The sequence below is a fragment of the Eretmochelys imbricata genome, chromosome 1 (genome assembly GCF_965152235.1).
Source record: "Eretmochelys imbricata isolate rEreImb1 chromosome 1, rEreImb1.hap1, whole genome shotgun sequence".
Classification (NCBI taxonomy): Eukaryota; Metazoa; Chordata; order Testudines; family Cheloniidae; genus Eretmochelys; species Eretmochelys imbricata.
Window position 1 is genome coordinate 262697057 of NC_135572.1, and position 576716 is coordinate 263273772.

Below are 576716 nucleotides of genomic sequence, written 5' to 3' on the forward strand. Positions count from 1 at the left end.
AGAATAGCAAATATGGCAGGCGACCAGCTTGGCTTAACAGAGAAATCTTCGGTGAACTTAAACACAAAAAGGAAGCTTACAAGAAGTGGAAACGTGGACAGGAAGGGAAGTATGAGTAGGGAAGAGTATAAAAATATTGCTCGAGCATATAGGGGTGTAATCAGGAAGGCCAAAGCACAATTGGAGTTGCAGCTAGCAAGGGATGTGAAGGGTAACAAGAAGGGTTTCTACAGGTACGTTAGCAACAAAAAGATCAGGGAAAGGGTAGGACCCTTACTGAATGGGGGACACAACCTGGTGACAGATGATGTGGAAAATCTGAAGCACTCAATGCTTTTTTTGCCTCTGTCTTCACAGACAAGGTCAGCTCCCAGATTGCTGCACTGGGCAGCACAGTATGGGGAGGAAGTGAGCAGCCTTCAGTGGTGAAAGAACGGGTTAAGAACTATTTAGAAAAGCTGGACATACACAAGTCCATGGGGACAGATCTAATGCATCCGAAGGTGCTGAGGGAGTTGGCTGATGTGATTGCAGAGCCATTGGCCATTATCTTTGAAAACTCATGGCGATTGGGGGAGGTCCCAGATGATTCGAAAAAGGCAAATATAGTGCCCATTTTTGAAAAAGGGAAGAAGGAGAATCTGGGGAACTACAGACTGGTCAGCCTTACCTCACTCCCTGAAAAAATCATGGAGCAGGTCCTCAAAGAGTCCATTTTGAAGTGCCTGGAAGAGAGGAAGGTGATCAGGAACAGTCAACATGGATTCACCAAGGGCAAGTCATGCCTGACCAACCTGATTGTCTTATATGATGAGATAACTGTCTCTGTGGATATGGGGAAAGCAGTGGACGTGATAGATCTTGACTTTAGCAGAGCTTTTGATACGGCCCCCCCAGTATTCTTGCCAGCAAGTTAAAGAAGTATGGATTGGATGAATGGAGTATAAGGTGGAAAGAAAGCTGGCTAGATCATTGGGCTCAATGGGTAGAGATCAATGGCTCAATGTGTAGTTGGCAGCCGGTATCAAGTGGAGTGCCCCGGGGTCTGTCTTGGGGCTGGTTTCATTAATGATCTGGATAATGAGACGGATTGCACCCTCAGCAAGTTCACAGATGACACTAAGCTTTGGGGAGAGGTAGATACGCTGAGGGTAGAGATAGGGTCCAGAGTGACCTAAACAAATTGGAGGATTGGGCTAAAAGAAATCTGATGAGGTTCAACAAGGACAAGTGCAGGACAGAAGAATCCCATGCACTGCTACAGTCTAGGGACCGACTAGCTAAGCGGCAGTTCTGCAGAAAAGGACCTGGGGAATTACAGTAGACGAGAAGCTGGATATGAGTCAACAGTGTGCCCTTGTTGCCAAGAAGGCTAATAGCATATTGGGCTGCATTAATAGGAGCATTGCCTGCAGATTGAGCGAAGTGATTATTCCCCTCTATTCAATACTGGTGAGGCCACATCTGGAGTATTGAGTCCAGTTTTGCCCCCCCTCCCCCCCACTAGAGAAAGGATGTGGACAAATTGGAGAGAGTCCAGCAGAGGGCAACGAAAATGATTAGAGGGCTGGGGCACATGACTTATGAGGAGAGGCTGAGGGAACTGGGCTTATTTAGTCTTCAGAAGAGAGAGGGGGGGATTTGATAGCAGCCTTCAACTACCCGAAGGGGCATTCCAAAGAGGATGGAGCTCGGCTGTTCTCAGTGGTGGCAGATGACAGAACAAGGAGCAATGGTCTCAAGTTGCAGTGTGGGAGGTCTAGGTTGGATATTAGGAAACGCTATTTCACTAGGAGGGTGGTGAACCACTGGAATTGGTTACCTAGGGATGTGGTGGAATCTCCATCCTTAGAGGTTTTTAAGGCCCTGCTTGTCAAAGCGCTGGCTGGGATGACTTAGCTGGGGTTGCTCCTGCTTTGAGCAGGGGGTTGGACTAGATGACCTCCTGAGGTCACTTCCAACCCTAATCTTCTCTGATTCTATGAAAGAGAGCTGAAACCACTTATTCTCATAGAGACAGAAACTGGAATGAACCCGGTTCCATTATTAGGTCACTTAACCCCGAGTCCACAACATACTGCATCATATTAAGCTGTCTGACATCAGACAAAGAGTTTACTTTAAATCAGAAATGACAGATGACTTGACAGTTGCCACAGCTATCAGTTCTGCTGTGCCATGTGCTCTTTTGACTCAGAACCTGCTTGACATCACAGCGGCTCTAGTTTATTGCTGCTAAAATTGACAGGATGTATTTTTCATGTCACTAGAGCAGAACAGTTGGTAATCTTCCCAGAGATTATAGCAGCCTGCCAGGCAGCCTTCAGTCCTGACATGGCATTCATGGACCCTTTTTTACTAGAGACCAAATGCCTTCTTCACTGTAGAAAGACTGGAATTACCAGCTGGCATGTGCTTAATATGCTGGTATTTTTCCACTTGCCTTTTCTAACAAGGCTTAAGATGAAGCATCCACCAAACAATATTTGCTCATTTAAATAGTTTTTTTTTTAAAAAAAAAACTGTGTGTGTACATTATATACATAAAGCCCCACCCACCCACACCCCATAATGGAAGTTTGAATTCATCCTTGAAGATTAAATTCTACACATTTTCTAAATCACTTTAACATTTTAAAATAAACATGGAGGTGAGGAAATGTGCCAGATTGACTATAAAAATGAAGAACACTCCCCTGAACAGATGGAGCAGCAGTGAAAATGGCTTGTCTTATGACCACCGTTATTGGCTCAACCTCACTTGGAGATGTCACAACTGCGAGGAGAAAGAGGAGTTTAGTCTCCATGTGTAGGACTGCTCAATGAAATTGTTTTTAAATTGTTCACTTTATTAATATAACTTCATAAGTCACTTCGGTCCTCTGTCTGCCATTCCTTACACTTGTCCACATTGTAACCCAAACTCCATTTTAACTTGTAACCCAAACTCCATTTTGAAATGCTCACTCCATTTTGTAAAAGCTTGCTGCAACCTTCATTTTTGCAAAACCCTGCTGTAATCTTATTAGTTTAGTTTAAATGTGTGAATGAGGTATGTATGGATAATGGAATCAACCTCCAGCCTCAGCCTGCCCTGGTGAAATAAAATTCAAACACCAGCAGCTGGAGATGCAGACAACAGCCCTAGCCAAGTAAGAAGGGTCCACCCTAAAAAGAAAAGAACAACAAAAGTACAATGGAAGGAAGATAAAAGTCAGGTTCCAGGCTGAAAGTCAAGTCTGCAATTGACGGGTGATCAATCACACTGAACCCAGAAGCAGCATGACACAGCAAAACCTATAGACTTTGGATTCAAACTAAAAACCTATAAAAAAAGATGGGTGAGAGTGAAGGCTTTGGGTAACGTTCTGCTTCCAATATCCAGGGGCATCAGTGCGCGCCCAACAGAGACCCAGCCCTCCCTTGTGCCTGGATTTTCTGGCCCGTTAGCCACCACGAGCTATGATCCCAAGCTGCGAAACCAAGCCACGAACTCAAGCTACATTCAGGACTGGTAACTATCTAGCAGCTGCAGAACATTTGATGTGATGTGTGTGTATATACATAGGTACTAGATATTAGTTATTGGTCTTAAATCAAATTGTGTTGTTATAATAAACGCGACATCTTGTCTTGTCCCCTGAACCGATCCTGTGTAATTTTATCTGTGTAACACAAGCCCATTTAGCCCTAGGCCTCGCTCTTCAGGACTACTGGTGAGTCTTTTAGTGCCAATAGTGATGGCGCTTTGTGAGATACGGACAATTATCTCCCAGAAACTGGACAGAGTCTCATTGTATACAGGTCAATGAACAGCTCTGGTGTGATACTGATGATGGCTTTTGTTACTATCTACCTGGGCTGGAACTGAACCCAGTTTGTCTCAAAGCGACACGCTTTAAATCCTATTGCCCAAGCCTTCCAGTCTCTCATGCTTGAATTATTAAACTGAACAGAAGTGAGGGAAGAGTGGAAGGGGGTAGAGTTACCCACTGCCCCGGACCCATGCCTTCAATGGCTACTGAAATCAGAGAGAAACGTATAGGATTCATTGGTAGTTAATGCCCCTCTCCCTTCAGGGAGGAAATATCCCACAGAAAAACTATTTCTTGACACTCATGCTCTGGTTCGCTATTGGCATGTGGACTCACGTGTTCATATACTTAACCCTCCCAATCTGCTCTACTCAAAGCCTCCATGCAGCTGCCTCTCACAGTTCAGCGCCATGAGAATACACCACACTTTTTAAAGGGATGGCAACACACACACACAAAGAGAAAAGGAGTACTTGTGGCACCTTAGAGACTAACCAATTTATTTGAGCATGAGCTTTCGTGAGCTACAGCTCACTTCATCGGATGCAGATGTGGCATCTGATGAAGTGAGCTGTAGCTCACGAAAGCTTATGCTCAAATAAATTGGTTAGTCTCCAAGGTGCCACAAGTACTCCTGTTCTTTTTGCAAATACAGACTAACACGGCTGTTACTCTGAAACACACACACACAAACACACACAATGGTCTCCTAGAAGGTGCTGTGGTGCCAGCTGGTGGCCAGACATAGCTAATAAGCGGAATCCTGTGTGGGGTGTTTGAATTTTATGTGTCATATGAGAAAGTTTGGAATATATGCCAAGACTGGCACTTGAAACAAGATCTTACTGGTCAGATGGTAGCAACTCCTATTTCCACTTAACATGTGTTTGATTAATCTGTGAAACTTACTGCTGCAAGACAATATTGAGACAAAAAGCTTAGTAAATTACAAAAAAAAAAAAAAAAAAAAAAAAGGATGAACATTTAAGTCCTATTCCAAAGCCCATTGAAGTAGACAAGGGACTTTCCATGGACTCTAATGAGCTTTGTATCAGACCCTCCATAATGAATAGGAACAGCAACTTCAGTTATTTTAGTGAGGAGAAAAATAAAGGGCCTACCATTCCTCCTTCTTTAAGTTAGAAAGTGATCATCAGCAGGGGTTAGGTAGATGACCCCTCAGTAGAATACTGCACAATTAGATATTTTATGGATGTTTTAGACCTTCCTCTGAAGCATCAAGCTCTAGCAACTGCATAAGATGGACCATATATCTATTCCAGTGGAGGAGTTCTTATGTTACTATGGGCTGGATGACACACACTGCCTCTCTTACAGAGGGGAGCAGCAAACATATCCAGCAGTCAATACGCTGCATGGGAGAACTCCAGCCAACAACAGAGAATTATTTGGCTCCTGCTGCAAATGTGCCATTAGAAAAATAGATCTTGTGCTGCCTCAATATTGTGCTCCACACAGCATCTCTGTCACCTTGACGCTCCCTTACTACATCTCCGACAAGGGAAGGGTATTCCTGCTGGGTGACCACCTCCCACTCCATTACGTTTCTTATTGCTCAAGGCAACGCAACTAAATGGCTTTTAATTTCATTTCGAATGAAACTGTGCTTCTGAGCTCCAGATGCAGGAATGAAAAAGGAGCTGGTGTTCTTCTAGATTGTGTCATCCTTCCCTAATGTTACAGGGATGGTAAATTACATTAGTGCGGCATAAAGTTGGCATGAGAGATGTGATGCAGCCCTAATTATACAGTCCAAGCTGGTTTGGCTGGGAAAAGAAAGAATCAAAACCCTTCTTCCACGCTGCAGTATGCAGGGGAGAGGAAAAGAATGAGTATACTGCACATTTTGGCTGTTGTCCCTCATGTGTCATTAAAATGACATACCTATTCCTTTTTGATCAGTGTTATACAGGTACAGAGTTCTGCAGCCTGAGATTATACAAGACAAGGTTTGCACTGTTAGCTTTAACATTAGACATCTCACACTTTATCGTGGATCAGAGTCAGCCTCAAGCAGGTGAGTTGATGGAGAGACTCTACCTCCTTCCTCATTTCCTAACAAAAATAATCCTGACCAGTTTAAGATAGATTTGTTTGGCGGGATTCCAATCTAAGGCGGCATTTGCTTGTAGGCCCATAATATTCCCTCCCAGGGAGTGTTACTGTGATGGCCACCACCTTGGCTGACACAAGGGATTAAACTAGGGGCCTCCAGAGTTAAAAACACAAGCTGAAGAGCGAAGCTCTGTATCTGGGGGCTATAACAACTCATATCTTCTGTGAATCGTCACAGACAGGTTCCCTGTAACACCCCGTCATCAGTGGGCAGTACTATCTCACAGCACAGTATGTACTGCAGTAAAACAGTGGTTGAAAATTTTCCATCAAAATTGTTTTCCAATGGAAAATTGAATTTAACAAAAATCTTTTGCAAAGAATGTCACTTCCTGCAAAAAAATTTAATTTTTCATTGAAGACTCAATAAGCTTTGTGGTTTTGGCTAAAACCAGAAACAATTTCCCTTTGCAAGTGCTGAAATATTTCGTTTTGAAATTTTCGATCAAAACAAAATATTTTACAATCTTTCCTGACTCAAAGTGTTTTGTTTCAGTTTGGTTTGATTTGACATGAAACTGTGTCCACCTGAGCTACCATGGTAGTTTATGGAAGTCATAGTTTGGATGCCTCATGTCCTGTTCTCTGTGGGCCAAGGTCCCAGTCACACTACATCTCCCATGATGCACCACAACGGGTCAGCAAGAGGTGAGACAGTGGTGCATCATGGGAGATATAGTTTGGCCAGGGAGACCAGCCCATATGAGAGAATGGGGACATGGGGCACCAAACCTACAACTCCCACAAGGCACTGCAACAGCTCAGGTGGACATATTTAACACTGAACTGTCCTAAAACAAAAAATCAGTTCAACAAGCCAAAATGTTTTCATTTGGGTCCACCGGACATGATCTATGTCATTTTAATTTTCCCAGTGGGAGCTTTCAGTTTTCAGCTGAAATTTTTCTTCCATTTTCATCAAAATTTTCTGCCAAAATCCCTAACTCATTTTTGATCAGCTCTATAAGAAAAGTTTTGTGCATTTCACGCATCAGACACAACCTGTTTTGAAGCCTAGAAGACATGGTTCTTCTAAAGGAAAATCCCATTTTATTTTGCTCATCCTAACACTCAGAAAGCTCAAAAGGTAAGTAGTACTCATCAACAGGAATATATTAGGAAATAGATTTGAAGAGACTTTTAACTACAGTTGGCAGCTCTGAGCCTAGGAGCTGGGCTGGCCATCCTGTTAAATGATTATTTGCAACATTAGTATTGGGAGGGAAGCCCATACTTCAAAGATTATTTAAAAAACAACAACTTCCATACTAAATTAATGCTGCTTTGACTATTACAAGGATTAACGGGGGCATTGACTGGATAAAATTCTGTTCTGCGTGAATAACAATGATCTTGAATTTGAATGTAAGGTCTCCAGATAGCAGGATGGAAACACAATAGCACCTTTCACATTCTGTTCTTATGCCTGAATAGGAGACAGTTTGCTAAAAGCCTGTATGAAACAGGTGTTTGTCTTTGTCCCCCTTTTTGCTATATGCGTACGCCGTTTCAATTGGCAAGAGTATAAGTGAGAGGAGGAACTCCGACACACCTTGTACACAAATGCTTTTAGTTAAAAGATACTAGAAAATGAGCAGCATTAGTTCTGATTAGGCCCCTGAGCAGCAGCAGTTAGTAAAATTAACGGTAGATCTCAATGGTTTTGTTTAGTGGGCTGCATGCTGAAGCAACATCAACTTATTCTGCTACTTGGAGTCTTGCTCTTCAATCCAATGTGCAATGTTGCCAAGCACACCAGAGCTATTCATGTATACCTGAGCATAGGTTCTTTGTGGGTTCTTCTGGTAATGTTCCCTCTGATGTGTTATATCCCAGTTTACACATGTGGCATCAATGCCAGTGTACTTCAGGAAAATTCCAGGCTATCATAAAAGGGAGATGGAGCCAGGCTCTGGACCCTAAATCCTCGAGGGTATGTCTACACTGCAATTAGACACTTACAGCTGGCCCATGTTGGCTGACTTGGGCTCTCAGGCTAAGGGGCTGTTTAGTCTCTAAGGTGCCCCAAGTCCTCCTTTTCTTTTTGCGGATACAGACTAACATGGCTGCTACTCTGAAACCTTTAACTGCAGTGTAGACATTTGGGCTCAGGCTGCTCTGGGACCTCCCACCTTGCAGGGTCCTAGAGCCTGTCCTCCAGCACAAGCCTGAGCATCTACACCACAGTTAAACAACCCTTTAGCCTGAGCCCTGTGAGCTCAACTCAGCTGATACAGACCAGCTGCAAGATTTTAATTGCAGTATAGGCATACACCTAGTTAATTTCCACACTGCAGCTTCCAACTTACTGGAGTTTCACTGTCCAAGGTGCTCCGTTTCATCAACTATGTGCTTGGAGAATGGTGACCTTCCTACATATAAGATGCATCAAGTATTACATTTGTGGGAAGGAGAGTATGAAGAAGGTTGTGTTTAGTTTACCAAAAAGAAGTTGGAGAGGTGACCTGAGTAAAAACGTAGGAGAACCTTCATCCGCAAGAAAATACTGGGTACTAACCGGCTCTTTTAATGTAGCAGAGAGAGCTACGCCAAGCACCAATAGCTCAAAGCCGACAAATTCAGCGTAGAAATTAGGCACAAATTTTTACCTGAGAGCTTGATTAACAATTGGAACAAACTATTAAAGGAAGTGGTGGATTTGCCATCTCTCAATGTCTTCAGATCAAGACCGGATGCCTTTCTGGAACTTAGGTTTTAGTCACACTGAGTGAAATGTATTTACTTATGATGATGTGCAGAAAGTCAAACTACATGATCTAAGGGTCCTTCCTGGCCTTAAAAACCTCAATGAATCCATGAAATAAATCCAGCAGTATCTGCACTCCTCAGGTCTCTTTGACCCCTGCCAACCTGGTTTTTAGCTTGTGCATATTATGGAAACAGCACTTGTTGTGCTGGTGGATTATCTGCCACAACATGTCCACAGGAATTTAGGAATTGCCATACTAAATCAAGCCCTGTGTCCTGCCAGTACCAGATGTCATCGCCAATTATAGAATATACTGCCCACAGAGGACATTTCTTCCTAAGCTCCCTCAGTTAATGGTTAGTTTATGCCCCAAAGTATGAAGTTATATATCTTACTGAAAATTGTTTTGTCCTGTCTAGTGTACCTGTGGAAGATTTCATTATCCATGTAAATGGAATGCAGCTAGGTTCCTGGCCTCAGTGATTAATGGTGGAACTCATTGCCACAATGTATCTTGTCTTGTTTGACATGACAGACTGAGAATGTGGGGAAGAGCTGAGCTGGGTGATGTGTTTACTTGGGAAGATCATAGAATCATAGAATATCAGGGTTGGAAGGGACCCCAGAAGGTCATCTAGTCCAACCCCCAGCTCAAAGCAGGACCAATTCCCAGTTAAATCATCCCAGCCAGGGCTTTGTCAAGCCTGACCTTAAAAACCTCTAAGGAAGGAGATTCTACCACCTCCCTAGGTAACGCATTCCAGTGTTTCACCACCCTCATAATGAAAAAGTTTTTCCTAATATCCAATCTAAACCTCCCCCCCTGCAACTTGAGACCATTACTCCTCGTTCTGTCATCTGCTACCATTGAGAACAGTCTAGAGCCATCCTCTTTGGAACCCCCTTTCAGGTAGTTGAAAGCAGCTATCAAATCCCCCCTCATTCTTCTCTTCTGCAGGCTAAACAATCCCAGCTCCCTCAGCCTCTCCTCATAAGTCATGTGTTCTAGACCCCTAATCATTTTTGTTGCCCTTCGCTGGACTCTCTCCAATTTATCCACATCCTTCTTGTAGTGTGGGGCCCAAAACTGGACACAGTACTCCAGATGAGGCCTCACCAATGTCGAATAGAGGGGAACGATCACGTCCCTCGATCTGCTCGCTATACCCCTACTTATACATCCCAAAATGCCATTGGCCTTCTTGGCAACAAGGGCACACTGCTGACTCATATCCAGCTTCTCATCCACTGTCACCCCTAGGTCCTTTTCCGCAGAACTGCTGCCTAGCCATTCGGCCCCTAGTCTGTAGCGGTGCATTGGATTCTTCCATCCTAAGTGCAGGACCCTGCACTTATCCTTATTGAACCTCATCAGATTTCTTTTGGCCCAATCCTCCAATTTGTCTAGGTCCTTCTGTATCCTATCCCTCCCCTCCAGCGTATCTACCACTCCTCCTAGTTTAGTATCATCCGCAAATTTGCTGAGAGTGCAATCTACACCATCCTCCAGATCATTTATGAAGATGGGGTAAGCAACCTAGGGAGAAATCCTAACCCCACTGCAACCTACAGGAGTTTTTCCATTAGTAATGAGGATGGCAGGGAGTGAGGATGGAGCGAAATGGGATGAATCATGCATTCCTATTAAATTATCTGTGACACTGACTGTGGTGGTAAGTGGCAGAAAATGGAGACTGGAAAATGCCATAAGTGTGCTGTATATGGAAGGGGACGAGTGTTTAGCCACCATAGCACAAAAGGGACTGCATTGTTCCCAAAATCCCAGACTCTGCGCTAACGTAGTTAATCAAGAAACTCAGATGTGTAACCCTAGATTGCATCTAGGACCAAGTACACAGATGACTAAGTCATTACTGCAGTGAATGACAACAGCATGACACAAAAGGAAGGCCAGTGAGTTCAATCAATGCATTTAACAGAGATGAAGTATTTTACATATGAGATTAGGAGTTTAGCAGTTTAGCAATACACAGCAGTTCCCAACCCCTTCCTGGCCACACAATTAGAACCAAAACAATTAAATGAGACAAGCCATAGGGCACCCCTCAAAGGCCTCATTTGTACATGCAGCCATATTTACTTTGTGAGACTATGAAAGCAGAATTGAATATAAAGTTTGCTAAACTACTAATACATTGGAATTCCTTTTCCTCTCAGCTAAAAATCAAGAAGAACCCAGGTATTTAAAGAGGTAAGGAACATGTTAAAATATCCCAGAATACCCTAGGCCTGCTTGTCTCCTGCTGTCCCTTTTCCTCTGAAGTGCTCCCCTCCCGCTCCCTAAGAGAATCGAAAGCCTCAAAGAGTTAATCAGTCCCCGCTGGTTACAAAAGATAGGTCACGCAGTCATAGGACAAAAACAAAAAACAATTTAGGCAATTAACGTCACAGCACAAATACTGAATCATATACTAAGAGGAATATCCACAGCAAGTTGTTCATGAGCTATCCATAGGCCAAAATTTAGTCACACAATAGTTTGCAAAACTTACGAACACCACAGTCTCCAGTATGCTGCAACATGCCACCATGTGCAACATCAATACATCTTTTACTGTAACTGCAACATGAAGTACTGCAGTAACAAGTACTTCCCACAGGCCCAACTGACTTTCTGGAAAGCAGCTCGCAAACTACAAAGCCTTTTGGTTAATGAGCAAGATAATACAACACAGCAATACTCATTAAGCAAATGGGAAGATAGGGTCAGAAAACAGCAGGGTCATGAATTTATTTTGTCACTTGACAAGAAATATTGGTAACTGAATACTTGGCTAAACTCTAAAGTGAAGATTTGGTTCCCACTGGCACAACTAGCACAGGCATTCTCCAAAAAGGGTCTTCACGACGCCGGGAGAGCAGATAAATCCACTGCAGGGAACGCACTTAATAAAGATGCTCACTTTGGTCAGAACATGATGAATAAAAGTCTTGATCAGTGCTTGTGAATGTGCATGCCCCTCAAAAGACTCACACTGATTTATTAGATGATCCCAGTGCAGCCCTTGCCCCTACTTACATGATTGGATAATTATGGACAGTTTTTTATAAAGTCACTGAGCTGGTTATTTCTAGAAGCCTGTACATTAAAAGACTGTTTGATGTTGCAGCTAAAGGCTATAGACGTTTTACATCAAATGCTGGTCTAACGAGAGAGAATCAAAGTTTCAAAACATCCAACTTTACTTTCCACTTTCAAAAAAATGGAACTTGAGCACTTTTGAAAATCTTACCCCTGAAGAAGCTTTCTGATCCAACTCCACTGAAATCACCCAGTTACTCTCCTTGTGGATAGAAAAGTCCTCCAAATCCTCTTCAGATGAAGCAACCACCTTCTACTATTGAAGCTGCTTAAATGACAAATTCCCTCTGCAGTGGTGATATACAGCACAGCAACTAATTTAAGAAGCTTTAGCCTTAATCGACGCTTAGGAATAATAGCCTTAATTCAGCAACTGGTCACCAGCAGTCCATGTAGCTGCACCGCTCCTGACCCTTAAGTGTAGAGACAAAGGCAAACTAGGGTTGACATCAGCTGAGCTAAATCAATGCAGACCCTTAGCTTGCCCTTGTCTGTGCTTCAGAATCAGAACTGGTATTTTCCCATTTTGAAGTGCATTAAATTAGGACGCCATTTTCTGAGTTAGGAATATTCCCAAATATAGAAAATGCCGTTGAGTTGCAGTAAAAGTATGGAACAAATTCTTTTGTAGTAACAGCTTCAGGACTTCAATCAGTTCTCTCCTTTTTCTTTCTATCCCAATGAGGAATACGCACGGTCCATTAGATGGGAAACCCTTGAAGCAGCTAACAGGGCAGAATGCATTTCATTCACATCCCATCTAAAGAGAATTACACATGGAGATCAACATGATCTTATGCAGCAATTTGTAAATAGTATATAGCCCATAAAACATGCACGAGAGGGGCAGAACATAAATTGCAGACAGCCTGAGGGAAGCTGGCTGTACTTCAAACTTCCAGAGTAGAAAAATCAATTCAGCAGACCAGACAGAATTATGCCCATAGTGTTTAGGCTGAGAATATTTTAGCAATATGCACTATAAAACAACCCCGAAGACAAATATAATCTTCTGTCACCAGCCTGAAAGATAATACAGGACATAAGCATACAGAGATATATGACCGATACTGTTATTCGTGAGGAGAAAAGTAGAGGAAACCCCTAAACTTTTGCGCTCTGGGAAGTCACTAGGCATAGTTGGGTATCCAGCAGAGTTTTACAAAAATGTAGTCCCTGCTTGACCCCAGTACTGGGAATAATTAAAAAAATTCCTTTCTCCACATAGGGTGGGATTTTCAAAGTGCCTGATGAAATAGGATCTGGGGACCTAGGCCCAGATCATCAAAAAGTATTTAGATACTTAACTCCCACTAGATAAGATATTAGATAAGCTATTACCAGCAGGACAGTGGGGTGGGAGGAGGTATTGTTTCATATTCTCTGTGTATATATAAAGTCTGCTGCAGTTTCCACGGTATGTATCTGATGAAGTGAGCTGTAGCTCACGAAAGCTCATGCTCAAATAAACTGGTTAGTCTCTAAGGTGCCACAAGTCCTCCTTTTCTTTTTGCGAATACAGACTAACACGGCTGTTACTCTGAAACTTAACTCCCACTGTGAGTTAAGCACCTTCTGAGGATCTCGGCTCAAACTCCCTTTGACATTTTTGAAAATCCTACCCTATGGATCATCTCTCCCAAATGAGCTATGAACTTACTCTTAAAATACACAAAGATGCAGCAGAGCGAGGGCCCTTTAACAATATCTTGACATTAAGCCTATGTACCCATTGAATTAAAAAAGAGCTTCAGATGAGACTGGAAGCGGTGGTTCCCATTATAGTGTGTATTCAGATCAGTCTGATTTGGTTGAAGGGAGAAGCTGTGGACAATACATACAGAAGCTGTGGACAATACATTAATATGGTATATTGTATGCATACAAAGTCCCTGCCTGTCTTTTCACTCAAAGTGGAAAAAAGCTTTTGACTCCAATGGAAGTTTCTATTTGAGATTCTGGTTGGTTTTCTCCTGGGTCTTAACTTTATAAATCAGATGAATATGCTATATTCTGCTCCTCAAGCTGAAGCTCTCTCCAATGGTAAATGTTATCTGGTGATTTCTCTTTCAAGAGGGGCTACTGAATTTCAGTAATAGCTAGTGTCTCCTCTGTTTTTTGTGTTGGTTGTGGAGTCTTTTGGTAACATACAGGAGCAGTTATATACTAAGGGACTAAGGAAGAGATATTTCTCTTTCTTCAATTTACAAAAAGTACTGACCAACTTTGGTCTCTCTCAGGATACGAAATAAACTCAAAGAAATGCCAGGGGATAAGATGTCCTACGTGAGTTAGGAACAAAAGTGCCATTGAAAGTCAAAGTCACTTAGGCATTTCTGAAAAATCTCACTATGTATTGGGAATGACTTATTTACTCCCCATCAATTTCTCTTGTGCACTATAGAAAGAGTTCAAATACTAATGGTTTACTCCAAAATGTACATCATCTTCAAACAAACATAGCTCCTCTTGTAATATAGTACAAGACAGATTCAGAAAAAATGGTTACACCTTACGGTGCAACAGGTGGGAATGATTAATGGAATTAAGCAGGAGTGCTAGGTTTTTCTCTTTTTAAAAATATGTATTTCAACATTAGCTATTGGTAGATGGTTTTCTCTCCAAATTCACAAGCAATCTTGAATAAATCTGTATGACTGTAGGAGAAGCAGCCTAGGATTCCCTTGGCTGCAGAGAGATAAAAGGAGAACTAAAGTAGTTTGCAGCAGTATATTATGGAGCATCTCAATTTCTCCTTGTCAAGATGTGGCTACAGCAGAACCTCAGTTCACTATGCAGAAACTGATTCTTGGAAGGACACTTCATCCTCAGAAGCCTATCTCCTGGATCCAACCATTGATATACATTCAGGAGAGAGGGAGGCAGTAAATAAGTATTTTCAGATGTAACTGAGTAAGTCACCCTTGCTTAAATTGTCATATACCACAGATTTTATGCGCTCAGCTATGGGCAATAGTTTTAATTTATGAGGCTAAGGGGCTCAATTGTTCATGACATATTCCAAGCCGGGACTATTGTAGCATGCTACCCAGCAGCACCTTGTTAGAAATCATTTGCAAAAAAATTAAAATGAATGCAATCTGCAAGAAGGCCCTGATCCTGCAAACACACATGTGCACACTTCATTTTACACATGTGCTTAGCTCTAAGCACACGTGTAAGTGTTTGCAGGACTGGGGCCTGAACACACACCTATTTTAAAGCATTGGCAAAAAGGGAAGAGTCAAGGCCCATTTTGGCATAGGGATACTTCAGGTCAGGACTGAATTGCCTGGAAAGAGCTTCCGAAGTAGGGGAGATTAATATAACAGAGGATATTGCAGGTCATGTCTGATGGTTAATTGGTGGGGAGAGCTATGTGATGCAAGTGTGTACATTGCCCACCAACAGCTAATCAATACAGCTTCTTCTTATACACAATATCCACCAAAAATTTAAAGATTTTCTATTCCCATCCTACTTTCATCTCCTGGGAGTCTTCTTCATCACCTCTGAAACCAATCAGAGCAGAAGAAAATAGCTCTATTTTCTACTCAGTACCAGACTTTGTGGTTGTGCTTCACCAGAAGAGGGGGTAGGGAGGACTGTGTGGGTTCCAACTTCTCACTCTCCGTGTTTGCAATTGGAAATACAGTTACTGACAGAAGTGTCAGAGAGCTGACAGGTACATTCATTGTTTTGGTGCATGTGTCTCTATGGAACCCATTAGGGACAATTATCTCCTGGCTCGAAGTGAGCCCTTGGCGGCGCTGAAATCTTTCAGTTTGCCTATGGGGAATTCTTTTCCCCTCCCTGTGATCATAGAATCATAGAATCATAGAATATCAGGATTGGAAGGGACCTCAGGAGGTCATCTAGTCCAACCCCCTGCTCAAAGCAGGACCAATCCCCAATTTTTGCCCCAAATCCCTAAATGCCCCCCTCAAGGATTAAACTCACAACCCTGGGTTTTGCAGGCCAATGCTTCTGGACTTAGATTGACGGTCTGTACCATGATGATGGGCTGCAGTGCATTAACTGAACACTGAGCGGATTTCACAGAGCTGCTCCCTTCCTCCCAGCTCAATAATCAGTGCTTGTCACTGTTGAGGCGAGGCCACTATTATGAAAACATTGGCATTTGCTCCAACAAGTCATTTGCTCATTAGTGAAAAGCTGTCACCTTAAATAATTTTTTAAACAAAATTTCTTTACCTCTATTAATATAAATGCTGTCCATTTATATTCCAGTTTCAGCCTAGTTTACTGGTTGCCATTGATGCAGTTTATATCCTTTTTGCATTTCTCTCAACTTGCTGAAACCTGATGGGAGGGGCAAGCAAGGGTATTGTAATAAGGTCAGCCCCAAAACCCTCAACCAGCAAAGCTCTTATGCACATGTTTAACTTTAAGCAGCTGATTAGTCCTACTGAAGGCAATAAACTACTCACCTGCTTTAAGTTAAGCACATGCTGAAATGCTTTGCTGGATCAGGGCCGAAGTTCCTTGTTAAGTTGCAGGGAGAGGGAACAATGGTTGAGGAAAAAACAGCTGTCTCCCCAGCCCTAAAGAACACAAGCCTCCTGGTGCAGAAGCTGAGATGCTGCCCTGGGGTCATGGGAAGGAAGGAAATTCTTCTCCAAGGAGGTAGCATTTCTCCAAACCTGAATTCCTGCTCATGGCAGGTAAAGGGCAACTGTGACCCGAGAACCCATTAATGCCAGCTGGCAAAATGGTTAAAGGACTATCCAGATTCTGGTCTGTACATTCTGGTTAACCAAAGAATACCATGTGAGGTCTTAAATGAAAGCCAGGCTCACAATGGCCATTAATATAGTTTTAAAAAAATATGTTCAGATACTATGTGAGGAACTATGTATGTATACTGAAAGTGTTTTTTAGTCTGTATCAAGGTATTGCTCACCAGCAGAAGTGAAAAACAGGTTTTCCTTTAGACAGGGTAAGCAATGTCTCTCTCTCTCTCTCTGTTGGGATGTATATGAAACATTGTAAGCTAACACAGTGGATGCCCATTTACATACAAAGTCAAATGCTAATGAAGAGATATGAAGTCAACAGAGAAGCAGCACAGTGGTAAAAACAAGCCATAAGTGGTTATCCTGTCTTTGAGTATAGACAATGACTTTGGGGGTATATATAGAAGGCATAGAAGAGACACCCCCCCCACACACACATCCATCCTGCACCTAGCAAGTAAGTGGACAGAGCATTTCCATTTATGAAAACAGGATCTCAGTCAACCTCGTTTGAAAACACTGAAGCAAACCATCGGGTTAACCTCCCATCTACAGAAGTTTTATCTCAACCAAAGTTAAGTTTAGTCTCTAGAAAGGGTGTTATGATTTTGTTTCTATGTAACCATTTGTTTCCAATACACTCTCTCACAGTCCTGAATCTATTCTTTGATAATACACTTATTTCTTGTTTTCACTATGAACTTATCTCAGTGCTGTGATGTTACATAAAGTGCTAGTCCTGAGCAGAATCTGACCAACTGGTGTGGCCACTGTTCGTTTGGGGACAGCAGACTTGGTATTTCTGTGAGCGTTCAGAAGAAAAGGGGCTGGACCCTACAAGTGACTGCTTCCAAGGGACTCAGGGACTGTGGTGCACCTTGTGAGAACCTGCAAAGCAAAGTAAGGACCGACAGCCCAGAAGAGAGTGCTTGCGTGAGTAATAGGGTGGTGGTGTCAGGGAGCAGTCACCCAATTAAGTACAAGCAAGACTCCCTCACGCTGGTGGCAGGAGCGAACAAGGTGACTCAGTCCTGAGGATTCCCAGAATTATCACAGTGATGTGGCCTTTTGTGATTTTTGCACTGCTGCTGCTTTGCTATTGGCACCTGATGATCCCACCCCAGCGTACAACTTTAGGTTTCTCTCTCGCCCTGTATTATAGATGGAAAACACACACCACCTTATCTTAAGATATTGAGAAGATTGATAGCAAATCTATAACTTGATGCAGAATAGCTCTTGAAAACATGCTTGGAACATTTTTCCCTTTAGGGATATGGCTGGAGAACTCTTTTTGCTCTTGTAACAATATATTGTTACATTACCTTGTAACTTCTAAAGTAACATCTGTAAACCCCAGATTTAATACCAGTCTCTCACTGGACTGATATAATACCCCAACTTTCTATTTTGAAGTCAGAAGCTTCATCATTAAGGAAATATAGCCAGTCATGCATCATATCTTCTTTTTCCTGCAAGCCAAGAAACCTAAGCAAACTGAAAACAAATGCATGAAAAAGGACTCAGAGGATGTGGGCTTGAAGAAAAATGGTTGGCAGACTGTCAGAGTCAATCAGTTGATGCTGTTGTTGAATGAGGTGGCAGTGAGACCTTGAATACTGCTTGTTCCCAGTAGCACCCACGCAATCTCCTGCAGGCTAAGCACATATGCGCTGTCAGCTGCTGGTACAACTTCTGTCATTAAAAGCACAGCAGAGACAGGCTAGGCCTGGATAGCCCAGGGATGGGATACAGCTCTTTTACTTTTAGGTAACTACTTGAGCCATTTGAATCTGTTATAGGACAGCTGCTTGGTGGTTCATATGAAATCAGTTAAAGTCTCAGTTTAGCTATATGAAATTCTCGGGCCTGCAAGATGCAAAAGGTCACACAAGATCTAATGGTTCCTTTAGGTCTTGAATTCTTTGAATCCGAGTTCCAACTGGACAAGCGTACGTACCATAGACTGCGAGTACTATCACCAGCAGTCTCCTTGCTGGCAGTGTCAGCAGAGGCTTACAGATTGAACTACCCTGGAGGTGATCTTCATGTCAGGGTGCAGATCTATTGATAGGGCAACGTGGTGAAGATTACATTGCTGTTCCTGTGCTGTAAATAGAGTAGTTCAGTGTACAGGAAACTCGGTGTGGAACCTCTCAATAATACTCACTTTACTTCCCCTTCAAAAAACACCCACACCTAGAACCCCAAAAGAAGTTCTGTGAACAAGAAGAGGCCTTCCAGTCTGCACTCTTTTTGGTTTCTCTCAGTCCCACCATACTGCTTTTTGGCTACCTCTCAGAGCTTCTTGCTCTAAAGATAAATAAGGATCTTATGAATTCATTTATTCTGTTTCATTCATGATTTCAAGTAGGGCATTCTTTTGCATAAAGTAGTTTTGCATCAAATAAATGTGAATTTTGCCTTCACCTACTAGTATTGTACTAGCTTGTACCCGTGCCCTCTACTGGAGCATAGGCCAGACCTAGTCACATGCATAGCACGTGAGCAGGGCTGCAGAAGCAAATGAGTTTTGTGGCAGGGGAATTTTGTGAGGTTTTCAGTTTTGCTGTTATACGACTACTAGTAGCTGAAAGTCATGCAACCCCACGGGTATGGCAATTGGACCATGTAATGCACCATCTGTGCAATCTCCCTCATATAGTCAATGAAACATTCATGCAAATTAGCAGTAGAGTAAGGGAGTAATTGATTGAGTTACCTCTGGTGTCACCATGGTCTAGGATACAGATACATGCTTCACAGTAGGTGCTGGAACTAGGGATGTAGAGGGTGCTGCAGCACCCCCTGGCTTGAAGTGCTTTTCATCATATCCAGGGTTTACAGTGTAGTTCCATGGCTCTTGGCACCCCCACTCTTCAAATTGTTCCAGCGTTCCTGTGCTCCACTGTAGCTGTACACTGCATGGTTGTACTTTGTAAAGTCAAAATGATTGAGAACTTAAAAATTTTAACAACTCATGAATCCCAGTGATGAGTGAGCCTGGTGATATTCTTAAACAGCTTTCAGCAGTGCTTGGAGCAGTTTCTATTGCTTCCTTCTGACTCAGACATTCTAGATGTCACAGTAACAATCCTGGAATCTTATTTTATATATTCACTCCTTCCCAGTTTGCTAAAAAGACCAGGACATATCTGAATTTATTCAAGGTCGTGAAGAAATATAGATCCTTATAATTGGTTATACCTCCCTCCCACACTTTGTTTTCTGGTGATTTTGGCTACTCTACATTAATTTCATCTTTTGTAAGTGTATCCTGTGGCATAAAAGAAATGTGACAGTCACATTGCAAAATCTCCAGTTGTCATGATGTATGTCGGGTTTCTATTTCTCCCCAACACAAACTGGGATTTTCTTGTCTTGAAAGCAGCTCCTGCTGAACATGCCACAAACAGTGATTATGCTAAACTGTAGCAGGTCTGCAAATGGACATGTATCATAGGTAACAGTCTAGCATCATTCACACTCTGCTGCCTGTAGTCCAATGAAGTATCTATCTGGAGAGTAAAGCATCACCTTTCAGAGGAGGTGTTTTGTCACAGCTGAGTTTTCTCTGTTAATACCTCTGCAAGATGAAGTCTTTAGTTAGCTATACTGCATGGAAACAGCAAAGATTCAGGTAAAGCAAACAAAGTGCTCTCTTTGTATTCTGCCCTGTGGCACTTCGAACATCCCCTGAGCGCCAGGGGACCCAATCTTGTTTGTATTCATATTGTGGTGATACAGCAGTTCTGCCCACATGCTACCTACTCGGTACTGAGAAAGCAGAACCAACCTGTTTCTTCACAAAGGCTGGTAGTGAAATGTTTTTGCCTAATTTTTACTTCCAGTGATGGGTGAAGGAGGCAGTTCAATTCCTGAAGCTGTAATTCACTTTTAGGCTTCTGTTGAACTCTTAAACCACTCAGAGCCATTTTCTGACATCTATTACATTTCCTCAATTGAATTCCTGCTGTGTCTGGCTCCATCTGCTCGGTTAATCAGGGAGGCAGTGACAGCTAGAACAGTGAACACAGGTCCGGAACCCCCATGTTCTGATTTTATTTCTGTCCACTAATTTGCAGCATATCCTCAGGCGACAGCCTTCACCTCTCTCTCCACATCTATAAAATGGGTTAATTGTTCAGGCTAGCTGTTTGGTGGGGGTTTTTTGGGGGTGGGGGGGGGTCCACAATATTTTTCCAACAAAGAAGGCTCTTGGACCAAAATTACAATATTTGTAGAAAATCCTCATTTGGATCAATATTTTCTTGCTTTTCAATGAAAAAAAAAACCAGAAATATCTTCAGTTATGAAAAATCACCAAAATGTTTTATACTCGGGTATTTTTCATAGGCTTCTCCGCCCCCCACTTTTTGTTGTTGAAAAAGGAAACTGTTCTTGTGGGAAATTTAGAAAAGCTATTTTTTCCTCCACATTTCCTGTAAAGAGATAATTGGCATTTCCCCCCCACCAGTTCTGCTAATAGCTCTATCTTATCTTGCAGAAGCGCTGTGAGAATTAAAATAGCATTTCTACAGCACTTCCAGGAGTTAAGATGGTAAATATTGTCTTAAATTGTAAACAAGTCACTTGCATTATCATTTGCCAGTGTTTCATTTAAGCAACCCAACTGCTGTGAGATGTATCATCAGATGCATCAGCCAGGCACTGCTCAACCTGTCTCCATTCAGACAATAATTAGCAATCAAAGAGAGTGTTCAGAGCAACTCTTCCATCTCCATTCGTTACTAGAGATTTGAACCCTTGCTTTGTGCTCTCACGCTGGCTGCTGGAGCCCTGACCTACCTCTGCTGATCAAGTTTAAAAGTGTGTCTGGATCAAGCCGTTTTTCATCTGGTGCCTCCAAGCCTGGGGGTAAAAGACTGGGACCTAGATTTGAATCTGGATCTTAAACCAACCAGAATAATGACCAGCTCTGTATTTTGAAGTTGTTCTAGTGAGCATACATCATGTTAGGGGATGGATTGTTTGAGAGAGAGAGCGAGCACACGAGCTATTTTAAGTCTCCTCCCACTCACCTGAAGCTACTGTAAGCTCTTAGAGGCAAAGACTATGGGCAATACCCTCAAAGTGACGTAGTTCTGTTGCGTTCATGGTGGGGGTGCTGAGGGCACTCAGAACCTAGCAGAAGAGGGATCAGCCCCTCAGATCTCAGTTCTCCATGGCTGACAATCTTTTTGAACATGCTTTGTTGGGCTGTCTTTATTTAATATGAATTTTTGCTGAGAGTCTCTTGACTGAGGTACACTGTAAGCCGGGCCCCATGACAACTCAGTGGCCTCACTGACAGTAGCCAGGCCACCAGCTGAGGGGATAGGTGATGGGTAGCTTGGGCAAGAGGGATCCCCATGCCCCCAAATCTACCTACCTACTTCCCAACTTCCTCCCTTTGGGCACAGGGCAAGTGAAGCTCCGAATCCAGTGGTGCCATAGCCAGGAAGGGGGCACAGCAGGGGCAGCCTTACCTTAGCAGTGAAACGCAATGGGCCACCGTGGAAAGCTGGCTGCAGCCCCATGGTTCAGGAGCCTCTGCTGCCTGGGGGGAAGGTGGGGCGGCCTTACTCTCCTTCCTTCCAGGGCCTTCCCTCCACATTAGGCCAGGATGGAGACTGCACAATGATCGTCCCTTCCTCTTCCCCCCTTGCCCCCCACCACACCAGAGACTGGTGGTTAACCACCCCTCCACACACACACACACACACACACACACACGAGAGCGAGCTCTCCCACGTGTGCACTGGGGTGAAGAGTGGGACCTGCACCTAGAGAGCTCTTCCCCACAGACCTGGGAGCTTGATTGCTCAATCCCCCCCACCCCAAGAATATTTGCACCTTCTGCCTATGGCAGAGGATGGGTATTTAAACCCAGTGGGTTTAAAGTGGTGGCAGTTCTGAAAAGGAGTGATAACGGTGGGCTTCATTTCACCCTTACAAATGAGCAGTGGTACTGTAATCAGCACTTCCTCCTCCAATCCACGGGATCGTATGTGTTGTGTGATTACAAGGTTTGCAGCTCCTTAAAACTAAGCTTTTTTTTCGGAGCAGGAGCAGTGTTTTACATTTATGTAGCATCTTACACACAGAATATCCTCAAGCATTTTACAAGCCACAGCACCACTGAAACACAACCACCTCAGGGATGGAAGGCAGTAGCCAACTGAACAAGAGAGGGAAAAGGATGTTTTAGCATAGGATACTATGGCAAAGTTGGACAGTTAGAGGACCATGAGACACAGAAATCAGGTGGAGTGCACAGGATGTGAATCATTAACGTTTGCAGCTGAAGGATGCCCCCACAGTAAGCTGCCTCAATTTGATCTGTCTCAGAAAGATGGAGAGCTGAATCTACCTTATCTGGATTTGAACCAGCAGTTCCACAACATCCTTGTGTTACAAACCTGATGACTAGAACACTGACTAAACCCAACTTTTCTGCGTAAGCTGTTGCCGATGCACACAGAATTTATGTTAGACTGTAATTTATGTTATGTTGTATCACTGAACAAACAAGTTGTTTTCCAGAATGGTGCACAGGTTACAAAAATAGCACTGGTCATGTAGTACTGAACTGGAGAGGGAAGTTGCCCTGACTGGAATGAAATTCTCAAACTCCATGGGAAGGTCACATATACAGCCTACCAGTTAAATCTACAAACTATTAACTCTAATCTACAAAGCCCCACTTACATATATGGCCCATCTACCTCTTCTCAATACTATTCATCCCTGCTGAAGATTAGCTTTGTTAAGTCACTTAATGGCTGCCTAACATTCCAGTGCTTTGAGTCACAGCAGGTCACCCAGAGGCACAGAAACAAAAGGGTTAAAATCTGAGATTAAATGACCTGTATGTTCCGTAAACAGCACTCAGTTGGGCCAATTTAATAAATGTAACAGACTATCAGTGACACCCTGACCAAAAAATGCACACTCCCAAATTGAATGTGATTTATTAATACAGGGCAAGGCCACATGGAGAAACTTCAGAAGGTGCAGGGAGAAGCAAACAAACGGTGTTAAGCGGCTCAGATGACAGCTGTTCTTGTCCCTGAAAAGAAAATTTGCTCAATTATTCATGTTCAACTTAAAGTGACAATGAAGCCGGCTTCAACAGAGCACTTCTCCTGGATTATTCATACCCTAGAGCCAGCAGAGTCTCTGCAAAGAGACATTTCTGTGGATGGATGAAACCTGAAAATGGCACTGTAGCCAAGCTTGTTCACAAGCTGAATGAAGAGAGGGGAAGAAATAAGAAAAATAATTAATTGTGAAGCATTTCTTATACCACCATGCAATAGCTTTGTAGACTCTGCATCTTGTTTCCCCACCATATTTTCAGGTCTAAGTGAACAGGGGAGCAGTCAAAGTTGCATCTCCGTGCCTGTTCACCAGGCTTTATTATTATAGCCAATATTTGTTTGTTCATTCAGAGAGAATCCACACAGTGCAGCATTTGCCCACATCCCTTCAAACTGGGATACCTAGAGGTCTTCCTTTCCCCTAGTCTTCACTGAGGGAAGGACTCCAGCTAATCCTCAGTTCCTCTTCAGAGGGCTGCATCTCTCAAGCTACTTCTCTGGAACTCTTAGAACCAAATTTTCTAGAAGTGGTCCCTAATTTTGGCCACCAACCCTCTCCGCCATCAGTGGGAGCCAGTGGCTGCTCAGCACTCCAGAAGAGGTTCAAGGTGCCTCAAGTCATGCACCCAAATATTGAAGTGCCCAAAATTAGAGGCCATTTTGGAAATGGGGACCATATAATAAACAGATACTACTGGGCTTTCCGGTTATGTTTCTTGTTTATAACCAGGGAATCTAGTTTTCCATGATAAAACCCTCCAAAATTATCTGATTTAAAAAATCCACATTTTCTGTGATTAAAATGAAACGCTGAACTGTGTGTTCAACTGATACCTATATATAGTGTGGCTAGTGAAACTATGTTTTATTGATATACAGTAGAGCCCTGCTAATCTGAGCCTCCATTACCAGCCCTCCATATTAACCAAACCACCAGCTGCCTGAGCCCCCACTGCATGAGGCTGATCACCCAAGCTCCCACCACCATCTTAAAATAGGGGAGGGAAAACTCTTTGCCAGTTCTCCTCATTATCCCAATTTTTGATGATCTAATCTGGTCCCAGTCCTTATTAGATTGAATAAATGGGGTTCTACTGTAAATTTAAAGCACATTAAAAAAAAAAAAAACCAACCACAAAAGAGGGAGAAGTTGTGCGCATTGAATAAGTAACACTAGTACTTTCAGTAAAATTTAGTTAATGGGTGTTTATTTTTTCACAAAACATGAAAACTAAAGATTCTCTGGTTAAAAAACCAAAACAAACAAAAAAAAACCACTACAAATTCTGCATTTTTCCCCATGGGAAACGGATTTCTAGGATCCATTTTTATAATGCCAATAAGGAGCAGTGGAATTCTGGTGAGACTTCACATGGGAACATAACTGACATGAGCATGTAGTGGCCACAGACAGTCGGGTCATTTTCTGTGAAAGGGTATGAATTGCTCCTTTGAAGCCAGTCTTTCCACTGTCCTCTCTTCCCCCATGTTCCTGCAGTGGTACGGGTTTCCTGCATTTAGCATCTTAAGTGCATGCAAACGCAGAGCCATTGATATGCATTTTGCTATTGCAGTTAGCTGTTTTAGCAACTGCCGATGCATTGGAGGGAATGCTCATGCTCTAGAGCAAGTCCACTGGAATAAATGGAATAGGGACTCTATACCAGCGGTCACAGGAGCACTGTCCTGAAAAAAAAGAAGGCTGCCAACCCAGCTAACTATGAGGATTTTTCTCCTGCCCCCACCATGTTCTGAGATTTTTTTTTTAAATCTTTCTCTGAAGGATCATGGATGGCCTTAACTGGACATGGGACATTGGATGGGGAGGACCAGCGCTCTGAGGTGGCACCAAATATTTTCTCTCTTTCAGATTCTTGGCTGGCTGGTTCTTGCTCACATGCTCAGGGTCTAACTGATTGCCAATGTGGGGTCAGAAAAAATTTCCCGCCAGGTCAGATAGGCCAAAAAAAATCCCCAATGTCACAGCTATTCTCTTCAGCATGGAGGTGCAGGTCATTTGCCAGGATTATCTGGCTCTCTCACAAAAGTTTCCCTGGCACTGTGGGGGCCTCAGGCACTGGGGCACCTCGGTCCCTCCTATCCTCTGCCTGTGGCACATAATAGTCTAATCTCCTGTGGGCTGTAATATTTTGAACTCATTGCGGTTGTTGGGTTTGGTGTGTGGGTTAGTGTTGGTGGCCTGTGACATACAGGAGGTCAGACTACATGATTTGGGGGCCCCTTCTGGGCTTATACTCTGACAGTTCTCAGAAGGCCCTCAGAGGCAGGAGCCTCCCCCTGGAGTGGCACAGAAGTAATACATGCCCTTTCACTCCAGCTAAGTTATCAGATGGAAGTGACAGCTCCGTAGGAGCCTCACAATGTGCTGCACACATTTGCGCTCTCTGGGGAACACCACAGCTTTGGAACAAAGCTTTACCACTAAAATATATATGGGGTTTGTAAAACATAGCATCCTCACCAGGCCATGTCATTCTATGGCAATCCTTTAACCACAGGGGTATGAATTGGACTATGAATATGCTATGAATGCCCACAGGTACAGCAATTCAGCCCTGTGGATGGGTGGTGTTACACTCATGGGAGAGGTAGACAATTCTTTGTACCCTTAGAAAGCATAACAGCTAGTACTAATTCCAGCAGGACTCTTCCTTTCAGGGAGGTAACCAAGGGGCTTTGAACTCACTCCTACTACTGAATTATGATGCAAACACACTGCTGATTATATTGATGCAATTAGCTGCCACAGAGCATTCTTTAAATTATGGGGAATTTATATTGAAAAGCAGATACAATAGAGTGTGTACAAATATTTTCAAGACTGCACAGAACAACAAAATAAAATCCTCTTACCTCTCTCCCTTCCACGGACAAGCTGAGTACTGTAGAGCACCAGTTTTCAGACTTTTTGAGCTGAGTGCCCCCACCCTTTTGAGTTACAATTTTTGTTTGTGCCCCCCCCACGCCCAACCCAGACAAAAATAGACAGTACCAGCCCCTTCCCCCTCAGGCTTTCGGGGTAGGGGAAGGCATATGCAACAGTCTCTGGGGGTGGAGCCAGTGCCGAGACTGCTGGAAACTGAAATTGGTGTGGCCATGGCAGATGTTGACACTGACCCACAGGCTGGGTGGCCCACCGAGGTGAGTCAGGGAGGGAGCGCCACATCCACCCCCTGAGCCCCAGCATGTGGAGCTGGCCCCCCAAATGTTCCTCTGTGCCCTCCCTTCGGGTCCAAGCCCCGAAGTTTGAAAACATCTACTCTAGAGGAGCCAAAGAGCCAGCAACGTCACAGCACTGAGCTTATTAATGTATTACAGTCAAAGCGGAAGATAGAAGGAAAAAACTGTACATTCAAAACTATGTTTTGTGCTGAATCCCCCTAGTACTTTATTCCTTGGGTCATTCATCACTTAAAATATATTTAACTCTTAAAGGGGCTTGCAAAATCAAATGTAAGACCTGTAGCATATCCTAGGTGGACATCTAGTGGCAAAAGCATGGTTAACAAGAGAATACAATATCTTACTGTATGTTCCATTCTATGCATCCGATGAAGTGGGCTGTAGCCCATGAAAGCTTATGCTCTAATAAATGTGTTAGTATCCAAGGTGCCACAAGTACTCCTGTTCTTTTTGCGAATACAGACTAACACGGCTGCTACTCTGAAATCTTAAGAATGTAAACCGAACAGACATTTTACCTAGCCTCTCACACACTCTCCACCTGTGACAAATAGCCATGTGCACGAGCTACATTACAGTCAATATCTATGTGCAAGGCTCAGTTGTTTGGTCAAACTTTTTAAGTTCATGTAATAGTAGGGACAGGCGGAGCCAAGAAATTAAGTGGAGTTACAGTACTGAGCCTGTTACTAAATTGAAAGTCTTGTCTTTTGCCATTTTCTAGCTTTTTTTGAAATTCATAGACATTAACACCACAAGGGACCATTGTAATAATCTAATCTGACTTTTTGCATAACAGAGGCCATAGACCATCCCACAGTAATTTCTAAATCAAGCCCATAATTTCTGATTAAACTGTAGTTTCTCTTTTAGAAAGATATCTAGTCTTCAAATCAAGACTTCAGGTGACAGAGAAGCCATCACAATCCTAAGTAAATTATTCCAGTGGTTGATTACTCCCAGTTATTTCTAGTCTAGTCTCTTATTTCTAGTCTGAATTTGTCTAGCTTCAGCATCTAACTCTTGAATTGCATTATGATTTTTTTCTGCTAGACTAGAGAGCCATCTTACTTTCAAAAACTTCTTCCCCATGTAGGTTCTTCTAGGTGATGATCAAGCCACTTCCTAACCTTCTTTTAGGCATATTGAGAGATTTAAGAAGTTCAATTTGTTTAGTTTAAAACATGGTTTCCAGATCTCAGATCATTCTAGTAGCTCTTTTCTGAACCCTTTCCAGCTTTTCCAACATCCTTTTTGAAGTATTGCCAGGTACTTGAGCATCTTACATCAATTCATCAACCACTTTGGGTGTCAAAAGGCATGGATATAGATTAGGGCTGTCAAGTGATTAAAAAAAAATTATCGTGATTAAAACGTGTGGATTAATCGTGCTTTAAACAATAGAATACCATTTCTTTAAATATTTTTCTACATTTTCAAATATACTGATTTCAATAACACAGAATACAAAGCGTATAGTGCTCATTACAAATATTTGCACTGTAAAAATAGTATTCAATTCACCTAATACAAATACTGTTTTGCAATCTCTTTATCATGAAAGTTGATCTTATAAATGTAGAATAACGTACAAAAATACTGCAATCAAAAATAAAACAATGTAAAACTTTAGAGCCTACAAGTCCACTCAGTCCTACTTCAGTCAATCGCTCAGACAAACAAGTTTGGTTACAATTTGCAGGAGATAATGCTGCCATTTCTTGTTTACAACTTCACCTGAAAGTGAGAACAGACGTTTGCATGGCACTGTTGTAGCCAGCATTGCAAGATATTTACATGCCAGATGTGCTAAAGATTCATAGGTCTCTTCGTGCTTCAACCACCATTCCAGAGGACAGGGCATGCATCCATTTGCACCATCTGAGTCAGATGACAAAAAGCAGAAGGCTGATTTTCTTTTTTAGTGGTTCGAGTTCTGTAGTTTCTGCATCTGAGTGTTGCTCTTTTAAGACTTCTGAAAGCATGCTCCACACCTCGTCCCTCTCAGATTTTGGCTGGCACTTCAGATTCTTAAACCTTGGGTTGAGTGCTGTAGCTATTTTCAGAAATCTCACATTGACAGCAGATTTGACAAAATGCAAAGAAGGTACCAAAGTGTTCTTAAAACGAACATGTGCTGGGTCATTATCCAAAACTGCGATAACATGAAATATACGCAGAATGCAGGTAAAACAGAACAGGAGACATACAATTCTCCCCCAAGGAGTTCAGTCACAAATTTAATTAATGCTTTTTTTTTTTTTTTTTTTTTTTAAACTAGCATCATCAGCATGGAAGCATGTCCTCTAGAATGGTGGCCAAAGCATGAAGGGGCCCACAAATGTTTAGTATACCTGGCACGTAAATACCTTGCAACACTGGCTACAAAACTGCCATGCGAACGCCTGTTCTCACTTTCAGGTGACATTGTAAATAAGAAGCAGGTAGCGTTATGTCCCGTAAATGCAAACAAACTTGTTTGTCTTAGCGATCAGCTGAACAAGAAGTAGGACTGACTGAGTGGACTTGTAGGCTCAAAAGTTTTACATTGCTTTGGTTTTGAGTGCAGTTATGTAACAAAAAAAAAAATCTACATTTGTAAGTTACACTTTCATGATAAAGAGATTGCACTACAGTACTTGTATGAGGTGAATTGAAAAATACTATTTTACAGTGCAAATATCTGTAATCAAAATAATAATATAAAATGGGCACTGTACACTTTGTATTCTGTGTTGTAACAGAAATCAATATATTTGAAAAATGTAGAAAAACATTCAAAAATATTTAATCAATTTCAATTGGTATTCTATTGTTTAACAGTGGGATTAATTGCGATTAATTTTTTTAATTGCAATTAATTTTTGAGTTTATCACATGAGTTAACGGTGATTAAATCGACAGCACTAATATAGATATTTACAAACCACTTTACATCTACTGGTAATTTCAGCCTCCTCATAGTACAGAGAAGCCATAGTTTTGGGGATGTAACTATTTCTAATTTCTCATTAACAGTTTGATGCTTTTTGGGATATTCCCAGTATGTTGCATTCTACCTTGATTTTTCTCTGTGCTTTTGGGGGGCGCAGGGGGAGAAGCAGGGGGGAAAAACCATAGTATTATGAGTATCTGGTCAGTCAACTTCAAAACTCCACCCATAACTTAAAACATTGGTCTCAGGAGTCTATCTGCAGAAGGGAGCCAGGTTGGGTCTCAAGTACAAATGAAGCTTACAGAAACTGAGAATACTGTGAAAGTAACACACTAAATGTTTAGTAGGGAAGAAGTCCCTTACCTTGTAGGTCCAGTGATATTCCAGTGCTCAAGAAGATGACACCAATGGATTGTGAAAGAATTTTCAAGCAACTCTTTGTGGTCAGGAGTCACTTTGATGCAGAGCCTTTGGGGAAGCAGAAGTAAAGTGAAATAAATGGCAGAACCCCCGTGGAGAGAAAATCTAAAGTCAAAGCTTGTAAATCTCACATCCCATACAAGAGGTTTTTTGGTTTGTTTTTAGTAGATCTTTTGTTTGCCTTAAGGACATTCTTTCTCCCTAGTTTATTCCAAATGTTGCTAAATCTTCTACACCCCAGAAGGACCTTTAAGAAGTAAGAGAGCTGGACTAGGAGTATTTCAAGGCATTTGTCTCAAGAGAGTCAGGACTAGTGATAAGCTTCTGTTTGTACAGCATACAGCAGCTCCTCTCTTGAGCAGGCCTAGCCACCAGGAGTGCAGCACACCACCATTCTCAGCTCACCACTAAAATCAAACCTTCAAGGCCCTTAACAGTCTGGGACCAAAACTGATCCACTATCAACTTTTTCATCTGCAACCCACCTAGAAATGCTTATCAGGGACAAACTATCAGATTCCCAGTCCTACTCCAGCTAAATGCTGCATTCACTTTGTGTAAGATCAAAAGCTACCCATTTCCTGGGGTCTGGCTTTTAATACTAAAAGTAACTCACACAAACAAACATATCATTAAGTTCTTACCACCAACTCCACCCTGAGTACAGGAGGTGGGAGTAGCCCCCTTCTAAGGGGGGAGTTAAACAAGCCACATCTGCCCCAGTGAGTCAGCAGTAATTAACTGGCAGCTCTGTGCAGGGCTCCAAAGTTCTAACACCTGCTAACAGTGTGGGGCCAACAGGAGATTTCTGCCATCCCGTTACACTGCTGAGAGTGGAAGTATACACCACCAAATGCAAAGCGTATTTATTCTGAGCAGCCTACTTACAATAGCAGGGACTGAAGAATGAAAATGAGGGTAAGAATGGGAGGCAATCCAAGTTAAGAGATGTTTCAGAGTAGCAGCCGTGTAAGTCTGTATTTGCAAAAAGAAAAGGAGGACTTGTGGCACCTTAGAGACTAACAAATTTATTTGAGCATAAGCTTTTGTGAGCTACAGCTCACTTCATCTGATGCATTCAGTGGAAAATACAGTGGGGAGATTTATATACACAGAGAACATGAAACAATGGGTGTTACCATACACACTGTAAGGAGAGAGATCAGGTAAGGTGAGCTGCTACCAGCAGGAGAGCGGGGGGGGGGGGGGAGGAGCTTTTTGTAGTGATAATCAAGGTGGGCCATTTCCAGCAGTTGACAAGAACGTATGAGGAACAGTTAAGAGAGAGGCTGTACCTTAGTAGAGCGAAAGCAGTGTCTATTCCAAATAATTATCTGCTTTTCATACTTTGTGTTTAATGTATGTATATTCTAAATACAAAAGAGGCAAGAGTATGACTTCATTTGCACCAGTGCAAATCCAGAATAAACTCATTGATTTCAGTTACTCCAGATTTAAAGTTATGAGGATTTGCTCAGAAGCTGTCCCTAAATGTTTGAGAAAACATGGGATTTTCCACAATGGCTCAGCCTATTAGTCTATCTACTTTGGGATCGTGCCTTTGGCAGTATGCACTGTACATGATGCAGTATTGCCAAATCATGAGTCTCATGCTATGTGATGTAAACCCCAGCTCCTGGATTCATGAGAATACTTGAAAAACTCTTAGCTTTCACTTTTAACAGAAAAGTAAATGTCTAGTTGTCATGGCTGTGGAGAAAAGCTTGAAAATGCCACCTGAGTGAAACCTAAAGGCCCAGGAACCAAAAAGGCAAAGGATCCAAAATGTATTTCAAAAACCTAAACCCACCATGATTTATAGCCAATTGCATGATTTGGGGGCCTGGACTCCTGATTTTTGAATGCTTGGGATTAGAAATATTGCAGTTCCAGAATTAGGTGAACCCCATTTCCTTCCTTCCCTCACCCACTGCACTTAGCATGTAAATGGTTTTAGATCAACGTAATATAAGGGGATAAAGAAGTCAGGATCCTTCCTGATCCCCACTGGGTTCTCATTTTCAAGTCCCTCGGTAGTCAAGGAGCACATCTCCACTTGCAACCTGCCTAGATAACTATGTTTATCAGAGATATAAGATAATGGATTTCCTATGTGACCAACAAGGAGCTATCCACATTTTTGCGGAAGGTCAAAAGTTACCCCTTGCTTCCCAGGGCTTGGCTTTTATTAGCACAAGTAACTCGAACTAAATATAAAATTGTAGTTCATGCCATAGGGTTCCTACTTTAAACACAAAAAGAAAAGGAGTACTTGTGGCACCTTAGAGACTAACAAATTTATTTGAGCATAAGCTTACAGCTCACAAAAGCTTATGTTCAAATAAATTTGTTAATCTCTAAGGTGCCACAAGTACTCCTTTTCTTTTTGTGACTGCAGACTAACATGGCTGCTACTCTGAAACTTTAAACACACACACTCTCCCAGCTTTCTGAAGCATCAGATTTGATTAACTTCATGATTATCCTAACAAAGCAAAGCTCTGAATATTTTAAATGGCCATAACATTTTTCAGTATATTTTTAAATCCTGCCACAGCAGAGCATTCAAAATGTGATTATTAAGTTTGTCAAAATAAAACAAATTAGAAATCTGAAACCCTTACTTGGTAGGAAAATAATGTCCTACATAACCATTTTAGTACACTTTTCATGAGATTTCACCGTCAACAGAATAGCATTGTGAGGTTAAAAGTGTTGGTGAGTTCAGTGCTATGAATGCACTAAACTCATTTATGTATGTCCTTGGAACAAGCATGACTGTCTCAAGGGCACAGTACATTTCTTTTCTGGAACTAAAGTTCTTTTACCCTTTCTCTTTGGTTTTAATCTCCCTAGAACAGAGGTTCTCAAACTGTGGTCCATGAGCTCCATTCAGGTGGTCCGTGGATAGTTCCCTCTAACGTGCATGCCTGGGCAGCTGCACATGAGAGACTGAAGAGCCACCCACCTAATTAGTGGAGCCATAGTGGCATGGCTCCACTAATTAGGTGCCTGGACCCTGGAGAAGATGCACATGTAAGGTGAGGTGGTGGCCTTGGGGGGAAATAGGGGGTCGGTGGGAGGGGGCAGTGGAGTGAGAAGAGAGGGTGGGGGTAATTTGGGATGTGCAGGGCCACGGCGGCCAGAGAGAGAGGCAAATTTCTCCAGCTCCAGGGCTGCAGCTGCCAGGGAGAGACCCCCCTCCTTCCCAGCCCAGCTCGGGGGCTACCGTGGCAGGGGAGAGAGAGGGCCATCACATTAGAAAGGTAAGACTACTGATATTAAAATATGAGTTGAGTGCTTTTACTTGTAGAACAAAAAAAAACCTTTAACAATTATTAAGGTTTTTTTTGTATATTGCTTTTATCCAAACTGCTTTACAATAGTTAGCTAACAGTACAAACAATATTTGGAAAGATCATTATGTGGTCTGCCGTGACCTGTAGCAATTTTCAAGTGGTCCATGAAAAGATAAATTTGAGAAACACTCCCGGCCTAGAATAATGATCTGCACACACCATCTAGTGGTGCCAGGAAGGATTACACTTTACAATAGTGATAATTTTCATGGTTTATGGAAAGGCAGCTATTCAGGAAAAAACATGAAGGTCAATTCCATCTCTGGAAAAAGAGATGTTTTAGAAAGCGCTAAATAGGTGGCCATGAGCCAGATTTTCAGATGGCCATAAATTGGCATTCTTCCATTGATTGCAATGGAGCTACAGTAATTCATGCTGGCTAAAAATCCAGGCCAGTAACTGTTGATCTTTGCAAGGGGGTAGATGAACACTGCTTAGGGCCCAGATGGTAAAACCCAGCCAAAGGAATCAGATACCCCTGTAGAAATTGCTTTGAGATGCAAAGGAAAAGTCATGTGAAGCTCAGACAATCTCCAAAAAACAGCAGCAAAGTTAATTGGACAAAAGGATTTAATTGTATTTAGTAGATATTAGTCAATAAACAGTTTCAGAATCAGAGTTCCAAATACCATAATATAGGTCTGGAAATCTGGGTTCCCATCATCAAAAACTGAGTTTCCAGGTCCAATATCTAGGTTGCCACAACCAGGTTATGAATGCAGAATTCTGAATGCCGAGTTTTCAAAGCAGAGTTCCAAGATACAAAAATTGAGATGTCAAATCTGCAGTGAAAGTGTCCTTAAAACAAACATGTGCTGGATCATCATCCGAGACGGCTATAATATGAAATGTGTGGCAGAATGTGGGTAAAACAGAGCAGGGGGACATACAATCCTCCCCCAAGGAGTTCAGTCACAAAGTTAATTAACGCATTATTTTTTCAGCAAGCATCATGAGTGTGGAAGCATGTCCTCTGGAATGGTGGCCAAAACATGAAGGAGCATACGAATGTTTAGCATATCTGGCACATAAATACCTTGCAAGGCCAGCTACAAATGTGCCATGTGAACGCTTGTTCTCACTTTCAGATGACATTGTAAATAAGAAGCAGGCAGCATTATCTCCCATACATGTAAACTAACTTGTTTTCTTAGCAATTGGCTGAATAAGAAGTAGGACTGAGTGGTCTTGTAGGCTCTAAAGTTTTACATTGCTTTGAGTGCAGTTATGTAACCAAAAAAATTAAAAATCTACATTTTTATTATAAAACTTATAAAAATTTGTAAGTTCAATTTTCATTATAAAGAGATTGCACTACAATACTTGTATGAGGTGAATTGAAAAATATTTCTTTTGTTTATCATTTTACAGTACAAATATCTGTAATAAAAATAATATAAAGTGAGCACTGTACACTTTGTATTCTGTATTGTAATTGAAATCAATATATTTGAAAATGTAAAAAACATCCAAAAATGTTTAAGTAAATGGTATTGTTTAACAGCATGATTTATTTTTTTAATTGCTTGACAGCCCTAGTAAATACACATTCCTTTATCTAGGACAGGCTGAACACATTTTAAAAACATATTTCAAGCACACATCTATAACTGTTTGTACACCATACGTACATACATCATACAATGATTTTTGGGATCAGTGTGTCACCAGTTTATCTATGATACTTTACATGATGCCTTTGAGACACATATTATGATAACAGTGTATTGTGGCAATGAGTGTGTCAGGCCTGATGGGAGTTACAGTATGGGGAGCCCTCTGCCAGTTGGCACTGGGGTCTCCGAAGGTCAAAGTGGCGCAGTAGGAGGAAGGGGGTTTTCCGCAGGGGGAAGACAGACCATTTGGGACTTGCTGCTCTCTTCAGTCCAATACTGTCCCTTAATGGCCTCCCCAAGCACAAAGAAATTGACCAGTCCCTGTATGTTAAGAATAACACCACCACAGCATTTATAGTAGATGTGTGACACTCTGGTGTGTTGGTAAGACACTGGGACTTCGTTTTCTGGCCTCAGTCACTTGTTCTGGGTCTGGCATTACAAAGGTTAATGCCCCTGTCATAAGTTGGGTCAGTACCTGCTGTCTCCAGTGATTTAAAATTGAACTCGTTGAGCTGCAGGCTTCAGCTCACTGACGACATGGAATATGTGGGTGTATATGCATTTCCGAGTGGAAGATGCCTTTTTGATCGCCGAGCTACCTCCCACATACTTGTATCTGCTGCTCAATCCTCTATATAAGAGCTAAGTAGCAGTAATATTAAACGATGCTGCCTGTAGGCTTGGCCAATATTTACATGTGGCGTTTCCTAAGCATTATTAAAAGTTAAGCGCCATTAAGGAAATTCATAGGAGTGCTTTGTGACAGGGCAAAGGGTCCAATCAGAGGTGCAACTGCAGTATGCGTGGCTCTACCATAGAGAGTTTGAATCGAACTAGCTCAAGGAGCAATAGTAGCGAAGCCAAGCCACCCAAGTACATACTTGCACTTACTGGTAGGCTCGTACTTGAGCAGCTAACCCATGCTGCAGCCCAAGCTGCCACAGCTTCGCTGCTCTGGGTCCCTGTGCTAACCAGATCAAAGCTAGCTTGGGTATCTCTACACAATCCTCGGTCACAGCTCCGATTGCAATGTAGATTTGCCCAAAGTCTCAACACCACTTTTTCTTGTACATAACTATTCTTCCCCTCTCCGCCCAGGAAATTTAATAAAGACAGCTGGTCAAACAGGCCTGTATACGGATAGATCATGTTTATGTAAACCTAGGCCTCTGCATTCCTGAACAACTAGCTTCTCTAGTTGGCTATACCAGCCTGTCTTTTCCCTTGTAGTCCCTCTGTTCCACATTCAGCCTGCCAGAGTATGACCCACAGCGATAGTTGGCAGAACAAATAAGGAAATGAGCCAAATTCACCCTAGTGTAATTGTCTTATCGTCAATGGGATTATACCAGGGCTGAATTTGGCTCCGTACACAAATACAGCAATTAGATTAGTCAGTAATATTTGTGTTAGACATAGCCTGTTATTTTTCATTACTGTTATTTAAAAAGATACAGCAACTAGCAGAGTGGAGCAGAGCAGCCTTACAACAGCAGCCCCGAGAGCACAATGAGCAAACAGGAAGCAAGCAGGGAATGTATCCTGTTGGTTGGAGGAAGGTCAGTACTAGAACAGGCAGGGTCACAGTAGGTCATCTGTGCACAAAGCAGTGATGAAGGAAGCTGTTTAGTCATAGCTGTGTCTTTGAGGGTCCTAAGCAGAAGGGTGAGGAACAGGATACAGTGACTCAGGAAAACGGTCTCTCGAAGGAGCTGGTTTTCCAGCTGTCGGGATGTCACGGGAAAGACGAGAAACTCACAGCGTGTTTTTATCAGGTGAGTTTCGTTCTTGTGGAGATACATGGCTTGATTCTCCTCTCATGCTGGGGGAAAATCAGGAGTAACTCTGGGCATCAGTGGAGCTCTGCCAGTGTCTAACTGGGACAGAGAGGGCAATCAGGCCCTCCATCCCTCATTAATACAGTGGGCTTAATTGTGGCTGTTAACACCCCAGCACTGGGAAGGGTGGCTTTTTGTGGGGAAGGCTGCGCACTGCACCAAGGCAGGCTCCAAAGGCATTCTGCCGGCTTCAGTCCGGAGGCAGGAACAGTGCCTCTAAGATCAGGAACAGCTCAGTAGCAACGGCGATAGTCTTTGAAAAGGTGCAACATTTGTTCCTCTCTGTGCCGCTGTGTTAGGTCTCCAAGTAGCAGCCGTGTTAGTCTGTATTCGCAAAAAGAAAAGGAAGACTTGTGGCATCTTAGAGACTAACCAATTTATTTGAGCATAAGCTTTCGTAGCTCACAAAAGCTTATGCTCAAATAAATTGGTTAGTCTGTAAGGTGCCACAAGTCCTCCTTTTCTTTTTGTGTTAGGTCAGACATCTGGGGTGAAATCCCAGCCCCAACACAGTCAATAGGATTTCTGCCACTGACTTCAGTGGGGCCAGAAGTACACACCTCTAGTGTGGGAAAGGGGTGGGCACCCAAACCTTTTAGGGAGCCTAGAGTTGCTAGTGCTACCATTATATAAAACTTTCTCCTACTCTGCCCCTTCCACTCCAGGGCCAAATTCCACCCGGGGATCATTTGTACTGAGATACAAGAGCACCCTTATTTTAAGGCTTTGGTCCACATTTGTAAGATCTCTGGGGCCTACTGCCCTGTGTTTGTAGAATGCCTAGCACAATAGGGCCCTGATCTTGGTGGCCCTTAGGCACTAACATAATAAATGTGATTAATGATGATTTGAGTAGTGGTAGGCTGAGAAATATTGTGCAGTTCACATCCTGGAACCCCAATCTATATGGCTGTTTTTGTATTTTGCTTGTAGAAAATCACTGCTAGCAAGCTCTAATGAATGGCTTTCCCCTTTCTCCCCCTCCAGGGGTCTGGATTTTGGCTGTTTCAGTCACTATGGCAGTACAGGAAAAAAACCCTCTTGTTCCATGTCTCCCAGGACCCCAAGGTCCTCCTGGGAACAATGGAATTCCTGGTCATAATGGGCACAATGGGCTCAATGGGGAGAAAGGGGAGAAGGGACTCAGAGGGGAACCAGGTAAGTCACATTTGAGTGAGTCATTTAATCCAATACCAACTTCTGATAGCACTTTTCTCATTCAGAATTCAATACATTGCATATTTGGAACAACCAGAATCATTTCATAGCAACAGTTATTTAGTGATAGAATTATGATCCTAACATCAGAGATTTGCCCTTTCTGAAGGTAAGAATATGGTATGTATTTATATTAGACACCAGATGTTCTGCTGAGAAATGAGGTAAGAGACATTTGGATAACAACAGTTAGGAATGGTTTCATCATGGAGAGACTTTGCAGTGAAATACAAAATCCTGAACTGGGTTTTTGGCAAGTAAAAAATAAAACAAAACTTACCTCTCAATCCACCTTAATGGCCTTCCCAGGGAGTGAAAATGTTTGACTGACACACTCTCCTGGTGCTTTATTCCTAATGCTCTGGGTTAGACTTAGTGTTTAGGCTCATGAAGCATTCTCAGGTGGTGGTGGTGGGGGCGTTGAGTGCCCACACATACATGTTTCAGGCAGTTCTGAGGAGGTAAGGGGGCATATCAAGGATGGAGCCAGGGTATTGCTGTCCCCCAGTGATTCCCCCCTTTTGCAATGCCGTAGGAGCTTTATGGGGGCACAAGACAGGGAATAGAACTCACTGAGGGTGAAATTTCCCCTGTGAAACTTTTCTTCAAGTTTACAATTTTGTTTCCTCCCCTCCCCCCAAAAAATAAATAATTTGTTTTGTTGTTGAAATTTTGTTTTGTCAAAAAAAAATTCTATTGGGGGAGAAAAAAAATGGATTATTTTTTGACCAGCTCTATTAGGGAAGCTCGAGCTAAATTAAACTGCTCGGGGGATTGAGGGCGGGGGGTCAGCAATCCAGCCCCCAGCAGTTCCAGCATAGGGGATCTGCAAATCACTTCCCCTCTGACCCTGCCTTACATCCAGCACTGAATGAATTCCATTGTTTTAGGATAAATGATCACCTCCTTGCTCTGAGACCCCAGAGAGGGGACAACATCCACCCACAGAAGTGTTAAAGACAGAGCTCTACTCACTCTTCATCCACATACACAGTTGTAGACATACATCCCACCTGAGAATGCTTCATGAGCCTAAACACGTAGGCACACTCCAGGGCATTAGGAATAAACCACAAAGAGTGTGTGTCAGTCAAACATTTTCACTCCCAAGGACAATAATTAGGAGTAGCGTGTTTTTTCTGGAGTTAAAGCTGAGGCTGTTTTACTTTGAACAGAGTTTTTGAGTATGGTATGAGTATTTCTCTTACTTTAGGGAGTTTGCAATGCTTTAAATTGTAGTTTAATCCCACCCTGTTGGGCAGTGTCTCTAACTAACCCTCTGCAGGCATTGTCAACAAAGAAGTTTTTGGGGATTTTAAATGAGTCACATTAGAGCAGGATGAGAACAAATGGAAAAGTATCTGCTTCTAGCTCATTCTTTTTTAATCTTTTTCAGGTTCCACAGGAATGCGTGGGCCACAGGGCCCTCCAGGAAAACTAGGTCCAATGGGACCAAAGGGCGAAAGTGGACAACCAGGTCCCACCGGCCCACAAGGAAGCCCAGGAGAATGCTCACCACGTCAGAAATCTGCTTTTGCAATGCAACTTGCCAAAAACTATCCAGCTCCTAAACAACCAATTATATTTCATGAAATCTTATACAATGATCAGCAACATTTTGATAAGGCCACTGGAATTTTCACTTGTCAAATACCTGGAGTTTATTACTTTGGCTACAATGTAGAGTTGTACCGGAACACCACGACCATTCAGCTAATGAAAAACAGCCAAGCGGTGATAGGATCATATCAGACCACCCTAAACTCTTATGAAAATATGTCAGGAAGTACAGTCCTTAAGCTGGAGAAGGGTGACAAGGTCTGGTTAGAAGTGAAACAGGAAAGTAATGGAGCGACACACACAAGCTACTTTTTAGGTTACCTGATATTTGAAATTTAGACTTCTGAAAAACTTCTGAATTAGCCTCACCATTGTGTCAGAATTTAAGAGATGAGGAAAGTATACCTGAGGGTGAGGGAGGCAGGAGGTTTTGTCAGAGTCTGATCCCATATTATAGCAGCATCTGTTATTATGGTAGCACCGTCTACTATTATGGTGGCCCTACACTTCCCATTATAAGACACAGTTTTTGTTGTTTATAACTTTTCCAAACTTTAATGGTTTGGGCTGAAAATTTCCATGCCAGGTGTCTGACTGTCCCTGAATGTTTTTGGAAAATGTCAGCCAAAACACTTTAGCTGATTCTGAGAATGAGTATAAGGGGAAATACATTTTGCCTGTGTTAAAAAACTCTGGTGACTTTTTCTCTGAGAAGCTCTAATGCCCCTCTACTTTGGAGCAAGGTCTTGATATTTGGCAAGAGAATGGCTTTTGTGTCTGGGATGTTCCTGTTGGCATTACTTTGAAAATCTGCCCAAATTTAGCCGCATTATAAGACTTTGAAAATGTGCAGTTCACACATGCTCAGTAGACACTTCCTAGAACTCCACAGCTAAATTCCCAAAAGATTCCATCTGTGACGTGGCACTCCATATGCTTTATAAAAATATGTTTGTAAGTGTGAATATAATGTAACTGAAATATGCTTTATGCAAAAGGTCTCTTGTAAGGTATAATTTCAGAGCTTATAATCTACTGAGTGTGTCCATCCTATTTGTATGAATGTATCATTCTTGTATCTGAAACTAGGAATATGAAGTATAACTCTGAGGTTCTATTGTAATTATGCAAAGTGTGGGCCATTAATGGTGGTTTAGAATCTTGATGGCTCCCATTGACTAGGATGATTGGTTGTAAATAGTTTATTTTCCTGCAAGCCTTCCGCTATATGTGCGGACCAGCCCTGGAAGAATGGAGGGGGTCTCACAGGACATGCGAACATGGCACCTGATACTGGAATCCATCTTAAACCCGGTGCTTTTCCATTTAGAAGGAGAGGTGGGAACCCAGAGAGACAAAATATTCCCGCCTTATGCCAAGGATATAAAAGGTGGTGGAACAGAACAAGAGGCTCCCAGTCATGAGAAAGCCCTTGCCTTTCACTCAAGATGCCTGCTGAAACTAACAAGGACTGTACCGGGGAAAGGATTGGGCCCAGACTAGGAAGGAGTCTAGTCTGTGAAAGAAGCTTATTGGAACATCTCTAAGGGTGAGATTTACCTGTAATCAGTTTCTTAATGTATTAGGCTTAGACTTGTGTGTTTTTGCTTTATTTTGCTTGGTGACTTACTTTGTTCTGTCTGTTATTACTTTGAACCACTTAAATCCTACTTTTTATACTTAATAAAATCACTTTTGTTTATTAGTAAACCCAGAATAAGTGATTAATACCTGGGGGAGCAAACAGCTGTGCAACAACTCTCTATCAGTGTTATAGAGGGTGGACAATTTACTCTGTATAAGCTTTATACAGAGTAAAACAGATTTATTTGGGGTTTGGATCCCATTGGGAGCTGGATGTCTGGGTGCTGGAGATAGGTAACCTGCTGAGTGGTTTTTAGTTAAAACCTGCAGCTTTGGAGGCCCTGGGTCTATGTTGCAGCAGGCTTGCATGTCTGGCTCAACAAGACAGGGTTCTGGAGTCCCAAGCTGGCAGGGAAAACTGGCTCAGAGGTAATCTCAGCACGTCAGGTGAAAGTCCCAAGGGGGTCTCTGTGACCGAACCCATCACACCATCCACACTGAACAAGACTTTTCTGACAATTGCAGTTCCCAGCTGCTGTGGACTGGATCCTGGAAATTGACAGCAGGCACCCTGTTCCTCTCCTGATCTCTCAATGCCACCTCATTGACATCCACGCAATGTGGAGGAGGAAGCTGACTGACATGAAGGCAGAGGGGACAAGAGCTGGAACTCAGGGTTGGGACAGAGGAAAGTAGATTTGGGCAAGGAACATAAGGGAAAGGCTGGGACTGGAGGCTAGCGGGGCAGGAGGGAGGGCAAGAGGGAAACTGGGACTGGGTGTTGTGAGGGAGACTGGGAACCGGGAAAGAAATGAGGTGGAAACCAAGAGCCGATGAGGACCACAAAAGGCGACATTGGGAGTGGGAACCAGTAAGGCAGGGAAAGGAACTGGGAGGGAGACATATCTGATGAGAAGCAAAGGTAGGGGAGGAGAACTGGGACTGGCCGAGCAAAGATACTGGGAAGAGGAGCTGTTGGGGGGGGGTGCGGGGCTGGTCCCATTGAGATTGAATGAACAGCTCTGGGAGGGAGACTGGGAGCCAGTGGGGATGGGGAACATGGGCATGGGCGGCATGTAAACTGTAAACTGTAGGGGAGTGGAGAGAGAGAGAGAGAGAAATATTGGTTGAGATGTTAGGAGGATGAGATTGGGTCTGGCTGAGCAAGGAAACTGGGGACAAAGAGCCAGATAATGTGAGAAATGGGACTGGATGGGCAAAGAGAATAGGATTTAGAATTGTGGGCAGAAACTAGGATGGGGACTCAGGAGGGGAAAACTGGGACTGGCTGGGCAAGGAAACTGGGACTGGGACAAGTTGGAGGAGAAGGGGCAGAAAAGGTCAAGTGGGCAGAAGAGTCTATGCGCACTACAGCACACTCCCACCAAAGGATGGAATGGAACCAAAGACTTCTGCCTCTCACCATTCCTCTGCTTTCAGCAAATGTATGTGAATCCCTCTGGCAAAGTGTCTCATCTTCCTTTAGTGTTGGTCCACATAAAGGGTAATCACCTGCTATTACTATCAGTTACTCCGTTAGCTCAAGTGGCAGAGCTCTGTGTGGTGGAGCTAAAGGGTCCAACCTGAGGGTATCAATATGTTGCCACATGGTAGAACTTCTGTTTTTCCAGTGTTCCTTTTTAAAAACATAGGAAATTACATACAACAAATTACACGATAGGTTTGCAAAGTCAAGCACTCAAAAGTCAGGGAATGCCAGGATGATGGTTGCCTCTGCAACATTAATTTGGACCCGTTGTGTGCATACATGCATTATAACACAGTCCTGAATTACATGAGCACATATTATTTTTTCCACAGGACCCTTGCCTCATTCAGTGCACAGGATGGGCAGTGTTGTGGGGATGAAACAGGGTTGTGAACTGAACAAAGCTGTAGGACCTTTGCCTCATTTGTTGCAGAAGTAGGAAGGTGTGTAGTGCATGAGGCAGAGGCTTGCAGGAAGAGAAAGGTTGTTCTCATATTTAAGGTAATTGAATGCTGCCCTGAAGAATTGGATTCTATTCCTGTCTCTGCCACAGAGTTCCTGCATGATGCTGGGCAAGTCTCTTAAACCAAACTTTTACAGGTGTTCACTATGTTTTTCCTCATTATCTGGGTGCCTGACATAACATCCCAGGGCCTGGTTTGCAGAACTGCTGATCACTTACAGCTGCAACTGAAGTCAGTGGGAGCTTTGCATTGAACACATACGCACTGAAAATATATTGTATATGAAGTGCTATGTATTGCTAAGTATTTTGAAAAATCAGCTTCTAGATGTCTCAAATTGGGCATCTACAATTAGTGGACACATGTGAACTTAAACTCTCTGTGCCTCAGTTCCCCCATCTATAAAATGGGGATAAGAATTTCTCACCTCACAGGGGTGGTGTGAAAATAAATTCATTAATGTTTGTGAAGCACGTAGATACCATTGTGGTGGGCATCATAGAAAAGCCTATGAGGAAATTAATAATTCTGTTTTCAGAGCTGGGTTTGAACAGAATGCAGTAAATAACGCTTAGGGCCATACCCTGGACAACACAGAGAAAACAAAATATTGAATAGCTGTTCATTAAGGTCAAATCTACACTACAAATTTCCATAGGTGCAGCTGCACCGATGCAGCTGTAGCACGGCTGGTGAAGTTGCTCTAGCCAATGGGAGAGAGCTCTCCCATCGTCTTCATAACTTCACCTCCACGAGAGGCAGCAGTTATAATGGCAACAGAAGCTCTCCTGCCAACATAGGGGGTTAAAGTCGATATAACAACATTTCTCAGAGAGGTGGATTTTTCACACCCCTGAGACGGATAAGCAACATTCCCCAGCTGCAGAAAAAAGAACTGGGAAGACCTGAGGTGGGGGAATAAGAGCTGGTTGCTGGAAAGAGTCAGGGCTCTCACCTGGCGTCTGACCAAAGAATCAGATGGGGAGAAAGACAGAGCTTGACCCAAGGGGCTCCCCTGGCAAGGGTTAAGGTTACTAAGGGCAGCAAGGGTTAGGTTTACAAAGTATAGAATCCCTTGGCCATGGTTCTCATGGGGGTCTGAAAGGCTCCTCAATTCATAGATTCATAGATATTAAGGTCAGATGGGACTGTTATGATCTTCTAGTCTGACCTCCTGCACAATGCAGGCCACCGAATCTCACCCACCCACTCCTCAAGCTAGGGTTAGGTTTATAAATAATCAGGCTTCCCAGGCTAGGGTGAGAGTTACTAATGGTAGGGCTTCCTGGGTAACCTAGGGGAGGGCTCCGCTGGATAAGGCTAGGCTTACCAAAGGTTAGGGCTCCCTGGGCTAGGGTAATGTCTGGGGTCAATAGATCTCCCTGGGCTAGGGTTACCAAGTGTACAGCTCCCCATGCTAGGGTTATGCTTGGGGGCCAATATGGCTCCCTTGGCTCGGGTTAGGGTAACATTTTGGGAAAGTAGAGCTCCGCAGCCTAGGGCTAGTGTGACCAGGTGCTAGAGCTCCCCAGGGTAGGGCTCCTCTGGCTAGAGTTACCGGGGTAGGGCTTGGGCTCCCCAGACTGTGGCTAGGGTTACCAGGAGTAGGGCTCGGGCTCCCTAGACTGGGACTAGGGTTGGGGTCAGTAGGGCTCCGCAGGCTAGGGCTAAGGTGACCCAGTGCTAGAGCTCCCCAAGGTAGGGGTCCCTAGGCTTGGGTTCCCCAGACTGGGGCTAGGGCTACCAGGGGTAGGGCTCCCTGGGCTAGGGTTAGTGTTAGTGTTACCAAGGGTCGTTCTCCCTTGCCTAGGGTTAGGCTTTCCAATGGTATGGCTCCCAGGTCTATGGTTAGGCTTTCCCAAGCCAGGGTTTCCAGGCCTAGGATTACACTTGGGGTCTCTAGGGCTCCCTTGCCTAGGGATGAGTTACCAAAGGTCAGGCTCCCCAGGTTAGGCTTAAGGTTACCAGTGGTCTGGCTTCTTGGGCTAGGGATAGGATTCCCAAGGGTAGGGCTCCCCAGTCTTGAGTTAGGGCACCAAAGTGTAGAGCTCTATGGGCTTGGGTTATGCATGGGGTCAATAGGGCTCCCCAGCCTTGGGCTAGGGAGACCCAGTGTTAGGGTTCCCCAGGATAGAGCTGTCTAGGCTCAGGCTACACTTAGCAAGGGCAGGACTCCCCAGTCTAGGGTTACACTTGGGGTCAGTAGGGCTTCCCAGCCTAGGGCTGGGTGACCCAGCCTAGGGCTAGGGCAACCCAGTTCTAGGACTCTCCAGGGTAGGGGTCTCTGGGCTTGGGGTAGAGTTACCAGGGATAGAATCTCCAGGCTAGGATTACCAGGGATAGGGTTACCAAGGGTTGGGTTCCCAGGGATAGGGTCAGGGTTACCAAGGGTTGTTCTCCCTTACCTGGGGTTAGGCTTTCCAAGGGTAGTGCTCCCCAGCTTTGGGGTAGGCTTTTCAAGGGTGGGGTTCCCAGAGCTAGGATTACACTTTGGGTCTGCAGGGCTCCCTTGGCTATGGATGAGTTACCAAGGATTGGGCTCCCCAGGCTATGGTTAAGGTTACCAAGAGTCAGGCTCTCTGTGCTAGAATTAGGGTTCCAAAGTGTAGGGCTCCCCGGGTAACTGTTAGGGTTACAAAGGCTGGGTTCTCCAGCTAGCATAACACTTGGGATCAGAAGATCTCCCTGGCTGGGCAAGGATTAGGGTTACCAAAGGTAGGGCTCCTTGGCTTAGAGTTAGGGTTACCAAGAGCAAGGTTCCCCTGGGTCAGAGTTAGGGGTATCAAGCAAAGGGTTCTCCAGGCTAGGGTTAGCGTTACTAAAGGTAGATTTCCCTACTCTAGGATTAAGCTTGGGGTCAGTTTGGTTCCCTAGGGTTACTAAGGATAGGGCTCCTTGTTTTATGGCTATGCTTGGAGTCAGTAGGAATTCCCTGGGTAGAGTTAGGGTTACTAAAGATAGGGCTTCCTGGGTTCCAATGAGTAGGGTATTTGGAGCTAGGGTTAGAGTTCCTATGGGTATGGATCCCCAACCAAGGTTTATGATTCCTATTGGTAGGTACTTGGAGCTAGGGTTAGAGTTCCTATGGATAGGGCTCTACGGCCTAAGGTTAGGGTTCCTATGTGTAGGGTGCTTGGAGCTAAGGTTATGGTTCTTATGGGTATGGCACCCCAACCTAGGTTTTGGGTTGCTGTGGGTAGAGTACTCAGAGAAAGTGTTATGGTTCCTATCAATAGGGCTCCCCGACCTAGGGTTACAGTTTCTATGGGTTGGTTACTTGAAGCGAGCGTTAGGGTTCCTATGAGTAGGGCTCTTAGAGCTTGGGTTAGAGTTTCTATGGCTAGGGCACTTGGAGCTAGGATCAGGGATCCTGTTGGTAGGGCTCCCTGACCACAGGTTAAAGCTCCTAGCGGGAGCCAGGTAATGGTTCCTGTGGGTACGGATCTACGACCAAGGTTTAGGCTTCCTATGTGTAGGACTCCACAACCTAGGGTTAGGGTTCCTATGGGTAGTGTATTTGGAGCTAGGGTTCCTATGGTATAGCAGTTGGAGCTAGGGTTACGATTACTGTGGGTAGCGTACATGGAGTTAGGGTTCCTATGGGTAGTATATTTGGATCTAGGCTTAGGCCTCCTATGGTATGGCCTAGGATTAGGATTCCTATGGGTAGGGTACTTGGAGCTACTGTAAAGGTTCCTATGCTTAGGGTTCTTGGAGCTAGGCATAGAGATTCTAAGGGTAGGACTCCCCATGGTAAGGTTTGGGTAATTATGCATAGGGTACTTTGAGCCAGGGTTAGGGTTCATAAGGGTAGGGCTCCCCATCCTATGGTTAGGGTACCTATGCATAGGGCTCCCTAACCTAGGGTTAGGGTACCAAGGGTAAGGTACTTGGAGCAATGGCTAGCATACCTATGCAAAAGGCTCCTCATCCTAAGTTTAGGGAATGAAACAGCCGTCTGAAGAAGAGTCAAAGATGAGACCACATGCTGGGCTATGACATTTAATCTAACCTAAGGAAAAGCAAATGGCTGGCATTATCACAGGGCAATGCTGCTCATTTCCATTTTCTCAGAAAATAAAATCAAATAAAGAAAAAGGAACGATTAGATGGCAATGGTCCAGTTGTTAGGGCACTAGCCTAGGATTTTTGGGAGATAGGTACATTCCCTGCTCTCCCACAGACCTTCCTGTGAGACCACGGGCAAGTCACTTAGTCTCTCTGTGCCTCACTTCCCCATCTGTAATAGGGACAATTGTACTACCCTACCTCTGCGGGCTGTTGTGATGATAAATACATTAAAAAAAAGAGCTCGGCTGCAATGGTAAAGTGTGGGGGAGGGCATATAAACACCTAAAGTAGGTTATAAAGTTGAAATGCAGATATCCTGGCAAGGAACTGATGAGATCAGGAAAAGTTTTGATCCTGCTCCTGGCATCTGTTGATGTGTATCCCATGGTGGTTGTTGACTTGCCATTTTCCAGCACTTGGCATGATTATTTTGATGAAATGCATTCATAAATCACAACCCGACTGGAGTCTAATTGACAGAAAGGAACAGAAGCGAACATGGAAAAAAGGAGCTCTGCAGAGTGGGCTGAAGATATATGGGACCTACTTACAAGCTCACGTGAAAAATGGGAAAATAACGACACTTATTTTGTGAGGTATTTGAATTATGAGTCCATCTGTTTTAAAATTTTGGCAAATGTGCTCCAAAATGACTTGGAAATATGAGACATTTACTGCACACTAAACTCTATTTTCCCCTTATGGAAAGGGCAGTGCCTTCTCTCTCTTTTCCCTCTCTCTTGCTATTTATCACCCAGTGGAGGAAATTCACGAAATATGCTCTCTACTCCAAGTTTTACCCCTCACTCTACCCCCTATTTCAGCAAAAGCTGCTCGGTTGTCAGTCAGTCTGATTCACATGACAGGACAAATATGAGAGCAAACAGATGGAAAGCAAAGAAATGCACAATTCCAAAGAGGTACCAAGGAGGAGTGTTTTCATACAGTGGTTTCTATAAGTGCAGCAGGTTGAGGGGATATGTTCATATTATTCAAGCTTGTCAGACTCATGGGGCGAAAGGAAAACATCCACACGCTCCCTACCACAACCTTGTTTATCCAGAGGGAATGAGAGACCTCATTGGGATTCATTCAGAAGAGGGAAGTTTGGGTCACAGGAACATTTCCTTGCTAAATCTTGGCTTTAGGGGTGTCACAGGTGAGCTGAGCTTCTAAGAGGAGATCAGGCTCAGTCCTCCCTACCCTACTGTCCCTGGATTTCCTCCCAGATTGTGTGACAGAAGGATCATGTGATGACCAAGTTAAAAAAATAAAAAGCAGCTGATAGCCCAGGTGGGTGAGAGACCAGATTGTTGTGGCTCTGTATAGAGCAGCAGTTCCCAAACTTGTTCCACCACTGAAAGCGGCGTGGGCCGAGGGACATGCTGGCCACCGCTTCCAGCAGCTCCCATTGGCCTGGAGCAGTGAACCGCGGCTACTGGGAGCCGTGATCGGCCGAACCTGTGGACGCAGCAGGTAAACAAACCGGCCCAGCCCACCAGAGGCTTTCCCTGCACAAGCGGTGGAACAAGTTTGGGAACCACTGCTCTAGAGAGAGGTGGGAAACCAGGGTTGAGACAAGTCCTGAAGGTATCACTCCATGAAGACAGCTGAAGAAGTAGCTGGGAAGGGCTGAAGGAAAGGGACTGCGAGGAGTCCTACAAGAACCTGGAGAAGGAGGGTAAATTCTGCAACTGCCTGAGACTTGCAGTTTGGGGAGGGGGGGATGCCCCTCTTCCTCCCAAACTATGCCTATGCCCTTAACCCCCACCCACCCACTTTCCAAGACCTGCCTCAATGAGGGTAGGATGAGGCTGGACCCTGGGGAAGGACTATTGAGCCCAAGGAGGATAAAGAAACCATTAGATTAGACTGGCACAGTAAGAGACCGTTTAGCCTGTGCAGGGCTGAAGGACTATTTTGTTTTGATCCAGACTCTCTCTTTCAGTTGCTATGGAAGGAGAGAACTTTATGGTTTGGCTAAAGGGCCAGCCTACTCTACCAGAGGGACACTGAAGCATGAATTATCCCCCTGACATGTGGGCACCCACTCACCAGACAAGAAACTGAAGCATAAATAATTACAGTACTGACAGATCAGGATGACTCTAACACAAGGGAAACTGAGGCACAGTGAGGGGACAAGCATGGATGATATTTGATGCTGGACATGTAAGAACCCATTGTAGGGGGATATAAACTAAGTCAGGGTTTCTGAGGTAAAAGGAGTTTTATTGTATATTCTTAGATGCCCCACTTACAAGTCCCTGATAAAGCTTCTTTTGACCTTATCTCCTCACTGGTATTTCCCCAAATGCACCATTCAAGCTTTATTATTCTTAACACTTTTATTGGCCTCTCTCTTAATGTCGTGCCGATGTCACTTGTAAAACATCATCCAATCCCTGAAATTGACTAATTTTATTTGTAAAATTAATTCCATGTAAATGCCGTAAAATACTTTGCCATTTACAGTCATGAACTTTCTAAAACAAACAAACAAACAGTGATTTACATAGGGCCCTAATTATGAGATAGTCTTTACACAACATACTATTTTTTCGATAGGACCCCTGCCTCATTCAGTGCACAGGATGGATGGGGCTCTTGGAATGAAACAGGCTTATGCAGTAATGAGACTGTTGCCTGTAGGATCCCTGCTTTATCTGTTGCAGAAGCTGAAAGGTGTGTAGTGAATGAAGCAGGGAACTGCAGGAAGAAAAAAAATTGTCTCAGGGTTATCCCAGCTGAATGCTGCCTTGGAGAATTGGATTCTATCCCTGCCGCTACCACTGAGTGATGCTGGGCAAGTCACTTATACCAAAATGTTCACAGTTGGCCATTAGTTGTGGGTTCCTCATTTTCTGGGTGCCCAATGTGAGACACCTGGGGCCAGATTTGCAGAAGTGCTGAACACTCACAGCTGTAAACAAAGTGAATGGGAGTTCTGCTATGAACACATAAAATGGACTAAAACACTAGAATACTCTGGAAAAGCAGGGACTGTGTGTTTCCACGTTTGGCATCCAAAATTAATAGACTTTTTTTGCAATTTTTGGCTTAATCTTTCTGTACCTCAGTTCTCCCATCTCTACAATGGGGATATCTCCTTACAGGGGTGTTGTGAACGCGAATTCATTGTTTATGAAGCACTCAGATACTATGGTGAGAGCACCATAGAAACACCCATCAGGAAAGTAATATAGTTTTGTATTCAATGCAGGGCTTGAATAGTGTATGGGAAAGAAGTCTGGGACCATACACTGAATGAGGAGGATAAAAAGAAATATTGAAAAGTTACCCGTTCGCTGAATGAGGCCAGGGACATCTGGGAAAAATAGTAGGTGATCATATCATTAAAGATTGCATCATAATGCAGGCACCTAAGGGGATGGAATTAAAGTTTCTGGCATCTCCCAACTTTTTAGTGTTTGACTTTGTAACCTTAGCAGAGTTTTACTGTAGGGTTTTGGGGATGCAAGAATATAAAGAAACTGACTTGGCCAGGACCAGTATTTTATTGTGCTTTTTGGGCTGGATGCACTCAAATTCCTGGACTATAGGGGTCCCATAAGCACCTCCTCACCTTATGGGTGCCCCCTCTTCTCTGGTTGCAGCCTTATACAGGGGTCCTCATCTCTAGCACGCACTATCGGGCTCTCACTTGGGCGTGCCAAGGCCTTTTTAAGCTCCCAGCTTCCCCATCAGGGGATTCTGTGGCTCACAAAGTCTAAACCCATTCCAGAGTAGAATGAACAAATCCAAACAAATCTTCAAACTAAATGCCCCTTCCACCCCTCTCAGGCTTCACTGTAGCTCCCCTGTTGTCTCTACCTTAGGACTTCCCCTGCAGAATTCTAATCTACCCCTACAGTGCTCTTCTGCCATCATTTTCTGTCTTTGACCCTATCCCAAGGCCCAACCCCTCCAGACTGAGTTCTCTCTGCCTACTTATAAGGCCTAGCTCCATCTCCTCTGTCCAGGAGGTAACTAGTTATTCATCCCCCAGGTGCAGAGTCTGACTAACTGGGGTTCTTTCCCTTGCCTTGCAGGTTATGGGGGTTAAGCCCCATCACAGGTTCCTTAAAAATATTGAGGGGGGAAGTTGCAAAACTTTCCTGTTAAACAAACATTAAATTTAATCAAAATAGGATCCCCTTCTATCTTTGCTGATGCTGATGTAAAGGCTCAGTTTCTGGCAGGGCTTGATTTCAGGGGCACTCTTTTAATTAGATATCAAGAATAAGCTTTTCAGATAACACATAAATCCTTTGTAAGGGGTTCAGGTAGCAAAAAAATTAAAAAACCCCACCCCTAACTGGTGCATTTCAAAAGTTGTTAAAAAATATTAAATTACTCTTTAGAGATGCCACGGATAAGAGTAAACTCTAGCACGGGGTGGGCAAACTTTTTGGCCCAAGGGCCACATCTGGGTATGGAAATTGTATGGTATGCCATGAATGCTCACGAAATTCAGGGTTGGGGTGTGGGGGGCATGAGGGCTCTGGCTGGGGGTGATGGCTCTGGGATGGGGATGAGGGGTTGGGGGTGCAGGAGTGTGCTCCGGGCTGGGTTCAGAGGGCGGGAGGGGGATCAGGGTTGGTGCAGGATGGGGTCAGGGGTGCAGGCTCTGGGCAGCACTTACCTCAAACAGCTCCCAAAAGCAGTGGCATGTTCCCCCTCTGGCTCCTACGCGGAGGCAAAGACACACAGCTCTGTATGCTGCCCTGTCCGCAGGCACCACCCTTGAAGCTCCCATTGGTTGTGGTTCCCGGCCAATGGGAGCTTGGGGTGGGGGCAGCATGCAGATGCCCTTGGCTGCCCCTATACATAGGAGCCGGAGGGGGGATCTGCCACTGCTTCGTGCAAAGCAGTGCAAGCCCTGGACTTCTCTCCCCAGTGGGAGCTCAAGGGCTGGATTAAAACATCTGGAGGGCCAGATGTGGCCCCTGGGCCGTAGTTTGCCCACCCCTGTTCTAGCAGTACCCATCCTGCTCAATCCTGATTCACAAGTGGAAAACACCATCTGTGCACCTGCACTGATAGGATGTACAATTACTGGTAACATCTTGTCTTTCAATTACATAATTTTTTTTTTAAATGAAAGTATACTGCTGCTGCTTCTCTGCATTCTTTCACCCTCCTCTCTTTTCTTCCGCTGTGTCTTGCATCTCTTACTGACTTCCAACATCTGTGCTCTTTATTCTCTCTCCCTCTGTCCCCTCTCATTCTTCTTCCCACTTGGCTTTGTGTTCTTTCCTTCCACATTCCCCCTACATCCCAGTCTCCCTCCTTCTTGCGTCCCCCATTCACTTTAATCTCCACCCCTCATCTCCCACCTCTTACCCTACTGTCCCAACAGCCCTCTTCACTCCTGCCCATCCCCCAACCCCCCAGATTCTTCCCTTTCTCCTTCCCGAGCCCTGTACCCTTAGGTCAAGTTCTGGCCTCCCCCTTGAGAGAAAGCAAGCTTCTCTGGCAATAAATCATTCCCATGGCAACAGACTGACATCGCTTGCATTAGGACTTCACTGTAGGATGGAGATGAACAGAGACGGGAAGTAAGAGAGAAAACCCAACATGCAGCTCTTCAGTGACAAGACAGGACAGGACGGGGTTTCTCAAATTTCTCGGACTCCAGCAAGATGAGCGGCAACTGACTCATGAGCCTGTGGAGCTCCCTCTGTGAGATCTTTAGGGGTCCCTTCCTCAATCAGCGCAGTTAGGAAGTCTGTATGGCTCTTAGCTTTTTGTGCTTTGAAGAACTAAGCTGACCTGCAATTCTACCACTTTCTGCTTCTCATTGGAGGAAAAAGACAGAACTGGGACTTCAATGGCTGTTGCTGAAGAGACATGTTTTGGGGTCTCTCACTTGCTTCCAGACGTTTTCTGCTCCACCTTTCAGTGAAATCACAATCAAACTGACATCACAATGTGGGGCCATGAAGTGATTCTACTGTTGCAATGCAGCCATTATGATTTCTGTGCAGGCTCTAACAGCAACAGCTGGCCTCCCAGGGAAGAAAATACCATTTGAAACACAAACAGTATTAGTAGCTAGTAAACACAGTGAGAAACACTGAGGGGAAAATAACATTATGAGCAGGGGAAGTGGGTGAATGATAGTGTCTCATAAATGTGTGTGTATTATGGATTTCAGTTAAGCTGGTGTAAATCCAGAATAACTCCTTTAGTTTCAACGGTGTAACATCACTGTAAAAGAAATAAGAATTGCCCCATTGTATTTTAAAGTCGTTTGCTTGCTCGCTCGCCCCCCCCAGCAAGACAGTCTTTCATTAAAGGACAGGAGTTACATTTGCAGGACTCAAATAACAGAATTCAAAGTATACTAACAATCCAAACTGATGCAGCTAGCATTTTGAAAGGGAAATGCTAGGATCTGAGGCTAAGGGTATAAAGCTAGATTTTAGCAGAGCAACGTCTCTGAAATGGCCCCGTACAACCCACTAACTTGAGTTACAATGTTTCCAGAAGTGACATTTGGCCAACTATAGCATTTAGAGTGAAGAACATGGTGTCCTAAGAAAATTTCCTCTTATTCCCTGAAGTGATGGAAGTTCATGGGACTGAAGGATAGAGTCCAGTTTGACAAGTGAACCTGGTGACTTCAATAAAAAAAAGTATTAAAGTTCCTTATCTGGGGCTAGATATTGTTCTCTCTCATTGAAGTTATTGGGTCTTGTGACAACCTCCTCCCTCTGTGGTGAACAGCTGCCATGACTACCATCTAATATTCACTCCTTGTCTCATTTAAACTTAATTTTAAAAGGTTTCAGCCTTTTCTTCCCGGGAGCCGGAAACCCAGAGATACACTCTAGTATGTCAGGTTTCAGAGTAGCAGCCATGTTAGTCTGTATCCTCAAAAAGAACAGGAATACCTGTGGCACCTTAGAGACTAACAAATTTATTAGAGCATAAGCTTTCGTGGGCTACAGCCCACTTCATCGGATGCATAGAATGGAAAATATAGTAAAAAGATATATATATATATATATACACACACACACAGAGAAGGTGCAAGTTGCCATACAAACTGTAAGAGGCTAATTCATTAAGATGAGCTATTATCAGCAGGAGAAAAAAAAACTTTTGTAGTGATAATCAAGGTGGCCCATTTAGACAGTTGACAAGAAGGTGTGAGGATACTTAACAGGAGAAATAGATTCAATATGTATAATGACCCAGCCACTCCCAGTCTCTGTTCAAACCCAAGTTAATAGTATCTAGTTTGCATATTAATTCAAGCTCAGCAGTTTCTCTTGGAGTCTGTTTTTGAAGCTTTGCTGTTGCAAAATTGCCACCCTTAAATCTTTTACTGAGTGGCCAGAGATGCTGAAGTGTTCTCCTACTGGTTTTTGAATGTTATGATTCCTGATGTCAGATTTTTGTCCATTTATTCTTTTGCGTAGAGACTGTCCGGTTTGGCCAATGTACATGGCAGAGGGGCATTGCTGGCATATGGCATATCTCACATTGGTAGACGTGCAGGTGAACGAGCCCCTGATGGCATGGCTAATGTGATTAGGTCCTATGATGGTGTCACTTGTCACTCTAGTATGTGGTAATTATGATGTAGTGTCACTGTTGGAAGTGGCAGTCAGGTGTCTAAATAATTTAGTAGACCATATGAGACTTCATCTTAGAGTTAGTGAAAATAAAATATCTTATTTATTATGCTAAGAACAAATATAATCTAATATGGAATGTGAAGCATTAATTAAATAGTTTTATATACAGAAAACACAGCTTTCCCTGGCTATACAAATCTATCTTGAGCTTCTTAATTCTTTACAAATATACACATTGTGCTGTGACTTGTGTGTGTCTGGTGTCACCTCTCAGCATTAACCATTGCTGAGTGGTTACCGGGATGGCTTTTGGAATCTCTCCCCCCTAGAGCCCACCAAGATCTACCAATGTGGGAAGCTGCTGGGACTCAGGACACAAGCTGAGCTCTCTTCAGATTCCATTCTCACAGCTCTACTAACCCTTGTTAAGTTAGCCCGCCTTTCCAGGCAAGTCTAGTCAGATCTTCTGACCCTCTGTGACCAAGTGGGGATTTTTGCAAATCCTACGTGTGCCTCAATTTCCGCTATGTGCTGCAGTGTTACCTAGGGAGTAGAAAGTGTTGTTTGCTCTTTGCAGAGGCCCAGAAACTCAGGTGTGAATGGCTCTTAGCTGTCTGGGGTTTCGGCCCTGTATCAATGGAGTTTTTGAGAAGTCAATGGCAAATCCAATCACTGGGACTTGGTACGAAGCAACCAACAACCATGGCTGGCCAAGCTTTCTGCAGGAAGCCAAGCAGTGTTTGCCTAGCTGGAGAACAAAGGACTGGGGGTGCATGAGGTAGAAGTTAAGCGTCGGCTGCTGGAAGCAGTCAGGGGCATGCCTGAACTGGGACAAAGAGAGGTCAGAGGGACAGGGCTTTGGGCTCTTTGTTGACCAGGATGGACTATGCTGCAACTTTCTTTTCCCTCTGCTAACCTAGGACTTCCTATGCTGTGTTTCAGTTGACTAATAAATTCTGTTTGTCAATGCTGTGTTAATGTCACAACAGATGCTGACTGAGATACATTGCTCCTTAAGATTGTACAAGTCTCCCTTGGGGGTCTGCCTCAGTGGGACTCGCTGAATAGAGCTCACAGTGTGAAGCAGGGGTGCTGAAGGACCAGACGTTCAGCCTAAGGAGGTGTTGAAGCTTACCTGGAGGAAGAGTGAGACCTATAGGGGGTCCTCCCAGAGGCTGTTCCAAAGCTGGGGTCATAGCACCGGTTCTGTGGATCCATGATACCCTCCAAATCCTTGTTCCCCAAAAGATCGGTGCTATGACCCAGCTTTGAAACAGCCTCCAGAACAGTGGTGTCAAGGTTCCTCCCCCACTCTGAACGCTAGGGTACAGATGTGGGGACCTGCATGAAAACCTCCTAAGCTTATCTTTACCAGCTTAGGTCAAAAACTTCCCCAAAGTACAAAATATTCCACCCTTTGTCCTTGGATTGGCCGCTACCATCACCAAACAAATACTGGTTACTGGGGAAGAGCTGTTTGGAAACGTCTTTCCCCCCAAAATACTTCCCAAAACCTTGCACCCAACTTCCTGGACAAGGTTTGGTAAAAAGTCTCACCAATTTGCATAGGTGACCACAGACCCAAACCCTTGGATCTGAGAACAATGAAAAAGCATTCAGTTTTCTTACAAGAAGACTTTTAATAGAAATTGGAGTAAATAGAAGTAAAGAAATCCCCTCTGTAAAATCAGAATGGTAGATACCTTACAGGGTAATTAGATTCAAAACATAGAGAATCCCTCTAGGCAAAACCTTAAGTTGCAAAAAAGATACACAGACAGAAATAGTTATTCTATTCAGCACAATTCTTTTCTCAGCCATTTAAAGAAATCATAATCTAACACTTACCTAGCTAGATTACTTACTAAAAGTTCTAAGACTCCATTCCTGGTCTATCCCCGACAAAAGCAGCATATAGACAGACAGAGACCCTTTGTTTCTCTCCCTCCTCCCAGCTTTTGAAAGGATCTTGTCTCCTCATTGGTCATTTTGGTCAGGTGCCAGTGAGGTTACCTTTAGCTTCTTAACCCTTTACAGACGAGAGGGGTTTTCCTCTGGCCAGGAGGGATTTTAAAGGGGTTTACCCTTCCCTTTATATTTATGACATGCCCCCCAAATCTCAGCTAGGGTGAAACACTGGCTGGGATTTCTTCCTGGAGCTTTAGGAAAAACAGAGTTAATAAGACACATGCATCTCTAAATATACTACCAAGTACATAAAAACTAACAATATTTTCCACATCTCAAGGACGATTTTAACCAGTTGATTCTGGGAAACTTTCACGGGAGAGTGTATCAGCCACTTTGTTAGAAGCTCCTGAGACGTGTTGGATGTCGAAATAAAAATCTTGGAGAGCTAAACTCCACCGAAGAAATTTTTTGTTATTTTCTTTGATGGTGTGAAGCCACTTCAGTGCAGCATGGTCAGTTTGCAGGTGGAAACGCCGTCCCCAAACATAGGGGCATAGCTTTTCCAGAGCTTAGACAATGGCGTAACATTCTTTTTCAGTGACTGACCAGTTGCTTTCCCTCTCAGACAGTTTTTTGCTGAGAAACACTACAGGGTGGAATTCTTGATCAGGTCCTTTCTGCATTAAAACTGCTCCCACACCACGCTCGGACGCATCTGTGGTTACTAGGAACGGTTTGTCAAAGTCTGGGGCCCTTAGTACAGGGTCAGACATGAGTGTCGCTTTAAGCTTGTTAAAGGCCTTCTGACACTTTTCGGTCCACTGAACAGCATTTGGCTGTTTCTTTTTGGTTAGGTCTGTCAGTGGGGCGGCGATTTGGCTGTATTGCAGTACAAATCATCTGTAATGACCGGCCAAGCCTAAGAAGGATTGAACCTGTTTCTTTGACTTTGGGACAGGCCACTTTTGGATAGCATCCACTTTGGCCTGTAGGGGGCTGATAGTTCCTTGACCCACCTGGTGTCCAAGGTAAGTCACTCTGTTTAGGCCTATTTGACACTTCTTAGCCTTAACAGTTAGTCCTGCCTCCCTTATGCGCTCAAGGACTTTTTGTATATGTTCCAGGTGGTCTGCCCAGGAATCCGAAAATATGGCCACATCATCAAGGTAGGCGACTGCATATTCTCCTAATCCTGCTAGGAGACCATCTACAAGTCTTTGGAAGGTGGCGGGTGCATTTCACAGCCCGAAAGGGAGTACATTAAATTCATACAGCCCGAGATGTGTGGTGAAGGCTGACCTTTCCTTGGCAGATTCTTCTAGCGGTACCTGCCAGTACCCCTTGGTTAAGTCCAAGGTAGAGATGAACTGGGCCCGTCCCAGTTTCTCTAATAGTTCATCTGTGCGTGGCATTGGATAGTTGTCTGGGCGAGTTACAGCATTTAGCTTACGGTAGTCCACGCAAAAACATATTCCCCCATCTGGTTTGGGAACTAAAACCACTGGAGATGCCCATGCACTGCAGGAGGGGCGGATTATACCCATCTGTAACATATCCTGGATCTCCCGTTCTATAGCAGTTTTAGCTTGAGGAGACACCCGGTAAGGTTGGACTCTAATTGGGTGAGCATTACCTGTGTCAATGGAGTGGTATGCCCGTTCAGTCAGTCCTGGGGTGGCTGAGAACGTTGGCGCGTACCTAGTGCACAGCTCCTTGATCTGCTGTCGCTGCATACGCCCAAGACTCATGGAGAGGTTCACCTCTTCCACACCACCAGCACTTTTCCCTTAGTAGTAGACACCTTCAGGCCACTCAGCGTCGTCTCCTCCCTGGGCTGTAAACTGACAAACCCTTAATTCTCTGGAATAAAAGGGCTTTAGAGAATTAATATGGTACACCTTAGGCTTTCGGTTGGAGGTGGGGAATGCTACGAGATAATTAACAGCTCCCAGGCGCTCCTGGACCGTGAATGGCCCTTCCCACGATGCTTCCATTTTATGGGCCTGGAGTGCCTTTAAGACCATGACCTGGTCTCCTACTTTGAAGGAACGCTCTCTGACATGTTTATCATATCAGGCTTTTTGCTTTTTTTGAGCATCCTGTAAGTTTTCTCTAGCAAGGGCTAAAGAGGTTCGGAGGGTGTTTTGTAGGTTGGTTACAAAGTCCAGAATGTTAGTTTCTGGAGAAGGTGTAAATCCCTCCTATTGCTGCTTCACCAACTGCAATGGCACCTTAACCTCACGGCCATATACAAGTTCAAATGGGGAAAACCCTAAACTGGGGTGTGGTACAGCTCTGTAGGCAAAGAGCAACTGCTGCAACACTAGGTCCCAATCATTGGAGTGCTCATTTACGAATTTACGTATCATGGCCCCCAAAGTTCCATTAAACTTCTCCACCATGCCATTTGTTTGATGGTGGTAAGGAGTGGCAACCAAGTGATTTACCCCATGAGCTTCCCAAAGGTTTTCCATAGTTCCTGCCAGGAAATTAGTCCCTGCATCTGTGAGGATGTCGGAGGGTCAACCTACCCTGGCAAAAATGTCTGCTAGTGCCTGGCACACACTTTTAGCCCTGGTGTTGCTTAGAGCTACTGCTTCCGGCCATCGGGTGGCAAAATTCATGAAAGTCAGTATGTACTGCTTTCCTCTCTGTCTTTTTTGGAAAAGGACCCAGAATATCCACAGCTACTCGCTGAAATGGAACTTCAATGATGGGGAGTGGCTGGAGAGGGGCTTTGACCTGGTCTTGGGGTTTTCCCACTCTTTGGCATACTTCACAAGACCGGACATAGGTAGAAACATCCTTGCCTATTCCCTCCCAGTGGAATGACCCCCCCAAACGGTCTTTGGTCCTGTTCACCCCAGCATGGCCACTAGGGTGATCATGGGCTAAGCTCAAGAGCTTGGCCCAGTATTTAGTTGGAACTACCAACTGTCTCTGAGGAGGCCAGTCTTCCTGGTGTCCACCAGAAAGAGTTTCCTTGTATAAAAGTCCTCTTTCTACAACAAACCTGGATCGATTTGAAGAGCTGAGAGGCGGTGGATTGCTCTGTGCCACCGTCCAAGCTCTCTGGAGGCTTTCGTCTGCTTTCTGTTTGGTCTGGAACTGTTCCACTGATGCTGGAGACATCAGTTCCTCATTGGATTGTGGACCTATGCTTGGTCCCTCTGGGAGCGATGTAGGGGATGGGGCTGTTTCCGTTGACTGTGAACTGCTTTCCGCTGGTGCACTATATTGGGATTCAGGCTCCGGCTGAGCCTCTTGTGTAGGGTTATCGGCTGCTGCTGGTTCAGGTTTGGTGGGGCCCTCTGGTGTTGAGGTTGCAAGTACTGGATTCAGTGCTGGCAATGGGTCTGGTGTTGGTTGTTCGGCTGGTTCCGGTTCTGGGATTGGTTCCGTCTGGGTCTCTGGGACTGGATCCACTACTGCTGTTGCAGACATTGGCCTGAGGTCCGGGCCCATCACCTCTGACTGGGTCCTGATAGAAGTTTCCAGAATAGAGCTAGGCCTCACGGCTTGTTTAGCCTGGCTACGGGTGACCATTCCCTCCCTCTTGGCCCACTTCACGATTGGCCAAGTCTTCCCCCAACAGCATGGGGATGGGATAATCATCATAGACTGCAAAAGTCCACGTTCCTGACCAGCCCTGGTACTGGACAGGCAACTTGGCTATAGGCAAATTGAATGAGTTGGACTTGAAGGGTTGAATCATCACTTGGATCTCTGGGTTGATTAAATTGGGGTCCACTAAGGAAGCATGGATAGCTGACACTTGTGCTCCGGTGTCCCTCCATGCGGTGACCTTCTTCCTGCCCACACTCACAGTTTCCCTCCGCTCCAAGGGTATCTGGGAGGTATCTGGGCCTGCTGACCTCTGGTGTGATCCCAGTGCAATGAACTGTAATCTGTTGGGGTTCTTGGGGCAGTTGGCCTTTACATGCCCCAGCTCGTTACCTTTAAAACATCGTCCAGCTGACGGGTCACTGGGGCGAGGTGGGTTGCTGGAGAACAGGGTGGTGGGACAATAAGGGGTCTGGAGGGTTCTTTGGGAGGTATGTGGGGCTTTCGGCGGCCTTCGGTGATAGGGTGTGGTCTGGGGTTGTCCCTTCTGGTCTCCGCTCCCACTGCGACCAGTTTTCTTCTTCTCGGCCACCTCCACCCATCTGGCTCCAATCTCTCCTGCCTCGATTACAGTTTTGGGCTTCCCATCTAGGATGTATCTTTCTATTTCCTCAGGACACCCTCTAAGAATTGTTCCATTTGCATTAGGAAGGGCAAATTTACTGGAGATTCAACACTTGCTCCTGATATCCAGGCATCCCAATGTTTCACAATGTGGTAGGCATGTCGGGTAAATGACACGTCTGGTTTCCACCTTAGGGCTCTGAACCTCTGACGAGACTGCTCGGGTGTTATCCCCATTCTGACTCTCGCCTTGGATTTAAACAGTTCATACTTGTTCATGTGTTCTTTAGGCATTTCAGCTGCCACCTCAGCTAAGGGTCCACTGAGCTGCAGCCTCAGCTCTACCATGTATTGGTCAGTAGAGATGTTGTACCCAAGGCAGGCCCTTTCGAAGTTTTCTAGGAAGGCCTCAGTATCATCGCCTGCCTTGTAGGTGGGGAACTTTCTGGGATGGGGAGTGGTACCTGGAGAAGGATTGCTAGGGTTTGTTGGTATATTCTGCTGAGCCTTTATCTTCTCCATCTCCTCCACATGCTTCCTCTCTTTTTCCTTCTCCTCCAGTTCTTTGGCCCTTGCCTCCAGTTCTTTGGCCCTTCCCTCCAGTTCTTTGGCCCTTCCCTCCATAGCTCTCCTGTGAGCAGCCGCTTGGTGTTGTTCTGCCTCTTTCGCTGCCTCCCTTTCTTTTTCCTTCTCCTCCTTCTTCAGCCGCATGAGTTCTATCTGTCTTTCATGTTCCCTTTGTTTTTCCTCAGCCTGAAATCTGGCAAATTCCAGCTTTTGTCGAGCTGTGGATTTTGTCATTCTAACTTCTCTGTTTTTAACTAACTTTACACCCGAGGTTTAGAAATAAACAAACAAAACTTGGCTGTAAAATTTTGCTGTGCTGGAATAGAATACCTATTCTCTGATAGTGATTGTCAGCCTACAGAAAAAGACAATTCCCTTGTCTCTGCTCTGGGCCCAAATCAAAGCAAAAAACCTCCAACTACTTGGAAACCTGCTTACCAGCAGCCTAAAGGGAAAAAAAATTCCTTTTCAAACTTGTGCTCCTTGTAAAAAATCAAAATCCTAAAAAAAAAAAAAAACAAAAAAAAAACCCCTGCCACTTTTGTCTCCAGGCAAGTGGGTAGAACACCCGCCCTCCCCCTTTACTTTTAGGGGAAAAAAAACCTCTGGGTTGGAAGACTGTGAATTTCCCTGCAGGAGTTAAGTACCCTGCCTCCAGGCAAAGAAAACCTGCAATTCACAAAGATAATCCCCTTTTGTCTCTGCTTGGCCACAAAGCAAAGAAAAAACAAGCTGCTTTCAGTTTCAGCTGCTTTCTGGACTTCCTTTCCAAAGGAAAAAAAAATTCCTTTTTAAAATCTGTATTTCTAGTTCAAAAAATCTAAACTGGATCTCAAAATGATTTCAGGTTAATCCCACCACTCTGCCACCATGTCAAGGTTCCTTCTCCACTCTGAACGCTAGGGTACAGATGTGGGGACCTGCATGAAAACCTCCTAAGCTTATCTTTACCAGCTTAGGTTAAAAACTTCCCCAAGGTACAAAATATTCCACCCTTTGTCCTTGGATTGGCCGCTACCACCACCAAACAAATACTGGTTACTGGGGAAGAGCTGTTTGGAAACGTCTTTCCCCCCAAATACTTCCCAAAACCTTGCACCCCACTTCCTGGACAAGGTTTGGTAAAAAGCCTCACCAATTTGCATAGGTGACCACAGACCCAAACCCTTGGATCTGAGAACAATGAAAAAGCATTCAGTTTTCTTACAAGAAGACTTTTAATAGAAATTGGAGTAAATAGAAGTAAAGAAATTCCCTCTGTAAAATCAGAATGGTATATACCTTACAGGGTAATTAGATTCAAAACATAGAGAATCCCTCTAGGCAAAACCTTAAGTTGCAAAAAAGATACACAGACAGAAATAGTTATTCTATTCAGCACAATTCTTTTCTCAGCCATTTAAAGAAATCATAATCTAACACATACCTAGCTAGATTACTTACTAAAAGTTCTAAGACTCCATTCCTGGTCTATCCCCGACAAAAGCAGCATATAGACAGACCGACCCTTTGTTTCTCTCTCCCTCCTCCCAGCTTTTGAAAGGATCTTGTCTCCTCATTGGTCATTTTGGTCAGGTGCCAGCGAGGTTACCTTTAGCTTCTTAACCCTTTACAGGTGAGAGGAGTTTTCCTCTGGCCAGGAGGGATTTTAAAGGGGTTTACCCTTCCCTTTATATTTATGACAAGTGGTCTCCAACCTTTTTACACCGAAGATCACTTTTGAATTTAAAGGCAACCCAGAATCTACCTCACCCCTTCTCCGAGGCCCCATCACTTCCCCAAAGCCCCACTTACTCCATCCCCGCCCTCTCGCCATCACTTGCTCTCCCCCACCCTCACTCACTTTCACCAGGCTGGAATAAGGGTTTGGGATGTGTGAGGGATTGCGGGCTCTGGGCTGGGGCTGAGGGGTGCGCAGCGTGGGAGGGGGCTCTGGGCTGAGCCTGGGGCAGGGGGTTGGGGTGCAAGAGGGGGTAAGGGTGCTGGCTCTGGGAGGGGGGGTCAGGGCTGGGGTTCAGGGTGCAGGAGAGGGTTCAGGGTGATGGCTCTGAGAGGGGGCTCACGGCTGTGGGTTGGGGTGTGACCTCTTGCTGGGCAGCACTTACCTCCGGCAGCTCCCCCCTTGGCTCCTGCTCTGTCCCTCTGTGATGTCTTTGTTCAAGTTCCTAGGCCAGCCCCATCTGGACCCTCCTCAGTCCTTTGTTGTCCAGCTGGTCAAACACAGCTGGCTTCCGGCAGAGAGCCGGACCATCCATGGTTGTTAGTTGCTAGGTACCAAACATCCCAGCGATTGCATTTGCCATTGTCTTCCCAAACTCTCCATTGATCTGGACCCCAAACCTGAGACAGCTAGGCATCAGTCACACCTGTATCTCTGGGCCTCTGCAGAGAGTAAACAGCCCTTTCCTACCACCTAGTTAACAATGCAGCATATAGGGGAAACTGAGACACCCAGTATTCATGCAACATACTACAGAAAATTCCCACTCTGTCATGCCCTGTGTGTGCCCTGCCACAATTCCCAGCTCTGCCTCCCTGGAGATCCACACTCCAGTCACCCACAAGGCTACACCCCATCTGGTGATGTCACTGCTAGTGATGTCAGCAGTTCTTTCACAGGGGTTTTCCTACAGCCTCTGAAGCAGGATGGGGTCTGGGGTAAAATGTCCATTAGGAATCAGCACCGAAAAAGGCCAGTCAGGATTTGCAGACTTTATCCACCCTTTAAAACTGCCACCTACAGAAATCTCCTTTTCTTCTATTCCAAACGTAAGTATCGTTGCTGTCAAATGCACACAGTACCATAGCTTTGCTGCAAACCATTGCAATTTTCCTTGGGCTCAACTTTATGCAGACAAGATTAGCTCCTTCAGCTCTAGATTTAGAAGAGAAGACTCCGTCTCTCAGCTTATACTGTGAGAAAGCCTTGATATAAAATAATATACAACGTTCAGTGGTATAATTATACCATTTACAATGTGCATTCTCCATTATTTCTAACATGCTGATTTCTTTTTTAAAAAGGGTCTCTTTTCCATTTGTTATTTCTTGTAGGGGAGATGGCTCCCCAGTGTTAAATTTCAAGAACTTCTTTCTCCACAAGCTGAAATTGTTTCCTTTCCCGTCAGATAGCTTTTGAAAGAGTGATAGAATTGTATTTCCAGAAAAACAGGTGTTGCGAAGTCTGCCTAAGTCACTTTCACCCATGCTATTTGGCTATATAGGTTTTAGTTAGCTACAGAGGGCTAAAGACAATTCAGCTCAGAAGGTGCATTTAGCTTAACAATTACTAATACTTCTCCAGCCATCACTTTGTGCATGTCCTGTCTCTATGTCACTCTGTGTAGAGAGATCTCTAGCAGTATCTATCCCAAAGCTCGTTAGCAACCTGTAATCAGGAAGAACTGTTCCACAGCGGCCGAGATCCTCAAAAGGTATTTAGACACCAAACTCTGATTGAAATCAATACCTAATACCTTTGAGGATCTAGGCCATCATCCTTCATAACCTTACTCTCAGCAACACACTGGTACACATTTATTCTAATAATCCGTGTCTAAAGAAACAACTCTCAGTTAGGCAGCCCTTCGTAATCCGTTAGTACCTCCCACGTTTACCGCTCACCAAGGGAAGGAATGCACATCAGCAACATTTTGGAATTTGCAGTAGCACCATTTCTGAAATGGATAAATCACAACCAGTGGAAGAATTTGATCCCAGAGCTGGCATTGGACCTTCCAAGGAATACATTTAAAATAAATAAACTCTGGTCCTGAAGGGTCTCCATTGACCTAGCCTCCTCTACAGTATTAACATGCTGTCCTGGCTACATCATGCTCATCTGATAGTACCTACAGATTTAGGGTGATTAAAAATACCGAAGGCCCCCTACATTTAAGTGATCTAAATAGCTTGGGACCTCCCTACTTGAGGGAATGTTTCTCTCTGCATGCCACACGGCTACAGCTGTGATCACCAGAGGCCTCTGAGCAGGATCCCCCTCAGTTTAAAGGGAGAAGAGGGCTGGCAGTGCTGTCGGTGAGGGGCCCTGGTTGATGACTTTTAGCAGTGGCTGCAGAGTTCAGGCTGCTGTGGAGGGCAAGATTTGGTGGAGGGAGGGATACATTTGCATGGGGGGGGGAGCTGGGTGTTTGGTTTCATGTTAAATGTTGGGTGTGTACCTGTATACAGCCACCCTTTTATACTATATGCACCCATTTAGAAACCTGTTTCCACCCCCAAATTGCCCCTGCGTATCAAGTAGTTAAGCATCTAAATGGGTGCACATTTTCCACTCACATTTAATGGTAGATGCCAAATTGTGCTCACAATACTGAAGGTCAGACTGAGACCTCACTAAGAGTCAAAACCATTTCCTTGGCTATTGTGGATAAAACCTTTCCCCCCCACTCCCACCCCTAAGTGAGTCAAGCCATCTTAAACTAACTCTCTCTCCTTAAGCCCTTCTGAGTTCAAGAGAAGAGGATTTCAATCCTTTTTACCACCTCTAAATCCCTTTTTAAAAAGTACTGGATTGACAAACCTGGAGCTTTGCCCTGTACCTCCAGGGAGGGGAGTGGGGGGGAAGAGGGAGAGGGGTACTGCACAAACAGCAGCATGGCAAGTTCGCCTGAAAATCTTCTTCCCATAAGTGTTCCTTTTCCCTCATGTGAGAAGATAAGGGCATACATTTTCAAGGGTGACTAGTGATTTTGAGTGCCCAACTTGAGACATCTTTAAAGGAACCTGATTTTCAGAAAGTGCTGAGCTCTGACTCTCTAACAATCAGGCTCCTTTGGGCTCAATGTAGGGCTAACTGGGTGAAATGTTATGGCCTCTGTTATCAACTTTGACCTCCTGTATAATCGGAGGGTCCCTTCTGGCCGTAAAAAAAAAAATAAATTTCATGCTTCAATCTGAGCACCAAAAAATCACTCGTCCTTTTGAGAATGTAGGCCCACAACTTTATGGGCACCACGTGCCATCAGTCCTTGGCCTCTTCATTAAGACCCAAGCCCTTCTCATGACTAAAGTCTCCAGGTCAATCATATCACAATGACAGCGAGCTTGATCTTTTACTTTCCCAGTGTTTCCAAGGCATCCTCAGAGATTTTCTCCATCTAATCTAGACTTTCACTGTGTTTTGGGTTTTTAAAGCACTGGCAACTGCTATGAGGGATCCAGGAGAGAGATTGACATTTTCTGATGGCAGAGCACAAAACCCCCCCTATAATTAATCATAAGTGTTTTTTCCTCCCCCCCCTCCCCGCATTCATTCAATACAGGAGATAATAAAACTTTTAAGCGGGTGGCACTTTCCATTGCCCAGAACTCAGTAACCCAGCAGCAAGGAGGAGGCAGACAAGGTTTCAGATTTAAAAAAATAAATATCACTTTAGCAATTATTTCCATAGCAGAAGTACTTTCTTCTCCTGAGGGAACATCTGTTTTCAAAGTATATTACCATCACGGTGTCAGTGACCATTCAGGGTATGGTATTTGGACATCAGCCTCTCAAGATCGACATGATTTACAATCTGGTGGGGGGTTTGGTACACTGGATCTGTGCAGCTAATGGGCCTTTATGGCTGTTAAATCACAACGAGCAGGCTGCTGGCTCCCATGCAACATATTAATAAGAGAGACCTCAGGAACCATAACAAAAGGGGTAGATAATAAGACAGAAAATATCATACTGTCACTGTATAAATCCATGATACCCTCAGATCTGGAATACTGTGTGCAATGCCAGTTGGCCCATCTCAAAAAAAAAAAAAATCTATTGGAATTGGAAGACGGTAGAGAGAAGAAAAAGGATTATGGGGACGGAACAGCTTCCATATGAGGGGACATTAAAAAGACTGGGACTGTTCAGTTTAGAAAAGAGACAACTGAGGGAGGATATGAGACAGGTCTATACAATCATGACAGGTGTGGAGAGAGTGAACAGGGAAGTGTTATTTAGCCCTTCACAGGACAAGAATGAGGGGTCACCTGATGTATTTAACAGTCAGCATGTTTAAAACAAATAAAAGGAATTACTTTGTAGCCAATTATTTTATCATTCATATATTGTGTGCTGTTACACTTCTATAATCCTACATTTGATTACTAGTTAGAAGGGACAAGTATGTATTAGGTGTCTAAGTAACTAGGCCTGAAACGCAGCCTTACAGGCTGAGGCCTACAGGTTGGTAGCTTAGCCACATTAAGCCTTAGAGTTAAGAAATACTTGACATAAGTAAGTAACCAAAGAATAACCTGATGCCATAAGATTATGGGAAAAGAAGTGCCAAGGGACAGTATTGCAAATGATTAGCCATAAGATCACAAAATGCCCTAGAGATACATTTTTTCTAACACGTGCCTTAACCACAGGATGCAGGTGGTGCTTCAATGCTAATGAGAATAAAAGAAACCGTACACAATCTATGGAAAATGGGGTACACCAATATTCTTGGGGGACACCATACACCTAAGGAAAAAGAGGGTTGACACTTTCATGCACATGCGCATGGTATGAGGTACAGTCAGAATCGCATTATAAAAGAGGGAGCCCAAATTGGAAAATGTGAATTCCCTACAGGAAAAATTCCAGCAGGAATCACCCCCTAATGATCAATTGGCAAGGCATCCATCAGCCCCTAAGAATATCATTAAGGATGTGAGTATAATTGTTTTTGTAACTTGTGCATAGGTGCTTACAGGATTTCTATGCGCTTGGGTAATCATAACGGAACTTTAATAAAACTTGTAAAACAGACTAGACCTTGTGATTGTGAAATGTACATGTGGTCACTATCCTTGAGCTTTGGGTGTTCCTAGAGACTCTAAATCTGAAGTAGCAGAAGCAATTTTCACTCGGCCGAGCTTGAAACTGTAGCCACCAGAGCCGACCCCAGGGTGGTGTAATACCACATTATTTTATTTAAAGTGAATTTAGTAAAGGCTACAACTTCTTCACACAACACACAGTCAACCTGTGGAACTCATTGCCAGGGGACGTTGTGAAGGCCAAAAGTATAACCGGATTCAAAACAGAATTAGCTAGGTTTATGGAGGATAGGTCCATCAATGGCTATTAGCCAAGAGGGGATCACAGACACAACCCCATGCTCTGGGTGTCCCTGAACCTCTGACTGCCAGACGCTGGGACTGGGTGACTGGGGATGGATCACTTGATAAATTGCCCTATTCTGTTCATTCCCGCTGAAGCATCTGTCACTGGCCCTTGTCAGAGACAGGATATTGGGCTACATGAACCATTGGTCTGACCCAGTATGGCCATTCATAAATTCTTATGCTCAAGCCAGATGGAACACACTGATTGGTGAAGAGAGTCAATACAGCCAATCTAGTTGTCTTAGAGGGACTCTGAGAGAAATGTGATTGCTGAAGTACCTCAGGCCTAGAGTAATACAGTGAAGCATCCTGTATGGAATACAAATAGATTTTCTTAAACTGAGAACAGACGTTCCCCATATCTTACTGTCATTAGGGAGAACCTCTTATGGTATGTTAACAGGCAGTGTGGCCTAGGGGACAGAGCACTGGACTGGGATTTTGCGTGCTTTTAGATGTACTGATGAAAAGCACTATATAAAAGCTAGGTGGTATGGTATTATTGTGAGTGATAGTAGGGAGACAAACCACAAAGCCAGCCTAGATGGAGGCAAATCTATGTACCAATTATGACACTATTTCATTTAATAAGGGATTGTTGGTAGATGGTTTTCTTTCCGCTTCTGTCAACCTGAAACAAAACCTGAGGGGTAGGATCAAATGAGCCTTCCCCTAAACATCTGAGGCCATATTCTCTGTTGGCATCACTGAAGGCGATGAAGTTGAGTTACATCAACAAAGAATATGTCCCACTCTCCCTACCCCCAAAAAGAAACTTTACCGCTCTCATTCCATTACCTCTCTTTTAATACAATGGGATTGGCTAAATTTATCATGCAGAACATAAGAACGGCCATACTCAGTCACGCCAATGGTCCATTTAGCCCAGTATCCGGTCTCTGACAGCGGCCAGTGCCAGATGCTTTGGAAAGAATGAACAGAACAGGGCAATTTATCAAGTGATCCAGCACTAGTCTTCCAGTCCCAGCTTGTGGCGGTCAGAGGTTTAGGGACACCCAGAGCATGGAGTTGTGTCCCTGATCATCTTGGCTCATTGTCATTGATGGACCTAACCTCCCTGAACTTATCTAATTCTGTTTTGAACCTAGTTATATTTTTTGGCGTTCACAACATCTCCTGGCAAGGAGTTTCACAGGTTGACTGAGTTCTGTGAAGTAATATTTCTTCTTGTTTGTTTTAAACCTGCTGACTGTTAATTACATCAGGTGATCCCTTGTTCTTGTGTTCTGTGAAGGGGTAAAGTTACTCTTCCCTAGTCATTTTCTCCACACTATTCATGATTGTATAGACCTCTACCACAACCCTCATTACTTGTCTTCTTTCTAAGATGACCAGTCCCAGTCTTTTTAGCCTCCCCTCATATGGAAGCTGTTCCATACCCCTTGTGTGCGCCTTTACCAATTCTAATAGAACATTTTTTGAGATGGGAGGATCAGAACTGCGTGCAGTATTCCAAGTCAGGGCTTACTGTGGCTTTATATAGTGGCGTTATATTTTCTGGTTTATTATCTATCCCTTTCCTAATGTTGTTAGCTTTTTTGACTGCTGCTGCACACTGAGGGGTTGTTTTCAGAGAACTATCCAGAGTGACTCCAAGATCTCTTTCTTGAGTGGTAAGAGCTAATCTAGACCCCATCATTTTATATGTATAGTTGGATTATGTTATCCAATGTGCATTACTTTGCATTTACCAACATTGAATTTCATCTGCCACTTTGCCACTCAGACACCCAGTTTTGTGAGATCCCTTTGTAATTCTTCGCAGTCTGCCTGGAACTTAACTATATTGAGCAATTTTGTATCATCTGCAAATTTTGCCACCTCACTGTTTACCCCTTTTTCCAGATCAGTTATGAATATGCTGAATAGGACGTAACTATCCTGAGTTGTTTTGTATTGTGTGCATGTCTGTCTCAGCTCAGGGACCCTGTTTATTGTAACTCCCTCCCCTAGGCGTTTCTCAGATTCCCTTGCTGGCTGTGTGTTCAGAGCTTGGAGGAAGATATTTGACTAGAAGTCTTGGATAATTTTTACCTTCCTTTCATCCCTAGTTCTTCCTCCTGGATTTTCTCTTCTTTATCTAGTTTTATTGCCTAATCGTAAATAAGCGGGGATGGAGGATATGCCATGTTAGGATATAGATATTCAGGCCTGTCTGTAAAGGCCTATACTCTAAGAATTTAGGTGTATTCTTATCACTTGGCTAGTGATAGAGGTATAAAAGAAAGAATCAAAATCACTGTCTGCTGGTGTAAGGGCCTTCTCTTACTGTGACAGTCTGAGGCCCTGTTCTTAGGCTAAGGCCTTTGGCTAAGCAGCAGAGGCAGCCATAAGCTAGGAAGCGACCGGTCACCTCCTCACATTCCAAACTAGTCACATTGAAATAAGGTGCTATTGGGCTGTCAGGCTGTATTCCTGTCACCTCCAGAGAAAGGGAAGTGCCTAGAAAATGTAAAAGGAAACTTAGTTTGATAGCATCCTGTCCGGCAAGAACTCACTTATCAATAGCTGTGATGTGAAATCCTCACTTCTGTATTGTCTTGTTATTATAGTTCCCACTTTGCTGTTGTTTGTCTGTATAATCTCTGTCTGGTTCTGTGATTGTTCCTGTCTGCTGTATAATTAATTTTGCTGGGTGTAAACTAATTAAGGTGGTGGGATATAATTGGTTACATAATCATGTTACAATATGTTAGGATTGGTTGGTTAAATTTCAGGAAAATGATTGGTTAAGGTATAGCTAAGCAGAACTCAAGTTTTACTATATAATCTGTAGTCACTGAGGAAGTGACTGGGTGTGGGTGGGGGTGGGCATGTGAGATGGGAACAGGGAATGGGGGTAAGAAAATTGGAATCATGTTTTGCTAAAGGGGGAAATGGGAATAGGGAATGGGGGTGGGGAAATTGGAATCATGTTTGGCTAAAGGGGGAAATGGGAATAGGGAATGGGGGTGGGGAAATTGGAATCATGTTTGGCTAAGGGTAGGAATGGGAACAGGGACACAGGTGTAAGGCTCTGTGGTGTCAGAGCTGGGAAGGGGGATACTAAGGAAGGAAACTGGAGTCATGCTTGCTGGAAGTTCACCCCAATAAACATCGAATTGTTTGCACCTTTGGACTTCGGGTATTGTTGCTCTCTGTTCATGTGAGAAAGACCAGGGAAGTAAGTGGGTGAAGGAATAAGCCCTCTAACATGCCAGCTTGAGTTTAAATTTTGCTTTAAGTTCTTTTGTACAGTGTCCCACATACTGTGTTCGGAGATGAGCACTGTGAATAAAGTATAAAAAATAAATAATGGTTGGATCTAATATGAGAATGAGAGCTATGTTTATGGCTACTATCATCTCCCTCTGGTGGCTGGTTAGTTCTCCAGCCACAGATGTCTGAAATGTTTCAATGGTAACAGCTTGGAAATAAATGAAGACAACGGAAGCAGTGGGAGTTGAGTTCCACCTATAGTGTAGCTACAGGGCTGCAGGCTGTATGCTTCCCTTTTCTCTTCTTGCTCAGGCTTCAGCTCAGTGCAACCTTGCGCCAAAACATCACACCACCTTCTGAGGTGGGGAAAATCGCAAAAGAAAAATTCAAACCACATGCAGGACAAACAATGTGGTCCTGCATTAAGGAACCTAGATCTCCTGATGCCCAGGTTAGTGCATTTCCTGATTCTGCCACAGATTTCCTGTGTGACCATGGGCAAGTCAGTTAGCTTCCCTGCCTCAGTTCCCCAACTGTATAGATGGGTTAATTCTTCCTTCCATTCATCTGCTTTGTGTATTCAAATGACAAAATCTTTACATCGGGGCTGTCTCTTACAAGGCAAGTTGCATGTTAACACATTAGTTAGTCATACTGCATCCTCACAGGGAAGCCTGCAGCTCATCTTAGCTAGTAAATGTTAGTTCTAAAACAGCTTCCTCCGTCTACATTCAGGTTCTAAAATGCACTGGTTAAAACGTGTTCGTTCACATATGTCTTACCCTATTGTGGACAGGCTCAGAGACAACCCATGCCTGCCAATACTTGGGGAGGGGCAGAGTGAGCGCCGTCAGCTTCAGCAGTGTTATGGAGACTGCTCAGCCATGTGACCATGCTCAGTACCAGCAAAGCAGCAAATCTGGGGGGGGGGGGCACGTGAACCCACATGCGTCGCCTCTGGACAGACTGTGTCTGTACAATGTCTAGCACCATGTGGTCCTGGAGTTGCGAATAAAATACAAATATATATTACATACACCCCCCACACACAAAAAGACAAATGTAAAAATACACAAATGAGGGGAAAATAAGTTTAAAACAAAATTTCAAAATCCAGAAGAGAGACAGGTGACAGAGAGAAAGGAGAGCTCTCTTCATCCCCTGGCCCAGCTGCCATCAAGGGACACAGGAGAAGAGGCTGCCGTGCCTTCCCCGCATCCCCCCAGTTCAGCTAAATCTATTACAAGGGGTGGTTCCAGCAAAAAAAGCATTGAAAGCACTGCCCTAGCTTCTATAGCCGACATGCTCACACACCCACACACTTGAGCAAGTGTGAACGATAAGCCAGCAGAGGGCAGCGAAAGCACACATACACGCTAGCTAGTTTACAGATGCAGCGGGGGATGAACCCATGTGCTCTCTTCTGGGAAATAGAGACTGTTACGCAATCTAGAGATGCTCTCTCCCTTCCTGGGATCTTGAGGAGTCAGCCCCTTGCGCCTAATTCTTGACTCACTTTTGCTGATGTAATTCAGGAGTAACACCACTGAATTCCTGGAGGTGTGCTGGTGTGAGAGGAGAATCAGGCACTTGCTGTTGCCTTGCAAGCCTCTCCGATGAGAGGAATGTAAGGGCGGAGGGGTTGGTTTGGTTCTATAGGAAATTCCATTCAGTTCTCTCCAGATGAAGGACAATCTCTGCAATGCCGGGCTTATCTGGAGCAGAGGAGCGGGCTCTGGCAAACGAGTCAAAGCAGTGCCAGAAAACCCAGTAACACAGACCTGATTTTGTTATTATTTTGGCACTCCTAAAATTTATAATCTGCGCAGTGGATTTTTCTGAAACAGCATATGGTACGGTCTGAGTTACTGTCAAAATAATTTTTTCTCCTTAAGGGCTCAAAAATTAAACATAGCCAAGACTAAGTAGGAAATCCAGAGAGAGGCAATCCCTAAGCAGACAATTCAACACAAAGGACCCTAATCCACAATTGTGTGTGTCCAGGCCACAAAGAAGCCAGGTGTCTCCCTCAGAATATCTTCCAGGGGCGGGGGACGGGGGGGAAGGAGAGACACAGAGCTGGGTCTATACTACATGCAGGAGCCTCAACAAGAGAGCGGTTTCTGGTATGGCTTTGGGGTAGGAGGGGTGTGGCCGGTCTGGTCACATACCATGATTATTCTGCAGCTACCACAAGGCCCATAGGGGTGGAGGATCCATACAGCCAGGGTGCGGGGTATGTGCAAACCAGCCCTTAGCAGCCTCAGAATGAGTGCGTGTACGTGTGCAAGCTCCCTCCCGTCTGTCCTTGTACTGGCCCAGGGACGAATTACCTCTAAAGAGAGTCTGATAAAACAGAAACTGTGTTTCAAATACCCCTGGGCAGCCCTTGCCTGAAAGTTCTCTCTCCACACTGGAGAGTGGGCAGCTGGTGACAACATGCAGGTAGACGCTCAAAGAGTTAACAGGTTGGGGGGGGGGGGAAAGGGGTCTCATTGCACCCAAGTAATGCTGCTGACTCTGCTGGAACCCTGCCTAGTTATTTAAAGTGCATAATGAGGTTTGTAGTTTGCAGCTTCTTCTGGCTTCAAGTGCTATATGTAAAGCTACCTCATAATGGAAAAATACAAAGACAACTGCTCAAAGAGACATTAAAATAAGATTCAATCTCCAAGGAGGAATGGAAGCTTTAATTTTTGGCATGAGAATGGACAGAGATTTTTAAAAAGGGCTGCTGTTTATCCTGCAATGGCATTTCTAGCCCTTGAGTGCAATCTGTGTTAGATGCAGCTGGGCGCTGGCCTGCTGTGTGGAAAGACTTACTCCTTGATTAAAGTCATATGGGAACCAAGCTGAGTGATAAATGTTAGCAGAGAGTACCTAGCATTTTGCTGTCTTTTAGTTAAGAGCTCTTCCCTGGAGGAGTCAGTTTACTAGTGGAAGCTTCTGAAGATGTCTGTGTAAAACTGAATGCTTCCAGCTTTATGGGAACTAAAGAATGAAACTTCTTGAGTTGTGTGTGATATCTTTGGGAGCTATATTCCCCAACACTGAAGTTTATAGAGATCTCCTTAATGCTGGAACAAGGGAAAACTAATAAAGACATGCACTATTTGGCTTTGAGTTTTGAAATTGCTTCTGGGGCCTGTGCTCTGTAATGAGAAACCCTAGATTTGACACATGAAATAAAATTGGTCTGGATGTAAAATTGGTCTGGATGTAGTTCCTAAAGTGAAACTTCTTTTGACTAACCTATGCTGACTTTTGTTTCACTATTACAGTCAAACACTCTGCATACAGGGTCAAATACTCTACCCATTGACCAGCCCAAGCAGCTAGGTGCATGCACAGGGGAAAGGGTGGGAAGGAGTCCTTCACTCAAGACGACAGAAGCTATGTCAGCACAATTGCTGAAGTGAATTGCAAGTTCTCTCTTTAAGAGTTAGTGTGCAGGTTCCTGTTCCTGGGCTAGGGGGCTCTGTGGGAAGTGTGCATTCATTACTGCTGGGGGAATTTTGCGCTACTGTGCGTGCACAGAATTCATGTCCCCTGCAGATTTCTTTGCTTCCCTGCAGAAAAATGACTTTCTGACAGGGAAGCTGCAAGAGCAGTTATGCACCACTCCCTAGCTGCACAGGTACATCATTTCAGGCACCCAGAGCAGCCGATGGAGAGGTAAATCACCACAGGGCTGGGGACACCCCAGCCAGTGGCTCCTACCCTGAGCCAGGATCAGCTGCTAGTCCTGGCTGGGCTGGAGGCAGGGGAGGACAGGATTTCCTCTTCCTCTGTGTCAGACCCACCCCCAGAAACCGTCCCCAGCTGCAGGAAGCTCAGCATCCTTCCCTGCTTCCTGTCCCCATTGCGTCACAGCTGTGGAGGGAGGGGTCACTGTATGGGGAGCTGCTCCCCCATCCATCCAACCCCTGTGCACCTGGACCTCCTATACCCAGACACCCCCTACAAACCTCAACCTGTACCCCCAGTACCCCCCTAGCCCTCCATACCCAAACCCTACCCCATTGAACCTCAATCCCTGCACCCAGACTCCCTGCCTCCGGGCTCCCACCCCTGCACCCAGACCACCCCTCACTGAGCTCCCTGCCCTCAACCCTCCACCTTGACAAGCCCCACCCCCCGCACCACCCTGAGCCCCCACAGCCAGACCTTCCTGCCACTGATCCCTAACTAGCTTCACCCAGACCCCCACCCCACCAAGCCCCACTTCCCCAGCACCCAGACCCCACTGCTGAGCCCCAACCACTTTCACCTGGAAGCCCCTGCAGAGTCCCATTGCCCCTACACCTGGAACCCCGACAATGAGCCTCTGTGCATCCAGATCCCCCCACACCTAGACCCCCCCACTGAGCTGCCTGCACCCAGATTGTCCCAGACAGAATCCTCTCACCCCACACCTGGATCCCCCCCACACTGAGCCCCTTCAGACTTGTATTCTGCCTGGTTGAGCCTGCCTGCCGCACACCTGGCACAGAGGAGCAGAGCCCTCAGGGTGTTTCTGGGGTAGGCCCATGCCTTGTGCTGTGTCAGGGTTGGGTCCATGTCCCAGGGGTGGGGAGTCTGCAGGATGATCTCCCACCTTCATATAACCAGTGGCCTGTGCTCCCCACTGTCATGCTGGAGCCTCTGCATTTATTTATTGACAAATAAAACTTGCAGAATTTTTTAAAATATTGTGTGCAGAATTTTTAATTTGTTGGTGCAGAATGCCTTCAGGAGTAATTCATGTGGTCAGTTTTGCAGACAGACAGCTAAAGTAAGGCAGGGGTTTGTTGTGCAGCTCAGTTTTTAGAGAGCAGCTTTTTTCCTCTCTGTTTTTTTTTGCGGGGGGGGGTTCTCGTGAACTGAATTTTATTTGCAATTCTAAGAACTAAAGTAGTGTTTTGTTGCAACCTCCCAGCAACAGTGTTTATATTTTTATCTAATTTCTCTGTGTGTATTCTGTGAACATAACACATCATAATGCAGCCCTCCCTCTGCAGGTAGGCACTATAAAATCCTCTAGTCTTGAACCCATCCCATCTCCACCCTTCCCCTATTATTGCGTAGCGCCTCAAGATTCTTTTGTGCTCCACACCTTTTCCACTGCGTGGGTAGCGTCCACACCCATGGAGAAAGAGGCAGGATTTATGTCTCAAACTAGCTGAGCTCATGCCGAGGAAAATGGAAAATAATTGACCACTCCCCACACCTCACCCTGCCGCACACACAATCCTGCCATGGGTTGTTAAAAGCCTAACCATCTTAACTGATGTGTTTGCTCTGGCCCCCACAGCTTGTCCAGTCACCCCAGGGGGTGCCCTCCTTACTTTGGGAAATGCTATCTTAAGCAGAGAAGTAGTTAGCAGAGCTTAAACCTATTGCATTATCATTGTCATATGTATATATATATATAAAACGCTAAGTGTTCTGCGTACCTTACAGATGTGAGAAGCACTTGCTGTCTAAAATGCATACAGTCTGATTTTCTGGACTGTTCTAAGTTTCTTATGCCTTCCCAATGGTTTATATAGGCTACCATTATAGACTTGTCTAAATTTTACATGTACAGTATTCTTTGAATTATTTTACAATCAGGGAGATGTGGCATGAAAACAGCTCTTGTCTTGAGTACTGTATCATGATGTTGGCTCAAGAGATTTCTCTCCTGCCATCCAAATCCTTGGAGCTGAATCGAGGAACAAAAGTTGCTTGTTTTCTCCACCTCCACACTATCTTAAGACTCTTGTTTACAATATTATCTCATCCATTGGGAAGGGAATAAGGGCTTGTGTTACTCTAGCTAGTGTGCATTTTGAGACCACCACCAAGGACAACAGAGGGTACAGCTGGTGGGCTACTTGTGGAAGGTACCATTACGAGGCAGTTCTCAAGAAGAAATATTTGTGAGCACATCTATGAAAGAAGAAACCAAGGACTTGCTGTAAGAAGGATGACAACTGTGCAGTCACTTCATGATGACTTTCCGTGAGGCCCAGGAAGGAGGAAAAAGTCAGATCTAAAATGAGTTAGTATGTGTTAAAACAGATGTTGAATTGAAGCAGTTTGCATTGATCAGAAGACTGGTACTTTTCCTTGGCGGCTGCCATCTTGTGATCCAGAATTTAGACTTTTTTAAAAAAACCCTCTGGCCCTTATGTTTGCAAAAGTAATCTTAAAAGTGAAAACCCAATGTAATCAAAGCAGTGATGTCTGCAGAGAGCCTGAAACAGTAGTTCTGAGAGGTGTGAACTGCTTCCATTCATCTCAGTGGGGTGTTAACCCCCAAGCCTAATTATGACAATTTAAATGTCAATAATTAATTATTTCATTCAAACCATGCAAAGTTACCATCCTAATCTGATGTTAATGGTATCTTATATTGGTGTCATGGGTGGGCAGAGCTTTGGAGAGTAATGCTTTTCCCTCCAGTTCAACCCCTGCTCTGAAGAAAGCTATACTCTGCCCGTGTCTATGTAAAATGTTTGACCAAGATTTTCAAAAATAGGGTCCTAAAGCTAGGCTCCTACATGCATATTTAGGCAGAAGTGTTGAGGAGCAGCAGCCATTTTTATAAGCTTCTTCCAGGCTTCCTCTGGCATTGGTGTGTTAGTTCAGTAAAATGCACAGCGGTCAGCAGTAGCTGACCTGTCCTCCCTCTCTCACCGTTACTCCTTTTGGGGGTTTGTAGTTCCCATGGTTCTGGAGCATGAAGGCTCTTGACCTCATGGATGGCAGGGCAGAACTGGTTGTCCCATGGGCATAGTCACTACTCATTTTCTGCTGCAAGGATCCCAAGCCGGAAGTGAGATTGTAACAGTAACAGCTGGGAAATCTAACAACGAGGGAGGCGGGATGTCAATTAAAGGAAACATTCGACCTGCTGATGCTTACACAGCCTCTTCTGTTGCCAGGAGAGACTTCAGATTAACATGGGAATTGCTCTTACATCTGGCAGATAACAAAATCTGCAACAGCAGTGTTCTGCTGTTCAGTGTTATTCACATAGCTGAAGTTGCGTAACTTAGATCGATCCCCCCCGCCTGTGCTAGACCAGACCTTAGTGTGGGTGTTGTCTTTGTACGCAAGGGAACAGCCATAAAAGAGAGAACAGGGAAGAGGGTCCACATTCTGCAAAGCACTTAAGCACGTGTTTTAACTTTAAGCAGGTGAGTAGTCTCACTGACCAGTGGCATTCCTCATGTGCTTAAGTGCTTTATTGAACTGGGGCCAGGATGAACAAAAAATAATATGAATGGAAAAGAAAACACAAATGCAAAGAACAAAAAGGTAATCAAACCTCTTTCTCATGCCATCTAGAGAAACACTGCTGCTCTGTGACTCAAACCAACATGCAGCAAGTCAGACATCGGTGGAAAGGAATTGAGAGGATTATTTCACAATTTTATTGCACAACTGAAAATTAAACTTTTTTTGTTTTTGTTTTTTAATATTTACAAGCCATTTATTTTGCACGCACAATCTAAACAGCATTTTCCCCAATAAAATTATCACCTAGAAAACTTACACACAGACTGAAGCATACATGTAAACTAAGTGTTTTGTGTTAAATGCCAGTTGCCTCAATCTAACAGCCCTGGAGGGATGAGGCGCTTGGGAATGGGGATATAGAGGTCATCCCTCTCTAGGGAGCACTTCTGTTCAAGAGTTGCTTGTAAAACAAAATGGATGGATTTTCTTTTTCTGTCCTGAAATGTAGTATAAGGACCACCCCCACTCCCAGTGGGAGAGAAACTGAAGAGTTCACTATTCATTCACACAGGAGGCCTTCCATTAGGGTAATGCACAGACAGGGACAGGATTTTAAAATTCAAATCCTTCCATCTGACAGGTCTTGCAAAGCAATGACGAGCCTCCCTTCCTGCATCGCTCACTGTAAGGATTATGAAATCCCAGTCTTCCCCCTGAAGAATGTAAAAATACCTGTGTCATGGCAAAAAGGAGTCAGATTCAAATCAAGCCCTGCTTGGTGAGGGGAAATGTGGTTTCTCCTTTCATATGGATTCATTTTTTATGTCATTAGAAGAGTGCCAACAGATATATTGCATATGCTGTTCCTGACCTCTGCAAAACCCTACAACAGTAGCATGATGCAATGACATTTGCATATCCTTACCCACATTGCCTTGTGTAATATTTTGCTTCAACTATCAACTATTAAGATCTTCATCCCTCTATTCTCGAAAGCAATGTGTTCTCGTCTGTTAGCACGCTGTGTCCATCACAGTGCCCTTGAATTCCAAAGCACACAAGCTGCTGCTCCCATGGCTGGTCAACTCACTCATTCTTAGTCACTTAGGCTGACATTTTCAAAACTGTCCACACACTTTTGATGCCCAACTTGCAACACTTAGGACCTGATTTCTAGAGGAGCTGGACACCCTCGTCTCCAAATGGAGTCAAAAACTGCGGTGGTTGCTCAGCACCTCTGAGAAGGAAGCTATAGGTAGCTCAAGTTGGAACACTGAAAAATGGAGGCACCCAAAACTTAGTAGACATATTAGAAAAATAGGGACAACGGTCCATTGCCTTTTTAATGCACTCAGCACCTGTTAGTCTCCTTCATGTTGTGAACTCTTCTGAGAACGTCAGCTAAATGGAAAAACTGAAGCTGCAGCAACCTGCAGCAAGCTTGGAAGGAGAGTGACTATTTATGTACTCTGTTACCTGGTTTGCTGTCCATTTGGTTCATTTCTACATATGCTACCAGGGGATGGCTTTATGGAGGACAAATCAGCTGGTTGTGTGAAGGGAAAAAAATAAAATGGGCCTTTTCAAATCTTCCAATGCCATTGCTTTTCCCAAAGCTATGCATGGTCATCATTAGGGCCCTACCAAATTTACGGCCATGAAAAATGCATCACAGACCGTGAAATCTGGTCTTTTGTGTGCTTTTACCCTATAGAACTATACCGATTTCATGGGGAGACCAGAGTTTCTCAAACTGGGGGTCCTGACACAAAAGGGAGTTGCAGGGGGGTTGTAAGGTTATTTTTGGGGGGGGCGGATCATGGTATTGCCACCATTACTACTCCCCTACAATAACCTTGTGACACCCCCCCCAACTCCTTTTTGGGTCAGGACCCTTACAATTACCACACCGTGAAATTTCAGATTTAAATAGCTGAAACCATGAAATTTACTATTTTAAAAATCCTGTGACCGTGAAATTGACCAAAATGAACCACAAATTTGGTGGGGCCCTAGTCATCATTAGCATCTCACACCCAATGGTTGGTAAGGTTGGATGCAGGATTGGTACAGGATTCTGAGCATCTTCAGGCATCTCCCCTTCCTCTGAGGCTATTAACATTGTGCTATATTCAAGGCTTGATCCCTCTATTCCTGATATTCAGAGGTTTTGTTTACTTTAAAGTAGCTCTTTCCTTCCCCCCCCAACCCCCCCAAGAAGTTAGCAAGGAAAAGGTGGATTCTCTGCACAATAAGCATAAACAGCCCACAGGCTGTGAGAAGATACTGTACTATCTTAAAAATATCTGACAAAGTAATGGGAGAGAGGGACACTATCGCCAGCGATAAATGTGGGGAAGGTGAAGCACAGGTAAAATGTGTGATGGACTGGATGCAAGAAGATCATGGGATCAAGCCTTTTAGAAATTTCACTTGGCCTTAAAGAAATTTCATGCTAACATAGGAACTGCACGAAGTGGGGGAAATGTTGAGTGCCCAATGTGCTTGTACGTATGTGTGCAATTGCTCATGGTGTTACTGCCTTTTGACTAAAAAACAGTAATTCCGGGGAATGATGTCTAGAGGCACAGGGGGTCAGGAGCCAGAAAAGTTGCAACAATCGGAATATGTTAAAAAAATAAAGATAAAACATCGGGATCCCATCCTTGTGGCTTCCAACCACTCAACTTCCTCTCAAGTTTGGACTTAACTAAAAACTGCCAAAATCACAGAATAAAGAGAAGGGTGTGCAGAAATGCCGAAGCCTAAACGTGGAAGAGCACCCATTTGCTTTTCATAAAAGAAAGGGACCGTGACGGTGTATCTTTAGTAAAGAACTTGCCACATGGAATATCATGAACCTATGTTCTTTCACACGTACAGTCAGAGAAACTACTGAGACAAGAACAGCCCCTGTGAAGTCTCAAAGGTCAAGACCAATACTCCAGGCAACAGGGAAGTCTAGCCCTTTTATTGAACTGTTTCTTGGAGGATCCCAGTGACCCACAATTCTAGTCTTCTGCTTCACACAATGTCCTGAAAACTTCCAAGTGTGATGGGAACTGAAGAGAGCTGTACAAACCTCTTGCAACAAAACTTCAAAAAGACTCTGAAGTCTGCTTGTTTCTTATACAAATGTGGAAATGAAATCAGCAAAGTTTTTTGTCTGAAATATTTTTGGGTCCAGATAACTGAGACTAAAACTGAACTGTTTTTGCTCGCTTTCGCTATAAGCACAAGTTTTTAAAAAAAGGCTGAGTTCTATGGGTCCACAACAAATTTTCTGACAGTTGGTTGGTTATGTGTTAGGTCTACTGGCCTGGATGAATCCCCATGAATATGAACTTTTGCAAAATCCACATGCTGCTCACGAATCTTAACAAAACCCATTGATTTTTTAGTTTGTCTTTGCTTTACTTTACTTTGAACAAACCCCAAACTTAAAAGCAAAGGATACAAACTCTGCCCAAACAGTTCAGTGTGAACCAATACCAGCAGGATGTGCAACTTTTTAAGGCCAGAAGGGACCATTTTGGTCATCTACTCTAATCTCCTGCATATCACAGACCCTAGAACCACACTGTCATGCCTTACCATTGAATAGCTGTACCATTTGGATTTTTATGCCTTCCTGTAAGTGGTAAGCACTGGGCAGGGTCTATGTGTGTGTGGGGAAATTACATAAGTTATATGCCCTCAGTCTGAATCTGCACGGTGGTGAGTCCCAAAAACGAGTGATAGACACCTATTATCATTGGAGAACTCTTTATGAGCTGTAGTGAAGCACAGCAAAGTCTACCCAAAAAGTAGATTATACATAGAGATCACTTGGATCTTCTAGAAAAACCAAAACACCCTGATATGCTGCTGCCTACTCATGGCTTGTGTTTTGTTTAGTATGGATGAGTAGCCAGAGGAACAATCAGGATACACTGGTTTTCAATTTTTCTTCTTTAGATGTCAGTAGTTTTAGAGCACTGCAAGCGAGAACGGATGCAGCAATAAATCTGTCTCAAAATCAGCAAAAGAAGCTTGCAAGGACACTAGCTTTGCTTCAGCCATTAACTAACCAACCAACTGTTGACTTCAGGTGGGCAGAGTTTGGAAAGGATGAATGTCCTGATTGCTGCCATTACCATAGTTGTTGTATTCCTCCGGTGTTTCTCCTTTGCTCACACACAGCAGTGCAATGCCTATGGGATCAGCAGAACTAACAAAGATCATGAATCTTTGAGCCGAGGCTGGTTTAATCTCAAAGCTCGGCTTCGCAAACTCTGCAATAACCTAGATCATTTAGAATAGGGAGGCCATGTGGTCTAGTGGTTAATAAGTAAAGGGCACAGATCCCGGACAAACCTCAAAACTAATGTTCAGTTGTGACTTAGCGGTCTTCAGAGGTAAGTCAACAGGTGTTTTCACTCACTTATTCTTCCTGTATTTTGGCTCTTTTTAAAAAATGAGACAGGCCATTATTTACTGCATTTTAGAATTCACATGTTTAGGGTCCAATAGTGTAAGCCCTCCATGTGTGTAACTCCCACTGACTACAAAGGGCCCTACACATGAGAAGGACTTATAGAATGAAACCCCAAGCATTCTACATGCAAAGCTTAATGCATAGGGTTTAACTGATTTTCCCAAAGGGTTTCCAAGACCAAGTTTAAACCTACCCTTTGCAAAAGGGGGCCTGGCTCTGCTCAGAATCAAGGAGACTAAAATATTATTCAAAGATCAATACCAGTGAGGATAAAAAGAAATACCCAACAGCGGCCACATTCCCTGAGCACCGTCCATCTCGTGCATTGAATGAAGCAGGGGTCCTCTGAAAAAAATAGCATGTGATCTTAAAGATTGTATTATAAGGCATGCACACAAAGGGTCAGATTAAGGTTGCATGAGCAACTTTAATTTGGGCATCTCCTAACTTTTCAGTGCTTCACTTTACAGCATTCTTTTAATGTAGCTCTTTGTATGGAAAAATATATACATGCACTGTTTATAAGAGAATTATGTTGCTGTAATACCTAGGGAAATAGCCAGGGTTTGGTTTGAACTCTTTGGTCTCACCTGTTTAGAGATCTCTGCAACTCTGAAGCATAACTAGCAGAGGGTAAAGACTGTGTGTCCAAGCAGAGTTTCAGCCATTCAAAAGTCAAAACCATTTCCCTTCTTTGGATTTAAACCATGCCCTTAATGCTAGCAGATTACTAGACGCAAACATTGCCTTTTTGCACTGCACAATCGTTTCTTGTCAGTATAGGAGGAGTCAAAAGGAGTAGGACATTATTCCCTTATTGAAACGGTAATTAACTGGGGAAAATAAATCAATCTAATCCTTACAGTGGATACTACAATGCGGCATGACAGAAAAGACATAACCTTGTAATTTGGGGTTTATAAAACTCTGCATACTTACATGACGAACAGGGTAAGAGTTCCACTACAGGAACTAGAAGTACTTTTGGATAAACGACCAACATACGTAGTCCATCACTTGAATAAATGTTTTGTCTTTTTTTCTAATTCGCAAATTATTTCTTAAACAGCCCACAGCAACTACACTCTGTAGGGCAAGTACACTCTGTGTCCAGGGAATTTTTAAGATGAAAATGTTGTGCCCAGTTAACTGGCACATACAGTAAGTTCCTTTTGACATTAATGAGCATTCTGTGTCTGCATTCTGATGTTGGGGGTCCCCTAAAAATAGGGTATCATAGATCCATGACTATAAGCACTTTCCCAAGCAGTAATGGCTGAACAAGGCCAGTAGTTTCTTTCTACTCTGACTGCTTATAATGTTAATTTGAAAAAATCGTCAATTGGGTCCTGATTCAGTAAAGCATTTAAATATTTCTATCCACACTCTAACTACGCATTACAGGCTCCTAACATAAAGAAGCAGAATACTGACATGTCAAAGATGTTTCAGCATCTTCGATACCAGAGTGGAAATGTTGGTTAATTTGCTTTCATTGTGCATGGGTGACTGACTCAGTTGTTCCAGTCTGGTTGATTAGAGATGCAGAAACTTGATTTAAAAAAAATACTTTGGGGGTTTTTAGCTTGAGGAGCAGACACATACCAAAGACCACAGAATTTTTCCTCCTTTCCTGCACTCCAACAATCAAACAAAATGGAACCCATTTCACTTCATAGCTATTGATCCTCATCTCACTCCACCTGCTGAGTTCTGTGTCCTGTTGATGGTCCATAGAAATCTGATGAATATCCCTTATGATATCTGGCAGAGTAGGAGGGAGGGTCTCTAAGACTAGTATCGATGCTGATTAAAAGGCAACAACTCAAGGAGTCCTGCACAGTCTTCCTCAGCTAAAAAACAGATGGTGGCCATTAGGCAGGCCATGGTGATAGGGGAATTGGCACAATCTGGAGATCACATGATCTTCCAGGTAGAAGTTTATCGTTATATTTGAATAAACAGTCATGTAAAAATAAGAACGTTAAAAACATATTTTTATATTTAATTATAAAATTGACTGTTGTACCTAACAGAAGACCACTTGTAATGTGTTTGTACAGGGCATTTAGAAAACTGATGGCTCAGTCGTGTTAAGGCCTTATTTTCACCTGTGCAGAGAAATAGCAGCTGCATCCATGATGAAATTATTATGCTTCTCCCTCTAATACAGAACTCACTACACTGCAATAAACTACACTACAATTAATATTAAATGGTGGTGCCGCTGTCACTGAAGGGATGTCTGTGATTTAAATAGAAAACACACGGGAAGCTGTGAGAACCTATTGCATAAATAATCTGTGCTTTAAAAATGATGTGAACGCATCCAGAGTCTTCACTTCTAACATGGTGGTGGAAATGCAGGTGCAGCTGCAAATTCCTTCACCCCAGTGAGTCCCAGATGATGATTTTAAGTCCCACTTGAAAAAAAAAATGCACATATACTACGTGGAGCCAGACGGCTGGCACACAAAACTGGCAAGGTTTGGGGGGATTAGTTAAAGCAGGAGCTGAAGGAAATCTCACAGGTACCAAGGATGACTCAGGTCAGACAAAGACAGCTGCTAGGGTTGTTTGTAATAGAAAGATATATCTTTATCTAGTAAAAAATAGGATGGCAATTAGAGCCAAACTGGAGAAGGGACAGGCTGAGATTACAGAGGTACATTTCAGAAAAGTATCAGAGTGTGAGATGAAGGAATGTAAGAAAAATAAGTGCATGGGCAAAACCAGAAATGTCTATATAACAATGTGAGACGCTTACAGAAAAAATAAGGGAGTTAGAATGCACGGCAGTGGGTGAGGACCTTGAGATAATAGGAATTGCTGAAACAGGGTGGAATGTCAGGAGCCAGTGGGATACAGCCATACCTGTGTATAAACTATCCAGGTTGTAGAGATGGGAGAGGCTCACTATGCTTAAAGGATTCCACAGAATGTAATGAGTTAAAATTTCTGAGGGGAGAGGTCCACAGAGTAGAATGTGCAGGGACATAAACCCCAAATTAGAAGAATACAAATACACTAGTAGGGTTATATTTCTGTCCTCCTGACCAGGAAAAGGATATTAGGTAAATAATGTATAGGGAGATTAGAGAGGCAACTAAGCCTAATAAAACAGTAATAAATGGACAGCTTCAACTACCCACACATGAGCTGAGCAAATGTCATAAAACAAAAAGTTTCAAGAACCTATTTCTCAACACCTTGAATGACTGCTTCTTGGAACTGCTATTTCTAGAACACACAAGAGGAGAAGCTTGCACCCTAAATAACCCTTGCACTCTGCTGCACCCTAAATAACATACAGGAGCTGGTTCAAGAAGTAACTATAGTTGACCTAGTCAGTAGTAGTGACTATGGTATAATTCAGTTCAGCATCCTTTGGGGAGGAATCACATCAAAAACTAGTATGGTGACACTTGACTGTGAAAAGCAGGATTTAAAAAGAAGCAGGTCAAAAATGTCCGAAATCAAAATTAAAATCCTTAGACTCAGCATGGAGGATACTTATGCTCAGAGACTCACAGAAGGCATGGATACCCCTAAACAAATAAAAAAAGGAAGAGGACATGAAAATAAAAGTATGATTAAATGGTAAGTTTCAAGACAAATGGGAAATCAAAACTTGGTTGAAAGAACTATAAAACTTAAGATGGAAACCAGGAGGGCTCAAAGGGAATTTGAAGAGCAAATAGCCATAGGTATAAAAACAAATTTGCTCCATCTGCCAGAAGCAGAAAACCTGCAGTAACTGTTGGGTCCTCTGGATGGTCAGGGAGCAATTAACGGCTATAATGACACTGTCATGAATTCAATACCTTCTTTGCATCAATCTTCTCCACAAAGGACATTGCAGAGATATCTATCCCAGAGACTCACTCTTTCCAGGAAATAAAGATAAGGAAATGTCGTAGACTAAGGTGTCAAAAGAGAAGGGGCTGGAAAAAAAAATCTATACGTTAAAGAGCATTACGTTTCCAGGCTGAGAAGGTATTCATCAGAGAGTTCAGAAGGACTCAACAAATGAAGCAACCAAGCTGCTAATATAAACATGCAATCTCTCATTAGAATCCGCTACTGTAGCAGGGGACTGGAGGGCAGCACGTACATTTTTTTAAAATGATGCCAGAGGGTAATCCTGGGAATTAAACAGCAGTCAGCCTTACTTCAGTACCAGGGAACTTGATTGAGAGTCTCATACAAAACAGAATTAGAACACACCTTGATGACTATGACAATACAAATAAACCAGCACAGCTCCTATAAAGAAAACCTGTGACACTCTAATCTATTAGAAGAGTCTGAGCCGCTCATCTTACACCAGCCAATGTATCTGAGCCTAAAACGGGGGTGTCAGAATTTGCTGCCAGTACGCGCCAGCAACAAATTACTACTTGCCCCACTCCCACCCCCCCACCAGAAGGGGGAGCAGGGACAGAATTGTGGCTAATGATGCTAATGGCATGGCACAACAAGGCACCTCCCCTTGCTATGGGTTGTGTCCTTGTGGTACAATCTAACCCATAACTAGCACTGCAGGAGAATGGTGTTCCCCCTGTCCCCAGGCATCATTGTGAAACAAAGAAGAAATTAACATCCAGCACTTAACTAGTGCCATAGAACAGCTTTAGTTATACAGCGGGACCGACTAGGAATTTCAAGAAGGTAAATCAGCACTTCACACCACTGGACTACTTAGGCCTTGTCTACACTAGAAAATTAGGTTAGTTTAACTACGTTGGTTAGGTGTGTGAAATATTCACACTCCTGAGCAGCACTGTTAAGCTGACCTAAGTCCCCGTATACACAGCCCTAGGCTGACAGAAGAATTCTTCCATTGACCTAGCTGCCGCCTCTCAGGGAGGTGGATTACCTAGGCCAATGGAAGAACACCTCCCGTCAGCATAGGTAGTGTTTACACTGCAGCGTTTTAAGTGTAGACATACCCTTAGGAACAGATTCTGCCACCCTTACTCCTGGTGAAGAATCACTGGGACTATTTGTGAAGTATTGCACTACTCAGTTTGAGAAAGGATGGCACATTAACAATGAGGGAGGGAGGGGTTGTTTTATAAATATGCCTTTGCTAGGGCTTAACTCCTCACAAGTTTTTAGGTGACCCATTAAGTACAGGAGAAAAGCAATTTGGAAAAGTAGGAAGCGATAGATTCTTACACAGTCCACATCCACAGGGGAAAATGTAACAACTACATCCAGACTCCCTCCTGGTCTTATTTTTTGTCTCAAAGAAGTTGCTTTTTTCTTTTGCTGTTCTTTTCTTAAATGTTTGTATGATTAACCAAAATTTGTATTGTAATCACCTGGCTTACTTGTGTTTTGAAGTTGCTGTAAATAAACCCCTCAAAAAGTAGCTGTTTAGAAAGAAAATCAAGATCTAGCATGGTGAGGTGGGGAGGAAGATTCAATGACTGGAAAATAGAATAAAATAATGAGCACAATGAAGTGTGGATCCATTATATAGTCTAGGCAGCAATGTCTGTAAGTACTGTTCTACATGGTCTGGAATAGGAAGAGGGACACACTTCTCACTTTAGTCAATTCTGCTTTCTCTAGTAACATTGCAAGCGAATACAAATAGCCCAGCTAAGGGCAGTGCATTAAACCTCATCTCCTCATCCCATGTAAACACAACATTAATACTGAAGAATAAAGGAAATGGTAAAAAGTCCAGTGTCTTGGTTTTAGTATGTGTTTTGCTTGTTAGGTTTCTTGTCCATCCTCCAAAATATCTCTACGCACACTGAGGTTGTGAACTGGACCACCCCACATTCAAGCAAACACTCACACTTAGATTCCCAACACATTCTCTTCTCCCCCTCAAATGGGGAGTTCATGCCTCAGAGTTTTGCTCCTTTTATTATAAACTCCTTTAACGAAGTAGTTCTGAGAGCTTGTAGCAGGCAGCTTGATAGCACTGAGGCTACTGGGCTCTGTTGCCATGCTCATATTTCCCTGTTCAGCGACAAAGTCCACTTAAAGCCCAAGGCCCAATGCCTTCACAAGTGGGCGTGCACTGAAAGAGCCCATGGGTCAATATCCCCCAGTAGAAAATACATCCCAGGGAAAAATTCAATTCTTGCCTTTAAAATGGTAACCATGCTAAAACATGGCCATTTATTTCACTAGACACATGTGAATGAATTGCTCAGGGGAACACATGCCTTACACTGACAGGTTCCTTCACATTCTGGTAGAGGCACCAATCTTTTTTACTGGACCGCTAGAACTGGGGATGGACAAGCTGAATGAAGGCCAAAATTTCCTTTTAAAAGGGAAGGAGTGGATTTTGTGGCTGGGGCGGGGAGGTTTCCAGATCATACAGAATTAACTTGAGGATCAATCACCAACTGATCCCATGGATATGCCTCAGCCTATAGCACACCTTCTCTATAGTGGGATATGATATATGCTTCCCCTTCATTTTCAAGGCTATTTCAAATCTTGCCCTTCATTAGAATAGTCATCCGTATCAAGAGGGGAAATGCAAAATTTCACAAGTGAAAGTTCCCCTTTTAGAGCAGTGTGGGTTTAAAATTCACAGGACAGTGACCCGAAGATCTTCCTTTACAGATAAAAAGCATGTAGAATTATTAAATAGCAACATTAAATCCTATTTTCTGGATATCTGTCTTTGCTCAACTGTTTTGAGAACAGAAAACATATTCCTGTCCCACCCCCGCTCCGCACCGTTTGTGATATGATGGGTGCATGGCTGGCCCCTCTTATTCACACCTTGCGAATGCTAACGCTGAAAGCCTGGCGGGCAGGGGTGGAAGGGAGGTGGCTAATGAGCACAGTCTGAAGACATATCGCTTCAAATCTCTACTGTTAGAACTGTTGGGTATGATATAAAAACAAAAAGTGTCTCAGTTCCAAGTTAAAAGACTGGGCCCCAAACGTTAAGTGGCTCCTCCCTTGAGTGTCTGTTTCCCGTAAACAGGCTCCGTCGTGCTAGCTGTTGTTCTCTGCCGTGAGATATTTGAGGGCTGCAAAACCATAGCGGCGTGACATATCCTGCTGGAACTCCTCCTTCAGGGTCTTCAGACAGATGCGGTATTGCTTGTTGGAGCGGAACTTGGTGATGTCGAAGCTGGGAGCATGCGGCATATGGATCATATAGGCATTGGGCAGCACTATGAATTCATACTCCTGGAAAAGGAAGACACCAGCAGTGAGAGGCAGTTCCAAGATCTCTCTCTTTCTCTCTCTCATGTCTTTGCTAAGGCAAAGAAGTTGGTGCAGTGTAAATCTCAGGGGAAGAGCAAATCCATACAGATTTGTTTAACCAACCTCCTTTTTCTTTTAAAAGTTTTATTATGCATATGAAAGACATTAGACCGACCTTCCATTTCAAAAAATGTTTACACCCAGGTAAGCCAAAATATTAGGGGAGCAGTACTAGAGCGATGTCTACCTCACTAGCCTTTGCCAGCAGAGGTATGTTGGTCAGAAGTCTGCAGAGGTGTGATTTGTGACTGACAGAGCTGCGCTGGCAAAAGCCCCTGGCACAGATGCACTTGTACTGGCAAGACTTCGCTTTTGCCCGTCTAGCTTCTTTTGCGTGGAGGTGGGTGGGGTGGGGTGGGGGGCAGCACTGGAATAAGCTAGACCAGCAAAAATGCAGTTTTGCTGATATAAGCTACGTCCACACTAACAGCACTTTACAGATACAGTAGATTGGTATAGTTATACCAGCAATGCCTTCCACGTGTACCCCTGTCTTGAAAAATCTGCCTTTACGGGAGAATCTGATACATATCATAGGTCAAATGCAAAACATGGTTTAATAATTCATATGCTTAAGAGGGTTTTATTAAATGTTTTCAGACCTTATGAAGATTAACTTTGCGCTCAAAGAATTTCCTTTGCATGCAAAGTGTGAACTTTAACTACTCCTCTGCAGGTCTTTCAACCATTTCTGTGGTTGTTATGCCTCATTAACAGAACCTCTCCAGGAGTGGGTTCTCTCTACATAGACAATATGAGAAATGGGAGAAAGACACGGCCAGTGCAACTTTCCCAGGTACTTTTACACTTGAGCTGGGAGGTGTGATTCCCAGCTCCCACAGATGCACCTGCACTAGCTTGCTAAAATTAGCACTGTAGCCGGGGTAATGGCTCAGGCTGGCCACTGGTGTATGTTCTCAGCGGGCCCAGGTGGGTACGTACACAGGTGGCTAGCCCGAGTTACTGCCTGTATTACCCTGGCTATGCTGCTATTTTTAGCATGCTAGCTTAAGCTAGAGTGGGTACATCTATGCCCATATTTAGCACAAATGTAAATATACTCCTGGAGCACCTGTACTCTGCCTTCTCTGAGAAGTCATTTCTGGGAGGCTTCCACAGCTTCCCATGGGTTGTGATGAAAACTCAAGTCACTTGCAAATCTAGGAGCCTATGAAGAGGCAATGAATGTTCCTAGCAGGTTTACTACAACAAATGTATTCTCCCCGTAAATATGTCTCATAACAAAAGCCCGTAAATTGGAGGAGACTTGAAACTCCTGGGTTATATCTCTTCACTGCAGTCCCCAAATTTCATCATAGGAAGCTCTGAGCAGCGTTTCTAAGAAGTGCCTAAGTATTTTAGGAGAATAAGTCTTTGCTTGTATTTTGTAACCGGACCCCTATCACTTCACAGATTATGAGGTTAGAAGAGGCCACTGTGATCATCAAGTCTGACCTCCTGTATAACACAGATCACAGAAATTCCCTGAATTAATTCCTGTTTAAACTAGAGCATGTTTTTCTGGAAAACATCAATCTTGATTTAAAAGTTTCCAGTGATGGAGATTTCACCACAACCTTTTGTAAATTGTTCCAGTGGTTAATTACCCTCACTTTTAAAAATGTATGCCTTATTCCTAATCTGAATTTGTCTAACTTCAACTTCCTGCCACTGGATCTTGTTATACCTTTGCTAGATTATCAAGAGCACATTATTAAAGTTTTATTGCCCAAGCAGGTGCTTATAAACTGTGATCAAGTCACCCCTTAACCTTCTCTTTAATAAATGAAATGGGTAAAGCTCCTTGAGTCTAACACTGTAAGTTTTCCAATCCTTTAATTGTTCTCATGACTATTCTCTGAACCCTCTCCAATCCAGCAACAACCTTCTTGAATTGTGAACACCAGAACTGGACACAGTATTCCAGTAGCAGTCACATCAGTGACAAATACAGAAGTAATAGAACCCCTTACTTCTACTTGAGATTCCCCTGTTTATAAATCCAAGATCACATTAGCCCTTTTGGCCAGAGTCACACTGGGAGCTCATGTTCAGCTGATTATCTATCCCCATGCCACCAAGTTCTTTTCAGAATGACTGTTTCTCAGGACAGATTCTCCCACCCTGTAAAAAGTGTGCAATTCTTTGTTCCTACATGTATAGCTTTACATGTAGCGGTATTAAAATGCATATAGTGTCTTTGAGTGCAGTTGACCAAGTGATCCAGATTTCTCTCTATCAGCAACTGGTTCTCTTCATTATTTACCACTTCCCCATTCTTCGTGTCAGCTGCAAACTTTATCAATGATTTTATGTTCTCTTTCATGTCATTGATAGAACTGTTAAATAGCTCAGGACCAAGAACTGATCCCTTTGGCAACCCCTCTAAAAATTTGATGATGATTCTCCGATTACAGTTACATTTTGAGACCTGTCAGTCAGTTTTTAATCCACTTAATGTGTGCCATGTTAATTTTGTATCAATATAGTTTCGTAATCAAAATGTCAAGTGGTACCAAGTCAAATAATTTACATAATGGTAATAGTGTTGATGTAATATACTTAGACTTATCATACCACTTATAATCTCATCAAAAAAGGTATCTAGTTAGACAGAATCTATTTTCCATAAAACCATGTAGATTGGCATTAATTACATTAGCCTTCTTTAATTCTTTATTAATCAAGTCCAGTTTCAGCCATTCTATCATTTTTCCTGGACTGATGTCAAGCTGACAGGCCTATAATTTCCTGGGTCATCCCATTTACCTATTTATAATATTGGCACAAGATTAGCTTTCTTCCAGTTGTCTGCTTGTGTCTTTAAACTGTAAGTCCTTCAGGGCAGGAACTGTCTCTCTTCTGTGTTTGTAGAGACCAGCACAATGGGGTGGCCATCCCCTTCCCAATTGGGGCCTTTGGGGGCTACCAATATATATATATATAAAATATTATTATACTTTTGAAAGCGGCTGAGAGAGGGGCTGCTAACTGGCTAGGTCCAGGAGTCATTGGAAGGCCAGGGAAAGTACCTTAGAGCTTGTCCCTAGAGCAAGGAGAATCCCCTTCAGAAAAAAATCCCACCTGCAGGAACCTCACACTCTAACTACAAGTTTGTAAGCCCTTAGGAGCAGAGTCTGTCACTAGCTATATATCTGTACAGACCCCAGCACCATGGGCATGTGGTGCTTCCAGAATAATTATAATTATTTCCATCCTGTCTGCCATTTTGACGGGCTATAGCAGCATAGGCCCTCTGTGATGGAGTCTCACATGCAGGCCTCCTGATAGGTGCTGGACTTGCTAAAAGGCACTGAAATCTTTCCCTGAGCTGGGAGGTGACTCTGCCAGCTGAGGCTAGAATACTGAAGCAGCTGCTTAGGCAAAGACCTAATCAATGGGAGTGGCACCTCAAATGCAGTAGAAAGCTTCATGGGTGTCCAGCACTATTCCCCCACCCCCCTTGGGGAGAGGATATTGCTGAGAGGCCTGGTCAGTCTTATCCCACTCCCTAAATCCCCTGCTGATGAGCTGAGGGCTGATAAGCAGTCGGCAATGGCAGGTGGGGGTGGGAAGAAGGATCAAAGTACAAAAAAAGAGGGGATAGGGATCCCCTAACTGAGGCCTAGCCAAGAGAGCAAAGCTCTTTGAGGAAAACCCTCTATAGGCTCTCTTTAGAGGGGAGTGTGTCAAGGAGCTGTCTCCATTGCAAGGAAGAGAGACTAATGGGAAGTACTGCAGTCTCAGCCCCGATATAGGGAAAGCCCTGGTTCCAGAAGTTCCTGGCAGAGCTGCCTCAGTGAACTACTGGGTAGCCCAGTAATTCCAAGTTTCCTCCAGGATGACAGATTCTCGATAGGAGAATAGTCCAGTCTCTCAGCCATTATAAACAAAACATCTTTTAAATATTAGTGTGTTTGGAGGCTGGAGGAGCAAGGAAACACATCCCCAGAGACAGTTCCATCTCAATGACCATTTAAAAGAACGATGCTACAATCTCCTTTGAAAGAGCTTCCACTTTCCTTTGTATGACGCTGTACGTTGGCTGAATGCCGCTGCACAAATAAGCGTGAAGCTGTGAGTGCTTTAGGAGAGCTACAACTGGAACTGTAAACCCGCTTACACAGATTAGCAGATAATACATCATTACATTGATATTCTCCACAACTGAAGTTTCACTGGTCAGTGTTTGAAAAGTGCATTGTAAAATTAAAGTGTTATGCAACGCTAAGTATTATTATTAGGATAATATAGTAGACACTATATTTATTTGGTTAATAAACATGTTTTTCCCTCTATAGCTGAGAATACCCCCATTGGGAATATCCTTATGGAACATAAAGGGCCTGATTGCGGCCCAGCCAATGTGACTGTGCAGAGGTGTAAGCAGGGGTATAAACGTCCCCCTCAATGCACACACAGAGACGTGCATACATGGACACACCCATCCCTGCACAGTCTCCCTGCCCCTCAGCTGCAGGCACGATGGGGAAAGCAGGGGTTGCATGCCTTGTACTCTACCCCTCATAGAGTGGCCAACACAAATGAGCCAGTGTATGTTAGTAAGTACCTGCTAATGATCAGGGTCAGTAGTCCAGGAGGAAGTGGGGAACAGGGGAAGGAAATGTGCCTCTCTGAGATGACAGACTCCTCTTAGATTTGATAAATCAATTAAATGAGGCACAACTTTTAATGCTCAGCCAATACTAAACAAGGGTTTTCTCTCTTAGATGAAAGTAACCAGTTACAGAATCCAGTATGGCTAGCTGAATAATTTGGTGACATGGAATCTGAATCCACTTCCACAGTATAAGGGTTTCATACAAAAACCATATCCCTGCCTCTGGAAATTTCCGCTACATGCATTTGACGAAGTGGGTATTCACCCACGAAAGCTTATGCTCCAATACGTCTGTTCGTCTATAAGGTGCCACAGGATTCTTTGCTGCTTTTACAGATCCAGACTAACACGGCTACCCCTCTGTTATAAAAACCATGCATCTCACTAAGAATCTCATTAAGAAGAGGTCTCCTCACCTGTGCATCCAGTTCCATTATGTGAGCTACTTTGTTCCAGCCGAATCCTACAAACCTTCTGTCATACTCCGGGCAGTCCCGCCTCACAACAACATATGGCTCAAAGTCTGCTTCCCACTCAACTTGGTAAGGTGTGGTGGCTGTCCGCCATTTGGCAAAGTTCGTTGGTGCATGCCCTTTCGTCCAGACGTGATACCTTGAATATACATAACTTGCATGGGCGTGGGGGAACAGTGAAATAAGACACATCTTGGTAAAACTGCACAACATTAGCTTTGAGATGGAACCCTTGAAAATGAGGACATTAGCTGTACAGTCCGCTATTATTTTTAGGACATATTATAGGCAACTCAATACACTATAACCATTTCTGAAGCATTCTCCAATATAGGAACTCTTCATTTAAAGCTGTCCTGGTTAACGCTGTTTTGTTGCGACCTTGCTGATCAAGTAGGGAGCATGCTCGTTTAAAGTTGTGCAATGCTCCCTTATAATGTTGTTTGGCAGCCGCCTGCTTTGTCCACTGCTTGCAGGAAGAGCACCCGGTTGGAGCTAGCTGGTGGGGGCTTGGAACCAGGGTGGACCGGCAGCCCCCCATCAGCTCCCCGCTCCCCTAAGTTCCCTGTGCGGCAGCCGCCCATCAGGCTACCAATTGCTGGCAGTTCAGCTGTCCCTCCCCCCACTGCCATGTGCGGCTCCTGCCCTCTGCCTTGGAGCTGCTCCCCGAACCTCCTGCTTGCTGGGGGGGGGGGGAGGAGAGCGGGGCTAATGTCAGGGTGTCCCCCTCCCCCTTTCTCCTGCACCCCCGCTTACCCCATCTCCATAGGACGGGGGGGGGGGGGACACACAGGACAGGACTCAGGACAGAGGGAGCTTCTTGGCAGCAGCTGTGGTCTCAGCTTGCTGATTAACTTAAGAGTGGGTCAGCTTACTTAAAGGGGAAATGCGCATTCCCCCCCCCCCCCACACACATACACACACAGTGTGTGTCTCTATCTACCATGCTGTCTCCCCTCCCTCCATTCCTGCTACCTGGTAGAGTGTGATGCTTCATTAACAACAAGTTAACCCCTTGAGGCTCAGCCAATTGCTAGTTCATCATTTAGCAGTAAGGCATTCCCTGGGAAATATCCCACCCTCTGACGTCACCACCTCAACCAAGCTTCACAATCATCATTGCTGTGTACAGTATTGTTTGTTTAAAACTTATACTGTGTGTGTGTATGTATATATATACACACACACACACACACACACACAATATAGTCTTTTGTCTGGCAAAAAAATTTTCCCCCTGGAACCTAACCCCCCCGCTATTTACATTAATTCTTTTGGGGAAATTGGATTCACTTAACATCGTTTTGCTTAAAGTCACATTTTTCAGGAACATAACTACAATGTTAAGTGAGGAGTTACTGTACTTCCATGTGCTTGGTGCTTATACATACCAGGCTGATGAAGTTAACTGACAAAAAGACAATTATCAAAAGGGCTATCCATGACTGATACTGAGAAACAATAATTATGGAAAACACAAGGGATGCATCTACACTACAAAATTTGATATCCATTTCCCAGCAATGGTGCGGTGCCATCAATGCTGGAAAATAGGTATGTAATTGTGTAGTTCATTTAAAGCTCTTGAAAGTTGGCTATTACAGTTCCACGATGATGAGAATTATATATTTTATATTTACATTTTATGTTGTGCAAGAGACACCTGGAGCTCTGGACAAGTGCCTCTTTTTTATTATTACTGTAAGAACCCAAATAAATAATTCCACTAATACGTAAAAGCCTAGATAAATGCTCTCCATGATACTACAGATATCATTTTATCCAACATGATTCTATGTAAGACCATCAATTCAATTTATAAGAAAGGATCCTTTAATATTTTGTTAATCTTATTTATGTCACGGCAGGTCTCTTCCAAGCACAGCTTGAATTCACCCCACTAACACAAGGAGCAATGATTCTCTTGCCCTTTTACTCTTCTTACACTTTTCCAGAAATCGCTGAGACAGGCTCTTGCTGCAGAATCATGGATTAAATCAAGAAAAAAACATAAGGCAGGTGATCTGTATTGTAGTATTTTGAGATTTATAACAGAGGAGCAAAACAAACATGCAGTTGGGCAATATAAGGCACCTTGACTTCAAGGGGACAGACAACTTGTGCGTAAAGTGAAACATGTGCGTAACTATTTGCAGGTTTAGGGCCTAGATCCTAATATTTTGATCTCAGAGGTCTGGATAACATTACAAACTATGAAGAACCAGGAACACAGAGGTAAAAATTACAGCCTCAGAGTTTACATTTTGGGTGTATCTTATTGTTTATAGTACCTAGAGAAACCGAAAGAAGCTAAAGTTCACTTTCTCTCTTCATCCTGGAATAGATCAGTGCAGGAGGGAAATGGCTATCAGGAAATTATTTACTATACAGTAACTGATGTTCTTTTAAGATGTGAAGGTTTCACTTTTATATGTTGTTGTTGTTATTATTATCATCATCATAGTTAAACAGGTTGCATCACTTCAATGAGACTGGCTAACTAGTAGCACAGAGCCATTCAACTCTAAGTCACTGGTTTGACTTTCCAGGCTGCGAGAGATCAAAACCTTTACCATCTATTGAGAGAGACGAGGTAAGTAAGGGAAAATCTTCTTTTGGACCAATTTCTGTTGATGGAAGATACAAGATTTCAAGCTTCACAGAGCTCTTCTTCAGGTCTGGGCAAAAGCTTGCACATTCCCATCAACAGAAGTTGGTCCAATAAAAGATATTTCCTCACCTACCTTATCTCGCTCATATTCTGGCACCGACACAATTTTACCATCTGTTGGCCATTTGATGTCTTCAGGAAATGAGTTGGTAGTCTCAATCCAGGCCCTAGTGAAATAAACCACAATCATAACAGGTGTTTTAAATCTGATGTAGGATTGTGGGGAATGCAGCATTTTCCCTCATCCTTCCTCTAGCATTTTGAAAGTAGTAAGTAAGTAAGTAAATAAATAAATACATGCTTACTATTTAACAGTTGTAGTGATCTGAATTTTCAAAGCACCCTACAAATGACAGCTAATTAATTAATTCCTGCAGAGAATCTGGCTAGTGGTGCAGCTCCTGTCCATAATGCTTCCCCAGTGGCAACAGCAAGAGCAGAACATGAACCTGACCAGAGTTGTATCACTTTCCCTCTACAGCTATCCAGGGCCCCACTCACATAGTAATAGAGGCAGGAGCAGCAGCACAGGTATCCCCTGGGAGGCAGAGGGAGAGAGAGAGAGAAGAGAAAACCAAAAGGGAAGAGCAAAACAGGATAAAGAAGAGCACTAGAGAAAAAAATCAGGGAGGGAGCGGAGGAGACAAAAGCAAACTAGAAGGGAAGGTAGTGGGGGAAAAGGAGGGGAGAAGGTGAGTGAAAGGAAAGTGGAAACGCTGATTAAAGGAGGGAGGAGCTACATGCTCCCTGTCCAATCAATGTATTTCCTTGGGAGGGTCCAAACTGATGGATCAGAGGGTAGTTCATTCTCTAAGTCTATTCAGTTCTTGGTATCTCTGACTCAACAGCTGACTATAAGATGCCAATCAATGCAGCAGTGAGGGTGGTTCTGTGATGCGGCCACCTGTGCACAAGAAAATAAACTGAGACCAACAAATCGTGCACAGAAAATTCAGCTTCTTTAAAAGCACCTGAAATTCCATTGTTAGTGTCAGTGTTTTTCTCAATGTAACAGGGTCTCTAAATAGATCAAGGATTTTGCATTTGCTTCTTCAGCATGACTTAGCTCAATATGATGGGATCACATGGAGAAACCACACACATTGGCAGCTAAGAGAGTATAACAAGATAATAATCATATTATTGTGCTTCTGAATGAGGGGGGAAAATCTAGTTATTAAGTGGATGAACTCTGGGATCAGATATCATATTGGCTGGGAACACAATGCAATAACTGTGCAGTTGCTATATCAAGTGGATATTGTATCTTGTAGCAGATATGTCTGGTAAGGGAAGAGGGAGGTGGATGTGGGATGCTGAAATAAGGTCACTATAGACTGATTATGAAAGAACAATTGGGTTTGTAGCCATCTTTCTGATAGTTCAGGAATATATACATGCCAAAACTGGGTATTGGCTACAGGCTGACTATCTTGTGAAATTTTAGCTCTGCTGAAGTTATTTAGATACTGTTAAAAAGATCTCCACCCAAAAGACTCTACCGTAAAATGGTAATTTTTACCAGACATTTGTCACAGAGACATAGTAGTGAAATTCATCAGTCTTATTGTCTATTGTATCAGTAATATTGTCTCTTCGGCATGCAAACCAACATCCCCAGTTTTCTCATTCAGATCTTCATCCTCCAAGTACTTCAACATGTGCCTAACTTTAAGCACATGAGCAGTCCCATTGGCTTCAACGGGAATACTGATGTGGTTATGGGCTGAGGCCTCAACCAGTTTATCAGTTATTGCTGGTTACACTGTCTCAGTATGGTGCTTTCTTTTACCTTCTGTACCTTCATTATCCTTGTCAGAGTCCACCAGAAGAACAGTCCCTTGTCCTTGGGACATTACCCAGTACTAAGTAGATACATCTTGCCAAGGCACAGTAAAAACTAATTCCATGAAACAAAGCCAGAATGATTTCACAAGGTATTCCCCTGGTGCAAAGGTTTTTCACACAGCACCTCTTGGCAACCGTGAAAGCTTAAATGACTTTTTGTGTTTATGTGGATGTGTGTGTTTGTGTGTGTGTGTGTGTGGGCGGGGGGGGGGGTAGTTGTGGGAAGGATGTAATTGAGAGCCGCTTTGTATTTTTCAGCAGCCCAGAGGCAGAAAAGGTCACCATTTGGAAAAGAGGTGACAAAAGCAATTTCACTGAGGAAAAGATTGTAATCTAGCATGTGGTGTGAGGATCTGGGATGCTGCAGGCATGACCAGCAATCACTGTCACAGCAGTCCTCCTCCCAGCTCACTCCCGCTAGCTTGGCTTCAACTTGCAGCGTTATTAAAAGCACCTTGAAAATGTAGGTGGAAATGCTCAGCCCCGGTCCCAGCGGTTGTTGCCTGCTGATAGATTTGACCAATATGATGAGACAGAGATGATTAGGAGAGTGTTTATAAAATATGTCCCAAGTAAGTACATAAATGTACTGCAGGCCTGACATCTTTTCCCTGTTCTTATTCAGTCCTTACTCGGGTCAAATCCCCAATGAAGTTACAGGGAGTTTAGAAAGGACTTCAGGATTTGGCTGTGTGCATGCATGTAACATACGTATATACTATATAGCCTGAAGATGAGGTCCATAGTGGAGAATCACTACGGTGCAGGCTGAAAATGTGATTGTCAATGGAATATAAGATCTGAAGTAAAATCTTGAGGGTATTATTTCTCACTAGAGGTTATTTTTTCACCTAAGAGGGAAAGTTATTTTCTATAAACAAACCTCAAGTTAATCTATAAATTGCTATACAGTTAAGGAGCAATGGAAGGAGAGAGGAGAGCAAACTTTCCTCACCCCCTTGAGATTTTTTTCCTAGGGGCTGATATAACACCTCTATTCTTTCTCCTACCTTTCAGTTGCCTTGAGTTTCCTGTTTCCAAATGAATCACAGACAGTGGTACCATCAAAACAGTGTACTTCAGGGTCATATGAACCACCTGCTGTGGTGTCTGTAGAAGCAGCTGGCAAAGAAGTTGCTAGTGCACCTCAGAAGATGCTGCAGCTTAGCAACATGAAAGAAACCCACTGCAAGTGGAGAGGTATGGAATACAGGTAATGGGGGAAAAGCGGCATCTGCCACAAGAACAATTTGTGAGACGAGGAAAGACAAGGGGAAAGGAGAGGAAGATTTCCACTGAATAATAATAATAATAATACCACCTAGCTCTTATATAATGGTTTTCATCTATAGCTCTCACAGCGTTTTAACACAGGAGAGGTAAGCATTATTATCCCCATTTTACAGATGTGAAACTGAGGCACCGGGAGGTGAAGTGGTTTGCCAAAGGTCATCCAGCAGGTCAGAGCTGGAAATAGAACCAACTCCTGAGGCCCAGTCTGGTGCTGCACCCAGCAGGCTACACTGCACACTTTCTAGCTTTGTGGCACTTTCAAATTATCCACTCATCAAGCCTAGGTAAGTATTATTATTCTCAATTTACAGATGAGGGGACTGAAGCAGAGAAGGGAAGTCCAAGGCAGGGGTGAAAGTAACACAGAAGACTTACTGGTAAGGGGGCCCTGAAAGGGGCGGGACCTCAGGTGGAAGGGGTGGGGCGTCAGCCTCCCCCAGCCAGCCCATCCACACTGCCTGGCCCACGCTGCCCAGGGCTCTGGCGGCAATCTAAAAGGGCCTGGGGCTCCGGCTGCTGCTGTGGTAGCAGCAGCCGGGAGCCCCGGCCCTTTTAAATTGCTGGGCCCCAGGGCAGCTGCCCCTCCGTCGGTGGCCCTGCCGGTAGGACCTACTGGCCGGGCTGCCAATGGGAGGTGAGGCAAAAGGGGAAGCGATGTTAAAGTGCTGCCATGGCAGTGGTATGACATCAGCTGCGTACGGGCCGGTACCTGCGGCCACTTCTTACCGGTACGCCATGCTGGCCTATTTTCACCCCTGATCCAAGGCCACCGAAGGAGTCTGTTTCACAGATGAGTTTAAACCTCAGGTGTTCCTGCCTCCCAGTCTTGTATTCAGACCGACAAAACCACAATGTTTTTCCTTTGCATTGAGAAACATCATTTACTTGTCTAGCTGCTCACTAGCTTATAAAAGACCCATGACCATTCAGCCTTTTAAAAAACTGATCAATCAGTCAATATTGGGGCCAGCTGGTGAACAGTAGAAAACTATTTCTTGGTCACATGAATGGTAGTTACCTGGACTGTGCTTAGCCAACAAAGGGTATATTACACACTCGCTGGTTTAATGCTCTTGCGTGATTTTGTAATGCAATAAAAATGTCAAAAATAAAATGAGGCCAATTTAACAATAGGAGGTTAGACTAGAGGGAAGGGCAAAACCCTCAGGGAAATATTAGTAGATAACATGCAGGGTTTAAAGATGAAATACATGCACCAATCAAGCTGTTGGGGCACTAGATCACTGCCTTTTAATAAAGTGGGGGGAAACCTCAATACATTTCTTAATTGAACTACTGACTGGCCAGGGGAGAGGCAAGCCACATGTCCACAGATGAGCAAGAAGCCAAGGTTGATCACTGCTGGAGGTTCAGTGAAAGCGCCTTCTGTTACCTGAATGTGAAGAGGGTTCCCATGTCCAACATAGATAACAGCTCTGCTTTTGACTTGGGGAAGGAGAGGCGGTACCGAAGGGTCTCAAAAGCTGGTACGATCAGAGCTTTCTTGGTATTGGCCAAGTCTAGCTGGATGACAGACTTCCTGGCAGAGAAGAGCAATGAATACAAAGGGGAGAATTTTAACCTGGGCAAATCACAGGGCTTTTCATAATAAAGAACAAAGAGATCAAGTGGTGCATTCTACCATGGCACAGCTTTTTCTTGGTGTGGAGTAGTTTTCCTCATCTCATTTAACCCGTTGGTCTAGGAAAAAACTAAGCAATACATTGCTATGAAAGTTTGTAAACTCAAGGTGCATTTGGCTGACTGCCCAGTGATATAGGTCTATCTGAATAATAAATTTGAGTAGGTTCAGTTGCTTTTCCCTATAAGAGACATTCAGCTGAGTAAAGGCCAAATTCCTTGAACGGTCCTGTTTGTTATTACAGATTATGGAAATAACCAGCCAAGGAATGGCAGTTCTAAGCTGACACAATTTGGCCAGGACAGTTTGGGACTCTGTATGAGGAGACTGGTTACACTTCAACGTAATTAGTCTCTATGTTCCAAACTCTCTTTCACATTTACACTGGTAAAACCCAGGAATTTAGGAAGAAGTGGCAATTAATTCAGTCAGCATTTAGATTTTCTGACAATGAAAGCTAGGGAGAGCCCATCAGTAAAAGACATCCATTTCTTTAAGGCAGGGGTTTTCAACCTTTTTCTTTCTAAGCCTCCCTCCCCCCGACCCGCAACATGGTATAAAAACTCCATGGCCCAGCTGTGCCACAACTGTGTTTTTCTACGTATAAAAACCAGGGCCGGCGTTAGGAGGTTGCAAGCAGGGCAATTGCCTAGGGCCCCATGCCACCGTGGACCCTGTGAAGCTAAGTTGCTCAGGCTTCAACTTCAGCCCTGGTGGCAGGGCTTAGGGCCTCAGGCTTCACCGGTGGGGCTTCGGCTTTCTGCCCTGGGCCCCAGCAAGTCTAATGCCAGCCCTGCTTGGTGGACCCTCTGAAACCTGCTTGTGGCCCCCCAAGGAGCCCTGGACTCCTGGTTGAGAACCACTGCTTACATGAAAGATCAACTGTTCCAGTCAGACACTGTCTATGCCTTAGAGAAACACACTATAGTAGAGTCTCGATGGGAGTTTAGCTTCTGGTTTTAAAAGATTTAAGTTTTGAAAGTGCTTTGTTATGGTAATTTTCCAGTCTCCTGGTCTAAATTTTGTTCCCAACTTTAAAGGGAGAGTCACTGCTCAAACCCTGGGTACTTTTGTACCATTGCCCTCTACTGGCCCATTGAGCTGTTACTTTGTCATTGTTTTTAACACTTGTTTAGAGCTCGCACACCACGCAGACTGGGAGCTGGTGCCAATCTAAACGTATTTCACAACACACACACGCGTCCTCAAATATACCATGTGCCAAAACTGTTAGTCTCTGCTCAAGGGGAGGCCCATGTGTGGAGTAACAAGCTCAGAACTGAGGTGTGCTGTCAGATGCCGCAAATTAAGACTGAGGTCAATTAGCAGAACTGTGTGTATTATGATGATTATTTGTACTGTGGTAGCATTTAGTTCCCCCGCCCCATTGTGCTAGGCACACTGTACAAGTGCAGTACAAAGAGGCAATTCCTGAGCAGAAGAGCTGTGTGTATGTTGCATCCCTTTATCCCACCCTTTGTCTGTTTGCCTATTTTGACTGGGAGCTATTCAGGGAAGAACTGTACAGCACTTAGCACAATGGGGCCTTCATCCTGGGGACTTCAGACTCTGCTGATATACAAATAATTTTAACTGCACTATTAATTAATAATAGCAATAACAGAGCAATCTGGCATAACACCTGCCTGCACTGCACGCAGCTCTAACCAGAGCTATTGGGCCTTCACTTTCCTAAGTAACTAAAAAAAAAGAAAAGAAGTCACTGCTACCACAAATTGAATCTTACTATACTTGTCAGTAGAAATAACTCTGCCTCAATTTCCCTTTCATTATCTTTGCATTTCATATGAAACATCTGCCTCTCTCCCCATGTCAAACTCAGTTCCCCTTAATAGGATTTACTGTACTAACTTTTATGGTACTGCAATGAGCAACCAAGGACCATGTTGATAAGCGACAAACTATCTGCAGCCTTACGAGATGAAGGATTTGGGAACGCTGTCATAACATCAAAAGGGAACCAACAAGCCACTTTTCTTAGGTCCAGAATAGCAAGAATTCATTCCCACTGCATCGAAGGAGGAGGAGGAAAGGGTTGTTTAATAAAATTTGCATTTTAGGGAATTCATATTAACTTTGCGTCCTAGGATTCCCTATAGATCTATTCTATAAAATGAGGCTGTTCTCAATCAGCTTTCTGAAAATTTGCATTGTTTAAAGAGCCACTGCCACATTCCAACAAACTTTACAGAACTGAAGGATTTTATCAGCCTCCCATTAAAACTTTCCTGTACTTTTTCCTCTGTTTCGTTTCCCACCACTGCTAATGATCTGCATGTAGATGACTCCTTTAAACAGAGCTTCCTCAGCCTGTCAGAATCAGTGAGTGATGCCAAAATCCAGTGTTTATGACACGCCTAATGATTCTTCCCCCTGCTTTAACTTGCAGTTTCTTCTAGCCCCTCTCAGTATGGAAATCACACTAATTTAGTCTCACTGACACCATTTTAGGACTCCATGGGCTTGGTTCATCCCCTTGGTTCAGAGATGTGCTAACCTGAGCCAGCAGCCCAGGCTGCTACATCGCAGAGAGTTTCACCCCTGGGGAAGGGCAGGCAGTGTTTGCACTGATGTCCTTCCTTTGGTGTTTTGCCAGGAAATGGCAGCTTTAAATTATGGCTGTTGATATTATTTTTTATTTATAGGGCAGTAGCATCCAGAAGCCCCAGTCAGGGATTGAGGCCTCATTGTACTAGGCACTGTGCAAACACCAAAGAGCTTATGATCCAATTTCAGATATAATAAGTGGGTGTAACAAACAAAGAAGTATGAGGGAAAGAAGAGGGAGGACAAGGGTGACAGCAGCAGCACCATGTGGTGATGTAGAGGACATTGTCTGCATAACTAGATAGTTGCAGTGCACTCATTTCTTAAGTTATTAGATAGAAACAAAATAATATTTATATTGGTAATCCTTACAGCCATTGGCAGTGGGTCATTAACTGTAGGTATCGTTGCAGAGGAGGGACTTGAGAATGGGCTGGAAGGAGGCGAGGACAGTAGTTTTATGGACTGGTAGGGGAAAACATTCCATGCATAGGGGTGGCATGGAGGAAAGCAAAAAGGAACACACAAATGGGTGAAGGAGGCTGGAATCACTGACATGATGGACACGGTGGAGTCAATGCAAAAAGATGGAAGAGTGGTTAAATGGAGAGGGGAAAAGTTCTGAAGGGCATTAAAGATAAGGATCAGAAACTTGAATTGAATGCAGCAGCAGAAGAACCACCAGCGGAGATGCTCCAAGAGGGAGGCAACATGGTCAGCATGATCCCAGCAACAGAGCAGTGATACCATGGAATGAATGTTAGGGGGAGCTGAGGTGGGAATTAGGAAACCCAGACAGGAGGGGACTGCATTTTAGTCAGGACGGGAGTTGATGCTGGCCCGAGCAAGAGTTTTAGCATTGTGGATTTTAGAAATGTCCTGGTGGAGGCAATGCCATGATCTGGATATGGCCCTGATTTGTGAGGCTAGAGAGAGGGGGAGTAAGAGTCACAGATGACATCCAGGTTATAGGCCTGATTAATGGGGAGGATGATGGCACTGTCAGCTGTGACAAGGAGAGGGGGAAAAGTGAGTTCCATTTTGGACATGTTGAATGTAAGCGGATGGTAACACAGCCACAAGCAAAAGCCAGGGAGATAGGCCAAGGTATGGGACTGGATAGAGGGAGACAGGTCAACAGTAGAGAAGTAAATTTGTGAGTTATTTGCATAGAATAGGAATTGAAGTAATGTGAGTGGATGAGGTCCCTGGAGAGAGTTGGGCAGATGTTCCACCCTGGGATGCAGAAGGGGCACTACAGAGGGATACTTGCTGCTCCCTAATCCTGAGCTGCCTGGTCCCATTTCACGTTAGAGCTGTAGGGGAGGAGCTCAAATGTGCATAAAGTCTATAGAGGGCTTTATGCCATGGAGGATCGGGGGGAATAGACTTCCACTCTACCCTGCCTTCTCCCCAACTCACCAGAATGCCCCTTCCCCATATGAGGGGCCCGAGAGGACAGCTGGTGCAGAAAGCTGTGGAGCAGCCTCTGCTGTCTAACTTTGGCTGCCTTAAGTCCAATGAGAACTGGAGACCCTAGCCTGGCATATAGCAGGAGAAGACTAGGGAACCAAGGATGGAGCCCTGTGGAACGTCCACCAGAAGTGGGAGAGGAGAGGAAGAGGGCCTGTTAGGATATAGATATTCAGGCCAGTCTGTAAAGGCCTATACTCTAAGAATTTAGGTGTATTCTTATCACTTGGCTAGTTATAGAGGTATAAAAGAAAGAATCAAAATCACTGTCTGCCAGTGTAAGAGCCTTCTCTTACTGTGACAGTCTGAGGCCCTGTTCTTAGGCTAGGGCCTTTGGCTAAGCAGCAGAGGCAGCCATAAGCTGGGAAGCGACCGGTCACATCCTCACATTCCAAACTAGTCAATATGGGGCTGTTAGGAAGGTGATCCGATCTATCACCTCCAGAGAAAGGGAAGAGCCTAGAAGATGTAAAAGGAAATTTAGGTTGATAGTTTTCTGTCTGGCAAGAACTCACTTATCAATAGCTGGGATGTGAAATTCACATTTCTGTGTTTGTTCTATCACTGTAGTCCCCATTTCCCTATTGTTTGTCTGCATAATCTCTGTCTGGTTCTGTGATTGTTCCTGTCTGCTGTATAATTAATTTTGCTGGGCGTAAACTAATTAAGGTGGTGGGATATAACTGGTTAAATAATCATGTTACAATATGTTAGGATTGGTTAGTTAAATTTCAGTAAAATGATTGGTTAAGGTATAGCTAAGCAGAACTCAAGTTTTACTATGTAGTCTGCAGTCAATCAGGAAGTGTGGGTGGGGTGGGGGAAATGGGAACAGGGAATGGGGGTAGGAAATTGGAATCATGTTTAGCTAAGAGCAGGAACGGGAACAGGGCCACAGCTAAGGCTCTGTGGTGTCAGAGCTGGGAAGGGGGATACTAAGGAAGGAAACTGGAATCATGCTTGCTGGAAGTTCACCCCAATAAACATCGAATTGTTTGCACCTTTGGACTTCAGGTATTGTTGCTCTCTGTTCATGCGAGAAGGACCAGGGAAGTAAGTGGGTGAAGGAATAAGCCCCTTAACAGGGTCCACGGATTGAAACAATGAAGGAACAACCAAAGAGGATGGAGGGAAATCAGGAGTGATGTTCATGAACAGCCAGGGAGGACGTCGTTTCAAGGAGGAAGGTGTGGTCAGCTGTGCCAAAAGCAGTCAAGAAGTCAAGGAGGATGAGGATGGAGTAGAAGCCCTGTGATTTATTCATGAAGAAATTCTTAGTAACTTTGGTAACAGCAGTTTCAGTGGAGTGGAGGGTGGAAGCCAGACTGAAGGGATCTAGGATGGAGGTGGAGGACAGGAAACGGAGACTGCAGTTCTGGACAGCATTTTCAATTATTTCAGCAGTGATGAGGTGGTATTTAAAATGGCAGGGAGCATCAAGGTTGGGTGGAGGCCATAGCATGTTTGTATTATGAGGTGGAGGTTCCTGAGGAAAGGGGGCTGCTGACCAAAAATCTGAGGTAGAGTCGGGGCTAGGGAAATAAGGAGGTGGGAAAGGATGTAGTTGCTGGGGACGCAGGGGATTTGGGATACATGCAGAGCTCACAAAGTGCTTCTGTTCATCTCAAATCAACCAGACAGCGACAGTTGGTGCAGCACCAGAATTCTTCCCTGGATATCATAACCATTCCCTCTTTCATTTCCCCAGCCTTGCTGGTTTGTGAGCAAAGGACCTATCTTAACTCCCAAACATGGACAATATATCCCAACTCAGGGCAGCATGCTGAGCTACCACTAGTTCTTTAGCTGGCTTTTCCTTGCACTTGATATGCTCAGTTTAACTGATCAAAATATTTTTTCAATGTTAATTTTTCTAGCAGCACCATTCCATTACAATCTACCTATTTCATAGTCTGAAGTATATTCGATTTTCTTCCACCTTTTCGGTGGGCGTTGTGGTATTTGAATTAGAAAGATTTCAACCATAATTGTCACTGGATGTGTGTAATGGAATGCCAATAATAAATCTGGATATTTTGCAACTAACACTGGGGAAACTATTTAATTTGTGTACCGTTCTTGAGAAGGTATTTTCAGTTTTAATACCTCAGCATCTATTTTCTAATACCTATAATTTTCCCAAACACCTAAAACAAGGATATGTGAATTTGTGAAGACTTTCTCTTTGTTAGCATTGTCTAGAAAACCATTTCCCAGGCATCCTTGTGTGCAACCCCTATTGCACACATCTTTGTGTGCAATAGAAGGAAAGCTGTAGATGTGATATATCTTCATTTTAGTAAGGCTTTTGACACAGTCCCACATGACATTCACATAAGCACACTTGGGAAATATGGTATGGATGCGTGCATAACTGGTTGAAAGACCGTACTCAAAGAGTAATTATCAATGATTCACTATCGAACTAAGTGGATTTATCTAGTGGAGTCCCAATGGGGTCTGTCCTCGGTCTGGTACTATTCAATATTTTCATTAATGACTTGGATAATGAGTTCCACAGAAAAACCCAGAAGGAAATTAATAATTCTGTTTTCAGAGCATAGTTTGAATAGTGTGCAGTTATAGATGACACCAAGCTGGAAGGGGTTCCAAGTGCTTTGGAGGAGAGGATTAGAATCCAAAATGACCACGTCAAATTGGAGAATTGGTCTGAAATCAACAAGGTGCAATTCAATAAAGACAAGTTCAAAGTACTGCACTTTGGAAGGAAAAATCAAATGCACAAATACAAAATTGGGATTAATTGGCAGGGCAGTAGTACTGCAGAAAATGATCTGGGTCTCACAGTGGATCACAAATTGAATATGAGTCAACAATGTGATGCAGTTGTGGAAAAGGCTAATATAATTCTAGGGTGTATTAACAGGTTGTTGCATGTAAGACACAGAGGGTGATTGTCCATTTGACACTGGTGAGGCCTCAGCTGGAGTAGTATGTCCAGTTCTGGGCACCACACTTTAAGAGATATGTGGACAAACTGGAGAGAGTCCAGAGGAAAAACAAAAATATAAACAGTTTAGAAAACATGATCTATGAGGAAATGTTTAAAAAAAAAAAAAGGGCATGTTTAGTCCTGAGAAAAGCAGACTGAGTTGGAATCAGATAACAGTCTTCAATACGTGAAGGGCTGTTACAAACAGGATGGTGATCAATTGTTCTCCATGTCCTCTGACTGCTGAATCTGCAGCAAGGAAGATTTAGGTTAGATAATAGGGAAAACTTTCTATCTATAAGGATAGTTAAGCTCTGGAACAGGCTTCCAAGGGAGGTTGTGAAATCCCCATAGAATCATAGAATATCAGGGTTGGAAGGGACCTCAGGAGGTCATCAAGTCCAATCCCCTGCTCAAAGCAGGACCAATCCCCAACTAAATCATCCCAGCCAGGGCTTTGTCAAGCCTGACCTTAAAAATATCTAAGGAAGGAGATTCCACCACCTCCCTAGGTACACATTCCAGTGTTTCACCACCCTCCTAGTGAAAACGGTTTTCCTAATATCCAACCTCAACTTCCCCCACTGCAACTTGAGACCATTACTCCTTGTCCTGTCATCAGTTACCACTGAGAACAGTCTAGATCCATCCTCTTTGGAACCCCCTTTCAGGTAGTTGAAAGCAGCTACCAAATCCCCCCTCATTCTTCTCTTCCGCAGACTAAACAATCCCAGTTCCCCCAGCCTCTCCTCATAAGTCATGTGTTCCAGTCCCCTAATCATTTTTGTTGCCCTCCGCTGGACTCTTTCCAATTTTTCCACATCCTTCTTGTAGTGTGGGGCCCAAAACTGGACACAGTACTCCAGATGAGGCCTCACCAATGTCGAATAGAGGGGAACGATCATGTCCCTCGATCTGCTGGCAATGCCCCTACGTATACATCCCAAAATGCCATTGGCCTTCTTGGCAACAAGGGCACACTGTTGATTCACATCCAGCTTCTCGTCCACTGTAACCCCTAGGTCCTTTTCTGCAGAACTGCTGCCTAGCCATTCGGTCCCGAGTCTGTAGCGGTGCATGGGATTCTTCCGTCCTAAGTGCAGGACTCTGCATTTGTCCCTGTTGAACCTCATCAGATTTCTTTTGGCCCAATCCTCTAATTTGTCTAGGTCCCTCTGTATCCTATCCCTACCCTCCAGCGTATCTACCTCTCCTCCCAGTTTAGTGTCATATGCAAACTTGCTGAGGGTGCAATCCACACCATCCTCCAGATCATTTATGAAGATATTGAACAAAACTGGCCCAAGGACAGACCCTTGGGACACTCCACTTGATACCGGCTGCCAACTAGACATGGAGCCATTGATCACTACCTGTTGAGCCCGACAATCTAGCCAACTTTCTATCCACCTTATAGTCCATTCATCCAGCCCATACTTCTTTAACTTGCTGGCAAGAATACTGTGGGAGACCGTGTCAAAAGCTTTGCTAAAGTCAAGGAGCAACACGTCCACTGCTTTCCCCTCATCCACAGAGCCAGTTATCTCGTCATAGAAGGCAATTAGATTAGTCAGGCATGACTTGCCCTTGGTAAATCCATGCTGACTGTTCCTGATCACCTTCCTCTTCTCTAAGTGCTTCAGAATTGATTCCTTGAGGACCTGCTCCATGATTTTTCCAGGGACTAAGGTGAGGCTGACTGGCCTATAGTTCCAAGGATCCTCCTTCTTCCCTTTTTAAAAGATGGACACTACATTAGCCTTTTTCCAGTTGTCCAGGACTTCCCCCGATCGCCATGAGTTTTCAAAGATAATGGCCAATGGCTCTGCAATCACATCCGCCAACTCCTTTAGCACTCTCAGATGCAGCGCATCCGGCCCCATGGACTAGTGCTCGTCCAGCTTTTCTAAATAGTCCTGAACCACTTCTTTCTCCACAGAGGGCTGGTCACCTCCTCCCCATGCTGTGCTGCCCAGTGCAGTAGTCTGGGAACTGACCTTGTTCGTGAAGACAGAGGCAAAAAAAGCATTGAGTACATTAGCTTTTTCCACATCCTCTGTCACTAGGTTGCCTCCCTCATTCAGTAAGGGGCCCACACTTTTCTTGACTTTCTTCTTGTTGCTAACATACCTGAAGAAACCCTTCTTGTTACTCTTAACATCTCTTGCTAGCTGCAACTCCAGGTGGGATTTGGCCTTCCTGATTTCACTCCTGCATCCCCAAGCAATATTTGTATACTCTTCCCTGGTCATTTGTCCAATCTTCCACTTCTTGTAAGCTTCTTTTTTGTGTTCAAGATCAGCAAGGATTTCACTGTTAAGCCAAGCTGGTCGCCTGCCATATTTACTATTCTTTTTACACATCGGGATGGTTTGTCCCTGTAACCTCAATAAGGATTCTTTAAAATACAGCCAGCTCTCCTGGACTCCTTTCCCCCTCATGTTATTCTCCCAGGGGATCCTGCCCATCAGTTCCCTGAGGGAGTCAAAGTCTGCTTTTCTGAAGTCGAGAGTGCGTATTCTGCTGCTCTCCTTTCTTCCCTGTGTCAGGATCCTGAACTCGACCATCTCATGCTCACTGCCTCCCAGGTTCCCATCCACTTTTGCTTCCCCTAATAATTCTTTCCGGTTTGTGAGCAGCAGGTCAAGAAGAGCTCTGCCCCTAGTTGGTTCCTCCAGCACTTGCACCAGGAAATTGTCCCCTACCCTTTCCAAAAACTTCCTGGATTGTCTGTGCACCGCTGTATTGCTCTCCCAGCAGATATCAGGGTGATTGAAGACTCCTATGAGAACCAGGGCCTGCGATCTAGTAACTTCCGTGAGTTGCCAGAAGAAAGCCTTGTCCACCTCATGCCCCTGGTCCGGTGGTCTATAGCAGACTCCGACCACGACATCACCCTTGTTGCTCACACTTCTAAACTTAATCCAGAGACACTCAGGTTTTTCTGCAGTTTCATACTTGAGCTCTGAGCAGTCATACTGCTCCCTTACATACAGTGCAACTCTCCCACCTTTTCTGCCCTGCCTGTCCTTCCTGAACAATTTATATCCATCCATGACATGACAGTACTCCAGTCATGTGACTTATCCCACCAAGTCTCTGTTATTCCAATCACATCATAATTCCTTGACTGTGCCAGGACTTCCAGTTCTCCCTGCTTGTTTCCCAGGCTTCTTGCATTTGTGTATAGGCACTTAATAACTCGCTGATCGTCCCTCTTTCTCAGTATGAGGCAGGAGCCCTGCCCTCTCGCGCGCTCCTGCTCCCTCCCGGTATCCCACTTCCCCACTTACCTCAGGGCTTTGGTCTCCTTCTCCCGGTAAACCTAGTTTAAAGCCCTCCTCACTGGGTTAGCCAGCCTGCTTGTGAAAATGCTCTTCCCTCTCTTCGTTAGGTGGAGCCCGTCTCTGCCTAGCACTCCTCCTTCTTGGAACACCATCCCATGGTCAAAGAATCCAAAGCCTTCTCTCCGACACCACCTGCGTAGCCATTCATTGACTTCCACGATTCGACGGTCTCTACCTAGGCCTTTCCTTCCACGGGGAGGATGGACGAGAAGACCACTTGCGCCTCAAACTCCTTTATCCTTCTTCCCAGAGCCATGTAGTCCACAGTGATCCACTCAAGATCATTCTTGGCAGTATCATTGGTGCCCACGTGGAGAAGCAGGAAGGGGTAGCGATCTGAGGGCTTGATGAGTCTCGGCAGTCTCTTTGTCACATCGTGAATCCTAGCTCCTGGCAAGCAGCAGACTTCTCGGTTTTCCCGGTCGGGGCGACAGATAGATGACTCAGTCCCCCTGAGGAGAGAGTCCCCGACCACTACCACCCGCCTGGTCCCCATCCCCATCACTGGAGGTTTTTAAGAACAGGATAGACAAACACCTGTCAGGGATGATTTAGGTGTACTTGGTCCTGCCTCAGTGCAGGGGACAGGACTACATGACCTGTTGTGGTCCCTTCCAGACTTACGTTTTGATTACAGTGTAAATTGTTCAAACCCACCCAGAACCCTGGGTACATACCCACATCGCTAGCCCATGCCGGGGTCTGTGCTGCTGCATCTTCACTTCTATTTTGGGCCATACTAACTGTATTAAAGCTAGCATGGGTATGTCTACCTGTGTTACAATCACACCTTCAATTGCAGTGTAGACATTCTCACAGAAAGGTGAATAGCCTAATCCTAAACCCCCTCAATTGAATGGGAGTCTTTCCACTGACTCAAATGGGGCTCAGACCAGGCCTAAAGTGACTTGTCCAAGACTAATTTACAAGTCAGTGGCAGAGCTGAAGTTGGAACCCGAGAGTTCCCTGTCCTGTGCTCAGTCCATCAGATCATTCTTCCTCTCTGCAAAACCAACAAATACACCTGACAAATAAAACTAACAGCTACTTTGTGACGTTTGTCTCCCATTGAGCACAGTGTATGAACAGTGCAAGGTGGCCAAAAATATTTCACATTTCATGCTAGAGAGGGGCAGGTATAAATCCAGAGGAACACAGTGAGGATATACACTCCCAGTGTGTCAGTGGATGTGAGGAGTATATTTGAGACAGGTAAGCCAGGAGGGAACCTTCGCACTAGCCACTGCAGCTGTAGATGCTCTAGAGAGAGAACCTGTCTAGTTATTTCATGCTAAAAAACCTCTATGATGATTCAAATATAGTACTCACAGCTACTAAAAAGGAGCCTTTGGCTTTGGGGCAATGCTGAGGTGATCTGAGTGACAGATGACTGAATGCTGCGGGTGACAAAAGAATTCTACTCAGGACACACTATAAAGGTGACCTTAGTATTGTAAACTGGAAGTCTCTGAACTCTACATGTCTTTCTCCTCGTACTCTATAGTAGATGAAGGGAGGCGGGAAAGAGTTTTGATGGAGATCAAATGCACTGACGTGATCTTCTATAAACAGCTGTGAAAAATCTCAAATCTAGCTGCTGGCAACATACATCTAGAATAATGGCCAGACCTTCTCCATCTTGGGCCAAGCCATTGACACAGGGAGTTTCTGAAAGCGTACATTCATTATATCATTACATCTCCCCCATCCCATACTTCTTACCAGGTAGACTGTAGATATACAGTATGGATAAATCAATGTATTATCAGAGGGACTTTCCCTTTACAAGAGCCAGGCCTTAAGCATCATACATTATTTCTGTCAGCCTATTATTACTGTACGTGGTGGGACAGAAATGAATGCATGCATGGGCAGCCCTAAAGAACAATTTCTGCCATTCAGATATATATTACTAATCAACTACCCACAGAAGGTACTACTATGAACTCCAGTGAAGAAGTACACGGGGGTCACCATTGTTTAAAACAGGCTGGCAGCTTGCTATGCTATTTTGCTTAAAACTGCTCATTATTTAACAAAAAGCCCTTCACAAAATGCCCTTTTGTAAAGGGCCAGATTAGCAATTAGCAAGGAAGGTCAGATTAGCAATTCTGACTTTCCTGAGCAACAGGGAATCACAGTTAGAGTCTGACTGGTGTGAGAGCTGCATGAACATTTGTGGAGCATCACACACCAGCTGCAACTTTCAGTGGAAATCTTCTCACTTCCTAATGGCACCACTAGGTGGGGCTCTCCATTTAGTCATCTGAAGCAAATTCAAACTCTGAAAATGATTTCTATCCTTCAGCGTCTCAAGTATATTTCTCCACATTATCCTCCTGTTCCTCCTTTCTTCTTGCCTTTTAGTGCTGCCTTCCGTTACTGTACCTCTGAGCAGTGGGAAGGAATGAGGTGCTTTCTCTGGAACACATGCCAATGTCATAGCCATGGGGGCCTCTTTCAGAGCTCTAACTGGAGGTCAATCTACAGAAAGCATGGGACATGTATCGTATGAGACATAGGCACCAAAGAAAAGAAGAGCTAATAATAATAATCCTTTTGCGTGTCCTGAGAGGGTCATCCTGGGGGAAGGGACAGAATTGTTTTGTAATTCTTGCACCATAAAAGAGCAGAAGGAGACATTCTTAAAATAGGTGAGAAATACGGGGATAAACTGAGAGCTGACACCAGAGGGTGTAACTCCCTTGGTTTTAATGCAGTTAGGTGCATGTACACCCATATACAGATTTACAAGGTGACTGGGATAAAAGTAGGAATCAGATTGCATCCAAATGGTGCAGGGATCTTCTACAGCCAAACAGCTCACCTCATTGTGTGTCTGTGTGAGACGGAAAAAACTGAATGAGCTGTGAATTTGAGACGAACGCTTTCCTGCATCAATCCCATTCACTGAAATGTGTATTTCTCTTTATATTCAAAGAGCCCGGGCCTGTGCAATTAAACTGAATGTCTGCATAGTTAGAACCCTCGTTGGATGACTTTGATCAAATGTTACCAATTTTTGAGAGAGATGAAGAGCAAAGGAAAAATGAGATTTAATAGGGATTGAGAGTAGCAGCTGTGTTAGTCTGTATTTGCAAAAAAAAAAAAAAAAGGAGTACTAGTGGCACCTTGGAGACTAACCAATTTATTTGAGCATAAGCTTTTGTGAGCTACAGCTCACTTCATCGGATGCATCGTGAAGTGAGCTGTAGCTCACGAAAGCTTATGCTCAAATAAATTGGTTAGTCTCTAAGGTGCCACTAGTACTCCTTTTCTAGTAGGGATTAAGGAATTTAAATCCTTCTGTCTGACCAGAGGGTGTCCTCCTTGCCCCACACACTTGGCTCTGGTGTCAGCCTCTCTTTGCAGAGGGAAAAAGTCTCCATTAAAGGAGGCTGTGTTAAATGATCAGAGGTCCAGAGTTCACTCAGTCAAGTGTGTTCACATTCATTACTATACAATACACATTCAAGTCACCCCTTCCAATTTCAGTACACTAATTATTCTGCCTTGACAGGCTCTTGTCTTGCAATCACATATCAAACCTGCTTGGATCATAACCCCATTTCCAGGGTACAGTGCTGGGTTAACAGTACCTCATGCGGAGAACAATTTCAGTAACATTTTGCATGTTTTCTCTGTCACAGACATCCTAGAACCCTACACACTAGAGATGGAAAAGACCTAATAGGTCACCCAGCCCATCTCCCTGCTAACACAGGAAGCTACTACACATTTACTAGTGCTTGGTCCAATATAATTTTCAAATTGACAAGTAATGAGGGCCTTCCACCACTTCCCTTGGAACTATTCCCCAGTTTCATAGAGCTCACTGTGTGTCTCAGTTTCTCCTTTCTTCACTTCATCCAATTATGTCTAGTTATAGCCTCTTCTGCCACCCTAAATAATTCCTCTCCCCTGCTTGGTGTTCACACATTTCTAATATCCGAAGCTATTATGCTCCACTTAGGGCCTGACCCAACTGTTTCACTGTGGGGGGCGGGGGGAAGGGTGCGTGAACAGCCTCACCCTATATTTACCTGAGGTATTCGTAGAGTCCATACATGGGCAAGAAGTCAATGTCAGACAAGAACATGTATGGTGTGCTGATGTGCTTCATGGCCACATTCCGCAGGAGATTCACAGGATAGAACTGGCCCTCCTTGTACACTATATGGTACCCAACATTGCGTCGGCTCATGAGGACTTCCGAGCCCTGGGCGTAGCGCAGAAATTGTTGGGCCTCTGCATCAGAAAGATAGAGTGCCAGGCTGATTGGACCCTCCCAATGTTTGCAGATAGCTTCAAGCATCTGGAGCCTGAAAGAAGAAGAGGAAGAATCAAAAAAGGAAAACGGATATCTCTGGGACTCTTCCTGCCATAGGCCATGATGCTGCATGAAGGCCTGCACAGGTGGACTCCTGTACCTATGTGAAGTCCCACTGAAGTCAGTGGGGCTCTGTGCAGGTGCAGGGATCTGCCTGAGTAGTTTCACTTACAGGTGGGGGCCTTATGATCCAAGGTGGTGCTGAGTGCTCTCATCTTTCACTGAAGTCAAGGTAACCTCAGCTAGTAAGGTTTTGTAGGTCCTTTCAAGCAGCTGGTGGAAGGGAACAGATGTAGTAGCCCATAATGCACTTGGCTGCTATAATACTACAAGGGCCCTGGAAGGGCAGGGTCCTAAAAGGTTTTGCTAGGGAATTATATTTGAAGGTTATACAATGTGATGGATTGGGTGATTACTGCATTTTATGAAAGTTCCTACGGACCAAAAGAAAACATACTGTCAGGACAATGTCACAAAGATGGCACATCTACAGAAATGGGATGGGGTGGATGGGGCATGTGGGGTGTGTGGAGGAGGTGGAGTGGCGGGAGGGGGGGTTGGACCATGGAGTGTAAACAGAAAACATTTCAAACAGAAATAGCCTTTGAAATATCAATTTGTAGAATTGTTAATGATTTCTCTCCAAGCTCTTATGCCATTGACTTTTAAAAACAGATTTTATGTATAATATTTTTTAAAAACTCATACACCAGTAATGACATTATTGACAACAACACCAAACAGAGATTCCATACACAGAACTAAATTAAATCCTATCTGGTCAAAATGCTCTAAACACTCCGGGCAGTTTCTAGAGGGACCTATAGAGATTAAGATGTGACGCCTAATAATATAGCAAGCTCTGGTTAAAAAGCATCTTTAGTTAATGTTAAGTGAAACAAGGCTATATAGCACAGCTAGGTATTCCATTCAAAATCAGCAAGAATAGACTATGGAGTACAATTGTTTTCTCTACCTTCCAAATCTCCACATCAGTAGATTTTTTCCCCATTAATATTCAGACAAGACACAAGAAAAGTTTTCTGCATCATAGTAATCAAAGGAAATAATTTCCCACTCCTACGATCTCCCTAAGCTTTGTAGCAGAAAGGAATGATGTGTTCATACCAGCAAAATATAAATTCTGATTTTTATTTAATAGCTTTTTCTTCCAGCTTTGAGTGATCCTGATGACATCCAGGAAATATAAAGCTTTTTCCCTAGATATGAAAGATTACCTTGACTAGTCTATACCTGGTGCATTATTTTCTTTTTATCTATTATTGAAACAAAGGCTATTATCAGGGTGCAACATGCAGCTGTACTAGAAACAGAGATCGATAAAAAAGATCTAAAAGGTATGTGAAAGGCTTTAGGCTACTGATTTTAGGAATCATAAATAAAACCTGTAATGCAGCTAAGCAATAAAGAAAAGCATACTTTTTTTTTTGCTACACAGTAGAAACCAATCAATCAGCAAAATCCTATTAATCAGATCTCAGATAAAGGGCACCCTTGCTTAAATGGGAAAATTGCCAGGGAACAGATGCAGAGCAATGCCTTTCAAGGACTCTAAGCAATGGATACATGGTACACATAACTCATTTAAACGGCACGCCTGATGATGTCTGCAAACTCTGCACAGTAGTTAGGAGGGAACTGTTTTTTGTTAATATACATTTCCCATTGTACACTTTTGCTCACTTCAGGATATTTCTACTCCTGGGGGAATTCTACATCACTGAGCAAGCACCAAATTAATGTCCCCCACAGATTCCTCCCGGCACTGCAGAATAATCGATTCTGATGGGGAGGCAAAGAAAAGCTGTGAGGGGGTCACTCTGCAATTACACCTTTCACCCACCAGGGGCTGATGTGGTGCCAGAGAAGAGGGCAGCTGGCTCACGGGCCGGAGCAGCCAGCTGTGGAGAGGGAGGGAGCAGAGGCTGCCTTCTCACAGCACCCTGCCTCTGGGGCCATGTGAGAAGGCATGGGATATGAGGGGGGATGGACAGAGGGGGACACATGGGGCTCCGGGGGGAGGGGGGGTCACCCAGACTGGGATTCAGAGGGCTAGTGGGGAGACAGACTAGGGCTGGGGCCATGAACTAGTTGGGTGATAACATTGAGCTAGGGACTGAATGGAAATGGGGGTGCAGGGCCACATGGGGATGGGGGAGATGATGCAGGGACATATGGGGACAAGGGCAGCTATGTTTGGCAGAGTGAGGGTGCAGGGACACATGGGGAGAGGAGAGAGTGAAAGTGCAGGGACACATGGGGACATGTGCAGATATGCCTGGCTGAATGCGAAAGGCTAGGGGTCCACCAGGGACTGCACTGGGGAGGCTCCACAACTTCCTAACAATCCTTCCCCAGAAAAAAAACCTGTTCCGTACTTATCCCACCCACACCTAACAAGCCTCCAGGTTCACTCCCAGCCTCCTTCTCAGCAATTACTTCCCTCTCCCTCAGCTTCTCCATTATCTCTGGCTCCCCCAAGCCTTTGCACTGCTTTTGAGGGGTGCAGGAAATAATTTTCTGTATTTCAGCTTTAATGAATTATTACTCAAAGTTCTGTATTAATATGCCTAATAAGGAATCTATTTGTCAAAAACATTTTCTGAATATGTTGTGTTGTCTGTATTGTTACAGCCATACTTGCTGACAGGTACAGCCATACTTGCTGACAGGTATTTTGAAATAAATTACCAAAATAAATTGAAACTCATGTGATTATATTGTGTTATTTTGACAAATAAAGTGTGCAGAATTTTGCAGAATTTTAAAATATTGTGTCCAGAATTTTTTACTTTTTGGCACAGAATTTTTATTTTTTTGGTGCAGGATTCCCCCAGGAGTAATACTTCCAGCTCTGTAGTGTCTTTTTAAATGATATGCTCAGATCCACCACAAGTTATTGGGTTTGATGTAGGAATCACAGGGTGAAATTCTATGACCTGTGTTATGCAGGAGGTCAGACTAGATGATCATAATTGTTCCTTCTGCCCTTAAAATCTACAAATTATGGCTTCTAAACCAAGAAATATAGCTTCTTTGGTTTTTCAAAAAATTGCTCTGTGCAATGCTCACTTTTAAAGAAGTTCATGAAGTAAATATGTCCCAGCACAATATAGTCTCTGACAAATCAAGATGATCAGTTGGTACATGTTTGTTTCCAACAAGGTCTATGCCCAGTCAAGAGGATTTTACTGTAAATCTTTTTTGTTTGTTTGATTGTTTCTTTGTGATCAGCTTCCCCCTTAGGAATTCTTTTGCCACTTGACTCCCTCTTATTCCAGTTTCAATACACTCAACTGGTGTCAACTGTGGCTTTCTTTGTCCACACTTCAAGATTGCACTGTAACAACTACTTCTGACAGCTGAATGCTAAGGACAGACATTGCTTTAGAAAGGCAGTCTAGCCAAGGTATACTCCTGAATAACGCCTTCATAGCTAGTGGTGCAGTCAAGCAATCTGCATCAGTCTGAACACATCAGTCTGAAAGACAACATATAACAAGTAACAAACACCAATGAATGTGCCTCCTTCTGTGGGCATCTATTTTGGACTTCTAAAATGTACCTCTGCTCCCCTTCTCCTTCCCCCCGGCCTGCAAGACAAACATCCATAAACCTATCACTGCAATCATGTCAGTCTTAGCCCCAGCGGGACTAGATCTGGAGACACTGATAGCGGCTGACTTGGGTTTCCTTTTCTTCTTACAATAGTTTGAAGGAATAATGGAGGTATATACTATGCGGCATATCATTTATGTACATGTCTATCTCTTTCTGAGACACTGTTCACAAATCTCTATAACTGCTACAGAGGAGCTTAATAAAAGCAGCTAAAGAAGATAAAAAAGGTAGCAACTGAAAGACATGAGGGAAAAATAAAACAGCTAAAAGCTTCTTTGGTGGTAAGATATTATTTATTGATTTTAGCTGAAAGAGAGTATTTTCAACCCAAATCAATAAATAATAACAACACACCAATGAAGCATGGAAGGAGTTTTCCTGCACTGCATTGGAAGGGGTGTTCTTTCTGAATAAAGCTGCAGCTCTGTCTATCAGTAAAATGTGTGTCCCTGTGAGGATCCAGAACAGATGATCAGACTTTGCATCATTGCCAGTGAAATGGCACAGAGCTGCAGCTCGTTCTTTTGAATTAAATTCTGGAGGGAAACCACACACATACCAGCTTTACTAACTTATTATGGCATTCATTCAGAGACTGTTTTTTTTACTCAAAGGTTTGCAAATACTTAAGAAATGTTTCTTAAATTAAAAATCAATATACGAAGCTCTGGTGAAGCTGGCAAATCATCGCTGAATGTGCAGAATATAGTGCTGAGGAGGTGGCTAAATGGTGCCACTTTCATTAGATGGTATTTATTTTTATAGTATTCTGAAAATGTTTTGTCAATCTGAATTCCTTTGGTCCTCCCTGGAATAGTGCTGACCTTCTGCTAGAGCTAAAGAGGTGTCGTGCACGTGTCATGTTGTGTTCTATATGTGCTCCACTTCATAGATTCATAGATATTAAGGTCCGAAGGGACCGTTATGATCATCTAGTCTGACCTCCTGCACAACGCAGGCCACAAAATCTCACCCACCCATTCCTGCGATAAACCTCTCACCTATGTCTGAGCTATTGAAGTCCTCAAATCATGGTTTAAAGACTTCAAGGTGCAGAGAATCCTCCAGCAAGTGACTCATGCCCCATGCTACAGAGGGGGGCGAAATCCCCCAGGGCCTCTTCCAATCTGCCCTGGAGGAAAATTCCTTCCCGACCCCAAATATGGCGATCAGCTGAACCCTGAGCATATGGGCAAGATTCACCAGCCAGATACCTAGGAAAGAATTCTCTGTAGTAACTCAGATCCCACCCCATCTAACATCCCATCACAGGCCATTGGGCCTATTTACCATGAATATTTAAATATCAATTAATTGCCAAAATCATGTTATCCCATCATACCATGAGTTTAACCTTGAAGCCACTTACTGCAGCATCAGTTGCCTGTTCATATTAAAGTGGTGCTTTCCCCCTCTTGTAACACATTCTGAGAGCAGCCAGAGTGAGGCATGGCTGCAGATTCAGACTAAAAACTGCAGGAAAATGCAGACTGACTTAGGTGGTTGATTTTGGGGTGGGCTTTGTTGTTGTTTTTAATACTAATTTTTAAGTTTCTGAAAGTGGACCACTAATTGCAATTGCTGGAATTAGACAAGACAAGTACTGTGTACTGTCTGGTCAGCAGATGGAATTTTCATCCCTCAGAAAATTAGTTTTCACTTCAGAATAGAAAACTGAACTTTTGTAAAATTGAGCAGAATGATAAATTCCGAAAAGTTTCAAATCATCAATGTTAAAATGAAAACTTTAATATTTTTTAAGAAATGAAATAATCTGAGATGTTGAAATAACTTTTTTTTTGTTTCAAACTGACATTTCAAATTGAAAAAATGTTCCACCTCTAAATGTCAACTGGAAACAATATTTTGTATCAATTCTCCTGATGAGAAAATTAAAAAAAAAAAGATTGAAGTTGACATTTTCCACAGGAAAATGTTAGTGTCGAGAAAAATGCACGTGCAAATGAGACATTTTTTTATGCTGAACATTTTGACCAGCTCTTGTACTGTGTCAACATCCAGGACACAGTTCTCCTAATTTTTATAGGTTGTTATAAATCACAACAAATGAACCATGCCCCACAGTCCTGAGTGGTAGTAACCTCTGCTATTCCAAACCTCAGCTTCTCATGCAGCTCTGCCAATGCACCTCAGTTCCTGGCATAGATAAACAGTGGATACTTGTACAACACCTACTTCTTCATTCAAGAGTGCAAGTCCCCTATTTTCACAATTAAAATGTCATACTTCTCTCTCTAATGCATGGAACTGCTGAAATTCTGGGAAGCTTCTTGGAGTTTGTAGGAGATATTCACTGTTTCTGATTTCCTTATAGAACAAAAGAGCTTTCCTTACCTGTCCATTGAGAGCTGAGCCACCAGAGTTACATCAGTGTTGTCTGAGGCAGGCTCATACTCATAATGTAGAAAATACAAATGAGTGCGATGGACGGTGAAGCGCTCCCGACGAAATTCGTAGCACAGGTCATCCTCATCCAGCTCGGACAACTGCTTCTGAAGCTGTAAACAAACATCAGGCATAAAGGTGGTGTACTCCATATTTCCTATTGCAAAGCATGGAGAATAATGAGTTCTGGGTGGCCCAGTCTTGGCACAACTGAATCACAGCTTGAATATGGTGGGGGGCGGGGAAGTAGTGGTATTCTCCCAAGCCTCACCCATTTGAGTCATAGAACAAGGTGCCAAAAAAAGGGACTTACAATAGATTGGTCAGAACTTTACAGTATGATTGTCCCTTGCCCTTTTGGATTCTTTAACCAGCAGTGAAACAGCCAACAACACTGGCATTTAAATTATCATTAGGTTTCAGAGTCATCACTCTGATGAGATGAATAAGGCAGTTCACTTCTCTCTCAGAGCTAATGTTTCATACTGTCTGTAGACTCAGGCAGACATTACTGCCCTGAACTACATTAGATTCACAATGTGAAGATTTTCTTTGCAACTACAATGGTGAGACATGTAGGCCTACATTTTGAAATGGGACGAGTGATTTGGGGCACCCGACCTGAAATACTTTAAAGGAGCCTGATTTTCAGAAGTTGGATGCTCAGCACTTTATAAAAATCAGGCCCTTTTAAGGTTAAGATGGCACCCAAAAACAAAAACACCCAAATCAGTAGTCATTTTTTAAAATGGAGACTTAAAATGGGAAAAAAAAAAAAAGAGAGAGAGAGAGAAGCTTAGATTCTGGAACAGAAAAGTATGCCAAGCCACCGTGATCCAGCCCAATTCTACTCCTGTATCAAATTCTTTAAAAAACAAACAAGTGGACTGAATATTTAAATAGCATTCATTTAAAAAGACAAATCCAAGCAGTTAGCCTTTCTGGAAGAGTCCTATGGAATTTAATAAGGATGAAACCTTTAGGGTCCCATAGAAATTAAGTAGGGTTCTATGGGAATTACTCTTAAGAACTCGAGAACTTAATAAAGAATGACTGTCTTTTTATAAAAGTGATATGATTCTCTAATAAATTACATAGAATGATCTAAAAAACCTAAGCAAGGCTATCATTCTTTATTACATCTTATAGGATTTTTCTATACAAATTAGCCCAAAGTGTAAGTCACCTTAAAATGGATATGCTCTAGTGATGAATGGCTTACCAGCATTTATTTAAAAAAAGAAAATTGTTCTTTCTGGCCAGTTAAGAATATTTTTAAAAGCTTCATTATTTTCACGAAGCAGATTTTTAAATGTGAGAGGTCGCCTGTGCTGACTCTGCGGCAGCAGCAAATGCGCTGTTTTCAGAGATGTAAATATAAATTGTTGACATCAGTGATGAATCACAGAGCTGCATGTTTCCCTCTGCTGCCTGATGGAATAATTAGTGGTACCTTTTCACATATCACTCTTCAGTCTTCTCCTGAATAAACTGCCTTTGCAGCCTGATCGAAGACCCACTGAAATCAGTGAAAAGATTCCCTTTCATTCCACTGGGCTTTGGATCAGGGCCTACCTAAGTCCTTCACTATAGTCCCAATTGTGCAGTCTTTACTCAGGCAAAACTGCCTTGGAAGTCTAGGTCACTTCTGCCTCAAAATAAATGAGAAATTCCTTAATGTTTTGTTGTCGTTTTATTGTTCCTGCTTTACAAAACACCGTGCAGCATAGGCTCTCCCCTAAAAATCAAAATTGGCAGAGTGACTAGATGGAATATCTTCATTTGTTTTTCTTTTCCTCCCTAGCAAAAAGACATTAATATTCCCTTATTAGATCAGCCTGAAGTTTACATGGTTAAAAGAAATAGTTACAGGGCATTTCCTGTAGATACCTTAGGATTTTGCTTTATTTTACAAATGACCAGGCTATAAGTTTGTAATTGCACAGCAGCTATTAACTAGGCACTCATCCGATTTCTTCAGGGTTCCAAACTAAAAGGACATAAAGACTTAATTATGAGTTACAGAATCACATTTTGAGCTAAATTACAGCTGGGGGTCTGTTGAGCACTGGGGGAGAGACAGCAGTTTATGTGTCCCAGTGCTCTGACTGTGAAAGTCATAAAACCACCACGGGTGCTGGTGGGGAGTGCAGTGAGTAGCAGAACCTGCTACACCTATAGGCAAGGTAGCTTGCTCTTCCTCCTGCACTTCCCAGAGCACAGGGTGTAGACATGTCCTCGTTTCTGCTCTGCCCAGATATGGCTCCTCTGAGCCAGTTAGCAATGCCGACAGTCTCAGATGCTCTCTTTTGTACTCCACAATGCTAATCGCCAAAATTGGCTGCCTCCAGCTTTGGGACCCTAGAGGAGGGAATCAAAGGGACTGCTTGCATCCTTTCCTCCCCTCTAGGTCATTCACACAGTGGCAGCCATAATTTGACCCCTCATGTTATTAGTACTTAGAATCTGTAAGAAGTCTGCATATATGCTGTAATTACAGGGTAACATATGACCAGGAAAGCAATAATATATGACCTGATGTATAGAAATGCCCCACATATTGGGCTCAAACCTGTAACTTGCCGAGACCTCTGGCCTTGATTCAGCAAAACACTTGCACACAAACTTAATTTTAAGAATGTGACTCATCCCATTGAAGTCAGTGGGACTCTCACATGCTTACAGTTAAGCACATGAATAATTTCTTCACTGGAGTGCAGCCAGAATGCTCAGCACCGTACAGGATCAGGCCCATTATGAGGCAAAAAGGCCAAGCACCTACCTCCACCTACTGAGTGCAAAGTCAGTAAAAGTTACCTGTGGGACATGTTCAGAAAGCTTGTTAGCCAATCAGATTCCTGTCCTGTCTTATCCAACCTATTTCAAGTGACGTTTCGTTTTTAAAATGAAATTGCTACAACTGGCACTAGCCACACCGCAACTCCGCAGACATCTTCCAAAGCCAAGTAACTAAGCAAAGAAAACCAGCCCCTTGAAGGTGGCTTGGTGATATTCCATCAGAAACACACATCTTCTTTGGCAACTGCCAGTGACAAAAGCTGAAAAAAGGAAGTTTGGGAAGTGAAATCTCCACGTATTTATCTACTGGGTGTTCTCTTTTCTGGAAGTCCAGACTATTGGCACTTTACAACAAATAGCTAATAACTACAGTGTGTTAAAAGTTAATGAATTAAAACAAGTATTAAGGAGACACTGTTGTCAAGTTGAAAATCACATTTTGTACCTACTAGTGTTACAAGCAGAACCAAGGACTATGCAGCAGAAAAATATTAGACGGGGGAAAAAATTCTGTTGTTCAGTCTTTTTATTTTCTGCATTTGCCAGAATTCTGGCCCAGATCCTCCAAGGTATTTTAGACACCTAGGGTTGCCAACCCTCCCGGTTTGACTGGGAGTCTCCTGGAATCGAGCTTAATCTCCTGGGGCTATTGAAGCCAATCCAGGAGATTTTAGGATGCCAGAAGTCTGGCGGTGCAGCAGGGTAAGGCAGGCTCCCTACTTGCCCTGGCTCCACGCCGCTCCTGGAAGTGGCCGGCATGTTTGGCAGCGGCTCCTAGGAGTAGGCACAGCCAGGGGGTGTCTGTGCGCTACTCCTGCGCTGAGATCCCATTGGTTGGGAATGGGGAACCTCAGCCAATGAGAGCTGTGGGGGCGGTGCTTGCAGGCAGGGGCAGTGTGCAGAGCCGCCTGGTGGCCTGTGATCCTAGGAGCTGCTGCCGGACATGCTGCCACTTTTGGGAGCCATCTGAGGTAAGTGCTGCCTGGCCCGAGCCTGCACCCTGAACCTCCTCCTGCATCCCAACCTTCTGCCCCAGCAGTCCCCTGCACCCAAACTCCCTCTCAGAGCCCACACCCCAAACCCCCTACCCCAGTAGGAACCCCCTCCCGCCCCCAAACTCCCTCCCAGAGCCCGTACCTGTGTCCCCTCCTGAACCCCAACCCTCTGTCCCAGTCCTGAGCCCCTCCCACACCCCAAATTCCCTCCCAGAACCTGACGCCCTCTCACACCCCAACCCCCTGCCCCAGGCTCAGCCCAGAGCCCACACCACACTCCAAACCCCTCAGCCCCACCTCCCAGCCCACACATTGTCCCACACCCCAACCCTCTGCCCCAGCCCGGTGAAAGTGAGAGTGGGAGAGAGCGAGCGATGGAAGGGAGCTGAAGTGAGCGGGGGCTCAGAAAAGGGGGGGAGCAGGGGTTAGGGAAAGGGTGTTTGGGTTTGTGCGTTTAGACAGTTGGCAACTCTACTTTCGAGGCTCTGAGCTTTTGTGTATAATTAATCTCATTGTTTCATTGCTATCTCTCTCATGCACTTCTTGGGGAGGGGAGGGGAGGTTACACAAATGCTCTTTCCAAGTCTCTGCAAGATCAGGTTTACTAGTGACAAGCAGCAGGAAAATCTAGGCTGAAACTGAACAGCAGGCGTATGTGTAACACTGACAGACCCCTGTCACTGGGATCGAACCGGGGGCCTCTGGAGCTTAGTGCATGAGTACTGCATGAGCTAAAAACCAACTGGCTCTTAGCTAAGGCTATAGAGCACACTCATTTTAGCTCTCTCTTTAAGTGGTCTCAGTGCCACTAGATGGGCCAGAACACCACACCCAGAAGGTGAAGTGAAGTGAAGGTGGAGGGAAGGGAGAGGCTGGAGGAAGGGTGGGCCCAAAAAAGTTTTTATCTCTCTGTCGAAGATACTCATATGGGCCCCCATTACTATAGTATCTGAGTATTGTCTTGAGCCTACAGAAAATACTTTTATAAAACCCAGTAGGGGAGTAGAAAGAAGTCTTAACTTCTTTATTTTTAAGATGCAAACAAAATGCAGGTGATGATACTTAATGGATGCCCCATCAGTCAATTTAAAACAAATTCAAATGTAGAGTGTCCTTTGAAGAGACAAGCCCAAACTCTTAGAAGCCATGGGAATCCCAATCCGAGGCAAAGCAGGCAGGCAGAGTCTCCTGGGTTGAATCCAGCCATTTATGAATGTCTTGTGGTGAAGGTGCTGGACTAGGACTCAGGAGATCTGGGTTAAAATTCTCAGCTCTACCACAGACTGTGTGTGTGACCTTGGACAAGTCACTGCATCTCTTTGTGCTTCAATTCCCCAAATATAAATTGGGGATATTAGTAATTCCTTTTTCCAGATGGGCCTTTACATGCTACTATGTTACAGATGACAATGGTTGATTGGTTGATGTTTAAGGGTATTTATCTTTCTGTGTGTTCTTTTGTTACACACACGCACACAAAGATAATACATGCATGCACACACACACATGTATACACATGCATCCCATTCAAATAAAGTATGTTAAGAGAAAATTAAAGGGTGCACAGTCAAGCACTCAAAAGCCAGGAAATTGTCTAAGGCAGGGGTGGGCAAACCTTCTGGCCCAAGGGCCATATCTGGGTATGGAAATTGTATGGCAGGCTACAAATGCTCACGAAATTGGGGTTTGGGGTGCGGGAGGGGATGAGGGCTCCGGCTGGGGGTGCAGGCTCTGGGGTGGGGCCAGAAATGAGGAGTTCAGGGTGTGGGAGGGGGCTCTGGACTGGAACAGGGGGTTGGCATGTGTGGGGGAGGTGTAGGGGTGAGGGCTCTGGCTGGGGGTTCAGGCTCTGGGGTGGGGCTGGGGATAATGCAGGAGGGTGCTCCGGGCTGGGACTGAGGGTTTGGGAGATTGGGAGGGGGGATCAGGGATGGGGCAAGGGGTTGGGGCACGGGAGGGAATCAGGGGTGCAGGCTCCAGGCAGCGCTTACCTCAAGCAGCTCCCAGAAGCAGCAGCATGTCCCCACTCTGGCTTCTACTTGGAGGCGCAATCAGGTGGCTCTGTGCGCTGCCCTGTCCGCAGGTGCCACCCCGCATTTCCCACTGGCCGTGGTTCCTGGCCAATGAGAGCTGTGGGGGCAGCCGCAGTGTGCGGAGCCCCCTGGCTGCCCCTACACATAGGAGCCCCGACCCTGCTCCCTGGCTGGAGTGCCAGAGCGGGGCAAACCCCGGATGACGCTCCCCAGAGGGAACTCGAGGGCAGGCTTAAAATGTCTGGAGGGTTGGATGCAGCCCCCGGGCCGTAGTTTGTCCACCCCGGTCTAAGGTAAGGTTCCATGAACAACCTTAATTTTGCCCCATTGGCAGTTGTCTTAAATAATTTTTGGCATACTATTTCTCAAATGACACAATCTTATCCATATCTGCACTGTGTATATTCAGTATTTACAGGCTGAGAATGTATAGCCTGGTTGAAAGTTTGCAACCATGTTATACATCCATGAAAAGAATGGGTTATAATGGGAATACTGACAGATCTGGGATGATTTAATTGGCGATCGGCCCTGCTTTGAGCAGGGGGTTGGACTAGATGACCTCCTGAGGTCCCTTCCAACCCTGATATTCTATGATTCTATGATCTATGCAAACAGCCCCTCATTTGAACATATGCATCACCAAAAGGAAGATCTTAATACCTGCTACTGTTGAAAAAAGCTGGCATCTCCATTATACATGTAACAATAAACTTATTACCGCACAGCTTCCTTCCCTTAGAATGACAGCATGTATTTCCCAGTTGGGAATATCTGATTAACATGATATTCTCCCTCCTCACAAAATCTTTTGCTCTAAGGCTACTGGCCACTGACCATGTAGGGAATACTACCTCTCGGGAAGAATCCTACAGTTTAAAAGCCATGTCCTTTTCACCCTGTGTATAGTAACTATTCTCTGGAGAGAATCTGAGGTTGGAGGCAGCAAGTGCTTTCATTAGCATCTGCATGTTACATGTCTCAGAAATGAAAATGGCAGCGAGCGGAGGGAGTGTGAGATGCAAGACACAAAACAAAGAGACAGACGGATCCAAAAATAAAATGCATTTGTTAAATTACTTCTCTGGGCATCCAGCTGTGGCATGGGAGCTGACTTCAGCCCCGGGAAAGCGGCCTTTGAGGCAGGGCTGGACTGACAGGCACAAGCAGCCCAGGCAGTATCTTTTAAGCAGCTCACTGAATTCTACCATAAATCCCCATAATTTACCAGAACTACTTGTCTATATACTTATACCACATGGGTGGCGCTTACTATCTGTGTGATAAAGGGTGGAATTGGGATGAACTTCACATACCATGGACCTCTGACTGCCAGACCCATGCTCTGACCACTAATTCATCTTCCTAGGACTGTTTCAAATCTCTGAGCAGCTTCAAAGAGATGTTTTTCTTAAACTGACATGCCACAGAAATATTTACTTCCTTTAAAAATATGTGGGATTTCCCCCAAAATGATACCGGTCCAACATCTAGGACTGCCCATATTCCATCTGGGATTAGTGACATTTTAAACTCCAATATTTCACGATCATTCTGACTAGAAACATCTGCTGTATCACAGCGGAGAGGAGGAAAACCAGGTTTCCTAATGGTATATAACCTGGCTCACAAGGTTTAAAATAATTATGTAACAAAATTTTAAATCATTTTTAGAAATGTATTAATAATGCATTTTCTCTCCCTCTGTTTTCTGTGCTTATATGACCTCCTCCTTACCATAGTATCTGAGCACCTCACAATCTTTAGTGCATTCATCTTTACAACACACCTGTGAGGTAGGGCAGTGCAATTATCCCCATTTTACAGATGGGGAACTGAGACAGAGAGAGACTAAGAGACTTGCCCGAAGTCACAGAGAGTTTGTGGCAGAGAAGGGAACAGGCCTTGGATCTAGCCCCCTAACTGCATATTCGCTCCAAAGCATGTACACTTAAGAGTCATAGTGCGAACACTTTGCAGTTGGCGAGATAGGACAAATAATATCAGCCGGGGGCCAAACTGTCTGCCAGCCTTAAGTGGCGCAGTTTCATTAACTTCAATGCAGCTGCACCAATTTACACCCATAGACAACTTGACCCCTGGTGTTTAGCACTTAAAAAATGTCTACATTAACTGCTCTCTGTAATGCAGCATAAACAAAACAGAAGATAGCGTGGGATGGTGAAAGCATTTACTTGCCCTTGTTTGCGATGATCTACATAATGCACTTCTGGCTTCTCCACTGATAAGTGATAAAGTCAGTCTAATCCCACATCAATTAAACCTTTATTCCTCCTACACCATCAAAAATTTTGTATCTACACAATGGGCCAAATTATGCCTCCAACAAAACTGAGCTGTGATAAAGACAAGGAGGAGGGTCCAGTGTCTGAGCAGCAATGTCAGGAGTCATTATACTGTATAAGAAGTAGCCAGTGTTCCCGCAGTGCAGTCATTCTGGCATGCAGGAGGAGACGAGGTCGTAGCCTTACCCACAGCCAACCCAGAACCACCTTCTCTGCAGCCATGATGTGGCCCTGCACTCTTACCAGAAAGGCCCCCTTTTCTGCAGCTGGGTAGTGCTGTTGGCAGTGCTAGCTAGCGCAGCTCCACTGCTGGTAGTGATGGTGGGAGCACTCGAGTAGGTAGGGCACTACCATTTTTACCACCATACAGTGCTTTTACTAGCATTACCTCACTTACAACAGAACTAAGATTCTGTCATCATCTCTCTCCCTGTGGAAAGATGAACAGGATGGCTGGGAGTAACAAGTAAAGGTAAGAACAGTGGCTACGCAGATGGTGAGCTGTGACTGCAGCTTATTATGCTGATCATAATGGTCTCATTGCTACCATGTACTCTCCTTCTTCTTTATTAATGCTCTAATAAATTGGTTAGTCTCTAAGGTGCCACAAGTCCTCCTTTTCTTTTTACGGATACAGGCTAACACGGCTGCTACTCTGAAACCTCTCCTCTTCTGTTTCTTGTAGCCACCTGTGGTCCCTCTGCTCATACTTAGATTGAGGTCCTGTGGAAAAAAACAGAGTGTGATTGTGTCATTAAAGACTGTATCACAATGCATATGCTCAAGGGGGCTAAATTTAAGGTTGCACAGGCAACCTTAATCATGGCATTCCACATTAAGTGCTTGACTTTGCAGCCTTAATAATGTTCTTTTTTTTTGTATAATTCCTAAAAGCAAACTGAAAAAAACAGAAATTCCATCATCTGGCATCATACTGACACCCACAGGGCTCATCTGCAGAGTTGGAACCTTTAGAACCACTGCACAGACCTCTGCCACTTGAGCTAATAGAGTAACATATGAATAGGAAGTTGTCCTTCATGTGGACCAGCACTAGAGGGGGGATGAGATGGATACTTTGCCAGAGGGTTCCACAGATATTTGCTGACAGCAGGGGAATGGTGAGACTCAGGAATCTTGGGTTCCATTCCAGGCTCTGGAGGGGAGCGTGCTCTAGGCTGGGGACACAGTTCCTTTAGCCCATTCCACACAAACTTGACTGCATTGCTACTTCTCTCCAACCTTTTTCTGTCTCAGTCCTGTTTCTTCCTCACCTCTGGTTTCTTTTCCCAGTCCCGTTATCCTTACCTCCCAATCCCAATCTACATTCCTCAGGCGTCTCATATCGGTCCCAATCTCCTTGCCCAGCCACTCCTACTCTCCCTCTCTGGGCTTGCTGTCCAAATCCTAATCTACCCCTCCCACTCCTGGTCCCAGTATTCTTGCCCAGCCAGTCCCAGTCCCCACTCTCCTGCTCCAATTTGTCCCCAGTCTCCTTGGCCAGCAAGTCCCAGGTTTCATCTCCTGGCTCTTCTTTCAGTTTGTCTCCCCCCTCCTCCACACACACACTGGCTTCCAGCCTTAATCTCCCTCCCTTGCTTCTCATCCAGTCTCATTCGTTTCCCCACTCACTTCCCAACCCCTTGTCCCAGTCTCTTTGCTCAAATAGTCCCAATTCTCCCCCTACACCCTCTATCATATGTGTCTTCTCTCCCCAACCGTATTTCCCCCCACTGGTCCCTAGTCCCAGGCACCTTGTCCAACCAGCTCCAGACTCCCCTGCTCACTTCTCTGACTTCCTTCTCCCCAGCACCCAGTCCCAGTCTCTCTCTGCCCTCCCAGCTCCCTGCTGTCATTTCCCAGTGCCCGGCCCCACTCCGGTCTGGAGAAGCTAGGAGCAGCAATTACAGTTGTGACTGTAGCCCTGGGCTGGAACATGCTCAGTCGCTCTGTGGGGATGGCATATGCACAGTTTGGTCAGGGCTAGGAGCTGTGAGAAGCTCCAGCACACTGAGGAGAATCTTCAGGGATTTTACTTGTTAAACTCTGGCAAGTCTCTACTGAGTGTGTGCAAACTGTGATTTTTCAAAGGTTTATAACTTGGCCAAATTTGAACTGATTTTCATGGAGACAACAAAAGGCACATCCCTGAGGCAAAGGCTATAATTTCAAGTCCCTGCTCCCATGCACGGTGCCTCAAAGAAAAAGTCACCAGACTTTTTACCATGGACAAAACAACGTATTTTTCCATAGTCTGTTTTCAGAAATGGCTGAATTGTATGGGCTGAAATTTTCCAAAAATATCAGTCTGAGGCAGACACCTGGCATGGAAAATTTCAGCCCAAACAGTTACAGTTTGCCAAAGTTATAAGCAACTGAAAACAGGGTCTTACAACGGGAAATGTCGGGCAACCTTAATCAGAGGTGGTAGTACCAGCCCCATGTATAATAATAATAATAATTGTGATGAATGAACGGACAAGAATTCCGCTGGGGAAGACCAAAGTTTCCCACCTCAAAGAACTTATGATTTATAGGGAAAAAAACTCCACCATGACATATTCTACACCCCAGTCTTTCCATTAGTGCAGACATTTATTCCCATGGTGGAGGGCTGCACAGGGTTTTTTTCTGCATCTATCTAATGATAAGATCAAGGCCCTATTGTCTGGCTTGAAAGCGGTCTTGCCAGTTTATTTTTAGACATATTTAATTTTTTAAGAAGAAAGCTAATATTAGATGGGGCACGGCTTGCAACCGTCACCAGTTCCTCTGATGGAAATTATAACAACGCACGCAGAGGTCTTTGCTACTAGTTAAAATCTTTACATCTCCAACTCGGTAAAAACAGTTTCTTCTCAGAAAGGGCTAGTGAGAGTGGTTTACATCCAGTGTGTTTCTGGTGTGAAGAGCCAAAAAGAAAATAGTTTGAAAAAGTGCTGCTGTTTTTTTCTTTTACTTTTCAGGAAATTCTTTTAGAAGGGCCTCATCCAAAGCCCACTGAAATCAATGGGAGTCTTCCCATGAATCTCGATGGGCTTTGGATCAGGCCCAGAGTCTCATAAAAACGGGCTGTCTCATTGCACCTCAAGCTTAAGAATTAAAAAAAAATCCCCCTTTGGCAGGGACTCCTCGTGAGAAATTGTGTGCAGAAAGGAGCTTTTATGGGATTGTGTAAAGATTGAGCCTCTGTGCCCGTGTGCCAAAACCAGGCTCATAGTGGATATTATAGCCTTAGCTATGGAGTCATATTAGGACATTAAACATACTGCTCAAGTATTTGAGGCTTTACAAGTAGGTCCTCTAGTATGAAATGCTGGACATCAACATTATAAGCAAGAGAAAACTCATAACTAAGAGATTATTGTGAGCTTTGCCTTTATGGGTTTCCCTGAAAACTTGCTTTTTGCATTTAAAAAAAAAAGGGGAGGGGGGGTCAGGCAGACATGGAAAAGAGCATGAAACAAGTGGTACTGAGTGACTAAGGGCCCAACCCAAAGCCCAGTGAAGTCAATGGAAGCCTTTCCAGTATGCTTAGGCTCTGATCTTAACTTCCCATCCACATATTGCATGAAGGGAAGGGTAGCGATACATCACAAATCAGTGCAGGAGAGCATGTTCACTCTGTTTTTTCTTTTAGTGCCCATGAAAACAAAAGGGACTGATGGCACTGGCTCCACCGCAAGCATAGTATGGTCAGCTCCTCCAAATGACCTCCAGCTGTTCCTCTATAGACTTGGCAAGGAGCTCTGATAATTTGCATAATTTCTGACCAGCAGCCATCCCTTCTATTCCAGCATTGTGCCCCCTTCATCCCCATTGTGGGAACTGGGCCAGACCCTCAAACATCATTTGCTGTGCAGACAGTTGTACTAAGGGAAATGAAAGATCCTTTGATTCAAGGAACTCTCTTCATTTCTGTGTGTGGAAAGAATAAGAGGAAGAACAGTGGAGCAAGACAATGACTGAATATTCTAATTCAAGCATTTTCATCCTGGAACTTGTAATCATGGCAATGCAGCAGCAGCAGCCGCCACCAATGAACATTTCCACCATCTCAGCTCCCAAGTCCAGCAAGCCAGCTTTTTCCTTTTCTCTCTTTGAAAATCACCACCATCTGTGCACTTGTCACAGCTAAAACAGCCTCTTCCTGCTAGCTGGGAAGATCCGAATCTGACTTAATTCAAAAATGTTAAACCTTTCTCTCTTGTTGCGTACCAAGATGACAACAGACACTTGCCAATGAACCAGGTGATGGTAACTTCACAGGGTTTCCTTTGCTACGGTCGCCATGTTAGGCAGGCTGGTTTTAGAGACAGAAGACCATAACCAACACACAGGAATTTCTTCCGAATTTAGGATGTGGGCTCACCTGTACATGATGCCCCAAAGCTATGAGAACTGTAGTCACATTCTATGCTGCTCTGAGAGGAAGTTAAAGCTGTCACCACATGTGTTGTGTGATTCCAATCAAAAATGTATCAGCTCTCTTTGCAGCTGGCAGCAGATTGACAGCACAGCAGCTATAAATGGAAAGAAAGCTCATACATAGTAGCATGAACAGATGCCTATCACTTTTTCTCAGTGCAATACACTGATCACTGTGGCCTAGGCCAGTGGTTCCCAGCCTCTGGTATCCTTACCAGTAGTTATACTTCTGGCTTTTGGGCCTGGTATTCTATGTTCCAGCTCCCAGCCATAATGATGAACCTGCATGGTACGTCCCATTGCCTGTCCCCCCTTCACATTCACAGTTTCTAACCCACAGTGGATCTTGTACTGCTTGAAACTCCAGACTCATAACATCCCTGCTGTTTGGTGCAGCTGAAGTGCCATTACTTATTAGAAAAGACTACTAAATACAGGGTCCAGGGGGCACATCACTTCAGTGTGTGGCCTCCTGGGTCTTTTAATAAACTATTGGAAAAAGAGGAAAAAATATGAGTTAATTTACCTGCACATAGAAAGAGATATAGGAGCAGATTATCATTTAAACTAAGGCAGTGTAAAGGGGCCTTACAGTGGGAATACATGTAATTACACCCTTTTAAAGGCCATCTTTATAATCATCTTCACGCTGCCAGAGGGCTGTAAATGGGCCTTCGTGTAACTGGGAATAGTATATGAACTATTGAACTTAATTCCAAACAAGATACTAAATACATCACCGTTACAAGTATTAAATTACAGTACTGTGATAACCAGCATATTAGATTGAGGCCTTAAGGGTGGCACCTGATAAAGCCAGATTGTGAACGAAAGACACAACAAGCCATTGCTCTTGTAAATGATCACAAGTAGAGTTCAGGGGATTAGTGATCATCTAGCTCTCTCTAGTCTTAAAACAGTCTAGTGTCATGGCAGATGTACCTGCTTACTCAGTTACCTACCAGTATCTACATACCAGCTACAAGCTCAGTAAAATGTGCGATTTTAAGCTTTCTGAACTGCCAGTTTCAGCACCCAAAATGTACATTTTTCACTGCACTCTACCAACACAATCTCTGGAATAAATCAGTTTACCAAGGTATTACAGAGGAGAGGGAGATGCAGTGACAAGCACCTGGCTACACATAAAGCCTTCTAATCCACTAGGAGTATCATCATCTCAGCATAATTCCATCCCCCAGCCTTATTTAAGCAACAAAACATGACAAGGGGTGTGAATCATGCTGGGATAATGCCATATCGAACCACATGTCCTGTGTGAATCCTAGGACCTGCATCAAAATGCACGTGACATACATGCTTGCTTTGCCATGCCATACAACCTTTATAAAATCAGATACCATTAAATCAGAGAGATTCAAGATGTTGCATCTGACAAACTGCCTATATAAATATATATATCTTACTATGTGCCCCTTGTTTTGTTTTTTAACCTTCTCTCCCTTTTTATATCCTCCATTTTCCCTTCAATATTTTGATGCCTCTGTTCTTCAGCCTTTCAGAGACCTTTTAACATTTTCAGTTCATTTTATTCTCTAAAAGTCTCTCTCTCAAAGATGTTTTTCCTCTTCTGATTTGACCTTTCCCCTCCACATCTATTTTTGCCTTCGCTGTTTCTTCTCTTCTCTGTTCCAGTCTCTCTCCACCACTATTTATCCATTTCTCACCACTTTCTTTGATTCCCTATCCTCCCAAAATGTAAGTGAGATGATAACCCTATGTATCAGCCATGCCTTTGGCTGTACAGCATATATACATCCGGAAGTGCTGTAATTGAGAAACTATTGGTGGCATGTCCTATGGCTGACTTACCCACAGAGGCAATGGGAACACTGTCAGGTGTTAAAAATACTAAAGCCTACTTCTCATCTCTTGGGTAGTATTGTGTAAGTGGTACTGTTTTTGCTTTACTGACTTTCATATTGAGTATCTCAGACATTTTACAAGATCCATTGTCCTTTTCTTTAGAAGGCACCATAAAGTGCTGCTACTTTTTGTTTCTATCTCTTCACATTGTGTAGCGGAAATTGCTATTTGGCTAGAACGCTCTTGTGGCTGAACTACACAGAAAGTTCATGTATCTATCTATATGTAAAGGCTTCCTTCAACTTTAAAAAAAATTTGTTATCACACCCACATCCACATCCCCTGTACATAAATGTCCTTGCAGTATTCAGAGGAGTCACTTAATCTGGCAGATTTCTCTTGTGAGCATTTTGCTGCTGTTCAGAACACTGCTACTGTAGTGTGCAGGGAAGGGGAAGGGGGAGGGCACGTAGTTATTAAAGAAAGATACTGACAGATATGGTATTTTTCTGCAATATCCTGGACAAGCCTTTTTGAATTAAGTTTAAGTATTTTAGGAGTTCATTGTATTAAAAATGCAAAATGGTTATGTATTATTGTTGGATTGTGTGTAATATCTCTAGGGGTGAGACATGACTAATGAAGACCCTGGGAAATATTATGAGCCTCAGAATCTATTTGAAACAATGTGCCAGAAAAGAATGAACTGTTATAGTTAAGTGGCTTTGTCATAAATATAAAGGGAAGGGTAAACACCTTTAAAATCCCTCCTGGCCAGAGGAAAAACCCTTTCACCTGTAAAGGGTTAAGAAGCTAGGATAACCTCGCTGGCACCTGACTAAAATGACCAATGAGGAGACAAGATACTTTCAAAGCTGGAGGGGGGGAGAAACAAAGGCTCGTTCTGTCTGTGTGATGCTTTTGCCGGGAACAGAAAAAGGAATGGAGTCTTAGAACTTAGTAAGTAATCTAGCTAGATGTGTGCCAGATTCTGTTTTGTTTAAATGGCTGATAAAATAGCTGTGCTGAATGGAGTGTAGATTCCTGTTTTTGCGTCTTTTTGTAACTTAAGGTTTTGCCTAGAGGGATTCTCTATGTTTTGAATCTGATTACCCTGTAAAGTATTTACTATCCTGATTTTACAGAGGTGATTCTTTTATTTTTTTCTTCAATTAAAATTCTTCTTTTAAAAACCTGATTGCTTTTTCATTGTTCTTAAGATCCAAGGGTTTGGGTCTGTGTTCACCTATGCAAATTGGTGAGGATTTTTATCAAGCCTTCCCCAGGAAAGGGGGTGTAGGGTTTGGGGAGGATTTTGGGGGGAAAGACGTTTCCAAGCTGGCTCTTTCCCAGTTATATATTTGTTAGACGCTTGGTGGTGGCAGCAAAAAAGTCCAAGGGCAAAAGGTAAAATAGTTTGTACCTTGGGGAAGCTTTAACCTAAGCTGGTAAAAATAAGCTTAGGGGGTTTTCATGCAGGTCTACACATCTGTACCCTAGAGTTCAGAGTCAGGAAGGAACCTTGACAGGCTTTCTTAGGAAATCTCTACGGGGAGGTGTATGCAAATGTAAGCCCTCTGGTTATGCAAGAACTCAGACTTTTGAAGCTTTGCCCTGAGGAGGGGAACTTTGTCTGTGCTGATCACCTGTTACATGAGGACAAGATCAGAGGCCAGGTGGTATAAAGGAGTGACTCACAGATTCATGAGAGTGCTGAGCCAAGGTGGTTACGAACTTGTAAGCACAGAAAAATACCCTGGTGGAGTTTGAGGGACTGACTCCTTCCAGATTCTTGGTTGGAGTTGGGGTGATCTCTGGTAAGCTTATTAGCATGCACGTAGGTTCTTGTATTGTTTTCAATATGTTTTCTCTCTTATGCTCTTATCTTAAGAATAAATGTGCTTGCTTAGGAAGGGCTGTGTGATAACTTACATCTCTGGGCAACTATGCTGTTTATAACCACTGAGGGGAAAGCAAAGCAGGCCTGTTTAGGCAGTCGGACTTGCTGGGGAACTCACAGTATAGGCAGGGAGCTCTGCAGCCTGAAAAAACCCTGGTCAGGAGGGAGAGACACATGGGTTTCCACCCAAGAGAGGTAACGGTTTGAAAGCCTAGAGTATTGCCATTGCTGGACCACAGAAGAGGAATACAAGAGCAGTTGCCCTGAACTGTGACAGAACCCTCCTGTAGTCTCACAGCATAATTGTACATTCATGGGTTAACTCATCGTATACCGTGCAGTAGACATGTAAAAGGTAGATTTTTGACTTTCAAACTCAGCATTCTTGATGTTTTCATTTCTTCTTCATTATTTGTATTACAGAAACACCTAATGGCTCCACCTGACACCAGGGCCCCACTGTGCTGGGCACTGTACAAACACATTGTAAGAGACAGTTCTTTGGCCCAGAGATCTTAGTCCGAAGGGTGGGATTGTCAAAAGTGCCGAATGGAGTTTTGAGCACCAGTCCCGTTGATTTTTAACTTGTGCTTCTAAATCTCTTAGAAACTTTTGACAATCCCACCCTAAATAGAAAAGGCAGCCAAAGAGTGGGAGAAAGGCAGGATTATCACCCCCATTTTACTGACAGGAACTAGAGCAGAGCGAGAATGAATGATGTACCCCAAGTCAGATATGATGTTACGGGAACTGCACCCACATTTCCTGAGTCCCAGCCCAGTCTCTTAACCACAAACCAGCCTTCCAATCATCTGCATTGTCTCTGTGTTAAAAGACACCCTCACGCTTCCCACTTACATTTTCACTATTGATATCTGCCTCACTGGGGCAGCCAAAGAGCTCCCGCCTCAGCAGGTTCCCATCGTACTCTAGGAATGTCAGGTAGAGGTTGCGGAAAAACTCCACGTGCTTGTTTTTCACTCGCAGCTTCTTTGGCGAGTTCCAGTGAATCACCTGGTCGGGAAAACAAAAAGGGAACAATCCTGTTGTCAGCATGCAGCCTTTATACATCTTTAATATCCTTCCCTCTTTGCAAAAATATCCTCCCCTCTTTCTGCCTTTTCACTGGGAAGGTTTTGTGGTGTAGTCCATAAGTAATGCATGTACTGTACAGATTCTATGCTTTTTATATCTTCCATACAATGTATTGCATGTATATTTGTATGTGTCCCCTTATACTTTGTGATGCAACACTGCATGCATATTGGCAGGGCTGGAGTCACGGACGAGTTATGTTATAGATGTTGGTGAGAGGAGAAGTCTGATGGAGAAAAAGCTGCGGCTATAAAATTTGGTCTGGGATTTTCCAGTGACTGTCTCAGCTGATGAAAATTATTCACTGTCTAGTGTCAGACAGCCTCTTCACTCATTGGGAATTAAAGAGAAAGATTCTCAAATTAATTTTTGTTTCTCTTTACCCACCCCTCTGCCCCTCCAAACAGACTGAATCTGATCCAAAAAGATGCATTAGCTGACAATGCTTCATGTAGGGTAACCATATTTCCCAAAGGGAAAACGGGACACCCCCAGCTGCTCACCTGAGCGTGCCTCCCTCCCCCAAGTGAGGCTGTTGCCAGTCACTGGAACCCTGCCAGCCCCCTGCATGCTGGAATGCTGCCTCCTTGCCCCCACCCAGCCCTACGTTCCCCTGTGCGGGCTGGCATCTCTGCTCACCCCCACACACATGTTCCTCCACATCATACCCCACCTTTTTTTTTTTTTTTTTTTTTTGATAAAAATGGGCATTTGTCCCATTGTTCTTGCCAACTGATCAAGTCGGCAAAAGAAAAAGAGACAAAAGCCCAATTTTGAAAAAAAAAAAAAAAGTTGGGATGGCTGGGACAGGGCTTAGAAAAGGGACTGTCCTGTCCAAAACGGGACCTATGGTCACCTTAGCTTCATGTGAACTTGGCTGAACTTTGTTGTGTTGCATGGCAACACTATTTAATTCCAAGTGCCAGCAGGTATTTAGCCATTACTAGAGGGTGATGACTCCCTTGCTGGCCTAGGTTTAACTGTGCCACAGACATAAAGGGTCTGATTCTCATTTACGTTAAGGCCACTTCACACTGCTCTGTCAGCGTAACTGAGAATAAAGCCCAAAGAAAACAGCAAGAGTGGAGCCAGAAATGGATTGCAGGAATTATTTCATTTGATGGAGGTTGTATTTTAGTCATAAACATGACAGCTTTGTATTCAATTTTTTTCTGTGACTTCCAAAGGGATTAACCCTCCTCCCCCTTTTTGGGAGTACTTCCAAATGGGGATTTCTGGAGGTCCTGTGTACCCATTAAAGTAATGACATGAAGGCGTGGTGTCCCTCAGAGTCGGCTGCAACAGACTTCAGTGGGTGCCAACTGCTAAGCTAGTAGTGGCTGCTGCATCTGTGCACTGTAAACATTGTTCTAACAACCCTCTTTTCTGATATGGAAACCTGTACTCCTTCCCTGGCCATTGATATGAAACCAATCAAAGTTTCAGAGTACCAAATACGCTGTGATGTAAATTTAAGTTGTGAAAAAGACGATCACCTTTAGAAATAAGCAAATCACTTTTTCCAATTAAAGAAACACTTCAAATAAAAATAATGAAGTATCTACATACTGTATGATCCAGGGAGACCACTTGGAGCAAAGATATTGCTCTAAGAATTATTCTTAGGCAGTTTTGCTTTTTGTTGGTGTTGTTTTGCCTTTTTCTATATTCTCAGTGTCTAGTTTAACTCTGAAATAACATCCTCTATGGTATGCAATGAGAAGTGCACATTGTATAGAAACAAATGGGAGCTTGAACCAGCATTGCTGGGATCTAAAACAGATTGAAAGCCATACAAGATTTACTCCAACAAAAGAGGATCTTGAAGACTCCCTGCTTTAAAAAGGGCTTTATTGGTTTCATGCCATTGTGTTTAACTGCAGCAGAGGGCACTGCAAAAAACAAGTCTGAATCCTACCTCAGGGGAAGCAGACAAATATAATACCACAAACAAGGGACTGAAGGAAATCTAAGGGGCTGCTAAACAGTTTTAAGGGGTTCTAGCAGTTTTGTCAAACAGGCATGGAATGCGAATTGTTCATCTGCTGATAATTTGGACTGCTTTAGGATGAGATCCAAGAACAGAGAGACTGGAAAAGTGCAAGAAAAATGCCTACCAATTAAATCTTTTCTGTGCTACTCCCACAGTCAGGATGATTTCCTTCCTGCATTCCCCCTGCGTATTGTGTCTCCTGCCTGAGCACCTCAAATCCTCATCTTGGGGATCTGAACCATTCAAATCGTTAATGAGAATAAACTAAATTTCTGTGTATAGGACTGGCTCCCTTCCCCACAGGGCTTTCCCATCATCACACACTATGTCACACTGCAGCAGAATACTAGTGTTCTGATGCCTCTATTCTACTACGTGGGTGATGATGTCAAATCAAGACAACTGTAGATGGCAACTCTGAGTCTCCTTGCTGCAATTGAAAAGTTATTGAGTCTCCAAAAGCTGGTAAGTGTCAAGGATCTGGTGGTCATGATCTAATCAGATTTGAAATGCGTGTCAAGATTCTGTATGTGTACAGATGTCAAGGCTGTCTGGAGTGAGCTGCAGAAAGATGAATGGAATTGATTACCGTCCAGAAAACTTGAATTTTTATCAAGAAGGAAAAGCAGATTTCAACTGGTCAGAGGACAGAAAGAAACAATGTAACCAAGTCAAGGACACTAGAAAAAGCACAAAACAGATCTATTAAAGGTGAGGGGCTATTTTAAAAAGGAGCGTAATTAATGAAACTCCCTGAAATACCTGAAAATACAAAAGGATAGCAAGCTTCACAAGACACTAAGCATCTTAACCACCAGCATCAATTCCTAATATACACAGAAGACAATATTGTATGTTCTTTTCTAAGTGCCAAGCCCACAAATTCACCATGGGCTCAGACTGAAGCTGGATTGTTTCCGTCTTGTGTACCATCACCAACAGCAGAGATTCTACAGCCCAAAGATACCAGTGTAACCTTACATGGGTTGGAACAGGCATCACTGAGGGAATAATATGAAGACGATAGGGTTGAATAGATATAGCTGAAGCCATAATGGGGCTATGAGAACCTTTGTTACTGGGGATGATGCATGATATGGTAACAACTCAGTTTGACTGTTAAGAGTTTAGGGATGATTTGGTGGATAGGGCACTTAGAAATGAAAAATAAATCTTTACGTGCAAGCTGAGTAATTCTGAACTGGAGATTAGAAAGAGACAATGAATGTAGAACCCAAAAATGTCATTTTTGCTGTGCCCCTTTTCCAGGACTGAACCATACTTTAATATTGTATTCGCTTTCTTTTTTCCCCTTTCTTTTAATTTCCTAGCATTTTAAAAGAAATTGTGAAAAGAGAGAGCTTCAATTTCCAGGACTTTGAAGCTCTGCTGGTGTGGGAAAAAAACCCTGCAGCTAGAGCATGTAAATTCCACTACCTGGAACTGCTTGGTTGGACACCACATAAACACGGGCATCCTTGACTAAGGCCTCCTAAGAATTAAGGAAAATATACCTCTTAATCTTTATTTAGCAATTTATGTCCTAAAAGATCTGAACTTAGAATTCCACACCTATTTAACTCCTGATTAATCACCATTAAGCAACTTGGCACTATCTAAATTTCTACTAATACCATCCCACTTAATCAGCAGCCTTTACCACTCACTGAAATTAGGCTCAATCAGTTCCCTGGAATACAACCAAATATATTGTGCTCAAGTGAAGCAGAGTACATTGTAATGATAGTTTACCTTTATACCACATCTTTCGTCCCAAAGCACTTGGCCTGTTATACACTTGGCACACCATGAAAATGCATTTAACTTTGAGACGGAAGATAGCAGAAAATGCTCTACAGCAGTGGAGGAAGGATATGTAGCATAATGATGCAAGCACAAACTCCTACTCTTACAACCCTGGCTCTAACATCCGCACAGACATCAGAGCTGCAGTTTTTAAGGTATGGCCTGAAAATTCACACAGTTAACTGCATGGAACTTAGTTAAAGACAAAGTTCTATGCAACTTTTCCTAGGTTTCAAGTTGTTGCAAGTTGCATCATTTGCTCCAGGGAGACTCAATATTTCAAACCTGATGTTTAGAGCACATAGCCATACCCTCCAGCAGAACACTGTATCTCTGGGTACCTTCTTAAGGCTTCAGAATGGTGATCAGTGAGTTTCTTCAGTACAGTCATTTGTAGCATTCTAATGTTGAATTTAGTTGTAGTGTCTAGGAAGTTGATGCTGGGGTTGGAGTGTTCTACAGAGAGTTTGATGGATGGGCAGTGATTGTTGAAATTGTGGTGGAAATCTCTGAGAGAGTTTAGGTCTTCTGTCCAAAGGATGAAAATATCATTGATGTATCTCAGGTATATTGTTGATTTTGTGGTGCATTTTTCAGAAATTCTTCCTTGAGATGGCTCATGAAGAGGCTGGTGTATTGGGAGCTACCTTAGTACCCATGGCTGTTCCCACATTTTGGTGAAAGTGTTTGCTGTTAAATGTGAAGTTGTTGTGGTTGAGGATGAAATGGATGAGTTTGGTGCTGTGTTTTGTGTGGATAGCCAAGTGTTGTCCGTTCTCTTGTAGGCATTTGAGGCAGGAACCAGCGCCGTCATGGTGAGGAATATCGGTGTATAGGGAGGTGACATCCATGGTGGCAAGGATGGGATTCTGGGGGAGGTTGTTAATGTTGTGGAGTTTGCAAAGGAAATTGCTAGTGTCTTGGAGGAAGCTGGCACTTTGTATGGTGAATCATGTAAGGATGTGCGATAGGACCCTCAGTGGCCGGGCAAGCTAGTGGCTAGATCGTTGGTTCGGGGAGCTGTAGGCAGCCACGTAGCCAGGAGGGAACGGGGGAGCGACCCCAGAAAAAAAGGCGCCACCCGCTGCGGCACTGTTACTCACCCGGCGGCGCTCCGGCGGCAGGCCCTCACTCGCTCCGGCTGTCTTCGGCGGCACTGAAGGTCCGGCCACCGAGGTGCCGCCGAAGACCTGGCGCGCCGCCGGGTGAGTAACAGTGCCGCAGCGGGTGGCACCATTTTTCTGGATTGCTCCCCCCGTTCCCTCAACAGGGGAAATTTAAAAGGCGCCAAGACATTGACAAGGCGCCACTTGTGCTCAGTGGGGGAGCGGCCGCTGCCCCGCTCCCCCCCCTTGCTGTGCCACTGGCTGTAGGAAGACCTGACCGCCCCTTTCTCCTGCAGGTCCTGGCCCAGGGTCCTGTGTTGCTCAACCCCTAAACAGGGGAGATGGATCCCTGTTTTCCTGGCCTGCTCCCTATGCAAGTCCTTTTAGTTTGGGACATGGCCCTGCTAGTCAGCCCCTGACTGAACCAGGCTCTCTTCTTTTCTCCCCCCTCCAGGCCTGGCACTGGTTGCAGGTATAACAGGGCGGGACTAGCTGAACCCACAGGTGTTCTTAAACCCCTGCTGTGCTGGGCTGCAGTCCCTCTGCTCCTTCACAGGATGGTTTCTATGAGTTCTGATATTCCTTCAGTAAGAATGACAAGGCCAGATATGATGGATCTGCCTGGGTTCCCTTGTTTGTGTACCTTGGAGTGCATGTAGAAGGTCCCTGGGGTGGGTTGATGGGGAATGAGGTTGTAGAGTTTCTCTTGAAGTTGTCTGGGTAAGGATTTGATTGTATCCATGGACTTAACAGGGAAACTGCTTTCATGGATCATTACAACAATCTGTAATATACACCTGCCTGCTCACAGTTAATGGTCCACTTCAAACGCCTTTTGCATAACAATCTAACCCTTACTACCCACTCCATCTCAACTGACCTGCTACATGTTACTCCTTATGCTGAACTATCTGTCACAACTTGTATTTAGCTCAGACACTCTGATTTCTTTCCCCAGACCTGAAGAACTCTGTGCAGTTTGAAAGCTATGTATCTTCCACAAGTTGGTCCAATAAAAGATTTTATTATATCTACTTTGCCTCTCTCATACCTTAGGATCAACATGACTGCAACAACACTGCAAATAATAATTTAGCAAATTCCCTGGGTCTTTTTACCATGACTGAATTACCAGAATCCTTGTGTGTAAACAGAAGTTGAATCATTGACAATCAGCCTTCTTCTCATGCTTGACTCATTCATTAAGGTCACAGTTCATTGTCAGAGACATTACAATTGTTTACTTTCTTTCATAGGATCTCTGTTGCCATTTGGTCTTTGCCTATGGTTGCCAGGTACCCGATTTTGGACCGGACTTTCCGGCTGAAAAGGGGACCTAGCAGTGTCCGGTCAGATGTGCTGACTGGACACCAAAAGTCTGGTTACCGCGGGGTCGGGGAAGGTGCTGGGTCATTAAACCGCACCAGCTCCTGCTCAGAGGAGGCTGCCTCCTACCTACAGGCAGGTTCCTTGTCAGACTGCAGCAGCTTCCATCCCAGCCCTGGAGCAGAGGGAGCCCAGCTGGGGTGGGAGGGAAGTGGAGTCGATCCAGCAAGTGACACTGGGAGGGGGGAAGAGGAGTGAGCGACAGGGGCAGGGCCTTGAGGGGAAGAGGCAGAGAAGGGGGTGGGTCCTCAGAGGAAGAGGTGGAGCCTTGAAGAAAGAGGCTGGGAGGGGCAGGGCTCAGGGGTCCAGTTACCAGCAATTAGAAACGTGGCAACCCTACCTTTGCCAGACCACAGTAACTGAAATTTCTTCACAGACAAGAACACACCTTTTGCCAAAAGGGAAAAGAAAACATAGGTTCCCATCCAGCAAGAAACTCTGCGTGCAGGCTGAGCCCCACTGATTTCAGGGATCAGGACCATTGAGTATATATGTACCTCCAGCATAATAAGCTATTATCTATACAGTGTGAGTAGCAGTGCTTCAGCACTTTTTGCCTGATGTACTGTGTTCCTCTTAGCCACTCTTACAGAAGTCGTCACATTGAACATTTTGAGCCAGATCCTCAGCTGGTATAAATTGGGATAGCTAATTTCAACAGCCACCAAAAATCTGGGCCTCTCCAATTTAAAAGAATAAAAATTGCTAAAGAAGATATTAAGGCAACTTAGGAGGAAAATGCACAGAGAAAAATAATGATTAGAATTCTATGCAGTTGATAGGATATATGCAAGAGCTTCCACATTCATAAAGCATGCTGACCACATTGTGCTTCCATTATTCAGGGCTGTGAACAGAGCGGCAGAGAAGTATATACATACTTGAATAGCAGCTAACTATGAAGCGTCCCTAAGTTTATTTGACATAATGTTGTATGTAATGATGACAAATCCTATGGACTTTTTTAGAGTAGCAGCCCTGTTAGTCTGCATTCGCAAAAAGAAAAGGAGTACTTGTGGTACCTTAGAGACTAACCAATTTATTTGAGCATAAATAAATAAATAAAATAAATAACAAATACACTGGTTAGTCTCTAAGGTGCCACAATCCTTTCCTATGGACTTTGAGACCAGATGGAATTAAACTGGTGTATTTTCTGCTTGACGGGAAAAAATGCAGTTTCACGTGACTTGAATAATACTAAAGCCTGGACCAGCTTTAGTCTGGAATTTAAATCTCTTCCAGTATTTCCTTTTTCCCCAAGACATCCTTCTTAATCCTCCAGCACCAACTTTATAATTCATCTTTCTCTCTCCCCTGGAGGCCTCTACTACCTTATTCTTTACTCCAGTCTTATTCACCATGAAATACAGGATGTGCCAAATATATGGTGTTGTACCATTTATATCAAATGTCATGGAAACTGACTAATTTACAGATTTAAAAAATATGCCTTCAAACTCGTGTTAAATATGTCTGCTGCACAGTTCATGTAAAGACCACATATTGACACAGCTCGCATTTTGTTAGAAACTAGAATCTCACTAAATGCCATAATGCTAATCAACAAATTGAAAAATGCTCACAAAAATAAAATAAAATAACCCCAATGCTGTGGTCTCACATTATGGATCAGTTCCTCAGCTTGTGCACATTGGCACAGCTTCACAGAAGTCAATGGAGCTATGCCTATTTACATAAGCTGAGGCACTGACCCAATAACTCAATAAAGATTTATGCCCCTGATTTAGTAAAGTACTTAAGGTCATACCTGATTTTAGGCTTCTAAGCATGGGCATAGTTTGGGGGCAGGTGCAGGGAGGGTATTGCCTCCTCCTCAAACAGAGGCAAGGTGTGTGTGGGGGGTGTCACATGGGGTCACGTGCCACTCCCCCCCTCCGCATTTCTGCAAATGCTAAGCTGCCCTGCAGGGCTTGCTTTGCTTGGCCTGCCCGGGAGGGGGCTCTGACCTTCCCACGCTGCGCCTCCTTCCCCACACCCTCCCTGGCATGTTTCAGTTCAAGGGGAGCGGAGAAGGCGGTGGGATGGAGCAGCTGTTCTCCTGCGCTTGGGTCCCTGCCTTGGCAGCTGGACACTGCCTCCTTGGTCCCAGTGCCTGCCTGTTTCCTGTACAATGGTGAGTGTCGGGGGGGGGGGGGTAAGAGGGGGCGAGGTGCTAGGGGAAGGAGGGTGTGTGGAAGAGAAAGGGATGGGATGGGGGGACGCAAGAGCCTGGCACGTGGTGTCCATTCGGTGGTGGCAGCAGCCCCTGCGGGGAGGCGGCCCCAGCAGCACCAGAGCAGTGACATCGCTGCAGCAGCTGGTGCTGGAGTGTCAGCCAGCAGCAGCTGGGGCTCCCCAGTTAAGCAAGCATATCCGCCCCCCAGCACCGGCAGCCCGAGTACCCTCAAGGCCGGGGGAGAGAGCCAGTGAGCCAAGAAGACTGGCTTCAGCGTTCACATGCGGACGCGTGCATGTGCACACGTGCGTGCTTTGCCCCTCTCCCCAAATATAGCAGTCACACAATGCCTACGCTTGTAAGTACAACTGACGCTGGAGGGACTACTCCTGGGGATAAAATTAGGCAAGTACTAAAGTGCGGTGCTGGGTCGGGGCTAACCCAAAGGTGCTTGAATTAGGTTCTTCTGTATCTAAGGCTTCATTACTTTTTATAAAATATTACAGTAATTTTAGTAGCATGCTGTGAAATACAATAATAAATAACTGAGACTAAATGACATTAGTCAACACAAATTTGGTAATCCACAATGGGTGTCTCAGATACTGACGTGAATTAATGTTACATTATTCTATTGTATATGGAAGATATAAGAAGATTTTTCCACAAGAGGGGCATTTTGACAGAATTCTTCCTTTAAAACCATTTTTGCTTCTACTCCAAGATCTCCTTTTTTGTTCTGATCCTGGCAATCACTCTTATACATTGTTCTTACCAGAAGTGTAAAGGAACCAGAATGTTCACCAGCACTTTATAACAGGACAGATTGCAATGACACTATGAATCCCTGCTGCTTGGGTCCTGCCTATACATGAACAGTAAAATGCTCACTGAGTGCATTAATTTTTCAGCAACCCTCTAGATCACTCCACCTACATTTGTGAAGTAACTCCATCAAAAAATCACATTTCTGGTCCCTTTTTGGATGCATGTAACTTTTGGAATCAGGGTTTCCAAAGTGATTACTTACATTTATGAATCCAAAATTTGCTGTTTCTATGAGCACTCCTACCAGAAAATTCATTTGATAGAACATTCAGAGAGAGCAAACACAAAGATGGGCTCAGCCAAAATGAACTTGTTTTAACATTTGAAAAAAACAATCAGAAAAATTGTTTGCAATATTCGAACAGTTCTAACTGTGATTAGTCTGTAATGACAATGATTGCCTACTGCTGCCTAGGTAGGCTGTATACTAACCCTTGTAGAATAATTTCCACTATCTGGACCAAGATGTCCTGCATGCAACATTTGAGTCTAGAATTTCAGAATTACAACTGCAGAACTAATCTTCGTTCATCTGGATTTGTTTAAATCCATCCAACCCGTCTTGTAGTATAGAAACCACTACAGAACTAACTGAAATTTTTTTATAATCCAGTTTAGAAACTTATTCTGATCCACAGAGGCAGACTAACAGTCTCCATTTACGATGAAGCTATTATTGTTCTTTTCCTGCCTTTCTTCTATAAGGTAATAAGGAGTCGACATAGCTTAGGTCGACTTACCCCAGTGTGTTCACTGTGCTGCGTCAACAGGAGACACTCTCCGGTCGACTTCCCTTACTCTTCTCGAAGAGCTGGAGTACCAGGGTCGACTGCAGAACGCCCTGTCATCAATTTAGCAGATCTTCACTAGACAGGATGACCGTATTTCCCTATGCTGAATACGGGACTTGTGGTAAAATTACTCCTATTCAAGCGAGTTCAATAGCGATCGATCAGAACTATGCAGTGCAAACGTTCAAATTAACATCAAGGTGACTGAGCTCCTGTGAAAAAGAAATGCTGCACAGCTGGATTCTTTTTATTTGCTTTCTTATCTTTAAGGCTTTAGGGTTCACATGGGGAGAGGTGACACACACACACTCCCGTACACCACTTTCACACAGGGAGGGTGACTGACTGACCTGACCCCTCTGCCTGGCGCTCTCCATCCTCCATGCCTGGCTGGGCCCCCGGGATGGACCTGCCTCTCCTGGTACCTGGTGCTGCGTCTTCCTGAGGCAACACATGTGGGGGCACGTGGGGTCACGTGCCACCCCCCCCCCCCAGATTTCTACCAAGGTTCATGCCAGAATGTAGCCAGCAGCAGCCTTTTGGCACTGTCTATGGGGGAGGGAAAGGACGTGAGGTGCTTCCAGCTGCAGGAGAGGAGGATGGAGGGAAGGGATGACCTGGCCTGTGTCTTTGCAGCACCCCTCTTCTCCCTGTGGCTGGAATCAGCTTGTCCCTTCCTGCCTGCACAGTGTCGAAAGGCAGCTAACATCTCCAGGCTGCTGCTGGCCACCGACATAACCCAGCTGCCTCCTATCCTCTGGCTACAGCGCGGGCAGGAAGGGATTAAGCCAGTGGTGGGAAACCTGCGGCCCATCAGGGTAATCTGATTGTGGGCCATGAGACATTTTGCTGATGTTGACCGTCCGCAGGCACGGCCCCCTGCAGCTCCCAGTGGCCACGGTTCACTGTTTCTGGCCAGTGGGAGCTGTGGGAAGCAGTGGCCAGCATGCTACTGCGGCACATTGCTTCCCACAGCTCCCATTGGCCAGGAACAGCGAACCCTGGCCACTGGGAGCTGCGGGGGGCTGTGCCTGTGGACGGTCAGTGTAAACAAAATGTCTCGCGGCCCACAGTCCGATTACCCTGATGGGCCCCGCATGCGGCCTGTGGGCTGCCCACCACTGGACTAAGCCCTAAGGATGCATTATGCACCAGGCCCCAGGGAACCTGACTGCAGGGGCTTCAGCAAACCCGACCAGAGAGGTAGCTCAGCAGGGGAAGGTGCCTAGGGTACAGAGCAGCCCCACGCTCCCTGGGGGCAGGACCCAGAGCGGGGTGGGCGGGTGAAGAGGGTGCTAAGCCCCTGCCCAGAGAGCTGATGTGGAGCCTGCAGGGCCAGGGCGTGAACAGGCTGGATATTGCTCCCCACCCCTGCCACTCCAGAGCTTAGCTGAGGGGTGGAGAGGCTTCCCCGTGCCGGTGCTTTGTGGGGCTTTGGCACAGGCAGGGCTCGGCTCCTCCTGGCCAGCGCCCTGGGCCAGAGGGTCTTGGGCTTTCCCTGGGCGCTGGCCCAGCAAGAGGCAGTGGGGGAAGGAAGGCGCCTGCCGGCCAGGCTGTTGATGGGCTGAGCGCTCCGACCGGTCCGGGATATAGAGGAGAAGCGGGGCTGGGGGTGTGAAGGTGCAAAGCAGGGAGAGAACAGTGAGAGGGGGAGCACATAAAGGGCTGATGGGTGGGCAGTAAAGGTGACACATAATCAGTCACTGCCTGGCACCTGCCTGCACTCACCAGCCATCACAGATAGAAGCGCGCAGCCAGTGCTGGTTGGAAACGGGACAGGGACAGGGCCCTGCTGGCTGAGAGCTGGCATGCAGTGGGGGCTGCGCTGACGGACCAGCAGGGGGAGTGGCTGGCCTCGCGCACTGCATCTTTGCCCCCCACCAGCCTTCCACACCCACCCCCATCATTGACCACTGGACTCCCCGCCCCACTCACTGCCGCTGGGCGGGTGGCTGGCGACCAGGGATCTGGCCAGCACCAGGACCCGCCAGTACTGATGGCGGGGGAGACAGAAAATATGGGACAATTTACTCATTTTTAAGAAAAAGTCAGGACACCTGCAGGCGGGCGTAAATTCGGGACTGTCCCTTTAAAAACAGGATATCTGGTCACCCTATCACTAGACCCACTAAATCGATCCCTGCTGCATCGATTGCAGCAGCATCAGTCTCCCCACAGTGAAGTCACCTATCGATTTCCTCTTCCACACTCTATTCATCACAATGAAAAATCTGTTACTGAATATTCTATTGATATTGTAGTGTTACTTTTTTTGTGCTATATCCTGTTATCCTTACTTGGTTTCTACTCAGTCCTTACTCAGGAGAAGTCTTAGCGAAGTCAGTAGGAGTTTGCCAGAGTAAAGAGCTGGTAAATGCTGAGTAAGAACTGCCTAATGTCCTTTGGATTTGGTTCCCCATACACCACAGAAACAAAGAAATGTGGACCCAAAGAGGAGGTCAAGAGTTCATCTAGTTCACCCTCCCTCCCCCGCCACCTCCCGCGCTGAGGAGACAGTTCAGTTCAGGGTTACACCATCCTTCTGCTCCTCTTTGTGAAACTCTCCATATCAAACAATTCTGTTTAAAAACTCTTGCAGCATGCTCAGAATACAAGGGTGATATCATTCCCTGTTCAGGAGTAGTAAAGTACTGAAACAGCAGTGAGTGCTGCAGGTCAAGCTTAAGTACACTGGCAGAGACATAATGTGTGTGGGTAAGGAGGCGGTGCAGCATCTGTCTGCACCCAGCCTAGCTCTAGGCAGTGTTATCCATCTTCCATTTTCACGATTACAAACATGCAGATCAAAACAAAAGCACATTTGTTCCCTCAGCTTTTACTGCACAAAGAATGCACACAGGCCATCCCTTATGCTTCATCTCTCTGCCACTGTGGGAACTTCCATTTTATCTCCCAAAACACAAGCAAGACCCAAGTCATTGGGTTGCAGCTGTAGCTAAACATACCTTTAGGTCAGACACATCCCTGTAGCACTGTTCAGAACGGGTGTGGTCAGACAGCTGCACATTCCAGAAACATGGAAGCTGATAGACAAGGAACGGGTTCTGCTTGATGACGGCATTGAAGATATCCTGGCAGACAAAAACAGAAAAACAATCAGGTACACCATTTCAGCAGACAGATGATCAATCACATCTCTCTGAACTGACTCTCTTCAGTCTTTTGCTCAGAGAGCAAGTGAGAGGGAGAATAGGGAGTTATTACATTAAGCTGTCAGCTCTGCAAACCTAGCTTCACAATTCTGCTTTGGTTAAAGGTGCTGGAACCCCAAGGGCCGACTTGTAAGTCTGAACTAGAGGAAAACAGACTCTTTTTCAAGCAGAATGCAAGCAGACTGCACCTGGGTTTTCAAAACAAGTATTTTGTATCACTGGCCAAAACTGTTTTTTCTCCATCATGGGGAGTACTATGTGGCAGATGGTGAACTGCCTGCTGTTCCTAAGTACAGCATCAATTTTCAATAAAAGAAAGAAGAGCGATCCTGGCAGTTACTGTCCCTTATGATGAACTACCAGTAGGAGTATTAGTTATTATTTTATATTGCTCGCAAGTGCTCTACGTGTTTCACAGAAAACACACGTGAGACAGGGCTACAAAACAGTTTACAGTGTAAGTGCCACTATGATCTACTCTTATGAAGTCATGCAGTGGGAGGGGAAAAATGGTCTTTGTGCTTAAGATACTAGAGCAGGGGTCGGCAGCCTTTCAGAAGTGGTGTGCCGAGTCTTCATTTATTCACTTTAATTTAAGTTTCGCGTGTCAGTAATACATTTTAACGTTTTTAGAAGCTCTCTCTCTATAAGTCTATATATTGTATAACTAAACTATTGTCGTATGTAAAGTAAACAAGGTTTTCAAAATGTTTAAGAAGCTTCATTTAAAATTAAATTAAAATGCTGATCTTATGTTGCTGGCCCGCTTAGCCCTCTGCCAGCCTGGGGTTCCATTCACCTAGGCCGGCAATGGGCTGAGCGGGGCCTGCGGCCAGGACCCTGGCTGGCAGCCAGAACCCCAGACCAGCAGCGGGCTGAATGGGGCCGGCGACTGGGACCCCAGACCAGCAGTGGGCTGAGCGGCTCAGCCCGCTGCCGGCCTGGGGTTCCGTCCGCCGGCTCCTGCCAGCCAGGGTCCCGGCTGCCAGCCCCGCTCAGCCCACTGCCGGTCTGAGATCCTGGCCCTGCCCATATAGAGTGGGTACCTACCCTCTCCCTGGTTCTAGCCCATTCTCTTCCTCTCTCTCTGCACTGAGCTGAGGATGGGAGTGCACTGAGCTCAGGGCTGGGGGTTGGGGTGTAGGGTCTGGCCAGGAGCTAGAATGAGGGAGGGGGCTCATGGTTGGAGCAGGAGGTTTGGGTGTGGAGCGCTTACCTGGGAAGCTCCCATTTGGTGCGAGGGTACAGGTGGGAATGTAGGGGGTGGGGCAGGGGGTGCAGGAGCTCCCATTTGGTGCTCAGGGTGGGGGTGGGATTGTGGGGGGTGCAAGAGTCAGGACATGGGGTGTGGGGGGGCTGGGTATGTGTGGGGGGTGCAGGAGTCAGGGCAGGGGGCTGGGGGTGTGTGAGGGGGTGCAGGGGTCAGGGCAGAGGGCTGGGGTGTTTGGGGAGGTGCAGGGGTCAGGGCAGAGGGCTGGGGTCATGGGAGTGCTCCCAGCCCCTTGCCCTGAGCAGCTCAGGGCAGGGGGCTGGAGGCGATATGCCCTGATTCCACCCCCCTTCCCCACGGCCCTGTCCCCACCTCTTCTCCACCTCCTTCCCAGAGCAGCAAGCGCGCTGCGGCTCCGCTTCTCCCCCTCCCCCGCAAGGGCCATCAGCTGATCCGTGGCAGGAAGGGAGCGGAGGAGGGGCAGGAACCCAGCACGCTGGGGGAAGAGGCAGGGGAGGGGGAGCTTGCCTGCCCTGCAAGGAGAGAATGGTGGGCGGGTGGGGTGAAGAAGAGCGAGCCGGGCCGGGCAGGATTTTTAATGGCACGCTGCTGCCTGCCGGGGTCCCAGCCTGGGTTTGGCAGCGGGCTGAGCGGGGCCGGTGGCTGGGACCTGGCAGGCAGCAGCGTGCCATTAAAAATCGGCTCGTGTGCCGTCTTTGGCACGCCTGCCTTAGGTTGCCGACCCCTGTGCTAGAGTAAGAGTCCAGGGTTCTCGGTTCAATTCCCACCTCTGCTACGTGTTCTCCATGTGATTTTGGGCAAGTCACTTATGATCTGACTCAAAAGCCACTGAAATCCGTGGGAGTCTCTTCATAGACTTCAGTGGGCTTTGGATCAGCTCCTTAGTTTCTCTGGGCCTGAGTTCCCCATCAGTAAAATGGGGACAGTAATCCCTCCTCACTTAATAGGGGTATTGTGAGGATAAATACATTAATGTTTGTGAGATGCTCATATTCTGCAGCAATGCAGGCATCAGAAGTATCCAGAGACTGACAGAATCAAAATCACCATTTGTCAAAATGAAAATAACAAAAGCAGTACAGAAAGAAACAGTTTGTTCAAGCTTCAAAAGTCTGGAGTCTTTCAAAGAAAGAATGAAAGACTGAAGTAAAGGCTATAAAAAAGAAAAAGTCTCCAACTGTGTCCCTTTAAAAAGCATCTGTGCATCAGAAGTAAAAATTTCAGTCTGTAAATAGGAGTCTTATGGATAAATCTCTATCTCCCACATTCAAAAATTTCTCCAGAAAGATATGGCAATGAGTTCTGCCTGTTTAAGAGAACATGGCAGGACACCTACCTATCTACCTTCCTTCCTCTCTCCCTCCCCACCCCCAATCCAAGGAGCAATGTTTGTAGTAGGACTTCAAAACTGCCTGCCCAACCCACCTGGTCAGCCAGCGAGGTTGACAGCATGCTCATTAACTCTCTTTCAGCAGTGAGTCTCCACATCTGCTCCCATTTCATCTTTCGCAACTTATCCAGAAGTAGCAGGATAACCCCTAAAGAGACAATGCAATGCAGGGAAAGAGAAGCCATAATGTAATGGGCAAAGCAAGGACCTTCATGCCTAAGTGTTGTATCACTGCAGTCAAAAGAAGAACATTTTGCAAATACCAGAGTTGGAAGCTATTCCATCTGCCAACCCGTGCTTTTGATTGAAATCAGGATAAATATTTTCATGACACATTATTTACGGACATAAACTAGCTCTAATAAATAACAATTTTGAAGGAGAATGTATTATAATTATTATTATTAAAGTACTTCTCTGTTACAGTGGTGCCCAAAGGTTCCACTCAGGATTGTTACCTCATTGCGCTGGGTGCCATACAAACACAATAAAGTAAGACAGTGTCTGCCCCAGAAAGCTTACCACCTCGGTAAGGATAAGATACAACAGGGAGTTATAGAACATCATGTGGATGGGGAAAACTGTGTTTGAAATGCAGAGGAAAAACAGAGGGGCAACCGACAAAAGGAAGTTGGTTCATCTAGACTCAGCAAAGGGGCAGCTGGGCCAGAGGGTGGTGTTACAGGCAGAGAGGGGAGCAGGTGAAGAGCTGAGGGTGGGGAAAGGAGCTGAACATCCAGCAGGCCCATTACATTGACCCTAGAATTAAGCCTGATTTCAGTATGACTGGCCTGGACACTAGGGTATTGCTGACAAACTGAACTGGTAACACCTGGTCACATTAAAGAGAGTATTTTCCAAGTCAGCTTTTTCATTCCAAAGGGGCTTAGATGGTAGTTTCCAAGTGAGAAAAAATGTGTCTCATGTCATTCAATAACGACCCCACTGCAGCTGCTTTAAGAGGGAAGTTATGGGCTCCAAAGGGAACCCTGTCAGATTACTCTCTGCCAGAGAAATGGTGGTGATAATGCTGGTTCTTGAGAATGGGTGTGTCTGTAATCAGCCAGATTCTGCCATCCTTACTCACACTGAGCAGAAGATTAGACCATGAAAAGTCCTGCTGATTTAAATGAGTAGACATTTAATTCTGACCCCATTAAGTTTTGCCATTGACTTCAGTGGGACTGGGACGTCACCCCTAAAGTGAAAAGTATTACTCAGTGTAAGCCTGGTAGAATCTGCTTCCATGTATTTATTTTAACCACTTATGGCCAGATTGCGAATCCCTTACTTCCAATGGTGAGCAGTTACTTACAGGAGCAGTCCCACTGACTCCTATGAGATCACCATTGTAAGTAAGGGAGGGGTCATAAACTAACCCTCATAGAGAGCCTATCACTGTGGCAATGAGCATTAAGCAAGGAAAAACAGGAGAGAGAACAGGATCCTCAGATCAGAAAGTAACGTTTAGCGGGAAAAGAGCTCTACATTCATTCTTCTTCTTTGGTGGTTTTGTTTCTGGATAGAATTATACTACTTGTGGATGCAGAAAATGCAGTAGAAGCAATGTAGCTGGATTTAAGTAAAACCTTTAACAGAACACCTCACAAAACCTTACTTGAAAAAATTAATTCACATGGACTTAGATAAGAACGCTGTCATGGGGAACGAAAACTGTCTGAAGGACCATAAACAAAGAGTACTGATAAATGGCAATGTATCATGTTGGTGGGAGGTGTCTAGTGGGATCAGTGATAGGTTTTCATTGGTGTTCTGGAAGAAGGAGTAAACAGAATATTAATGACATTTGCAAGTGATACTAAACTGAAGGCCTTGTAAAAATTAGCACATTTTAATGATAACTTACGGGGATTATAGCAATTACCCTCAAATATTTGAAGAAGCAAATACCAAACAGCGAGAAAAATTATTTGGGGGAGCCCAAGGGGATATAAGTAGAAGTAAAAGAAAGAAATTATGAAAAAGGAAATAAATGTAGGCTGAATATTACGAAAAACATCTTAATCTACCAAGGGAAGTGACAGAAGCCCCATTGCTTCATAGGAATGCACCAGCTGTAGAATCACATAGTCTCCAAACAGCTCTCTATGAGAAGACTCAGCTAGGAAATTGCCCAGCACTCAAGTGCAGCTCCCCTCTGGAAAGTACGCCCAAAATAATACAGCCTTGCGCTGTAGAGAAATCTATACAATGTAAACTCATAAATTCGCCTCCTCCCTCAATGTGGAGGAAGATATGCACAACTTCTTGCCCCCCCAGTTATAAATTGCACAAACTGGGTTTAATAATAAACAAAAGCAAGTTTATTAACTATAAAAGGCAGATTTTAAGTGGTTATAAGGGATAGCAAACAGAACAAAGCAGATTACCAAACAAATAAAACAGAACATGCATACTGAGCTTAAGATCTTAAAGAGGCTGGTTTCAAGAAGTAATTTCTCATCCTAAATGTTGTTTTAGACAAGTTGAAGAGTTCCTGTAGCTTAGAGTTTCAGTTATTTCTCTTTAGAGACTAGACTTCTGTCTTTGTCTGGACTCAGCCCTTGCCTTTCCCACCGCTCAGTTCCTTTGTCTCTTCAGGTACTCTCAGCAGTCTTTCTTGTTGGACAGGAAGGCAATGGAGAAGAGCCCTGTTTGCCTTGCTCCCCAGCTTTAAATAGAATTTACATAAGGCGGGAGGCCTTTGTTTCCAGTGGAAAAGTACCAGTAGTGTCCCAGGTGGTGTTTAGTACCAGGTGACATGACCACATGACCTAGCAGAGTCACCACAATTTTCCAGGATGCCTCTCAGGAAGTAGAGAGAGATTAGTATCTTTAAAGTCTTACAGTTTCTTCCTAATGGCCCATCAAGGCTGATGGCCTGTTGTCTGGTGGGTGTTTCCCAAGTACACACCCATTTGTAATTGTTACATAGTCAATATTCCTAACGTTAGATACAGAAATGATAACATGCATACACATTGGATAATCACATTCAGTAAATCATAATCTTTCCAATGATACCTTACAAGACCCATCTTGCATAAAATATATCTCAGTTATGCCATATCCACAACGTAAGCATATTTCCATAAAGAATATGGGGTGTAACGTCACAAGTAGAACTACTCATCCCAAATTAGGAGAAAGCCACCACATGTTTGAATCTGATTGAAATTTGAGAATTGAAATCTTTTGCTGCCTAGTGAATTGTGCAAAAGAAAAAATATATTCTGGCAGTGTAGTCTGTGGCCTAGTTTACTGCTGTTCTCCACTTCAGTCCATCTGGTTCCTAAGCACACTGGAGCCTTTACTGGAGGAATCCCCTTTTATCTTCAATCTGCCTTTCTGCTGTAAGTGGTTATCCTGGAAATGGACAAACTGCCACAACATGCCACAATACATTTTTGCCAAACTGTTCGTTTTCTATCCAACATAATTGAATTTTTTGTTCCAAGCAGATCTGTGAGCATTGGACTGGAAACAGAGCTTGAATCCTATCTGGAGTTTGCATGTGTGTGTGTGTGTGTATGTTTTTGAGCGCATTACTGTGGATTGGCCGAGATTGAAGGTTAGTAGGCAGCAAATTCTTCCCACTGCAGCAGCAGATTAGGTGAGATAACCTACAGCAGGATGGGAGGTTATTTCCAAACGGCAAGAACTGCAAACTTTGTTGTAAAAATATAATATACCCGAGGCAATGAACTATCCATTTATTTAAAAAAAAATCTCATTGCAGGATTCAATTCATTCTGCTACATTTGTAAAATGTGTTTTATTATACATCTATATATATGTACTGCTAACTTTTGCTTTCTAATAAATCTTCTTTAAAAGCCCAATCTGTGGAAGGATGGGGAAAGTACTTTACATCTGCAGTATTCTCCATTTATTCACCCTCTCCCAGTCTTCTGTCAGGCAGTACTTTACAGTGTCACAACTAAAGAGATTACGAGTTCCTGAGGGGTTATCACAGTTGCACCTGAGTGGCAAAAGCTTCAGGGAAGGGAGGGGAGAAACCAGAGCAGATGCATATGTATATGAATTATGATCCAATGCAGCACAGGAAACATGTTCATGGCTTTTAAATACAATGCTATTGATAAATTAGACTGATAACTTCTAGTCTAATTTACCTAAAGGTTTGGTTTAACACATTGATACAATCACCATTCAGGGCTTCTGAATTGCAGAATTGTACTTTACTGCCACTGTAAAAATAAAGGGGAATATTTATAGCAGTTTAAACATTCATTAAAATTATACAATTCTCATTAGTATTAGTGAGAATAAGAGATTTGCATTGAGGGGAGAGTTAATTCAATTCATTGACTTCATCTTATTTAGCATAAAAGCAAAAATAAATGTGAATAGGAAACTTTTAAAATGATAATGCAAAAGATCAGTGCTTTCTCTTTAGAATCCAGTGCACTTTCATAAAGTTCTTCCATTGCTAAAAGGACACAAAATCAATGTCCCAGCATCCTGTAAGTCTCAACTAGCTCCCTTAGACACTTAGAATGTAGACGAAGTGCTTGGGACCATAGGAGAAAAAGATTTGCCTCAGGTGCCCGCTCCCAGAGCCAAATTGACTGAAATTTCAGGCTGGATTCAAGATGACAAACCAGCAGAATGCAGAGGGCTCAGGGATTTACCCTCAGCTGCTGTGCTGGGCGAGGAAGAGGTTAGGACCCTCTTCCCCCAAAAGGAATCTTTCAGGAACATCTGGCCCCAGTTATGGAGCTTTTCATCTTTAGATGAGAGTGTATCATTTTCTTTTCCCCACATTCCCAAACAGAAGCAGAAGAAAAAGTCTAGCAGAAAGAAAACACAAAGAGAAAAGGGGGAATCCACTGGCTTAGGAGTATTAGCCAGGCTATGATTAACCGCAGAATGCCTCACTATAAAAAACAAGCCCAGGCAAATATTACAAAGCTGTGAATGCCTTGAAGAGCTCTTTGAAAAGCACTCCGGTTCATTGACCATTCTGTTTCTGTGGGGCTTTAATGTTTTTTGGGTTTCTCTTTCCTTGTGCCTTATTACTAAGGACCATTGACATGTTAACGGATTCTTTGCTTCTTAGAAGTTCATTTACTCCTACTGCTCCATGGATCTCAACCTGGGCCATCTGAAGTGTTACAGCCCCTGAGTAGATGCAGTAGGGCCAGGGGGCTAGGAGGAAGGCTCCCTTTGGTTTATAAAAATAAGACTCAAAATGCTGAATGCTTCACTACTTTGCAGAAGAGAGGGTTTTTATTATTGTTTTTTATTTGGCTTGATGAAAGGTGCGGGGTTTTCCCCCGATTGTTTAATCTAAAATCTACTGTTGACTCTATACTAGGTTCATATTTGATCAGCAAAGTAAAACAATCCTATATTTTGTCATTTTCAGAAACTACTGGCTCTGAGACAGAATGAAATGATCCCCACATCTTTGATTTTGCTGGGGTTTGGAAAGTTCATGAGGGCCAAACTTCAGACTGATGATCCCTGGGGAGCCATGTGCTTATTTCCAACCTTAAAGCCATGGCCCTCTGTTTGCAGAGCTGTCAGTGTACTCACCACCCTCTTCTCCAGCCATCAGTTCCATTCCTCAGTGTAACATTTGCATGAAGGGATGGAACTTGGGAGGTGAGGCAAGGATGGAGGAAGGGAAAACAGAAATGACTCCCCGTCTTCTGACCCTCATTGTATGGATACTAGGTATTTTCCTCATTTTCCTTCTGAAAAGTTGACAGGTAACACATTTGTGACATCATAAGTGGTTGCTGTCGAGATGCTTCTAGCTCTAGGTGAGTGATAATTGGAACTTCTATCCCACAGGAAATTTGGCTGTGTCAACCTTTGTTTTTGTCCCAAATCAGGATAAAAAGTTGAAATTTTTCGCAGAACAGAAATTCTGAAAAAATTCAATTTGGAAGCGTTGAAACATTACTGCATTTTCCCACTGTAATGCACTGCCTCATGGGAGCTGTAGTCAAGAGCCTGCTTCCCCTACTCTTCTCTATGGGCCAGGCTCCCTAACTGAATTACGTCTGCCAAGACATGCCCAGAGGTATGTGACTCCTATCATGCACCAAGCAGAGCGTGGTTAGACATTAAAATGTAGTTCCTTATCAATGCATTGCATTATAGGAAATGCAATCCTCCAGGGAGCTCAGCCCATAGGAGAGAATTGGGGCTTGTAAGGCAGTGCACTGACAGGGGAATACAGTTTGTTTTAATGAACTGGTGTGAAACAAAATTTTTGGGTCAGTTTAGCAAAATGAAATATTTTGATTTAGGTTGAACTGACCTGAAACAAAATATTTCATTTTGATTTTTGGCAAAAATTGAGATTTTCCGCTGGAAAATTTTGGTATTATAGAAACTGCTTTTCCCATCAGAAAGTCATTCAGATGGGAAATTCTTGACCAGCTCTCCTTCTAGCAGAGGGAACATCGGGGCTTCTATTGAAGTTCACAAAGGCATGTGAATGTAGGCAGTTATAAAAGAGCAATTTAGCAAAGGAAACACAGGTCATATAGTGAAACTTTCAAATTAAATCCATTCATTAAAGCTGTCATTTTAAGTCAGGTGCAAAAATATTCAATACTGAGTAAAGAAAGTTTAGCTGCTTTTGAAGTTTTTTATTTAGCTGTAAGTGTGACCCTGCCTCTTTCTTTCAGCCAGTACAAAGTGCTTTTGTGAGTTGTTTAGGTGATAGCAAAATATGTGAACAGCACCTCAGAATCCATCTATTTTAGCTATTTATATAGTGCCTATTACCATAGTGTCCAAGTGCTGGATTACCTAAAGCAGTATAGTACCTGACAGAGATAGGCAGGGACTCATTTTAAAATTTATTATAAAGCATCAGCAAGATTTAAAAAAACTCATTTGGATTTTACAATGTATGACAAGCATCCCAAAGACCACACTTCAGACCACCCAATCCAGAGTGTGGTAAGGGGTAATGTGCCAATCGTAGGCTGGCACTGTGAAGGTTTAGACTAAGCTTGTAGCCTCAGCATAATGTGTGGCTTGTAGCTGAGCTGTCCCAGGGGGAATGACAGGAAGGAAATGTGACACAGAGATTCACTGTGTCACTGTGGTCAAAAGGGCTAATGCAGTCCTTGGATGCATAAACATAGGAATCTCATGGAGATTATTATAGAGAGGTTATTTTACGTCTGTATTTGGCACTAGTGCAACTGCTGCTGGAATACAGTGTCCAGTTCTGGTATCCATAATTCAAGAAGGATGTTGATAATTGAAGAGGGCTCAGAGAAGAGTCATGAGAATGATTAAAGAATTAGAAAACATGCCTTACAATGATAGACTCAAAGAGCTCAATCTATTTAGCTTAAGAAAGAGAAGGATAATATGTAGCTTGATTACAGTCTCTAAGTACTCACATAGGAAACAAATATTTAATAATGGGCTCTTCAATCTAGCAGAGAAAGGTATAGGGCAATCCAACGGTTGCTAGACAAATTCAGATTGGAGATATGGCATAAATTTTTAACAGTGGCAGTAATTAACCACTGGAATAATATATCAAGGACTTGTGCTGGAGTCTCCATCATGGACAACTTTCAAATCAAGGGCTAATGGGATCCTTGGATATATTCTAAAAGACATGCTCAAGGAATTATTTGCGGAAGTTTGCTGGACTGTGTTATACAGGACATCTGACTAGATGATCATAATGGTGCTTTCTGGCCTTGGAATCTATTCATCTATGAAGATCTAAATAACCAATTGTACCATTGCTGATATGGAATCCACTGGGCCAGACCAAAAGGTGTGATTCTTATTCACACCAGGAGATTATGAAGTTAAGCAACACACACTGAAAGTGGAGTACACTGTAGTAAATTCTGCACACAGTAATATGTTTGTATATTCATGCACATAAACATGAATGCACACTTATTTATTGTGATGGGGGGCCTCTAGGCAGTACCGTGATACAAATAATAAATCGTAACAATAACAAATATGTTGATATATTAAATTAGAAGCCCATGAAATTCAGAGTTTAAGATGCACAGACATTCAAACAGCCACCACAACCATAACTCTGCCCCAGCTGGGATGAGACAGTGTATGTAAGTCTGAGATTTATAAATCTCTGCATAGTTTTTAAAGTAGTTCATCTTAAGGAAGCCCTGTGGGCAGTTGGATATCATTAAGTGAAAGATACCAGTTCAGAGAATGATGGTGAAATTGTTGACTTGATTTATGGACCTGTCTAACTCTTGGTCATAACACTGTGGCCTGGAAATAATTTGGATTGTTTTCTGCTGTTACTGGTATAATAAAGACCATATCTTATGAATGTGTTTTTTAATACTTAGTGAGTGGACAATTGGCACAATAATACATTTCTATTGCATCTTGATCTATCACTTAGCCATTCATTTATGTACACAACCCTTGTGTTTTTAAAAAGGCTTTAATAATGTATGACACCTAAAGAAGATTTGCAATTGTCTGTAATTTGTTAAATGAGAACACAGAATGCGTCCACATTTGAACGTGCCCCTCTTAAAAAAGGAGCAGAGTAAAAAATCTGTTTTGAATTTAAAAGTGGGTATCCCTCTGGGCATAATGACAGAATGCATAACTCTGGTATTCTGGATGTGCGTATGGAAAATGAGGCGATGATGGAGTGCATTTTGAAGTAAGTTTATCACAGCTACTCTGCAGGGAGCCTATTTCCTCTTGCAGCATTATGAGCACTTTATTTACACTTCCCGATGACCACTTAGCGTAATGGAACACTCTTAGTTTATGTTTTCTTCCCCCAAAGTATGAGTTATGGCTTGTTGTTTCTTCTCGGGCAAAGTTACAATTGTGGAAGCTATCTGAGTCTGACCCTGGCTTATTGTACAGGTGCAATCTTCACTCTGAATTTCCTGGGTTTCTAACATTTGATATATTTATTTTAACTCCAACCTTCTTGAAAGATTTAAAATGCAATATATGTGCCTATAAGCTTAGCTTCTCATTAACTATATTTTTGGTGGAGGAATTTTCCTATTTTTTTTAAATTCTCTAAAAATACTACTGGAAAAGAGCCTTCTTACTGCAGACTCTAGAAGGAGGAAGCCCCAAACCAGGCATGCAGCAGAGCTTAGGAGGTCCATGGGGTGAACACCCCTGCTGGTCACTGAGCCTCCTGCTAAGCAAAGTCGCCACCCATCCTCTTGTGAAGAGGAGTTCTGATGTGGCAAGTCTCTGAAAGGTCAGCAAAAAGAGAGTAACACGCCTGAGAACTTCAGACCCGAGGAACAGGACTCTTCTTTGACAGAACCCAGGACGTGCACAGAAGTGCAGCTCACCTTCTCTCAACTATTGCAGGGCTGGGGGGGGCTCTCCAATGAAAATCTGCAGGAAGGAGATGGGTGTGGCTGATGGGAGACTTAAAAATTAGCAGAATCAGAAGAAGCAGGGGGGAAACCTTCCCACCCATCCTACTGCACACAGGCCTCCATGGAGAGGGTGGTGGGGAGCGATGAACCCGTACTGGCTCTTTCTGTGGCTGTTTCCTGGGGCCAATGCAGGGAGTTGCAGGGATGGAACATCCCCTGGAGAGACTCTTCCCATGAACTTTAGAAGGCTCCTCAGCCTCCTGGTAGCTTCCATCCCTTGTGGCCCTTATGAGGCTATTTGGAGCCTTTCAAATCTAAGCACCTCATAAATCCCCTACCAACATCCAGAGCTAAAATATGTTCACAGATGGTGTGGGGGATGAGCAGTGTGTTCCATAAAGCTCACCAGTGGGGTCCACAGGCAGGAGACCAATGGCCCTGGATCTCCTTATCCATCCCAATCCCCCTGCCATCTCCAGTCCAGACAACCTCACAAAGTCAATGGGATTTAGAGTCCTAAGTGCCTAAGTCACTTTTGAAAATGGGGCTTAGTCATTTAGGCATTTCTAAAAAATTTACACATTGTGCTGTTCTTCGCTGGTACAGAATTGTGATGCAGAGTGGAAAGAGATTTGAAAGAGCCTATGAACTACAAAAGCAGAGATTATACCATAGAGGCAGTGGAAAGTAACAACTCCAGAGTTTCCAATTGGTGAGCCAGAGAGGATCTCTGAGGTGGAAAGCAGCAGCAGCAGTAGCTCACAAAGTCCTGCAGACATTCTAAAGTCCCTGAAGCTGTAAACCCCAATTAATACATTCCAATGTGAAGTCTTGGTGAGGCTGAGAAGTGGGAGCTGTGGAATCAGTACCCTGTAGCAAAAGGACTATGATCAATCAGCGTGGAGGAGTGAGAGATGTCACAAGGCTGTGAGTGCCTAACACAGCTGGCGCTGTAGAACATTCATTCCCAAGGGCAACTCAGAATGCATTTCTGTATATGTCCAGGAGTCAGGATGAAGTTACCAAAATGGATACTAACTGGAAGGGAGACATTGCCAGGTACTTGTCTTAATACATTGCAAAGCACTTTGTAGTGCTGAAGCATTAAAAATGTTGTAAAAAATGCCAAAGTTTTCAGAAATATTAAAGAACTCTTCCTTCTCTGTGACAGTGAAAAATGGGATGGTCAGTGGTTGTTACTGTGACGTTGCACCCCATAGTGCATTATGGGAATATGTTTATGAATGTATATATGACATCCCTGGAATATGTTTTATGCTACGTATGCCATTTAACATATCTCTGTAAAGGTTATGATCTACTGAATATATTCATCCTATTTGTATACATGTGTCATTTTTGTATTCAAAGTTATGAATATTGGCTGTGTACTTGCTTGGTTTTAAGTAGCCTTAGTAAAGCATTTGGTCAGCTTCTTGAGAAAGGAATATGCAAATTAAGTGCCCAATCAAGAAACACTTAACGAATAATGGATCTTGGAAGACTCCAATCCACAAAAGAAGTCTTCCTGAAGACATTCAAGATAGCATGTGAGCAATGGCTGCTGCCTGTAAAAACTGAGTCATGCACGGACATGTGACTTGCCCATGTGACTCCAAAACTCCACCTTGGAGCTGGACTTTGCACAGGAGAGAGGAGGGGGCCTCCACCCTCAAGAGAAAGTCTATTTAAGTGACTGGGAGACCCCTCAATTTTGTCTTCAGCTGGCTCAAGAGCTAGCCTCTCCACCCCCAAAGGATACCTGAAAGAAACTGGAACAAAGGACAGTAACCACGGGGATGTGAGTGATTGCTGGACCCAGACTAGAAGGAGGCTAGTCTGTAAAAGAATCTTACTGGAACATCTCTGAGGGTGAGGTTTCATCTGTAATCACTTTCTTACTGTATTAAGCATAGATTTATGTGTTTTATTTTATTTTGTTTGGTAATTTACTTTGTTCTGTCTGTTACTATTTAGAACCACTTAAATTCTACTTTTTGTATTTAATAAAATCACTTTTTACTTATTAATTATCCCAGAGTCTGTTTTAATACCTGGGCAGAGGGGGCGGGCGCAAACAGCTGTTGATCTCTCTCTATCAGTGCTATAGAGGGTGAACAATTTATGAGTTTACCCTACATAAACTTTATACAGGGTAAAACAGATTTAGTTGGGGTTTGGACCTCATTGGGAGTTGGGCATCTGAGTGTTGGAGACAGGAACACTTCTTAAGCCATTTTCAGTTAAGCCTGCAGCTTTTAGGGGACGTGGTTCATTCCTGAGTCTGTGTTTGCAGCAGGCAAGTGTGTCTGGCTCAAACAAAGCAAGTTTCTGGAGTCCCAAGCTGGCAGGGAAAATAGGTTAGAAGTAGTCTCAGCACATCAGTTGGCAGTTCCCAAGGAGGTTTCTGTGATCCAACCCGTTACAGTTACATTGCAGGAGGTTACACTTCTTCCCCAAAATAAAGAATTAAGAGATTCAGCTCATCAAGCAACTTGATTGGCTGGGCATTCATAAAGGCTTTACGATGAGAGAGAAATCCTGCTTAAAAGTAGCTACATAGTTTCATAAATTATAAAGTCAGAAGAGACCATTGTGATTATCTAGTCTGACCTCCAGTACTGTATATCATAGGCCATAGAACTTCCCTGAATTAATTCTTATTTGAAGTACAGAAGATCTTTTAGGGAAAAATACTCCAATCTTGATTTAAAAATTGCAGGTGATGGAGAATCCACCACAACAGTTGGTAAATTATTCCAATGGTTAATTACTTTCACTGTTAAAAGAATTTCTTCTTGCTTCTAGACTGAATTTGTTTAGCTTCAACTTCCAGCCACTGGATTGTGCTATACCCTTCTCTGATAGCTTGAAGACCCCCCTGTTATCAAATTTCTGCTCCCCATACAGGTATTTATAAGAGGTGACTTGTTCACAGTCTAATTTTCTCTTTGTTAAGCTAAACAGGTTGAGCTTCTTGGGTCTATCACTATAAGGCATGTTTTTCAATTCTTTAACCACTCTCATAGTTCTTTTCTGAATCCTTTCCAATTTATCAAAATCCTTCTTGAATCGTGGATACCAGAACTGGACACAGTATTCTAACAGCTATCACACTAGTGCTATATACAGAGGTAATATAACCTCCCTACTCCTATTCAGTATTCCCCTGTTTATACATCCAAGGATCACATTAGCCCTTTTGGCCATAGTGTCACACTGGAACCTCATGTTCAGCTGATTATCCACCATGAACCCCAAGTACTTTTTAGAGTCACTGCCTCTCAGGATAGAGTCCCCCTATCCTGTAAGTACGGCCTGCATTCTTTGTTCCTAGATGCATAACTTTACATTTGGGCATACTGAAATGCATAAATGTTGAATGAATTACTGGAATCCTCCAGAAAGCCAGAGAAACTGGGCATTATGTGGCTGGCTTTCACAGGGTTTTATGGGGAACAACAAACAACCTCCTAATCCAGGAGCAGTGCAGACTCTCCAAGGTCCTATGCGTGGGCTCCCAGCCTCTGAACTTGCTCCCTTATGCACAGACTTATTTGAAGCTAGGGATCTGATGCAGAGTCCACTTCCCCAATGCATATGTAGTGAAGAGGATCCCTGATTCACCAGTTCCACTCATGTGCCCTTCGCTTACAAGTTCAATGGGGCTGCCACAGTGACTTGAACTCAAAACCAATGAGTTGATTTCATAAGTGGAGAAAAATTTGGGGCAGATTTGAAGCTGGTACAAATCAGCTTAGCTCTACTGAAGTCAATGGACATCCACGTACCTCAGTTGAGGACCTGACCCACTGTGGTGGGTTCTTTTTAAAATTTCCCCAGTATGTGACAAAAGATGAAAATTAACTGGGAAGGTTGTTCTTGACTGCACTGTCCTTCCAAAAATGTCATATTTAATGTGGGGTGAAATGTCACTGATTTAATAAATTTTACACTCTAGGTTAAGTGAGGGGGAAATAACCACACATAGCAGAGGTAGGTCATTATCCCAGTTGGCTTCTAATAATAACAACAGACCACAGTATTAATTGGAGGGATGGGCACAGTGTCTGAGAGCTGGTCACAGCCTTCCTTGGCTGGGTGCTCAGTTAGTATTTTACGAAAACGAAGGTGTGGGGGGAAAAATGAGCCAAGTTGGCTAAACAGACTTTTCAGTATTTCTTTTCTTATTTGGAGAGGTTTGTGTGTGTGTGTGTGTGTATATGTGTGTGTGTGCGTGCACGCTTAATGAAACATTGTACAGTATCTGTAGTTTTTCTGTTAATCAGAATGGATAATTCATGCAATGCATCAGGTTCAGGAGAAAAAGAAATGCAGTAGGGGAGGGATACAACATGAAAACATTATCTTTAGAGGTTTTTTTTTTAAAAAACAGAGTATTTCCCCCAACTTCTACTACCCACCTGTTTTGAACTCTGGTGGTTCAGATAAAATGGGACCCAGATATGAACCAAACCTTTTGCAAAACCAAAACCACCTCCGATTCTGCCCATCTCTAGTTAAATTTAACCTTTTAAACAGCATTTTAGTTGCTTATTATCGGTTTGTTATTTGGTTGCTTTATAAAATGTTTGTAAGGCAGTGATCCCCAAACTTTTCAGGGTCATGTCCCCCTAACCCTCGTCCGCCCCGCCTCCCAGGGCCTGGATGCGGACAGGAGTAAGGGGGCCAAGGAGGCACAGCTAGGGGCAGGGGCGGGGCTGGCAGCCAGGACTCTGGGTGCGGAGCCAGCAGCCAGGACCCCAGGAGCAGAGCCCTCGACAGGGGCTGACAGCTGGGGCTGGGGCCAGGAGCAGAGCTGGGTGGCGCTACCTCCCCACTCCCCCCCCATGGGGGTTGGCCTGGGCCCCAGCTGTGCTCCCCCCGAATGTTCCTCCGTGCCCCCCAAGGGGGGTGCCCCCCACAGTTTGTGGACCTCTGTTCCAAGGGCTTGTTTACATAGCACTTTATGGCAAGCTAGGGTGTGGATCTACAGCACACCACACCAGCTTGCTACACAGTAACGTCCCCTGTGGACACTGCTATAGCACATTGAAAATCCTGGAGTGTGGCTTGACGTATGTGCACCAAATTGGTGCATTGTCGATTCACTCCCTGGCTTGCCATACAGTTATTTGCCTCGCAGACAAGGATTGTACATTACCACCAAGCAAATGGTATTTTCTAATGCAGCGGTTTTCAGTCTGGGTCCTCAAGGCCACTCATGACTGCAATCCACCCATTCACACAATCCTTTCCATTATAATAAAAGTTGGGTTCACAGCAGAAATACATAGCTGGTTTTGTGTGAGGAGTCGGTTTGTGGGCTTCTGCCTGGAGCCTTTTCTGGCTGCTAGGTGGATGGCTGCAAGTGGGGATGCTTCTTTCTTCACCATCCCCTGTTGGCACAGCATTGAGACTGGGGATAATACATGTTGACAGGATGTTGAGACCAACTATATAGACTCTTGAACCTATTGTGGTTGCTGGGAGATGGTGGGCCTCAGCCTGCCCATAGTTAAAGGCACTCCCTCTCATCTGAGCGGGAGGGGGACAGTGTATCAAGGCCACAAATAAATACTGGGAACAATAAATGAAAAAAACAGGGATGGGTGTGACAGTCATAAGGTGAAAATCAGGTAACCAGAAGGGGCCACCGAGCAGAGAACCCCTGACAGTGCCCACTGCTCCTCAAAGGCATTGAAGGAATCAGTGGACATTGCCCAGAGGAATGCTGCTCAGGGGTGTGACTTCACATGATCAGAAACAGACCCCACGGTCACAGAACGCCCTCTTGTCTAGCTTCCTCCTCCTGATGTGATGGATGGCCATCAGTCTACCAAGAGTTCTCATAAGTCTGTGGGGCCACAGATGGGGTAAGAGTAGAGCAGGAACTGTGTGGAGAATTGCAGCCAGAACCTCAGTAAGAGGTTCTGGAGGACCAGGAAGAGGGGTTGTAGTCTGACACATAGACGTGTGCCAGGGTCTCTCTATCGCTGCAGAAATGACAGGTGCCAGGGGAGTTAGTGAACTGTGTCATATACATGCCCGTGACCTCAACTCCATGGAGGAGCTAACAACTGATATCCCTAGTGAGCCATGGAACCAAAGTGGAATACAGGCTGGCCCAGAGGTACAGCCTCTTGAAGTGCTTGGAACTGTGTTCTGTGCAGGAAGAGGAGGAGGGGAGGGCTGAGGAACTGAATCTGGAATGGTTTTGGGTAGGAAAGGGTCAGAGCAGAGAAAGCAGGGGAGGGGAAAGGACTGAAGTGCTCCTTCTGAGACTCAGCACTGCCTATTTTGCAGATTTTTTTCTCCCTCACCACCTCAACTAGAAAGAAACTCAGTGGGTTCCCCATCATGACATACTTCTGGGTAGCACCCCACATGCTGAGAAGTCCTGCACTAATTGTTGGAGAGGCAAAATGGAGTCTAACCTGGACTCTTGCCACTTCCTGCTAGGTGAACTTGGGCAAGTTACACAATCTCTCTGTTTCCCCAGCTATAAAAAGAAGATATAATTATTTAATTGCCTTTGTAAAGCACTCTGAGAACCTGGGATAAAAGATGCTCTGTAAGAGAGAAGTTTTGTTGTTGTTAAGATATATTTGTAAGGGATTCTTCTTCTGTATTCCAGAGGTTTTTTTTGTGTGATTAGGCACTAGGATAGCTCTACTCATTTTTCTGCATAATTCTTTCTTCATCTAAGCTTAATGTACTACAGAGGGACCCCCTATAATAGAGAGAGGGCAGCTCAGAATGCTGGACAACTGACTCATAAGTCTCTCTTGTTCATACTAATTACTCAAGAGCTGGCTCTAAAAAGCCAAAAATACTATACTTCAAAATGACCTAAGCGGGTTGGAAAGAAGTTTAGGGTTTTTTTTTTTTTGCATAACTTAAATTTATGGTGCATATGTATGTCTATGTATTTTACATTACACACATCTAAAATATTATGGCTAGATTCTGATCTCAGTAAAACCACTTTAAAGTAGGGCCAACTTCATCAACTTTAATTGAGTTACTCCATATTTACACCAGTATTATTAAAATTATCTATGTCACAGATTTTTCATCACAGGTTCCTTGGGAGATGAAGCTAATGAGTGCTCCAATAAAGCCAGGTGTTGTTCTAAAGAAGGCAATTATAACAAGGCTTGATGGAGTTAATTGCCAAGGAGCAGTGGCTGTATCTCAGAGAATGCGATGAACAGTGGACCAATTCATTCACAATCATGCCATTATTTCCTGGATAGGCCTCAAACTGGATATACCATTTTTAGAAATGAAATACACATTGATCTGCATTTCTGAAATGTCAAGCGTGTTGTAAACTAGTTCACAGGACATCAAATGCTTTAGAAACTGAGAAGGGGAGACTGGAAAGGGAGCCGCTCTTAATCTGCAGCCAGTTTTTAGATATTTTATTTTTAAGTGCAAGCTGTAGATTACAGAGAGAACGAGACACAGGGAACTGGTCATTAAAAAGCAAAATTACTATTTCAGTGTTCCACTGATGACACAAATAGATTGAGCTTTCTGCTCAAGGCTGAGTGCATTAATGCCTTGACAGAATTACTTACAAAATCACTTACAAAATCACTACTTAAACTGCACACACATTACCCAGATTTTTCATAAACCAGAGTTAATGCAGTTGTGTAAAACAGAATGTATGGGTGTAAAAATGTTACACACAGACTACAAGACTCCCCAAATAAGAAGACAGCCAGGGAAAAATCTAGCACAAAAGTCTGAGGAGCTACTACGATATGAAATTGATTAAATAGACATGATGTTATCTTTTTTCTTGGCACTAGTGTTTGACCTCATTCTTCCTCTATATTTTTCACCATATAAAGCACATTTTCAGCTGTTTTCAAAGGATCCTCTGCTCATGGTCAAGCCTAATGAAAATTCCTGTGGGGCCAGTACCCGTAGTAGCTAATGGTTTGTGTAACAGGAGGTGTGCACGTTGCACTGGCTTTCAGAGAGGGTGTGGATAAACTTAGTGAAATTGTCTAGAATGAGTCCCTTTACATGTTGTATAGCTTAGGGTTCTGTGACCAACTAGTTCTCAAACCTTTTTACTCTGTAGAACATCCCTTGAGAGATTCACTCCTGAATTACCTCCTCTCCTAAACATCCACTGCTTGGTTTTCAAAATACTCCTCCCTACAGACCACTAGGAAAGGCTCTAATTGTGGTCAACATCCACAGGCTACAGTCTGAGAATCAGTGCTGTAACTAGATTGCTCAGGTTGATTTCTGGGTCTTATGGGAAAACAAATGATGGTAGGTTAGCTATTTTTCTTTATGCCAGGTCTGTGCTGGATTAAGTAGTGGTATCCACAAGAGTTGATCCTGAGGATTGATGACCACCAGAAACTTCCACCAAAGTCATTGGGAGTTACAAATGCTCAGAATCTCTCAGGAATCACACCAAATACTTGTTTTTTTTCCAATATGATCAAGGCCCTATCCTGCAAACATGCATATGCAATATTGTAGACAATAATAGTTGCACTGAGCAGATTGGAACACTCATGTAATCAAAGTTAAGCACATGTACATTTGCAGGATCAGGACCTTAGACAGCTCCATTTCTGAATGGTTTATATACATTATAATTCTTTGCTGTCCTTGGTAATTTATTTGTTGCATTGAAGACACACAGTACGACTCCTGGCAGGCCCAAAATGTGATATAACATTATTTTATATACACAATCTGCTCTGCAAGAGGTCTTATTTGTTATTAAGAATTATACAATCTCCATGCAAGTCTATATAATTCTTCATGTATGTTTCCCACTTCAAATACATCTTTCAGTGGTCTTTTCTCAGTCAAAGAGTGAAAAAATAGACCAATGTCAGCAGTCCAACACTCATGAAATACACAAATAATAAACCAGTGTGCACATGTAGTCCATTAATCACTGTGTGCTGTGCTTGCCTTTCTATGCCCAATCCACAGATATGGTCTATTACAGCTCTGAGTTTGAGAGTCTGGCTCTTTAGTTCAAGCTGTAGCAACTCCTGCTTTTTTAGCTCAGAAGGTCCTTGTTTCAGTCCACAGTGAGTCAGCCAAGAAGGTGGCCATCACATAATGGGGGCAAGTCTGCGATTCAAAATGCCGTGGGTCTCAGATGCTGAGAATGGAATTTCTCTGTTGAGAGGTAGAATGTAATCTCACTGGTCAGTATATGTTACATGTTCCTTTCTGTGCCCAACCCATGGAGGCTATCAGTTTTTTATACAGCCTAGCTCTGTAGGTCAAGCTGTAGAGTCTCCTGCTTCTAGCTCAGATGGCCCCCCTGGTAAATCTGTAGTAAAGATTCAGATGGCAGTTGTCACATAGACATGATGCAGGAAAGGAAATTTTTTGGGGTGCAAACATTTCAGTATCAAGTTTCCAGGGGATAGGATATAACATACCACAATTAACTGCAGGGAATTATTATTTTTCCAATGAAAAATGATTTTTCAAATTAAGAAAACTCTCAGGCTCTCCTTCAAATTTTTCTGTGTAAATAAATGGCCTCTGTTCTTTAAATGCCAATCCTTTCTTCATTTTAACCCGTTCCTCCTTGTTCTGTTTGGCATTAGTTCACATAGTCTCTCTGCTCCCGTTAGCATTTCATATGCCGTACTGGGATGGGTGTCCCCAAAGAAAGGACTCCTGTGCTGTGGCATGATAGGGGAGGGATTACAAGCTGTGCTGCCAACAGTGGGCATTGTTGTAAATAGGCAAAACTCTCTCAGGCTCTGAAAGCACAATACGAAAAATATCACGTGGCATAATTTTGTTTGAACCATTCTACAACTCCATTTGAAGACTTGGGGTCCGATCCTCAGCTGCTGTACATTGGTCTACTGCCACTAGAATTAAAGAGCTAGGGGTGATTTACACAAGCTGAGTATCTGGCCTGAAGTCACTACAATGAAATCACCAGAAACTGCTTTTAAAAAGTGTTTTCCACCATTCGGGAAAGTATAACATAGACAGACCTATAAGTCAAATAAATTACCAGGCCCTGAGAGTTTACACCCCAGAGTCTTAAAAGAAAAGAAGAGAGATTAGAGAAGCCTTCACTTTTATGTTCAGAATTTCTTGTGACACCATCATAGGACCTAATCACATTAGCCACGCCATCAGGGGCTCGTTCACCTGAACATCTACCAATCTGAGATATGCCATCATGTGCCAGCAATGCCCCTCTGCCATGTACATTGGCCAGACTGGACAGTCTCTATGCAAAAGAATAAATGGACACAAATCTGACATCAGGAATCATAACATTCAAAAACCGGTAGGAAAACACTTCAACCTCTCTGGCCACTCAGTAAAAGATTTAAAGATGGCAATTTTGCAACAGAAAAGCTTCAAAAACAGACTCCAATGAGAAACTGCTGAGCTTGAATTAATATGCAAACGAGATACCACTAACTTGGGTTTGAACAGAGACTGGGAGTGGCTGGGTCATTACACATATTGCATCTATTTCCCCATGTTAAGTATCCTCCTCACATCTTCTTGTCAACTGTCTAAATGGGCCATCTTGATTATCACTACAAAAGTTTTTTTTTCTCCTGCTGATAATAGCTCATCTTACTGAATTAGCCTCTTACTCCACCTTTTCATGTTCTCTGTATGTATATTGTGATACAGCATGGCCAGAGGGCAGCAGAAGAGTGTTAGAATGGAGTCTTATTCCCTGTAGAGGAAAGAAAGTTTGCTATAAATTAAATTAAAGCACCTGAAGCCAATTCAAGCACCTGAAGCCAGTCACATGGTAAAAACCCCCAGCTTCGATCAGACAGGAGGAGGAGTTGAAGCGGAGTGGATTGGTGTTGGAGCAGAGAGTAGTTTGGAGGAGTTGAAGCAGAGTGGATTGGTGTTGGAGCAGAGAGCAGTTTGGAGGGAAGCAGAGGAGAGTTTGGAGAAGTGCTGCGGTGGGCTAAGAAGACCAAGACCCTAGGTAAAGGGAAACCTGGTTTCTGAAGAGGGAGGGCAGGAAGCCCCACAAGCTGAAGGGCAGGAGAGGGAAGTAGCCTAGGGGAAGGATCCTATAGTTCTAGTGGTTTACTGCTATCTGTAGGGCCCCTGGGCTAGGACCTGAAGTAGAGGGCGGGCCTGGGTCCCTCCCTCTCCACTCCCCTCCTCTAGGACACTAGTGGGGCAGTTGATACCCCAGTTCAGGGGCAAGAAACGGTGCCCTGAACCCCCACCCAAGAAGAGAAAGCGCGAGACCCATCATAGTAGTGCCAGCAATTTGCCACTATATATCTATCTATCTTACTATATGTTCCATTCTATGCATCCGATGAAGTGGGCTGTAGCCACGAAAGCTTATGCTCAAATAAACTTGTTAGTCTCTAAGGTGCCACAAGTACTCCTGTTCTTTTTGAAAAGATAGTTTCCTGAGGACTCGGAAGACCATTATTCCAGAAAAGAATGACAAGGCTGTAGAGAACAATTCTAGAGCGATCAGCGCAACATTGGTAGAGGGAAAAAGCCCAGAAAAGATTTATGCAGAGCCTATAGTAGTTGGGGAAACACTTTCAAAAGCGCAGTTTAATTAGAGACAGCCAGCATGGATTTAAAAGAGGGAAAGTTTGTTTTAACTAACAACATACTGGGGTCCTTCAAGTATTACTGACAAACCTACATGGACTATCTGGACATTTTGCCTGGGCACATAGGAGTGGGGTTGTTCATTTGCAGATGTGATTCAAAGAGCAAGTGAGCAAGGAGTGAAAAGTGAAGTCAATATCCTGTGTTGGTAGTGATGGAGCATATCTAAAACACAAAGACACGTGGAAAGCAGCTATGGTGTAAAAAACCTAGAGGTGAGTGACAGATGAGAGCAAAGTAAATACAAACTTGCCAGTGTAACGTGGTGGCAAAAATCTCTTGCCACAAATCTGAAATGAGGCTGTATATTCTGCAGGGCTATAACAAAAAAATGAATGGGTAGAAAAGAATACAAATCTCAGGAAGTGATACTGGTGCTGTACAAGATGCTGGTGAGATGCTAACTAGAACACTGCACTCAATCAGTCTGAATATTGGCGATTTGGTCCTTTGCTTTTAACTTCATTAGTTTGGGCTGGATTATTCCCTCACACTAAATGACTGTGCAAGGTAGTAGGGCTCCCACCGTGTAACTCTCTGCAAGGCTACATTAACCTTGCCTGGCTTATGGGTCTGGGCTTGACAGGACAGAGCAGGAGCCATGCATGCAACACTCCCACTGCAAGAAATTGGGCGGGCAGGGGGGAAATGGCTGGGCACGTTGGGGGAAGTATACTGAACCCTTAATAGGGCTGTAGCAAAGCACTCCCACCAGAACAAGAAGGGAGCAGGGGAAAAATTATGCCTCTGAAGCCTTATTTACACAAACATTTAGTCCATGGCAAGCTGCGGCGTGACTTTACCCCACACTAGCCTGCTGCATGCTAACTTCCCATATGGATCCTGCTGATGTGCTCTTTGTTCCACTTGGCTTTGACGCAGAGGTGCACTAAGGAACTCTTAGCATGCATCAGCAGGGTTCACAAAGACTCTTACTATGGGGTACATTTACACCCCAGCTTGCCGCAAACTGAATGTTTGTGTCGACAAGCTCTGAGACACAATTCCCCCTACCGGAGTGGCTTAGCTAAACATAGCTCCTCACACAGGCTCTGGCTTAAAGGTTCACGCTGGCTCTTAGTTTAAAGGCAGGATATTAATGTGAGACTGTTGCGCTAGTTTAAATATGGCTTCGCTAGCCACTTACAAAACGGGTTAGAATAGTTCTCTCTAGCTTATATTCAATACCTCTATTTATCTAGTCAACACTTTAGGATTTGCTCTTTTCCTACTCTCCTTCAGCACTCTGCTAATTATTCAAAGAGCTGGGCCCTCCACTTCCCCTTCCCTGCTCACTGTTTTTCAGTGCAGCATTTTGCTAATACTTCTCATCTCTCTTTGGCCACTTCCTTCAGAATTCTGGATCCCTCTTGGCCCTAGAACTGTGTTATGGGTCAGCTGTTTTAATTTACTTATCACATAACAGATAAGGCTCTGATTTCCTTCAGTATTTCTTCTTCCTCTGCGGAGATTTATGCCTCTGGTCTCTTCTAGGAATATTGAGGCAAACAATGGATTTAATTTTTACATTTTTTACAGCTATTTATGCTAATTCTGTCAATAATCCATCTTCGCTATCTCCGAGATTGCAATGTCTCACTTAATGACCTCTTGTTGCATGTGCTTGAAAAAGGTCTTTCCATTTATTGTAATCTCCTATGTAATCTTCCTTTCACTCTCCACCTTTTGGTTTTCTCTCTTCTTTTTTTTTAAACTCTCATGAGCTGTAAAGGGCTGAGTTTTAATGGATCTGTCAGGAATGACTGAAAAATGGGTCTCTGAGCAGACTAAAATCTATGGGAAAGATTATGCACGGACGTGTAACAATGTATGTATATAGTTCTGTCAAGAATTACCCTATGTAACGCATGCAAAGTACTATACACATTCAATTATTTTAGCTTCAACCAAGACAGAATTTAGTAATGTACTAAAGTTTCTTTGTAAAAGTACCAATCTGTTTGGATTGGCGCCTTGTGCCGAGATAGAATAAAGTTACACAGCTCTCCAAGTAACAGGAGCTGATCAAATCAATTTTAAGATCCTGGGTGTGGGTCATTGTTGTGCTACTCTAGTTTTATCCTGGTGAAATGGAGTCCAGACAATGTCAAACTGAAGTAACTCAGTGACGATCAAGGCCTTCTATGTCCACTTGTGCCTCAAAGCTCAAATGGAAAATACATACAAAAATGAGGAGAGAGAGGATGGTTATATGAATGATAGCCACCTTTCAGAGGAACAAAAAGTGTTGCATGGCGATGTGGCATTGAAAAGGAAATTTTTTTTTTTTTTTTTTTTTTTTTTACATTCTGCAAGGTAATGGTAGGCCGTGGGACACACCTGTGAAAATCGGCATTCTGTCAGGTAGTTTAGGATGGGTGTTAGTCCTACTGTTTGCTCCTCAACTCTGGGGAATTCAGAACCACGAACTCCCTTCCAACAATTTAGTAAATGATATCCAAGAAAAATCTTACATCCTTAGGCTATGCCTACACTGTGAGGTAAGAGTGTGAATCTCAGCTCACGTACACAGACTCACGCGAGCTCATCTGAACTAACGAATATAAATAGGAGTGTAGGCAGGGCAGTCTGGGCGGCGGCCCAGTTAAGCCGTGCCAACTACATACCTACAGGGTTCAGGCAGGTTTGCGCTTGGCATGGCTAATCTGTGCTACTGCTGCTGGCCGTACTATCAGGGCTAAGCTGCTACTTACACTTGCAGTAGCTCGATATTTATGTGTAAGGAACTGGAAATCACATCCCTAGCTCATCGTGTAGATGAAGCCTTACCCAGAAGTCTGTTCAATCTTGTATAGGTTAGGTGCACATTCTCATTAGAATAAATACAGACCTAAACGAGATGCTTTGTGGAGGCTGAAGTTCCCCAATACCATCATGATTTCCGGTTGATCGTACACAGCAGCGTAGGATATGAATGACTGAACTGCTTCAGCGCAGTGCAAACCTATGGAACCCTTTTTTAAAAAGGGGACTCAATTTAATACAGCCCAATGTATTTTTGTGAAGCAAAGCCCAGTTACAATGAAGAATTGTTTGATGTAGAGTTATTTAAATGGACACATCTTTTTTTAAATGGAGCCTTCACCAGCTGTTCCGGCCTTTTATTACAAATGCAGAAGGAACATAATTCACCACCCTAGCACATAAAATCTGAAATAGAAGTGATTTAGATGCATGTGTGCGTTCTTTATACACCTGGTATGTTTTCCTCACATTTCAAACACAAATCAGTGGGAAAACTTGTCTCTCCTGTTATAATAAACTCTGTGATATAGTGCATTTTCTCCCCTCAGAGCAAGCAGAAATTGACGATCAGAGGTTTGCATTTTACTAGGACAATTATGGGCCTATTGCTGTTCTGGAGGAATTACATTTTTCTCACTCTGAAATTTTGTGGTGCCATTTACCTCCAGTGACTGGAAATGAGCCTTTGCTCCAATTCCTTTCCTCATGCTGGGCCCAGACATGCATCTGGGGCACATTGTCAAGAGTGCTGTGTGTAGTGGCGATGGAATGATGGGGTGTCATCCCATTCAAGAGCTCTGCCCCTCCCAAAATAGGTCACGTAGCCTCCCCAGGAACTGCACAGGCACCTGCAGTTGTAACATTAACATATTCCTCAGTAAAAAGAACAGGAGGACTTGTGGCACCTTAGACTAACAAATTCATTTGAGCATTAGCTTTCGTGAGCTACAGCTCACTTTTCTTTTTGCGGATACAGACTAACACAGCTGCTACTCTGAAACATGTTCCTCAGTGTAACATATAGGGCAACACCATAATTGCAGCTACGAAATGAACCATAAAGCATCAGTTTCTGATGCAAATTCTTGCAGCATAATGGGAAGGAAAGGGTGAATGGCTGTATCTGACACCCCCTACGTTCAACACAAAGTCTATGCTAACCCCAACCCCTCATTGATTTGTCTTTATCCATCTGTTGTCTCTTGTCTTATACTTAGATTGGAAGCTCTGTGATACAGGGACCATCTTTTTGACCTCTGTTTGTACAGCACCTAGCACAATGGAATAATGGTTCATGACTAGGGCTCCTAAGAGCTGCAGTAATACAAAATAAATAATAGCAATAACTCACAGAAACATCTTAGGGCCTACCTGTGTTGTAACCCCTCCCAAGAGCTGGCCAGGGACGATGATTCTTCCAAAGGTTGCCCAGATACCAGTCACTCTGGTTCTCCACTAAGCCAAGAACCTGCTGGCCTGAAAACAAGCAACATGCAAACAGATCATTAAACAAAAGACAATTAGTTTATGGGAATCAAGTACAAAACCTGGAGTAGGGCAGGCAGTGGAAACAGAGCCCAGCAGTTCTGATGCTCCCTTCTTTCACATGTTATGAAGATGGGTAATCACCTAACTAAAAACAGGAACATCCTAGTAGTGCAAGCTCATCATGGCTCATTTCTCTCCTTTCTCTCCTGGCTAGTCTGAGTAGCTAAACACTATGGAAATCTTTGTCACACTGACAAAATTATATATCAACCAGGCAAATCTGAATGCTGCCTGATTTTGGCATACCGTGCTGGAGAATCCTTCCTATGAGAAAGACAGGATTAGTACCAGGATACTCTAATATGATGGTCTGTTTATACTTTGATGATAATTTAATTGGAAAATGGGTCTGATATAGAAAATTATTTCCTCTTGCCATTTTTTCCCCTTTAATTTCAGCATTTTCTCTGGCAGAGCAACAGAGGAAATTCCTTTTGCTCTAGCAAATGATGGTTTTGAAGGTTTTAGCTAAAAGAGAAAGTTGCACAGATTTAACTGAGGGCTTGTCTCCACGATGGGGTAATGCACACTCCGGGGGTGTGATTTCTAAAGCACACTAATGTGCCGAGAATTCACTGGTCTGCACAGACCCTGCTGGTGCGCACTTAAAGTACTCTAGTGCACTTTAACATAGTACCATTTGAAACAGTACTGTGTGAAAGTGGACTTCACTAGGGAACTTTTAGTGCACACCAACAGGGTGTACATGGATCATTAATGTGCCCTGAGAAATGCTGTATAAAATGGGAGTAAGAAAAGTGACTGTAACAGTTCTTTTGGAAGGAGGGGGAAATTTAATTTGTAACCAGGAAAAGAAAAGGGTGACAATGTTTCAGGGTATGTCTGCACTATAGCTGGGAGATGCAACTCACAGCACTAGCTCAGCTAATAAAGAGCAGTGTGGATACTGGGGCACAGGTGGTGGCTTGGGCTAGCCACCTGACTCCTAGCCTGCCTGACCCCTTGGGTCTGGGCTCAGGTGGCTAGCTTGAGCTGCCACCTGTGCCACAATGTCCAGACTGCTATTTTCAATGGAATAGCTCAAGCTAGCACGAGTCTGCTGCCCACACTGGGAATCACACCTCCCAGCTGCAATGCAGACATACCCTCAGTGGATAGGCCCCCTCAGGGAGATTGTGGTGGACAACAGCTGAATGACTGAGACTGGAAACTATATTACCACCTTTTCTAGATACTATATAAACACCATGCTCTGAAAGGTGAGAACATGGTTTCAAACCTCAAGTCCCAACTACCCTAGCAAAACTGTCATGTTGCCAGTTACAATACACTAGTACCCAGAGATTGGTCAAACATGATATAGCTAGTATGGGACCAAATCAGCATCACCAAAAGGTGTTAGAGCCAGATGAAGACACTGTTTTGAGGGAAGAAATGGTGAGCAGCATGATTCATTAAAATTCATAAACACATGGGATGAAGCCTGTTCAGATTAGGTGATCACAATGGTCCCTTCTGGCCTCATAATCTATAAAACACTGATATCTAGAGTAGTGCATGTGAGTTTTTTTCCAGACCATCTTATAAGGGGTGGCTTGAAATAATAAAATTAATAATAATAATATTATATTATATAACAAAACAAAAATGTATATTATGGGAACATTGTATTAATCATGACATGGTTTGTCATCACCTTGACCAATCTACTTGTGTCGGGTTCCCTCCCCACTCTGAAACTCTAGGGTACAGATGAGGGGTCCCGCAGGAAAGACCCCCTAAGCTTATTTTTACCAGCTTAGGTTAAACTTTCCCAAGGCACAAATTTCACCTTTTTCCTTGAACAATATGCTGCCACCACCAAGTGATTTAGACAAAGAACAGGGAAAGGACCACTTGGAGTTCCTATTTCCCCAAAATATCCCCCCAAGCCCTTACACCCCCTTTCTTGGGGAGGCTTGAGAATAAGCAAGATGAGCAGAAACCAGCCTTGGATTTTTAAGACCCAAAAAGCCCAATTAGATTCTTAAACACAACTTTATTAGAAGAACAAAAAAAGATAAGAGAACAACTCTGTAAGATCAGAATGGAAGATAATCTTACAGGCAGCCAGATTCAAAACATAGAGAATCCCTCTAGGCAAAACCTTAAGTTGCAAAAAGACACATTTCCTCCAGCACAGCAAATTTCACAAGCCAAAAGAGAGAAAACCTAACACATTTTCTAGCTAGGATTTCTTACTAACTTTACAGGAGTTGGAGGGCTTGCATCCTTGATCTGTTCCCGGCAAAGGTATCCCGCAGACAGACACAAGCCTTTTCCCCCCCCCCCTCCAGATTTGAAAGTATCTTGTCCCCTCATTGGTCATTTTGGGTCAGGTGCCAGCCAGGTTAACTGAGCTTCTTAACCCTTTACAGGTAAAAAGACTTTGCCTCTGGCCAGGAGGGATTTTGTAACACTGTATACAGAAAGGTGGTTACCCTTCCCTTTATATTTATGACAACTTGTGTGGTCTTTCTTTTTCCATTCCTGTTTGTTCATCTTTTTAGAATGTGAGCAATTTCTGGCAAGGACCATTTCTTCAAAGGCAGTACATCAAGGATGCTACTGAAAGTTAATAATAATAGTTCTGTGAGGAGGGCATGGCAAGTCAGAGGAGGAGGTCAAAAAGCAGATGTGTATGGTTTAGAGGTTGAGTGAAAAGACAAGCACTGTCTCCTTTCAAAAGAAAAAAATATCCATCTGGAGGACTACATGGCTAACACCTGTTGATTCAGGGCTGGAAGGCTAACTGTTCCTTATAAACACCACTCCATTAGAGACAGAGTAGAGTAAATCAAAAGAGAAAACTATTAGTAAAGGATGAGAAAACCAGAGAAGAAAATTCAGGGACAGCCCAACTGGAACTGAATGTCACAGGTGATAAGAACTGAGTGACCCTGCCCATATTCTAATAGTGCATTTCACAACTCAGCAGTTAGCAGATGCTGCTCAGGATTGTACTTCTCACATAAAAAGAAATGCTAGAATCCCATCTGAAATAAACAGATATTTAAATTCCTCTCCATGGAACATCAGTCTGCTTTCATTATTTTATCCCTATGCATTACCAAACACAAGTCACAGGGTTCAGTGTTCAAACTGATTTATAATAAGTAATGCACAAACCTTGTTGCTGGTTAATGGATTTGCTCTCCCACCTACTGATCCCAACTCTCTATTTTGAAAGATATTCTTATCCCTCAGCTAGTTTGTCCCCAGACAAAGAGAGAGGGGAAGGCTTAGAAAATAATCTTTGGTTGTATCCATTTATTTTATTTATTTATTTAATTTTCCACTCAAAATAAGGGGAGAACATGAAAAAAAGACTAAATGAACAGGAAGGGATCCAGAGAGGGAAAAGAAGAGCAACAGGTTGGTTTCCAGCTGCTAGGAATTAAAATTTTCTAAAAAGTTAAATCAAATCTTTTCCTGTGTCTGAAGTTCCTCTTCCCCTAAACATTATCTGCTCTTTAGCTGCCAGATAAGCCAAGTTGCTGTGCCAAACATCTATCCCTGGAGGCAATTCTGCTATTCCACCTAAGCAATATGAGTCATTTAGCTATAAGCATTGCTTTAGAGAACTAAGTTCTCAGTGGGTTGGAGTGTTTTCAAGATGACAGGATATATCCCAAAACACAGTTCTGGGAAGTAATTTTTAAGGTGGTATCCATTATCATATTAATCCTCCTGCCTACTTCTAGCCAAAAGGACTGTATGATCCTGGGACAGCCCCAACACATGTGAGCCAGTGTGGCTCCAGGAGACCAACATCTCCAGGAGCAGTCTGTTTTGGAAAGGCTCATGCAGTGTTATCTTATGTGGGGACCAGTGTGAACAAAATATAATTTTCTGCTGGATCAGCCTTACTTGTAGATCAATAGTAGAAAGTTAAATGTTTTGCAAGGCATTTCCCCATTGGCTAGGGGTCAGAGATATACATACAACTTTGTTCCAGGCTTGGCACAGGCAATCTACATTAGGGAGGGTCTTTGGGGACAGAAAGTCATAACAGGCTACAGCTAGCTGTAGAGCCCTCTCCTACCAAACAGCAAATCTGGAGTCTTTGGTGCTCCCAGCCCACCCGGACCAACTATGCCCTCCAAGAGGTGATTAAGCTGCAGGTCATGCCATGCCGCTGGACCAGGTAGGTTGTATAGTTATTGGAATGTTTGGAATAGCAGAAACTGATTCTCTGAGATCAACTAGGAGACCTAAATTACTCCCTTATTCACCTGCTCTTTCCACATTAATGATTTCTCATCAATTTTCAAAAATGGGCCACACCAAAGTACAGCATCAATGTGTGACCAGGGATAAAATTAAAAATTTCTAGCAAACCTGGCCCTTGTTTGTCTGGTAGCCTACACTGGAGGGGACATTTTACGATCAAAACAGTAATAGGCTGAAACCAGTCTTCCTGCCAGCGGAGGGAATGGATCAACTCTCATTCCACCAGCAGCCAGGGAGGGATCTGCTCCATTATGTTGTGGAGAGACAGAGCTGTCTGGCTAAAGATAAGAACTGTATGATAATGCTGCCAGTTGGGGAAATGGAAGCCCAGATGTGGCTGGGAGTTGCAATCTACACAAAGCCAGTCTTGGCCTCCCACTCCCCAGATAAATATTTTAAAAATTCCTTTAATTTTCCTAAGATAAAACTGAGGAATAATAACTGGGAGACAACTTCAGATATACGGTATTCAGAGAAACACATTTAATTTGATATTAATTTTTGCCCCAAAGGCTAACGGTAAGGATTCTCAGTCTGCCTAAATCTCTCACTACCCGGGTTAAAATAAACTCTAGATTAATTTTGACCCAATTTTCCATCTAATTGGGGATGAGTATCCCTAAATATTTAATATGTTTGACTTGCTACTTAAAATAATAAAAATCTTTGGTTGTATTCTTTTATTTCAGAGTAACAGCCGTGTTAGTCTGTATTCGCAAAAAGAAAAGGAGTTAGTCTCTAAGGTGCCACAAGTACTCCTATTCTTTTATTTGTATCCTTACTCCCACTCCTCCCCCAGTCACTTCCTTTTCTTGACAACACTGGTCCAAATTCCATCCTCAGGAGTACCCATGGGAGTTTGACAGGACATAAAGCAGAAATTAGCACATACTGTCTTTATTAAACTGATGCAATGACTTCTCTTCCAAGTTTGCAGTAAGTTGTGAGTGCTCACTTATATTCTTTACTAGTGCATTTCCATTTGCTCTAGACATGGATACTGCCACTGTCTGTTCCAAATTATTCCTTTCTGTAGGATATGATCTAATGTTAGAGCTAATTAGAAAACAGAACTTCCATCCCTCAGGACATTCTGACATTTAAAAATTTGTTTTCATCCAAAATCGGGACAAAAAAAGTCAATTTTAAAATATTTTGCAAGCCAGAAATTCTTAAATATTTTGATCTGGAAACATCAAAATAATCTATGGAAATGTTTCATTTTGTTTATGTTAAGCCATTTTGTTTCAATAATATTGAAACTTTAGAATATTAAATATACAATATTCAAATTTAAAATAAAGTTAAAGTAAAAAAAATGATAAAAGTTGGAACCAAATGAGAGTCCAAATGAAATACTTCCTTTCAATTTTGAATCATTTTGAAAATTTTCCACCAAAAATTTCGTACAAAATCAACATGTTCCCACAAAATATGTATTTCAACAAAACTGCATTTTCTGACAGAAAACTGTTGCACCAAAAAAAAAACAAACGACCAGCTCTATCTAATCTGTCTTCTCACTAGCCTTTAACACAGTTTTATTTAGTTACTTTAAACACGGAATTTAGCACTTACAAATGTGACGGCTAGAGCAATGCATAGCATGGGCAGATGCTGTGAAAAACTCACTCCTCCCACAGCTCTGTGACTACATCTCAGTCCTGATCTGCATCACTCCTACCAGTGATCCCCACCATATACACATAGGTTTCAGAGTAACAGTTGTGTTAGTAACTTTTTGTGGGGGGGTGGGGAGAAAACCTGGATTTGTGCTGGAAATGGCCCAACTTGATCATCATACACATTGTAAGGAGAGTGATCACTTTAGATAAGCTATTACCAGCAGGAGAGTGGGGTGGGGGGGAGAGAAAACCTTTTGTAGTGGTAAACACCCATTTTTTCATGGTTTGTATGTATAAGAACATCTTCTGTATTTTCCACAGTACGCATCTGATGAAGTGAGCTGTAGCTCACAAAAGTTTATGTTCAAATAAATTGGTTAGTCTCTAAGGTGCCACAAGTACTCCTTTTCTTTTTGCATATACACATAGTTCTGTCAATGTTTCTTAATCAAGATCGCTGGTAGCCCCTATTAACAAAGCCTTGGTCTTCTCCAGAGCAGAGACTGCAGTGCCAAATGCCGGTGTGCATTTGTGAAGTGGACACACCTCTACCAGGTACTTCTCCAGACTCATTTCACCTCTGACCATGTTGGCATTTGATCCCAGATCTTGTGAGGTGAAAGACTAATGCACTGATCTGCTGTGCCACCAAGCACGGAGTCCTTTTTAAAAGGCAAACAAATAGAGCTATTGTTTCGGATGAGAATACAGTGGCTACCATGACGCATTTGAATTGCTCAGTATGCTGCGCTGTCGGTCTCTCCTTCTTAAGGAGTTGTTATAATAAAACACCATGACTAACAGCAAAAGCTTTGTCATTACTTTCTGCTCTGGCCCTGCAGTTATGATTAAGTGCACTCCTCTCACTCTTTGTTACTCCAGGCACAAGTTAGCTTATGAAAATTAAGCTGTCTTCTTTACTTATTCATACATCATCACTAACAGCCAGACAACAGAAAACAAGGCTGTGATTCTGGTATGTCCAGAGTGAAAATTTATCAAGCAGGCAGAACTAGAGCTCGATCGTCCTGAACCAGGTTGCATTCTACCTGGCTGAGGGAAGAGTCTTCCTTCAGAAGACAGCTGCCCATCTACTGTATTTTTCACAATGCAGCATTCTGACAGCTCACACAATGAAAGATTCTTCTCACCATGCATAATCTCAGTTGTAGCTAGAAAGAGAACTAACCACGGGAAATGGACATTTCTGAGCCTGACAACTCAGCGTCTTAAATTCTGTTTTCACTTCATGGATTTTTAATGGCTAAGATGCTAGACTAGAACTCAGGAAAGCTGGGCTAAATTCCTAGCTCTACTACAGCCTTCTTGTGTGACCATGGGCATGTAACTTATTCTCCCCATGTCTCAGATCCCCAACAGTGAAACTGGGGCTAATAATACTTCCTATCTTCCAGTCTGTCTGTCGCATCTATTTAGATTATAAACTCTTTGGAACAGGGACTGTATCTTACTGCATGTTTATACTGCCTCAGTACGACGGGCCCCATAGCTCACGTGAGGCCTCTAGGTGGACTGGAATAATATAAGTTTTATTAATATTTTCTAAATTTTTCCTAGTGGACGTTTGAATCTTTTTTTGTCCTAGCAGCTTTAATTGCTTCCACCTCCTTTACTGCAGTCGCAAGAGCAAGGTACCCTCCTAGGGTCGGAGCGCTTTAGCAAGGCTGCCACTCCTGCCTCCTCTATGATTCCCATGGCACCAGGCCAGTCACCAAAAGTGAGAGTAAACATGGTCATCAGACACTTGTAGCATGTCACCACCTGATCCCTACTGCCCTACGGGAAGTGGGATGTCACCTAAAATGTCCTCACCTGCATTTGGTACAGATTTCCATAATGAATGGTAATCAAAATGTACTTCCCCAGCTCTAAAACTACAACATCAGGATTTCTGTACTAGGGAGATTATTACCGCTTGCTAGAATAGAACTCTATGCTGCTGCTTCTGCCAGCTACCTCTACTGTTGTGGTTTAGACACCCCCGCCACCCCCCGCCCCCGGCCACAAAACTCTGTACAGAATGAGTCTTTGCACCACAGGTGACTCCCCTGCCATAGCAATATGAATGTCTGTGTTTGTGCTGAGAGAGGGGGTGAGGGAGGAAATTGGACTTCGAGTTCAAGCTGGGTAGGAGCTGGAAATATTGCAGAGATGTTATCCCCCCTACATTTGGGAGAAAGGAATGGAGAATAAAAGGATAAAGGTAGTGAAAAGGGAAAGAAGTAGATATTTTCCAATGCCTGGGCCTCTCTGAATTGGCCACCACTAAGTTATGCAATCATAGTCAGCACTGAATGAATCTACTATGTTACAGTCAGGTGGGGTTATTTTTTGCACCAATATGAGCTTCAATAGTTCCATTACCGCCCCTCCCAAACTTTCATAATCCTCCCCCCCTTCCCCATCACTGCTCACAGCTTTACCATCTCCCTGTCATTCAGACTTGTAACCCTTGTGAGATGTTTGACTGCCCTGGCTTCTCCAACTCTGCTCCACTCCATCGAGCCTGAGAGAGAGAGACAGAGAGATGGCAAGCATAAGAATGCCTCTATAGCCTGGTGGTTAGAGCACTCACCTGCAAGGTGGAAGACCAAGATCCAATCCCCACTACTCCAATGACTAAATTTTTTATTCACTGTGGAACAGCTTCAACAGGAGAGAAGGCGCTCACATCATACTATCCAATAGCCCAGTGGTTAGGGCACTCACCTGGGAAGTGGTAGATCCCAGTTCCAAATCCCATCTCCCCCACAACCGGGGGTGGAGGTGGGGGGTCTTGAACCTGGTGTCTCCCAGGTGAGTACCCTAACCACTGGACTAAAAGTTATGAGGGAGGTGGCCCTTCCTCCCCACTACCCTCCCCGTGCTTCATACAAGTTCACATATGGGACCCAATCCAGTAGGCAAACTCTGAGCATGCTTACCGGATTGAGCCCCACAAGTGAGGTGGAAAGCCTATCTTCCTCTGGTTTGTACATTTCTCTGGGGCTTAGGTATCTGGATACTTGGCATGGGGCTGCAGTGCACATGCACAGAGGCAGAAACACAAGTGCCTACGGAACTTTTACTATAAAAAATTAGTCCCTGAGCCAGTTTAGGCAACTACAGGATTTGGTGGCAGCTGAGTGGGGGGTTTGTGAATCCCATTGGTTCCTGATTCTGGGATATAGGCAGCTGAAGTATTATTAGCCTCATTTGTGCCATGCAGGAATTCATGATTATTGAATAAAGATTTCCTCCACCCCCAAAGATGATGAAATTGTCGTGGAGGAATTAAAGTAATTTTTCATGTACTGTCACTATGTCTTTCACAGTTTTATCAATTTTATTATTCAGAGCCTAAAGTTCTGAGTTACACCAAGTGGGTAGCACAGATCCTGTCTGCAACATACATTTTGGTAATGGAGAACTGAGCAGTGGGTTTCCATGTATAACCAATACTTATACTGCACTTTTTATAAATAGATTTCAAAGCTCTTTATAGAGCAGGGCAGTATCTTTATTCCCATTTTACATATCATAGACTCATAGAAGATTAGGGCTGGAAGAAACCTCAGGAGGTCATCTAGTCCAACTCCCTGCTCAAAGCAGGACTAACCCCAACTAAATCATCCCAGCCAGGGCTTTGTCAAGCCGGGCCTTAAAAACCCTAAGGATGGACATTCCACCACCTCCCTAGGTAACGCATTCCAGTGCTTCACCACCCTCCTAGTGAAATAGTTTTTCCTAATATCTAACCTAGACCTCCCACACTGCAACTTGAGACCATTACTCCTTGTTCTGTCATCTGCCACCACTGAGAACAGCCGAGCTCCATCCTCTTTGGAACTTCCCTTCAGGTAGTTGCAGGTTGCTATCAAATCCCCCCTCGCTCTTCTCTTCTGCAGACTAAATAAGCCCAGTTCCCTCAGCCTCTTCTCATAAGTCATGTGCCCCAGCCCCCTTATCATTTTCGTTGCCCTCCACTGGACTCTCTCCAATTTGTCCACATGCTTTCTGTAGTCGAGGAGCCCAAAACTGGAGCAGGGGGCCCAAAACTGGGGAAAATATGGGGGAACTGAGGCACAGAGTTGACATGATTTGCCTAAGGTCAGTGAGCAGGCCAGTGGCAGAGCCAGGAATAGGATGCAGATCTGAGTACCAATCCAGTGCTCTATTCTTTAGGTCACGCTGCCTCTCTCTATATTACAATCCATGTGTGATGATCTCAGCAGCCAAGAAGCATTCAGAGAGCCCCAGTAGCACTCTTTTGCTAACTGTCGCATTGACCAACTCTCCCTTTGCTGGATGAATTGGTGGCTGAGGAGGTTTTTTTCCCCTCTCTCCACTTTCCTATAACACAGAGGAGCGGGAATCAGGACATCAGAGTTCTGTTTTCTGTCCTGCCACAGATTTACTATGTGACTTTAGGCACAGCACCTGACCTTCCTCAACTGGCCAGATGCTGATTTCAGCAACACCGGTGTAAACCTGGAGTTAATGCCATTGAATTCAACTGGTGAAACAGAGATCAGTGTCTGGTCCCGAGTCTGAGTTTCCCCTTTTGTAAAATGGGGATAGCAATCCTTACTTCATAAAGGGCATTTGTTGGGTTTAATTCAACAATGTTTGTAAAATGACTCCAGATGCTTAGAACAGTAAACTAGTATTTATATTTAACAAAACACTGAAATGAACTAAGCTGGACAGAGAGAGAGAGAGAACATATTAGATACCCAGTAACTGATAGTGGAGGTTTTTCACATCCTTTCATTTTATATGCCACAGAAAGGGGAAGAAAAGGGAAGCTGCTATCAAAATAAGGGCAAGATATTAAAGGCATGTTTTTCTTCTGAAGTAAAAACTGTCAAGCTTCCTACAAATCGCCCAAACAAGACTAGATACAACAGAAATGTTTAGAAGTGTGGTTTAACGCAGGTACATCCACAAGAGATTCTTTTTGCTCCATCAGGAGTTGTCCCAGAAGACAGTAGAAGGACAGACGCAGAAAGAGAATGTGACAAGCAAAATGAAAAGGACTGTTGTCCTCAGCTCTCCGAACAGAGAAAAACAGGCCCATGCTTGGTACAGAAGAGCTGCAGTCACACACTTGATAACAAAAAAGGTTGTCAAATTAGTGCAAGTGGCATTAGAAGTCTAACTGGACCAACATTTCTTTCCCTGTTGGGACTTAGTTATGTTAAAAAAAATAAACAAGATCTGTGTAGTGTAAGGAAAGTCCCATTGGCTAGGTGTGTTAATCAGCCTGAGAGATAGTCACAAGACAAGAATGTAGAATTATTCCTCTCTTCGACGGACATAAATTGCTGCATGAAAATAATATATGTCTAATGCTTATTATACTGATGATTGGTCTGTTTATATGAAGAATCTACTCATACTGTTAACTTCAGGCTTCAAGACAAGTTAGGGGGCTCTATCATTATTGCTAAGAATGATTTACGCACTAGGGGTATCAGCTAGCAACTGTTTTAAACTAGGTTTCAGAGTAACAGCCGTGTTAGTCTGTATTCGCAAAAAGAAAAGGAGTACTTGTGGCACCTTAGAGACTAACCAATTTATCTGAGCATAAGCTTTCGTGAGCTACAGCTCACTTCATCGGATGCATACTGTGGAAACTGCAGAAGACATTATATACACAGAGACCATGAAACAATACCTCCTCAGGAGAGTGGGGTGGGAGGAGGTATTGTTTCATGGTCTCTGTGTATATAATGTCTTCTGCAGTTTCCACAGTATGCATCCGATGAAGTGAGCTGTAGCTCACGAAAGCTTATGCTCAGATAAATTGGTTAGTCTCTAAGGTGCCACAAGTACTCCTTTTCTTTTTGTTTTAAACTATTTATTTAGGAAGTTTTAACAAATTTACATATCCTTGCCATGTAAATATCAGAAACAAAACAATCACTACATCAGTTAGCTTTTGTTTAAAGAGACATAATACAGGAATATAGTAATCAGATCTGTCTTTTTTAATAGGGTACTACCACATTACAGAGTGAGCATCATTATACCTATGTCATTTCCAATTATTTTATTAAACTGAGTGAAATCTCTATATACATATATTGAACAGACCTGGTACATCTATCAAATGTTCATATCCAAACAATTGGATCGGTGTGCTGGGTTTGTTTTTGGTTTTTTTGCAGGTTAATGTACTTTGTCCGAATACTGAATAAAAGGTAACCACATGTCTAGAATGTTTATCTGTCCTCTATCTATCTTCCGGGGTATGTAATTGGTGTGTGAATGTTTCCATAACCAAAACCCTCCCATTTTTTCTGAATCATTACTCAATGGTTGGGCTATTTGTTTTCCCAATGAGAGGCTATCAATAGCTGAGCAGCTAGCTACTAGGAGACAAGAGATTAATTCTTTCCTTTTGTGTGACCATTTCAACCCCTGAAGGGTTACCAAAGGATCATTTGATAATAAATATCCAACAATTTGTGGACTGCATCCCAATACAGTCTAATGTCTGGACACACCCACCTGACATGCATAACATCTTCTCTTTCACTGCAATTTCTCCAACATTTATCCCCATTCAGTCTCTCTGTTTTTTAACCTGACTGGTGTGAGATACCATTGAAACTATATCTGAAAGAAATGTTCTTTTATTGTGCTGATCCTCTTTTCCAGCTCAAACCCCATTCCTCTGGGGTAATTTGTCTAGCCACATCCTATTCCCAGCATGTCATATATGGACACTTTTTTGTTAGGTAGGCTGTCTGTAAAGATTGATATCAATTAGTTATAATTTTTTCTGTTTCCTAATTGACCAGACGCAATCGCTTCTATTAAAGTTATATTTCTTATAAAATAGGTTTTCTAGAAAGTTCAGAAAGATAATGCCTGACTTGAAAGTACTGGTACCAAGGGAGAGTATGCCAGTTAAAGTTAGTTCTGATCTCTAGATAAGTTAGAAAAGTTTCTTTATTGAATAGCTGGCCAACTGTGCGTATTCCATGGCTCATTTTGAAACTCTCTGGTTTGCAATTTGGGTTAAGATCTGGATTATTTGCAATGGGTGTCATTAGAGAGGGAAAAGCACTGATTTTTCCTTTAGTCTATCCCAAACCCACAGAGTAGCCTCTGCTAAAGGATGTGTGTAAATTTCTGGCAGGTGTGATTTTTTATTAATGCATGGTAGCCCACTGATATTTTGAAATCCTGCAATTTTCTTGTTCAATAAAGACCTAGTATTTGGTAAGGTCAGAGCACCCCCAATCCACTACTGCTTTGAGCGCACCATAGAATATTTGGAACAGCTAGTACAAACTATTTAATGCCTCTGTTCAAAGTGTCAGCTCTCATTCCTGGTCTTTTCTTATTTTATATAAATTCAAACAACACCCTCTGTATTCCTGCGAGGGTTTTATCTGGGATAATCACAGAAAGATTTTGAAACAAGGAAGATGTGCTTGGCAGAATATTCATTTTGACCATGGCTATTCTTCTCAACCAGGAAATTGCATACTTCCCCCAGCACTTCAGATATTTTTTTCATTTGCCAAAGTAACGGATTGACATTTAAACCATAGAGCTCTTTTAGGTTGTTTGAGATTTGAATTCCCAGGTATCTTGTAGAATTTTTTCACCCATTTGTACCCAAATGTTTTCTGGGGAAGTGACTTTTCAGAGTCTGGCAAATTTATAGCTAACATTTCAGATTTGGCATAATTTACTTTAAATCCAAATACTTTTCCAAGGTCCTGGATTTCTTTAGAAAATAATTTTAAGGAAACATTTGGTTTAGATAAAAATAATATTACATCAACTGCATCTAATGTTATTTTCTGATGTGTTCCTGCAAGTTTTATGCCTGTGATGGATCCATTGTTCCTTATCCTCTGTGCAAAAGGCTACATAGCCGGTGCAAAATTGTAAAGGGGACAATGGAAATCCTTGTCTAGTCCTCTGTGTAATTCAAAAAGGGGAGATTTAACTCCATTAACTTGCAAAGCTACTTTTGCGCTGGTGTAAAGAGCAGTTAACCATTTAAGGAACTGGGGGCCTGTTGCAAGGTAGGTATACCCCTTAGGGCAGTATGGCCCCATGGACCAAGTCTCTAAGGTAGGCCTGGGCTTCAGGACAGTAAGGCCTAGTGGCCGAAGTCTATGTAATCGCCTGTCTTCCCGGGGCAGTATGGCCCAATGGCCAGAGTCATTAGGGCTGTCCCAGATCTCAGGACAGTAAAGCCTAGAAGCCACAGCCTATGTTGTGGCCTTCGACAGCCCAATTCACTTCCCCGACCATCGGCGGTGCTTGCCCTGGGTCAGAGAGGGTAAGAAAACCCGGGCCCACCCTTCACCAGGTTCCTAGGAAACTGATATTTTGTTGCTCAATCTTGGTCACCCGTCACTACTGTCCCATTCCCCACATTGCTTCCTACTCCTTCTTCCAACGTGGGAGTTTCCTTGGCACCTGCTGCTTCATGTCCATTGGCCTCGGCTGGGGTCCTGTCGGCATTCCAACCTGGCTGGCATCAGCATCTGGGAGATCAGGCTCTCTCCAAACAGGAGCCTGTTCTCGTCGGCTACCAGCCCAGACTGAGCTGAGCTGCTCCCTCTTATACCGTGGTCCCAGATAGAGCATGCCCAGCAGGGGGTAGGGAGCATGGCTTCCTCATCCCACAGCATGGGGTTAGCCCCCTCTGGCCCAGTGCGGGGTAGATATATCCCATCACAGGGCCACAGTCCATATGGGACAGAACTTGAAATAGAAAGTTTCACCCTAGCCTATCAATGGCTTTCCTCTGCATTTAGTGATAACAAGAGAAATTGATCTTTTTATGATCTGGCATTAAGGACGACTCCAAAAACTCGCCGAATATTGTCTAAATTAGCTAGTCATTTTAAAGCGGTAAACGTTTGTCCATTGCTAACAGTTGAACACAGTTGCTCCCATTTGCACATCATGAAGTGGGTTTGCTGCACTACAGGCTCAACCAGACAACATTCTTCTGTCTTGTATCTCTATTCCATGGTATAGGGCATACTTCTGCTTGATGGAACAAAGCAGAGGTTACACAAAGGAAAAAAAAAAAAGGAAGCAGAATGGCATAGAGATTAGAGTAAGGAAATGTGGGTTCTATTCCTCATTCTGCTACTGACTTGTTGTGTAATCTAAGTCACATCCTTATGGTGCTTCAGTATCTCCATCTGTAAAAGGGCTTGATCCTGCAGAGGCTAGCTACAGAAGTGTTGAGCTTATTAGCACAAGAGAATAGGTGATGAGCAGGATGGGGAACCGGATCCTGCACTAATGAGAAGTGCTGCAAGTTAACTCGTCTGCTGCAGAAGGATGCATGCCTAACTTGCAGGCTGAGGATCATACTTGAGTCCTGACATGACCATTTTTCATCCAAACTCAGATAGTCTTTTTATCCTGCACTCTTGAGAAAGAGAAAGTAATAGGGCAAGGGGGTTGAGACATATTTCTCTCAATAAGAGGACCGTGTCTAGCACTTAACTCTAAATGCCACCACCTACCATCTCAGCTCACACTTGCACTGACAAGCAATGACCTTACACAATGTAAGCACTTGTCGAGTCAAGGCAGGCAAGGTGATACCAATACTTACCTTGAACTGTAAAGCACCTGGAGATCCTGGGATGAAAGGCACTATACATACTATTTGTTGCTATTAAATATTTATTACTATTTATTGTGATCTCTCAGCTGGTCACTCCAGGTAAGGCGCACATCTATAAAATGACGATGAAGTGGTTAATATTTCCTGACAAAGAATCAAATTATTCTTTAGAAGAAGGGAAAAAAATCTTCAGACTTTTGCAAATAAATGTTTGCTGATGGCTCTAGAGATTTTTAGGCTGGTTACCTAACCTCCATCTTATCACTGGCATTTCTCATTCTTTCCTGTTTATTTGCTTAGTGCTTAACGGTTCCTTTCATCTTGAGGAACACCACAGCAAAGAGGAGGGAGCTAATGTTGACTGAGTAAGAAAAGAACCAAGTGCTATGAAAATCAGCTCCTTCAAGCTCTCTCTCTCTCTCTCTCTCTAATTATTCCACTAGCACAGGTCTTGCTTTAATTGAGACAAACAGATGAAAAATATGATCCAAACAACTCACAGGAGAGCAGAATTCTATTCCACCACTCTGAGCCAGTGAGACTTTAAAGTGTTATAAAAGGGTTAAAGTTTAAAAGCAAATAGGTGAGAGAGTTAGAGAAGGTGCAAATGTCAGTAGGTGGATATGTTGTTGATAAGGGGAAGAAGAGTGGACGGGGAAAGACTTGCTGTCCAGTGGAAGGCAACAACTCTCCTAATGAATTCTGCACACCATCTCATTCAACTCTGTAATATTTCACTCATTGATTTTACTGTCAAATTAAAAGGCACTTGCTCCAAGTGGCATTTAGTGAGACAGAGGAGGAGAGACCTAGACTTCATTACTTGGAGTTTGCTCTCTGGATAATGTTGATGTTACATGGGTAGAAAGCAACAGAGGGCAAAAGTCCACCGGTTCTGATGTCCGGAACATCTCTTTGGTTCACTTCCTGGCAGCTGAAGGGCTTTTATAGAATCATAGAATCATAGAATATCAGGGTTGGAAGGGACCCCTGAAGGTCATCTAGTCCAACCCCCTGCTCGAAGCAGGACCAATTCCCAGTTAAATCATCCCAGCCAGGGCTTTGTCAAGCCTGACCTTAAAAACCTCTAAGGAAGGAGATTCTACCACCTCCCTAGGTAACGCATTCCAGTGTTTCACCACCCTCTTAGTGAAAAAGTTTTTCCTAATATCCAATCTAAACCTCCCCCACTGCAACTTGAGACCATTACTCCTCGTTCTGTCATCTGCTACCATTGAGAACAGTCTAGAGCCATCCTCTTTGGAACCCCCTTTCAGGTAGTTGAAAGCAGCTATCAAATCCCCCCTCTTTCTTCTCTTCTGCAGGCTAAACAATCCCAGCTCCCTCAGCCTCTCCTCATAAGTCATGTGTTCTAGACCCCTAATCATTTTTGTTGCCCTTCGCTGGACTCTCTCCAATTTATCCACATCCTTCTTGTAGTGTGGGGCCCAAAACTGGACACAGTACTCCAGATGAGGCCTCACCAATGTCGAATAGAGGGGAATGATCACGTCCCTCGATCTGCTCGCTATGCCCCTACTTATACATCCCAAAATGCCATTGGCCTTCTTGGCAACAAGGGCACACTGCTGACTCATATCCAGCTTCTCGTCCACTGTCACCCCTAGGTCCTTTTCCGCAGAACTGCTGCCTAGCCATTCGGTCCCTAGTCTGTAGCGGTGCATTGGATTCTTCCATCCTAAGTGCAGGACCCTGCACTTATCCTTATTGAACCTCATCAGATTTCTTTTGGCCCAATCCTCCAATTTGTCTAGGTCCTTCTATATCCTATCCCTCCCCTCCAGCGTATCTACCACTCCTCCCAGTTTAGTATCATCCGCAAATTTGCTGAGAGTGCAATCCACACCATCCTCCAGATCATTTATGAAGATATTGAACAAAACCGGCCCCAGGACCAACCCTTGGGGCACTCCACTTGATACCGGCTGCCAACTAGACATGGAGCCATTGATCACTACCCGTTGAGCCCGACAATCTAGCCAGCTTTCTACCCACCTTATAGTGCATTCATCCAGCCCATACTTCCTTAACTTGTTGACAAGAATACTGTGGGAGACCGTGTCAAAAGCTTTGCTAAAGTCAAGAAACAATACATCCACTGCTTTCCCTTCATCCACAGAACCAGTAATCTCATCATAAAAGGCGATTAGATTAGTCAGGCATGACCTTCCCTTGGTGAATCCATGCTGGCTGTTCCTGATCACTTTCCTCTCATGCAAGTGCATCAGGATTGATTCTTTGAGGACCTGCTCCAAGATTTTTCCAGGGACTGAGGTGAGGCTGACTGGCCTGTAGTTCCCAGGATCCTCCTTCTTCCCTTTTTTAAAGATTGGCACTACATTAGCCTTTTTCCAGTCATCCAGGACTTCCCCCGTTCGCCACGAGTTTTCAAAGATAATGGCCAATGGCTCTGCAATCACAGCCGCCAATTCCTTCAGCACTCTCGGATGCAACTCGTCCGGCCCCATGGACTTGTGCACGTCCAACTTTTCTAAATAGTCCCTAACCTCCTCTATCTCCACAGAGGGCTGGCCATCTCTTCCCCATTTTGTGATGCCCAGCGCAGCAGTCTGGGAGCTGACCTTGTTAGTGAAAACAGAGGCAAAAAAAGCATTGAGTACATTAGCTTTTTCCACATCCTCTGTCACTAGGTTGCCTCCCTCATTCAGTAAGGGGCCCACACTTTCCTTGGCTTTCTTCTTGTTGCCAACATACCTGAAGAAACCCTTCTTGCTACTCTTGACATCTCTTGCTAGCTGCAGCTCCAGGTGCGATTTGGCCCTCCTGATATCATTCCTACATGCCCGAGCAATATTTTTATACTCTTCCCTGGTCATATGTCCAACCTTCCACTTCTTGTAAGCTTCTTTTTTATGTTTAAGATCCGCTAGGATTTCACCATTAAGCCAAGCTGGTCGCCTGCCATATTTACTATTCTTTCGACTCATCTTTTAGTTTCATCAGACTGTAGTCTGCCTCACCTGTTATCTGCAAAAGCTTATGAAACTGTTTGGCTCATACTGTCCTCACCCACAAGCTTTATGCAACCAGATCTCATGAGAGACACTCCAGAAGCAGAATTCGCTGCTGGTGTTGATGGCCATTTCTAGACTTCCCTTCCATTTTGGAGGCGGTGGGCAGGCAAAGGCTATGAATTGTTGCACTTTGAGACTTGGCTAAATGGATGTTATTGAGATGCAGAGTTACGGTAAATCTACCCAAAGTATTTACCACTGTGCTTCCAAGAGAAGACATATAGGTTCTTACTCAGCCGAGCCTGTCCACTCTAGCCCCAGCATTACAAATGTCATCAGAAAAAGCCCGAAGTGTGCTGTCTGACATTCACTGCCAATGGCTGTAGGAAACAGAAGGTGGCTAAGAACTCTGAGCTGGTTTTAGTCACAGCAGTAAATGAAGAGATAAACCAAAGAGCACCAGCAGGTGGGAGTGCTGCCTATATACAGAGTGAGCTTGCAGTAGGAACTTACAGAAAACTGAAACTCTGCTGTTTAAAAAGGCACACTGCAAACCCTTTTAGACGAGAAATTAGTAAAATTAAACCCCCCCCCCCCTTTGGGTAGTTATTTGCAGCAGCACATGGCCGGAGGGGTAGGACCACATGATCCATTCCTGCATGTAAATGAGATCCAATAAGATGGAGGAGTAGGCTCATCTGCTGTTCACCTATGACAGCCCAACAGCTGCTATTCTAGCTATGGAGAGTTGGGGACCCATAGTTTATACCCGCTCTTTCCCCTTGAAGTCTGACGTAGACAGGGGGAAGAAGTATGGTGAAGCCTCAACCTAGGAGAGTAATAAGCTTGGAGGGTAATTATCAGTCTTACTTTTGAGAGAGATGCTGAGGTGGAGACTGGTCACCACAGGACTGTCTGTCTACTGGGAAGAGGGGCAGGGTAAATGTATAATGCCATGGGAGGAATTGGATGCATCTTGCAGGTAGTACCGTTGGGATAAGGATAAGGAATGAGATCAAGCAGAGTGCGGTCAGAGCCCAGACCAGAACCGAGGAAGTTTTGAAGCTATTTTTGTATTTTGTTTTGAGGAAGGGGTGGGGAAAAGGTCTACAGCAAATTTTTGGGGGAAAGGACAAGAGGGAAGCCGTTGCTGGCCATGGAGGGTCTGTTGTGAGAAGAACAGAGAGCATAGAGGGTGTGTATTTGAAGAAATATATTGATCTGTAATAATATTAACATGAATATTAACATAATACATTAAAATATTTGTATAATAATACAGGGCCTGATTCTCCCCTCACACTGGTAAAAATCAAGGGTAATGCAATTTAAATCTTTGGGCCAGATGCTCTATTGGGTTAAACGGTCATAGGCTCCACTGAAGTTAATGAGGTTATGCCATTTTACACCAGCTGAGGATCTGGTCCAGTGCACATATGAGTAAGATGCTGTTCTTCTGCTGATGCACGTGAACCAGGATGTCAAAAACTCTACATCTTCACATATCTTTAGCCACCCCACCCCCCGCAAAGGCTGCAAACTCTGTGACAACTAATTCAATCTGAAAACACATTTTGGTATTGAAGTGACTATAATGTTATTAGTAACGGCGCTAAACAAAAGAGTGATTTTTTGAAAAAGAGGATTTTAGTCTCTCTTTAAACAATGCTGTCACAGAGTCCAAGATGGTGCATCAAAAGCACCAGAGGAAAGAAACCTCTGCACCTCCGCAATAAACAAACAAACAAAGTAAAAGCACCAGAAATTCTTATGACATCATAGATCCTGGACCCCAGCCGTGCAACCCTTGCAAGAAAGCATTCAAAAGGCAAAAAGCCACTGTACCAATTAATCCTCTTATCCTCTAATGCATGAAATGTAAGCAGCATTCCCTTTATGATGCAGTAAAACAATTTTTATGGGTTATCTATCCAACTCATGTCAGGATGTATTTTTCAAATCAAAAAGGGTAAGAACAAGGAGTCAAGTGAGCATAAATCCCTATTGCTCATTTCCCTGGTTATTGACATAGGGCCAACAGGGAAAGCAATATAAAAAGAGAAAGTTGTAGAATTTGCAACTAGCCTTGGCTAACACTCATAGCACAATTGCAAGCGGGCACTATAAACTCTTCCTTAAAAAGTGAACCTATTAGTTAGATTACATAACAGTTACTGGCAGAAGGTCCACATGATGACCCCTCTTTGCGTTCAAAGTGCTATCACAAGTTAAAGTTAATTGGCTCTGCCTCAGCTGAACAAAAAAATCTCAAAAAATGTACACAGGATATGTCACTCCTTATTGGCATGTGGTGTAAGGCTGAGGTGGCGTCTCTTTCAAAGGAGAGCAGCGGATCTAGTAGACCCCCATACCTTCAATAATCAGTATGAATTACCGTTTGAAACCCATTAAATACTTTTGCAGCAAAGAAAGGGGATGGCACAAAGTCCTGAAAGGCAGCAACAATTCAATATGAATTCACAGATCATAAAAAGTACATGCCAAAGGAAGCACCACAGGTGTCACCAGGGGTTCAACAAAGAGCAGTGGCGTGAAAAAAGTGCAGCATTAAGTTCTCACTTCAAGTCTGATCAATACTATACTGTGCTTGGCCAAGTTTCCAGGGTAAAACTGGAATCTTTGGAGTTATGGCTGTTAAGTAGCATAGCCCTAAACTTGAAAACTAAGAATGCCTCGAATATTTAATACCTAACGGGTAAAAAGCTCACCTGTTCTAGACTGTTGATTTCCATTTTCCAGCTGTGATTATTTTATTGCTCTTTTTCTTTAAGAATTGTACTTTATTGGTGCATGTGTTTAATAGTTAATGGGAAGGAGAAACAAGGAAAGTAGCAAGGGGGCTGGAACAATTTTTATAGTGGAGGTGCTGAAAGCCATTGAACAAAACCGCAAACCCTGTGCATGATAGAAGCAGTACACTCAGTTGCTGTTATTGCTTCAAGCCAAGATGCTGCTGCACCCCTCCCCCGCAGTTCCACTGCCCTGGGCTGAAGGGACACCTGGGATGATAGAGAAGTTTAGGCATACGTTTGTAATGCAAGCAGGCAGCAAAGGAGGTTGATGCAAATTTGGGTGAAATATGCAACGTTATCACCTGAGAAATCAGGCAGGGAACAGTTCCTCTGTATAAGGTGCTGGTGCAGCTATACCTGAAAGACTGCATTCAGTACTGGGCACCTCATTAGCAGAAAGGTACTGATGGTTTGGAGGGAGTACAGAGAACAGAAACAATATGACATTATGAGGAAAGTTTAAAGAGCTAAACATATGTATGACTTGACTAAGTAGATAAACCAATGATAATTTATGGGTGGGGGGAACACAAGAATCTAAATATAACAAAGACTTTGTTTTTACAAAACACTTAGTTTGCAGCAAGTGGAGGTGTAAATCTAACTTGCTGTATACTAAGTGTCCGGTTGGGCCTTGCTGCCATGCACCAAAAGTTCTCTAGTGTGTTTTAATCTCACTGTGGGACTTCTAGTGAGCGTCAGCAGGGTCCACACAGACACAGTGCACAACAGTCTAGTGGGGTAGATTTACACCCCTGCTTGCTGCGAACTAAGTGTTTGTACAGAGAAGACCTTAAAGTTGTAAACACCAAGAAGGGAAAGGGCAGAACCAGGGGATAAGCAGGAATACTAGAATGAAATATCACAGTGAAGATTTAGGCTGGATTTCAGTGAGATCTAGTACACGCTAGAGGTGAAATCCTGACTCCTGTTGTCTTCAGTAGAGCCAAGAGTTCACCTTAGAAGCATCCATCACTTGGGGTGGGACATTTAAAACTAGACTGGTCTAACCTCTAGAAAATGCAACGTACTGCCAGTCAGGATGGACTAGAATACCTACTGGGTAGGACTGTAACTTCTCCATTGGAGACCTCCATCAACCACCTCTGTCCCTTTAAGAAACCACACTGACCATTTTAATTTTGGTTCATTGGCAAAGGTTTATTTTCTTTCTTTGCGGTTTATGAGTGGGTGAACAATTTATGAAGTCCCCTTCAGTCTCAACAATCTCAGAGTGGCTTAATCCATCCATCCCCAGTGAAACCAACTGTCCATGGATATTTTTATCCACACTAATTGGCTCTAATTTCCAGTCTGGTCACTAGCAGGCTTCTTCAATCTGTGTGAATGGAATCCTTCCCAGGGTTCTCTGGAAGAACTCCCATTCCCTTGATGTTATGGATGGATCTGTAACTGAGCCCAGGTAGCCTACTTCCTTCCTCTCCCTGAGCCTGAATTAGCACCTTCCCTGCCCTCAGAGTTCAGGGGATCTATACATCTTTTTATAAAGTTGATTCCAGCTCTAATTTATATGATTCTGCTCACTGCGTTCAGTGTGTAAAATCAGACTGTTAATGGGGCTTTATAAAAATCAATCTGAGACCTAGGGTCATTTTGACTGATACACGTGCCCCCTCAGAATATAAAAGCATAAACAATCATCATTAAAAAAAGAACACAAGAAGTTGATTTCTTCACATCTAGAATGAGGTGCGATGGTGATTGAAAATAAGGCTGTTATTCTGCCACCTGGATTCAGCCCATAAATTGCAAACAAGGAGCTCGTAGCAACAAACTCCCGTGGCCTAGATTAAATGCTGGGACCACCTTCCATTAATTATCACCACACAAAGAGGAACTCACCTCCTGCCTTCTGTGAAAGGAAAATAAACACTTTCCTGTTTAACATTATAAAATCAATGAGGAGAAAGGAGAAGCCCGCTTGCACGCATGCATTGTAGGAAGAGAAGATTTATGTAACCTGTGACATAAGTCACTAAGGCATTAAAAAAAGATCATTTATCTGGTTTGGTGAAGGAGCATAGGTCTTCCATATATCATTATCAGATTTAGATCAGCTCTCAGAAAAGAAAAGTACCAAATGCCATTTTATTTTGTGACAGATGGGAAGGCTCCCCCTTCAGAAAGACTGGATGAGGGCCGACTCTGCAGCTGATCATAAATTATTAACTAATTTGAACGATTTTCTCCCCTCCTCTCTTTCTCCAAGTCCTCTAAGCTAATTTGGTGGCTAATTCAAGGACAGATCTAAGAAAGTAATTATCAGGCAGGTAAAATAGGATTAAATAAATGCTCCAAGGCAAGGCAAGGCTGGGATTCTATCACTGAATCTTCACGTAAATTTAATTAAATCATCTTTGTGTTGATAACACAGAAAATTATTTTTTTAAATTATTGCAAGAAGGAAAAAATTATCTTTCTGTTTGGTTTTTAAATTTTATCAGGATTCTGTAATTTCAAAAACAAAATGTTCAAAACCGCATTGACTCACCATTAAGAATATCAGGATAAATCAAGATACCTTGCAAGTTCCCTCACTTTGTGCTTGTTCTCCTCCCCTCAAGGATTCTTGTAAAGCATTAAAAATGCATGGCTGGGGGTGTTTATGGAAAAGCAGCAGCCTCCTGACCACAGAAGCAATATTTTAAAAAGCTCTGGGCCAGCCTTACCAAGGCTATATGTAAGGAGGTCAGCTGCTAACTAAGCCCATGCGTCAATATTAGATTGCTTGGGGGAGAGGGGAGTGTTACTGAAGGAAAGGGGATCAATTTTGAGGGAATTTTTTGTTGTTTTTACACCTGTGATACAGGGTGAAAGGGAAGGAGTGGTTATTTTAAAGGAAAGGGAGAAGTGAAGGGCCGGGGGGAGCTTTTGGTCCCTGAGAGAGAGAAAGGGAAGCATTAGGATGTTGTGGCTTCTATTGTTAGGTTGAGGGGAGGTTTCCGATTTTATTTTCATGGACCAGAGAGTGGTTTAGTTAGGATATTTTTGGTTGTGTCTTGTCCCACTCCTCTGCCGTCATAGGGTTATGATGGCCATCCCATTAGTAAGGAGTAGAGTGGGAATCAGTATGTAGGGAAGGGGAGAAAGGTAGGACAAACTCCCCCAGTTTCATGGAAGTAAGAGACCTGAGGGAGGTTGAGTGGCAGAGCACGTGGGTGAGGATGGGAGTTCTTGGGGATTGAAGGGAAGTAGGGTCTTATGTATATGATTGTGAAGGACTGGGCTAGATATCAACACATGCACCTGCGGCGACAGTGGCTCCATCCCTGTAACAGACCTCTAAGAAGCTAGACCTATGCTATCAGGAGCTGAGGATACTAAGACCCGGCGCAGCATGAGGCATGTGGTAGATTCTTCCATCCTTGTTCAGGTGGGCAAGGAAGACTCAGCAGTATGAGACCTCCTTCCTTATGATACCATCACAGGACACTGTGGTATACAGATGGCCTGAGACAGATGAAGCAGGAAGGAAGATAACTAGAGCTCTGGTGGCAGAGGTTGTAGCCCAAGCCTGACTGAGTCCAACCAAGAACGTTTGAAGTCTTCGCTATGATGCAGACAGAGAGGCGTTTCTTTGAAGTCCCAAGCAGCTAAGCTGTTCGGAGACGTCGTCAACATCTGAATCTCGTTTGCTCCCACTTGTCTGCAGAGTTGAATGAAAACATCTCACATTGTGATACAATCTAGTTGGTGGATAAAATCACATGGAATTGGACTAGACTGTCCAGCCAGTGTCAACTAATATGGTTTCGGAAGCTATTACTTGCTATTTGGACCTAATGTTCTTCTTGGCTGGAACAAAAATTCCAATGGGGTAAGATTGGGTCTGGTCTTATTGGAGACACTCAACATCTTCCTTCACAAGATAAAGGTGTTATCACCTTTTACAGACCATGTCTACTTGTTTTCACTGGTTCAGTCAGTGTTCTTGCCTTTTTTAATTTCAAGCCACTGGAAAAAGTAGAAAAATAATACCTTGGACAGAATCAAGACAGTGACAACAAATACAAAGTATCGTGAATTGATTTTTGGCCTGACAAATCTTGATAGACTTCCTTTAAATGACAGCTAAGAGCTAAAATCTACATCTGGTAGAACTCTGTTTTCCCCTCTGCTTTATTAAAGAAAATGAAGTATATCTTTTTTCTGTGGGGGAAAAAATAAGGTAACTAAAATATTATAAGATCTTTTCATTGTTCACTCCTGCTGACCCTTACAATTTAGGAAACATTCTTGTGGTATCTGTGGCCAAACAGAGTGGAGGGAGATTATTCATTAAGAATATTTCCTTTCATGATAATTAACATATATTATTTCAGTGGTAGGGGAACACCCAAATAGCTTCCAGGTATGGATGATACCAATTATTTGCATGTACATGAATGCATGCACAATAAGGATCACAATCTAAAGCACACTGAAGTAAATATAAAGACTCCCACTGATTTAAGTGGGCTTTGAATCATGGCCCTTTGAACACACACACATATACAGAGATCATAGCACTAGTCTTATGGGCTCTTGGGGGAAAAAAGGAACAGAAATAAAGGTCCCATACTCTTTTCATACTGGTAATTTCCAGATAGACCCTATGCATTATTCACTGGGAATAACGCCAAACTTGACGAGTGAGTGTATGTGTATATGCATGCACCCAAAATAAACTAATAAAATTAATTAAACTCTGCAAAAGGATGGGAGAGAGGGAGGTTCAGCGAGGAAGCTACAAGATGTGTGCTGTACTACATACTAAAATGTTCCCTCTGTATTACTCAGAGGTGATTCAAAGAGCCACTGAGGCAAACTTTGATATATTTTATCTGGACCATTTAACTATCATGTAGTTGTTCTTCATTTCCTTTTCCATCTTTACTGATTGTCAATATATGTGCATATTTTATTTAATCTCTCAGCTTCATAATTAGTCCGAATCCTCCTGCCAGACTCATTTGCTTGATGTCACAATCCCATATTTGTGACATCAAAATCATTTGCACGATGATGGATTGTGATATGCTTGAATGAAACTGGCAAGAGGGTCAGGTTTGATTAGAAAGGAAAGAGCTTCTATTTTATACACACACACACACACACACACCTTGGTGATACTAATCAGTAATTAAGGGAAGGGTTAATCCAAGGAAACACACCTGGTTACTCTGAATTTGGGTGGGAGTTGATAGCGATGGGGGTTTGGTAAAATAGTTCCAAGACTATCATGTAGGTGGCAGAGGCTCTTTAAACCTTTGAGGATTGACTGAAATTAATTCATAAGAAAATTAATAGATTTCTAGCACATTTATATTGGATTGCTCTGATAGGGAATGTCACTTTATAATTATGTTGCAGCTGTGATCAAGAGGCTGGATCTGGATTTGATGCTACAAAATCCTTGGTTCGTCTCCCTTGGCATGAGGAATATGCTCCATGTCCATATTTTTTCCTCTTTATCAGCTCTACTCTGTAGAGCAAAGTAGACTATGTTGGAGCAACAAGGGTCCTAGGTGCATGATTAGTGTAGATATCTGGATGCTGGATTAAAATTAGGTGCATACTGGAGCAAAGGCATCTGTCTATTCAGATGTTCTCTCTCTTTCAAGAGTGCCCCCAGTGGAGTTCCAATACCATCAAGCCCCCTGAAGTCCAGGTTTGCTGGCTTTGAAAAGCTGTTGAATAAAACACACTCAGTGTAGTACTCTTAGATGTTAGCAAATGCCAACAGCTATAGACCCTGCATAAAATGAAACCTGTAGTGTGAGAGAGAAACAGAGAATGAAGTCCCTGCATTCAGAACCACTGTATCACAGAGGATGCATATGGGGCCAAGTTCAGACCTGGTGTAAGCAAGGTACAGCGGACCCTCGCTAGAGTGCGCATCGCTATAGCGCAGATTCACATATAGCACAGTTGAGGCAGTGGATCCCAAATTTAAATATTTATATTGGGATCCATGGTAACGCGGCCCTCGCTATATCGTGGTACCACGCATGGATCCCAAACCCCGCATTCTAGCGAGGGTCCGGTGTATAACTCTTTACTTCAATGATGCTATACCAATTTGTACCAAGTCTGAATTTGGCTCATTAATCCTACCCCACAAGGGAATGTACCATTTTTCATATTTTTCCTCATAAAAAACCCTGTTGTTTCATCACTTAATGTTGGCTTTGCCCTGAACAATAAATAACCACCTACTCTCCCAATGAGAAGCAGGGTGGTGATGACCCCTGTCAGAAAAGTAGCAGAAGAGTTTGGCCAGCAATCCTGTGGCTGAAGCATGCTTTGAAGAGTGAATGGCTGTGTGGGAGGGGCTTTGCCACTGAGCAAACTGTGCTTTATGAACTCTGAACTCTGAACTTCCATGCCGCCATACGACAAAGGAACTAGTTGCTTTGGGGAAAAAAAAGAGAAATATTAAACCATATAAAGAATATTCCCAAATGCAAAAGGGTTCAAGGGCTAATTCTGCAATTATAACAGGATGGCAGTGCAGGATGTGGGAAATCCCACTTGATATCTGTGAGAGTGGTCCAGTGGTTAGAACACTGATCTAAGACTTGGGAGAGAGTGGTTCAATTGTCTGCTCTGCCACAGAGTCCCTGTGCCTCGATTCCCCATCTGTAAAATAAGAATAACAGCACTTTCCTACCTCATACGAATGGCCATACTGGGTCAGACCAATGGTCTATCTAGCCCAGTATCCTGTCGACAGCAGCCAATGCCAAGTGCTTTGGAGGGAATGAACAGAACAGGTAATCCTTAAGTGCTCCATTGTCTGTGATCCACTCCCAGCTTCTGGCAAACATGCAGAGCATGGTGTTGCATCCCTGCCCATCCTGGCTATTAGCCATTGATGGACCTATCCTCCATGAATTTATCTAGTTCTTTTTTGAACCCTGTTATAGTTCTGGCCTTCACAACATCCCCTGGCAAAGAGTTACACAGGTTGACTGTGCATTGTGTGAAGAGGTATTTCCTTTTGTCTGTTGTAAACCTACTGTCTATTAATTTCATTGGGTAACCCCCGGTTCTTGTATTATGTGAAGGAGTAAATAACATTTCCTTATTCACTTTCTCCAAATCTGTCAAGATTTTATAGATCTCTATCATATCCCCCCTTAGTCGTCTCTTTTCCAAGTCCTAGTCTTTTCAATCTCTCCTCACATGGAAGCTCTTCCATATCCCTAATTATTTTAGTTGCCCTTCTCTGTACCTTTTCCAATTCCAATATATCTTTTTTGAGATGCAGCATCCAGATCTTCACACAGTATTCAAGATGTGGATGTACCATACATTTATATAAAGGCATTATGATATTTTCTGTCTTATCTATCCCTTTCATAATGGTTCCTAACTGTTAGCATTTTTGACTGCTGCTGCACATTGAGCAGATGTTTTCAGACAGCTAGCCACAATGACTCCAAGATCTCTTTCTTGAGTGATAACAGCTAATTTAGACTCCATCATTTTGTATGTATAGCTGGGATTGTGTTCTCCAATGTGCATTACTATACATATATCAACACTGAATTTCATCTGATATTTTGTTGCCCAGTCACCTGTGAGAAGAAATACATCAAGGACTGTGAGATGTTCAGTTGCTATATTAATGGGGCCCATATAATTACCTTAGATAGAGTCATTTTATTAGCATGAATCTCTGCAAGAAGCAAATTTAAAGGTTATGTTTGTTAACAAAATTTCAAAATTCACTCAGGATAGCATGTGCACCAAAAGTATCTGCACACTTATCCACTTAGAGAAAAGAAACAATGCCATAGGACTTATCCGACCAAGCACAATTAAACAGTACAGCTAATTTCCAATACAGTGCCTAATCAGTCCACTGAGAACAACTGTTTGAATACATTCACATAACCAATAATTTTGAGGAAACTGTGACCTGTAAGAGGAAAAAGAGGCTCAATTTGAAAATGTATTTGTTATAAATGATTATTTATTTGTATAGTGAGAGAGCACATACAGGTGCCAACCAAGATCATGGCTCAATTGTGTTATATATTGTACAAACGCATAGGAAGAGACAACTCCTGCCTCAAAGATTTTGCAAACTAAATAGGCAAGGAAGACAAAGGGAGGGAAATATGTAGTAGTAATATCCCCATTTCACAGACAGGGAACTGAAACACAATGGTATAATAAAGGGACTTACCCATAGTCACATAGTGAGTCTGTGGCAGAACTAGTAGTTGAACCCAGCTCTTCAGGGTCCCAGACCAGTTGCCTTAACTACAAGACTATCTTTCCTGTCCAATTATTCACTTAGCTCTAGCTATTAGCTCAGCCTCTCTCTTTTAGTTCAGATAACTCACCCATCCTTATTCTACCCCTGGACCTCCAGGTGGCCTTTGTAACTACTTATTTTAGGAACAGATACAATAACGTTTGCTAATACTTGGACTACACTGACATGCATACCTTTCTAAAGTTTTTGGTTTTAATAAGAAAGTTTTAATAGCTCCTAAGGTTGCAAAGGAGTTCAGCTCCACTTGAAGTGTTAATTTTTTTAGATCTACAAATCAGAGAGGTTGGGAAAAAATAAAAAGGAAGCCGTACAAAATTTTCTCAGAAGATCTGCAATGACTCCCACAGCAACTCTGTTTTCAACTGCAATTTCTGCTAACAGAGTGGCAAAGGAACAGCTCTCTACACTGACTCAATGTGTTAGACTTGACCTTGGAAAACGCCAGGACACAAAGAATACATAATTCTGTGGCCCAACAATTAGGAAGCATGCACCCATATTATATTCATGTTTTATATATACTGGTGAGCAAACAAAAGGGTGGGGGAGAAGATGAGTATGGAATCCATGGCAGGCTGGACAGTCTGTTTGATGAGGGTAGTTAAGAAGATTAATGTATACTCCAAACTCAACTCCCCCAGTCAGCCAGTGCTCAATAATTTAAAAGACAACGCCAGAGCCTTCATTTCAAGGTGATACAAAATTCTGATGATAAAAGAAGCAGCTGAAAACTTACTTTTAATTAAAGAACAAGCAGGCTGAAACTCCCATGTGCCTAGTAGGAAGCAATATCATTTAGGCAATGGTGTGGGACACTATTATTTATTTAGTTCCTTTTATTGACTAATGGGTTTGAAAGAGAACCTATAACTACTGCTCCTCCCTAATATCCTTAATAATACAAGAGTATTACTCACCTACATAATGATAAGAAGATGGGGAGTAAGGGAGAGCAATTAGGCAGACAGATGTACAGCTATATGGCACAGATATAACAATCCCCAGAATGAGGGGTAGGGATGGATAAATGACCAGCATTGTATATGAAATATTACATAGTGGTAAGAGTAAATTGGTGACAAAAATTAATAGGTGGCAGACAGACGGGCAGATAGGTGATGAGCAAATTGATAGGTGAATGCACAGATGGATAGAGAAGTGACAAATACATTAATGAATTATAGATAAAGAAATTCATCAAGATGAGTAGAGATTAAACAAACAGAGCCCACAAAAAACCAGTTTAAGAGATGTGGAATCGGATTAAATTTCCATGAGGTCCCCAGCAGCCTGCTTCACACCTTTGCTGCAAACATCACTTTGAAGCTATTAAAGTTTATCAAAGGTCGCCAAACTACATTGTGTTAAGAGTTTATGAGTCATGGGCGGGAGCTTTTTCAGAGGGCTCTTTGAGGATTTGTAGCCTCAGGCAGCAGCATCTGCCCATGGAGAGTGGCAATTCATCATGGTCATCAGTGACATTTTGATGACTCTCTCTCTCCCTGGTGCCAAAATCAACTTTTTAGATTTCTGTACAAATGTCAACAACTTGGTCCTAATGGGAAATTAGCACACCCAGTCCTTACATCAGCAGTGAGGAGGACCAGCACGTAGCAGGTGTTACTGAGTTCAGAACAAAGAGGGTGCATACTGGACATCGAAAGGCCATGACTCCCCTGTCTCTGTCAATCATTGCAGGGATAGGTGGTATGGGCCCCGGTTCTGCAAGGCACTTAAGCGCAGGCCTAACATTCAGCATGTGCGCAATCCCAATGAAATCAATGGGACTATTTATGTGCTTGAAGTCAGGAATGTGATTAAAGCACTTTGCTAAACAGGGCCCATTTAAAATAGGTTCCAATGTTAATCAGTCCTTCATCCTGGAACATCTTCTCCCTGTGTAGGAAAACGGACAGTAAATCACAGCACCCCATTCTGCTCTCTAGCATCCTTCCATCACACTCAAAAATTGCAGGTGGATTGAGTCTGGAGGGAGCCACTTCTAGCCCTCTACTGCCTTATGGAAGATCACTAGGATGCTATGGCTTTTCGTAAGGGATGAGATGTGGAAGAAGTGGAAAATAAGGGACTTGCACAGCAATATTCAGAACTAGGCAAAATGCTGCTATGAGATATATAAACCTTCCTTCTTCCTCCCACAGCTCAGCATATACACCTCAAACCCTCCCCTTCTATTTTCTAGTCCTGAGCAGGCTACCAGTCACGCTGAAGTGTATGCGGATAACAGTCCATTAAAGATTCGGATGAGACTAACAAACACATTTCATTAACCACAGCACAATCTAGACCTGAACCCAGATCGGCAGGTTTGAAAGGCTTGTAATAGGATCCGTCTTCACGTCTCCAATGGTTATCACTCGGAGAGAGAATCTTAGCTGGATATTGCTATTATCCTGCTTCTTTCTCAAGGAAAAGTGGCCCGTGATGATTACCTTACATTTGGAGGGAGGAAGAGTCACCAAAGCTGGAGTACAAGAGAGTAACAGAACCTAGGCTGTTATCCCCATGTTCAGAGAAAGTCTGGACACTTTGTTCAAGGATGAGGAGCCTGATTTACAGAGGAGCTGGGTACCCAAAACTCCCATTGACTTTAACAGGAACTCTTCTGAAATTCAGGCCAAAGTTTCCAGCTCTTTCTCAGATGTCGTTTTTATTTAGGGCTTTAACAGAAAAACATAAGACACACAAATGACCTTTCTGCCTAGGGTTCCATGCCCAGTACTGATTCAGTCACTATTAAACTGCAGCAAGTAAAAGCTAATGGAAACAACCATCTGAAACAGAGAAATCCCCTTTGTAGCAGCTCTTATTATTAGCTCTCTGGCTTCTTTCAGTGGCTTCCCAGCCCCTTCCCTGGAAAAATCAGCAGGTGATTTACATCCTGCTGGGTAATTGGCAGGTTAACGAGGATTACTTGCCAAGCATATCTAACTGTTTAACCCCTGCTGACCCTGCATGCCTCTTTGCAGTAGATTGAGGGGTAGCATTTTTTTTCCCAGGGAGCAGGTTGGGGAGGGGTTCTTTCAGCCCAGATAGGTTCTCTATTTGAACAGCGAAGGGCCAGTATAGCCTGTCAAAAAATGCCTTTTATTTAGTAACTCATCTAAAGGATGAACTGACAAACTTCAGGCCAGGGGGCCAAATCTGAGCAACACTTTTTTGCTCTAGCTTTAGCTCACTAATGCTGTGCTAAATTATCTAACTGTGCTTTATTATAAAAGCCTCTCCCAAGTGAGCAGAGGGAACTGTCCTTGCTCTCTTTAGTTGGATTTTATTATGCAATGTTAAAAATCAACAGGAAAGACAGGCTGAATGGGAAATAAATACTTTAAGGAACACTGTAGCAGTAACAAAGAACAGCTAATGTATTTTTAACATAACTCTGTTCTCAGCTGTAATGAATCTGCTTTGGATTCACATCATTCCCATCTACTAAATTGCCTGCCTCCTGCTTTGTTGAAATTAGTACCATGCAGGATTCTGCAGTACACATCTTTACTGAAGTGCCAGATCAGAGGTGGGAAAAATCATTTCCAATTTTAGTAGTCCCCCGATTCTTGTTTGTGGGGACATAGCAATATTATACCTATTGTATGGCCTTTGCTGTTTAATGCGCATCTGGGGAGATTTTAAACCATGCACCACCTACAGCTCTTATTTGTGCCCTGGTAAATAAAGCTGGGTTCACAGGATCAAAGCATTTCTCCTGTATCTGCCAAAGAACTTGCACGTGTGCAGTGTAATTGTAGCCATGTCGGTCCCAGGATATTTAGAGAGACAAGGTGGGTAAGAGAATAGCTTTTATTGGACCAACTTCTTCTGGCGAGAGAGACAAGCTTTCAAGCCACACAGAGCTCTTCTTCAGGCCTGGCATCACAGCAAAATGCAAAATGGAACAGACAGTTTAGCATAAGAAGTTAGCACACATTATAAGGGACCATTCAAGGTAGACTGGCCTGTTAACACCTCTGCAGGCATAAGACAAAAAGGGGGGTTTAGCGGGTTACAGGTTGTTGTAATAAACCATAACTCCAGTCTCTCTGTTCAGTCCATGATTTTTAGTGCCTCACAGAGTTATGAATTTAAGCTCCCAGGCTTGTCTTTTGAAAGTGTTGTGTAGGTTTCCTTTGAGGATGGGGACTGATAGGTCAGATATATAGAGAGACCGCTTTGTGAAAAGTGTTTGCCTACACGTGATAGGGTGTTTTTCTCTTTTATCATTTTCCTGTGACTTTATTTGAGAGCATAGTGACTGTCTGGATTCACCCATACAGTTCTTATATTGGGGCATTTCTTGCACATTGATAATGTCCCCCACAAAGCCGCAGTCTGATACACTGTCTATTCCCTAATACTCTCCATGGGGATGAAATCCTCCCTCCCTCCATTGAGCTGGCATGACACAGCAATTTGGGACAGGTGAGGCAGGAGAAAACTCACATAAAGAACCTTGAGCCTTCTCACTATGGGGTCCAGTCAGATGACTTTAGAGGAGGCCTCAGCTGCTCTAGCACTAGTCTGGGATCAGGTGACAGTCAAATGAGGTTTCAAGTTCTCTGGGTGAGTTTATCATGACTATGGACTGATACTACAGCAGAAAGCAGCATTTTAACACACACGCACGCACACACCTGTCTATTTCCTGATGATGTATGTGGATGAAAGCACAGAAGCTATCAGCATTTGTGCCTAACTGGCCTCTAAATAAAGATCTTTTGGAACCAGCAAGGAAACACGACTGCCTATAACAAAGTAAAGAGTAAGGCAAGACTGTTAGAGAGTACAGGAATAGGCTGAGATGGCCTATTCTAAATTAGAGGTGGGAAGACTGCTGTGAAAATGGATTTGTATTGAATGTAGCTGGTTAGTAAGATTAATGAGGGCAGGAATCACATTGCATGGTGGTCAATCTTCAATAATTTAAGGATAATAGAAACTAATTTCAATGTGATAAAAACTCCCTCTTATTTGAAATTTGGCTGAGGCTTCTGAATGGAACAGAGAGGCCAAACTTTGCGAAGTCAGGATGCCATCAGGTGCAGAGAGAACTAAGAAGTGCTGTAGAAACAATTAGTAATAATAATCCTCACCTATTTTTGACTCTTTCATCTGCAGCATCCCACATTTTGCCTCAGTTTTTAATAAAGGTAATGAGGAACTTGGGGGCAGTGGCAGAGTGGCTAATGTGAATGAAGATATGGAAATAGAAATTATCACCTCCAAGGTGGTAAGCCACACTCAAACAGTTTAATGACACCAAATTGAGGTGAGCAGATAATCTAATTTCAAGAATATTAAAGGAACTGGCACATTACATTACACATCCAACAGCCAAGATATATAATGAATCTGTAAACTCAGAGGTCATACCCTGTGACTGGAGAATTGGAAACATAACACCTACATTTTAGAAAGGACAAAAAAGTGATCCAGGAAACTACAGGCCCATTAATTTGACCTCAATTGTATGCAAGATCTTAGAACAAATTTTGAAAGAGAGAGTACTTGAAGACAGAGGTAAACGGTAATTGGGATAAAATACAACATGGAGGAATGGAGAACCTACTTTATGACAGGAGACTTAAGGAGCTTGGCTTGTTTAGCCTAAGAAAAGGAGAGCTGCGATTGTTCTCTGTAAATACATCAGAGGGATAAACATCAGGGAGGGAGAGGAGTTATTTAAGTTAAGGGCCAATGTTGGCACAAGAACAAATGGATATAAACTGGCCATCAACAGCCTTAGGCTTGAAATGAGATGAAGGTTTCTAACCATTAGAGGCATGAAGTTCTGGAACAGCCTTCCATGGAGAGTAGTGGGGTCATAAAACCTAAGTGGTTTCAAAGACAGAGTTTGATAAGTTTATGGAGGGGATGGTATGATGTGACTTCTTACAATGACATGTAGCCAATCTGTGACAGCTAGTAGCAAATATCTCCAATGGCTGGTGATGGGACACTAGTTGGGGAGGGCTCTGAGTTACTACAGATAATTGTTTCCCAGGTGTCTGACTGCTCGGTCTTGCCCACATGCTCAGAGTCTATCTGATCACTATATTTGGGGTCAGGAAGGAATTTTCTCCCAGGTCAGATTGGCAGAGACCCAGGCGAGGGGGGGGCAGGGGTTGCCTTCTTCTGCAGCATGGGACATGAGTCACCTGCTGGTTTGAACGACAGTAAATGGTGGATATTCTGTAACTTGAAGTCTTTACATCAAGATTAGAGGATTTCAGTAACTCAGCTAGAGGTTATGGGCCTACCACAGGAGTGGGTGGTTGAGGTTCTGAGGCCTGCAATATGGAGAAGGTCAGACTAGGTGATTATGATTGTCCCTTCTGGCCTTAAAGTCTATGAGATTTGTCAAAGTTGTCTGGCAAGCCAAGAACAATGGAGAGTTCTTAAGCTTTGCAAGCTCCTTGTTCCCTTCCTCCCCTTGATGGCCTTCCCACAAGTTAACACCTAGGCACTTCTACAATCATTAAAATATGCAGTACCAGAAATGTCCATACAAAAGTAGCAATCATACTTGCCCATACTAATAATGGCTAGTAATAATCTCCACATCTGACCAGCTATATACCTTATTTTACCATCTTCCCAGATGCCACACCTCCAAGATGACCTTTGCTGTACACCCTAAAAGCAAGGGTCTAGGGGTCCAAACAGGAAAGCAAGAATCAGAATCAAACCCCATCAAAGAAAACGCTCTGGCACCAGGGTATATTAGCCCGAGCACAGCTGCTGAAGGTATCACACAGAGAGAGGGAGAGTCTTGGTGGTAGCCAGATCACAAAACATTTAGGGCTTCATAGGTCAAAACCAACATCCTAAAGCTACTAGGCAGCCAGCGCAAACTGCAGAATACAGTTCTAATGTGGTTCTCTGCATGCTGTAGCTCACAAAAGCTTATGCTCAGATAAATTTGTTAGTCTCTAAGGTGCCACAAGTACTCCTTTTCTTCTTATCATGACAAGATTTCTTATGTTAAAGTCACTAATACGTACTCTAAGTCTTGGCTTTTTTTTTTTTTTTTTAAACTAATGTTTGTTGTCTGAGGGTTTACTCAAGCAATCTGACTGGATAATACTGCACTGGGACTCACTATTATTGACCTCTGAGGTAAGTACAGTAATAGACACTGACATCACATGACTTTTCAGCCAACCACAAAACAATATTTTCTTCTTGGATTTAACATCCTCTTTATTTTTATCATTCATTATATAACTAACTATATTATGAAACTTCTATAGTGGTATGTGACAGATTTGTAAAAAAGACTTTAGATAAAATAAAAGTGGTTTAGTACTATTATCACTGTCTGAAAATTCTATATTGAGAGAGAGAGAGAGAGAGGACAAAATTTTCACCCAAAACAGTATGCTTCTATGGTAATAAAGGACAGCTCTGTGTCATTATGGCAATTAAACCTTTAAAACAATAAAATAAAACCAAAGCAGAGAGTCACAGAAATCAATCACCATCTCACTGTTGTTCTGAGCTATTTCCCATTGCACAAACCACTCTGAGCCCACTTCCTCCACACTCTAAGAACACAACTGGTGTTTTATGAGCAAAACTCTTTAGGAAGAAGAGGAAAGCAACAAGGCTTTTCCTGCACAGCAACAGAATTGCAGAGATTTCTTACAGTCCCCTCTTTGAAGCTAGGAATAGGGGCCCATAACTGGGGCTTCTAGGCACTACTGAAATACAAATAACAAAAAAGGATAATAATACAAAAATAATTACTCATGCCAGAAGGGGGTGACATTTGCGCTATTAATTTGTAGAGCAAACTAGCGGATTGCAAAACTCAAAGTTAACTTAAATAAATGCTGAATTACTAACTGATAATGTTATTCCACTAGTCACATGAAAAAAGTTTTTCCTTTTGTTCAATAATTCTAGCAGAGGGATGCAATAAATCTGGAGAAAGATGTATTGATTTCAATAGAACTATGCCATTTACACCTATTTAGGCCCAAGATAGTGTGACAGGGTCGGGCTAGATGGCTATAGGAGAGAAACAGAAGGCAGATATATAAGCCCCAGGATAAGTAGGTCCCTTTTCCCTGGGTAAGGTAACAGGGAAGGTTTTTTTTTTTTTTTTTTTTTTTTTTTGAAACAGAAAGAAAGTTTATTGGTAACGCTTACAGAATTACCAAAGAAAACAAAACAACTATGCAACAAAACAACGCAATCAGAAGGTATAACACAGCAGCTTTCAGGAGGGAGAAGTGTTCAGGCTAGCCTGGGCCCAGAGCGGGGGGGCTTCCTCGACACTCGTGGTCTTCCACCCTCCTGAGTTACCTGGTGGCCTAGAGCGGGGGGGCTTCCTCGACACTCGTGGTCTTCCACCCCCTCGAGTTACCCAGTGCCGCGCCCAGTGTCACCGATCCTCCCTCTCCTGAGAGTGCCCGGTAAGATGGGCACGGCTGCGGGGTGGGCGGTTTAGGGGTGGGGGGGGTAGACACCCACGTATTATAGGACCCCTCCTAGATGACAGAAAGGATGGTATCCACAGCAGCAACGGCTGGGGCTGGCGTCTCTCGCTCTTCCCCTCAATCAAAGGGTCAGACGGAGGGAACCGGACGGGGTCACCGAGCAGAGAACCCCAGACAGCGCCCACCGCTCCTCGAAGGCGTCAAGGGAGTCGGTGGACGCTGCCCAGAGGAACTCCGCCCGGATACGTGAATGTACTGAGGATCGGAAAACGGCCCCACAATCGCAGGACGTTTCATGGGCCAACCTCCTCTCTCTGGTTTTATAAATGGCTGTTTTAGCCAAAGCTAGGAGGAGGTTGACCAGAAGATCCCGCGACTTTGTGGGGCCACGGATGGGAAGTGTATAGATAAAAAGGTGAGGGGAGAAATGAAGCCAAAAGCGTAACAGAAGATTTGTGAGGAGCCGGAAAAGGGGCTGCAATCTGGCACACTCTAAATACACGTGCGCCAGGGTTTCCCTCACATTACAAAAAGGACAAGTATCCGGAATTGGGGTAAACCGTGTCAGAAACACGCCCGTGCTCACAGCTCCGTGAAGGAGCCGCCAACTGATGTCCCCGACGGGCCTTGGGACCAAGGTGGAATACAGGCTGGCCCACCGAGGTTGCTCACCCTCCAAAGGTGGCAGGAGATCCCGCCACTTTGTATCGGGGCGGGACACCAGGGTGTGGGCGTGAAGGGTGTGAAGTGTAAGTGTACATAAGTATTTCCGTGGTGCAATGTGAAAGCTAACCGGCTGCAGTTCGTGCAGCCGGCTTGCAGTGAAAGGGTGAGGGGTTTGCTGGGATCTACGGGGTAGGGGCCCGATGGAAAGGTCCGGCGGGCCTGGGGTAAGGGATGGGCGGGGTGCGCCCTCGCACAAGGCTCGGCTAACGTAAGCCCGAGCAGCGGGGGTCAAGGCGGCCTTCACCTCCTGAAGTACGCGCCGGGGGGTACGGAGGCTGGAGAGCCCCATGCGCCGAGCGAGCGTCAGGGGATCCAACCAGTCTCTCCGGTCATAGTCCAGGAGGTCTCCGACCCTCGTGACTTCCGCCAGGACCAACCTCTGGCGCACCGAGCGGGACTCCGCCACCTGCACACAGAGCTGGGGGTTGTGTAGCAGGGGCTCCGTGAGGAGATCTGCTCCCACGGTGGCCGCCATGGACCTGGTCGTTAGAAACAGTTTCCAGGTCCGGAGGAGGTCCTGGTAGAAGACCGGCAGCCCGGAGAGGTCTCGCGGAAAACCCCTCGGAGAAAGGTAAAAGAGCTGCCGGTCGTAGCGAAGCCCTTGAAAACGGCGCAGGAAGGCATGCGCCAGTATGCTCCACGCCGAACTACTTGCACTATAAAAGAGCCTCTGCAGGGCCTGGAGGCGGAAAACGCGGACCTGAGTGTACAGACACTTCAGGCCCTGCCCTCCTTCCTTCAGGGGTAGATGAAGAACTCCAACAGGGGCCCAGTGCATTCCTGACCAGAAGAACTCTAGAATTAATCTCCGGAGGTGGGTCAGGAAACCCGGGGCCGGGGCCAGGGTGTTGAGCCGGTACCAGAGCGTGGACAGGACTAGTTGGTTAAGCACCAGTGCTCTCCCTCGGAGGGAGAGACATCGGAGGAGCCTCGTCCATCTCCGGATCCGCTCTATCACCCCGCCCTCTAAATTTTGCCAGTTCTCCGGCGGGGAAGGATGCGTGGCGGAAAGGTAAACGCCGAGATAGAGCAGTGGACCCGCACTCCACCGGATGGTCTGAAGTGCGGATGGGAGGGAGCTTACCTGCCGCCAGTTCCCCACCGCCAAGCCAGAGCTCTTGACCCAGTTGACTCGGGCGGAGGAGGCTGCCGAATAGATGGCTTGGCATGCCTCCACTCGCGCCAAGTCGCCCGGGTCCTGGACCACGAGGAGTACGTCATCGGCGTACGCCGACAGGACCAGCCGCAGCTCCGGCTCCCGCAGCACCAACCCTGTCATCCTCCTGCGGAGGAGACAGAGGAAAGGCTCGATCGCCAGAGCGTACAACTGGCCCGAGAGGGGGCACCCCTGCCGCACTCCTCGCCCGAAGCTGACCGGTTCAGTCAGGGTCCAGTTGAGCCTAACCAAACACTCCGCGGAGGCATACAGCACCTGGAGAAAACTCACAAACTGAGGTCCAAATCCAAACGCCTGCAGAGTGCCCAGGAGGCACCCATGGTCTACTCTATCGAACGCCTTCTCCTGATCAAGAGACAGGAGGGCGAACGATAGACCATCTCTCCGCCCGAGTTCCAAAAGGTCTCGGACTAGAAAGAGGTTGTCGAAAATGCTGCGACCCGGGACAGTATAGGTCTGGTCTGGGTGGACCACGTCCGCCATCACGGACCCTAGCCGCAGCGAGATTGCTTTCGCTACGATTTTGTAATCCGTGCTAAGGAGTGAGACGGGACGCCAGTTTCGTAGATCGCGGAGGTCCCCCTTCTTCGGCAGCAAAGCGAGCACCGCTCGCCTGCATGACAGAGGGAGGACCCCGCTCTGCAAGGACTCAGCCCAGACGGTGACTAGGTCTGGGCCGAGAATGTCCCAGAACGCGCGGTAAAACTCCACGGTCAGCCCGTCCATGCCCGGAGATTTATTGGTGGGCATGCGGCGGAGGGCTTCCGAGAACTCGGCCAGGGTGAGAGGCAACTCTAGTCGGTCTCGGTCGCCCATGCTGACCGTGGGGAGTTCCTCCCAGAGCACCTCGCAAGCGTCAGGATCGGTCGGGTCCGGGGAGAAAAGGCTTGTGTAGAAGTCACGGGCCCTCCCACACATCTCCTCCGGATCCGTGAGGGGGGTGCCGTCTTCCGCAAGAAGGCAGGTGACGTGTTTCTTGGCCCCCCTCGTTTTCTCCAGGGCATAGAAGAAGCGGGAGCCACGGTCCATCTCCCGAAGGAGGCGGATGCGGGACCGAACGAAGGCACCTCGGGCCCGGTGGTCCTCAAGGGCCCGGAGCTCCTCCCGCTTCTCCCGGCACGCTCCGCAGAGGGACGGGTCCTCGGGATCGGCGGCCAGGCGCCTCTCCATCTCTAAGACCTCCCGTTCCAACTGCTCGATCGCCGCATTTCGCCGTCGGCTGGTGCCCCGAGTGTAGTCACGGCAGAAGAGCTTGGCGCGCACCTTCCCGAGATCCCACCATCGCCGCACCGAGGGAAAGGCACGCCACTGCTCTCGCCAGGCCAGCCAAAACTCCCGGAAGGACATCACAAAGCTCTCGTCCTCCAACAGGCTGTTATTAAAGTGCCAATAGGCCGGCCCCGGTCTCTCTGCGCGAAGGGAGACCATTACGGTGACTAAATGATGATCGGAGAATGGGGCCAGCCGAATGGTGGAGGAGTGGGCCTGTGAAAGATGGAAACGGGATAAATAAATACGGTCCAAACGAGAGTGGTGTGACCGATGGGCCTCCACCCGGACAAAGGTGAACGTGGAGGTGTCATCTGGGTGATGGTCACGCCAGACGTCCACTAGGGAGTGATGGTCAACTATCCCTTGGAGAATATTCGCAGCGGCCGGACTCGGTTCGGCCCCTGAGCGGTCCCGTTCCTCGAGGGTGGTGTTAAAGTCCCCTCCCAGGACCAGGCACTCGTGCGAATCCAGGGTGCCGAGAAAGTCGGACACCTGCTGATAAAATTGTGGCCTCCTGGAGCTCATTTGCGGGGCATAAATATTAACAAAATTAACAACAAGCCCTTCCATACGGACTCGAAGGTGCAACAGGTGGCCCGGCACGGCCTCGTTGACCCCTAGCACCTCAGGCCGTAGGTCGGGGGAGAAAAGGGTCGCCACTCCAGCTTGCCAGGTCGCGAAGTGGCTAAAGTATACCCCGTCCCCCCACTCCAGCCGCCACCTGTCCTCGGTGGCCGGGTCCGTATGGGTCTCCTGCAGGAAAACTACAGAGTACCTCCCCTCCCGAAGGTAAGAGAGCACCTGGGACCTGCGGAGAGCCATCCTACAGCCCCTGGTATTCAGGGTCGCAATAATAAGAGGCGTCATGCGGAGGGCTGGGGGGGTGGGGGCCTCGTATCGGCGGGGGTGTTCAGGGCCCCCGGCGGGTTGCCCAGCAACCCGTGACCCATCCCGTGGGTGAGTAGATCGCGTCGGAAGCTGCGGGCTCGCTCGTAGGCCGCAGCACCGCGCCTTCCTTGCCCCCTGCCCTCCTTTATAAGGGCCCTTGTGGCCTGGAGGAGTTGATCAAAGTCCCCCCACAGCTGAAGAGCCAGCTGTGCCCTATCGCGGGCGCCACGGGTGTGCTCTAGGAACTTCCGTAGCGCATGCCGCAGCTCATGGGGGGGTGGGGTTACAATTCCCGAGGTGTTCCCTGATGGGCTTCTTAATACAGCCTCGTGGTCCGCTAAGGCGGGTAGACAGGGTGCGGACCACCGACGGGGCGTCTGACAGGCTGGAGTTATTAAATTCATTTCATGCCTTGGGGTGGAGGGGGATGGCAGGGGAAAAATTGCCACTCCTAATGGGTCGCGGCTAGAAAGTGCAAAGACTGCTCCCTGGGGGGAATCTGCAAAAGGCGGAAAAGAAATAACCCCAGGGGCGGCATTAACATTGCAGGAGGAGGGAACTTGGGCAGGGGTGGGGGCAGGGGCAGGGGTAAGGCTCTGGGGTGCAGGAGGCAGGCAGCTAAAGGAAAGTGCTTCCTGAGCAGAGTCAAGGGTTAAGGGGTAAGGGAGGGGGCTCCCAATAATGCTAGGTGCTGGCTCCATGGTGGTCTTAGCGGCCATGGCATTCGGTGGTGGACCGCCCTCTGCAGGGTGCTCACCCGGGAAGGCAATTAGGGGGAGGGAGCATGGGGAAAGGGAGGCTGGGGTAAGGCTGCCCAGCTCAAGGCCAGCCGGCAGCAAATCATCCCCTCCCTGGGTGACCGGGGTCAAATCTAGGGCCTCAATCTCCGCGTACACGGGGGAGAGGCCAACTCCTGCCACCCCGGGGGCCTCTCCTCTAGGGCCCGCCTCAACGGTCGCCCCGGGGTCCGCAAGGGGTTCGGGTAATGTCCAGGCAGCAGGGGGGTCCTCAGAAGTCTCGGAGGGGAGGGTCTCCCGTAGAGGGGGGATTCTACCCTCCGATGCCAATCCGTCTTCCTCTCCCGACACCAGCGGATGGATCTTGCTCGTGGCCGTGGCGGGAGGCTCGATAGCAGTGCCTCCTTTCCTGGTCTTCCGGGGGGCTTCCGCGTCGGGTGGATGCAGCGGAGCTCGAGCCTTCCGCTTGCCTCGCTTCCCCTGGACTAAGGTCCAGCCCTCCATAGCGTCATCTGGGGGCTGGTTAGCAGGGGTCGTGTCGGGGGGCGGAGGCGATGGTTTAGGGGTTCGGGGAGGCAGCGGTGAGGCAACATGAGGGGCGGGGGTTTCTCCTTGGGGAGGGCCCTCTCCTATACCCGATGATATCCTTGCTACACCCTCCTCCATGGGCTCTGTTGGAGTGGTACTAGCAAGGGTGGAACTCCCTTGCTCGCCCGGGCGTTGTAGGGAAGGTATCTCTTGGGCCCGGACGGGAGCAGCGATGGGTCGAGTAGGAGGAGGGTTGGTTTCAGGTGCTGGGCAGCCAGGGGCGTCGGCAGCGACGGGGCCGATGTCCTGCCGGGTCCCGGGGGTTTCGGGTGCCCCTCCCCCCCGGGCCAAAGGGCAGTCTCTGCGGACATGCCCCACTGAACGGCAGAGGTAACACCGGGCCTCTCCGGTAGAATAAAAGACCCGATAGCGGGCTCCCTGGTAGGGGACTAGAAAGGACCCCTCAAGCGCCTCTTCGTCACGCGCCCCTGCCGGTGGTAGAAGCTGCACTTGCCGGCGGAACGAAAAAATGTGACGGAGGGTGGGGTCCTTGCAGCCCAACGGGAGAGGGCTGATGACAGAAACAAGTTTCCCCAGGGTGGAAAGAGCGGGTAACAGGGCAGCATTGGGTAGGAAGGGAGGAACGGAGGTAAGGACGAGGCGAACGCCCAAATCTTCTAACGGTTCTAGGGGGACAAACACCCCTCCCACCGTCAGGCCTCTCTCTACCGCCTCCTGGGCGGCATCCTCCGAGGCTAAGAAGAAAACGACCTTCCCATACATCTTGGAGGCCGCCACAATAGCCGTGGGTCCTACCACCTTCGCCAACGCCTGCACGTAGGTCTCCACGTGGGGCGAGGCGGGCACCAGGAGGCAACGGACGCCGTGCTTCCTGGTCAAGGCGGGGAAAGGGCCTCGGCCGCTGGTGATGGTGGTGGAGGCGGGGGGGGGGGCGAGATGACGAGGCGGCAGGCAGGGGGGAGTCTGCTGCCGCCCGGGCATACGTCCTGGGGGCCGGGGGAGGGACAATCGCAGAACTGGTGGAGGGAAATGCAGGGAGGGGCGCCACGGTTGATGACGAGGCCACAGCGGTGGGGGCAGCCCCTGCCATGGAGGGCTCAATGGTTTTAGCGGGGCCCTTTCCTTTCCACCCGCCCTGGCCCTTCCGGCGAACCGGGGGGGGTTTCCTAGAATCTGGGGGGGCAGTGGGTGCAGCAGCAGCAGCGATAACCCTGGTGCTTCCTGCTACCGGTGCCCCAGCAGGGGGGGTGGCAAATATCTTAACAATAGTGGTAGGGGGGGGACCTTGGGGATCGGGCAGGTGTGGTGGTGGGGGAGGAACAACTAGTTTTGTTGAAGCAGTCTCGCCCCTCTCGTTCCCCGCCATTGTAAGCAGGGAGAGACAGGAAGACACCGGAAGGAGGAGGGGGGAGGGGAGAAGGCGGAGTAGCCCCTCCTTCCGCTAGGCTGCGGGCAGGGAGGGGGGAAATACTGAGGGGGTTAAACTGGGGGAGGGGAGGGAAACAAAATCGGGGTCCAGTAATAGGGGCAAGCTGTGGGATAAGCAATCCGGGGGGGGGGGCGGGTGCAGACCCACACACGTTTGTCCAAAGAGTCTCGGTTGGTCGGCTGTTCTGTCCGGTCCGGAAGGCAAAGTCCAAAGCGAACAGCTGGATCCGAAGGGAGATGGCAGGTTGCCAGCAGGGACAGACGGCGGGGGGCCGTGACAGTTGTAATAACGATGGGGGGGGTGGGGGCACCGATGGATCGGGGGTGGGGGTCTCCACGCCACACCCCCTGTGCCGCCACAAACGCGAGTAATCACAATCAAACTCCCCCCCACGAGAGTGTAATTCAGAAAATTACTCAGTCTTACGGCCCTCTCACGATGATTTATATTATTTCTTCTGTCTGCTGAATCTTCTTCTCCGGCTGTGTTGGCTGTGTTCCAAGGCTTCCGGCATGTTAAGAATGTTGTAAGGTCCGAGCTGCTGGCAAAACGGCTGGGTCTGGGGGTTTTCACTCCCCCCTCCGGACAGCAAAATCAGCAATCTTCCCCCCCCTCCTCCGGGGGCTCAGCTGAGACAAGTAGCTGCGCCCGAAAGCAGGCGTGGGGGGCGGCGGGTGCTGGCGAAGGACGTAGACGGGGGAAAAAAAACCCAAAGAATCAAGAAAAAACAAAAAAAGCGTCCGGCTCGGTCGGGGGGGACTAAGGCAGGTGCAAAAAGTAAGAAAAATCCGGGCCAGGGGGCTTTAGAAAAGAACAGAAAGCAGATAGCTGAGGAGCAAGCAAAAGACGTTCCGTTTCCTAACAGGGAAGGTTCCAGAACAATCAGGAACCTTCTGGAGACAATTAAGACAGGATGATTAGAACACCTACAGCCAATCAAGAAGCTGCTAGAATCAATTAAGGCAGGCTAATCAGGGCACCTGCATTTTAAAAAGGAGCTCACTTCAGTTTGTGGTGTGCGTGTGAAGAGCTGGGAGCAAGAGGCACTAGGAGCTGAGAGTGAGAATGTGGACTGTTGGAGGACTGAGGTGTACAAGCATTATCAGACACCAGGAGGAAGGTCCTATGGTGAGAATAAAGAAGGTGTTGGGAGGAGGCCATGAGGAAGTAGCCCAGGGAGTTGTAGCTGTCGCACAGCTGTTCCAGGAGGCACTCTAGTCAGCTGCATTCCACAGGGTCCTGGGCTGGAACCCGGAGTAGAGGGCGGGCCCAGGTTCCCCCCAAATCCTCCCAACCCCTGTTCAGACACAGGAGTAGTCGACCTGGACTGTGAATTCAGAAAAACGGCCAGGCTGAGGGCTGCCGTGAATCTCCAAGGCAAGCAAATCCGCCAATAAGCGCAAGACCCACCAAGGTAGAGCAGGAACTTTGTCACAATAGATAAAATCCACTAACATTACAGCCATGAGTCTTTTCTTGATTCCTTATTCCCTTTCTCCATTTCTTGATTCCTTTCTCTCCTGCTCTCTGTACCCCATTTTTATTCCCCCTTCTTATCCTGATACTGTTTTCTCTCTTTTTCCTCCTATTATTTTCACTTTTTTATTGTTTATCATGTTTGAATGAATTAGATGACCATGAGAATCACACTGATGTCAGTGTGCAAATGTCCTCTTACAGCTCTGCCAAAGTACTTCAGATCCCGACCCCTGCAGTTCCAGTCCTAGGTCTCTACACAGCTCTGCTAATCCAATTCATCCCTGACCTGCATTTCTCTTGAGCAGAGACAGACAACCGTACCAAAATGTCTGACAGCTCTGTAACCCAGCTGAGATCAACAAACTTTTTATTTGTGATCTACACCAGATACCTCGCTGTTGCCCCTAGTCACCTCTCCTCACCTTTTGATAATTGTCCTATAAAGGAAAATTCAAGTGCACAGTAAGAATAGTTATGTAAATCCTATAATCAAGGAGCCAGAATCTTCTACTGGTGTAAATTGGCATTATTCTATTGACTTCAGTGGTGCAATGCTGATTTACTTCAGCTGAGGATCAGGCCCACCAATTTAATCAGCACTCATCTTTATTACATAGCTGCAGTGAAGATCACTTGACTCTCCATGCTACTGGTAGAGCTGATGTTGATATGGCTTAACAATGAGGAATTCTGGCAATAAGCCTGTAGGCAGCCCTTCAGGGGTGCCCCATGGCACCCACAACAATCACATCCTGAAGTATTCAGGAAGGAAGTATTCCACCATCACTGGCTACAGAATCGACATTTGTAGGGGGCTCAGTGATGCAGTGGATTAGTGGAATTCTGGAGACCATGGGCCACATTCAGAGGGGATGTAAATGTGGCTTATGCTTCAATAAAATGGTCTAAATATAAATTAGAGTAAATTATGCACTGAAGGGGCAGAAGGGCAGAGTTGTAGTGGGAAAGGCTGTCAGCAACAACAAGATGTAAGATAAAGCAGGGTGTTTTATCTTATACCTTCTTACATCCAACTGCTGGTTGTTTTTCTTGCTACACATTAATTTCTGTCCCCAATGGTCAAGATTCCCGGGTGTGTCAGAGCAGCGTCCCCTTTCCAGTGTCTCAAATTCTGGAGGATGCCAGGAACCAAATCGAACCCAGACACAAGTGAGAGCAGTCTCAGGGTTGTTCTAACTTATCCTGCAGATAACATCTCCCAAGGAGCTACTCTGCTGACATACCATTCCCAGTCTCAGAATGACCATCTATGCCAGTAGGACCAGATGTAGCTGATGTCAGGCTGGCCCGATCTAACTGAGGATTTTCTTAAACTAGGGGAATCCTTAGCTGCTGCCATCCGTCATTGGGTCCCCTTTGCAGCTTTCAAGCCATGCAAAGGGGACATAGTAGGGCTGAGGAACTTACACTCATTCCAACTTAACAAAGTGTAATTATATACACCACCTGTGAATTTGGTCCAAATCTTATACAGAAAACAAGTGAAAATTAATCTGTTATCTCAACCTAGCCTCCATTTGCCATATCACAAAACTACTACACATTTTGGTATGCCTGGCAGTCCCAACTCAGAATAAGCCCAGAACAGAAAGAACAAGGAGCACTGCATCTCACCCCTAACTTGCACCAATGAAGCTGTAATGGAAACAATCCTAGAAGATTGCTGTGTGCTGGTGGGTCAGAACTGGGATTCATTGGTACAATTATGCAGAGGAAGCTTGCACTATGTCTGGCTTAAATCAGTGCTGTTATTTCTTCACATCTACAAGCATTTAATATACTAAAATAAAAGTCTATGACACGCTGGGTTTTAGCCCATCATGGAGTTTCTGTTGAAAGTTTTTCAACCATCTTTGGTGTATATTTGGAGTGACCAGGGCTAAAACCCATAGCAATGCCTCAGGGCATAGAAAAGAGTTACTTCCAGAAAAGAGTTAGAGGAAGAAAAGCCTCTCCATAACTGAACTGCTTGGCATGTGCTGAAAGCAAGCTGAAGATTACTATAAAGGGCATGGAGAAGAACAAGCTCGAGCCCTAAGTAAAGTACAGACACTTGGGAGGAGAAGTAGGTCATTACACACAAATCTATTTCTTTCTTCTGTCATTGGTCTGGGGTTCAAAGGTCCTTGGTTTTTTAGGATACTAGCCTAGGTTAGAAGTAAACATGAGTGTTCTCTATGATTTCTACAGAAGTGGACTGATTATAGATTTTCTTTAAACATATGATTTGTTGTTGGGGTTTTTTTTCCACTGACTCACACATCCAGTGACTTTGTACACAGCATTACTTCAACAGTGTAATACATCAGCTTAATTTGATAAGCCTTTTTCCCCCTTTCCGGGTATTGCAAACAGCAGTATCACAATCTCATAAGGCTGATGGGGCAATCATAGCACTGACCTCTGGGCAATGCATTTCACCTTCCAACTCCAGCCTGCAAGACAGATGTCCTCTAAGCCATTCTGTACCCTATGCACATTCTTGTGCCGTTAAGGATAGTATTAGACATGATTTGCAGCATGAAACCCAAAAAGGTGAAATCTCAGATGAGAACTTTGTAATTGGAAATGGGGCCTTAGGTCCTTAAAAGTATGGATTGTTACTGTTGTGCTAGGTTGGTTAAGAAAATATGTCTGGCCCAGAGCTGGAGAAAATAGAATATCAAGTTATTACAATGCACGTCACAGAAAACAACGGAAAGCAAATGTTTTTGATAGATTATGTGTGATTAGAACAAGGGCCCTAGGCATGGAAATCTATCTATTAGATATAATTATTTCTTTAGTCCCAGTAATATAACTATCAAACCTTAGAGTAAACTTCATTTGTTAAGGGAATGACCATGTGCCTGATCCTCTGGGCTTTTTCACTTATGTCAAGCGAAATCATCATTACAGACTTGTAGCTAAATGTTGGAATGATGGACAGGTAGCTCTTTACTTCACATTCATGGTCTGTTTATTCATCTGCTCTGTTTACTGAGAATCACTGAATATAGAAGCTACCAGCACCAGTATTAGTAAATGGACTAAGAACATGCGTTTCCTTCAGGGGAATATTTGACAGTGTATTTTTTAAGCCATATAGGAGAAATAAAGTGTAAACAAGTTGTGAATTGATGAGAAATGAAATGCATCAGTAAGAAGTCTGATTATTGCATGAAGGGTATATTGCATCATGGTGGGAGGGTGGATCAACCCACCAAGATGTCTGTCAGCACTCAGCAGCTCCTGATTTGTTCCTTTTATTATTGCACGCAGGTTTCTCATTTCTGTAGAGCTCTCCACAAATCCTCAGATCCCCAACATTTTTATCCCCACCCCTGAATTGTCCCTCTCCTGCACTGATGAGACAAGGCCATTGAAGAGTTGTTCTTCACCCTATGCCCATCCTCTGGAGGCTGAATGTTCTGCCTCCTGAAAATTCTCAGCTTGTGCTGGATTTAGGGAGCTTGGGACCTGAACTCAAATTATGTCCACCACCAGGCTGACACTTATCAGGTTTCTTTCAACAAAGGCTTGCAATAAAAGTCCTTCACAAAGTAACTGACAGAAATGTAATTAAACCAATTTGAATCTTCCACAAAGTGTTCACAGGAGACCAAGAATATTTTCCCCTTTAATACTGAATGAGTCATAAAATGTTTAGTTTGGAAGTTTGGTAACTCATGGAATCCCACCATGGAGCTCTAAAATGGATGGCATGCCAACACAGACTTAAGAGAAGAGAGATGCTGAGAAAGCTCTATATTGGTGCTGAAGAGATAGAAACATTGCTCATGCTTTCTGCATTGCCAAGTTTTATGATTTTATTGCAAGTCTTCATGATAGCTGGTGTTTTCTAAAAGCCCCAGTTGCTGGAATCAAAAGATGGTAAGTGAATCTCAGCTTTAATTTGTAATCAAGTAAGTTAATAGCCCTAATAGTTTTGGAGAAAATCATGAAAACAAGAAAGAAGTGTATCCTAAAGGCTCAGAAACCAAAAAGCAAAGAAAAAGAATCATATTTTATATATCAGGATTTCCCCTAAGAGGCCAGGGCCTGTCCGCATCCCTTGTTAGTTCTACAACTAGACGTAAATTATCCAGCAGCATATGGAGATATGGAAGTTCCACCACACATCCCAGAATTTCTTATCAGCTATAGCTATCATACAGGATTGTTGTTGATGAGGCTTCAACACTTTTGCAGTGGAAAAATGGGAAAACACATGTTGCAATAATCAGGAATAGGAAACTTTAAACAGATACACTCTCCACATGGCCCTCCTCAAAGAGAAAATCTATTTCATTTGTGGAATAACCCTAAGAGAGTGATATACTGTAGTCCAACCATAAAACACTTACACAGGTCTTTCAGAAACTAACAGATGTTTGGTCATAAAAAGAAAAGTACGATTCGGCCTTTTTAGATACCTGTAAGAATTCAGATAATGTTAAGTTATTTTAATAGCCACCTTCAGTTATTTTAATGCACAGTGCCACTATCTGATCCTGTTTCCTTCTTAAAATGACCAACTCGTATTGTGGATTTTCATACATGCCAAGGTGCGAGTTGCTAATGCCTTCTCTTGATTAGTTAGAAAATGAAAACCGCTACTGTATGGACCAGAATAAACAGAAACATGGCTGTAGGACTGTTCACAAGTAATGCCTCATGCAGCCTGCACAGATCCAGTCTCAGAATGATCTAGGAAAGCTTTAGTGATTTTACTGGTTTCAGAGTAGCAGCCGTGTTAGTCTGTATTTGCAAAAAGAAAAGGAGTACTTGTGGCACCCTAGAGACTAACAAATTTATTTGAGCATAAGCTTTCGTGAACTACAGCTCACTGAATGCATCCGATGAAGTGAGCTGTGGCTCACGAAAGCTTATGCTCAAATAAATTTGTTAGTCTCTAAGGTGCCACAAGTCCTCCTTTTCTTTTTAGTGATTTTACTGTGAATAGACTGGCAGACTGGACTACAGAGCCTTCTGAAAAACAAACCCTGGTTCACATCCTGTCTTAGGTCTCAGGTGACAATGAATTTTATATTTTCATCTCAGCTTCAAATGGATGTTTGATTGCATCATAAAACCAACATATGCATCTAACCCCCTTGGGGTTTAGAGAGCATGCCACCTTTACAACCTTGTCCTGAGGCAGAAGAGGTGCTGGTTGTTCCGGGGGAGAGATGTTGAGAGAGGCAGAGGACAGGGGTATGAGGGTGTCTGTAGCTCCAGACAAGAGGAGCTACAGCGTGCAGGCCTTCACATAGTGAAGCAGCCGAGAACCAGCCGGAAGCCTGGGAGGGACAGAGTGGCCAACCAGGGATGCCCCAGGAGAGGAGCCAGGAGGAGCACTGTGCCGAAAGAAATCACCTGAGAAGGACAAACTGGAGTCAGACCCAGTATCACTGTCACCCAGACCTGTCTGGGGCCATGAGTACTGGGGCTTGTGACCTTGCACTGGGAATAAGGAGGGAGGGTGTAGCTAGTTAAGGTTAAGCCACTCTGTGGGGCTTGCAGAGAGCGGCAGAAGAGGGGTTTGTTAGGGAATCTTTACTAGCGCAGAGGATGACCAGGAGCACCCAAGACTCACTGCTGAACTGGTACTCTGCCCAGGATTCTTGAACTCTGAGTCTAAATGCATTGCTCAGTGTCTATCCTTTTATATTGTGGTACCACTGGGCCCGTGAGTCCTCATGTTGTTCCCCCATCTTCTCCCGCTGTTGTGTTCCTTCATTCATTCCTCTTTAAATAAGTATTTTCCTTTCCTATATTTGTTGTACTATTGTGTGTGTGTGTGGGGGGGGGGGTGCGCACACATGCCCTTGGGGGTGGGGGAGGGGAGACAGGTGCCCCTGGGGTGAAAGGGAATTTCCCTGCTGCATCCTACATGCATCTTTTCTTGGCTAGAGCCATCTGCAGAGAAGACTCCATCTTGGCCATGAGGGAACTATAGTTACGTGCAAAAAAGGACTGAGTGTTGTCTTTGTATAGGAAAGGCCAAGGATTAGCAGAAATGATCAAGGCTGAGCTACTTTTAAGAGAGCTACATTGGGGGAAACTGAAACAGCACCATCCTACACTATTCCTGACTCCAGCTGTTTTGTCAGCCCCTCACTTTCAGGCACATTAACTTCACACAAAAATTAAAAGCAACACACACATATGATATATAAACTGTACAGATCATAGTTCTTGTAGGAGGATTACTAAACCACCTACACAGGAATTTCTTTTTTCTGCTAAAGAAGGTGTGAGATTGCATGAATTTAGATTGTTACCTCAGGCAATCTGCAGAGCAATGTGCCAAAGAGCCTACACGCTGAGTGTTTACAAATTTAAAGTTTGGGATTGACTATGTGCCAATCCCTCTTCAGCTGTGGGCACTAGACCCTGCACCCAAATCACTGTTGACCTTTTCTGGTATTTATGATGTCAGTACAGATTTTTATCACTGTTTGAGCTCTTGACACAAAGCAAACAGGTTCTGTAGCTTGTGTTTATCCATGCAAGGAATAAAAACTGGGATTTCAGTTCCTATCTGTCCACTCTCCTCTTTGGCAGCTTGGACAATAGGGGGCAGTGCATAAATCTTAATTCTTTAACAAGCTTTTCAGATATGCATGATGGAATTATGTGAACTATACCATTTATTTTACTTAGTACATTCAGTTGATTTCTAAACAACTCCAAATATTTATAGTTAAGTACAGCTGCAAAGGCAAGTGGCCAATTGGATTGTGGAAGTGGCTGACACTGCACATGCATTAGAGTGGCATCAGAGGCTAGCTACATTCTCCAAGACAGGTATGCTTAGAGTTTGTCCCAAGAATCACCAAAGCACCTTTGGAAGTAAATGATAGCATTATGTTTAAAACTGACTCTTCAACACTGACCCCCTCCAGGAACTACTGGGCTCTCATACATGCTTCTGAGTTGTTGCTTACACATGACATTGACTAGGCAAAACCAAGCAAGGATAGCAAGTGCTAGCTGCCAGTAGGCAATTAGGGTTGCCTAATTCTATCTTTGTGTGGAGACCCATACCCATCAGAGTCAGCAGAACAGAGGTATAGATGGTCCCTGCAAGTCTCCCTAGCTTGAATAACATTCACATGTTAGTTTTGTGGTTCACAGCGTAAGTTGTTGTTGGAGGAACATGTTTCTGTCTGGTCATAGCTCTTACACCACAGGTTGTGTTGTAACCTACTGAGATTAAAGGCAAATTGAAAAAACTTGTCCAACAGCAACAATCCCAGCTGCCTTATAAATATACTAATATGTGCTTTTTACTCATCTAACTACCAAGAGGCCAAAGCAAGAGAGGTGGGAATTTTCATCTATAAAAGGAAAGCATTAATACTTCCTTTGTCTACCTTGTCTATTTAGACTGTATGTTCTTTGAGGCTGGGACTGTCTCTCACCATCTAGCACAATGGGGTCCTGATCAAAGTTGGGGCCTCCATGTGTAATTCAAATGATATGTGATAAAGTCAGAGCCAAAATGGCTCTGCCCCATTCAAACCCGGGCTAAAGGAAATAAATGTTTACTAAATAATTAAAGACAAAATCAGAAACTTGAAGGGGGGAAAAATCTTTCATTGCTGAGAGGACGGAAGAATAAATATAACAAAACAATTAGCTGATGGGGCCTTTTAAAAATTCTATGACTGATGGAGGAGAACATAGTTTAGGACTTGTTCTTTTCTCAGTAGAATTCATACAATTTCTGCAATGAAAGTGGATTGGCTATACTAGGTTTTACTGCCTGAAATATTTTACAGCACTTTATCCAAGAATGTGTATGTTCTGTGGTCTTGTTTTCCTGCCCCACGGCTAAATGGTTTCTCATGTTTGGAACTGTCAGAACCCAATGTGAGATGAATGGAAAACCTAACCTACGTAAATTAAGCCTCAGAAGCCTGCCCCTACCAGACTGGCTGGAGACACAAACCTTTGAAGTGAATATTAATATATTGTTTGTTTAAAAAATCTACCCTACAGAAAGAGATACTGCAGCATGCTTAACTTTGGGAGACAGGGAGAGAAAGGCTAAAGCGGGAATGTCAAACTCATAGCTGACAAGCTGGATCTGGCCCCCTTAATGCATATATCCAGCCCCCAATAACCGATTCAGATTATACAAAATGAAAATTTCCACTACAATATTAATAAATATCTAGCCCTTATGCAGAGATAACCTTCTAAATGTGACACAGTCTAAAACAATATTTCTGAAACAATCTAAGAGAGGTGTACTTGTGGCACCTTAGAGACTAATTAATCTCAATGGTGTGTTGACTCTGAAGCCTAATGGTGCCACTTCAGTGAATAGATTTTCAAATAACCAAGTGCACATATTTATATGAGTAATTTGTGCACTCAGCTACCCTGATTGAGCAACCCTCGTAACTGCATATGCAGAGGAGCAAACAAACAAAGAACAGAAATAGCAATGGGTCTAAAAAGCATCCTGTATCATTTTCCCCTGACTGAGTGATGCTGAATGTAACAGTAACTTTACCAACTACAATAAAAGTTATTATATAAGGGCCACATTCTCTCTCCTTGATCTTTGCACAAACCTCGTGTTTTTATTGATGAATTTTTCCTCACAATACTCTGTGAAGGAAGGAACTATAGAGGGGTAACAGGGTGAAATTTAAGTGCTTGTGATATACAGGAGGTCAGACAAGATGATCTCTTAGTTCCTTCTGGCTTTAAACTCTTTGAATCTATGAATTTGTGGGAGACCCTTTGTGGATCAAGGACACAGGATATCCCTAACTCTATAGCCTTGGGTTATAGGCCATAACCACAAATTTATTTTGGGCATCTCAAGGTAACACATTTGACATGTCTATGCTGAAAAAGACCAACCTCAACCTAAACTTCTTCCAGATAGGTTGTCCTAGAAAAGAGAATCTGAACCATCAGCCTCTCTAAATCATTATGATCAACTTGAAAATTTAGACTTCCTGGGTACAAACAGAACCACAGACTTCAGATGTTTCTGTGTATATGTGTGTGTGTTTTTGTAAACGGGAAGAGGCTGTGCTGGAATGTAATATCTGCTATCCCCCAGGATCCCACAGAAGGAAGCTCTGACCCTCTTCCATTCTACACCCACCGTGAAAATACTTTTACTTGCTGAAACATCAGATGAAATTATCACGAGATTTCCAACAGCCATTTCTAGCCAATAATTGGTGTCTGAACATTTCTACCAAGAGAATCGATAGCTCTAAAATTGCCCTCCGGGATGGAAAGGATGTGGTGTCAGACTCCTACAGAGGAGATAACTTCCCTTAACAGCAGTATTACTGCCGCTGTGCTAAGTACTGTCTCAGGAACACTCTGAATTGTCCCAAAGAGGTCCTTTCCAAGTTATTTTGAGAAGACTAATGGTAAAACTGAGGAATGGACTAGAGAAGCCTAAAATAATTGTTAAAGATTGATTTTATAAATACAGATGTCAGGCATGCTGGAAATTCGTGGCTCCATTAAAGAATCAAATCTCTCTGTGATCTGAGAACAAGTGGTAGCTATCCCTCCTGGACAGTCTGAAGAGAAGAAAAATATCAAACAACAAAAAAGAAGGTTTCAATATTTAAAGAGTGAGCGTGGTGCCGCAGGAGTTATAAACTTGGTAGATTCCTGTGGGAGAGAAAATAGGAGTCCAAAGTCACTGAGCGCTACAGTTTTTAATGGGAGTTGTGTGGCTAGCCCCTCCTTATCCATTTGCTTTGAAAATGGCTCTCTCCTTGTCAAACTATGTGACAGACTTCAGGGAGGTAATGGCAGTGAATAGGAGTGAAGGAATCTACTCCAGACACTTTATATCCAGCAGATGCCTCTATCAACTTATTAACAGAAGCAGGAAATATTTTACTTTCATTCACATAATTGCAGGCAATAATCCGTCCTCCCTTGCATCACTCCAAGTAGGTTCTCCTCATTTGCAGTGATAACAAATAGAGGCTATGTTTAAAACAATCTGTTTGGATTTATTAATAAAAATAATATGAAATAATGAGGTTATTTGAGTGTTAAACATTTAAAGTTGCCTAGAATTACATTACAGCAGGTAATAATTCCTCTCCCCACTATCCACCTTATTCCTGAACTCCCCACCACCACCAAAATAATAGGAAGAACAAAACAGCTCCAAATGAGTGTTGACAACTAAGCCTGCATTGTTGTGAAGAAAAGTACCAAGCAGAGTACACATATTCAAACACCAGAAACCGCAAGAGAAGAAGTATTTAAAAATAAATGTCAGCTTTCCCCCAGCTTAGTTTATAAAAGAAGCATTAAAAATGGCATTAGAATACCTTTGAACTTGTGAAAGACGGCCCATAGCTCAGCAATGTCAGTAGCAAAGGTTATGTCTGTGTCGAGGACAATGACTCGCTCGAGACTGGAAGGGAGAGTCTTTGTCAGAACCAGCTTCATCAACCCATAAATCCCAGAGTAGTGTTTGTTGGGGATCCAGGATACTTCCGACTAACGGGAAAAAAGGAGTGGGGGAAGGAAGAGAAGGGGTGAAAAACAAGCTTCATTAGAGACATATTGTTTTATAGATACAAGTTTCCAAAATCTTCCTGACGCTAGTTCTTGCAATGGGGAAGTACTACTATTGGGGGCCAGCTATAATAGAACCATATGGAGGCAGCCTTGAGCAGACATCTGAAATGCTGTTTTTAAGCCAACATCAGAAATGTACTAAAGTTTCTAAAAGCTTGAATCAAAAAGTAAGTTCTTTGAGGCCCCAGCTTCACTGAATATACTTAAAATTAAACCAGCCTTTCCAACCTTGTTGAATCCTTTTACGAGAAAGTGTGTGTGTCTTGGTAAAATTAAAATACACTTTTAATCCAAAACCCCAAGTGTATTTTACATTGCTTTCATTTTCAGACCAAAGCGAAACAATTCTGTTTGCCATTCCCAGAAACGACCAACTCTGAGGAGACAGAACAAATGCTTTTCCATCTCTTTATATTTAGCGGGGTTTGGAGGTCTTATGTTGGTCAACAGGTCCACATTTCAAAATGTTGGTCACTTGGGAACAATGGGACAAGAAACTGGTATAACCCTTTACTTTGAAAGCTGACAAAGGCCTTCCTACCAAATGTCATCTCACTCCAGTTCTTATCACTCCTAACTGCTGTCATGTGGCATCATACAGAACTGGTCAAAAATGAGGAGGAAAAGGATGGAATTTCAAAAATTTTCAACAAAAATTTGAAACTTTTTGACCAAAAATGGGACAAAATTCAAAGCCTTTCCACAAAGTCTCAGGTAATTTTTTCAAAAGTACCTAAAGTGACTTAGGAGCCAAAATCTCATTTTTAAAAGTGAAAGACACTCAGGTTCCTAAGGTCTGGTGTATACTTAAAATATTGGTTGACCTACTTACACCACGTGGAGGTGGTATGTGAAAAAATTCAACACCGGAACACCATAGTTAAAATGATTTAAGCACTGATACAGACCTGGCTAGGGTGACAGAAGAATACTTCTGTTGACCTCGTTACCATCTCTTGGGGGTACATTACCTGCATTGACAGAACAACTCTTTTCATCACTGTAGGAAGCATCTACACTGTTGTAGTCACTGTAGCGCTTATAGTGGAGACATAGTCAATGCATCTTTCAGGTTTTCAATAAGACATAGGTTCCTAAATGCCAAAAGCCACATTTGAAAATGGGACTTTGGCTCTTAAGTCACATGCTTTTGAAAATTTTACCTTAGTCTCATGTCTGATGTTCCTCTTGTCTAATGTCTTACAGAGCATTCACTAAGTCCTGAAGTCTTCACTCAGTTTTCACTCAAGCATGGCTCCCATTGCTTCAGTTAAAATTTTGACTTGTGGGAGGCCTGGGCACGGATGGACTCAGAATTTGCCAGCATGCTAAGCGCTGAAGAAGTTAGCACCAGGCAGGCATGTATAAAGTTCTCTCTGATTTCTAACAGTGAGCAGGTTTATTTTATTGTTTCAGATCACTTCACTAGCACCTCTGAATTACTATCGGAGATATTTTTTGCATAGAAGAGCCAATTTCTCCTCCCCCTCGGAAAAACCTTTCCATTGCAAAACAAATGCCTGAACATGACTTGGAATTTGGATAAGTGGGAGAGGAAAGGCTAGGAATAGCTGCTTAGGCTGGACTGCTATAATGCATTTCTCTTCTAATATACAGTACAAGTTTGATTTACACTATAACTAGAGCTCTGCTGATATAAGATGACCTGCTCCATTCCCTTTAAAACAGAATATAGATGAAAGCTGTGCCCTATCAGTTTTCAGCACCACAGACAGACCTTTACACCCCTGTGCAGATGGCAGATACTGAAGCAACCTGTCCCATTAAAATTTTAGGCAGTAAGTAAGAAATATCATCATATGGTCCCAAAACAAGTCCCAAAGTGAGTGAAATTTGAACAATACTAAATGAAAATGAAGGTTTTTTTCTGAAGGGACCTCAGCCTAGCTTCTGTTTGTATGCATGAAACTTTATATGTGCAATCACTTGCATACACACTATTTTTTTAGCACTGTCACTTGCACACAGATGCAATCAAATGTGCATGCACAAAACTCATTTGCTCTCACAAATAGGATTTACACAGTTATGCACTACCATTTGCACATGGAAGTGATAGTGCACAAAACACTCAGCGACGGATTCTGATCTTACTTTGGCATAAATCATCATAAGAAAAACTAGAGTAAGGGCCTTAGTGAGCAAGTCACTACAGATACACAAACACAAGCCATGTTGTAAAAAAATTGGCTTTAATAGTCCACTTCCTTGCCTCATCTTTTCTCTCTTGCCATTGTCATATTGTGCATTACCAAGCTACAGTGCTTAGTAAAGAAATCTAGTTTCTTTCTTACCTAGACACACACATACAGTAGGTAATTTTGTAGGTATATAAATGAACCTTAAGTGTTTTTCAGAATTATTGTTTTTTGTTTTTGTTTTTTTACCAGGAAGAGCTGTGTAGAACCAAGAGATTAATTGGGATTCCAACCCTAAAATCAGACCTATACTCAAAACGATTTGTTGGGCCAGTTCTCTCCTCTGTATGGTATCATGGGGAATGGACCATCACATGATGCTGTTGGTAAAGGAATATCCCCAACCCCAAATTTGGATTTTATCCTGGGTCCTGTGCCTGAAGCACCTGCCCAATCTGAACATGAGAACCAGCTCTCCACCTATACTAGTGTGATAAAAGGGTTAATGCAATTTTAAAGATTCAGGCTTGCTTTCATGAACATAATATCATCTATTCCGATGTTATTAATTTTAGATAGTATGTCCCTAGTCTAATTAGTGAAAATGCAATATTGCACTACAGTACCTCATAATATGCTTATGCAAATAAGACTAATACGGCAGGGGGTCAGAGGATTCATATATACGCAGAGACAAGCAGGGAAGGAAAAAGGTGGTGAGAATCACAAGTGTCACCTTCCAGGAGCTGCTAATTTCTTTGCATTCAGGATTCCACCCAATTTCTAATATTGCTGCCATGTGTCAATGTAGGGATGAGACCCTTTGCCTGGTAATTCGTTCAGATTTGGCACTGAGAAATGACAGTCCCACAGCACTGAAACCTATGCCATTTCAAAGGATCACTGAAAATGACATGAGTATTCCTCAGTCCAAGTGGTCCCTCAGAGCTGGTTCATTTATCCATGAAACTGGATATCCACAAGTATGACTTGGCAATTAATGATAAAGCTTGTGGGTGCAATGTATTTTTCTGATGTAGAGTTCTCTATGCCACAAATAGGAGTCCTGGATATCTCCACCAATTCCTCGTATTCACCTTTAACAAGGTCACCAAACTGCTCCTAAAAACTGGATGAGATTCCCTCTGACACCATCAGAGCTATTTCTGGGATGAGCGGCATAATTTGCTCATGGCTTCACCATCCACGAGTAATGTGGCCATTCCAAATTTGTGCCAAGACCACCTCTTTATATTGCACAACACAATCATGTATTCTTTCTCTCTGTATGTTTTATATATTCACATGGAAAAAACATTAATTAGAACATAAAGGTTGCAAAGACAAGCACTTAAAAGTTAAGGACAGAATTAAAGTTAAGTAAGGTTTCCTGGCCACAGATTCTTGTAAAATTCTGCAACCTACAAGACATCCCCTACATTTCAGATAACGTGAGACAAAAATAGACTCTTTTATTTGTACAAATATTTTGCTGCAGATTACAAATCACCTTGACTTTTAACATCACAAAAAATGACCCAGTTACATTATGTTTGAGAATCATTTTGCCTTACATGTAGTATCAGTCAGTTCCATAGCAACCAATATCCCCAGAAGATACAGAACAAGTAGGAAAGCAGGGGGACTGTAAAAGACGTGACTGAAAGGGAGGTGGTGATATATTCTGTAAATTATACAGTTACCAACTAAGAGGATGCTAGGAATTATAGAATCATAGAAATGTAAGACTGGAAGGTACCTTGAGAGGTCAACTGGTCCAGCCCCCTGCACAAAGGTAGGACCAATTATACCTAGACCATCCCTGACAAGTGTTTGTGTAACATATTCTTAAAAACCTTCAATTACAGGAATTCCACAACCTCCCTTGGAAAAAACAATGAGGAGTCCTTGTGGCACCTTAGAGACTAACAAATTTATTTGGGCATAAGCTTTCATGGGCTAAAACCCACTTCATCAGATGCATGGAGTGGAAAATACAGTAGCAGGTATATATACACAGTACATGACAAGATGGGAGTTGCCTTACCAAATGGGGGGTCAGTGCTAACGAGGCAATTCAATTAAAGTAGGCTATTTTCAACAGTAGAATACCAAGGGAGGAAAAATCTCTTTTGTAGTGGTAATGAGGGTGGCCCATTTCAAACAGTTGACAAGAAGGTGTGAGTAACAGTAGAGGGAAATTAGTACGTGTCTCTAAGGTGCCATAAGGACTCCTCATTGTTTTTGCTGATACAGACTAACACGGCTACCACTCTGAAACCTCCCTTGGAAACTTATTCCAGTACTTAACTATCCCTATTGTTGGAAAGTTATTCCTATTATCTAACCTAAACCTCCCTTGTTGCAGATTAAAACAATTACTACTATAATTACTACTATAACCTTCAGTGGACTTGGAGGACAAATGATTACCGTCCTCTTTATAACAGCCCTTAACATACTTGGAAGAATTATCAAGTCCACCCTCTTATTTTTGTAGCTCTCCTCTTGACTCTCTCCTATTTGTCCACATCTTTCTTAAAGTGTGAGACCCAGAACTGGAGATAGCACTCTAGTTGAGGACTCACTAGTGCCCAGTAGAGTGGGACAATTATCTCCCAGTAGAGTGGGACAATTATTTATTCAGTACCACTGTTAATACACTCCAGAAAGATAGTAGCCTTTTTAGCAACCGCATCACATTGTTGACTCATCTTCAATTTGTGATCCACCATAACCCCCAGATCTTTTTCAGCAGTATTACTACCTAGCCCGTATTCCCAATTTTGTAATTGGGAGTTTGATTTTTCCTTCCTAAGTGTAGTACTTTTCATTTGTCCTTATTGAATATCATCTTGTTGATTTCAGACCAATTCTCTAATACGTCAAGGTTGTTTTGAATTCTAATCCTGTCCTCCAAAGTGCTTATAATCCCTTCCATCTTGGAGTCATCTGCACATTTTATAAGCATATTCTCCACTCCATTATCCAAGTTGTTAATGAATATATTGAACTGTACGAGATACAAGACAGACTCTTGCGGAACCCCACTAGATAAGTCCCCCCACTTTGACAGCAAACCATTGATAATTAATCTTTGATTACATCTTTTAACCAGTTATGCATCCGCTTTATAGTAATTTCATCCAGACCAAATTTCCCTAATTTGTTTATGAGAATGATGTGTGGGACTGTGTGAAAATCCTTACTAAAACCAAGATATGGCTATCACCTCTGCACCTTTCCCCCCATCCTCTAGGTCAGTAATCCTGTCAAAGAAGGAAATTAGGTTAATTTGGTATGCTTGGCACTTGACAAATGCATACTGGCTATGATTTATAACCCTATTATCCTAGGGGCTTACAAACTGACTGTTAAATAATTTGTTCCAGTATTCTTCCAGGTTAGGCTGACTGGTCTATAATTCCCCAGATCGTCTTTCTCCCTGCCCTCCTTCTAATGATAGGTCCTATGTCCTCCATGAATTCTCAAAGATAATGTTAGATGGGGTGGGATCTGAGTTATCCAGGAAAGAATTTTCTGTAGTATCTGGCTGGTGAATCTTGCCCATGTGCTCAGGGTTTAGCTGATCGCCATATTTGGGGTCGGGAAGGAATTTTCCTCCAGGGCAGATTGGAAGAGGCCCTGGAGGTTTTTCGCCTTCCTCTGTAGCATGGGGCACGGGTCACTTGCTGGAGGATTCTCTGCTCCTTGAAGTCTTTAGACCACAATTTGAGGACTTCAATAGCTCAGACATAGGTGAGAGGTTTCTCGCAGGAGTGGGTGGGTGAAATTCTGTGGCCTGCGTTGTGCAGGAGGTCAGACTAGATGATCATAATGGTCCCTTCTGACCTTAGTATCTATGAATGGTTCTGAGATTGTTTCACCTGGTTCTGTAAATACCCTAGGTTGCATTTCATCAGGCCCTGCAAACCTGAATACATCTAACTTATCTAAATAGTCTGTAACCTGTTCTTTCCCTATTTTGACTTGCAGTTCTTGCTCACTGTTAATGTTAATTATATTATTAAGTATCTGGTCATAATTAACCTTTTTAGTGAAGACTGAAGCAAAATATACCTCAGCCTTCTTGATGTTGTCTGTTATTAGCTCTCCTTCCCCACTAAATAGTAGGTCTACATTTTCCTTCATTTATTATGTCCCTTCCCAGGTAAATTCGTTTTGTGCCTTAGCTTTTCTGATTTTGTGCCTACATGCTTGTGTTATCTCTTGTACTCATCTTTGTGCAATTTGACCATATTTCCACTATTTGTAGAATTCTTTTTTTTTTTATTTTCAGGTAATGAAAGAGCACCTGATGGAGCCATATTGACCTCTTACTATTCCTCTTAGCTTTCCTTTGCATCAGGATAGTTTGCAGTTGCACCTTTAATATGATTTTGTATAGAAACTGCGAGCTCTCCTGAACTCCTTTTTTTCCTTAGATTTTCTTCCCATGGGAGGTTACCTACCAGTTCTCTGAGTTTGTAAAAGTCGTCTTCTTTTTTTTTTTTTTTTGAAGTCCATTGTCCTTATTCTATTGCTCCCACTCCCTCCTTTCCTTAAAATCATCAAATCTATCATTTCATGATCGCTTTCAGCCAGATTGCCTTCAACCTTCAGAATGACAATCAAGGAAGGGCAGGAGCAATGTAAAAACAAGATTCTCCAGCACTAGGAACAATGGTCAGTGTGTCTAGGTCTAGGAATATAGACCCACATTAGATCTGAGAGAACTATGGCTCTAAATTGAGTTTGGATATTAGCATGAGGAATAGGATGAAAGCATGTGACCAAATGGAAAAAAAATCATGAGAAAGGAGGATTGTTTGGGTTAAACTTGTAGTGACCCTTGAAATACCAGTGTTATCTTATTTAAGGTTTGGGTTGGGAAAACATGGCTAACTGGGTACCAGGTGCAGTAAATAATTAGTTATACACCTCTACCCCGATATTACGTGACCTGATAGAACACGAATTCGGATATAATGCGGTAAAGCAGCACTCTGGGGGGCGGGGCTGCGCGCTTCAGCGGATCAGCATGTCTGGCTCCGACACGATGCTCTTAGTGGTGTGTTAAGGGTGCCGGGCCGGGGCCGAGGGGTTGGATAAGGGGCAGAGGATCTTGGGGGGCAGTCAGGGGACAGGGAGGGTTGGATGATTCGGAGGTTCTGGGAGCGGGGCAGTCAGGGGACAGGGGCATTGGATAGGGCATGGGAGTCCCGGGGGGGCCTGTCAGGGGGCGGGGGTGTGGATAGGGGTCGGGGCAGTCAGGAGACAGAGAGCAGGGGGGTTGGGTAGGGGGTGGGGTTCTGGGGGTGATTAGGGATGGGGGGGGTCTCTGGAGGGGGCGGTCAGGGGACAAGGAGCAGGGGGGCTTAGATACGGGGTGGGGTCTTGCGAGGGGTGGTTGGGGCGGGGGTCTCTGGAGTGGGTGGTCAGGGGACAAGAAGCGGGGGGATTGCATGGGTGGGGGGTTCTGAGGGGTCAGTCAGGGGGCAGAAAGTGACTATTAATAACGGAAATGCTTGAGGCCAGCAAGTTCGATATAACGCGGTTTCACCTATAACGCGGTAAGATTTTTTGGCTCCCAAGGACCGCGTTATATCGGGGTAGAGGAGTATAAACTTGTTTTGAAAAGAACTGCTTAATCCAGTAACTAGAGAAAAATATGACAAACTGAGATAAGAAGAAAACCTTGAAGGGAACAAGGTTCAGCCCTAAAGTCACTCATCTAGGTTTAGCAAAGGTAAACAGCAGTGACATCACTTGTTTGTTATAGTGTATGAAAAGCAAGGTTGTTCATGGGTTTCTTTTTCAGAGCTTTCCCTTACACCTCTGGAATCACACTATGACAGGAAGGTGTCGCCAGGGCCTCTACCTGTTGTTAAGTATTTTGGCCAGTGCTTATAATTGTATTGTTGCTAGGGTATAGAATATAGGCATATATACTTGTATTTTGTTTGTAACCAACACCAAGTGGCCTTTGGGCTGGTAAAGGAGCGATGAATTGGGGTAAACATGAATAAAATTATTAGGAAAATTATTTCCAATACAGTGCTAGTGTAAACTGCTGCCTCAAAAGCATGTTTAACCACGTTGAGACCATATCTGAAAAAAGAAGGTGGATGAAACATCATGCCAACAGACATCCTGTCTCCCCCACTGCTCCCACTGTTGCAAAATGTTAAGCAAATAAGCCTAATGTAGACCACAAGGCCTCAGAATAAAATAAGCCCCATTTGCAAATCTGCAGGGTCCTCTCTGTTAATTCAGGACAGCTGCTATTTCAGAGAGAGTCACACACATGGAGCTGTCACATTTTTTCTTCCACAAAGATGCTTGAGTCTGGTTTTGTACACTCTAGATCAACATTCACAATAGCTCTCCCAAAGCTAAACCTTGTGCTGTGCCAGCTCAGAGAACTATAGCAATCATTTTAAAAAATGGTTACTCTCCCACCTCACCCCCTCAAAGATAGCTGACAGAAGAGATTCCCTGCGGATTTTTCCTCATGGATATTGATTACCCTCTAGTTCTAAATGAAGTATCTAAATGAGCATGAGAGGCAGGAAGCACATAGCCCTAGTAATCTGCAGACATTCTGCACTCATTAAGGAAAGCACCTGCCTAAGTCCCACTGGGTTCAATGAAACTTAAACACATGCTTACACACCCTTCTCAAGAGGGATGCTTTCCTGAATCAGAGTGTTTAAGCAGGATTGTAAATGCTACTTTTGAGGCACTTGGATAGGGCCAAGCTATGAGGGGAGGAGCCAAATTGAGGGTCACAAAGCAGCCTCTGACTGGCTTTCCAGTAAGAGAGGAAAGAGGGGACATGGTGCAGTAGGGGAGGGAAGAGCTCTCTAGTCAATGGGGGGGATGGGACGAGAGAAGCAGCAGAGAACCAGAAAAAGCTCCTCCCCCTTCTGAAACATTCCTACTTCTGCTGCTGTGAAGGCCAAGGGAGGACTGAGAATAGCTCCCTAGTTGAAAAGCTCCCAGCAGGCCCTGATACAGGTGTCTGGGAACAGAATAAATTGGGGACACTACCCACATCTTGACTACCAGAGGAATGGGGGCACTGACCAAGGGGAGAGGACAAAGAAAATAAGGGCAGGTCCCAGTTAGAGAGGGTTACAGTGTTATTGTAGATTAGGATAGAGGTCCCAACTAAGAAAGGAAAAAAGGGCAGGTTGTAGGTACACTGTGAAATTGTCTAGCAGCATGGGACCCAATTTAAAAACTGTTTGAAGGCCCATCCAAATATCAGTAAACTCCTGATTGTAAGTGTTTAAAACTTCCCAGTGCTAAGGGTCATGAATTCTTCTGGATCCCTCTTACATATTAAGAGAGTGCGTCAACTGTGATCTCACAATACTAGCTTCTCACTTCTCCCCTTTGGTATATCACTATCTATATAAAGAAAACAGAGCAGTTTTCACACAGTAAGGTAAAACATGAAAAGACAGACTTCATAAATAAAGTCTAACACTAGTGTTGGTTTCGATGTAAGCATCCTAGGGAAAGGAAATTGAACTAGGATTTGAAGAACAAGAAGACGAGAATTACTGTACAAGCTAACACTCAAGAACACATAGGAATGTCAAACCAAAATTATGCTGAGCTGTACAGATTTCTCTTGGAGCATTGGAGATGTAGCTTCAGCTGCCAAACCTGCAACCTGTTCTGTTATTTATTACCGGGTAAAGAGGGGGATACAACTGTGCCCGCAAGCAAAGCACTCACCTCTTCAGCCAACTGACCAGATGAGCCTGTGATGTTGATTCCTCTCCAAGCAATGCCTCTGCCCAAATAACCATAGCCAATTGCTATTTCCCTTGGGAGAACTTCTAGAATATGCAGTCTGCGTCTAGAATCCTGTGTATCCTTTGAGTTTCCTTGGCAACCAGAATGTAGCCCATATAGCAGGCTCTGGCACATGTCCATTAAACTTCACACAGTAAACTACAATTTTTTAAAATGTTATTTAATGTAAATTCTTCCCTACGTCACTTATAAAGGGGCTATGCTAGAGTATCTATGGCAGTACACAAAGAGCTTCCTGTGTACTGTTATAAAGCTTGAAAGTTTTGGCCAATAGAGAGCTTTCAATGCTTGCTCAGCCCTCAACACTTTATACTAGAAAAATGAAGGCTTTGATCTTTATTTATTTTCTCAGTGTATTCTGTGAGTAAGGCTACGAGTCAGTCATGGATTCTGTGATTTTAGGTGACCTCCACAACTTCAGCCCCGTGGTGCTGGCGCTCAGGCTGTCAGCCCTGTGGCGCTGGGGCTCGGGCTTCAACAAATCCATGAATTATTGTTTATTGTCCATATCCTGCCTGTGACTTTTAATATAAATACCCATGACAAAATCTTAGCCTTAACCGTAAGCCAAGAGCATTTCTAGGTGCATGAATAATACAATTTTAAATCTCTCTCAGTAAATAAAAAGCCAATGTCACCAAAAAATTTCCCAGCCCCCAAAAAGTGGAAAATAATTAAAAAAAAAAAGCTCTCAAATTTCTTCCTCTGAAGAAAAAGACCGACTATAAAAACTTTGCAACATGGCTGAAGGTCAAACTCAGGCTCCGACAGGCTGCAGTGGAAAACAAATTCTAGAACTCTCCACTGAATATGCCCTGCCCTAGCAGCACTACGCCTAAGGACTGTCAGATCAAGTATCACAGATAATCTCAACTGCCAGATTGGGATGTAAGGAAGGAACTGATCCCCATTCAGGACACGCTGATCAAGATTTTCAAAAATGGGAGTGTGAATTGAAGCTCCTGAGTCCATTTGTAGGCACCTAATAAGTAAATGGCCTGAATTTCAAAAGTGCCAAGTGTCCAGCAACTCCCGCTGACTTCAACAGATGTTCAGTGTTTTTGAAATTCAGGCTACTTACTTAGATGCTTATACATAGATATAAAAGCCTAACTTTACATACTTGTTTTTGAAAATCGTGGCCACTGATCACAAGACTCAAAGGGTTTTTTGTTTTTTTTTATGAGTCAAAACCACTATCATGAATTGCACTCAGAAATGAACTGCACTGTACTCGATGGAGCAGAGGTGCCACTCAAAGTGACAAGTGTTGCTAAGTAAACAAACACCCACATTCTTTGCCAGCTGAAGTAGCCCATGAAGAGTAACTCCATCTACATATGCCTTAGGAAATGCTACTGGAAATTCTGATGAGAGTCAAACTATTACAGTAGTGTAGTTTCATTAAACAAAACTACATTTGCTCAGTCTGACAGATATCTTGCTGCAGAAAGTAGATAATTGTGTCCACACCTGTTTGGATTACACTATTGATAGCTCTGTTGCTGCTGTGCACAGAAATATATATATTTACCAATTGGGGCTCTGGCAGCCAACCTGTATTTAGCACAGGGCTGTTAGAGCTGTGGTTATCACACTGCTATTAAATTGGAGGAAAATACTGTTTGGTTTTTAGTGATCATCAATTTACTCAGCGGGGTCAGAAAACAACTTGAAATAGCAACACAAAGCTTAAAATGAAGGACGGGGGGTGGGGGGGAAACAACAACAAAATCTAATGGTTAACCCTGGATGAGGATGTTTCTTTATGTAATTAACAGAGAAAGCTGGGCCATTTTCCTAATCACAGTGTTTTTAAATTCACATAGGGAGAAGCAGTTCGTTCTGCAGTGAATTTTTCCCATGCCCCTCCTCAGACCCATGAAAACATACCTTGTACTCGTGGTACTAATACAGATCAAGGCTGGCTCCACAACAGTCTCTCCTTCCCTACTACAACAGCCCTCTGAGATGGGGATTTGTTTTTTTGGGGAGAGAGTGGGGGTGATAGAGGGCTGATCTGACTCCCACTACAAAACTCCTATTTCCTTCAAGGGGAGAAGGAATCAAGAACAAGACCGTTGTCAAAACTGGGTTAATTTAGTATTTGTTAATAGACAAGGTTTGGGGTGGGAAGGTGAGAATTCGGTATGAGTGAAATTAATGCCTGTCTTTACAAGTAAATTTAAAAATATGTTAAAAACCAGAAAAAGAAAAACCCGCTGAGAGATCAAATTCTGTATGAGTGAAGAGCAAAGAATGAAAAATATGATTATTGCTAATAACAATTTCACCAGGACAAGTGCCAGTATGACTCTCTTTGCAAGTCACCTCTGAAAATGCAGTGCCTTTGCTTAGTCCTTGTAGTATATTCAGCAAACATTAACAAAAGGTCATGTTTTAATTTTAAATCCTATAACTTTAACCTTGAATCTGTTTTTCCCCCCTGGATGATTCACAGGCAGCGATTATATTGATATTCCCCCCCATAACAGGTCCTTACTATTTATATGAATGGTTGTCAAGGAAACTAGGTGCCGAGGAAAGCTGTATAACTTGTCTAGATTTAGAATTTCTTGTGCATGAGAGCCCCATACAAAAACAGAAAAATAAATGACCCTGAAAAACAACCTCAGGAATACCTGGCTTTCTGCAATTTTATTATTTTATAATTACTTTATTTTATTTATGTTGGGTTTTTTGTTATGACTCAGCATAAAGTTTGGTGATCTTAACAGAATTCTGACTTATCTCCTGCTTTGAGAACAGATAATATCTCCCATACACATATGCAACAAATCTGGATGTAACTAGTGATAGGCAAAACATTGGGATAAAAGTGGATGATTATCTGAATCTTTGGGGGATGGGTAATGTAGATAAACTGCAGATACCATACAGCAAGATACAACTGGAAATATTATTAGTAGTGTTTAATAGTATTAAATAACCAACAGCACTATGCAGCAAAGAGAAATAAATAACTGCAAATTAATTCTCAGCTATTTGCAACACAAGGCAGCCTTACTGAAGTCTGGTTTTCCCTCATCTCCAAATCTTTCCCCAGTACACAGAAATCAGATAAGTGAGGAAGAAAACTTGACTCAAGAATAGCTTTTCAGCACTGGCTTCTTTAGTAACAATATAAAGCAGGTCTACAGTGGGCCATGGGAAAGTATGTAGCCAACTTGCTTTAAATGTGCATAAAATTGCATATGGTCACCATAAAATAAAACAGTTTTTTTCCCCTTTCCCCATCTGCAGTAGGGAGATAGCAGGCCCCACAGCATCTTCAGAGGGTTGGTAACAATGTTCTAATCTCCCTCATGTCTTCTACAGGAGCCATCTCCTTCCTCTCAGGTCTCCATCCTTCTTTCTACTTCTACTTCCTAATTTCCTCCCTCCAAACCTAAAAGTCCCTATCTGGTTCTCTCCCCTTCTACCTCTCACTTGCTTTCTTTCGGTCTCTCCCCCACCCCCTGAGGTTCTTATCTCCCAGAGGATCTCTTGCTTTGTCCAAAGCTTGAGTAACCCCTTTGTTCTTCTCCACTTCTCAGTGGAAGATCACTAATGCCCAAGTTTGGGGAGATGGAAAGGAGCGGCTAGTCACTTTTATCTGGTGCTGTACTACTACTACTTCCTGACCGCTCAGTCCCAACATGACGAGACAGTCGGCTGGAGATGGAGGAGGTAAGAATTGTAGCGAGTATCCCGAGAGGCCAGACAGAGCAGTGTGATTTGCCAACCTCCCTCTCCTAGTTGTCCGGGCATATCTGAGCATGTGGCTGTATTTTAAAGAAGCCTTATTGAGAGCGCAGGAACAAACCATCCTGATGTGCAGAAAGAATAGCAAATATGGCAGGCGACCAGCTTGGCTCAACAGAGAAACCTTCGGTGAGCTTTAACAAAAAAAGGAAGCTTACAAGAAATGAAAATTTGGACAGATGACTAGGGAGCAGTATAAAAATATTGCTCGAGCATGCAGGGGTGTAATCAGGAAGGCCAAAGCACAATTGGGAGTTGCAGCTGGCAAGGGATGTGAAGGGTAACAAGAAAGGTTTCTACAGGTATGTTTGCAACAAGAAGGTGGTCAGGGAAAGTGTGGAACCCTTACTAAAGGGGGGAGGCAACCTAATGACAGATGATGTGGAAAAAGCTGAAGTACTCAATGCTATTTTTGCTTCGGTCTTCACAGACAAGGTCAGCTCCCAAATTGCTGAACTGGGCAGCACAGTATAGGGAAGAGGTGAGCACCCCTCAGTGATGAAAGAAGAGGTTAACAACTATTTAGAAAAGCTGGACATGCACAAGTCCCTGGGGCTGGATGCAATGCACCCAAGGGTGCTGAGGGAGTTGGCTGATGTGATTGCAGAGCCATTGGCCATTATCTTTGAAAACTCGTGGTGATCGGGGGAGGTCCCGGACGAATGGAAAAAGGCAAATACAGTGCCCATCTTTAAAAAAGGGAAGAAGGAGAATCCGGGGAACTACAGATCTCTCAGCCTCACCACAGTCCCCAGAAAAATCATGGAGCAGGTCCTCAAGAAATCCATTTTGAAGCACTTGGAGGAGAGGAAGGTGACTGGGAAAAGTCAATATGGATTCACCAAGGACAAGTCATGCCTGACCAACCTGATTGCCTTCTATGGTGAGATAACTGGCTCTGTGGATATGGGGAAAGCGGTGGATGTGATATACCTTGATTTTAGCAAAGCTTTTGATATGGTCTCCCACAGTATTCTTGCCAGCAAGTTAAAGTAGTATTAAGGTGGACAGAAAGCTAGCTAGATCAATGGGTAGTGATCAACGGCTCGATGTCTAGTTGGCAGCCGGTATCAAGCAGAGTGCCCCAGGGGTCAGTCCTGGGGCCAGTTTTGTTCAACATCTTCATTAATGATCTAGATGATGGGATGGATTACACCCTCAGCAACTTCGTGGATGACACTAAGTTGGGGGAAGAGGTAGATACGCTAGAGGGTAGGGTTAGGATCCAGAGTGACCTACACAATAGGAGGATTAGGCCAAAAGAAATCTGATGAGGTTCAACAAGGACAAGTGCAGAGTCCTGCATTTGGGATAGAAGAATCCCATGCACTGCTACAGGCTGGGGACCGACTGGCTAAGCGGCAGCTTTGCAGAAAAGTACCTGGGAATTACACAGTGGACAAGAAGCTGGATATGAGTCAACAGTATGCCCTTGTTGCCAAGAAGGCTAATGGCACATTGCTCCTACTAATGCAGCCCACTGCCAGCAGATCAAGGGAAGTGATTATTCCCCTCTATTTGGCACTGGTGAGGCCAAATCTGGAATATTGCATACAGTTTTGGGCCCCCCACTACAGAAAGGATGTGGACAAATTGGAGAGTGTCCAGTGGAGGGCAACAAAAATGATTAGGGGGCTGGGGCACATGACTTATGAGGAGAAACTGAGGGAATTGGGGTTATTTAGTCTGCAGAAGAGAAGAGTGAGGGGGGTATTTGATAGCAGCCTTCAACTACCTGAAGGGGGGGCTTTCCAAAGAGGATGGAGCTCGGCTGTTCTCAGGGGTGGCAGATGACAGAATGAGGAGCAATGGTCTTAAGTTGCAGTGGGGGAGAGCTAGGATGGATATTAGGAAAAACTATTTCACTAGGAGGGTGGTGAAGCACTGAAATGGGTTACCTAGGGAGATGGTGGAATCTCCATCCTTTGAGGTTTTTAAGGCCTGGTCTGACAAAGCCCTGGCTGGGATGATTTAGTTGGGGTTGGTCCTGCTTTGAGCAGGGGGTTGGTCTGGATGACCTCCTGCGATCTCTTCCAACCCTAATCTTCTATGATTCTATGACTCCCACAGCAGGCTGGAGATGAAGGCTGCAAACCACCATTTTTTCTAGCAGTCAACCAGGAAAAGCAGAGACATGGGAGAAGGATTAGAAAAACCTGAGCATCTCACCAAAAGCTGGAGGTAAGACAGAGCTGGCTAAAGTTTGGCCTGGCATCAAACAAAATCCACGGCTGCCCTCTCCCTTCATCTCCATACAAAGAAAAGACAGCTCAATTGCATACGATAACTGACAGTGAGCGCAAACCAGCAGTTTGTTCTAATCCATCAAGGAAGATTAAAAATCTATGAAAATATAACTGTAGGCTGTTCTATGTTTTTAAGTATTGTGACAGGGTTGGGCCAGATGGCTACAGGAGAGTGATAGAAAGCAGATATATTAGCCCCAGGCTAAGTAGGTCCCTTTTCCCTGGGTAAGGTAACAGGGAAGGTTCCAGAACAATCAGGAACCTTCTGGAGACAATTAAGACAGGCTGATTAGAACACCTGCAGCCAATCAAGAAGCTGCTAGAATCAATTAAGGCAGGCTAATCAGGGCACCTGGGTTTAAAAAGGAGCTCACTTCAGTTTGTGGTGTGCGTGTGAGGAGCTGGGAGCAAGAGGCACTAGGAGCTGACAGTGAGAATGCAGACTGTTAGAGGATTGAGGAGTACAAGCATTATCAGACACCAGGAGGAAGGTCCTATGGTGAGAATAAAGAAGGTGTTTGGAGAAGGCCATGGGGAAGTAACCCAGGGAGTTGTAGCTGTCGCACAGCTGTTCCAGGAGGCACTCTAGACAGCTGCATTCCACAGGGCCCTGGGCTGGAACCCGGAGTAGAGGGCGGGCCAGGGTTCCCCCCAAATCCTCCCAACTCCTGGTCGGACACAGGAGGAGTTGACCTGGACTGTGGGTTCACGAAAACGGCCAAACTGAGGGCTGCCGTGAATCTCCGAGGCAAGCAAATCCGTCAATAAGCACAAGGCCCACCAAGGCAGAGGAGGAACTTTGTCACAGTATGCAAATACATGCTTATTAGCTGCAGCCATCAAAAGTCTGGCAAGCTTCCAAGCAATTCTTGGGGTCAAAGTGTGGAGCCATCCAATCTACATTTTGCATGGTGTCAAGATATAAACTGATATGTCGCCCGAGTCCACTGACCAGAATAAAGCACAATACGCTCTCCTCTATAATTGCATATTATTTATTATTCAAGGTCAAGAATACAATCAATCAGTCGTAAAAAAATTATAGTTGAAGTGGGAGCTTTTGCTTTAGTGGATTTTTGGGCAAAAGTCTCATGAGCCTATTTTAGGGTGATAAAAGTGGGTAAAATAGCCTTACCTGAAATTAGTGGTGTTAGCCAAGAGATGCCTGTCATAGAAGTGACCGTCTAAAATAATAGCTAGCATGTGATTTTTTCCCTTTTAATATGGGACACTCTAGTTGTGTGTGTCTCGTATAGGACAGAATATAGTGTGATGCAACTGGTAAGTGGTGCAGAAGAAACTGCTTTAAGGGAGAAGGTGCTAATACGGAGCCAATGCCAGATTGATGACACCATGATAACTCTGATGGAATGATCAAATAGATAAGTAATTTGTCTTTATCTTTATTCAGAAGGTAAATATCTCAGAAGGTAATTATCTCAGATTTTTACCCACCCCCACCTCTTTACTTTTAGTTTTTTGCTCTCAGAACATAACTAGAGGGACTTCAAAAGCTCAAAATTCAGTATCAGTAACATCTCAACAGCAGGTGGCACACACTTACCTGCTGGTGAGGAATAAATGACTTATTCCGTTAGGAACCACCAGTTCCTTTATTTTCAGCAAAAGCAAAGTATTAGCAGAAAAATAAATCATTCCCATCGCTGCAGGAATAGAGGACAGGTGAGTGGGGAATCTATTACATTGCAATTACTTCTCTAAGAGCTCAAGAATTACAGGGAGGAATTTTATTTTTTCCAACTTTAACTATGATAATAGATTCTCATTCTTGGAAACTAAAAGCTCCAGGAATGCAGTCTGGGGAAAAACACACTGACAATGAATAAAACTTATTATAGTTATGAGCAAGCAACATTAACAATAACCCAAAGAGGCATTGAATGTAATGGTACAGAAACGTATTATTTTTTGTTTTCAACAGAAAGAGACAAGATCTCTCTCAAACAATATAAAACTAACTAGAGGAACATTCTGAAAAAAATAAATACATAATGGGGGTAAGAGAGAAGAGCTCCTCCAAACCAAGAAACAACAAGCTGGATCCTAACTATGACAATTCACAGCAGTTGAGGATCAGGCCCAGATTCTGTAATAATGGCAGGGCAAATATAATTTCAGATTGCAACGAAGTCCCAGGAGTGATGTTTTGATAAAGCATTTAAAAGGAAAACTCCAAACGTCTGCCTGCAAATATCCTGGATAGTAACTGATCTGGGGCTGGCTAGGATCATTGGCATCACTCTGAATAAATGTACCTTAGCATAGTATTGTATTTTATCCCTACCTAAGGGATAACAAATGAGAAATGCAGTCAGATAGACATCAAGATATAGTTCTTAAAGAGTCAGGTAAAACAATAAAACTGGATAGATATTCTAATGGTTTTTACCTTCTCTAGACAGAAGCTAAAGGATCCATTCAGTTGTGGAAAAGAGTCGCACGAGAAAAGCCAAAAAGCACATGAGATTAACAACAGATTATAATACACTACATTGAAATTTCATCACCAGTTTTGGAGGAGTGAGTCCTATGCACCATCTTGTCCTTGTGAAACTTACTGTAGATGGAACAACCATTTGAGTTTGAAGCCTGTTTGCTGTGAAAACTGATGTCATTGCCACTAGTAATAAAACTTCACATTAGGAACTCAAGCTCCCTGATATCAAGTGGCTCAAAAGAAAGCTTTGTCAGCATGGCAAAAACTATATTTATGGGGTGGCCCTTAAATAATAGGCTTCTCATGAACTTCAGCATAAAGCATGTACACAAACCCAAAGTTAGGAGGACTGTCTGTAACCCACACTGAGATGGATATTGAAGGTGTGGAAAGACTGAATTTGGCCCATCACACACAGATGCACTGTCAGAGATATGTTGCGGCTTGTAACCATTGAGACTCTAAATGCTCTGGGAAGGTGTCTCATGAAGAGGCAGGTAGGTCATGGGTAAAATGAGCAGCATTTCATCATGAGTCTAATGCTCATAGCATGGTCCTTCCTGATACATTCTCTCTCTTTATTATCCGCTCTGTACAATGCAAGGTATCTTGGACTCTTGAAGGGAAAGGGAAATATCCATGTCTGCAGTGCTTCTATATATTGCAGTTGTTTGTCAGAAACAAGCTAAGACCAAGCACTTTATGATGCTTTCTAACAACTTCAGGACCCTGGTAGTGGTTTAGGCTTTTACTTAGATTCCTTCCAGTCTGCCATCTTAGCTCAGCCTATCAGTCGGACATGGCAATATATGCACTCCAGTTCTTTGTAAATCCACTAAACATTTTGTAAAAACATGGAGACTAATACCAGTCCCCAAAAGAAATACCTTGAACTGTGAAACGCCATCCCACTATCACTAATGTGACAGGGAGGTATCCCTTAGACACATGTAACAGTCTACAAGATCCAGAAAACATGGCTAATATTTCTCTTTCCAGCTCCTCACCCATTAATGGCAAGAAAAGAACCGATGGCTGAAAAAGGGCTGACCTTTATCTCTTATCAGGAGTTATAGGAGGTACACACCATTCATTGAAGAGACAAACAGCTTCACATTTCAAACTATATTATAGGCGTTCCCTCTGAGTCATGCACTAGGAGAATAAATCCAAGAACAGGGATCTACTAGAATACTTACATTTGAGAGAAAAAAAAAAAAGTGTTCAATACAGCAGGCCCCTGAGGCAAAAGCAATAAGCTCCGGTAGAATGCAGCTCCAGTACTGGAAAGCACCACGTATGCAGCAGTCATTTCTTAGCACTTTCTCTTTCACAGCGTGTGAGTTTGGATCATTTTCATAAAACTGGATTATTTTTTCTGGAAAAATCTCAGGTACAGTCATATGTCTTTTCTCATCCCCTGGTAAAGTTCTTGGCTTGAGATGCTGAGTGTCTTGGTACCATAATGGCAAAACAGAAGTATGGAATACCAAAGAGGAGTCTATTGCTGTTGAACTTTCAGAAAAAAGTATGGTGCGCACGTGTGTGTAATGCATGTATGGTGGTGATGGGGAGGCTTGGCTCATTATTTACTCAGTCTATGCATGAAAAAAGAGAATGGCAAGAGTAGCTTACCAGTGAAGGTGCAATGAGGGCACTGATTTCCCTTTGGTTCCATAACAGAAGGAGCCCCAAAGGGTGCTCACAATTTCTACTGTGATAAGGTACAAAAATGAATAAAAGTTCTCCAAAGATCCCAAGCAGGTCAATCCCAGCGCCAGTAGGTAGTATTAATTGGTATAGTGGGCTGGGCACAAGCCTTTACTTTTGAAACTCTGGTTCAATTTCTGACTTGGGACTGGCAACAATTGGTTTGGGAGTCTCTGAATTTACGCCTGTGAACAGCCTAAAAATTCTATTATCACAACACAGCACAGTTTGCAGTCTTTGCTCAGGATATAGCCCAGGCAGGAGTATTAGGGGTTGTTGCAGGTCAGCACTGGGGTATGCTGGCAGAACTCTGCGGGGAAATGCTGTACTCAAAGTCTCAAATTGACTCACAACATTTAAAAAAAAGCAAGGTTCCATGACACAAAGCTCTGCTGTAGCAGTTCGTCTTGCTTTTCTGATGGCCTGCTCTCCTTCCAGAGACAAGATTACAGGGAAGGCTGCTCATAGTCTACTCACCCACTTCTAGCAACAAGACTGTAGGCACATGGATATTTCTGGAAGTCTTCTCCAGGAGCAGCAAAAGCCATCCATACAACTGACATTCCAGTCATTTCTGGTCTGCCTTGCTGGATTCTCCTTTGTTTCATTGCAAGTCTTGTTTTGAACAGAAGAAATCTCAAGACCCACATTCAATATGCTTTTATCTTAGTTTTTTTACGAAAATTCAGGGTCTAAATAATGATTGAAAATATTTGTATTTTTAATTTATTATTTTGCATGGACTGGTTTGTACAACAGAGAAATTGGGACGACAGAGGAAGTAGCACTTTGACTACCGAGTATGTATGAATAGAACTTCTGGGAGCATAACAAAGGCTCTGTTGTGCTCCAGATTTTGAATTACCATCCATTTTTTAGTGGACACAGATTCCCTTCCAACTAGTTTGTTGGGAAGAGACATGGCCTTCAAAAACTAGTTTACTTAAACCCAATCTGTAGCAATGAAAGACAAAGGAGCGAAAACAGTACAGGGAGTTTAACATGATAGGATTGTATTAACCATAAACATTTTTCATAACCTGAATTTCCTGATTTAGGGTGTCTAATGTTAAAAAATTGTAACAAACAATTCCAGATTAGCGTAGGACAGAAGTAAATCCAGATATTAAATAATATAAGGCTAGTGGTGGGCATCCATTTCCACAGAGTTTCTCTGACACAGATTCTATTTTCATGGGTCTGAGATCTCTATTTTGTTTGCTTTTTCTTTATCATCCCTTAAAAGGAAAAGGCTCAGGGGAAGGAGGAATAGATGTATAATAGAAACCATATACACAGCTGTGCCACATTACGAAGTCAAATCGCTGCGCTCAAGATTTAAAAAGGAGCATTTGAAGTATTCACAGGAGCAGGATGAAACCAGATTTGTGGGATTGTTGGGAGTAGAAAATCTGGATAATCAGTGGTCTTTGCCTTCTTTTTTTCCCCTTCTTCTTGCAGCGTAGGCCTGCAAGCTTCCCTAAAACCTTGACAGAGATGTCATCTAGTCAACAGCCTTATTTTCACTCCCTTCCTCTGGGACACTACTTGCTGTAACTCTAAGGAAAATAATATACATTTTAGAACCTGCCAAATATTCTAAGCCCCAAATTCTACTTTTTTAAAGTATATAATCTGGTAGGGAGTGTCCTCTGAATCCTAATCAGCTATCTGAAAACAAACATTCCAATGCTGAGAAATTCATCTCAAAAGACACTATTTATATAGGACCTAGGCAAAACAACCCCCTTCTGCTGGCTCAGCAGAAGCAGTCAAGAACCAAAGACTATTCTCAGGACTTTGTGAAAAGGCTTGTGGAAGCATCGTGGATGAAGTAAACAAAACCTCCTAACTACTGCTCTATTAGGAACAATGGGTGTGTATGTCCCTGTTTACCAAATGGAGAAAGGACAAAGACAGAAAATTTTAATTTCTGAGCTGCTAACATAGTGCTACAACACACAGTGAATACAAGGAAAATTATAAAAAAAGGTACTTAACAGCATCTTAAAGCTGGCTGTAAGGAGGCAGAGACTGAAAACATCTAAACTTCAGCAATTGTGACTTACATAGGAATTGAATGATTTCAATGGAACAGTAGAGGGTCATCAAAAGCAAACATAATACATACTATATCGTGCATATGTAATTTCTGATAATGGTACAACTGGTAGCAAATTATTCCACAACCCGCAGACACTTTCCTAATACTGACCAAGGTAATAAGGTTCTCACGAGTACGTGTGAAAAACAAACCCAAACAAGTCATGCCAAATTTACTACCGAGATTACCTCAGAACCATCAGAGTAGCTTTTTGTTGCCCCCTCCAGAAAATGCCAATTTGTTGTAACCAAATGTTCTGCATAAATGTTTTGGTTTCAACAAACTTCTGTGGAAACACAAAGCAGGGTTCCATCGGAAACCTGGCAGGCTGCTGGGGAGCTCACACTGCCGGGACACACAGCTTCCAGACAGCATTTCCATGCTGACTACCTCAGAGTAAGGAACCGCAAAGCTGCCAGGCTGCCTGGCAGTCCAGCTCTAGCTGGGGGGGCTCCCAGTCTAGGCTCCTTGCTCTGCAGCAGGGTGCCTGGAAGCCCAAGCTCAGGATGGTGCTCTCAGGGCTTCCTTACTCCCTGTCCTATAGCCAAGACTCTCAGGGCTTTCAGGCTCCCTGCTTTTTGCAGGGGAACCCCCCAACTCTGAGGGGCAGCCCGAGGAGTCTTCTAGAGTTGGGAAGCAGCTGGCTGCTCCATTTCATTTAGGAAAAAATCAAACTGAAATGTTTTGATGTTTCTGAAACAAAAACGTTTTGGAATTTCTGTTCCATAGAATATTCTAAGTTTCAACCTGCTCTTCCTCAGAAACATGTTGGTACATCCTACTGCAAACTTGGCTGAAATTTGCAGGAGGATCCAGATGAGATTCAGCATTATGTGTGTCATGTGTTGTACCCATCCCTTAAAACTCCACTGATATCAATGACTCTTTGCAGTCACAGGGTCTGGTTCTGTGCTGTCACATTCACCCATGTTGAGTATTATTTCATACTCTGTGACTAGGCTCCCTGAGATCAGTGAAACTGCTTGTGTAATACAATACATTTTAAGTATGGGTGACTGTATTGGGATGGTCTACTTTTTGTACATATCAATAATTGCACCACATAAGATCTCTCTATTACCTTTGACCTAACTAGCTTGGAACAGACCCAAGGGATAATGAGGAAAGGACTAGCAGATCAATCTTGCCAAACTGAGACACTGAACAAGTTCTGTTTATGCCCTACCGTCTACTGTAGGGGACATATAATATACATATATAGAAACCACAACATCCTTCTCTGCACTGAATGTTCACAGCACTAAGGTAGGTACCTAGCTACCCAAGTTGATATCTGCCTGTTGCTTCATGTGGAAAATATGTTAAAATAATGAAAACAGCAATGAACAAAGTATTTTTCTCAAGGATCATCCTTCACTTTTACCATCTTTCCAAAACATTTCGTTCTCGAGATCCTAGCAAGTGGTGTGCTTTTATTTTACCTTAATTAGCACAGCAATTTGCGAAAATTTGTTTTTCCCCTTTCTATAGAGTCTTGGTCAAGTTTAGCAATGAGTAGATTGATATGCTATACAAATTACTGCCACCATCTCCAAATCCTAAATTTTGAATAGCGAGATCTACCTGCACAGCTGAAAAACATGCACCCCTGAAACTCAGTGTTGAACCTCTGTGATCTAATTAAAACTTCGTAAGTGCTATGGAAAGATAATTACTTAAATAAGTAAGTATTTTATTTATTTTTTTACACTGACAGAGCCTTCCTCAACTCCTAATTATTCCTTTTGAAAGACAGTCCAGACAAAACAGCAAATTATTTCTGAAAAATTATCAATACACCACAGAATGTGTGCTGTCTCCACTGCTTAATTTGTAATGAAAGAGATGCCAGGGCTCAAGCAATCAGGTGCTGGGGCTCAAACAAATTTTTTACTTTCATAACTGATCAGACAAGCCTGGAGGTGCTGGGGCTATAGACTGCCAAGCCTTGAGGTAACAGGGTTCAGCCCTGGCACAAATTAAGCATTGGATGTCTCAGACTATGACTATGATTTTTGTCATGCACATTTTTAGTCAATTTCATGGCAGTGGTACAGGGAAAAATCCCAGTGACGAAAAGGTCAGAGCCCAAGGTAGTGGTGGGAGAGGAGGAACAAGCCCACTCTGCATTCACCCTGTAACAGCGTCCCGCAGGGCTGAGCCTGGCTTCCTGTTCTGGGTGTTGTGACTTTGGGTGCTAGGTTGCAACAACAATCAAGTTTGGCTCGTACACCCTTCCATCTCCATCTAAGGAGGGGCAGATGTGTCGAACCTAAGTGGTGCTGCAACCACATGGACCAGGACACACACTTGGAGCGGAGAGCCAGGCCCAAAGGAGCTGCCACTGTGGGGGTCTCAAACGTTATTAAAATTCATGATTACCATGAACACTGTGACCTCCATGCCAAAATCATAACCTAAGGCCTTGTCCTCACTTACTGGGGGACTGATAATCAGCAATCGATGCATCGGCAGTCGATTTAGCGGGTCTAGTGAAGACCTGCTAAATCAACCGCAGATCGTTCTCCCGTCGACTCCTGTACTCCACCTGAATGAGAAGCGCAAGGGGTGTCGATGGGAGAGCGTCTCCAGTTGACATCGCATAGTGTGGACCCCGCGATAAGTAGATCTAAGTACGTCAACTTCAGTTACGTTATTCACGTAGCTGAATTTGAGTAACTTAGATCGATCTCCCCCCGCAGTGTAGACAAGGCCTTACAAGCTTGCACTTCTCCTCCTCCTCGTAGTTCTGACCAGGGATCTCTACTCCGCCCTACCAGCACCACAGCCACCTCTTCTACACACACCTTGTGCCTGCGGGGATCATGTGTCAGTGGCCCCACAGTCATGCAGAGAGCCCGCTGCAACCCCACTGTCACAGAAGTAAGAGGGGGGTTCCCAGCGTAGACAAGCACACATGCCGCAGGAGTACTAGGAGGCCGAGTGCTTACGGTACGAGAGGCTTAAAATTCCATCTGTTCTACAAGAAAGCTGTGTCGCGTTTACAGGGAAGTGATGTTATTCAATGTAATTCACCTCGAAGGACAAGGAATCTTCTGCAAGGCAGGTAGATTTTAAGGCTCCTGGACTAGATGTGGCACTAATCACACATTGTGGTAGCTGTAATGCTCTGGGCAACACAAAAAGAGTTCTGATTAGTTCTGACTGAGTTCTCAAACACACAAGCTGGAATTCTTGTCAGCCAATCAGAATGCTACCTCAAAACCAGACAAATAAAGTAGAAATAAAGAAAAAATAAAATGGCTTGAGTTTGTTTTGTTTCTCTTTACCTTGAGCTCATCTGCATCATAGAAGTCTATGCGCACAGCAGGGACCATCCAGGTCTGGAAGAGAGTCGCCAGGATCTGTTTGGCAATAGCATCTGCAATGAGGTGGAAGTGAAGAGGGTTTCGCCTAGTATAAAAAGGGAGAGAAGGAGACATAGAAACCTTTGAACCAAGCTCCAATTATAAACAAAGGACACCGAAATCTACAAAACTTTACCCAACTCTTCTAGAGCATAACATACAGCACCTAGCATAATGGAGTCCAGGTCCATGGCTGAGGCTCCTAGGCGCTACCACAATCCACATGCATTAATTAATAATCACAAAAACACAGGATCAGCTTTTCAGCAGAATGTGCATCGGTGTGGTTCTATTTACTTCAATGGAACTATGCTAATTTACATACACCAGATGAAGAGCTGGCCTATAAAGTCCAATTCAGTCTTCTAAAGGATAATAGTCCGCTTTGGGGACCTGAACTGACAAGGTGATTTACCCTTCTGGGTCACCCTGGTGGTCTCTCTGTGTGACGACAATACTTGCCCCTCAGGAAGCAGGTAGAAGAGAGGTTCAAAAATAACCCCCCAAACATGGTGGTGTTTCAGTCCCATTGAGCCTGCACACACACAAAACACACAGGTATGGTGACGCTTGAAAAAAATCATTTTTTTTTAAATTTCAATGGGGGAAAAAAACAAATTTTTATTTTCAACCCTTCCCCCTGATTTTTATCAATGTTAATTTAATGCAAATTTCTTCAGAGTGTCAGGAGCCTGGATGAGCCCCCAACCGCGGGGAAAGCCACCTGGCTTCTGAATGGCTCCTATCAGGGGCTCGCACTCCTCGTAGTTCTGACCAGAGGTCTCTACTCCGCCCTACCAGCACCGCAGCCATCTCTTCTACACACATCTTGCGCCTGCGGGGATCATGTGTCAGTGGCCCCACAGTCATGCAGAGAGCCCTCTGCAACCCCACTGTCACAGAAGTAAGAGCGGGGTCCTGGCCAGCACCGCCTGCTGGTGAGTGAGAGAGCAGATCCGTGGCAGCAGGGCTAAAGAGGGCACTATGTGCCACAGGGCTGGCAACACCCAATCCCTGCAGGCACAAGGTGGGTCAACAATGGATTGATTTTTTTCATTGATTGCAATGTGTCCACTGAAATCAACGTCGACCAACCTTTATCAATTGAAATTGAATCCTGCCAAACCTAGGTACGGCCTAGTCATCAGTGCTAGGAGAACCTGGAGTTAGCCGTCCCAAGCCAATGCCTCTCAGCTACTGTAACAATGAAAGGCCTCAAGAAATTGATTGGCTGGGTATTGTAAACCCCCTCATGCCCCTACCCCCATAAAGAAGGAAGGGTTGGAAGAAACCAGACACAAAGAGAAAATTCTGTTTAAAAATGTGTCCAACTCAGATTCACACTACGATTCATATGAGCTGGGCTAAATCAAATGCATCCAAACAGGATGAGCGATTAACCAGAGTTAACTGAGTTGAAAGGTTTGATATAGCTTGCAGAACACTTTCACTGCAATAGGAGCTGTGACATTACCAACTCTTTGGTTAATTCACCTTTCTTTGCTTCCCTCTTTGGAGGAGGGAGAGCAACAGCCTGATCTTTATTCAACTTCCGTGTTAGGAGTATGGAGACCTGTCAGTGAAATTTAGCAATGATTGGTAGTAAGAAGGGGTACTGCATATTTATCCATAGGCTGGCAACCTCGCCATCAACAAAGAGGGATGGGAATTTGTGAAAGCCACTAAGAAGACAGATGGTCCATTTAGCCCTTAGCATCAGCACAACCTTCTTTTGATCCCCTGGGAGGCATAACGGAGTCTCATTTATGTGGAATTTATAAAGGTAAATGGGTGCACTTGTCAAAGGACATTTTTCATCCACAATGGAGGAACGTTTAATTTCAGATGCTGGGGAAGGTGATGGTTGCTACTAAATTCTGCAATGTGAATAAGAACTGGGGGAATCTATGTATATTTAGGACCATGCGTGTTTAAGATGGTCCATTCTACTTTGCTTTGGTTTCACCCAAAAGGTCAAGTGTCTTCTCTTTCCCTATTCTCTGCCCCAGAGAACAAAATGTGCATTTTTTATTGTCATTCCCTTTCTGCTCTAAGGAAGGGCATTCAGTTTTTCCTTAATGAACACAGTCAATCAAAAGAGCGTGAACGTGTTTAAAATGAACAGGATATAAAATGGTAGCACATGTTCCAGCAGAAAAATACAATCATAGTAACATTAGCTGTCAGCAACACAGTTTGTTCTGCTTCAGACACAAACTTTCTGCATGTGGGGTTTGAGCCAACACTCACTGAAGTCAGTGGAGTCATTCAGTGGGGATGTGGATCACGCCACCCATTTGAGAAAGAGGTATAAAGACTACAATTAGCAGTAATAACATGTGGATGTACAAGAAGATGGTGGAATAATTTCAGAGCCCTAACCTCACCCAATCTGAATTCAACATCATCAAACAAATTAAACTATAGTGGTCCCCAGTGTAGAGGAACTGAGAGTGTTGTAACCTTTAGCATGCCCTGGGGCAGGGAGAGAATGGAGAAGGAATTCAGCCACTGGCCAGCTGCTGAGTACCCCATTAGCAAACCAACGTGGCAACAGTAACATGTCTAGGTCTGATTCACTAACCAAGCACGAGAGGAGAGGATGACACCATGGGTCATCTAAATTCCCCAGTAAGAGAAAACAGGTAGTTTGCCAAGAAAATCTGAGAACAGAGATTAAGAAAAGCATTTCATTGGCAGAGAAAAAGCCAGGGGAAAAAAGTACAAAAGCAGTAAATTTGGGAACAGACACAGCAATATGTCAAGGTGTGTTGGTAAGAGTGAAAATTCCATAGGCCCTTCTATCCAGAAGAAGTTGAGGTTGACCTCACTTTGGACATCTAATGTAATGTTTGCAGATATCTCCCAGTTGCTTTTGTTTTGTAGCCTTTCAGGGCCATTAATTCATATAACTCAAATTGGACTGGAAAAGGAGTAAAACTGAGGGGAGAAAAAAGTTTCCCTGTATTTTAAACCATGAGCTAATAAAATAAAGTTATACCAAATACTAATAGATGAAATAAAGCAACAGAAAGGAAAAACATAATTCTTATATAAAGAAATTCATACGTTTAGCGGCATTTCATACTAATTCAAATGACCCAATGTGTATCAAACTTAAATAGAAGTATGTAGGTGACATTTTCTTTAGTTTTGCTCCTCCTGGGGAAAAAGGAGTAGCTGTACTACTCAAAAACCTCTTTCAAGATGTTAGATCATGGTGAAGATTCAGCTGGAGGGAAAGTATGGGTCAGAGGCAAAATAGGGACTTTACAATTATGTTCCGAATACAGATCCCAGTGACCTATTGACAGGTACAACTAAACGGTATACTGGCCAAGGCATGTCTTCGGTGAGGTGATTTAATTATGTAATCTATTAGGCCTGGATCTACTCATAGATTTAGGTGTTGCAATGTCTCACTTTTAGGCACCTAGAAAAATCACAGGAACAATTTCCCCGGCTCTGTGGATTGCGCTGGGGATTAGGCAGAAGATAGGCATCCTGATGCCCACAGTGAGGCAGCCCCATGCATGCCCAGAAGCAGGAGGATAGGCAACTAGGGAACTTTTACTGCTATGCCATAGATGCCAGGTGAGTTTAGGCATTTACAGGATTCAGCAGCCAAGCAAGAGCTGTGCATATTGCAGTGCTACCTATAAAAAAGACGTAGACACCTAAGATCCTTTGTATATAGGGGCCTGAGAGACTAGACCAAACTGTAAATAGTTCATAGCAATGACCAAACCCCACCAAGAATCCCTTAAGACCACAACAACTGAACTGTATCCAATAGATAATAATTGAGCCAGACTTAATAAGTAATAACCAACCCGAATGTAACAGAACGTTGCTGGAGGTCATTCCATCCAACTTTGAATCTAGTCTTTTTTTCCCCCAACAGTGGCATTAAACTACTGGATGTGGGGGTTTGTGTTGTGCACACATGGACGTTTGTGGAAGGGAGCAGCATCCTGACTCACTCTGAACTCCTTCTGAAACTCTAAGGCTATTGTATTGGCACTACCTGGGGACAGGGCCTTTGACCAGATATGGTGGCTGGACCGTTTCAAGGGCTATAGCAGTGGTTCTCAAACTTTTGTACCGGTGACCCCTTTCACATAACAAGCCTCCAAGTGTGACCCCACTTATAAATTAAAACGCTTTTTTATATATTTAACGCCATTATAAATGCTGGATTTGGGGTGGAGGCTGACAGCTTGCGACCCCCCATGTAATAACCTCCCGATCCCCTGAGGGGTCCCAACGCCCAGTTTGAGAACCCCTGGTCTATAGGCTATGGGTTTCTGTGGAGTGTTTGTGAAATGGGTTCATAAAGCTCTATGATAAACCCAACTCCACTGTAAGAGTCAATGGTTTGAACTCAGAATCCTTCTCATTACCAGAAGGCATGAAGCAGAGCTGTCCTCTTCCCCCTTTAGTATTTGCCAGTGTCATTGAACTACTAGCTGTAAGAATTGTGAACAACTCCACACAAAGTAAAATTTCATTAGACTCTGATGATGTTTTGATATACCTTTTGGAATCAATGAAATCTATTCCAACACTTAGACTGGTCTTTTTCCAATATGGAGAAACGTTGGGCAAAAAGTATACAAATCTGAAAGAGAGGGTTTCATCTCACTCAGTGGAAAGAGGAATCAGCTGAGAGCTGGCCTTCACATACTTTTGGCAATGTGTGGTTTGGAGGGATGTTTGTGTGTGGGGAGTGGGAGGGGGGCATCCATCTGTCAAAATGAGGCTGATGTGGGGAGGACACTAACAGTGGGCAAGGACGGTGAAGAAGTTTAAGTGGCAGCTGAAAAGAGTGGAAGTTGGGGGTGAGATAGTTATGTGTATGGAAAAACTGGGAAAAATTGTACTCTAATTACAAAGTAATGTGCTTTTGGAAAGTTATTTTGTTATTTTTGTATGTCTGTCTTGTCTTTTAAAATGCAAACTTGTCAGGGCAGGGACTGTCTTCTACTCCATGTTTCTACTCCATGTTTCATGTACCTGGTTGGGGCCTTTAGGCACTACCAGATGCAAAATAAATAACAAGGTTAATTAAAGAGCCTGTCCCTCATTCTTGAGTCAGATTCAGGAGACAGCTTTCTTGGGAGCTGGTCCAAGTCTCTGGTCTGAACTCCCCCAGAAGCCAGGACCATCACAAACCCCACCACCTTCTGGTCCAAGTGCAAGGCACACTTCTTCAACCTGCCTTCACTAACACACATACACACACAGCAGCATGTACATTTCACAAAACAAAACAAAACTAAAATCCTACCCTACTCACACAATTGCCCCCCCTCCCATCCCAAGGGGCCTGGCTGAGAGCAAGAATAAACACTTATTTATAATAATCGTATCACTTAATGAACTACTGGAACGTGCTCAGATACTACGATGATGAGGGAGGTATAAGAACCAGAATAAAATAGGACTAGAGAGGCCTTAAGCTATCCATGGATGAAGATTCCTTATAATACATCACATCTGCAGAATTTAAATTTGTGGATTTGTGAACATTAAAATCTTTATTAAAACTTTAAAATATTTTCATGTAAACTAGGTTTTTATTGCACTGATCCTTGTCTTTTTTTATTTTAAATATTATTTACTGTAGATGTAAAATATTTATACTGAAGTGATCATTTTGCCCAATGATCAGTTACTTTGCACTTTCTTTCCCAGTCCTTTCCTCCATTTAGTGATGGCTTTAGTGTTCTGCATGTTTCCTGCTCCTTTAGAAACCATAGGGACTTTCTATCTTTGTACCATTATTTAAAAAGAAAACAGCCCTCATTTGACTCCGGCCAGTTGGTAGAAAGATAGTAACATTATAAATAATCCTCACCATGAATAAGCTGGGACGTCTATTTACTTTTTTAAAATTAATGCATGCTGCTGGCTGAGTCCGTTGTACTCAGAAGTGTGACTGGCATAAGGTTAGCAATATAGCATCTCCCAAAGGGTTTGTCTTGTTTAGTAAAAGTGGTCCAGTTTAGGTCTGGTTTAGCTAGCACGCTAATTACACGTTTCCTAAATTTAACCTTTTTTCTAGATGAGATGCAGGGTAACAGCTTTAGTTTGATTTTTAGCTAGTGGAAACACACAAGTCATGACACTCAGATCCACCCTGCATAGAAACAACCCCTCTCATTAGGAGCCAAATTCTAAAACCTGCACAGAGAGGGGACAGGAAGGTCTGCAAGGCTCCCTTTCTCATCTTGCTGAACAAGCAAGCAGGGGATCTGGTCCCCTAAATATCAACTGAGGCTAGGGCTATCTATGCAGAGACCCATGCCTTAGCAGCACTCCCTGGTCAGGTCACAGCTGGAGTAACTTTTTTGGGGTGCAGAGGGAGGTAAAAGGAAACATTGGATATTTTCAGCTGAAAATTAGTTTAAACTTAAGCCATGGTTCATTACATTGTACTCTGCATGTAAACAATGCTGTCTTGGAAATAAGCATACATTTTAAAGATTAGCTTGACTGGAAAGAAAGGACCTTATGGTTAGTAGGAGCTATTAATCTGGAGAAATGTTCATACAGGTCTCCGTGGTGCATTATGCAGGTGGAATGGGAGGGGCGCAAGCGGTTGGTTCAGAGGGTGTGAGTACAATTTCACGTCAACTGTAGTTTCAAAGTCTGACTTGGTTTGGAGATGTCTTCTTCTATTCCCATTCATGCACAACACAATTCAGCATGGTTGACAGGCTTTTGGGAACGAGTGGAATCTGACTAGCAGCAGGCATTTCAAGTCAGAGATGAGTTGCATTGAAGGAGCTGTATGTGTGTGAAAGGTGGGATGGAGGCTTGCTTGCTTGCTCTACACCTGGCTTTAAACTAATGTTGTTATGCTGCACTTTTATGATCACTATGTTCACTCTCAAATATATTTGTAAAAGAGTGAAATGTACATGCATCCAAGCATGTTTTCAAAGACCTTTTTAGATTCTTCTGATTATTGATCTTCAGGCAGACGTGATCTAGCAGGCACAAGATTTAACACTGCCAGCAATGAAGAAAAATTGAAGGATTGTGCCATGTAACCGAAGGAGTGTAGATTGCAAGGAAGTGCAGCTGTTTATAATGTGGGCAGACACTGTGCAGCTTCTCTCAGGCAGCTCTGCTAATGCACCTCAGCCTTGCCCTAGAACACCCCCGGAACACATCCTGTTGTCTGAGAGCTTGGCCTCTTCCAGGCAAACGCTCTTGTTGTCCCCCCTCCTCCTGCTGTATTTCATTTGATGTTTGTTGTAAGAGCACTGATTTGATTGCAATGAGTTTGTCTGGCATTCATGCGGATGTCACACATGCTTTTATCAGAGTTTCATTGTAATTTAGTAATTAAAGGATGCTTCAGCTAGAGTGTCACTGTGTATTTTAATACAAAAGAGGTCCCTAGACTGCCTTATACAGTCTGTGGCAATTTTCTGAGAAAAGGATGTCATGTCAGTCTAATCATCCTCCCTCCTGTGCATTAACATATTTATTATATCCCTACCTTTGAGCTGGAGTGCACTAAAGAAAGACAAAAGACAGCAGGCATGCTGGGTCATTAAGAATGTAGACAACAGGAGCTTCTGAAGATGGAGCATGCTATCCCCTCTCTCCTGCTTGAGCATGCAGAAAATCTTGCATATTGAGCATGTTATCTCTCTGTGGGTCTTTCTCTGCCAGCTATTAAAACAGCAAGTTTGTGATTCCAGACATACCACACAGATCATGGGACACAAGCAAAGCTACTTATCCAGGCAGTTTGGAAACTATTTTTGTATTCAAGCACCAGGGAGTGGGAAGAGAAGGAGGTAGATGGTACAGTGATATTAGCGGATGTCTTCCTTATAGGAACACCTAGGTTCAAAACGGTACCTCATTCCCCAGTAAAAAGGAGCTGAATCAGAAAACATACATTCATGCCACAAAATCACAAGAGCTTTTAGCACAGTTTGATGTAATTGACACACTTTTCTCAGGGGCAACTCAGCAGAATTGGAGTAGCATGGAGTTTGCAGGCTATGAAAAACAGGCATTGACTGTGCTGCATGGGGGGAAGCTTTGGTCAGCCCTCAATCCTGACCTGCTGTGTTCCTACTCTCCCGCTGTGGTCATCTGAATTGCTAATTATGCCAGACTATATGGATGGTTTGTGATGTGGATAATTTTCTAATAGGGACTTGGTTGAGACCATCCAACTCATTTCATTTGTGATCTTAGTAGAGTGACCATATTTTCCCAAAGGGAAAATTGGATGTCCAAGGGGCTGGCCCAAGCCACCCTACCACCCACCCATGCAGGGCCAGCCCAAGGCCCCTCTCTCCTCCCCATGTGCAGGGAGGCCCAAGTGCCCCTGCTGCCTGCCCATGTGGGGCCAGCCTGGCCCAAGCTACTTTCCTGAGCCCTTCCTCCCAGGTGGGGCTGGCGTTGCTGCCCCCCCAGCCCCACATGTTCCTCCACGCCCCACTAGGGGTCACACATCTATTGGCAAAAGTGGGCATTAATCCCATCTGCTTTTGGCAACTGATTATTACTTGGCAACAGCAAACAGGACAAATGCCCACTTCGGCCAAAAAAAAAAAGGTAGGACGGCCAGGACAGAACTTAAAAAAGGGACTGTCCTGACCAAAATGGGATGTATGATCACCCTAGATCTAAGATAAATTTAGAAGTAATTTTCCCAAGGTGAAGGCACTAACCCAATCCATCAGACATTTTTAATGCATAAGATGATGAGACAAATGTTTCTAGAGCACCTCTAAGTCCCATTTTCAAAAGTGACTTAGCAGTCTAGTTCCTACTGACTTTCAATAAGACTTAGGCTCCTAAGTGCCAGGTCACTTTTGAAAATGGGACTTAGGGTAAAATTTCAAAAGCACCCATGTTTCTAATACTGTGAAGTTGTGGCCTGCCCTAGAAACACATATCAACTGTCCCGAGCTGCAAATCTTATTCCCATAAATATTCTTGAACTACCTAGAATACTGTTAAAAGTAGTTCTTTACTAGATCTTTCATAAGCTAAATGCACCTCATACCTCATACAAAGACATGTCAAACACAGCAACCAATACATCCATGAACAATCATGCAAACACACATGTACTTATCTCTTAAGTTAAGTAGCCCCACTTACTTTAGTGAAACTGTTCACATGCTCAAAGTTGAGCACATGCATAAGTGTCTGAAGAACTGGGGCCATAAATTATAACATGAAAGCTATGAGAATGGGAATTGATGGTAACTAAACTAACCAGGATAGACAGTCAAAAAAACCCACTCTATTTCTAGATTAAATAATATGAGTGACATCTAATTTCTAAGTAGGAGTTACAAGTCAATACTGGATGGTAATTAAAACTTATGTACAGTAATAACTATATCCCATGGAGAACACTTAGCTGTAAAGGAGTTAATTTGAGAGTTCAAGATCTCTGTCATTCTTTGCATCTCAAACATCTTCTTAAACTTGTCAAGCTGTTTTTACTGGCATTCCTTTCTGCAACAATTTCAATGTTTAATTTCATTTATAGCAGCAGGAAAATGTATCTATAATTGCTAACTTGCTTTTACTTTCCAGTGATCCTAGAAATAGAGAACTAAGGGAGGAAACAGTAAATCCCTTGCCCCTCATTGTCTGTAAAAACAACAACAACAAAATTATTTCTAAAGTTCCCTATATGTCAGTGCAAAAAACAAACAAATAATAGGAGAATGGGGCCATTCTTTCCTCTTTATGTTCTCTCCAAAAGCTTAGGGAACAGGCAGTTTTTAATCTTAGAATCATAGGACTGGAAGGGACCTCAAGGGGTCATCTAGTCCAGTCCCTTGCACTCATGGCAGTATTATCTAGACCATTCCTGACAGGTGTTTATCTAACCTGCTTTTAAAAATCTCTAATGATGGAGATTCCACAATTTCCCTAGGCAATTTATTCCCTTGCTTAACCACCCTGACAGTTAGGAAGCTTTTCCTAATGTCCAACCTAAACCTCCCTTGCTGCAGTTTAAACCCATTGTTTCTTGTCCTATCCTCAGAGGTTAAGAAGAACAATTTTTCTCCTTCCTCCTTGTAACAACCTTTTATGTACTTGATAACTTATCATTCCCCTCTCCGTCCCCTGTCCCCCCACCAATCTCTTTTCCAGACTAAACAAACCCAATTTTTTCTATCTTCCCCCATAGGTCATGGTTTCTAGATCTTTAATAATTTGTTGCTCTTCTCTGGACTCTCTCCAATGTGTCCACATCCTTCCTCAAATGTGGCACCCAGAAATGGACACAATATTCCAGTTGAGGCCTAATCAGCACGGAGCAGAGTGGAAGAATTACTTCTCATGTCTTGCTTACAACACTCCTGCTAATACACCCCAGAATGATGTTTGCTTTTTTTGCAACAGCGTTACACTGTTGACTCATCTTTAGCTTCTGGTCCACTATGACCCCCAGATCCCTTTCCACAGTACTCCTTAAAATCAATAATAGACAATAGTCAAGCTGTTGAAAACCCCTGTGTAGACACACACATTTCAGTTTAATAGTTTAGCTTGAACCTGTTCCTAATCAACTTAAGTTAAACTGAAATAAGCCTGACTTAAAGTGAAATAGTGTCAATACAGCATTTTTCACCAGTTTAAATTTAAGGTCACACCCTAAGTTAAACCAGTTCAACTATGTGTATAGATAAGCCCGGGATTCTTCTACTACTGTCACTGTAAGCGAATGTTTACACTGTAATTGGGAGGTGTCACTGCAGCACACATAGACATACCCGAGCTAGCTGTGATCTAGCTAACTCAAATCTAGCTCAGGCAATAAAGACAGTGAAGTCTAAGAAGCTCAGAGAGCTACAGCGGCTAGCTCTCCCCACCTGGGACCCTCGGTACATACTAGAGCAGCTGGTGTCCATGATCTAACATTTAATCTATCTTAGACCAAAGCTGACTCTAGTATTTCTACATGTGCTGCAATCAAACCCCCAATTGCAGTGTAGACATACCCTTAGGGTCACATTTTGATACCCTTGTTCATATTGAGTATTCCACAAATGGTCTCACTGGACATGATTCTCTATTGCCTTGCACTTTGTGCAGTCATTTACAGCTGTACTAAGTAGGGCTCACACCACCCTTCTGATTTAGGAGTATTTTACATTCACTTTACACTGGTAATAAGTGACTACACAAGCTGCAAGGCAGTGAAGAATCATGCCTACTGGCTTCAATGGGACCACTCCTGGTGCCAGGTGTAACATTGACCATGAGTAAGGGCAAAGTATTCATTCTTAGCACATTTTGATAACCTACTTAGTCTGATTTAGGTTGATCATCTCTCTCCACCCTTTCCCCTCCCCACCCCCAGGAAAACATTTCACTACATGTACACTTACAGCGGTTTGTGGAGTACAGACATTACAGGCTTAGCTATACTCCACAGCGAACGGCAAGCTGCATTCACACTTGATACTGCGATGTGTAGCAATATGCCACAGTGAAAGGCTCTGGCAGTGGAGAGCCAGTGGGGAAAGACTTTCATCATGGTGAGGAGGAAGCAGGACACTACACTGCTAAAAATAGCAGTGTAGACGTGGGAGGCACAGCTTGGGCATGTGGAGAGTCACGCAGGGTATAGACCCTGGGGAGGTTCAGGCTTGTAGGGCACTCTACTCGTCTAAGCTATGCCTCCCCATCTACATTGCTATTTATACCCTGGCTAGCTGAGGCATGCAGCATCTGTACTCTACACACCATTCAGAGCGTAGACACACCTTTTTGTTGTCCCTCACCAAGATGACCAATGAACATAAGATGAGTACACACCATTACACACAATGCCAATATTCTAGGAGTGCCATTTCTTTTGGCGACTGGACATTTCTTCTTCAGTCTCAAACACGGTCACCCTCTACTAGCTCTAACTGCACTTGATGTGCTAAGGCCAGATTGTGAATACCATGTGCTCACTGAAGACATAGGAGTGCACAATCTAGACCTTGGTGAGTATATTGTGTACGGTAACAGGTCTACTTTGTAAAAATATGGTGTAAACTATAGGCTGGGGCAACATAATCACCATGTTTGTATATAAATTTACACCTGTGCCATAAACTATTAGACCTAGGCCTAATGAGTATTATATTGTTATTTTACATCACTCAAGTGTGCTAGGCATTTTATAGTACAGATAGACAGACAAAGTCCCTATGCTCCCATAATGTATTGGGTGTAACTGACTGGACCACTGATCCATGAGCCCACTACAGAAGTCTGCATGAAGGAGGAGTTGTAAACTACTCCTGGAACAGTGGGGGTTAGATGTAAATCCCAACCTCTCTTGCTTCCAAACAAACAGGATTACTTGCTGTAGCCTGGCAAGGAGAGCTGATCTCCCCCGAAGGGAGAGTTTAGAAAGAGCAAGTGCTTATTTTGTTGGACTCAGACACACAACATACAAGAAGAGAAAGCCACTTTTACCTGTGAAATAAGACTGATTTGACAAGCGTGACAACATCCCGACTGGCGTTGTACCCAGCACAAACAATGGCGACGTGGATCGTCTGAGGGAGAAAAGGAAACAAAAGGAACAAAAATAAAGCCTTTTTTGTGTTTTATCATTCATGAAAGAAAAAACATACATGACAGTGCTATATTTATTGCGGCAATTGTTGGAGATTGGAGTGGGTGGTCTGCAGCTGTTTGCAGCCCACTTGAGGCAGTTTTGTTAAAAACATTTTAATTGAGTTATAACACCATCATCATTCCAAAGTCATTACTGTTGCTAAATTACATCTGATGTAGGAAAGACATTGTATTTATCAACTGTGTGAGTATTTTATATTTGTGTGTATATGTATTCCATATAGATCTGTAATTTCTGTGTATACTATTCAAAGTATGCAAATATGCAGACACATTTTAAACACTATTTTATCTACTGTACTGAGATTTACAAATGTATGTATGTTTGTTATAAGCAGATAAGTTCAGGAATTTTACATCATCTAAAAGCTAAATATGGTTATTTAGCTTTTAATCTGAGGGAGAGCAAGGATGGAGGAAGACACAAAAATAGTTTTACCACTTCTCCCCCATGCTCCTTTGAATCTGAGGCAGAGATTTGGCAAGTTCTTCTTATAGGCTCAAGGAGGGGTAGGGAAAGGTGAAAAGGTGCTACTGGTCCCCAGCAATAATTATTAACTAACTTGATATTTACCCTGCTCTGAATGGTTCACAGTAAATAATTGCCATTGCTTTGGGAAACAGAAAATTAACCTTTACAGATTTTGATTTGAACATCCCCACTCTTCCTTTTTTTCTTTTAAATGAACAAAGAGGGCTCACCACGCTGACAGAACAAAGCTCTGAAACTGGACATAGCTGTAAAGGTGTAGGGATGCCTAGCTGGTTTCCATTTGAAGCTTGGCTAGCTAGTTTCTCACTCAGACAGCTCTCACTTTCTGGAGGGAGTCCACTATGCAGAGAACAAATAGGAATTCTCACTCCTCACCTAGTCAGCAGTCCCCAAAAGTGGACTACAACACAGGCTGGAAAAATCTGTAGGTTTTGAGAGACATGTATTATCCATACAACCAGAATCTGGAGTGGTGGGTGGCAGGAAGAAGAGCTGCACCATGTGTTAGGTATCAGTAGGGCTATGATTTTGTCACAAGGTCACATAAATGATTGAGTAGAGTTTGTGAAATCTTAGAAATTGTGGTAAAAACATATTTGGTTAGCATCCCTCAGGTTTGACCCATCTGCCCCTCTGTCTCCATCTACATGGGATAGATGGGCAAACCTGATTGGTGCTGTGTCCCCATGCACCAGGTTGCAACGCTCACATGAGGGAGCGGGGCCCAACTCCAGGGGACAGGAGCCACTGCTCTAGGGTGAGTGCAGGGTGGGCTTGCTCTCCTCTCTCACCTTTCAGCCACTGTACCCCACTATATTATTGTGTATGTTGATGTAGCAAAAACTACCCGTGACCTTTCTGTGACTTATTTTTCCCTGGGAAATTTACTAAAAAAAATTTCTTGACAAAAATTGTAGCTTTAGCTATCAGTCACATTAGATGTATTGCAAGAAACTTTGGGAGCAACAATGTGAGGTATTCAATGCTATAAACTCACACTGAAGTCAGTGGAGTTGAGGCCATTCAGCACTTAGCAAGATCAGACCCCGCGTCTGATATAACAAAACAAGAAAGGTTGCTAGAGTAAGAGCAGTTTAACCTAAAACTGCTGCATCCATAGACTTGGATTCCGGTATATTCCTAATTGCAATATGCTTGGTTAATCTCCCATCTGGGTGTCTCCCAATTTATCTATGGCTTCATGGAGATCTAAGCCCTTACTGTCAATTAAAGTCATGTTAGCAGACTGGTTTTATACACAGCTTAAATTCTACTTTCTTCGGGTAATTGTAGACTAGGTACAATCATTCCGAAGCCATGTTATAGACTGGGCTTAGACACAATATTGCTTACAAGCAGAGTTTTGCCTGGTCTGTCCTGACCAGAAAAATCAGATTCTAAACTATGTTAGCATGAGCCTGTCCTGTCTCTGACCTCCCTTTTCTAAGCAAGTTGGTTGAGAAGTTACCAAAAATTTCTCTCTCGTGCCATCTGTCAGCTGCCAATGTCCTAGATCCCTCTCAGTCAGGCTTCAGGCCAGAGCACAATAGAGAGACGGTACTTGTTGCTCTGTTGAATTACTTCCCCCGGCCCAGAGGCAAGGGAAACATATCCATATGACTCCTGCTGGACCTCTTTGCAGCACTTGATATTACTGATCACCAGATGCTCCTTTCCTGCCTCCAAGATGCTGTGGGAATACCAAAAATGCCCTGGAATATTTCAGAGGGTTATTATGGATAGCTGGTTCCCCATCTTCCAAAGCCTTCATCTGCAGTGTGCTGCAAGGCTTAGTCCAATCCCCCATATTATTCAACATTTGTACAAAGCCACTGGGAAAGCTGGTGAGACAAGATGGTCTGCAGCATCAGCAATACACAGGCACCAACCCCTTCTATATCTCCTTTCGCTCAAAGGCAAAGAGTGCCATCTCCCAGCTTTCTTTATGCTACCCAAATTCAGAACCTGGATGAGGAGCAGTTTAAATCCAGGCACGACTGAGCGATGCTGGAAGGAAGAGGTAAGCACTTCAGAGAACTTGCCTCCTCTGTAATTCCTCACTATCAAGGACATCTCCCTCCGACTACTAAATTGGTCAGCAGTCATAGATTCTTTTGAAATTCCTCGATGTTCCTGGATACCCACTTCCATCTGCAACTGGCTAGAAGATTCTATCCATCCTATCAGACCCAGACCTGGCCACACTGACTCACACATTGTGACCTCCAGGACAATGGTCTTCAAGACTGTGTACTCAAGACCAAGTCACTTGTCTAACACAAGACACTGAAGATGACTTCAAGAAGGACAAAATAGTTGGTGCTGTCCTGATGGGACTTGTCAGCTGCATATGACACCGTATGGCATGTGGGGCTGTGGCAGGGTTCCTTCCCCACTCTGAACTCTGGGGTACAGATGTGGGGACCCACATGAAAAGACCTCCTAAGCTTATTTCTACCAGCTTAGGTTAAAACTTCCCAAAGCACAAATTTTTTTCTTGTGTCTTGGGTCCGGTATGCTGCCACCACCAAGCGATTTTTAAAAAGAATCAGGGAAGAGACCACTTGGAGACTTCTTCCCCCAAAATATCCCCCCAAGCCTTACACCCCCTTTCCTGGGGAGGCTTGAGAATAAACAAGATGAGCACAGACAAGCCTTGGATTTTTAGGACCCTAAAAACCCAATCAGATTCTTAAAAAACAGAACTTTATTAGAAGAACAACAAAGATAAAAGAACAACTCTGTAAGATTAGAATGGAACATAATCTCACAGGCAATCAGATTCAAAACATAGAGAATTCCTCTAGGCAAGACCTTAAGTTACAAAAAGAAGCAAAAAACCCAGGAATACACATTCCCTCCAGCACAGCGAATTTCACATGCCAAAACAAAAGAAAATCCAACGCATTTTCTAGCTAAATTACTTACTAACTCTATAGGAGTTGGATTGCTGGCTTTCTTGATCTGTCTCCGGCAGAGGCATCACACAGACAGACCAAAGCCTTTCCCCCCCCTCAGATTTGAAAGTATCTTGTCCCCTTATTGGTTCTTTTGGTCAGGTGCCATCCAGGTTACTGGAGTTTCTTAACCTCTTACAGGTAAGAGGATTTTATAGTACTGTATCAGAGCTTCTTAACCCCTTCCCTTTGTATTTATGACAGACTGACAGCCAAGCTGGTGCAGTTCTTCATGGAAATAAGGAATTGGACCTTGATCTTGCAATCTGGAGACAAAGTTAGTGAACTTAGGTATCTCTGTAATGGACTCCTGCAAGGATCCATTCTAGCTCCTCTTCTTTTTAACCTACTTACCTATGATCTACCAACAACTAGGCTAATAAGAACATACATGGGGATGATACCTGTCTGGCTGACATGGGTAACATTCTATATGATATTGAAGGGTCACTCAGCAAGGACATGAATGCTCCAGCCACTTACCTTCTTCAGTGGACACTGATATTAACTGAGTCTAAGACAGTGGCCACAATTCTATCTGAAAAATGGCTTAGCCAATCAACCCCTTACAGTCTGTGTTGAGGATCATCCACTTCCTTTCCAGTCAGTTGTCACTTATTTAGGAGTCAAACTAAACCATAATTTAACATATCGGTCCCATCTAGAACATTTGAAGAAAAAGATCACCTCCTGCACTGCCTTGTTCCAGAAGCAGGAACCTCCTGGGGAGCATAGGCAAATGTTCTATGAACTTCAGTCCTAGCCCTGGTATTTGCTCCAGTGGAATATTGGGCAGAAGTCAGTACATGCATCACATTGACTCAGCATTGAACACAGCCACCCGTACTATTAGTGGTTCTTTTCGCCACACATTAACATCTAATTTATATGTATTGGCCTATATGGCTCCCCCAAACTTCAAGGAGATGCCATCATCCTGAAAACTGCCTGAAGAGCTATGATGGATGAAAACAACCTGCTGCATCCAAGGCTGACAAAATATGCAAGTAAGCGATGCACAGAAGATCTGCATGCCTCTGAAAGAAAACACTTACACAACCTGCAATTTCTGCTGACTTACTATGACTGACTTTGTGACATCCTTTAGCAGTAGCCACTCATGCACCGATGTCCATTGTTGCCAGTCCAACACCAATCTCAGATGAACCAGGGCATATTGAGGTCAACAGCTATGTCCTCGCAAAGTGAAAGCCACTCTGGTACAGAGAGGCAGGCATGCTGACAAACTTTAGAAGACCTAACCCATGTCCACTTGTTTGCAGTTTGGGACACAGCTCCTGGACTTGGTTTAACAAGCTGCTGACTGGAACAGCCGTAGTGGCTGCCATAATGCCAAAATTTGGCTTAGCCCAATCTTTCAGTGTGACCGCAGGGCAGCCATGTGGATGGTCAAACATATGGTGGAGGAGTGCACAAACAGAAGACTGGAGGATGAAGTGCAACACCTTGCTACCTTTGACGATGAAGCCAGATGGCTGAATAATTTAGATATTGACTTGTGGTGCATATGACAATAACTTCCACGCTCAATTCTGCAACTCATATCTAAGTATGAAGCCACCATACCCTGAGAAAGCTCCAGCTGTCACAAAATGTAGCAGATCATCACCATGAAGACACCTTCCCAGTGCTCTGCTCTGCGCATGTTTAATGCTAAGTCCAGTTCTAAACCATTGTCTGGATATTCAAGCCCACTTGATGATAACCTGTCTGTTCATTCTCTTTGGGGCACCTGCCATTGGCCACTGTGAGAGGACAGGATACTGGGCTTGATGGACCTTTGGTCTGACCCAGTATGGCCGTTCTTACATTCTTATGTTCCATTGTATTGCCCAGAGCAATCTAACAGCGCCTCTCCCTCTGCAATCCTAATCTCCCACAACAGCCACATTCCACCACAACAATAAGTCTGTCCACTAGTAGTGGGAGATCTATGAGTGCAAGACATAGAACTTTCACAAGACTTGGATCTAGCTAATGCAAGCAGGAGATTAGAAGGACCACAGACCTGATCAGACTTCTCTGTCCCTCGTGCTACATTACCCCATCTGAACAGCTATCCCAGTCCACAGGACACAATAGGAAGTGGTGGCTGGGCTGGAATATGTTGCACATGCTATAAAATGTTAAAGATCATCAGCTACATCATAAATATTATCACATAAATAATATGTTATCAGATAATAAATTTTAATCACATTTAATCACATTTTCAAATATTTTATTAAAACTACCCCAAATGGAAAGTTATTAAATGTTTCAAGATTTAAAGAGCTCCTTGACGGTGATCAACAGTCTAGTACCATCACTTTTATTCTCCCACAGAGCTCTAGCCTTGCCCCTTCTTTTGTACTGCTTCCCAGGCCCTTCCCCTTCTCTGCTTCACACCCCAAGCCTTGCTACCGGCGCTCTTAGGTCAGGAATGTAGAAAGATTCAGTTAATACCAGTTTTCAAATTTTGAAAAACTCTGTGTGAGTGTGAGTGAATTATAATGTGAATTCCTTAAGAAGAAGGAAAAGCTATTTCGTTATCAATATTGCATGTGGTTAGATAGGGGCACGGAATGCGCAGTGAGGTTTCATGTTTTATATAACCATTGCCTCCAGCTAAACCCTACAGAGGAAGCACATGTATTTCTGGAAGGCCACTTAAAACATTTTCTTTTTTAACAGCTATTCACTTGCCTTAAATTGGTTGAGGGTATTGAGGCTAGGAATGAGCTAAGCAGTGCTTGACTAAGAATAAGAAGGAAGGTCAAATTTATTTACTTAGGGCCTTATCCTCCTGCCACTGAATTCTATGACACATCTCTCCTGTATTACACAGAGAGAAAGATCAGACCCTCATTGTTCGGAGGAAAAAAATCTGACACCCCATCTTTAGCCCCAGTATTACATTTTTTGATTGTCAGAAAAAAAGCCCAGCACTGGTAACCTGTGTTTTAGTTTTAATAGATATATCAAATTTGTCAGCTGAATAGGCAGCAGGCCTAATTTTATATGAAGAGATAATTAGGACTAATTTTTGACCCTCAATTGTATTATTTTTCACCTTCTATTTTTTCAGGGAAAAAAAAACCAAGCTAAAAAGGGTGACAGGTATCAGATTAAACGTGTTAATTTTTTAATGGGGGTAGGTAATCTATTTTTGACCCTCCTGCCCCTTCCAGTTTGGGTTCATTTTGAAATAGGCCTCACCCTGGCTTCCAGTTTTACACCTGAACATTTGTGGGTACATGTTGATATACCTTAGATGTCCAACTACCTGATTTGCAGATACAATCAAACAGTTGAAAGTCTAAATGACATCCACTGCAAACATGCAGGCATAAAATGAACTACTACTCAAAAACAGACACCCCCACCCAAGCCCATGGAGTTGACCACACCTCTCCTACAAGAGTCTGCAGTAGCTAATTGTACAGAACATGTGGCTTTGCATCAGCTGCTACTAGATACTCCATTGATAGGCAATTCAGAAGAGCAAACAGATTAGACAGCAGCAATCTAAGGAACAGAAACTCAAGAGTTGTGCTGACAGGACGGCTGGTGCACAAACAAGGAAGTAAGATTTTAAAAAGCACTATGTCTTTATCAGCTCATTTGGAAACATCTGGGGCCAGATTCACAGCTGACGTATATCAGCATTGCTTTAGTGCAGTCAACAGAGGCCAGTTTACACTTGAATCTGGACCACGAGAATCAAAAACAAGACATCAGCCAAATAACAACAGAGACCAACATCAGGAAGAAAAATTAATATTTTCAAGAGCATCAAAAGAGGACAAAAACAAAGTACAATGTAAATCTATTAGAATTTACTGCACAACATCCCTTGAAGGGAATTGCAGCATTTTCAGAAGCACAGTCCTTGGGTGAATAAATCTCCCACCCCTCCCAGCATTCATTGTTTCTGGTAATGCATTTTGTTTTACCTCACACTTCTCCACTGCTGGCTGCTGCCCACACTCTGAGCTGTTCCCTGCCACGATGCCAGCGCGCAGACTCTCACTGTCCCCAGTCCCTTCCTCCATGGAGTAGGTTTTTGAGTGATTGCCACGACGGTGCGTTGGGCTCCGGCTCTGCGCCAGGCTGAGCTGCTTGCGGAGTGCCCGGTTCTCCTCCTCCACCTCCCGCATGCGTATTTCCAGGCTCTCCCGCTCCCGCTGGTTCGAGGCTGTGTAATGAGGGCTATGGGGCTGAGATTCGATTGGCGATAGCGACACCGCCTTCCCATCTAAGGGATGGAAAATAATATCTGGATGAGAGCAGGGTTAACATTTTGTGTGTGCTTTACATAGCAAAAACACAGACATTTATTTCAAATAAATCCACCTCTTATATAGAGTAAGGTCCCAATTCAAGAAAACACTTAAGCACATGGTTAACTTTAGGCAGTTGCTTCAGGCCTACTGACTTCAAGTCCCATTAACTTCAAGGGAACTTAAGTACATACATAAAGATGAGCATGTTTGTCTTGGACAGGGGTGTTTGCCAGAATCAGGGCCTAAACTGGAAGACAATGAGGAAAAGGAGGATTTAATATAATGACAATTAATATATTGTTAGAGGAAGTGACAATTAACATACAGTGAGGGAAGAAAATGTTTTAAAAAAAAAAATGTATGAGAGTATTTTTTCTATTCTCCCACCCAAAAAATTGCAGCATTTCAGATGTCACATCTTGCCAAGAATTGACCCTGCATGATTTCATGTGTGAGGGGGTGATTTACATCACTCAGGAGAGACCCAAGATACAGGAGAAGGAAAACATAATTACATATAAAGTACCCAAGAGAGGATCATTCCACTGTCTGTTCCAGGTGTGTTATTGCCACAGGGGTTTAGAGAGAGGAAATGGAGAGAGGCAGCCAATCTTTTAGTGACAGAGACATTCTTCCAAATTGGTTTTAACAGAGCAATATATTCATGGCAAATGTTTGAGAGGTGATTAAAAAAACCAAATCTAGTGTTAAATAATTTTCAGTTAAAATTAAATGAGACCAATAAAAATGAATGGTTACAGGTGTCCACAGAGTTGCGGGACAGTCTGTAGTTAACAAGGGCTAAGTACACTGCAACACGTCACTGCAATGAGGATGATGGGTGAATGTCTTGTACAGAGTACTTCTCAAAAATAAACTTTCTGCCCACATGCATTTAAAAAGGCTGTACTGTTTCACAATCCCCCTCACTGTACACAATCACACTGGCTTTATCATCAATTTGTGAGTGGCTTAGAAAACACAAAATCATATAGTTATTGCTGAACTATCGTTATTACCAGAACATCACCTCGTTCTTAAATTTATCTCCCTGCTGCAAAGACCCTCTTCATCTCCTGCTTCGCTCTACTGTTTTTCTTACTTGATCAATGCTAAACTCCTCAAACTGAGGTTATGAAAAACTGTTATAGAAATGAGAACCAGTTTTCAAGCCTCCACTGTTACACATCAGATACACACACACACAAATATGTATGAACTATATATTAGTTCCCCCCCCCGTTTAATTTTGTAAAAATATGAATATGTATGATAGGTATGTCTGAGTTTGTAAATATGTGTAAAGATAGAATTCTGATGCTTGTTTGTTGATATTTGTAACTTGTTAAAAAAAACCCAAATACTTATTTTTTTTTAACATAAACAAAACACAACGTTTTCTTAAGGTTGCAAAGCCAAGCACACAACAGTTAGGAAATACCAGATTCAGAGTTGCCTGATTATCCTTAACCTGCCCCCTTATGAATACGCATTATGACACAATTTTTACAGATCACATCCTTTTCTTTCCACTGGATCCCACCTCATTCGGGAATAGTCAACACAAAAATCTAACATTAGCAAAACTACCTATTGTTTAGAGCTGGCCAAAACATGTTAAAAAATTAGCAATAATGTTTTCCTCATCATTTCAAAAAAAATTTTTTTTTAAATGCAACCAATTCTATAGTTATTGATGACAATTTTTTTATGCCCTTTAAACTTTTTTTTGGTAAAAATTCTGCTGCAGGGCTGATGACACCCAATCCCTGTAGCCTCAATGGGAGGAAGTTGCACTCCAGTCCACTGTTACCAATCAATCTTTGTTTCATTGATTTCAGTGTGTCAGCTGAAATTGACGTTTACTGAAATCTACTGATTTAAACTGAATCCTGCCAAGCCTAGCTATTTGATATGAAGTTCTACATAGAAAGTGTTAAATACGAAGAGGTTTCTTTTTTCCTCCAAAGAATCTCATAAGGGCTACTGCAACAACTCCCTCTGCACAGCATTGCTTTCTTACCAACTCGTGATTTTCTCACTAGTCTTGCAATAGCAGGTGTTCTTCTTAAAACCCCAACAGCTGGAGGCAAGTGACTGAAAATCTCAGCTTTCATTTAAAAGACAAGGAAGTTTCTAGCCCTCATGGGTAGAAGAGCCCTGCGCGGATATAAATTTATATCCGCAGACATAAAATCGGTATCCGTGGAACCGCAGGGCTCTCGCAGGAACCGCAGCAGCGAAAGGAGTAGAACATGGGGCCACCACTCCCAGGAGCCAGTGCCCCGAGCCAGCAGCTCCTCCTGTGTGGCTGTACCACCCTCAGCCCCACCCCACCCCTGTCCCTTCCACGCAGCTGTCTGCGTGACTGCATCTCCTGTCTGGGGTCTGTACAGCTGCACCAAAGGACAGGGCTGGGGGCCGGGCTGGGGGCGGTACAACTGCGCAGGAGGACAGGGCTGGAGCCAGTACAGCAGCGCTGGAGGAACTGTGGACACAGGGCCCTGGCTCCTGGGAGTGGCAGCCCCATGTTCTGCTCCTTTCGCCGTTGCAGTTCTTAGGAGACCCCTGCGGATATCTATTTATATCTGCGGATATCTGTATACGCGGATATAAATTTGTATCCACACACAGGGCTCTACTCATGGGTACAGAGAAAAGTCTGAAAATATGAACTGGTTTTACCGAAAGGCTCAAACCAGAATGCAAAGAAAAAGAATCCAAAACTTAAAAACTAAAAACAAAACAAAAAACCACAACATGATTATTAAGCCAAATTCATGATTTTGGGCACATGGCTCATGATTTCTGAAAGCTTAGGGTTGGCAGTACCGGTATTGTGTGGGTTAAATATTCTTGTCTGAGAGAGATTTGCAGAGACATTGGCTTCAGTTCACTGATGAACCTATCTGAGGAGTTTCTTAATGTTGCAGAGTAGTTTGATACCCAGGCCTAATCTCCATGCCCACTTGACTTAGCCCATGATCAGTTTTAAGAACGTTATGTATATTTGTTTCACCTGGCCTTTAAAGAGAGGTAGGTGGACTGAGGTACGGGCTGATATAAAGAAGCACTAGTATTTGACTGATTGAGTATGCTGCTAGATAGAAGGGTTGAGTTGGTTGTACTGCACTTTAGTTTTATACTTTAAATAGTTGGCAGGGTGCTCTACGGTGATATATGGGCATTTTTTATTTAATCTAAATCAAAATAAAATAAAACCATTCATAATACGGACTGAGAGAGTTTTGTCTGAGAGCTTGCCCAGGTAAGAATACAAGGAACCAGACAGTGTGCTGTGAGGCAACTAGAAAGCTTTTGAATGCTGTAACAAATATGAATAAAGCTATTAATTTTTGTTCTTCACTTGGAGTTGCTGATCCATGTTTGGTCCTAGGCAGGCTCATACCTATTTTATTTTTGTACGGTTGTCAAGCCTTTTACCCCAATCCTTCTGTGTTAATAAAATTTTACCAAAGAAATAAAAAATGACTTGCTAAATTTCACTGCTATAGACCACATATTAAATACTGAAACTGGAGTAATTATGGCATGGTAGCCAAAAGGCGGTGGTTTATCATCAAAGTAGGAATGCTAAATCGAAAACTGCTTCCCATATCTTAACCCTTAATGAATCCATAAAAATATATTAACAATAAAAAAATTAATTCTACAGTATTATCCTGGGGAAATTGAAGATGAAAGAGGTTAAGAACATAAGAATGGCCATACTGGGTCAGACCAATGGTCCATCTAGCCCAATATCCTGTCTTCTGACAGTGGCCAGTGCCAGATGCTTCAGAGGGTATGAACAGAACATGGCAATTATCAAGTGATCCATCCCCTGTCGTCCAGTCCCAATATTTGGCAATCAGAGGCTATGGGACACCAGAGCATGGAGTTGCATCCCTGACAATCTCGGCTAATACGACCTACCCTCCATAAAGAGAGAAGAGTGCCACCTACTGGGCACTTATACCATTTCCTGGAGCACAAGGTGTTTTTCCTTGCAGGCTCCCCTACCCAACCACATTCTCAAAATGACCCTCCTTAGCTCACAAGATCATCCATTCACAGCCCAAGTGTGTAATTTGCCCAAGGTCACAAACTGAGTCAGTGGTAGGGTCAGGAATAGAACCCTTGAATTCTTGGCTCCTAATACCATGTGGATGCCACTAGGTAAGTACATTGTCTAGATGTTTCCGCTAAAATGATCAGGAGTGAAAAATTCTTGACATAAAGGCACTGCCTACCATATCTCATTTAACTGAGTTAAATGTCTAGATTAGGAAAATAGGTTGTGTTTAAAAATGCATTAGTTAACATGTTTTTAAATACTAGTGTAGACAGAGTCTAACACCTTTAAATACATATTAGCTGGCCATGGTCAATTCTAGGCTCACTCCTAGATAAGATGAATGTTACAATTAACACTTCTCACAGATAACCTTTCAGTCAGTCTGATTGCAGACCCAATAAAACAACGCTCCTTTAGTTACATTCTGTTCACATTTTAATGGTTTTTCTTTGCATCTTTAAGGACAATAAACTTAATATTTTAAAAACAAAAGCTGACATTCTGCAGATAGAAATGGGGGTCACAGTTGGCCACCTTCACCAGTTTGCCTCTGGATCTCCCATGAGCAAGTTCACTCAAAGCCCATTGCGTAGCAATTTATTCCCACAGGGAGCCTTGCACAGAATTACAAGAACTCTAGATAGCAAGAGAAACAAGAAGAGAGGAGACAGGGGAATGCTAACAAATGCTTTTTGTAGGTGGGTAGATGGTTTCTTTTGTTTTGGAACACTGATTCAACTTTAATCACCTATTACCTCAGCAGCTCCTGGACTTCTGTTCTCCGTTAAGTCATGGCAGATGTTGGTTACAAGGACCACAAGCTTGAAGTCAGGTTTGTTAATAGTTTGGTGTTTTAATGTCTATATCTCCACACAAGGATCCTAGGGGATACTAAGTTTCTTGTTCCCACTCTCACTGAGAATTTTTTCTCCCCTATGTCTAGGGCACAGTTTGCAAGTCGCTCACAGATGATATCAATTGGAATTAGACAACAGTGCCCGATGAGCTGTTTTGGTAGTTGCCTATAGAACTGCTAAGTGAAGCAGAGCAATTTACTGCAGAAGTCTGAAGTGTAAACACAGCACCGTCTAATTCCAATATGAGTGACCCTCATGAGGCACTAATGAATTTATTATACTGATCTCCTTTAAAAAAAAGAGGGGGGGGGTGACTTTTGTGCCTCTGATGAGGTCATGTTGCCAACCCTGAAAATTGAGGTCCTCGGAACAACTGCAGCACAGGAATCAGCAAGTCAAGCTTCCCCACATTACCTGGGTAAGTTTCCTCACCCCTGACCTGGAGAGACCATTTGTACATGTATGAGCTCGAGTTGCCTTGGCCTATTCAAGACTCAGTACTGATACTGCCAATAAAAGTGCCACTAGTTACTGCACTGAAAGCATCAACTGTTTTCACACAGCATACCAATCGTCAGGTAATTACCCCTTTTGGTTGCTTACTATCCTGGCCTGGATTCAGGCTCCAATTTCGGCAAAGACCTTCAGCAAGTGTTTAACTTTAAGCCCATGCTCAAGTTCCACTGAAGTTAATGGGACTTAAGTTAAGCACATGCTTATGTGTTTTGCTGAACTGGGGGCTCAGACATGAAACATCAAGCCCCATTGCATCCCCAAACTAGCCTGCTGCTCTTTGCGTTATTCCTTTCTCATCCCTCACAGCAATCCATCAATCATTCTCTTGAGCAAAATATCCATTCACAATTAGTATGTTTGGAAATCATATACAATATTACACACAAAAAACAACATTAAAAGAATGTAACGGTTGCGAAGTCAAACACACAAAAGTTAGGAAGTGTATGAATTAATTTTGCCAGTGCAACCTTCATTTGGCCCCTTAGGCACACGCATTATGACAGTCATTAAGTATGTGATCACATACTGGGATTCCTGCCTCTTCAGTGAGCACGATGGATAGTGTTCAATGAAGGAGCAGCCATTCTATATTTTGTTTTTTCCTCCTTACTCAGGCCTCATTTACTGCACACAATTCAAACCCTCCTCTGAAGACAGAATTGTTAGGTTCCTCATGGCCTTTTTCTATGGTGGTCACCATTAAAATGCCTGAGTGCTTCACAAACATTAACTTGTTTTTACAACCCCCTGTGAGATGAGGGTACGTTACTAGTTCAACGTATAGTTGGGGAACAGAGGCACAGAGACATTAAAATCAAAGGGGTACACTAATTTTGGGTGTCCAATCTAGATGCGTATGGCCTGATTTTTCAGAGCACTTCGTGTTTTATAGCTTTTTATATGTTCAAAACACAGCTCCTATTGACTTTAGTTGCAGTTGTGAGTGCTCTCACTTCTGCAAATCAGGTGCCAGGGTCCCAGGTTGGATACCTAGCAAAATAGGAAAACACAACTTAGTGACCACCTGTTAAGTTTGGTTTAAGTGATTTGCCCAGCACCACATAGAATTCTGCAGCAGAGGCAGGGATAAAATTCAGCTCCCCGCAGTGGATTTCAACTGCCTAAACCACTAGACCAAACATTGTCTTCCTGCAATTCCCTTTCTCATTCACGATACACCTTCCTACCTCTGTTGTGTGCTCCAGGATGTGACGGCAGCCTAGCCTCCTGCTTCTCTCACGTTCCCTGAGCGGATCCTGAGGGAGCATGCTCCCCGCCCACCATTCACCCCTGGCCCTCCAGAACTTGTCATCAGACTCCTGCCCTGTAAGACTTCCCAGGCGCCCATGACATGTAACGTAAGTCTGTTGAACACCATCCAGCTGGTCTGCCTCCGAACTGTGCCCAGGAAAGATCTACACACACTCGTGCTTCACACCACCCACTTCCTTGCATCCCACCCTGACACCAAGCGCCAGGACCTGCTGCCACCTAAGTAGGGCGAGGAACCCTGGTGGGGCCAGCCTGTACTCCACTATGATCTCACAACCCACTAGGGATATTAGTTGCCGGCACCTTCATGGAGCCATAAGCCCAGGTGTGTACTTGGCAAAGTTCATGAACTCCCTCAACACCTGCTGCGACAATTGGGAGAGGCACACATCTACATAGAGTGTCAGGTTGCAGCCCCTCTTCTGACTCCTCCAGAATCTCTTACTGTGGTTCTGGCTGCAGTTTTCCCTGCGTCTCCTGATAGCTGCACACCCCAACCACGGACCCACGAAGTCGCAGGACCTCCTCATCAACGTCCTCCTGGCACTGGCCAAGAAAGCCATTCATCATACCAAGAAGAGGAAGCTGAATGGGGGAGTGTAACAACGAGAAGACTCACCAGCGTGGCGCCTCCTGTAGGTCATCTGCGAATTAGCTTTTTCCAGCCTTGGAGCGCCCCCTGCTGGCCAGTGTCTCACCTGCCTCAGGCCCCCATGTCCCTCCCAGACCTTGGTGCCCCTTACCTCATGATTCTGCCTCCAGCAGTTCCCCCACACTCTAGGTCTCCCCTCCCCAGGGGACCCCCAATCCGCTATCCCCACCTTGCCTCAGTAGCTACTGCCAGTCATCACCTAGCCCCTTTCTCAAGGGGCAGACTGCCATCTGTAATGGCCACTCATCACTGGCAAGGGGATTGGACCAGCTGCCTCTGCCTATCCCCAGGCTGCACCTCTGCAGCCCCAGTACCTCATTAGGCCTTTAACAAGGCCTCAGCCTGGGGAGTTGCCAGGCTGGAGCTCCCCAGCTCCTCTTACCCTTCCCCAGCACTGCTCTGCTTTAGGTACCCTGCGCTCCCAGGGAGCTAGGTCCTTCCCACTCCAAGGCTGGAGTGAGACTCTTTCAGCTCCTGGCCCCCCAGCCCTCTTATCAGGGCCAGCTGGGCCCTGATTGAGCTGGCCACACTTGTGGCCAGCTACTCCCTCCGCTGCTCTCACCGCTTATCCCAGCCGCAGCCCTCTCCCAGGCTGCTTTTAACCCCTGTTCTGCTGGAGTGGAGCAGCCACCCCACTACAGGGTGGGAGGTGTGCTCTGCACCCATGGGTCTATTTGTGGTGCTTTGTCTGCTCCAGTCTTTGGGCAGAGTTTCTCTGAGCGGTGTCCACTGGATTCTTGGATGCCTTTGAGGAGCAATGGGCACTTTCCAGGGTTCTCTGCTTGTTGTCCACCTTTTGACCCCTGATTCTTTACCTCTGACCTCACACCGCTCCTGTTTTTTTCAGTTTGTATGGCAACTTCCATCTTCTCTGTATGTATGTATGTATGTATGTATGTATGTGTGTGTATATATATATATATATATCTTCTTACTGTATGTTCCATTCTATGCATCTGATGAAGTGGGCTGTAGCCCACAAAAGCTTATGCTCTAATAAATTTGTTAGTCTCTAAGGTGCCACAAGTCCTCCTGTTCTTTTTGCAGAAATTAACTGTAGCCAGGGCTCAGTGGTTCCTCCCCCTTACTTGAGGCAGGGCGGCCTCTAGTTATGGGCAGGCCAATACCCGCCCGCCCCAGTACTACAAAGAGTACACACCTTCCTACTTCTGCAACAAATGAGGCAGAGATCCAACAAACAATGGCATCATTCACAACTCAGCCCCAATTCATCCCCATAGCACGATCCCTCCTGTGCAGTGAATGACACACCACACAGTTCAGTGGAAAAAACAGTACTTGATCATGTCATTAAGAACTATATCATAATGCATATGCAGAAGGCTGAATTAATGTTGCATGAGCAGCCTTAATTCTTTCATTCCCTAACTGGGGTTTGGGGTATTAAATTGAGAAAGTTGAGGATAAGGCAGTAAAATACAGAAAGAGTTCACATCAATCTACTAGGAGAAACCCACTAAACATAGCATGATAAATCTGCTAAGCACGAAATAACCATTCCCACCAACCCCATCCCCACAGATCTATAACCTTGCAAGGTCACACAGGCACAACCCCTTCCTTGGACAAGAGAGGGAGGGGACAGAAATTCTATGGAAAGACACTACCGAGGAACCTGGCACTTGGAGAAGCACTGGTAGCATGGCAAGCCAGGAGCAACAGAGAAGCTGGAGGCAAGGGGAACTGTATATAGGGCACGCTGAAGCAAAAGCCAGGGAACTGTGGGAGAACAGGGTGTGACTTTTGGACTTTGCAGATGGATTCAGGTCTATGAGGAACTCCTGGAAAAGTAACACTGTCTGGGGCAGAGACGTAGTGCAGAGGGGTTCTAATGGCATACCCCACTAACCGATCCTGCCAGGAAACCTGCAAGTTCCTTCTTGTTTTTAATATAAGATTGTACTGGAAAGGACATCCCAGACAATAGGCCTGAAGAGCCCAACCCTCAGACTGCTCTGTAGGGGTCCCAACAAGAACATCTCTACCTCACTTTGACCAGTAACTATTTAAGCCACTGAACCTAGGGTATCTGCAACTTTTCCCTTTTGTGCCATCCTTGGTAAAATACCCCTTCACTTTAGCCATATGTTTGAGTGGTTCTGGGGACTCACCAGGACTAGCACCTACAGAGCTTAGCTGCTGAAGCACCATCAGCATTTGCCTCCAAGTCACGGCAAGTACCTCAGAGGTTTGGTGTACCACAGCACAGAGCAGCTATAATAGTTACAATATTATGTGTTTTCCTCTGAATGTGGCACTGGTTCTTTCAGTAGTATTCATTTTTTGTAGACAACCAAATTTCCTAACTAAATGTTAAGATTCCCATTTTATTTGTAAATTAAAAACAAGAGCCAACAAACATTAAACATACCTCGTTAATTTCTTTGCCTACAAAATAGCCTCTCTTTTTTCCCTTCTCCTGTCTCCCTCCTCATCTTCCCCTCCCTGCTTGCACTGGAAAAATTCATGTGTCCACAAGAAAAGGACTAAAAATAACATCTCCCCTTATTTCTTCCAGAAGTGGAGCTGAAAGAAAATAAGGTTTTATCAGGATGGGCATTGAGAGAAAGTAAGATTATATCAGGGATTTGGCTTGACAAAGATAACGTGTTATCAAGAGGGGGCCTTGGCAAAGATAACACATTATCAAAATCAGGAGCGAAGCTTGGGGAAAATAATGTGTTAATACCTATTAGGTTCTAAATCAAGCATCTGTGAGCTTGATGAATCGTTATTTTTTCCAAGCCCCACTCCTGCAAAGATGTTGATTTTTTGGCAAACGATGCTTCTGGATAACACTTGGGGGAAGCGCTTTCTCTAGCGGCACTAGAGGGATTTTCTCCTTTTTAAAATGTTCTTGGTGAAGGATCCCTGCCTGACAGCCCTCGAGGCTAGAATTTCTATACCCAGAACAGGATAGCAGGCCACACTTCCATACAAAGTCTCCGCAAGTACTTCAGGGGGAACCACATGTAGGGGAAAGAAGGCCAATCAAGCCCCAGTACCCATTCTGCCCTTGACCTCTCTCCCCCAAGGCTGGCAATTGTTGCCTATTATAATGATGATTTCTGGGATGTGAGGACTTGCCTACTAAGATGCAGACTGAACAGCCATCAGATGGTAACGGCTTTTGGTCACTACCACTCATTTCTGGATAATGAATGGCCAATTCGAACTGAAAATGCTCCGTATCTCATTACTAAACCCATGAGCTGCCCAGTAGACGAAGTACAATTACAGTCAGCTCCTGAAAATGAGGAACAATTCAAAGTCGTGTGAACAAACCCAAATCACTACCTCAATGTGGCAGAATGTGGGTGCCTACAACTCATTATTATATAACACACACTTTATACAGAAGAAATTGCATGCTGCATTTATGCTCTTACACGCGGGAACCTAAAACTTTTATGTAATAGGGACCAGTGTGAATTCTGAACATACTGACATCACAGCCATTGTAACCTAGTGCTTCTATTGTTTAAATGATGACTTATGCAGCTTTTGAGACCATTTATTTATCATAGAATCACAGAAGTGTAGAACTGGAAGAGACCTCGAGAAGTCTTCTACTGCAGTTCCTGGTATTCAAGGCAGGACTAAGTATTATCTAGACCATCCCTAACAGGTGTTTGTCTAACCTGCTCCTAAAGCTCCAGTGAGGAAGATTCCACAACCGCCCTAGGCAATTTAACTAAAAACAAGAAATAACTTACAAACATAGTACTGAGGCTGCTGTAATGTAGCTTGCCTTTGTCTGCCTCGGTCTTTACAGTCGATTTCTGTCCCTGTATGTGTGAAAAATGGAATAAGAATTGTGTCACTGTATAGAAGCCTGCAGGATCTGTGGCTACTCTACACTTCCTGCTGAAACTTAACCCTTTATGGCATAGTGCTCTTCTGAATAAATGCTCTTACCTGTTTCTGTTGACCCAGAAAGCAGACTTTTCCAGAACCTGATTGTGGGGCACTGAGCCACTGCTTTCCTGTTACCAGAACCGGAGGGATGTGAGTCTCAAGGCAGATATTACATAGCAGTGGGGAAGGGAAGCTACTTTAATGTGCCTTGTTTAAATTGACCTTTAAAGGCTAACATGGCTGCTTTCAGAGGTGCAGGATTTTTATGTGGATGAACTATTATTTTCCGGCTTGACTTTTTTTTATATACATGTTTTGAAATAGTTTTGACTAGGTTTGATCTATTCTGTTTTAGAAAAGTGGTAAGAATAAATGAGTCTATAATCACACTGATGAAAAAAGGTTAATAGAAATTTTAATGAAAGTACACCAGCAAAAATTAAGGGAGATTGCAAGGCTGTAATCAGCAAGCAGACAAAATCCCTTCGGTTCAGAATGCGGTGGAAGCATTTATATTGACAAAGGAAAATAAAAAACCTTGATCTTGACAAAGAACTCAAACAATTAGTGCACTGTATGTGTGATGTGCAGAGACCATTGGCTGTGACTTCCAGTCACAAGCTAGCCTGCAAAAAGTTTAAGTAAAACCATATATAATAGTATTTATTTTATTCAATCCTTCCACAAAAATATTTTGCATTTAAGAAATATATTTGAAGACAATTACGTGTTGGAAAGATATTGATCCATTTGATAAAGGCCAAGAAAATGTGGAGTATTTCTGTAACAAGCTTGCAAGAATTGAGCTCTACTTCCCTGATTCAGAAAAACATCCCTATTTAGGATAGCACTGAAGCACATCCACAGGATTTAAATGCATGATTAAAGCTAAGCATATGCTTAAGTATTGTCCTGAATAGGGATAGACTTAAACATATGTTTCCGTGCTTCTGTGAATCGGAGCCTAAACTTGAATTAGTATATAACACACACTTTATCCATTAGGCTACAAAATCTGATTTCCTCTGTTTGGTGATATCTAAACCTAGTAAATGTAGCCTTTCTGAAAAGGTTTTCTTTTGCTTGCTGCCCAGGAAACACTGTTTGTTTGTGATTGGTCATAGGGGATGTTACCATATACTGACCTACCACAGTAGAGTGCTTTGTGCATTTCTGGTGCTACGTAAAAATGATTAATAACACTATGGCCTACACATGCAAAATTTCATGAAATATTAGAACCATTCCTGCTTCCATTGAAATCAAGGAGTTTTGCCTTTGACTTTTGTGAAAATGGAATTATGCTCCTAACGTGCTGTCTTTGCTTCTATAGCAAAAAAATGTAAAGAGCCGTGAATTTCCTATGTATTGACTGCAACTGGAACCATAAATATGAAATCTTGTCTAATGATTCTTTTATATGCAGCTCATTATTTGCAAATGGACCAACACTCACATTGACTTCAAGTATGATCAAGATATAAATCAGTACAAAATCATATAAAGAATTAATTTTCTTTACAATAGCTTCTGTAGGAGTCACCTCAGATTCACTAGGTACTTGCCAACTGTACCTCAGTAGGAGGGATACTTTTATTTTTATTTATTTAATTATAGCAAAATATCTGGGGGGGTTAAGCCTCCCCCCCCAAAAGATTTCCTTTGCTAATACATTTCAGTGGAGCCTAGTGACATAACTAGTGGAGGAAAGCTCTTGGGTGAAATTCTGATCTTATTGAAGTTAATGGTGAAACTGCCATTAACTTCAGTGGGGTCAGAATTTCACCGTTTGTGGAGTGTGATTTCATCAGAACTGGAAGGTTATAGCCTGATTGATATGCTAAGGTTTTTGATAAGAAAAAAGTGCTTTTATCAGAATCAGTCAATGTGTTGGCCAGCTCTGACCATTTTTTGGCTTTCTGTTTAGAAAACATAGGATCACGGAGAAACAGGGGAAACTTTTAAATATGCTTGCAAATTTAGTTCTGTTTACAGGAATGTTTATGGACAGCTTATGGTTGGGTGGTGCTGTCAGAGGTAATTCAGCCAGTCACCATCCAGTTCACATTATTTTGTACACCACCATTTTATTTTTTTTCAAATTCTGGCTTGTTTTTTTTTCTTTTGTCACTTCAAAAGTCATATTTCACCCCTCTGATGTCGTAGCTGTGAAGTATAGCTTACTGTTTGCATCACAGCTATGAGGTGATTTTACTTTTGCTAGCTACTTGTGAGACTTTTTGCTGTTATCTGCTAGATGATGATCTGTTATGACATTTTTCTTCATAAGGAAGGAGGGGAAACTCACTCATGAGTTATTTTGTCTCTGCTCACAAGTGAAGATAAATGTCATAACAGAGATCAGCCATCGTGTATTCTGAATGTGTAGTTATTTGCATTTTTCTCTCACTGTTCTTCAGGACTGAAGTGGCTTAATGACAGGTGCAACGAATGAAAAATGATGGAAATGTGTGTGGAGAATAGAAGGCTCTGAATACTAGAAGACTATTAATAACTTATGCACTATTCTGTCACCTTTGAAATAACACAGGTGTATGTTAAATTAGAAAAATAAACTTGTGTATTTCCACTTGTATTATGCATGTATAAAATATTTTTTTAGAAAGTAGAGAGGTCATGTTGCTTGAGAGAGCTAGTTGGGTTTTTTGGGGTTTTTTTTGTATGTGTATGTTTGTACTGTCGCTTCTGTACTGAGCAGTAGCAGACTTGCAGGCCTTGCAGGTCACTTTCCTATTGGAAGATAAATAAGTCATGTGAAATCTGGGTATTTTCTCAATTTAACTTTCATATAACCTGTCAATAAAACCAGTCCTTGAACAGAGGTGGTTGATCAGCATACAGGCAACCCTCTCTTTCAAAAATCTCAGTCAAAACACCTATGCCTATTTCAGAGGCAGCTAGGGTTGCCAACTTCCTAATCGCACAAAACTGAACATCTCTGTCCAGCACCTTCCCCGAGGCTGTGCCCCTTCTCTGAGGCCCCGCCCCTACTCGCTCCATCTCCCCTGCCTCCGTCGCTTGCTCTTCCCCACCCTCACTCACTTTCACTGGGCTGGGGCAGGGGATAATGGCTCCAGCTGGGGGTGCAGGCTCCGGAGTGGGGCTGGGGATGAGGGATTTGGGGTGTGGGAGCCGGCTCCAGGCAGGGGGTTGGGATGTTGGGGGATAAGGGCTTTGGACTGGAGGTGCAGGCTCCAGGTGGGGTCAGAAATGAGGAGTTGAGGGTGAGGGAGAGGGCTCCGGGCTGGGTCAGGAAGTTGGGGTGTGGGGAGGGTGAGGACTCCGGCTGGGGGTGCAGGCCAGGGATGAGGGGTTCGGGGTTCAGGAGGGGGCTCTGGTCTTGGGCCGAGGGATTTGGGGTGCAGGAGGGGGTGCGGGCTCTGGGGTGGGGCTGGGGATGAGGGGTTTTGGGTGGAGGAGGGGGCTGGGGCAGGGTGTTGGGGGGGTCTGGGCTCCGGGAGGGAGTTTGGGTGTGGGAGGGGACGCTGGGCTGGGACAGGAGGTTCGGGGTGCAGGTTCCCAGTGGTGCTTACCGCAGCTCCTGGGAAGCGGCCGCCAGGTCCTTGGAGCCCCAAGATGCATGGGCAGCCAGGGAGGCTCAGCATGTTGCCCTTGCACCCGCAGGCGCTGCCCCTGCAGCTCTCATTGGTCACGGTTCCCAGCCAATGGGAGCTGCGGAGCTGGCCCTCAGGGTGGGGGCAGCGCATGGAGCCTCCCTGGCCACCCATGCATTTAGGGGCTGCAGGGATCTGGCGGCTGCTTCCGGGAGTTGTGCGGAGCTAGGGCAGGCAGGGAGCCTGCCTTAGCCCCGAGCCCCTGCTGCACTGCCAATCAGACTTTTAACGGACCGGTCAGCGGTGCTGACTGGAGCCACCAAGCTTCCTTTTTGACTGGGCATTTCTAGACTGGACGCTTGGCAACCCTAGAGGCAGCACCTTTGCCCCAAGAATTGACTCCAGATACAAACATTAAGGCATAGAGTAAACTTTCCTACTGCTTGCGACACCACCCAGCACAAACTGTATCATAAAACGAACAGAAGCATTTCTTCAAAGACTGAAGAATGCTTGCATGCTATGAAAAAGAACTTATAAGACCTCATGTAACAGCACCATCTCGTGACTACTGCCATAACAATATATATATGGGCATGGACATGGACATCCTCCATAGGTAAGTTGAAACTAAGTCCCAGCTGTAAGCCTTAGGCCTGATTTTCAGATGCTGGACATCCACATCTCTTCAGACCTCTGTTTTTCATCCCAACCGCTCTGCTTAGCCAAAACCAACCTAACCCACCTCAGCCTTCACATATCTCATCTTAGAGTAAAATATTTCTGGAAAGTTTTAAGCAGCTCACAAAGAAGTTTAGTATGACTATATGTTGCATACATAACGTGTAGGTGGGGAACAGCAGGAATCGAGTCCTGGATCAGATCTAAAAGCACCAGCCTGTGCAGTCTGAGCTAAATGACCCAGGTCTGTTAATGCAAAGGCTGTAGTGATGGACTCATAAACCTCTATATGGTCCAGCCACTACCGGAAGATGAAGAGCCACACTGTAAACTTGGGTTACACAAAGATCTTCCTACTGTTTTTTTGCAGGTTTTTTGGCTTCTCTTATCCCTGAAGCAAATGTAAGTACAACTTTTCCTGCAGTGCTATACGAGTATTAGGTGAGCCTCTGTAGGTTCTCTGGTGTTATAATTGGACTGGTTGGAAATCTTCCAAGATTTCTAAATTGGATTTTTGATTAAATAAACATTTTCACAGAAGGTATTTGCTTTCCTTGAAAATTTTGGAATTTTCAAGAAAATCCCAAACCCCAAAATAGGTGAAATTTTTTTTTGTTTCATTTTTTTTTAAACTATCCATCGAAAGTTGAAATTTTCTATTGGAAGTTTCCATTGAAAGTTGAAATTTTCCATTGAAAAATAACCTAGTATTGAAACAGGTCTAGTTATTATGTAAACTGAAGGCGGTGTTACCAAAATAACAGAATGTGGAAGATTGTACATGTAAAAACATCCATGTGCACTATATGCATGCCTCAGTTTGAAGCATGGTTTGGAAAGTGGGTATGGTCATGATGGGGGGCGTGGCTAGCTGAGAACCATACAGAGGGCAGATGGTTCCAGTCTGGAGGAAATAGAAGACGGAAAGCCACTGTTGGACAAGAAGTCCAGTATTATGAATGGGAGGAGAAAGCTACATGTGGAGGTCAGAGGTTGTCTTGGAAGCAATGGGCTGCATCTGTGCTCAACTTGTGTTGTCCACTGGAGTTTCTGCATGGTTTGCAAGGTCTGCAGGGTCTCTTGTTACAGAGCAGTTCTTAAGCATTTTTCAAAATGTAAGGAAGTTCCCAGGCAAACAGATTTTCTAACACTGAAAAACACTCTACCTTATTTCAGCAAAAGCATCCTAGAGAATGTTATCTAGCCAGAAAACTACGTTCCGGTTTCTGGCTCTCATGATGGCACTACAACAGCAGGGTTAAGGTTTATTATTTGGGTGTCTCACCCGTGTATTGGCCTATCTTTCGAATATTTGGGGCTTCTGTATAAGATGGACCCTTAACTTGGAATTCCAGACTCTAACATTTGTGATTTTTGAGAAAATGGAAGGATTTTTAAGAGTGTTTTGGCTCAATTTGAGTGATAGAGTATTTAATTTTTAAATGTAGGTCAATAGGTTTTTGCGTCCGCATGTATATATCTGTATGTTTAAGTGTAGATTTTTATTTTTCCTGAATGGCTGACGTGATTAGTATACGAAAGCATATGCAAAGTAGACCCTCTCACCCAAATCCCCTAAATGCAAGTGCTGTACAATCAGGAAATGGATTCTAGTCTTCATTGTTGCTACAGCAGGGAAAGCGCCCTTTACATATGCAAATACTGCTCAGAAGTTTAACTTAATAATTATCAGCTGGAGTCTCTATTGATGAGCAGCTGAGCCAACTCATCAGCAGGAGAATCTGAATTAACGACTACTAGGCCAGGGGTGGGCAAACGTTTTGGCCCGAGGGCCACATCGGGGTTGTGCAACTGTATGGAGGGCCGGGTAGGGAAGGCTGTGCCTCCACAAACAGCCTGTCCCCCTCCCCCGATCTGCCCCCCTCCCACTTCCTGCCCCCCGACTGCCCCTCTTAGGACTCCCGACCCATCCAATCCCCCCTGCTCCTTGTCCCCTGACCACCCCCTCCAGGGACACCCCCCCCCACACCGTGCCCTGACAGGCCCCGTGGGACTCCCATGCCTATCCAACCCTTCCCCCCCCCGCTCCCTGTCCCCTGACTTCTCTGACCCCATCCACACCCCCGCCCCAAACCACCCCCTGGGACACCAGCCCCTATCCAACCCTCCCTGTCCCCTGACGGCCCCCCAGGACCTCCTGTGGTTATGCAATCCCCCTCCGCTCCCTTACCATGCCGCTCAGAGCGTCAGGAGCTCGCAGCTGCGCTGCCCGGCAGCAGTGGCAGGCCAGAGCGCTGGTGGCGTGACAAGGCTGCAGGGGAGGGGCTGGAGGCTAGCCTCCCTGGCCAAGAGCTCAGGGGCCAGGCCGGACGGTCCCACGGGCCGTAGTTTGCCCACCTCTGTACTAGGCCCTGAGTTAGCATTTTTGTCTGTTGTGTGCAGTTACTGTTGTGGCAGTTCTAGAAACCTAAAGGTACCTGTAATACCTTTCTATGAGCTTGCAAATATTATTTTCTTACCAATGTTGTGCTTTTAAAAAACATTGAAAGACACAGGTTTGTTTTGTTTTGTTTTTCTCTTTCTGCCTCTCCATCTTTTTTATGGAGCAGAAGCCAACATGGAACAGTTCTACTCCTTTGTCCCCCAGTGTCGTTAATGATCGCAGCAGCAGGGTGTACAGCTGTGAGGAAAAACAGCCTTTGGCTGCCCTTAGACACATGCTTAACTTTAGAGGAACTTAAGCACCTGCCTAAAGTTGAGCATGCATTTTGCAGAATAGGGCTGGACTTCTGAATAAGGGCTGTAGTAGGTACTGTTTTCATTTAAATGGTCACACTTGTGAATGATGAGGTTGCTGGGCACAAGGGGGAGGTATCGAAGTGGTGAATGTCAAGAAGTGGTGCAATTCTTCGACAGAAAATTTTAAAATTAGCTGCTGCTGCTGCTGCTGCTTTCCCTCCTGCTCCCACTATAAACCAACAAAATTCAGCTGGCTACAATATCTTCCCTGAAGAAATAATTTAATGAGTATTTCCCCAGTGTGCTTTATTGTTCACCCCATGTTCCTACATCCCTTCTGCAACTTCCCTCTTGGTTCCAAGCATAATCGTCCTTGAATACAAGGAACTGCAGTAGAAGACCTCTCGAGGTCTCTTCCAGTTCTACACTTCTGTGATTCTATGATAAATAAATGGTCTCAAAAGCTGCATAAGTCATCATTTAAACAATAGAAGCACTAGGTTACAATGGCTGTGATGTCAGTATGTTCAGAATTCACACTGGTCCCTATTACATAAAAGTTTTAGGTTCCCGCGTGTAAGAGCATAAATGCAGCATGCAATTTCTTCTGGGGCAGAGAACTTTTCCTTCACCCAAACCTGCCTGGATAATCTGACAGTATCCAACCAACAGGAGGAGAAAAAAATCCCTTGCTCTCTTGAAGGAGCTATGCACCATTAGGTGCTAGAACAGTGGTTCTCAAACTTTTGTACTGGTGGCCCCTTTCACATAGCAAGCCTCTGAGTGAGATCCCCTCTAATAAATATATAAAAAAGTGCTTTTAATTTAACACCATTATAAATGCTGGAGGCAAAGCGGGGTTTGGGGTGGTGGCTGACAGCTCGCAACCCCCCATGTAATAACGTCACAACCCTCTGAGGGGTCCTGACCCCAAGTTTGAGAACCCCTATGCTAGAATCATTAAATCCCACCCAATTCAGAGCTCCCAAATGCAGGATTATAAATGTGTAAGGCAGAGATTGTGCAAGTTAGCTGTATATATCCAATGTTGCCAACCCTTGTTATTTTATCATCAGTCTAACAACATTTGGTGTTTTTTTTAAAGCCACGGCTCCTGCAATTATGTGATTATATGAGAATCTCAGGTAGATTTTAAATTTTTTTAAAGTAAGTTTCTAGCCTTCATGGTTGCAAAGAAAAACGTGAACCCTCAAGACCCAAAAATTAGAAGACAAATAAAAAGAACTTCAAAATTGAATTTATTATTTTTGAAATCTCTTGCTTTTTAGTTAACCTCATGATTTTTGGGGAGCTAACTCATGACTTTTAAACACATTCCATTTAAACAGATAACCCTTTACTAAAACAGATTATTTTTGTAATGATGCAGATCTTTATATGCCTAATGCGAAATGTTTTTGACGAGTATGCTGTCAGTCACAAATTCAGAAGGGCAGTTAAGGAGTTAAATTCTTGGTTGCTTTGTTGGGAGTTTTAAAAAGATTACTAAATCAATGCCTTTTCTGAGGTAATAGTTAACATATTTTAAAGCTTTCAAGAAGGGAACATTAGTCCAGATGTATACCAAAAAAATAACGGGGAATAGATTTCATTGTTCATTTAGTCAGTCACTCCCTTTTGGTTTGTCTTTAATAGAGACAGAATTCAGATTCATATGCATTCAAAATACTATATAGAGTAAATCATTTATGTACATTAATGCCTCTCCAATATTCGTTTTTTTCCATTGCCATCTTCTGAACACCTAAGCTGCAGATTCCAGCTGAAAAGTTCAGACCAAACATAAGATAAAACCAACTCAGTTCTATTATACAGGAAAAGGTGCCAACCCTGGACAGGTTGCTCGCTAGTGAAAATTCAACTCTGGCAATAATGTACAATGCAAACTCTGACATAGCAATTACATTTATTTCATTTAGGGTCTACCCCTTTTATAAGTGATTTGTCTTTCCCGGTATCACTTGCTCAGGCCTTAACCAGGTCCTGGTGATCCTTAATACTTTAGGGAACGTCTACTCTTCAAACGCTGCACCGGCGCAACTGCACTGTTGTAGCACTTCAGTGAAGATGTTACTATGCCAACAGGAGAGCTTCTCCAGTTGGCGTTGTTAATCCACCTCCGTGAGAGGCAGTAGCTACGATGATGAGAAAATCTCTCCTGTCGACGCAGCACTATCTACACCATGGATTAGCTGGGTATAATTGCATCGCTTTGGGCTGTGGATTTTCACACCCCTGCGTGATGTAGTTATACAGATGTAAGTTTATAATGAAGACCTTACCTTAATGTCAAAGCCCACCATTCCCCAAATACCCTCTTCACTTCCAAATTTCTGCAAACTCTATCTTCATCCTCTGTGTAGCTGTACAAATAGTAATTCTTCATCATAGGATACTGATCCTGCTCCATGGGATTAGCCAGCAAAAAAAAAAAAGTTTTGAATTCTCCAGCCCTCCTCTCTCCAATTTAGCCTTCAGCAGCCCAAGCAGAGCAGTTGATTAGATTAGATATATCAGTTATATATGAGACCCCTGAAATCAAGCCTAAACCCAAGTCTCCCATGATCACACAGCTACCACCGCATTTTATTTAACAAAGGAGGCCATGTAGGAAGTCTATGGTGCATTCTTTGCTATATTCCTTGGCTATACAGCTTCTGAATTTAGCATGTCATATAATTTACAATGCTTGAACATCTACGGTTTCAAGAAGAAAAGCTGTGAACCCTGCTTGTGACTATTTTTGGTTAAAAAAATTAGCTAAATTTCATGTGTAATTTTGTTGGGTTCTTTTTAGTGAAACGTATAATTCCTTGCCAGATGGTGTTTGAGTTATCTAAACTATTACCCTAAACTTAATTAGGGACGAACTAAGGTAATTAAACATGGGGTAAAGTGGCAGAAGTATTCAAGACATCCAACATCCGATATAAAATATGATTTTATATATCTGAGATGGGAATTAATCTTAAAAGTGTGTTTAAAGAAAGGCAAATTCATTCAGAAACAAGCTTGACTTAAACAGTAGTTACTTGCAAATAGTTTAAGTTGTGACAAATTCTGAACTAGCTTAAGTGGGCACAACTCCCACTGAGATCTTCAAAGAGTATGGCCCACTTATAAATATTATCAGTATACTATAATTGAAAGTCACCAGATGGTGCTATTTCAGATAGTCTTAACAGTGGTTCTTGAAGAAATGCTCCGTTGTTAATTGTGGTGCAGTTCTTTTAGACTGTTGCATGACAAGTGAAATTTGTTCCCTAATTAAGTCTTGACGGGAATTGTTTCATAGTTGTAGGACTAATGGAACTGCTGTCCACAGTATATACAGACAAATATATAATAGGTGCCTTTGAATAAGTGATGAGGAAGTTAATGGAGAAACTGAGTGGACAAAGCTGTGCTGCTAACATTTTAAGTGATCTCTTTTTTGTTGCCAATTAATTCAGAATAAGTTGGCACTGAACTGGCATGACAGACAGATAAGGCTACAGGATAAAATAGAAGTTTCAAATGCATTTGGGGAGCAGTTTCAAACAAAACTTTTAAAACTATAAACTAAAGGCTACTTGAAGGAGAAATTTCTATTAAAACCTGGTGAAAATATCCCTATTTTATTACTTAAAATCCAGCTCCGCAAAGCCTGGGTTGGCAAGAATCATATTTCTGGATAAAAGCAGTATAGGACAATTTGTTAGCTCTGTGTTTGCTATCCACTCTCCTAAAAGCATATATATTTCAGGACTGTTGGACATTTTTAGATGAACTAGGATGGCAAGATATGTTATGTTTCTGGAATACACAGGCAGAGCTGTAACTAAGAATTTTAGCACCCAAAGGTGACGTGGGGGGCATGGAGGGTCATGTGCCCCCCAATCCCAATTTCTGCCTCCCATTTAGTACAGCGATTTTCAAACAGTGGGGCGTGCCTCCTTAGGGGGGATGAAAGAGCGTAGCAAGGTGGCTTGGTGAACCAAATCAAAGCATATTAGAACCCATATGGATCACTTAGGACAATTCATAGATATTAAGGTCAGAAGGGACCATTATGATCATCTAGTCTGACCTCCTGCACAGTGCAAGCCACCTAATCTCACCCACCCACTCCTGCAATAAACCTCTCGCCTATGACTGAGCTCAAGTCCCCAAATCATGGTTTAAAGACTTCAAGGTGCAGAGAATCCTCCAATTAAGTGTAGCAGTAAGCAGACGACAAGAGTAACAGGATTCTGCTTGGTTCTGTATTATAGTCCCCACTGAGTATTTTTTTATTACCATATGTCATAAATATAAAGGGAAGGGCAAATCCCTTTGAAATCCCTCCTGGCCAGGGGAAAGCTCCTCTCACCTGTAAAGGGTTAAGAAGCTAAAGGTAACCTCACTGGCACCTGACCAAAATGACCAATGAGGAGACAAGATACTTTCAAAAGCTGGGAGGAGGGAGAGAAACAAAGGGTCTGTGTGTCTGTCTATATTCTGTCTTGGCCGAGGATAGACCAGGAATGGAGTCTGAGAACTTTTAGTAAGTAATCTAGCTAGGTACGTGTTAGATTATGATTTCTTTAAATGGCTGAGAAAAGAATTGTGCTGAATAGAATAACTATTTCTGTCTGTGTATCTTTTTTGTAACTTAAGGTTTTGCCTAGAGGGGTTCTCTATGTTTTTGAATCTAATTACCCTGTAAGGTATCTACCATCCTGATTTTACAGGGGGGATTTCTTTATTTCTATTTACTTCTATTTTTGTTAAAAGTCTTCTTGTAAGAAAACTGAATGCTTTTTCATTGTTCTCAGATCCAAGGGTTTGGGTCTGTGGTCACCTATGCAAATTGGTGAGGCTTTTTATCCAACATTTCCCAGGAAAGGGGGGGTGCAAGTGTTGGGAGGATTGTTCATTGTTCTTAAGATCCAAGGGTCTGGGTCTGTAGTCACCTAGGCAAATTGGTGAGGCTTTTTACCAAACCTTGTCCAGGAAGTGGGGTGCAAGGTTTTGGGAAGTATTTTGGGGGGGAAAGACGCATCCAAACAGCTCTTCCCCGGTAACAAGTATTAGTTTGGTGGTGGTAGCGGCCAATCCAAGGACAAAGGGTGGAATATTTTGTACCTTGGGGAAGTTTTGACCTAAGCTGGTAAAGATACGCTTAGGAGGTTTTTCATGCAGGTCCCCACATCTGTACCCTAGAGTTCAGAGTGGGGGAGGAACCTTGACACCATACATTAACCAATATTGCCTCATATAGAAATGAGAAGATAATTTCTGCAGGGGACCATAATTTAGAATCTCAAGCTCTTTAAAGGTTGATATAGCCAAAGTTCTAAACTAAAATACATCATGAAGAAACAAGAAAGGATAGATTTACGGAGACTTGTGCATCCCTTGGGATACAGCAGATCAAGCATCCATATTTTGGGAGGCTGGAGTGACCCCTAGGGGTCCCTGTACATGGAGATTCCTGAATGCAGGTCTAAAAGATTACATGTTTATATGTATGTTTATGGAACATATCTCAAATTATCTTAAGGAAAAGAAGAACGCAAGACCAGTGAAGCAGTGCTATGGGAAGTATGAAAATCAGTCATCTGGAGCAATATTTCATATATTCCTCCTAAAAAGAGACTAGCAAGAGAGATACAAGCCAATTTAAAATAGCTATCATATGACCCAAAAATGAAGTATAATCAATCCCCAGCAACACAGCTGTTAAGCAAGGTGAAAATGTCAAAAATATCTATTTGAGGTTAGGACAAGCACAGGATAACCTGACCTTAATTCAAATTTTACAAAGGAGAAACAGATCTGGTACACCTTAAGTCAACTTGTTGAGAAAAAGGAATACACAAATGCTACAATGGAATATACTTTATTTTAGGAGTGTTTTATAAGTTTTAAATAATTAATGTACTACTCCTTATCAGTCAGGGGTCACCTTTCCTGCACCCAGGGGATCATGAACCTAGCCAGAAATATTTACAGCATTGTACCTGATCAGTTCAGAGAAATGTGAAATAAACCTATGGCAACAGTAGATGTCAAGGTAGCTATTATATATAAACTCACCTATGCAGGAGCAACTCCCCAGGATCAGAAACACGTTAAGCTGTTGAAGGTGGGGGGGAGGGATAGCTCAGTGGTTTGAGCACTAGCCTGCTAAACCCAGGGTTGTGAGTTCAATCCTTGAGGGGGCCATTTAGGGATCTGGGCCAAAAATTGGGGATTGGTCCTGCTTTGAGCAGGGGGTTGGACTAGATGACCTCCTGAGGTCCCTTCCAACCCTGATATTCTATGAACTCTATGAACTCTATGAATGGTTCTCTTGAAAAGGAAATATCAGCTTCATTAAATTAAGCAACAGTGATTCCTTCTGATGGTAAGGTTGGTGAGGACAAAGCCAGTGCTTATCCAACAGGTAGTGTCATTCACAGAGCTTCTTGAAAATTTTACCAACACAATTTTCAATTAAGAATGGCTTTTCAACCAAAACAAAAATTTTCACAGAATTTTTTTGTTTATTTGCTTGAAAAACAACATGAACAATAATAACTGACAAACAAATATGAGGGTTCTTTCCCCTTGCTTCCCTTATCCCACTCCTCCCTTTTCCAGTGGGGAAAAAAGTGGGGTGAGGGGAGGAGGGAGAAAATGGAAAGAAAGGAACAAAGTAGGACAAAAAATGAACATTGTTGTTCAGTTGAAAAAAACTACAATTTTTTGTTTTATTGAAAAAATTTGATAAAAATCCTCAAATGAAACACTTTTTTTTGTTTCTTCCTAAATTCTCCACCGAAAATATTTAAATTTTTTTGACCAGGCTAAAATTTTCAAAAGCACTAAGTGACTTAGGGCCTACATTTCATTTTCAAAAGTGACTTGGACACTGAGGAGACTAAGGGCAAGATTTTCAAAGGAAATTAGGCACCTAAAGACATAGATAAGTGCATAACTGTATTTTCCAAAGCCCCTAGGTGTCTAACCCCATAAAAATCAATGAGAATTAGGTGCTTTTGAAAATCCCACTAGCAGCCTATCTGCAAATTTAGGCACCTAAATACCTTGAAAAAAAACCCCTAGCTTTAAGTGCCTAAGTCTCTTTGGAAAATGGGACTTAAGCCCTTTTGAAACTTTCACCCAGACCTAATCATTAATCAGTCCTGACAGCAAGGTTCAAAAAAGCCTCAGGAAACATAAGAAGAGCTTAAAGGAGGAGACGAAAAACTAAGAAATGCAAATGGAACTTGCTTTGTATGTCTGACTGTCACCAAAGGGTTTGACCATGTCAAATGGTAATTTTTATGTTAAGTACTGGAACCATTGTGCTTTGAAGAGCACAAATTTAACGAGTCCCCTGCTTTATATTTTATACTGATAATGAATAGGCTGCCAGTATAAACGTTCCAACTGATCACTTTCAAGCTTCATACCTGAATTGGTTATAGAGCTTGTGATAAAGGTTCAGTATATACCCCTCCTTTTAGTAAATGAGGAAGAGTATTGCCTTGTCCTATGTATTGATGACTGGCGTGGTATCGGTAAGAGAAAAGGGCTTGTCTACATGGTGCTTTGGTCTGCACTAAGAGGGTGTAAATCTTAGTGTGCACTAGCATGTTGCACATTAATTGCCCTGTGTGTATCCCTGCTGGTGCACACTAAAAGTTTCCTAGTGCGCGTTGATGTTGTCCTGTTTCAAACAGTAATACATTAACACAACTAGGGAACTTGTATTCATAGACTCAGATTCATAGACTTTAAAGCCAGAAAGGACCATCTTGATCATCTAGTCTGACCTCTGCATATTACAGGCCACAGAACCTCACCCATCTACTCCTGAAATATGCCCACAGCCTCTCGCTGAATTCCTGAAGTCCTCAAATTATGATTTAAAGATGGCAAGTTACAGAGAATCCACCATTTACTCAAGTTCAAACCAGCAGCTGAATCCTCACTCTAGAAGAGGGCACCCCCGTCCCCAAAGTTTCTGCCAATCTGACCTGGGGAAAATTCCTTTCTGACCTCAGATACGGCAATCAGTTAGACCCCAAGCATGTGGCTGAGACCCACCAGACACCTGGGCAAGAATTCTCTGTAGTAATTCAGAGCCATTCCCATCTAGTGTCCCATCCCTGACCATTGAAGATATGGGCTACTAGCAGTCACAGATAGTCCACATGCCCTTGTAGGCAGTCCCATCATACCATTCCCTGCATAAGCTTATCAAGCTCAGTCTTAAAACCAGTTGGGTTTTTTCCCCCATTGCTCCCCTTGGAAGGCTGTTCCAGAACTTCACTCCTCTGATGGTCAGAAACTTTTGTCTCATTTCAAGCATAACCTTGTTGATAGCCAGTTTATATCCATTTGTTCTTGTTCCGACATTGGCCCTTAACTTAAATAACTCCTCCCCTTCCCTGGTATTTATCCCTCTGATGTATTTTTAGAGAGCAAACATATCTCCACTCAGTTTTCTTTTGATTAGATTAAACAAGCCAAGCTCCTTAAGTCTCCTCTAATAAGGTAAGTTCTGCATTCTTCTGATCCTAGTAGCCCTTCTCTGCACCTGTTCCAGTTTGAATTAATCTCTTTTTAAAACAAGGGAGACCATTGCACGCCAGCCGATCTACATGTGTCATTTAGTGCAGTGCTACTCAGAGTGGTGGTCCGCAGACCGGTGCCAGTCTGCGAGCCATCGGCTGCCGATCTCTGGGCACAATGGGGAAAAAAATTCCTGGTCCCCCACATCAGATAGCTTGAGAAGCACTGTTTTAGTTCACAATATGTTAGTACGCATTAGAATTAACATCCCTATAATTGTACTAAAGCATCACCAAGATACTCAATCACCACTTTATTAATAGTTATTGATAAATTGATTATATTTTAATAGGGCTGAGGTCATGCATTATGATTTCAGGATTTCAACTGATGTTACTACTCTGTAGGTTCTAATGTGTCACATAGCAGTTAAGCTATTTGTGAATAACAGTCCTGGGAAACTTTACAAAATTATACAAATTGAACAACTTCCCTAATGTGGAATACCTATAAAAGGAATCTTGAAAGAATGGCTCGTTTACTACTTATTAGGTAAGATCTCATTAATTAAAATGAACATCCTTCCCGATTTGATCAACCATCTCTATATAATGACAGGTTTCAGAGTAGCAGCCGTGTTAGTCTGTATCCGCAAAAAGAAAAGCAGTACTTGTGGCATCCGATGAAGTGAGCTGTAGCTCACAAAAGCTTACGCTCAAATAAATTTGTTAGTCTCTAAGGTGCCACAGGTACTCCATCTCTATATAGAATCAAAGAACTGGAAGGGACCTTGAGAGGTCATCTAGTCTAGTCCCCTTCACTCTCGGCACGACTAAGTATTTTCTAGATCCTTGACAGGTATTTGTCTAATGTTCTCTTAAAAATTTCCAATGATGGAGATTCCACAACCTCCTTGGGCAATTTAGTCCAGTGCTTAACCACCCTGACAGTTAGAATTTTTTTCCTAATGTCCAACCTAAACTTCCCTTGCTGCAATTTAAGCCCATTGCTTCTTGTCCTATCCTCAGAGGTTAATGAGAACAATTTTTTTCCCTCCTCCATGTAAGTAATCTCTTGGTCACCACCAGAGAAAAGCAGCAAGATGTGTATGCTACATCCTGCAAAAAAATTCTGTAAGAATTGTCCCAAAAATCTTATACCAGACATTACAAAGTAATAATGCTCTTTGTTAGAGGACAGGCTAGCAGACGCAAAGCTTTTCATGGGTAGCTGGAAAAGGACACCCTGTCAAGTAGCTTTGGCTCAGAATTTTTGTTGCTCCAAACTGGTGAGGAAGCTATCTAGAATTTAGAAAATCGAAGGGAGCTTTTTTAAAATGAAAATTCCCCTTTGCTATCACTGATAAATACACCAAATAGCCACCATTTTTGCAAGTTCACAAAAAAAGTGTAAGTTTTCATGTCCCCAGCTCAATAGTGATCAGACGGTAGCATTTACTTTATTTTTAGGGTCTCAGCTGTAATTCTGAAACTTAGTACCTATAAAACTAAAGTACTGGGAATGAGCTGCAAATACAATAGATTTCCCTTTTAAAAAAAAAATACATTGCCTGGCACAATTGGACAAAGCCATCTGCTACCAACTGTCTTGGCAACAGGTAGGACTGTTGCTGGCAATTGTCAAAAAAGAGCACATGCAATACAGCTGTTACAGTTGCTATAATATTGGCAGCTAGTGAGCTTCAGTCCTTCTATCCCATTGCTTCTCCTTCCAAATCACAAAAGGCTGGATTATGGCCTATGTGCTGCTGTCAGGTGAGGCAGAGGGGGAACCAAGAAACCATGCCGCAGCTGGAGTCCCCAGAAGGAATTCTGGCTAAACTGATGAAGGTGCAGCATATTTCTCACATCTGTACCCCGCCATCTTAAATAGCGAGGAAGGAAGAGCAAAGCCATGCCTCTGTCCTCACACACCACCCTTCTGTTACTTACCACTTGCAGGGGTGGAAGCAAAGATAATGTTCTCAACTAGTATTCTGGTCGGCCCCTGTAGAGAAGTGCAGGGGAAATTAGGGGAGATCCTGGCTAACTCTAGAAGTGGCTGGACAGTGATTGTAGGACTGGATGTGACCTTGGTAGGTCTTCTAATCCAGTCCCCTGCACTGTGGCAGGACTAAGTATTATCTAAACCAGTGGTTCTCAACCTATTTACCATTATGGGCTACAATATGTTATGTGGGGCATATCCAATACTACCTGTATGGCCAGGAGGATGTCACATGGGCTGCAGCTGTGTGTTGATTGGGCCGCAGGTTGAGAACCACTGATCTAGACCATCCTGACAGGTGTTTGTTAACCTGCTCTTAAAAACCTCCGTAGGTAATTTGTTCCAGTGCTTAACTATCCTTATAGTTAGGAAGTTTTCCCTAATGTCTAACTTAATCCTTCCTTGCTACAATTTAAGACCATTACTTCTTGCCTGTCCCCCAGTGTTTAAGGAGAACAAATCATCACCCTCCTCTTTATAACAACCTTTTAACTACTTGAAGACTGTTACATCCCACCTCAATCCTCTCTTCTCCAGCCTACACAAACCCATTTTTTTCAATCTTTCCTAGTAGGTCTCATGTTGTCTAGACCTTTAATCATTTTTGTTGCTTTCCTCTGGACTTTCTCCAGTTTATTCAGATCTTTCCTGAAGCAAGGTGCCCAGAACTGGACACAGCACTCCATTAAAGCCTTATCAGTGCTGAGTAGAGTAGAAGAATTACTTCTTGTATCTTGCTTACAACACTACTGCGAATGAAGTTTCCATATGAGAGGCACTGAGGAGAGGGAAGGAATCTAAACAGGATATACCACTAGCTGCATTTCAGCCTAAATCACCATCACTGTTATTAATTGAAGCGTGGCCAAATTATAATAATGAATTGCCATAAACATGGAACAATGCAAGAGCATGCAGAGCATTATGCTACTCAGCTGGCAATTTAGGATTTTAGCATGAGACTTATGATATTTACAATTTTCCCTAAAGTCCCAGCTCCTGGAGTCATGTATTTACATAATAATCTAAGCTTTCATCATAAAAAAATGAATTTCGAACCATCATGGACATGGAAAAAAGTTTGAAACTGAATACTAAAGACACAAAAGACCAGTAGACAAATAAAAAGAACCCAAAACTTAATGGATGAAGTCCTGGCTCCATTGAAGTCAACAGCAAAACTCTCACTGACTTCAGTGAGACCAAGATTTTACCCTGTTGTGCCTTTTGCTCTTTACATAGCAAAAACACCATGAAGAAACCATAGCTGGATCCTACATAACCATACTTACTAAATAACTATATATACAGACATGAGGGATAGCTACATACATACTGCTGCTCTGGCTGTTTTCTGGAAGTTTCTAAAATAAAAAAAAATATATAGTGAGCACCACTAGAGGGCTTGCAAAAGGGATACTATCCAATTCCTATAAACTAAACATTTTTGTTTAAAGAATCTCATGATCTTTAGGCTAATCTGATGTTTTGGAGCAAGGCGGTGACTTGGGATTTTATAACTTTGGGTTTGGCAATACTGAGCATATTGGAAGTGAATGCAGATCTATTGTACCTATAGACCGTGAAGCCCAATGCACAATACATCAATCAGAGAGGACACAGATGGTTGGATAACACGCTCTCTGAAGATGCAAGGATCAAACAGGATGTTGGGGAGACAGCAAAAACCCCAAATCATTTCATACCAGTTATAGGTAAGAGAAAACTCCACAGCAATCAGCCTCCTTGCTTAAGTGAAAAAGGTCACCGAGAAGCTTGCCAACAATTAGGGAGCTGTTAGCTATGCAAGTTCTCAATCACTATTAATTGGAATCAAAGTAGCCTTTTGTAGAGACTTCTGTATCCCCTCTAAACCTTGAGACTGGGAGCTCAGGGAACTGTAACCAACCTGACACACCAGAAAGAATCCTTGATCTGTCTGTCTGAGATAGAAAATGTCCTTTCAAAAGTAGAGGGGGTGGAAGAAAAAAGGCTGCCTTCTTTAGAAAGATGTACACTGCTTCTCAAAGTCAAAAAGAAAGGTAGCTTAGACCTGTATATCTTACAGCAGAGGTGAAGCTCACTGTAGAACCCTGCAGCAGGACTGGGATCTGGCGGGTCCCGCAGGACCTGTTGCCATAACAGTGGGAGTGAGATAAAAATTCAACAAACCCTGCAGGAGTGGGTGGGATTGGGTACTGTGGGGCAGGACGGGAGCAGGATTAAAAGAATTAGTCTAGTGCAGGGTTCTAGCTCACTGGTACCCATGTAATTTAACTAGCCTTAACGGCACCAATGCTTATGTGCACATACTCAGTTGGCATGCAGCAGAGATGCTATCTGGTTGGTGGAAATAATACTTTGCACTTCTACAATTCCTTTTATTCCAGGATCTCAACGTGCTTTACAAATATTAACTAAGCTTTGCAACACCCCTGTGAGGAGGGTAGGAGCATCATTTCACCTATTGCTGAAATGAAGCCATCTCTGGAGTGGAATGCAGCAGCTGTTTAACAGCATGCAGAAATGCTACACAATCACTGAAAAGTAAGGCTGGAGGGTGCTGGGCATGTAATTGGGAATGAGCTTTAAGTAAAGAAACATACTGCATTCAGTTGAAACTTCAAAAGTGAACAGCACGTTCCCCAGCTGCAGAAAGAATAATAAATATGGATGCTTCCAAAGTACAGCTCTGAAGACCGAGTGCCTGCTGGTGTAGATCTAGCACAGATATTCCTCGCTTTCCCCAGTCCACCCTCTTTTCTTTTTTGTCCTGTAACAGGATAGTCTCTCTGATGGCAATTGCACTCTCACCCATCCAGAATACTACAACAATACGGTACTAAGACATTGAGAGTATTATATACCACTGAACACTAAACTGTAAACATTATAGGACTGTATTTTCACGTATGTTTGGGTGGCATTTTCAAAAGTGCTCAACATCAGACCAATTCAGTTCCCATTAAAGTCAATAGGAGTTTACAACAATTGAGTTCAGTGGGAGCAGAGTTAGGCCAATGCCAAGTGCTTGTTTCTTTTTTGTTCAAACTGCTCTTATTTCCTTTTTTGTGGTTTATAGTGTTCTTACAAATCCTTGATAAATATCCAGCCTCAGGTTCCAACTCTGCAAAAATTTATGCATGTGCTTAACTGAAGCCACATGAACGGTCCCATTAAAGTCAACGTGCTTATTCATATGCTTAAAGTTAAACACATACATAAGTGTTTGCAGAATCAGGACATTATATTGTAAAACTGGATATCGTTCATTTTATGCAGCATGGCGTCAATGGAAAAAGTCCACATAAATGCAGTTTTAGGGTTCTTAGTTTAAAGCCCGGAAATTCAAAGTTAGACTGTAATTCGTCCAGCACCCATTACTCTTTCCTTCTCTGCATATGCAGTATTTTGTGTTATTGTTTATGCAGGTAAATTTATGCCCTAATGTACATGTAAAATATTACCACCTTCTGTTTCCCACAGCAGCTGTAACTTGGAAGTACTTGTCTTTTGTGCATTTAAATGATCAATCATAATAACACAACCAAGTAGTTTTTTGCACTGAAATTCAACTTCATATGCATTTTTAAGAATAAACAAAGTGAACATCCAGCTTGATCTCACCCAAAAATAACTCCACTTCTCAGTGCATGCTGAAAAATTAGTGGAAGATCATTTACTAATGCTCATGCAAAATCTTTGATTTTTCAAATGTAACATTTTCTATTCCATGTTTTTGCTAACATGTCAAAAGCCTTTGTCTTCATGAAAGGCTACGTCCACAGCAAGTATGAAGGCTAAAATTAACCCCTTTTAGAATTATTCATGTACAAAAGATGACACCTGAACAATTAGCTAATGTGTGAAAAACACTATTTCATCCCATATTCTAACTCAAAAACAACCAAATAGTATTTTATCAGACTCATTCATGCTCATCCCACACCAAAAGAATTCACCTTTGGGTTAAGAACAAGCACTAGAAATTTCAACTCAAAAGGTAATTTCTTCAGAAAAGTTAAAATAGACTAAAAATAGGGACATAGAAAAAGAGCCTCCTCTTAATGCGCTTATCACAGCTCCATAACCCATACAGATTACTCCCAGGGGAATTCTGCACCACTGTGCATGTATTATAGTTTAAATGAATTATTACTCAAAGTTGTGTTTGTGTGTGTGTGTGAGAGAGAGAGAGAATAAGCTCCACTAGCTGCTAGAATTAAGTAGCAGATCTTGGTTACTTACCGGTTAATACACAAAAATGTGGATAGCGAACAATTACAATCAGCCGAAAGGTTTTACTGTTGTTCCTAATGCTGGAAATCATGGGATAGCAGTGCTGCTTGTCTTTAATAATAGATTATAATTCAGCCTCCCAAACTATAAATTTCCATACTGTGCAGGATCAAACTTTTTCATTTATAATTGGAAGAGAGATATTATACTTTATTTTTCATTATCTGTGTGATGTTGGTGTTCACGAAAGTGGAGGGCTAATGGCACAAGCTAGAGCTGGGGACAGCACAGCGTGAGGCAGTGAAAGGTGCTCCTATGTATCTATACCCCTGTACCCAAGTTCTAAACCATAGCACCTCCCATTCATTCCAGCCTGGGGCTGCTACTAAACAGAAGCTTCAAACCATGGCAAACTATTCTAAGGTTTTGGGCTTGTGAACCAATATGATTCCACTATATTTATTTTTCTCTGTGACCCAAGCGGGAGTTGAATCTTGCCTTAACCCACTGCATCACCTTGCATTCTTTGTATAAGAAATTTACTAACCCAAACAAACTTTGCGCTTTAATTTTAATGGCCACGACCAAACAAAGAAAAAAGCAATATAAATGTTAATGAGAAGCTGTCTACTTCACTTTATTTAAAAGTCAGACTAATTCCATAATCGTAACCAACCAAAATATTAGGCTATCCTCAATTGCAACATAAAGATGTCCAGATGGTGCCTGTCTAAAGGGAACAACAAGAACAAGAATCTGACCAGCTAACACCCAAAGGAAAGTCTGAGCCACAAGGAAAATGGAGCCAGGATAGACTCAGCGACAAAGATGCTTTGGAAAAGTGACCCAATCTCAAGAGAGAATGGATTTTTGTTGAAAAAAGAAGCTTCCATTTCAGTTATGAGGTGAAAATCTCACTGCACAGCGAACAAGGGAGTAGGACACCCTCTCATGTCCCAGGAGGAAGCACTGCCTATGTAGTGTAGCTTGTGGCTTTATTAAATCAGTGTTTGTTTTTTAGAGATATAAAAATTATAAATCAGCCATTGAAGCATTAACGATAGCCAGCAAGGCAGCTAATACATTGCTCTAACAACAAACAAATGGACGGCTGCAAAGACAAAAAGAAAGATAAAAGGAGTTCATATTTTTTCCCCTGTGACACTTGAATGTTCTGCTATTTCAGTCACACTAAAGCAGAATTATTACACACAGATAAATTCGTTGAGCTCTTTCTAACATAATATCCCAATAGTGTAAGTCCAACTCACAATGTTCCAACATGGGCTTTGAATGGGCCCACTGCAAGCGTTGAAAAGGAGTCTTGAAGCCAGACATTGAAGCAGGAACTACAAAACCCTAAGCAAAGTTTCTTCTGTGATTCAGCTGATTAGAACATGGCCATTAATGTACCAGGGTTCTGTTCCAGAGCTTTACTTTGCTTAGAGTCTCCAGTGATCCCCAAACCAACTGTCCCAAGGTCTAGCTGAATACCAGCACCTTCAGAATTTAGGACCCATTTCTCATGCTCACTAGTATCTTACTCCACAAGCAGTCTCATTGCAGTCAGGTGGCAGAATTGGTTCTTTAATAAATTTGAAAATTAATCAGGAGACCTTATCTCCTCTGGTCCAAAGGAGTAGGAAAAAAAAAACCCAAACCCAAATCATTCAGAATATTTGTTAAAGGGAATGTGATCACTAAAGTGCCAAGAACGCAATTTAATTTCCTCCCATATAGGAAAAGATGCTTCAGGGACAAGAATGCTGATGTTATGATAAGAGTGCTGATGTTGTGCCAATATTCAAAAAGGGCAAGCGGGATGACTGGGGTAACTATAGGCTGGTAAGCCTGACATCAGTCCCCATCAAAATAACAGAAAAGCAGATCAGTCAGACAACAGGGTTTAATGGAAAATAGGTCTTTTTGAACAATCTTCATTCATTCTGAGGTTCATTCATGTGAGATTACACATTTCGTTGATATAAGTAACAGCGTAGATATAATATACTTAGACTTTTGTAAGGTGTTTGTTTTAGCACTGCACCATATTGTTAAAAAATTAGCACTGTACAATATCAATAAAGCACACGTTAAATAGATTAAGAACTAGATAACTGGAAAAAGACACTTTTTTAATAGGCAGGGTAATTTCCATTGGAACAACTTTCTAAGGACTGTGGTGGATTCTCTATCACAGAATATTTTTGAATCAAAATTAGATTTTTTCCAAAAGACAAGATCTAGTTCAAACAGAAATTAATTAAGGGAAGTCCTGTGGCCGGTACTGCACATGAAGTCACACTATATGATCATAGTGATCCCTTATGGCTTCAAAATCTTTGAATATATGAATTTACAGATCTCAAAAAATAGTAGTCAGTGGAGAGTCATCATCAAATGTGGGTGTTTCTAATGTTCCCAAGGGATTGGTACTAGGGCTGATGCTATTCAACATTTTTATCAATCATGTGCAAGTAAATATAAAATCACTGTTGATAAAATTTGCAGATGACAATGATTGGTGGAGTGGTAGATAATGATGAGGATAAGGCAGTCATACAGAGCAATCTGAATTGCTTGGTAAAATGGGCCCATTCAAACAAAATGTAAAATTATTAATCTAGGTACCAGGAATGCAGGTCATACCTACAGAATGGAAGACTGTCTTGGAAAGCAGGGACTCTGAAAAGGGATTTAGGGGTTAGGATGAACAAGCAACTCAAAACGCACCCCCAGTGTGATGCTGAGAAAAAAAGAGTTAATGTGACCCTTGGATGTATAAACAGGAGATTAGAAAATAGGAGTAGGGAGGCGATTTTACCTCTGTATACTGCATTGTTGTGAGATACTGTACTGGAATTCTGCATGCAGTTCTGATGTTCCCATTTTAGAAAGGATGTTGAAAACATGGAAATGGTGCAAAAAAAGAGGTTCAAGGTTCTGCAGAAAATTATTTACTGAGAGAGACTTAAAAAGTTCAATCTGTTTAGTTTATCAAAAAGGAGATTTAGAGGTGACTTGATGACAATGTAGACAACCCTTGTGAGGAGAAAAATTACCAGGTACAAAAGGGGCTTTTAGTCTAGTGGAAAAAGGCTTAACAAGAACCAATGTCTGAGAACTGAAGTCAGACAAACTCAAATTAGACACAAATTTTTGAAAGAGAGAGGTGAATCATGAGAACCACTACTAGGGGAAGCGGTGGATTCTCTATCCCTTGATGTATTCAGATCAAGACTGGATGCCTTTCTGGAAGAGCAGGAGGGATAGCTCAGTGGTTTCAGTATTGGCCTACTAAACCCAGGGTTGTGAGTTCAATCCTTGAGGGGGCCATTTAGGGATCTGGGGCAAAAATTGGGGATAGCTCCTACTTTGAGCAGGGTGTTGGTGTAGATTATTTCCCAGCCCTGTTATTCTATGATCCTAACACAAGTTATTGGGCTAAATACAGGGGTAAGTGGGTGAAATTTAATAGTCTGTGATATACAGGTTAGACTAGATGATCTAATGGTCCCTCTGGCCTTAATCTCTATGAAACTATTACAATGCTCATCCCTATTACTGCACACCACAGACCCAGCCCTGAGTAATACTGAGCACCTAAAATTCTCAACTGGAGTTGCATGTGCTTAGCACCTCTCAAGATCAGGCTCTATATGACTCACACGACCACCATCACAGAAAATCAGACCTAAAATAGGCTCCCAAATGGCTTCCTTGCCAATCCAAAGATCTACCATCACAATGGGCTAACAGCATCCTCTCAAGGGAGGATACAGTTATTTTACAACACTTTGGTGGCTAATTGAATAGGTAACTTAATAAATAACTGTTGTCATGTAGGAATGGGGCAGCCAAGTACTACAGAATCTGAAGAGTTGCCCACATAGCATCTTTGCAGCAATCTATGGTTACACATTCTGGAGCAGAGTCTCAGCTGGTGCAAGTTGGCATAATCCCTTTGAAGTGAATGAAACATGACAGTCAACACCAGCTGAGGATCTGCTCCTTTGTGCATCTTCTATCTGGGAATTAACAGTTCCCAAGTTCATTTTTTTTACCTCAACCATGAGGATACTCAGTGTTCCAACTCCCTAGGTGATGGAAAGGCTGACAGAATCTTTTAGTTAAACTCCCGTCCTCCTCCCTAAAACTACCATGCCAATTAAAGAAGGAATCCCAAAAGACTTCCAAATGACCAGTCTTAAATGCTATGTCTTTGTGAGAAGTTATTGGTCAGACTTATAAAAACAGATTTAGATAAGGTGATGGGTGTAGTGTTGCCAAACTTCAACAATTTATTGCAGGTCTCATGATATTGAATGTTATACTTAAAGCCCCAGCTTCCGGAAACAAGTGATTGCATAAGAATTTCAGCTTTTATATGAAAAAAATAGTAAGTTTCCATGGTTGCAGAGAAAAGCTTGAAAATGTGTCCTAAGTATATCCTAAATGTTCATAAACCAAAAAGCAATTAAAGAGAACCTGAAATGTTGGTTGTGTGTGTTTTTTTTTTAAAAGGGAAAAAAAACATTTTTAAGACAACCTCATGATTTTTGAATGTTTGAGGTTTTTAATATTCTAAGTGATCATTTTTAGTTAAAGGGATACCATCAAACTGAATTCTAGTCCATTTTAAAAACAAGTTAAAAGTAATTTGATGTTTTATACCCATCCCTATGTCCTTCAGCCTGTATCTGTGGTTTCACAATCCCATTTTCCTATTTAATTTTTTTTCTCTCTCCACACAAACAAAGACAGATAGATCAATATACTGTATTTCCTCACATGAGAAAGAACTTCATTCATTGAGGGCATCTGGTCCCAATACCAGAGTCTGTGGAATAGGCTTCCTATGGCTGGATTTCATTACATTCATGATGTTTACCTGGTGCCATGAATCCCAGCCATTATTTATACAGGTAATTTTTTAAAATGCATTCCTAGCTTAGAAAAATTCCAATAAAAAAATTAAATTGCAAGAGATAAATTTTATCAGTTTCAGGCTAGAATTGAGCAAGATGCCTAAAGGCATTCTAGTATCCATCTTCTTATAATTAGTCAGTTTCTTCTTAAAAGAAAGAAAAGAAAAAAAATCTACAGAATGGAGAAAATGGATAAAGCTTAGAGAGTTATTAAACATAATTGCCGCAAAAGGTTAAAGATGTTCAGATACTCATTAAAAAAAATGAATGGAACTGGTTTCAAAAATAAAATTCTGGCTTTTTTGGTGATAAACGTAAAGAAAAATGAGAGGTCTGCTTTGATTAACATAGTAAAAATGTATCTCAAATGTCCTGCCTCTATCTCCTCCAGTGCATTGAGAGTTCACCCTTCACCACTAGGTTGCTTGAAGAGATAGCAACTGGATTCTGGTCTCATTTGATGCAGCAGGCTAACAAACAAACAAAACAAGCTTGTATTGATATTTACCAGGAAAACCCCATGTACAAAAACCTCATAAAGAAATGCCCTGCATTCCCAATCTACCACCCAGCCTCAGTGCAGGCTGCTGTTGGCTTTATCACCAGAGACTGAGGGGTGGCTGGTCAGGAACAATCTGAATAAAGAACAGTTTCCTAACATAATGCTTCATGGCAATACATTTACCTTTCATGCTCTCATTGTTTTCAGCAGATGATGAAAGCTATAAATATAGCTAAGTAAATTCCCTTATTTTAGGCTAAAAACAAAACCATGCCTTCTAGTATTTTACATACAATACTTTTATGGCTGTTTCTCGCTTGCATGTAACATCTTCTCATTTGCTCCTGAAGTGTTATAAATGCACACAATTTTGCTTGCCATTTCTCTAAGCCAAACTGTTCATTGCTCCTCAGGTAAAATGCTCTTCTATCTCTGCATATACATTTATCACATGGGCCCTGTGTATAATTCAAACAATCCAATACTCAAAAAGAAGCCTTGAAGATAAGGAATAGCTAGGGTGACCAGAAAGCAAGTGTGAAAAACTGGGACCGGGGTGGGGGGTAATAGGAGCCTATATAAGAAAAAGCCCCAAATATCAGGACTGTCCCTATAAAATTGGGACATCTGATCACCCTAGGAATGGCCCTTGTTTCTCCCAACTCAAAAGTAAAGAGCAAACTTGTATGATCTATTTAATTCCCCATCATTCAAGAAATTGAGGGTGGGCGTTGACACTGCAGGAAGCAAAATAATATCTTTATTATCTTTCTATCTTTAGTCACCTTCATTGATTACATTCATGCTAAGTATCTCCAAAAAACCAATTTACTGTCCTGGTTATCAGAATTCTCTATAGTCTTGTGCCAAGCTAACCTTATAGATACCAAGAATATTCAGAGTTGTCATTATTAATGAAAACAAAAATTCTGGAAGTCTGTTACACTTCATGCTTCGGGATTTAAACCAATCTCTAACTATTAGAGATGAAGATAAAACCAAATTGCGGGGAACAGATTATCCCCACATCTGCCTACTGCAGAGTTCTTATACCTCTCTCTGAAGCATCTGGTGCTGTCCACCATCAGACGCAGGATACTGGACTAGATAAATCAAGATAAACCAAGTCTGATCCAGTATGGTAATTCCTACGTTCTCCTCCAAATGCTCTCTCAAGTCCTCTCCTCTTGGAGGTCCTTTTCTCCCCTACTCCCTAATCTCGCTTGTGCCCCTCATATATCTGTAACTGTCTTCTTCCTCACCTTGGAGCCCCTTCTCTTCTTTACAAGTTACCTAAGCCTCTCCTTCCCCTTCTAGCTCACCATTGTCTCACTCTCAGATGTTCTGAGATTTGCTATAGGATGCCAATATTAAAGTACTGAACTGCAGAGACACAACTTCCTCTGTGTGTAAAAATATTCCAAGTCCTCATCTGTAGTGTCTTTCCAGTTACACTGGTTATACTGATATTTATTTATAATCAGGCTTCTTATTATTACATTGAAGCAAGCACAAACCATGGGCACAAATGCCCTCAGACATCAGTACTAGTGGTGGGAGACATTTGCTGGACTAAACTCTAAATATTGGGCAGAAAGAGATAAGGCAAGGATTTATAAAGAGATTTTCAGCTATCTAAAAACATTGAACATTCCTGATGAACCCTGGCTGGCAATGTGACATCAAATTTTCTCCAGTGAAAACCCTATATATGGTTCCAGCTAAAGAACTATTAAGCTGTGCTTGTAAATCAGAGAAAACGGATGCCACAAAACTATGTGAGAGGGTAACATGCTAAAAAAATAGGACAGAAAGCTACAAACAAACCAGTGAGTGAGTGGTTGGGAGAAATGTTTATTCATAAAGAGGGTAATCAATTAACGTATGGACAGACTCCCAAAGTGAAAACAGAAGCTGCAATCTGTGAATTGTTTTGTTAATGTTAAGCAGAACTAGACAACACTTAGAGGGTTAGATGCACAGCTGCTTGGCCTGTCCATTCTAAAACATTACTGTTTTACTGATAGAAGAAGAATGTCTGACCCTATCTGATTTATCATATCACTGTTGTTATAATAGTGATGATTTGGGTAGCAATGTTCTATTTTAGCTCCATTTCCAGGTTCCTTGGCACTATCATGAAGACTGCATTACTTTAAAATTATGTTTTGTGTCTGGCAAAAATTACTTTGCTAGCAGAAACCCTTTTCAGTAGAAGAAAGAAAGAAGACTGGAAAAAACAGAAATAAAAAAGAGAGAGAAGTAACAAATAGTGCACATGTGAAGGAAAACTAGTAGATGTTGAGGATTTCTGATTGCAGCACAGTTTGTGTCAAACTAGGCACATAAATGCTACTAGAGATACACCAGAATAGCAGCTGCAATTCCCCATGGGAAATGCTACCAATGTACTCCTAGGAATTCAGTGATAAAATGCAGGAGGTTGAACATGTGTGACAAAGAGTGAGAGTGAAATGAAGCATAAAAGGAAGTACACAAGAAAGATTCTAAAAGGGTGCAAGCGTGAAAACATTCAGAAAAGTGTGAGGGTGCGAGGGAAGTGTGAACTGGTGCAAGTGTAAAAGGAAAATACGGGTAGATTTCTGAGTGAGCAGGAGCAAGACTGACAGAGGGTAACAGAGCATAAGTGTGAAAGAAAAAGCAGGCATATGAATGAGTGTAGGAGTGGGCAATGGAGTGTGACAGAGTGACAGGTTGTGATACAGTGAGAGACAGCAAAGTACAAAACCAGACAGAAGAGAGCTTACAATGATCAATTTCATTTTTTTTTAAAACTTCAGCATGTATCAGAAAAGAAGCTCAGCTATGTGAAAACAGAACAGCGAATTAAGTACAAGCAGAGTAGGAAGGAAAGAAGAGGCATGGTGACTATTAAGGACACTGGATACACAAAGTTTTTGACAGGTTTCAGACTAGCAGCCATGTTTGTCTGTATTCGCAAAAAAAAAAAAAAAAAGGGAGTACTTGTGGCACCTTAGAGACTAACAAATTTATTTGAGCATAAGCTTTCGTGAGCTACAGCTCACTTCATTGGATGCATCAAAGTTTTTGGACTCTACTGTAATTGTTCTCGGTGACACGTCAATTTCATGAGTGACCTTGCAGAGGGCCAAACATACCACAACAAACCTGAAGAAAAGGGAACCAGTAGCTTTCAATATTCTTGGTGTCACAGAAAAGTAAGTGCAGGTAAATGTGTTTGATTAAAAGCTTCCTCTGTAACATTATGGATTATTTTTCTGCCTGATTCTACATGGAAATCATAATATGCCCATAAAAAAACTTCCAACAAACCAGTGTTAAGGTTAAAAGAAAAGGAGTACTTGTGGCACCTTAGAGACTAACCAATTTATTTGAGCATAAGCTTTTCGCAAATACAGACTAACACGGCTGCTACTCTGAAACCAGTGTTAAGGTTGAGAGTGCATACCAGAACCAGAAACTTATGGCTAAGAAAAATATTACAAAAATGTTGTAGTTACTCCAAAATAGCCATTAGAAACTCAGGAAATATTTTTGAATTAAGGTTAAACCTAAAAGAAAGTCAAATATTTGAACGTTTGCACATTCACAGTTCAGGTTCCCAAAGTACTTTTACTCCGACCTTGTAATGACTCCAGGATCCTTGTGTATCTTCTGTACTTGGTTCCTTTCATGTCTACATTGTAAGATATGGTAATTTTGGATCAAAGACTTTTTCTAAGAGATTTAAAAAGTCCACAGCCTCTCAAACCACAGCAACCATTGCAAGAGTAAGGCACTCTCAATTTTGTGGTCACTGAGGAGATGAAACTGCTTGTTCTGGATGTTTAAGGTTGTCTCAGAATTTCTGTTTTGTCACAGAGTCTGCGTTAAGGTAGTTTGGGTGCCTTACTTGCGAATCTCCAAACTTTCAAAAATGTTTTAATTTCATTTTACCTTACTCTAGTTGCCTGGGTTTCCATAGGCTATCATTTCTCCTGTTTGCATCCTACTCTGAAAAAACATAACAGACTTCCCTATTGATTGGTTTATGTTTTGAAGGCATCTTCTGCAAGGCCATTCTGATAATCCTAAATGGTCAGTGAATCACTTCTCAGATATGCCTTTTCCAGTCTCAAAATCTGTCTTGTGCACTAGATTTCACCGCAATCTTTCTAATAATTCTCATATGAAGCCTCTTATGAATAAGATTCAACAGAAAACAATGAATCATACAATGTAGGACTGAAAGGGACCTTGACACGTCATCTAGTCCATACTCCCATTCAGAGGCAGGATTAAGTATACCTAGACTATCCCTGACAAGTATTTGTCCAATGTGTTCTTAAAAATCTCCAAAATGTATTAGACAATTTTAAAAAATTATCTAGTACTTATTTTTCTTAAGTTCCGTATCTGAAAAACAAAATTTTGCCCAAAAAAACTATCCTTAGCCCACAGATCATGTATCCAAAACCTGAAGTGGAAGTGAACATTTTAGGATTTTGGTATGATAGGGCCAAAATTACGCTTATAATGTTAAGCAAGTTTCAACCTTAAAATGTGGCTCAATTATCAACAGTAACTTTGCAAAAATTGTATTGTGGAACTCAAGCTGGAATACAAAAATAAAGGATTATTTCTCTCATGCAACATCAGAACTAAAGAGCTGTGGATCAGAATGTTGTTAGCAATTCTGTTTATGACATGCAAGACAGAACATTTTCCATCTCATTCTCCTATATCTGTATTACTGGCTCTGCAGTGCTAACAGGAAAAGTACTAAAATGTTAGTCAGTAAAATAAGAAGATATAAGTGAATACACACAAGATATTGGTCTAAAGAGTAAGAAGACTCCACTTTTGCCTAATCACTTCCAGAGTATAACTGTACATTAAGTATGAAGAGGCTACATCCTTTCTCGGTTACTGGTCTGGTGGCCACAGATTATTTTTATGTCATAAATTTAGTATTGTGTCTGCACTAAATGAAGAAAGAAGAAAAGATGAACATGTATCTGAGCCAGGTTTTGTGTCATCTAACTTTTGACAATCATGGAAACCATGCCAGATGGATATTTTATGTCTCATATATTTAAGTCAGAGACAAAGCAGGATGCTTATTACCATATCATCTGAAAGGAGCTATATGAGCTGCATCAGAGATCCACTCCTGCAAGGAACTGTAAAAGTCTTACACTTTTTTTAAAACTCACGATAGTGGGTGTCACAGCTGCCTTTCATTCAGGATACATGTAAAAAGCAACTGAGCTCCTTTATGGACTAGGCAGCTGAAACCAGAGGGGCCTGTGACATGCTGTACCTCAGAGTAGCACCTTGGAATCCCCATATTCACCACTGTCACATAATTATTATATGTTTTCTACAAACTATGCCTTGTGAGGTACCATTTTAAAAGTCTTGATGTGTTTAACTTTAATATCCTGTTGAATTGTATGTGCTATCATTATATGTGAAGTTATGAAGTTTTGCTATGTGTATGTAACTGAAATATGTTGAGAGGTTGGGAACACCCACAACCAGCCTTTCAGGTACAACAGTGGAGTAGCCAGACAGCAGTTAATGGCTCATCAACACCCATCAAAGAACAATCCATTATCCTAGGAACTGTATACCATGGAGACTTCTCAGAGAGAACATGCAGACAACGGAGACTGCTTGACCAACGGGGGCAGATCCCATCTCACAAGCATAGATCTTTCCGGCAAGCTGGAAGAAACTATAAAAGAGGGGAAGTGTCATCCTCACTTGGCCTCACTCCCCCCACAACTCAACACTGGAAGAAACGTCTGGAGGACAAAGACTTTGAATTGGGGGAGGGTGGTCCCAGGCTGGAAGGCAGTTTCAGCCTGTGTGATGAGGCTCTACAACTTGTTTATACCATCTGTCAGGGTGCAAGACTGCTTGATTCAAATCCTGAGTTAGAACGCAGACTGTGAATTTATTTTTATTTCTTAAGTAACCAACTTTGCTCTCCACACTTGCTACTTATAATCACTTAAAATCTATCTTTCTGTAGTTAATAAACCTGTTTTATATTTTACCTAAAACAGTGCATTTAGGTTGAAGTGCTTGAGAAATCTCAGCTCACTTTACAGAGGCGAGCGTGTCTCCTCTCCACATCAAGGGAGGGGAGGACTGGGTAATGAATTTACACTGGCCAGGGTTCTGAGCAATGCAAGATGGTACAGTTCTGAGGTGCAAGGCCTGGGGAGCTGGGGAAAATTGGCTGGAGCCTCTCTGTTGTTGGCTCATGAGTGTCTGCAGAAAGCATTCATGTAACTCAGTTGGGTGTGTCCCTGCCTGTGGATTTCTGTGTAAGTGGAGTACCTCCTAGAGCAGACGTGGGCAAACTACAGCCCTCGGGCCACATCCGGCTCACAGGACTGTCCTACCCAGCCCCTCAGCTCCTGGCCACGGCGGCTAGTTCCCGGCCCCTACCCCGCAGCCATGCCACCATGCGGGCAGCACTCTGGCCTGCCGCTCCTACTGGACAGCATGTGGAGTGTAGCTGGCTCTGGCTGGGTGGCACAGCTGCAAGTTCCTTCTGCTGGTAAGGGGGCGGGGCGCGGTTGGATAGGGTGGAGGTACTGGGGGGGGCGGTCAGGGGATGGGGAACAGGGAGGCTTGGGAGTGGGAGTCCCAGGGGGCTGTCAGGGGGCGGGAGTGTGGATAGGGGTTGGGAGGGCAGTCAGGGGACAGGGAGGGTTGGATAAGGGGGTGGGATCCCGGGGGGAAGTTAGGGGCGGGGTCCCAGGAGGGGGCAGTGAGGGAACAAGGAGCAGAGGGTGGTTGGATAGGGGGTGGGAGTCCCGGGAGGAGGGGCTGTCAGGGGGCAGGAAGTGGGAGGGGGCGGAGGCCAGGCTGTTTGGGGAGCACAGCCTTCCCTACCTGGCCCTGCATACAGTTGTGCAACCCTGATGCGGCCCTTGGGCCAAAAAGTTTGCCCACCCCTGTGCTAGAGGTTTATGGCTTGACACAGCATCAGAGAGTGAGATACCCCATGTTGGTGGGACAGAGGGCTCAACAGTCCCACAGTCCAGGCTGCACCCCTGGACCCCATCACATGGCCTCTACCCACAACAAAGCCACATGCAAGACTGAAGCAGGAGTTTGCCATGCGGCCCAGTGGGTGTCTTACTGTGATCTGATAAACTTGGGGGGTGAGAGATTGATAGGATTGGAGTGCTAAATGTCTGTGTGTATGCAAGAAGCACCCTGAAACATCACAAAAACAGACACAGAAAAGGAGCAGAAAGCCAAGGAGACAGCAGAACAAGCACTGGGAGTGTGGTCCTGAGAAAAAGTCTAGAGAGAGTTTCTGGGCAGAATGCTGGCTGAAAGAGGCTTGAAACAAAGAAACTGTCTCCAGTTATTTGTTTCCTACTGTGTTATGGGAAACACGACTTTGTACATTCTTTTAAATAAACAGGATTGCATCAAAGAAATACCTGACTACATCATCAATGTCTCCTTCCTAACCAAAACAACCCACAGGCCCCCCAAAAATGACTAATCACTCATGTTAGAAACAGGTAGCCATGTTAAGTTCCAGCACTCCCATTCACTATGATCAAATAGGTCCTTTTGCATGTCTAATTTCTGTGGTCCTAGGAATACAGATCCTGTTTACTTGTAATTAAAGATCCCACTACACTTTTAGCAAGAGTATGGCTGCTAGCCTGAGTGTCCTGGTCAAATTCCAATGCAATAACTATATCCCATCCCCTTAATATTCCCCCTGCTGCTTCCGTTTGCTACAGTGTTATTCTTCACTTCTAGACCTAACCTTTTATACACTACTTCGGTGCACTTTTGTGACGTGGTAACAACAGATGTTGACTAACCTCAACTCAAATCAAAGTCACTGGGAACTACAGGTGCTCAGCATCTCTCAGGATCAAGCCGACAGTCTACAGAACACTTTTGGATTCTTCACGATAGAAAGAATAACAGGAAGAAATCAACATGCCAGGCAAACAAAATGGGATGAATCATCACCAAGTTACCTTTGAGCCTGATCCTGCTTGTGGGTACGTCTACGCTACAAAAAAGACCTGTGGCAGCGAGTCTCAGAACCTGGGTCAACTGACTCAGGCTCCTGCTGCAGGGCTAAAAATAGCAGTGTACATGCTCAGGCTCTGGCTGGAGCCAGGCTCTGAAACCTGGTGAGCAGGGAGGGTCTCAGAGCCCAGACACCAGCCCAAACCCAAACCTCTACACCACTATTATTAGCCCCTTAGTGCAAGCCCAAGTCAGCTGACCAGGTCCCAGGCTCTGAGACTCGCTGTTGCAAGTTGCATCTTGTGTAGATGTACCCTGAGTTACCTCTGAGCCTGAACCTGCTTGAGTGCGAGGACTCACCTCTGAGCCTGAGCATAATAAGTCATCAGTTACCTGAAGGGTTCAGCCAACCCACAGGTGAGGTCCCACCCATGTGATCCCAAGGCAGGCATATAGGACCCTAAGGGAAGCAGCCTCTCCTGTCTGCTCACTGCCACTATCTGGCTGGGAATACGCCCTTTACCAGTAGTCTCAAGACTGCCTTTGCTCCTTCTCCAGCCTGCTTCTGCTTTAGCCCGTGCCTGTTTCTACCCCAGCCACCCCCTGTTCCGTCCTACATCTGCTTCTGCCTCAGCTGGCCACCTGGCCCTCTGAAAGGAAAAAAACAGGAGGATCAGAACTTCTTCAATGCTTGCCGTGTGTTTCCTTACAAATTGCATTCCTTGAACCACCCACTTTGAAAGAAATTCACTTTCTCACACCACTGCGCTGTGCAGCTATGGTTATAGGAAGAGAATGTCATTTGAGGGAGAATTCTGAGCAGCTTTTAAAGAGCTCAGTAACACTGGGAGCATTCTCTTCTCCCTCAACACTTCCTCCTTGCCTTCTGAGGCAGGTGTGATAAATCCCCAATGCCTGCACAGTAACAATAATAGTACCTAGCTTTTATCACAGTGCCTTACCACAGTAGATCTCAAGTGCTTTACAAAGGAAGTAAGTGTCATTATTGTTACCATGTAACACACACTGAACTATCAGATCCTACAGGGTTAAACCTTAAAACTGATGTTTTTTAAACTTAAGAGGCCAACACCCAAGCCCAAAGTAGGACCCACTCTCCAACAGAGAGGAGATTCTTGCCTGTCTAGCAGAATCTTGAGATGAACCAGGGAAGCAGGAAGAGGGCAGAATATCTCAAAAGCCAGAGAAAATGGGACTGACTCAACAGCCTGTTGATTAAGGCACTCAGCTGAGAGGCAGGAAATGTGGATTCAAATTTTCTCTCTGCCTGATTTGGTGGAGTGATTTGAATCCCCCTCTCCTACCTCTCAGCTGAGTGCTTTAATCACCAGGCTATAGAACTGTTAACTCTACTGGGCCCAATGAATACTTACGTATTTATACAGAGTGGATCAGCTTTAACAAGAGAGATTTGGAGCCACACACTCCAGAACAGCCTATAGCCTGGTGGTTAGAGCATTCACTTGGGCTGGGGCAGTTCTGAGTTCAAAGTGCCTGCTCCAGAGTGGGGATTCAAACCTGGGTCTTCCACATCCCATGCGAGTGCCCTAATCACTGAGCAAAAATTACAAAGGGAGAGGGGCACAGACAGACGGACACACAGGCACAGTTTGCTGGCCAAAACTCACTTTTCCAATTTGTCAGCCAATTCCAAACAGAACCAAGCCAAATATTTCCCGATTTTTCCATTTGCTGGGTCAAGAGAAAAAAAATTAATTATTTGCTGAGCTCCAGAGTCACAATCTTCCCAAAGGTTCCACTGGCATCAGTGTGAAGCTGGGACATCAGTCAACATTCTTCAGTCAACCAGCCATGGGGCTGAGTGTAGCTACAGAAGATATTTTTTTAACTTTTACAATGTGCTTTAAGGCCGTGCAAGATTTAACTTCTGTCTCCATAAGTTTCATCCAGAACATACGTCATACATCAAAATTCCAGGAGGACTGCACTTGAAGTTCTCTGATCTTTGTTTTATTTTCACTGCCTGAACAAATGGCTTATACTTTTCTTCCTTCATTCTTGGATGGCATCTCCAGTAACGTGTAAACGACATTCTGCTGTGTCCTTTTCAGACATAGAATCGACAGCATTAAGTAGGAATGCATTTTTCACTGTATGGATTCTTGCAGCCATTATCTGGTCATTACTTGTGTTCGATCAACCCTCTTACATTAAAGTCCATGTTTATTCTTTTACTTCTTTCTTTATTTTTTCCTCACTTTCTTCAGTTGCAGCATCCAGTCATGTACCTGTCAGTTTCAATCTGTTTTGAGGAACACATCCAAGGCTACATGCTTTAATTGCTTCCTTAAATTGCTCATTTTGGAATACACTGAAGGTGATGATTTTAGCATAGAGGAAGGTTGAAACTTTATTGTCAAGTTCAAGTCTTTACCTTTCGCAGTTGTTTTTATGACAATCTCTGATTGATCTTGGTCTTTTATTGGGGAGTTGAAGACGCAGACACACTGCTCCAGAATGAAACGGATATTGAACTACAGTATCATAAGTCCTGAAACAGAGTCTTAAATGATCATTGCAGCTATGTTTCAGTGACAACTAAGGAACCAAAAATATCTCACTGGCAGGATTATTCCACTTCAATAAATGTGTCATCCAATGGCTCATTTGATCACGAGAAATCCAAATAAGCAGAATTTCTGCATTTTTGAATTAATACGAATCTTTCTCTCTTGCGACTTAACTAGTTTTGACGACATTTACATTATCTGTATATTTAATTGCTTTATAATAATGTCTGTGTTCAGTACTTCAGTTCATTCAATCACTTGTTTCCGAATGCTTCCCTCAATTTTAGGTACGTTGCTTCAGTTAAATTCACACACAGTTTGTTAGCCACTATATACCAGCCACTCATTTGCGGCACTGGTCAACAGCTTTCATATTTACTACGTTTGGAAGGGAAAACCAACTACTGAATTCAAAACAGAGAAGAATGAAAAATAATATAGAGCTATAGCCAGCTTTGTACAGAACCATGTTATCAAAATACCCTCCGTCTTCTAGAAGTTTCTAGATCCTACCAAACCAAGCTCCTCAACAGTTCACAACTCCACCTAGTCCCCTCATTTCAGCATCCAATGACAGTTAATTCCACATATTAGTCATCGACTGTACCCACTCCTAAGGCTAAGATTTGGTCATGGGTATTTTTAGTAAAAGTAATGGACAGGTCATGGGCAGTAAACAAAAATTCACAGCCTGTGACCTGTCTATGATTTGCACTATATACCCCTGACTAAATCTTGGGTGCTCTGGAAGGGGGGACTTTGGGGGCACCAGAGGTGCTCTGGGGCGGGAGGCAGCCCAGCGGCAGAGGGCCCGGGACCACAGCTGGTGCTCAGGGTGGGAGGGAGAGGGTAGCAAAGTGTGGCTCAGGAACGCCACTGCTGCTGCGGGGAGAGGGGCGCACGGCAGCCCGAGACTGCCCCAGCAGCTGTTCGGGCGGCCTTGGGGTCAGTCGCACCCACCATTGCAGAAGTCACAGAAAGTCATGAAATCCGTGACCTCCATGACCGACTCACAGACTTACCCATTCCTCTATAACTTTCTAGACAGTTCTATAATTTTCTTGTTGACTCCTAATAGGCCTGCAGACATGGCAAGATTCCCAATGTGTGCATCACCACCATCTTAATTTTTTACCATCTTGTTTTTTGTCGCCACAGCCTCAGCTATCCCATAATAACTTTTCTATCAGCAGCATAACTTCGGCACCATTGCAAATACTTTCACCAACAGTGTCTTTTCGTTTCCTTCCTGCCACTGTATAGCACCCCTGCACCACCCTAACTCCTAAATCAAGCATTTTACTGCCAGACATCCAGTCCTGAAACACAAAGCCATACATGATCACACAGCATTCTCTCCCTGTAGTCAGAGAGCATTGCCCTCAGGTTTCCCAGCACTGCTGTGCTGCTAGGCTGTAACTAAAGCTCCATGAATTTACAGGTTTCAGAGTAACAGCCGTGTTAGTCTGTATTCGCAAAAAGAAAAGGAGTACTTGTGGCACCTTAGAGACTAACCAATTTATTTGAGCATAAGCTTTCGTGAGCTACAGCTCACTTCATCGGATGCATACTGTGGAAACTGCAGAAGACATTATATACACAGAGACCATGAAACAATACCTCCTCCCACCCCACTCTCCTGCTGGTAATAGCTTATCTAAAGTGATCACTCTCCTTACAATGACAGGTTTCAGAGTAACAGCCGTGTTAGTCTGTATTCGCAAAAAGAAAAGGAGTCCTTGTGGCACCTTAGAGACTAACCAATTTATTTGAGCATGAGCTTTCGTGAGCTACAGCTCACTTCATCAGATGCATACCGATTTCCACGGTATGCATCTGATGAAGTGAGCTGTAGCTCACGAAAGCTCATGCTCAAATAAATTGGTTAGTCTCTAAGGTGCCACAAGGACTCCTTTTCTCCTTACAATGTGTATGATAATCAAGTTGGGCCATTTCCAGCACAAATCCAGGTTTTCTCACCTTCCGCCCCCCCACACACAAACTCACTCTCCTGCTGGTAATAGCTTATCCAAAGTGACCACTCTCCTTACAATGTGTATGAAAATCAAGGTGGGCCATTTCCAGCACAAATCCAGGTTTTCTCACCCCCCCACCCCCATACACACACAAACTCACTCTCCTGCTGGTAATAGCTCATCCAAAGTGACCACCTGGATTTGTGCTGGAAATGGCCCAACTTGATTATCATACACATTGTAAGGAGAGTGATCACTTTAGATAAGCTATTACCAGCAGGAGAGTGGGATGGGAGGAGGTATTGTTTCATGGTCTCTGTGTATATAATGTCTTCTGCAGTTTCCACAGTATGCATCCGATGAAGTGAGCTGTAGCTCACAAAAGCTTATGCTCAAATAAATTGGTTAGTCTCTAAGGTGTCACAAGTACTCCTTTTCTTTTCATGAATTTACAAGAATACTTCTAGCCAACATCTGCATAATACATCTTCCTCCTCCATGCTCTTTACTGGTGGATATACGAGGTAAACAAGCTCTTTATTAAAAATATACTTTGTTTATTTAAATATGCGAATAATTCCAAAACAAGCTGTTGCCAAAGGTCCTTAAAGAATAAATAAAACAGCATGTTTATCCTTCCTGGTGTATGGGGCTTTCTATTTGTAGGTTGGAGCCCAATACGCTCCACTAATTTTTCCTATAAAAAACTATTACGCTTTGCCTCTGGCTGACACTAATATTATTATATATCCAGCTCCCTCAAGTCAACCTGCAAAAAAACAAATATGCCAATTAAGAGGAAAATGGTGTTAATTGTTTTAGATGTGTTGTTTCCTTTTCCTTCACAGCCAGCAATTGTCGTGTGTAATAACATTTTCTTTTGAGAGCTCATGTCATTTTGTCCTAATTTACTGGCATATCGGAGCTTCAGTCCCCAGGTGGAAAAGTGGATATTGATAACAACAAAGTCCTCTTTTTAAAAAGGCCACTTTCAATAAAATTCAGGAGGGTTCAGTGACTGGAAAACTTACAGACATTCTGCAGTTAAAGGCTTCATCCAAAAAGACCAAAGTTCAAAGGTGCTTTTAGGAAATGGAGAAACTGCAGTTATATGAGAGTCTTCATTGTGGAAGGAAAGAATTCAACCACTCAGTACAGGCTGTGAAGCACGGCAACATAAAGACAAATTTTCAGAAGTAACTAGTGTTAAGGAAAAGTTAGCACAGTATAATTTGTAACACTAGTGATTCTGAGAGAGACAGTTTTGGGGTGCCCAACAAAAGATACCTCAAATTAAAGAGGTCTGATTTTTAGAGAGTTGATGTTGAGCACTTTTTGAAAATCAGGCCCTTTTAAGATGTCTCGATCTGGACAGCCAAACACTAAGTCACCCAAAATCACATGTCACTTAAGAACCTGGTTTGTCAGAATTAATGTGATTTCAGATCACACACACTGTAGAAGCCACTCTGCTGAGTCATTGTTATACCTGAAAATCTGCCATCTGATAAACGAGAACTGTGTCACTAGTTAGAGATAGCTAACCAAGTTTTACAACCAGTAATGGCTATCTTAGTGCAATAAGTGGAAGAAATGCAAAAAATACATGCTAATGCTGATGACTAGAGGCTTCTGGTGTCCTTTGGATGTTCAGAAAAAAGTCAGTATTTGCCTGCTCTTATGGACCATCCTGGTATTTTTTAAAATAATTGTGATGGTTCTTAGGGCTTGTCTACATGGGAAAGTTAAACCACTATAAGGTAGGATGTGAATTTAAACCGATATAACTATACTGGTATAACTCCCAGTGTGGACACTCTTATTCCAGTATACTTTGCTTTGGAAACAATTTAAGCTAAGCTGAAAAAAGCCACTCTTATTCAAAAATAAGACTGTCCACACAGGGAGTTATTCCAGGATTATTATAGTGGTTTAACTAAACTTATATAGTTATACCAGTATAATTGATTAAACTTTTCCATTCAGTCAAACCCCTAGGATTTATGTTTTTCTATATCACCAGAACACAATAAAGCTAATCATAGTAATGAAGAAAAAGAACAAACACACTCCACACACACAAGGGGTGCTTCTGAGGGGCCCAAATAGGATTTCACATACCAAAACTACAAGTCTCAGCTATTTCAATGCCCTGATCCAATTTATCCAGCCTCTGAATACAATAAAAACCATGAGCTCCAGAGCTAGCTTTGTGCAAGGGAGAATTTTCTTCCCTCCATCTCCTGACAGTGGTCTTCAATTAGAGCGTACAACGATGACACTCACTGAGACTGACGGAGGAAATAAAAGGAGTGAAACTACTGAAATGCATCTGCAGAAGCAGATTATTCAATGTCCCGCAGACATCGGTGCGAGTGACAGCCGCCAGAGCTTAGTGAAAAAAAGAGAAGTGGAAAATTAAACTTCTCATTGGGCCTGATGATGATTAATATCTTCTCTCTGACGAGCTGAGACGGCTTAATCTCTGCTATTAAAATTAAATCACTGAGGTGCAAATATGGCAGCTGAAGTGGGGCGGGTGTGTGTGTGTATGAGAGTTTCAGATCTGGGGAGAAAGAAAAATCTTAAGAGAAATAACAGAGGTACATTCTGCACACTCACATCTTAACCCTGCTGAAACTAATCAAAATTCATAGATTCATAGGTATTAAGGTCAGAAGGGACCATTATGATCATCTAGTCTGACCTCCTGCACAATGCAGGCCACAGAATCTCACCCACCCACTCCTGCAATAAACCTCTCATCTATGTCTGAGCTATTGAAGTTCTCAAATCATGGTTTAAAGACGTCAAGGGCAGAGAATCCTCCAGCAAGTGACCCATGCCCCATGCTACAGAGGAAGGCGAAAAAACCCCGGGGCATCTTCCAATCTGCCCTGGAGGAAAATTTCTTCCCGACCCCAAATATGGCTATCAACTGAACCCTGAGCATGTGGGCAAGATTCATCAGCCAGATACCCAGGAAAGAATTCTCAGTAGTAACTCAGATCCCACCCCATCTAACATCCTATCACAGGCTATTGGACCTATTTACCATGAATAGTTAAAGATCAATTAATTGCCAAAATCATGTTATCTCATCATACCATCTCCTCCGTAAACTTATCGAGTTTAATCTTGAAGCCAGATAGGTCTTTTGCCCCCACTGCTTCCCTTGAAAGGTTATTCCAGAACTTCACTCCTCTGATGCTTAGAAACCTTCGTCTAATTTCAAGTCTAAACTTCCCGATGGCCAGTTTATATCCATTTGTTCTTGTGTCCACATTGGTACTGAGCTTAAATAATTCCTCTCCCTCTCCGGTATTTATCCCTCTGATATATTTATAGAGAGCAATCATATCTCCCCTCAACCTTCTTTTGGTTAGGCTAAACAAGCCAAGCTCCTTGAGTCTCCTTTCATAAGGACAAGTTTTCCATTCCTCGGATCATCCTAGTAGCCCTTCTCTGTACCTGTTCCAGTTTGAATTCATCCTTCTTAAACATGGGAGACCAGAACTGCACACAGTATTCCAGATGAGGTCTCACCAGTGCCTTGTATAATGGTACTAACAGCTCCTTATCTCTACTGGAAATACCTCGCCTGATGCATCCCAAAACTGCATTAGCTTTTTTCACGGCCATATCACATTGGCGGCTCATACACACCCTGTGGTCAACCAATACTCCAAGGTCCTTCTCCTCCTCCGTTACTTCTAATTGATGCATCCTCCGCTTATAACTAAAATTCTTGTTATTAATCCCTAAACGCATGACCTTACACTTCTCACTATTAAATTTCATCCTATTACTATTACTCCAGTTTACAAGGTCATCCAGATCCTCCTGTATGATATCCCGGTCCTTCTCTAAATTGGCAATACCTCCCAGCTTTGTATCATTCTCAAACTTTATTAGCAGACTCCCACTTTTTGTGCCAAGGTCAGTAATAAAAAGATTAAATAAGATTGGTCCCAACACCGAACCCTGAGGAACTCCACTGGTAATTGAAACAGACAGTCATTAGCAAAAGCACTGAAGCCAGGTTATTTACTAGGGGAGGCAGGACTCCTGGGCAATGCAAGTATTTTATGATCTAAAACAGACAAACAGTAAGTTTCAGAAAATTGGAAGGCACTGCCATTCTTCAGAAAGACTACTTCATAGCTCCATGTTCCACTTCAAATGTGCACAAACTGGCAACTAATACCCTTACACAGAAACTATATGCAAAATAACTTATTCTACACAGATAAGATTTTTGCATGTGGCTCCTTTCAAAATATTCTGCAAATTTGTGACCTTTCCTTTGAGATCATTATTTTAAGTCCCAGACTCTCCAACACATTGCAGCAAAGGATGAAATAACTAACAATCATTGTTATTCATACTTCTGGAAAAGAATACTGCCTCACATTAAGCTTTCAGACTAACAGAAGGCATTGTTAAAATCAGTGCAGATTATTTTGGAAGGATATCATTAGGTTTCCATGGGAGTTTCCATGTTAATAGTTAATTTGGAAACCGTCATTAATGCTATAGTTAAGAAGTACTATCACCTTTTCGAAAATAATATGACTTGGTTAAATTAAATCCTGTGACAGGGAGGTGGCTTACTGATGGCAATTTACTAAAATCCTGGTATTAGTTTAAATAACTCTTGAGTACTTAAGGCATTAATCCTGTGAAAAATAAAAGGGTAATATCCTCTGTCTTTTAATACAATAAGAGTAACCTGTAAAGATTGTCTCATTGTAAGAAAGTGTGTTGTTTTATTTGGAAGAGTGGTTCCCAAACTAGGGGCGCCTCTTATTCAGGGAAAGTCCCTGGCGGACCGGACCGGTTTGTTTACCTGCCGTGTCCGCAGGTTCGGCCGATCGCAGCTCCCACTGGCCGCGGTTCGCTGCTCCAGGCCAATGGGGGCTACAGGAAAGGCGGCCAGCACGTCCCTCGGCCCACGCCGCTTCCTGCAGCCCCCATTGACCGAGAACAATGAATCACAGCCACTGGGAGTTGCTATTGGCCGAACCTGTGGACACAGCAGGTAAACAAACCGGCCCAGCCCACCAGGGGCTTTCCCTGAACAAGCAGTGCCCCTAGTTTGGGAACCACTGATTTGGAGATCCAACACAGAGATGCTGTTAAGATATAAGATTACAAATCACAAACAGTTAACTGCCAAATCTCTGCTACAGTAATCTTGTTTCCTAAAGTGAATAATCACTCTTAAAATGCTGCTAAAATTGTGTTTGATTTGATCCTATCTGACGAGTTATTTTAAAACTTAAAAGGGGGATAAGCTATGGCTTAGAAGAAAGAAATCTGGTTGGGCGATTAGTTTTCCTGATCAGGTGGCAAGTGATCATTCATGCCTTACAAGTCTTCTAGTAACCAGCCTCTAATAATTTCGGTACAGTTAATAATTATGCTAAACAATTACCTGATGCTTGAAATGGCAACACATTTTAGTGTCTGTAGCAGTGTAATATTTATAATTCTTAGAAAAATATTTACTATAGTCCACTTCATGCACCGTAGTGCAGTTTATTCTACATTAGACAGAAATGGTATTGTTTTATTTAATCAAAGTGCAGTATACTGTACAGATACCAGCGCACGTCTGTACAATTTTCTCTTCCATAATTATGGCCCTGAAAAAATTATTATTTTTGGACTACACAGATATTGCAAAGAAAGCCCAGTACCATGATTTTTCCAACAATGGGGAAGCAGAAGCAGGCATCAACATGTCGGGTAGCCAATGGGTATACCCCCATTGGCTGCATGCCTGTCCCCCGTAGGCTCTGTCCCGCTCTGTATATTAATGAGCCCAGAGGATAGCAGAAATGGAAGCATTGCAGGGAGATGGTTTCTGAGAAGCCCAGTAGAATTTAAAATGGCTGCTGCTGCCCAGTCCTTCCTGCTCCGTACTAACCCACGCTGACCCACCCGAGAACTGCTGCTATTTTTCCAGCAGCCAGGAGGCAGAAGATTGCATCCACATACCAGTCTCCAGACTTGACTGTTTCATGCAAAGGATTGCAGCAGTGACCTTTTGCCAACTGTGTTCCGTGCATACCCCCTGAAAATTGCTACATGAATTTAAAAAAAATTTTTTTTTTAAATCTGAGATTTTCTCCCTACTATTATGCAATCCCATGAGCTCTGATTGGCTGTAGGTGTCTAATTCCCATAATTGCTGTATCATAGGGCAACTAGCCCCTTTAAGAGGGAGCAGAGTCCAGTGCACCTGTGGCTCATTAGCTGCCTCCCAACTGGGCTTAAAAGAAGGCACTTGGGCCCTAGAGGGGAGGAGAAAGGGTGAGTTGGAGACAACTTTACTTCATCAGATGCATACTGTGGAAAGTACAGAAGATCTTTTTATACACACAAACCATGAAAAAATGGGTGTTTACCACTACAAAAGGTTTTCTCTCCCCCCCACCCCACTCTCCTGCTGGTAATAGCTTATCTAAAGTGATCACTCTCCTTACAATGTGTATGATAATCAAGGTGGGCCATTTCCAGCACAAATCCAGGTTTTCTCCCCCCGCTCCCCCCGGCTTTTTTTTTCCCACACACACAAACCCACTCTCCTGTTGGTAATAGCTTATCTAAAGTGATCACTCTCCTCACAATATGTATGATAATCAAGGCGGGCCATTTCCAGCACAAATCCAGGGTTTAACAAGAACGTCGGGGGGGCGCGGGGTAGGAAAAAACCTATTTCCCCTTGTTTTTTCCTACCCCCCCGACGTTCTTGTTAAACCCTGGATTTGTGCTGGAAATGGCCCACCTTGATTATCATACACATTGTAAGGAGAGTGATCACTTTAGATAAGCTATTACCAGCAGGAGAGTGGGGTGGGGGGGGAGAGAAGTGAGCTGTAGCTCACGAAAGCTTATGCTCAAATAAATTGGTTAGTCTCTAAGGTGCCACAAGTACTCCTTTTCTTTTTGCGAATACAGACTAACACGGTTGTTACTCTGAAACAAGAACATGAAAAATCTCTGTTCCAACTGGCCCATATACTCAGAATTTTCAAGCTGTTGGTCAGCAGTAAAAGTGACCACTTAACCCCTGCTTCTCACTACCTTCGGCTGAAATAGAGAAACTAAAATGTTCACATGAGGAGAGATTGGGGGAAAGATATAAAAAAACAATGAAAATGGGACTGGCTAACTGTTAAAAAAAAAAAAAAAAAAAAAAGACTATTTCCATTTCAAGTTTAAAAACTAGTTCCTATCTCCTTCTCATCCCTCTTCTCCCCTCCTGAAGCTAAACAAATTCAGGCTCCCTTAGAAATAAGGCACACATTTTTCACAGTGCAGGGTAATCCCACTGGAACCACTTACCATGGCCTGTGGTGGAATCTCCAACCTTCTTTAAATCTTTAAACCAAGATAAGCAGCCTTTCTAAAAGATATGATCTTGCTCAACAAGAAGTTATGGGCCTGATGCAGGAATTACTGGGTGAGGTTCTGTGGCCTGTTTTATACAGGAGGTCAGACTAGATTATCGGAATGGACTCATCTGACTTTAACAATCCTGAATCCTCACAAACCGGGAAGCCTCTTGTAACTGTTGCATGTGTTTACATTGGAAAAATCCCAAACCCTCCCTGCCAGTTCAGTTCTGAAAAACAAATTAGACAAAAAATCCTTATTACAGCTGTTCTGAAGAGAGGCTTACCAACATGTAGGGGAGGAAAGATGAATGGGTGATGAAAAAAAGAGGGACGGAAGAAAATCGTGTGTGTGTGTGTGTGTGTGTGTGTGTGTGTGGGGTGGGGAGACAATCAGCCACATATTTTTTGCTATAGTTTATTCAGCCCACAATGTAGTCATTATCTTGTAAACAGAAAGCACCCCCATGTTATCATTCCAGCACTTATTATAGTTTCTTTTCAGGAACCTGCAATCAGTATTATAAAGCATAGGAGAGCACATACTATCTCATTACTTCAGCTTTGGCAATAACATTTCCAATAACAATCTACTATATATTGGATCTCCTTGAACACTATATAATATACATCAGTATTAAATTGCGCAGTGACTACAGGGTGAAAACAGCAGCAAAGTGAACCCGTTTAAACATTACAATGAGACATAGCATTATTATTTATTTATTTGTTTGTGTTCAGTATTCACCCAGCTCTGGCTCTAACTCTGATCCTACTGACTGCCTGGCCCAAAAGTGGAAACGATGTCAGCCACAAGGCATTTAACAAAGTCACATGGAGCTGGAGGCGACAGTCTTTCAGAAGGATGATGGCCCAGTCATTAAAGTACTAGTCTGAGACTTAGAAACACCAGGTTCAATTCCCCACTCTGCAACAGTGTTCCTGACCTTGGGCAGGTAACATAGTCTCTCTAGGCCTCCGTTTCTGTAAAATTAAGTTAATGCCTCTTCCCCTTCTCACAGCAGTATTGAGGGTAAATGTGTTGAAGACTGTGAAACACTAAGATATTAGAGTAACGGGGGCCAAATGGGTACCTAAGATAGACAGATAGTCTAGAGTGCACTTGCCCAATGACAGTCCCACACATCTGTTTCACATGGTCCTCAGGGTAGAGGGAATGGGAGAAACAGAGTCCACATGCTGTATTTGGGGGTATTGTGTTAGGATCAGGAGAGAGGACACCAACTGACAAAACGAAGGAAGCAGTCTAAGGAGGAGTGAAGTCTGTCCTTATGCAGCTTTCAAAGTCCCCTGGAATCTCTCAGAAGCTTCTGTAGGAACTACTACACTGTGCCATTTCTAAACGTGTTGTAAAAACTAAGGAAATTTCTAGGAAAAACACCCGCCTCCTTAAACTGGAGCTAAAAACAAAACAAAAAAAATCTGTGGAAAATACAGCACAAAAGTAGGGCTTTTCATCTCATGATCACACAAAACTGAGCAATGTTACATACAGTGTTGTTTTGCATAGACTATAAAATACATTTCTAGACATATGAATTTAAGCTGGATTCAAGGTTGTGAAGGACCACACACAGAGACCACTTTCTAAAAAATGAGAAGAGAGAACCTGTTCCACCAAAAGGACAATCCTTGGGAGTCTAATTACTCAAGCTTTATGACAGTATCCACACAGATAGAAGGCCAAAGAATAGTCATGATAACCCACAGCTAAAAGGAGATCCAAGATAAAAGTAATGCTTTTGTCTTGTGTCATCCTGATATCAAAGGTAAAAAAGTTTCAAAAACATCTGTTACTAGGTCGATAAAAGCCTGCATTATTGAATCCAGCACGGCCAAGGGTTCGAAGCCATGGTAGGACATCATGGCCCATTCCACGAGAGCAGTGGCTACTTCCATGCTCACATACCTTATGAAAAGATATGTAAAGATGCCACCTTTTTGAGAAACCTATCTTCTCCAGACACTACAAGTCTGACCTGCAGTTTTCAGCAGCTGCTGCCTATGGCAGGGGGGTGCTGCTATCTCTGATAGTGCTGGAGGTGTCTTCCACAAATTTATATTTAAAATTTTAAATATTACTTGGTAATTTTCTTTCTCCTATTTAAACACCTGACACCGCACCTCACCTTCCCCCCCCCCGCCCATTCCTTTGCTTTTCTGGGATAATTTAAGGATTACAAGCCATTAGCTCAGCTTTTTCATTCCAAATAACTGATACCTGATGTTATCTTGCCCTTATATACAATGTTAAAAACAACAACCGGAATCAGACACATTCAAAGACCACACAGTATTCAGAATCCTCTTTAGTATGGTGGGTCATAACCTGAATATTTATTTATATGTGCTAAGCAAGATTTTTAGTAGTGTTTGCTTTCAAAGCTTGGGTAATGTGCAACTCTCGTGTTATTCCAGGTGGGCTGAGTGACAGATGTGGGGGGAGAGAGAGAATGATCTATTGTAGGAATGTAATATACTTAAAAAAAACAGGAGCTAGGAAATTATCAGGTCAAATATAGTTATATTGGTCACACTTTATATCAACGTTTAACTAACAAATAATTAATTTTTAATAAAATTTATAAATGAGCTCCTGGTGAAATGTTGCATCAAATAGGTCCAATGTAATCGTCAGATGCATAAAGAGGGGAGTAGTGTGTAGGAGCAGGGAGGTAATTTTACTTCTGTATACAGCACTGGTGAGACCACTACTGGAATACTGTGTACCGTTCTAGAGCCCACATTTTTTAAAGGATGTTGAAAAATTGGGGAGGGTGCAGAAAAGCGTCATAAAAATGATACAAGAGATGGAGACAATTTCTTACAGTGAAAAATTTAAAGAGCTCAATCTGTTTAGTTTATCAAAAATTCTGAGCGGTGACTTAATTACAGTGTATAAGTATCTTCACAGGGGAAAAGTACCGAATACAAAAGGACTTTTTAAGGTGGCAGGGAAAGGCATAACAAGCATCAGTTTCTGGAAGCTGAAGCCAGACCAATTCAAATTAGAAATTAGACATGAATTTTTAACAGTGAAGGGGATTAACAACTGGAATCACTACCAGGGGAAGTGGTGGATTCTCCATCTCTTGGATGTCTTCAGATCAAGACTGAAGATCTTTCTGGAAAACATGCTATAGCCAAACACAAGTTATTCTTTAGTCAGACAAGTTACTGGGCTCAACACAAAGGTAAATGGGTAAAATGTATTAGCTTATGATATACAGATGACTAGATGATCTAATGATCCCTTCCAGCCTTAAACTCTGAATCTCTGAAAATGATGATTAGATGCTTAAATAATTGGCTAATCAATTGTTATAAATTGTTGAGTTCAAAATCTCAATAACTCTGTTATAATCTTGGTTCATAACCATTTGTAATACCTTCCAGGGATGTGCTTATAACCATTTACAACACATACTACTCATGTCTCTAACTTGCTTATAACATCATTTATAAACCCTTTGTAAAAAGGAACCTTAATGTAAAGTGTGACCATAATTATTTTTCTAAAACTCAAAAGGTAAGGCCCAAACTTGCTCAACTCTTGCAATTAAACAAAATCATGGCCTTTAGCTTGTAACACCATGTTTTCAAGCAACCATCTACTGCCCCTTATGTTTCCAGTTTACTGTGAATCCTATAAATGTTTCATCCCAGGATGACCTCAAACAGTGATTGTACATTAGTGGTGAATCACTAAATACAATCACACAAGCACACGTGTATATATGGTCAGCTTTTTGAATGGTCAGAGAGAAAGCTAGAATCTGAACACATTTTAAGTGGCTGAAACACCTTTTCTCATGCTAGGATAACTCAAAAACTGCTGAACAGATTTTCCTTAAGCTTTCAAAAGCGAAATCACCTGTTGACCAAGCATAAAATGTTCCATCCCAATTTTTCAAGCTACAAAATATCAGAAAATAAGATTGGGAATCACAGTTCTTTCTGACCCCACCTAAATGAAGTGTCACTAATGAAGTCCTTTAATACTAGAAACCTAGATCATCATATTTAGAACTTAATTGGCAAAGTGGTGTTTTTTTCCAAGTCACTAATATACAGCTGCAAATCAGTGCACGGACTATATTGAGCATCTCCACCTGTAGTGGGAAAGAAATAGAAAGGCATTCCCACCACAGCTACAGCAAGCAAGAGCTGGCCAAAGACAGTGCATCTAAGCTGGTTTTATATTGCAAGATCCTTGAGGTACAGATTGATTTTCTGTGCTCAATATTTGTTTCACCTGCCAGGCACTGATAAATGGATTGAAAAGCTGTCCACTTACAGCTGTCCACTGTAGATAGCTCTGCATACTTTACTGAAATGTTATTTTGTAACTTCATACAGAAATACTCAGCAAATCCTTGCAAACATTTTTACAACAGCTCCTTTTGCATCACTAAAGAAGGGAAGGGAAGGGAGGGGAGGGAGGAACACATTTGAAAACAAGCCAACATCTGATCTCAGCCATGTCCACAATGACACAAACATGCCTACCACACTGGTATAAGGTGAGAGTAACAGAAGCTCTCAAACTGGAGCTCCACTAGTATACCTGAGAAGTGGCTTCTGGTGGGGATTTATCTGTGATTCCCCCCAGCTCTGCAATTTGTTCTCCTCCTCTACCCCACCTCAAATCTGATGACAGTCGAGGCTCATTGCAAGGTCATTCCCCCCCATCCCATATTTGAAGATAAAGAAGGGATGTGGGGGAGGGATTGTAATTGTATGGGTGGAAAACTCGTCAAAGGGGAAGGAGAATTGTGGCAAGGTTCTCTTAAATTGCTGCTCTTGTGTTTTAAAGTTGTGTCTCAAGAGTGCCTAGAGCATATGGATGGGTGCCCTTTTAAAGTACTTCTATATCCTTTCCCGCACTCTGTGTCTGTCTTGTCTATTCAGATTATAAGATCTTTGGGGTAGAGACTATCAACAACTCTGTTTGTCTTGGTTGGCCCTTAGGCTCTGCTGTAATAAACGTGATTAGTAATAACCATAAAATCAACATAAACAAACATTTTTCTTTTTAGAGCTGCTCTTAAATTAAGATTTTATCACCATAATTATCTTCCACCATGATATGGGATACAGAAAATGAAATGCCAGGAAGCACAGAGAAGAAAAAGAATAAGGAGAAATAATTTCTAACAGTGCTTTTTAAAAGTGGAAGAGAAAAAGCAAACTACTGATGCCAGGATCTACATCCTCCTCATCTGTCAGATGGTGGCAAGGACTCCTGTTGTTAAGAGCCACACACAGGAAGCCATTTGCAGTGCATGACAACAGCTTTATTTAACCTATAATGATTGAAATCCTTCCACTTGTTAGCTCCAATCCTCCTCATTCATCAGTTCCCACCAGGTTTTTTTACTCTTACCTTCAAAACTCCCAGAAAACAGGTAAATCCAGGTAAAGGCTGGAACAAAAAGGAGAGTCAGAGAGGCAGCCAGGAATTTCCGTCTCCCTCTGCAGATTCCCAGCATTCTCTCAGAAGTAGAGATTCCCAACCCAGTGCTGTTCCTATGTCGGAAGCGCGTAGTCCACAGCCTCCCACATATTACTCTCTGAAAGGGAAAGGAGGAAAGGTTACCAGTTTATACCACTATATGAAGCCAGACTCTTCCAATGCCCTGCAGAGCTACAGAATGAGGCTGAAAACGGGGTTGCTCACATTGCAAAACAGTTCCCATTTCAACATTCTACACAACAAATATAATGAATGTCTGAGAAGTGCCCTAAAAGAGCATAAATCAATAAAATATATCACATCAGCTAAACACACACTGAGCTCATCTTATAAAGAGCAGCATTTGTATGCCACCCTTTGAATAGAAAAAGACTCCATTTTCCTTGATGTCTCTGGGCAGAAAAGAGAGAGACACCTGTACCTCTACTCCTGAAGAGCAGGAAAAACACTGGTCCACTGCTGGCCTAGCTGCTGGTACTGAAGGACTCAGAAAAATAATCAGGAAAGGGAGAGTGAGAATTATGGTTGCCACTAAAGTGACAGGGTTTGCCAATCACCAAGTGATACTGATGTATATGTAAATGGGAGGAAAAGGGAAGGTTTACAATGGCTAAAGACAGAAAACAGAAGGAAACACTAGCAGCTGATGGCAGGAGCTTCAGACTATATGCAATAAGAGAGATAAAGAAGGAGTTTCCCTCTTTCAGGAATGCCATTTCCACCTGATTCCAGTATTTCAATTATCTTAACATAGTTTAATGTAATTTAACAGGTATTTCTTTCTCTTTTATATTGTGGAAAATGTTGACTTTGATATTTTAAAGGGAGTTACCACTATATGAAAAGAAAAAAAAATCTGGACTTGTTTAAAATAAAAATAAGTAGCACTTTTGCACGTTATAGATTAGGTAGCAACACTATCTCAAACCCTTAATTCATTACAGGCATTTTCAGTAAATGATTATGTGTACACCTCCAGAGGCACACATGGAGCATTAAAGACATTTTCACACCTCTCTCTTTTCCCTAAAAAGGAGGGAATACTGAGAAATACCAGGATTTGGGTAGGGCAATAGGGGAGAAAACAGGTATCAAATCCATGCAAATCTATTTGTTTCAGGATTTTGCAGGGTTCACATGCAGGCCCAGAAACCTCCCCAGAAAAGGTTTGTGATTTCAAATAAAAATTGGTGCAACACGGTAATAGGGATTGTAAGAGCTAAACTCAAGGTACTGTGAAGTCTTTAATAATAGTGCCTTTTGGTGCATGCTGAAATAGAATATTCCTACACAGATTTACATTTTTTAAAATCACCATTGCATGCAATGAAAACACATTTGATCTTTAAGACCATACATGTATTAAATTCACAGTGAAAGTAAATTCAACTTAAAGCCAAAATAAGAGATAAATTAAAGATAGGAAAGATGGGCTCAGAAAAAGAATTTTCCAATAATTTTCTGCTTTAGGTCCCCACCACTTAGGGTATCAAGCAGGGGACAGCAAAGACTACAAAAATTTACCAACCTCTTCCAAAATGTTACCGAATAGCATCAGCTTTGCAAACTAACTAAAAGAGCAACGCTGCAGCCCAAAGCAACAAAACATGCAAGTAACAATTACTGCACTGGTGCCAACCCCCAACTCTGCGCTAGCACCCCTCCACCCCCAAGCAGCCAGGCTGGGCCCTTCGCTCTGGCCCGACCCAAGCCCATGCCACCTCAGCCATTATTAGGAGATGGAGGTGCAGTTCAGGCTCCAGGGTGGGGCCTGCGAAGGTTGTGCAGTAATAAAGACTTGGCAGTGACCACGACTGTCACCTCCTCAGAACCAGCACCCCCTGAGCCAGCTCCTCAGCATCCCCCTTTTCCCACAGGCATTCTGGAGAGGCAGCACGGCCCCTACCAGCTTGCAGCAATAGCCGCTCAAGCTCCTACACGTTGTGGCTGCCATTCTCTATGGGCGGTGGGAGGAGACCTGTCAGCTCAGCATAGCACTGCCCCTGAGGCTGCAGCAGCACTACCAGCCAAGGGACAACATATTACAGAATGTCAGAAGCGGGGGCTTCAGTGACAGCTGGATGCTGGAAACCTTTAAACTGGTGCCCTCGAAGGACCACGGAGAGTGCAGTTACCCTGAAACTGTGACACTGGTTATATTTCATCTTTTTTTTTTTAAACACCCCACCAGAAGTACTACCATGATGAGAAGGAGTGCTGTTTATGCTCATCTAAAAAATACAGATAATTTTGCCTGGCTTTTGATGCATTTCACACTAGTTTTATGTGTACACACTACAGTGCACAGCGTATACGTAACTTTGTTGTGTAGAGATGGCAAAAATTCTATACCATTTTCATGGAGCGTATCACTGCTATGCTTCGGTACAACGTACAAACATACATCGCTCTCAAAGGGCGGGATTTTCCAAAGCACTCTGTGCTGGCCTAGCCCTGCTCTCACTCAGTTAGTGGTAGAACTCTCAAGCGCAGCACAGTTAAGGACAATCAGGAATGCTTTTGAAAATCCCACTCTGTGTGCACTGCCATGAGCATTCTGATGTTGTGAGAGATGATAATACACCGACTCGGAAGAGCACCAACAGAGTTGGCAGCATGCAAATTCATATTTGACCTGCATATTTAAGGAATAATTCAGTTTTTCCTGAGTTACTTTCTCTTTTACTAAATACCCATGAAAACGTAGTTTGTGAATTGGCCAATACATAAGTCCCACCCTGGACCATGCTCTAACTGCTCGGCACCACTTTACTGGTACAAAGTAGCCTCAGGATTGGGAAGTACAAAGGGCATATATGCACCCCCACGTCAGCTGCACTGGGCATATCTTGGCTGCAGATCAGGACCTGGCCCAGACAATTCTCTGCCTTTATATGTGACTGCCATCTTTCAAACAAAACAGTCAGATAATTCTGCACATTCATGTAGAACTTTTATCTAACTAGGGAAGCTGTTTGGGAAGTTCCCAGGCAGACAAGCCAGGTTGCAATGGATCATCCCACGAAACGTAGAAAGATTTCATCTAAGGCTGCTTAAAAAAAAAAAAAAAGTGCCACAAGTTATTTTAAAAGTTTTCATCATAACCCCATCTTCCAAAGATTCTGAGCGGCTTCCTCAAGCCTTCAAGGGTAGCTTTTCGAAGTGTAGAATCACCATGCTTGCTGATGTGTTAATGTTCCCAACTAGTAAATGCATCATATGAAAAACCCACACCAGCAGTTTTGCAAATGACCCATGGATAGCAGTGAAGATATTTTGCTTATGGCAGAGCTTCAAATTCAGTAGTTCATTTATTAAAGTGTTCACTTAAGAAGATTTCACCTCATTTACAATCTTCAAATACACAGGAACAAGGCACAGTTATTCTTTGATTACACTGTCATCATGTCAATTCAAAGAGTATAAATGTGTTACTCTTGAAAGAGTGGCGGACAGCACTGGCTAGAGCAATGGCTGAACACAGCAAATGTTAGTACTGTGTTTGCTTCCCCCACACAGCTAGGCCATTAGGATCTTAATCCTGACCTACAGCATCCACTGCTATTCCAGCCACAGATCTCTCCTAAGCACGATGCCAACTACGGTGTGGTTTTATAATATGAACTAAACATCAGGCTGGTGAGGATGTGGTCCCATTAACTAAAATCCCCATCTCCAGTGATCAAGCTAAAAATCTCTAATAGATTATAATGCCAGAAGAGACCACTGTGATCATTAGTCTGATCTCCTGTGTAATACAGGCCATAGAACTTCCCTGAATTAATTCCTCTTTGAACCATACCATATCTTTTATAAAAACATCCAATCTAGATTTTTAAATGTCCACCCCAACCCTTGGTAAAAGCCATTTAAACAGATTTCAGGACCTTTCATTGTTGCGCTCAGCATTTGAACTTAGTGCGGTAACAATTTATCTCATGATCTCTAAAAAAGGAATATTGTGGATTGTGATGGAAGGAAAATAAGGAAGAGAAAGCACTGGCCAGGCTGTGCACAGGGTGCAGGGTAAGACAGTTCAATGAAACAGAACCCAAATAATTCCTCTTAACCTGCTGCTGAATTTACACAGCTGCAGAAAAAAGCCTTTGGGCCACATTCTACACATTCAACCCCACTGATTTCAGTGGGTTTACATGAGTATAACTGAGGGCTGAATGTGTCCCATTATATCTGTCATAATGCTGGCAGGGTGTTCTGTGAGAGGTCCTCAGGAGTAGAACTCCATCCTATAAGTAGTCTTTCAGAGCATAGATTTATTAGCCTTCTGGGCATATATTTTCTCTCTTCACTAAGGAAGAGGGGATGGGCTATCTTTATGGATGAGCTATATTTTTCTTGTTTAAAAACACAAAACTATGGGATAGGTTCCCAGAGCACAGGACGGGAACCGACCGTGACATTTTAAAAATATGAAAACATAACTACCGCAAATGATGCTTGCTTATTGCATTAAAGGAATGTATGTGCTGCACACAGTCAGTTTTCAAATGTTGATAAATCCAATTTCAAAACATAGATCCAGTCTTATTAAATCAGAGTTGGACAGAAATATGCCCACTTAAACCAGCTGAGATCTGGCCCAACATTTTTCAAACTTAGCAAAGACTGAACTCCTCATTGAGGACTACATGCAAATGAAGATGGAAAATGGACCCTCTATAGTCTCAAAACTTTTTTCTAGAGTTAGAACTAATTTCAGAAGAGAAAATATTTATAGTTTTTCAAGATTATGTAACTCAAAAACCCAGCTGAATAGATTTTGTTCCAGATTTTCTTTAAAAAAAAAAAAGTCACCTTTGGCCTAAGGCAAAGCAAAAGTAATTTCATAAAAAAGAATTCTTGTTTCTGAACATCATAAATGGGGAAGAAGGATTTGAATGGAATGCCTTTCTCCTCCCTTGATTACTGCCAACATCACCACAATACTGCACCACCTTGAAAATACCTGGGTGACAAATCACAGTGGAAATAGAAGCCACTGGCTCCTGAAATAGACAACTTCATCTGCATCTCTCTCTCCCCTCACACAAACTTAATCAAGGTCCTACATGCCATCAGTCAACTGTGTACTGAGTAACTTGGTCCCCGTGCTCACCCTTCCCCTATGTACACACACATAGTTTCATACAATTTAAGGCCACAACGAGATCATGAGAGCATCTAGTCCAACCTCCTGTATATCACAAGCCATTAAATTTCATCCAGATACCCCTATACAGGTCCAATAACTTGAGAGAGACTAAAGCATTTCAGTATCCAGGAGACCAAACTATTAAGCACCAATGGCAGAGAACGAGTGAGATTAAGGTGCAACCAATATCTGAGGCCCCTGAGATGACAGGAAATTGATCAGGTAAGATATGCCCGAATAATCTTAGCAGTGACCAATCCCCCATGCTACAAAGGAAGGTTAAAAAAAGAAAAGAAAAAAGACACAAGGTCCCTGCCAATCTTACCTGTGGGGAAATTCCTTCTGATTCCAAATCTCGCATCAGTTTTACCCTGAGCATGTCAACAAGATATACCAGCCAACCATCTAAGATGATTCTCTGCAACACCTCAAAGCACTGGTCCACCCCACCTGGTGTTCTGTCTCCAGCTCTGGTCAATCCCTGATGCCTCAGAGGAAGCTGAACAAAACATCCAGACAACATCTGGACAATTGTGCATTGGGGGAAAATATCCTTCCTGACCCCTGCAGGCAACAGGCTGAAGACGTGAAGTATGAAATCGGATTATAGTTAGTGTCATAATGCAGAACAGCAAGTGTTATGAGCATTTTGAGGACAATGTAAGCAATCCTGTTCTCCCTGTGAGCCATGAAAGAAGAGGATGAACAGCGGGATTCAGACTCACAGACTCCAAGACCAGAAGGGCCCGTTACAACCCTCCAGCCTGCATCCCTGCAAACACACGCTAAAGAACTTTGCCCAGAAGATGGATTGAAGGATTTTTGAATTAGAAAGACCTCGTTTTAAAGACTCCAAGCAACGTTGAATCTCTCCACCTCCTTTGTTAATGCTTAATTATTTTCATTGCTAGAAAACTGTCTCTTATTTAAGGTTGACTTTGTATAACTTCAACCCACTGGATCGTGTTACGCCTTTGTTAGCAGAATTGAAAAGCCTGCCATTAGCAGATCTCTGTCTCTAGGCACTTACACATGGAAAGTGATCAAGTCAACTCTCAACCTTCTCTTCAGTAAGAATAGGGTGAATTCCTTAAGCTACACATCATAATGCTTGTTTTCTAGCTGCTAGATCATTCTTGGGTCCCTCCTTTGAACTCTCTTCAGTATTTCCACAACCTTCTTTAAGTGTGCACACTAGAACTGGAGACCGTATTCTAGTAGCTGTCTTACCAACATACAGAGGCAAGATCACTTCCCTACTTCAATTCCCTTTTTTATATGCACAAAGATCATATTAGCCCTTTTTGCCACAGCACTGCACTGAAAGCTCATGCGGACATGACTATCTGGAATGGCCCCTTAGTCCTTCTCTGAGTCACTGATTTCCAAAGACAATCTCCCATCCTGCAGCTGTAATCTGAATTATTTTGTTCTCAGACATATTACTTTGCATTTGGCCGGATTAAAATGCATGTTCTTGGATTGTGACCATTAACTTGGGCAATTCAGAACACTCTACCACAATAACCTGTCATTCTCATTATTTACTACCCTAGCAATCTGTGTGTCATCTACAAACTTTACTAATAAAGATGCACACACTTCTATTATTGTGTCACTGTGTCAGAGAGCTTGCTTCATTTTCAGCCAAGGATTATCCGATCAGCAAAGTGCTAGGCAGCTCTCAACTAGTACGAGCAGCTTATAATAAAGTGTAGCATATAACATACCACTAATCACTTTAGTATTCAGTTTCTATTAGCAATTTTAATTATGGCATGACAGCTCAACTATGTAGGGCATTCAGCAAGAGTGCAGTTGAGCAGTGTTAAGAATTATGACAACAAAATCAACACAATTAACTAGATTTAACAATGTACTATACCTATTGTCTTATACATTTCCCCGCATTTGTCACTGTTAATGTTATCCCAATAATCTTCCATTTGTTTTCAGATTCACTGAAATGAAAATATACAGTTAAAGCTATCTATATGCCAACCCTGTGTTTTGGTTTTACCATACAGCTTGAATGAATGAAGTGTAATTCTCCCCACTTTTCCACACTTGCAATAACAGGTTCAAGGAACAATTTCTACTTTAAAGCTTTTCCCTGGGCACTCAAGACTGATGTGTCTTTGGAGCATCCATCCTTTAAGTGAGACTTTCACACTATACCAGACTTAAAATAAAAATAACCTATAGAAAACTCTGTTCAGTTAGCCTGTATTTTTCCTTTTTCATTTTCAAAAAAATTGTAATAATTTATGTTAAAACAGGAGTTCTCTCCCTGGCACCCACCTTTTTATCTCGCAGTAAAGCTGTAGTCCCCTAGCTATAAAAGCTTGCTGCCATGTGACAAGCTGTTTGCCATGCCAAAAGAGAGACTGTTGCCATAAAAAGATTCTGATGGCATAAATCCAACATGGTGGCCAGAAAATGGAATAAAAGATTATGAACTCTGAAAGGGCAAGTCCTTATTCAAATAAATGCCCTCTTTGCCCATATGTGCTACCTCTAGATTTCTTAGAGGAGAAATGGTATTTTGAGAAAGGACAGTGCCATCTTTTCCCCACCCCCTACTCTGATTCCCCTACGTGGAGGAAGCATGCTCCAAAACCAAAGCCAAAACCAAACAGTTCAGACTCCCTTGACACTGAGAATCTCTCTCTTAGAACCATACTTCAAGGCATCCTGAGGTCAGGATTTCGAAGAAAGGCCTGGAGTCCATTCAGACACAGAATCTGCTCCAGAAGGTCTATTAACCCACTCCATAGGAATGGAATATAGCAGAAGCTCCAGATCCTTTCCTTGCAGGATCAGATGGTAAAATTAAGGCGTATGGAGCACTGCTCAGGTAGATACCGTTCACCAAAGCATCTAAATCATCCATGATTAGAGGCTGAGACTAAGAAATGTCATCATACAAAACAGTCAGTTGTTGGACCTTCTGTCCACAAGGGAAGTAACTGGAACCAAAGTTCCTCCTGCCCTACCCCCAGGCAATCAATCAAGCAATAAAACAAAAAACAAAACCAAAAAACATTTCCCTCCTGGGACAAGAATTGTCTATTTTAAAACTTTCTATACTGAGTTTCAACTAGTTACAAGAAAGTAGCCCTAACTATGGGAGAAAAACAGCCAACATGTTGACAAGCTGAAGCTCCAAATGGAGTTCTAGTTTACCTGTCTGCTAGTGGGCTGGACCTGACAGCATGTGGGAACCACACTACCTTATAACACCTCACAGGAAACGTTCCAGTGCTCAAGCAGAAGTCCACTTGGCCCCCAATGGTCAGAGCTTTGCAGAAGATTCCAGGACGGGGTGCAGTGAACGGCCTCTCTCATGTAGGGTTGCCAGTTTAGACTGGACATATCCCTGGAGGTGTCATTACATGACAATCTTTAATGAAAGATTAATTTTTAATTCCTGGAGACTCCAAGGCAATCATGGAGGGCTGGCAACCCTAATCTCAAGAGTGGGGATCTGTCCTGACAATACACCAAGGAGAAACAACTCTTCTGCCAGGTACCACTCCTGCTACAGTACAGTACAGTATATATGAGTAACCACTGGCCTAGCTAATGGAGAAAAGAAAAGGCTGATGTTCAAAGCAGAAAAACCACAGAGGTTTTGTAGTGCTGCCCCTTGACTGCACATTGGTTTCAATAAAAACACTGCTCTCAGCCCCCTCTGGAGAACCTCTCCCCTAGTTACTTACCCATGGAATCAGTGTAATCCAAAGCCTCTTTCCCTTGAGACATACATGGACCAATACAGAAGGAAGACTAAAAGTTAATGTGAAGGGAGGAGATTAATTAAGACAGAGAAAGAGGGCAGGTGAACATGTTCAAAGTTTCAACTGACTGGTCAACATAAACGTGAGGGGGGCAGGGGAGAGTCTGTTCATCAAGAAGTTAGGAGTGCAGCAAAAGCCCAACACAAGCATGACAGAAAGATAAAACTGGGCTGTTACTCATATTTTATATCCACTCAAAGAAAGTTATCCAGTTCTAAAGTAGCTACTGACTAGTTTTCTCCACGAACAAGTCAAATCCCCTTCTCCAAATGCTTTTTAACCGCACCCATTTACCCATACGCACATAAAGCAGTAGCTATTTCATCTGCTCACCAGCCTGTCTGAATACTCCCCACAGTCCAAGGGAGGTGGAACAGGATTGACCCAGTTTGAGGATGATAGCAAAACACTACCCCATGCACATAGTATAACTCCATATTAAAAACACCCTCGTGTACGAAATTCCAACTTCATTGAGTTATAAACTTAATGAAGATCACAGAAAACTAACAGTAATAGCTGCGGGGTGTAACTTTCCCTAGAGACACAACCCTCTCCAGAATCATAACTTACATTTAGATCAATCAGAACAGTATCCTGCAGCAAAAGTTTCACACTTAAAAAAAGTAACTTTGACAAACAAAACAAAACACACCACATCACATTTCTTGACCAAGGAAGGAAAACGCCATCCTTAAAATGTGCAATTGCTTCATAGCTTTCATTACCAGTGCATTTTCCTTCATCAGGAACCAATGACTGAGGAGTTGTGTGTTTCTGCATTCATTGCCCCTCCTTCTTTCATGCTGCGCACACACCCCACACAGAAAGCAAGGTTCCCATCTTTAGTCAGAAACTTCAGATTCAACACACAACATTAAAACACATACAGAGTATCTTTAGTTAAACCCTCAGTTGGAGTAAATCAGCATAGCTCCATTGAAGTCAATGAATCTATGTCGATTCACACCAGTTCAGGATCTGGCACCTTGTGATTAACGGGTGTGATGTCACATCTGTGATTTAGAAGACATAACCTCCCCTTAATTCTTACATATTGCTTAGGTATTACTAAAGCCAGTTAAACAAATTTGTCTTTTTTTTTTTTTTGGGTTCAAACTCAAGTTATCCATCTCATGGAGAATTCCAAAGATAGGAAATTCCCTTCACTCCTATCTGTATAATCATAGTACTGGCAAGAGATTTAGAAGAACATTTCACTAAAACTGGACATGACCAAAAGCATTAGAGGACAGACACTTTGTTAAGTCTACACTTTTACATAATGGAAAAGAATTTTTGGCAAATTAAGACAATTTATAAGGGTTTCAGAATTGTCTTGGTGTATTATTACAGAACATCAGATGTTACTATGAGCGGCAAGCTACATTTTCAGTTAGCACCTGTCGGACTGTAATGAGGATTAATGTTGTTTTGGAGCAAACTTCCAAGAAGTTTATATTGGAAATAAAGTATTAGCACCAAGGCTCGTCAAAGAAGTGGATAGATAATTCATGTTGAATCTGGAGCCTTGTTGTCTGAGATTTCCTGCTACAATTCTTCTGTCCATTGTATGCTAAGATATGATATCAATTTGTTCTTAACCATTATGCCTTTCAGGCATGCTGCCGAGTCTATCCATTTTCCCAGGTTTTATTTGATTGAGTGAGTAGTGAATAGGTTGAAGGGAAAGATTTTTTTGTTTAAGAGCTATGAAAAGCTCTTGCAGAGCAGTTTGAGGATCAGGATTTATTTACTTTTTTAATAGGAGAGATCAATTTGGATGTAAAATGTTGCTCTGTATGCTTTATTCCTTATAGAAATATCTTGGAACACTAGATAGGTACTTAATAAACTGGAATAAAACAATAAAAGTTTATCTTAGTTTCTTACTGCTGCACTACACAGATTATACTCATCTGTGTACTAGTCTAATATGGCATGGGTGAGTTTAATGGATCTTCAAAAGGTGTATGCAAGAGATTATCAAAGGCCAAGCAAAAGCTAAAATGAAAAAATGGTCTCAAGGGGACATACTGACAAGAGAAGATCAAAAAATCTGAAATTTTCATTTGTCTAGTTAGCATTTAAACATGGTTCTTTCAAACAAATCTATAGTTTGGATAGCTCTTCTTACCCTTCCCTTAGAATACACCTCTGTCACGAAGGCAGTATGATCTAAAGTCAGAATATGGGACTGGGAGTCAGGATTTCTGGGTTCTCTTCCCACTGAAGCCAATAGTTCATCAGTTTTAATTAAGCCCATTGAATGTCACCCTGTTCTTATGTTATGAAAAAGGGAGAAGAGAAGCTCCCAGTCTGTCTTTGTGCCATTTATAATTACATATACTTATATGTCCCATCTTGTCTCCTTTCTAAGGTGAACAGTCCCAATCTTTTCAATCTCTCTACATATGAGAGAGTTTTAACATATTCCTTATCATTATCATCACCCTTTTCTTAAACCCCTATAATTCTGTAAGTAAAGAGGTTATAAATACAAGATTACAAATTTACTTCAATGTTCAGTAAGTCTCTTGAAAAGAAAGTGTGTGTGTGTGTGTGTGTGTGTGTGTGTGTGTGTGTGTGTGTGTGTGTGTGTGTGTGTGTGTGTGTGTAAAATTGCCTGATTAGAATGTGCATAATTAAAATTGCAGTTTGGGGTCCTATTATATCCCAATCGTTGGGGGTGGGGGGGGAGAGAGTTTGGAGGGTGGTGGGGGGGGAAGAGGGGACAGGCAGCTGGACATTTTTTCAAAGGAAGTTAAGAGACAGCAGATAACACAGACGTCTACTTATCACCACTCTTAGTACTTTTCAGGTAATTTGGCTCTCCCTGTACTATATGAGCCCTCATTAATCTCTTTACAGCACTTCTGATGAAGGAAGTTTTCCTATATTGCGAGCACCTAAATCCTACACGAAGAGGCATTTGGAGAAGTGTAGAGAGTACTCTCTCTCTCTCTGTGGCTCTGAGTCAGGAAAGCACTTAAAGACTTTCTTAACTTTAAGCATATGCTTAAATCCCATTGCCCTCAATGAGGGTTAAGCAGATGGTTAAGTGCTTTCCTGAATGAGGGTGTGAGAGCAGCACTGGCAAACCCAAGTGTTTAAAAATCAGTCAAGCCCCCCAAAATCATGAGATTTTAAAAATGATAAATGTTGGGTTCTTTTCATTTGTCTTCAAGTTTCTGAGCTTTAATGGAGTCCCATTATCAAGCTTTTCTCTGCAACCTTGAGAGCTAAAAATCTACTCTCTTTTCTTTTAGATGTACACTAAGAGTCTCATGTATCATCTGACGCCAGGAGCTTGGGCTCGAAGAAAAACACCAGCTATTGCAAGTCTTGCAATAAAATTGTGAGAATCAGCAAAAGTCGGGGGGAGAGAAGGTTTGCATGTGTGTGTATGGGTCCATGCCACCAACATGCAGTCCTTAACCGTGTGTTGGAGTTGTTACTACTCAATTCCTTACTGTATCTCCAGAATTCACTCAGTTTCTCATCAAGATACTGTCAATTAGGCCTGTTCAGGTTTTGTTTGTTACTTATTCCAACATGCTTTGGGAGTAACAAACCATTTATGAACCTTGAGACAAATCCCATTTTGCCCAATAGCTGGAACATCCTATGGCCAATCAAGCAAACGAAAGGCTCCCTCGAGGTTTGTGATGAGCAAACCTTCTCCAATATTCACATGGGAATAAGATTATACATGGAAAGACTTTGTTTAAATTAATAATATTGGAACTCAATAGAATAAAATCAAGTAGTCTTTAAATATTTCTGAGTCAGCTCGTGCCTTGACGTAAAAATCCATACAAAGAATGAATACAGACTGCCAACCTCAGAAGGTTTATCCTTCTATTTTGTAGTCTCCAAAGCTAAAATCAGAGGGATGATCTGCTCCTGTATTTTTAATTCTTTTAATACATATAATTATAGCTCTGGCAAATGACTTCAAGTCAGTGTTCAACAGTAAAATTGGCTTGTATGGGCAAAATTACCTTGGCTGTTTACCAGCCTTGCAAAAACTGCAAAATAGAGGCAAAATGGAAATTTGGGAGAGTGTCTATTCGCTACTTGTGACAGAAGAATACTTTAGCAATAATACCAGTATTTTGTATTTATGTAGCACCTTTGATTTGAGGATCTCAAAGCTTCTTACAAACACTAAAAACTTTAGAAATGTTAAGTAGTATTAACCCTAGTTTACAGAGCCAAAGCCTGAAGAAAAGTGAGTTGACCACAGCCATACAGTAAGTGAAAGGCAAAGCCAGGAATAGCATCCAAAACGCTTGACTTCAGTTAAAATGCCCTGTTTATTATTAGATCATACCTCATTCCTTGTTAATACTTCACAGTGTTTTGTTCACTAACCTATTCAGTGCACCACTAACAAAAGATTAATCAATCAGATCTAGGCACTTTTTGATAACTTTAAAAGTGATCTGTTGCATTTCTCCTTTGTTCATATCTTGTTTAGTTGTTAACCCCATGTGTGGGCTTAGAGATTTTGGATCACAACATCTAAAGAACTATTACAGTGTCTGAGTCACATGACACACTAGATGGATAGCATTTCAAATGTTTATAAAAAGTTCAGTCAATATGCCAAGCGGTAGGACACTTTCATTTTGAAACTTTAAACCAGGCACGATATGTACCTGAAATTCAGCCCACATGCCTTTTGGTGAATCCCAGCCGAGCTTTCTCTCTTTCTTCTTCACTGATGCCAGGCAAGGATTCGAGTGTTCAGATGGAGGCCACACATGGTTTTGTGCATTTTCAGCCTCAAACCAGGCAAAACTCAACATCATATATGGCAGCATAATGAACCAAAACAAGAGAGTCCAATAATGCTGGGTGGACTGAAATCACAAAGTTTTACATAAGGACTAAATCACTGGCTGTGGCCTTATCAGCTGTGAGAACATGAAAAACTTTTCTCATCTCAAAAGCTAGGCTATAGAAGGTTTCCATTTTTATCATCAAATTCATAACCTGTCTTGTGTTAAGGCTCAGTAGTTCAGCTACTTTGGTATTTAATAAATGTAGCTTATTTGGGACATTTTCCAACTCCCACATCAGGGGTTCTCAACTTATTTACTATTATGGGCCGTATGTGTGTCATGTGGGCTGAATCCACACTATATACACCTGTATGGCCCTGAGGTTGTCACATGGGCCGCAGCTGTGCGCTGACTGGGCTGCAAGCAGCCCACAGGCTGAGTACCCTGTCCTACACTAATACCAGGCAAACATGGTGAAGTAAACCAGTACTTCTCAACCAGGGGTCCGGGGCCCCCTGGGGGGGCCATGAACAGGTTTCAGGGGGTCCACCAAGCAGGACCAGCGTTAGACTCACTGGGGACTAGGGCAGAAAGCCAAAGCCTCATTGCATGGGGCTGAAGCCAAAGCTTGAGCAACTTAGCTTCGTGGGGGCCCCTGTGGCATCGGGCCCCAGGAAATTGCCCTGTGTGCCATCCCCTAACCCCGGCCCTGGCTTTTATATGCAGAACACCAGTGGCTGTGGCACAAGTAGCACAAGCTGTGGAATTTTTAATAGCATGTGGGGGGGGGAGAGGGGAGCTCAGAAAGAAAAAGTTTAAAGAACCCCTAAAGTGAGTTACTTGGTCAACAGTTTGACTCATTTACTTTGTTTTTCCAAATCTATAATGCTATACAGTTATTCCCTCAGATCTTTAAATGCTTCTGAGGAAAGAGATGAGGTTTTAACTAAAGGAGAGCTCCACTTGAAAGTCAACTACTTTTACTTTTATAAAATGCTTTTATTTATCAGTGAATATTAAAGGATTGCAGTGCCACAACTGGACAGTAGATGTCATATGGTTTAGCAAGATGACTGAACTAAGAGCAGAACTGTTATCAGGTTGGGGAGAGGAGGAGAACAGAGACAGAAGGAAAGTAAGAGGCAACCAATCTCTCTAACAACAGTTTGAAACAAAAAAGTAATGGACGCACATTTGTTGGTTGCAGAAAAACATAGTAACCACACGCTGGAAGAAACTATATAATCCCTGAAGGAAATGGCTGGCTTGCCCGATTATTGGATTAACTGTGTAAAGAAAAACTAACACCCAGACAAGAATACATCTTTTTGATGGTTTTGATCCCTTTAGAATATTATTAATAACTAGTTGCGGAAAGCCTGGGCTGTCGCACAGGTATAATTTGTAAAGTTGTGTGTGTAAAAAAAGCCAAATATGGCTGAGAACTCAAAAATGGGATGGAAACAGATCATGAATCCCAGCGATGACTGAACCTGGTGATATTCTGAACAAAAAGAGCTCTCGGCCATTCTTGTAGCTGTTTCCATTGCTTGACACTGACTGAACAGACCTTCTAGGCTTCAGACTGACACACAGAGTGACAATCCTGGAATCATATTATTCAGATTATTTCTATTACAGTAGCACCTAAAGGTTTCAACCAAGATTAGGGCCTACTTGTGCTATGTGCTATACAAACACATAGTAAGAGACAGTCCCTGCCCCAAAGAGATTGCATTCTAAATAGACCAGGCAGAAAGTGAGTACTCTTATCTTTGTTATACAGATGGGACACTGCAGCACAGAATAGTTAAGTTACTTGCCCAAGGTCATACAGGACATCTGTGGAAGTGCTGAGAAATGAAACCAAGTCTCCTGTGTCCCACTTCAGTGCCTTTACTGCATAATTGTCCTTCCTCTCTAGAGCATCCCTAATATCACACTGCTAATGCCATGTTCCTGCCCAGCCCCATTCGCCTCCTAGTCACTCAGACAGAGGAAGTCTCTGCAGACGGAGATTCTCTCATTATATTGCCTCCAACAGTACCTCCCTAGTACTTAAAAATGCAAATTACAGTAACATTCTCTGTCCTTCCTTCCAAGCTTGTAGGGGAAATATCTTGATTGGCTTATCAAGGGTTTAGGGGATGATATTGTTTTGGTGTGGTATTGGTCAGTGTGTGAGTGAGAGAGAGAGCACATGTATGCACAAGCGATCATGTGTTGTGTTTTCGTATTCAGGAGCACTTTATTGAAGTAAAGCTTACTCAAAGAAGTTAGTTTTTCATTTATTTCTGAGAGTAGGGAGGTCTGTGGTCTTTTGTGGAAGTCATTTCTTTAGTCTGAAGCACAGTTCTTGTGAAAGCACCATTGGCTTGCACCCAAGAGCTTCATCTGATTGGTCAAAAGTTTCATTGTTCCAGGGGAGCTCAACGTTGTGGAAGGAGTGGTGATGTCTCAGGCAGGTGGGGCCCATCCCACCGCAGTGACTCTGTTAGTGGGGACACTCCACTTTTGCAGAAGTGGAGTCTGGATTTACCCTGAGTGCAGTTATTCACACACAGCAGAGGATTAGAATTTCAACCTTAACTAAAGATACACGTACAGTGCAGCTGGAGATGTAATTTCTAGCTAGGGTAGACATTCAAATGCTAGCTTTGATTGCTATTTTTAGTGCACTAGATCAGCATGGCTGCAGCAGCTCAGGTGAGTCAACTGAGTACAATCCCATCTCAGATCTTAGGTATGCCCTCAGGAGACTAGCCCAAGCGTCTGCCCATGCAGCTGTGGCCACACTGCTATTTTTGACGCGCTCGCGCAAGCAGCGCTAGCATGCATTTGCCTGCCTGAGGTGGTAATTACACTTCCAGCTTCGAAGACAACGTACCCTAAAAGGCTACAATAAAAGTTACCACTACCATTTCCTTTTGTTTTTAAGTATGCTGACTGAAAAGGAATAAGGACTCTGGGGAAACTGATGGGTGTGACACTACAAGCTGCCATGAGGCTCAAAAAATATCATATTTGTTATGCTCTCAGGTTGTTAAAAATCACAGTTCACCTGTTTTCACAGACACTTTGAAACTGTAAATCTGAGTAAAGTTCTATATGCACTAACTCAGATCCTATTTTCCCCACATTCATTATCATCTCATAAATGGAAGGGATTGTCCTGGTTATTAATTTAGACCCCTATATCTTCTCAAAGCTACTAAAATTATACTGCTAGGCAGTGGTGGATTAGGGGGACCCCAGAAAATGGGACATGACCCCATTTCCCTGGCAGGATCGCCGGGGGGGGAGGGGGAATTGCAGGCAGAAGGGTAGGGAGGAGCCCCTACTTGCTCTGGCCCAGAGCCCCACAAAACCGTAATCGACCTTTGCTGCTAGGACAGCAAAGAAACAATCTGATCCAATTTGCATATGTGTGTGCAACCAGTTAACTAATGCTGGCTGCTGCTGGAGATCAGACATGATCAGAATGATCCCTTCTGGCGTTGGAATCTATGATACTATGAAAGACATTATATAACTTTTTTTAATGAATAAAAGAGGATAATTAAGAAAAACAGCAGTGGATCAGAAGAAGAAATATATGATGGAAACCAATGTTAAACTCCAATTACATCAAGCATAGTCTCTATAAAACTATTTAAGCAAGTTAAAGACCGTCTTCTCCTTACCTTTCATCATATGCCTAGAAAAGGAAAACACGGTCTCCTCCTATTATCAAAAACAGTCCAGTCCATGCACAGCCAAATACTAATGGCTTTAAGATCATGTTAGAAGGTAGCAGTAAGTTAGCCCAAAATGTGACTGTCACTGCAACGGCTTAATATCTGGTGACAAAGGCTATCTTAAAAGTCCATTTCAATACCAAGGAATCTATTTAGAGTTTTATATAGCCACTGTTATGAAGAACCCCGGGAAAAAAACAATTTTTAGTATACACAAATGAGTGATTAGGGCCACAGACTATAATGGGAGTTATGGATGCTCAGTACCTTCGGAAAAAAACAAGCCCTAGGTGTCAAGTTGACCCTCAAAAACCGAAACATCTAAAATTAGCGATACTTTTGAAAATGTAGGTCTAAGCAATTGTGACCTAAATTGTAATGCAAAAACAGGTCCCAGAGGTGAAATTTCAGCTATTACACAGATCCACTGTGCAACTGCAATCCTTTCTCATAATTAAAAAAACATGGAGATAGTAGGGACATTACAAATGTTTTGAAATTGCAACAGAAAATTGAAACAAATCTTCATCAACCTCCTGCCCCACCCACCCACCCACCCCACTTTTCAACCAGCTCTATAGTTGGTTAGAAAATTGCAAACATTCTCCCCCCCACAAACGGGTGAGGTGAATTTCACAAAAATTTCTGCAAAATTGGAGGGAGGGCGGGGGGGGGGGGCTGTTTTTCCAACCAGTTCTAGCTAAACACTTTAAGCCTGAAAAAACTAGAATCCAATAAAATAGACAAGATTCAGCAAATGGAAAATTAATCTAAGCTACTACCATGCATGTATAATAACTAACAACAGAAACCCTCCATAAAAAGGAACATAATTTAAAGCTATTTTTCCTCAATTTTTTAATTTAAGCAACAATTAAATTTATTTTGCTTTCATCACCACAAATTTTATTTGGAGGAAAAAAAGGCCAAATGGCTAATTCAAACTAAAGTAAAAGAAAAATATCTAAACCAATGCAGAACAAACGACTGAAGCAGCTCTCTCAGGGAAATGGCTGTTACTCTAAACCACGGATTGCTGCTGTCACTTCAAGAGCTGCTATGCTTCTCTGAAAAAAAAAAATTGTTTCTCAACAGAACATTTTTCAACTCTGCTCACTGTATAATTTATGCACCTTTCTTTGTCTATGTCCTTGTTACTTAGAATATTTAATTACTAAATAAAATAAAATAAAATAAAATAAAAGCCAGAATTTCTCTCTTAGGCTTTCATTTAGCTCCTGCTGCTTGTTCCCTACATGAGGGAGCAAAGATCCTATTTTTCATGCAAAGGCCCCTAATAGTAAAGAACAACGGAAGAGAAATATAGAAAATACGATACAGAAGAAGAATTTTTTTTTAAGTGTAATATTTGTCAAGAGGCATTAAACTATCAGCTATTACAGCCAACTAAACTGGTGTTTACTAACTCCAAGAGAAGATGGGGGAGGAGGGCAAGAGAACACTGTGCTAAATCTAGAGGGCAAAGTAGAGCAATATGCAGTGTACACCCATCATTTCCATCACATAACCCAACCCTTCCAACAAACAGGTATTTCAAGGGGATTTGGGCACCTAACTGCCATCAGTCTCCTCTGAAAGCCCCAGCCAGAGTTCCCAGCAGGCTACTTCACTCTGTTCACTTTTCAAACACTGCTCCGCTATGTAACGATGAAGTGAAACAGGTACCAAGAAGCAAAATAAATGCCCCTTGACCCAAGACTCTCCCCTTCTATCTGTGCCCTGTGAAGTGAGCTAAAACTACAACAACAGAATTAAAAGGAGTCACCTGTTCTTCTGTTATTGCTAAAAATACTATCGTAATGAACTGAGTAGTGTGTATGCTTACCTCTCAGCTACTGGATGGGATCAGGCTCATACTGCTAATAGCAAAAAGAGAATGCATTTTTACTTCTAGTGGAAGGGGCCTGAGATTTTGGAGCAGGCAGATTCAACTTCCTGCTGTCACTGTGAAATTCCAAGTAGTCATGGTGTACAGCATAATGACAACCATGAATCAGCCAGAGATTTGTTACAGTCCTAACCCTGATTAACAAGAACATGAGAAACATTTGTGTTTGTATGAGAGTTGATATCCTCCATAGGCTGCTGAAACTGAAGGGACACCTGATCACAAACATTTCAGTAAGTCTGATATTATTATTAACGTATTCTATTAATTATTGTTATTATTAAGCACTTACACTGCCATAGTGCCTAAAGCCCAACTAAGCTGGGCCCCCACTGTGGATGGCATTGTACAATCATTTAGTAAATAACAGTCCCTGCTCCAAAGAGCTTACAGTCTACAAGACAAGACACAGCAGGCGGATGTTCCATCTAGGAAAAAACAGTGGTAAATAAAACTGGGGAAGCATAGACCACACAGCTCATTATTATATAAATGACTTCATTCACAGTAAATACTGAGTTCCATGGTTAGTATTGTAACAGTAGAAACACTACGCATTACTTTTTAAAGTGTTAATACAATAAATTGCAGCTACAGTCAGGTTTTTGTCTATGATACAGAATTATACTACATTTTGTTAATATACTAGTGCTGAAAATAATAATGAGCTAACATAGGCAGGTTTTGTAACACAGGGAGACACTTTTTATTATCATTTTTAACACAACGGGGGGTGGGGGGGGAGAAGGGAGCCTTGAGAATAAAGGAAGTAGCCTGTGTTTGCTGTAATGAGAGGTAAAGAAAGAACAAAGGAACTTCTGACCCCAGGCGTAACCAAAATAAAAGTGATAATGTGGCTTCTTCATCCACACAACTGCTGACATCGTACTCACTTATTCCCTTTACATATCGTTCCAAAACATAACGGAGTTATGTAACTGCTTGCCCCCTTTTTTTTTTTTTTTTTTTTGATGGGCGGGGGTGGATTTTTGCCATGTTATTTATCAGCTGGGAAATAGTTCCTGACACACTGAATTTTGACAGACTCTCTCAGTTTTGACTCAGCCTTTGCTAATTACACAGCAACAAAGCTGATAATTATGGGTAATTTCTGTTTGCTGCTTACACTATGGCTATTCCAAAGTTTTCTTGATAGCAGTAGTTGAGTCATTTCAGATACTATTTAATTTTACAGACATCTTACTACATTTTTTTGTTTGTGTTTGGTTTGTCTTAATCTAGACACATAGATGGATTTTAGTGTTTGTGAAAATGACTGACTAGTGACTACTTATACCATGAGCAGATGATGTGCATACCTCCTCACATGCTGTAGCTCTGCAGTACACCTCACTCTTGACCTTTAACACCTTCTGCTGTTCCACTCCTAAGTAGAGAGGCCTACATTTTCAAACACAAGTAGTGATTTTGGATGCCTCAATTCTTGGGTGCCCAACTTGAGACACTGTAAGGAAGTCTAATTGTCAGAGGATGGATACTCAAGACTTTCTGAAAGTCACACCCCTTTAAGGTGCCTGTTCATGGACAGAACTGGCCTTGGATTCAAAAGAGGAGAACTAAAGTTTAAAGAACAAAAGAAAATTAAATATATTATAGTAGAGCATCTACTCTACTTATTGTTAAGACTGAATGTTGTTTTCTGTTTAAAAGTTGAATATTCTATGTGATCTAAAGTCCACAGACTTATTCAGATTGTCTTCAAATGTAATGTCCCTCACAGAGGCATTGGGTAATGTTAGTGCTCCAAATTTGGGGTCATTTGAATAAAGGCTTCCCAAGATACTGCCTGCCCCTCAAAATCAGCTATTTACAAAATCACCTGGTTCTAATTTTTTTTTGCACACATCTGGAGCCCAAATTATGTCTCTAGTCCTCCTCAAACTGATCTCAGCCACTCAAGATTTATCTTAGCTGGTGTATGGCACATGGTGCCTCTGAGAAATCAATACGGCAGCAGTTATTAAATGTACAATGTATAACTCCAGGTTGTCACGAGGTAAACTGATGTGCATAAGAGCAAAATATGCACGTGCAGCAAAACTCGGGCTTTGTTAATAGCTAGAGGATTCATACATAGACTTATCACAAAAGTTGGGTGGCTCAAGGTGATATGCTGTGGTTATTGAACCTCAGTTGCACCTGTGCAGTGCGAGTCTGAGGCCTAACCTTGGCAGTTTTCAGAGAATAGGTCTGGTGTGGTCCTTGCTTTGTGTCTGCATTGTGCACGGGCTCCTTCTGGAAGTTTTACACAGAGACCAAAATATCTGGTGTCAGAGCAATATTTTAAAGTGCTCTAAAATATACTTGCAGACTGTAATTTTACTTTTCAAGTACTGTCAAGGAAATTAGCATTAATTAAACAGAGGGAAGATGAAAGACTCGAGTAAGCAGTTAGGATAATGTCATCATGACCTGTGTTCCCTTTAAGCTGTGCAGTCTGGCGGCCTCCCAAGAGTCAATGAAGTGCCTCACACTTGATTAGCAGAGCCACGCACATCCGGTGGCGTGTGTTCAAGTGCCCCTTCCCCTGCCTCTCCCCCACCAATGTACCCCGTCTCTGGAGAGTGGGGGTGGGGAGATAGGGCTCAGGAGCAGGACAGAGCTGCTGGCAGCTGCTGCATTCTGAACAACGAGGCTTCTGGTGAGTGCCTTAAAGAGACAGTGCATGGTCTCTCATAAAATTCCCCAGCAGCCAGCACACACAGACCCTCTGTCTCTGTGTCTCATACACAGACACTCTGTTTCACACTCACCGCCCAACACATACTTGTGTTGTTGTTGTTACTTCTTGGTACTTCCTGCAACGCACATACATCCTCTGTAATTTTGTTCTTTCAGAGTGTGTTATTTTAGTTTTTTGACTAGTCTATGCATTTCATAATTTTATTTCTCTCTTGGGCTTAAATTTAATTCTTTGAGTAGTGAGTTCTAAAATGCCTAACCTGTCCTGGAGTAATTATCCCTGTGGTAACTTTTAAAATAGTGTTTTTGTTTCTACTGGTGGCGCACATCACCTCACCATTGGTGCACACAACAAAATTCATTTCACACATGGATGGAAAAAAATAGAGACCATTGATCAGTCCTTCGTTCGTGATCAGTGACATATTTGGGGAAACTGGAGCCATCTGTGCTCTCCTTCACTTGCCTACAAATATCTTCCATTACCCACGATTCCTCCCCATAGCTGCTTAACCAGGCCAAGAGAGAGGACTCCAGGGTTCCCCTTCCCTTAATTGTTCCCCAATCATGGGAAGGAACCTAGAACTCTCCACCTTCCCCAAGCTTCATCCAGCAGCAGGAAAGGGACTTGAGGCATCACCTTTCCCCTTGATGCTACTGCTTCTAGAGAGAAAGAGGAGGAGAGTGTTGCCTCCTATGCTGCAGACTGATGTGTAAGGCCCCTTCCCATACACTAGACCCAAATTTGGAGTAGGGACTCAGTCTCCTGGGACTAAGGACTTCTGCCCCTCTTTGCCTCATGCTGGTACATGTACTCCTCCTTCCCATGGTCCCTCCAAGCTTACCAGGGGCACAGAATGGCAAGGGGGAGGGTGGAGCTGACTGTGGGGGACCAAGGCAACCAGACTAATGGGCATGACGACGGGAATGTTGGAGGAGCTGGACAGTGTTGGAGCAGTGCTGGGGGATGTCATGCAATTAGGACATGCCTTGTACAAAGTATGCCTTGTGAGGTATCATTCTAAAAGTCTTGATCTGCTAGACATTAATATCTCATTGGATTGTATGTGTTACCGTCATATATGAAGTTATGAAGTTTAGCTATGTGTGTGTTACTGAAACATGTTGTGAGGCTGAAAGCAACCCATAAGCAGCCTTTCGCGTACAACAGTAAAAAGGCCAAACAATGTTAATGGCATACTGGGGAAATGCACACAAGAACAAGGATTACCCCAGGAGCTGTGTACAATGGAAACCTCCTGGAGATAGCACTACACGATCGAAACTGTTTGACCTGGGTCACAGCCAAAGAGCTCTCCAGCAAGTGGGAAGAAGATATAAAAGGGTGGAAATGACATCATGAGGGTACCCCAGTCTCCCTACAACAACACACCTGGAAACTCCTGAGAAATAAGGGCTGAACTGTGGAAAGTGATGGTCCCATACTAGAGGGATTTTTAGCTGGTGTATGAAAAGCTGGGAAAGCCAAGGCAGTTTGTGCCTTAAGAATCTGCCAGCCAGTTTATCACTCAGGGTGAAAATTTGCTACTTCATATCCTACCTATCTAGTGTGTTAAGTTCAGTTTGCAGTTTTGTTTATTTACTAAGGTAATTTGCTTTGATCTGTTTGCTATCACTTATAATCACTTAAAATCTATCTTTTGTAGTTAATAAACTTGTTTTTTGTTTTGTCTACAACCAGTGTGTGGAAATTATGACTAGAGGCAGAAAGTAGTTGCATATCTCTCTCCACATTGAGGGAGGGAGCGAATTTTATGAGCTCACACTATACACTTCCCTGTGCAGCACAAGACGGTATAATTTTGGGTTTACGCTCGGGGGGGAGAGAGGGAAAGGGGGTGCCTTAACAACTGGGAGGTGCCTTAACTGAGCCTTCCCATGCAGAGCTGATCTCAGCATGTGTGTGTGAAGCTGCAGCTACGTGTGTCCCTATCTGTGTGAATGCTGGTGAAGGAGCAAGCTTGGAGAGCTTGGCAATTTATCACAGCAACACAGTGTGAAAGGGAGCCCAGGCTAGTGGGTCAGGGGGGCTCAGTGGCACCCCAGTCCCAGGTGGCACGCCGAAGAGGGGAAACCTGTCACAGGGAAGTCTTAGCACTAAGGGAAAATTTGGGGTGTTGGAGCAGTGCAGGGAAGAGTGGGGTGGAAATGAGTGGGTCAGAGCTGCACAATGGCAGATGTTGGGGGGGCTTCAGCTCTGTGCCCCAAAACCCCCATAGCCATGCTCCCCAATGGCTGTCTCCCTGCCTTCAAAAATATCCCCATTTACTCCATGCTACTCCCTGCATTATTCCTGCATCTTCTTCCCAGCTCCTGAATCTGCAGGTCCCATCTAACACCCACCTCTCTGAGGGCAGGTGGACTGAAGAGAGAGAACCAGGCTGCGCTGGACAGACGGAGACAGGAAACGAGGAGATAATGCAGGGGCAATGAAGGAACTACTGCAGTCGTGCGTTCTGTGGCTAGGGTATCACTACCAAGAAACCAGAGACAGTGGAGATGGGGTGCTGGGCTGTGGTACATAAGGATGCTGAGAAATTGTTTTTAAATAACAAAGGAAATTAAACATCAAAAACATTTTTAAATACAGAGTTAAGGTTGCCTGGGGTGGTGCCTCGTGCCCTTCCAGAATATTTATTTCAGTTGCACTCAAGACTTTAATGTCCCCTCTTCCGTCAATAAGCCAGGTGTAGATAGCTCCTGTTTGCTATATCTGACCTAACCCCATGTTTTGCCTTAGGAAAGAGAAGGAGTTAGACTTTGTCTTAAAATGCTTATGTGCTCCATTCCCAGAGTGTTACGTAGCTTCTGTAAGAGTAGAGTGCTAGTATATACGTTATTGGCATCACAAGGCATCGCTCAAAGAGGGCACAGTTAAGGTTGTGTTGCAGGGGTGACTTGTTCCTTAATTTGCATTTTCTGTTTTCAGATGTTTAAAGTAATTCAAACTTAACTCTTGATATCCTAGTTTTCAGTTTTGAATATAGGTGAATGAGGCGCAACTGAGCAAACAATTGCATTAATAAAGTTTTGGGGCATGGAATATTTTCAAGCTCAATCACAAGCTATTAGGTTTGATGCAAGAATCAATGGATGTAGATCTATTACCTGTTTTGCAGGAGATCAGAAAAGATCATCGTAATGATCCAGTCTCACCTTTGAATCTATTAATATTAACCTCAGACTCCAGAAAACATATATTGGGCCAAAATTTCTTCTAATTTAAACTGGCGTAGCCCCACTGTCATTGATGGAACTATACTGATTTACACCAGCCGAGGATCCAGTCCCTGATGTGCAATATTGTTCATAGGATTACTCTTAAAGATTTGCCTTGGAGCCCACTCCTTCAAGGTACTGCACATCATGGAAGGGGGTAGAGTGCAATCAGCATCTTGTTGGAGATTCTCTGGAACTCAGAAGATCATGATTTTTAGGCAGTTGATTTTACAATGCCTGGCATGGACATGAAAAGGGTCCCAGCTAAAATCACAAAATTATCCCATGCCCATCTATTTTAATCTATACTATACACCCCTCTGAGGGGTAGAAGAAGGGGGATTGGATGGTACAAGATATTGGTAATGGGATACAGAGTCTTTCATCTCTAGGTCACTGGCTCAATTCCAGCCAGTTCAGCAAGGACTAGAAGTCCTTACCTTCTAACTGCTGTTTGATGGTCTCTGTGAAAAGTTTTGTTGGTAACAAAGTTCCCAAATAGCACAAACATCTCAATGGACAATTTGAATAATGCTGTAACTGTACATTCTGGGCCATAACCTCAGCTGACAAAAATGGGTGTAGATCCTCTGAAGTTACTGGAGCTATGACAATTTACACCAGCTCAGCATCTGGCCCACAATCTTTATTGCCCATTTCCTATGCTGTATGCCTTCTGTCTTGCAAATAGCATTAATAAATGCTGTAACTATAATTCTCTTTGACAGCATCCTATTTAAGGGAACACCCTTTCAAAATGTCTCTTGGAGAGATGATATCTTAAACAGGGTACGTGCAGCATAGATGGAGCTGTCTGTCCTCGTTAGCCAAGCAAACAGGACAGGATGTGAAACACAGACCCCAGAGCACAGCAAAGCACTTGTCACATTCCATGATAAGTCAGGGAGCATATACCACAGGACTGCAACCTTTGGAGCCCCTTAGTATCTCAAACTGCTTTATGGACACGTCCTGGACAGGTATGTTATCCAGGCATCTAAGAGTGCGGCCTGTTATAGCGCTGGAAGATGGCTATTTCTACTTAGCCTGTTGGCTATGGTAAAACCTAGTATCAATTTAATATCTGATATGTCCTCTCTGTGAGGACTACAGGCTGCATTTTCACAGGGACAGATTATGATCTAATGCATTTTCCATGGCAATTTCCACAGTCTAATATTCAAGCTCCTAGTGGGCAAGTGCCCACCTTTACATAAATTTTCATAAGCTTGGCTCAGGTCCTGCAAATCCTGGTGTATGTCCCTAGTTTTACTCATGTGAGTGAAGTTATGCCCATAGTTCCAAAGATGTAATAGTTTCATAGAGTTTAAGGCCAAAAGGGACCTTATGATCACCTAGTTTGACCTGCTGTATATCACAAGCATTACATTTCACCCTAATACCCCTATATTGAGTCCAATTTCTTGAGCTGGACTAACACATTTCAGTCCACAGGAGACTAAAGTATTCTGTGCCAGAGGCAGGGAATAGGAGGGACTGAGGTGCAAGAACACCCATGGCCTCTGCAAGGAAAGGGAATTCATTCAGTGAGATATGCCCAGATACTTCTAGCAGGCAATCTATGCTGCAGACAGAAATGGGGGGGAAAGTCCCCACCAATCTGATCTGGAGGAAGAGTCAAGCACAAATAAGCATTTGCGGGACTGGGCCCTTTGCAGCCTAATAGAGGCCAAGGACCAAATGCTCTTCCCAGACTTAGCTCCTCTCCCCCCCGCCAATTCCTAGAGATGATCCACGCCAGGGTTGGGTTGAGGAATACTGGCAGGACAGTTTGAGGAAGCTTGCACTTCCACTGTGCTCTCCATCTTCTGTACATAAACAGAAGATTCAGTTTTCACATACTATCAGTCCAGCTCCTTTAACTAGCACTAAAAGAGAAAGAGAGAGACAGACACGCACACAGACACACAAATCACCAATTTCAAGTCTACAGTGCACCTTAGCTGGGGAATTGGTCTCTCTATGCAGTTGCAGTTTTCAAATATGCAACTACAGTTCAAGACCAATCCCTATGAAACTGTTCGCTTGGGCCATTAAGGGAGTTGCCAGCAACATGATCAGGTCAAGTTAAAAATCCAGAAAAAATTGTTATTTTAACGTACATCACAAAAGAGCTTGCTTTTGCCAGGTTTTAACTATCATTTACCAATCAAACCCATCAGAAACCTAGCACACCAAACATAAAGTAGTCTGAAATGCACACATTTGTTTCACATAGCTCCAAAACCTTCAGTTTCACTGAAGAGGAAACCATTTTTCCTTTTTGATGAACATTCTGGACCTGGTATTGGAAGCCAGTGGACCTAGGATAACGTCTTTGATACTGGAAGGAAGATGAGAAGGGAACCTTTCCTCTTCAGGCCCTCCCATTCCAGTTGCAGGAAGCCGACAGATCAAACAATGGACTTGATGTACTTCATTTTCTCCAGTGTTTAATCTGTTCTGTGGGTGAAGAGAAGCTCCCTTTGGAATACATCAACCTCTCAGCATTAGCCTGAGCCTCAGGCTAAAAGGCCCATTGATTTGAGAAATAGCTGATGTCCCCATCCAAGCCAGAGTCCAAAGCATTGTATGTGTTTGGACACTACAAATCCATCAGCCACTAGTTCCTTTGCTATCTGTTTCTGCTCCTCAGGAAGACAGGGAGCGAAGAGGAATCCCCAAAAGATGGAATTGGTATTTGACCATAACTGCTTGGTATCTGACCTCGGTGATGCCTAAGCAGCCATCTGATATCAGCTAGGCAGGGGGTTACACTTACTGCTCTGTTTGGCTAATGACTGCACACACAGCTAGTATGTGCTAACGCAGCCTATTATTTTTGTTACCCCATCCTCCTTCCCCCACCCCCATGCCTCCGTCTCATCCACTGCTGATGTCTTGTCTCTTAGACAAGGACAGAGATTTATTATATGTTTGTACAGTACCTAACACAACAGGACACCAAATTGCATGCGGCCTCTAGGTGCTATGCGGCAAGACAAATGTTAAACAACAACAACGGAGGAATAGACCTTTCTCCCCCCAAAAGCCATATTTTTGGTGTCTTTGACAGGAAGGTCTGACCTAGCTGGGAGCTCTTCATACTTTCATTGACTTGTGGCATTACCAATGAACTGGGAGTAAGATGAACCTTTTCTATAGGGTCCAACAGCTCCCAAAACTGTGAAAACAAGGAACAGATTTGGGCAGAGGATATTGTTCTGAGGGGAAGTTGGGAAGGAGGCAGCCACTTCCTGCGCATCAGGAATGGGTGGTTCCATGACTTCAACCTCTTCCTTCTCATCTAACCCAGCTAGGTGATCATGAATTCTGGACAAAGCAGGAGACAATGCAGGAACTGGCAGATGCGGGAACTAGCAGGGGTGGAGGCAATGGAGATAACACCTTACTTAGTTGTACAAAGAGGAGCAGAACAGTGGGGTAGAGTGGCAGGCTTCACAGCTGTATTTTAGGATGCCCCAAGTATCAAAGTTAAAGGGAGGCCCCTGAGAATAATGCCACAAAATCCTCAAGCTCTAAAGGGAGGGCAAGGGAAGGGAGCCCATGATGGATTACCAACTTGACTGGAGAAGCCTCTAAGTAAGAGTTCCTCATAGATGCACTGGGAAAACGTGATCCCCAACTTCCCCAAGCACCCCTGCTGCTTAGAGTTTTCCCAGTGAACCTTCAAGTCCACCTCAGGCAGTACCGGGGCTGACCAAGAGTAAGAAGCTGATTCAGTGCTGGATCCAATGACCAGGCCCATAAGACTCCCTCCTTATGAAGGTCAGGTCCTCTACTGCCAGTAGGTAAGGGCTAAGGTAGGAAGACCCCATATGCCAAGCAGCAATCCAGAGAATGGGTTTCTCCCAGGTAAGACAAACAGTGGGTTTCTACATCTACTTAACGAACATACAGTAATAGTACGCAGACCACTCAAATCTGCTCTTCTTATCTGAATCCTTGGGAGACAGATTGGCTGATATGCACTTGCCCTGGGTAAGAACCAATCTGAAAACCAACCATGTAATGGGACAGGAATTGAAGGATGAAAGGGGCTTTGGATATAGATGTTTATTAATAACAACTACCTAATCACCACCATATAAAATGAGAGGAAAATTTGTGTATAAAACTCCAGAAATCGTTCTGGACACACAGAGGTGGTCCCACAGATAGGGAAGGAACTGAGGTGGATAGGATCACAAGACTCCAAATGCTCAGTGCTACAGAAAGGCATTCTAGCACTCCAACAGTAACTGATTTCCAGTGGGTTCCCAAAGTTCAGTGGCAATGGGGTTTGCTTCCACTATGGGAATGTGCAGAGGCCACCTCAGAGAAAAAAGTGGCTTTATCTGGGTTTTGTTTTTAAATTATGTGGACAGACCCTGCAGCAAAATGATATCATCAGGACATTAGCTAAGAGAAAATTTGACTTTAACAAGAAAAGCAAGGAAGGTCTTGCATTAAGGCAATGGCCTGGAACTCAAGAGGTCTGAGATTCTGCCACAGATCCCCTGCATGACCCTTGGCAAATCACTTAAGCCCTCTGAGCCTTGAACCTTATCTGTAAAACAGCGACAATAATAATAATGCTGTCACTGAGACATTGCGATGATAAATTCATTCATGGCTGTGAGGTGCATGATGATCGTTGTAGAAAAGCCTAAAAAGAAACATACCATATAGACATTAAAAATAACTTGGCTCTTTAAGATGTATCTTATTATCCACTTACTCTTAGCCCCACAGTATGTGATGCCTTAAGTGGCAGTGCAGACACCTCAGTTCTGTAGACAGCCCTCTGCATTTCGGAGGAGATCTCGCTATCCTTTCTGCTCTAGCCATAACGGGGAAAACAAGGTACAAAACTCTATTGATGTTTTAAATATCAGCACCTTTCAGCACCCCTCCGTGCCTTATAGTATCAATACTTTGTATCCTTTAAAGTAAGCAAACAAACAAAAAGAGAGCAAAAAGCTTCCGTACCTGGCCAAAGTTATTTTATTTGGTAACCAAAATGAAAACATACAAGTAAGGGAGGAAAATCACCAGTCATCTTTAGCACAATCCCTTCCTCCCCAAATTATTAAATAGTTCTTTAATCTTAGTCTGTCCATTGCCAGATCTGAGACATGCAAATGTACAGCACCAGTATGCAACAACTTCAGGCCTTTCAGAGGCTGAGGAGGAGGTACCTGGTGCTGCAGAAAACAGAATGATCCTCCTTGAACTCATCAAATCTTCTGTGTCACCTAGCTACAGAATGAACAGCAGCCTCAGTGAGCTGGAGTCACCTTGTTGCTTATGTGTATTAATGAGGTCAGGGGCTGACAGAGACTGCTTGCTGTACATGGAAGCTGGATGCAAGACTACTAAACTGCCAGAGGCTGAATGGTCTGATTTCACTCCTATTGGTATTACTGTATTTCTTACAAATAGTTCATTAAAGCCATTATCAATTGTTAGCACAGTAGCCTGAATATCCATAAAACACATTCATAGATATTAAGGTCAGAAGGGACCATTATGATCATCTAGTCTGACCTCCTGCACAATGCAGGCCACAGAATCTCACCCACCCACTCCTGCAATAAACCTCTCACCTATGTCTGAGCTATGGAAGTCCTCAAATCATGGTTTGAAGACTTCAAGGTGCAGAGAATCATTCAGCAAGTGACCTGTGCCCCATGCTACAGAGGAAGACAAAAAACCCCCAGGGCCTCTTCCAATCTACCCTGGAGGAAAATTCCTTCCTGACCCCAAATATGGCGATCAGCTGAACCCTGAGCATGTGGGTAAGATTCACCAGCCAGAATTCTCTGTAGTAACTCAGATCCCATCCCTTCATTAATAGGCATAATCATAATAAGACAGAGTTTGGCTAAGCTAATGAATGTATAACAAATATCTTGATTCCCCCTGAGACACTGCTGTAGTTGAAGGACATGACATTAAAAGGCAAGGGGAACTTTTTTTACCCAGTCTCCCAAAATATTTATCCAGTTCTTTGTCGTTGTAAGTTATACAAAGACTTGAGTGCATACATGGATTTTCCACACAGTGGGAGTGGAAACTGGCAGGACTGCAAAAACAGACTCTATAAGTCTCCTTCATGTGTATTTCAAACAATATATTTACTTATATACAAAGTGGACTGTGAAATTCTGACCCCCAGTGAAGTCAATGGCCAAATTCCCAGTGATATCAGTGGGGCCAGGATACCACCCAAAGTTTTCCAACAGGCTTGGCACTTACCTAATCACCACTGATCTGGGGCAGAAGGTGTGGTGACAGCAGCTAGTTAATCTCCCATTCCACTCTAAAGTAATCTTGACCCCATTTGCCACATTTTACAATAAAATTAAACTATTCTGTCTGAAAATTGATATATATGGCTCTGTGCTATAGCAGCTTTTTTCCCCCTCAGAAAATGGAGGAAGATTGCATAAGGTGCTTCCAATGTTGAACTGTTCTCATTTGAAAATAAAAATCTAAAACTATTTTATCCCCTCCTAACTCAAGGCCGCTAAACCTAGAAAATCTAATTGTTCAGCTGGACTAACTGAAGAGGGATGACTGACTAATTTGGGTGCACAGGAGCTGGGGCTAGATATTAAAAGAGGAAGGAATGCATCCTTCTGTATACTTACCTTCTTTTAAAGTCTGCATTGATCCCCTCCTCATATTAAAATGTGTGCATGAGTCTGCTTCTGACACCGGAATATGCACCCCATGCTTATTTTAAGATCCATTCTCTCCAGATGAGTGACACAATTAAATGCACAAGTCAGATCTATCTAAAGCTACAGATTCTTATGGGATCTTGCAGGGTTGGTAAACTCCACAGCATTTACAAGCCCTGCATGGACTTCAGTCTATATAGAGCCAATAAAAGGATAAACGGTCGTGAATGGAGTAATTTTTAGCAATTTATGAACATTAAAAAAATCCTAGAAATTCCCAGGCAAGACTTCATTAGGGTGAAGTTAAAGTTGAAGGAACAAACTAAGGCACTTCAAGGGAAAGAAAAAACAAATCAAACCAAACAACCCCAACTCTTACTAGGAGAGCATTATAATTTTATTTCAAAAAAGGAAGGAACACACGTCACTAGTAACACACAAACACAACTTTAGAAACCCTGGAAATTAAAAGTTGAAAAACACTTAAGTAAGGAAATGCACATTGCAGTTATTCAAACCGCTTTGGCTCTGGCCCTCTACCATTGCTTTGACAACAGCCATAAACTTGAGATAGTGTGCACTGCTAACACTAGCGTAAGTTTATCAGTGGCTTCTAAAACTAAAACCACAAGACTACAATACATTTAATTTTAGTATGACAGCATACTGTCATCTTATCGAAACCAAACTCCACCTGTGCTTTCATCATAAACTCACATACCTCCCGGCTTTTTAAAGCTTATACTTAGTACACAGAAATATATCTGTAATGATTGTCCACTTTGTGAATCAAACAAGATTGCACTGGAAAAGTGTGTTGCACTGAGTCCCAAAGGTACACATAGCTCTAAATATATAGGTTATTAAACATATTCCTACCTTATTAACAAACATAAACCCACTAAGCCTAGAAAATTTAATTACAGGAATTTCACGTTAAAAGCACAGTGGTAGCAGGTGGTGAAGAATACTGGAATCAAGGTATGTATGAATGCCATGCATTTCAGTATGTATTACAGTATTGCATTCTTCATACAAATGCTAGAAATACAATGGTTCCTCCAAATTTAAGATATCAGCAGTCTTATGAAAACTGACTTTGAAGCTTTGTAAACCCATTCATATTTATTCATGCAATAGAAGGGCTATTACAAATTAGGTCCAAAGGATATGCCGGGGACAGTATCAAAAGTTGGAGGTAACACAGAGATACAGTTAAGGTTATTCAGGTGACCTTCTGTGTACATGTTTACACTTCCAAATATATGGAGAGAGTTTGTTTTAGTTCTTATGTGGAATCTTAACTTTTTATTTACAAGCCCATGTTTGTAAAGACAACGTATAAAGATGGGATCTTCAGAAGTGCTCAGTGTTGGACTGACTCTCTTTTTACTGGAGTCAATGGGAGTTTTATTATTCATGTCAATGAAAAACAGAAGTAGGCCAATGCAGAGTACTTTTGAAAAACATCAGCTGTTTTGAAGAAACAACACTCATAGGTTTTATTCCTAAAGTGTTCTCTATTATCCAACCTTAATTCTAGGTTAAAGCATTTGATGGAAGGTATAAAGTAAATAGGTATTTTAACCACTTAATTATTTAAGCATCAAATTAAAGATGCAATTCTAACCATGTATATGTGCTTTGTTCCTAGAATCATCCATACAAAATTGTTCACTAAAAGCAACAAACAGAGGAAAGGGGAAATATTAAAAAAAAACCCACAGTAAGGTCAATAACAATGCAATGTACATTGCTTCATTTTAATCCTCCCCCTCCCCCCCCCAACACACACAGATAAACCTCCCACAGAGAAAAACGGCAAAGCCCATTCCTGCTCCTATTTTGCCAGTGAGGTCAATAATAGGAGAATCAAACTCTTCACTGCAAATTAGAGCTTTAATCTATCTCTCCAATGTCAATAAGAAAAGAATCAAACCCTTAGAATCCAACAGCCAATGTTTCTGCTTTAGGGTATGTCTGTACGTCAGCTGGGAGGATGTTTCCCAGCCTGGGTAGGCAGACACATGCTACCTTTTTTCAAGTTAATATGCTAAAAACAACAGTATGGTCAAGGCAACATGGGCAGTAGTTCAGACTAGCTGCCCAAGTACATACCCATGGGGTCATGTGGGATTGTACTTGTGCGGCTAGCCCAATCTGCCATCTCTGCCACTATGACCACACTGCTATTTTTAGCACGCTAGCTCCAGCAGAACTAGCGCGCGTCTGCCTGTCCACACTCCCAGCTGCCAGGTAGACATACCCTAAGTGCTATCCACATGCCAGACAGACAATCTAGCCCTCCCATTAAGAGCCACTGAACCACACTCTCTGTAACAGCTCTTTTCTACAGACCCAGGGTTCCAGAATAGAGACTCCTTCCTCTGAAACGTACAATGCTGCTTAAACAATAATGCTTCAATAATTCCCCCCGCCTATTTATTTACCTTTCCCTGCCTCCAGCCCAATTCAAGGCCAGCTATGCAAAGCAAAAGCAAATCTTAGACACACAGGCAACAGAATATTTTAAATATAAAGAGAAACTATTTTTCTATTTCAAAACATTCTCAATGGACCCAAGAACAATTACACAAAGACCCATTGTTCTACTAGGCTCCGTACCTTTAGGCACACTCAATCTGAATAAAGTTGTCAGTGGCATTAATTCAGAACAACTCCAAAAACAGTTACAATCACAGAGATTAGAGATGATGGAGGAGATCTCTAACCATCCCAAGCCAATGCAGGGTTTTTTCACAATATATTTTGAACAGTGCAATGTTTCTGAAAATCATCACTAAGCCTATCCCACAGATTCCATGGCAGTGAAACTCCATATGTCACATCAGAGATCAAAATGTCTGGGACTAGTTAAGTCGTTCACTTTTAATCTAATAAGCGTAGTGGAGTGGGAGCCCTTCACATCACATTCTACTGACCAAACCTGCTTATAGCAAAGCTGCAATGGAATATAAAATAGCTTCCAAACACTTGGACCAACATAACATATTCCTAAATCCCAAAATATGACCCTCCCCTCTAGCCAGCCAGCCACTTTCTCCATTCCAGGGAGAAAGTGATGTTGGTGATGAAGTAGGTAGTGCGCTTCCCATTGTCTTAGCAATAAAATTACGTCCTAGCGGAGATGCAGCCTTTTGGTTGAGATGCAGAGTTTGGAACATTTGCATTCATCACAGTTCTCACAGCACTTTAAGCAAAGGGAGGATGCTAATTCAGGTTTCAGAGTAACAGTTTCCACGGTATGCATCTGATGAAGTGAGCTGTAGCTCACGAAAGCTCATGCTCAAATAAATTGGTTAGTCTCTAAGGTGCCACAAGTACTCCTTTTCTTGATGCTAATTCAGTTGCTCTGGCCAAATACCACTTTGGGACAGTGATATTATGCCTAACTAGATTCCCCCTTTAATTATAATTTTAAAAGGCATTTCTCACTTCCTGTTCTAAACTGTTGTGCACTGCTGCTGTGAGCTCTTAAAAGAGTCGCCAGGCTTTTGCCCAGGAATGGCTGCACTTAAGTGGTGGGTGAGTCAGTGGTTTTATGGATAGTAAAGTGCCTTGGGATCCTTTTAGACAACAGGTGCCATATAAGCATATGTTATATACATATTAAACCGATCAAAGTACTCCTAAATTAAGTCTCATGCCCCTTTTCTCCCCTCCCCCCAACACACACACACCAACTCACATGGACATGTAGATCCATGAGGAAGAAAGCCTTGTTCCAGTTTGGTGCAGGTGGGCAGGGGAAGTAATGCTCAGTGCTTACACTTTGCATTACATTTACAAAGTGTAGTATAAGCACTATCTAATGAATCCTCAAATATGGCTTTCAGTTAGCTCAAGGTCACACAGTGAGTCCATGGCAGAAGTAGGATGAAAACGCCTAAGTTCCTGGCATCGCAGCCTGTGATCAGTCCACTAGAGTAGACCACAGTGATTCTTTAAAAAAAATATTCTGTATTAGTGGCATGAGGAAAGTGTGTTCCGAAGACAAATGTGGGAAGAGGACTGCCAAAGACCCCCTAAACCGGGATGCATGTCTAGCCCACTCCTGACAAAGGATGAGTCCCAGGCACGTGCTGTCTTCCTCATTCTTTTCATTTGGTCAAAACCAGCACTCAGACATGAACTTGCTTGAACCCCCTGCACCAGCGCCAACACCAACAGCTCAAGACATATTTGACATCAAAGGAGTTAGTTGCTGTTGTGCAGTTTCTCTTTACGATGACATGAGCAACTTTTTCAAGTCTGCATAGCCTACTGAAGTACCTTTAAGTAAGTTAACTACAGAATTGGTATGGATTAAAAAAATAGGAACCTTCTAAATCAGTATTAGCATCACAATATTTGGGAGCTCAGTGCAAATTAAATACTATTTGACAAATGGTATCTTCAACACCATCCATCCTTACTACTAACTCACATAATTATGCACCTGCAGGATATATAAAAGCACACACACATATATCACTTGCATACACAGACCGTACTGATATTACATCTCTCTCTCTCTCTCTCACAGTCTGTTTTAGTCTACTGTATTCACACTTATGTCAATAAACAGGCCAGTCTTTTAAACACTACCTACTTCTTGCAGTACAACTTCAGGAGCAGGAAATCTAGCTCCAAAGCCATTACAAATTCTCTATATCAAAAGTACTTTTATGAAAACATCAACAGTTTAATCTACTTTGGGGGAGTGGGGAGGAAAAGAAAACCTCCTGAGTCCAATTATCTCAAAATTTGTCCTCTTTCATTCAGTTTTCTCATTAAACTAGCCACAGAAATATGGATCAGTTGCTTCAGATTTCAGTACAAAGCGCCTGATTCTGACCTCAATTACACCACTGTAAGTAAGGAGTAACTCAAATGAAGTCAGTTGAATCTCACTACTGTAAAAACGATTCAAGTGAGAGGATAATCTGATTGTGAAGTGAAGAGTGTGGGCCACAAAGGAAATGTGTCTTCTGAGGTCTCTAACCCTTTGGTTTTGATCCCTGGAGGGGGTCTTAGGAATTCAGCTCACCTGGAAGTCAGTGTGTCCCTCACTCATGTCATCTGGGGATGGATACAGAGCAGCTAGTTCCACTCAGATCTGATTGCCTGAAAAGGAGAATTTTTCACCTGCTAATACATTTCTGAGCTCTGCTTTCCACCAGTACAAACCAATGCACAATTCTATGCAGACTGAGGCAGGGAGGCAACCAATCAGAAGCTCTCGTTTCTGTAACATTGAGCCTTCTGGCTCCACCTCTTTCCTTACTCCTCAATGTAAGTTTTTTCAAAGCTGAAACGTAAAGACACCCTGCAAGAGAGAAAAAGTGGCTATGTGGTCTTCTTTATGATGTGTGATGGCATGAAAGAGTTGTAGATTTGTTTCTATTTGCTCTGAAAGGCTCTTTTTCCTACCTGTTTTTGTCTGCCATGGAGCTCTAAGGATAGCAGGAGAACAAGTGTGACAAAGACATTAAGAGAGACTGAAAGCTGAGCAACTGAGAAGGGAAGGTCTTTTTAGTCATAATTCTTATACTCTGTGGTGATATGGATTCTGGGAGATCCTTAAAGAAGCATCTCAGAGCTCAGCCTGCTAAGCAATCATTTGAGGGATGTCTTTACTGAGGGGAAGGGCACAGAGTCGTATCTAACTTGAAGAACTATAAAATGAGACTGTTGTGAGTAGGGTTGCCAGGTGTCCAATTTTTAACCGGACCACCCGGTTGAAAAGGGACCCTGACGGCTCCGGTCAGCACTGCCGACCGGGCCGTTAAAAGTCCAGTCAGCAGTGCAGCGGGGCTAAGGCAGGCTAGTCCCTACCTGTCTTGGCACCACTCTGCGCCCCGGAAGCGGCGGACAGATCTGGCTCCTAGGGGGGGTCCGCGGGGCTCCACGCACTGTCCCCACCCTGAGCACCAGCTCTGCACTCCCATTGGCCAGAAATCAGGCAATAGGAGCTCGGGGGAGGGGTGGGGGTGGGGGGTGAGTGGGGCAGTGCCTGCGGGTGAGAGCAGCGCATTGAGCCTCTGGGCCCCCCCGCCTAGGACCCGGACCTGCTGGCCACTTCCAGGGTGCAGCACAGTGCCAGGACAGGCAGGGAGCCTGCCTTAGCCCTACTGTGCCGCTGACTGGGAGCCGCCCAAGGTAAGCCCGTGCCCCAACCCTCTGCCCCAGCCCTGAGCCCCCCCAACCCAGAACCCCCTCCTACACCCAAACCCCTCATCCCCAGCCCCACCCCAGAGCCCATGCCCACTCCTGCACCCAAACCCCGTGCCTCAACCCGCAGCCCCCTCCCACATTCCAAATCGCTCAGCACCACTCCCCAGCCTGGAGCTCCCTCCTGCACCCCAAACCCTTCATCCCCAGCCCTACCCCAGAGCCCACACCCCCAGCCAGAGCGCTCACCCTCTCCCGCACCCTGAACTCCTCCTTTCTGGCCCCACCCTGGAGCCTGTACCCCCCTCCCGCACCCCAATCCCTTGCCCCAGCCCAGTGAAAGTGAGTGAGGGTGGGGGAGAGCAAGCCACTGAGGGAGGGGGAATGTAGTGAGCGGAGGGCAGGGCCTTGGGGAAAGGGCGGGGCTAGGGTGTTTGGTTTTGTGCAATTAGAAAGTTGGCAACTCTAGTTGTGAGATGGGATCCAAACACTCAGCCCATGGGATGGAACAGGTCCCTCTATTCATTCACCGAAGACAGAGCTTCCTGACACATATGGGCTTGAATAAGCCAATTGCCCAGATAAGGCACTACACAATATACCTTTCTGTTAATGGCTACCACAACCACGCTCATGTCTTTCGTGAGTATTCTTCATCCTGTTGCTAGTTCAAATGGCACAGTCCTGTTCTGTAAAAGGTGTACTCCTACTCCAAATGCAGGCTCATTTTGATGTACTCGAGTAAAGGGGTGTGCAGGTACACCAGGAAGTCCTTTGGGCTAGCAATAATCATAATGGACCCACAAAATTCCATCTTGAATCTCTGACAGAAACTGGCTCATTCATTTGAGGTGGAGGACCAAGCATTTTGGTAACTGGACACAGTCCAAAGTATGTGCCCTGAAAGAGGTGTCCTAGACCGACCTCACAGATGACACCTTTGTCAACGAGATTCCACAGTTTTGGGGGAAAAGGTGGTTCTCTTAGGAAAAAGGAGGAGGGACAGACAAGGTAATAAACCAGCAGGGGAAAAGAGAAGGGAGCAGAAATCTGTAAAATAGTCTTTCTTGAGCCATTATGCAGGGTACCCACTTGTCCCAGGTTATCATTTAGCTGAATGGCACGGAAATGCCATGAAAGAGCTTCTAGACAGCTTGTCTTGCTGTCTGAATCTGTACAAAATAGGAGCCACCCACTAGTCTGCACTGGTGACAAACCAGAGATCAGAATGTGCCTTGAATGATCTGCTATGCTAGAGACCATCAAACATACCACACGGAACAATAGGAGTCACTGACTTAATCCCAGTGAAAAGACAGCCTGAGAAGTTGTCAAACAGCACAGACCAGCAGAATGCTAAAAACTGGGCTCTGGGGCTCAGCAGAGGCAATACAAATGTTTAGGAGAGAAGCAATGAAGCAGGTCACCCCACAGCAAAAGAGTTTTTCAGCCTATTGTAATTTTTGCTAATAAATCTGCAACTTCATTATCAAAGGCTCTTAACTGATTATTTTTCTTTCCTTCATGACAGCATATACCTGATGAAAACACTAACACATGAACTTGAACAATTTAGAGTAGTGATGGATTCCCTTGCCCTGCGCTAAGACTAGCTAAATATGAGTCAACAGTGTAACTCTGTTTAAAAAAAAAGCAATCATCGTTCTGGGATGTATTAGCAGGACTATTGTAAGCAAGACACGAGAAGTAATTCTTCCACTCTCCTCCGCGCTGATTAGGCCTCAACTGGAATATTGTGTCCAATTCTGGGCACCACATTTCAGGAAAGGTGGACAAATTAGAGAAAGTCCAGAGAAGAGCAACAAAAATGAGTAAGGTCTAGAAAACATGATCTTTGAGGGAAGATTGAAAACATTGGGTTTGTTTAGTCTGGAAAAGAGAAGACTGAGAGGGGACATGATAGCAGTTTTCAAGTACGTAAAAGGTTGTTACAAGGAGGGGAAGAAAAATTGTTCTTCTTAACCTTGGAGGATAGGACAAGAAGCAGTGGGCTTAAATTGCAGCAAGGGAGGTTTAGGCTGGACATTAGGAAAAACTTCCTGTCAGAGTGGTTAAGCACTGGAATAAATTGCCTAGGGAGGTTGTGGAATCTCCATCATTGGGGATTTTTAAGAACGGGTTGGACAAACACCTGTCAGGGATGGGCTAGATAATACTTAGTCCTGCTATGAGTGCAGGGGACTGGACTAGATGACCTCTTGAGGTCCTTTCCGGTCCTATGATTCTAGACAGGTTACCTAGCCCCTAAGATAAGAGCAGAAGGTTTAAAAAAAATCCCCCCATACTCCTGCAGCTAGCCCAGGACCAAACTGACCAAACCAAACCAATGCCAAGATGCATTGGACCTAGTGTGCAAGTCATCAGAATGCCATCTAATGGGCCATAACAAATCAAATAGGAGAAAAATAGAACACAATTCATGCAACTTATTTATCTTTTCTTGTTCTCTTACTTGCTTTTGAGAACTTGATGTTGGCCTGGGTCTTGGACCACAGATAACTACAGCCCTTACATTGTGTTTGTTAGCTATTTTTTATAGGTTGGTGTCTGGTGGAGTCTCCCAGGACTTCCTAGGATCATTTCCATAATTACTGGTAAGGCTTTTCAACCCAAAGAGTTGCCAGTGACACCACCACCCTCTGACGCATAAAGGCACTCTCTCCAAGTCATGGCATATCTCCTCCAATAGTGTCAATAAAGAGCTCTCTTCCAGCTAGGCCAGCTTCACCAACATTCCTTTTCCCCAAGAGATTGCTGCTCTCTCTACCTCTGAGGAGACTTCCAGGTTCCCAGTGCACACATTAAAACTCTCTCTATTATCAGTCTTCTTGGCAAATGTTCCTAATGCTTTAGCTTCCCCTTTTATCTCTTAAATGATGACTAGTAACTGAGTCTGTTGTCAGTAAGAGGAAACAAATTCTGTCCCTTATCTCAGAACGTAATTCCAGATTGTCATTGGGGCTGAAATTTATTCCTAATTTTTGTTTTGTTTTTAAAACAAACTAGCTATGTAACCTTAAAATTTCCTACTTATGGGGGTGTTCTATTTCTCAGATTTCTGAATGTGTGCTATTTACAGAAGGCTCTGATGTCAGTTCTGAAATACAGGAATGACTCATCTTTATCCCACAGATGAAAGGACTAAAATGATTTATCCAGCACACACAGAAAAATCCCTTGACCAGCTCTCGCCTGCTATCCATACAGTGGGGAAAAGCACCACTATGCATTGCCTGGGTGAGGAGTGAACTTACTCGCTTCACCATACCATGCAAGCCATATGTAGAGCATTAGCAAAGAGGCTTTATAGAATAGCTTGATATACTAATCATACAGTCGTCGGATTTCAACAGTTGGTAAATACCAAAAAAAGTGCTCTATTTATTAAGACAATTACTCAGAGGGTTGCTCAATACTGGGAAAGATGTGTATAAATCAATCGGGAGGACATCTTCCTTCCCCACTCCTAAAAGATCTTTCTTGCTCCTGAGGGAAATCCACATCTTCTTTCCTCTAATTCTTTTGCCCATCAGACTATCATCTAAGGAGCTACTCAACAGACTCTCTGCAGAACACAAAAAGTGCTGCTACTTAAACAGGCCAGTTGATGATCCTCGCTGAATGGTGCATGGCTCACCATTCATCCTCCCAATGGCTGAGCACACTGCCTCTGCAGGGCATGCATTTTCCTTTCTAACAGGTTTATCTTCCCATCACTTGTGACAGTTGCCAATGGATACATTACATTTAAAGTGAAACTTTTCTGTTTGGGGTGGGTGGAAAACGGCTTGGCAATGATAAATACTGCAGTTTTAACCTGTTCCCCAGACTAAACAGTTGGGTGGGAATGCACTCAAAACACCAGGAAAACTGGGCAAAGTGACTAAAAGTAGTGTCATCGTCAAGTTTTAATTTTTTCTGAAGAGTTTTATGTTAATTTGATACTTATAAAAATGAGGGAATTGCAATACTGACTAAAGAGCTAAAGTACAATACAGGTAAGAACCATGAAAGCTTCCCCTGCACAGCTTTGCCAATATACCCAAGTCCTGATCAGCAATACCTGTACAAGTCTTGTTACAGACTCTCTTGAAAAGAGTCTGTCTGTGATGTCAAAGTGTATAATGGTTTGGGTCTGTGGAAAGAGGTCCAGCAGGGACTAGGATGAGACCACCAAACTCATGTCACTTGTGACCTATCCTGAATTTGAGTTGTGCTGTGCTGATATTTGCCCAAACAGATTTATAACATTACATACAAAAGCTCAATTTTAATGTTACTATTTACTGAGTAACATCAGCATGTATGGCACTCTGCAAAACAGAGGACGATGTGACCTCTGCCCCAGGAAATGTAGACATAGAATAGAATAAAATTAGATGATGTTGGCATACAGTACAATTCAGAAATTTAAATACACCAGACTAAAAGATGCTAGTCTAATAAAAGAGTTATGAAATTTTATCTTTTTAAAAAAAAAAAATTTCTTTCCTTTGGGGCCTAACAGTGATAGGTTTCTCAGGAGATGTTTGTTTTAAGGAGGAATTTGAATTAAGAAAGCTGATTGAAGAGAGGACTGTTGTTTGATGCATTGGGAGAGGGAGGATCTGTAGATATAAGGGCCAGTATGGAAGAAGGCATAGAAAAAAAAACAGGAGGCTACAATAAAGAACATTAAGTAGAGCATTATTGGTGCAGCCCTGGTAGGGAAAGAGAGGAAATGCAATCAGTTGGGGCATATTCCAGTACATTGATGACCACCCAGTGCCATCAAATATCTAGCCTAGTGTTTGGTATACTGGAGCATGGAGGAGGGCTAGCTGGTTGACTCTTAGACCCTGATTCAGCAAGGCACTTAATGGGACTACAGCTCATGTGCTTAAAGTTAGCACTGAGCTGAAATCCTTTCCTGAGTAGGAGCCTTGATCTGGATAAGACAGAAGTGATGTATGTAGGATGTAAGAAACAACCAGAAGATATGGGATTATATTTGTTCCTTTAATTGCAAGTATATATCCACCATTTGTTACTAGAGTCCGCAATCCAGGGAGATTGTTAGACTCTCATCTGCTGTTAGAGAGTCATAGACAAACAGTGTCCAATGTCCAGGGTTGCAGAGTTTTTGCCATGAGCACATGACACCAGTGCGATCTGCCCTGGGTTGCCTGTTGATTTTGAAGCCCTAACTATAAAGCCCTAAATAGCTTGGGACTGGCTTATTGAAGAGACAGTTTCACTGCTCATGTCCTGCTGCTACAGTTGTGATCAGTGGAGGCACTCAAGCTTAAACTAATGGGGTTCAAAAGAGTGGGAGGGCCCTGAACTTTGGGATTCATTTCCTCTTTTGATCTAAATCTCACTTTTCAGTTCAGGACAGAAAGCCCACCTTCTTTCCCAGGTTCCTGGGGACAGAGGGGGACCCTGAGAGGTGGGATTTGTGCACTGGTGACACATCTCTGAATAAGGTGGGCTTTGGTTTCTCTTGGTTTCTTGCTGCATTTAGATGAGCTGGGTTTTATTTGTATGATATAGAAAAGGTGCCAGAAGCACTGAATGGACATGTTAAGTGTTTTGTATTTATTTTCATTTACAGCCTCTCTATCTTATGCAAATTATCCCTGCAGCCCTGTGCCTGCTAGGGATTTCATTAGGCTCTGCATAAAAACAAAAAAAACAAAAAAAACATACCACATACCAACCCAAACACATACACAAATACACTTAGTGGATTAATGGATGCCTACTGAGCATACTCAGAGATAATTTCAGCGCTCATCACTTTATTATATTTTCCCCCTAATTTTGGTCAAGCATACCCCTCAGTAAATGCTATTCCCACATCAGCGTTATCCATTCCACCATTTTTAAAGTTATCTGTGTAGGAAAAACAAAAATGTGGTCACTTTATTTTATTTGCAGTGGGAACAGTATATTTTTCAGCCTCACATAACTCATACTTTGCAAAAATTAAATTTTAACCCAAAGCCAAATACGCAAAATAAAAATATCTTTTTTCCAAAAATATTATGATTGAGGGAAAACAGGAGGTAGAGCTGAAAAGGGTTTCCTGCCTTAACTGTGTAATTCACTATCAAAAAAATGATATAATAGTTTCATTATTATTAAAAAACTCAAGGATGAGAGACTTGATAAAATAACACTGCATGAACTATATGATCACAACACATCATTATATAAACTGATAGATGCAAGAAATTAGCAATCCACTGGATTAGTTTTCCTACTAAAAAAATCAATCCCTATTTAAAAGAGGTTTTGATAGTGTGGTGAACTATCTTGACTGCACTTAGCAAAAACAAAACATCAGGTTTGACTGTATACAAGGACTGTTAGCTGTGGTGGTAGCGGGGTGTCATACTGCTCAGAGTACAGGAGAGAATTTTCCAGAAGGAAAATAAGGACTTACAAGACTGGTGCCTGGCAGGAAAATTCAATCCTTTAGAGAAAGTCAAGTTGCCTCCTTCTGCAAAATGGGATTTGACAGAGTTGGTGGTATGAGATCGATATTTTGTAAATTCAGCCATGTGTATTTATCAAATGCTACACAAACCACTGCAGGCCTGTCTTCCAGTTGTTCGCACTCCATCTCAGACACTATGTTGGTAATCACAACAAGAGCACTGACCATTCCATTGCCTGTCCACACGTTTGTTTTCAGTTCAACTCTGGCACCAATACAAGATGCACCTTAGGTTCAAGCCCTCATGCTGCATCAGTCTGCTTTAGGAGAAGCAATGTTATTGTGTTTTGCAGGTATTCATGCAATAGGACTTTAGAGATTGCAGATTTTCAAGGTTAAAATCAAACTAATGCATCTGGGGGAAATAGCTTGATGGCATTCGAAGAATATTCCATGAAATTTTGGAATGAATCAGATGTGGCATTCAAAAGCTATCATATTGTATCCAAACAGACAAACATGCCATCAAGTGACGTGCAGAGGACGTTACTTCACTTGGCCAATTATTATTTTTCTTTCAGCACCTGGCATCATCTAGTTGTCAGCACAGAACCAACTTTAGTTCTCAAGCATGTGTAAACATATCCTTCCTCTCTGAGGGGAAGGTAAAGCACCACAACAGCAGCAGGAGTAGGGTGGAATAAAGGAGAAGAACAGGGGGTAAAATATAACACCAGAATGGCAAGGTGGAGGAGATCCAAGGATATCATCCACATTTGGGTCAGAGCCCAGGGTGGCAAGCAGGAACCAACACCTGATATCAGAGGGAAGAAAAGGTGGTCGCACACAGCAAAGCCATACTCTGGGCACAGGAATCAGTTTGAGCGTGGGGGAATTCATGCCAAGCTGGGGGAATTTTAAACACAGGTTCTGCAAAGTCTGATGTCTCAAAGAAGCCATCGATGCTCTCACTAGACTATTTATCTAATCCCTGTATAAGACTGGCTGGGGGAAAAACATGCGCAAAAAAGATTTTACTTTTCTCATAACCTTTTACAGAGAATGAGCGTGATAATCATTTCTCTCTCAGTAGAAGCCCCGACAGAAGGGAATCTAATGCATTAATTATGTTAGCAAAGGGGGTGACTTGGGGAAGTAGATAAAGAATTCTTCTTCTCCCTTCCCCATCAAAAAAAAGAAAGATTATGACTAGCAGAGAAATCAGACTGCCATCTGCCTCCTGAGCACAGACAGCATTGTTATGCAGATAATGGAGATTAAAATAACATTCATTCCCTGGACAAGCTCACAGGAGATAACCTACTGCTGCTGCTTAACTCCTTCAAAGGCAGGGCTACTAGGAACATGCATGGAGGGAAGAAAAGCTAGAGCTTCCCTGGAACAGTCAACTCCTAGCCACAGCTAGCTAGCCAGAAAATCTCCCTTAGGATGAATGATAAGGAGGAGAAAGGGACAGTAGCTGCATAAAGTGAGGATGACCCGGCGCTAAATGGGGAAGGTCAGTGACTGAAAAGAGCAAAGAGAAATCTGAAGCTGCACTGAAATTCATGCTGCAAGGCGATGAACACACGGAGGTAACAGATGTGAGAGGACTGACAGATAGTGACGTACCTATTGTCCATCACTAGCACAAAAGGGTCCTAAGAGCTAGGAACCAGTAATGCTTTTATACAATTTACAAAAAAGCAGCTGGTGTATTTGCAGCCATATTGCAGTGCATGAAATTTGGAGAAGCTTCCTTTATAGGTCAGTTCCTTGGGCAGGAGTCACCAGTGGTTAAAATATGAAAAAAACTTAAATGTATTTTCCTGTTAACGGATAAGTGGCATTTGGCAAAATATAAAGGGCCAGACAGTCAGCTGGTAGTAGCTCCATCAGCATCCCAGAATGAGCTGTTTTGGGAATTATCAGATTTCTCTGTTGTACAACGTGGGTACAAACAGATGAAAGCTTAAGTTCAATACTGATGCCGGTTACTTACAAATTCGAACTCCCGCAGACAACAGCTTTCACCGATTTTTTAAAGAGTCAAAAGCAAAATGACTTTGCAGTCTCACAGCACCCTTTAATACCATCTCATCAAGGTATAAGCCTGCATTCTAGGTATATCAACCTATTGAAGGAGTGCCTACCGGACAAAATCTAGGGCTGATGGGAGGTATCAGAAAAACTATAAGCACGGGAGTGGCACAAATGTACTCACAGTGAATAGATGAGAAAACAAAAGTGGCCTCTTGAAATTTTTCAAAATTTCTGATTCACATCTTCTCCACTGTTGCTTCTCCTTCCCCAGCTGTTTTGGATTCCAAACCCCAAGGGTATCCAGTGCATTCTGCCAGGCTTGTTAAATAACATTGCCCTATGGGGTTGCTGCTGAGTCACCCATCTTCATAAGGGGATTGCAGGCAACAGAGTTTCCATGTGGCTCCTTCTCTTTGATATGTCTGCAGGAACTTCTCCTTGTCCAAGAGGCAGTTAACCTTTTCTATCCTGGGTGGCCTAATCACACATTTTTTTAATGCCACATTTTCCCCTTTCTGCTGTTCTTGCCTAGGAGGACCAGATTTCACAATGAAAATCTAAGACATCTAGTACAGGGGCTTTAGGACAAGGGGTATGATTTTGATGGGAAGTCAAGGAGGTCAGCAACGCAGGGCTGCCAATTCTAGCCATTTTTTTTTTTGTGGGTCTCTCAATATTTGGCTTTTTTTTTTAAAGCCTCAGCTCTTGGAGTAATGCAAATACATGAGAATCTCAACTTTCCTTTTTAAAAAGTGAGTTGCTAGCCCTCATGGTTGTGTAGAAAAAGCTTGAAAAATGTGACCCAAGAGCAAACTAAAAGCTCGAAAGACAAATAAGAAGAGCCCAACTTTTATTTAATCTCACGGTTTTTGAGGCCTTACTCATGATTTTTTCTTTTTTTAAAACAACTGGAGTTGGTAATACTGCAAAGGAAAATTTTGACAGAGAATTCTGTGGACCGGATTTTTCCAGAACTGTTGATCACCTGCAGCTTCCACTTACTTGAACTGGAGTTGTGGGTGCTCAGGCTGGTTCTGAAATGGTATGGTGGTTTGGTGGGACTCTCTAATAGATCCTATACAGAGCGACAACGTGTGGGAGGTATGGTTGGGGTTGATCACTGAAGTGCAGATGCATTCAGCAGGCCTACTGTCAGTTTCACTGGTTGCCCGAGGGAGTTGAGCCAAGTCAGCAGGGGTTTACAAGAAGTGGGGGAAAAAAACCTTTATATATGTATTTTGTAAAGCAACTGGGGTGCCAGTAAAGAGCCTGGAAATAGGGACATTTCCGGTCTCCAGGGACACACTGTTACTTGATTCATACCATCAATTTAAAAGGCTGAAAAACAGTAGGGTATTTTTCCTATCAATTTTGTTCTTTTGCTTTTGACAAACTTATTTTTTCCTCCCCAGCACCTCTAATGGAATTTGAAATTAACACAGCTCAGTTTTATGCAATTCCTCATTTGTGCATTGCCATGATGGATTATATCAAACACAGGACAATAAATACATAGCTACCTGCTTCCATGAGTGATATAGCTCTTGGGTTAGCATTTGTTCATTAAGCCAGCAGAAGCATAAATTTTGTGTAGGTCCTATAGTGGGCTTTGTGTTCTGAGATTTATTAAGTACATTCCTCAACAACAGAGCTGTAGGTTTTTTTTAAAAAGTGGTTTACAAGAACCCAAAAAAAAATTCCCCTTCAGACAGTATTACTTTTAAAGGTAGATCACGCTTTGTGCCAAAGCTATTCAATAGTCTTATTATTAAAAGATAAAAATATATTTCTTCATCTGACTGTACTTTTGAAATGGGTTCTTTTCATCCAGAAGAGGACAAAACAGCAGACATTCCATTCAGCTAGAATTCTCTCAAAACTGTATTTAGCCAAATGTACCATTAGAGCTTGAGCTCATGCATAAACTATTATATATTTATACAGTTTTGTGTCTATACAATATTTTATTGTTGTAAGAGTGTTTGTACAACATGTGGCATCTATAACTGGGTCTGTGTTTCTTTTCACTTCAGCATTCGGAGGTTTGTGGGACATGGAATCCCAATTGAAAATTACATTATCTTTACTCTCTAGGACAGCAAGGAATGCCTGCAATGACTCACATTAGACAAGAAAAACCCTAGTAGCATTTAGAATAGAACTGAAAACTTGGAGGTGTCATGCACCATTCCTCAAGCCACCCCTCTCATTCTGCCAAACCTGCTATTGCAATTCAGCAATGCAGAGCACTGCAATGAAAGTAGCAACACATCAAGTCCAGATGCAGCATTCGGTCTTCCCCAGAGGCTATATGCCAAGTCCAACAGAGCAGCTTATAGTGCCAGGAGAAGGTACGTCAGAGAGATGGGAAAGAGCTACAACACAGAGTGGTGGCACAGTGGAGAGGAGAGCAGCAAGAGGGGTTTCTGAAGACACAATACAGATTAGAAACAGGAGATGAAGCATGGGGGGAAAATAACAATTTTTTACCATCACTTCTTGTGTTAGAATTAAATGTTTACAGCCATTACTCAGGTGACCACTGAGAGCACAGAGCAAGGAGGGAAGAGTCTATACACAGGAAATAAAGGCAGTCTTGCCTTGACCAACCATGGCGTTCTGGGTCAATAATCTCTACATGGTGCTAATAGTGGGATCAAATAAAGACCCCCAGTGCATCCTCCACACCCTCTCCCTGCAAGGACAGATGCAGCTAGAGGAAGACAACTTCCTGCATTCCTGGAGGATTACAGAGGAAGTACATCTTTCACTTTTGTCACCTTCCCCTTTTCTTTCTATCTCATTGCAATCCTTTACTTTTTCAGTTCCTCTACCCTTTTCCTTCCCACCTTCTCCTTTGCGACATGTTCTCCCTCTGCCTCTAAGACTACACTATGCACCTTACAGCGGCACAGCCGTGCTGATACAGCAGTGCCACTGCAAGGTATGCACTATAGCCACTCTTTGTAGCTAGCAGAGAGCTCTCCTGCCGACAAAATAAAACCACTCCCAACAAGAGGCGGTAGCTTTGTCGGCAGGAGAGCATCTCCCACCGAAAAAGCGTGATCCACACCAGCGCTTTACATCAGTAAAACTTTTGTCGGTCAGGAGTGTGTTTTTTTCACATCCCTGACCAATAAAAGTTTTACCGACAAAAGTGCAGCATAGACATAGCCTTAGATATTGTGGCAAGGTCTTTTCTAGAAATGCTCAATGCATTAGATGAGCAGATGACTTTCCCAATATCTTTGCATAAGATCATACCTTAATCCCTTCCTTGGGTAAGGCTTGAGCAACAACAAATATAAAAAGAAAAGGAGGACTTGTGGCACCTTAGTGACTAACAAATTTATTTGAGCATAAGCTTTCGTGAGCTACAGCTCACTTCATCAGATGCATTATGCTCAAATAAATTTGCTAGTCTCTAAGGTGCCACAAGTCCTCCTTTTCTTTTTGCGAATACAAGCTGCTACTCTGAAACAAATACAAGTTACAGCCCAAACCTTTTCTCCAAGTTTGTCTGCTCCTAGGGTTCCTAGTGCAGAGCTGCTCAACTTAGCCCATAGTTCCTTTCTACCTCAGACAAGGCCAATCTGTTAAGACAGTCTAACTCTGAAGACCTCTTCCCTCTTATGTTCCCTCTCAAGCTAGAGAACCACCATAAACAGTTATTTCCTTCTTTTCTCCTTGTTTGCTCTTCTTCTGCTGTATTTTGCTGTGGGGTTCCCCTTTGCCTTTTTCCAGGTTCCCTGCACAAATTATTTTATTGAATGAAACGGAGTAGGGTTCTAATTAATTTCTCTGTGCAGCTGCTCTGAGTTTGATGCAAAATGGAAATTGACTAACCTAGTCAGTTGTATTCTGCAAAAGCATTACATACAGAGCCTACTGCAAAGAGAAACTCACTAGGAGCAGTCAATTCCCCTTTGCAGCTTGATTTCACATTGGTGCACAGCTTACTCTTGGGAGATGAACGGTGGAGATGACAGGGTGAAAAAAAGTATTGCCAAGTTCCCATTTCAGACCCTATTGCCCTGTGAAGCAAGCCACTGGCTGAATGCACCTTATTGATTTATTAAGTCGCCCATCAGTGTACCTACCCTACCACCACTGAGAGGCTGCCACATCATTCAGGATATAAATAAGCAGGCATGAAGGTAGTTAAAGAAATTGGATCAGTGTTCACATCATACTCTCCATCAGTATCCAGACTGGACCAGGGAAGCTAATGATCCAACTAGTGGACCAAATTCAGTGATGAATCCTGGTCACATTGCACTGAGGCACATTGCACATACGCTAAGGAGAAGACAGCTTACTAATGACAATTTGAGGAAGTGCTGCTGCTAAGCTGAGGAAGCCCAAACTCCTGGAGTCATGGGATTGCATGCAACTATCAGCTTTATTTAAAAAACACTTTCTAAGCCTCATGGTACAGAAAAATAAATTGAACACACAAACCCTTAAGAGATTCAAAAATCAGAAGGCAAATAAAAAGAACCCCATATTTATTTTTTAAAATCTCATGATTTTTCATCCCATTTTGTGATTTTTGGGGGACCCAATTCATGATTTTTAAATCCTTGAGGTTGCCATTATTGAAAAATGGCACCTTCTTACCTCAGCAAATCTGCTACTTATTTGTATTCAAAGTCCTATCTGCTAACTTCAATGATTGATGGTATGTCTGCATTGCAATCAGAGGTGTGACTGAAGCATATGTAGGGATACCCAAGCTAGCTTTAATCCAGCCAGCACAAGTACTAATAGCAGAGAAACCATGGCAGCATGGATTTCAGCATTGGCTACCTGCATGAGGAAGTACCCAGGGTTCCCTGGGGGCTTGTACTGCCTTCACTGAAGCTCATGGTGCCCCACCTTCATTTCTATTGGTACTTGTGCTACCTAGACTAAAAGGAGTTCTGGTAGGACTATGCACTGCAGTAACACCTGATTGCAGTGTAAACATAGCCTAAGGTAAATGTTTGTTAATGTTTTACTCCTACAAAGACAACACGGCTATGAAAGCAGGCTGAATCCTTATCAGACTCTTGCACCAGAGAGAGAACTGATAACCAAGACCCCTATCCCATTGTGGGGCTTCACCCACATAGAATTCACTGCAGGATAGGGGCCTAAACTTCAGCTGCAGAATTTGTCATTCTGTTTCTGATGCCCAAGGCAGAAAAAGCACAGTTCAGCTTTCAGATCCCATGCTGGGCATCTTTTTGCATGTATTTGTCTTTTTTTTTTTTTTTTTACTTCTGGGCAGAAGTAATTTGAAATGGAAGCCATTAGGAGAAAAACATGAACTCATTCCAATTCTACAATTGCTTTTCAGAATATACCTGTACTTTGAGCAGTTTAGCCTGAACACATGCATAGATTTAGAAGTTATAAATAATTACAGTTTAAGACAAGAATATTTGACAATCAGCTTCTCCTGGACTTAGCGGGCAGAGCCCAAGTTTGAGACAGCCCACGTTTGCTATGTAACAGCAAGTCTTTCATTCAAATACTGATGATGTCATGCACCATTGAAGAAACACCACAGACCCCTGAACTCAGGACTTGGTGGCTAAGGTCTCCATCCTACAGACACTTATGCACATTCTTACCTTTACTACTGTTGACTTCAATGGCATCCGTAGCTCACGAAAGCTTATGCTCAAATAAATTTGTTAGTCTCTAAGGTGCCACAAGTACTCCTTTTCTTTTATTCACAGTAAGTAACTATTAAACACATGCATACGTGTTTGCAAGGTGGGGGCTTAAGTGAGAAGCAATTACTTTTCAAATTGTTGTTATCTGAGTGTTGCCAGCTCTTGTGATTTTATTGAGTCTCGTAATATTTGTTGTTTTTTCTTAAAGCCCTAGCTCTTGGGATCAGGTTATTCTATAACAGTCTCACCTTTCACTTAAAAAAAGCATCTTCCTAGCCCACATGATTGCAGAAAAAAGCTTGAAAGAGTGATTCCTAAGGGCTCAAAAACGGAAGGCAAATAAAAAACCCCAATGTCCATTATTTTAGAAATCTTGTGATTTTTAAGCACATCTCATGATTTTGTGGGGCCCGAGTCATGATTTTTGAAATCTTGTAGTCAGCAATGTTGATATTTTTAAACCTGCACATAGATTCTGATAGCTATTGGAGGAGTTCAAGCAGGTTTAATTTTTTTCTCTATTTAAACAAAAGTTTCCAGTTCACCTTTGAAAGCTAGCAGTTTCTAGCTAGCTAGAGCAAAGTCACACTACCAGATGGAGAGCTAGGGTGGCCAGGTGTCCGGTTTTCGACCGGAAAGAACAGTCGAAAAGGGGACCTGATGATGTCCGGTCAGATCTACTGATTGGACACCCAAAGTCTGATTATTGTGGGAGGGGGAAGCAACGAGTCATCACTCGCGCCAGCCCCTACTTAACCGCAGCTGCCTCCTACCTGCATGCGGCGGCTGCAGCTTCCAGCCCTGGCTCTGTAGGCAAGTCCCTCCTGACCCACTGGGGAGGGAGGGGAAAAAAAAAAAAAAAAAAATCAGTGAGTGAGGAAGAGAGGGGGAAAGACAAGTGAACAGGAGGCGGGGCCTCAGGGGGAAGAGGTGGGGCAGGGGCGGGGAAGGGGAGGTTCTAGAACTGCTGCTGGAGTGTCCAGTTTTTAAATATTACGAAGTTGGCAACCCTATAGGAGCAAAATTTACAATGATCTGCAATCTGGCATACCTCCACTCTATAAGCAAAATATGAGTAGCTGCCATGCTATTGTAATCAACATGTGATATTTCATGGTTCCATGTTCTAGAGGAGCTACAGCAGCACAATGAAGTTAGGTGGACAAAATATTGGCGGCCTTTATATTTTATATCTCCCTAAATCCAACATTGTCTTCACTTCATTGAGCCTCTGTAGTTCCTCTGGCATGTGGAAAAAGCAACTGCTTATAAGAGAAAATAAAATCTAAACAGCATTTCAGACCTCCCTGGGAGAAGGATCTCAAAGCAGAGAGAAAAATATTAATATTTTGGCTGTGTGGAATTACTGAGATTTACAGTTAACATTCAGAAACAAAAATATGAACCATTGTAATAAGCTAGGTGATACCCATTATTTTAGAGTCCAATGCTGCAAAACCTGCCAAGGTTAGAAATACTTGGCAGACCAGTGCAAATGTTTTTGGAACCAGTAATCTTTTCCAGGACCTAGCTTGGAACAAGGATCAAAAAGAAAATCTTTCAGTCCCTGGATCTGGGGACTGAGCTCTGATTTAGCTTAAATCAGACCAGTTCAGATTTAGTTCTACTACTTCTAAAGCCAGCATTTTTAGACACATATACACGTTCGATAACTATGCATTGCAGTGGGGAATATTACAATGAATGACACTCTTATAGCATTGGATTCAACTTTGTGTTCTGTCTGCCTTCATGACCCTGAAAGACAGGAAATCAGCTAAAAAACTCTACCCCACATTCCCCACTTTTACAGAGGGCAGATAAACAAGAACATTGATTGAAATGGACAAAGAAAGCAGCTGTTCCCAGTATGGCATGGTCTCCTCTTCCCAGTCATGCTACCCATCAGGCAGAGCCCCAAGGAGCCTGAATATGGAATGCAACTAAAAAACCCCACCCGTCTTCCTTTTGCTACAGGTCCCCTCTGAACATTTGGCTCAATGGCAAGGTCCTTAGTTAACTCTGTTTCCCTTCTCCCACATGCCCACAAATTAACACTGTTCTGCTTAATTTCCCTCTATTTGTGCTTCATCTAATCTCCCCTGTGTGTTTACCTGTAATCTAGAAAAAAAATCCCATCCTATGAATTCTCTACTTTAACAGAGTTGCTATGGCAACAGCTGTAATTCAGAACTTTAACAACATTTCTAATCGGTGATATTGAGAGGGACAAGTTAGAACCTGGCTTTACAGTATTCAAAAATGTATACTTAATCAGGAAGGATTACTCTTGCAATTCATTTCTGCAAAGAAAACATTTGTGGGTACTCTGCTGCTGTTTGACCTGGTATTCAGATATGACAATGATGGACTGGTTGATGAAAGGACACACACAATGGATAGTCAGATGAACAGACATGCCTTTGGGGGACTGAAAAACAGGAAATGTTACAGTTATTGGGCAAAAGGTCCAATTAAAAGAGCAGTGGAAGGTCCCTCCCTCTCTGGTTTGACCTTCCAAAGCATTCACAATTAGGATTTAGCACAATTTTCAGTGAAGCAAAAACACCCTTGTTTATCCCTTAGCTGCCAGACAAGGAGAATGGGAAAGGATAGTTTTGTGGTGCAGGGAATGAACTGGGACTCAAGGGATCTGGGTTTTCTTCCTGGCTATATCACAGGCCTGCTGTGTGACCCTGGTCCCAAGTCACAATCTCTCTGTTTCAGTTCCCTATCTGTAAAATGGGAATAATACTTCCCTTTTCCTACCCTTTGTCTGTCTTGTCTATTTAGATAGGAACAGCCTTTGCCCCAAAGAGCTTACAATGTATTTGTATAGTGCCCAGCACAACAGCACCCAGATCTCAGTTGGGGCTTTTAGAAACTATTGTAATACAGTCCATACATAAATAATAATGTTATTTGGAAACTGATTATCCAAAGGAAAAGCACACCTCAGAAATTGAGCTGGGGCACAAGAATTTTATCTATAGAAAAACAAAGATACATATAAAGAAATAACTAAAAGTATTAGTTCTTGCAGATTTATATTAGTGAGAGCGAAATCAGGATTATCTCTGATTCAGCTACACAATTCTTTTTTAAAAGAGAAAAAAGTTGATCTTGCAACACGTCTTTCTTTCAAACACTAATTCTAGCCTTTCAAAGGACATTTTACACATATTCCATTAAAGGAAAACTGCAATGTAATTTACAAGATATTTTGATCTTTACAACTAAATACAAATAAGAGTAAATCACTACTGAACCTTCTTCTAAAGTGTTTTAATATCTGGAGGAATAATTAACAATCCAATCGGAAAAATGATATCTTGACAGTTTGATGATAGAGTGTGTAAGAAGAATATCTAGAATTTTAATGTTTGAACACACAAGAGTTTTGGAAGGAATATAGATCCTCATGCATTAGGGCTTAAGCCAAACTGACTAAAGAGGGGGTGGAGAGAAGCTTTCCCTGTAAGTAGGTAATCCCATAACTGCCTATTGCTTGGTTTCTTGCACCTTCCTTTGAAACATCTGGTAGTGGCTACTCACTGACAAACGACATTGGACTAGAAAGACCACCTCTAATTCAGTATAGCAATTCATATGCTACAATGTGTAAGAGCAGGACTAAGGGAATACAGATCTTATTTGAATCCATAACAAATATTTTTTTCTTTAAATTGTTATTTTGTTAATGGCAGCACACACACACACACACCCCACAGAGCGTTACCAATAAACCTCATTCCTCAGTTGCAGCACCTTCTGCTATTCTAGTCTTGAGCCTCCAGTACAGGTCTGCCAAGACACATCTCAAGCTACAACATCTGCTGTCCCAGTTTTGGGTCTCTTCTGAACAGCCACAAAACAGCTGGACAATTAGCATGATGGTTTGAGTACACACATTACCTACCAAACTAATTTTCATTTGGGACCTAAGCAAGAGAAAAATCTATAGTATGCTTCAGATATGTTTTCATGGATTGTAACAAGTATGCAGGTCACTCTTCCCTGCCCACACAGGGCACCTATCCAGAGGTAGCAGCTGTACCAAATGACGGGATGAAAGAAAGACTCATGTTTGTTACATACCACTGATTGTTGTGCCAGTTCTTGATAAGATTACTCCATAACTGATGCCTGTGAAACTTCTTAAAACAGCACCTCTATCAAGTAATGTAACTTTTTAAAGGTATCTGCATTAGAAAATTATTCTCTGGACTCTAAAATCTGTTTTTAAAATAAAATAATTCAGTACTGTTGTGCCAGATACTAAGAAATGGATTTTTTTTAAAAGCCAGTTTATATAAGATCCACACAAAAACAAAGTTTTCTGCTTGTTCTGCAACTAAAAAGCTATTCCCAGATCTTTGCTGAAACCAGTTAGTGATTACTATGTACAAATAAAGGAATGCATGGCATTAACAAATGGCAACAGTGAATCTGAATGGAATAGACAGGTGACTTAACTAGGGATTTTTCGAAGTAGGCCCTTTAAGAGTGTGTCTTCACCAATGCAACAATCTCCTGCTCAGCAGAGAGACTGCTCTCTGATATCATGGTAGAAATCCAGTTACTGCAGAACTCAGGCCTTACAGAAAAAACACATGCACCACATACAGCGTTTGCAAGTGGATTCCATTCTGTATTCCCTTATTTCCATATGGAAGGACTTCAGTTCCTGAGCACTCAGGTATTCTGTGGGCTGTGAATCATACTTCTCTAAATATATCAGATGGGATTTTGCTTGCTTCTGTCTCATGTGTGTGTGTATTTATTTTTAAACTATACACATGTTTACAACCTATATTAAGGAAGTTGTTACCTAATAGCTACATTTACTTTGGGTTATTTTTTACTTTTCATGTTGCCATTCACCACCCCCTTTTATCCCTGTAAGTTGATGAAGAAAGGTCAGAGAGCACAGAAGCAAATTTGGTATTCTCGGCTGAGCACCATGTCCAAGAGAAAAATGCAACCTGCAAGGCAATAAATGGTAACTCATTTTCACTCGGTTAACTTCTGTGGCAGACAGACTAACTTTCCTTATTACATGGCACACAGGTATTTGAGACCTGACGTTAGAAGCAAATAGATCAGAACTAGTTACTTGTTCCACAGGTTGAGGTTCCCACAGATGCTTCACTGGAAGAAAGTATATTTTATAGAAAAGCAGAACCATGGGGAAGGGGAGGTATTAGATTCATATTTTATTACTCAAGATTGAGGTTCACTCTTGGGACTAAAAGCAAGTCATCAATTGCACCCACCCATTGTGGGGAAATTGAAATAAACTGCAATCAGTGATGACCCACTACATTAATTGGGGGAATGAGGGAAAGACATATTTAAGGTCAATGATCTAAGTGTCATACCCTTTACACTTACTGTGATAGCATCTTGCTTGTGCTGAAAATAGGTGTGGAATTCATACCAACCAAAGCACAGTGTTCAGTGCATGTGCTTAGTCATGAGGCTTCACCAAGAGGAGAAACAGAAGAACAAGATTTTCCTTTCCAGAATTTAACAAACAAAAACACTCAGTAAATGGTTCTGATGCCATTTTGCTCTGATTCTGCAAACAGTTAAGCACGTGTGTACCTTTTCTCATGTAACAACTCACATGAGTAAAATTATGCATGTGCTTAAGTGTTTGCAGAATCAGGGCCTTAGACAGTCTAAGTATTACTCACAGGCCAAAATTTGCTCTTGTATATTGGCCCTAAAGTAAAAGGCCAGAAAAAGAATCATTTTTAGAGATTTCCCACCATTTTTAGAGATTTAGAGATTTGGTATCTCTATAAATGAACAGGTGTCTCAGTGGAAGCTGCAATTGGATACATTTTTCCCCAGCAAGACTTCCAGTCTTTTGACGTAGATTACAACTGAGACAGTATTTCTGCTTAGTTTAACTGTGGAATAATCACTTGAAAACTAACCAAACAAAAAATAGAAATTACCTTCCAGCAACTTTACTGTCCTTACTTTCTCTTGCATGCAAATAGCAAAAGAATCTTCTCAATTGGATTTTACATCAGACTGCCAAAATGACAACCTCCTCCTTGATTGTTAATTACCTATTTTTATTATATTTAAAGCACTTACTTTTTTTAAGTGATCTACTCTTCCTTGTAATTAGATGTAATGATTCCAATTGTGTCTATATGACACTGCAGTCTCCTTGTAACCATGAACAAAGATTTTCAAAGGCACAGGAACCTACTTCCTATTGAAAGTCATAGGGAGTTAGGCACCTATGTGGCATCTATAGCTCTGAAAATCTCCCTTGAAGGGAACACAAAAAACAAATGACACTATTCTAGGAACTAAGTTCAAAACCCTATGACTGAATTAGAAAATTGTCATAAAAAAAAAAAAAGGAACACCCCAAAAAAATCAAAACAAAAAAAATCCTGACTTGCCTCATTGTAAGTTTCATTTTGGAACATTTTCTCCCTAAATAATCTTCACCCCAAACCAGCTTTGGAGGCTCCTTACCAGGAGGCAAAAGTTGTGTCATTTACCCTTAACACAAAAATAATATTATGAAAAAAACATGCAAGGCCTATTTACATACACACATTGCTGTGTTCTAAAACACAGTGCGCACTATTAGAGGGCTCACATTATTTAACAGGATACTACCCAGGTCCTACATGTACATGTCTCCTTACTAAAACTCAGTGGGGGTGTTTTGGTTGGCTAGCTCCCAGTACCAAGGGGAAATCAGGACCCTGAGACTGACAGTTCCCAGGAACAATGGGGAGAAGCCAATGCTCCACCTCAGCCTGATTGACAGGGCGGGCAGGCTAATCAGGGAGTCAGGAGGCCGGGGGAGGGAGTCGTCCTCTGTGTGAGCTGGAATTGCCTGGGTCAGACAGAGTGGGGCCGAGCTAAGGAGAAAGCAGGGGCCCAAGCTAAACTGGGGAGCAGAGCTGTGCCAGATCCAGAGGGGCCAGAAAAGCAGCCCAGGAAGCAGGTCAGTGCTGGGAGCAGAGTCACAGAAGCAGCCCACAGAGCAGACCTGTGCTGCGTGGAGAGCTGCAGCAACCAGAGCCAGAGGAGCCAGAGAAGCAGCCCAGGGAGCTGGAGACAGAGCAGCAGCTGTGCTGAGGCAGAGTGGAGCTGGAGCTGAAGCAGTCCGAAATCGGGTGCAGTGAGCAGCTGGAGAGAATAAGGGGGACCCTGGGCAGCGGGCCCAGCGCAGGGAGATGCCCCCAACCAAGAAGCCCTACAGGCCAGAATTGGAGGGGAATCGTAACCCCGACAGGGCGGGGGCAATGCTGGGAAGAAGGGTCTTGCCACCTAGAGCGTGTGGCCACCGCCAGAGCAAGTGTCCGACCCGCAGCATCCCTGCAGCACAGCCGGGGCCTGAGAAGGAGGCCTGGGACTTGTGAGGAACAGATTGAACTTCCCTTACATTCCAGAGACGCTGGTTGTGACGTCCCTGTGCCACAGAGCGGGGTTACATGTTTTCCTTTAACCTTTCCCATTTCTTCCTTATTTTTTTAAATTGATTGTTTAATAAATTGTATTTGCTTTGAACTGTATGTAATTATCAGTGGGTCAGGGAAGCAGTGCAGAGAGAGCACCCAGTAGTAGGAACACCCTAGCCCCTGCCCGAAGTGACTATGACAAGGTTGGGGGTCACACACCCCTAGGAATCCTGGGCCCAGCCTTGTCGGGATTACAAGGACTCTGCCACTCTTGAGAGTGGACGGGGAGCCCTTGAGGTCAGGCAGGCCTCTGGGTAAAGGAAGTGGGAGCGTGGACTCAGATCCTTTCACTAGCCCATTTCACCAGGGTAGTGTATAAGCCAGGAAAGTTTGCCGCAATAGCAGGACCATTCCCCCACTTACATACACACTACAGCAACCCTCTCTCAAAACATTCCTGTGGGACAGGAGAGGAAAGAAAGATACCTCAGAATAGCTGCTGGCTGCCCAATGGCTGATACTTTAAGTCAGTGTTCACTCCTGATATGTTCAAGACCACTATCAGAACTACATAACATCCTTTTTGACTCTCTCCCACTAATGCATTGTCTAGACTAGGTTTTTTAGGTCCGGTTGTAACTTGAATTAGTTGACAACCAATTAACATGCTCAGGCTAGAGTAAACCATTATCAGGAACAAAATGTGCGTCCTGGAATAAGCATTGGTGGAGTGCATCTATACTGGCACATACCAAACACGTCAGTTAACTCAAATTAACTGACAGTCAGTTAACTCAAGTTACAACTTGACCAAAATCTCTAGTCTAGGACAAGGCCTAGCAGAAATATAAAAAAGTACAAGGCGGCATGACCAGCCACAGAACCACCAAAAAGAAAAGGAGTACTTGTGGCACCTTAGAGACTAACAAATTTATTTGAGCATAAGCTTTCGTGAGCTACAGCTCACTTCATCGGATGCATGCAGTGGAAAATACAGTGGGGAGATTTATATACATAGACAACATGAAACAATAGGTGTTACCATACACACTGTAACAAGAGTGATCAGGTAAGGTGAGCCACCAAAATGAGTCTTCTCTGTATGTCATTGCAAATTTTGGTAGTCCTCCACCCACATATTCATCAGAAGAAACATTTCACATGGAAAACTTCTCAGTTGTTCTTTCCACTACTTTAGAATTTTATGTGGTAGATCAAACTAGGCAACAAACTTGTTGACCCCATCTACATCCATCCTAAAGATGTAATTCTGTCAAGAAATGGTGGAGCCATCATAAACCAGGAGATCAAAACTCAGATGGCTTGTTCCTGTCACCACAACCTCTCAGTAAAATGACATTCTAATATAATGTCCACCATTTATGATAACATTTAATTTTGTACTGTATAACTCATCATTGAAGACACTCTGATGGCCTCCTGCTCTACAGAGCGAACGTAAAATCTAAAGTTAATAAAAAGGAATTGTAATGTGTGACAGCTGAGTTACCATCTGCAGACAAGGATATTTGATAGGGATATGGAATAATTTTGTTTTCTGACACACTCCTCTGGTTTTATATACTGTCTACATAAATAACTTGTACCAGAAGTAGTTGTGGTAAACAGCTTCTATAGCGTGTGCACAGACAAAAGTTTCTACAGATATGTTTTGGTCTAAAGTAGATAAAGATGCCTGTTTCAAGAAAAGAATACAGAAAAGGGAGATTATTTATGGTCCAACATAATGAGGGGGATTAGGAGAGAACTATGACTCATCCATTAAACAGGTTTTGCTGCACAGCCCAAAAATTAATTTGAGATTGGATTTAAAATACAGCCAATAAACGTGTGTCTTTGGTTAACACAGGACAAATGTCACACTGCAGCTAAAACAGCCAGGAGGGCAAGAGATCAGGATAAGGAGACCAGGATAAGGAATCTGAAAACAATAGCTCTAGGGAGTTCAAGGAAGGACTTTTTCCAGATATAAAGCTATCATGCGAAGTTATGACCCCTAGGTCCTAACCTGGCAAGCTAAGCTTTGCATAATCTCTAGCCTCAGCGAAGTTTACTCGGTTTAACTTCTACTTTTCTTGAATTTCCTATCTATTACATAATAAAGATTGCTTTCTTTAAAATAATCTTGGTTTATGGACTGTTACTGATGGAGCTTGACAAATGCATTCTCCCACTCACCAGCTGTGGGTATGAAACTTTGCCCGGAAAATGGAATGGTATATTTGTTACTTTCTGCAGAATTCTAAGCTTTCATTTAAAAAGACCCTCAGATCAAATAGTTGCCAAGGCATCCTCCTGAATGTGACCTAGTGCAAAGGCTGTCCTCCTGAGGGTGCAGACAGACAGCCTGGAACAGAATAGGCTAAACTGCCCCTCAGAAGGGGAACCTAGCTGTACCCCCTCAAATCTGGTAAATGCTGAGAACTTCCAGAAGGTGACAATCTCCCTATCTACCTCCCAAACTCTTCTATGCACTTGGAACTCTGGTGGTGAAAGTAAGATAAACCTTTGGGTTAATGAGTGGGCTACTGGGATGATTCGTCAAGGGAGGATTACTGGAGCAGGCACTTTGGGCCTCTGCAATGAGAAAGAAAATGAACTTCAACACCTGTGTAAGCAATAAGAGGGGTGAAAGGTATCTGGCCTAGAATATTCTGTCAAAGGCAGTGCACAAAGGTGTCCCAGTCCCAAAAGCTTCTGCAGTCAGAGAGGACATGGGGAAAGCCTGAGGATCAAAAGGGGTAAGTGACCTGGTGACACACCTAATTTCTTCAGTTAGGACACCACAATTCTGCCGTTTAACTCTAGGAACCTCCCACGCTGAGGTGTAAAATTCTGTATCCCCTCACCACTGCCCTGGGTCATCCTGAGTCCAATTAAATCCTCTCTTCAAATACCACGCACTGCTTAAAATCAGTGTCATTCCTGCTCATGTTGTAATAAGCTTAGCAAGGTACTATCTATACAGATAATTCCTTTCATTCCATTTTGGCTGACCAAAGAAGAAGAGACCTGACTGTATCATGCATTCCAAAACAGTCATTTTACTACAAAGATCGATATAATAGGATAGATGGCAGACAATGGAGCTCCTTGTTTTATTTTAAGATAAACACTCACAACGCCGCTTAGTCTAGCAACTGATATAGTGAAACATTTTGTTTGGTTTCTTCTGGGGAGGGGAAAATATGAGTGTATTTTAGTGCTCACAGAAGTGAGGGATTGATAGTATAGTGCAGAAAGGTGCTGTACAAGTTTCTCCACATGCAGCTCTCTCAGCACACTTTAATGACGACCTGTGACTCATGCCTGTCAGCAGAAAACACTTTCCCTGTTACAGAGTTGCCAAGCCTCTTGTATTTAGCAGTGCCTTGCATAATGACAGGTTTCAGAGTAACAGCCGTTTTAGTCTGTATTCGCAAAAAGAAAAGGAGTCCTTGTGGCACCTTAGAGACTTACCAATTTATTTGAGCATGAGCTTTCATGAGCTACACTCCGATGAAGTGAGCTGTAGCTCACGAAAGCTTATGCTCAAATAAATTGGTCAGTCTCTAAGGTGCCACAAGTACTCCTTTTTTGTATTTAGCAGCACCTCTCCCCTACCTTCCTCCAAAGCAGAGTTATTTTGCCCTATCCACAGTCTTTAGGGATAAAGCTTTATCTCTACAAGGTCTTTGCACACTCTGCCTTGATCTACAGAATACAATTCTGTCAGCCACACTTCCAGTATGGACAAGAAATGCTGCAGAGGGACTTATGTCAGTGAAGACAGATCATGCACAGGCTCTTCCAGGGCTGGAGAGGAGCTACCCATGGCAGAAAAAGCAGGGCTGGGGAGAGAAGGACAAGAGTGGCGATAAGGAAATAGGGGGAGGGTAGGAAAGGCAAATGTGATGGAAACAGCCCTTTAATGACGGGGAGAGAAATTGAAGTGGGAAAAGGGTGGAGAGCTAGGAGAGGTTTACTGGGGAAAGAGACGAAAACACCTCTGTAGGATAAAGGAAAAGAAGTATACAGGAAAAGAAATGGAAAAATGGAATAATCCATAGGATAAATACTAACAGGGGAAGGTGGAAACAAGGCCACCCTTGGTCTATTTAATAGTACACAGTATCGTGGTGTGTAGTTTTCCTAAGAGAACAGCTTGTGTGAGATAATTGCACAGCAACAGAATCAGCATGATCATTGACCTGTTTGATTAAAGGGACATCATTAACTTAATCATGTGTTATAAACAAAATTTACCTAGGTTCTTAATCAGCCTTAGATTCATAAAAGCGAGCACTTTAAAAATCCATTGTGTGTGTCACCAACTATATGCTGTCTGCTTTTTGCCCTTCTCTCAGGTTGGACAATGAACACCAATGAAATCAGCTTCACTTTCATGTTCTTATGGCTGCAACATTTGGATTTCAGATACTTCACAGTGATATTATTTTGTTTTGTTTTCCTTTAAACTAAACCCAACAACATGACAATTTTTACACATCTCTACAAAAACATATTTTTACAACATTTAAATTCCGGGTCATATTTAAGCTGACACTTTCCCATTAACGACTGAAGCAGACAAGATGTGAAGAGGTGTTCTATCCAATTCCCCTGGAATAAATTTGGCTGTGATCTGTGGTTTCTAGGTTGGGGAAGGGCACAAGCGCTAACAACAGTTTGCTGTTTGCCTGCCTGCCATACTACTATCTAGTTGCTGGCACATGGGGAGGGAGTGGAAATTACCAACGGGAACAAAACTTATCTCCTGCTCTACAGGAAAAAAATAGCACAACACATCCCCAACAAATTAAGCCAGTAGAAACTGAGAGCTTGAGATTTAAAGGTAGGACATTCAAAGGTACCTAGGAGAGTAAGGAGCATAAGTCCCAGTTTCAACAGACTCAAGCTCTTTAAGTTATTTAGACTTTGTCTTTGTTGCCCCCCAAAAGGTGTTTTTACAGACAGTTAAATAAAGCATATTAGTTATCCTGATGTAAAATCCTGGTGGAAACAAGGCTCTGTAGCTTTTACCTTGACGTAGCTAGGCAAGGTCAACCCCAAGTGGGGGTTATAATGTTGATCATGACTGGCAACCCTGCAAATTACCTGCACCTTGTCTCCACGTAGATTTAACATTGAGATAACTAATGTATGTTTGTTTTCCAGAGAGATAACTAATCTTTTTTTTTTTTTTTTTTTTTTTTTTTTTTTTTGCAGTGAAGGCATAGCCTTAGAGATTTTCAGAAACATCTAACATGAGAAATCTGCAGCAGGAGAACTGGTATCCCTCAACTAGCATTAAACAAGCTGTTGCATTCCCACCAGACAATGCAGAAATATAAAAGTACACATGGACTCACCTCTACTTTCAGAAAAAAGCTCCCACATTCACCCATGTCTGTTTTAGGATCACACAAACAACTCTGCAAGGAGCATCTCGCTGCCACACTCAAATTGTCCAGCTCTCAAGCACAGTCTTATAAATCAAGGCATATAATAGTATGCATTCAAGCCCTCTCTAAATGGCCTGAGTTCACATTTTTGGGTTATTTCCACTCCACCCAAAAAAAGTTTCTGGCTTAGTTATAGGTATTTCTTTTTTTAAACTTGCTGGTAGTAATAACACACTATGTAAGCACCACTAGATTAGCTCAGCAGCTCTTCCCCGTGCTAATAACTTACACTGTATTCTGACACAGTTAATTTGTATGGTGTATTCTAATTAGGGTGACCAGATAGCAAATGTAAAAAAATTGGGACGGGGTAGGGAGTACTAGGTGCTTATATAAGAAAAAGCCCCCAAAATCAGGACTGTCCCTATAAAATTGGGATATCTTGTCACCCTAATTCTAATTGGTAGAAAGTGAAACTCCACGGTTATGCTACAGCAAGGAAAAGATTCTGGGTTAGAACAATCCTGACCAATCAGAAGCTTAGTATTCTAGCTATATGTAAAAGTAGAGAATGTTTAAGGGAGGAAGGGGAGAAAGAATCAGATAATTAATCCAACACAGTTTTGGCAAAGAACAGAGGTAAAATGTCCTCAGATTATTATACGTGCTGAAGGCAGTGACACCTAGAGTAAAGGTTGCATGACACTTTCCATTTTAAGGTCCTATTTAAAGCTGCTTATAAACTTTCCAAACTTTAACTGTTTGGGCTGAGGTTTTTTCATGCTGGATGTCTCCCTCAGGTGGAATTAAATAAAAAAAATTCCAAAAATAGTTCAGACTTTTCGCAGAAGAGGCTACAGAAAAATATGTTGTTTTCCCCATTATGAAATTCTTTAAAATGTTTCATTAAAAAACCCTTGTACCTCCTTCATGCTTTGGAATGGGGACTTGAAATTTGGCAGAATTTGTGTTGAACGGGGGAAGCCAGGTGCACGTTTTGATTTACAACAGAACGTCAGATTTACGAACACCCCAAGAATGGAGGTTATTCGTGCCTCTGAAATGTTCGTAACTCTGAACAGAATGTTATGGTTAATTCAAAAGTTTACAACTGAACATTGACTTAATACAGCTTTGAAACTTTACTATACTGCTTTCCCTTTTGTTTTAGTAGTTTTCATTTAACACAGTACTGTATTTGCTTTCCCCTCCACCTCTACTGCCTCCTTATTGTGTACTTCCAGTTCCAAATGAGGTGTGTGGTTGACTGGTCAGTTTGTAACTCTGGAGATTCTACTGTACCATCAAGAAAATCTAAACGAAATATTTCATTTTTGGGTCAGCATGACATTAATCTCTTTCCACCAGAGCTGCCAAAGTTCCTCATGCCCCCATTTTCTGCTTTTGGCTGGGTTCCCTTGCTAGACTTCATCTCCCGTGATGTACTGCAATCACCTCTCGAGTGCAGAACTGCATCACAGAAGTCACATGATGACAGTGCATCAAGGGAGATACAGTCTGGCCAGAGAACCTGGCCCATAGAGGAGAATGGGGCATGAGGCACCCGGACTATAGCTCTCAAAAGGCACCATAGTAGTTCAGAGAGAGAGAGAGAGAGAGAAATTAATGTAGCACTGGCAACACAAAATGTTTCAATTAGGGAAAGCAGAAATGATCCTTTTCGATTGAAATCAAAATCAAAATTTTTCAGAACTTTCTGTTCTGTGAAAGATTTTGATATTTTGACTTTTTGGGATGAAAACAAATTTCAGAACATCAGAATTTCCTGTGGGATTTTTAACTAGTTCTAATCACAATGCATACACACAAGGGGACCAAATTAAGGTTGCACAAGCAATCTTCAGATTGGCATATCCCAATTTTGAGTACTTAACTGTGCAACCTTAATGTTCTTTTAATGTAGTTTTTAATATGTAATATATTTCTAAGCTGCCTATCAGTTTGGTATTGAAGCATCATTATCAGTGTTTCTATGTTAGTGGGAGCATAATTAATTTGTAGGGCTGTCAAGTGATTCAAAAAATTAATCACAATTAATTGTGAGATTAAAAAAATTAATCACGATTAATCACAGTTTTAATTGCACTGTTAAACAATAATAGATTACCATTTATTTAAATATTTTTGGATGTTTTCAATATTTTCAAATACACTTCTACCCCGATATAACACGGTCCGCAGGAGCCAAAAAAATCTTACCATGTTATATGTGAAATCTCGTTATATCGAACTTGTTTTGGGCCCCCTACTCCTCGTCCCCTGACCGCCCCCTCCAGAGCCGCCCCCCCGATCACCCCCAGGACCCCACCCCCTACCCAACCCCCCCTGCTCCCTGTCCCCTGACTGCCCCGACCCCTGTCCACACACCTGCCCCTTGACAGGCACTCACTGGCAGCGGAGCACCATGGCCCCAGCCTGCTCCACTCCGTCAGCTCCCAGCCGCGGCGCTCCGCTTCCCGCCACCGGTGAGTGCAGGGAGGTTGGGGAAAGGACGCCTGCCGCACTCGCCAGCAGCGGGAAGTAGAGCGGGCTGGGGCCAGGGCCGGGCTGCTCCGCTTCTACCGCTGCCGGTGAGTGCGGGGGGATCCCTTCCCCCAAGCCCCCTCCCCCGAGCGACGCCGCTGTGGCAAGGGAAGCGGAGCGGGCTGCTCCCAACCCCGTTAATCACCCGGGCCACTCTGGGCCTGCAGGGACCCCAAAAGTGCCCTCCCACAGCTCCTGCCTCCCAGACCCTGGGGCAGGGGGGAGGCCTGTTTACCGCGTTGTATGCAACCCATGTTATATCGGGTCGCGTTATATCTGGGTAGAGGTGTATATTGATTTCAATTACAACACAGAATACAAAGTATACAGTGCTCAGTTTATATTATTTTTTATTGCAAACATTTGCACCATAAAACATAAACAAATGAAATAGTATTTCAATTAACCTCAAACCCAATACTGTAGTGCAATCGCTTTATCATGAAAGTTAAACTTACAAATGTAGTATTATTATTTTTACATAACTCCCTTCAGCTGAGTGAGCCTTTGTTTGCAAGGGAGGGTGGATTTTTACCTCAGGAGCTCAGCATGCAGCAGGGGAGGAGAGGCTGGTGCAGGGAGGCTGAGCTCACCAAGCCCCTGTTCTCTATGGCAGTTTTTCCTCAAACTTTTTGTGCTGGCAACCCCATTTGGACTTTAAAAAAATTGTGACCCCCTCCCACTAGAAAAAATTGTGACACCCCCTCCCCCTCCCATCTTCAGCCCTGCAGGGCTCAGGGCTTCAGCCCCGCTCAGGGCAAGGGGGTTCAGCCCCACCGGGTGCAAGGCTTGGGGAATAGGGCTCAGGGTTTCAGCCCCTCCTCAGGGCACAGGCCTCTGAAGCTGCGGCTTCGGCCCTCCACCGCTGATGCTGCCCTCCTCACCCAGAGGTATGCAAGTAATGCATTAATTTTGTTTTCAATTCATTAGGGCTGTCAAGCGATTAAAAAGATTAATCGCTGCAATTAATCGCACTGTTAAACAATAATAGAATACCAATTATTTTTAAAAAATTTTGATGTTTTTCTACATTTTCAATTATATTGTTTTCAAATACAACACAGAATACAAAGTGTACAGTGCTCACTTTATATTTATTTTTGATTACCAATATTTGCACTGTAAAAAAAAATAAATAGTATTTTTCAATTCACCTAATACAAGTACTGTAGTGCAATCTTTTTATCATGAAGGTTGAAATTACAAATGTAGAATTATGTACAAAAAAACTGCATTAAAAAATAAAACAATGTAAAATTTTAGAGGCTGCAAGTCCTCTCAGTCCTACTTCTTGGTCAGCCAATCGCTCAGACAAACAAGTTTGTTTAAGTTTGCAGGAGATAATGCTGCCTGTTTCTTGTTTACAATGTCACCTGAAAGTGAGAACAGGCGTATTCATGGCACTGTTGTAGCCAGCGCCGCAAGATATTTATGTGCCAGATGCGCTAAAGATTCATATGTCCCTTCATGCTTCAACCACCATTCCAGGGGACATGCGTCCATGCTGATGACGGGTTCTGCTCGATAACAATCAAAAATAGTACAGACTGACACATGTTCATTTTCATTATTTTCGTCAGATGCCACCAGCAGAAGGTTGATTTTCTTTTTTGGTGGTTCGGATTCTGTAGTTTCCCCATCGGGGAACATCGTAGCTCTTTTAAGGTTTCTGAAAGTATTCTCCACACCTCATCCCTCTCAGATTTTGGAAGGCACTTCAGATTCTTAAACCTTCGGTTGAGTGGTGTAGCTATCTTTAGAAATCTCACATTGTTACCTTCTTTGCATTCTGTGAAATCTGCAGTGAAAGTGTTCTTAAAATGAACAACATATGCTGGGTCATCATCCGAGACTGCTAGAACATGAAGTATATGGCAGAATGAGGGTAAAAGAGTAAGGGATATACAGTTCTCCCCCAATGAGTTTAGTCACAAATTTAATTAACACATTATTTTTTAACAAGCATCATCAGCATGGAAGCATGTCCTTTGGAATGGTGGCCAAAGCATGAAGGAGCATACGAATGTTTAGCGTATCTGGCACGTAAATATCTTGCAATGCCGGCTACAGAAGTGCCTTGTAAATGCCTGTTCTCACTTTCCGGTGACGTTGTAAGAAAGAAGAGGGCAGCATTATCTCGTGTAAATGTAAACCAAACTTGTTTGTCTTAGCAATTGGCTGGACAAGAAGTAGGACTGAGTTGACTTGTAGGCTCTGAAGTTTTATATTGTTTTGTTTTTGAGTGCAGTTATGTAACAAAAAAAAGTTGGCATTGGTAGTTGCACTTTCACGACAAAGAGATTGTACTACAGTACTGGTATGAGGTGAACTGAAAAATACTATTTCTTTTGTTTATCATTTTTACAGTGCAAATATTTGTAATCAAAATAATATACGCTTTGATTTCCATTACAATACAGGATACAATATATATGAAAATGTAGAAAAACATCCAAAATATTTAATAAATTTCAGTTGGTATTCTATTGTTTAATAGTGCAATTAAAACTGTGATTAATCGCAATTAATTTTTTTAATTGTGATTAATATTTTTTAGTTAATTGCATGAGTGAATTAATCTCAGGCATTAACTGCGATTAATTGACAGCCATAATAATTTGTAATTCAGTAATGCACAGAAGCTCCATTTAAGATTAAGGTCCCATTATGGTAGGTGCTGTACAAACACTGAAAAACGAAGAGTACTTCATTTATAATCTTTGAGAGAGTCCGGTAGTGCTGGAAAGTAGGATCCTATGGATCAGTTAGTTCAGGCAAACAGGTTCAATGCAAAGAACATTTCCACACTGAACAGCCAGCTCAGCCCCCAACTGGACAGACCATTCTGCATCACTATATTGTTTTTATTAGCATGGACTGGTAGCTGTGTTTAAGAAGCTGAATTTTCTCTTCATTTAAAATCTCAAGTCGAAATGGAAGCTGAATCTAGGAGCTAAAGTCGGTGTTTCATTCACTAACCTTTCTCAGCCCACTAGGGGTTAGAACTTTTGATCTTGTGACTGATTACTGATTTGTATGCCAGTTCTGCACGTAAAACAAATGTTATTACTTCACTGCTCATGCTGACAGCTCCAATGAATAGTTAAAAAAACCCAATACTTGGCAGGGAAAGCATGCTGGCCGAACAAACTAATGCAGCAGTCTATTAGCCCTTTTGCTCTTGAATTGGCAAGTCCAGTCTGGGTCAGTATTTTCAAACCTGAATGGCTTAAGGGAAAAAAGTGCATTCGAAAAAGTTGCTGATTGTTTCTCAACAATGATCTCTATGCCGATTTACACCAGCTGAGAATCTGACCCACCATCAGTAAGAACTATTCAACTAATAAATATCTGTTTTTCAACTTTGACTTGTTAATTAAATACCCATAGCCAAGGGTACCTCTTGCTGTATGAGCCAGGAAGCGTATCATCTCCTGTGATACGGACTATCCATGGAGTGGCATGGCTGAGATCTGTGAAACAGAACACCACTGCTGAAAATAAGATGACACTTGTACCACAAGAGAGATCCCTCAAGAGTATTTTTGGTTTGGTTCCAGGGTGGTTAGTCTGTTTTATATGGGGAATAATCTCTCCATAAAGTTAAAAATGCACAGCCAAGAAAGACTAAAAGGGAGATTCTGATAACAGTGAGAAGCTGAAGTGGCTAGATCTAGCTTAGAAGATCAGCACTGCAAAAGCTTCTCCATACTAGACTACCAACTATGGCCATTTCTAGGATACAGCATTTGGAATGCCAAAAATGTACTGTTTCAGATTAGTGAGCTGTAGCTCACGAAAGCTTATGCTCAAATAAATTTGTTAGTCTCTAAGGTGCCACAAGTAATCCTTTTCTTTTTGCAAAAATGTACTGTGTACCGTAAGCACCGGCCCACCCTGCACAGATGACAAAAAGGAGAGGATTCTTGCAAACTGTCAGACTGTGCGCATCGGAAAAAAAAATCTTTAGGATAGACAGGAGAAGGAACCCATAGGGTAGACCTCTCCAAAGCCAGCGCAGGGAGGAAAAACACCTTTTGATGCTGCCTCAGATTTACAGGAGTCAAGAGAGCTGGGGAGCCCCGGTGCCTTTACTAGACCTGGGAAGCCCTCTATAAAGCATAAGAATGGCAATACTGGATCAGACCAAAGGTCCACCTAACCCAGTATTCCGTCTTCCAAAAGCGGCCAATGCCAGGTGCATTTTAGTCCTAAAGTTTCCTACATTACATGCAGGTTTGGTTGCCCCCCTCACTGTTGTTGTAGAAAACTATTTATGTTAGAAATAAAGAATCCTGAGGCTAGAAAGAGAGTCCCTGACATGAAAGGAATCAATGCCAGAGCACTTTAAGTTTCTAGCATGGGTAATTTTAAAAAAAAAAAAAATCCCATTCCTTATTTTGGGTCTGTCCCACATTTGGTCTTGTCAACTTGACAGTGGCAGATAACCGGGCCCTGAGTTTTCAGTTATAGGCTGACTGTCCAAATGTTACATGATTTGGAAAAAACATTTTGACTTTTCCGGTTGAAACAATGGAGTTGCAAATGTCACTGTAGTAAGTGGTTCTTCATTTATTTGTACTACAGTCACACCTAGAGGCCGCAACCGAGAGACGAGTCCTAGTGTGCTAGGCACAGTACATACATAAGAACGTAGGAACGGCCATACTGGGTCAGACCAAAGGTCCTTCTAGCCCAGTATCCTGTCTTCTGACAGTGACCGATGCCAGATGCCCCAGAGGGAATGAACAGAATAGGTAATCATCAAGTGATCCATCTCCTGTCTCCCATCCCCAGCTTCTGGCAAACAGAGGCTAGGGAAACCAGCCCCGCCTATCCTGGCTAATAGCCATTGATGGACCTATCCTCCCTGAACTTATCTAGTTCTTTTTTGAACCCTGTTGTAGTCTTCACCTTCACAACATCCTCTGACAAGCAGTTCCACAGATTGACTGTGCAGTGTGAAAAAATACTTCCTTTCGTTCGTTTTAAACCTGCTGCCTATTAATTTCATTTGGTGACGCCTAGTTCTTGTGTTATGAGAAGGAGTAAACAACACTTCCTTATTTACTCTCTCCACATCAGTCATGATTTTATAGACCTCTATCATATCCCCCCTTAGTCATCTCTTTTCCAAGCTGAAAAGTCCCAGTCTTATTAATCTCTCCTCGTATGGCAGCCGTTCCATACCCCTAATCATTTTTGTCACCCTTTTCTGAACCTTTTCCAATTCCAATGTATCATTTTTTAAGATGTGGTGACCACATCTGCACACAGTATTCAGGCTGTGGGGATACCATGGATTTATATAGCCGCAATATGATATTTTCTGTCTTATTACCTATCCTTTTCTTAATGATTTTCAACATTCTGTTCGCTTTTTTGACAGACACTGCACGAGTGGATATTTTCAGAGAACTATCCACAATGACTCCAAGATCTCTTTCTTGAGTGGTAACAGCCAATTTAGACCCCATCATTTTATATGTACAGTTGGGATGTTTTCCAATGTGCATTACTTTACATTTATCAACATTGAATTTCATCTGCCATTTTGTTGTTCAGTCACTCAGTTTTGAGAGATCCTTTTGTAGCTCTTCGCAGTCTGCCTGGGACTTACCTATCTTGAGTAGTTTTGTATCATCTGCAAATTTTGCCTCCTCATCGTTTACCCCTTTTTCCAGATCATTTATGAATATATTGAATAGGACTGGGCCCAGTACAGTGGTGTCCCCCAGGGGACTATTTACCTCTCTCCATTCTCAAAACTGAGCATTTATTCCTACCCTTTGTGTCCTGTCTTTTAACCAGTTATCGATCCATGAGAGGACCTTCCCTCTTATCCCATGACAGCTTACTTTGCTTAAGAGCCTTTGGTGAGGGACCTTGTCAAAGGCTTTCTGAAAATCTAAGTACATTATGACAGGTTTCAGAGTAACAGCCGTGTTAGTCTGTATTCGCAAAAAGAAAAGGAGTACTTGTGGCACCTTAGAGACTAATCAATTTATTTGAGCATGAGCTTTCGTGAAGTGAGCTGTAGCTCACGAAAGCTCATGCTCAAATAAATTGGTTAGTCTCTAAGGTGCCACAAGTACTCCTTTTCTTTTTAAGTACATTATATCCACTGGATCACCCTTGTCCACATGGTTGTTGACCCCTCAAAGAATTCTAATGAGGCATGATTTCCCTTTATAAAAACCATGTTAACTCTTCCCCAACAAACTATGTTCATCTATGTGTCTGACAATTTTGTTCTTTACTATAGTTTCAAACAGTTTGCCCGGTACTGAAGTCAGGCTCACCAGCCTGCAATTGCTAGGGTCGCTTCTGGAGCCCTTTTTAAAAATTGGCATTGCATTAGCTATCCTCCTGTCATTTGGTACAGAAGCTGGTTTGAATAATAGGTTACAAACTACAGAGGAGAAACAAGATAGTCTTCCATGGAAAATAGATCTGCATATTTCAAGCATAGCTAGTTTAGCTCAAAAGGTATAAATAACTATCCGAAAGATTTCTTAAGAGACAGTCCTGAGATTACATTTTTTTTTCCCCCACTTAAATTACAAGTCATCTTGAAGAAGGACAAAACTATTTTTTCTATGGTACCAAATCTTTGGCTGACCAATTGGAGGTAAGGGGAAAAATGATTAGATCTACCTATTGTAAATTATACCCCACCAGACATTATAAGCATACATTTTTCCACCGTGCTTCAGGAAGCTAATCTGAGATCTATTTTCAGGTGCTGGTGTGTGCTAGGATTAGTTGGTTTCCCTTTCTATGAGGTGGTGTTGGATGCATTTATGTTTTAGCTTTTTGGGAAATTTGTCTTATCATACTTCTAGAACTACTGATAAAAATGTACCCTCCCCAATCCTGAAGCTATTTTTATATTTTTTGCATTGTTTGTTCAAATAGAGGACTTGCTGCTACTCAGCATGAGTAACGGTACAGCAATCTGGCCCTTGATCGCCTACAGTTTTTTAAATATCATGCTCTCTAATTAATCATAGGTTTTCAAGGTCAGTAGGGACCACTTTGATCATCTAGTCTGCTTCTTGCATTCCACCGGCCATAGAATTTCACCCAGGAATTCCTGCACCATGTCTACAGCTTCTGTTTGAGTGAGAATATATCTTCAGAAAAACTTCCAATTTTGAGTGAAAGATTTCAGGTAATGAAGATTCCATTGCATCCCTTAGTGTACTGTTCCAATGGTTAACTACAAAAATTGCACAGTATTGTATTTCAGACTGAAAATAAGGTGCAAATTTTTGACAGAAAGAGTAAGTCAACCATTGGATTAATTTACCATGGAATGTGGTACATTCTCTATCACTGGAAATATTTAAATCAAAATCGGATGTCTTTCTAGGGTATGCTCTTGTTCAACCTTAATTTATTGGGCTATATGTAAGAATCACTGGTTGGAATTCTATGGCCTGTGTTATTCAGGATGGCAAACTAGATGATCACAATGGTCCCTTCTGCCTTAAAATCTATCAGATATTTTTGATTAAAAATAATAATTATAAATCAAGACTTCTGGGGCCCCTCCCCTCTCCCTAGAAAAAAGAGAAGGAAAGTAAAAACCAAATCAAATCAAAGCCTTAGATATCTTGACAAGGGAACCATCTGGAAAGTCTTACCTTCCAGACACTTTCCCCATGTATTTCATTTTCCAGCTAATCATTGCAACCACCCGCTGGGGAAAAACAAAATATTGCACCACTTTCTGTCATACTAACAATTTGGTGCACGCACTATACAAGAAATGGTGTGCACTAGATTATTTATATTGGGCCTCACTATAAGTCACATCCTACAACTGCAATAAAGAGAAAATTAATTAAACCAGATGAATCTGGAATATATTAAAGCAAAAAACCTCACACGGATACAATGGTTGTGATTTTCAACTGTTCAGCTTTTCCAAGGCAGGAAATACTACAATCAAGGTTAAAACACCCACATTAACATGGCTACTTTACATGTCACCCATATTTTGTGGTCTATATTTTATGACCAACCATAATGTATTATCATACCAGAAAAACAGGATTAACTTTGGGCTACCTCACTGCCTCCTATGGAAAAAACCACACAGAGTTCTCCCTTACCCTCATGTCCAGTGCAAACCAAGGTCACAATCCATCCCCAATTGAAGTGGATGGGAGTCTTTCCATTGACTTCATCATGATTTGGACATGTCTTCAAATAAGCAGCAAAGAGAATTGATTAAACCTGGAGAGGAGACAGAGCCCATTGTTGTTCACATGAAAGACCTGTGTTCTGGGTTCCCCTGCTGTCCACTTGACCCTCTCAGATCCATTGGAGTCACACTGTCAAGAGCAGCCCTGCCCACAGCTGCCCCCGGAATGCTGTTTAAAGGGAGTTCTATGGCACAGAAAGAAGTTAATGCATTCATCGCAATGAGCTCTACCATGTACCCAGCAGAGGATGACTTTTATTGTTACTGTTGGGGGGTTTTTTTGAGTGTGAGTGTGACTGAATTTATATAACACCGTTCACCAATGTCAAGGTGTTTTACAGCATGCAAAGAGGTAAGGAACTCAGTCAAAATATAAGCAGAGTGAAATAGCAAAATGTTTTGATTTAAAAGGGGGAAAAAAAAAAGTCTTGCAGTGCAAATTTGGTTCACATTTGCACAACTTCCACCCCCAGCTTTGTTTCTTACATGCACATGGAACCCTGCCAAAGGCAACTGGACACAACTCCTCTTATGTATTCATCTCCAAACAAGCACTTTTATGTCCACTGTACCTGTATTCCATTAGGTTAAACTATTAGCTTTCAAACTCCCTGCAGTTTATAAGTAGAAAAAGTTAAGGAAAGTTATTGAGGACAGGGCATCAGAACTTTAGACTGCAACTCAAACGCAAAAAAAAACCACTTTGACCATCAGGACAACATGCTTCGGAGTCACTGGTGCCATACTGGCTGAGTATAACAAAGAGAAGTGAGAGAGGTCTGCAAGAGCTTGTACCCTTTCTCCCAAGCTGCAAATCCTGATAATCCTCCCATGAAGTGACAAGGCCTGACCACCCTACCTTCCACCTGGCAGAACCTTCTGCTCATCTTTCCCTCACAAAAGATCTGACTTTCCTGCATTCTTCTAATGGCAGGACCCCTTGCTCTGACCACTCAGCCCTGGCTTTGACTCAGGTTCAAGCCGGAGCTCAATCCCCCCTTCCGTCCACACACAAATCAGCCTGACTCAGGTTAGCGAGCACTCAGGACTCAGGTCCTGGGACCCCGCAAAGGGGGGTGGGTCAGAGCCTGAGTCCCACAGTGACTTGGGTCTGCAGTGTGACCTGCGTCCACACTCCATGATGATAGGGCTTGCACCCAAGTCCAAAAGTCTGAGTAATAAAGTATGGATGTGTTAGCATAGGTGTGAGACCTGGGTCCAGCAGCTGTTAATCCAGGTTTACAGTGCAGTATGGACACTGAAGCATGGGCTTGGAAACACCAGTCCACAAACCTGATTCCCACCAGGGTTTACCATGCAGTGTAGACATACCTTCAGAATTTAAATCTTCATCTACACCTCTGTGACTCATAAGGTTGTAAAAAATTTCCTTTTAGAGTAGCAGCCGTGTTAGTCTGTAGCCGCAAAAAGAAAAGGAGTACTTGTGGCACCTTAAAGACTAAAATTTCTCTAAGGTGCCACAAGTACTCCTTTTCTTTTTGCAAAAAACTTCCTAAGGCGCTGCAAACCTTACAGCAGGTGCTATCAACATGGGAGGCAGCCTGGTGCAAGTGAGAGGTCATTGGAGTCAGACTTGGAAGCACAGGGGTCTATTCCTGGCTCTGCCACCAACTACTATGTGACCTTGGGCAAGATACTTCTCCTCTCTGTGCCTCTGTTTCCCCTCCCATCATTTATCGGTCTTGTTTATTAAGATCGTAAGCTCTTTGAAGCAGGGACTGTCACTTACTATGGGTGTGCGCAGCACCTAGCACAATGGGACATCTGATCTCAGTGGGGGTCTCTAAGCACCACTGTAACACAAACAAAACGAGCACAAACTCAAGCACAGGATAAAAAAAGTCTCTAATTTTCAAGATTTAAACTATTTTAGTTTGTGGTAACCAGGATTTGCACATGGGTTTTAAATTATAGGTACGGGTAGTCAAATAAGCACTCAATACATAGAACTAGCACCTATAATTTTCATTTTAATAACCACGGACTCTCATACCTCAATGTTAGTCTGGATCTCCAGGCACAAAAACCTGCTGCATGAGGAATAAAACCTTACCTATTCTAGACGTACAGCCATGTCAGGGAACCTGGTTCCAGCACACTTGCCCCCAATTCAGTTGCAAACATTGTTCCAATTTGTACCCGGGACTGGATCATAATAGTGCTTCATAACCAGGCCACTTATGTTCTATCTATACTACAAATTGGAAAAGGGTTTGTATCAGAGTTAGGACAGAACCACGTTATACCTACATTACCCAATACTGTTTTCATTCTAGCACAATGTCTGAAGTCCTCTTGTGCCACAAGGCTAAAATTGAGTAGACTCACTTGCAGCAAATTCAAATAAAGCCATTTGAGTTATCATAGCATGAACAGCACCCAAAAAAAGTCTTAGCTGCAAAATACTCTGCCCTCACCTACTTCCTCACCATATTCAGATACAAATCCGTTCAGCTGTGTTTTGAATTATGAAACTTTTCAAACAGAAAAATGGAAAATTTCAGCAAAAATTGTTGCTGGGGTGGGGGGTTGGAGAAAGTAACTGAAAATAGACGTTTATGGGATGTCATAATTCAGCAGAGCTACAGAAGACAGTTTCATTTGCAACAATATCATTTTAATTTGCTCCAGAATCATCCTCACCAGCCAGCTACTTACATCATAGAGCAGTGGTTCTCAAACCTTTTTTTTTGTGGACCACCTGAAAATTGCTGCGGGTCTCAGTGGACCACTTAATGATCTTTCCAAATGTTGTTTGTACCATTAGCTAACTATTGTAAAGCGCTTTGGATAAAAGCACTATATATAAAAAAAAAATAAATAAACTTTTTGTGTTCTACAAATAAAAGCACACAACTCATATTTTAATATCAATAGTTTTATCTTTCTAATGCGATGGACGTGCCCTCTCTCCCCCGCCGCAGCAGCTACCGAGCTGGGGCTGGGAAGGAGGGCTGTCTCTCCCTGGCAGCTGCAGCCCTGAAGCTGGGGAAAGTCCCCTCTTTCTCTGGCCGTCACAGCTCTGCAAGTCCCAAATTCTCCCCACCCCCTCTTCTCACCCCACTGCCCCCTATCCACCTGCCCCCTATTCCTCCCCAAGGCCATCACCTCACCTTACATGTGCGTCTTCTCCAGGGTCCAGGCACCTATTAATGGAGCAACGCCTGCGCAGCTCCACTGATTAGGTGGGTGGCCCTTTATTCTCTCGTGTGCAGCTGCCCAGGTGCGCACCTTATAGGGAACTATCCGCAGAGCACCTGAATGGACCACAGTTTGAGAACCTCTGTCATAGAGACAGAACTGCTTGCCTGTCTCATCATAGTAACTGTGTCTCATGGTTTTCCATGGACCTTTGTTCATAAAGTGTTTATCAATATGCATGCACACACAGCACCTAGGAAAGAAGTGGCAAGAAGCAGATGCTTTTGAACACTGGGGCAGGGGAGTGGGAGGGTGGAAATGAAGCTGGCAGGGGACAGGTCTTTGCATCCAACCTGTTATAGTTATTTTGCTTTTAACCATCTAACTGAGACTCACAGATCCACCAGAAACACATTAAATCCTTTGAACCTCTGAAATGATGCATTATTGAAGTCACAGTAGGGGAGTCAATTCAGTTTAGAAGACATAAAAGACTAACTCTACAACAAGTGTCATTTTTCATTACAAGGTAATGGCTAAAAAAAGACATTTTAATTTAATAAAAAGATGCAGTCACAAAGGGAAGAGGGGAAAAGAGGGAGGGTTGGGGGAGAAAAAAAACCCCAAAACTTAATGCTTCCTTCCAGAATGCACCAAAGAAACAATCCCTCTCAAGCCAATTCTCTCTTTTAAATATATTAAAATGAGATCAGCAACACCCCAACTTCTCATTATCCCTAATCTACAAATACTCCTCACATGGTATCTGTTAGATCACTGCAGTGTATGCTCGCTCCAGAGCCTCAAGTGTATGTTATTAGAATAAGTTATTCATTTAAGATCTTAAAATTTGCCTCTATAGGCACTGTCATTGCATTGTTTATTGTTGTAAGTCGGTGACATCAGGAATACTGAATTGTGAAACTCAAGTTACAGAAAATTTTATACATATTAAAGAAATGAATCCAATATAAATTCCAGCTTCCTCCTCCTCTTAGGTGATGTTTCTCTCATTTTGAGTTTTTATTGTTTATAGCAATCCAAGTGGCAAATGCTGCTGAAGGAATAATACATGCAAACTACAAATACCTCTAATGTATGTGCAATACACAAATACCTCCCCATTATTCCAATCCAGCTGCAGATGGGGGGTGGGAAGAAGAGAACATAACCATCCCACTTAAATATCTGGTCCCCTGTGGCTTGATGGGAGAGAACTGAACAGACAAAGTCCTTATCTAGTTCTATGTAATCTCGTCTACTGAAGGTGAGATCAGAGGTGAAATGCAGCAAATGAAAATGATTTGAACCCAGCTGAATCTCTAAGTGGCCAAAATGTTGTTGTTTTATTATAGGAGTATAAATGACTACTAATATGCTAGCCAAGCTATTATCAAATCTCTTCAGTGACAGAGCTCTCTGCTGAAGGGGACAAATACAAATAAGGTTTCAGAGTAGCAGCCGTGTTAGTCTGTATTCGCAGAAAGAAAAGGAGTACTTGTGGCACCTTAGAGACTAACAAATTGATTTGAGCATAAGCTTTCGTGAGCTACAGCTCACTTCCTCGGATGCATTCAGTGGAAAATACAGTGGGGAGATTTATATACATAGAGAACATGAAACAATGAGTGTTACCATACACACTGTAACCAGAGTGATCACTTAAGGTGAGCTATTACCAGCAGGAGGTGGGGGGAGGGGGCGGCAAGGGAAGGGAAAAAACCTTCTGTAGTGATAGTCAAGGTGGGCCATTTCCAGCAGTTGACAAGAATGTCTGAGGAACAGTGGGGGGTGTGGGTGGGGGGGAATAAACATGGGGAAATAGTTTGTAATGACCCATCCACTCCCAGGTTCTATTCAAGCCTAAGTTAATTGTATCCAGTTTGCAAATTAATTCCAATTCAGCAGTTTTTTTGTTGAAGTATTTTAGGTCTGTAATCAAGTGACCAGAGAGATTAAAGTGTTCTCCAACTGGTTTTTGAATGTTATAATTCTTGACATCTGATTTGTGTCCATTTATTCTTTTACTTAGAGACTGTCCAGTTTGACCAATGTACATGGCAGAGGGGCATTGCTAACTACAGCATTTGCTCAAGAAACTCCTTGAAAAAGCACAAGAACAAATCCGACAGACACACCCCTGGAACCCTGACCTGGGGTATTCTATCTGCTACACAAGATCCATAAACCTGGAAATCCTGGACGCCCCATCATCTCAGGCATTGGCACCCTGACATCAGGATTGTCTGGCTATGTAGACTCCCTCCTCAGGCCCTACGCTACCAGCACTCCCACCTATCTTCGAGACACCACTGACTTCCTGAGGAAACTACAATCCATCGGTGATCTTCCTGATAACACCATCCTGGCCACTATGGATGTAGGAGCCCGCTACATGAACATTCCGCACAAAGATGGACTATAAGCCATCAGGAACAGTATCCCCGATAATGTCACGGCAAACCTGGTGGCTGAACTTTGTGACTTTGTCCTCACCCACAACTATTTCACATTTGAGGACAATGTATACCTTCAAATCAGTGGCACTGCTATGGGTACCCACATGGCCCCACGGTATCCCAACATTTTTATGGCTGACTTAGAACAACGCTTCCTCAGTTCTTGTCCCCTAATGCCCCTACTCTACTTGCGCTACATTGAGGACATCTTCATCATCTGGACCCATGGAAAAGACAACCTTGAGGAATTCCACCATGATTTCAACAATTTCCATCCCACCATCAACCTCAGCCTGGACCAGTCCACACAAGAGGTCCACCTCCTGGACACTACGGTGCTAATAAGCGATGGTCACATAAACACCACCCTATACCGGAAACCTACTGACCGCTATTCCTACCTACATGCCTCCAGCTTTCATCCAGACCACACCACACGATCCATTGTCTACAGCCAAGCTCTACAATACAACCGCATTTGCTCCAACCCCTCAGACAAGAGACAAACTCCTACAAGATCTCTATCAAGCATTCTTACAACTACAATACCCACCTGCTGAAGTGAAGAAACAGATTGACAGAGCCAGAAGAGTACCCAGAAGTCACCTACTACAGGACAGGCCCAACAAAGAAAATACAGAACGCCACTAGCCATCACCTTCAGCCCCCAACTAAAACCTCTCCAATGCATCATCAAGGATCTACAACCTATCCTGAAGGACGACCCATCACTCTCACAGATCTTGGGAGACAGGCTAGTCCTTGCTTACAGACAGCCCCCCAACCTGAAGCAAATACTCACCAGCAACCACACACCACACAGCAGAACCACTAACCCAGGAACCTATCCTTGCAACAAAGCCCGTTGCCAACTGTGTCCAAATATCTATTCAGGGGACACCATCATAGGGCCTATTCACATCAGACACACTATCAGAGGCTCGTTCACCTGCACATCTATCAATGTGATATATGCCATCATGTGCCAGCAATGCCCCTCTGCCATGTACATTGGTCAAACTGGACAGTCTCTACGTAAAAGAATAAATGGACACAAATCAGATGTCAAGAATTATAACATTCAAAAACCAGTCGGAGAACACTTCAATCTCTCTGGTCACTCAATTACAGACCTAAAAGTGGCAATACTTCAACAAAAAAACTTCAGAAACAGACTCCAACGAGAGACTGCTGAATTGGAATTAATTTGCAAACTGGATTCAATTAACTTAGGCTTGAATAGAGACTGGGAGTGGATGGGTCATTACAAACTATTTCCCCATGTTTATTCCCCCCCACCCCCACCCCCCACTGTTCCTCAGACGTTCTTGTCAACTGCTGGAAATGGCCCACCTTGACTATCACTACAGAAGGTTTTTTCCCTTCCCTTCCCTCGCCCCCGCCCCTGCTGGTAATAGCTCACCTTAAGTGATCACTCTGGTTACAGTGTGTATGGTAACACCCATTGTTTCATGTTCTCTATGTATATAAATCTCCCCACTGTATTTTCCACTGAATGCATCCGAGGAAGTGAGCTGTAGCTCACGAAAGCTTATGCTCAAATCAATTTGTTAGTCTCTAAGGTGCCACAAGTACTCCTTTTCTTTTTGCAAATAAAAATAAGTGCATTAAGTAACAAATCACAGGAACAAATTGTTTAGACTAGAGCCATTATCCCAGAAGATTACAGAGTTGGTTTTTTACCCCTACCTATTTGTTGTTAGTTTTCCATCTTTATTTTAATACAGTGGCCATTATTACCAAATGCCACCAATAGCCTACTGTTTCTCAGTAGTTCTGGATGGCAAGCACATAATCTCTTTAATTTGCATAGCGAGGCTTTGGGTTTGCTTTAAAGATGCATACAATAACCTTAGTGATAACAGCCAAATTTTTAAATGAATCCTGCCAGTCTTGTCAAACTGTCTAATTCTTTAATAATTAGTTGCTTTTGTTTGTTTTGTATTACTGTAGTACCTACAGGTCCCAAATCAAAGATCATGGACCCATCATGCAAGGTGCTGTAAAAACACAAACCAAAAAGACAGTTATTGCTGCAAGGAGTTTCAGTCTATACGACAAGACAACAAACAACAGAAGGACAAGGCAAGACCGGGGAGTACAAGATGTCAGTGAGAAGACTTGGGGAAGTGTAATAAGCAGTGGTCACAGCAAAACAACTCTGTGCATCTGAAAGGGAGTAGTGACTCTCTCAAGTAGTCCCCATTGTTTAAATATAAATGCTCCACAGGGGGTGTAACAACTCCACAATCTGGTCCAAAATGCAAACTAAGGTTGATAAGAAAGCCCAAATTTACTTAGGCTATGTCTACACTACACAGCTTCCGAGTCCATGCCGCTAAAAGGTGTGCATGGTAGCCACTGTTTGTTGGCTCTCCTGCTAACAAAAACCTTCCACCCCCTACGAGTGGTGTTAGCGTTGTTGACAGGAAAGCGCTCCTGCTGACAAAGCACTGTTCGCACCGGTGCTTGTAGTAGGCAAAACTTCTGTGTTTCGGGGTGGGGAAGGTGTAACACCTCTGAAAGACAAAAGTTTTGTCATTCAGTTGCCAGTGTAGACATAGCCTTAGGATCTTAACCATGGTCTCTAAAGGAAATAAAGTATTACACTGAGCCCCAAAAGCCAACTTTTAGAAGGTTTCACCAAATTGTCATTAAACTAGTGCATGCCTCTCTACCTCTTTTTTAAACTGCAGACAACACAATAAACAAGATCTCCCTGATTTCGAAGAACAGTTTTCAGAAGATACTGTGATGCACAAAATAAAAAAAAAAAAAAAAAAATGAAGTAACCATTTTTTTTGTTTTTATCAGAAACACTGCTTCTAATGTAGAGATTATAAACCACTGCTATAAGATCTTGCATATTAAACTAACTGTTTAGTGTTTAAAACGGGGGGGGAATCTGATTGCTAAAGCCAGCATTTTCTGAATAGTAAGCAGGAAGGAAATGGTTTTAAATCTCCAGCATTAGAGTTCTGCTTCAAATTAAAGAATTGTTCAGCAAGATTGTTGCCAACTCTAGCATTGCTGCGTGGTAATTAAGATATTTCATTTAAAGTATAACTTGCACATTTGCACATGCTGTGATGTGCTTCTCACTATGCGAAATTTACGAACACTGAATTCAAGCATATAGGTACTCTGTGTTATTATTAATCACGTGTATTATGATAATGCCTAAGAACCAATTTGTCTTGTGAGATAAGTAACCCTTTCTCAGGACAACCACCAAGAAAACTCATAGCTGAATTAAAAATAATAAATAAAATAAAAACACACAATTCTTATTAAAGGATGGCTCTTGAGAGGCAATTAGCGTCACTGACCACACAAAAGAAGTTACTTATCCTAAAAACCTTACAGGATCAGACACTAAGGGCTTATCTACACTGCCGCTTTACAGCACTGCAACTTTCTCGCTCAAGGGTGCGAAAAAAACACACCTCTGAGCACAGCAAAGCGCTAGTGAAGACAGTGCACCAGGGCTGGGAGCCGCGCTCCCAGCGCTGGTAGCTACATCCCTTGTGGAGGTGGATTTTTTTTTTAAGAGTGCTGGGAGAGCTCTCTCCTAGTGCTCTGCCACGACTACGCAAGCCATGTTAAAGCACTGCCACGTCAGCATTTCGACGTTGCCAGTGTAGACTAGCCCTAAAGTTCTGATCCAAAGGTCAAGTCAATGAGAGAGTCTTGTCACTGATTCCCGTAGGCCCTGAATTGGGCCCTCGTGCCCTTGACTATGCCTGAGATAATGTTATAAATTGTTATATTTCTACAAAGTTGGCCCTATGTCAGGTTTTACTGATCCTCTATCAAGGACAGTTCATCAGGCTTGGAATAAAAGTCAGCCTTTTGTCCATGTCATATTCCATACTCAATTATGAAGCAAATTTTTCTAACCAATACTGAGTTGTTTCTTGATTTATATTACATGTAGCGTATGGGACGATACGCCAGTGTTTTAATAGAACCTTGTGTCTTTGTCTTCCTGTCTGTAGTCTTAAAGGAATGTATTTTTACACAAACTCGGCCAAGCTAGGAAGGAGATTCTCTGCTTTTTGGAATCCTCAGCATTTTCTGATGCAAAACTATAAGAATGACAGAGAATCTCAATTCTTAGTCAGCTGGTTTCAGGCAGATATGGAGAGGCAGAGAGGAAAAAACAAAGCTGTAGGCATGAGAGAAGCTTGGACCTTCACAGCTGCTGTCAGAGACATGTTAACACACACCACTCACACTAGATGTTCTGCATAGAATATTCAAGATATAAAAAGTAATCTCAGGATTCACTTCCAAGACAGCCTCCGTGGAGCAAGATTCCAGAATACAGATGCTCATCTGCATCAGAAAGCTATTCCTGAGCCACAGATTGCAATGACACTTCACATGTCTACATTTGTGCTTTGCCAGAAAAACAAACAGGCCAAACACACTTAAAATCATCACAATCCCATTGTTCCCCACCAAGTACAAACCATTACAGGAGCCTCTTTAATCAAAAGTACTCTCAAATGAAAACCATCATAGCACTTATCTAAAGCATTTTGTCTTCAAAGCACTTTACTAACATTAATTAAAATGCCATGGTAAAAAAGATTGCCATTTTTAGGGAAGGATTCAAGTGGAAGAAAAGGTAGATCTTGGTAGTAAACCGGATTAGTGCACTACTGTTTCACTTTGGAGACTTGGGTTTTATTCCCACTCTTCGGACTCCAGTGGAAATGAGTTCTGCTCAAGACAGAGTGTTTAAGGAGCACTGGCTCAAACCCTGGCTTGCACAACATCCTAGTCACACTAAAAGCACAGGTTAAAGCATAGCAATCAGTCCCATTTTCGTGAGTGGAAAAATGTAATCAGAAATGTTAATTTAAAGAAAAATAGGCAAATTTCATTCATACATTTTAAACTCCATCCCCCTGTAATGCTATGTATAGGAAAGGTAACCATTATGTCACTGTTGTTACCACTGTTACACAATTTCCATAAATCTTGTGCAGTGTGTGTCATGCAAGGTGTCAATGGAAAAGTTATGATTTACTTAATATGATTATCCTGTTTATATGCATGTATCATCTTTGTATCTGAAGTTACGAATATTGGCTACGTACTTGGATCTTACACATGTATTGTATTCCTGGGTGATGTGACCTTGGACTCATCTTGGGCCAGTAACTTTCCACAAACAGGGGCTGTGGGGTTTGTTTGAGACTGTAAAATTCTATGCACATGGCAGAGGATATAAAAGACCCCTGAAATATCTCTATTTTGTCTTCATTTCCTGTTTCATTTGTCTGGACTGGATTTCTAACAAGGAAGCTTTGAACAAGGACTGATGACCCCTAATCTGTTTGAGTGATTCCAGAGAGACTTTTGCAAATCAGCAGTTTATTCCATCGCTGCTACAAACCCGATATAAGGACTTTGCAATCACTTGTATGTGTATGATTCTTTAACCACTCTTTTCTTTATTAAATCTTTAGCAAGTTTACTAAGGATTGGCTGACAGCGTGATATTTGGGTAAGATCTAAGATTCATACTGACCTGGGGATGTGTGTCTGGTCCTTTGGGATTAGAAAGGACCTCACACATGGTGAAATGGGTTTTCAATAACCCCACAATATATTAGACTTGGTTGTCTGGATGGAAGCCAACGGCTGGAATGCCTAGAGGGGACTGTGTTCCCTTCTAGTTAACCAGTGGGGTGTTGCGGAAGCACTTTTATTACTGGTTTGGCAAACTTAATTATAGAGGAAACCACTAGTTACTGGGGATTGGCTGCCCTGTTTCTTGCAGTCTGCCCTGAGTGTGGCATTTTCAGTGTGGTCCACCCCAGGCATCCGGTCAAACCCCATCCCCTCTATAATAAGTAAAGCTTTAACATCAGTAATCTGTTCAGAATGAAGGACCATTTCCTTTGCCATCCCTCACTACCTTAAGAATTTCTAAAAGCACCCATCACTGGTAGCATCAAGGCATTAGATACAAAATTGTGATTTGCATAAGTTTGTCCATTACGTGCCCTCCTGGATTTCAACTGTTTTCTTTATCCGTTGCTCATTAGCCACAGTGCAAAAGAATGTGTCATGCAGCATGCTGTCAAGTGGGCCAGCTTCAGGCTCATCATGGGCTCTGGTAATACAGTAGTTCTATGCTGGGGATCCTCCATGAAGAGCTCTCTGCCCTCAGAAGTTTCACCCTATTCTCCGTAGGCCAAATATCACAGCTGAGCTGAGTTTTGTTCATGGGCCATAAATGGAGAGAGAGTCTCTAAGAGCAAGATTCTGCCATCCTTATAGTGGATAGTACCTCACTCCATGACAAGCTGCATTAATTTCAGTAAGACTACTTACAGAGGAAGCATAAGCAGTGGCAGAAACTGATGCTAAGGCAAGATATTTAAGATCCAGACAATTAAGGGTCTGCTCCAAAGCCTATTGAAATCAGTGTAAATATTCTCATTGATTTCAATGGGCTTTGGATCAAGCAGTGGCACTTTGAGTAAAATGATCAGGAACTTGAATTAGATCCAGATAGGAACTGGAAGCCAGTGGAGCATGAGGAGCACTGGCATGAAGAACTCACTTTGATTTGTATATCTAAGAAAGCACGTTGTTTGCACTAGCTAGAACTTTCACAGTCATCCCCAGGCAGAATGAGCTGCAATCAGTGACAAATTCATGAATCACAGTGGGTAAGTCTACATTGCGGAGGAATGACTAGCTGAAGATGGAAGAAGGTATTTCCTTGTACTGTGACAATCTGCTCATTTAGGAACAGCAGTGAGTCTAATAAGAACCTCAGGCTATGCACTACCATGAAAATAAGAGAATGGATTCTCTCTGCAATGGCTGAAGTCAGTGTCATAACCAGCTCCTCTAAGTGTTTCTCTCCTCCTATCAACATTATCTGTGTCTTGCCAGAATACTACCTTTCTGTTTACAGCTTAAATTTTCACCAGCAAGTTATAGCTGCATTCCTGATTTAAAGGAGATATTATGGACCCAGTCCTCAGTGATCAGAGAGTTGTTATATGATTAATTCAGATACTGTATGCATGTGTCATACAGCTGACGGGAAGGGGGGGGACAGGAAAACACAAGGGAACCTGGATTGCCATATGGGATGGTTGACTCAACACCTGCCATGTTACATTCATTTCACCTGCATAAATTACCATCACTGGGCAGATGCAGTGGGAACTGTCTTCATCCTGCAAAACTAGCTTTTTGACCAATTTATTCTAAGATTATATTTAAGTGTTTTCAATATAAAGTTAATACAAATAAATACATGGTTAAGTCCCAAATCTACAACACAGTCTGCTATTGTGTCACCATCTGCCAATGGATCACAATGCCAGATCTTGGCCTTATTGCTACTCTATAACATTTAAGAAATCTACCATTACATAAATTAGTGTTATATAAATGACTTAAGATCAAAATGATAATAAAATCACAACTGACAAAAATAAAACAAACAGTAACAAATATCACTTTGAACCACCTCAATACACTTTTACCTCAGCAAACTGTAAGCGCCTCTAATCAGGAGCTGTTTCTTCCTATGTTTATGAGGAAAGATTAATAAGACTGGGACTTTTCAGCTTGGAAAAGAGATGACTAAGGGGGAATATGATAGATAAATCTATCTATAAAATCATGACAGGTGTGGAGTAAGTAAATAAGGAAGTGTTATTTACTCCTTCTGATAATACAAGAATTAGGCAAAAAGAAAAGGAGTACTTGTGGCACCTTAGAGACTAACCACCAAATGAAATTAATAGGCAGTAGGTTTAAAACGAACGAAAGGAAGTATTTTTTCACACAATGCAGAGTCAACCTGTGGAACTGCTTGTCAGAGGATGTTGTGAAGGCCAAGACCACAACAGGGTTCAAAAAAGAACTAGATAAGTTCAGGGAGGATAGGTCCATCAGTGGCTATTAGCCAGGATAGGCAGGGCTGGTTTCCCTAGCCTCTGTTTGCCAGAAGCTGGGAATGGGAGACAGGAGATGGATCACTTGATGATTACCTGTTCTATTCATTCCCTCTGGGGCATCTGGCATCGGCCACTGTCAGAAGACAGGATATTGGGCTAGATGGACCTTTGGTCTGACCCAGTATGGCCGTTCCTACGTTCTTATGTACGTACTGTGCCTAGCACACTAGGACTTGTCTCTCAGTTGCAGCCTCTAGGTGCGACTGTAACACAAATAAATGAAGAACCACTTACTACAGTGACATTTGCAACTCCACTGTTTCAACCAGAAAAGTCAAAATGTTTTTTCCAAATCATGTAACATTTGGACAGTCAGCCTATAACTTGAAGGCTCAGGGCCTGGTTATCTCCCACTGTCAAGCTGATAAGACCAAATGTGGGACAGACCCAAAATAAGGAATGCAACAACAAAAATTTAAAAATTACCCATGCTAGAAACTTAAAGTGCTCTGGCATTGATTCCCTTCATGTCAGGGACTCTCTCTAGCCTCAGGATTCTTTATTTCTGACATAAATAGTTTTCTACAACAACAGTGAGCGGGGCAACCAAACTTGCATGGAATGTAGGAAACCTTAGGACTAAAACGAGTGACATCACTCAAAATGAGGGACATTTGAGAGGTTTGTTCTCTCAGGCTTTGCACCTTAGAAAGTTATTTACCCCAGTGCAAAGAAAGTTTAAAATGCTACCACTAATGAGAATGGAGAATTCCAACTGGAAGCATTTTACATTTTCTAGCATAGGTATAAACAACTCATTGGAGACTCAGGCCCCTAATGTTCATTTATAGTGACTTCTGCCATATCTCTATACCAGCTACTCGTTGTCTATGCCAACTTAGTTCTCCAGTTCCTTAAACTAGACTATTTTGACAAAGAATATTAAGTTACAACTTTAGAAGAGCAAGGAAATATTTTTCTCCAAGCACTTCAAACATTTTATTTCCTTTCAGATATTTAAAAGGTAAGAACGCTACCTTATTCTTTGGGCATTTTCATTATCTTGGAAGCAGAGTAGATCCTACGCTTTAAATAACAGCACAAATAATTATTTAAACCCTTTTTTATTACTGGTTTACTTTTTGCACTTTTATTACTGCTAATACTTAGTCCTGCCATGAGTGTAGGGAACTGGACTAGATGACCTCTTGAGGTCCTTTCCAGTCATATGATTCTATGAATATTTAATATTGCAGTAGCACCCAGAGGGATCAACCAGATGCATGTGAAGCTGATGAAGTGAGCTACGCATGTGAAGCTGATGAAGTGAGCTGTAGCTCACGAAAGCTTATGTTCAAATAAATTTGTTAGTCTCTAAGGTGCCACAATTACTCCTTTTCTTTCTGGTCAATTTCAGTTTCTCATGCACTAGTACAGAGGTGGGCAAACTACGGCCCGCGGGACCGTCCTGCCCGGCCCTTGAACTCCTGGCCGGGGAGGCTAGTCCCCAGCTCCTCCCCTGCTGTCCCCCCTCCCGCGCAGCTACACCGCCGCACGGATGGCATGGCTTGTGCCCCCCCCCCCACCCCCAGGCTTTCCAATAAGCCAGTCCTGCTGCTCTGAGCAGCATGGTAAGGGGGCAGGGGAGTTGGATAAGGGCCAGGAGATCCCGTGGGTGGGGGTGTGGATGGGGTCAGGGCAATCAGGGGACAGTCAGGGTCAAGGAGCAGGGGGGGGGTTGGATGGGTCGGGAGTTCTGAGGAGGGCAGTCGGGGGCGGGAAGTGGGAGGGGGCAGAGCCCAGGCTGTTTGGGGAGGCACAGCCTTCCCTACCTGGCCCTCTATACAGTTTCGCACCCCGATGTGGCCCTCAAGCCAAAAAGTTTGCCTACCCCTGCACTAGTAGCACAATGGTGTCATTTCTGTTCCCCGTGATTAAATAAAAATGTTAAAGTTTCTGCCTTCTCTTCCTGCTTCCCCCATTCTTCATTTATTATTTTTAAAATAAATTAACACATTTAATATATATTGAACAACATGCAAAAATGAGACCTAAAGCCAGTAGACAGTCTAACTTCAGCACTTCAGACTTGTTATGCAAGTAGTCATAAAAGGGAACTTTGATGGAAAAAGAGGAAAATTTGCTTTGAAACACAACCTTCTTCATGAATGTATAATTTGGGGGTAGAAATCTGGATCTTCAATCTGAAATGACACAAGAGAAGGAAGGAACTCAAGACTATGCTCTATCAGTGGCATTTCAACCTCTTCTTCCTGTTCTGCGCTCAACCTATTATAGGATGCCCTGTGTATCTGGTATCAGTCCTGTGGAATCTCTGGTGGAAAGGTTTCATAGCTTCACTGTATAGCTTTTTGATTTTGTCCTTGTATGTTTCTAGTTCTTTGTTGTTAATTAGATCACTATTTTTCCACTGAGACTGTTACAGTAGTGTAATTAACCTGTGATCTCTCATGACCCTCCAAAAATCCCCTTCCGGATGTTTTGGAAACTTTAGTGACTCTCTAGACTTCCCGCTTAATTAAATGAGTGCCGCATTCTAATCTGTCTTCCTTGTGCTCAATGGAAATTTCAACATTCCTATGGTAGTTGGATGTAGTTGTTGAAACACGGAACTTGATCTTGCCCCCCACACCCAGCATCTTAAAGCAGTTAGAAAGACAGCTGATCTGGTTTCCTGGGGAGTCTGCATGTGAGGGAGAATTCTCTGATGACATAGCAGCCACTGCCACTACTCATGGGTCCCAAAACAGGGAGCGTGGCAGTGAGAAAGAGGGCCTGGCCACTGTGTCTGAGCATCCTGGCAACCCCCCATCAACCACAATAGCCTTGGGCTGTTGTTGACAGCCAAAGTTTAGCACAGCAGACCTGAGGCGGTCCTACTTTACAAAAGGAACTAGTCAAGTGGCAGGTCAGCCCCAAGAGTGGGGAGTGTGGAGGGTGACTTAAAGCCACCTTCATTGTCTCCCTTCCTCCCTCATATTCCTGAGCTGTGTGGGTGATTGTGGACAAATTTTTTTAAAAATTCGCATAAGATCCTTTAGGCCCATGTTAGATGTACATCTTTCTCAATTAAGTTTGAACAGTGAATGCCCAAACCTCAAAAGTTTAGGATGACTGCAAGCAAGAAGTTCTTTTTTCTCTTTTTTTTTTTTAAATTATGTATTTTTGCTGTCAGAGCAAATAGCAAAGACCTAATTATCATACTTTTCTCTGCATTTCCTCAGCAGCTTGGTGTAGAATCAATACCATTAAGTAAGGAGGAATGTTTTCCTATAAGAATTCTTGAAGCCATTATCAGGTCATTTTTCATAAATGGCCAACAGTCTTGCCTTAGGGCTTGTCTATATGCCACGGCAATGTGCGCTAGAGAGGTGTGATTTCTAAAGCACATCAACATGCTGCACACTAACTGATCCATGAAGACCCTGCTGGTGCAAACTAAAAGTTCCTTAGTGTGTGTTAACATGCACAACAAACATGCATGAAAGAACTTTTAGTTCATGCCAGTAGGGTCTACATGGGCCAGTTAATGCACAATATGTTGGCATGCTTCAGAAATCACATCCCTCTAGTGTGTATTACTCAACCGCGTAGACAAGTGCTTAATGGCAATGCGGATTCTTTCAGTTTTTCCTGTAAATTTTCCTCTTTACTTTTGTAGTACCTCCTAGTATGCCTGTGAGTTTAAATCTTTCTGAAGGAGCACATCCAAAGCTAAGTGTTTCAACCATTACTCTAAACTGATCATTTTGCGCAACACTGCAGGTGATGTTGTCAGCATAAAAGAAGGTTGCAACTTTCTTATCAAGTTCAAGGATTTGCCTTCCATTTATTTTTATAGCATAATCATTGATTGATCTATGTCATTTTGGGGTGGTTGCTGAAGATAAACACAGTCTGCTCCTGAATGAATCTGATGTTGAATAGCTGCCTGAAGAGCTACTGGAAGGTCTGGAACAGGGATTTAAATTATAGTATTTCAATGATAATGATAGCATCAGAAGTTTCTTCCTTGCAGGATCCTCAAACTCATCATTGTTCCACTTTTCCACTTCAATTAAAAAAAGTATTTAATTCAATGGCACATTTGATCTTGAAGAACCCAAACAAGCGCAGAAAATCTAATTTTTTTGAGATGAGCCCAAATCCTTGCTCTCTTTCTACTAAAAATGTGTGGAAATGTCTTACATTTTATTGTAGAAGAATAGCAGTATTGCCAGTGCCAAGTATTTCAAAATTCATGAGTCAGGTTCCAAAAAATCATAAATGTTGGATCTGACTTTTGGTTATTGAGCCTTTAGAGTTCATGTTTTTAACCTGCTCGCTATAACCCTGAGGTCTAGGATCTTTAAAAAAAAAAATAATAATAAAAGCTGAGATTCTCACATAACTACATGACTTCAGGAACTAGAGCTTTTAAAAAAAAACAAAACACACACACAGAAAATACTGCAGGAGTTGGCAACACTAGAATGATCACTTTTCATTACTTACATCCATCCAATGACTTGTTTTCTCCCACTACCTTCAACTTCAGATATGTAGAGTCAGACAAATTCATACACTGATGTCTGGTAATTTCTTAACATTATTCATCTATTCGCAGTATTGATTAGCAGCAGTTTTTACTAAAGTAGAATGAGAAACAGCTATCAAGTGAATTCAGTAATGTGATGACTGAAAAAATGAGTCCTAGCCAGCGTTATATAAAACCATCTTACTGAGCTGCCCTAACCACCTTCCAGAAGTTTCTAGATTCTAGCAAACCAAACTTCACATTACAAGTTCAAAACTCCACCCATGCCCCTCTCTTCCACATCCAATGACAGTTTATTCCTCCCCTTAGCCATGCCTCTTATTCCAATCACCAATGACTTTACCTATTCCTATCCCTCTCCAGGTTTCTAGACAGCTCCGTAACTTTCTTATTGCTTCCTAATGACCTAACAAGAGCCTTGATGTTCTCTTCATTTTGCTTTTAGCTTTTTAGAATAAAGTTTTCATTCACAGACTGAAATTACAGTAACGTGTCTAGTATTAAAAACATAACATGTGACATTCAACTAAAGATTTCAACAATGAAAAAACCACCCACACACACACTAACCCCGTTTCTCTCCAAAAGTTCACTGCCAAAAATGTCCCTGATTTTCACAATCTTGTTTCAGGGTGAACACTGCTCAACACACCCTTTCCCCCAAATATAACCCTCCTTAACTTTCAAACTTCTCATTTTCATCAGTCTATAGCATCTAAAACTAATGGCATAAAACTGAAATGATTTGTATTTTAAATATATAAGCACAATCTGGGATAAAGGAACAGTTAAGTTGCAACAGAAAATGACAGAGCTTGAACATTCCATTGGGAAATGGTGAGTCATAAAACTCTCTGGTTAGCAGAGGTGCCACAGTATCTGTGTTTGCAGTTTATAAGCTTTCATTTAAAAAATAAATTAAATTTCTAGCACCTATGATTGAAAAAATAGGCTGATACAGTACCATCTTTCTGAATTTACAGACCTGGTGTCAGTACTACTGCTCATGGCTTCTCCAAACAGTAGCGAAGTGAAACTGATATGACACTAGTTAGTTTCAGAGTTTTGCAAAACTGACTAGAGTCTTAATTGATGAAAGACTGGTTGGTTGATGCTTAGGAAAACTACAAGCAGGCAGGCACGGGAGCTATTCACACATAATAATACTTAACATAAAACCAATAAAGGGGAGAGGTGAGGGAATGGCAAGTAGCTTAGTTCCCTGCCCTCAGCAGAAGACTTAAGGCCTGTGGAGGGGTAGAGTAACATAGAAAATCCTCCCCCAGCCTTCTCTCACCCCCATTCTACAACAGCCAAGAGGCTTGGCAAAGGATAGAGTGGTGTAACCCACCTACTGCACACAGTCAGAAGGCCAGAGGTGTGAAGAAAAGAGTTCTTCTTTCCTTCCAAGAGCTAGAGAGGGACTTCAAGTTTATCAAAGGACCACTAGATCGAGATCGCTCATGAAGATGGAGCTCCCCCAGCAGAGTCAGGGACAGCACTCTGATGGGAATCCCAACATCCTCCCTCTTCCCAGCGTGTACAGTTTGCAGGGATTGTGCATATTCCAAAAGACTCCAAGAAAAGAAATGATACTGCATTTTAAAAAAATAATGGCAACGCAGCTAACAAGAGGGTCCCCAAATATAGCTGGTGATGGCTCATTAATATATAAGTTGTAATACATGCCTAACTGTCTGGACAAAAAAACGGAAAAGGGCCATATGCTGCCCTTGATTCATACACACAACTCCCATTGACATCAATAGGCGCTCTACCTGTGGATGGAGATCAGCATACCTTACAAAGGCTTTGTAGTCAGGTTACAAGTCTCACCCCTCATTAGCCATCAGCTTTGCAGACACCAGGCAAAAAGGGTTAGGTCACAAAAAGAGACAGTTCATATCAAGGCACAGAAAGGAATGCAGCCAGACTGAGTGAAAAAATACTTCATTAAGGATCCAATTCTGCCAAGCACAATGCAATGATTCCCACTGAAGTCAACGTGACTACTCCTTTGAATAAGGATTAGTCACATTAGTAAGAGTTTGGAGGACTGTGCTTCAGTTTACCTTGTACAGGAATCTATCAGTTCAGTAACAAATATACACAGATATATAGATACACATTTCAGCGTTCCCCTCTCCAAAATAATCTCTTTGGCAGAAATACTATATAGCCAATACAAAGCCTTACATTGGTCATTTTCTCCAGATCAGACTCTAGTAGGAACTGATTACCTTAAGCTGCCTAAAGACATGGGTATATTCACCCAATGTCCAGCAGGCTTATTTCCATCCATCTAAATGCAGTACCATTTAATAGCACAGTGATGATACAAGTCTATGGCCCTACAACAGACTATGACGATGAGCAAATTGAAGATTTTTTACGATCAGCTCCAAGATATTATTGATAAGGTACACAAGAAAGATATCCTGATTGTACAAGGAGATTGAAATGCTAAAGTGGGTACTGACGCACAGGCAGATTGGCGAGATTATTGTGGCCCTTTCTGTAATGAGGTAACCAGTGAGAGAGGATTGAGACTTTTGGAGTTTGCCAGCTATAACAACCTGGTTCTTGCAAACACATTAGGAGCACATAAAGCATCCAGACGATCAACATGGCATGCACCTGATGGTCTACATCAACCAGATTGACTACATCATGGTGCAAAACCAATTTCGTTCTGGGATTACAGAACTACAACAATGAGCTTCCCCGGTGCTGATATTGGAAGTGGTCACAACCTTGTGATGCTAAACTTTTGGCTGAGGCTAAGGAAAATCATCACGCCAAAGTTCACCAGAACCAAGTTTGACTTAGAAAGACTCAGAGACCAAATCATTGCAGTCATTCCAAGCAACGATTGGTGGAAAATTTGCACCGCTGCTTTCTCTAGAGGAAGACGTCGAAACAATGACCAACAATTTCAGTGTTATAATGAATGAGGCAGCAATGAACATCCTTCGGAAACACCACAAATGAAGTACTACAAATGTGTGATATTATAAGAGAACTAAAAGACAAGAACAGCACTGAGGGAGCTGATAAATACAGAGCGATTGGCAGAAAGATCAAGAAAGGAATGAAAGTGGCCAAGGAGATAGGGATTGAAAAACAATGCTCTAAAATTGAAGAGTGTATCAATAATTAAAATAGCAAATGAGCCTTCCAGGTTGTAAAAGTTCCGACAAAGGAAAGATGGACCAAAGCTAATGCAATTCACGACAAAGAAGGGAACCGTCTTACAGAGGAAAGGGACATCATCAATAGGTGGACAAACTACTGCTCTGATCTATACAACCACCAGACAAGTGGAGATCCTAGTGTCCTAGACAGCCCAGATTCAACAGAGGAGGATGACTTTCCAATACTGCGTGAAGTGGAGACAGCTGTGAAATCACTCAAGAACAGAAAGACTACAGGTATTGACAACATCCCAGCTGAACTGTTGTAATTCAGAGGAGAAATAGTAATAGATGGACTCACCAAGATCTGCAACAAGATCTAGCAGACTGCTGAGTGGCCATGCACATGGATACAGTCACTAATCATCACTCTGCCAAAGAAAGGCAACCTGCAATTGTGTCAAAATTACCAGACTATAAGCTTAATTAGCCATCCCAGCGAAGTGATGTTGAAAGTCATATCGAACAGACTGAAGCCACAAGAGGAGAATATCACTGCTGAAGAACAGGCTGCCTTTTGTGCTGGAAGAAGTACCACAGAACAGATTTTCAACCTTCATGTTCTATGTGAGAAGTACTTACAATGCCAGCAGGACATCTTCCACGTCTTTGTTGACTTCAAGAAGGCGTTTGACAGAGTATGGCATGAAGCTCTCTGGGCAACCATGAATAAGTACAATATTAGTCATAAACTTATGCTTACCATTAAACAACTGTATGCCAACGCCAGCAGTGCCGTTCTCGTCAATGGCACAATAGGAGGGGGGTTTCGCACTGCTGTTGGAGTCCGGCAAGGCTGCCTTCTTTCACCCACACTGTTCAACATCTACTTGGAGCGCATAATGACTGATGCCCTAGAAGATCACATATGCACAGTAGGCACTGGGGGGCGAACAATCTCAAATCTTCAGATTGCTGATGACATTAACGTCCTGGCAGGCAGTGAAGATGAATTTGCCAACCTTGTGAAACAATTAGATGAAAACTCCGCAAAATACGGCATGGAAATCAGTGCAGAGAAAACCAAGCTGACAAACAAACATGATGGAATCAGCTCATATATCACGGTCAGTGGACAAGAGCTGGAGACAGGGAAACAGTTCAATATTTGGGGGCAATCATCACTGATTAAGGATCAAAGGCACAAATACTGGCAAGAACTACACAAACAGCAGCAGCGGCGGCAAAGCTAAAGCCAATTTGGAGGAAGAAGAACATCTCCTTGGAATCCAAATTGAAACTGCTGCACGCACTGATCATCTCCATTTTTCTGTATGTGTGTGAGACATAGACTCTTATGGCAGAACTTAAACGGAAAATACAGGTAGTAGAGATGAGATACTTCCGTAAAATCCTGGGCATCTTCTACTTCGACCACATCACTAATGAAGAGGTCCACAACATCATCACCCAGTGCGCTGGGCCATATGAAGACCTCCTGATGAAGGAGAAGTGCAAGCTGAAGTGGTACTGCCATGTAACAAGATCATCTGGCCTATCCAAGATCATCCTCCAAGGGACAGTACAGGGGAAGAGAAGAAGAGGTAGACAGAAGAAGAGATGGACTGACAACATAAAAGAGTGAACAGGAATGGACTATGCAGAGACTCAAGCACTGACACACAATCGTCAGGAGTGGAGACAACTGGTTGATTGCTCATCAGCGATGGTGCCCCAACAACCAATGTGGTTATGGGAGTGATGATGATATTCACCATTGCTCTGTCTATACTGTGGTTTATTAGGGACCATACCTGGACTTTCAGGTAAATTCAATAGCTGGCACAGGCTGTCAATATTACTCTTTATTCTTCTTCCAGCAAACTTGGTGCAAATGCCTCCAAAACCTGAAAGAATTACTGTCCTGTTGTATAATCGAAACCAAATCCAAACTGTCTTGGGCAAATGGAGCACAGAGCTGCCATACTCATATTAGCTATTTTGTTAAATCTCTAACCACACACTTATATTGGTACCAAAATATCTACAAATTATGCTTCCTTCTTTAACTGTCAGTTAAAGGGGGTGTACTTACTAATGCACTACATCAGAAATGCAAAGCACAGCACAGACTCTGAGCATTAAATGTAGAGGGGACAGGGCACAGAAGGAAAGCTAACCTGTGCCACAGTGGGAGATTAAAAATACCAATCTAATTAGACACCGGTGATTATGCAGCCATTGAGGAGTTTACATGCTTTGCAGGCCAGGGATTTTCCAATTTAGGATTTCCAATCCCAGGGTGCCTGCGCAATGAGAATTTTTAAACCTGGATGTATCTATCTATATTTTTTCAGTCTTGAAAGGTCTCGTTCATAAGGCCATCTGCCCGACAGTGGATTTTTAACCTCATTTTTTCATTCTGGTATTGGCTAAAAGACTGGAGTAGAGTTCTTTATAAACTACACTTCAATAGCTAGTTTCATTTGTAGCAGAAACCAGCATTTTTCTACTGGAGTTTAGTTTAAATATTTTTTCCGCTGTGAACTCACCACTTACATTTGCACATATTGATTTTCCTTTCAAGCGTAGGACCCTAATGGCGTTAGTGAGAGAGCGTTGGGGGTCTTCATGTGTATTCCTCTGTATTACATTAATTTTTGTGCTTCCACCATCGGAGAAAGAAAAAGCTAGTCCCCCTAGTGTACTGCTGCAGTAGGATCTTGAAAAATCTGTGTAGCAATGCACTGACTAAACTGTATATCCACATGTAGTAACAAAACTAGCTCTTTTTTGTTTGTTTGTTTTTTAAAGCAGAGGACACATAGGCACTTAAAGAATCTACAGTGAAACTATGCAACCTTTCAATTCATTTATCAATTGTTCTGCTGTTCCTCTTTATGGGTAAATGCAATAATAAATGTTGTACAAGAAAATTAATCTGTATCCAGAGGATTTCATTAAATAAAAAGTGTGGACCTGTTGGGAATTACCAACTCTTGTTTTAATACAGTATTTTGTTTCAGATTGTGTTCTAGCCCAATTCTTTCCCCTTTTCAATGCACTCATCCAAGGCGAGCTGCAATATTTAGAGATATCTAACTTTACTGGTACTTCTCTCAAAGTCCACACCTTTTGAGATAGGAAAGTAATGGCATTTAGCCCTAGAAACACACTTTCCTCTAGCAATTTTAAATAGATGTTATACAAGTCAAGTTCTACACACAAAAGATAAGATCAGTACAGAAATCGTGTAAGAACTGTTCAGACTCCTTTTCAGGTTCATTAGTTAATTCTCACCAATGTGACAGTGTGTGACTGAAAAATAAGGCTCCATTTGCTTTTTGGCAATAACCCACCTCGAAAATAGAAAAAGAAAGATGCTGCATTCAGGTGAAACTCCTAAGAATTAAAGAAGATTGCTTGGCTTGATGCTGTAGCAGGGAGTGAACTTGCTTTCATACTAACCAAATCAGATGGTCTTGTGAGCATATAGCACAAAACAGGACTCTCTCCAAAAGCGCTTATAGAAGAGATTATCAAATTTCAGGTTACCTCCACAGAGGCAGCAAATTGCTATGTGTTCCCTAGGGAGTTCAATTTAATGAATTAAATGACAATTCACAGACATGGGATAACAACAGAAATCTGTACAAGTGACACACCTAGCAGGGGGCTGCGTATGTGTGTGGGGGTGCATCCACCCCCATTATCAGAATGTTCCAACCAAAAAGGGTCATTTAGCCCTGAATTAACAAGCATGATAGAATCTGTTCCCACAAAGGGTTCCTGTTTTGCTAGATTGTCTATCAGGAATAAGTGACTAATAAATGTAGATAGATGGAAGTTGTTTAACCCCTATTGATCCTCCAGAAGAAGGGGACAAGGCTGATAATGAACCACTTTTTTTTAAATTTAACTTAATCAATTATATCAAACAAGCCAAAAAGATCTCTTCTTCGGGTGTTAAAGACACCTTCCTGGACACAGGCATGTCTATTTTAAGCTATTTGATGGCACAGCAAAAAGACCTTGAATTATCTGCCTTGTCTAATATACTAAAGGCATTTTTTTCTCCCTCTCTCAGCCCCTACTTCCTATACAGTGAAATGCTGTATTGCGTGAGCCCCACTCAGTCTACCTGCTAGCCCCACAAACTGAAGTCTACTGTGCAAAGTAGCTGAGATGTAGAAAGTTCTTAGACACATGCTGAGCTATGGAGAGACTGACATACAACAGAAACGCTTCCTACATAGAAGTTTTACTCAAAGCCCACCTGCAACACCCTTCCCTCTCCTCCCAGTCCCTCTCCTCCCCGCCCCCCAAAAGCGGGCTCCACTAGCGGGCTCCTGTGACTTTAAGGAAAACCCTCCGTGCCAAAAGGCAGAAGCTCAACAGTACAATTGGCAACGGCCACCTTTCTGACTTTTATAAGTACCGGGCAAGACACGAGAAAGAGAGAGGAGAGGGGACAGCAAATGAAAATAGTCCCACCAGGAGTTGATGCAAGGAAACTCCTTGCTCGGGTCTTGGCCAGCGGACCTAAGCGCTAAGCCAGATAAGGGAACCATTCTTCAGGTAAGGCAAAGGGAGGGGATCTGTGCCTGGAATGCGCTTTCCGAAAGGTATCCCGGTTTGAACATCTAGTCAGCCCCAGATATGATGGGGATTAAAGTCCAGGATCGAAAACAATAACCCCCGCCCCGCGCGCGCCTTTGTTTGTCAGGCTTGCTTGAGAGGGGGGCGGGAGAGGTGGTGAGACACCCACGATTTCTTTCTATTTCTCTCCCCCTCCGCATTTACAAATCTCTAATGCAGCAGCAGCGACCCAGCCCAGCACCTTACCTCCTCGGCGCGGCTGCGGAGAAGCAGGAGGCTCCCGGTGGGATGGATGCCGGGCTCTCCCCGTGCACCTCGGGACGGGTGCGGACACAGGGGCAGGCAGGAAGCGGACACAACCCCCGCTCCTGCCCCCAGCACAATGAAGCTTTTTCCTCCTCTGCTGCGGGGAGGCAGGTCCCGTTCAGTCGCTGCAGCCCGGCGCTCCGGGGGGGTCTCTCCGGGCAAGGGAGGCGCCGGTTTCCCTGCTCTTCATGGGACGCGGGAGCAGTCAGGAGCAGGGTCCCCTCTCCCTCGGGATGCGGAGCCGACGGTTCCCTCCTCTCCTGCCTGCCCGGCTCTCTCCTCAGGGCCTGCCCGCTCGCGTCTCCATGCTGCCCTGGGATGCAGCCCGCCGCCCCCCTCGCCAGTCCCCGGCGGCGATGCGCGCTGTGCACAGGCCCTGCCCGGCGGCCAGCGGGACCCGGAGGCGGGGGCTCCGGTCCGGCCTCCTGCCCCCTCCCCAGGGCCTGCAGACGCGCTCCGCGGGGAGAGGAGGCCCTGCCCCGGCCTGGGAGGCGGCGGGGAGTCCCGGGAAGGTCACGGGCGGCGAGGAGCCGGGCTGGGAAGGCTGCTCCGGCGCCGCTCCCGCGGCTGCCGGCCCGGCCTCAGCGGCTGCCGGGCGCGCCGCTCCGCCCGGGCTCGCTCAGTGCCTGCTCGCGCTGCCCGGCTGGGTCCCGCCGCGGCCAGGCTGCCCCCGCTGCCGCCCCTCCGCGGGTCCGGGGCCAGGCTGCCCCCTCTGGCGGTGCGGCTCCCGGGGCCAGGCTGCCCGCCGCCGCGCGCCCCGGGCTCAGCGGCAGCTGCAGAGACTGTGTGTCTGTGTCATGTCTGTGCAGCCGAGGGCTGAGAGCAGCCGGAGCCGAGGCGGGGCCAGCCCGCTGACACGCCGCCCAGTGACAGGCGGCGAGGGCCCAACCAGGAGCAGCCCCCTGCTGCAGAGTCCCTCCCCCTCCGTGGGAAGGGGCGGCTGCACCTGGGCTCGGGGTGCCCTGCGTTCGCTCGCGCGCGCGCACCCCTCTTGCCCAGCGCAGGCACTGGCTGGTGGGGGGCTCCCTCCTTTGCCCTCTGGAAAGTCCCCTTCTCGTCCCTGCAGGAAGCTGGTCCCAGCAGCCCCCGCCTGGGCTTCCCTCCCCACTCTGTGCAGGACAACGGGCTGTGAAGCTGGGCGTTGTTATAATATCTGGTACGCGAACCATTTCACCGGAGAGCGCGCGTTAAAAGCAGCGAGCTGCTGCAAAGCCCCGAGTAGGACAGGGAAGCACTGTGGTAAGAGGGGGGAAGAAAGAGGAGCCACCAAGTAATCATCCTAAAGGATAAGAACTGAACAGGACTTACAGCGGCAAAGAGTATAGACTAACAGACGTATTGGAGCATATTGGAGTCTATTGGCACCCTATAGACTAACAGACGTATTGGAGCATAAGCTTTGGTGGGTGAATGCCCACTTCCTCGGATGCATAAGCTTATGCTCCAATACGTCTGTTAGGCTATAAGGTGCCACAGGACTCTTTGCCGCTTTTACAGATCCAGACTAACACGGCTACCCCTTTGATGCAGGATTTACAGCGTTCAGCGATAAAGCCAGAGCCAACTCCTCTGTCTGCTGTGGTCCCTTTTCCTCACTCCTCCACCGACTCTGGGATTAATCCCATCCCATGCCCCACAGGTGCTGATTACATATTGTGTGTATGTTTCAGGGAAACCCAATAGCATCTAATATTTCTAATGCCATTAAAATGTCAACTTTTAGTGTAATAAAATAGTATCTAATTTCCTGGTGCCATTAACACATCAAAATGTAATATCACGTCTTTTAGCTGAAATGCGGCAGAATTTGTCTCTGGGATGTTTTGCTGCATTCTGGAAACGGCTGAGAACCAAGTGATAAAAGTGTGAGCTTTCTTTCTCTCCTTTCTCCCCACAGACATGGAACTACCATTTACACTTTATTTTTATTCGTTGCTTTCATTTCACTTCATTAATGGTTTTGTAGAATGGATTATGGTAATAAATTAGCGTGTTAAGAAGGGAGTGTATGATAAACTGTGGGGGAGAAGGGAGGATCTGAAATTGGCAAGGCAAAAGTATAATCAGAGCAGAAACTGTAAAACCAGGGAGCAAAATGTAAAAATAAGTAAACACAATTTCATTTAAAAATAAAAAACCCTTTCAGTTTTTAGAGGTTAGTACAACCATCCACATAAAGAGAAGAAAAGCATACGCAGGCTATGAATAATAATCTAAATAATCATGGGTAGCAATAATATGGACACAATTCAACATTCATTGCTTTAGTTTTCCAAGGCAATAACAGAATAGTAACAGGAGGAAATGGCATCTTTGGAAAATGTCATTCTACAACAGATACTTCAACTGTCAATTTGTTCTGTTTTATCAACTATTTAAACACCAGGTCTTATTCAAAGATTGTTTTATGACAGGTTAAAAGAAATCTGCCCAGTGCCTGATGCTTCAGCACTGCCCACTGTCTGGTGCTTCAGAATCAGAATGATATCAGATGAACTGAAGTAAATCATGAAGTTGAATGTGCCAGTGATATCTTTTTAAGTGTCATCACCTGTGATGTTTGACATGTAATGACACCCAGGAAAGTATTTTGAAAAGTATATCTGTGTGTATCTGTAAAAGCTACTGAATTCTACCCAGAAATGATGATTTGGAGGAACTATATATGACATGCTGGATGAGATCTGTTATAATAGCTATTATTCCCATGAGCAAAGAGAACTCACAAATGACTGACCTATATAAGTGACAAGTATCAGAGGGGTAGCCATGTTAGTCTGGGTCTATAAAAGCGGCAGAGTCCTGTGGCACCTTATAGACTAACAGATGTATTGGAGCATAAGCTTTCGTGGATGAATACCCACTTCGCCGGATGCATGTAGTGGAAATTTCCAGAGGCAGGTATAAATATGCAAGCAAGAATCAGGCTAGCGATAATGAAGTTAGTTCAATCAGGGAGGATGAGGCCCTCTTCTAGCAGTTGAGGTGTGGAACACCAAGGGAGGAGAAACTGTTTTTGTAGTTGGTTAGCCATTCACAGTCTTTGTTTAATCCCGAGCTGATGGTGTCAAATTTGCAAATGAACTGAAGCTCAGCAGTTTCTCTTTGAAGTCTGGTCCTGAAGGTTTTTTGCTGCAGGATGGCTACCTTTAAATCTGCTGTTGTGTATCCAGGGAGGTTGAAGTGTTCTCCTACAGGTTTTTGTATATTGCCATTCCTAATATCTGATTTGTGTCCATTTGTCCTTTTACGTAGGGACTGTCCAGTTTGGCCAATGTACATACCAGAGCGGCATTGCTGGCACATGATGGCATATGTTACATTGGTGGACGTGCAAGTGAATGAACTGGTGATGGTGTGGCTGATCTGGTTAGGTCCTGTGATGGTGTCGCTGGTGTAGATATGTGGGCAGACTTGGCATCGAGGTTTGTTGCATGGATTGGTTCCTGAGTTAGAGTTACTATGGTGCGGTGTGTAGTTGCTGGTGAGAATATGCTTCAGGTTGGCAGGTTGTCTGTGGATGAGGACTGGCCTGCCTCCCAAGGCCTATGAAAGTGAGGGATCGTTGTCCAGGATAGGTTGTAGATCACTGATGATGCGTTGGAGAGGTTTTAGCTGAGGACTGTATGTGATGGCCAGTGGAGTTCTGCTGGTTTCTTTCTTGGGCTTGTCTTGCAGCAGGAGGCTTCTGGGTACACGTCTGGCTCTGTTGATCTGTTTCCTTATTTCCTCATGTGGGTATTGTAGTTTTGAGAATGCTTGGTGAAGATCTTTTAAGTGTTGGTCTCTGTCTGAGGGGTTGGAGCAAATACGCTTGGCTGTAGACAATGGATCATGTGGTATATCCGGGATGGAAGCTGGAGGCATGAAGGTAGGCATAGCGGTCTGTGGGTTTTCGGTATAGGATGGTGTTAACGTTACCATCACTTATTTGCATGGTGTCTAGGAAGTGGACCTCCCGTGAAGATTGGTCCAGGCTGAGGTTGATGATGGGGTGGAAGCTATTGAAATTGTGGTGGAATTTTTCCAGGGTTTCCTTCCCATGGGTCCAGATGATGAAGATGTCATCAATGTAGCATAGGTAGAGAAGGGGCGTGAGTGGACGAGAGCTGAGGAAGCGTTGTTCCAGGTCAGCCATAAAAATGTTGGCGAATTGTGGGGCCATGCGGGTGCCCATAGCAGTGCCACTGGTCTGGAGGTATACGTTGTCACCAAATTTGAAATAATTGTGCATGAAGATAAAGTCACAGAGCTCAGCAACCAGTTGTGCTGTGGCATCATCAGGGATACTGTTCCTGACAGCTTGTATTCCATCTGTGTGTGAGATGTTTGTGTAGAGAGCCTCTACATCCATGGTGGCTAATATGGTGTTTTCTGGAAGATTGTAGTTTTCTCAGTAAATCAGTGGTGTCACAGAGATAGCTGGGAGTGCTTGTGGCATAGGGTCTGAGTAGAGAGTCCCCATATCCAGAAAGTCCTTCAGTGAGAATGCCAATGCTCGAGATGATGGGGCGTCCAGGATTTCCAGGTTTGTGGATCTTGGATAGTAGATAAAATAACCCTGGTTGGGGCTCTAAGGGTATGTTGATTTGTTCCTATGTTCGTGTAGGGAGTGTCCTGGGTAGATGGTGCAGTTTCTTAGTATATTCCTCAGTGGGATCTGAGGAAAGTGGCCTGTAGAATTTGGTATTGGAGAGTTGTCTGGCAGCCTCCTTTTGGTAGTCAGACCTGTTCGTGATGACAACAGCACCTCCTTTATTAGCCTCTTTGATTATAATATCAGGGTTGTTTCTGAGGCTGTGGATGGCATTGCATTCTGCATGACTTAGGTTATGAGGCAAGTGATGTTGTTTTTCCACAATTTCTGCCTGTGCATGTCGGTGGAAGCATCCTATGTATAGGTCCAGACTGTCATTTCGACCCTCAGGAGGAGTCCATGTGGAGTTCTTCTTCTTGTGCTGTTGGTGAGAGGGTATCTGTGTATCAGTGTGCTGTTCAGTGTCATCCTGAAAGTATTCTTTGAGTTGGAGATGGCAAAAGTAGGCTTCCAGATCTCCGCAGAACTGTATCATGTTTGTGGGGGTGGCGGGGCAGAATCAGCTCAGGATTAAACAAAGACTGTGAATGGCTAGCCAACTACAAAAGCAGTTTCTCCTCCCTTGGTGTTCACACCTCAACTGCTAGAAGAGGCCTCATCCTCCCTGATAGAACTAACCTCGTTATCCCTAACCTGATTCTTGCTTGCATATTTATACTTGCCTCTGGAAATTTCCACTACATGCATCCGACGAAGTGGGTATTCACCCACGAAAGCTTATGCTCCAGTACCTCTGTTAGTCTATAAGGTGCCACAGGACTCCTTGCCTATATAAGCGAGTTACTCTGTCCAGGCTCCTGCGTGAAACTAAAGGATCAGCAGCCATCATGAATAACATGTGTCTCTATATTTTCTTTCCTTGCGGTAGGATTGAAACTACTCTGACAGGTGTGATGAAAGAAAATTGCTGGGGATGTATGGAGGAGGAAATAGACAGTTCTGAATACTGTTAAATTATTGATAAAACAAGGTCACATACCTATTACTGGAATTATCAACAGATGCATATTGTGAGTCTTACACTTTGCCACGCAGACCAGTGAGCTTTAAGGGTTTGATCCTTCAAGATGCTGAACAATTCCTGCAGGAGCAATATAACTGTGTTCACACTGGAGTGGCGGGGGGGCGGGGAAGGGGGTTATACTGCTTTAGTTACACAGGTATAGTTAAAGTGGCTCCTCCAGAATCACGCATGAAGGTTCTGGCTTCACATTTCCTGGCACCTCCTGATACTTGCACACCCCATCTGTGGCCCCACAAAGTTGTAGGACCTCCTCATCAGTCTCCTCCTGGTGCTGGCCAAGATGGCCATCCATCCCTCCAGGAGGAGGAAGCTGGAGCAGGGTGCGTGGATACACTGCAACCGCAGGGTCTATTTCTGATTCCTCGTCTGCTCATGTCTTCAGGCAGAGTTCCTCTGATCAGTGATCACTGACTTCTGGGACTACTTTGAAGAGCAGTGGGTGCTGCTGGGGGTTCTCTGCTCGGTGTCCTGCATAATCAACCGGATCCTGGACTTAGTGGTTCCTCTCCTTAGTTGAAGGGGAGGGCGGTTAGTTTTGGTCAGGCCTAGACCTGCCTCTCTGAATCCTGAAAATAGTACATACCTTCCTACTTCTACAACAAATCAGGCAGAGGACCCTACAGACAACAGCCTCCTTCGTTATGCAACCCTTATTAATTCCCAGAGCAGGTCCATCTTTTGCACTGCATGAGACAGGGGATACAGTGTGATCAGCCCAGCCTATAATTATGTTTATTTAACTGGGGCGTCAAACACACAATAAACCAAGCACTGTCACATTATGTTCAAGACATACAACTTTAATGAGCAAACAAAGACAGTTCATGAGCTACTCTTAAACCAGGATTCAGAGTAGCAGCCGTGTTAGTCTGTATTCGCAAAAAGAAAAGGAGTACTAGTGGCACCTTAGAGACTAACCAATTTATTGGTTGATAGTATAGCTCTCGACATGCACACGTATTTTATCTAATGCTCAGGGTATTCCCAGATGAACCGACAGAAGAGAGATTCAAATCTGATTTAGCAAGGCCTGGCCAGATTTTGGGGGGGGTGGGGTGGGGGGAGATTGACACCAAACACATAGCTAAAAACAATTACTAAAAATTTGGCTCCTGGTTCCCACTCTGCCAATGCATTGGACACAGTTACAACTACTGCCGGATGTGCTGCCCCTCCCTTACCTTTTGCAGCAGGAGAGCTCTCCATTAGAGAACAGCTGCAAGCTTTCAAACAGAAAACAGATAAGTTGTAATCCACTCTGGGAAGCAATTTCCCACTTCTGGATCATAAAGTGGAAGCGCTGTTGCTTAAGCTCTCTACAGTGGGCATTAAATCGAAAAGTCTGGAGGTTCATCACCAGCACGTGGAAAAAACAAGAGGCAAGATGGTGATGGAGACTGAGGAAATTAAGATGACTGGCAAAACAAGGCCTGTGGACCAACTGGTGTGTGTAACTCCATCTCAAATCTGAGAATCCGGCTATGCAGATGCAGCAAAGGATGAATTTAGTTTTCTACAATATCTTTCATTCTTTTGCAGAATCCAGTAGCATTGCTGGTTACATACAAAGGAGGGCTCTCAAGCGATTAAAAAAATTAATCGTGATTAATCGCGTGATTAAATAATAATAGAATACCATTTATTTAAATATTTTTGGATGTTTTCTACATTTTCAAATATATTGATTTCAATTACAACACAGAATATAAAGTGTACAGTGCTCACTTTATTTTTTATTACAAATATTTTCACAGTAAAAAACAAAAGAAATAGTATTTTTCAATTCATCTAATACAAGTACTGTAGTGCAATCTCTTTATCATGAAAGTTGAACTTACAAATGTAGAATTATGTACAGAAAAATAACTGCATTCAAAAATAAAACAATGTAAAACTTTAGAGCCTACAAGTCAACTCAGTCCTACTTCAGCCAGTCACTCACACAAACAAGTTTGGTTACAATTTGCAGGAGATAATGCTGCCCGCTTCTTGTTTACAATGTCAGCTGAAAGTGAGAAACAAGTCTTTGCAAGGCACTGTTGTAGCTGGTGTCACAATACATTTACGTGCCAGATGCACTAAAGATTCATATGTCCCTTCATGCTTCAACCACCATGTCCAGAGGACATGAGTCCATGCTGATGACGGATTTTGCTCCATAACGATCCAAAAACAGAGTGGACCGATGCATGTTCATTTTCATCATCTGAGTCAGATGCCACCGGCAGAAGGTTGATTTTCTATTTTTTGGTGGTTCGGGTTCTGTAGTTTTCGCATCAGTGTGTTACTCTTTTAAGACTTTTGAAAGCATGCTCCACACGTCGTCCCGATCAGATTTTGGAAGGCACTTCAGATTCTTAAACCTTGGGTCGAGTGCTGTAGCTATTTTTAGAAATCTCACATTGGTATCTTCTTTGTATTTTGTCAAATCTGCTGTGAAAGTGTCCTTAAAATGAATATATGCTGAGTCATCATCCGAGACTGCTATAATGTGAAATACATGGCAGAATGCAGGTGAAAAAGAACAGGAGACATACAATTCTCCCGCAAGGAGTTCAGTCACAAATTTAATGAATGCATTATTTTTTTAATGAGCATCATCAGCATGGAAGCATGTCCTCTGGAATGGTGGCCAAAGCATGAAGGGGCACATGAATGTTTAGCATATCTGGCACGTAAATACCTTGCAACACCAGCTACAAATGTGCCATGCGAATGCCTGTTCTCACTTTCAGGTGACATTGTAAATAAGAAGCAGGCAGCAGTATCTCCCGTAAATGTAAACAAACTTAGCCATCGGCTGAACAAGAAGTAGGACTGAGTGGATTTGTAGGCTCAAAAGTTTTACATTGTTTTATTTTTGAGTGCAGTTATGTAACAAAAATAATCTACATTTGTAAGTTACACTTTCACAGTAAAGAGATTGCACTACAGTATTTGTATGAGGTGAATTAAAAAATACTATTTCTTTTGTTTATCATTTTTACAGTGAAAATATTTGTAATACAAAATAATATAAAGTAACCACTATGCACTTTGTATTCTGTATTGTAATAGAAATCAATATATTTGAAAATGTAGAAAAACATCCAAAAATATTTAATAAATTTCAATGTGTATTCTATTGTTTAACAGTGCGATTAATCACAATTAATTTTTTAAATCGTGGTTAATTGTTTTGAGTTAATTGCATGAGTTAACTGTGACTAATCGAAAGCCCTAATACAAAGATAAATGTGTTACCACTGGCATTTTTGAAAGGACACCATTTCGCTATAGCTGAAAGATTAGCAGGACAAATATTTTTCTCAATTTGTTTACTTTGTGCATTTGACAGCACTGTGTGTATAGAATGGTTCTACCAAATAAAGTCACTTACTAATTTCCCCCTGTGTGTTGGGGGATGAGGGGTGTTATTTACACAGCAATAGGAGAGAGAAAAGCATTTTTTAAAGTAAGACAATGCGATTGTAAAACCACAAAAATTGGCAGGGGTGCGGAGGGTCAGTGGTAGTATCTGATACTATTTTAAACTAATTTCTTGAAATTCATCATATTTCAGGCTGATTGTGCTCCTTTAATAGGACCCTTATAGATACTTGAGTTCGAGAGGGACTCCTGTATAAGAAAAGGAATTAAAACAGGAGACAGTATTTTACTAGTTTTTCCTAATACGATTCCTGCAACTCAGCAAGGGCTTGATCCTGGACCTACTGAAGTCAATGGCAGAGCTCCCTTTGGCCCAAATGGTGAAGGATCAGGCCCTTAATAAAGAAAATGCCAAGTGCTGAATGCAGTTAAAGATTTTATTGATGAAGGGTCTCCACCTCTATCCTGTTTGCAGTGAAGTTCTGGGTCATGCACAGCAGCAAGACGTTTCCATTTTGGTATGGAACTTCGGAAGAACATGAAGACAGGAAACAATATACAGACTCTGAAATGGAACTATGCGGGGGAGATTAAATTGACTTTTATGCCTTTAGGGCCTGACCCTACTCCTGTTGAAGTCAGTGGCATGATTCCCATTGACTTCAATGGGGTTTGGATCAGGCCCTCACTTCCTGTAGCTCAATCTGTGTTCCAGCAAAGAATTGTACTTGAATATGTTTTCTTTTCTATCAGATATAACTTGCTCTCCCTGATTTCTTCACCTCAACCCCCACAAATGATGGACAGACTTTAGTCCTCTCCTGTTTCCTTGTTACCTCCCCTCTGTTTGGATGCTTCGTTTATTGTCCTGCAGTGTAGACAAAAAGACTGAGAAAAGTCTTACCTGAATTGTATTGCTGTGTAATTAATATCTGCTTCTTTTTCTAGAAATATTACAAAGCAGAGTATATCTATGTTTAATTCTTAGTTTTATTTTTAAAAATAAAATTTGATTTACTTAAGGACAACCTCCACAACTAACACAAAAATTGAGGTCCTTATTCCTACTCAAAACAGGATATTTTGTTTCCATTAAAATAGTCTGTTTTATGCATAGAAGATTTAATTGTTCTCAGAGTACTTTCACTGCCTTCAGAAAGTGTTACCAATACAGATCCCCAAACCAGGATGCTAATTAGAGGAATACTGGCTCTACTGTAGCTAAAGAGTTGTGTCTTCTTTAAGAGAAAGAAGGCTCATTGAATCACTGACTGAGCGCGTCCTCCAGGGAGTAGAAATAACTGCCAGATATATAAGCTCAGAGAATACCTATGACAAACGAGTCAGTGCCAGAGCCAAATGTCCTTTTCAAATAGGATACTAGAAAAAGCCCCTCTGATGAGTAAGCAAACAATGTTAAGCTGTCAGGTTCTGCACCACCCAAACAAGATCAGTCACAGCTAGTCTTGCAGCTATCCGCTCCATTTTACCTAACCAATGCAGTTATAGTCTCCACACTGTGTGTGTTTGAAGTGTGCCATATGTACTCCCTATCTGTATCTGAGTTCATAGACAGATAAGGTGACAGGAACACTACTGGAATCCCTCGAACATGTATTGTATAAGATCATAGAAGAATAATTTTACTGCCTATAGTGAAGCAAACATAGGTTTGTGCAGGGCTAAAGTGAGAATGCAGACAAAAATGGAGAAGTCTTTTTATTAAAAACTGATGGATGAGAGACATCATACATCCTGCCATGAAATCTAGTATATAAAGGTGATGTTCTCATGTGGATTCATTACAGTGGGGTGGTGGGCCACTCCCAAGGATGAAAAGGAGCACGTTTAGATGTGTTGTGTTTGCTGACGTTATTTTGCCATTTCCGCCATTTATGTACTAATCCCTGTTCACCACGTACAACTTCTGAGAAGGACTTCCATTTTTATGCTTCCCAAATGGCCTTAATGGAACTCTTGGAGTGCAGCTGACCTGAACTTCATAAAAATATCTCTGTTGCCACATTCAGCAACTTTAATATACATACAACTATTCTTTTGGAGCAAAGAAAGCTGGAAATAGCTGTTTGTGTGCATAAGTTCATCTATGCCTTGTAATGTCACACCCTTTAACAGCATTTTGAACTTTGCATTGCATGATGGCATTTGTCATTGGCAAGGATTCACTTTGTACCCTATAGAATGTATCACTGGTCTGCAGTTTCCACGGTATGCATCTGATGAAGTGAGCTGTAGCTCACGAAAGCTCATGCTCAAATAAATTCGTTAGTCTCTAAGGTGCCACAAGTACTCCTGTTCTTTTTTCTCTAATATATTTGTTAGTCTCTAAGGTGCCACAAGTACTCCTGTTCATTTCAGTATCCTTACCTTCCATTTCCAATGTCAAGTATGGCCAAGAATCTGCATTTTATTTAAGTTGTCCCCTGCAAGGAATCCCTCTGTTCAGGTGCTTCCAAAACAGATCCCACAAAGTTCAGTTTCAACAGGAAAGAGTAGATACTTCTCAAGTGATAAGAAAACATTTAAAAAGTGAGGTGAAAGCCAGCTGCAGTTTTTATTACATCTTCCTTGGACTAGTTTTGGAAACCTAGATCATGAAGATGAGCTGTTACCTCTTCCGGGCAATTGGTAAATACTGTTTGTGAGGCTAACAGAGTGTAAGATATTTCTCTGGGTGTGTGTGTGCACACATGCATGTGCGCACATGAGAGAGAGCAATTGTGATATCAAAGTTGTGTCTCCTAAATCCAAAGCCTAGAATTGGAAGAGGTTAATACACAACTGGCCCTTTGGAGAAGGAACCAAAGGATACACCGGAAAAGGAAATGGTATATAAGAACTGGCTCTGTATTAACAGGGAATAAAGGTTTCTGGTTGCTGCTAGCATAGACACTTCCCATATTGGGGACAGCAAGACAATGAGATTTAGACACCCAGGAGATATCATCTTGTCTCTTCAAATTTTGCCACAAGCTCATCTGCTTTAAAGTTAAAGACATTAGGACTTTCCAAGGCAAGTCTAGCACGGCATATTAACTTCAAGGTAGTGTTCCAAAGTACAGAACCAACGATGCTGTCTCAGCAATTGCACAGCAAGAAATCTAGAGATATATTTGACATACTAAAAGCATCTCTTAAAAAATCATTGGAATGGAGTAATTCTTCTTGAATTGACACTTAGAGGGATGCATAAATGATTTTGTTCAAATCAGCAATATCTTGGACCAAAGCAGCTGGTGTTTCCTTATTTTTTCAGTGACAGTTATTGAATATATCCTCTTCCTTTTTCAACCCTCAGTGTAGCCACAATAGCTGGGGCAGTGGTGAGCAGCAGCCCAGAGTAGCCGCTCCGAGTATAAACTTGCCCTGACCTCGTAGCTAGATACTTGGGGCAGCTAGCCTGTGCTTCTGCTCGCAGCTGCCAGTATCACTGAGGCTGTACCCTCTTTTTTCGTGCGCTAGCTTGATGACAGCTAGTACGAGTATGTCCACTTGAGCTGGGAATCGCACCCCCAACTCCAAGTGTAGACTTAGCCTTATTTCTTCATTTACCAAATGCTCCTTCGCCAGGGCTGAGGTGCGACACTAAGCCAGTCAATGCCGAAGAAACTTCCCGTGTTCTTGCTGGCATTTGAGAAGGTGTGACCTATGAGCTGGACTCACTCTGCTGGCAGAAGACTAGGAAAGATAACCTCATCTCAGCAGTGAGACTGTCTGTGTCAAAGGATAATCCTCTTCACCCTCATTAGCATTTGCAGGGAAGTAGATGCTAAGGTCAAGCAACAAGGCAATCAGGGCCGGCTCTAGGTTTTTTGCTGCCCCAAGCAAAAAAATCTTTGGCCGCCCCCACTTTTTTTGTGTGGCTTTTACACATGGTTGCATTTTGCAATGTTTTGTGTTTTGATTTGTTTTGACTGCTTAAAATTAAAAAGAAAATGAAAACAGAGAATTTGTAGTTAGTGAAATAAAACAATTTCCTACTAGTGTACTCATTTAATTTTAACAAAATCACAGTTACAAACAATTTGGGTTCAATTATACACTGTAATGAAAAATGTTAGTGTCTTCCAGTGCACCCAGTTTCTCATAAATTAAAAGACTTTATATGAACTGAATTTCTCTAGTTTTTATACTTGGGTAGTCTTTTAATAATTCAGTGAAATCTAAATTTTTTGCAGTGGTACTTTCAATTGAAATTAGAAAAGGAATACTTGTGGCACCTTAGAGACTAACCAATTTATTTAAGCATAAGCTTTCGTGAGCTACGGCTCACTTCATCGGATGCATGAAAGTGGAAAATGCACTGAAGATGTTTTTATACACACAGACCATGAAAAAAGGGGTGTTTATCACTTCAAAAGGTTTTCTCTCCCCCCACCCCTCTCTCCTGCTGGTAATAGCTTAGCTAAAGTGATCACTCTGCTTACAATGTGTATGATAATGAAGGTAGGCCATTTGAAATTAATGGGGGGGGAGGAGCCACATCGCCCTGCTCCCCCCGGCGGGGGCTCCACCGCCCCACCCCATACAGGAGCTTATTGGTTGACTGAGCGGGGCCAGGGGGAAATAAAGGACGGCCGGGATGCCCCCCCAGAAATGTGCCGCCCCAAGCACGTGCTTGCTTTGCGGGTGCCTAGAGCCGGTCCTGAAGGCAATGCCAACACTATGCCAGTGGATCTGTCAATACCAAACACTTCTTCACAGTTGCACCTTAATACTTCTTCAACATTCTGAGAGTCAAGCTGTTTCTTGACACCATGGGCTTTTTCCTCGATTTTTTAGATGGCAATAAAGCTGCCAGAAATATTAAAGCCCAAGCTGATGAAACTGGCTAAATAAGTGGAATTTCCTTCAAAGCCCAAGGCTGACAGTGAGGTGACCTAGCAGTAAATACAAAGAGAAAACATATACAGAGGACGACATCATAAGGGTCTTTCCTCATGCGTCCTGATTTTTGGCAGCCATATAGATGTTGTCGCTAGTACTGGCTGTATGCTTGCAGCCTCAACGTCTTTATCAGGGTGTATAATGAACACCACATTTTAAGCATTTTTACTATGATGTAATGTATTCACTGCTGTGGAGCAAAAACTTGAATCATTCCTGTAATAGTTAAAGAAAAGACCAAAAGCAAAGCTGACAGCCCTTAATTGAGGAAAACCTCCCATTAAAGTCAATGGATGTGTTACTCAATTAAAGACTGAAGAATCTGGTCTCAAGACAGGGAGGATAGCTTCAAAGATTATTTCTCCAGCCAACACACAAGATTTTAGTGACTGATTTGAGGCTGATGTTGGTATTGACTCCAGGATAGGCCTTGGCCTGTGTTTACAATAGTTCCAAGTGCTCTGCTTGAGTGTTATCAGGAAAGAGGTTGATACCACAACTCCAATTAAAAGGAATGGCTTGAGAGATTTAAATGCTAGGCATGATGCCAATGTTGTTGTTTTTAAAACCTGTTACTGTTTGGTATGAACATTGGCACCAGAGTTTTCCAGCAGCAAAAGATATAGAGATTTGTCCCCCTTTGACTCAAGGTGAAAATGACCTCCCTTCTTGAGAGCTGTGTCTTCTACCCAACACTAAAGTCATAGCAAAGCTGGTCTGTGACAGACACTATATGAGATATTTCTCAGAGATCTTCAACCAGGCTTTTTTTCAAATATCCCTAAGAGAGCAATTTGAGAGAACAGCTAGTGTCAAAGGTTCTCTGGCTGGGGAGGAAAAAACTCCATTAAAAATTCCATGGCAGACATAGTTAAACTTGTTACCCTACTAGAAAAAGCATAAAATACTAAGAAAATATACATTTTTAAGTGTGAAAATAGAGAACTCATCAGAGATTAGCCCTTTTTTATTCAGCAGGCAGGTAGAATTAAGGTAAGAGAAAGTAGGTTAAGTGCTTGCTTGTGTAGATACCTGTGAATCCAGCTAGGGGTTGGTTTGACATTTTGGTCCCTTAACAGCTGGACTGTTTGTAGGCCTTAGGCATTTGGGCCACAAGAATGTGGAGCTATGCAGGTGCCTTCATTAAGAAAAATAGTACATGGTGTAATCACACCTATTGTATAATACAGCGAGATAAAGGAGGATATATATATAGGGTCTTAACAAGTTTTTAGTTCTAGAAGTCTAGGATGACCACAATGCTCATGAGTGATATAAGCACAAGTAAGTTTTTCATTTTCTTTATAGCAAGTGACATTTACGGGGGAAATTGTCAAAGGCAGACTGTCAGAAATCGGGGTAGGCACCCCAGACAGGTACTATATTCTATCATCGGATTTTACCAAGCCAGTAACAAAAGTGAACTCCTGGACCACTATATTAGTTTTACCATGGAGCCACAGACAGACCCCTTTCGGCACTTCAACCCCTATTTTACCTCCCAGACAGACTAGACTTTATGATGAAAGGTTGTTAAAACCAAATTCAGCACACATTAGGTTACTTCCTGCCTCAAAAGGCCAATCACTTATCCCCAGGTCAAAATATGCTCCAGATCTCAAAGATAAAGCTGTAGCCAATCCTTTAGTAAACTAAAGCTAAAGATTTATTAATTAGGAACAAGTAGTGAGAGTTATAGCAAAGGTTAAAGCAAATAAAATACATTGCACCTGGATCAGAGTATGTAGTCCAAAATGATAGCAGACATGTAGTAGTCTGTCAGTCTCTTAGAGTCTTTTCATAATGGATTTGGGAAACTATGTCTTATATCTGGAAAGCCCCCTGGTAGCATGCAAAAATATCAGAGATGGCAGGATCATTCCCAGGGTCCAATATTTATCATTAAAAACAGCCTGCCAAGTGTTTTTAGCACAGAATGTGTCCGGAGATTTCCCTTTGTTGTGCGCACAGTGCCCCATGCTTTGAAGTCGATGTTTCTCCTTGCTGAGCAACTTTGGACAAATGGGTGCAGGTAAACGGGAACAATATGATAGTCAAAAACATTAGCTTTCATGCAGTTTTACACATGAATTCAAAACTAAACAGTAACACATTGTTTCAAGGTTAATTAAGTATACAGACAGCAATCACAGGTAAACTTAGCGTAAATGTAATTAGCAGGGCATGTCCATGTAAATGCAGTATGACAAGTTTTTCCTTTGTTCTATTCTAATAAGTGGATACAATAACAGTAGCAATGAATAGGTTCATAGACAAGCGGATACAAATAAGCAACTGGGATATAGCCAAACTTAACAATTCAGTTACATTTTACAAGTTGGCACATTACAATGACTCTTGACATTCTTCTGAGGTTCACAGACAGATGAACTGCCTATTGCTTTTAATCTAAACTGGTTTGCCTGTGTCACAGGAAGATGGGTTCCTTGCTGTCCTTTATGCCTTTGAAAATTTCCTCCTAGACTGTTATAGTACTAAACATGTATGTATTTTCTTTATGGGCTATATTTTCAAAGAGTTTCCACCACTAAATTGGGGGTTTGCCCCAAAACAGCAGGCACATCTGGAATTTGCACTAGCTGAATATTTTCAAAAGACAGTACAAACTGGGGTCTGTGATGAGGTGTCCACCCCACACAAGGCTTGAAGGGGTAAATTAGGCCAACTAACCTATAGGATGCACCTGGGGAAAGCTAGGGCATGCTAAGGCCTAATTTGCTGATGAAGTCCAGCTGTGGGGAGGAGCAAGGCCAGATTAATAAAGCCAGAGAGCTGGCAACAGAAAGAGGCTGTAGGGAAGTAGTCTGCAGTTACTCCCTGGGAGAAGAGATACCCATAGAAGGTCAGGGGAAACAGAAGCTGTAGGAAGGAGTTGAGGGAAGGCGCAACATGGCTGAGGAAAAGCACAGTTGCCAGGTACAGGGTCCCTGGACTGGAACCTGGAATGGTGGCCAGGCCCCGGTTCCCCTACCAGCCACTAAGGAAGTGGCACCATCAGGGCGCAGTGCATGGGAAGACTGACTGAGACTGTCAATGCAGAAGGACTTTGATACCTTGGAAGGCGGAAACACATATAGTGACCTAGCCAAAGGGCGAATCTTGAAGAAGGATCACCCAGAGTTGCAGAGACAGAGAGCGGCAGCAGGGCAGGTCAGACCTGAGTGGTGCTAACCCCCAGAAATGGCCATGAGGCGCTCCTAGTGGTGAGTGGACCCTATGACCGGGCACAAATTAGTTGTGCTTACCAAAAGTTGCTCCTTACAGAAGCATTGATGATGGGGGTGAGTATAGACTGGAGAATGCCCCTGCCATAGGATTTCCCCAAGGATGCAACCAGATGCAAGTGGTACATGCATACCACATTGTATGCCATAAAATCCACCTATTAGTGCCTCCAACAGGTGAGTATTGCACACCACCTCCCCATTCATTACACGCTGTTTGATTAGACCAGCCATTGTATAAACTGCAGCCAGTGACAAATAGACATCGCACTGGCAGCGCTTTGTACCTACTTGGTACAATCACCGCAGTGTTCAGCTTCCTAACACTGGGAACTGGCTCAGAATAAACAGGCACAGGAAGGAAGAAGAGGTCTGCTGGTCCCAGGAAGTCCCAGAGCATGATTATATTCCTTTAACTGGATTTACAGAACACATTGTACCAAGTTTCTATTGCCAGAGAAGGAAGTCTGGCAAAGGTACAGGTGGGACATACATAACGATAATTTATATCTGGAGAAGTTATAAGGTGATCTGGGAAAGGCAACACACAAGAAACAGTGTGCTTTTGTCAGTACCCCTTGAGTGGCATCTGGCAATAAGCATCCATCAGGGAAGGAGATGCTCTTTGGGAAGAGAAAGGGATTACATTCTATCCGCATTCAGGTTTCCTTTGATGCAAATCCTAGATGTAGTGGAACAATACCCAGGAGCGTCTTATGAATTGTGCAGTCTCAAAAGAGGAACGTATCCTGAAGCAGGGAGTTGTCAGAGGTCTGGATTGGCTAGAGAGATTGAGACTAAGCAAATGTATGTGGGGGGCATTGTGGGTACACAGTGGGGTAAAGTCCCAGCATGATACAACTGAGAGCAATCCCTTAACCCTAACAGATATGTCAATGCAATGTCATCCTTTAAAGGCAGTGACCATGACTGTGGGCTCAAACTGCTCACAGGTTAGTTCTACTGCTCCACACCTAGACTTCAAGAAGTACATCTCCTCTGGTATGAAAGCATTACTCCCTGCACTGGTAGCCTCTACATTATCTTGCATAGGTCAGCACTCTGTGTATAATGGGATTATGCAGCTGTGTTAACTGATGCACGGTTGAAGGTTATTCTAAAACTATCATCTAATTGCGCTACAGAATGTGTTTTAATTTAAAACAGTCACTCTCTTGGTTGGGAATAAAACCTTCAAAATATGAACAGAATGCAAAATGATGTAGGGGTATCTGCCTGAGTCTGCAGGCACACTGAGTGAATCTCACAGAGATGTGAATCACCTCATTCCCCTGAGAGGGCTCCTAACTTTGAATTCTGATGATAATTTAAATGTTAGTTTGGTTAATTATTTTACTGCTGATCATTTTAGCAGAAACACTAAGTTATGGTGTGATGGGGTGTTCACCCCACACTTTCCCTGAAGGGGTTAATGTAGGTTAAGAAGGGGGCCAATTAACCAGCCAGGCCACAATTGAGGAGAATCGGGGGTTTAAGTAATCCCCTGACTGAATAATGGAGGAGCCCAGCTGAAGAGGAACCAGCCGGATTGGGTTTATAAAGACAGAAAGTTGGCATCAGCAGAGAGGGGGCTGCAGGGCAGTAGTCTGTAGTCACTCTCTGCGATAAGGGAGGTGTGTTTGAGGGCTACAGAGGTAAAATTACCTACAATTACTCCTGGGGGACTTTTGGGGCTGGCAAACCCAGAGATGGGTAGGGAGCCAGAAGGTTAGGAAAGGCTCAGGGAAAATAAGGTCCAGAATGGAAAAGACCTTGGCTGCTGATTAGATCCGTGGTTCTCAGGTATGTGTACCCCTGAGGGTACGCAGAGGTCTTCCGGGAGGTACATCAGCTCATCTAGATAGTTGCCTAGTTTTACAACAGGCTACATAAAAAGCACTAGCGAAGTCAGTACAAACTAAAATTTCACACAGACAATGACTTGTTTATATTGCTCTATATACTATACACTGAAATGTAAGTACAATATTTATATCCCAGTTGATGTATTTTATAGTTATATGGTAAAAATGAGAAAGTGAGCAATTTTTCAGTAATAGTGTGCTGTGACGCTTTTGTATTTTTATGTGTCTTTTTGTAAGCAAGTAGTTTTTAAGTGAGGTGAAACTTGGGATACACAAGACAAATCAGACTACTGAAAGGGGTACAGTAGTCTGGAAAAGTTGAGAGCCCCTGGTGTAGTGGGTCCCTGAGCTGGAACCTGGAGTAGAAGGTGGGCTCAGGTTCCCCTATCCACTGCTGGGGAAGTGGCACTAGATGGGCAGTGAAGGGGAAGCCTGTCTGGGCCTGTTTGTAAGAAAAGACTTTGATACCCCGAAAGAGGATGACACATACGACTTGGTCAATGGGCTAAGGCACAAACACAGAGCCTCTAGCCCCTGAGAGATCCAGGAACTGAAGGCAGGGCAAGAGGCAGAAAGGACGTGTCTGACCTGGAATCAGCTAATCTCCAGAGTGACCAGGAGGAGGCCCACTAGTAGTGAGCAGACTGTAATATGGGCTTCTTGCCAGCTGAAATGACAGACATTATGGTGGCAGGGCATCTTGTTGCTGTTAATATGGCAGAGGGATGAAGGGAAAGAGGAGATGAATTCCCGTCTCACTACCAAAAGCCTCAACTGTCCCATAGATAACAAGGGCCAAATCCTCAGCTGGTGGAGATCAGCAGCAGTGAAGTCAATAGAGATACAGTTGTTTATACCAGCTGAGGATTTAGTCCTAAATGCCTAATTGCCTTTCTGGGTGTCAAACCCCCATATGCCTCCAAACTCTCTGACACAGGCTTTCCTCTGCAATGCAGTTACACTCAATACAAAACTTCTCAGCACATTGAGAAGTTTTACTCGGGGGGCAGTGCAAAATCAAAATAAACACCATAAATAATACTGCACTGATTGGACTGGATTGGGAAAGTGCAGTGAGTAAAGAGGAGGGAGCTTGGGGAGTTTGCGCCACATAATTCTGGGGTTCCTGCTACCCAATTTAGGTCTAATGTGCCATACAAGACATGGGGTCTTGGACGTGATTGGGGAAAATGTGGGCAGAAATGTGTTTCCAGCTGGTTAGGGTTGTTAATGAGAAAAATTATATAGGCTCCTAATTGGCATGTCACTGTAAAAAAACCTGCGCCCCTAACAGATGAAAATTAGATAGGCTTTCGCACATGCTGGGTAATAGGAGTCCAATTGCAGAGGACTCAAGGGGAGAGGAAAATCATTACTAATACATTTTAGCAACCTCTAAAAATGACCTCAGATAGCTTTTCTATACTTTCTCTGTGATGTTAAGGTCCAATAGCTCAGAAACTTATAGGACTAGATGCGAATCTTGTGGCCCACTGGAAAGCTCAGAATCTCTCTTTTTGTATGGTATGTAGTTCCCATTTTTAGCCTCGATGAGTCACATACTGAACCTTAAAGCCTCGATCCTGCAAAGACACATGCACATGTTTAACTTTTCACCCTTTGAGTAGTGCCAAATATTCAGTTAATGAATTATTCCCTGTCCTCCTAAATAAAGTTAAAATTACAGCCTCACTGCTGTCCCTTTCTTATAGATTAGTTCATTCTTAGGGTCTTTGGAATATTTTTATTAATGTAAAATAACTTGGAAACAGCTGAAATGCTATAGTTCACTCCCCCCCCCCCCTGCTTTTAGGTGATTTTCTCCTATAATTACTGTTCTGTTATTTTGTGTGGCTGTACCGGTCTGGCTCACCTGTGTGTTAGCATAAGCAAAATAGATATTAGATGTTAAGTTGATAAGACTGTGTTTAGACCAGTGGTCCCCAAACTTTTTCTGTCATGCCCTCCTTTATCAATAATGGAGCCTATCTGTGCCCCAGCCCCACCCCGAAATCCAAGGCTGCAGCCAGGGTCCAAGATTGGGGGCGGGGCTGGAGCGGAGCTGAGGGCAGAGTGAGGCTGGTCACGCTTCCTCCCCGCCCACCCCATATGGACTGGCCCAGGCTCCACCATCTCCCCCACAATGTTCCTCCATGCCCCCCTGGGGGGCATGCCTCACAATTTGGGGACACTAGCTTAGACTCTATTAAATGCTTATAGGATGCTGCATGTATTGATCTCACTTAAATTTCTATAGCCTATAATTTAAAATTATACTGAATGTTTGCATAGTAAACCTCTGTAATTGTGAAGCTCACTGAACAGGAAAAGCAGCATTGATTAAGGTAAAGCGCTGGAGATGGCCCATTAAAAACAAATAAGGTATTGTGTGCCATCAAAGGAGAGAGGCCCTGTTGATTGCATTCCTAACTCCCTAATGAAGGGGAGACTTATGGATGAACTCATCCCATCAGTTTGAACTCTGGAGTAGGGGGATAAAAATCCCTGACAAGGAGAAACTGAATTTCTGTGTTTGAACCCTTGCAAAGGCTGGAGTTAAGAAACAAGAAGACCGAACTCCCCAGGATCAACCTGGATTAGCCTTAGAAGACATTCAGAGTTGACAGATTACTAATCTGTCACCTTTTGGAACCATGGTCTGAATTTTTGTGTATATGTGTTGCCTGCTTTAAGCTATAAATAACTAATTTTTTATAGTTAATAAATCCTTAATTAGTTTACTATACGATTGGCTACCAGCATAGTCTTTGGTGTGAGAGGTAAGGTAAAAACTGATCTGGGGTAACTGACTGGTCTCTTGGGTCTGGGAGCAATCTGAATATTTTGTGATTTCTTTGGTGTAAGTGACCATTTATCACCAAGGGCAGCGTGCCTGGATGGCAAGATAGGCTGGAGAGCCCAAGGGGACTGTCTGTGACTCTGTGGAAAGACTGTTACAGTGATACAGGAGTTCATATCTGTTTCTGAGTTGGTTACATCTAATTATAGAACTGCGGTTCTCAACTGGGGGTCTGCGGCCCATTAAAGAGCTACAAGCCGCTTTCGGGTGTCCACCTAAGTAAACCAGAGAGCATACAAGTGGAGTATAGATGGGGAATTGAATCACTTACTTGCTTATTTCCCTGCATTTTTTTAGGGGTTGCATTGGTGGGATATGTGGTCCAGAAATGTGAACTCAAAGTTAACGCAGCTTCTTGTGTGGGAATATACACATTTAAATATGTACATTATATAAATTATTACATGCACTGAAGATTAGCAGCCTCTTTTTACAGTGTATACAAAAAAAGCAAAGAGCAGACCCACATTGAGGCTCATTTTCTTTTGGCAAAAAGGTGCAATGTGACTAGAACTTCACTTCATTTTGCCAAATGTTCACACTACAGTACTTTCGTGTTTGGTATCTTATGCCAAGCAAGACAGCAACTCTGCTCTTTCAGAATGCCTATTGTAACTGTGGTGCAGAAAGCCTGCAATTGCAGGCCTAATTGTTTTCTGGGCCCTCCAGAACTGATTCAGAATGGCAGTTGGGGAGGGAGGGAGCATCTCATGGAAAATTGCCAACAGTGCAAGAGCCACCTCAAGCTCCTTCCCAGCTATTCCTCTCCTCAGCTGAGCTGCCAGCATAGTCTCCAGCCACAGGAGGGAGGCAGCAGAAGTGGCAGGCACTGTGTACAAATGGGGGAGCAGAAAAAGAAGATAGCTGCTTCTCAAATATAAATGCTGAAAAGCAGCAGTAATAGCCCTCAAGAGGAAGGAAACTGGTAACATGAGAGAAGAGAAAAAGGAAATCTTGTCTCCCATACCCTAAACTGTGTCAATATCCCCTCTGCTGAGTGAGGAGCCATGGGGCAACAAAGGATGGACACAGATTTTCCCTCAAAATGAACCACCACACCAGCAGCTTTCCTGAGGGAGAGAGGTGTCTTGGAGAGGACAGGTAAACACAGTGAGAAGCAAAGGAAAGGCTCAGACTTCAGCTGGGCAGAGAGAGAGGTGGATGTGACATTACACTCCATATTCTTTATGAAAATATGCTTATGATATGGATATGACACAACTGAGATGTACTTTATGCAAGATGGCTCATGTAAGGTATCATTGGAAAGGTTATGGTTTTACTGAATGTGACTATCCAATTTGTAGGCCTGTATCATTTCTGTATCTGAAATTAGGAATATTGACTATGTATCTGTATTTCAAATGGGTTACTTTGTGTGTCACCCCTAACTAGCTCTTCAGGTACAACAATGAAAACGCCAGACAGTGCTTACGGCCCATTAGCAAAGACAATGGACTGTAAAAGAGCATAGTCTTCCTGTGGATGCTTGAGACAGCCTGCAAGCAATGGCTGCCACAGCCACGCAGAGACATGGGTATCAGTCACCTAGTACTGGATACCCGTCCCTCCTTTTGGAATGTCAGTGTTTTTCCACTGGGAGACAAAGCGTTCCCACCTTACACAAGAGCAGTATAAGGCAGGGGAGTGACATCATCTTGGTTCTCCTCTGCCTCCCCACCCAAAGAGACCCTGAAAAACACCTGGAAGCAAGAACTGAACTGGGGGGAGAAGGGTTGAGCCCAAGCTGGAAAGGCGACTAGCTTGTGAGTAATAATACCTAAGGTCTCAAGCTGCAGACCAGTGCAGCTACCTTTAAAGACTTTGTGCAATCAACCTGCAACAATAGCTAGAGTAAGAAATTACTATTTGTAACCAATTTCTTTAGTGAAACAAACTTAGTTTGCATATTTTATTTGCTCAGTAATCTGCTTTGTTCTGTCTGTTATCTCTTATATTCACTTAAAATTTTGTACTTAATAAACTTATTCTTGCTTATAATATAACCCAGTTTGTGCAATTCATAACTGGGGGGCGGTGGTAAGAGGCTGTGCGTACCTTCCTCCCCATTGAGGAAGAAAGCGGATTTCACAATATACCTTTGGGTCTGCACTCCAAGGGAGGTGGACCCCTGAGTGCTGGGGCAAGTCCCTTAAGATGAGCCTTCCCAGAGCCGGTCTCAGTGTCTGTGTCTTTCTGCAGTTGGGTGTGGCCCTGCCTGTGTGTGCTGGAGGAGGCTTAATAGCCTGGCTCAGCAAGACAGGTAAATAGGGTGTCCAGGCTGGCGGAGCAGGCAGACTCAGTGGTATCTCAGCAGGTCCGGTGGCACCCTAAGGGGGGCAAACTGTCACAGTGGAGTCTCAGGGAGATGGAAAGAGAAGAGGGGGAAACCACTCTGGAATCAAACTAAAAATAATGGGGAGGAATGTGGGACAGAAAAAGGAGAGTGGGAGGGGGAAGAGACATCATAGCATGGCAAAAGAAAAAATAGACATGAACAACAGAACAGGGGAGAAATGTGAAAGACAAAGAATGATAGGGAAAGAGATGTTGCTTTTTTGAAGGAAACTGAAGTAAGAGGAGATGAGAACAAAAAGAAATTATAATTAAAGAGAGAAGACAGACTGGAGAAATGAGAGACACCATTATAGGGGTGGAGCAGGAAAACCATCTTTGGAAGCATCACACACTGTGCCAGGGGTGCCAACAGCCAGTGCAGCAGATATGGCCTGATGTGTAGAACAATTTATACTGCCTCTTTTTTTTTTACCTCCCTACTTGACACACTGAAATTTCTATACCACTGAACAAACGTTTTCCCAATGAACATAGTGATTAATTTCACTAGCAGAAAATTGGCTAAACTATTGATCCAAATGTCCCATCAGTAAAGCAATCCTAATTATGTACTTGAAAGGAGAGTCCAATAAAAGCCATGGTGAAAACAGGTACAGAAATTAGTAAAAAGATGATAATCCTCTAGCTTTCAAATGGAGGTGATGCCCCTGTGTTTGCCTTTTGCCATTCTGACCTTCTGTGTCAAATGGGTATGGTAAGACACCTTCCAAATTGTTCCTGTTAAAGTAAAAGATAAAAGGTCTAAACCTGTCCCATGAACTGTTCCCTCATAAGCAGGAGATGGAGTTTCATGAGTACAGCCCAACCTCTTGCCTCCTGAGCTGTTCAAATAAACTTAGCATTTAAGTAGGAACTAGCATATACATTTTATAAATATGGTTTAGAGACTAATTTCATATTTTATTAATTGATTTGCATCTAGCATGTGGCTCTTGCTCTGGTTTTACTATCCAGTATGGGGAGCGCTGCAAACCTTAGTCTGTCTCACTTTATGAACAGTAAATTCCTCTCTTAAATGTCAACATTGCCAATACATACATTAAAATTTTATCCAAACAGATTGTTTCAAGAGATTTTAAAATGTTTTGCACATTTTATGTGCAATATCGTTCCTTATAGATGTCTCTCTTGATTTTTCCCACTAATTTGGCAAGATTTGAAGCGTGAAGATTCATTACAGGCCAAGACCACGGCAAACATGATGAACTTCTGATGAACACACACCGCTCAGACCAACAATGTCTAATTACAGCACATGACACTCTCAAATGCACACTTCCAATTCCCCACACAACCACCGTTGGATAGCCATTAGTGTGTTTTCAACTGCTGTGGGTTATCTCTATAAATTGATGGAGTCCCCACCCAATTGCACATAAAATCTACACCGTCATTGTAGAGTCAAATAGTTATCCCTTCTGAGATACAATTTTATTAACAAAAAGGTAGTTCTAAAAGACCACTACTTTGAGCTTAGGCTCGGATGCTCCTAGGGTTCTTTGCCTCAGGGCCGGACTAATTTGAACCTCCTCCCAAAGGATTACTCCCATTGCCTTTATTCTCCAGCACTATTGAGTCAGCAATAATTTGCCAGCAGCTCCCTGCAAGGTTCCAACACCTGATAAAAGTGTGGGGGCAACAGGAGAATTCTGTCCCTCTCCTCCCCCGTTACAGTCCAGCTCGAGGTTCAACTGAAGGGAAGTGTGTTATGTACAATTGCAGAAGGAGTATTTTTAAGAAAATAAATTGTTACTTTAGGATGACAGCCCCTCTCAGAGAAAGTGAGACGGATATCTGGACTGTAAAGGGAAGTTGGAAATTGGCAATTTGTTTCTTGGAGCAAGGGAAACAACAATAAAAAGAGGGGGTAGACAGGGGTGGTAATGGTGAAATGCTTGTGCTGCTGTCCCTGCTCTGGGGTAGTAGTGGGAGCGGATGGAGTGAGGGAAACACCCTCAAGTATAATATAAAGTAAGAGGGGAAATAAAGAATGGTAATGCTTCAGGAAATGCAGGAGTAGGAAAGAGATACTTTGGTGCACTGGCAATGGAAACTTAAGATTGGGGTAAAGCTCACCTGCCTTCCAGAGACAGAGGGACTTCCTTCTTTCGATAACGTTGCCCATCACCATGGAACCTGAGTACCTGCACAGCCCCAAGTTATGTTGGAGATGGAACAACCACCCCACTTCTGCTGCTTCAGAGGGATTTACAGCCCCAGAGACACATGGTTTTGAACTCTGAGAACTGGAAATGCAGAGAAGTCATCATAGGAATAAAGGGCTAAATTCCAAGGTGGCATTCATGATGGTGTAAGTTTCAAGTGGGGATGCTTGTAAAACATATATGTTGAAGGTGTAGTAGTGTGTGGTTGTAGCAGAAACAGCAACCAACAGGAGTGTAGCATATGAAGTACAATGACAAATTCACACACATTTTATTGATATGTAACCTGCACCTCTATTGATGTCACATCTGAATTTGTCCCTATGCCTAAGTGGTATCTGGTTATACAGTATGTATAACTAGTAGGGATACTTCGTATCAGGGAGTTATCTCACAGGAGAGGAGTCTAAGCTAGATGTCTGTCCTGTAACAAGCCATCGCTAATAATAAAATATTCAGACTATTATACCTCCCACACTCCATGACTGGTAGTGAGATGCTCCAACATCATATAAGCCCCTGACTGGTACACAAGCTACAGTGGGCTGACCATAATGGCCAGCCCCAGCCCCTAAATAAGCAGTGCCTTGCATTTTACCTGTCTTAAAAACAAGATCACCTACACAACACTCACTGATTTTAAGGGGAAAAATGTCAGTAAGCAGTTACCCCCTAAAATAATTCCTTTTAACCACCCCCATGGTATCTCTTTCTTTCCCGCACCCTTCTTCCCCTGGATCCTGTGTCACTAAGGCACTGTGGTTTTAGAGGGAATAGCAATAGGTTCACACCTGGCCGTCTGGGCCACAAAACCAATAGGACCCTATGGAGCATTCTTGGTCAGAGGCAGAAGCAGGAGTGGAAAGTATCGCAATCCCACTTTTTCTTAGCAATCAGGGAAGCAGCCTCTTTCCCTTGCACAGCCTTGTCTGACCACCATTAAGGTCTGGTCTAAACCTAAGCTTCAGTTGACATAGCTACACCGTTCCGGTTGGCAAAAATTGTTGTGTCCTGTGCAATGTAGTTAGGACAACCTCACCATCTCCCCCCTTCCCATAGACACAATTAAGTTCACAGAACAATTCTTCTGTAAACCTAGCTACTGCCTCTCAGATACATGGGTTAACTACATCAATGGAAAAATCCCCTTCTGTCAATATAGGAAGCATCTACACTACAGCACAACTGCAGCGCCATAGCTGTACCATGTAGTGTAGACTTCCTTTAAGAGACTGAAAAATTTCTCACTGCTCAAGCGACTACCACTCTGCCTCTCTCTGACTGCCTCTCACTGTCGCGGTCTTAGAACCTTCTCCCCAGGTGTCCTTTCAGTGAAATCATTGAAAACATACTCTTCTAGAATCTTCTACTCAGGTCTCAGTGACATCACTAACTAAATAACCTACTGTTTTGTAATGTTCTACCTACTGTTCTAGAATGTTTTTCCCAGATGCATGTTGCATCACCAACTGCCATTTTGCCCTACTCCTACAAGTGATACATAAAAAAGTGACTGAGGAAAGCCAACCAAATGTCTGGGAAAGAATAGGTTTTGAGATAACATAAGACGCACCAGCTATTATCACAGGGATGAGAGTTACAGTATTTGAAAGATGGGGAAATTAAATGTTCCTTTACAAAATGATTTAATAAAAACATGAATCATGAAAGGAAATTTCTGTCTTTTATTTTAAATGAGTTAACCTTGGGGACTAGAGAAAGAGCATGACATCATAAGTGATGTGTTTGGAAAGCCGGCTCAGTGTAACAGTGGATGAGGCCATGATTACTTATGGGACCACCCTGCAATATGCTTTTACCCAGAGTTTACAAAAAAAGAAAAAAAAATACATTCTTAGGGATTTCTTTGTTCCTACATTTACATTTTAAAAAATGTCAAAGGCAAGTACTGGTTCTCAGATAAAGCAAATATGATTCCTTTGTGTAGCTAAATATCTACCAGTGCAAACAGAAAACAGCTTATATCCTCCCAGGAAATACAGATATTCTTTGTGAGGCAGTTATTTGATAGCCAAGGAATTTGTATCTCAGAATCTCTTGTTTCTGTGTTTGTGCACATACAATACTACACGTATATTGTCAAATGGTGATAACACTTTGCATCTAGGGCTTCTCTACATGAACAACTACCCCGCACTAGGCTGCTGTGTGTCTAACTGTACCTGTGCATCCTGCTGACTGATGTGTTAACAGTTCATTAGAGCACTTTGAGCTAATCCCCTTTCAAAGAGGACTAGATCAAAGCACTCAAATGGACTGTTAAGGTATGCCAACAGTGTGTATGTGGAAGGCTAGTGCAGGGTAGACTCACAATCCAGCTTGCTGTGGTCTACTTGTTTGGACAAACCCTTACATATAGCACTAGCCTGTTTTTTGTTATGTGCTTGCGTTGCACAATGAGGGTGATTCCTCTAAATCCTAGTACTAATAATCTGAGAATTTTGGTGTTATTAGCTTCATTTTACTAATAGGAATCTAAGGCACAATGAGGTGAACTGACCCACCCAAGGTCGCACACAGAGTAAGTGACAGAGTCAGAGACAGAACCCAAGAGACAGATCCTCCACTGGGGTAAATCAGTATAGCCCCATTGATCTAGCCCAAGGTGTCTTGACTCCCAGTCCCCTGTATTAATCATTAAATAACACTGCCTTTTTACTGAACTTCAGTGGATTCCACAGCCAAGGCATCTATTTCTCCTTGTCCAGAAAGACAAACTTTATGGTGTAATAGAAATAAAGAGGAAAAAATAAGTTTCCATTCAAATCTCATGTATATTTTTAATCCACTACAAATTTGATATTCTAGAAGGATTGTAGTTCAGGGTGTGTTCTAAAATTGGAGTTCTAGATTTTCCCATTTCTAAATTTTAATTGGGAAGAATGAGTGATCTGCTTCCAACATGCAAATAATACATATACAAATTAAGTGCAACATCAAACACAGTATTTCTCACCTGCTAGGTGACCTTGGCAAGTCCCTTCCCCTCTCTGTGCTACAATTTCCCCATCTGTACAATGGAAAGTGCTTTGAGATCTACTGATAAAAAGCTCAATTTAGGAACTAGGCATTATTATTAATATTGTGTAATTTATTTTATACAGTGCTTGGATGTTACCTCCGTCTACATTAGAAGGTGTCTCATGAGCAGTTATTGGATTAAAGGAGAACTAGCAAATAAAAATACTTTTTCCTTAGTTACAATAATAATAACACCTTAGAAACCACAGAGGGAAATGGGTTTCCAAATTAGGTCTAACCTTGAGAGTTTGTTTTCATATGTTAATCCCTGTGCACATTGGGAGACTTTACTGACACTTCCAGCTACTTGCTGCACTCATGCCCCAGCATGATGATATTATTTCACCTGCCTCAGAAGTTATGTGTAGTCTCTCTCCTTCATTCTGTAGGGAGACGGGGTGAGCAGAGCAACAGCTCCAGTTTGTGTGTTGGACAAAGGAATGTAAATGCATTGACTATTTGACTGGGCAACAAAATGGCAGATGAAACTCAGTGTTGATAAATGCGAAATAATGCACATTGGAAAACACAATGCCACCTATACATACAAAATGATGGGGTCAAACTTAGCTATTACCACTCAAGAAAGAGTGTAATGGCATAGCACCCATCTCTTATGAGCACCCTCTTCTGGTCAGGTATGTCTGCAGTCTTTAAACAGTCCTGGCTCTGGTGTCAGGCAATACCCCCAGGGCTTACTCTCTGGAGGTAATGGTTTCACCATCTCTGGGCCCAGCTCTCCAGAGCCTCTTCTGGGGGTTTAATCACAGTCCAACTGTAGGCCAATTCCCCGGTGGCCTATGCGTGACAGGGAGACCCAGGCCCACCCACTACTCTGGGTTCCAGCCTAGAGACCCTAAGAATAGCAGCCACACACCACCATTTCCCTTTAACAAAACTGCTTTCAGTTCCCTGGGCCACTTCCTCACAGCCCCAGCCTTCACAAATGCTTTAATTCAGCACTCTTCTGTGTTCAGTCCCAGCAGCCAGCTAAGAGCTCTCTCTCCTTTTCCCATAGAGCCCTGCGTGGATAAAACATTTCTATCCGCACCCAATCCATGATCCCCATTTGCAGATATAAAGTGGATAGCTGCAGATTTGCAGGGCTGTACTCCCTGGGGCTCTGCCAGCACTTAGCTGTCTATGGTGCTACAGTCCCTTTAGCCAGCCAGCCAGGAGCACTATCTGCACTCCTTCAACTCCTGCTAAGAACTAAACAGCCACCTGCACTGCAGCTCTTTTTATACTAGCCTGCAACCCTCTGATTGGCTAGCCCATTGCAGCCTCCCCCTGATTGGCTGCTTCCTGCACAATCTCTCTAGGCCACTTGGAGGATTTAGCTCCACTGCTTCTTTCCTGGGATGGGTGTGGGAGGACCCTGAGGCCTCCACCAAGAGGCCTCTGGGCCTCCTCCACCCCATCACACTGAGATCTTGGAGTTATCATGGATAGTTATCTGAAACCATATTCTCAATGTACAGCAGCAGTCAAAAAAGCTAACAGAATAGTAGGAACCATTAGGAAAGGGATAAATAATAAGATAGATAATATCATGGTGTCACTATATAAATACATGGGATGCCCACACCTCGAATACTGTATGCAGTTCTGGTAGCCCCATCTCAAAAAAGATATATTAGAATTGGAAAAAAGTACAGAGAAGGGCTATGGAAATTATTAGGGGTATGGAACAGCTTCCATATAAGGAGGGATTAAAAAGACTGGGACTGTTCAGTTTAGAAAAGGGATGTCTAAGAGGGGATATGATAGAGGTCTATACAATCATGACTGGTGTGGAGAAAAGCGAATAAGGAAACGTGATTTACTCCTTCACATAACAGAAGAACTAGGGATCACCTAATGCAATTAATGGACAGCAGGTTAAAACAAACAAAAAGAAGTACTTCTTCACACAACGCATAGTCAAACTGTGGAACTCATTGCAGGGGATGTTGTGAAGGCCAAAAGTATAACTGGGTTCAAAAAAGAATTAGAGAAGTTCATGGAGGATAGGTCTGTCAATGGTTACTAGCCAAGATGGTCAGGGACACAACCCCATCTTGAGTGTCTCTAGAAGCTGGGACTGTCCGACAAGGGATGGATCATTCAATAATTGCCCTGTTCTATTCACTCCCTCTGAAGTCTCTGACATTGGCCACTGTCAGATGACAGGATACAGGGCTAGATGAACATTGGTCTGACCCTGTACGGCTGTTCTTATGTTGATTATATCACTGATAATTTAGCTTTCTAAGGAGTGTTTTTCCTCTGGCTTAGTTCAGTTCTATTTACATAGCTCTCTGAGCCTCTCTCACAGCCTACCTAGCCCACAGTCACCACCAAAACATGGGACCAGTTGCAATTCTCCTCTCACCCAATCCCCTTTCCAACTCCAAAACCCCTGTCAAAGTTACCACACATGGGATTTTGGAGTCCTTGACCACGGATGCATGAGATGGGAGTCCCTATTCCCATTGACACATAGAATTGTGGAGGGCTTCTTTACCAGTTCATGGGATTTTAGGGCAACGCTGCTGACCAGCTCATGGGATTTTTGGGGATCCTATCTAACAAAACATGGGATTTTTGAGGGATCTTGCCCTTCAGATTATATTATTTGGGAAGACGCTCCCCATAAGACAATTTTTCTTGCTGAGGGCAAATGCTTACTATGAGGTTCGTTTTCCCACTGACTGTGGTGTAGGGAGAGGTACAAGGATAGGTCTGAAGGTCTTTTTATTATCCATTGATTCTCCAGCAGAAATTTCTCTTGTTCCTCTTGAAGACGATCTGTAGGTGGCAGCAGTGCAAGCCTTGGGTGCTCCTGATGAATGTTTTCATGGGTCACGCTCCATAAGCTCATGCACATGCAGACGTGAAGAAGAGCTCTGTGTAAGCTGGAATGCTTGTCTCTGTCACCAACAGAAGTTGGTCCAATAAAAGATATTACCTCACCCACCTTGTCTCTCTAATATCCTGGGATCAACACAACTACAAAAACACTGCACGAAACAATGGGAAATACTGTCATATGAATATGGGCAACCTCTAGTAATCATATAAATATTATAATGAATTGGCTAGGGTATATGTTTCTACTGCCCTCTGTGGGATAGAACCAAAACTGCTCATATGTGAGTCATGGGCCTTGTACTGCTAGTAGCAGGTAGATATTTTCCTTTAGATTACACAGTTGGAGCCTCTGTGCTTCTGAAGATGGAGTTTATGAGAGCTATAACTGCTGTTGACATGAAGTGCCCCATGGTCCTGATGCCATCATGGGGAAAAACATATGTGGCCACAGATATGTTACATTATTATATGACAAGATTATTTTTCCCATTTTTAAACAATCCCTAAAATGTATTCCTTTGAATGATATATTCCCTCCACAATGTTCCCAGCTCCAACCATTAATGTCTTATTTTTCCCACGTGGGAGCTCTGAATGTGGGAAAGTCTCTTCTTCTAGCACCTGTTGCATTGCATGAGGCACCCTCTGTTTAATATGAAAAGGTTACACATACTCAGCCAATCAAGGCAACTGACAAGCCAAACATTCTTAATCACTTTATAAATGGATTCTCTTTTCACACGGTTTGTGTGCATTTATCAGCAAAGTCCATATCAAGAGAGGTCAACCAAAGCATTCCCCAGATCTCCATTGCCCTTTCCACAATTGAGATTGCCCATTTAAACTTTGGCGACCAATCCTGTTCTTTACAGAAGCTGTGACTTGCGGTAACATTTACTTCAGATGAAATTTACTCACACAAGAGTGATGGAATGCCCGCAAAGTCTGGCTTGACTATGGGGGCAGGGCAAAAGGAAATGCCAAGGGATGATCTCTTACAGACCTGAAGTCTTGTTTCTTTCTGATCCAGTATACATTTCTGTTTTTTATTTTTCTACTAAGAAGTGCATTGAGCTCCTGAAGTAGAGGAGATATCATTAACTTATTGAGTATACATACAGTGTAAAGGGTATTTCTATCAAAAAAAGGTTTGTTCCCTAAATTATGTGTGTGCAACCAGAAGAGGAAACTGCTTCCTATACACAAAGGGATCAGAAGGGAGCTCCTCTGTAGGGCACGAACAATAATAGTTAAAGATCAGTAGTAGTATTGCAGCACTGCCTGGGAGACCCAGTCAGAGACCAGGAACCCATTGTGCTAGGCACTGTACAAACACAGAAGAAAAAAAGTTCAGACTAATAATAAATATTATTAATTATTATTAGTAATAATAATTAACAATTCAACATGTTATGGACATTAATATATTAACCCTCACAGGTTAGGTAAATAAATATTCTCATTTCCATTTTACAGACAGTGAAATGAAGGCATAGGGAGTTCACACGACTTGCCAAAGGTCAGACCATAAATCTGGGGCTGGGCTGGGTACAAAATGCAGAACTCCTGACTCCCACTCATGTTTTTTAATTTACAGATTAAGCTTCCTCCTTATCCTCATGTTGGGTTTACATATATAAGCTCGATGGAGCAGAAGGGCAAAAGCTCATTTAATCTTGATTTTCAGTATGAATACAGACTGTGAAAGCAGGGCCTCACAGTCCTTTATGACTTTCTGAGTTTTAAGCAGAAGGTGTGAGAAAAGTTATGCACTTCTATGAATATTATATTCCGAGTTCAGAATATGTGTTATAAGAAGCACATCAGTAAGGGACTTCAGTAGAGTTCACAGTCAGAATGCAGGAGTCTTACTTCAAGGAGAGCTTGTAAAAGTCTAAAGCAATGAAACTGCTTGTGTGACGTTTTCACCAATGTGAGTGAGAGGTTCACAATCTGGCCCTACATTTTCAAAATACAACACCTGTTTGTATCATGTGACTTTGTGAGCAAAAATATTTATGCACACAAGCTACAGCACTAGCATGGGATGTGCTGGTGACAGAATTTATAGCCGCAAAACCCATTTCTCCAATAGAGTCTTGGTGATGCAAGTTCTCCCACCTGTGCACAAAATTTCTAGTCCACAAGAACTGTGTGTTCAAGTATTTCTTACATAAAGTTGCACACACACAAAAGGAGGCCACAGGTTAATGAAACTTTGAAAATGTGACTCTTTGTTTCAAGTACTAAGGAAAAGAAGTATTTAGAAAGCAGGCAAAGAGGGAATTACTGGGGTCAGCAGAAATCTGAGTTCACTCCCTAATAATACCCCAAAATACTGTACATGCACAGATAAGCTTTCCTCGTCTCTTCTTAGGCTAGGAGTTGCCAATTTTTCTTCATTTATCCATGGGGCAAAACTGCATTACAATATCATAAGTTTTCTAACATATTTCACTGTCATTTTGCTTTGCAACATGCTAATGATGCAGCAGAATATTACAACACTGCATTATGCCAGGAAGAAGCATCTTACTTGAAATCTATCTGGAGCTCTTCAAAGGCAAGCTCAGCCATGTCTACACTACCAACTTTGGATCAATGCAAGTTATACTGGCGTAATGCCACAGTTAGTACATTGCTCATGTGCATGCATACTTGGTTCCTTGCATTGATGCTGTGCATACTCATCAGGAGTGCTTGTGTTGATGCACAGTGTGGTGCACCATGGGTAGGTATCCCAGCATGCCACTCTGCATCATTCAGAACACTAGGCTTGCAAGATGCAGGAAAGATCTGTGGAAAGTAGAACTGTCATTTGAATTTCAGAACTGCTGGCAAACATATTTCAAGCTCAAACACTTTAGCAAGCATTCAGTTCCCATTTAGTGAGCGTTACAAACTTTACTCCTGTGCAGGTGAAGTAGCACATGCAACTCCCCTCTCCGGCGGCTCGAGCACTGAGAGTTTCAGGTACTATAGCTACTCTGCAGCTCAGATCAAAGGCTGTGGGAAGGGCAGCAAAGATGCGCAGAGTTCTAACATCATAGATGCCTACAACTCTGGCTGGCTGGCTTTGGTTCACACATATTCTGTCCCTCTTTTGCTACATTAGTCTGCAAAAGAGGGCTGCTAGCCACACATCTTGGGCTGAGTTAAAGGAAAATAGCCATACAGAGATAGCACAGTGCCAAAATCAGAGACCATCTCAAGCTGTATATCAAAGGTAATACAAAATAATAGCCGTGAAGGAAATCAGATGCCAAGCCATGGGGATTGTTGTACTTCAGGATACTGGGAATTCCATAGAAAACTGAGATTTATTAGTGAAGTACGTAATTATAAGCTTTATTGATCATGTCTGCACAATAGGAGTAACAATTACTAGAGCTGGATGAAATTCTTAGCCTCACCTTTTTTTCACCCCAAAATGTGGATTTGGGTTGACCAAATCATTTAATGAATTTGTGTTGATTTTGACTAATTGTGTTAGTAAAAAGAACCCCAAAACCTAAAAACGAATTAAAAAAATCAAATTCTTTCAATTTCTTTTTACTTGGAGTGACTTTTTCTTTTGACATTTACTTCAGTTTTATATACAAAAATCAAAACATTTTACAAAGCTCAAAAAGAAATGTTTTGTTCAATCCAAAATGATTTTTTTCCTGACTTTTCGGTTCTCTGAAAACATTCAAAAAATGTTCATTTAGGGTTGAATCAAAACAACTTCCATCCCAATTTTTCAGCACTGCAAGAGAAGTGAAAAATCAGTTATTCACACGGTTGTAGTGACTGTGCAGCACCGACCGAATTCACAATATCCTATCCCAGCATGCACTGGGGCCCAGATCTTCAAAAGTGTTTAGATATCCCAGTTTTGATCATCAGAATGTGGTCATCTTATCTGAGCACTTCCTGCCCATGACCCCCACCTTGCCCCCTCTTAGCACCAGCCCTGCCCCCTGCAGGCTCCTATGCTGGTGGCTGCACAGGAGGGTGTCAGAGGGCTGCCTGCATTGGCCCTATATTGCTTCTCTGCTGGGGGAATTCCCACGGGGGCCATTCCAAACCCTCAGTGTTGTACTTCTACCACCAGAGCAGCATGTGTAATAACCCTGGCCCTGGCTCTAGCACCTGCTGTCCTGGGAGAGAGACAGCGAATGAGAGGGCAGCTTGAGCTGGGGAGGTGGCTTGGAATCTGGGAAGGCGTTTGGAGAAGAAGGAGGTGAATAAAGACTGCGCTGGGGTGAAGAGGGAATGTGCTGAGGAAGCTGTGTTAGAGGAAGCTGGACCATAAGGAGCAGTGTACAAGGAGCCCGGTTGTGAGGGGCACAGAGCGTATGACCGGTGAGGTTGCGTGCCTGGGGAAAGCTGTGGCTTTCTGGGCAAGGAGCTATGGTTTGCAGGTGGGCCTGTTGGAAAGAGGTGTGGTTATCACAGCATGAAAGAAAAGGAGCATCGTAAGCTGGAGAGAGGCGAAGGCGGGAGAACTGGGGAGAAGTTTGCAGCCAGGGAGAGGAGGTGATTTCCTCTTGGTGTGATACAGAGTGTTGTTTGAAAAATTTCTTGTGATGGGAATTTACAGTTTATTATTTTTCTCAGCAAATATTTTATGTTACTTTATATGATTATTCTGTTATTCATATTATATTACCATTCCTGCCAAATATCTTGTTTTTTGCTTTATAAAGTTTAAAATGTAAGGTTATTTCTATTCTATTGATTTGCCTCTGCCCCTCCTCAAATTAGACCGCCATAGCTTGGTCACTGCACATGAAGGGAGACCAGCTGATAAGGGGCAGAATCTGATCCAATGTCACCATTAGAGCTAGTGAGTAAAACTTTGACGGAACCATTTTTCATTAAAATATGCAGTTCCATCAAAATCAAAACCATGCTGATTTCACTGAAATTTTGTTCAGGATTCCCCCCATCCGCTTCCACCCCGCAAAAAAATTCTGACAATATTTTCAGAATTAAGTTTCGAGTTTTTCATTTTGGAATAACTTTTTGTTTAGAATTGATTTCTAATACAATACAATTCAATATAATACAATATTTTAAAAATCAAAATCAAAGCAAAACATTTCCATGAATCCAAAAGGAATTTTTTTTTCCAGAATTTTCCTTCATGGCGAATTCTGACATTTTTGGGTTTCATCCCTTTTCAAAATGAAGGCCACTTGCGATATTTCAAAACCCTTCCTGAAACAGAATTGTGGTCCTCTGGCCAGTTCTATCATATTTATTGACAAATTCGGTACCACATTCACTAATGCACTTTCAGCCAATCAGATACTTCTTCCTGAAGACTCCAAAAGCTCTTTTCTCACCATTAGCATCACCACATGCAATGAATGGAATTTCCATTCCAAAAAAAGATTATATGGGGAGTTGGGGGGGGAAAGTACCTGACATCCTTAAACTCTGGATAAATTCTTATGTAGATGTAATAGAGGTGCATTTTGTTTGATATAGGCAATGTTGCGTGTAGTTTAATTACAGCTGCTCAGCTGTGCAACATGTTTGTGGGCAGATATTAGGAAATTAGTCTCATGGTTTCATTCCCCTCTAGGTTCATAGGCCTAGCTGACACACCCCATTGTTCTCTCATTGTCCCTTGTTATTCTAGTTTAGGTCATACAGAATTCACATGCTTTGCTCACATTCCTTCACAGTCAGAGGATAACAGTGTGCCGCCATCCTTACATTTCCTGGAAGGCAAAGGAGCATGTAATTCTTTAAATAAGCTTTTTATTTATTGGGTAACCATTGGTGATGCCTCGGAATTCAAGGATGATTGTCTTCCATAAAATTATTGCCATTATCTCTGGTGGATCCACAGGTGGCTAATGAGACCGATCCGAGATCCACAGATCTTGTCACAACTGGGGCAGACATTTCCCAATGGAAGGGGCCGATCTGTATTGTTGAGTTGGGCTGCAGCGCATTCTTTTCGCCTTTCCCATTTCTCCATTTTCTGTTGTCTCGACTGGATCTTGAAATATTGGGATCCTTTCCACAAGGCCCTTTTCCATTTTGGTTAGTTGAGGGCTTGGGTTTCCCATGAGTTTGTCAATATTTCACTTCATTTTGGCTTTGAGGGTGTCTTTGAAGCTCTTTTTTTGCCTGCCCCTCGTCCATTGGCCATGGTTCAGCTGTGACAACACAATCTGCTTTGGGAATCAATTTTCTGGTATCCAAAGAACATGACCAGTCCAACAGAGTTGATGGTGGATGATCAAAGCTTCAACGCTGGAGATTTTGGCTTGGGGCAGAACACAGATGTTGATGTATCAGTCATCCCACTGGATTTGGAAGATCTTGCGGAGGCACTGTTGATTATATCATTCAAGAGCCTTGAAGTGTCTACTGTACGTGACCCAGGTAAGGCACAGTCATCTGCATATTGCATTTCCATGACTGATTTACTGATAGTCTTTGTCTTGGATTAGAGGTGAATGAGGTTGAAGAGCTTGCTGTCTATTCTGTATTGGATGTCAAGTCCAGAGGGGAGCTTGTCAGCAATGAGAAGGAGGCTGACAGCAAGGAAAATGGTAAAAAAGGGATGGAGCGATGACATAGCCTTGCTTTACTCCTCTCTTAACTAGGAAGGGGTCAGGTTTGGATCCATTGCTGGTGACCATCAAAGACATGATGTTGGGGAGGTGTCAGAGGAGGGGAACAAATTTTGGTGGCTATCCAAATTTAAGGAGAATTCTCTACAGAGCCTCATGATTGATGAATAAGAACAAAGAATAAGTACAAGACATCATAGGAACGCCCACGATCTAAGCATTGGCATTTAATTGACTACGTCATTGTTTGTGCTTGTGCTTGTGATGACATTTACATCACCAGAGTGATGATTGCTGCAGATGATTGCTGGATGGACCATCTCCTTAAGTGCTCCATCTCTTCCATCAAACTTGCATCAAAATGACAAATACGGAAGAAATCAGCCAGACGGAAGATCAACGTTGAGAGCCTTATGGATCCAACCAAACATGACCTTTTCCAGCGGTGCCTCACTGAGAAATTGATGAATATCGAAATTGAGATGGAGGCCCCTGAAGATCACAGGAAAGCACTCAAATTGGCTGTTCATTCTGTGTGTGAGGCAACACTGGGGTTCTCAGTCAGGAAGCTGGTTTGACAAGACTGGTTTGGCAAGAATGATCAGGAAATCCAAGACCTGATTGACTGTAAGTGCAAGGCCTTCTGTGCAGGGCAGAATGTCATTGAATAATTGGGTAACCAACCAATAAACAATAAATGAAACCAGTAAACCAATGAAACAGTCCATTTTGACATTACTGAAACACTTCAGTTTTTCATTTCAGTCAAAAGTATTCAGCAAACGTGAATTAATGAATAGTTTTGGGTCGACCAAAGCTGTATTTTTTGGTGAATAAACTATTTATTGAAAAACTGTCACCCAGCTCTAAGCTGTACTTCTCAGGATTGGGCCCTTAGTTATACAGGACATGCACGAGTTAAATATCACTTTGTGGCAAAGAGTACATGTTGTAGGGAAAGAGTGGCATCACAAGAGAAAGAGCCATATAAATTAATAGTTTTACAGTGAGGATCAAAACACAGAAGTGGAGCGGAGCTGTGCTACTTTGCACTAATGGATGCTCAGTCCTGAATGTCAGCATGTCTAGTTCATCAGTGACGAGGTAAATGAGTGAGCAATTGCCTTTATCCGTGGAGGCTGTGGTGACTGATTTAGCTGCTAACATCAGAACTGTTGCCACCTCACCTCTAATGAACTAACACTTTAATGAACACAGCTCCCTTTGCAGAACACTTGTTTTAAGTGTTGAATTAGGCTTGTTAGACAAACCCCAGAGAGGGTTTTCTTTTCTTTTTTCTTTCTCATGATCAGCCAAAGTTAAAAGCCTGTTGTTCTTTCACAAAGTCATAGATTTGTCTTTTTACTATTTCATGAAGGCAATTTTTTTTGGCTGCCTGAAATGTCATATTGCCACTGATGTCAATGTAAACGCAAGGAGGTTTTAAATCTCTCTCTTTCACCAGCTGCTCTGCCAGTGACATCACTACTTGTTGTCTGGAAACCACTGTGATGACGCATCACTTAGAGCTAAGTCCTTAACTCCTTACTCAAGCTAAACCAACATTAGACTTGCCTTTGTATTTTTGGGTAAGCCCGTGAAACAAATTTTACTCCTACTCTTTAACCCCAAATATAATTAACTTGCATCTACTGTGATAACATCACTATGTACTGGGCTAGACTGAGGAGAACTAAGCAGGATGACTATCTGGGACAACTCCAAATTTCAATGACTAATAAAAAATAAATGAACAAATAAAACAGGGAAATCTTTGGGTCGCCCCATCAGTCTCTTGCTGCAAGAGCAGTGCAGCCAGCTGCTTGTGCTGGGATCGATGCACAATTGCCAAGTTTTGAGAGGAACTATTCTCCAGGCAAACTGGGAATGACCCACTGAAGGTTTTGTGGGCAGCCTGGTGAATTTAGTACCTATATAGTTGCTTTATCAGCACTGACTAACTTATCACAGCACCTCAATGCTTGCCTACCTCATGATCATCTCCGTGTTTACAGAGAGAAACTATGCAAAGATGTTAAGTGATCTCATTGAGTCCTTGAAGAAACCACTATCCATGGCAGGATGCAAATGCAGGAATTTCTTGCTCTCAATTCCATGCCTAGTCCATTAGACCAGACTGCTCACATGTTACTGAGTTGCTTCCCTTGTGACCTGAGGCCACACTGGCTGCTCAGCAGAGGTGCCAACTCATTTGCTGACAGAGGGATGGGAGGGAGCTTATGGCAGCTTGAGCATCACTCAAGGGTGTGGCTATGATTTTCATGGGTCTCAAGTGGTACCCTAGGTGTCTGTATGGGGAGGAGGGGATGTGCATAATCTATTATCTTAAAGACAAATTAGTGACAAACTCTCCACCCTAGAAACTGGCTTACCTTGTTAAGAGTATTGTGACTGGATGGCAGAGTTAATTTCTTACCCCACCCTATAAGGAGATATTGGAAGGAGATACAGGTACATTCTTGCTGTCCCTTGGGACGAGTGTGGCTTATTAGGGGAAAATACAAGGGAGATCAATATAGCTCATTGACAGTGGCAGCGAGGGTCTGGGACAGATGGATTGTGAGGGCAGGAAGCCTAGGAGAAGCCAAACCTGGGGAGACAGCACAGACTGGAGAGTTAGAGTGTTATTTTGGAGTCACCTACTTGTTAATCAAACCAGACTCCATGAAGGGTGATATTATGAGTCTGCAATGAATCATAGAATCATAGAATCATAGAATATCAGGGTTGGAAGGGACCCCTGAAGGTCATCTAGTCCAACCCCCTGCTCGAAGCAGGACCAATTCCCAGTTAAATCATCCCAGCCAGGGCTTTGTCAAGCCTGACCTTAAAAACTTCCAAGGAAGTTTGCATGCATGGCTTTTGTTTGCTTCTTGATGGGGACTCCACTACTGTAGAGCTGTCTTTGCAAGGAGATGGGCCAGATTTTCAAATGGAAGTTAGGTGCCTAACCTGCTGAAGTACTTTTGAAAATCCCCTAGGTGCCTATCTGCACCTTTAGGCACCTAAATGACTTTGAAAATATGACCCTATAAGCTTACTTTTAAAAAATCTGAAAGCAGAGATTAGCTTTGACATTTAGAGGTCTCCAAACTTAAAGACAGGTTTCAGAGTAGCAGCCGTGTTAGTCTGTATTCGCAAAAAGAACAGGAGTACTTGTGGCACCTTAGAGACTAACAAATTGATTTGAGCATAAGCTTTCGTAAGCTACAGCTCACATCATGAATGCATCCGATGAAGTGAGCTGTAGCTCACGAAAGTTTATGCTCAAATAAATTGGTTAGTCTCTAAGGTGCCACAAGTACTCCTTTTCTTTTTGCAAACTTAAAGAGTTATGGCTGAGGGCATTAGCAAATCTCAAAAGCTGATCATGATTACTATTGACTCAAATGAGAGTTTAGCCTGAATATGGGCTTCAGGATTTGTTCCTCAATGCATAAATAAGTATCAAAGGTAGGCAAGAAAAGTTCCTAGCTATTGGAATTTTGCAACCTTGGACATCAAGAGAACAGAAAGACAAATTCCTGGGAACACTTTTGTTCCTATTTTTTGGATCAATAGCAATTTAAAATAGGCAAGATGATAACCTCCCATCATTACCAGAGTGGGGTAGACAGTCCTGGCACAGTATAGCAGAGATATGTATAAACTCATCCAGTAATTTAGACCAAGCCACCAAATAGACTGATCCATGACCACTTTTCACAGATTATTTCAAAAAGAACTCATCCGTCACAATGCAGTAAATAATTCATGAGAGCGTTTACCTACACTTTTTTTCCTTTTTTCTATAATTACTTGCTCTTTAAACAGTTCCAGTGCTGTGTATAATGTAACTGACTGTGGCTCAGTCCCCGCATGACAATATAATGCAGGTAATTTGCTTTGGCTGTGTTACTCTATCATTAGTTAGGCTCTCTGTTTAATATGTCATACTAATGAATGTACAAAAATCCATGCTAACTTTTGCACTGCTTTTCTAGTAGCTATTATAATTAGAGGGGAATAGAGAGACAGAAGTCTAATTAATAATATGTTCATTTCAGTTTTGTGACAAGAGAGAGGAAAATGTGAAGAAGGCTGTTTATTTCTTAAATCGGTATAGTTTCAATCAATGATTATTGCCTACAATGTTGCTATATGTGGATACTTCTTTGTGGATGCATAATAAAAAACAATGAAAATAAAATGTTAAAAAAAACCAGACAAGTAGCAAGAGGAAAACATTTTGTCTTGTACACAACTATTTGGGCAAAGGAGACAAGAAGGCAACAGATGACAGATGAACGAGCCTATGATAGACTGTATTTTTGTGTCAAAACAGAGCCTACTGTCTCTAACAGTTATTCACACAGTTGGTAAGTTATCACACAGCTTGATTTCCAGATCAGCTGGCACACAGAGGCTTAATTATACACCTGGTAAATATTCAGAGAGGACAATATTCTGGCTTCAGATCTGGGCACCCAGACCTAAGGCCAGAGTCTAGCCTTGCTTCTCCTACTGGTCTCAGCTGTATTTGAACTGACGTGACATTGCTCCTTGAATACCAGTGAAGGGGAAGGTCTCAGCTGCACTGTGATGGATTTTTGCTCCCTACTTTTATCTATTTGTGCTTTGATCATACCGGCTACCTAGATGAGGAGCTGGGGGGATTAATTTTAAACTGTTTGTTACCCAGGCAGATTTGGATTCTGCTATCAGACCTGAACTGTTTTTTGGAAAAATAAGGCTGACTCAAACTAATATTCAGAGGCGCTTTTTGCTGTGAAAATGGAATGTAACTGACACTATTTTCACTTTCCCCGCTTTTCTTTGTACAAGTTATAGTCTGAGCAGTACAGGTGTGAACATATGGTTCCATTAAAAATGAATTGCCACTAAAAAAAAGGAACTTTCGAAGTACTAGACTGGGGGTCTAGAAATTGGAAATAAGGGTTTCATCTCATTTAGCTTTCATGAGCAGAACCTATTAGGAGTTGCATAATCAGGAAGCAATTTGCAGTGCACAACAGCAACTTTATTGATCTTATCCATTTATAAATACCACTGTGCATAAAAAACATTTCCAGCTCAGTTCATGGTAATCGAGCTCAGTTCGTGAGCTGTCAATTCCCCGTACTCCTAATGGAAACTGGGTGCATAGTTCCTCTCCTACTAGCTCTAATTCTCTTCTTACTGGTGTAAATCAGGAATAACTCCATTGAAGTCAATGGTGTGGCCAAGAATATAAGATACTGAGTATATTTAGGATATAGAGGTGAAATGTGAGTATTTAATTAATGTTGTAACGCAGGGCCTACTGGTCTCGGGCCTGTAAGGTATTCAGCTTAGCCACACAAGGCCATAGGCTTGAAACAGATTGGTATGACTAGTTGACTGAAAAATAATCCTGTACCAGTAAAGTGTAAGATTACAGTAAAAGATGAGTTTACTCTTGATGTTCTGGAAACTATGCAGCGATGTGCTAATTGACACTACAAGAGGCCCCATAGTAACATTGTTGGGGCTTCTGTAATAACTTCAAGTTGCTATGGTAAGTCATTGATGAAGATGGTAATGAGAAGAAGGGGAACTAAGGGGGTAGCCAGTGAGAAATGGGGCACCCATAAATTAGTGAGGTGTGGAAGTGTGGATAAGGAAAAAGGGTTGGAACCCTTATGCGTATGTATGAGCCTTCATAGGCATAAGTATAACTCAGTATCAAAAGGAGTTGCCTGGCCTGTGTGCTGAATGTGAGGAAGGGGGAGGACACATGGAGAGATGCAAGGATTACAACCACAATGATGATGATGATGACGAAGAAGATAATGACTGACAATCCAGGCTTACCCAGCAGGAGATATGAGTTGTGAGTGATGCCAGACATGGGGCTAAATACTTTGCACTCTCTCTCCATGTTCTATTGTATTGTGTTTGTGGGATTGCTTATATGCTTAATAGATTTGTTAATAAAGGGACTTGTGCTTCTAAGGCCTCCCATTCTAATGATACTGATAATAATTCCTGATGCTGTAGCCCTCAGGAAACGGAACCTTTATTTACCACTGGGGTCTAAGAGATAATTCACTAATCAATTAATCAATCAATCAATCAATCACCAATCCCTCAATAAGGCTACAATGGAGTTACACCATTATAAATCTAGTGTCAGGTCAAAATCAGGCTGACTGAGACAGATGCATAAAATCATAGGGAGGGACCCAATTTTTTTTTGTGTTGTTTTTTGCTTGCTGAGACCCAGAAGGATGGTTTATCTGGGTCTTTATTTATATATAGCTTTCCCTGGAGAGGTAGCCAGTTCAGCATGAACCAGGAAAGGAAAGCAGAGGTCATGGGGTAACATGGGAATTTGTGTTGATTCTTTTTCCTGCTTGGTTGAGATAGTGGTCCTTGATGATCTCCTCTGTATATGCTGCCCTTATAGGCATCCACTTTATATGGATGACTTACAACAGATTACATGAATGGGACAGAAGTCAGAGCACTTATACATTCAGAATCTGAATTATTTTGAAGTACCGTGTGGAGGCTATGCTAAAAGCTAAGAAAGTGTTGTCCTCCTCTACTATAGTGGCTGTGGAGCTGTGACCAATGAACATGTTTCAGATAGCGTGGTAAATCCAGGCTGCCTTTGAGAGGAAAAGGTCAGCTTTGTCATACACCGATGAATCGTCCATCTAATTCATGAATAAAACTGATCAGAGTCAGAGCACATTTTCTTGCCCTCTCTGAGCCAGTTAGAGTCAGGAGGCAGCAGTTGCAGTGTCTCCTGTGGTGGAGTTTCTCCTGCTTTTGCTCAGTCAGGTTTTGGATGTTCTCAGAGAGCTGGAGCCTGCAGGATGGACCCAGGATCTTCCTGACTTGTACAAGAAAATAGAGGATGTGAGGGTTGGGGTGGGGTGTGAAATTACCATCCTGTCTCTCACTTCCAAATCTGGGAGGAAGGTGATTGAGGATGTTGCAACAAGGACACTAGGGGTTCTTTAATTTCTTTTACTTTTTGCAATCTGGCTTTCAACATGAGCATGGTGCAGAGCCCTCATTGGGTTCATTGGTCAAGTTCCTCTTAGCAATGAATAAAAGTCAGTTGTCCATGCTGATTCCTTTCGATCTGTCCGCTGTAATCCATATGTTGATCCTGGCAAGGATGGGCAGGGCTTCAGTGGCTTCATCCCTTCTTCACTGAGAAGCCCCAAAGGTTGGTATTAGGCAATTGTTCATTTGCCTCAAAGGCTCTCTGGTCCGTCCCACAGGATTCCATTCTGTCATCCTTGTTCTCTGTATGTGTGAAGCCACTAACGGAGACAGTGAGACAACTGGGGTGCTGAAAGAGCTGGTTGCAAAACTGGCTTCCCTCCCCCCAAAAAAAGATTCTACAAAAAAGAAAAATGTCTTGTGTTTTTAGAAATTTTATTAGACATTTTTCATTTTTCTTTAAAACACTGAAAATCAAAAATTTTGCTTCATTTTTTATCACCCCCAAAATGAAAATTTTCCTTCAAAACTCAAATAAAGTTTGGTTTTCAGTTGTCCTTTACTCCCCCCCACCAAAAAAAAACAAGAACAAGAAAACACGGAAAGCAGACACTTCCTGCAAAAATTCTCGTTTACTCAAAAGTGCAGTTTTCCATTGACACATTTTTTCAACAGAAAATTTCCAAACAAGCCTAGGTGCAGTGCTAGCAATATGCAGCTTTACATCAGCTTTTCACCAGTCTTTTCACAGCTTTTCACCATGAGGATGTGGTTTCTCTTGGTTTCCTAGTGCTTGGCCAAGTATTGTCTAGGTCGGAATGAGAGAGAGTTAGCTGAATCCAGGGGTTAAAGTAAGAGGCAGTGGGACGCATAACGCCCATTGTTCTGCTAAAAGCACCCCCAACCCTTGGCTTGGGTAAATAGTGCTCCCCCAGAGCTCTTCCTTCTCCGTGGTTGGCACACACAGAGCTCCCCCTCCTGTTTCTGGTAAATCTGCAGAATTATCTGTGGGTTGTGGCAGGGATGGTGTCTTCCCCATTATTGAGGAGGAGTCTCACCATTTGTCAATGAGGTTTGTGATCTGGGGATGCCTCTGGACCTCCAATTAGCCCTGGATTCCCAGGTTTAGCCATGAGCAGAAGCATTTTTCTCCATTTTCATTTGACAAGAAGGTGATGAACTTTTGGTGCAGTTACTCAGGCCGAGACTGAGTCTGGTTTAAATGAATTCAATATGCTCTACATAGGACTGCCCTTGAAAATGTTTGTAAGCTTCATCTAGTACAGAACATATTTGTCTTCTTACTTCGCAATGATAGCCATGGAGAACACCACACATTGCTCCTCCACTGTGTGCGCTGCTTCCTATTAGCTTCTGGGGGAAATTCAGGAAGCTGTTTTGGATCCACCAAGCCATTCATGATGTGGGCCTTGATTTACCTTTAAAGATCATCTTTCTCTTTACATGCCATCATAGCACTTGAGAGAAACTCAGGCATTTCTTCACAGAGTCCCTAGATCTGAGGGCTGGCTGCAGGACATTCTTGTCAGAGGGCCTTTGACTCAGGAATTTGCCTCTCTGCTGCTCTAATAGGAAGAAAGTTTATTGACCATCAGGGCATGGTGGTAGTCTGGTAATGTTAAAAGCTTTCAGTCCAGTAAACATATTGCAGCTCATCTCATTTTGTTAGCGTACCTGTGTTCAGGGACTCAGTGGTGGAAAACATTGAAAAATAAATTCTCAAATAAATAGATAATTAGCAATTAATAGTGGAGATGAACTGAACGAGGGTATGCTTTGATCTCGCAAAACCAAAATCAGAAATGGATTTGATCCATGTCCCATTCTGTAAGAACTCCCAAGATCGGCCATTTCAGATACACTGAAACCAGTTTAGCCCATCGCTAAGCAACAGGGATAGGATTTCATGCTCTATCCCCCTATTGCTAATTAACCTTTCTATATACGGTGCATGCTGACAGAGAGAATTCTATATTCCTTTAATGGACACCACTTTACTACTGCACTGCATTAACCAAGCCTTCCAGTTGGAATATGCAATTTCAGTAAGTTCACAACCAATGGTTTCTATTTATTTGTCAATTGTTTTCCTGCCATTTGGTACTCAGAAGGGAAGAAGGTTGCTGAGATGTCAGTATCTGAGGAAATAAAATGTACTGGTAAAATGACTTATTAGGTTGCAGTAACAGAAACTGTCTAAACTCTTTTCTATCAAAATCTAGTCGTGATAAATTACATCGCTGCATTTTAAAATATCCACCCCCATTCGCTAATAATAACCTTTCCAGTTGAATCTATGCAGCAAAAAATATGTTTCTCTTTATGGAAGACCCACGCTAGGTCCATTTGAAGGATGACGACCTCCATAACCACTGCAAATTCAATTTGTCCTCCACGAGATAAATATTTTCCCTTGTGTTGAACATTAACTCTTAGAGCACTGAAATGTCACAGGCTGCCAACAAAATAAATGCTTAGGAGAAAGTCAGTATATAGACTGTATGTCTGCATTCCCAAGGGTTATAAGTGGCTGACAGAAGCACTGAGGCCTTTGTTTGGGCACTGAGGCTGGAGAGGAATAACACTTTTGTTTAACCCTGAGGTGCTTTTGTTGCTTATCCTGCACGTCTGCCAATTCATATGTAGGTTGCCAAGTACCATTGCAGCAGATTTGTTTGTGGTATTAACCCTGCTAGGTCTGAGGTACTTGCTTAAAAAAAGAAAATATCAAGCAGTCCTGCAGTGGCTTAAGAGCGTGAGTACCTCTCAGGGCAGACTGTTAAGAACCAGGGCACAAACCCCAAACTGGTCATAAGTTCTGTCTTTAGATTTCACCAGCTAATTATCAAGTGCGAACTCCTCAGGCACAGCATAAATATAGAGTTCCTCCTTTTTAGGGGTTTTTATTCTCTTTCACCCACTTCTGCTTTGAACTGCAAACTTAGCTGATGGCAGGAATTCATTTGCAAGACTCATCTTCTTGGAGGGAGAGTAAACAACTAAGTCTTTTGTCCCCTTTAACGGTCTACTCTAGTCCATCTGGTGTTGATGAGCCTTTGTTGTCAGGCAGGAGTGAGGAGGTACGAAGCTAGAATGCCAGAGTCTAATCTGTTTGATTATGACCAATTTCCACAGCTTAAATTTCTGGCAGCAATATCACTTGTCTCCTTTCATAAAGATTCCTAGGTCAGTGAAAACACTTGCTCTTCAGACGTATACTTTACCACACATCCTAGGTAGACTCAGGCTTGAATTCAACTGGAGCCATCCTGAGTGGAGTGCTGGTAAATATTGTCAAACCCATGGAAGCCCCTGCACCTCTCATGGGGCTGCAAGTCTGAGCCCACCCAGGCCCTGCAGTGCAGAAGCCCCAAACCCCAGTGCCTCCCACAGGGTTGAAGTCCCAAGCCCTGGCACCTACCACGGGGGTCAAGCCCTGAGCCTCAGCACACTCTCCCCCCCGGTGCTAAAGCCCCGAGACCCCTGGCCCCGCAGCTGAAGCTTTGAGCCCTGAATGGGGGGAGGGCATGGGGGACTCCAGGAAATAATCTCTGAGAATTTAGGCCCTGGGTTGACTGATATTAACATTCCTTCAATATGGAGAGTCCTATTGCTTACATAGACACTGCCATGATTTGTAAGCCTCATCTTAAAAATTGTTCAGTTCTTATTGGAGAAAGTCTTCCCAATTTTATATACTCTAGATTTCTTTTAAAGCTACCTTTTCATTATCTAGATATTGTGCCTGATCCTCAGCTGGTATAAACTAGTATAACACTTGGAGGTCAGACTAGGTGATTATGATGGTCCCTTCTGGCTTCAACATCCATGAGTCGATGAAGATTTGGCCCATTGTTTATAGTAACATCCAGTTGTCTTTCTGTCTGCCTACAGCCTGACATTTAATGGGCATGTACATGCCGGAGAATGTTACGCCAGCGGTGGAGAATGTTATGGTTGCAAGGAAACTCACAACATACTGGTACTAGCGGCAGCGCTGACTTTCTTCTCTCTGGGTGGGTGCTTCACCCCCCACTCCGCCCCTTACCTCAGTGCCCCACCCTTGTGCCACCTCTTCTCACCCCTCCCTGCCCCCTCTCTGAGGCCACACCCCCTCCTGCCTCTTCCCACCCCTGCTCCGCCCCCTCCCCTGAACACACCCTACCCTCTCTCCGCCTCTTTTCACCCCCACTCTACACCCTCCTACCAGCGCCTCCTGCCTGTCGCCAAACAGCTGATCGGGGGTGGCTGGTGGATGCTGAGCACCCACTATTTTTTTGTGTGGGTACTCTAGCCTCAAAACACCCACAGAGTCGGCGCCTATGGGTACTAGCATTTTCCAAAGGGGAAAGGGAGTCTTGGAATGGAAGCAGAATCTCCTGTTTATTGGGTGAGTGAACAGAGAAAAGCTGAGACCAAGATTTTTCAGAAGTGGCTAATGATTTTGGGTACCTCCATTTTTGAGTGCCCAACCTGAGATACCTTCAAAGGACCTGATTTTCACAGGATGGGTGCTCAGCTCTTCCTGACAATCAAGCCCCTTTAAAGCGTCTCAGGTTGGGCACCCAAAATCTGAGGCACCTAAATCACTTGTCACATTAAGCTTAAATACTAGCCCTTCTTGGGAGCAAACAGCTGGTCAAAATGCAGTTGGTCAGGATACTAAGGGGTAGGCAGCATCTACAGTTCTCAAGTTAAAGACTGGGGATAAGAGAAAATTAGCTTGTGCTGTTACTGAGGAACACGGCCATCATTTACAAAAAGAACAGGAGGACTTGTGGCACCTTAGAGACTAACAAATTTATTTGAGCATAAGCTTTCGTGAGCTACAGCTCACTAAGTCCTCCTGTTCTTTTTGCGGATACAGACTAACACGACTGCTACTCTGAAACCTATCATTTACAAACTGGATCTTAGCTTGCTATTTCTGTATGCTCTTAAGTGCTGGTAATTTATCTTTTGCCATGTAAGACCTAACTTAATTATTTAGTATTCTTAAATGCCTCATTCCAGCTCCTGTGACAGTCAGTGGAAAGGCTCCCATTGATTTCAATGGGATTTGGGTAGGTTCTTAAGAGCATTGCTCAGGCAGCACGTTCAGCCCTTGGGAAAAGGCAGTGCCCCATGTTGCACTTGAGTGAAACTCTTCCAGCCATCCCAGAAGCAGTGCTGATGAAAAACCGGTATAAGTCAGATGCAGCCCTTCTGGAACAATGGATTGGTCTGATGTAGAGCTTAGAGGAAGCTAATAGGGAAAATAGGGAAGAAGAGAGGACCTTCTCCCCAAAACTATGAAAACTACCTTGAGTGGCCTTTTAACTAATTAATATGACAGGCTGCAAAGAGTGGGACACTCAGGGTTGTCTGTCCATTAGTCCCACCAAAGCAATGCTCTCCTACATCTGTGAAATGCATTAATCGGTGCCCTGCACAAGAAACCTCTGGAGGCTTTGACGAGTACTTAAGCCACTTTCATATGACCGTATCCAAGTGAAGCCCTGTCTACATGGCTAGCATCAATAACACTGAAAGTATTGTTTTAACAGCCTGGCTTTACAGCAAGACTGATCTGCACTTTCCTTCCGCTGAATGTTCTCATCTCTGCTCTGAACTCTGGAAATCAGCGGGGACCGAGCAGCTATTTTTCTAACAGGAAAGGAATATAAGAAGTGATGGGCTTCCAACTTTGAACGGGAAAGTTAAATCTTCAAAGAGGTCCCCATTTCCTACCTGCTCCTTTCCCTAGAAATGCTAGATGAACGCGTAGATTGAGGTTCGTATAGAGAAGAATAATGCACAGGGCAAAGCTTCCTTTTCTACACACCAAAAGAAGCCCAGGGATGAAAACAAAGTGACACTGGTTCAGAACATTACATTTATGTCTGTGTGCATTATTATAGTTACCTGTCAGAATTACAGGGCTGAATTCACAAGGGGGTTGAAGATCAGAGGCTGAGATTATTAGAGGACTAGCAGTGCCTATCTGAAAGATCAGTTGTTGAAGCATAGACATGGTCATTTCTACAGTTGTTTTGCGTAGGATTTGCCATTAAAACATCAGTCCAAATTCAGCAAGCACTTAAGTATAAGCATGTATTTAATGCCATCCTTATTCAGCAAAGTACTTAAGCATGTGCTTACATTTGAGTGTGGGTTTAAGTCCCATTGATTTCAATGGAACTTCAGCACATGCTTAAATGCGCCGCTGAATTGTGGACTGAGATGCTTTGGGGGTCATCCAGACGCGTAAGGTGTTCTGTCACCACCTGCCCTGTAATCTTGGGTGGCTCTGTGCTGTGCACATCTGGCTCAGAGCCCTGACATCAGCAGCATGCTTGTAGCACAATGGTCTCACCTTGGCTTCCGCCAGCCCAGTTATTCCTTGCAGGGTGACACCAACAGCCATTCCAGTCATAGGTGCTGACTCTGTGGGTGCTCCAGGGCTGGAGCACCCATGGAAAAAAAATAGTGGGTGCTTAGCACCCACTGACAGCCCTGCGGATCAGCTCCTCCCCCTGTCCTGCTGCGCCTCTTGCCTTCTGCAATCAGCTGTTCAGCAGCGTGCAGGAGGCGCTGCGGGAAGGGGGAGGGGCAGGAAGAGGCGGGACGGGGTGGGGGTTTGGTGGAATGGGTGGAGTGGGGGCAGGACCTGGGGTGGAGCAGGGGTCAAGCACCCCCTGGCAAATCACAAAGTCAGCGCCTTTTCTTCCAACCCAGGGTCTCCTCAAAATCATGTCACCCGCAGTGCCCAGTCCCTTTTACTGGACACTCACAGAGGTAACACCAAATTCGCTGCCTCCAAAGAGCCAGTATATATACCAGCTTGTTAGCTCAGCGGGGGTTATACACTCCACCTTAATACACAGGACTGGGATGGTTTGTAGGAAAACTAAGAATCAGTTTATTAACAAAAAGCATAGATTTAAATGATTTCAAGCGAGAGTGAAAAAGATATGAAAGGGTTACAAACAAAACAACATGCTTTTTAGCCTCTAAAGTTTAATTCTAGCAGGATTTAGTTTTGCCTAACATAAATTCTTACTCACTTCAAATTGTCAGCATTCTCCAGCCTGTTTAGCAGAAGGACCCATCTTTCACAGATACAAAGTTCTGGCTTCTTTGTTCTCTCGGGTGACGGACAACCTAAATGTCGTCCCCCTCACCCATATGATCCAAGGTTTCTTGTCCCGGTTTCAAGAGCCAGGAAGGATTCCTGGGGTGCAGATTCTGTCTCCTGGTGTGATCATTAAGTGGTCTTCACCCTCAGTTGTAAGCTTGGTGGCTTTATTTACCTTATATGTAATTGTGCTTCTGTTGTCCTCTGCTGGTGATCAAGCCAGTCAGACAAGTAAATACACATTTGTTTGTCTAAGGCAGGCTGGGGCTTATGCACTGCATCCCAAACACAGTTTAAGAACATATTTCCAGCACACTCCTATAACTCTTCTTACACAACTCATATATATGTCACATAATGATTTTTTGGACCAGCGTGCCACCAGTTTACCTATGATATTTTACATGATACCTTTGAGATATATATTAGGACAGCAGTGTATTGGAGTAATAAGTTTTTCAGGACTGAGATGAGTTACAGTATGGCGGGTCCTCTGCCAGTTGGTCTTGAGGGGCCCCCATGGTCAGTGGACATTATGCTGTTCTCTAAAATAAAAACATTACATAGGAACATTACAGAGGAACTGGCATACTGGGACAGACTGGAGGACTATCTAATAAGATATCCTGTCACCATCAGTAGCCTATAAAGCCCTTAACTGTGAACGGCTGTACCCTGGGGAAAAATTCTTCCTGATCTTAGTACATAATCATGCCCTGAAGCATGAGGATTGATAGTCCTTGTAATTTTATTTTAGCTACAAACCCTGCAGATGTTCTTTCGAAGTATATAAATGCCCAGTTTTTTCTTGAGCCTAATAAGTCATCTGTCTCAATAGTGTCCTGGAGCAGTGAATATCACAGTTTAATTATGCCGTGTGTAAACAATATTACCTGTTATCCATTTGAAATGTATTGTCTTCACATTATGGGGGTGTGACTTGCAGCACACTGCAAAGTGCTGGGCCGTAACTCCTCTATGTAGACACTGCAGGCATGAACTTAAAGGTTTGCACTAATGGAGCACTCTTTAAACAGGTCTACATGAGTTTGTGGCCGCAGTGTCCACATGGAGGAGTTATAGTGCAGCACTTTGGTGCACACCGCTATTCATACGCCACTACTCCAAATTGTGGGGCAGTGTAGATACCCTAGGAGCGCTTGCATAGCCTTCTTTCTAGCATTCCTTAGTGTATAAACCGTTACTATAGCCTCTTTTACTCTTCTACTTTCTAAGTTATTATTATTATTGTTTATTTTCTTATACAGTGTCCTAAAGTATGTTGGATGCCTCACAGTGCAAATAAACAGTACAGGATCCTGACGAGTTGACGGTCTAAGGGCTCAGTCATCACTTTGCCACATGCCCCAACTAAGGGGCAGCATAAAATTGTGCTGTCCCAGGAGCAGATCAGAGAGCAGGTTGTGACTCAGAGAGCCACCATCCAGTCCCTGCTTTTCCTCTTGCTGTGCCAGCCTTGGTGTAGCTTATTTTGGCACATCAGTACTGGCAAAATCTCTACCCATTTCCCTTGCACTTGCATGGAGGCTGGAGGCTCCTTTCCCCACTGTGCTGATACCCTAAATATGGGCAGCTGGCACAGGAGTAAAGGGGCCACTTACCCCTCAATCAACAATGTTGCCTTAAGGGCCAGATTCTGACACTCTTTCTTATATCGAGTAGCATCTTACTGCACAAGTAGCCCCATTGAAATCAATGGGGTGGAGTAGTATACCATTCAACATGAGCAAGGTTATCAGACTCTGGCCCTATGTGACATACTAATGCAATGAAGGGTGAACATGACAGGGGGATGGGAATGAGGGAAGAGAGGCAGCGGACACAGTGACAAAACACCACAGTTCTCAGCAAAGCCGGATGTGCGGAATAAGCTTACTTTTTTTTGGAGGGGAGGAGTTTGCTTTGTTTAGTCATTTGAACATTTGGATAATCAGTTAAGGAAGCAATGGGGCTGCAGTAATGAAAACTGGAGAGGATAAAGGCCTTGAGGGGAGGTTTTTCCCTCCATGTGGACAAAGAGGTCAGATCCTAGAAATATTTTGGAGGGAAAAGAATTCAAACACAGGTTGGATGTGAGGGATGAAAGAGGGGAAGATGCCAAAGATGATGCCAGGCTACGGGGCCTTGTTGATCGGAAGGAGAGTGGTTCTGTCAACAGAGAAAGGAAAATGGGGAGAATTTTAAAGGAAAAAAATCAGGAACTCAGTTTTGGTCATGTCAAATGTGGCCAAATTAAATAATGTTAGTCCTTTTTAATCTCTCCTTGTATGGAAACTCTCTCAGGCCTTCCTAACCTCCGCAGGCAATAATTTTATGCTCTGAAGCATGAGATATGATTAGCATTATAATTATCTGAGCTTGCATAGAGACAAATGTTGCTAATGGTCATAAAATTATTCAGTGTGGGGTGGTTTTCCCGTACCCAGCCTCTGCGTTTGTCTTGTTAACCTCCTGAGGCAGTGAATTCCAGAGGGAGACTGTACGCTGTACAGAGTAGCACTTCCTTGTATTTGTTCTAAATATATGGTCTCTTAGAACCCCCAGCCCACAAACTCCCATTGGTTTCTAAAGAATTCAAAATACTAAAAACTGAACGAGAAATGAACTATTGTTATGGGTGAATGTTATCAGATAGTTTTATGGAAATTGGGGGATTATTTATATATACTATAATTATTATACACTTCACTAAATATATTTGAAAGCTAAATGCACTGCTTATTAATTTACATTTTAAGTATCCTTTTGTTCTTGTATTATGTGACAGAATAAAAAGCAGGGACTGATTAGTTCTCACTATTTCTGAAATAATTATGAATGCCTCACTCAAGTCTCTTCTAACTTTTCTTTTCAGGAGAAATTTCAAGGGTGGCCTGTCACAGGATGACTAGCCCTTTAAGGGAAGATGCATCCAGCCCTACCTGTGACACACTTAGCTGGCCTCCCCAGGTGTAAAAAGTGAGGAATGTCTCATGACAGGCAGGCCACAGGGCTAAAACAGACCTTCTGGGATGGAGATAAGGCAGAAGCCTGTAGAGAGCATGGAGACTCCCAGGAGTTGTTGCTCAGTAGAGAGCAGGGAGAAACTCAGAGGAGCCCAGGAAGGGCTCAGGAGACATGACAGACCCTCAGGGAGGAGGGGCAGGGCCCAGCTTGAGTCTGGGGTGAAGACCTTTGTTTTGGATACCCTGAAAGGAGTGGACTTTTTTTGGTTAATGACTCCGCTGGAGGACCAAGTATGAATGCAACTGTGGGAGGAAGGGGAGCTAATACTGATGTCCCTGCTGGGACTACCAGAACTCTAAGTCCTTGTCTGAAATTGGAATTAGTCCTGATTTCAGCCATCAATGCAAATCCATGGTGTTGAGAAGGAAAATCACCGTTTGCACCCTAGTTTCAAGCAGGATTGAACTCCAACAGCAGTACAAATGGCAGGTACAGTAAGGGTTTACACTGATGCAGCTACTTCCTGGATGGCTGAATGCAGGACTCATTCTTAGTGCAGACAAAGCCTAAGGCTGTGCCTGTTAAGTGGCCCATGTTCTGTCTCCTCCCTTGTGTCTCTTTTCTGTTACTTTGCTTGCTCTCTGTCTGGCCCTTTGCTGCTCTTTCTAAAGGAGAGTTTGACTATGAGAGCTGGACACCGTGAGCTGGACTCTTCCCCAGTGCTGACACCACTGTTCTACATCAGCGAGATGCTGCACTGGCAGGAGCTGCCATCCTGCCGGTGAGACATCATCCGTCAGATGGAGCATTAAGCTACGTGCTCTGGAGGCCAAGCCTATTAAAATACAATCCATCTCAGGAATATAGCAAGGGATGCACTGACCAGCCTTAACATTAAGAGAAACCGCGGACTTCCTGTGCTCAGCATTTCCCTCTGAAAACAAGCTTGCTAAATGACTCCTCTGCAAGTTCCCTCATCTGCATTCCCAGGAGACGGCCTGTCTCCCATGCCAGTGCATTTGCTGTATCCACTGGCTGCATCCTAATACATTTTTCTGCTTGTCATGAAAAAAAATTAACACATTAATAATTCTGATTAACTACAAATGGCTGGTTACCAGTGGTATCCCCATAGTACAATTACCGACTTCCTCCTTGGTTGTCATATACGAGGATCTCTTTAAGTGGGTGTCAGACTATGCTATTACAATAGCTCAGTACTCTGCTGCCAGATCCCATTGGCATGGGTAGCCTCTTTCACCTCTGCTCTGGTGGAAAGTCTCAGAGAAGGGGGTTCTGAGGGAAGAAATCATGGAGGCGCTCTCCTGGAGTTCCTACCTATCATGAGGCAGCCCGCCTGAGCAGGCAGCCCGCCTGAGCAGGGTGCAGCATGACAGGCACACTTGCCTCAGTTTCCCCTCTCAGGTGACCCAGTAACTTCACTTCCAGCTTTCTTGTCTCAATACTACCCCTCCTTGAGGCTGTCTTATTATGAAACATTGCGCAAATGGTCCAAAGCACAAGTCCCAAACCCTTAGTCCATTTCTCATCCCAGTGCAAGTAATCATTAAAACTCAGAACATCTCACTCCTCAGTGCCCTACACACTGCTGCCTTCAGCTTCACCCAGACTTGGTCAGTCCTCTCCTGTCCTTGTACCAGGACAGCCATCCCAGCCCTTTCAACTGGAATGCAACCCCATTCTTCCCAGCAGGAACCCCCCATAGCCTCTCTTCTGGTAGCATCCCTCACTTTCCTGGCCCTCTCTTGGTTCCTCTAGGTCCAGCTCTCCAGCCCTGGAGATGTCAGGAATTAAGCCCTTGGCTACAGCTCCCCTGCTCCCCTACCTTCATCCCTCCCTGGCCCTTGGTTACATCTCTCTAGATTACAGCCAGCAGGCAACTCCCTCTGCTGCTTTACCTGCTTTCTGCCATCCAGCCTTGGCTTTCTGGTTTGGGGACACCAGCCAGAAACCCCTCTTGCTGCTCTCCTGCCTTTGGCCTTCCCCAGGAACCAATGTTTGATTCCTTCCAGGACTCCTCCAGTTTTCTAGCAGCATTCCCCTCCCCCTCACTGTATCAATCTGTTCTGACTCACTGGCTCTCTCCCTGATTCTTTATAGCCCCTAGGTGCTGCCCCACCCTCTTAATTGGCACAGGAGTGCTGGACCTACATCACTTTCAGGGGCCAGCCACCCTGTGACACGCTCTTATTGTTCTCTCAGGGGACAGGTTTGCACTTTCTCCACCCCTGTGGAATAGATCATGGGGCCCACCCCCAAACCAGCTGGATCCCCCGGGGCCACAGCTATCCATGTAGAAACCCCATTGCTATGTATCCTCTCTAACATTTCTGATCCCTGGCAGAATAGCCCCACTGGAACAGTACTAACAAGGACTCCCCCTGAGCTGCTCCCTGGGCTGCTAGGTGGGGGTTCCATGAAAAAAATATTGCAGACTAGGGTTATATTATCTTTTCAGCAGAATGTTTTTGGGTCTGGATGGGGAACAATATAGTTCCCCTCTGGCTCTACCTCTGGCCCATCTGTTCCTCCCTTTCCCTTTTCTTGCTCACTCTCCATCCCTTTCCCTATACAGACAGACCTGATCCTGCAGAGCACCTCTGGCAGGGTCCTGAGTAGAGTGTGAACAATGCCCTAGAGGAGGCCAACACCCCCTGCTAAGAGAAAGGGAGGAAATCCATATGTGGAGGGCTCTCTCTGTGCATGGATCTAGCAGGGACAATCTGGCCATGGCTAATAACTATCCACACATAGACAACTTTAAGTGATCTAACTCACGGCATTTCTTTGTAAAGTACACTGCTTCCCAACCCAGTAAGGTAGAGAACCAACTTCAACTATTCAGCTAGTAGAGAGATCTGTGACATCCGAGCAGCATCTGTTATTCATAGTGAAGAAACAAAAGATGACAGTGAATTATGGGGCTATAATCCCACACAGGAATTCCTGTGATGTCATCAATCATGCATGTCAACCTTGAGCAATTTGTGTAGCTACAAGAGCACTGATATGGAATTATAGAGCCAATTTTCAAAACCTGCTGATTTTTATTTTATGTAACACAGGGGTATGTGACCCACATACATACAAGGGTGCTATGGTCACCAACTGAGCACAGGGAATAGTATTCAGGGCCCTGTGTCCCAGAATACCAGGGTTCCACCAAAAGGAGAGCGTGAGTGGCCCATAGTGATAGGATGTATGTCCTCTTTGAAGGACGAGCTAGGCAGTGGTATATGTATCTAGATTTATTAATGCACACTCATACCCGTGCATTACGTATCATGATGAACCATATTTGTGAACTGTGATGATTTAGTATATTTCCATATCTATATTCAACTACAAACTCCCCCCTTTTTTTTTCTGAGTGCCATTTTGGTTGTAGGATGGCACTGTCCCTTTCCTGTTCTCTTTTTGTCTCTGTCTTGGACTGAAATTCCAAGAGATATTGACAGAGTGTGAACCATGCAAGTCAATCAAGGGTCATTAATCTTGAGAGTCTTCTATTTAGATGCAACTATCCTTGGACAATGTGTCAGCTACCGCCCAGAGTCTGGTGACCGAGCTGCAGATTACCTGATGAGGGACACTGATCACCTGCAGGAAGGACTCCAAGGTTGACCAGGGCAGTCCCCTGTCATTTACCATGTCGTTTCCCAATCCTTCATCTGCCACATCCCATTCACAGTTTGGTGTTAATGGGTAGCATAGCCTGAGTCCTAAGGTGCACGGAGGCAGACCTGTCTCCAGTCCCTTGGGAAGTGTTTCCAGGTGCTGTCCTGAGGCTCCACCACCTAACCCAGCGACAGTGATTCCAGTTAATTAGAGGTTGGGTTGGAGGGGCCTCAGGTGAGTTCACTCAGCTCTGCTACTATCCTCTGTGGCTTCAGCAGAGAGCCCTCTCTGCAGTGCATCTCAACAAGGAGCTGTCTCAGTATCATCTCCTATCACAAACAGACAGAACCCTCAGTGGGGAAGAACCAGTAGCATATAGGACTCCCCGGAAGAGTTCATACCACTGGCATGTGCTCCTTGACACAATGTAGAAGCCCCCTCGCAATTCACTTCCCCTACCCAACCAATTATGAGACCCTGTACCAGTTTTGCCAATCCCAAATGTTCAAAAATTGTGAGTCAGGCTCACCAAAAATCATGAGATTGGCTTTACCATCATGAGATTATGTAAAAAGAATAGATTTGGTGTTTTTATTTGACTTCTGCTTTTCGAGCCTGTAGGGTGCACTGGGGTCACATTTTGAAGCTTTCTCCACAGCCACAAGGGCTAGAAACTTACTTTTTCTTGAAGAATGAAGGCTGAAATCAACACATATCCACTGGACTCCAGAGCTGGGGTTTTGAGGAAAACAATAATTATCATGTGACTCATGACAAAATCATGAAAGTTGGCGACACTTGTATACTGTTATAGTGACTCCTAGAGTGTCACTGGAAGAATTCTGTGCAGAAAGCTTATGCAAATGAAGTTTTCTCTGTAGGTATACTTTCCCCTGTTCACCAATAGATGGGGGCAGAGATCTCCTTACCCTCTAGAACAGTGGTTCCCAAACTGTGGAGCTGTTCAGGAACGTTTTTTTGGGGGGGTGGTGGTGAGGCATGGGCTAGGCCAGCCCTCATGGGGATGGGTGGGGAGGGAGCGCCACCCAGCCTCGCTCTGTCCCCAGTCGCAGCTCCGCTCTGCCCCCAGGTCAGCTTTGCCCTCATTTCCTCTCTGCCCCCAGGCCAGCTCTACCTTCAGTCCAAGCTCCTCTGCTGAGCCAACTGTACAGTAATGTGCGGGGGAGGGCTGAGGACAGATTCCATTACTTATAAGGGGGGCACGAGAGGAAAAGTTTGGGCACCGCTGCTGTAGAACTTCAGGCCACAGGACTTAATTATACAACGTCTGGGATGTTAGAGTCCTGCTACCCCATCTCTGAAGTATCATTTTGCCCTATTCTAGTTTTTCCCACTCTTTTCTATTCTCCTTTTTGTCTTGTCTCTACTCTGTTCCAAACTTGAGCCCTGATCCTGCAGTCAGAACTGCCTGGGTGGACCCTTGCACCTACTTGGAACCCCGCTGCCTCCAATGAAGTTCCTTAGCATGGGCATATAGAGTCTGCAGATCCATTTGCAGAACTGTGGGGCCTTGCTCAGCTTTGGAAATGACTCCTCTGCCTTATACCATTGCTTTATTCAGCCTGGCAGGCTAAAATAGCATGAGTCACCCTGTTCCGGTGAGAAGAAACCATGGCGAACCAGCCAGATGTTGTCCCCAGCTGGAAAAGTGAGCCAGGATTCAGAGGCTGAGTGAGCCATCCCCGTATCCTGCATGCAGCATATCAGCGAAGCACAAGCACATACAGAAGTTCTATTCTTTTCCATCCTTTCAATTTTCCTCCTGTGTGTTTCAGAGTAACAGCCGTGTTAATCTGTATTCGCAAAAAGAAAAGGAGTACTTGTGGCACCTTAGAGACTAACCAATTTATTTGAGCATGAGCTTTCGTGAGCTACAGCTCACTTCATCAGATGCATACCGTGGAATACCTCCTGTGTGTGTTTGTCCAAAAAGCACTATTAATTTTAATAAAAATGATTGAGGGGCTAAAAGTCAGCTTTAACAGACTCTTCCTTTCTCCAAATAGAACATTTGGTATTACCAGAGCGTGTTCAGTAAAAACCCTAATTAAAAGGCTTTATGCAAATAAAAGAGAAAATAAAGGGATTCCCCCCCCCACAAATTAATGTTCATTCAATCTTTGATTTCCAGATTCTTTAATCTTTAAACTTTTTTTCTTTTTACCTGTTTAATACATTTTAACAAGGATCCCTTTGTCTGGTTGCTCAGAATAAGGAGGCCACATCTCTTTGCAACAACCCATGAACCCCAAATTATCTCTAATGTTGTGGCAGGAAAAAAGCCCTTATTTCATACATTTTTTCAGTCCAATATCTATCGGTACAAGAATCCATCCTGCCATACTTCTCTCTATTTCTCTCCATGTTATGAGTATTCATTACTTGTATTGCAGTAGCACCTCAAAGTCCGAATCAGGGATCAGGGCTCCACTGTGCTAGGCACTGTACAGACATCCATATCACAAAAAGATAGTCCCTGCCCCAGAGCTGACAGTCTAACTAAACTGAGAGACAACAGGTGGATATGACAAAGGGATTGATGTGGGTGGGCGCACAAGGTAATACACTACAAAAGTTTTAATTAGTGTAATAAGCAGTGGTTATTAATGGCTGCTCAACCATTGTTCACTGTTTTGTAGGCTTCACACAACAGGAGGCTTATAAGGAGACGCTTGGAGGAGGACAATGTAAGGGGCATTGTGGATTATGAACAATGAAAACTGGCAGCACTGGCAGAACCGAGGGAAGGTTACATACTGCCTGCTCCCCGCTATCTTCCTCTGACCCTTCCCCTTCACTGATGCTGAAGGGGGCTTTGTTCTTCTCATGGGTTGTTTCCATTTTATTTCAAAACTTGTAAGCATGAGGTCCCACCTACGTGTAATGAGACTGACAGGTTATAAAAGAGGTGGTGAGTGTGAGGTCAGATCTCAGTGTGTGAAGTTAATACCCCTGTTCACAGCAATAACTTATAGTTCTTCATATAAGGGACATTCACCCCTATACAGAGGATCAGCACAGTGTTTACCCAAGTCCTATTTAAGCCATGTTTTAAGGGCTTATATGAGATTTATGTGGTGTGTGGTCCATAAGCTGTCCTCTTGCATAGCGTTATTAACATGTACAATATAAACAAGACCAGAACACGGGCTCTTTGGTACCCAAGCACCACCTGCTGGCTTCCACCTTGGTAAGGTGAAAGGCAGCTCCATTGCCTCAGAACGTAGAAAGAATTGCTGTACTTGTCTCCATCTAGTGTATTTAATCAGAGGCCCCTGGTAAGCATGCTAATTTGTTACAGTATGTATGGACAGGTCCTCTTATTACAATATGTATGGACAGTAGCAGTACCGCCTCTTTAAAAAAGAAAAAGGCTGTTCTTAACCCATGTTGGCTAACTCATATTAGCTAAGTCAGGTTAAACAGCAGTGAGGACTCAAACTCAATTTTTAACAAGGGTTAACAATTTGCATTGAAGCCTAAAGGACAACCAGGGATTGAACACAAACTGCTAATCTGAGTTAAAAGCAGAGTTACTGTGTCTTCACGGATATTTTAATATGAGTTATCTAAGACAGGTTAGCTAACCTGGGTTAAGAACACACCTTTTTTTGCAGCGTAGATATATCCTACATTGGATTCAGCTACCACTCTCACATCGTCTGACCTTCCAGCACAAGAGTTACTAGGAAACTCTCTAAAAACTACAGCAGCTCTTTCCTCCACAATTGTTTTAGTATCTCTCCAATCACACTGATAGTTTGCCGGATCTGGTTATGATGCTAAAGTTCACAGGAGTAGGTCATAGGAAGGAGTTGGAAGGAGACAGCAGCAGCCCCGGAGTCAACACAAGCTTAGATTAGAGATGTGGACACAGATCCTCAGGGGGAGGGGGGTGAGAATTGTCATAGCTCCGCTGAAATTGATGGAACTGTGAGAGTTTATATTAGCTGAGGCTCTGCCCCATGAACACCATTAGAAATAGCTCCATTCTATCAGACATTAATATTTGAGCTGCAGCTGGGGAGCACTGCTCTCAGCATAGAAAGGGTATGCACGTCTAAAAGGTGGCATTCAGCCACCTGCACTCCCTTGATCCTGGGCTCATCTTCCTGCAGGCTGGTCCCCTGGTGCAACTTGGAGTAGCCTAAGGGCTGCTCTAAATTGTGTTGTCTCCCTATGTTTCCAAGGGGCTGTTCCAAAAGCCAGGGATCACCAGGGTGCAAGGACAGTCTAACCATGTTCCTTGTACTGGTCATAGGGTGGAGGGAATGGTGCAGTCTAGGAGCGACTCTGTGGAGTGGTATGGAGATCCATACCATCTGAGGATACCTCTATGCAAGGTGAATTGTTCAGTGGCTGGATGATCTTTGGCTTTCCCCTCAATACACTGGAGAATCAGGCCTGTTGTATTTATCTATTTTACTGATGTATAGACCACCTAGTGCTGTGGCAGATGGGTGTTTAGTTACCAGCTGAAGAATATAAATTCTGTTAACTTCCATAAAACTCTGAGAAAGGACAATGCTTAAGGAAAAAAAAAAACAAAAATCCAGTGGAAGCTAAACATCTGGTATTGTGCCCAGAGTTCACAACACTCAAGATATAGTGAACTGCCGGTTTTTTAACATTTGGAGCTGTCGTGGACTGGAAAGTAGGTAGTCATGCCTAGTGGTTGTAGCAGTGGCAGCCAGAGTCAGAATCTAGTCAGTCGTGGGGAGGGGAGGGTCTGGTCAATCGGGGGTTTGGCTGTAGGTCAATTTGTTGGTCTCAGGTTCAGCTGCAGACCCTAATTCCTGACAGGGTTTTGGAGAAAATGACAGTGCTCTAATAGTATTTTGGCCTGAAGTAAAAGAATAGAGGGTAACATTTTTAAGAAGCACCTAAGTGATTTAGATGGCTATGTCCCATTTTAAAAAGTGACTTTGGCATTTACGACACTAAATCCCATTGACATTGAAAGGGACTTAGGCTCCTAAATCATTATATGCTTTGGAAAATATTACTGAGTCTTTCAACCTTAACTCCTGGTTTATGACAATTTTTGCCTGGGAATTTCCTTAGCTTTTCAAAAATGTTGAAATAACAGGAATTCATGTAGGCCTTGCAAGCTGCTCAGAGACATTTTTCATGACACTTAGAGTATACCTACACTGAAATAAAAGACCTACAGCACCAAGTCTCAGCACCTGGGTCAACTGACCAGGGCTTGCAGGGCTTGGGCGGTGGGGCTAAAAATAGCACTGTAGATGTTCCAGCTTGGGCTGGAGCCCAGGCTCTGAAGGCTAGCAAGAGGGTAGTGTCCAGTCTGAGCTGGAACATCTACACTCCTATTTTTACCTTCACAGCCTGAAGCCAGTGAGCCCAAGTCAATTGACCTGGACTCTGGGCCTTGTTGCTATGGGTTTTTCTTCACAGCAAGACGTACACTTAAGGACTCAACTGAACCTTGCAAGCCTTGCAGGGTGGACCCCGATTCTTCTCAGACAGACTCCCATCTCCACATGACTTCCTTCTTCTCATTGCGCTTTCTTGATCCTCCATGGCTGTGCTGCTGTCTCTGCTTCCAGAACATAACCAGCTGCCTGAGGAGATTCTGTGCCTGACGCTCCTCCCATCCTGGCCTTCAGCAGCCAGGCCAGGCCATACAGAGTCAGTCCCTGGAGACTGCATCAGGCAGCCCACACCTAACAGTCTGCACTGAGGCACAAACTCACTATTGAAATACAGCATATCCTCACAATAGCTGCTGATGGATGGTAACCCTCGGCAGTGTGCACACCTCACCTACATGCCTGTACATTTCAGGAGCGATCATGCTTCTGGAAGGCAATTCCTACCTGGGCTCCCCCAGGGGTGAGAGAATCTACATCACTCCCAACCCAATACAGTGCTTTTCAGGCACAAGCTGGCCCTTCATCAGGGATTCTGGAACCCAGGGAGACCCCCGCAAGGCGGGTGTGATCCTCATGGGCAATGCAGTATTCCAGGACTTCAGAGCTAAGGGGTGGCTTTCTTTCTGATTGGATACACCCGCCTTCTGAATTTTTAATCCTCTTATATTTCAGTATCTGTTTAACATGCTTAAACTTCTGCTGACAGCTTTATAACTTCCATGGCCATTGGTGTCAGTGGTTGCTCCTATAACAAAGGGACAGCAGGGGAAGGAAATCAACTTTCAACTTGTCTCAGGAAGGTTTAGAAATCCTGTCCCCCCCGCCCCCGTTACCCTCTGCCCATGTTGTTTCCTAGCCATTTACTTTGCTTATCTACATTTTCTCAGGCCCTGGAGATATGTGTGAGGGGCGTACAGTAAATTACACTGTCAAATTGGCTGGTGTGAAGGAAAGTCTCAGGGAGATGAGTGCCAGAGCCTCTTGAGATAGTACCGCGATGGAAACAGGTTATAAATAAGGAAGCTAGGACCAGGGGCAGAGGTGACATATTTAAAATTCTGTCCTTGACATTTATACAGGGGCACCACATTCTTGGCACCTGGGAGAAGGCTTGTCTGCTGTTGATTTATTTCTCAAAAGTGCTAATTATGTTATCACTTCCCAGAACACACACATCCCCAGCAAACACCCCTGGCTGTATAAATATTCACACAGCACGTCCTACTCCAGCAGACATCCTTCTCTGCAGGGGAAAAACTACAGGCATGCACCCAAACCAGTACCTGGGACCTGAAGAGCACCCTGTTGCCAACCAGGCCAGGATCAGCTCAGATTCTCCACTCCCACTCCAGCACTTCCACTTGATACCCCCTCACCTTTTCTTTGTGACAAGGCAAAAAGAGAAACTGTAGGTGAATGATAAAATAAATATACTCCTAACCTTAAAGGGGATGGATCACTTGATGATTACCTGTTCTATTCATTCTCTCTAGCGCCCCTGGCATTGGCCACATTTGGTCTGACCCAGTATGGCCATTCTTATGTTCTTATTCCTGCTATTTCCTTTCTGTCATTTCTTTATTCCTTTCACCAGTTCTCACCTTCCATCTCCCATTTTCATTTTTTTCTTCTTTTATCCATTTTCTCTCCTATGATTTCCTCCCCTCTGTCTCTCTCTCTACATCTCATTTCCATTTCAATCTCTACTTCTCCTTCATACTCTCTCCATCCCCTGCCTCTCCTGAGTTTACAAGGGGAGCTCTAAAAAGAGCTCACAGAAGCACCTTGAAGTTCTGCCACCAAGAGGATGTCCCTGCATGTGGCTGTCAGTAAGAGAGACATATGCTGTGCTAAATTACTGCTTCCTCCTAGCAGCAGGCAATGGTACTGCTCTCCCATCTCCTGGGTAGCTCACTGCAGCACAGCGGAAGTGGACAGGCTGTCACAGACATCATGGGAGAGGGTGAAATCTGAATGTGTCTAGCCCAAAGACTCAAGACAAGACCACACCCCCAAAGCAAAATTTGCCAGTCCGGACGTGGTACAGAGGTGTGGAAGACAAAACTCAGTGTGCCTCAGAGCAGTGCCTACTGTGTTTGCCATTGAAAGAATAATGTTTTACAGTTCTATAGCAGCTTCCGTCCAAGGATGATGTTGGTAATTCAGACCTGGCCCAAGTTAGAGCAGCTTCAGGGCTGCTCTAACATGCATCGTCTTGTAATGGCCACTTATTGGCCATCAGGACTGACAGAAGACCCTGGCCCATGTGCAGTGGTAAGAGGGGTGCCTTCAGGTTGGTTGAAGAGCCTGCACCCACCATGAGTGAAGTTGGAGGGGAAAGCACGCTTGTTGTACTGATGACCCTGTGGCCAGAAGCCCATTCTGAGCACAGGCAGCATATGAAGAGGAGGCTGGATTGGTTGAAGTGTCTCTGTCCAGTTCCATTTCCTTTCTGCTGTATTCCTCTGTCTCTCGTTATTTTGTTTCATTCACTCCCCCGCTCCTCTACTCCCATCCCCAAAGTCACTTCCTTTTCTCTCTCCCCCTCTGGGTCTCATTTCTTTTTCTCCCCTGAGGTCCCCTTAACTTATGTACCTCTCATCTTTCTCCTGGGATGATCCCTCCTTGGTCTTCATCCCCTCTTACAGTCACAGACGCTTTAAAGCCAGAGGAATGGGAGTGGAGAGTGTCTTAGGTTATATTGAATGAAGCAGCCAGTTACTATAACCATGAGGGTGTGCCCTAGACATTTACCTCTAGGTTTGATGGTTGGAATTTTTGCCCTCATTGGTAGTTAACTGAAGTTATCGCCACCTGCCAGCTGTTCAGTGCCCTGTGTGAAATGAACTGGGAATCCTCCATGTCTCTCACACAAAAAAACCCCTATCTTATTTTGTAACAAGGGGCCCTCTTTGTTTATAGTCTCAGCAGAGAATTTAAGGACTGAAAGTTTCACAGAGAATGAGAAACTTTCTCTTGTCTAGAGGGGATTCCTTGTGGCCTAGTTTCTTTAAAATTATTTTCAATATTTAAAAACAAAATGTCCTGGTCACTTACGAGCTCACTTACTATAGTTTAGGGAGGTGATTTTCACAAGCACCTAGGGGATTTAGATGTACAAGTCCCGTAGATAGTCAATGGAATTTATGCACTTAAGTCACTTGGGCTCTTTTTTGCCTTCCTTTGCAGCATGGGGCACAGCTAACTTGCCAGTTTAAACTAGAGTAAATGGTGGACTCTGTAAATTGAAGTATTTGAGGACTTCAGTAACTCAGGCAGAGGCTATGGGTCTATTACAGAAGGAGGTGGATGAAGTTCTGTGGCCTGCGATGTTCAGGAGGTCAGCCTAGATGATCACGATGGTCCCTTCTGGCCATAAAGTCTATGAATCTCCTCATTAGATTTCTTCCTCTCTGAGGGGACCATTGTTTCCTCAGTGTGTGTGAAAAACTCCCACTAACAGGAGAACAGGGATTAATTTTAGAAACAAGTTGTGTGGAAACTTGAAAAGTTCAGGGAGGAAATTGCAAGACCGAGGGAGTGTGTCAAATGTTTACTATGGGCTGGATCTCTTCTGAGAGAGGGGCCTGGGATAGACGTACATCACCTGACGATCTCTGAAATTTACCACCCTTCATTCCACTAGTGACCCTTTTCTTCCTCAACAGGCCCTTGTGCCTTGGTGCTGGATTATAGAAATTGAATAGCTAAACTGTTCCCCATTAACATACTGTCTATCTCCTTAATTGTGTTTCCCATACACCTCTATAAATAGATTTAAGCAACACACTCACTGTGATCATTAAGCTGTGAATTTCTGTTGCCAGGGAGATTTTTTTTTAAAAGCCTAGTCATAGAAGCACCCAAACTTTGACTGTAAGCTCTTTGGGGCAGGGAGCGTTATTGTGTATTGTCCACCGCCAAACACATCAGCAGTAGGTAACCAATAAAGAGGTAGCACCTCTTTCCCAGGGATGGCTATGAACCTTTTCAGTCAGCTGAGATTCCTTTCCCCAGGCCAAAGCAACCCTTTTGGAAGTGTCTTTTTATGGATGAAGCTACATCAGATGGGACAACAGAATGTCCCGGAGTGCTACTGTGCCATTCCCCCTCCAGTAGAAGGGTGAAGCCTGAGCCTATATGGGTTTCTCCCTGTGCTTTTGTGAATCAAACCTAGAAGAATTCACATGGGCTAATCTGAATGACGTAGGGATTTGCGTACACTTACCCTCAGTTTTCTCAAATAGCATTGCTGTCATCTGCCTCTAGAATGGCAGATCTCATGGGAACTGGGAAATGTCTGTATTATTAAGCCTGAATTGAACACTGACTTCAATTACCACATGTTAATAAACTCTCCACTGAGCAGGAGGGAACCTCTATCAAGCTTGAGTACATCCTTAACTTTCAGAAACAGGAAATCAAGATGCCATTTTTTTCCTGAGTTGGGAGGGGATTCCATAACACTTCAGACTATTCAGAAGTCAAATGAATCATTCTGTGGGTGTAAAGTTGGAAATCATCCCAGGATTTAGAAGGAAAAATAATCAACAGGGTTTTAAACAAAGGAAATGCCGCAGAAGTAAAGCTTGTCAAACCATGTCAGTTTCTGACTAACCTCATGTTTTTTGGACTGCAATGAGGCTCAGTCAGTGGTTGAGGAGAGAAGTTCTTCTTTAGCTCTGTTGCTCTGCCGAGCTCAATAACCCGTATGCTTTGAAGTGATTTGTTGAATGGAATGGATCTGCTGAATGGGAAGCACAAATGTGATGTGGCAGATTAGCCACCTGAAATGAGAGAGAGAAAGAAAGCCTGTGGACCCAGGTGACCCTGCCCTGTTACGCCTGTGGCCAATGCCAGATGTGGAGAGGAGTGCTAAAGGTTGAGAACTAGCCCAGTTTGGGGCTGATGAAGAAGGACAGAACTCTGCTTGTTGGGAGAAAAGACTCATTACAGCCCTGATACAGCACTTGCTTACCAGCTGCATCAGCTCTCCTGGGAGAGATGACCAAACCCTGGGGGGAAACAATCAGCAGAAACATGGATGGTTTGAAAGACAAGCCCTGAATAGAAGGGTGGTGCCCCTCAAAGACTCCTGGGGTGACCTTGTTTTTGAGTTGTGTTTGGTTTGTTCCCAATTACTGTAGAACCTTAAAACCCCCAAACAGGCATGGGGTTTTAAGGTTCTACAGTAATCGGGAACAAACCAAACACAGGGGGCTTTGCCTGGAGAGCTAAAGCATCTTTGCTCTGGACCTCACAGAGAAGAGACATAGCCATGGAGACTTGCAGTTGGGAGAGTTATGCCCTGGAGGGTCACACGAGGGTGCTGCTCCAACAAAGTGGTTACAGGCACGGGTAATACCAGGAGCTAGAGGGCTGGGCTCACGGTTGGAGAGCTGATCAAATCCTGCATGAGTTCACAAGACACAATGAGCCACAGCTCATGCTCCTTGTCCACACAGTTTTTGTCTGGCTGTCTCTGCTCAAGAGAATCCTAGAAAGGAATAGAAGGGGCTGTGGTCCGTCAGGATTGAGGTATATTAGCAGCTTTGGAGCCTGAAATCCTTGGTTTTTCCATTGAAGAGGTTTAGAATGGGTGATGGCAGTACAAGCATCCTCATATTGCCCCACTGAAGTGCCTCAAAGCAGACTTAAAGGAAACTTCTCTAGGGATGAGAAGCAGCTGTGAATTTAAGTGTGCATATAAATTAGGGGGTTAAATTGTACAGCCTGGCCTCGTGCTTAGAAAATTTCTGGTGGAGAGGGAGAGGTATAGCAGGGGGCTGGGAATCAGGAGGAACAGTCGTTCAAAGGCCGGAGAAGGTTTCAGGTGCTAAGGCTGGGAAGTAGCATAGGCCAGGGATGGGGAGTGTAAGCAGTCACCCAGTCTGACCCCTCCCATTTGCCAGAATTATGCCCATTCCCTTTCTCTATGGGCGTTTGGCAGAAGACTCTCCACACTGTAAAATATAATGCACTTACCCTGTCTCCCTTGCTTTCATTCTTCCTTTTCTTCACTCCACTTTTCCATTACATCTGCTCTATAATGTACAGGGCTCTCATCCAGTCTGACTTTCCTGTGGTGTTAAATTGGCCAGTCTTTTTCCTTCTCTCTCTCTCCAACCTCTATTTCCCTGTGGTGTGTTCTCTCCTTCTCCTGTGCCTTCAGTTCTCTTGTCTTACCCCACCCCTCTTGCATGCCCTCCCTTCTCACAGTCAGTGTCTCGTTCCTTCCATTCTGTTTCTCCACTCCCTCCCTTTCACTTTGTGAGCCCACTCTACTTCTCACAATCACTCTACCTCTCTCATTCCCAGTCTGAAGGAGAACAGTTCTTGGGTATGACCAATCCTTTCCCCTCATTGGCCCTCACCTTTTCCATGTATTGAGTTATAACATTAATAAAATGCCCCCTTGTACTTGTATACTGACATTCCTCTTATCAATGGCAAAAGATAAAACGGACAATCACCACAAACAAGCAATCTTTTCCCACCATTCCCACAGCATGGCCTTCAAGCAAACAACAGAGAAAAAGAGACAGAGTGTGGACTCTATTCAAGGCCAACAGAAACTTGGTCTCTGTCAGATCAAGCCAGCAGAGCAAATTACTTAATGGAGGAAGCTGCACTGAGAACACCCTGTCACCAGCCCAACAACACTGAAAACCAGAGACCATTGGAGCAAGCATATCATTGCCATGGAGCATTAGAGGCTGAGTGGTGATTGACTCAGATAGCTCCAGAGGGCTGTATAAACCAAACTAAACACCTTGAATTGCAAGCAGAAGTGAATATGAAGCCAGTGCATTGTCTTCTTTATTAGTTAAGCATCAACAGTACACATATGCTGAGCACTGGTGTAATATTTTCTCATTGGCTACCACCACCCAACTGTATAGCAACAGTAGTATCTACCAGCCAAGCAGCACAGTAATCCAGTCTAGAAATCAAGAGGGCATGGATCATGGATGGATCTGAAAGGGAAGGTCACAATGTCTAGCCAGATGCAGAGGAGAGAAAGGGCTCTTAGCCACCAGAGCTCTCTGGGATTCCTGAGCCAGCTGTGGACCCAAGAGCAACCCCAAATTAAAAACTCTTCAGGCAAAGGGCAGGGAATAATGAATATAGAAATTGCCCTGCCAGGCCTTCAAAATCTTTCCCCAGCCTACTGGCATCAGCTTCATCTTGTCTGAACTGACTTTCAGCAAAGTCCATTTCATCCAGGTGCAGTCTTGGCTAGGGCACTGGGAAAGTGCTGATGTTATGCCATCTGAGTCTGAGGAGATATGAAGCTGTGTGATCTGCATACTGATGGCACCTCAGCCTATGTTGGCTTACCATCTCCAGCAGCCTCACATAGGCCTCAGTTCAGGAACACATCCCTCAGCAGGAGAGTATTTAAGCACACGCTTAACGTTAAGCATGTGGTTAAATGCTTCCTTGCAGAGAGAGAGAGAGAGAGGGAGGGGCTTAAGTACTTTCCTTAATTGGGGCCTGTCATTCCAGCCTGGGCACACCCCTGCAGCAAGACATGGCATGAGAGGCATGACACATTTGCCATGCCTCAGTTTCCCCTCAGGTAGCCCAGTAACATCACTTCAGGTTCTACTCTCTCCATACTACCTATCTTTGGGGCAGGTTTATTTAAAATAAAAACTAATGCAAAATTGGTCATAACAGGCCCAACATAAAATCCATTCAGAACTCCAGTGCAAATGGTTATTAAGATCACCTGATGTCTTCTCCCATGATGCCCCACATACCACACCCCACTGCCTTTGACCCTGATTGGCCTCTGTCAGTCTTCTGTGTCTCTGCCCCTGGACCACCTCAGCCCTTCCAGTTGGAGAGCATCCTTGCGGGGAACATCTCACTCCCCCAGCTCTCTCATGGTTCCTCTGAGTCCAACTCCCTGGCCCTGGAGAAATCAGCAGGTAAGCTCTTCCATTGCTTCCCTGCCTTCAGCCCTCTCTGACCTTGGCTCCAGCTGCTGGGCTTAGAACCAGCAGGCAATTCCCTCTACCACTTCTCCTCCTGCCTTCAGTCCTCTCTAGAGTGGTCTGGCTCCGTCTCTCTGTCTTGGGGACGCCCGTCAGCAAAGCTCTCTTACTGCTCTCCTGCCTTCATCCTTCTCCAAGGAACCACAATCAGTCTCTCGGCTCTGGCAGCTCTTCCTCCTGTTCTGCTCCTGACTGACCCAAGCCCAAACTCCCTGGGTCTCTTCTCCTCTAGGGCTCAGCTGCCCTCTTTTAAGCCCAGTCAATTGGCCAAATTGGAATGTGCTGATAAAGCACAGGTGCAATGGCCCTGATCCCTCTTATAGAGCCAGGGTCACCCCGTGACAGGGCTATATATGTTAAACAAGAGAGGAGATGAGAGAGCTTCGCCAAACCCTACACATGAGAGCCTTCATGATCTCACAAAGAGGAAGGAATGGAAGTTCTGAGTGACACCTTTCATCCCAGCCAGAGTCCATGGGGGAATTAATGGGACACCTGGTCAGTATTGTCAAAGACTACGGAGAGCTCTGAAAGCATCAACATGGACACCTGACCATTCTTCTCTGCTAGGAGGACGTCGTCACTGCAGAAGCCTCTCTTCCATACCGTAGCCAGCGCTTATCTTCAAATGTGCAGGTTTTATCTGTTGCTGTTGGAGGGTAATAGGATCACTGCATCACTACTGGCATCTCAGTGACTGTATACAGGTGTTGAATCCAAAACAGAGCCATACAGATGGATAGGAGGTTGGAAATTGTGTGCTTCTAAGCCCAGGTGACTGTGATTCCAGTTGTCCTCCCCTCCTTGCTCCGGTGTCTTGAGGATGAACATGCTGCAGGGCTCCATCTGGTTCTGTGATAAAACATAAATTATTAAAACATAAAATATTGATGAACTGTTCTATAAAACAGAAGGACTTTAAAGTATTGATTAAGAAGTGCGAAAGCCATAATGAGTTTCAGCCAGAGAAATAATAAGGAAATGATTTTGTGTTGTATCCCTTTTCATGGAAGTGCTAAGAGACAAGTTTTTATATTAGACTGAACTGTCACCTGTATAGTTTATACATGATCATCACAGTGCTTTGCACTTATATGGTATCTTTCATCGGAGGATCTCACAGCACTTTACAAACAATAATGAATTAGGATATACAATAATCCTGGGAAACAGGTAAGCATCATTGTAACTACAATGAGGCAGTGGCTGAACGAGAAGACCCTGAGATTTCCCACATACTGCAATTTATATTTAAATGGAATAGCCTTTGAAAATAGAATAATGATAATAAAACAACAAAAAGAGAGGCTTCCATGTAAAAGATACACTGATCCATGCAGCAGCAGCAAAGTGTTAAAGACAGAGAAGTGCTTTGCTTCAAATAAAGAGTAAATACCTATGGATGTGTATGTATGGTGCCTCGCACAATGGGAACCCAATCTCGATTGGTCCCTTGGCACTACAGTAATAAACATGATTAATACATACGGAATTGCAAGACCTACAGAAAGCTGTTCACCATTCCATGTCATTAGAGACAGGTATGAAGCCAAGGGTATGAAGAGCTTTCAATCAGAACTGAAAAGGCTGCGATGAAATTAAAAATTAATGTCTGACCCAACTGATAATGATTTATCATGAAATTACTACCCACTGTAGAACTTAATCCTGCACAGAGCAAGTGCTGAATGATGTATTTATAAGTGCAAGATAAAGAGTGATGGGCAGCACAAGAGATCTGATCCTGCATAAGGAACGTGCTGCTGTGGAGACAATGGGGTGTTAGGTGCCTAACTTGAAATCAGTGGCAGTTACACACCTTAAAAAATGTGTCCTTTAGGCACTTAGGAGCCTGAAAATGGGATTTAGACATCTAAGTCATGTAGGTCTTACAAACTGAGTGGAGCAATGCAGAAATACCTTTAAAAATCTGGGGCTAAGTCCCTCTTGCCCATTAGCAGGAGTAAGGCTTAAGGCAAACAGAGAGCCCAGTGAAATCAATGGACTGAATTTGGCCCATTTAGTTCTTTTAATCTTTTCTGCATCACTTAATATCTCCAGGTGCATGCAACTCATTATTACATTGGCTTTTCCCTCTAGCACATTGCACTGCAAACTCACACCTAATTTATTCATTACCATCCTCCATCTCCCTTTCCATTGAATAAAATTCCTGTTTCAGATCAGTTTCCCCTGTATGAATTTTCCCAGTCTGGATCTAATTCTATCTTATTTTCAAACTATATTTCTCACCTATAAAATGCTCCGACGCAATGGAGAAGGGCTTACTATGAGAGCCCAGAGTTTAATTGAATTTCTATTAGCTCTGTCCTCACTAGTAGTGGCAACACCTCCTGAGTTAATATCAGCTGTGAATTTAATTAGCTTTCTATTTCTCTTCTTCTAGAATGATCATTAATACGATTGTTCAATAAAACACATTTTAAACTGATATCTGTGACATCCCCCGAAGACCTCTTACCCCCTCAAATAGATACATTGACTTTCGTTACTGTTCTGTTTTTACACTTAAGGTTCTATTGCAAATATGAATAAACTGCATCTCTTTTTCTCACTAATCTTGTCATGCGATGAACAGTGATTAGGTTAATGGGCATGATTTGTTCTTTATAACTCCATGCTGCTTATTTCTCATAGCTTCATTGTTGTATAGATGCTTACAGATTTTTTTCTTTAATGACAACAATGTCAACAGCTAATGCAACTAGGTCTTCTCTTGCCTAAATATCGGTGCTTTGTGCACCAGTACAACCAACAGATTCCCGTGGCTTTTGAAATAGTGTTTTACTGAACTACTGCTTCAGAGCCACCAGGGGGAGCACAAAACATTGGTGTTAGGAGTGGCACTAAAAGATTGGTGAGCGGCAGTTGCTTTGTTTTTTCTATTTTTTTTTATTCATTAAGTGTTACCTGTTTAACGCAGCTGGATTTTTTTAAAGTCAGGAGGACATTTCCCATCACTGTTACACTCAGACTACAACTAACCCGCTTATGGATTTACTGCTCCTTTAATGAAATTGTCATGGCCTTTAAGAGGTATGCATATTTAAAGTGACAAACAACTGCTTTACTCTCAGTTACAACACCACTGAATGGGAGTAGCCTATTGGACACCAGTTCTGCTGGCATGGCAGGGCCTGTGAGATAGTTGCTGTGGAGCTAGACCTGCATGGAAATCATGATAGCATAGTGTGTGGGCAGGTGCATACTAAAACTTTTGAGGAAGACAGAACAAAGGGGTCACCCAGGCCCATCAGGGAATCATGGAAGAATCCAAATGCATGTAGGACCTCAGAGATGCTCAAAGAGTTCATTGTATAGGAGAAACAATAAATAAGCTGGATGTTCCTATAACTGAGAGTCCATATCTTGTGCCAATTCTGGATTGTCCTGAGGTGGGGAAAAATACTCAGTGGTAACTGGTAATACCAGCAGGCAAAGCTAAAATGCTCTGGACACTGCTTATCATCTCATTGCTACCTTGTGCTCCTACTATGTCTGTTATGTCCAACTGTTGTCTGATCTTAGACATAGACTGTTAGCTCTCCGAGGCAGGGGCTATTTTCTTGTCATATCTTTGTACAGTGCTTGGAGCAGTTTGGCCCCAATCCGATTGGCCACTAATAAAATAATAATAGTAGCATCTGATGACCTGCTTGTCTGACTTCACAGTAGATGAACTTTTGAATCCGATGTAAGTTAGTGTTGTTTTGACCAAACTAAGATACTGCATCAGAAAATTCTACCCCCTACTTTCTTTGACAGGTTAGATTCTAAGACTTATGGGAGATAGTAATTAATTTATTCTTTTAAAATTTCCCAGCACTTATATGGAACTCTAGGCACAGATACAAAGTGAACGTCCTATACTTTGTGGGTCATCTACCAAATGTTAAAAGCATCTGTTAACATTACATTGAATGATAAAAGAAACAGGGCAGGACTTCAGAATTTCTGCAAATATTCATATTCCAGTGTGACAGGCTCCACACCGAACCTCCAGGGGGCGATGGAGAGCTACTGTCCCACTGGCAGGCCTTAGTCACACCTTTCGGTCACTGGGGAATTAGCGGAGAAGGTGTGCCGGCCCGGGTCTGTGGCGTGCCCCTCGGGCAGGGGGGCGCCAGCCTGGGTCTGCGGCGCGCCCCTTGGGCAGGGGGGGTGCCAGCGCGGGTCTGCGGCGTTTGGGATTCTGCTACCCAAGGTGGGTTGGCCGGGGTAGGGGAACGCAGTCCCACCCAACTCCTCTGCATTCCAGCCCAGAGCCCTGACAGTGGCGGGAGGAGATGGTCCTGCTGCTGGGTCAGCGGGGAACCATTCGCGCCATGCTGACCAAATACACCCACCACACTGTGCAGTTCTGCCCCTGGGCTACTTCCTACCCAGCCTCTCAAGCGGGTCTCTCCAGTCCCTCCAGCTTGTCCGGGTATTCCGCTGCTGGCAGCTCCAACTCCCCCTCTGCATCAGGCTCACGCTGGCCCGGGTTACAGTCTGGCCCCTCCAGGTCCTCTGGGTACTCGGCGGCTGGCAGTCCTGGTCGCCTCAGTCATTCCTCCAGGTCAGGTTTCTCCTGGGTCGGCAGCAGGGTCCAGAGAGAACAGCCTGTGTCTGTCTCCCTCCCTGGGGCTGCCCACACTGGGCAAAGGGCCTTGCCCTTTGTACTTCCTGTCCCACCCCTCCCCTTCCGGGGATTGGAGTAAACTTGGTCTGGCCCCGCCCACTCAGGCTGAGAGGGTGGCTCTTTACCCTCTGATTCAGACAGAAGGCACCCTGGCTCCCTACATCTGGCTACATAGCTTTGACACAGAATTAAAAATAATAAAAGGCAACTCATGGAATAACAAATTTAGAGGGCACTTTATTCCTAGGTCTTCAGGAGGAAGGGATTACAGGTAGAATATATAAAAGTGGACTTTTCTTGAACAAAATTAAAAAATAAGCAAGAAGGATAAGTGTGTGTGTGGGTAGCTTCTGACTTCCATCTGAAAGGTTAAAAATGGACTGTAATAGCAATGCACACCACTGTCTGCAACTTGATGGCAATGCAATATAAATTATTGTTATACTGCTAACAAGGCTGTGGTCCATAAAACACAACCCATCAGAGCAAGGCTGGTCTGGTGATTAAGGTGCTCAACTGGAACTCAGTTTTATTTCCCTGCTCCACCACTGTAGGGGACTGGGATGTAGGTGGTTAGGCCTACCTGTCACAGCTGGGCTGTAGTCTGCCCACCAGGGACGGTAGTCATCAAGCAGGAGTTGGAGGAATCAAAAGAGCCAGCTCCTGGCGGGAGTCAGGGTCAGAGTCAGGCTGGAGTCGGAGGCCAGAAGTAGTACCAGGCTAGAATCAGGAGACAGGAATCAGGGTCAGAGTCAGGCTGGAGAAAAACCAGAGATCAGGAGATCATGCAAAGTCTGGCAATGCAAGAAGCCAAAATTTGTGTGGTGGCCCAGACAACTCCCTGGGACAACCCCTGGGGTTAAATAGGGCAGCTGGCTAATCAGAGGGCTGCAGGATACCATCATTCTGAGACTCTTGGGTGGTACTTCCTGCAGTGCCTACTCTCCACAGCGCTCCTTGGCTCTGCCTCTGCATGGCCTCCTGGTCACACTATGAGAATATCAGATGTCCCAAGCTCTACGGATTTGGGTTCTAGTCCCTGGATCTTTACAACCACAGACATTTTTGTGACCCTTGGCAAGTCACTTATTGTCTTAATACCTTAGGTACCCCTCTGTAAAATGGAGATAATAACACATTCCGTACAGCGGTGTTGTGAGGAGAATACAATAAAGATAGCGAGGTGCTCAGATACTACAGTGATCGGAACCAAGTAAATATCTTAGATCAACAGAAAGTACTTCTACACAAGTGGTGTTGGAGAAATTGCAGCTGGGAAGGAAATTTGAAATATACAATCTGGTATTGCCAAGAACGCAGACAAATTGGCAGAAAACTACAATTGTTACCAAAAATATCATGGGAATGAGAAATGTTGAGTTCTCCCTACCTGTTGTAGCCTCAGGAATACATACCACCAGTATAATGATTGAATGCATCAGCACTATGTAATAATGTAGCTTTTCATTAAAGTCAAAGAATCACATAACCTCTAACTGTTCACTGCAGACATTTATGACAGAGGTCTAAAGTCACACACTCAAGTTCAAAGCATTTAGCACAAGAGCAATCAAGCTGGGCTTCTCTGAGTGTATGGAGGTGTGAAATGTTGAAGAAAAGAGAGCAGTTAAATTTCAACTTCAACCTCCACAACTCACCTGAAAAACAATGTAGAAAAATCTAGTTACATTAATAAAGTTGATCGTAGCCAGGTCAGTAACAAGGGTAAAAGAAATCAAATAAGTAAGATAAATGATACCTCCAGCAATCTTGAACTCTGTATTGATAGAAGGGTGGATGGAGAGATTTGAGGATCAATGCCGCTATCTCTAAAATTTCAAGGTAGTTAATGGAAAAAACTGCAAAGAAAACATCAGAGAAACCACTTCAGCCTTTGATCTTTACAAAAAAGATCTGGGTCTTGATCTCCTCACTTGAATAAGACTCTGGATACTGACTCACAAATGGAAAGTACATTAGGGAAATAGAGTTAGGTGAGGCCTCTGTATTCAGGAATGGAAATCCGTCCAGTTCAAAGACTACAAACAATTATTACTGATTCTGTGTATGGAGACACATCAGATTTATACTATGCATGGAATGAGCATAGATGTGGCATATTGCCATGAAAAACAAAGTTTCCTGATGGGACACAAAGGCTGACACAAGAGGGACAGAGTGATAACTGTAGACACTTTAAATGTTTGACACTAGTATATTTCATACTCGGTCGGCAGGGTCTTCTCTAAATAAGCTAGTTAAAGATTTAGGGACATTCCCTGATCTCCCCTATTCCATAATAATTACACTAATTTTGGGAAGAGCAAGACCCTAGGGAGGTGGAAGGTCACCTCAAGCAGCCAGTGAATGAACAGGGCAAATGCTGGATACAGCAGGAAAGTAATGGCAAGTCAGGGGTGAAATCCTGGCTCTGCTGAAGTCACTGGGGGCTTTATCATTGATTTAAATAGGGCCAAGATTTCACTCAAAATGTCCATGAAAAGAGTAATGCCTCTGGGGCATTGGGATGCATGGGAAGAAAAAGACAAGGTAAAAAACAAACCAGACCGCTAGAAACAGAACAGCTCTCCAGCTATATGTAGGTGCCTATGTAACCCACACACCTCCTGGGTATGGTGTTCTGTCCCATCTGGTGGTACTGAGACCACTTAAAGAGAGAGAGATAAAATGAGTCTGCTCTACAGCCTTAGCTAACAGCCAGTTGGCTTTTAGCTCATGCTGTAGAGGTTCATGCACTAAGCTCCAGAGGTCCAGGTTTGATCCTGCTCGCGGACGACTGAGGTCTGTCGGTGTTACACCTGCACCAAGAGCCTGCAGTACCATCTTGCACACATATTAAAAATAGTAGGAAATGGAGTATTCCTCTTTCCCCCCTTCAGCGTCATTCGTCTAATAGGATAGTGTCCCCTCACGTTCACATGAGACAACCATGTGCTAAGGATAGCGATACACTGCATGCATTTTGCTTGGGGATTTAAATGAGGGTATGGTATCAGTAAAGTACCCTAACCAACCAGTCAGAACCTGGGGGACGGATTCTCAGTCACTCTGTTCCTGTACTTGGAGCAAGGAGAGAGGGTGGGAAGGGATGTGGCAAAGATGGATTCAAGCCCCCTTCCTGCACCCTGGGGCCAATTCGGTGCCTACCCAAACCCTGTTGTAAGTTAGAGCAGCTGTTATGGGTCATAAGAAGTGGAGAGTAGCTGTCTGGCCTACCTCAGGGGCCGGGAGTAGGGCTGGTGTAGTGCTCTTACGCCAGCTCTACTCTGGCCAAGGCAGCCCCCTGATCAGGGGAGTCTTCTCAGGGGCTTTAGAACCCTGGCACAGTTGGAGCTTTGTAATTGGCGTGTGATGTCACATTTATGCCTGTATGCGTCTTTGTTCTTCTTTTCATGCGTGAGTGTAGTTTCCTAATAGCTCCCCCCGCCAGGGCATGTGTCTCAAGGTGATTATTACATTTCTTGGAGAGTTAAAGCCACTCATGCCTTCAGCCTCCTGCTTTCTAACACCCCCTGTGGTGTGTAATAATCACCATGCAATGAACTGCGGACTATGTCTTATTCCTTGATTAAAATTCAGACGGGGTAAACCTAGTCAGAATGAAAGGTCTTTTCACATGTATTAGAATCTTTAAATGTAACCAGCGCTATTAAGTCTCCAAGTTGTCTGAAATATTTAACTCCAGCGAAATGAAAACATACAACAGACGTCAGGGAAACTGGATGATAATCTCTGGAGAGCTACAAAGCAAATTACACACAGGCACGCACGCATGCAATGCATATACACACACACATGCACACCCCGACCAAACCTACGACAACAGAAAGGATGTAAAAGTTTATTGTTGGAGTTAGTGTGACTGAAACCTCACTGAGGGGAAGACAGAAGGAAGCAGGAGAGCTTTCAAATGACATTTTAAAACCAGTGTCAGAAGCCCTCCAGAGGCTCTCCATCCTCCGCTTGACAGCCCTCCCCATGTGCTGAATGCCAAACATCCTGGCACAGAGCAAAAATGGAGACTATTGAGGATTATTTACCTTAACTAGCCATTGTAATTCCCATAATTCTGAGGTTTAAATTAGGGCTGACCTTTGATCCTCTTCCTCCACTAGGATCCAGAGTATTATCTCTCCAATTTAGGAAGTTACAGAGGGACATCTGAAATAGAGGTTCCTTTGAATTACCACTAATAAAAATATCGAGGAGCTCTGTTAGCTTTGATCTTTTATCACATTGTGCACAAAGCTCTCTTTTGCCAAGCATGGCTGCTCCTAGAGTCTCTGTGTCTAATCAGACGTGTCATACCTCCACGGAGGTAAATTGTGTTTATTTGAGAAGGGAAATTAAATTACGCCTGTTTAGGAATTAATTATGACTACCTTGGTTTAATCTGTCACATTATCCCATTGTTGGCACATCAGGACAAAAATCCGCTGACCCAATTAAAAAATAACGACATTACAAATGTAACCTGTTGGCAAGGGAGGGCAGGGAGCAGGAGGAGGCGGATGTAGATCAGGGGTTCTCAACCTTTTCCTTTCTGAGCCCCCTCCCCCCTGATATGCTATAGAAACTCCATGCCCCAGCTGTGCCACAACAACTGTTTTTCTGCATATAAAAGCCAGGGCCAGTGTTAGGAGGTAACAAGCAGGGCAACTGCCCAGGGCCCCATACCACAGGGGGCATCGCGAAGCTACGTTGCTCAGGCTTTGGGTTTAGCACCAGGTAGTGGGGCTTGGGGCCCCAGGCTGCAGTCCTGCACAGTGGGGCTTTGGCTTTCTGCCCTGGACCCTAGCAAATCTAACACCACCATGCTTGATAGACCCCCTGAAACCTGCTTGCAGCTCCCCAGGGGGCCCTGGACCCTTGATTGAGAACCACTGGTGTAGAGGCCTTTTATTAATCCTTTGCAGCTACTAAAAGGATGGTGCATCAACTGATCCTTTGAACAGCAGAATCTGTCCTCTTTTTGGAATGAAGAAACTGAGTTGGGTACATGTCAGCTGAAATATCTGAAATGTTCTATGACTGACAACTTGCAGAATACACACACATACACACAGTGGTCAACATTTCCAAATCTGAGTGCCTACAATGAGGCACGTATTGTAGGATTTTCAAAAACACCTAAGCAGGTTAGGTGCCAAACTCCCAATGGAGTTGAGATTTTCAAAAGTGCCTAAATAATTTAGGAACTGAAGTCCCATTTTCAAAAATGGTTTAGGAAATTAATTGTCATGGAAAGTCAGTGGTTCCTAAGTAGGGCTGGTTGAAAATGTCCTGTCAAAACTGTTTTTCAATGGAAATTTGATATTTTGTCAAACCTGAATGGCCAACCCCCCGAATATTTTGGTTGAAAATGAAAAACTATCCTGAAAATGACATCTTTTTTCAGAAGTTGCCTGGAAACCTACATCTCCCATTATAGCATAGGAGGAAAAAGTGATGATCACGGCAGATGTAGTCCAGCCGGAGAGCCCAACCCATAGAGGGAATATAGGAGTATAAAGCACCTAAACTACAGCTCCCATAAGCCATGGCTGTGCCATTTTGAATCATTTTAAAATACCTGGTGTTTTGATAGTTTGATGAAAAGACAAATTTTTCCGCAGGGAGAAAAAAACCCAACCCTATTTCCAACCAGCTCTATTCCTGAGTGCCTATGCCACTTTTGCAAATGGGATTTAGGATCCCAGGTCACTTAGGGACTTTTGAAAATTATACCCCTAGTTCCCTAGTTTTTTACCTGAATTAAAAACAGCCTTATTTTCAGAGGGACTGGATACCCACAAAGATGTTTGGAGGCCGCAGAATGGTGACACAAAGTGGAATTCTAATCAGTCACAGATGTCATAACTGTACGTGTATCTAGCTCTGTTATTATTGTCATTTATAATAGCAGTAGATGTCCCTGCCCAGGCCATACAAGTTAATAGGAAATGCAAGGGCCTGACCACTCTGAAAATCAGGCCACTGTTATTAATATGCCCAAATAAGGATTTAGGTACTTAGCAGCAAGCACCCAGATTTAAATATTCTGACCTGTGCTTCTAGATACATCTAGGCTCGGAAGGATTAGATTAAAGGGAAATGGTAAATGCTGATTTTCCTGTACACACACAAACTGATGGGAAAATAATAATCAATTATCAATAATAGAAATTTACAGATAGGCAAAGTAAGAAAAATGCTGCTTGATAAATAAGTTTGATTTAAAGATTTGTATATTTTGATATGTGATGTTGACAATTTGTATTCTAACAGCATGAGTTTTAATTTTTTGGGGATTTCAATGCCATTAAATAATTGTCCGACCTACACCCCCATTATTCCCACAACCGTGAAAATGTAAATTGATAAGAATAAAAAAAATTACTTAAAACCCATAAGACATAAAGATAACAGAGCTAGATGCGGTTCAGTTACTTAGTGTAATTCTGGAGTAATTCCATTGCCTTAAATAGAGTTACTCTGGATTTATGCCACTGAAACTCAGGTGGTAATGATAAGGGAATTTTAATGCAGGTGAGGGTACTGTATTGACTACTCTGGGAGCATGATTCCTGTTTTTTCCATTGGAAAAAATGGTGCCAAAATGAAAATGTAATGTCCTACAATACACACGCACACACGCTCTGCTGACAGAGTGTCTCAAGGTCTTATGGGGTGAGAGAGCGCTCCAGTCTTTGCATGCATCTGCTAAAATGAATGGCATTGCAGGCTACTGTCTTTTTACTGAGATTGCCAGAAAAGGTCCTGGTTAGTGCCAGTTGTGGTCAAGGTGTTTGCAATGTTGACCACTGTCCACAAGGATCTACAGTGAGGCCACAAACTCATTTCACATAGATCTCTGCATAGCTGCCTAGGGGTAGTGATTTGTCAAAAAGTGCCCTGAAAGTGAAAGATGGTGCATCCCATTATCAGTTACCCAAACCATCCAGTCTTTATCAAAACCTTTTCAAATCTGCCCTATTGTTTAAAAGGGGTGTTTAATCTGGACAGAAAAGGCAGCACAGCCAAGAGAACTGAACATGCAAGTGGGAGTGACATGCTCCTGAGTTTTAATCCCAACTCTGGCACTGATTTGTGTGGCCTAGGGCAAGTCATTTTCCTATGTTTTAGTTTCCCCATTTGTAAAATGGGTCTAATAATATTTTATCTCAAAGGGTGTTGTGAAGCTTAATTAGCTACTGTGTATACGGCATTTTGATGTAAAGGGCTATATACATTTTAAATATTGGTTAAAAGACCAATGCCCTTCTGTTAATCAAAATGTAGCCTTCATTTCCAGCCAATCAGATCCTGGACTGGGACTTTCTAAATAAGGGGCATCATAGAAATTTTAACATGCTGAAAACCCAGATACGCAGACTGACCTATTCCAGAGTCATGCTTTGGAACGACTGGCTGTATGATCACTAAAGGATAGTCATCATCACTTCCAGATGTGCTAAATACTGTACACTGTTGCAGGCTGAAAGTGAAAGGCTCTTTCCCTATTATATGTTTGTTAGATGCTTGGTGGTGGCAGCAATAAAGTCCAGGGGCAAAAGGTAAAATAGTTTGTGAGCCCAGCACAGAATTTTAAAGCAGCTAGGAATGGCATAATAGAATAAAGAAGCCTCTACTGGTGATAGACAATGGGCGTGTTCCCATGTTCTAGGAATAGTGAATATCTGTCCCATTGTCAAAAGGACTCTATGGACTCTTTAGTTTGGGGATAAGTCTACAAGAGTGTTAAACTGGGAGGAGACACTATGGAGCTCCTCCAAGACGATCTGCAGTGCATTATTGAACAATCACAGTTGAATGTAAGCTCACAATAAGACTGAGACCAGAGAGAAGTATGTGACTACTGACTATGAGAAAACAGAATTTCATAAGGAATAATAGGAGGATCTAGGAAGGGGGAAGACAGCTAGATGGGGACAGATGACTTAGAGGTCAGATCAGAGATATATGGTATGTAGTATGTGCAGAGCACTGGGTCAGGCTCCCAGACATAGGACTGGGCTGGCATTGCTATAGGTTGAAGACTTTTTTTAAAAAAACAAACAAACAAATTGAATAAACTTTTAATCAGGATCCAGTATTGGATAAATTCATCCAAACCTACTGGAAACTTACAAGGTTTGTTTGAATATCACGTAGTCTGAACTGAATGTGTGTGTCACAAATGAACTTTGGGTACAGTCCTGTGGAAGAGACAAAACTGAATTAGATTCACTTCTCTGCTTGAAATGGACTCTAGGCCAGCACTTGAGGAAAGGAGAACCTGAACTGGATTCCTGTGCTCACCTGGAATGGACAAAGACACAGATCAAATTGTCTGTCTTGGGTACTTCAAACTAACCACCTTAATGGATAGCTCTAGCTCAGTGAAGCACAACCAGACCAATGGAATCAGTGTTTCCCTGTAATATGTTGACTTTTTGTTATATTCTTTATCCCCTGTCGCATCGGGTTATACGTGATGTTGATCTTGTCTAGGGGGAATAAATAGAAATGATGGACGAAATCTGAAGGAGATAATAGACCCAACTCATTTTCAGAACAGTTCAGATCATCTGGAGGGACTGGATCAGCATTTTTTGACCAGAGGCAATCAGAATGTCTTCAAGAAGAAGGTAATTAGACATCGTAGAATTGTGCATTCCCCTGTTGGAAGCTAATGAGTTATGGAGCCCAAATGAAGGAGAAACAGAGCCTAATTAGGCTAAATGGAAGTTCCTACAGGAACAGGGAAATGTCAAGGAGCAGAGAGAAAAACCTGTTCCAGCACTCTTTTAAACAAAAGAAATCAATTTGTCTTTTTAGTTTAATCATTTCTATTTTTACTGCAAAACTGAAACAATCATTTCTTTCTCTCACTGTCTTTCCCCTTCTCCTGCCCCACTATCCCATTATGAATGCTTTTTTGCACTTTTGGTGTAAAGAACCCACAGTGGTTTTCAACTCAGACATCATAATGTGTTATCATGAAGGTTACTGTGATGTCAAAATCCAAGGTGTGGAGAGAGTGAGCAGAAGGGGATTGACAGTGCAGTGGTGGCGGGCTTTTGCTTGAGCACCCTAATTTGTATTTTATCACCTCTGATGAAGTGTCAAAGTCATCCAGTTTAGAACTATGATTCTGTCTATATATATTCTTGGAGGCTATTTCCTCCCCCATCTTCTCCCCTCTCTCTCTCTTTCTATCTCAGCACTTTCAAACTTCGGGGAAGTTTGGATCTAGATACGAATGTTGTGGCTGGCTCCTACATAATGTGCCAAACCAAAGCCTTAGCTCTGAACATTTCCCCCAAAAATGCTGTTGAATTTTGAGTCTGGATCTGGATCCAAACTTTGCATCTCCAGCCCATTTTCTTAACCTGCTATGGAGATTTGCATGAAAACAGAAGCTTGGCTGTTTAAAGGAATACATCTGTTTATTCCCCATCTCTAGTCCCTTATTAGTGACATCAGAATCTTTTCCACAGTGAACCCATTCTGTCACCTAGAGTGGATCCCAACCTGTAGTAAGGAAAGAGGGGGCTAAAGCCCTGTTATATGTAATCCAAGGAGCACTCTGTTAACCTCTCAGGTCACACTGTGATCTCATCGAGACAGAAGGAAGGGAGCAGCAGCAGTGGTGGGGCAGTGGTAGATGTGTTAACAGACAAAGTTTATATTCACAGACCACGATTTTCAAAATGGGTGTGTACAAGATCCAAGAAGAGGGAGACCAAAACCAAACTAACAAAAACTTGTCCCCTTTAAGAAGGCCTTCAAACCAACCCAAACAGCAGAGTCCCTAATTTCTCTGATTGTCCTAGAAGACACGTGGCCTTTCTCCCTTTCCCTTAGGCATCAGTTCAAGGAGGCAGTAGCTTAACCAAGCTCATAAAGCCCTTGTCTCAGAGCCTGGCATCAGAACAACCAGAGTCACTAAGGCCAGATCAGGTTAATGTCTGACAGCTAATATTGCTTCTGATCCCGCCCCCTCTTGCACAGCTCCCTTTTCTTGTTTATATGTAGCCCCCCCCCACCCAAAGGCAGGGAGGGCAGGGTCCTCCTTGACTGTGCCTAAACTGTAAGCTCTACCCCAACACTGGGTTCCTAAAATTAAGCTCCTAAATCCATATTTAGGTACCTAAATAAGTGGCCTTGCTTAATTTCAGTGAAAGCTACAGGGTGCTCAGCACTTGCAAAAGTGCTTGGGCCACTTATTTAGTTGCCTACATGTGGATTTAAGAGTAGGGTTGCCAACTATCTAATCATGCAAACCCAAAGACCCTTGGCCCACCCCCCGCCACGCTGCTTCCACAAGGCCATGCCTTGTCCCATCCCTTCTCTGAGGCTCTGCCTCTGCTCACTCCATCCCCCTTCCCATTGTAGCTCACTCTCCCCCACTTTCATGAGGCTGGGGCAGAGGGTTGGAGTGTGGGATGGGGTGTGGGTTCTGGGAGGGAGTTTGGGTGCTGGAGAGGATGCAGAGTGTGGGCTCTGGGCTGGGGCAGGGGTATCGGAGGGGGTCAAGGGGTCAGCGCTTACCTTGGGAGGCTCCCGAAAGCGACTGGCACATTCCTCTGGTAGCAGCTCCTAAGTGGAGGGTGTGTGGGGGGGGGGGCAGGGGAGCCAGTGGGGCCCTCGCAGCTCACATTGGGCACAGTTCCCAGACAACGGGAGCTGCGGAGTTGGCACTTGGAGTGGGGGCAGCATGCGGAGACCCCCTGTACCCCCCAGGGGCCACAGGGACAGTGCCAGCCACTTCCAGGAGCGGCATGGAGCCAAGGCATATAAGGGAGCCTGCCTTAGCCCCACTGCCCTGCCAGAGTGTTAGCACCCAAAATCTCCTGGCGTGGCTGAAGTAGCCTCCAGGAGATAGAGCGTGATTCCAGGAGACTCCTGTCAAAACCGGGAGGGGTGGTGTCAAAGTTCCTTCCCCACTCTGAACTCTAGGGTACAGATGTGGGGACCTGCATGAAAACCCCCCTAAGCTTATTTTTACCAGCTTAGGTTAAAACTTCCCTAAGGTACAAACTATTTTACCTTTTGCCCCTGGACTTTATTGCTGCCACCACCAAGCATCTAACAAATATATAATAGGGAAAGAGCCCGCTTGGAAATGTCTTTCCCCCCAAAATCCTCCCAAACCCTAAACCCCCTTTCTTGGGGAAGGCTTGATAATAATCCTCACCAATTTGCATAGGTGAACACAGACCCAAACTCTTGGATCTTAAGAACAATGAAAAAAGCAATCAGGTTCTTAAAAGAAGAATTTTAACTGAAGAAAAAGTAAAAGAATCACCTCTGTAAAATCCGGATGGTAAATACTTTACAGGGTAATCAGATTCAAAACATAGAGAATCCCTCTAGGCTAAACCTTAAGTTACAAAAAGACACAAAAACCGGAATATACATTCCATCCAGCACAACTTATTTTATCAGCCATTTAAACAAAACAGAATCTAACGCATATCTAACTAGATTGCTTATTAACCCTTTACAGGAGTTCTGACCTGCATTCCTGTTCTGGTCCCAGCAAAAGCAACACACAGACAGAGAGACCCTTTGTTTCTCCCCCCTCCAGCTTTGAAAGTATCTTGTCTCCTCATTGGTCATTTTGGTCAGGTGCCAGCGAGGTTATCCTAGCTTCTTAACCCTTTATAGGTGAAAGGGTTTTTCCTTTGGCCAGGAGGGATTTAAAGGTGTTTACCCTTCCCTTTATATTTATGACAGCTGGCAACCCTATTTAAGAGTCTAATTTTAGGCACCCACTTTTGAAAAGCCTGGTCTTATCCTTTGAAGAAGATAGCAGAGCACACCCGGGATACTGGGGTGTTTTGCATGTTTGTATCTTACAGTAAGTATGTAAGGCCCCATGGTTTAGATAGAGTCATGCTCTGTTTATTGTTAATCTATCCCTGCAGGTATATGGCTGTTCCAGTTTTATGCCTTTTGAAGAAGGTACACATTCATAATTAAAGCTGCCATGAGTAAGTAAACTAGATGTGAAAACCTCTCTGAAAAGAAGACGTGTTCTCCTCAGTTGACCGCTTCCATTGGTCCACATTTACTATCCTGGAACAACAGCTAACGCCAGGGGACTGGAAAGAGCTAGAAGTGTTCATTGAGGCTCACGGTGTGACACATGGGTGAATGGCAAATGACATGGAGAAAAGCAAATCACACCAACAATCCTTTTTTGCCTTTGTTTTGCTAGAACAGACATTGGGTAGCTCCAGAAGCCAGACTATTTCATGGTATGTTTTTAATTCTGGAGGAAAGGCAGAGGGTGCCAGAGAACAAAACGGGAAATGCTGTTATTATTTATATTATGTTAGCACTTAGTGGGGCTGGAGAGGGCAACTGAGATTGTGGCCCATGCATTGCACAAACATATAGTTACAGACAGTCCCTGCCCCAAAGATCTTACAATGTAAATAGATGAGACAGCTAAAAAGGCTGAAAAATATACTCCATTTTCCCTATACACATAGGGAACTGAGGCACAGAGAGAGCAGGTGACTTGCCGATGGTCTTTGACAGAGGGGGAAACTGAACCCCCATCCTTCTGAGTTATCTTCAGTCCACTGCCTTCCTTACAAGGATAGCCTTCTTGGGCTTTGACCCAAATGGGAAAGTTAGGAAGGCAATGATTCCTCTGTGTTGTCTTATGATCCGTAGGGTTCCCTGCTTGCCCTGACGGGGAAAAGATGCAGCACACAGCTAAAGCCTCTGTAGTTAATCAGAAAATGTTCTCCAGAACAGTGTGTATGTACCGTGAGCTGCGGACTATTCAGGAAACTGATGGAGCCAAGTGGGAAATTTGGCCCATACTTTGAAGATAAACAGCCAACAGGTAGCTCTTGCAGCAGTGGAGGCTGGTGGAAAGGCAAATATGATTTGTCCTCTCCAAGGGGTAGGAGGCAAGGCTCCTTGGGACCATTTTTGCTGATGTGGATTTAAACAATATTCCTTCTCCTTTCCTGTGTTTCTCTCTCCCTCTCTCACTCTTGAGACCCTGTTCCCCTTGTGCTTACCTTCCTGATTTCACCTCTTTCTATTTCTCTTCCCTTCCCCCCAAGAGCAAAGTCACCCTCTTTTCTCATTACCCCTTAGCCCAGACTCTCCATTTCCCAGCCAACCAAGTCCCCATTAAAACCCACCTCCTGCATCTCCAGCTCCCAAGTCCCAAAGCAGAAGTCCTGTTTGCTTGCTCATCGGCCTGCCAGAACCACTTACTATCTTGTCTGCACAGTTCTGGTAGCTGTCATTCATGCTTCCTGGATGCCCCAGCCAGCTGTGTGCACAAACCTGTCAGTCACACTGGCGTGGCTCAGTCGAAATGCCTGCTGGGATTTCCCAACAGCAATGAAGCCAGCCACCAGCAGCACAGAGAGGAAATGCTACCCCGGCGGTGGGCTGCTGGGGAGCAGATATGGGGAGAGAAACAGTAAAAGCAGAGCTAGGAGCAGGAATAGACTGGAGTCTGAGCCGCCCAGCTGATCCCAGCTTTTTACAGCGGGTGCCAGCTGTCTGCTGTGGTGACCAGCAGCGCTAGCATGTCTCCTTGGGCTTTATAAACCCATTTTTGTCCCCCTCATCAGTCTACTAAGTGACTGTCCCTGGACAGTTTCATTACAGCTGCTGGATCATACTAAGGAATGGTGCCTAGCTGGCATTTGCTGGATGGGAACATCATTTAGACTAGGCCCCACCCATCCACGGATGAACCAGCTTTGCACTTGACTTAACCAGCATCAGTGGCACAGATGAATTCCACTCACTTTTCACTCTCCTGGGTGTTTAGTTTCAATGCGAAGATACACTTCTATTACCGTTTGAACTAATTGAGCCTTTTAGACTAAATTCAGAACTGGTGCATTTCAGGGCAGCTCCAAAGACATTGGTGCAGCTTCATCCATGTATGTCATGTCTGGATTTTCTTTGATCCAAGGACAGGATTTTCTACGGAGCTCAATACCGTAGATTCCAAGCACTACTGAAGTCATCCGCACACCACCACTCTGAGGCAGGGAAGCCAGACCAGGCACTAGGCAAACAAAAGTGGAGATGTTGCAGGGAGACAAACATTAAGTGATGGAGAGTGGGCTGCTGTCCCAAGAAGCTCCAAAATACTAGGGACACTTTCCTGAATCTAAACATATTTTAGCCATATTATAGGCAGGAGAAAGGGGTGGGGGAGGGGGAGAAGGAAGCCCATCTATTGTTTATTTGGAATTCTAAGATAATATGATAGCGATAAATTATATTCTATTAGAATGCCAACAAAGTAAAATGCTGGCATCACCTTTAAAGAACGTGTCAACTGTAACCCTTTTGTGTTCAGTGTGGCACTCTGTCCTCCTCTAGCTGTGTGGGTTACACACTCCCTGGCTGAGAAAGCTTGTCCTGAGCTGCATAAGTTCATGCACCTTAATTCCCTCTATGGGCCACCACTTGTAATGCTGCACCCCGGGGTGAGTCACCATCAGCAGGGATCACACATGGCGCCTCTGGATCTAAAATTTCAGCATGAGCTGCTGTTGCCTGAGCTAGAGGAGACAACTCTGTTAGTCAGTGCTGAAGCAGGCTCATCAGCTTCTCTATATGGCCCAGCCAACATAAGAGGGAGACAGAACACAATATTGTGTAACTGTGGTATTGGATAATATATCAGGTTATCCCTTTTCCCAGACATATTGCAGGAATTCTAGAGTCCCATACCACCTTCAGTCTACAGTCAGATCTCCAATTTCCCCTCTCACCTCACAGAAGAAAAGGTACCATGCACACAAACATTTGAATTTATATAACAATTTTCTACTAAACAAACCAATTGGGAACTTACTGTGCCTCCATTTTTTTCTTCCTCTTTCTCATCCTCCCCTTTTTCCTTTCCCTTGTCTCTTTGTCCTACAGATAGCTTTCTCTTTCTCTCTTTAAGGCCCCAGTGAGGATCTGGCCCATTGTGTCTAATGAGAAGCCACAAGTCAGTACACTCCAGCAGCAGAATCTTTGAATGCGGAATACATTTGGTGTAATGATGTTAGTGAATCCATAAGTGAATCCAAAATATTACAGCAGCTTTTTTAAGAGCTAAATTCCGTTGCCTGAACAAGATGGCAACTCCCCTAAGCTGACGATGTAGGGTCTGGAAATACTCTCAATTTATGCACATAAGAGGGGAATTCGATACATAGACTCCACCCACAAAACTTCCCCAGCAAGGTGAAGAATGACAACCATTCTTCCAGTAAAACACAAGACAGAATACTGCATCATTAGAATCCTCTCATCAGGAAACTTACTTAGAGAACAAGAGTGTTACCAAGCAACTAATTTTACTGTATTAATTACTACTATTAACCCTTGTGTAAGTGTCACACCCACCATAGTTATTGTGTTATCACCCATCACAATTAGTGTATTATAAACCTTAGCTTGTGTGGACCTTTTTAAAAATACCAAGGGACAACTTATATATGGTTTTGGAAAAGGCCTTGTGACTGACAACTCAGTGTTTGTGTGTTCCAGACCTGTGAGCATAAAAAATTATGCTGAACCATAATCATTGATTGTTCACTTGAATAATTGCCCCTTATTATTTGAAGAGATGAGCGAAGATTATACAAAGAGCAACATCTGGTTGAGACAAATTAGGCACATTTTAACCAAAGAGAGGTTCACTTTTTGTTCCACTGGAAAAGGTACCATAGTGGTCCAAGCTACCAGGGTTTGAGACTCACTTACACTAAGAAGTAGGGAGCTGTCAGAAACCAGGCCCAGTAGTTAGAGCAGGAGTCAGTAGTCAGGAATCAGAGCGGAGGATCAGACCTGGAGTCAGAGGCCAGATGCTGAGCCAAGGGTCAGAGCCAAAGTCAGAAATTGGAGCCAAGGGCCAGAGCTGGGTTACCTGAAGTGAGGTAAGGCCTGGCAGGGCTGGGTCCAAGGCTGGAACAAGGCCAGAGCAAGGCTGGGAACTAGGATGGCCACTCACGTATTCCTGGAATACTGGACATTCCAATACTTCCAGGTGTGCCCTTGCTGGCATGATCTCTCCCACACACTGTGTGCAAGGTCATACCGCATGGCAGGCCCCATGCTGAAGAGCATGCCGCCCTGCCCCTGCCAGCAGATATGGTTTTCTTTGGTATTGGATGGGTCTGTCATTTTGAAGAGCAGTGCAGCACACTGTTCAAAATGGTGCCCCCCATCCAATACCAGACAAGTACACAGTTTTGTCCAGTTTTGTCTCAGTATCGGATGGGGGACAAACCACCCAAAAAGATGCCTGTCTGGTTCAAAACCAGACAAGTGGCCTTCCTACCGGAAACAGGGAGACACTATCACAGACATGATCAAATGCTTTGAGCGATTACCAAGCTGGTGCTGCTGCTGGGTTTAAGAGCTGGTCTGCTGTCTCTTCCCACCAATCAGGCACTCTGGCCAATCAGGCAGCCTACTACAGGCCAGTTGCAGTCCTTAGGTTGCCTGGAGACTGGATCTACTACAGGCTCTAATTCCTGACAGGAGCACACACCTGCACACTGCAAATCCAGTCATTACTTGGAGGAACTCTAATGGGCCAAATCCATCCTAGTGTTTGGCTACCAGTTCAAGGACAGTGCATTGCCTGCTGCAAATGAAGCAATTGCAGACAGGTGGCCTCTAAGAATGATAAAGAGAATCTTAGAATGGTAGAGACTATAGACTTCAATGGAAGGGATTGTTCACTGGGTTTTCAAGGAAATGCTCTTTCTGAAATTAAAAATATTGCATCCAGTCTTTGCACTGCTGTCGGGCTAATTGCTCCATTCAGGGAAACCGGCTGTTCACAATAAATGCCAGCTGGAAAGACATGGGGTGGGAGATGAAGAAATATGCACCATCAGAGAGCACTGTAATAGGATCAAGCAGAGTTTCATCTCTTCTCACTATTGTCGCTGCCTCTGTCACTTCCATCTCCATCCCCTCAAGCCCAAGTAGAGGGCAAAGGGACTTTGAAAACTTGTACCAGTAGGTGGGAAAGAAACGATCAAGTGTCAAGATATAAAATGCAACAGAGAGATTCCAAACTCCAGTGTCTGAATCCCTCCCAATCAGTGCTCAAAGTGGCTTTTGGAAAATAACCCTCAAGCCCAGGTTTTGTTGCTGTTTGATGACACTGACAGCTAATGCTAATGCTCTCACAGCTGCACTAGTAACTTGCATGACAAGGAATGGGGATATTCTAGCTGACTCAACAGCTTCCCATAAGAGATATTAGGAGGCAGGCAGGCATTCTAAGGTTCCAGTAAAGCATGGACTAGGATGTTACTGGCTACTCATTGGGCATAGACTTCAAATGCAATCGACTGAATTTCAATGGCAACCTAGCAAGTGCTTTTGAAAGATCTGTTGTTTTCTGTGTTTTAAAACTGTTTTTCTCACGTAGGTACTGTATTTTTTCAGGGGATTTTGCTTGATTTTCACCTGCTTTTACACCACCTATGGTGGACCAGAACAGCTCTGCAGGCTCATCTCAATCCAGATCTGCAGCACCTCCTGCTATTCCAGCCCATCCATGGCTTTCACATACAACTCTGCCCATCTGTTTTGCTTCTGACATTAAGTGTCCCCTGCTATTCCAGTCCAGTCTCTCACATGCTCATATCAACACAGTTTACAAAACTCCCCGCTGTTCAAGTCCTGATCCTAATCTCTCCTCCAGATACCTCTGTCAATACCCCTCAGTCCTGACCTGCAAAAGCCTTCTGCTACACTTGTCTTTCAGCCTCAGCCAAGATAAGACTGCTGATCACCCCAAAGTATTTGCATGCATGGGACGAGGATGAGAGCACCAAAATCTTCTTTATTTCTGACACAAGCTCTATCCCTGTGAGGCCATTGCAATTCCATTTGCCTTCTGTGCCATTATGCCCCCCAGCAACTACAGTTTGAAGAAAGGAAGATCCTGTGGGGGCAATTCTCTTGGTGTACCTTGCTCTGGTTGAACATCTAGTACAGTGGTTCTCAAACTAGGGGCACTGCTTGTTCAGGGAAAGCCCCTGGTGGGCCGGGTCGGTTTGTTTACCTGCCGCATCTGCAGGTTTGGCTGATCGTGGCTCCCACTGACTGCGGTTCACTGCTCCAGGCCAATGGGGGCTGCAGGAAGGGCAGCCAGCACATCCCTCAGCCCGCACTGCTTCCTGCAGCCCCCATTGGCCTGGAGCAGTGAACCGCGGCCAGTGGGAGTCGCGATTGGCCGAACCTGCGGACGCGGCAGGAAAACAAAACGGCCCAGCCTGCCAGGGGCTTTCCCTGAACAAGCGACGCCCCTAGTTTGAGAACCGCTGATCTAGTAGATGAGGGCAGAATCCTCACTGGTTCCTGTTGTGGTCAATGATAAGCTGTGTTCTTAAGAAACTGGGCTTCTTGCTGCTTCTGTTTTCCTAATCTATCGGCGGCTTTCAGTCTGGGTCAGTACAGTATTAAGAAATTTAAAAAGTATCCAGAGCCTTGTGTTAAAGCGGACAAAGAAGGAAAACCCCTCATGTCTTGAAAAGGCAGACTGGAAATAACTTTTCTCTTTGGAAGCCACTAGCACTTAGTAGTCTCCTGACTTGTCTTCTGATTTTAACCCCAGAGCAGTGCTTAATTTGTACCAGGGCTTGCCAAGGCTGAGCCCCGGCACCTCTCGGCTTGGCAGTTCATAGCCTGGCGCCTCTGAGCTTGCTGTATCAGTTCTGAAAGTAAAAAAGTTGTTTGAGCCCTGGTATCTCTTTCCTTACAAATTAAACACTGCCCCAGAGGCACGTGTAGACACAGGACTGCAGAACACATAAGAGGTTACAAGATTGACAGGAAAATCAGGGTCTGACAAGAGGTAGAGAAGGAAAAGGGGGAAGAGCAGGGAGTGGGATAGGAGAGGGATAGGCTGTGTTTATGCTGACAATGCTGGGGAAACTGCCCGTGTAAAAGGAAGAGCTGTGGGAGCTAATGCATTATCTCTGGGAGGCAGCAAAACACCAGTGACTAGTCTATGCTCGACCTCCCACTAGTCAACTTGACCCAGAATTATTTTTTTATTTGCATTACAGTGGCACCTATAGGCTCAATGAGAACATGACCTCACTGTGCTAGGTGCTGTATGAGCACATCATAGGAGACAGTCCCTGCCCTGGAGAAGTGAAAGTCTAAACACATAAGACAAAGTGTGTGAGAAAGGAAGGTTTATTATTCTAATTTTACAGATGGGGAGCTGAGACACAAATAAAGTGACTTGCCCAAAGACCTAGATATTTGAAACGCTGGCCCTATAGTCAGAATGGTACAGAACTTAATGGTGAGTCAGAGGCTGAGGGCCACAGATACTATAGTGATTAGCGTGGAATAAATGCCTTGCTAGATAAGATAATGCTGGTGAAGCACATGGCTGATGGTTGCTGGTCTGCTACCTGTTGGGCTCCCTCACTTGGGTGGAAGATAAGAGTTTATTCAGGAAGGCTGGGCAGAGTCTGCCTCTGGATAAGTGGGTATAAGCCTAGGAAGAGGCTCCGTGGTGCTCTTATGTTCCTAAAAGTGCATGCTTCAGGGCTTCAGCTGGTCACTTGCAGGGGTCAGGAAGGGAGTGTTGCCTTCCATGGTATTCTGGGCTGTTTTGGGGGTTTTTTGGTCTCCTTCTTCTGAAGCATCAGGGATGACCATGGGTGGAGATGGGACACTTGAGCGGGGAGGGCCAGTGCTCTGAGGTGGCACTGAGCATTCTCTTTCTCAGGTGTTCGGCTGGCTGGCTCTTGCTCACATGCTCAGGGTTTAACTGATCGCTGTATGTGCAGTTGGGAAGTTTTCCCCCAGGTCACATTGGCAGTGTCCTTGCAGGGTTTTTGCCTTCCTCTGTAGTGGGTGGCTGCATGTCACTTGCCAGGATTATCCAGGTATATCTCACTTAATCATTTCTCTGCCACTGCAGGGGCCTCAAGGCAAGCACTGGTGCACCTCAGCCCCCCTAGTCGTTGCCTGTGGCACATAACAGTCTAGTCTCCTATGGGCTGTAATACTTGTCTATTTTCAGTTGTTGGGTTTAATGTGTGGGTGCTGGGTGGTGCTGTTGGCCTGTGATATACTGGAAGTCAGACTAGATGATCTGGTAGTCTCTTAAGCTCTATGATTCCATGACACACTCAACACATTTTTGGAACTCTACAAATAATAATAATTAATAAAACCTGACAATATGTTGTGGTAGAGCTATCCCCATTCCACCTTAATCTAGGGTTGAGTTTGTGCCTCCACTGTAGGATGAGAGAAGAAAGAGGCTGCTGAGTTACTATTTGGGATATAAAAATAAGACAGATATCATGACCTTTAATATTGCCTCACCATCACCAGTACGTATAGAGGATCACGTTCTCACCAATGTAGAAACATTCACATACTTGGGCAGCACCATCAGCCAGGACGGTGCAACAAGCCAGGACAGAATCAGTAAAGCCAGGAATACCTTCAGGAGCTTAAATACAGTCTGGAAATCATCAAAATAAAACTCCAAAACCAAACTCAAGATTTATCAGAGCTGCTTACTTTCAACACTACTTTATAGCGCAGAATGCGGGGGAATGACAACGTACGACATGTCCAAACTGTCTTTGCTCCATACAACCTGCCTCAGAAAAATCCTCTGTATCTTTTGGCCTAGAACAATCTCAGTCCAAGACCTATTCACACAGTGCAGCCAAGAAGATATGAGCATCATCATTACCAGGAGGCACTGGAGATGGATCGGTCATGTGCTTCAGATGGAAATTGACTCCATCACCAGAGTAGCAATAAGATGGACACCTGAAGACAAGTGAAAACGAGGCCACCCAAAGGCAACATGGTGAAGAGCTGTGGAAGCCGAGCTGAAAAACCTGGGGCACAGCTGGGGAACCATTGAAAGACTTGCCAGAAACAGACAGGAGTGGAGGAGCTTCGTCACTGCCCTAAACACTAGAGGCAGTAATGTGTACTGACTAACTAATGTGTGACAAAACCCCACAGAATGAGAGTGCTGATTCTGACATCACAGACACAGGCTTAGAAATGACTTCCAAGGCTAAATTGCTCTTTTAAATGTATGAACAGAAGGGGATCAATACTTTTAAACTCCAGACAGTATCTTTATTTTAAATTTGTATTTAAGTAACTTCCCCCTCCCTTCCTCTACCTCTCCCCCCCCCCCCCTCTCTCTCTCTCACTCCATCAAAGCTCAGATTTCAGAGTAACAGCCGTGTTAGTCTGTATTCACAAAAAGAAAAGGAGTACTTGTGGCACCTTAGAGACTAACCAATTTATTTGAGCATAAGCTTTCGTGAGCTACAGCTCACTTCATCGGATGCATACTGTGGAAAGTTTAGAAGATATTATTATATACAAACAAAGCATGAAAAAATACCTCCTCCCACCCCACTCTCCTACTGGTAATAGCTTATCTAAAGTGATCACTCTCCTTACAATGTGTATGATAATCAAGTTGGGCCATTTCCAGCACAAATCCAGGTTTTCTCACACCCTCCCCCCACACAAACTCACTCTCCTGCTGGTAATAGCTTATCTAAAGTGACCACTCTCCTTACAATGTGTATGATAATCAAGGTGGGCCATTTCCAGCACAAATCCAGGGTTTAACAAGAACGTCTGGGGGGGGGGGGTAGGAAAAAACAAGGGGAAATAGGTTACCTTGCATAATGACTAAGCCACTCCCAGTCTCTATTCAAGCCTAAGTTAATTGTATCCAATTTGCAAATGAATTCCAATTCAGCAGTTTCTCGCTGGAGTCTGGATTTGAAGTTTTTTTGTTGTAAAATAGCGACTTTCATGTCTGTAATCGCGTGACCAGAGAGATTGAAGTGTTCTCCAACTGGTTTATGAATGTTATAATTCTTGACATCTGATTTGTGTCCATTTATTCTTTTACGTAGAGACTGTCCAGTTTGACCAATGTAGATGGCAGAGGGGCATTGCTGGCACATGATGGCATATATCACATTGGTGGATGTGCAGGTGAATGAGCCTCTGATAGTGTGGCTGATGTTATTAGGCCCTGTGATGGTGTCCCCTGAATAGATATGTGGGCACAGTTGGCAACGGGCTTTGTTGCAAGGATAGGTTCCTGGGTTAGTGGTTCTGTTGTGTGGTATGTGGTTGCTGGTGAGTATTTGCTTCAGGTTGCGGGGCTGTCTGTAGGCAAGGACTGGCCTGTCTCCCGAGATTTGTGAGAGTGTTGGGTCATCCTTCAGGATAGGTTGTAGATCCTTAATAATGCGTTGGAGGGGTTTTAGTTGGGGGCTGAAGGTGACGGCTAGTGGCGTTCTGTTATTTTCTTTGTTAGGCCTGTCCTGTAGTAGGTAACTTCTGGGAACTCTTCTGGCTCTATCAATCTGTTTCTTCACTTCCGCAGGTGGGTACTGTAGTTGTAAGAATGCTTGATAGAGATCTTGTAGGTGTCTGTCTCTGTCTGAAGGGTTGGAGCAAATGCGGTTGTATCGCAGAGCTTGGCTGTAGACGATGGATTGTGTGGTGTGGTCAGGGTGAAAGCTGGAGGCATGTAGGTAGGAATAGCGGTCAGTAGGTTTCTGGTATAGGGTGGTGTTTATGTGACCATCGATTATTAGCACTGTAGTGTCCAGGAAGTGGATCTCTTGTGTGGACTGGACCAGGCTGAGGTTGATGGTGGGATGGAAATTGTTGAAATCGTGGTGGAATTCCTCAAAGGCTTCTTTTCCATGGGTCCAGATGATGAAGATGTCATCAATATAGCGCAAGTAGAGTAGGGGCGTTAGGGGACGAGAGCTGAGGAAGCGTTGTTCTAAGTCAGCCATAAAAATGTTGGCATACTGTGGGGCCATGCGGGTACCCATAGCAGTGCTGCTGATCTGAAGGTATACATTGTCCCCAAATGTAAAATAGTTATGGGTAAGGACAAAGTCACAAAGTTCAGCCATCAGGTTAGCCGTGACATTATCGGGGATAGTGTTCTTGACGGCTTGTAGTCCATCTGTCAAGGTTCCTCCCCCACTCTGAACTCTAGGGTACAGATGTGGGGACCTGCATGAAAAACCTCCTAAGCTTATCTTTACCAGCTTAAGTCAAAACTTCCCCAAGGTACAAAGTATTCCACCCGTGGTCCTTGGAATGGCCGCTACCACCACCAAACTAATACTGGTTACTGGGGAAGAGCTGTTTGGACGCGTCTTTCCCCCCAAAATACTTCCCAAAACCCTGCACCCCACTTCCTGGACAAGGTTTGGTAAAAAGCCTCACCAATTTGCCTAGGTGACTACAGACCCAGACCCTTGGATCTTAAGAACAATGAACAATCCTCCCAACACTTGCACCCCCCCTTTCCTGGGAAATGTTGGATAAAAAGCCTCACCAATTTGCATAGGTGACCACAGACCCAAACCCTTGGATCTGAGAACAATGAAAAAGCATTCAGTCTTTTACAAGAAGACTTTTAATAGAAAATAGAAGTAAATAGAAATGAAGAAATCCCCCCTGTAAAATCAGGATGGTAGATATCTTACAGGGTAATTAGATTAGAAAACATAGAGAACCCCTCTAGGCAAAACCTTAAGTTACAAAAAAGATACACAGACAGAAATAGTTATTCTATTCAGCACAATTCTTTTCTCAGCCATTTAAAGAAATCATAATCTAACACATACCTAGCTAGATTACTTACGAAAAGTTCTAAGACTCCATTCCTGTTCTGTCCCTGGCAAAAGCAGCATGCAGACAGACACAGACCCTTTGTTTCTCTCCCTCCTCCCAGCTTTTGAAAGTATCTTGTCTCCTCATTGGTCATTTTGGTCAGGTGCCAGCGAGGTTACCTTTAGCTTCTTAACCCTTTACAGGTGAGAGGAGCTTTCCCCTGGCCAGGAGGAATTTCAAAGGGGTTTACCCTTCCCCTTATATTTATGACACGCCCCCCAAATCTCAGCTAGGGTGAAACACTGGCTGGGATTTCTTCCTGGAGCTCTAGGAAAAACAGAGTTAATAAGACACATGCATCTCTAAATATACTACCAAGTACATAAAGACTAACAATATTTTCCACATCTTAAGGACGATTTTAACCAGTTGATTCTGGGAAACTTTCACGGGAGAGTGCATCAGCCACTTTGTTAGAAGCTCCTGAGATGTGTTGGATGTCGAAATCAAAATCTTGGAGAGCTAAACTCCACCGAAGAAGTTTTTTGTTAGTTTCTTTGACGGTGTGAAGCCACTTCAGTGCAGCATGGTCGGTTTGCAGGTGGAAACGCCGTCCCCAAACATATGGGCGTAGCTTTTCCAGAGCGTAGACAATGGCATAACATTCTTTTTCAGTGACTGACCAGTTGCTTTCCCTCTCAGACAGTTTTTTGCTGAGAAACACTACAGGGTGGAATTCTTGATCAGGTCCTTTCTGCATTAAAACTGCTCCCACACCACGCTCGGATGCATCTGTGGTTACTAGGAACGGTTTGTCAAAGTCTGGGGCCCTTAGTACAGAGTCAGACATGAGTGTCGCTTTAAGCTTGTTAAAGGCCTTCTGACACTTTCCGGTCCACTGAACAGCATTTGGCTGTTTCTTTTTGGTTAGGTCTGTCAGTGGGGCAGCGATTTGGCTGTAGTGCGGTACAAATCGTCTGTAATAACCAGCCAAGCCTAAGAAGGATTGAACCTGTTTCTTTGACTTTGGGACAGGCCACTTTTGGATAGCATCCACTTTGGCCTGTAGGGGGCTGATAGTTCCTTGACCCACCTGGTGTCCAAGGTAAGTCACTCTGTTTAGGCCTATTTGACACTTCTTAGCCTTAACAGTTAGTCCTGCCTCCCTTATGCGCTCAAGGACTTTTTGTAGATGTTCCAGGTGGTCTGCCCAGGAATCCGAAAATATGGCCACATCATCAAGGTAGGCGACTGCATATTCTCCTAATCCCGCTAGGAGACCATCTACAAGTCTTTGGAAAGTGGCGGGTGCATTTCGCAGCCCGAAAGGGAGTACATTAAATTCATACAGCCCGAGATGTGTGATGAAGGCTGACCTTTCCTTGGCAGATTCATCTAGCGGTACCTGCCAGTACCCCTTTGTTAAGTCCAAGGTAGAGATGAACTGGGCCCGTCCCAGTTTCTCTAACAGTTCATCTGTGCGTGGCATTGGATAGTTGTCTGGGCGAGTTACAGCATTTAGCTTACGGTAGTCCACGCAAAAACGTATTTCCCCATCTGGTTTGGGAACTAGAACCACTGGAGATGCCCATGCACTTTCAGAGGGGCGGATTACACCCATCTGTAACATATCCTGGATCTCCCGTTCTATAGCAGTTTTAGCTTGAGGAGACACCCGGTAAGGTTGGACCCTAATTGGGTGAGCATTACCTGTGTCAATGGAGTGGTATGCCCGTTCAGTCAGTCCTGGGGTGGCTGAGAACGTTGGCGCGTAGCTAGTGCACAGCTCCTGGATCTGCTGTCGCTGCATACGCCCAAGGGTCATGGAGAGGTTCACCTCTTCCACACCACCAGCACATTTCCCTTCGTAGTAGACACCTTCAGGCCACTTAGCATCATCTTCTCCCTGGGCTGTAAACTGACAAACCTTTAATTCTCTGGAATAAAAGGGCTTTAGAGAATTAATATGGTACACCTTAGGCTTTCGGTTGGAGGTGGGGAATGCTATGAGATAATTAACAGCTCCCAGGCGCTCCTGGACCGTGAATGGCCCTTCCCACGATGCTTCCATTTTATGGGCCTGGAGCGCCCTTAAGACCATGACCTGGTCTCCTACTTTGAAGGAACGCTCTCTGGCATGTTTATCATACCAGGCTTTTTGCTCTTTTTGAGCATCCTGTAAGTTTTCTTTAGCAAGGGCTAAAGAGGTTCGGAGGGTGTTTTGTAGGTTGGTTACAAAGTCCAGAATGTTAGTTCCTGGAGAAGGTGTAAATCCCTCCCATTGCTGCTTCACCAACTGCAATGGCCCCTTAACCTCACGGCCATATACAAGTTCAAATGGGGAAAACCCTAAACTGGGATGTGGTACAGCTCTGTAGGCAAAGAGCAACTGCTGCAACACTAGGTCCCAATCATTGGAGTGCTCATTTACGAATTTACGTATCATGGCCCCCAAAGTTCCATTAAACTTCTCCACCATGCCATTTGTTTGATGGTGGTAAGGAGTGGCAACCAAGTGATTTACCCCATGAGCTTCCCAAAGGTTTTTCATAGTTCCTGCCAGGAAATTAGTCCCTGCATCTGTGAGGATGTCGGAGGGCCAACCTACCCTGGCAAAAATGTCTGCTAGTGCCTGGCATACACTTTTAGCCCTGGTGTTGCTTAGAGCTACTGCTTCCGGCCATCGGGTGGCAAAATCCATGAAAGTCAGTATGTACTGCTTTCCTCTGGCTGTCTTTTTCGGAAAAGGACCCAGAATATCCACAGCTACTCGCTGAAATGGAACTTCAATGATGGGGAGTGGCTGGAGAGGGGCTTTGACCTGGTCTTGGGGTTTTCCCACTCTTTGGCACACCTCACAAGACTGGACATAGGTAGAAACATCCTTGCCCATTCCCTCCCAGTGGAATGACCCCCCAAAACGGTCTTTGGTCCTGTTCACCCCAGCATGGCCACTAGGGTGATCGTGGGCTAAGCTCAAGAGCTTGGCCCGGTATTTAGTTGGAACTACCAACTGTCTCTGAGGATGCCAGTCTTCCTGGTGTCCACCAGAAAGAGTTTCCTTGTATAAAAGTCCTCTTTCTACAACAAACCTGGATCGATTAGAAGAGCTGAGAGGCGGTGGGTTGCTCCGTGCCGCTGTCCAAGCTCTCTGGAGGCTTTCATCTGCTTCCTGTTCGGTCTGGAACTGTTCCCTTGATGCTGGAGACATCAGTCCCTCATTGGATTGTGGACCTAGGCTTGGTCCCTCTGGAAGCAATATAGGGGATGGAGCTGTTTCTGTTGACTGTGAACCGCTCTCCGCTGGTGCACTATTTTGGGATTCAGGCTCCGGCTGAGCCTCTTGTGTAGGGTTATCGGCTGCTGCCAGTTCAGGTTCAGTGGGGCCCTCTGGTGTTGAGGTTGCAAGTACTGGATTCAGTGCTGGCACGGGGTCTGGTGTTGGTTGTTCGGCTGGTTCTGGTTCTGGGACTGGTTCCGTCTGGGTCTCTGGGACTGGATCCACTACTGCTGTTGCAGACATTGGCCTGGGGTCCGGGTCCATCACCTCTGACTGGGTCCTGATAGAAGTTTCCGGAACAGAGCTAGGCCTCACGGCTTGTTTAGCCTGGCTGTGGGTGACCATTCCCACCCTCTTGGCCTGCTTCACATGATTGGCCAAGTCTTCCCCCAACAGCATGGGGATGGGATAATCATCATAGACTGCAAAAGTCCACATTCCTGACCAGCCCTTGTACTGGACAGGCAACTTGGCTGTAGGCAAATTGAAAGAGTTGGACTTGAAGGGTTGAATCGTCACTTGGATCTCTGGGTTGATTAAATTGGGGTCCACTAAGGAAGCATGGATAGCTGACACTTGTGCTCCGGTGTCCCTCCACGCGGTGACCTTCTTCCCGCCCACACTCACAGTTTCCCTCCGCTCCAAGGGTATCTGGGAAGTATCTGGGCCTGTGGACCTCTGGTGTGATTCCGGTGCAATGAACTGTAATCTGTTGGGGTTCTTGGGGCAGTTGGCCTTTACATGCCCCAGCTCGTTACATTTAAAACATCGTCCAGCTGACGGGTCACTGGGGTGAGGAGGGTTGCTGGAGAACGGGGTGGCAGGACGATAAGGGGTCTGGAGGGTTCTTTGGGAGGTAGGTGGGGCCTTGGGCGGCCCCCGGTAATAGGGTGTGGTCTGGGGTGGTCCCTTCTGGTCTCCGCTCCAACTGCGACCAGTTTTCTTCTTCTCTGCCACCTCCACCCATCTGGCTCCAATCTCTCCTGCCTCGATTACAGTTTTGGGTTTCCCATCTAGGATGTATCTTTCTATTTCCTCAGGAACACCCTCTAAGAACTGTTCCATTTGCATTAGGAAGGGCAAATTTACTGGAGATTCAACACTTGCTCCTGATATCCAGGCATCCCAATGTTTCACAATGTGGTAGGCATGTCGGGTAAATGACATGTCTGGTTTCCACCTTAGGGCTCTGAACCTCCGACGAGACTGCTCGGGTGTTATCCCCATTCTGACTCTCGCCTTGGATTTAAACAGTTCATACTTGTTCATGTGTTCTTTAGGCATTTCAGCTGCCACCTCAGCTAAGGGTCCACTGAGCTGCGGCCTCAGCTCTACCATGTATTGGTCAGTAGAGATGTTGTACCCAAGGCAGGCCCTTTCGAAGTTTTCTAGGAAGGCCTCAGTATCATCGCCTGCCTTGTAGGTGGGGAACTTTCTGGGATGGGAAGTGGTACTTGGAGAAGGATTACTAGGGTTTGTTGGGATATTCTGCTGAGCCTTTATCTTCTCCATCTCCTCCACATACTTCCTCTCTTTTTCCTTCTCCTCCAGTTCTTTGTCCCTCGCTTCCATAGCTCTCCTGTGAGCAGCCGCTTGGTGTTGTTCTGCCTCCCTTTCTTGTTCCTTCTTCAGCCGCATGAGTTCTATCTGTCTTTCATGTTCCCTTTGTCTTTCCTCAGCCTGAAATTTGGCTAATTCCAGCTGTAGTCGAGCTGAGGATTTGGTCATTCTAACCTCTCTGTTTTTAACTAACTTTACACCCGAGGTTTAGAAATAAACAAACAAAACTTGGCTGTAAAATTTTGCTGTGCTGGAATAGAATACCTATTCTCTGATAGTGATTGTCAGCCTACAGAAAAAGACAATTCCCTTGTCTCTGTTCTGGGCCCAACTTAAAGCAAAAAACCTCCAAACTACTTGGAAACCTGCTTACCCAGCCCAAAGAAAAAGCAAATGGGTAGAACACACACCCCCTATTTACTTTTAGGAAGAAAAGAAAAAAAAAACCTCTGGGTTGGAAGACTGTGAATTTCCCTGCAGGAGTTAAGTACCCTGCCTCCAGGCAAAGAAAACCTGCAATTCACAAGATAATCCCCTTTTGTCTCTGCTTGGCCACAAAGCAGGGAAAACCCAAGATGCTTTCAGTTTCAAAGCTGCTTCAAAGCCACAGGAAAAAAAAATTCCTTTTTAAAATCTGTATTTCTAGTTCAAAAAATCTCAACTGGATCTCAAAATGATTTCAGGTTAATCCCACCGCTGCCACCATGTCAAGGTTCCTCCCCCACTCTGAACTCTAGGGTACAGATGTGGGGACCTGCATGAAAAACCTCCTAAGCTTATCTTTACCAGCTTAAGTCAAAACTTCCCCAAGGTACAAAGTATTCCACCCGTGGTCCTTGGAATGGCCGCTACCACCACCAAACTAATACTGGTTACTGGGGAAGAGCTGTTTGGACGCGTCTTTCCCCCCAAAATACTTCCCAAAACCCTGCACCCCACTTCCTGGACAAGGTTTGGTAAAAAGCCTCACCAATTTGCCTAGGTGACTACAGACCCAGACCCTTGGATCTTAAGAACAATGAACAATCCTCCCAACACTTGCACCCCCCCTTTCCTGGGAAATGTTGGATAAAAAGCCTCACCAATTTGCATAGGTGACCACAGACCCAAACCCTTGGATCTGAGAACAATGAAAAAGCATTCAGTCTTTTACAAGAAGACTTTTAATAGAAAATAGAAGTAAATAGAAATGAAGAAATCCCCCCTGTAAAATCAGGATGGTAGATATCTTACAGGGTAATTAGATTAGAAAACATAGAGAACCCCTCTAGGCAAAACCTTAAGTTACAAAAAAGATACACAGACAGAAATAGTTATTCTATTCAGCACAATTCTTTTCTCAGCCATTTAAAGAAATCATAATCTAACACATACCTAGCTAGATTACTTACGAAAAGTTCTAAGACTCCATTCCTGTTCTGTCCCTGGCAAAAGCAGCATGCAGACAGACACAGACCCTTTGTTTCTCTCCCTCCTCCCAGCTTTTGAAAGTATCTTGTCTCCTCATTGGTCATTTTGGTCAGGTGCCAGCGAGGTTACCTTTAGCTTCTTAACCCTTTACAGGTGAGAGGAGCTTTCCCCTGGCCAGGAGGAATTTCAAAGGGGTTTACCCTTCCCCTTATATTTATGACACCATCTTTGTGTGGAATGTTGGTGTAGAGGGCTTCTACATCCATAGTGGCCAGGATGGTGTTATCAGGAAGATCACCGATGGATTGTAGTTTCCTCAGGAAGTCAGTGGTGTCTCGAAGGTAGCTGGGAGTGCTGGTAGCGTAGGGCCTGAGGAGGGAGTCTACATAGCCAGACAAACCTGCTGTCAGGGTGCCAATGCCTGAGATGATGGGGGGCCCAGGATTTCCAGGTTTGTGGATCTTGGGTAGTAGATAGAATATCCCAGGTCGGGGTTCCAGGGGTGTGTCTGTGCGGATTTGATCTTGTGCTTTTTCAGGGAGTTTCTTGAGCAAATGCTGTAGTTGCTTTTGGTAACTCTCAGTGGGATCAGAGGGTAATGGCTTGTAGAAAGTGGTGTTGGAGAGCTGCCGAGCAGCCTCTTGTTCATATTCCGACCTATTCATGATGACAACAGCATCTCCTTTGTCAGCCTTTTTGATTATGATGTCAGAGTTGTTTCTGAGGCTGTGGATGGCATTGTGTTCCGCATGGCTGAGGTTATGGGGCAAGTGATGCTGCTTTTCCATAATTTCAGCCCATGCATGTCGGCGGAAGCACTCTATGTAGAAGTCCAGTCTGCTGTTTCGACCTTCAGGAGGAGTCCACCTAGAATCCTTCTTTTTGTAGTGTTGGTAGGGAGGTCTCTGTGGATTAGTATGTTGTTCAGAGGTATGTTGGAAATATTCCTTGAGTCGGAGACGTCGAAAATAGGATTCTAGGTCACCACAGAACTGTATCATGTTCATGGGGGTGGAGGGGCAGAAGGAGAGGCCCCGAGATAGGACAGCTGCTTCTGCTGGGCTGAGAGTATAGTTGGATAGGTTAACAATATTGCAGAGCTGTAAACTCAAATAGGGCTTACAGCTTCTTCTGAAGATGAATATTGGATAGGAAGGCGATCTAGTGGAAATGAAAGATCCTCTTAACCCTTATTAATAAGCCTTAATCTTAAGCTTATTCATCGTTTAAGTCTTAAAATTAGCTGCATTATTTAAATGAGGTGAAATCAAAAAGATTGAAGAGGCGACTGAAATCTCTTTGGGGAACTGAAGAATAATCCCTAGAGACTGAGACATTGACAGTGATTGAACCTGCAAGGAAAAAAAAAGATCTTAAGACTCAAAGCAAGTTGCTAATTAGATCCTATTTATAATATTAGTCTCCTTCAAAGGCTTATGGGGAAGGGGAAAAAAACCCAGTGGTTAATCTCCTTGTAGATTTAAACACACCAAAATAACACAAATGTTTAAATTAGATTTACATTAGCCTTTCCATTGGACCAAGACATGGATACAGAGTCAGGGCAATGAATACCTAACTAAATTACTAATAGCCCCGGGTTCATGCCAGGCATCTCTGTTTATTAGATTGGGTAACATTACATCTTGATCAGGATTTGTTTTATTATTTGTATTACATAAACGCCTCAATGCATCAGCCTGCTACGTGCTGCACATTATTGGTTAGTATTATTAATCATGTTCATTATGGTAATGCCTAAGGGCCAACCAAGAATTGGGGGCTGTGATGGGGTGTCCACCCACACACAAGGCAAAGCAGGTTACGTGAGGTCAATTATCCTGATAGGCTGCACCTGGGGAAAAGCCAGGGCTGGAATGGCTGACTGAAGATGGAGCCTAGCTGAGAAGGAAGAGGCAGAGCTGGTATAAAGCCAGGAAGCTGGCAGCAGAAAGGGGCTGCAGGGAAGTAGTTTGCAGTGACTCTCTGGAAGGAGGGAGTTTGGGCTGGTAAACTCAGAGAGGGGGAAGGCCAGAAGATAAGAGCAGGAAAGTAGGAGTCCAGAGAGACAGCAACAGGGGCTGGGTGTAAGCAGACCATAGTTGCTGGACATAGAGTCCCTGGACTGAACCCTGGAGTAGTGGATGGGCCTGGGTGCTCCTACCAGCCACTGCGGAAAGGGCACAGACTGGGCACTGAAATGGAAGACTGCCTGAAAGAGCTGATCCAGTGGGACTTTGATACACTGGAAAGGGAGGCCTGTACAATGACCTGGCTGGAGGGCTGGGTCATGAAGAGCAGCTCCTCAGCCCACACTGCTCTTCAGTTCCCAGGGCATTTTCCCCTTTGCCTTTCTCAGACCTGGTCCATACCTAAAACTTAGGTGTATCACTATGTGAAAAATGTTGCACCCTGAGCACTGTAGTTAGGTCAACCTAACCTCCAGTGTAGACATGGTGAGGTCGACAGAAGCATCCTTTGTGACCTTGCTACTGCCTCTCAGAGAGGTGGATTACCTACCTGATCGGACAAACTCCTTCCGTCACTACAGGAAGTCTCTACACTATGGCACAGCTGGAGTGCTGTAGCAGTTGTGGTGTCTACTTCAGTCCTTTCTGCTTCAGGGCCCATTGCAGGATTCTTCCTTGCTCTTATAACTGAACATCCCAGGACATTCTCCCTGGAGACTCTTTTGATCTAGCAGGTTCCCACTGCCTCCCCTCCCAGAGGACTCTGGCAGCCTCTCCCAGGAAACTCATTCTGCTCCTCTTCCTTAATGACAGCCTGGCTCCTTATAGCCCCAGGTGTGCCCCACTCTCTTAATTGGCCAGACTGCATAGGTTTGCTGGACCTGAGTGTTAGGATATAGATATTCAGGCCTGTCTGTAAAGGCCTATACTCTAAGAATTTAGGTGTATTCTTATCACTTGTCTAGTTATAGAGGTATAAAAGAAAGAATCAAAATCACTGTCTGCTGGTGTAAGGGCCTTCTCTTACTGTGACAGTCTGAGGCCCTGTTCTTAGGCTAAGGCCTTTGGCTAAGCAGCAGAGGCAGCCATAAGCTAGGAAGCGACCGGTCACCTCCTCACATTCCAAACTAGTCACATTGAAATAAGGTGCTATTGGGCTGTTAGGAATACAGTCCTGTCCTGATAGTGCCTATCGCCTCCAGAGAAAGGGAAGTGCCTAGAAAATGTAAAAGGAAACTTGGTTTGATAGCAGCCTGTCTGGCAAGAACTCACTTATCAATAGCTGGGATGTGAATTCCTCACTTCTGTATTGTTTTGTCATTATAGTTCCCACTTTGCTATTGTTTGTCTGTATAATCTCTGTCTGGTTCTGTGATGTTCCTGTCTGCTGTATAATTAATTTTGCTGGGTGTAAACTAATTAAGGTGGTGGGATATAATTGGTTAAATAATCATGTTACAATATGTTAGGATTGGTTAGTTAAATTTCAGTAAAATGATTGGTTAAGGTATAGCTAAGCAGAACTCAAGTTTTACTATATAGTCTGCAGTCAATCAGGAAGTGTGTGTGTGAAATGGGAACAGGAAATGGGGGTGGGGAAATTAGAATCATGTTTTGCTAAAGGGGGAAATGGGAACAGGGAAAGGGGGTGGGGAAATTGGAATCATGTTTGGCTAAAGGGGGAAATGGGAATAGGGAATGGGGGTGGGGAAATTGGAATCATGTTTGGCTAAGGGCAGGAATGGGAACAGGGACACAGGTGTAAGGCTCTGTGGTATCAGAGCTGGGAACGGGGACACTAAGGAAGGAAACTGGAATCATGCTTGCTGGAAGTTCACCCCAATAAACATTGAATTGTTTGCACCTTTGGACTTCGGGTATTGTTGCTCTCTGTTCATGCGAGAAGGACCAGGGAAGTAAGTGGGTGAAGGAATAAGCCCCCTAACAGACCTGCTTCACCAAAAGGGGCCAGCCGCCCTGTGGCAGGTATGGCTAGAACATGCTACACTCTAGCAGTCCCTGGCTACTGCCATGGGCTGCTGCAGGTGGCCATGGGTTAAATCAGATTCTGGCAACTCCAGAGAGAGGTGAGCATAAAGATGGTATAAAGCTCTAAGACTGGGGCCAAATACTTTATCCATTACGCAGGAACTGGAAACCCCAGCTTTCCAATGAGGATACAGGATTCCTAGGCCCTGAGACTGCCAGATAGCTCTTCGTAAAAATCATTGCATTGTTATGTATAGAAAAGCTACTTTAGAGGAATTTTCCTAAACTTTATCAGTGATAACTTACCTCTCCTCTTGCCAGTACAGTTGAACTTGTGTTACCAAGGAAACTGGCTTTCCAGGCAGAGCGATACTAAAGCAGTGCCAATGACATTTAAAAAAAAATGTATAAAACATTCCAAACATAGGGGTTTTTCCTGGAATTAATTTGGCATATACAGAACACAGGATGGTAAAGCTTTTTCTTGCACTTTTTTGGGGTGATCTACAGAATTCATTCCTACCTTTCCTGTAGCTAATGATTAGAGAAAAGGCCCTGAAGCTTGGGGCATTATAACACTTGTAATTTCACCTTAGCTAGGGTAATCACAGATGTGATGCTTACTATGTAGATTAAGGGCCTGATTCTCATTTACACTAAGGCTCCTTTACACCATGGTGGCAGTGAAAAGGAGGCCCTAGTGTAAATGAGAATCACTCCCATAAATGTCTTATCACTATTCAAATCTCTTTGCTTTGATTTTCCCCTTGTAGTAATGGGTTCTACAGGTTAATTTTATGATGTATAAAATGGTATTTCCTTTTATCCTTTTAAAATGTGTTGCTTTTCGAGGGCCCTTCTTGTGCATGCTTGTCTATGGGAAAAGTTAGGCAGGAGCAGATGAGTGGCCTCCTTTATATATCCTTTGGTATTTTACAGAGCCTTATGGTAATGTCCTGCCTCTTTAAATGGTTGGGCACTCTGTACTTGGAGCAGAGCTTTACTTCCATTTGTTTCTGTTTGTTGCCAGAATAATAAATTCACCACAGCAGGTAGCTGCGTGTAAACCAGCTCGCCCGTGTCTACATAAGAACGGCCATAACTGGCTCATACCAGTGGTCCATCTAGCCCAGTATCCTGTCTTCAGACAGTGGCCAATGCCAGGTGCTTCAGAGGTAATGAACAGAACAGGCAATCATCGAGTGATCCATCCCCCTTCGCCCAGTCCCAGCTGCTGCCACTATCTCCTTCATTGCTGGGTCCAAATATAACACTTTATCCTAGCTCAGCTTGTTATGTACTTCTGTACCAGATATGGACTGGTCACAAGCTTGCTTATGCTCATCAGGTATGGCTGAGGTTCATTTAAATAAGGTATTTTACACACAGTGCCACCTAGTGGTGGAACTGTATAATGCCTATTAGCATTCCATTACATCTGCCCCTTTTACAGGTTTCAGAGTAGCAGCCGTGTTAGTCTGTATTCGCAAAAAGAAAAGAAGTACTTGTGGCACCTTAGAGACTAACCAATTTATTTGAGCATAGGCTTTCGTGAGCTACAGCTCACTTCATCGGATGCATAAAAGTGGAAAATGCAGTGGGGAAAACCTTTTGAAGTGATAAACACCCATTTTTTCATGGTCTGTGTGAATAAAAACATCCTCACTGCATTTTCCACTTTTATGCATCCAGTGAAGTGAGCTGTAGCTCATGAAAGCTTATGCTCAAATAAATTGGTTAGTCTCTAAGGTGCCACAAGTACTCCTTTTCTTTTTAAGTTTTACATTCCTCAGGGCAGACTGTCAAGAAGCAGTTTGGGGGTCTCTGCCCTGGTTGTATGTTCTATAATTAGATTTCACAAACCCTATAACAAATGTGAACTCCTAAAGCACTACCAATCTTACCATGGGGTCACAGACAGTCCCTTAGGCTTTCCAGTCTATCTTGCTACCCAGGCAAGCTGGACTTAGTGATTATAGTTGTTATTATATAAGTTGTTATACATCAAAGATTACAAAATATCCAGGTTGCTCCCAGTCCCAAAAGACCAGTCACTGACCCCAGGTCAATCTGTACCTTCTCTTTCTTGCTTGTAATCAGTTCTGGAGTAAACTATTTAAGGATTTACTAACAAAGAAAAGAAATGAGTTATTTACAGGTTAAAGTAGGCAAACATATATGAACAAATGAGTTACAAAGGTGACAGAGTTGTAATAATCTGTTAGCAATGTATGTCTTTTAGGGCTAACCCAGGTTGACCCTGGGGATCTCTGCTTGACCCTGTGAGAGTCCAAACAGCATAAGATGGAAAAAATTTCTTGTCAGATATTTTTATTTCCTTCTTCCAGAAGTCAAGCTGATGGGATGAGCCCTTTTGCATGTAGCCTCTTCATAGGTATAAGGGAGCAGTTAACAAAATATTTTTATTGTGATGTTCCAAATTGGCCCTGTAATGGAGTGGTACCCACCTCTCATGAGTGCCCCCTGGTCAAGTGAGTGAGCCTGCAGTCTCTCAGTTTGTGGTCACCCCAATCGATGGATTCTCAAGCAGGTTTTCAGTGACTCAGCCCTGCAGCTGAGTCTCACACACTATCTGTATGTGAAAGAGAACAAAACCCTTCTGGTGTACACAGTCTTTAACTTGTTCTGGCCCTGGTATGGAGCCATACCCCCAGGGCTTCCTCCCTGGAGACACTGTCTCTGTGGCCCTCCCCAGTCTCAGTCCTTACTCAGTCCCAGCAGCCAGCCAGGAACTCCTTGCTTGCTGGCCCGGTCCCTGCCAGCAACTGATCTATTTGTGGTCTGGCTGTTCCTTCAGCCAGCCAGGAACACAGTTCTCACTCCTCCAGCTCCAGGCAGCAACTGACTGACTCTGGCCCTGCAACTCCTTTTATATGAGTCTGCTGGGCCCTGATTGGCTACTCCCTGCAGCCTCCCTCATTGTCTGCCTCCCATGCATCCACTCTAGGCGATTTGGAGGACTTCTCTTCTGCTCCTCTCTGGGACGGGGTGTGGCAGGACCCTGAGACCTCCAACAGGGGGCCTCTGGGCCTAGTCCACCCCATTACTGGCCTATTTCACTTTGAGAGGCCTGCTTGATGGGCAGGAGACGATCCTGAGTTCACAATTTCAGAGAAAACATTTTTTCAGTTACAAAGCAAAAACGTAAATATTACCTTATAGCATGTGATAAAGATAAGTGAGATAAATGCATGCAGCAACTTACAAGCATTTTGTGAAGTCGAAACACTAAACGCTTTGTTATAAGTCCCGTACCCATCTTAACCATATTAACACACAGGTGAAACAGATTGGTTTCCAGCAATGAATTTGTCAGTGCTTCGCTAAGGCCTAAAGCCTTGGCAAGAGCTGGCACCTGGTCTACCAGCGTCATACTTACCGTTTACAATATTTACACTATCACACTGTCTTTGAAGTTCAGTACATATTGATCTGTTAAGTGTCTCTGAATCACATTGGTTTTCTAATTTCATTACCTAAACATGTAACAACTTGATTATCTGGCTGTCCATTAGTTGCAATGACTGACTGTGGTCAGTTTTCAGAGTAGCAGCCGTGTTAGCCTATCCTTGAGTCATCATCCCTTTGTTCTGCCTCTGCCACCTGTAGAGTTTGTTCCGTTGATTGTTCTGTCTGAGGAACAAACTGTAGATGTCGATGGTTTCTGTTGAACTCTCCACAGACGATCTTGATTATGTGTGGGCTGCATGTTGAATTCTTTGTTTTTTTATGACAGCAGGCGTTGTCCAGCCTTTTTCTCCATCCGATTTGCCATGAACACAATCACCAGGTTCTAGACCTGGCAGCTCTCTAACTGAGTGACATCTGTTGTAAAAGTGGTCCTAAGCTCTTTTAGGCTTTTGATCTGATTTGGCTACTCTCTTCATGTCATGACAACAGAATTATCCTCCCACCAGGAGTTGTGCTAGACAATATCCAGGAGATGTTATTGATGATGATCTGTAAATCAAAAGAACAAAGAATGGTTTCTGTTGTAGGATTTTCTTAGCTGTCTGTACAGCTCTCTCAGCCTCTCATAAGAACATAAGAACGGCCATACAAGGTCAGACCAATGGTCCATCTAGCCCAGTATCCTGTCTTCTGACAGTGGCCAATGCCAGGTGCCCCAGAGGAATGAACAGAACAGAACAATCATCAAGTGATCCATCCACTGTCGCCCATTCCCAGCTTCTGGCAAACAGAGGCTAGGGACACTTCAGAGCATGGTTTTGCATCCCTGTCCATCCTGGCTAATAGCCATTGATGGACATATCCTTCATGAAATTATCTAGTTCTTTTTTAAACCCTGTTATAGTCTTGGCCTTCATAACCTCCTCTGGCAAAGAGTTCCACAGGATCTCCTTTCAAAAGTCCAGTATCACCAAATGTTCCGTTGAGTCATTTCACCTTTTTCACTAGGCCCATCATGGCTGCCATGCTGCAGCTTGAGAAGGCTGTTGGTCTCTGGCCATTTGATCACAGACACCTAAATGCATAGCTTTTGTCTTTGTAAGTTGTTTGTGTGGTGAACTGGCCCATGCAGTTCAGAATACCTCCAGGGCTAGTCAGAACTGTGCCAGGTGACTTCAGCTCTGGGAGGGGTTGAAGGTGATTGTAAGTCCCTTCTGAAATGACTATGACATCAGGTCTTGAGTCAATTTTAAAATCAATATTCTTTCCAAGAATATTCGATTTCACTCTACCAGGCAGGTGGTCTGTCATGAAAAAATGGCTCTTTATAGTCTGTAATAAGAGTCTACTCCCTGACTGCTTTAGTGTGGCGAACAGCTGCAAAATGTCCATATTTCATGCATTTATTACACAGTGTACCTCTGGCTGGACATGCATCACCTCTTGGGATGTGATTATTTCCAATCCTTGTGCATGTAGGATAGAATTTGTCCCTCTTTCCCTGGGAGTTCTCTCTCATTGCCTGAGGGTTTTCACACTGAAGTGTCTGTTTACAGTTTCTAAGCTAGTTTCAGGTTTTTCAAGTTTGTCAAGTTTCTCAAAGTTTGGCTGTTTCACCATTTCAGACTGTTTTGCTATTTGAATAGCTGTGGCTAGGATTAAATCTTTTTTCAATTGTAGCTGCTGTGAAAGGTTTTATCTGTTAACTCAACAATCAGCCTGTCTCTGATTTTTGCATGTTTTGCATTCCCAAAATCACAGCTTTCAGCCGAAATATGCAGTGCTCTTATAAAACATTCAGCATTTCCCCCTGGTTCTTGACTTATCTGGTGAAAACATGCTCTTTCATAAACCACATTTCTCTGAGGTATAAAGTATGCATCCAACATCACCAGAACTCTTTCATAGGTATATTTGTGACTGTCTTCAGTAAAGTCAAAGGATTCAAAGATATACTCTGCTTGCTTCCCCATAGCATAAATTAAAGACAACATTTGTATATCTCCAGTTTCTTTGTGGAGTATGTTTGCAATTCAAAATCTTGCAAAATACTACTTCCAATCTGTTGTGAAGGTTCATCAAAGCTGAAGTTCTCTGGAGCATTGAAGAGTATCATGTTGATGAGATCCAGTAACCTTTCTAGCTGTTCCTTCTGTTTCTGTTCTTAATTTACTCCTGACACCGTGTCATGTACTTCTATATGAGATATAGACTGGTCACAAGCTTGCTTATGCACACTAGATGTGTTCAACATAAGATCCTTTAATGTGCTGCCAGGTATGGCTGAGGTTCTTTTAAAGAAGATATTTTACACACAGAGCCACCTACTGGCTGAACAGTATAATACAGATTAGCATTCCATGACAAGACTTTCCAAATGACGGACTCCTTGTCTCCTCACCGTGTAGTCTCCCCCTAGGTCTCTAATATTTTTTGTTTGCCCTTTCTCTAGCCCTTACCTATTTCTCATGTCCTCTTCGAAATGAGGTGACCACCCGCAAATGCAATATTCAATGTGAGGACATACTGCACTATGGTTTTACATAATAACATCATATAACTTTGTCCATGCTATTCACTATTTCCTTATCAAGGCAGCCTAACCTAACATTTTATTTGCTTTTTTAACTGCTGCTGCTGCATACTGAGCCTTCATTGAGTTATTTGTAATGATACCTAGATGTCTTTCCTGAGAAGTTACAGCTAATTCAAAATTCATCAGTGTAAACAAGTATTTTAAATTGTTCCTTCCAATACGCATTACCTTGCACTTGTCTATAGTGAATTTAATCTGCCATTGTGGTGTCCAGTTATCTAGTTTTGATAGGGCTTTCTGAAATTCTTCAATCCTCAATCCAGCCTCATCTTCACTAAATAATTTTTGGTGACCAGCAAATATAACTACTTTAGTCATCGTCCTCTTGGATTAAAATATATCCAGCAGGCTCAGTTCATTGTCCATATTCCTCTGATTAAACCTGGTCTGAGGGCCTCCCAGTTGTGGGAAGTTCTCCAGAAGTGAAGATGCCTCATTGTAGTCCTGCTTTACTGGAGGGTACAGAGACAGCTGGTTCAATCCAGAAAGTAAGCATAGCTGGCCTGGGATGGGGGAGGGCTAACCTGCTGATATACTCATTCACTGCATCTCTAGAGCAGCCTCTATCAATGGTGCTTTTATGGAGCTCAGCCTGGAATTTATAGTGGCACTAGTTTGGATGGTGGTACTGTGACAGCTCTGCTCCCCTGAGGGCGAATCCTCCTTCCAGTGCAGCTGCACCCAGGAGAATGAATCTGGTGCAGTCTGCTGAACGACATCTGTCCTAGCAATGCGGATTCCTGCATCACTATCATTAGTCCCTTTCTGTGTTGAGAAGAGGGTGGTTTATTTTTGCTGCTGCTGTCTTTAACCCATGGCAGGATTCTACCCCACACCACATGATTTCCAGTTTTCCTGAATAAACTTGTATGAAGATTAAAGAATTCTAACAAGTTAGAAAAGCACAGCTGATGCTTATGGAAGCTTTGTCCCCATTATATTCTACTTATCTAGATGCTTTGTAGTTAACATTAAAAACATATTTAAACACACAGAGATGGATTGCCCCTTGGTGCTTGGGATGCTGAAAATACCCCTCTCTCTCTGGTAAGTGGACAGCAGTTTCTCCTGGACTGGCCAGCCAATACATTTCTGATTTTTCTGCTTTGTCAAACCACATTATGTCATTCCGTAAAATGGAGGCTGTTCAAAGAAGAGCTAAAAAATGATCAGGGGGTTGGAGATTTTTCTAAACATGAATAGATACAGTTTAGCTGAAAGATGGCTAAGGGGAAGAGTATACATGACAATGTAACAATGTCCCTGGATGAGTCATCTATGGGGACTGAATTCAAGACTTGTGGATCTAAAAATATGAGCTTCTACTGCTTGAGCTAAAATACTAACTTCATTAATTTGGAAGCAGTAACTGACTTAAGAGCTGTTATTACAGGGTTTAGCCACCAGAGGGAGACAAAGAGCCCAGTGGTTTAGTGTGGGTTACAATAACAGTACTCACTATATGTTTGTACACAGATAGCTGGAGGTAGATATAGAGGATTAGATGGGGTACACAGGTTTTTATTTAGCTATAATAGTATTAAATTGAGAAAGGGGACATTTAGACTGAACACCAGTGATAGGGAGATCTTTTATCCTGTGGGGTCGTGTCTCCTGGGAAATTATTGAAGTCCTATCACTTGGGCCATTTAAAACCAAGCTGGACAGAACATTAGAAAATCTACTCTAGGGAAGGGTCCAGCACTAGCCAGGCAATGAAATGAATGATCTAATAGGTCAAATTAAGACCCTGTTTCTAGGCACATCTGGACAAAAAAATATTGAGCCTGCTCAAAGAATGCCAGACCTCCATCCCACCTAATTCCTCTGTAACATAAAAGGGTACAATCTAGACTAGTAAGTAGGTGTGCCATGCCTGTCCTTTAATGTGGGGTGCCCTTTACACTTCTTTGCTGCTGTAGCTTCCAGTCAGGCCTGCTCACAAACACCTCCAGCATGTAAGTCACTCCCAGCTTGGTCTGTGAGTACCTGCAGCCTGCCAGTCACACCTAGGCTCTCACCAGCCTGAATTATACTCTAGGGTGACCCCAGCACACTCCCAGTCCCAGATTTTCCCCTAGAAATGTATGTCCTGTACTGTCCAGCCCTCTGCTGGACAATGCAAGCTCATATAAAGTCCATCATTTTATTAATAGAAATGATATGCACAAATCGTGTTATCCCAAATGAAGTTTCCCAAATGCTTCAGTTCAAACACACTGGATTAGATAAAACAATAAAACAAGTTTATTAACTACAAAGACACAGATTTTATGTGAATACAAGTAATGAAGCATAACAGTCAGAAGTGATTACAAGAAAAATAAAGATAAAACACAATTAGTGTCTAACTTAACCAACTAGGCTAAACTCAAAGTACAGTTTTTCTCACCATATGCTCTCAACAGTCTTACTGGCCAAAATTCTTAGGCCAGGACCCCGTCCCCAGTTGAATGCCTGCTCCCTTTGTTCCTTCTGGTGCAGTGAATCATTGGACAGAGAGTGAGAGAGGAGGAGGAGGGGTAGGGGATACATTGGAGTGTCTACCCCTTCTTTTTATAGGCCTGTCCTCCATTTGAGAAGCATCTCCTGCTGGGAGCATGGCAACAGGCAGACTGTGTGGATGGAACTCCATCCTGTTTCTTTGCTAAGATGTAGATTTTTCACGGCTGTCCCCTTCCCTGCCAAAGACAGCCACTTGGCAGGTAATGGCCCATTGACCTTGTTTACATGTGGCTCAGGCATCAGCTTGCTCTTTGTCTCTGAGGAACTGGTTTGGCCACTCCCCAGACTTGGCACATGTGTTAGTAACACCATACAGTGGAATCTTATAACTTTACGTACAATGTTGCCACACATATTTTATGAGCACAACAATGCATAAGAAAAAATGCTGCACAGATTCTTTTTATACAGGATACATTTCTTGCTTTGGTGATATACTAAGAAGCAAAGAAAATCATAAGCACTACGTCACCACACCGTGTCTTGTGACATATAACCAAGCCTCTATTTAAACATAGCACTTGGAATTGTGTTCCCTACTGAACCAGAAATAAAAAAATTGTCCAGCATTTTTGCCAAATTGGCTTTGCTGCTGCACAGAAGGACCCATTTTGATATTCCATTAGATATTTTGGCCATTACATCCAAAAGAAAGAAAAGGAAAGAACTCCTGGTGAACTGTTAATTCTGTTAATTAAGAATTGAAAATACTATTTATTGTAGAACATATAGGGCAAAATTCTGCCCGTGGATACACATGCAAAACTCTAGTTGTCTTTAACGGGATGTAAGTGGATCTCTCCAAGGGCAAAATTGGACTATTATTATTTGAAAAAAAAAAAAGCCAGGTAATAATATGGTACAGCACTTATAGGAGTTTAATCAATAACACTGCAACCTCAAACTGAATATATTTTCAGATTTCATCTGAGATCGTTATACAGCATGCACTTAACCTGACAAAATATCATTTCAAGTCTCATTCATTAAGAATGTAATCAAGGTCTTGATACTGTTATTTTTTCTGCCACCATCTTGTAGCTTTGACTGATGGCAGATCCCAAAAGGTAAAGTTGTGGTTGACTTGGAGGCTCATAGGACAGGAACATTAGGGCGATTTCTCCTCTGATTTGCATCAGTGTAAATCAGAAATCTGTTGGAGTTGCATTTGTGTAACTCGAAGGAGGATCTGGCCAATTGCATCAGTTGTTTGATCATTTACCATCAAGCTCCTTTTCTCATAACAGGATGACCATCGAGCTTTGTTCTGGAAAAAATCACAAGTTTATGCCACTTGAAATCAGTGAAAACCAGCAGCATTGAAAACCAGGCCACTTATTTAGATGTTTAAATATAGATTTAAAGTAGAAGCCTAACTGTAGGCACCCATGTTTAGAAATTTTGGCCATAGCGGTCACACTATTTCTTGACTGGATGAGCATAACTCTTGGAATCAGGGCCTAAAGTTTCAGAAGTGAGTAATGATTTTGGATGCCTGATTTCAGACACCTTAAATGTTTTGATATTCAGAAAGCTCCGAGTACCTGCCCTCTGAAAACCAGGCCCCTTTAAGGTTTACTTGGTCCTGTCTTAGTGCAGGGGGCTGGACTTGATGACTCCTTGGGGTCTCTGCCAGACCTACATTTCTATGATTCTACAATCTTAAGTTGGGCACCCAAAATCACTAGTCACTTTTAAAAATTCAGGCCCAGATCTCAGATGCAAACAAGTTTGAAATCTGCTAGTGAAAGACTGTACAGGGATAGGGGCTGTGCACTGCAGAGAAATGTCTTGGAGGAGCTCAGGGGTTGGGGGGTCCACTGATTGTCACTTGCTAGGCAAGGCTGGAGCTGGGAGAGCCCTGAGGAGTTTGCTGACAAGGCAGACAAGCTGGCGGAGCAGGCAGCTATCACACAGCTTAGCTGCCGCAAAGTTCCCCCTTGCTGAGGTTGAGATGGGCAGCACAGTGTTTCACAGCTCTGGGTATCCCCAGCTTGTCACAGTGGGTAAGAATTTTCCCAAACAATTTTGGGACTGTTCGCTTTGCTCCAGCTAACAAGAATTGAAGTTGGTTCCTTGTATTATAATAGCAGTTCTGGGCTTAGAGTCTGATCCAATGTCCATTGGAGTCAATGGAAAACCTCCCATTGACTTCAAAGGGCAATTAGATGGATACCATAGGACGCAGAAATGCCTCTCTCACAACAATAACAACATTCATTCCTTTTTCAACATGCATAAAACAAAATCTTCATCTGTAAAGCTTTGGGTGACAGCAGTGCTGCTTTTGACCTTCATCAGGGAAATTCTCCTTGGCAAATTTTGATCATAGCTTCGTGTGCTTTATTGCACCTGAGCATGTGTAGGCAAATAATGGAAGCGATCACTTCATTGATTCCTGGGAGCCTGTGTAGGACAGCTGCAATCCTGTTAATAGCTCTGCCTTGTGGTGTAAGTGCTGAATTTCCTTCGAATGTGATTTTTCTTGTACTGACTTGTCATCAGAGAAGAATTTTGGTTCTTTAACTCAGGTGGATTATTACATTAGCACATTTGCTTTTTATTTCCATGTCCCAGTATGCCGCATTTTATTGTCTATTATCTAATGTCCTAGTGTGTTTAAAAGATTTTGGAAGCAGTTGCAAGAAAACTGCATTGGAATATAAAATAGTTTCTACTCACTTTTTATAAACCAGGTCTAAATTACTAGAAAAATATTTCTTTGAAGTATTACAAATGTAGGTCCCAGACCTGCAAAGACTTTCATGGGTACCTAATGTGTGCACTGAGAATAGCTCCACGGCAGTAAAAATCAAGTCCATTTAAGGGGTCTCAAGTTGGGCACCCCAAAATTGAGGCTCACCAAATCATTATCAGTCCTTTCCGAAAACTGAAGCCCTGATTCCAATTAGACTACTCACAGAGCTTGTCGTTCTACACGCGTTTAAGTCTTTGCATGACCAGGTCCTGAAATATGAAATAAACCAGAAAGAAGCAGCCATAGTGTCAGTCTGGGAGCACTGGTAACACAGAAGTGTACACGATAGGGTTGCAGAGGCAAACCACATTTTTCTGATATGTCTGGAGCTGACAAGAATGTAAGTATTATGTGAAAGTACACAGTAAGCCAAAAACAACACAGAAAAAAATGCAGAATTTACCAAAAAATAGCTGTGGAAATCTCCTATTGCTCCCGTTCTTTCTGGCTGCAGCTTCTGGCGTCTCTGGCCTCAAATCTGAGCTTTCTATCTTGCTATATGACATCAGGTCGTGTTTCTGTTTGTCAAAAGCTGACACAAAGAGCTGCATGGAGGAAGCTGTTTGCAGTAGCCAAGTTTTATTTACAAAGCCCCAGGAAATATGCTCCATATTCTTGAGTGCCATCACTTGGCAATTTACCTATTAACTTATTTGCATGTATATACATATAGAATACTCCTGTAACACTTGCTATGATTAAAATGGCAGCACCCAGGGGTTGCACAGCTGCGTGACTGATATCAGTGGTTGTTTCAAATATTTTAAATGACTGTTTTGTAGTTTCCTTGGTTAATTTCTATATTGTCAGTAAATGACTTTTTGGTAGTTATGGATGTATGTAGTAAAAAAAATAATTAAATAAAAACCATCGCCCTCTTCCCTTTTTTAACTTTTCTTTGCTCTTTATGAGAATAGGTGCCTGCTGTCAGAAAGCCTGATTCTCCACTGCCTTGAGCTGTTTATAAGTTGTAACCTACAGGTCAGTGTGTTACAGGTCCCCCTCGATGCCTGATCCACAGAGGAGATTAGTCCATTACAGCACTAGGTTGAGAATTGTAGCTCAAGCTATAGCAACTCACCTGTTTGGGAAGTCCCTGGTTCTATTCCTGGCATGTCAAGCAAGAGAATGCCTGTCACGTAGTCATTTACACCTGTGCAAATTGAGTCTAAGGTCGGTGTAAAATGCCACCATGCTGTTCGGGTGGCATTTCACACCCACTTCACACAGCTGTATATGGGTACATAGGGCGCAAGGCCATGGAGAATCACGTCGAGTAAGAGCACGTGTGTGTATTGGGAGAAAGGAACATGCTGCCATAGCACCTGTTAACATGGGGCCTGATTCTCAGTTACATTGGGTCTCCCCAATACGCTGTTCTGGAAATGTGTAAGGGAGCCAGTAAGGGGGAGTACTTAGAATTTATACCCCCTATAAGGCTTCTTGACGGTGCCAGAACTATGTGAAAGGGCCTGGGTGGAACTGAGAATTCAGCCCACTGTTTTGTTTTTCAACCCCAGGGATATCAAATATTCAGAAAAGGAAGAAACATGTCGCTTCTGATACTTCAAGTTACCCAGCAGTATAACACAACACATGGGTGACCATTGAAATCAAGCTGTAACACGTTCATTATACAAATCATTTCACTCTTCTGCAATATCTTCCTCCTCTTTGATTTGATTTTGATTTGTGATGGTTTAGCAAAGTCACTGACTCTCTCCCACAAGCTTCTTACTTCAGATATTCTCAGGGTGTTATGTTCTTTTTTTAAAACACCCTTCTCTTTTTATTAGTTTTTCAAGGCAGACTTATAACATACACAGGTCAAAACAAATGATAAAAGCATCTGCATAGACATCATGCAGTGAATCTTCAATATGCCTTAGCCTTGTATGGAGCCTCAAGCACAGTTTTATCTGGATAGTCCCATCTTTATTACAGGCTGAAGGGTGTCAAAGGAGGTGAGAAAGTGAAAACACATTTCTAAGGGGCTTCAAACTTAAACGGAAACAGTCAACTTAAAAAGTACTTCTCTGTCTGAAACTGTTTTACCTGTTAGGACAACAAATAGTTAGTGTTGCCAACCCTTGTGATTTTGCCGTGAGTCGCACAATATTTGGCATTTTTCTTAAAGGCCCCCACTCCTAGAATGACATAACAACTTGACAATCTCAGCTCTCATTTTTAA

At 43.2% G+C, this 576716-nt stretch overlaps 2 protein-coding genes and 1 long non-coding RNA gene across 5 annotated transcripts; 1 reads left to right on the forward strand and 2 right to left on the reverse strand.

Moving 5' to 3' along the window:
* Nucleotides 1-23478: 23478 nt before the first annotated feature.
* Nucleotides 23479-26578, reverse strand: LOC144259342 (uncharacterized). The gene is made up of 2 exons (XR_013344837.1): nucleotides 26499-26578; nucleotides 23479-23593 (listed from the first exon to the last, which is right to left on the reverse strand). It is a non-coding gene; the product is annotated as an uncharacterized LOC144259342 (long non-coding RNA).
* Nucleotides 26579-36893: 10315 nt separating this feature from the next.
* On the forward strand, nucleotides 36894-40116 carry LOC144259344 (protein HP-25 homolog 1-like). Its single transcript, XM_077807553.1, has 3 exons — nucleotides 36894-36936; nucleotides 37987-38157; nucleotides 39614-40116. The coding sequence occupies exons 1-3, from the start codon at nucleotides 36894-36896 to the stop codon at nucleotides 40114-40116; spliced, it is 717 nt and encodes a 238-aa protein (XP_077663679.1).
* A 48115-nt stretch (nucleotides 40117-88231) lies between these two features.
* Nucleotides 88232-452134, reverse strand: LARGE1 (LARGE xylosyl- and glucuronyltransferase 1). Of its 3 annotated transcripts, XM_077829159.1 has the most exons (15): nucleotides 451612-452134; nucleotides 349458-349644; nucleotides 285347-285648; nucleotides 277776-277858; nucleotides 265221-265344; nucleotides 239406-239577; nucleotides 182591-182695; nucleotides 157490-157602; nucleotides 154627-154752; nucleotides 141335-141490; nucleotides 124138-124301; nucleotides 117854-118132; nucleotides 103221-103367; nucleotides 95959-96154; nucleotides 88232-90843 (listed from the first exon to the last, which is right to left on the reverse strand). In XM_077829159.1, the coding sequence occupies exons 2-15, from the start codon at nucleotides 349561-349563 to the stop codon at nucleotides 90646-90648; spliced, it is 2271 nt and encodes a 756-aa protein (XP_077685285.1). In that variant the 5' UTR covers nucleotides 349564-349644; nucleotides 451612-452134; the 3' UTR covers nucleotides 88232-90645. The 3 variants fall into 3 exon arrangements, with proteins under 3 accessions (XP_077685285.1, XP_077685294.1, XP_077685304.1); XM_077829168.1 differs by lacking the exons at nucleotides 349458-349644; nucleotides 451612-452134 and adding an exon at nucleotides 296792-296835; XM_077829178.1 differs by lacking the exons at nucleotides 88232-90843; nucleotides 95959-96154 and adding an exon at nucleotides 98644-98853.
* Between the last annotated feature and the right edge of the window lie 124582 nt (nucleotides 452135-576716).

What these genes read in the sequence shown, in the direction of transcription:
- LOC144259344 (XM_077807553.1), top strand. Translation starts at nt 36,894, where the DNA reads ATGTCACGGGAAAGACGAGAAACTCACAGCGTGTTTTTATCAG. An exon ending in TCACAGCGTGTTTTTATCAG is followed by an intron (nt 36,937 to 37,986) that starts GTGAGTTTCGTT and finishes CTCCCCCTCCAG; the next exon opens with GGGTCTGGATTTTGGCTGTT. An exon ending in GGGACTCAGAGGGGAACCAG is followed by an intron (nt 38,158 to 39,613) that starts GTAAGTCACATT and finishes AATCTTTTTCAG; the next exon opens with GTTCCACAGGAATGCGTGGG.
- LARGE1 (XM_077829159.1), bottom strand. Translation starts at nt 349,563, where the DNA reads ATGCTGGGAATCTGCAGAGGGAGACGGAAATTCCTGGCTGCCTCTCTG. An exon ending in ATGATGCAGATGAGCTCAAG is followed by an intron (nt 239,578 to 265,220) that starts GTAAAGAGAAAC and finishes TTTTCCCGTTAG; the next exon opens with TCGGAAGTATCCTGGATCCC. An exon ending in GGACTCTACGAATACCTCAG is followed by an intron (nt 103,368 to 117,853) that starts GTAAATATAGGG and finishes CTTCTCTGCCAG; the next exon opens with GAAGTCTGTCATCCAGCTAG.